The 449,711-nt window shown below is 37.2% G+C and overlaps 3 protein-coding genes across 8 annotated transcripts; 1 reads left to right on the forward strand and 2 right to left on the reverse strand.

Moving 5' to 3' along the window:
- The first annotated feature begins 32,675 nt into the window (after window positions 1–32,675).
- On the forward strand, window positions 32,676–268,664 carry syt1a (synaptotagmin Ia). Of its 6 annotated transcripts, none has more exons than XM_066723614.1 (12): window positions 32,676–32,987; window positions 115,295–115,346; window positions 145,137–145,208; window positions 177,598–177,689; window positions 207,369–207,560; window positions 224,670–224,851; window positions 229,568–229,690; window positions 235,406–235,573; window positions 236,516–236,683; window positions 243,452–243,569; window positions 262,275–262,408; window positions 264,713–268,664. In XM_066723614.1, the coding sequence occupies exons 5-12, from the start codon at window positions 207,395–207,397 to the stop codon at window positions 264,917–264,919; spliced, it is 1,266 nt and encodes a 421-aa protein (XP_066579711.1). In that variant the 5' UTR covers window positions 32,676–32,987; window positions 115,295–115,346; window positions 145,137–145,208; window positions 177,598–177,689; window positions 207,369–207,394; the 3' UTR covers window positions 264,920–268,664. The 6 variants fall into 6 exon arrangements, with proteins under 6 accessions (XP_066579711.1, XP_066579712.1, XP_066579713.1 ...); XM_066723619.1 differs by having other exon boundaries at window positions 32,677–32,987; window positions 229,577–229,690; XM_066723615.1 differs by lacking the exon at window positions 177,598–177,689.
- A 13,152-nt stretch (window positions 268,665–281,816) lies between these two features.
- On the reverse strand, window positions 281,817–351,397 carry pawr (PRKC, apoptosis, WT1, regulator). Its single transcript, XM_066687180.1, has 6 exons — window positions 350,807–351,397; window positions 307,936–308,064; window positions 295,742–295,776; window positions 290,453–290,600; window positions 288,867–288,971; window positions 281,817–283,369 (listed from the first exon to the last, which is right to left on the reverse strand). The coding sequence occupies exons 1-6, from the start codon at window positions 351,395–351,397 to the stop codon at window positions 283,283–283,285; spliced, it is 1,095 nt and encodes a 364-aa protein (XP_066543277.1). The 3' UTR covers window positions 281,817–283,282.
- Window positions 351,398–368,762: 17,365 nt separating this feature from the next.
- On the reverse strand, window positions 368,763–429,548 carry ppp1r12a (protein phosphatase 1, regulatory subunit 12A). The gene is made up of 26 exons (XM_066724681.1): window positions 429,226–429,548; window positions 402,807–402,937; window positions 400,807–400,925; window positions 394,944–395,103; window positions 394,242–394,386; window positions 393,752–393,826; window positions 393,445–393,533; window positions 392,336–392,493; window positions 391,945–392,069; window positions 388,792–389,013; window positions 388,337–388,431; window positions 387,734–387,850; window positions 386,579–386,725; window positions 385,562–385,723; window positions 385,158–385,322; window positions 384,056–384,146; window positions 382,839–383,024; window positions 382,416–382,575; window positions 381,611–381,744; window positions 381,164–381,229; window positions 379,368–379,384; window positions 379,129–379,243; window positions 378,818–378,922; window positions 378,211–378,258; window positions 376,171–376,221; window positions 368,763–371,023 (listed from the first exon to the last, which is right to left on the reverse strand). Exons 1-26 carry the CDS (start codon window positions 429,460–429,462, stop codon window positions 370,937–370,939), a joined length of 3,207 nt encoding a protein of 1,068 aa, XP_066580778.1. The 5' UTR covers window positions 429,463–429,548; the 3' UTR covers window positions 368,763–370,936.
- Window positions 429,549–449,711: the final 20,163 nt, after the last annotated feature.

Consider the following 449,711-nt stretch of genomic DNA (forward strand, 5'->3'; position numbering starts at 1 on the left):
AGCCTAGAGAACAGTGTTAGCATTCCAGTTGATTTAACCGAGTTAAGATGGGGGTTTTCAGGGTGTTGGAATAAAGGGTATGAATACATTTGACAATAACTAAATTGAAGGCCATAACATTGATAGAATTGTCTGTAAATTGGAGATTATATTTTTATAATTATGGTCATCATTTCTGTACATGCAAAGAGAGAAAACAGATGAAGATGAGTAATACTGACAGAAACAAAGACCAAAGTACTAACAGCGGTTGTTAGAACAGTACTAAACTCAATCCACACCATATACGGCTTGTTCTATGCGATCCTTTGCCTTTCACTTTACTCCAAGCAACCTCAAAGCTGCCTGGATGCTTTGATGCATTACTAGGGCAGTGGAATTAGGGTTTATCAGCCCCAGAAAAAAACTACATCTGCTGAGTATGCACTAGAGAGCTAATGCAATAAATCGGGAAAGGTCACGGGCTCTGCAGGCAGTGCCGTGCTGTTTTGCCTAAGGTTCCTGAGCTCGGCGTCCTAGTAGGATATTTGTTTGTTTCCTTTGCTCCTACAAATGCCACCCACTGACACATTCTCAATGAAGCATAACTGTAAAATAAAAACCACACACGCTGTCCTTTGCTTAGCTGGGGCAGGTGGGAATTCAGACGTTCATATTTTATTCTAACGCTTTATCAAGGCCAGATCAATCCTGCTAGTAATATAATGGAAGAAACGGCAATGGTGGTTTCTGACATCCCTTTACTGTAGCTTTGATCCGTAACTTGGTCCTGTATATAAGAGAAACGGTAAACATAAGTACATTAAATAAGTCTGTTAACAAATAAAAACATGATGCATCTGATATTCTAGTTTTATGTTAGGTTATTGTCCATTGGGAGGATGGTTATTTGTTTAGAACCCTGTGCTACAGACCATCCATATTTCACCTAATTGGCTCAGCTGTATGTGTCAGCATTTAAACTGATTTTGTAGCCTTGGCCATGCTTTGTGTGTTTAACCCTTACTTGTATTTCCATTCTATTTTCAATCATCTTTTGAGCTGAACTTGGTACTGTACTTCTTCTAATTATTAGTTATATTATAAAGTATGTACAATTGATGTTGTAATGAAATCCATAACCAGATAATCAGGTCCATCATGTGTAATGGAGTCAGGATAAAGTTAGGACTGCGGGAAATGATGAATCAACTATTTTGATGCTGTTTTCTGGGAGGGGTACAGAAGAACAGTAACTGTAGTGATTGACACTTGCAATTAAAGGAACAGCTGCACGTGTCTGTGTTGATTAATCAACGAATAGGGGATAAATGAGGAAAACTGATTCACCAAGAGCAATAGAAATCCTGAAAACGGGGTCATGCGAAGAATTCCTCTCTGCTCTCACCAGGTGAATCAGTCTTCCCACATTTTCCCCCACAGTGCTGATTAATCAATACAGTCTCTCGCAGGTGTTCTTCAATTGTAAGTGTCAATCACCCCAGTCAGTGTCGAATACCATTCCAAGTAAACACAAAGTGCAAAGGCAATTCATCACTAGTGCTAGATAGAGCAGATATTGATAGAGTACACATCACTGTAGTTCAGAACATACAAAAGAATATATTGTATGAAAATACTTTACTATTTTCCAGTGGTATCTTTGTTCTCTTCAACAAAACTAGCCCTTCACTTCCTCTTCTGCCAGGAACAGAAGTTACGACAGCATGAGGCTGTTTAAAGCTATGCAATGCCAGGTGGCAGTGCTGGGTATTTCAGCAGCAGTTCAAGGATTTTAGCTGCACAGAACAAAGCTCAGAGTATGTCTCTGGTCACACTAAGCCGGATGTAGGAACTTAACAAAACCAAGACAACATTAATAAAGATGGGCAGTTAACTATGTTGATTTGCCCTTGAACATTGATTGACATGAAAAACTTAATAGGAAGCCTCCTAGTTTTACAGTAACTTTGAAGTCCCCAAACCTTGACACAGAAGCTTATATCCAACATACTGTATGTTGTATGAAGTATAATAAAAAATATTACAATCCAGTTACATTGTCAAAAGTAAAGCCATCTATGAAATGAGCTTGATTCGTTTAGGGTTGTGTAAGTAACTTTACACATACATGACATTTTGCAAATCACAAACATTTCGAAAATGCAACTATTCATTAAAGATGGCCACTATCGACAAGTGAATCTAACATTCGATAGTTGTAATAATAATAATAAAAATAATAATAATACTGCTTTAATTTTAAAGCCTGTACAGTTGATTGGCTCTCGATGTAGCTGTAATGAAGATTGATGGGAGGGTGGGATTTGTTATTTCTTATCTATGATTGGCTGACAATGACAGTTCTGCGCGACTTTGCCAATATGATCGGCGGAATTCTGCAGATCTGCGCAGATCTGCGGCGCTACAAGAATGCGACCAATGGTTTCCTCTCAGAGAATTTCTGCATGGAAATACTTTGACTAAGTAAATTAAAACACTGTTAAGTGTATAATATGTGCAGTGCAATTAATATACCACAAATCTAAATGTTATCCCATCTAAAAGCCAAACACCCTTCTGCAAAACTAGCAATGACAGAAAAGGAAAGTTCAGAACTTCATGCAATTGCAAAAATTGTCACATTGCTTTATTTCGCATTTCATGTATTTTTTGTTAAAGTGTTTCCAAGATATTGCAGCAGAGAGTCCTGGCGAGCACGTATTCCACTCGATGACATTTTGGAACTGCAAGTTATTCTTATGTATTGATTTTACCATAATTAACACCTCATATACATTGCTTTGTATTTTGATGCAAAACTACCCATTCATTATCCATTTCACAGACACTGCTGCCTGACAATCCTATATTCTGATTGACCAGGACTGGATATGGAAGAATGCAATAACCGAGACCCAGATTCCACTCTTGTAGGTTGCGACAGTACAGTTTGTTTTTAATGTGTGCAGAAAAAGTCGTTTCAAAGACATAGGTCGATGCAAAAGATATCAGTTTATCCAGTGCGATTTCAGCGGGGCAGCAATCAACAGTTGTCAGATTGCCTCAGGGATTTCTTGTGTCTCATCTTGAATTTTACCCGTTCAGCTCTTTCCCCGCACCCCCCTATAAAGGATCATGCGCCCCACAGGGGGGAGTGCCCCACAGTTTGGGAACCTCTGAACTAAAGACAGCTGCAGTGCAGGCCTGGCAGAGCATCACCAGGGAAGAAACCCAGCATCTGGTGATGTGTATGGGTTCCAGACTTCAGGCAGTCATTGACTGCAAATGATTTACAAGTATTTGAACTCACAATTTAATGATTATGTTAATTTGTCCAAATACTTCTGAGCCCCTAAAATTGGGGGGGACCACATATAAAATGTGTGTAATTCCTATACGGTTCATCAAATGTGAATGTAACTACCCTCAAATTAAAGATGGAAGTCTACACTTATAGTAAATCTCCTATGTTTCCTTCCAAATAAAATTGTGGTGGCATACAGAGCCAAAATGATGACAATTGTGTCACTGTCGAAATATGTATGACCTAACTGTACAATTATAAAGAATACACTCATGAGATTGTCACATTGTCTCCATTAAGGCAAACATTTTGAAGGTGATTGCAGTAGACTTAAAAGTTAAACAACTTGTCAGGGTGTGAACAACAATAATAATTGCAGGTTCAGTACTTTTTTGTTAGACCGTTCTAGCAACGTGTGATGATCTGTAATGCTAAATTTCTGAAATGCCACAATTCACTTTTTAACTTGCGTAGGCTGTCCAAATCACTACATTTCATGAAAGTGCATTTAATTTGAATTTGAATTGTAACATCGTAAGTCATTCTCATCTCTGAAATAATCAACACAGTAGTCAAATGTACAACTTTTATTTCTTCTTTAACACACCAGTGGGCACAATCAAGGATGAAATGAATACTAAATCCAGGTTTAGTTCAGTAAATAACAGGTTGATTGGTTTTATTTACATTCAAAACTGCTCTTATGAATTAGTGATATCTGGCAATCTTGTGCTTCAGTGGGCCGTGTAAGAGAGTAACTTTCAGTGCAATGGACCCCTCACCTCAATTACAAACTGACATACAAATATTTTCTCTCTTTGTGCCGGTATAAAACTTCACTGTGCACTAATCCCAAGTAACCACTAGAGGCAAACATTTGTAGCCACCTTGTTTGCTGTCTTTAGTTCGTTACTAAAACTATATTTGCATTGTTGATGGTATTTATATCTATTTTTGAATAAGGACAATCGTCTCATTGCTCTGCAGGTGCAGGGGATAATGTTATCCTTTATATTGTTCCAATAATTGTTTTTGGATGCCCTACAACGATAATCTGATCACAAGTGATTTATGAATCTAACTAACAATACAGGCTGTAGAATGGAATAAAGTAACACTGCTTTTGCAAATGCATTGAACAAATAAAGAAACACATGAACATTGAATCCCTACTTTGATTACAAATAAGATTAAGCTTAACCAAGCCAGCAGACTGCACAGAATTCAAGCCTTATCTACATGCAATGTGCGCCAAGAATAGGGATTTATAGAACCCACATGTCAATACTATTGTCATGTTTAAAATATCTGTGGTAACTAATCTTAAACAAAATTATCAGGTTACCATTATATGGTTCTGTACTGCCTGTGTGCCTGGGATTTTCTTTCCTCATCAGCCTGTATTTTCTCTGCCATATCACCTATATTTAATTGACAGGCAGGTTTTCGGTTCCTTCCCTTTCTTTGGCTTCGAGATGTTGTAGAGGTTGAGGTAGCTGTTAGTAGTTGATTGGCTTCATGTATTTAGAATCCCAGGATCTATAGGTCAGAGAAAAGACATACAGTGCCTCCGGAAAGAGTACATGCGCTTTTTTTGTTTATTTTTAATAAATTTGTAAAGATTTCAAACAAACTTCTTTCACGTTGTCATTATGGGGTATTGTTTGTAGAATTTTGAGGAAAATAATTAATTTAATCCATTTTGGAATAAGGCTGTAACATAACAGCATGTGGAAAAAGTGAAGCGCTGTGAATACTTTCCAGATGCACTGTATAGGCAATTTCAGGCACGTCCCTTTCTTTGAGATTCCAAGCTGCACTTCTGCTCCAACTTTCAGTCCTCGCCTCTGGTCACGATTCCTCCTGTCCTGCTCTGTGAAGTGCTGTAACCAACTGTGTGCAGACATATGACAACTTGCACTTAACATTATAGCAGTGACCTAAATATGTTCTAAGACATAAGTAAACCAATGGGTGGACAGGCATTGACAGAGGGAGAGTCATGAATTGACATTTTTGCTCGTAAAAATGTATCTCCGTAATCTGCATGCGTGAAATGCAAAAACGTACACAATAGTAATGATGCCAATGAAGTCACCTCTTCCTGCACGTCTCATGGGAAATGTATTGAAAGTTATGGCTGAATTTTATTAATCTATTTTAAAGAGTCTTTGCAATTAGCCTTTGAATGCATTATAAATTCTGGCACACTTGTAAATTATCTTTTATGAACTATGAAGTGAATGGTGGAGGCATGCAGATGAGTGTCTGCTGTGGTGGGCGGGGTGATTTTGTTCAATCAGAGGAGCAATATCTGAATGCTGTAATTAGGTCTCTGTCTACCAGCTGGAAGCTTCAGGGTGTGTGTAGCTTTTTTAGCTGTAGGAACCTTCTCGATGTTAAAAAATATGATTCTGGGGCACATGGAATTAAATCATTTAGTATGTAGTAGACCTGCTTCATGGGGCAGGGAGGAGTGCTAGTGTGAGACAGCGTGTCTACAAGAGAACGGCAGGAGAACTTCATTACGGTAACGGACTTGATTTACGAATTTGGCTTTGATTACGGATTACTGTCTCTAATTGGTTGTTGTTTGTGTTTCTTAGTATTTCTTTGTAGAGAGGAACCTGTTTGTTTTTAATTAGACTCGAGAGGAGCCAGGTTTTTGTTTCAGTTTATGTTTGTCTGTTCTGTTTTGCGTCACAGGGCACTGTGTATAGGAAATAAGCACCATTCACCACAACCCTGCCTTGTGTTTCCTAACACGCCCCAGCACTGGCCGTCCCCCTCAGTGTCACAATATATTAATAGGGGTGGAGGGAACTGAAAAGATCACCACTTTCTTTGGGGATATGGAGGTCTCTGCAAGCTTTACATGTTTTGATTGCAGTACAATTAAAACTAGTTTTAAAACCAATAGATACATCCTTTACAAAATATGATGCATTCGATTTTTTAATACTGTATGTGCATTACATTATATGTAAAGACTGCTCACTTTTACTAACACAATTATATAATTTAAATAGTTTCAGCACTTGCTGTGTTATGTGTTAACTCCCTGCAGTTTAAGTTTATAAATCTTAACTCTTCTGGGATTATAGGGCCAGGCGGCAACCCTACAGTACATTCACAGGGGTAGTCATATGAAACTTTCAAAGTATTTGATAGTGAAAGTCACAAACTGAAGAGCTTAAAACTGAGTAAGAGGAGTGAGCAAATGGGACCAAGTTATCCCAACTCTTCCCTTTATATACGACTGATTGAGACTTAACCATGCAGGCTTTATTTAATTTTTTTGGTTGGGTTTCAAATTAATCTCACTACATGTCTGGAAGATTAACTAACAATTCTGCTTCTTCATATGCCATTTGATGAATAGTAAAAATGTACAGTGCTTAAAAGCATGGGCTTGGAAAAGAGCAATTTATATTGTAATGCTATTGTTAAGATTATGAGAATTAAGGAATGCCAACTCTCAAAGACGCAGGCGGAGAGTGGACGCAGAAATGACTAGTGTGTCGAGGTCAAGGTGCTGATTGCACGAAAACAATGAGATGGGAATGGCATCCGAGTTGGTAACAGAGGAAGGCCAGAGCAGAGCCACTTGTGGAGAACACTTTGACTTTGTGCAAGAAGGATTAAACTTGTTTTAGACTGTACGACTCAGTACCGCCATCCACTTAAATTACTATGAGGTCGCCCAGTGGGAGTCCCTAAAGCATTTGCTAATAAATGAAAGCTAATAAGGATCCAGGGAGGAGGGAATAAAAGAGAACCTTGAAGCGATATCAGCAGGTAAACTACATTTGAGAGAGCTAATTACAAATGTGTTCTGTTTTTGGATTGCACAGCTAACAGTATTGTATGTTATTGAAATGGTGCACTCAGAACTGACAAAACGGTTTTGCTATGGTTCTCTGATGCCACTGCTTCTCCACCAGCTTTACTTTTCAGTTACTGTCTTGTCAGATAAAAAGCTTATTAGGGCCTAATTTTATAATAGCCATTTATCGATCTGCATGAGTCGGCACAGTCTAATTGAAACAAGGCTGGGGCATTGCACCTCATGACAGCTCAGGAAACATCTAATGTAATCTAAATTAAGAGAGCACTGCAAATTTTTCTTAAATCAGCATCTCTACATGTATGGCAGCCATTCCATTCCAGTGTCTGTTGAATTCCAGCACAGGCGCACCTCATTCTACTGAATGAGCTACTGATTAGGTGATCACCTGAACCAAATCTTATTTAACGAGGAAAAGTATAAAAACCACTGCTGTGGTCATCACTATCCTCTTGAATAGGACCAGCTGGATGGCAAAAACAGTGCTAGTAGTACCTCAAAAGTAATTGGAATACAAAAATAACTATTGACCCTGCCAAAAGAGTTGAAAAGGAAAGATTTGAGTGAGGAAAATAAGGGTTCAATTCTGGCTTTACTGGCAGAGGGTTACAGTGAGCGTCGTGTTGCTTCCAATCCTTAAAATTTAAAAGATGGCGCTTCATAAGAACAAGGTCAAGCAGCAGACATTGGGGGCAACAAAGCTACAGTCACCCACTGTGAATTTTGTTGGAGGATTGGTGATGATCTCGTGGTGCTTCAGCAAGGCTGGAATCGGGCAGATTTGTCTTTGTGAAGGACGCATGAATCAAGCCACGTAAAAGGTTGTCCTGGAAGAAAACTTGCTTCCTTCTGCTCTGACAATGTTCCCCAACTCTGAGGATTGTTTTTTCCAGCAGGACAATGCTCCATGCCACACAGCCAGGTCAATCAAGGTGTGGATGGAGGACCACCAGATCAAGACCCTGTCATGGCCAGCCCAATCTCCAGACCTGAACCTCATTGAAAACATCTGGATTTCAATAGGAAGATGGATGGTCACAAGCCATCAAACGAGCTGCTTGAATTTTTGTGCCAGGACTGGCATAAAGTCACCCAACATCAATGTGAAAGACTGGTGGAGAGCACGCCAAGACGCATGAAAGCTGTGATTGGAAATCAGGGTTATTCCACCAAATATTAATTTCTGAACTCTTCCTTAAAACATAAGTATTGTGTTGTTTAAAAATGAATATGAATTTATTTTCTTTGCATTATTCGAGGTCTGACAACACTGCATATTTTTTGTAATTTTGACCAGTTGTCCTTTTCTGCAAATAAATGCTCTAAATGATAATATTTTTGTTTGGAATTTGGGACAAATGTTGTCAGTAGTTTACAGAATAATACAAAAATGTTCATTTTACCCAAACACATACCTTATAAATAGTAAAACCAGAGAAACTGATAATTTTGCAGTAGTCTCTTGATTTTTTCCAGAGCTGTTTGTAAATGTGGAGATACAAGTTTTAAATTTTGGAATGTTGTTAACATTTCTAAAATATGATACAGGGTGACACATTTACACAGATGATCAGTTCCACAGATCTGAGAACTCGCATTGTAATGGAGTAGATTCATCCTCTCAATAGACAAGTGTAGCTAATTATGAAGTTATGATACATAACAAAATGTAACAACATAAATCAAAATTTTAAAAAGCATTACTGTCTGTATGATATTCAGTATTACCAAGTAAAATGGGCTCCTATTATAGTAATACATACTGTGTGTGTGGATTTAAGGATTGCAGTTACTTCGTTTTTAAATGTACATTTATAAATCTAATTCAGTACAAGAGTGGTTCCCTTATGAAAAATTCTCACAATAACTTTTAAATTAAATTTGGAACTGCAATAGTGCCATAAATGGTGGGATTTTGGGGACTTGTAGACAAGTATATTTACAGTCTGTAGGCTGTGACATTAACATTTTAAATTCAATTGTTAAGCATCTTTAATTTTTCATTGTTATTCTTGTAACAGTGTTCGTGGGAGGATCCTCCTATATAATTGGCATGTCTTATCTCAAAAATATATTGAATATATAGCAGTCCCCATTTGTCATTGTTTTATTAGCATGTATAATCTATATAAGACATATAGCATTCTTTTTTTATTTTGGTTCCCTCTCTCCTTAACTCTATCCATGGAAATGGAGGACATTACAGAGCAGAGCTTTTTACAATTACATGGTTTTCTTGCTGTTGACATTGTGAATTAATCCCTGACATTCATGGATAGCAAAACTAATCATTTACATTTCTGTTGCTTATCAACCAAGTTAGGCTATCCTGTCTTTTTACAATTAACAATAAGCCTCTGCTTCAGAATTTGCATATATTATTAATTGTATTCTATTGGTTGTATGTTGTGTGTACTCTTTGACACAAGGGTGCTTTTTTGTCAATTAAATGTTTAATTCCATTATAGCTCAATTGAACCTCCACAAAGCTGTTTGGGAAATACCTTGGTACAGTTACATGAAATAAAGCATGCTAATTTAATTCTAAATACTGTAGAAATGCTCTGGTATATAGAGGCAAATTAAATAATGCAAATAAACCATGTATACAAACACCATGCCTACCTTTACGCTTATAATATTTTGGATAACAAGGAATTTAAACTGAACTAATCAACACATTTATTATAGATTATAAGATACTGATACGTTGATGCATCTTTTTGTCTGGTTGAGTTAATTGTAACTTGATTATTTAATTGTGAAAGCTCTTTAAATATTCATCACTCTTCTTGTAGTCTGACAAATTCTTAGTAAATTATGACTTTTCTTCTTTTTTTTTTCGTATAGTTAGCATAGATGTTTGTGTGAAACATACAAAAACAACAGGTTAACCTTCAAGAATAGAGAACAGCGGTCATGATTGAATGCAGAAAAACTCAAGTTTTGAGAAGTTGCTCTTGGGAACTTCAGTAATCACACATAATAAGCTGCTGAGAAGCTGCCCCAGAAAATTATTACTTTCTGACAGTTTCTAATGGCACAGTGTGCTGTGCTAAAAGAATTGTTAATAGCAGGATAATGTGTGAGTGAGTGGACAATGGAGAAGTGTGTCATGCTAATGCTTATTAACAAAAAAGCAGCAGAGACAGAAAATGCGATGCTAATTTATCCAGATGAAAATTACTAAGGGCTTTCTTTCTGTCTTGCTGACTAGATCTGCTACGTCTGAAGGGCACATCTGTCAGAAGAGGGTCATGTCAGAAATATAAGAATGTTTACAGGCGGAAGGCATTTTTCCCATCATGCCTGTTAGGTAGCTAGTAACCTCATGACCCAATAAGCACAGTCTGTTTTTGGATGATCCCAAGGTGATGGCTTCAACAACATGGCTGGGGAGTTTTAATCTAGAGTGTCTCATCTCTCTCAGTGAGGAAGTCCCTGTTGTTTTCTGTTCTTCATACCTTTATCCCGTTTCCATTTGTGTTTCGTTGTAACGTGCTGCTAAGACTGTACCTGCAGTTCCACCTATTTAAGTGTCACACACACATTTGGCAATGTTGATAACTATATCAAATTATTGATATAAATCAGGAGGCCTTTATACCGATCCCTGAGGTACCCCACTAACTTTTAATTGGGATTAGCCTTATTGTGAAAAATTGTAAAAGCTTTGTGAAAATGGAAATACATCTAGTCCTGCCTTCTTTCTGTGTCATTCATGTCAGTTTTCAATTAAAATACTGAGATATTATGATGGATCACACATTTATTAATGATTGCTTTCCATTATGGCACTCATTAAACAGAAATCATAGCACACATGTTAGAATAATAAAGTAGTGAGTGTGTCGTCATGTAATATTTCAAGTTAAATAGAAAGACTAGTTGAGATTAAATGTTGTTTTGAAATATGCAAGAACAACTCATGTAATGACATTTGCTCTCAATGAGTCCTTTCCATTCTGGAATAACGTGACAGCAAACTGATTGACTAGTTATTTTCTCTGCATCACTTGCTTGCCTAAATAAATGTGTGATTCATTAACACAATTCATTCCAAACAAAACAGCACGAGAAATCATGTGTTCTGTATCTATAACACTTTGAATGTAGATGAGCTATCTCATAATGAGACATGCTTCCCAAAAAGCAAGAACATGCTAATTCGGACATTATAACATAATCATGATTCGTTGTTGTGTTAAACTCACTCTGTAGTCATACCTGTATTCTGAAATATAATTTGCATCCATTTCAGACACTTGTAAAGTAATTGTGGTAGACGATCTTAATTAGACATCAATACTGTACCTGAGACATTGCACTGAAGACTCGTATCGTTCTGGAAAAATGCATCACACAGCCCAGGAGTGGATTTGAAGCAAATGCAAATTCTGCGTTAATTGAGAACAAGTATCTCGTACAAAGACAATTGTTAACAGTATGTTATTAAGCATGTCTTTGCTTCAACATCCCAAGAAGCATTAGTATGAAATAATTTGGGGTGTTTGTGGTATATTATTGTATACCATGTATTGTTAAAGTTGAATCAATTCAATGAGTTTTAATTTAAAATTTTACTTAAAAATTTGATTTCCTTTGATCTCAAAGACAGTGCATCATCTGATGTGAAATATCTAGCTCATAAATAACAGCGCTATTCCTAGTACAGGTACAGTAGATGTTCCAAAGTAGACTATTTGATGACAGTAATCAAAAATCACAAATGTTTCCTTTTGCCTTGGGCGTTTTTTAACTGAAAACAGAGATGAGGAATATCACGCATCAAATGTCTGTAAGTATATATTTAAAAAAATGTCTTGCACGGCTTAGCCAGCTATATTATACTACACAATTATTTCGAATATTTTTGATTTTTCAGATTTATTTTGGAATATTCCACTTCAGCTTTATTTATATTTCAATTGTATTACTTTTTATAACTGACACATTTTAAAATAAATAGACATGCACATTTCTGTGTCCAGTCTCAGCAAGGCTCTCATTATGAACATTCACAGATACTGACCAAAGTCTATATTTTAACATGAAAAAAAAAAGAAAGGCAGGAAGAAAATAACTAGTACATGTAGCCTGCTGGACAAAGGAAATTAAATAAAAATAAAAAATCTCCAAGAAGTTGTATTAAACCATAGAGATAACAACGATACACTTTCATCAGCATAATACTATTGTAATAAACAAACAATATACAATTCTCTATTCAATACCGGATTTTTACAATTGTATTAATTGTTGTTTGAAAATTACAATTTTGTTTTCATAAGTTAGGTTTAAAGTTAATCTTTGGGCCACGAAGGGTAAATTGCAGGTATAATATCTGATCCAGAATTCAGTGAATCAGTCTTTTACAGAAGTTAAATGTTGCAAGTGGACAAACTTAACCGTTTTATACCTAATACACAAAATTGTTCTGGTGCTGTAAGCCTCGATCTCAAATACATTATGGCAGCTTTAAGTATGGAAATACAACTCTGTTAGTAATAATATTAATAAAAACAACAACAATAATAATGGTTTGGGAAAGTGCTACTAACACAGTTTGGGACAAAAATACTCCAATGTAGCCGAATATCTAGATTGTAGAATATGCTTTATTTTCTTACATTGTGTAAATTGATACAAGCTCATTTCAGTAGCTCTTTTACACCATACCACTTGGTGTGGTTCATTTCAGTGGATATGTATACATTGATTAAATCTACATAATATGTAATGAAAGGTTTATTTTTGTATGTGAATGACATTTTTATTGAATGTGCCTTTCTTTTGCTGCTGGATATATAATAAATAAGTATCAAGCGGGTTTAGGCTATCTGGCAGTATTCGCTACTTCAGAGTGGCAGTTTTATGCACATGTAATAGACAATGGATGACCATAATCGTGATAACCTTTTAAATTATACAAAATTGAAATTATAGTGCTGTGAGCTAAGTCTTTCATGCACATAGTACCTGACAGCCTTTCCTTTCTTTCTAAAACTATTTAATTGAGTGCATTTAAGTAAAGATAGAAATTGCTTTGTATGGCATGAGAAAAGAAAATTATAGCTGAGACCGTAAATGAAAATTATATGTTGTCAGTCATTGGGGGGTATTTATTTATTTATTTATTTGCATTGAGCATTAATTTGATCACGTCATCTTTCCTTTTGATTAATCAAAATTGTAATTATTCTGATGCAACTTCCAGTAGATGGCAATTAGAATGTTTATTTTTAAAGTACTGCTTTTTCAATTTTGTTCTAATTTTCTGTGTTTAAAGTACTATGAGTCTGAAAAAGCTGTTAAAACTCATGTCTCTACATAGTATGTTAAAACTTCCAGTGGCATTACTATGTTTGCAAAATCCAGTGATCCAAATCCATAAAGGGTCTAGTAAATGGCATGAAGATATTTAATGCCCATACTGAACACAATCATGTGTTGTGTAATTACTGCAAGTAAGGAGAGGGAACATTACACTATAATCAGCTTAACAATTGGATATAGGCAAAGTCTATCTTGTGTCAATATCTCATGCAGAAAGCAAGGATTTCAGTTTTGCATTGTTGATGGTCATATGTCTCTATGGCTCTTTCAGTTATAAAATGTTATAGTTGATAATATCATGGCTTTTTAAATCCATTTTATCATAAAAGTAAAGCTTGGTGTCTTTAAAGGGCATCGAGGGATTATAAAATATAGTACTTTTCACATTAGTATATTTTGAAAATGGTAGTAAAATGGATAAGTGACTTGCTCTTAAAAATGTGTTGATTCTAAAATTATTTATAAGACAATAAACTCTCTCCAAGATTAGGCGAGTGCTTAATTGTTAGTTTCCAGACATCTTCATTAAAAAATGTTATTTATTGATGTTAAAATTAATTAACTGGAGGGGAAAGGGTAAATAATTATCATTTCAAATAATTAAATCTTGACTTCTTACTTCTCATGTGGAACATGACTTTTGGTGATGATTGTACATATGGAAATCCAGATTGCCTGGCTACCCAAAATTAACTTAACTACAGTCTGTAGTAGGATTATAAAGCAGCGACACCAAAAAATAATTAACAAAGATCTTAATTAAAAGCACAGTGTGCACAAACCATAATATGGACACTCTCTTGGAAGAAAATAATTGCTGACTTTCGAATCATCATATATTTTATTTTGTTCCAAGACAGATTTAAACACATTCTATGATATACAAAATATGTGTAAGGCAAATATGATGTTGTGAATCTGTCAAGGGCTTTTGGTTATATGTAAATATCAGTTACTTAATACTAATGTTTTTACACCAGCTGTGTTTTTGTGCAACAAATACTAAGATTATGTGAGTCCTATCTCTCACTCGCCATCTATCTGTCTATCTCTGTATCTAAATATATTACAGGTCAGTGTGATTTTTACTACCATGTGGAAATGGCTTTATGCATAGTTCACTTGAATTCATTTTCAGACATTACTTTTAGAGGGAGAAGGTTAAAGATGTCCTGACCTGCAGTAATATTCTGACACACAAACAAAGCATATGTATTTGCCTCCCTGTGCTCTGTGTGTTATGGTCGTCCACAAATAGCAAATAAACGCATGCAATGAGTTTGCACTGGAAATAATAAAAAAAAAAAAAAATCTATCCAATCTAATTACAGAAGATAAAATGGAAACGTGACTGCTGTAGGCTTTCAGTTTATGCAGTGACCTAAATTATACACATCAGTAACTTTGGTTATCAGAGAAAAAATATTTTTCTTTAGCTCCTATGTTCCTATGTTCATTTTGTTGACGGATGAAGCAGGGGATCTTAGATATCAAGGTTAGAACACCTACAATATACATAACTTTTTTTTTTTTTTTTAAACATGCTTATTGATATGAAGTAGTTGAGTAAGATGTCATTATGTAATATGCTGAGTAACAGTGAGTGTACGTGACAGTGCTAGATCTTGGAGTGCTACTGTTCATTGAAAGATATTTATAACACACAAGGTTATGCGTTTCCTTGGAAACCAAGTTAAGAGTGGCCGTGAGGCAGAATTTCTTGCATTCCTTTTCTACATCAAAGGGTTAAAAAATGTGTTGCTAATGACAATGTTTAGCTGTTGTGTGTCCATATTCAGATGGATTGTCAGTGAGAGGGGCGTTATTCCTTCCTCACCTGGCTGTAGCCCCGCTGATTACACTAAACACTTGCAGTTTGAAGTGGATGGTTTGATGGTACATGTTACTGTAGGCTGTTGTTGGGGGTAGAAATCTTTCTAAACATTATTCAAATTCCTTGTCCATGCCTCTGTCTATGTAAAGTATGCTTTTTGGTGGCTGTTTGTGTTTCTGTATAACCACAGGAGACAAGTTGTTGTCTCAAGCTCAATCTGCCTCCTATTTTTCTTTTTCCCTTTCTTCTCTGTCAGCTACATTTCATAAAGACAAAGAGCCTGTGGGTAAGCATAGGTTTTTGTCTAAAGAAGAGCTACTTCTCCCTATTAATCATGTTATATTTTTCTCTGTAGTTTTTGTGTAAACAATCAATCAGATAATCCCCTGTTTACTAATAATCTCCTGACACGTTTATCTGTATTGTAATGAGCACCTAGGTTATAAATATTTCACTTTGATCATATACATGCAAGTGGTCAAGATGACAAGCAGTAAAACAATGTGTATTATTCATCATGATGCAGCTTTATATCATTTTCATGTTTGAATGAGTTTTTTTTTTTTTTTTTGACCGATTTATATATTCTGTGCTTTCAATGCTTTAAAATTAACATTTCTATCTACAGATCATGGGTGAACAACTGGACATTGAAACAGCAATCCCTTCGTTTCCCATAATCCTTAGGGGGTCAAGGCACTTTGAAAATATAATCTACTGTGGGGATTAATCTAGGTTTTATTTTATGAAGTTAAAACAATGCAGTGCTGCGTATATTGATTTTAATTCACATACAAATATGATATGTAATATCACTAATTGAAAGCAAGTAATGTCATTATAACAGTATAATTAAGCACATGGAGGGTGCTAATATTTTTTTGATTAACACTTGAAATACATGTGTGAATGCATGTGCATACATACAAGTGTGCACACATCAGACAAGTAAGATTAAATTCAGGTCAGTCAACTAGTATGTCAGCATCTCATATTTGTCTTTTTTTATTGTATAACATTGCTTGGAGAACGATTGTTGTACTTTGTGGAAGGTTGTTAATTTGTTTGTATACCACCAACTTATTGCAATTTGACATCCTCTAGCAGTAGACTAAGCAATTCACAACATATGAAAGACTTCTGTAACCTGAGCATTGATACAGCCAGAGATTAAACTGTCTTTAAGGCTTTAATTTAATTTATAAAAATATGCCCATTATTCCTACTCGTTAAAATTGCATTGGTTGCAAAAACACTAAAAATACAATCCCGTTTTGTATGTAAGTAGTTTTTCAAGGGTTTTAAAATTAATTTGTGTGTTTTAGGAACCTGCTTATTGTCCTTTCAATACAAGGATTCAGGGGGCAGTTTCAGCAAAGCACAGAAATGCGATTATTCCTGCCTTACAGAAAAGCACATGCAATGATTTTGCATCTACGGCTGTACATCTTGATGCCTTCCTGCTTTAGCCTAAAATGAAACCACACAATACTGGATCCCTGGGTACCTATCTGGTGGGAGTATCCTCACCAACTGTAATGTATCACACAGAAATAGACCGTTCTCCAGACTGGCAGGGCTGATCTTCTGCAGGATTAAAGAGATTAATTAATTTGTTCACATAAAATCCATAATCCACATACATGTGTTGCTATTGAAAGTAGTGTTGAGCTTTGGGTTGGGCCACCTGCTCTTTGGGAAGTTGAGCAGAGATACCTTTTGTAAAAATCATACAGCATGAGTCTTTTTGAAACGTGTCTGAATGATTGTGATTTAGTATCCTCGCTCGTGTGTTTGTCGCTGGTGACTCACTGTAATGAGCATTCAAAGATTTTGATTGCTGCTTACATGACTGTCCTTGTTGCTGTGACACTCACCTACTATCTCCTGTAGAAAGTGCACTATTTACCATTGCAGAGCTCAGATATATTATCAAGAGGGGAAATGGGTGTGAAAAGACTGAGGGGAAAAGTAATCGAGTTTATTACAAAGATAAAAATATGGCAACAGAAGTTAAACATTGAGGTGTGACAAGCTATATTGTTATTTTGAAATCTAATTTCAGTCACATAGCAAGGTGTAGGTGTCTCACAGTGAGACACAGATAAAGCTCATTCTCATTTTCATTTTTTTCTACAAATCTACACAACCTCCTTTGTTGAAAAAACAAATCAATTAAAAATAAAAACAAGACAAATCTTAGAGAGGTATTCAACCCCTTTGCTATGACATTCATAAATAAGTTAATGTGCAAACAATTACATTGGTTACAATTCACACAATAAGTCGAATGAGTCCATCTGTGTGCAATAAAAGTGCCTCACATGATTTCAGATTAAATAATCTTTCTCTGCAAGGTACCACAGTTGGTTAGTGCAGTTACTACCATGTTACTAAGACACTATCATTAAAAAACAAGGAGATTTCAAAACAACTCCGGGATAAAGTTGTGGAAAGGCACAGATCAGGGGAGGGGTATAAAATATTTCAAAGGCATTCAATATTTTTTGAAGCTGTCAAGTCATTCATTAAGAAGTGTAAGATGAACAGCATCACCTAGAATCTGCAGAACGTCCTCCCAAACTGAGCAGCCGAGTAAGAAGGGCATTGGCCAGAGAAGCCAACAAGAGACCAATGACAACTCTTAACGAATGGAAGAAATTGTCAACAACAGTAATTTCTGCGAAAAGCCAATGTAAAATCCTGCACAAGGAAGAATCTCAAAACATTTGGCAAATGATTTGGCCTAAATGTAAAGTGTTTGTCTTGTGCAAACCACAGCACATCATCCATGTACAGTGAGGGAAAAAGTATTTGATCCCCTGCTGATTTTGTACGTTTGCCCACTGACAAAGAAATGATCAGTCTATAATTTTAATGGTAGGTGTATTTTAACAGTGAGAGACAGACTAACAATAAAAAAATCCAGAAAACGCATTTAAAAAAATGTATAAATTTATTTGCATGTTAATGAGGGAAATAAGTATTTGACCCCTTCAACTTAGTACTTGGTGGTGAAACCCTTGTTGGCAATCACAGAGGTCAGACGTTTCTTGTAGTTGGCCACCAGGTTTGCACACATCTCAGGAGGGATTTTGTCCCACTCCTCTTTGCAGATCCTCTCCAAGTCATTAAGGTTTCGAGGCTGACGTTTGGCAACTCGAACCTTCAGCTCCCTCCACAGATTTTCTATGGGATTAAGGTCTGGAGACTGGCTGGGCCACTCCAGGACCTTAATGTGCTTCTTTTTGAGCCACTCCTTTGTTGCCTTGGCTGTGTGTTTTGGGTCATTGTCATGCTGGAATACCCATCCACGACCCATTTTCAATGCCCTGGCTGAGGGAAGGAGGTTCTCACCCAAGATTTGATGGTACATGGCCCCGTCCATCGTCCCTTTGATGCGGTGCAGTTGTCCTGTCCCCTTAGCAGAAAAACACCCCCAAAGCATAATGTTTCCACCTCCATGTTTGACGGTGGGGATGGTGTTCTTGGGGTCATTCCTCCTCCTCCAAACACGGCGAGTTGAGTTGATGCCAAAGAGCTCGATTTTGGTCTCATCTGACCACAACACTTTCACCCAGTTCTCCTCTGAATCATTCAGATGTTCATTGGCAAACTTCAGACGGGCCTGTACATGTGCTTTCTTGAGCAGGGGGACCTTGCGGGCGCTGCAGGATTTCAGTCCTTCACAGTGTAGTGTGTTACCACTTGTTTTCTTGGTGACTATGGTCCCAGCTGCCTTGAGATCATTAACAAGATCCTCCCGTGTAGTTCTGGGCTGATTCCTCACCGTTCTCATGATCATTGAAACTTCACGAGGTGAGATCTTGCATGGAGCCCCAGACTGAGGGAGACTGACAGTTATTTTGTGTTTCTTCCATTTGCGAATAATCGCACCAACTGTTGTCACCTTCTCACCAAGCTGCTTGGCGATGGCCTTGTAGCCCATTCCAGCCTTGTGTAGGTCTACAATCTTGTCCCTGACATCCTTGGACAGCTCTTTGGTCTTGGCCATGGTGGAGAGTTTGGAATCTGATTGATTGATTGCTTCTGTGGACAGGTGTCTTTTATACAGGTAACGAGCTGAGATTAGGAGCAGTCCCTTTAAGAGAGTGCTCCTAATCTCAGCTCGTTACCTGTATAAAAGACACCTGGGAGCCAGAAATCTTGCTGATTGACAGGGGATCAAATACTTATTTCCCGCAAATCAATTTATAACTTTTTTGAAATGTGTTTTTCTGGATTTTGTTGTTGTTATTCTGTCTCTCACTGTTAAAATACACCTACCATTAAAATTATAGACTGATCATTTCTTTGTCAATGGGCAAACGTACAAAATCAGCAGGGGATCAAATACTTTTTTCCATCACTGTAACACCATTCCTACTGTGAAGCATGGTGATGGCAGCATCATGATATTGGAATTCATTGCATCGGCAGGGACTGGGAACCTTGTTAGGGTAGAGGGCAAAGTACAGGCAAATCCTTGAGGATAACAGGCTTCAGTCTGCAAAAGACTGGGATGGAGATGCACTTTTCAGCAGGGCAATGACCCCAAGCACAGGGGTCAAATTGACACTGGAGTGGTTTTAAAACATGAAAGTGAAGTTCCTAGAGTGACCCAGTCAAACACAGACTTGGATCTGATTGAGAATCTGTGGCAAGACTTTAAGATTGATGTCCATAAATGATCCCCATCCAACTTGACAGCTTGAACAATTTTGCTATGAGGAATAGGTGAATATTGCACAATCCAGATGTGCAAACTTTTTAGGGACTTGCAGCTGTAATTCCTGCTAAAGGTGGTTCTACATTGTATTGACTCATTTCAGTGTGTTTTTTTTATTTTTCATTAACTGTTGTTTCACAATAAACATTCTACAACAAATAATTAAAATATTTAAATAATAATAGCATTATGTTTTTACAGCCAATATTTTTTTTTCTTTAAAACTAATTTACACTGCATCATAAAAATCACGTGCAGCATCATAAAATCAACTTATGTGTACAGTCATTTGAGGGGATAGCAAACTCAAGAGAGGTAAATACATGCCATGGAACTCTATAGCCCACTGGTCGGAGATGGAGAAAAGCGATTACCATGACACAAAATATAATAAAAGCTGAAAACGAAACCATAATGTGATGTGTTCTAGGTGAAAAATGATAGACTTAATCTAATAAACTTTGATACTGTGAAGAATGGGCCGAGGTTTTGAATATGTGATGTACATGACCTTTTGTTGCCTGAAGTGTATCACAGGCAGGTTGATATTGGGAATGAAGGAGGATTCTCTTGCTCCAAGCAAATCAGTTCTGCAACCTTCAAGGACAAGATCAATGGATTTTATTTCTCTTTTTTTTTGAGATTGCAAACATCTGTGGCTGTATGTAGAGAGAAAGTAATAGTAAAGCTGGGTGAAGAGATAAGAATTGTGCTTGACTGCTTGATATATAAAAGGTCAGACTTGTATTCAAGACCTCTGTCAACAGTACAGGTAGGACTTCGAACTCAAATGTCCTGTGAGGTTTGTAGTCCGTGATATAGTTGCTTCTGTTCAAGTTTTGGGAATTTGAATGTGATGGTTGTAGTATGTAGAGAAGTTTGAACTTTTCTGGGAGACTGAGAGCTGTAACAATTAACCTGTTAAACCAAAACAAGCAAGGATAATGTATGGCACAGGGCTGAAATAAGTATGTTTAAATTAATAGACATTTTAAGCAATGCTTGCACCAACAAACTGTATACTTCAAGGGAGAAGAAAGTTTTAAAATCCTATCAAAACAATCTTCATGTACATGCATTTAACTTATTACCTAACCTTTCCTGTACCAATAATATTTGTCATAATACTGTTGTGATTATGTAAATCTTAAAATGATTAAATTCAATGTGGAGGTTAAATACATAATGTCTATAAAGAAAAAAACACTAAACAAGCCTGTGTACATCTCTGCCTCGATTTGTTGGTTTAGTTGCTGGCAATTACTGTCATTGAAAAGAGGTTACGTTTTGGCATTTAAGCATTGATGATTGAGAATGTATGACTATTTGTGAAGTAACAGTTTGATAATATATTTTCTGCATTTGCTTAGCACTGTTCTGTAATTTTTCTATCAAGATGTGAATAATCCCAAGACCCAAGTTTATTAAAACCCCTCACAAGGGTGTTTCAGTTATTTGGCTGAATGAAAAGATGTAGTTCTGCCATCTCCTATTTGCGTAGTTTTCAGAGTTATATTTTGAATACATTTTGCCCATCCTGATAAAGAGTTCAGAGGTTTACTGATATACAGCTTGAGCCAGAGGAGATCACCGCTTCAATAAAGTGTGTCAGGCACCCTCCTCACTTGCGACAGCCAGAGTTGACATCACACAGTAGTGGCTCTATCATCTGATACTGCTTGTTAGGGCAGAAGAGGCTTTTCCACTTGTCTTCAACAAGCAGGGAGGGCAGCTTGAGTGACATGTACAGTTATCAGTAGGCAGCTTGGTTATACAAAATGCACTAACCGAGGTCCCATGGTAACAACATAGGCCCCTCCCCCTTTGGGCAGTATTCTCGATTTGAAAGATAATGCTCGTTACTGAAAACCATACATTTTAACTTTTTTTGTGTTTTAAGCTAAGTTTAAGCATTCATTCTAATCATGTAATGGCTTAAACTTGTAGTACTATCTCAATCTCCCTCACAATCTAGTTCATTCAGACATGTTTGTCAGAACAATAAACACAATAAACTATTTGCATATTTGTAAAATAAAATATGCTAGCATATTGTGGTCTGGAGATTAAGTACGTGTTCTTCAAAGCTAAGGAATGTAAGCATTTGATTTAACATTTTAAATTAAGCAAATAGTTGTTTTTAATCTAGTGTGATGAACAAGGTACCATACATTTCCTGGTCTTGTGGAAAAGCTTTTAACATGTGTCTTAAACCTTTTAATTACCAGGAAGAATCTATCCTCTATTAAACAGCTTAGGCAGTGAAACCACTGTAGAGTTCATATTAATTGTCCCTGAATGTATCTTTGAACTGGAATTGGGTAGAGATGCCATTTATCTTGTATTTTACAACACCCTTATTTTATTTTTTTAAACCTGCTTCCACACAATATTTTCAATAATACTTGACCATCTAGTTCTTCTCTTCATCCCTAATCTGTCCTTTGGTGGAAAGTAATGGACTGCCAAAGTAAATCATAATCAATATTCTATATAATATAGTATAATGTGTATTATAATTGTTTGATTTGACTGGCACAGAGTCAGGACTTATATATCGAGATATTAAAGAGAGCACCCAGGTTGAAACGAACAAGCAAGATAATTAATTTTGTACAATCTCTCTCTCATTCCCCCTCTATTTATCTATATCTTTGTTTAATTAATGAAAAAGCAACGGGAAGGAATACAATACATTTTCACAACATAAACAGTTTCATTAGTCTGATAAGCTTTGGTTAAAAACTGCTGATACATATTTTAAATGAAGTTTAAAAAAAAATTAAAACTGTTAAAATGTCAGAAAAAATAATACATTACTCAAGCACAATCCATTTAAGCTCTTAGCTGTAGTTTTCTCCTCCAGAGCTACAGTGAGTAATACAGACTAGGTAGAGTAAATACTCTGTGAGTCATTCTCAGATAGATTTGCAAAGAAATCGCCATAATGCAAAACATAAAATTTGTTGTGCATGACATTTAACGGGTACAATTTAATCACTGCTTTTTTCACTTCTTTCTACTGGAATTTCATTAACAGCATCTTGGTCTATAGAATATAATGTGTAAAGTTACAAAGAACTGTAAATTGACCCTTGAAGTACATACAGAAATGAAGTATTTCTGCAAATTACTATTTTCTGGCTGTTTGGCATACATATACAAACATGCCTTTATCTGATTTGTTATTTACCATATTCTGTATTTAGTATTACAGATTAAGAATGTTATTGTTCAGTACAGTGGACAACACTTATTTTTGTCTACTCACTGAAATGATATAAGTTTTGAGGAAATGAAAACAATGCAGTGCCAATCATCAATCTACTTGTTCATCCTTTTGTAATTATTCTCATTTGTTTATCTACCTGAAGCCAATGATTTTAATCTTATACTTGAATTTGGATCAAGTCTAGAATCCTTCTCAATTAGTTCACAACAGAAACACTGATGTTTAAAATTTTCTCATTCATCTAACATTGCTTTGATGTCTTTTTAATTACGTTTTAATTTTTGGCAATAATGTACCTTGAGACCAAGTCTTACTGTAAAAACTGAGAGACAAGTTTTCATTGCAGATTTGTTTGTATTTCCTATACATTTTTCCTAAGGAAGCATCAAAAACGTCCAAATGGTTATATCTAGGGTCCATTTTTAGTCTCAGTATTCTCAAACAATATTCTTCACTAACGTGTTAATGCATTATCTACAAAATAAATGCTGTGATATGTCACATGGCACCAATCTATGAAACTCAGTTGGTGTACAAACATTGGTGTGAAACAAATTAACAAAGAAAACAGACCGAACACTTGACACATGGAGACATGGAGCAGCTTCCACATTGTGCTATTTATTTATTTCTCTTGGCAAAATATAAAGCAAGAAGGAACAATACATTGCAGATATGTTGAGTATAGTCAACAGTAATTATTTGCAATAGCAATGGTCTGATGTTTTTACTCTACATTATTATTATTAATATTTAATATGTATGGTTTCTGAGTCTCTGTGGTCATATATCACGACTCAATTCAAGGAAGAATAAATATGTATAAATCAATATATCACGTGTATATAGTATTATTCCAGTCCAGAAAAGGAATACAGATGCAATTTCAACAATCCCACATCTGCTATAGTTGTTTAATAGAACAAAACAGGCAATGGTACAGATGCTGCCATGATGGCCTGCGAAAACGTGTAGATCACCATTTGTGTGGCTGATGTACATTTTATGTTCCGTTATTTTATCAGAAAAATAAATCAGTTCGAAGCTTCAAACACAGTGTTTCCCAGGAGACACTGTAAATGTTTGATAGCCCAGTCTGCAGAGCTCGAGTCAGTTAACTGAAATATGAAGCAACTGAATCTTCAGACTGGCATTTTGATGTTGGCCTTTCCTTTCTCGTTTGGATCCGTGGCAGGTTTTTTGATTCACACTTACAGTTTTTGCTGTAGTTGCTGTTACTGTTCATGCCTGGGGGGGAAAAGAACTAGGCACCTCAGTCTGTGCCCTCTTGTAATTCCCTCATACAGGATAACACAGTGTGTTTAATTCGTGCACAGAATTGGATGCCTTCCCCTTTGGTTATGACCTTGTTAGCTAAACCCCCTCAGAGGAGGATCTATAATTGGCAGCACTATAAACCCATTGATACTGTATAATTTGTATAATGCTGCTTTATTGTCTAAATAATGAGAAGGTGTGTTGTAATATTTCCTGTGCTATGTTGCCTGAGCAATGTAATAATGCTTGGAAGGGATGGCTGTCAGGTGTTTTTTTGTTCATCAGGTAGCTGAGAAGATTCCACAGCAAGATGCCAAGGTACAAGAAGCATAGGGTGATAGTTTGTCCATTCACAATTTTCATCCTCTCTGCCAAGTGCTGATGACAGTGTGTTGATCCACTTGAGGATTTAATTATACTTACATTTTCAGGTGTTTATATACATTTATTTTGTTCTCCATCATTTTTGCTGATTATCTCTTACCCTCCCCAAGTCACTTTTTTGTGTAATACAGCTCTTAGCTCTTGGTGCACAAGGAATTTTGGAGACCCCTTTTCCTTTTTATTTCTCACCTAAACTGCTTTTTGGTAGCCCTCCATTTGAGCTTGATATAACACATCTGCATCTATTTGTGCTAATTAATTTTGTCCTGAGTAAAAGTACATTATAGTTGCATCACTCCTGGAAATTAATATTTGTACTGGCATTACATTTATGAGATTCAGTTCTTATAGTATTGTGGCCGTGTTTTCAGCTATAGAATATATAGACTGTACCCTGTTTACAACCTGACTTTCTTTAAAGCTTGTTCATTTAGCATTAATATCTCAATTCAATTAATGTTCATTAATGCACATTAATATTAAATCAGTATTGTACATGTAATCAAGTTAATACATGACGTAGTTTGTCTGCCTTCTTTAAATGTTTGCATAATTTATTAAATCCCTGTAATATGATATTACACAGGCTCTGCAGCTCTTCTCTTCTTGCTATTTTCACCTTTTATAATTGAAAGTAAACTAATAACACTAAGCTTTTGAGGTCATTCCTGATTTAACGGGAGCATTATCCTAGCACTATTACAACTACAGTCATAATTGTCAGCATCTGAAAGCAAAGTCTGTAATAGGGTTATTCACTTGACAATAACAGCATTAAAACAGCAGTGTAACTTATGCAATGGAAACTCATCATGCTGGAAAAAAATCTTAATTTGTATGGAAGTGCAGGACACTAGTTTTCACTCAGATTAAATGTAATAATATATTAAATATACACTATATACTATGCACTGAAACCCCCTCAAAAGCTGTAACCTATTTCCTGTACTTCCATCGTAGATGATTTGCTTACCTCGGGATTCTGGTATAAACACTTGTATGCTTGCAAAAACGGAGAGAAAAAAATCAAATGTAGGGGATTTAGTTTCTTGCTTTGTTTCCATCTTCTGCAAAGCTGCTACTATGGCGAATGTCTCAGAGGGGTGCCGATCCCAGATAGCAGTGGAGCCTACAGCTCTCCACTCTTTTTCTCAGTTTCTAAAATAGAGAGAGCACCGAGAGCACGCTGGGAATTAATCATGTGAACTGCTGCTGAGATCCCTTATGGTATCAAATGGATTGGAATGCCAGCCCGTCGGTTTACTAGAAAGAACAATGCAATATATATACTTCCAAAATAAATAAATAAATAAAAAGCTTGCAGAGATGTATGAACTCTTCTGAATCATTGTGTAGAATGAAATAACTTGTTACAAGCTCATGCCCTGGTGTTATTCATGATTTAATTTTTTTAATTGCAATTCAGTTCTTAGCCTTCAGGTATTCTTGTAGGCAGACCAGTTAAATTGATCTAAACAATCTAATTTAAAAATCAACACAGTCGATTCTATCTAAAGAGAAAATGCCTACCAAATAACAAGGGACAATATGGTAATTTTTTACATTTACAGGGGGAATTGAATGGCGAGCTCTTTTGGCATTTAATTTAAAAAAAAAAAAATGTTTAGATTGATCGTTATTTATCAAGCCAAATAAATGAAAGCTATCTGGGGAATATTAGTTACTAACACAATGGTCGCAATGATGCAGAAAACAGTTATGAGTTGACAGAAGTATGTTCTTTGCTAGTATCATCCTGAAAATCAATGAATAAATTAATAACTAACTAAGAATGTAGGTGAGTAAACAGATAAGTAAATAAACAAACATATGAATCAGATTTCCTAGAAATACATGATTTCACTTGTACATGCTCGGGTATTTACCCAATTATGTCTGAATAATTTGAAAACCTTCAGGTTTTTCTGTATGTATGGTATTGATGTATGTATTTATTCAGGATTTTCTTTTCATGTATGTTTTGGATATATGACATGTCAGCCTTCTAATAGTAAAGCTTTACCTTAAAAATCCCACTGACAAAATAGCCATAATTGCACCTCACCCTTTGGTGATTTTTGTATTTGATGTGTACATTACTTTTATAATTGTCTTGAGCAGTTTCCTTTGTGTAGCTTGATTCATATGTTGAGGTTTCCAGTTAAATACAGAGCAATCAAATTTACGTCAATTTCACTGAACATATTCTGTTAATTAATCAGCTAATTAAATGCCTGATAGTACTCAAAGTGTAATGGCTATTTAATGACTGTTTGTTACCTGTTTTTTTGAAGGTCTAAATTACAGGTCAACAAACCAATTCATGAAAAAGGGGTTAATATATGGTGAATGTAATTTTGAAGACATCCAAAAATGTATGACAACTCCAAAGATGATATAACAGAAATTGTGGTTATGGATTGCAATTCATATAAGGGAGGGAAACCATTCTCTTAGATACGTAAAAGTGTTTGTCAATCGCAGCATTATCCCTTATATTTAGGAACGTTCCTAAGAATCTGGACATATTTAAAGACCCAAAAGGCAACATAATAGATGACCAGAATGTGTCCCTAAAATTAATCTCAGTCAGAAGGCCACTGCCAAATAGCATTGGCCACTAATAACCAAACTTAATAATAGTTTAATACAAACAAGCAGTAGACATGAATGCATCCCATTTGAGAAGTTTTAAATGTTTTAAACCAGAGAATCCAGTGAGTTATTGACTGTGGTGTGGCATGTACAGTGAGGGGAAAAAAGTATTTGATCCCCTGCTGATTTTGTACGTTTGCCCACTGACAAATAAATGATCAGTCTATAATTTTAATGGTAGGTGTATTTTAACAGTGAGAGACAGAATAACAACAAAAAAATCCAGAAAAACGCATTTCAAAAAAGTTATAAATTGATTTAGTACTTGGTGGCAAAAACCCTTGTTGGCAATCACAGAGGTCAGACGTTTCTTGTAGTTGGCCACCAGCTTTGCACAGATCTCAGGAGGGATTTTGTCCCACTCCTCTTTGCAGATCCTCTCCAAGTCATTAAGGTTTCGAGGCTGACGTTTGGCAACTCGAACCTTCAGCTCCCTCTACAGATTTTCTATGGGATTAAGGTCTGGAGACTGGCTAGGCCACTCCAGGACCTTAACGTGCTTCTTCTTGATCTACTCCTTTGTTGCCTTGGCTGTGTGTTTTGGGTCATTGTCATGCTGGAATACCCATCCACGACCCATTTTCAATGCCCTGGCTGAGGGAAGGAGGTTCTCACCCAAGATTTGACAGTACATGGCCCCGTCCATTGTCCTTTTGATGCGGTGCAGTTGTCCTGTCCCCTTAGCAGAAAAACACCCCCAAAGCATAATGTTTCCACCTCCATGTTTGACGGTGGGGATGGTGTTCTTGGGGTCATTCCTCCTCCTCCAAACACGGCGAGTTGAGTTGATGCCAAAGAGCTCGATTTTGGTCTCATCTGACCACAACACTTTCACCCAGTTCTCCTCTGAATCATTCAGATGTTCATTGGCAAACTTCAGACGGGCCTGTACATGTGCTTTCTTGAGCAGGGGGACCTTGCGGGCGCTGCAGGATTTCAGTCCTTCACGGCGTAGCATGTTACCAATTGTTTTCTTGGTGACTATGGTCCCAGCTGCCTTGAGATCATGAACAAGATCCTCCCCGTGTAGTTCTGGGCTGATTCCTCACCGTTCTCATGATCATTGAAACTCCACGAGGTGAGATCTTGCATGGAGTCCCAGACCGAGGGAGACTGACAGTTATTTTGTGTTTCTTCCATTTGCGAATAATCGCACCAACTGTTGTCACCTTCTCTCCAAGCTGCTTGGTGATGGTCTTGTAGCCCATTCCAGCCTTGTGTAGGTCTACAATCTTGTCCCTGACATCCTTGGACAGCTCTTTGGTCTTGGCCATGGTGGAGAGTTTGGAATCTGATTGATTGATTGCTTCTATGGACAGGTGTCTTTTATACAGGTAACGAGCTGAGATTAGGAGTGCTCCTAATCTCAGCTCGTTACCTGTATAAAAGACACCTGGGAGCCAGAAATCTTGCTGATTGATAGGGGATCAAATACTTATTTCACTCATTAACATGCAAATTAATTTATAACTTTTTTGAAATGCGTTTTTCTGGATTTTTTTGTTGTTATTCTTTCTCTAACTGTTAAAATGCACCTACCATTAAAATTATAGACTGATCAATTCTTTGTCAGTGGGCAAACGTACAAAATCAGCAGGGGATCAAATACTTTATTCCCTCACTGTATGCAGCTTGTTACATGGAAAAGCCTGCATCTAATTTTGCACTACATTATTGTAACAAAACACATTCCTCAGTTAACGTTTGATGAGGAAGTTGTTATCTTATATTGTCTGGTCCTTTTAGTATAATAACGAGTGCTTTTTGAATTTGTTTGTGTATTCTCCTTACACGTTTTACTGCATGAAGACAAATTTGAAACCTTGTTATGAAATGTGAGTGTTTTATATGAGTAAATCTGACAATGGCAAGGACTGGTGATTGTGGTTACTGTATAGTCATGTGTTGAAAAGATCTTATCCACAGTTCCTTGTACATGTCTTCCTCTGTGCCAGGAGAAGCCAACATCACATTGCAAACTTCTGATGCACTGTGGTCACTTAACACGTAGAAATGTTTAATTCAGCCTGTCATTCCTTAAGGGAATTAGTGCTAAATGTGACTGTTGTATCCGTCCTGATCAATACAGCACTTGGAGACACAGAAGATCATTAAAAAAAAAAAAAGCATCATCCACTCTAATAGGAAAATACTTTGTGATTCGTTTTAAGTTAGTGTCAATTAGCAATCAATAGATCAATCCTTTGGGATTGTGTAATTCATTTTTCTTTGGGATTCCCCTGAAATCACATGACAAACTTCAGTACTATAGAAATCTATTATAGAACAGGAAATTATTATTGTCCATAATAAAAAAAAAAAAGAAACTGTGATTTCCCCAAAATGAAAATAGATATGTAATTTGTTTATTACACGCCATATTATGTGATCACCCAACTCCAGCTTTGAGCCTAAATTCCCATTTTCTTTGTTAATTTTCCGTTTCAGTAACCTTGTTAAGATAATGCCTCAGGTGAAATGGCTCTTTGCTGGTTGTTTTTATGCCACAGTTTCTATTTAGAGAGAATACTTTAGGATGAACTACTTATAAGTATTGTTCGTGACTTTCTTTTTGAATTATGTATTCTGAAATATAATACACTTATTATTAATCTACTGTTGGTGTAAGTTAAATGAAAATGTAAAATACAATACTTGCTTGATCAGAAAGAGAAGTATTTAATTTACAATAAACAATTACAGAATGATGTTTGAAGAAATACGTTTGGTAATCAAATTGAAATGTTTTTGGTATATTACATTTTAACATTCAATTCATTCCTAAATGGATTTATAACACATATACTTTGTCTGCACTGCTTACTGGCAAGTAAGCAGTATAGGCATTCAAGACAAAAAAACAGAAGACACTTCTTCACACAGAGAGTCGTCACAATCTGGAACAAACTCCCCAGCGATGTGGTAGATGCTGAAAATTTGGGAACATTTAAATATATACTGGATAGGATCCTTGGATCACTCAGTTATTAATGGACACCAAATGAGCACGATGGGTAGAATGGCCTCCTCTCATTTGTAAACTTTCTTATGTTCTTAAGTGTAAACCTGAGCACCCAACAGTCAACAATATTACAGCAATAGTGCAATGTCATTTTACCTCTGTTTGCATCCATAGTCAGCCCCTTCATTTGGCTAAACACCAACTTCTTGCCTACTGAGAAGAGATATCAACTTTTGTCAACCCTTTATCTTAATAGGAAAGTGCTGCTGTTCATCAGTATAATAATCTCAAATACTTTTTGTATGTTAAATATGGATTCCATTTTATAAATTGTTCTGTATTTTTCTTAAATATACTGTAATTATAAACCTAATTTGGGAACACTTTACAATATGTCTGCCTAGTTACATTGTATTAAACTAGTAGGGACTCAGTAACTATATCTTAGTTACTCACAAGAACAGTGTAATTATGCATTTGTTAACATGCACTTATGAGTTACTAAGATGTAGTTACTGAGTACCTACTATGTTAATACACTAATTAGGGAGACCTATTGTAAAGTGTAACCCATTATTTTGTATTAGATGTGTAATTACATTTGTGAAACCTCATATAGAGAGACAGAGGGGGAGGAGATCAGAGGGTCCAAATGAATCAATGCTGCAGGTCGTTTTACCCTTTATTCTTTGAATACCCTTGTGATTTGTTGAGAGACAGGACAGGATAAGCTACTGCACTTACCTTCCCATGTCTTATTTATTAGTTCCTATTCCTACTACAATTCCATGGGGACATTTACACGCCTAAATCAGACACTAATACTTAATAATACATGTAGGACATAGTTTTTGTTTTTATGTTTTTACTTTGTCTTTAAATACAGATATAACAGTGTTTCATATGTTGAATAATTTAATCAGATTTTTTTTTTTTCATCTTGTGTGTTAAAATTAAGCATGTAGTTTTGTATACTCTTGCATCTGTATTTAACTCTTTGCACATGGGCAATTCTGAAAACAGACTTAAGAAATGGAGAGCCATCATTTAAACTTTTGCCTGAAAACTTTTGACAAGAAATAAAAATAATAAAAACAGAAGTCAACATGTATTTTTCACCCAATTGTTCTGGTCCGCTCTTGTGGTTTAATCTCAGCGGGGCATAATGCATTTCTGTAGATTGAAATGTACCTGATCCATTTCACATGTTATGAGCAGCAGGCTCTTCTACTAAGTATAACAAAGAAGCAGAATAAGAAATACAGTGGAGGGAAGCTGGAGTATATGCTCACACTTAAAACTATAGGACCACATGGAGCTAAGAAAGGAATGCTCAGCAGAAACCATTTGTTCATAATACATTTCTGTGACTGATCTCATCAAAATATCTCCCCCGTGTTGAGGTCAGAAACCTGAACACCTCTGGGATGAACTGAAGTAGCAAATAGCAGGAAGGAGACTGCAGGGACCGACTTTCATGATCCACAGCTTTTGTAAATATACTGCTGGTAATAAATTAAAAAAGAATCACACGGCTTCCATCAGCTGTTATCAAGAATTTATTATAAAATATTTTACCATGTCCTTCTTTAGAAGTGAAATTAACAGCTTGTTATACAGACATATAAACAGCCCTGCTCTGGATGAAATATTGCCACAGAGCTAGTTTAAAAGTATAGAAGAGGTATTTCTCACAGTGGCAACAATCCTGTATTTAATTTAAAACAACCCAGTTACTTTCAATTTTGAATTCAGATCTGTATGCATTTTCTTCTTGTACATATTTGTGTGTCCATGTTTTATTATTGATAGGCACATCCTCCCGAGGGAAATCATGTCACGTCAGTGCCCCTCCGTGTGCCTGCTCTGATGAAGTGTGTGTGTGTGTATGTGTGAGTAAGGAGGGGCTGGGGTTGCTATGCCCCCCCCCCCACCGGCCCTCCTCGCATCCCTGAGGAAAAGTGCTTATTTGATGTCCTTGATTGTCATTCGCGGGGGCCCTTGGTACAGAACGTATGGGATGCAAATGCAAGATGAAAGGGTCATCCTAGTTTACTGCTGCCAGATTAGATATTCCAGGCAGCTCCCCTGGACTCAGCCAATCAGAGGCAAGGACTCAGTGATGCAGGCCCTCTCTCACTGGAGGGATTCCGAAGAAACTGCAGTGTGATGATGCTCTGTTAAACAGTCTAGTGTCTCTCCCTCTCTTTCTCCCTCTCTCACTCCCTGCCCAGTGCTAGATGAATCCAGTGTCTGTTTTTTTTTGTTTTGTTTTTTGAATAGGGGATAACACCGTGCCGTACGTAAGGCTGACCAGAACATAAAAGCTGCAGCAAGACTTTCTTTGACAAGACACCACCTTTGATTCCATATTTCCAGATGAGCTTTTCTTAGAAGGCAACCACCTAGAGCCCAGTTTGTGCCACAAAAGACAGCAATTCCAGGTAAGACCCTGTTCTCTCTCAGTCTTTGGTGCCATGGAAGACACAACTGTTATTACTGAAGTACAGGGAAGTCTACTAAACTGAGTGCTCGTGTTCACCATCCTTTACAAGCTGATGCCTTTGCTGAATTGTTTATTTGTGAATGTGTTTAATTATATTTGGAGAGGAGTGAGTGGGAGGGTGGGGGATTTCATTATACCGTACTATAGTTTTTATTGGCCAAGAGTACCCCCTTTTGAAAGTGAGGTTTATGCCTTACTCTTGTTTATTCAAATAAAGCACGGTGCGTGGGAAGAGGTAGTGGACCTGAAGCGCAACACAACTGCTTTCAAATTGCAGCCAGGGAAACTAATCCTCCGGTCCATACCATCAGATAAAACGGCAAGGTTGTTTTTGCAGCTCTCAAATGTGATGGCTTTATCTTTCACTCGACTTGCTTAGATTAGGAAAACTATTGATTTTCTAATTATGAACACTGTTAACTGAAAGGAACCCTACCTTTCCGGATCAACATTTGTTTCATTTAAAGCTTTTTTTGTTTTTCTAGCATGTGATTGCGCTCAGATATTTAAAGACACATTTCAAATAATAATTATGATGCATCTGAAATGGCTACATATCACATTGTATCACATATGGCATAAGACAAGGTAATGCCAGTGATCTTAATTTAAGCTTTTGTCCTCATGTTATGAATGTATAGTATTTTAAATCTATAATCTGTATTAATATTGTGAAAGGATTTGATAGAAAGATTTATGATGCAAGACAGCCGATATAACCAAAACCCTTTTTAATGTCTATGGGTGTGATTTAAGCTCTAAAAACAAATACTTTTAGTTGTAATATATATTTTATTTTGTCAAATTGAAAATACTATATATGTGTGTGGCAATCCAAGCTGTTGGGTTTTACTAACAACCAACAAAACTACAGAGAAATTATAGCTTGTTTTCTCATCCCAGATGGCTTCATGTCTCAGGTGGAATGATAGCGGTTGCTATGAACACTTATGGGCATCACAAGTTGCACAACTCTAACACTTGTCTTATATAATACTGTAGCTGAACTTGCATAACAGACCCAGAAAATACCAGATTTTGCATCAATAATAATAAACTGAATCACAGCATAGATGTTTAAAGTGAACAGCTGGCAACTGTCAATCAGTCTGTCAATATTTCCAACATGCCAGAAGTATCAGACAACTGTTGGTTTTCAAAATATGATGCTTTTATTATGCTTATAGGGAAGTGTGTTAATAGCAGTTTTTACAATCTGTAATTCAATCAACACTGATACACATTGCCGTCCATTGTTCATCAGACCCAGATGAGTGATTTCTGTCAGATGGGAGGCTGTATATAGATCTCTCCTGTTAAATGTTCCTGGCAGGCTTTGTGAATGTGGTTTTGAATGGGCAACAGACAAAACAAAAAAGGTGCTTGGCCACCGTGTACTGACAGATGTTAGTTTCCAAATAAATAATGTCCTTCAATTGTCTAGGGTGGTGTCATGTTTTATATCCCTTATTTAATATTAATTAATGAGCAGCAAGGAAACAAAAAACACAGATTCTTTATGAACATATACTAACAGATGTAACCTGTGTTAAATCTCAGGTTTTCGACTTGAATAAGTCTGTGGGGCGGCATTAGTGCGGTGGTACAAATGCCACTTCTGTTTTTCAACATTTACACGCACAACTGTAGTGCTGCTCTTGAGAACAATTGAAAATAAAAACATATGGAATGTTTCTCTTGTGATTTGACCTTGATACTTTGTGTTTTATTTACATACATTTAAGCCATGTTTTTAGTTGTATTCGTAATTTTGTTTTGTTGTATTCTTATTGTTTTCTGTTTAATGGATTGGATGCATTTTAAATTAGATTCTAATATACTTTATACTTCTCTTGTCTTGTATGCAGAGTGTTCACTCTAAACTTGAGTTTGACTGTTGTGTTTCAGTGATCAGGAGACCCTTGGGATTGCAAATGTAAATGAGGAAGCTATTAAGGAAGTATTGCCCTATAATTCTTGAAATCTTACCATTTAAGAAGGGATTCAGGTCAATTTCATCTATCAGTTGTCTTTCTTATATGGTGTGTAAATATGTCTCATTCACAATTTCAGTGGGGTTAAGGTCAGGTAATTTTGGAGGTCACATGCAATTCAAAACCTGTTTGTTATTTTTCAGCAATTTGCTGTTAGTTCGTGTTTTTTGGGAAATCATTTCACTGTACCACTCAATATTTTGAAACGTCCAGAACATAAATTATTTCATAATATAAATGTGAAAGAGGTATGTAAGCACAAAATGCTTTCTGACTGCAGATCCCCTTGAGCCGCTGGCAAAAATCACAGGTTGATTTGAGGTTCGCAAAGGTCAGAGTGTGTTTCAAATGTAGTCCAAAGACGTGGTAAGAGCATGAGGTTAATAAATAAGTACAGGATCAATGCAATGCTAGAATACAGTTGGCATAAGGTAACCCTTGACAGTGGGGAAAAAGAACCAGAACCAAAAAAAAAACGTCACAGCTGATCTAGTTGTTTTCTGTCCTAATTTAAAAAGGGATCTCAGCCGGCTTAAAGCCAAGCCCTGGATTTGATCAGTCAATCAGGATCAGGCTGCCTCTGCTGTAATTTACAAAATAGACCCAGCTATATGTATTATATGTATTTGTGTTTTTACTTCATTTTATACTTGTCCATCCATTTTTGGTAAAATTCAAGAAGCAGTTGCTCTACAATTTGTGAATATTATATGTACATATATATCTGAACTGTTCTATTGTGTTTATACAATACAGTTATGGAAAGAACCTAAAATCATGAAAGATACGGGGGCATTTGATGTATCTTGCTCATTTGTTATTGAGAAGCTAAGAAATTGATCAAAATAAACATGTTAAATTGTGTATATAAGAGATGAAGATCTCAAAGAACATTCCAGGAAATGCCATTCCAAAAACATCGAACCAGAAGCACCAAACAGGGGTGTCAGGACCGAGAGCAGCATGCTTCTGAAAGGGCTGTTTTTTCCTCCACACCTCGTGAATATTTATCCGTTTCCTTGGTTAGTGTTCCAGTCAGAACCGATCAAGTTCCCTTTTATACTGTGAAATTCAAATTTTCTTCTCTTCTGAAAACAGCCAGGAGATACAGTAAGATAGGAAATGGAATTATTGCAGCGCTAAATTTGCCAGGGCTTGGAAGAACACTCTAATCTTACCTTTCCTCATTATTCATGTTTTACTGATGCATCCACAGTACACATAATTGAGGCTGCCTGGATGCATTATACATGTTTGATATAAAAAAATACATTTTATAAAGTGTCAGGCCCCGAGGTATGACTATGCTTGATTAAATATGAGATGTATGTTATGAAGAGAAAAAGAGTCTGCTAGAATGGAAACGGAAAAAGTGAATAATTAGTTTTGCCTAGACAATTAGTGAAATGTAGCTAAATACAACCTTTCCTAGTTTTCAAGCTTCAGCTAGGAGCAGTTTAAAAATTTGTATATTTCATATCTAGTGCATAATCAAAGACAATGAAAATGTTGGAGTCTTAACACTGCTGGAAAAGCATGACAATGATCCTACTTTGAGAATTTACTCATTATTGTTTTAAGAAAGGTGGGTGTGATCTCTGAGACTGAATTGTGTTTATCAGTAACCAGGGAGCTCCTGTTGCTAAAACCTTAGTCAGGCAATCTTTAGAGATAAGGTACAAATTACAAGATCAATAAAGCAGTTGTAGTGATAGAGGCCCAGCATTATATTTCAATGGCCAGTTAGGATTCTCTTTGTTGACGAATAAAATCCGTCACTTATCTAATCTTGGTGACTAGCCTCAAAAGTGACCATTTCCCCCCTAAATAAATCTACAGTTTCACCCTTTGAATTCCAAAATATACACATGGCATGCAGCAGATAAAGAGGTGGGTCATGTGTACTTTAGGGGAAATAATCAGCCATAATTTCTGATCTCAAACCCTCCTGAGTAAACAGAGTGGATATCCCGATTACACTTCTAACGGGAATAATGCAGGGGGTAGGAAAAACATAGTTGAAAAGGGTGAACAGCTGCACCTTGTTATTAATGACTCTCTGGCTGAGAGGATAAGAACAGCTACAGGCGAGTGCTAATGTGCTGTCTGCTGAAATCCTTCTCTTTACTCTGGCTTTTTGTGGCGGCTTCAATGGGTCATTTGCAGGGAGCCATGTGTGGAAAGGAGCAAATGGGATAGCTCCTTTAAGAGCCTTTCTAAAATGTAGGTTTCCTGCTTAATTAGCAACACACATTTCTGTAATTAATTTACCAGATACCTGCAGGGTTTGACAGTTCCACAGTTAAGATCTAGGTATTTTACTTTAATATTCATTTTAAAATGGCTTCTCCATTGCTCTGTTAAAGGTAAAGATTCAATAGAGGTTGTGTAGACCTAAACAAGTATCAAATTCAAGTCTAAGTGGACATGCTTTTCCAGATGAATAACTATTTTATAGTGGTATTAAAAAGGAAAAAAGAACACAATGCATTTACAAAGTACTTTACATTCAAATTATGATTCACTCCATATGCCAAGGATGCCCCAAGCCTGGTTCTTGAGGACTACAATACATCTGTTTTTATTCCACCCTGAGTTCTTAACAATTCATTATTTAATAGTATTAAGTTTTATTCCACCATGACAGCTTAATTCCGTTACAGTTGTGGGTAAGTAAATGCTGATTATGTTTTCCTTACCAAATGCCAAAATACACAACATTATAACAAGTAGTAAATTATGTTTTGAAGACTGGTGATATTGTGCTGCCTCCAACATTTAAAGAGTTTACTCAAAGTTCTGTATCTCATCCCGATGTTGACATACATTGTTGCAGTTTCGATCCCTTGCAGATTGTATCCAGTAGTTAAATGGTATAGGGACAAAAATAATTCTAAATCCCTTCAGATTCAATTAAGTTATCACAGATTTGAGAATCTATTTGACAGAGAATGTATGGTTCATGACTTGACATGAAAATGATAACAAAGCAATCATAATTCTGAGAAAATATTTTCCAGTGACTCATGTCTAAAACAATACAGTTATAGTACAAACAGAATTGTTTTTCAAATTATTGTATCCTTACAAACAGAAACTTATTTCCCTCTTATTACAGAAAATAAATAAATAGTGGATTCAGACCCAGCCATCCGTGGGTAATGTAGAGGTTTCAATCTCTTTAAATTGCTGTCATCATTTTAATGTGTAGTTAAGTGGTGTTGTGATGTTTTATTTAAGTCTTGGATAAACAACACTGCAACTGTCTTCATCATCCATGTCAGATATGTATGTCTGCACTCTTGACCAAAATGTCACAATATACAATGGCACTCATGGTGCATTTCACCCCCCAAAAATAATTAAAATAAATGGAGTGAATCAGTCCACTGCCAGACTCCCTCGCTGGAAATGGCACTATGTGCTTGGACTGAAATCTGCACAGGATGAGGTCTTGAGACCAGAGATCAAATGTGTGGTCCCTACAGTGCAATTCCCTACAGTACTTTGTATGATGTCCCAAGCCATCCTTTCCTATTGTGAACACACCTGTGCAGCCATTGGTCTCCTGGGTGATGGCTTTTAGGCCACACTTCTGCTTAAACTTCACAGCATGTTTCGCCATCTGTATTCAATACCTCATAGGTTTGGCCTGTTTGGGTTTAGTCCTACCGAGATGTATTCTGTTTCCATAAGATATTCACCACTGTCAGCTTCAGGAACAATACAGTCTCCACAGTCATAGACGGTCATAGTTGTGATGTAATAACAAAGAACCATTCCATGCTGAAGGGCAGTCAACTGAGCTCCATATTCCACACTGAAGTTGCAGTTTGCCTGAATATACATTTGGATTACCAAACATCTACATGTGAACCTCTGGTACAATCTATGAATGGCAGAGAGAAACTAGTTTCCATATTCTTGTTAAAAGGCATTGCATGTTGTTTTCATATTGATATATTTTACACCCAAATGGAATACTGTGTGAACACTGCTTTTTGCAGCTCCACTTGATAATAAAGCTAAAATATCTTTGAATGCCTTTATTTCTTATACAGATTTAATATAAAAAATACACTCTGGGATTAGAAATTGCATCATGATAAGACAAAAGTTAACCAATTTTGTTTTGGTCTCCCTTTTTATATAAAATTAAACTAGACACCAAGAGGAAATTACATTTTCCTCCTACCCTTTTTAATATCCTGAGTTAACAGCATCCAGCAGATGACAAGACCTTTTGGCAATACCTTCCACCTGAAGATTTTGTTGATCAAACTATCATATACTGGACATTATCAAAAAGATTAATAAAGATTTCACTCTGCAATAGCTCCGTCAGATATTATCCACTATATGCCTTTTTGTTCGGGTGGGAATTGGTTGTTTATTCAATGTAGAATACCGTTGGCTGTTGTGATTAATTATTACTAAAGGGCAAATGTAGTCACAAAGGTAGTCTCCAGGACCTTTTCAATATTTTATAAATTTAATAAGGATCAGAGAGGCATATTGAGAAATGAATTCTTTTAATTCATCCGATTTTTTCAAACACCCCACACTTTGTTGACCTTAACACCAGGGAGAGAAGGACCCGATGGCCAAGTGTAAAATTAGCTGCAATCTAGATAAAGAAAGAAAAAGGAAACATATGTTACGAAGGTGATCGTACTGCCAAAGGTAATATATAATGAATTAGAATTAATGCTTGGGATTTGATAAGGGAAGGCTGAAGCATACTTATATGGATGCATTTAATTTTACTTTGAAGAGTTCACAATGGTCTCCCACTGATTTAGCCTTTTGGCTTATTGGATCACAGCAAGGTAGCAATGTTCAGATACTGAAAGTCACTAACAGCGATTCCTGAATTCTTTAGCAAAACGTCTCAAGGCCCTTTGAACCAATTGTCAACTGCATAGCAAAGAATTATTTTCTCTTACAAAAGATAAGAACCATGTTGTACAAAGAAAGGTTAAATACTCTTACATTTTTGAAAGGGAAGTGTGCAAGGGGCAGAGGTAAAGCTTCCAAAAGGCGCTGTACTCCTCACAAATTGGGGTTATTTAATTTTGAAAGGGTTTTGAATAATGTAGAAATCTTTACAACGGTGACAATGGAATAACAGCAGGAGAAGGAAGATGAATAGGCTTTATTTCTGACCTGGCTTTAGTTCTTAGTCAATGGTATTATGGGGGAAAGTAGCTCTGTCACCACACTTGGATACGGTATCAAAATGATTGTGTACCAATACATTTTTGAATTACAGTGTTGTATTTCTGACTTAAGGCTTTACTATAAAACTGATAAGTGAAACAAAAAAAAAACATACTTATACATTTAGAGGATATACAGTTATTTATAGTATGTGAGGGACCAGAATGCATGTGCATAATTTATTTTAGGTTGAAAGCTTTCCTCACTGAATGTCTTATACACTCACCTAAAGGATTATTAGGAACACCTGTTCAATTTCTCATTAATGCGATTATCTAACCAACCAATCACATGGTAGTTGATTCAATGCATTTAGGGGTGTGGTCCTGATCAAGACAATCTCCTGAACTCCAAACTGAATGGCTGAATGGGAAAGAAAGGTGATTTAAGCAATTTTGAGCGTGGCATGGTTGTTGGTGCCAGACGGGCTGGTCTGAGTATTTCACAATCTGCTCAGTTACTGGGATTTTCACGCACAACCATTTCTAGGGTTTACAAAGAATGGTGTGAAAAGGGAAAAACATCCAGTATGCGGCAGTCCTGTGGGCGAAAATGCCTTGTTGATGCTAGAGGTCAGAGGAGAATGGGCCGACTGATTCAAGCTGATAGAAGAACAACTTTGACTGAAATAACCACTCGTTACAACCGAGGTATGCAGCAAAGCATTTGTGAAGCCACAACACGTACAACCTTGAGGCGGATGGGCTACAACAGCAGAAGACCCCACCGGGTACCACTCATCTCCACTACAAATAGGAAAAAGAGGCTACAATTTGCACAAGCTCACCAAAATTGGACAGTTGAAGACTGGAAAAATGTTGCCTGGTCTGATGAGTCTCGATTTCTGTTGAGACATTCAGATGGTAGAGTCAGAATATGCCGTAAACAGAATGAGAACATGGATCCATCATGCCTTGTTACCACTGTGCAGGCTGGTGGTGGTGGTGTAATGGTGTGGGGGATGTTTTCTTGGCACACTTTAGGCCCCTTAGTGCCAACTGGGCATCGTTTAAATGCCACGGCCTACCTGAGCATTGTTTCTGACCATGTCCATCCCTTTATGACCACCATGTACCCATCCTCTGATGACTACTTCCAGCAGGATAATGCACCATGTCACAAAGGTCCAATCATTTCAAATTGGTTTCTTGAACATGACAATGAGTTCACTGTACTAAACTGGCCCCCACAGTCACCACATCTCAACCCAATAGAGCATCTTTGGGATGTGGTGGAACGGGAGCTTCGTGCCCTGGATGTGCATCCCACAAATCTCCATCAACTGCAAGATGCTATCCTATCAATATGGGCCAACATTTCTAAAGAATGCTTTCAGCACCTTGTTGAATCAATGCCACGTAGAATTAAGGCAGTTCTGAAGGCGAAAGGGGGTCAAACACAGTATTAGTATGGTGTTCCTAATAATCCTTTAGGTGAGTGTACATCATAGGTTATAAAATAGGTCATAAAATGTTCAATTTAAATGCAACCTTATTTTAAACAAAACAAAAATTGTGGAAAACTCAAACAATTAGAGTGTGTTATTTCATTTTATTTTCAAATTACAAGTGTTTGGTGATTTGGACAGAAACTCAAGTCTTGTAATGCTAGTGGCTGTGAAAGGACATGTCCACCTTTGTTAATCACACTTTTTTCACAAAACCAATACAAGGAAAAGCAGATTTTCTTCAGTCAAATTCCTAAAGCAAGCATCCAGGGATATTTAACTCATCCCATACAGTGGGCTTTAATAATCAAGAGGACAAAAGTTCAGCTTATGTATTCACACATTTAATTAAATAACAATTAATAATAATATATATACACTGCTCAAAAAAATTAAGGGAACACTTAAATCACACATCGGATCTTGATGAACGAAATATATTAAAGATCAAAATCTTTACTGTTCATTGTGTAATTCGTTGAGAACAAAATGATGTAACAACGGTCATCGGAAACCAAAATCACCAACCGATTGAGGGCTGGATTCAAACTCACACTGAAAATCAAAGTAAACAATTGAAATCACAGGCTTTTCCAACTTGTGTGAATTTCACCACAACAACTCATAATGTGACTCAGTAGTGTGTATGGCCCCCACGTGCCTATATGCACTCCTGACAACATCTGGGCATGCTCCTGATGAGACAGCGGAGAAGGATCTCCTCCCAGACCTGGATCAGGGCATCAGTGAGCTCCTGGACAGTCTGTGGCGCTACTTGGGGCCTTTGGATGCACTGATGCATAACGTCCCAAAGGTTCTCAATTGGATTCAGGTCTGGGGAACGTGAGGGCCAGTAAATGGCATCAATGCCTTCGTCATCCAGGAACTGCCTACACACTCTGGCCACATGAGGCCAGGCATTGTCCTACACCAGGAGGAACCCAGGGCCCACTGCACCACTGTAAGGCCTGACGATGGGTGTGAGGATTGCATCCCGGTACCTAACAGCAGTCAGGGAGGGTACCATTGGTTAGCACGTGGAGGTCTGTGCGACCCTCCAAGGATATGCCTCCCCAGACCATCACTGACCCACTGCCAAACTGGTCCTGCTGGATGATGTTGCAGGCAGCATAACGTTCACCACGGCGTCCCCAGACTCTTTCACTTCTGTCACATGTGCTCAGTGTGAACCTGCTCCTGTGAAGAGAACGGGGCGCCAATGGCAGACCTGCCAATTCTGGTGTTCTCTGGCGAATGCCAATCGAGCTGCATGGTGCTGGGCTGTGAGCACAGGTCCCACTAGAGGACGTCGGGGCCTCATGCCACCCTCATGGAGGGTCAGAAACATGCACACCAGTAGTCCGCTGGAGGTCATTTTGTAGAGCTCTGGCAGTGCTCCTCCTGTTCCTCCTCGCACAAATGAGCAGATACCGGTCCTGCTGCTGGGGTTGATGCCCTTCTACAGCCCTGTCCAGCTCTCCTCGTGTAACGGGCTGTCTCTTGGTATCTCCTCCATGCTCTTGAGACTGTACTGGGAGACACAGCAAACCTTCTTGCGATGGCACATATGGACGTGCCATCCTGGAGGAGCTGGGCTACCTGTGCTACCTGAATGGGCTGCAGGTACCGCCTCATGATACCAGTAGTGACAAGGACACTAGCAAAACACAAAACTAGAGAAGAATCAGTCAGGAAGAATAAGGAGAGAGCAATTGTCTGTGGCCACCACCTGCAAAACCATTCTCTTTTTGGGGGTTGTCTTGCTGTTGCTTCTCCAGTGCACCCGTTATCACTTTCATTTGCACCAAAACAGGTGACATTGATTCACAATCACTTAGGCTTCCTAACTGGACAGATTGATATCCCTGAAGTTTAATTGACTTGGTGTTATACTGTGATGATTACGTGTTACCTTCATTTTTTGAGCTGTGTATATATAATGTGCCAAACAAACATACTACTCATTATTGACATATTTACTATTTAGAAGACATTTAAGGCAATTAGTAAAATCAGCCAATGATGCAGATGCTGGTGTGTAGCTTTAAACCTACACAAAATAGATGGAAACTGTAAAACGCATTAGGAAGGTAACAAGCATCAATAGTGCATGATCGTGTGTTTGTGTGTGTGATAGATATTATATGATTTTATTTCATTCTTGACTTCCTCTTAACAAGATATACACTCACCTAAAGGATTATTAGGAACACCATACTAATACTGTGTTTGACCCCCTTTCGCCTTCAGAACTGCCTTAATTCTACGTGGCATTGATTCAACAAGGTGCTGAAAGCATTCTTTAGAAATGTTGGCCCATATTGATAGGATAGCATCTTGCAGTTGATGGAGATTTGTGGGATGCACATCCAGGGCACGAAGCTCCCGTTCCACCACATCCCAAAGATGCTTTATTGGGTTGAGATCTGGTGACTGTGGGGGCCAGTTTAGTACAGTGAACTCATTGTCATGTTCAAGAAACCAATTTGAAATGATTGGACCTTTGTGACATGGTGCATTATCCTGCTGGAAGTAGTCATCAGAGGATGGGTACATGGTGGTCATAAAGGGATGGACATGGTCAGAAACAATGCTCAGGTAGGCCGTGGCATTTAAACGATGCCCAGTTGGCACTAAGGGGCCTAAAGTGTGCCAAGAAAACATCCCCCACACCATTACACCACCACCACCAGCCTGCACAGTGGTAACAAGGCATGATGGATCCATGTTCTCATTCTGTTTACGCCAAATTCTGACTCTACCATCTGAATGTCTCAACAGAAATCGAGACTCATCAGACCAGGCAACATTTTTCCAGTCTTCAACTGTCCAATTTTGGTGAGCTTGTGCAAATTGTAGCCTCTTTTTCCTATTTGTAGTGGAGATGAGTGGTACCCGGTGGGGTCTTCTGCTGTTGTAGCCCATCCGCCTCAAGGTTGTACGTGTTGTGGCTTCACAAATGCTTTGCTGCATACCTCGGTTGTAACGAGTGGTTATTTCAGTCAAAGTTGCTCTTCTATCAGCTTGAATCAGTCGGCCCATTCTCCTCTGACCTCTAGCATCAACAAGGCATTTTCGCCCACAGGACTGCCGCATACTGGATGTTTTTCCCTTTTCACACCATTCTTTGTAAACCCTAGAAATGGTTGTGCGTGAAAATCCCAGTAACTGATTGGTTGATTAGATAATTGCATTAATGAGAAATTGAACAGGTGTTCCTAATAATCCTTTAGGTGAGTGTATATATATACAGCTCTGGAACAAATTGAGCACTGCAAATTTTTCTTAAATCAGCATCTCTACATGTATGGCAGCCATTCCATTCCAGTGTCTGTTGAATTCCAGCACAGTCACACCTCATTCTACTGAATGAGCTACTGATTAGGTGATCACCTGAACCAAATCTTATTTAACGAGGAAAAGTATAAAAACCACTGCTGTAGTCATCACTATCCTCTTGAATAGGACCAGCTGGATGGCAAAAACAGTGCTAGTAGTACCTCAAAAGTAATGGGAATCAAAAAATAACTATTGACCCTGCCAAAAGAGTTGAAAAGGAATGTTTTGAGTGAGGAAAAGAAGGTTCAATTCTGGCTTTACTGGCAGAGGGTTACAGTGAGCGTCGGGTTGCTTCCATCCTTAACATTTCAAAGACGGCACTTCATAAGAACAAGGTCAAGCAGCAGACATTGGGGACAACAAAGCTACAGACCGGCAGAGGGCGAAACGACTCTCCACTGACCGGGATGACCGCCAACTCATTCGAATGTCACTCAACAACCATAGGATGACATCAAGTGACCTACAAAAAGAATGGCAAACGGCAGCTGGGGTGAAGTGCATGGTGAGGACGGTTCGAAACAGGCTCCTATGGGCAGGGCTGAAGTGAAGAAGAGTGAAGCAGAGGTTTGCAAAAGACCATAAGGATTGGACCGTAGAGGACTGGAGTAAGGTCATCTTCTCCGATGAGTCCAATTTTCAGCTTTGCCCAACACCTGGTCGTCTGATTGTTAGACGGAGACCTGGAGAGGCCTACAAGCCACAGTGTCTCGCACCCACTGTGAATTTTGTTGGAGGATCGGTGATGATCTGGGGGTGCTTCAGCAAGGCTGGAATCGGGCAGATTTGTCTTTGTGAAGGACGCATGAATCAAGCCACGTACAAGGTTGTCCTGGAAGAAAACTTGCTTCCTTCTGCTCTGACAATGTTCCCCAACTCTGAGGATTGTTTTTTTCCAGCAGGACAATGCTCCATGCCACACAGCCAGGTCAATCAAGGTGTGGATGGAGGATCACTAGATCAAGACCCTGTCATGGCCAGCCCAATCTCCAGACCTGAACCTCTTTGAAAACCTCTGGACTGTGATCAATAGGAAGATGGATGGTCACAAGCCATCAAATGAGCTGCTTGAATTTTTGTGCCAGGACTGGCATAAAGTCACCCAACATCAATGTGAAAGACTGGTGGAGAGCACGCCAAGACGCATGAAAGCTGGGATTGGAAATCAGGGTTATTCCACCAAATATTAATTTCTGAACTCTTCCTTAAAACATTAGTATTGTGTTGTTTAAAAATGAATATAAATTTATTTTCTTTGCATTATTCAAGGTCTGACAACACTGCATCTTTTTTGTAATTTTGACCAGTTGTCCTTTTCTGCAAATAAATGCTCTAAATGACAATATTTTTGTTTGGAATTTGGGAGAAATGTTGTCAGTAGTTTACAGAATAAAACAAAAATGTTCATTTTACCCAAACACATACCTATAAATAGTAAAACCAGAGAAACTGATAATTTTGCAGTGGTCTAGTGAAGTCCTTCAATTAGTGAAGACATGGGTACAGGCCATTTACTCACAAGATTCTCTTAACCAATTCTTAAAGCCAGCAAATCCTTTGTTTTGGGTGGTTAACCATTTTATTAAAAATTGCGTTACTTATTTTTATTTTTGTTTTCATTAATTGAATGCGAGGCTTGATATATAATATGGATATTTTACATTTTTGTTCTGCCTTTTGCACCTTGAGAAATAGATGGGTATTGAAATCCTCTTTCATCCTTCCTGTTTGATTTTAGTCTAGATACATGTGCATTCTTCAAATTGTTGACTTCTGCCGGCATGAATGTCTTATTAAAATTGAAAACCCCAGCTACTATAAATAATGCTTGGGGAAAGGATCAGAAACAAATGTGGCCTAATGCAGCTGTATACCTGTTTAATTTTGCATAGTAAGTGTAAGCTCTGGTATTTGTGCTTGTGAATGTATGTGTGCCATTCTGTTCTGATGCAAACATCCTTGTTTGTAACTATGGCAACCAAGTCTCTTGCCCAACGAATGCTATCATTCTAAAGATTTCTCTATACCACAAGAATACACCCATGTGTGCTTTCTCTTACAGAGCTAAACATAACCTACTTTACTCTCCTACCTGGAGACTTCATGTGATCCTTCTGCTCTGCCCCTCCCTGCTGTATAGGGATGAGAGCTATGAGAGCTATTTGACGTATGCATATTGCATACCCAGTCATTGATATCTTCTGTAAAGCAGAATATTAATTTCTGCACCATGTCAGGCATTCCAACCCAATAAGGTTGCTCTGATTGTATTTCACATGGTGTTTCCATGCTATAGCATTGTAAACCAGTGTTACTCGCCAGTATCTGAATCGGCTACAGCTGCTAAATGCACAGTGTTGTTTCCATTTGCCACAGCTGAAATGCATTTCATATTGCAGATCAAATTGTACTTCAACCTCACCCGAAAAACAATACAATGAGATAACTTTGAAGATTAATCATTTGCAGTCCTTTTGCCATTATTTTTGGATATGCCACATTAAGATACACTTTGATTTTCCTGAGATGTTGCTGTTTTTTCCTTCCCTGAGCTAAGCGTGGTTTATATCAAATGACTCCAAGTTATTGTGTGAATTAATTACTGGAAGCCCTGGGGGGTTAGTGTTGCTTAGAAGATAAAGCATCACATGGTTGTAGACGATAACCTTTTTTTCTCTTTTTCTGGGGAGCTTACAGCAACCATGCTGAAATGATTGAGATTGCATACATCCTATTTCCCTTCAGTAATTTTAAAAGTATCTGTTTCAACTGAATACAAAATAAAACGCTTTTAGATTACCATAATTAACCTTTAATTAGGCTTCTCTTTTGTAGCCAAGGAGATTTCAGTCACGCTAGGATTATTCGATCTACTGGCAGCCCAGAGGAAGGCTGTGGTTGAGCACATCATGTTCAAGGTGGAACAACAGAGACAGCAAAATATTTTCCTAACCTTTTTACAAAAAACAATGTAGACTGCCCTTCTAAGCTTTTGCAATGCTATGGATCAAAGTTTATTTTGTTATGCCCCAGGGAGAAAACAATCTGGAATATCCTTGTTATAAAGAACATTCCACAGGCAATATTAGCCTGTTTGTTTTACCTGAGAAAAGGCTATGTATTAGAAATGCAGTCATGGAGAGGTTAACATTTCATTGTGGTTATATTTTATACCAAATAAATCTACAGACAACAGCATAAAACACCCTTAAAAATAGGCAGCCATTGAAGGAGTGAGTCACCTGTTTATTGGACAAAAGGTTAATTTTGAGGTGGAATCATGAATGGCTTTTTTGGTTAAATATAGAAAGTTATGATTCTTCAGAATATGTAATTGCAAAGTTTTCCTTTCCTGTTTTATGTAGCTTGTATTTACAAGTTTTACTGGGGAGCCTTGTGTGATTTTGAGCCTGAAGTTTGTCTCATTTGACTTTATTCACTTACTAGAAACAGGATTGTGATTAGCTGTTGTACCGTTCGTTCAGCATGGGAAGTAATTTTAGTATTATTTTTTATTGATTGAGGTATTGTTAATGTTTTGTGTATATGTTTTTTTGGCAGATTTGTTACTTAATATATTGACCAGTTTGATTCATATTTTAAAGCCACCATTAACCTGGCAATACATTTGTAATGTTTTGTAAAATTACATTTGTTTGTAACCACTGTTATGAAAATAACATATGCTGCCAGTTAATGCATACAGCATGATTGAAAAAGTCCTTCTTTGCCAAAAAATGTAAAAACTTTGAGCATTTGATAGAATTGCTTAGGGACTGAGTTATTTCCCAAGGTTGAACTTTGAACCAGTCATTTTCAGTGGTCCAATAGGTTTAAGCCAGCCTGATCAAAAGGGCTTCATGTTCAGATGATGGGACACCATTGCTTAGTGTTTGAAACATTTATTTCTGCCAACACTGACTTTCTTTTTATTCAACATGAGAAACTGATCTATCAATACAGAAATCTCCGGCAAACTTTGAAAGCAATTTCATACTGTCTTCTTTCGTTGTTTCTAATGGAGCAAGAAAGAAAGACTGTTCAGGCAGTGTGTGAGCTGGAGCAGAATAATAATGTGTGGAAATGAAGCACTTTCTCCTGAAAAAGAAGATGTACTCTCGGCAGGTCTCGCTAATACCTGTAACTCCCAACAGCATTTTCCCAGCATGGAAGGTACAGAAATCCATCAACAAATTATCTTGACGATGCAGGAAATTAAGCTATTTTGTTCTGGAAGCTGTTTACCACATTTTTTTTTTTTTTAATGCCATTCAGTTGTTTCAGAAATAAAGGTTGTAACCAGCTGGGGTCACAAATTTGGAATATGAATCTTTGGGTTGGATGGGAGAAACAAGAAAATACCCACCAGGTGTTTTGTGGACTGCGCTGCCAAACGGAATAGACTTTTTGCACAAACTTCTTTGTTGTTCTTTAATTAAAGTAATCTGGCTCATAATCATGAATGTTTGTGAGAATGTCATTTGGAAATCATACCACCCTAAGCTCTTTGTAATGGTAATTCAACAGTATAATGAAGTGGAATATTGTTGTTGAAAGGTTTCATATAGTTTGTTTCCTACTGCAGAACTGTTGCATTAAGTTCAATGCATATGTCTTGCTATAGTAATTAATTTCGGAGATCTTCACTTTAACACTATATTTAGACTCTTTAATGATAAACCTTAAAGACCTTCCATGATGAGATTTAACACTGCCCTCCTAGAAGGAAGAAGCAATGATTCCAGCAGGTTTGGTCTGTGGGATATGAAGAAAACATTTTATTTTAAAAATAATCTTTTTGAAGAATGTGAGTCTTATGAATTGATAGTTATATGCAACACTTATGACTTTATAAAGACCTGAAGCATATTATCATATCAGCACAAAGTCCTGCATAACTGAACACAGCCCCACACATGCAGTCTTCTACATTAAACTGATACATATATGTGCTCATGTGAATAGCTGAAGTTGACATAGAACTGGTCAATGTTAGATGGGATAATGTCAAGTATATGTCTCCAGATCTACTCAGACATTTTTAGTTTAATCGGCTTCTTCTTGGACAGCTTACCTAATGAAGATGCATTTTTTCTGCACCTCAACTGGAAAATAAAAGATTGAGGGGACAAACTGCCTTTGATGTTTATTTTTGCTTGAAATGGTTGCATTTGTTGAGGATTTAAATGATGGAAATTATAATTGACCAAGAATCCCGGAATACTTTTACAGAGCTATTTTAAATCAAAAGAATCACTTTGAAATTTACTAAATGTTTGAGCTTTGCAAGCAGTATGAAGCGGTGTAGCTATTATTTAAATTATGAGTACATTCCCCACCGATCAACATCATTTAAACCCTCACACTAAGCTCAATGTTCAGAAATGAATAGTCCAGTCATGCATCACTATCTTGGATAAAATTCAAATTGCGCAGAGTTATCCTACATTGTACAATTTTAATCTGTGATCAGTAATTTAAAGCTCAATAAGCATACAGAACATTCAAGGTGCTATTAAAAGGGAATTAAAAACCTATTGCGATATCTTGACTCCGAAATCGTCTTTAAAGGCTAAAAGCATATATCACCATGAAGCAAGGTGTATGCAGAAATTTTAACTTTTATTCTGCTTATCTGTCCTGACATGAAATTAAGTTAATTTATGTTCCACTGGAATGCTGATCAGACTAAAACACGAATAAAAAAGCTGTATATGTGGAGTTTGCTGATAGAGACCTGAGGCGATGCCTTCAATTCCCTACAATACCAGCAGCAACATGTAAGCTTTTCCTGGTGTAATGCAGGGTGGAAAAGGGAGAAAGAGCTCCTTTTTGAAATTATGTGCTCAGACCTGTATGGACACTTGGACTCTTCTCAGGCTGCAGAATGGATGTTGGGGTTTCACGTAATCCATTAAATGACAAGCCCCAGGATTAGCAGTTGTCTGTGCGCGTGTGATAAAAACAAATGAATAGAAATGAGTCGTCAGGAAGGCAGGGTATTAGTGTGATGTGACATAAAGTTATGAAGAGGGATTCACCATTCTCCAGAGATTAGCTTGGGAACACTGTGGGGGATGATTTGGGATCTATTCTGGGATGTAATCGCCAAGCAGGGTGTATCTTGTATACTAATTCACATTTTTATGTAGCACAATATAGTTTAGAAGTGAGACCACTAATTTAAAATCCACAGGTATTCCCTTTGTGTAACATTCAAATATCATTATTCTTTTTGAAATTAACTGGAAATAATTGAATGATCCATGTAATCAAGATTGATAGGTTAAAAAATGTTTTATTGAATGATTTAGGGTTGACGCATGCGCAAAGTGTTATTTTCATTTTTCCGTTTTGTAGATTAGAATGATTATTGTGCTCTGATAGTTGTTGCTAACCATTTTACTAATGATATTGATATGGATATTGTCCTTAAAAGAGTCTCTCTTTTTAAAATAAAAGTATGTAACCAGCAACTTTTGAAAAAGATGTTTGTTTGACCATGATGTTGTGAATTTTGATATAAGAATTAAATTAACATGGCACACCATATTTCACCAGATGGCAATATCTTCTCTTGAGTGAAAAGAAGCAAAACCAAATGAATTTCTTTCTTTTCAACAGTGCCGTCTCAAAGTCAGACAGACTATTTATCTAAACTCTTTCTATCCCCTCACCTTATTCATCTCTCCTTTATTCACACTCCTTTTAATTTTGCCTTCAAACTGTGCCAGAATGTAGATCTCTTTCACTCAGTATTCCAGGGTCTTGCAAAGTCCAGTGCCAGCGGGGGAAGAGTTCTCAAGGGCCACTGGAATAATGGCGTTGACAGTTGGGGTTTTTTTTTTACATCCTGTCCCCTTTGTCATAGATACTGTCCTATTATCATAAAATATCAATGTTTCTCCTCACAGAATAAGTTGTTCGTTTTTCTTTTTCAAACGGCCCATTTTTTTCAGCACTTCTGAAAGGTTCTGAGTAGATAGCGCAGTCAACTGACATCTTTGAAATGTTCCCATAGTAGATGTAGCGAGAGCAGACATATCAGCGCAGTGCTCTGCTTCAACTCTGCCCTGCAGGGACTACCCTGAGATTACAAGATACTTCAGTTGCCGTGCCAATCAATGCCTGGCTTCTCATCTGCAGCCTGCCTACAAGGCTGCCCAGTCGTGCTGAGCGATGCGCGTGAGCCGGAGAGAGAGAAACGACGCCCAGAGAAAGAGATCGGTGGATAGTCCTATCGAGACAAGTTCTCTTAATGGAAGGTGTGAATGCATATCTGGTCTGTATTAATGTAGGTGCTGGCTGCCACCTGAGACAAATTGCTCAGCAACTGTCTCCCTCTAATACTCAATTTCCTAACACATAATGGGTCTCTTCTGAAGTGTGTAATTTGGTCAACCTCAATATATTGTTAGCTTTGGAAAGATACAGAAAGGTTAGAACAAATCAGTATCAGTATGACTTGGGAAACTTTGGCTTTTCAAGCATGTTAAAGGATTAACAATAGCTTTAAACGTTCATCTTTAAACAATGACCGTCATCAGAAGTCATTCAATTTAACAGTGTAATGGCAGATGAAAATATCTCATGAATAATGCATTTTAAAGCGCTAAAAACAACGGATGCTGTATTGCAGTTCAGAAAAATTATGTGCATCCACAAACACTAGAAATGCACTTGTTATGCATGCAACTCCATCAGGTACCATTATTGTATTATGCTTTCCATCTCACAGGGGTTCTGGTGCTTGTTTGTCGCCTTTTAAGTCTCGGTGAAAAAGAGCTACGAGTGCTTTAGCATTCATAGCGAACGAATGTGAGACAGGTTTGATCAACTGGAAATTGTAATTGAGATGCATGTGATAATATTCAGCAATTTGCAGTCAGGAGATCTTAGCGGAATGCGCACAATATCACAAACATGTTTCCCCACTATGTTGTGTGCTTTAACTGACATTTCATATGCCCTCAGTTTTACTGTTATTAAACTTTAATTCTGATATATGTTTACAGATGGTATTAAATCACCTTTTGAAATGCTTGAAGAAACATGTCACAAGATGAAATTGTGGTTTTCATTTAACAGCAGCATTTTATGTTTTTCACAGCAGGCATTTGTCTCTTATATCACATTTACTATCATAAACTATACCCTGAATTTCTTGTATACACCTTAATTTCATACTTATTTTTAATGTGGTCACGGTAATAAAATATAATTTTTTTATTGATTTGCTTATTTATTTTGGGATTCATGGTTACAATCATTATTTAACCTTGTAAGAGAACATCCAAGTACTAGTATCAGAATAGTGTAATAAAATAAGTGAGGAAACCTGCATAGCACAGTCTAGTAAAATGTGTTCAGGGAGCAATAACAAGTGATATTAAAAATAAAATAAGTTTATACATTTGCAGGTTGCAGAGGGAGAGGAAAGTACTTTAAAAACAAAAACAACCCAAAAGCAAAATGAATGCTTCAGACGATTAAGTGAAGTCTGTGAAGTGAAGTGTCCATGAGGATCATGAAGTGTAGAGACAGGCTGTTTGAGCCCATCAGAGACATCTCTTGGGAATGCCTTTGGGTTGAGGCATGTGTATTGACCCTGCTTTGGCACCATAGCTCATTTTCTCTCACTGTTCACAGCTCTGTACACTGAACACAAGACAGGCTTTTTATCAGCCACACAATAGAACGCCAAAGAAACATTTACTTACCTTACAGAACAACAACAATAATAATGTGTTATCTGCAATTAAATCCACAGGTCACATTTAGAACTCATATAAATATCTTATGGTAGCCTCTAGTCATGAAAGTATTGTTTACTGCTTGTCAAGATTTGGTTTAACGAAGCTCCTTTGACATTTATTTGACTTTGTTTGTGTTGTACAAGCTTTTCAAATCATGCCTAAAGCACCAATGGAAATATAAACTGACAATCACTGCCCAATCCTGACCCATTGGAGAGCCCAGACCAAAGTGGCATTGTGTTTATTTTCGGTTTGTTTTTTAAAGATACAGTGTATATCAAAGTATATGCATTATTTAAGGTTGTTTTGATAAATAAATAAGCCAAACCGTAAGATACATTTTTGTGAAATAACATTTGAAGTTCTTTAAAATATTTTTACTGCTTTCAACTCACAAGGGAAACTGATAACACATCAAAGTAGCCATCTTCTAACATATATATATATATATATTTTTTTTTTTCCAATTTTAAAGAAACCTTAGTCATGACTGAGATTAAAAATAATGTTTAAAATATTCTAAAACTAAGCTTCCACTAGCATTTATTATGTTGGATTAACAACTCTTAGAGACTGAAATTAATTAACTGGATGTTAAAACTTATGGGTTTTATGGATTGTCATATGAATATAAAAAAGGTTTTAGCTCCTGTAACATTTTTCTCTATAAATCACCCAATTAGTTCCACTCCATATATAGTATTTTAACTTTCAACCTTTAACATTTTGTTGCTCAGGATATTTCTGGACGAATTCCTGTTTTTTTTTTTAATTCCTTCCCTGCTTATGTTTAACTGGGCTACTAATCAATCCTCCATCAGGATTGTTTACACATGAAAGGGCCTCTTCTTTTTAGACTGTGCTTTAATCTGAAGTTTTAGTTTTTTTATGTTTTGTTTTTAAGACAGATGGCGGATGCTAAATTAAGTAATGAGGAGAGTGCTTGTGGAAGAGCCACCACGTTGAGAGCCGTGCCAGATCGTTCTTTTGATGTACTGAATCACATGTCCAAACTCTGTGCATGACTTGATGAGACTTGCCAGGCTTGCAGGGAAGCTTCCAGAAGCTACAGGCATTTCACAAGTGACCGAGCTTCCTGCTGACTTAGAGATGGCTGGAGGAGCAATGACACAGAGCTGTCAATGGGTTGTGAATGGAAGAGACATCTGTAGAGCTGCAGCTCCTGATGACTGATGACTTTTCGGAATTAATTATTCATAATCATCCTGCCAAACCATTGATAAGGTTACAGGCATTGTTGGTTGCTAGTTATTCAAAATTCTTCAAGTGTTCTGTATTGGAATTTGATTATTCTTGATAATTACATTCTGCATCTGTATATATTTGAAATGCAAACATATGTTGGTGTAGTTCACATTGTGTTGGTCCATGACACTTCACTAACACAGATAGCCGGGGCACCGTGTGAGAAAGTTTGAGTATAGTATACCATCATTGCCAAGTGACTTAAAAGCTGAAAGATTTTTTTCCCCCAGCTCTGTCAGTCTTTGTGAACATATACGCCATACATCACTTGCTTGGGAGACCACCTGGAACATAACAATTGAGACCTTATCGATGGCACAAATGCCTGCGTACTCATCTCAACAGTATCTCAAAGTGGAAGTGATGTCAGCTGACTATTTGCATTTAAATGGACACGCACACACATCACCTCTCGGAGCAAATTAAGATTTCTTAGGGCTCAGAGTTTTGTGTTCTTCTGCCCTTGCCAGTAACAATAAAAGCTCACGGAAGCCATTTTATGAAAGGACAGATGTTAACAGATATAACATGGAATGTATGATTGTGTATCTGTTTGTGTCTGTGAGAAAAGAGAGGTATTACCATTTGGGCTAAGAGGAAGACCTTGGATGCAATGAATGAGTTTCTGTTTTTTTAAAGAAATGCACCAAGTATATAGAGAGCATATAGAGTAACGCTTCTTTGTTTAAAATAAAATGTAACTTTGAATGATCCACCTTAATACTTTTAACATGCATTTGTAAATGTCCATTGGTTCACTTTTAATAGCATTCATAATTTTATGGCAGCATATTGCGGTTTCTTTTTTCATCTTCAGTCTCAGTCATGGCATATTTGCAAAAGATAACGACCATAAAGATTTTCAAGAGCCACGGCCACCTGTGTTTCCCCTTTGTAACAGACTCGAAACATTTCACATTACTCAGTAACCCAGGACAGAAATCTGGAAATAATCTCTGTATATTTAACACTTCCTAAAACAGATCATTTCTGTGTTTGTATTCATATATTTATTATATAGTTGTTGGGTGTGTAATTGTTTAATTTTATAACTTTTAAGATTTCAACAAATTTAGGCCCCTAAAACAGCTGTGGAAAACTGTATAGCAATTATGTTCTGTAATTTATTTTATTTATATTTTACATGTGTTTATATTCAGACAGTTATGCAAAAAGAAACACAAGAAAGATTGTTTGTTCTTTTCAGTTGTGAAGTTAAAAACAACAACAATTTTCACAAGGAAACAGCTAATAGAAATAAAAGGATGAAATTGGCCAATGGTTATGCAATTAAGGTCCCTTTATTTTCTTATCGGATCATTTGCACATTGTAACATGGTTGAGCCACCATGGAAAATGAATTTCTATTCAAAATTCGGAGACCTTGAACAGACCAGACGCGCAAAGCTGAGGTTGTTTGCAGAGCTGCCCTTAATTCTAAAACAATAATTCTAGTGATCAATTTGCATAACAGACTTTTGCAAAGTGACTTTTGAGAGCTTGACATATACAGGAACCCGTAGGAGGTCAAAGTCTTGGCATGACTGGCAATTAGCTTGTATAACAAGTGTAATAAAGGAGAAGGTGGTTTATGTCTACAACCTTTCCCAGTCTTGGATGACTCACTCAGCTGGAAACACCAAATCAGGCCTTTTAGGGAAACTTATCACTTGATTAATTATAGGAAAGTAGTATTTACATGTCTAAGCAAGCTGCATTTTTTAAATACTGTTTTTAATTGTAAGTTTTATGTTCTTTTTTTAATCAAACTATAAAGAAACTGCTTCACTGCTGAAATGATAATTGATTGTCATAATTGTCACTTTGGCAGAGTGCTTAAACGTATAACGTGGCGATAAAATGTCTTTTTTCATTGTCCTTTGTAGCCTCAAGGTGAAGAATGATGTTGCAGGGATGTTCATTAAGCATTTATTGTGAAATTATAGCTATGTAATGGTATTAACCACCTTTAACCTTGTCAGTTTTAATAAATTGCTTATGAATGATATACCTAGATGCTGGAATAAAATTACATGATCTTTGCAATAAACTCCTAATAACATAATGGACTATAGTATTGGACATCATCCACTTATTTTTAGAAACAGATTTTTGTGCTAATTTTTTATTTTATTTTTTACTTTTTTTATACGTAGTTATGCTTAAAAATAGAAAGCTTAAATTTAAAACTGTAAATGTATAAAACTAAACAAAAGTAGACAGCTTTCTATTAAAGACCACATAATGGTAAATGTTGGGGGAAAAAAAGCACATTTTTCTTTCTTTTGATAGATGACAGCTTAATTGTAATTTACATCAGTTAGTTAAAAAATTGAGGACTCTTTGAAATGAAACATCATGTAGAGCAGGGGCGTCCAACTGTGGTCGTGGAGCTGCAGTGCCTTCTGGTTTTTGTTTTATCAAAATCATTAACTATTCAATTAAGCCACTTATTGGGCTTAATTAGACAAACCTCCCATGTGTTCAAGGTATCCAGTGACTGGTTTTGAGAGACCTGTAAAACATGGAGGATTGTGGCTCTCTGGGAACAGCATTGGCCTCCCTGATCTGGAGCAATAGACCACAGCAAATTCTATAACATTTCTGTTTTATTATGGTATTATTTTATTTTAGAACTGTTCAGTTATCCATGTACGTGACACTGTACAATGGAACAGGCAGCTCAGCCTCTTCTGTCACAGGAGCCAGGATGTACTTCGCTTCACATGATTATTGCCTGTCAGACGATGCAGCAGTCAATCATTCCGCAGATAAATGAGAGCTGGTAGAAGTTCAGATGAGTGGGTAGGAGTTTCAGTGCGAGAAGAAGTTTTAAAGAAGTTTTAGAAACTATAAAAAATAAAGTTACATCTGTATTGCAGTGTAAATACACATCCTATTTTACATACAGTAAAACATGACTATGCTAACTCTTACCAGGTGAGTCTCTTGGAAGCTCACCCAACCCAAGTCTTTTATATAACAAACATTTTCAGACTGTGCATGCTTTTTTGATATTACCGGTACCTTAGAACAGGGGTGTCAGACGCCAGTCCTGGAGGGCCAACTCGTTCCAGCCCAACTCTTGGCTCCTTAATTGGTCTAATTAAACAATTAACTGAATTAATTGAACACTACTTTCCAGACAAATGTTCTGTGGGTTCAGTGTTTTGAGTCATTAACACATTGTAAGATATTGGCTTTAAAAATACAGTATGAGTCTACCTGAGTAAATAGTGACATTAATTAAGTAATTGGGTCTCCTGTTGGAACAAAAACCAGCAGACACTGTGGCCCCCCAGGACTGGAGTCTGACACTCCTGCCTCAGAGACATGAGATATATTATTAAAGAAACATGTGTAGATCTGTCTTCGTTGTCAAATAAAGCAAGTTAAATGGTTAGATTAATGAAAAACCTTTGGCTCTGAAAGCCTGTTGGTATAGGCTGCTAAATATTTTAGAGCACCTGTACCAGCATGAGTTACATACGTTACAAACACTTAGGGCAACTTGATCTTTAAACTGAGGATATTAGTCATGGCCATCCCTTCTCCCAGACCTCAGCGTGTAGCCAGTAGATCATATGCTTTTCAGCAGCTAAAAAGTTGAACCACTTTGCTTCCCTCTTTGCCCCCTGTGGTTTCCTTTTCATGACTTCATGTTAGTCACTGGTATGTTTTATTAAGCTAAAAATACTTTCCCATAGCCCTGGAAGACCCTGGGTGAAATGGCTTTAGAGGACACAGGGGAACCCAGGTCCCTGTACTAATGATAATAACAGCACGTGCTGGAAATAAAACTAAAGCAAACCCACATTGGTGTAGGGAGGAAACAGTAGCAGTAAATCTCTTGATATTAATCAGAATGACACTATGAGTGTTAAGAAAACAGCATTTAATGGATAGGGTAAACAGAAAAACAGGTAGAGAATTTAAGAAGCTTAAATTATGTGTTGATAAATTATACAGAGAGAGGTTTAATTGGCTTGTATTTATTCCTTGGGCATCCTGGGGTCTAGTAGATCAATGGTTTCTTGAAGACTGACAGGTTTTTGGATCAAAATCAGACCGAAGCCTGAGCTACATTTACAGCAGTCTAACCTGCCCAGTGCTCTCCTAATGGCCCTTTCCTTTGGGTCAGGTCAGTTGATTCAAGTCTGATTGATTTTATGCATCTAAAATTAGGTGGAGGCAGCCAGTCATCCTTTCACATCACAGGGGAAGAAATTATGTTCTCTTGGAGCTTGTTATTTCGGTACTCTTTAGGGTAATATGGTTGTGATTAGTTTGACCTTGCCTAGTTGTCCTTTTTTCCCATTCATTGCCTTTTAGACAAGGTGTACAGCACACAGAATGCCGTGTGCACTGGCAATGTGTTTCAGTTTGGCTTAAAGCCACACACGTAACCAAGACAATAAAGAAAGACAAAATGGTGAACCATCCTATAGGTTAGGTTACACTTAACAATCAATATGAAACTGATTATATATTATATTATATATATTTTGGTAAGGCAGTATTCACTGTATAATTAACCGAGAAATATCCAGATGAATAAAACATGATTGTCTATCCCAGGCCAAAATCCTGTAGCTGGATGGTGTTTTATTTCTGATCTGTTATAATTGGGTTGAGCATTTTCTGTTGTGACACTGAAGTAAAGGACTAGAGATGAAAGCAAAGTTTCCTGTCACCAATGTCAAGTGTTTCGAAGTTTATAATATAAAATATAATTATTATTTTAGACTATTAGAAGTGTTCTGACAGATGCGTTCTCTAGTGAAATAAACATGAAACTAAATGACATTTTGAGAACCTGACTACTTGTAGAGTTACAAGTTACAACAACTTAAAGGTTATTAAAAAATGCTCGGGACAGACTTGTTTTTCTGTGCATATATAGCTTTTTATCTTTGTAAAAGGCGATGATATAATGTTTGTAATTTAATTCTTAATCTATATGATGTTTCACACTATAGTAAAAATGGTTTGGCTTAGCACTAGCAAGATAAAAGAAGAAGAAAAAAGCAGTGTCTTGCTGCATGATGTGAGATTTTGACATGGCAGATGACATATGTATGGATTTGAAGAGGACAAGTGCAAGATTCGCTGGATAATTAAGTGCAGATGCTTTTTAAATTCATAATTGCAAAGTTCAAATTGTTTCTGTATTTTCCTTTTGTCAGACACGCCGAAGCTGACAGAAATGATAGCATCGCCTTGACAGAACCCAGAACTAATGTTGAAACATCCTCTTCCTTTCCCATGATTGACAAGCTATTCAAGCTTTCTAAGCAGAAAAGTAAACAGCAGTTGGCCCACTGTACTTTTTAATTTATTTCCTGATTACACATTTTCAGGAAGAAAGGCTATTCATTTGATTCAACAATACTGGCACTGTATTACAGGTTTAATGACTGGAGTTTCAGAACATGTCATCATTTCAATAATCACTAGCCTCAGATCTATTGTTATTGCTTCCATCATATTTCTCATTAGCATTGCAAACCAGATTTGTTGGCCATATTTATTTACAGATTAGTACTTTAGCACTTATTGTGTTGATGTTTGAGTTAAGAAATCCATGTGGCATTGCACTAAAGTCATTTCCAAATGAAAGGAAAAGGTTTTGTAAGATAAAGAAGTTTTAAAAGAAGAAAATATATATACAGACTAATGATACTCTTTACATGAATGTAGTGTAATGCACTGTACTGTTGTCTGTATTTTGTGAGACATTCTGCCACAAGAAATATTTACATTTGCTCTACATAGTCTGTTTCCCCCCCAGATTTCTAACACAAGCCCTTAATAGTACCGTAGTTAATACCTAACTTAATGCCATGTAGACAGTGGTCAAGAATATCGGCCTTCGGATAGACAGCTCAATATAACGCCTGATAGATGCATACCTCGCTTGCCTTCCCAGGGGGTTTCAGCTGCTAGACAAAGGAGAACCAGACTTCTATTTGCCCAATATAAAGACAATTACCTCCCAGGACACAAATTAGTTGAAGACAGGACTGCTGTGTGTAAAAGGATAAATGCTAGGGCTTTCATTTAGGAACAAGAAAGAAAATAATGGAAAAATTGGATAGTGTGCATGTGCATTTTCTACATCCATTTGGGCACTTAGGACTAAAAAGCTGTCTTGTTCAACAAGCAGGTACGGCCAATATATGGAACAGATCACTATTACCCAAAGCTAATATTTTCTAATGTTTCCAATGTAAGCATACTTTTCCAGTGAGTTTCAAAGGGCAGCGTGGCAGTAAGGCATAATAAAAATCAATGTACAGCCATCTATAAACATACACTTAACAATGGAAAAGCAAAGGCTGTTATTCCATTCCAAAGTGGATATAAATTGATAGATCTGGAGCCTGCTAATTCTAAGATAGTAGGCTAGAGTGGCATATTAATCTTAAATTGTATGCATTCAAGCTATTTATAATTCATGGAATGCTATCAGTTGTATGACGCAGTCTGTCAAATTCACAATGTTCCCGTTAATTCAGGTACTATTGTTTGTATTCCACTTTGCTGTCTACACTACCCAAAATGATTGCCCTAGATTGCCTTTCATTTTCTTTGGTCTTATCAAAAACCATTTCAAGGTCAAAATGTAAGTCTTCGCCTGTAAAGCTTTCAGAAAGGTAGAACAAGTATTAACCAGATTGAGGTTAGAAACTTCTGTTTGAGTATGGAGAAGCAAGGTTGAATGACGGGAGAGGATCTAGAAACACTACACCTAACAAACCTAGAATTTGTATTGGACTTAAATGGTAATTACCTTTTCTTTTTTTATATATGTATTCTTACGCATTCTGCTGGTTGAACTGTTTACCCACTCTTAACAAAATCAAATCACACCATTTTAATAGTAATCTGTTCCACTTTCAAATGCTACTGCGTACATGTTGTAGTCTCTAATGGAAAAGCACTGTAATTTAGTCGAACCCATTTTGTTTGTGTTTGTTTATTTTACAACCAGGGCAATATTCAGTTCATTGCAAGTGCTACAAACAAATAAAAAAGAACACTAATATTTTTCAATGCCTGAAATCTACAGAGTGGTTGAGTGGTTGAGTGGTTGCCAGTCAAACGCAACACTTTTACCCTGCATGTCATTGGTTAAAATCCAGTCAAGCAGATTGTCATAATTTTCCATTTGGACATTGATGGGTACACCTCTAAAATGATTTCATAAGGAAGTGATTAGAATAGTGAATGGTATACCATTTCTGTCCTCTACAGGGTTGATTGTCAAACGAATGTACTGCCCAGTCCTCTTTTCTGTTTTTAAGGATGAATTCACTGTTCAGCACTGTTACTACAGCTATCAGTTCGGCATACATATACTGTTTTAATAGCTAATGCAAATATCTGATTTATAAACACTGTCCAAGTATTGGGACCACATATGCTTTAATGACTGCTACATTTGTCTTGATACTGTAGTTGGATGAAGGTACACTTAAGTAGACTACTAAATTATTTCACAATTACTCTCTTTATACCATTGTGATACACCCCTGTCTTTTTAACATTGTGCTTTATTTTTGTTAGATATAAAATTGAGGCTGTAGTGTAGACAGCAATTTAAATCAATGTTGTATTAACTATAGATTCACAATACTTGCTGGGGTTCATGGTGTTCTTCATAGTACATGACCTACTGTACTACTCGTTACCAGCCGAGGGCTTATTGGGCTAAACCCAACAGAAGCTTGGTCCATTGATGTGTGTATAGTCTTCTTTTAAAGTGCTCTTATGCACAGATCTCTGGGGGTACACTGGTTTCAACATGACAACTGACCATATTTGTATGGTCTCATTGTTCTCTCCATTCCATAAGGTCATATTCACAGTTGTCAGTGAACAAATCTAGGTATCATCTACAGTTTGCCCTGAATAATTCTGCTTTAGCAATAGCCATAGAGTTAGATGGTGCTGTGAGACAGCATAAAAGAGCACAGTGCTTCGTGACAGCTGTATCCAGTGTGCTACTTGTACCTTCCGTGGTTACAATTTTAATGAGCTGTGTGTGTCTCCTCTTTTTTGACAGAGCTATATCTAAATTTGTACAAGCACCACTCTCCAGGAAAATAAAGTGTTGTGTTCTTTCCATTCCACACAACAGCTTCTTGCATCTTGACGAACCTCCAGAGATTTTCCAGGAACTGAGATAGTTATTTATAGGTTCACATGCTCAGCACACGTGCTTTTGTGTTCACATTATAATAGGGCAAATTTTGTTGGACTAGGATCATTTATTGTTAAAGTGCATTTCATAAAAAAAGAGAAATGTTCAGAACCTATATGCATAAGTGATCAGAGGCATTCACTCTTAAAAAAATATATACACTGAGTGTACAAGACATTAGGAACACCTTCCTAATATTGAGCACCCCCTTTTGCTCTCAGAACAGTCTCAATTAATCAGGTCATGGACTCTACAAAGTGTCGAAAGCGTTACACAGGGGTGCTGGCCCAGGCTGACTCAAATTATTCCCACAGTTGTGTGAAGTTGGCTGGTAGTGGATCTCTACCCCAAATAGCTCATCCCATGTCATCCCACAGATGCTCAATTGGATTGAGATCTGGTGACTGGGCAGGCCCTGCAGTGAGCTGAATTAATTGTTTGTGGAACCATTCCTGGACAATCTTAGCCTTGTGCCATGGGGCATTATCCTGCTGAAAACATCCATTAGCTGATAGATACAATGCTGCCATGAAGGGATACACCTGATTGGCAATGATATTCAGATATCCTGTGGTATTCAAACATTGCTCCACTGTTATCAAGAGACCAATGCGTGCCACATAAACATACCCCACACCATCACACTGCCACCAGCAGCCTGCAATGTTGACACGCAACCTGCATTTACTCATGATACATATGGGAAACTGTTGAGCGTGGAAAAACCCAGCAGCACTGCAGTTCTTGACACACTCAAACCGGCAGGCCTAGCACCTACTACTGTACTCCGTTCAAAGGCACTTAAATCTCTTGTCTTGCCCATTTAATGGCACACATACACAATACATGTGTCAGTTGTGTCAAGGCTTAAAGATCCTTCTTTAACATGTCTTATCCCCTTCATCCACACTGATTGAAGTGAATTTAACAGGTTATATCAATAATTCACCTAGTTCACCTTGTTAGTCTATTTCATGGAAAGAGCAAGCGTTACTAATGTAGTGCACTTGACTATGTTAATGGATATGTCTATGGATGCAGTCTAATACAATTCATATTATAAATACAATACTGAATGTTGTGTACACATATTGTATTGGGGAATAACATTCTTGTCATGTCCAAATTCTTAAGTGAGATTTCGGCAAATGGAACCTGAAAACAGGAGATTGATTTTAACATAAAGGAGAGTATTGTTCAGAGGGTTCAAAAAGAGACATTCAGCACCGAGTTCATCTTACTGCTACTGCTCTCCTCAGCTGTGGCTCTGCGTTGTCCTCGCATAAAGCTTTAGAGTTTGCAATCGATCCTTTATTATTGCTGGTAATTTTTATGACAGTAGTTCCCGCCTGTCAACATTTATAATTCTTAAAGCAGCATGGGAGGCTGATGCCCTGGTGGCTGGGTTACAGCATCGGGATTGGCCTCTGTGTCTCTCGCCCAGAGTAAGATATCTCTCTGGGTTCATTTTGTTTGGCTGCTCCGACTCCCGTGTTATACCTCTTCTCATCCCTCTGCCTCTGGTATGCCGTTAGAGGTCACATCAGCCTCCGCTCTGTCACAATGTGTTAGGCAGCCCAGCTGGGCTTTCTTACAGCCAAGAATCCCTGTGGTTCTCGGAGATGCTGTTCAAAAACAGAATTACTTTTGAATGTCATGAAATTAAACGGCACCACCGCTTTAAAAAGCACTCTTTCTCTCCATTTATAATTTCACATTTTAAACAAACAGATTTTGACTGTAATTACAAGTCTGGTTGATTAGCAGTGTTGGACCATGGAAAATGCTTTTAATTATTTCTAGGGTGGCATTTGCTTTCTCTTTGCTTGTCTCATTTCCCCACTATCTCTCTCTCTCTGTCTCGCTCGCTCACACACACACACAAACACACACACACACACACACACATACGCATGCTGAACTCTGTGTAATGTTTTCAAAGATGCCATTTCTGTTGAATAATGCCCATACAGATTTAAATGCTTAATTGTTTTTTGGAAGCCTGAAACACTACTGATTTAAAATGTCACTGATGAAAACATTCTGCGACTGATTAACATGCCCTTTCCTAGTTGCTATAAACATTAACATATCTTTCTTCACTGAGAGCACATCATCTCCAGCAAAACTCACAAAGTTCATAACAGGTGCATGTAATTTCTTCTCTGTTTATATCATTTTTGATTGTGTGCATGTAATGATAATTGCATGTATTGCTTTAGTGATGAGGAAAAGACTGAGAGTTAAAGCTAGCTGCACAAGGAATAAGGCATAGTGGATTTTCAAGTGATGTAACAATGCAGATTTCAAATACAAACCAGCATTGGCAATGCAAACATGCAGTGCTCTGCCATTTTAAAATGAGCCATCTATATGTAGGGATATTATGGAACTCACCACCAAATAACAACAATAAATGGAGCAGTAACTGGTAGCTTTGTGTATCACAGATGCTTTTTACAAAGGTCAATATTTATACAATGCTTACAGAAGTATTCTGGACCAATGGTAATAACCCTATTTTTGTTGGCCGAAACTCACAAACACTAAATACGAAATCAGGTATGCTGTTCAGAGTTAGCTATATAAATTTCCTCTATATAAAAAGAGTACAATTTAAAAAAAAAAAATGTTGGGCACAATACTGAGTTTGAAAAGGAAACATTAGCCAAACCAAAACCTGCTGATATATAAAAGCAACCAAGAAACGATAAGTGACTGGGAGGCACTGTGGTGATTAGTTTTTGAGTTTCTTGGTTGTTAAAAAGCTGTTTTAAACCTACCACAGTGGTAATCAATTTGTGATTATGGCCCCAAGTCTTTACATTATGTTCACACTAATGGCTGAAGTTCAGCTGTGATTTCCAAACAACTAAAATAGGTAAAGGAGATGTCTCCACAAATGAAGGCTAAAGGGCTTGGATGCTAATCAGTTTTTGACTTAAATGACAATTGGATTGAGACAGTTAGCTTAGGTCTGTATTCCTTCCTCAACTCATCTCTTTGCATTTCAGCTGACCATAGAGAACACAGCCACATCCTTCTACTCTTAATGCTAATTGTTTACAAAACAGTTTGCTGGTGATTCTGTATTGGAAAGAAACCCCTGCTGTGATTATAAGCAAGTAAAATGTGTGTAAACAAGTATGGTCTAGCCCAAATGTTGTGCCAGCAAGCAGCAGATGAATTGAGGATCCAGTACTGACATGCAAAATTAAAATAAGACCACATCAGACTGGAGCCGTGGCCAAATTGAGAAAATTGCTGTGTTGGGTGTGAAGCTCTTCCCTGGCTGTCTTAATTTAATGATTGTGTTTGATTGTAAAATACAGTTAATTCAGAGCACGGCATTAGTAGTATGAACAGGCTATGATAGATGGGCTTTGGTTGGTTACAAGAAAATAATTCCATCAAGGGGTGTAGTGATATACATCAGTTCCATTTGGTTTTATTTATGTGTAATGCAAAACTTGAGTTTGAATGTGACATATATAGACCTAATTTATTATTTGTATTTATTATTTTAGCTTTGGTATCACAAAACAGTATCTCTGTTCACTTCTTTGCTAGTAAAAATTGCATCCAACAGAAATGTGCAGGTTCGATATTTATAAATTAAGATTCCTTTAGATAAATAACTAATCAACTTCCATACTCTTCAGATGCAAATGTGTTTTTTAGTATTCCCAGCATGGTAATATGAAGCTCACAATTCATGAACAGGACACATTGGATCATACAAAATCATCTTTCTGATAAAGCTTTTATTTATCTGTGAATAAATGTGTTTGTACATATATTTTAAGAACATTAAAAAGTCAGTTTTACCTACAAAATCCAGTATACTTACCTTGCAAATATCACCCCCCTGAGTCAATACTATGTACAATCAACTTTGGCAGTAATTACAGCTCTGAGCTTGCATATCTGGATTTGTGCAATATTCACCCATTCTTAGCAACATCGTATAAGCTCTGTGAAGTTGGATGGTGATCCTTGGATGGACAACATTCTTCACGTCTTGCCACAGATTGTCAATTGGATTCAAGTCCAGGCCACTCTAGGACACTCACTTTCTTGTTTTTAACCACTCCAGTGTTGCTTTGGCTGTGTGCTTGAGGTCATTATACTGCTGAAAGGTGAATCTTAATCTTAGGTCTTTTGCAGACTGAAGCAGGTCCATTCATTTTGCCCTCTATGCTGACAGGCTTCCAAGTCCCTGCCAATGCATAGGCCCAATAGTTCAGTTTTTCTTTCATTAGAACACTGAATGTTATGCCACATCTGTTTATCAAATCCCAAGCTGCAATTGACATGGGCTTCCACTCTCCATAAAGGCCAGATTTGTGAAGTACCCAAGCTGTTGTTGACACATGGACAGTTTCTCCCATCTCAGCCATGGGATACTGTAGATCTGTTAGAGTTGTCATTGGCCTTTTGGTGGTTTCTCTGGCCAATGCCCTTCTTACCTGGCTGCTCAGTTTCGGAGGACAGATTCTAGGTGGTGCTGTTCACACTTCTTAATGAATGACTTGACAGCTTCAAAAGATATTGAATGCCTTTTAAATATTTTATACCCCTGCCCTGATCTGTGCCTTTCCACAACTTTATCCCGGAGTTGTTCTGAAAGCTCCTTGGTCTTCATGGTAATATCTTTGCTTTGAATGCACTACCCAACTGCGGTACATTGCAGGTTTACAGGTTTAAATCATGTGAAACACTTATTGCACACAGATGGACTCCATTCAACTTATTGTGTGAATTCTGAATGTAATTGTTTGCACCTGAACTTATTTATGAACGTCATTGCGAAGGGGTTGAATACCTTTCTAATGGAGATTTTTATTTTTAATTGATTTGTTTTCCCACATTGAAAGTGTGGAGTAGGTTGTATAAAAAGGGGAAAACATTGAATTTAAATGCATCAAATTGTTCATTTTGTTCAATTGTTCATTTAAATTAAAGAAAATGTCCAGGGGGGTGAATACTTCCTATATATAGCTACTGTATATAGAAATGTAAGAGTGCAGTGGTAGTCTTACTTGACAATTTCCTGCTGTTTCAGCTTCATCAGCTATTACTTTCAATCAATCCGTAGTTTTTTGTATTTAATTTCCTTAAAGTTGATTTAGCAATTAAATCTCTCCGTACCATCTTCCAATATTGTCCTATTAGACTTTTGAACAAATTATTCTACATTATGAGTTATGTATAAACTCAATTTCCCCACATAGAATAGCTTTGTGTTCATTGTGACTGAATTAGCACCACCCTCTCTGACATTGCATTGAATTAATCAAATCTAGATTTATTTGCACAATGTAATTACTTAAATTCCTAACATTTCAGTATACAGTTTTTTTTACAGAGAAGACAATTGAAAACCTCTCTTTATATTTAACTAAATACTTATGCCCTTTACGGCAATTGAAAATAAATACATTTTGTTTCTGATGAGTATAATTATCCTCTTCTCAAAAATATTTGTATCAAACTGAAGGACTGTTATCAAAGGAAGATACTTGAAAAGAGAACGTCAAGATGGAGATGTTAAATGAATCAAAATGAAGTAAAAAAATTGTGTTCTTTATGTTCCAAATTTTTTAAACTGAAAACATTCAGCACAACTCTTAAGTATTATTTAAACACCATTTTACGTATACAATTATGGAGGTTGTATAAATAACGCCAAACACTACATCTTCAATGCTGTCTTGCTATTTTATACTTTTCAATGGTGAAGATTCCTGAAGGTTTCAGTTATTATGGGTGATAAACGACAGGAACATGATTCAGAATTAGGAACAGAGTTTTGTGTTTAGTTTTCTTCCCCCCTAATTATTAATGAAATTGCTACAAACAGAGTTATTTATACTGAGGAAACGCTGCTTCTTTCTCCTGTATTTTATTCTACTGATCTTGCTGGCTGGGATGAATGTTTTTCTAGGTCAGCTGAGGGGACTCATTTTAAAGGAGCTCGCTGTGGTAGGAGCTGATGCATTACGTCTCTCTCTCCAATCTAAATATAAGTGTGAGTCACAAAAGGAGTCGGTTGTGGCTCTGAGTGAGTCTGTCACAGGGGCTTCTGAAGTTTTAAACCTGCGGTATTCTAACACAGTTCAAAGGGAAACTTTGGGCGCTATCTTCGTCAGGAAGAGTTCGGCGGCAGGTTAATCGTCGTGCACCTGAGATTTTCGTTCCCTCTCTCTCTGAAAATGAATGACAGATTATTGCATTTGTCTCTGACTAATACATAGGTAATAAAACCAGTGGTACCAGCTGTCATTTTTGAATATTGGAACATATTACTAGGATCAGTCAAACAGAGTTTCTCTGGCAGCACTTCTGCCAAACTGGAGAAAGACACATGTCCCTCGTTAACTGTTCTTGTGTGGCACACACACGTGCATGCACACACACACACACATCTGCATTTTTATAACAGTCCACTGCAATTTTTATACTGATTTGAAGTTCTTCAGAAACAAAAAGAAATTCAAAGGCCATGTGAGATGTAAAGGTCAGTTTCTGTGATGGGCTGTATGATTGCTAGAAGTGTTATTGTAGACAACCATAGACTGCCTGCACTAATGAGATTGTATGGTAAGGTCTCATGCATCTACTAGCATGATAGCATAGCATGTCACAAAGTCAGCAATGTAATACAGGAGGACAACAAGCACAGCACTGAAAGCATCCCATCTCCTGCCCAGATGCCTGACCTCAATCCCAAAGAAATCCCACTGGGACGAACAGGAATACGGAGTCATTCAAAGACTGTGCTGAATGTGTGCTGGGGAGGAATGGCACAGTACTCCTCTGGATATTCAGAGAAATCTATCAAAACCATCACAGCAGTCATTAACACTAAGGGTGAGCCTACACCCTGATAAATATATTATGAATATCAAGCAGGGTCAAGGAAAGCAGTGAGAGCCAGTTTTGAAAGAGGTAAGAGCGACATAGCCAGAGATAAAACAACAGCAGCTCTCACTAAGAGGTTAGATTAGCCAGGCAAGTTGGTATTGACAGTAGAGAGGGGAAAAATCTATAAGATGATTACATAGTACCAGTACACATACAACAACAAAAAAGCATGTCCTCCTCTTCAGAATCCTGCTAAGTCAATACCCAATCGAAAGCAACTGCTAGCTTCTCGAAGAAAGCCTATAATCCTATGAAAAAGGACATGCTGATGTGAGGCAAACAACAGAGAATGTCACAAATGTAAGACCTTAATTTCTATATCTAACACAAACATCAACTATATAGAAATGCAAAATACTAATAATTTAAAAAGTGCAAAACATTTGATTCCAGTTAAATGTTTTTCCCTGTCTAGATTCTTAGTATCTGACTGATTGGAGGGAGCCATTGTTGTTGTGGCAATTAAAATGGGAGCAAGATAAATTAGAAGTAAACACTGAGGAACTAAAGAACCATGAAACCTGCCATACAAATTAAATACATTGCAGGAAGTTTAAATAAGTAAAGCAATCAGGCCCTGCAATCCTGAAGGTCAGGCTACCTTAGGATGGAGGCTTAATGACTTTGGGGCTCTTGTGCATGTAAAGAAAAGGTCTGGGGTTGGTATTCCTCATGGCCCAATCAAATGCTACACTTTCAGATGTAGTTAAGACCTGATGGAGATCAGCCAATCATTTCCATCACATGTTGGCATGCAGTGCATTCACCTTAGCATGTTCTTACTGTAGTACTTCTGATTTAAGTATAGTTTTCATATGGCAAATTTGTATTTTATTACATGGATGTATGGATGTTTTTTTATAGACACTCTATATTGATTGCAGTCAAGCAGAGATTTGCCTTGCACTTTTTTTGTGGAAATAGGAAAACTCTTAATATCTAACCCTGCCAACAGGAATAGTAACCTTTTCTGATATAATTGCTTCTTCATATCAGATCAACTTGCCCTGCTTAACCTGTAAGTGCGGGAATAATGATTTATCCACAGTGAACATGGTAGGCCATTTCACAGCAGTGGGATACATATTGTAATACTGTATTGTGTCAGCCCTCCCACTACAGGAGTGTCAGAGTGAACCGCAGGGGTGGCATTGCTTCCACATTAAGTTCTACAGGTGTACTGAGCTGCTTGATGCCATGCTGAATTGCACAGGTTATATAAACCTCAAAGCATTCAGGCAAAGCAACATTAAATCACATTCAATTCAGATTTTAAATAATGATGAAAAAGGGTCTTTGTTGAGTTATTCCATGTACTCCGTAATGTAACTAATGAAATATCAAAAACAATACTACTACTACCTCTACCTGTAATAATAATAATATTTATAATGATGATGAAGTGGCAATGACTGAATGAGTCAAGATATATTAAAAAAAGTTACTAAACAGTTTGGCGTTAACGCGGTAACATGATGTAGAATACAAAAGTAATTAAGTAACGAGGGAGTTAACTGCTCTAATGGCAAGTTAATTTTGTTCTGTTCCTTAGACCTCTTTGTGTGTCTGAGTCCAACTACATTTTTACCTGCAATAAGCTTTTAACAGGGGCGATTATGGCACAGTAAGTGTTCCTGTTTGATCACGACCATCCAACAAATAGCTGATGAAACGAGACACATTTATGACTAGCAGTGTAATACGTATCAATCTCCATGGCTGCTTTTATTAACTTCTTTGAAATAAATTGCAGCAGTACACAACGCCGCAGCCTCGGTTCCACGCAGCAGCCCGGCTCAAGATCACAGCCGCTGCCTGGGTTCAGAAGCAGGTTGTGAAGGTTTTGAGTTTGTCATCCATATCAATCATCCTTCCTTTATGAATGTTGCTTCATTGGTCACTTTCTCAACCTTGAAGATTTGTATCTTTTCATTGTTTCCATCAATCACACCAGCCTGGCTTACTCCCCCACAGGGAGAGGGCCGTACACTGTACTCACTGCACTCACGCTGTTATCTCACCATACTCCGATGCTTACTGTAGAAATTGCAAATGTTTGGCCACAAGCCGGCAGACAGCAGAAAGCCCGGATATTAAACATATTGATTACTTGTTTTAATCTGTTAGGACTCACTGAATATAGACTCTTGTTTGCATTGATAAAAACTGCAGGAGTACCGAACACTCGCCTATTCTTCTGTTTATCTCTCTGGCCTCTGTGACACTGGCACTGTGTTCTTTCTCCATGGTGAATAAATAACCTGGTGAAAGCCAGCTAGAAACAGATTTGATCGAAAATGTTCCCTGTCATTTGATGTTAGCAGACATTTATTACGTGATTGAACAATATTGAACGGGATAAATCTCTGTGAAGTAAGGCGCTATAATGTGTATAATCTGTAAAAAAACTTCAGTCTGTTTTTACTGTAGAATTATATACAAAAAACATATTCGAAGACCTTCACTGCTGGTAAAAATTCACTTATTTTATAAGGAAGTAAATTAGTTTCACATGGATCTCAGCAGAGTTCATGTTGCATAAATGCAAGTCGTCAGTAAGTAGTTTGTATGGAGGCTGTTTCTTCTACAGAACATCAAAGCATCGCTCTGAAATTGACTGGGACAGACTTGGCATTGGTGTTTGCTTAAGATCACTTTACCTTTAAATGTTTCTTTCATCTCCCAATTAACATGATTTAACAAGTTTCAGTGATACCTCTCAATTTCAAAGTGTTAAAGGAAAAGCTCTGAAATACTCTTGAGAGAAGTATTTAAAGTGAAATGAATACCAGGCAGTCTTTCCTGTCTTACAACATTTTCATCCTTCAGTACACCAAAGAAAACCAACATAAAAAGTTGTTTATTATTATTATTATTATTATTATTATTATTATGACTTTTTTTTCTGTATATATGATCCACCTGCAGAGAAACATACTATGTGCTTATTTTATTGCAGTTCATTATCAATGTATTTATTTTAAGAAACAATGGTGTAAACTTTAAAATTCAGCATTCAGATTCTAGAATCTTATAAAGCATAGATTGTAACTGATAGAATAGAATGCAGAAAGTAATTTTCTACCTGTATATTGTAACAACCTTGGACACCAAATAATGTTTTACAAAACAGACAGTAAAGAAGCAGGTTCGGAGGCCTATAACTAAAATAAATAAAGATATATGTATATATATATATATATATATGTATATATATATATATTCTATGAATATATTGCACCTATGATGCTGACAGAGATATATACTGTTCTGTGTATTCACCCATTCACCAACTTAAAATAATGCCACATCACTCTTGAAATAACTCTAAGATCACCATATAAGAATGATAAATGCAGAATTAAATAACTGTTCACTGTAGAATGTGTGCACAGTGAATATTTGCATAAAACGGGAAACAAAATGTCACTTATGATTAAAAGTCTCAATACATCTATTAGTGAATAAATAGTTACATATTCATTATGTACTAATGAGCAATCAATATGTAATTTCTTAACAGGAGGCTGCATAAAATACATTTAATTGCATTTCAAAAGTACAAAATGCTAATTTGAAAAGATCAGATAAGACTCGCATATACCAGGGTATGCATCTAGAAAATAGAAAGCTTTGTTTGCCAAGCATTAATAATGAATATAATCTGGCGTTAGTAAATTACAGTTTTCATTTTTGACATTTCTTTTTGCCATTAAATCACAATTAAGGCTGGAAATGGTGCACAGCTAACTAAAAGGCGCTTGTAATGTTGATTAAATGCTGATTTAACTGCCAGGGCAAAAACTGTTTAGTTTCAATACTCTAAAACAAATCTAAATATTTTTATTTTGCATGTAAATTGATTCCAGTAGCTTTAAGAACATTTGCTGCACAAATAGTGCAGGTTTACAAAAACACCATAAAGAATACAATGTAAATAAATAAAGATAAAAAAATGAATATACATAAATGCTCATCATATCAATTAACCTATAGATTCCATAGTGAAATATTCCTCAGTGAAATAGTCTGTATCCACCATACATATTACAACTTATGATATATGTAATATTAAGAAAATTAACAAAAATTATAACTTCGGTAACTGTTTATTTACTTAAAATCCTATGTCATTAATCATACATTGTTGATATATATATATATATATACACATACATATCTTTTAATTACCCTCAATGGCAAGAACCTTAGGTCAGTCCAGCAGAGATGGGATTGGGAGCAGATGTGCCTCCCCTTCTGTCTCTGGCACCTCCGTCTGAAAACAAGTTTCTCCATGTGGAACCAATTATAGCGCAGGGGATGCCTTGCACTGGGCCTTTCTTCTGGATGTTCCATTTCATTTAATTTTCTCACATCTTAAGTTATGAAACAAGAAAGCAGGAAGTACTGTTGCTTGCTGCTTTTAATTAGTCTGAGGATATCACTCCCAGGTGACATTCTGCTGAAAGTGATTTAGTCATGTGTAAATCAGGAAGAGGAGAAAAGGAAACCGGAGAAGATGTTCAGCCTGTATCTGACATTTTCACACATTTAACATGTTAAGGGAAGTTCAAATTAGAGCATCACACAGGAGCAGATGAAAAGCAGCAAGGGATTGATAAGGGTTGTTAATGTTTGTTTTCTAACTTCTGATTAACACACTTTTTAATACACACACATATATAGTGCATAAAAATGTAAGTACTCCCCTTCTGCTGATAGATAAAGTACTGGAAAATGAATCAATTCAACAAACATGTCAGGGCAAGTAAATGTAGAAAAAAAGGAGAAAGATCACAAACTCATTTAAAATATTTAGAAATAAAAGTCAGTCTCTTTAATACAGTATATATACTATAATCCATCAAACAGTGTTATATGCGTAACGACAGTTTGATCTTATTTTTGCAGGATAAACATTAATTTAGTGCAGCAAGTGATCCTGCTAATGCTTTCCTAAAGTCACACCTGGGGCTTTTATTGTTAATTAAAGCACAACACAGCTAACCTTTAAAAGCAATTAGAATTAGTCAGCGCATTCAGTGTGACATATAGATTACTTGTATTTTTTTCCATTTTCCCTCACCTTTTTAATGTTTTGTTTATTCAAACACCACTGGTTGAGATCTCCATGTTTACTGTGTGTGCAGATTACAGATATGCAATGTGATTTTTCATCGGTTATTCTTCCCAACTGCCCAAGCAGGTCTGCTAAACAATGTCATACCCTATTTAATCTTGACGAGCAAGTTAATTAAAATGTCAAAAATAATAAGTAAGTATAAGAAATGCTACTCACTGGGTTAGGTGTTTATTTGATACTCTTTTACAGGTTTCATTGGTTTTAGTATTGCAGTGTTATAAAGTCACAAATCACATATGCCTGTTCAACGAAGAAACACGCTATTATTGATATTCTAGTCGTGTTCATAAGACCACATAACTATTGAATTGGAATTTGTCAACCTATTAAAGTAAGCAAAGAAACAAAAGTATTTTCTGGTTTAAGTGCTTGATGATACTGCTGCACTAACAGCACATTTTATATAATTTCCCTGAGGAAAAATTGATCTGAACACAATGCAGTAGGTATTGATATTTTCTGGGGAGAGACCCTGGGTTTACTGGGGCTGCTTTAGTGTGGCATATTGTTAGTTAGTTGAAGTTAAATTCAATCTTATGGAGATTTAGCTTATGCATCTACTTCCTTTTCGTTTGAAATCGTTTAGTGTGGGTTTGTCTTTAAAAGGACACAACCTATTGAATTGATAGTGTGCATCCTTAATTACATAAATGTACATAGTGGGGCACTACTGTCTTGACTATTGACTATTGTTTTGACTATCCTACTGAGGGTAGAATTGGAGAGACTGCTGTTTTGAATGCACATGGGGTATAAAGTGCATCCAGAAAGTATTCAGAGCGCTTCACTTTTTCCACATTTTGTCATGTTACAGCCTTATTCCAAAATGGATTAAATTAATTGTTTTCCTCAAAATTCTACAAACAATACCCCAGAATGACAACATGAAAGAAGTTTGTTTGAAATCTTTGCAAATTTATTAAAAATAAAAAAACAAAAAAGCACATGTACATAAGTATTCACAGCCTTTGCTCAATACTTTGTTGAAGCACCTTTGGCACCAATTACAGCCTCAAGTCTTTTTGAGTATGATGCTACAAGCTTGGCACACCTATTTTTGGGCAGTTTCTCATTCTTCTTTGCAGGACCTCTCCAGCTCCATCAGGTTGGATGGGGAGCGTCGGTGCACAGCCATTTTCAGATCTCTCCAGAGATGTTCAATCGGGTTCAAGTCTGGGCTCTGGCTGGGCCACTCAAGGACATTCACAGAGTTGTCCTGTAGACACTCCTTTGTTATCTTGGCTGTGTGCTTAGGGTCGTTGTCCTGTTGGAAGAGCACTGTTGGTCCAGAGCACTCTGGAGCAAGTTTTCATCAAGGATGTCTCTGTACATTGCTGCATTCATCTTTCCCTCGATCCTGACTAGTCTCTCAGTTCCTGCCGCTGAAAAACATCCCCACAGCATGATGCTGCCACCACCATGTTTCACTGTAGGGATGGTATTGGCCAGGTGATGAGCTGGCCTGGTTTCCTCCAGACATGACGCTTGCCATTCAGGCCAAAGAGTTCAATCTTTGTTTCATCAGACCAGAGAATTTTGTTTCTCATGGTCTGAGAGTCCTTCAGGTGCCTTTTGGCAAACTCCAGGCGGGCTGTCATGTGCCTTTTACTGAGGAGTGGCTTCCGTCTGGCCACTCTACCATACAGGCCTGATTGGTGGAGTGCTGCAGACATGGTTGTTCTTCTGGAAGGTTCTCCTCTCTCCACAGAGACACGCTGGAGCTCTGTCAGAATGACCATCGGGTTCTTGGTCACCTCCCTGACTAAGGCCCTTCTCCCCCGATCGCTCAGTTTGGCCGGGCGGCCAGCTCTAGGGAAGAGTCCTGGTGGTTCCAAACTTCTTATGGATGATGGAGGCCACTGTGCTCATTGGGACCTTCAATGCTGCAGAAATTTAAGCAGATCTGTGCCTCGATACAATCCTGTCTACAGACAATTCCTTGGACTTCATGGCTTGGTTTGTGCTCTGACATGCACTGTTAACTGTGGGACCTTATATAGACAGGTGTGTGCCTTTCCAAATCATGTCCAATCAACTGAACTTACCACAGGTGGACTCCAATCAAGTTGTAGAAACATCTCAAGGATGATCAGTGGAAACATGATGCACCTGAGCTCAATTTTGAGTGTCATGGCAAAAACTGTGAATACTTATGTACATGTGCTTTTTTTTTTTTTTTTTTTTTTTAATAACTTTGCAAAGATTTCAAACAAACTTCTTTCACGTGGTCATTATGGGGTATTGTTTGTAGAATTTTTAGGAAAATTATGAATTTAATCCATTTTGGAATAAGGCTGTAACATAAGATGCACTGTATCTGTCAAAGCTTTGATACCAGAGTTAATATGTCATAGAAGAAAGATCTTGTAAGCATGTAAGCAGTTCACTTAGGTCAGTCTTTCTAATGAAGCACATTGACATGTCCTTCTCCATGAATGTACCTCTTCACGTGTATTTTTTTAAATACATACTAATCCCTGGTAATGGACACAGAATAGTTCAAATCAGTGGATGTTTACTACACTGCCAAACGTACTTTTTTCTCAGATGGGTTTGTGATTACAGTACCTCAGGTCTCAATCCTGCGTTGTGCACTTTCAGAAGTCACTTTGAATGTGACTGCGAAGAAAGCTGCTACATCTGACTTTGAAAACAAAGCCCATGATTACAGCATTGATACCAACAGGAATTGTATTTTCAGCTCAGTGCACTCCTGTATGTGAAATAGGTAATGTTCTTTCAGTAGGAGAGAGATTTCTCATTTTCACCCACTCACGGCACTTTATAAATTATCGATGATCAACATGTGCTGGAATGACTGGATCTGCCTGTAAAAATGAGTAAGGACGATTAACCAATGAATGATTGTGTCATCAAGCGAATTAATAGGAAATGAGAATGAGCTCTCGTTTGACATGGTTTAAATGAATGTCACACACACAGCCCTTAAACTCAGAATTGTTAAAGAGGTGCACCGATTTTCCTTTACATGGCTAAAAAAGGGAAACATGTACATATTCTGGTAATATAATGTGAGAAGCATCTTTTAGGCTACTTTCTGGAATGGATGAAGTTTATAATGATAACCTACTGTATTGTTTCACCTTCCAATATGTGAAAACCATGTAGAATGTGTATGAATACAATGTTTAGGGTTAATTGATGAGTGGTTAAAATCTAATAGACTTGGAGCAGCTTCTAACTAAAGAAGTCATTAACTTGAAAAAGGAGTGTCTTCTATAAATTGTTGATGCAAAGGACTCTAGAATGTTTTGAAATGTGTTATAATTGTGGTCTAATACAGTGAGGGAAAAAAGTATTTGATCCCCTGCTGATTTTGTACGTTTGCCCACTGACAAAGAAATGATCAGTCTATAATTTTAATGGTAGGTGTATTTTAACAGTGAGAGACAGAATAACAACAAAAAAATCCAGATAAACGCATTTCAAAAAAGTTATAAATTGATTTGCATGTTAATGAGGGAAATAAGTATTTGACCCCTTCGACTTAGTACTTTGCAGATCTTCTCCAAGTCATTAAGGTTTCAAGGCTGACGTTTGGCAACTCGAACCTTCAGCTCCCTCCACAGATTTTCTATGGGATTAAGGTCTGGAGACTGGCTAGGCCACTCCAGGACCTTAATGTGCTTCTTCTTGAGCCACTCCTTTGTTGCCTTGGCTGTGTGTTTTGGGTCATTGTCATGCTGAAATACCCATCCACGACCCATTTTCAATGCCCTGGCTGAGGGAAGGAGGTTCTCACCCAAGATTTGACGGTACATGGCCCCGTCCATCGTCCCTTTGATGCGGTGCAGTTGTCCTGTCCCCTTAGCAGAAAAACACCCCCAAAGCATAATGTTTCCACCTCCATGTTTGACGGTGGGGATGGTGTTCTTGGGGTCATTCCTCCTCCTCCAAACACGGCGAGTTGAGTTGATGCCAAAGAGCTCGATTTTGGTCTCATCTGACCACAACACTTTCACCCAGTTCTCCTCTGAATCATTCAGATGTTCATTGGCAAACTTCAGACGGGCCTGTACATGTGCTTTCTTGAGCAGGGGGACCTTGCGGGCGCTGCAGGATTTCGGTCCTTCACGGCATAGTGTGTTACCAATTGTTTTCTTGGTCCCAGCTGCCTTGAGATCATTAACAAGATCCTCCCGTGTAGTTCTGGGCTGATTCCTCACCGTTCTCATGATCATTGAAACTCCACGAGGTGAGATCTTGCATGGAGCCCCAGACCGAGGGAGACTGACAGTTATTTTGTGTTTCTTCCATTTGCGAATAATCGCACCAACTGTTGTCACCTTCCCACCAAGCTGCTTGGCGATGGTCTTGTAGCCCATTCCAGCCTTGTGTAGGTCTACAATCTTGTCCCTGACATCCTTGGACAGCTCTTTGGTCTTGGCCATGGTGGAGAATTTGGAATCTGATTGATTGATTGCTTCTGTGGACAGGTGTCTTTTATACAGGTAATGAGCTGAGATTAGGAGCACTCCCTTTAAGAGAGTGCTCCTAATCTCAGCTCGTTACCTGTATAAAAGACACCTGGATTTTTTTTCTGTTATTCCTGTCTCTCACTGTTAAAATACACCTACCATTAAAATTATAGACTGATCATTTCTTTGTCAGTGGGCAAACGTACAAAATCAGCAGGGGATCAAATACTTTTTTCCCTCACTGTAAATATCTCCAATTTTGTGAGTGTTACACCACCAAGAGTGGGATTTTTTGTCTGTATGGTCTAGTTAGGAGCACATGTATATGCCTTCTTTCTCTTGTCATCATTGTTGTTTTTTTTATTTATTTTTTGTTTCATGAATTATTAAATCACATTCGTCTCAGAAACCACCTCAAAGACTATGAAATCAATGCAATGACTGTTCTTCCTCTTCTTTTCTGTGGAGAAAGCGACGCTTGGCAATATCCACTTTGATAATTTCTCTGAATAATTGGTGCACGTCTAGCAGAACATAGATGTGGAAAAAGTAGTAGTAAAATGTTTGTTTTCTTCACAGCTTTGGCAATTTATTCGGACTTCAAATGGGATTAAGGACCTCAGAGCTAATAATTGGAAAAAGGGAATTTTGCTGTGTCCCTTTTTAAAAATGATTTAAGGAATTAGTTTCTTAAGAATATCTTTTCAGAAGCACATTTGAAAGTACTTTAACTACTTCTTCTACTTGACCTTTAGTAGTCCTAGATACATTTTTACGTCTTGAGGGTGTTGTGAGGCAACACTGAACAATGACAAAATCTCTGTCATATATATTAAATGCTTATTCAACAACATTTCAGGTGTTGCCAAAGGGAATCAAAATGCAGTTTATTCACATTACATGCTAAGTAGCTCTGACAATTGCTGATAGCAACTGCTTAAATAAATCATAGAGGACACAGTTCACACCCTATCAATAATGATTTTGTCTTCTAAACATGTGAAACGTGGTGAAGATATTCATCTTTCAATAAATTGAAAAATAGGTAAAATATGCATTGTTAATGCAAAAAAGAAAAGTGTCAAAGAAACCAGCTCCTTTATATGATAATATGGTAAAACAAGCAAGCATTATAACTCTGCCTTGGAAATATAAATACAGTGAAAGCAGTGAAATCGTGTTAACTTATTTTAAAGGATTGTATTCCCTGGTCCTCATCTGTCAACAAACGAAAATAGCAACTAAGAGAAAACCATCAGCGATAATACTATTGTGTAGAATAGTGACTGACAGTGTTTGTTACAAAGCAGTGTGTGACATTCAGAGACTTGAAGGCCGAATAGAGACGCAACGTACTTATTTATGGGTTGTCACACGATGTTTATTTTTATAGATCATTTTAAGTAGAAAAGTAAAAAAAAAAAAAAAAAAGCTCAGAGCTGCAGTTCAATCTAGCATAACTGCATTGAATAACAGTCGAGCAAACAAAGCTGATCAGAAAATAAAACATTTGTACATTGAAGAACTAGATTTTTAGATCCAGTGCATTATTTTGTGTGTGTGTGTGTGCGCGTGTGTGTGTGTTTAAAGCTCTCCTCTTCTGAATAGCTTGGTTTTCATTTATTTCTTCAGAACCATACAGGAAAGCATTTTGCCTTATACATATTACCCCCCCTCTGTTGTTGCCAATATGCATTTCTTCTCTTGTATACTCATCCAATTTGGAATCGCATAGCTCTTCATCAGCTCAGTTCACTGCCACCGTCACCCTCACACTAGCACGAGAGAGATGAAGACACAGACACGCATCCCTGCTGGCCGACCATCAGCTTCTTTTCAGTGCGAGTTCACAGTGCAAATATCAGAGACGTGACATTGTAGGGGGGACTGATCCGGCTCGAGCTGACAGCCCTGCAGGGTCACAGGCATTGAGGTGAGCAACAGGAGCCGCTGTTGTGCAGCAGGCCGAGAAAGCCTTTGGTTAACTCAGCCAGTGGGAAATCCCAATCACAGTCAGTAATCACGTCTCGGACCATGTCTTTGCATGACCTTTGCCTTGATACACAATTATGTTTTTAGCTTTCCAAAACAACCCTTTCGTACTGACCATAACTGATGTTATTTATTGATCATTACATCAATAACAACAACAGCAATAATAATAACAAAAATAATACACCTGAATTAATTAATTAATTAATCCACCAGCTGTACAATTTACACTTCAGTTTATACAAAACAAGCTCTTGAACAGGACAGCTGCATTATTGTATGAGTGCCATTGCAAAATATCTACATGTTTAATTTAATTGAAAGGAGCAATCAAGCTTTACAGAATTCAGTTTGGAGTATGTGCAGATGTAATTGTTCTAAACAGAACTTTCTATTGATAAAGGGATTATAAATAATACTTTTACCTTTTACCTGTCTTTTTGAGTATTCAACACATATACACAGCACTTAAATATTACTGTAATACTGTATGTATACTGTATAGCCACAATTATTGTACATTATATTTGCAAGGAGCTCTTTTCTGCCTCCTATGGCATATATGGTCCAGATTAGATTAAATCCATTATAAAACATAGCAAAACTTCAAAATTGTATAGCTCTTTATTTAATAATAAAACTTTCTATCACTATGTGTAATGATGAAATCTAAATAAACAGTGCATCCAACACAAATACTGATTTAATATGGAACTTGCTTACTGAAGGCTTCAGAAAAGTTCCAATTCCTAAAAGTTAGATGCACATTAAAAATAAAATAATGGAATTCATCCTTTGGGATTTGTGTGGGTAAAATGAAATGATGCTTTCAGATTCTATCTCAATCTGGTTTATTTTGAGTCCGGAGAAAACAGGTTTAAAATCTCACTGCCTTTCTTTGTTGTGCTTCATTATGATATGCTTTTGTTACATTTATAAACCATATATTATATATAATACAGACCTCAAGTTTGCTGCCACTATTTCCAATGTGTGTTTTAAAAGAGTTGTAATTAAATCACAGTGAATTAAAAAGATTATTGTTTCCAATGCTTAAGCTTTTGCTGTTTCAGGATAAGCTTATTAAACACTGTCCAGCAGCCTGCCAAGAACTGAGGATTTGATGCCTTGGCTAAAAGGCATTTCTAATAATCAGACAAAGAAACCAGACAGACAAAAGAAAAAAAAGAAATAAATAACCTAATAGATTGATTTTGCTTTCAGGTTTACTGACCTGGAAGGCATTCATTAATAAAATAGATGTTTATTAATTTTGGTGCTAGACTTCTGACAGATGTACTGTCAGTTCGGTGGTCTTGCCGCACCATCGCATGAAATAAGTCACTTCTATGAAATACATTCCTGGATTAATCATCTTTGAGTAATCGGTCAATGCCAATTATGCCCTCCAAGTTTGTATTTATAGAAAGCTTATCCAGGTTTGGAAACATCCACTGCCATCTCCATTTCCATTGAGGAGGCAATTACTTCTCCAATTGGTTTTACTTGAATGCTGTATCTACTATGGAGCCATGACTCATCCTTCCTTTGAGATTAATACATAAACTCCAGAGACTCCATTTGTTTTCCTCTGTAGTTCTAGCCCACTCACTATCCTGAAGAAGAATTGGGAGCAAAATCATTGGCAATAGATGGTGTAAAGGGGATTTGTGTGTGTGTGTGTGTGTAGAAATAAAAAGAGATGTTTTTATTTAGAGATTATATTTCTTACATCTTTATTTCGTTCCCAGCCTGTTCCTTGTGACATCAAACACACTGTTTTCACAGGAATATGTACAATAGAATCTGTCACACAGCACAGTTATTGAAGTACTGAAAGATTGGGTAAAATATGCATCTACATCAGTCCATGATGAGAAAAATAAAAATACTCAGTGATTGTGGGCATTTTAAGATGTGTTTGGGGGTGATAACCCAATAAGCCCATCATTTTGAATACCCTTTATTCAGATCTGTGGTTGATATATATGGTTCCAGAGAGGGACCTATGATATGTGTAGGCTTTGCTGTACAACAAACAGAGAGCACTAACAGCTCTGAGTGGTCAGGGTCATTTGTGCATCATTTTCTCAAAACCAAACTACAACTTCACACAACTGTGCCTGAACAAAATATTTTAGCTGGGTAGATAAATGGATGGGTGGATAGGTAGGTTACTTTCTTGTTGATTTTGATAAAATATACTCTACATTGTTATGTTATTAAATCACACAGACAGAGCAGAAGCAAACATTTTTTCTAGGCAAACATTTTGCCAGGTATAATATACATTGGGTTTCACTTAATCATCTAATGACACATTCTGTGGTAAAAGTGCAAAACCCTCTGTACAGAGTTGAATTATTTGTAACATTACACTAATTCTGAATGGCACCAGACCACAGCTAGAAGCTTTTTGCATCATGTAGGGTTTGCAAAACAAGGCAGTGAAACAAAGATGAGATTGACATTGTAGCATCTGCTGGAACAAGTCCTGAAAATCAATACTTGAAATACTAATGGAGAAGGGTATGTGGGTGGCGGGGGGGTGTTTTTGTAAGTTCAGATGCTTCTTCTCTTGTAGTATAGGCCAACCTACAGCACATGAAAGAAATTAAGGAGGTGCTGATTGCTATAGGAAAACCCATTTCACCGACCGTAGCCTGTACTTGTACCCCAGCGCTTCAATCTTCTGGTGCCGGCTGGGTGTATGTATGACTCAGTGCATGTTTGTGTCTTATAACAACAACACTCTTAAAAGCAGTTTGAGCACGACTGATTTCCTGAATAGAGAGGTCTGTGCATCTGTATTATGCTTTAAGTGCACAATGCTGCAATAAAAAAGAGTAGTCTATCCAGAAACATTGGTAATGCAAACATATCATTTTATTATAATTATTATTAGCATGCTTGCCTGTCAACTAATTCATCACTTTATTTCCACAACCTTTCTTTCACAATGGATACACTAAATGAATTTAACATATTCAGATCTGATTCTTATTCTTGCAGAAAATGTCCTAAAATTATAGCCCCTTGGAGGGGAAGTAAGGATCTAAAACATTCCTCTCCTCTGTGACAGTGGCTATTCCCCTGAAAGTGCCGTTGGATTGAGTTCATATCACCTCGCATTGGTGGATGTGTGTGAAAGAAAGAACTGACAATGAATATCTTATATAGTGCGAAAACTAAATTCCAAGGGAGCTAATTAAAACCTCCATCTGACTCATCTTAAATAACTTGCGCTTGAGTGCATTTTATAAAATTACAAAAGTCGCTCTTGTGCTGATTATTTCTTTTAATGTCTGTGTGGCACAGATTACCAATTGTATGTGTCAGCTACAATAGAGCTCACATATTTAAATATGAATCTGCATCCAATCCCCACAATGATGTTTATTTATTTAACTCTTCTGGTTTTTCACACCATAAAAGGTCTAGATTAAGCACAATAAATATTAACAAGTGAATACAATATTCTGGTGTAATTGTTTTTAATGCTACCTTTGTTACTCGAGGTTTATTGCATTTTTAATAAGAATCATATTTAGAAATGTGCATCTTTGTTAGACTTAATAGGATTTCTCTTCCAATTTTTTGTATGTAAAATCAAGTATTTAACAGGTTAAACCAATATGGCGTTCTATACATTTCATTCCACATCAGTAGTTGGTAACATTATCTTTATTTATAAAGAAAACTGCTTCTAAGTTTCTAACGATGTTTGTTAAAGGTTATGCTTTTCAAATTGTTTTCATAGATGTAGGTAGTGGGATCAGTTAACTTACACTTTCTATGCAAGTTCTCTCCATGGTTAATAACATTAAATACACATTAGTCAGTTTGAAGAGCCATACAATAGACAGTGGGTACCAGTGGGTAAAGCACTTTTTAATGTAGTAAGTATATATAATCAACGTTTTAGAAAATGTGGTCAAAAGCCCGTTAATACTTGTTATATTTCCCATTTGTATACTGATTAATATACACAGATCATCAACCTAATATATTGCTCAGTGCATTGAACCAATTTTGTCATAATAAAACTGCATTCTGTAAAATATTAATCACAAAGGATTGTGTGAAAACAGAGTAATTGTTCTTATAGGATTTAATTCCACGTCTTGCTGCTGGAATTTAAACATCTTATTGAATTGTCTCTATTGGTCTTTACATCATGTCTCCAATTCAAAACTCTTTGTGCTTGAATAACCCAGGATTATTTTTGACTTAAATGTAAAAATAAATAAAATACTTTTCAATTAAACCTTATCATTAATGTATTGGACTGGACCAATGACAATGGAACCCCTTTCTCATATAGATTGTTTTATTTTATCACTTTTGTGTGATTGAATCATAGGTGATGGAGTGAGTTGTAGGATCACACACAAGTGCCTCCAAGTAAAGCCATCTTGACACAAGATAAGTTTCATTCAATTAAACAGGGAAGTGCTGCAGCATAGCTATGGAAGACATGCATCATTGTCCTTCAGTAGAGAGAAGAGTAAACGCCACCAATGAGATGTAGCTAATACAAGACTAGCCCTTTGGTGACCTGTGGTACAAAATTTGTATGCACTTTGATTATTAACCGCTGGGGTCAACTGTCCATTCACTGTCAAGTGTCCATGTCCGGTTGCTGTGTTTGTTTTGCCCATGTATTTATCTGTCGATGCATAGACTATATCTTACTCACTCGTGTTTACTTATATTTCAAAACTTTCAGAATCTCCTCCTTAATGGCTTAAACAGCTTGGCATTTGTGCTGCAGTTGTGCAGTACGGTTAATAATGTTGATCTGTTGTGGAGACGGAATTCATTTGTGTTTACTTTGACCCATTTTCATTAAGTAATCAGCTGACATAGATTATAAAGTACATTTAGAGGCAGATTAATTACCCTCTTGCATTTAATACTGTACAGGTGAAATATATGTGTGTGTGTGTATATATATATATATATATATATATATATACACACAGTGAGGGAAAAAAAGTATTTGATTCCTGCTGATTTTGTGCATTTGCCCACTGACAAAGAAATGATCAGTCTATAATTTTAATGGTAGGTGTATTTTAACAGTGAGAGACAGAATAACAACAAAAAAATCCAGAAAAACGCATTTCAAAAAAGTTATAAATTGATTTGCATGTTAATGAGGGAAATAAGTATTTGATCCCCTATCAATCAGCAAGATTTCTGACTCCCAGGTGTCTTTTATACAGGTAATGAGCTGAGATTAGGAGCACTCTCTTAAAGGGAGTGCTCCTAATCTCAGCTCGTTACCTTTATAAAAGACACCTGTCCACAGAAGCAATTAATCAATCAGATTCCAAACTCTCCACCATGGCCAAGACCAAAGAGCTGTCCAAGGATTTCAGGGACAAGATTGTAGACCTACACAAGGCTGGAATGGGCTACAAGACCATCGCCAAGCAGCTTGGTGAGAAGGTGACAACAGTTGGTGCGATTATTCGCAAATGGAAGAAACACAAAATAACTGTCAGTCTCCCTCGGTCTGGGGCTCCATGCAAGATCTCACCTCGTGGAGTTTCAATGATCATGAGAACGGTGAGGAATCAGTCCAGAACTACACGGGAGGATCTTGTTAATGAGGCAGCTGGGACCAAGAAAACAATTGGTAACACACTACGCCGTGAAGGACCGAAATCCTGCAGCGCCCGCAAGGTCCCCCTGCTCAAGAAAGCACATGTACAGGCCCGTCTGAAGTTTGCCAATGAACATCTGAATGATTCAGAGGAGAACTGGCTGAAAGTGTTGTGGTCAGATGAGACCAAAATCGAGCTCTTTGGCATCAACTCAACTCGCCGTATTTGGAGGAGGAGGAATGACCCCAAGAACACCATCCCCACCGTCAAACATGGAGGTGGAAACATTATGCTTTGGGGGTGTTTTTCTGCTAAGGGGACAGGACAACTGCACCGCATCAAAGGGACGATGGACGGGGCCATGTACCGTCAAATCGTAATGAGAGAGAACCTCCTTCCCTCAGCCAGGACATTGAAAATGGGTCGTGGATGGGTATTCCAGCATGACAATGACCCAAAACACACAGCCAAGGCAACAAAGGAGTGGCTCAAGAAGAAGCACATTAAGGTCCTGGAGTGGCCTAGCCAGTCTCCAGACCTTAATCCCATAGAAAATCTGTGGAGGGAGCTGAAGGTTTGAGTTGCCAAACGTCAACCTCGCAACCTTAATGACTTGGAGAGGATCTGCAAAGAGGAGTGGGACAAAATCCCTCCTGAGATGTGTGCAAACCTGGTGGACAACTACAAGTAACGTCTGACCTCTGTCTTGCCAACAAGGGTTTTGCCACCAAGTATTAAGTCGAAGGGGTCAAATACTTATTTCCCTCATTAACATGCAAATCAATTTATAACTTTTTTGAAATGTGTTTTTCTGGATTTTTTTGTTGTTATTCTGTCTCTCACAGTTAAAATACACCTACCATTAAAATTATAGACTTATTATTTCTTTGTCAGTGGGCAAACGTACAAAATCATATATGTATATACACTCACCTAAAGGATTATTAGGAACACCATACTAATACTGTGTTTGACCCCCTTTCGCCTTCAGAACTGCCTTAATTCTACGTGGCATTGATTCAACAAGGTGCTGAAAGCATTCTTTAGAAATGTTAGTCCATATTGATAGGATAGCATCTTGCAGTTGATGGAGATTTGTGGGATGCACATCCAGGGCACGAAGCTCCCGTTCCACCACATCCCAAAGATGCTCTATTGGGTTGAGATCTGGTGACTGTGGGGGCCAGTTTAGTACAGTGACCTCATTGTCATGTTCAAGAAACCAATTTGAAATGATTGGACCTTTGTGACATGGTGCATTATCCTGCTGGAAGTAGCCATCAGAGGATGGGTACATGGTGGTCATAAAGGGATGGACATGGTCAGAAACAATGCTCAGGTAGGCCGTGGCATTTAAACGATGCCCAATTGGCACTAAGGGGCCTAAAGTGTGCCAAGAAAACATCCCCCACACCATTACACCACCACCACCAGCCTGCACAGTGGTAACAAGGCATGATGGATCCATGTTCTCATTCTGTTTACGCCAAATTCTGACTCTACCATCTGAATGTCTCAACAGAAATCGAGACTCATCAGACCAGGCAACATTTTTCCAGTCTTCAACTGTCCAATTTTGGTGAGCTTGTGCAAATTGTAGCCTCTTTTTCCTATTTGTAGTGGAGATGAGTGGTACCCGGTGGGGTCTTCTGCTGTTGTAGCCCATCCGCCTCAAGGTTGTACGTGTTGTGGCTTCACAAATGCTTTGCTGCATACCTCGGTTGTAACGAGTGGTTATTTCAGTCAAAGTTGCTCTTCTATCAGCTTGAATCAGTCGGCCCATTCTCCTCTGACCTCTAGCATCAACAAGGCATTTTCGCCCACAGGACTGCCGCATACTGGATGTTTTTCCCTTTTCACACCATTCTTTGTAAACCCTAGAAATGGTTGTGCGTGAAAATCCCAGTAACTGAGCAGATTATGAAATACTCAGACCGGCCCGTCTGGCACCAACAACCATGCCACGCTCAAAATTGCTTAAATCACCTTTCTTTCCCATTCAGACATTCAGTTTGGAGTTCAGGAGATTGTCTTGACCAGGACCACACCCCTAAATGCATTGAAGCAACTGCCATGTGATTGGTTGGTTAGATAATTGCATTCATGAGAAATTGAACAGGTGTTCCTAATAATCCTTTAGGTGAGTGTGTATATATATATATATATATATATATATATAAAACACCATGCACTGAATTAAGGACCATTGTAAGAGCAGCATTTCAAAAATAATTCCAATGTACTAACACCTCTGCTGAGTTTTTAAAGCCTTTTTATTCTGTAAATGTTATCCAGATTTTTATTTTATTTACTTCCTCCTATATTGTTATTCAAAGTTGGATATTGCATGGGACATTTCAGAGAGTGTTGGAGTTCTGACAATAGTGACTGATGACTAAGGCTGGTTCAATACATCAGCCAGGAAGAGAACCACCTTAGTATACTGACACACCTAGACTGCAGTTCTGGGTTCAGGGATAATTTTGAATACTGCAGCCTCCTGTGTCGTTCAGGCATCTCCAAGGGGATGGGGATATATTGCATAGGGACTATATGTAGATAAGCAAATGTGAGGATTGAATGCATTTCCAATGCCTGATGGAATTAAATCTCATATCCTCCAGCTTACAAAGTAGGCACACCACTCTTCTGTTAAAGGGAAGGTCCCCATTGGCAAGAAAGTAGTCGGTGTCTTCATACTAGGGTACTCTCTGGCCAACAGTGGTCTCAAATACACAGCACTGCCTTCCATACAGGCAACTTCAGGGGCAATACAACCCATGCTCCACCTGCCATCCTTTACAGCCCTATATCAGATGCAATTTGTGTTCAACCCCATCACAATGAACCATTTGATCCTAGATGAACCACTATCACCTTGCTTTATGACAGTGGTTGAAGCTGTGTAAGTCAACAGTACACACACACTACCTGCTCCATTTTGTACAGTTAGACCAAAACTACTCAACCGGGTTCCTATAGTACTTGTTTGTTTGCGTACAATTTTTACTTCACTCTTGGGACTGTTCCTCTATGCTAGAGACTGCTGGCACTAACAGGCAAGACAGCTGTGAGCTGTAAGCATCAGTGGTGCTTGTTCTTTCTTCGTTGTCTTGATCAATTGGGATTAACTTAACAGCCAGAGTCTTCTAAATTCTGTTTCTTTTATTCTGAAACCTACCAACTAAATATCTCCTGAAGCCTTAATCCAGGATGAAGATAAATTAAATTGGTTTGATGATACATACAAATGATCCTCATCGATGTATCCCTGAAGATTTTATGTTAGCCTGATAGCCTGTTCAGTCTCTCTGCGTTCTTCAGGCTATTGCCTTAAAACTTTGTTATTTAACTGTGATAGCATGTACGGAATTCTTGTAAGAAGACAGTGTTGTCTTTAACTTACTTCCCTGGCTATGAAAGGGACTCAGTAGGTTAGAAATATAATCTTTCAATACCAAGCTCAGTGTGCTGGCATTGTACATTCAAGAAACAAACCTTTGTAAGCCAAACAGATGCACCAATACATTACATTAAATGGTTGTGGTTATAATCTATCTATCATCTTGTCTTTGACTTAAAAACCATATTCAAACGATGTTGACAACTCACTAAAATTAAATGTAGTCCCGGATAAAATGCACTGTCCATTTGTACGGTTGCTAATAAATAAACAAGCAAAGAACTGCCTTCAAGTACCATAGTTTGCACTGTTGAATTTTAAATTACTTTGTTTCAGGAACCACAGGACTATCAGTGTGTTTTGATGTGTTATATGTAGGATGTAGATTGGCAAGTTGGGCTTTAATTGCAGCGATTCTGTATCTGACAAAATATATCTGAAACATTCCCTCTCTGTTTTTCCTTGGAACTTGAACTCTGACGGAGTTGCATTCTTTTAATATCTTTCAGTCTTCAGTAGACTCTTCTGGAACTGATGTGCTGAATTTAATTTCAATTAAATACCCACAGATTCTTTCAATATTAATACAAATGGCTTCTGTTATCTCTACTCAGCTTGCAGAACAAACAAAATACTATTTAAGGGAGAAAATAATGAGGGTGTCTGCTCTCTGGAATAAAACATTTCCCAATGTTATTGTTAGAAATCAAGTTGTTCTGATACTCTGTAAGCAGTCAAGACCTAATTAGAGAATAGTTGGGAGAGACTTCAACCTTAGAACAGTTCAAAAGCCTGAATGTTGTTTTATCCAGGAACCAGTCCAACGCATAGGGTCTGGGAACAAGCAGAGTCCATACTTGACCACAGTGTCATTCACACAGCCATGACGAATAATAAAACTGTTGATAAAGTAAAGGTTTCTGACATGCTATAAACGTAACTGAACCTTTCGAATTATACCATGCTGTTAAATAGGTAGTGTGTTCACTGTCTGAAAGCTATTAGCACAACTGTGCTTGTGTAAAGCAGTTAAGCCTGTGTAAGATAGTATAGTGAATGGATGAGTGGCCAAACTACAGTGGTATATGTAATTGTATATGTTCCTTCTGCTATATTACAGGGAATCTGACACATTTCCGCTTGCATCTTTACGTTGTTGCTGTATTATTATTATTATTATTATTATTATTATTATTATAATTTTCAATTATTTATTGGCAGACACCCTTATCCAGGGTGACTTACAACACATAGCTGTAGTCTATAAGTAAGATGCATATCATATACGATTTAAAATTTAAAGTTTTAAAAGTTGCTTATATGATAGAATTGATTTGGAAGAGTGCTATACATCTTACTTATACTTACATACTTACTTACTATATAGAAACACATAAAGATGCCTAAAACCATAATTGTTGGAAACGTGCCAGTTTCCCTTTAATATAGCAAACGAATGCTGTTTCAGTCATTATTACCAGTAGTAAAAGAAATGTAACATTTTCAGTTGTGCTTTAGTGGCTACTTTTCTTATCTCTGGATAAGCCATAGTAGAAGTGAGGAGGCAATATATTATTTGTAAGTGCACATCGTTTTGCAAAGCAATTGGCAGAATATGAAAAGAGTATAATTGACTGATTCATAAACACTGGATACAGAATGTATTTTGCCAAAGACAAGGTTGTGTGTTTTGTCTCCAATCATCCAGTTCACGAGTCATCCTAATGTGATGATGGCTTCAGGACAAAAATAATGTATATTGTGATGCCTTTCAAAAGAAAATGACAAAGATTTGGAGATTGATGAAAATGTCATCTTACGATACACAGAAGCAATATCCTTGTACAGGATATTGGCCTTCAGCTGGAGCCATGTACTAAAGAAAGCTAATGTCAAAACAAAATTCTCGCATTTACACCATTTTTTTAAAATGAGAATGTATTACTTTTCAAATAAAATAAAAATTCCTTTGCCTGATAAGATAAATTGGTTACTGTATGTATGCACATGTGACTGTAGCTTTATTTCAAATATCCTGAATTAGTAAGTGCATTACTGTAGGAATCAACAGTTAGTTGAATAATTATTTTGTGCTTTTGATTTATTTTCAGTGCATTTTTAAATCAATCTTTCCGGTTTTTTCTTATTTTTAAGAAAACGTTCAAAACCAGCTAATTAAAGTGTATAATAAAAGATGTATTGTCTATCTATAAAACTAGAACTTCTTTAATAATAAGTCAATAATCAAGAAATTTAAGAACCGGAGCTCAATTTAGTCCATAATGGTGCTCTGCAATTAGTCTGAATGGAGAAGCACTGAGATCAAATGGTACAGCTGTTCTCTTTTTCCCAGTGCTAATGCTCTCAGTGTGAGGGGAAGCTACAATTTGATGTATTTAATAGCAGACCTTTAACTTCACACATTTCCAGTCATTTGCACATTCAGTCCAAATTAATATCCATCATTTTATCATCCCCCAACATCCCAATGTAAAAAGAACTAAATAATGTAAATAACATCTCATTTTCTTGGCAACCAGTTGCTGAACATTAATTTAAAATACAACTATACAATAAATCGCTGACAAATATTTGTCAAATGTTAGCCATTTTCCTGCTGTGGTGAAAACTTTGATATGAAAGGATTTGATTAAATAATTTGTATATTTGAATATGAATAACTGTGGACTCACTGACTAGGTATATGAGTATTTGTGAATATAGAGGAATTCTTCTCTTGTTTTGTTGCATGATATAGATTCAGATCGCTCTAGCTGTGCAACACAAACATTCTTATGCAATACGGAATATAACAAAATAGCAGAACACTCAAGATAAGAGCAGCAGTACCACGTTCATGTTCTCCATATTTTTCAGGTAAAATGTAATCTTTACAAATTATTTTCTGTTTGGACACAAACCAATATGCTGTATGTCATTTTACTAAATTATTTCCTGATTCATGCTGAGGATCAGAGAGGTCAAAATACATTAATAGGATCATGTTCTCATTTTCATATAGGTGATGTTACAGTGGCCATTCATCATGATCTATATTGCAACATGTATTAACATTACCCTTGCATGTCTAGCACCCTATTAAATGTAAAATCCTTGTCGAGGGATGGGGTCACCCTAGTACTTGGCACAGTAGTCTTGACTCTATTGATTTATTAAGCTAGTGGCTATATGCCAGAAACTAATAATAAAGTATGTTCAGTACCAGCTGCATATTTACATAAGTACCATTACAGTTGTTGTTTATTAAATGTAATATTTTTTTCTAATACAGATTTAATAGTATTTAATTATACATTCATACAAAGAAGACTTAAGTGATGTCTTGTCAACAGTTCTTAATTGAAACACCTCAGCTGTTCAGTGGACTTATTTTGTTGCAATCTGTGTCCATTTCCCCTTGAGAACATGACACCTGAGGTTAATCGTTTGATACACCGGTCTGACTCTGCATGGCACCCTTAGATCAATGCTTTTACTATTGTGACCCTTTGCCTTTTAGGGAATGAAATGCTTGTTCTTTGATGAAAGCCTGGGACTAGTAAAATCTCTGTTGCACAAATTCTTCATGAGAAATTAAATCGGTTAGCTTTCTTTTAAGAACTATTACCACGTCCCTTTTCTGTGATTCAATGAGCTGCTAGTGGGCAGTTTGTATGGATGTTTCCATTAGCTATTGAGCCAGAATAATCAGGACTGAATTTAAAGTTAACATTAGAACATTAGGTTGTTACTGCTTAACATGCTCATTTTATGTGACTCGTATATCCTACTTTAATGTCTATTTTATTACTTGAACTAAGATATTGAATAGTAATAACATCGCTGTCACATATCCCTTCAAAGCTTAAGAATGTTCACAGACGTCAGCCAATCAGACTTCACCATTTTCTAATCTGCTTATTTGTTCTGCTTAAGGGTGACCACTGTTCTTTAAGTGGTTTTGTAAGACTCACTAGAGACCTATAATACTCTTCCTTATTGATTTACTAATGCTGACAGCCTATGGTATTTCAGAGTGTTTTGTTACAATTTAGAACATTGAAAATGAAGATTACATTATGCAATACCTGTATTTATTAGTGGAAAAAAAACATTACAGATAACTAACAATTATGCCATACTGACTTAATGTGTGTTGACATTCTCCCCATGTATGCATTCCTAATTAAACGTCATCTAACTAGCCTGAAAGAAAACCTGCTGGTGAGCTCTCAGGCTTAAAAAAATGTTCTAATTCATTACATGTTAATTTTTGTAAACACGGTTATTTTCTGTCTTTGGACTGAAAGATTTAGAGCAGTGGTTTGTTTGCACTACATTCTTGAGAGCAATGGATGAATATAAACAGTGCCTTAGGTAATTTAAAGGCTTTTAATTCTGTTTCATGTGCATCTCAGGTTTTAATCATTTGCATACAAGAATCTGGTGATTTTAGACAAAAGACGAAAGCCAACATCAAAGACGTTTCCCCTATCGCTATTTAACCAGACTTAAATGCCTTTGTGATCCTGAGAAAATTAATGCAGGATTTAAAGGTCTAAAAAATACTGGAGTTATTTTGGCTATTGTCGTATTTGTGTTTGCTTTAATTGAACTTTTTGTTATTGTCGTCTTCTAATACCCTAGGACTTTACATTGATATCAAGCAAAACAGATTGCATGAGGGTCTTGTCCACTGAATTAATGCCTTTAGTGCATTAGCATTTCGTTTTTTTCTAATTAATAAATGTAATTAGTTTGTGGTTGTAGACAAGCACTGCAGATTCAAGAGGTCTTTTTGCAGGTTAGTTAAAGGTTAGACAAGAACAACTGAAGCCAAATCATCTTGCCAATACGTGTTGAACTGACTAAAAGAGATTAAACGTTAATGATTTGTCGGAGCTTATTTGTACTTAAGGACTACCCTAACTAAAGCCCTTCTTGTTGACTGTCACTATTGAACCCAATGCACTTTATGTCATGAGTTTGGAAGGTGGTCAATAGAAAACAACTTCAAAGCACATAAAAGCCATCACTTTTTTGTTTGTCTACTATGTCTACATTTTATTAGGAATGTCAGTGTAATGTTTTGGAAATGCTGTACAAAGATTATTAGTCTAGTTTTAGCTGTAATCAAAGCTGTAAATGTATAATTTAAGGCAACAGATTAGCTTTACATTAATTTAACAACATGCGGGTGAGGGTTTTTTGCATTCCTTATCATTTGAAATGTTCATTATAGAGTGTAGGGGTGTATTAGAATATCGTGATGATAATTTTAATCAAATCCCTTCTGTTCCTTTTCATGCAGACATTTTAAATCTATATATTGTTCAACTTGAAATGAAAACTGTATCTTTCAATTCGAAAATGAAATGATTATGGGTATCTTACATTTCACCTGGAACCACTGAAAGCCTTGTATCAAAGCTGCCGACAGACGTCTGTGCTGTGCTGTGCTGTGTCCTCCCTATCCTTAGAAAATCGTCACGACTGTCACTGTCACTGTCACGACTGTCACTCAGGTGTCCACGCCACTCAGACTGCGTTGCTCTTTTATGATGATCTGCTTTCGCTTTTGCAAAAGTGCAATTTTTCCCTAGAAGAAATATCATTGGATGATATCCGTCCATCCAAGAAATCCCCCCACCAGCCTGCGACTGAAAACTGGTGGCTGCCCCTTTCCGGGTGTGAATTCTTCCAGTTTTTTTTTTTGCTCAACCCGTCTTTGGGGATCCGGAGACTTGGCTCGGGACTCAGTGGTGGAGAGTACACATTCTAATACAAACCAAATCACATTCATCCTTTGAGTTGGAGCATTACACAGGGGTAAATAATGGCTTGGTTTCTGCCACCCTTCCCCATTCCCTGGGCCAAGAGAAGTCAATATTTAGCTGCTGAGTCTTCAGACAAAACAAAAAGAGTTTTGCAAGTCAGTGAATAGCTAATATTTAATCTGACCAATATTGTCAGGAAGGGAATCAAAGAAGGTTGAGTGCCAGAGTCAGTTGACGGAAAGCAGCTTTGTTCTACTAAAGTATATATTGATAAAATACAAAATGTCTTGACTTGACTTATATGCCCTTTTCCATCTAACAATGACCCAGTGCATTTAACTAAAATATATGTGGGAACTATATTAACGTGGTAATAGGGTTTGATGTTCAGTAAACAGACAATAGACTTTTTTGACCTTCATTACATCATTTATAGATGGTAAGTGTGTTCTCAGCCACTGTAAGGGGATCAGAATGTCTTTTTGTTTAGGCCTTTCTGTGGTTCTGATGGTTCTTGCCAATTCAATCAGTGTCAGCTGAATGACTTAAAAAATCCTTTCATATTTGTACATGGAAACCGTGGCCTTAGCTGAGACCAGCCATTATTTCACATGTGCTGGCAGTTAATTTTAGACTTTATGAGTAAAGGTGGTAACAACTCATCCGTCTGGTCACCTTCTATATCCTGATATGTCACAGCTGATGGGACATTAGTGTTCTTCCAAATTCCATAAAGCTGTCAGAGTTCTATAATAAATAATTGGCACTGGCTTTATATCTTTGACATTTACAAATATATAAGCTCAGTCAAAAGGAAATGACAAATTAGTAAGTACTGAATATTTGTGTTACATTCAAATAACGTAGATTGTCAATTAACACGTTTCAAGAACTTACATGGTTGATGTATGTACAACAGTCACTAGATTTATTTATCCTCTTATTTGGGGGGAAAGGGGGGTGTAGAGAACATGAAGAGAAGTGGACACAACAGAAGAAGACTCACTGTACATAGTAAACTCACTTCCTTGTACCAAAACTGTGTGTGACTGTATCCCGAGACCTACCTGTTCAGACGAGCCTGGCATCATGCAGATCCCCATGCAGTACCACGGTGCCATATTCCATTTGTTGTTGTTTTTACAATATACAACTGTAAATATTCCAGTTGATCAGTTGATTAATGTATAAATGTTTTACTGCCACTCCCACGATTCACAGTGTCTCTAGTCTGAATCAGTGTTCAACAAACTAATATATACTTTTTAAACTGTATATTTAAACTATAGAATTAAATTAATCACAGGTGTGAATAATTTCAAAAACAACTCTAGTAACTATATTAATGTGCACAATCTGATAGTAATCACCTCTTTAGAAATGACCCAAATGTTTTTTGGCCTTAGTACATATAGAGATTCAATATTAGAAATATATCTCGTATGTTTACGTATGTATATGTACAGCTCTGGAAAAAAATAGAGACCACTGCAAAAATAAGTTTCTCTGGTTTTATTATTTATAGGTATGTGTTTGGATGAAATGGACATTTTTGTTTTATTCTATAAACTACTGACAACATTTCTCCCAAATTACAAATAAAAATATGAATGGAATGGCTGCCATACATGTAGAGATGCTGATTTAAGAAAAAATTGCAGTGGTCTCTTAATTTTTTTCAAGAGCTGTATATATGTATGTGGGTGGGTGTTATTGTATTTCAAGTGTAAGAGAACCCATGGACTAATATAAATGAAACATGACAGTTTTGTTATTTTTATTTTTAAATACATATCCATGTTATGTGCAAATAACCACTTCTGTAGCTTTACAGAATGAGAAACAGACGTTCCATTCTTAATAGATAATATATCCCAAAACCAGGACAGTCTTCATGCACAACATTAATTTGATGGTGACCATAGGGTAAACTGTGATGATAAAGTATAAACCTAAATTGAAGGAAATGGGAGGAGAAAAAGCATCATCATGGTGCAGTTAAAGATTCCTAATTAAATGCATAACGTTTTGTCTTATTAAAGGTTAACTTCCTTTTTCATGTTAGTATAATGAATTAACTCCTGATTTCACATGTTTACATAGTGCAGGGTTATGGTGTGTGTACAGTACTTACTTTGCAATCATTTACAATGCTAATGGATTTCATGGACACACTTTCAGGGTTTTCGTTGTTGGTTTCAATGTAGCCCTGCCAATAAGTCTACTTTCTTCATTGTATAGCTGTTTTCATTTTTCGCAGATTAAAATGTGGATTTATATGAACACCAGTACATTCAGATGTTCCAATATTTATTACTGTTTGATCTAAGTAAAAGCTGCTTTTGTGCTTTTTATGTATTATTTTTTTTTGCAGTTTCCCACTCGCACTTTGTTAAAAGCAGATTTTAAATGGCCAGAAACCTTATCGTTCACTTAATATTTTCAATTAAAAAAGTAAAACAACAAAGAAACAGAAGGGAGATCTCAATTAATTTAAAGAAATCCATAACAAATGGTAGTTAATTGACTTTAGTCTGAGAGTTTTAAAGGGATTACATTTAGGAAACCATAGGACATTTGGAAAAGGAAAATAAATGAAGACATAAACACTTTGAGTGTTTTAAGCTCTGACTTAGTTTTATGGTTGTCACTTGTTTCTATTCTTATGGAAATAAAATGTACTTTTATACTTTTGTACTTTTATACTTCTATATCTTATCTTTTCCATCCTTTCAAACCTTATACCTTTGTGTAAAGCTCAATGCCATTGGACTCTGGAGCAGATGAAACACGTTCTCTGGAACATGGCTTCACCATCTGGCAATCTGAGGGACTAATCTGGCCTTGGAGGATGCCAGGAAAACACTACCTGCCCAAATGCATAGTGCCAACTGTAAAGTTTGGTGGAGGAGGAATGATGGTCTGGAGATGTTTTTCATGGTCTAGGCTCGGCCCCTTAGTTCCACTGAAGGGAAATCTCAATGCTACAGCATACGACATTCTAGACAATTTTGCACTTCTTGGGACCGATTTTGGGACCAACTCCGTTTTAATGCCCATGGTTTTGGAATGAGATGTTCGACGAGCAGGTGTCCACATACTTTTGGCCATGAAGTGTATATTCTGACAGTGTGGGGGCAGTGGTACACAAAGTTAAGTACTTTAGGACCGCACTGTTTCCCCATCTTCCCTTCTACACGCTGTGTGTCGTTGAATACACAGTGTCAAGCATCTGTTGCGCATTAAGCATCGGCATAAAAGCTTGTTGCAAACAACACTCTATCCAAAGCGCGGAGGGCAAATAGGGGAGCGAAAGATAATAGATGAGAGCAGACTACAGAAAGAAACCGACTGACCCCACTGATAATGACCCATTTCTGTCTGACAACACCCTTTTGACAACGTACCAGGAACGAACTTTGATGACGACACTGCCTAACCCCCTTACACAACCTCATATCACAGCAATCCAGAGATACGACCCTGACCCCACTATATATATATCCTCTACATGTGAAGCTGTGATATACACATTAAACGTGTGATTCCACCTTTACAGTGTTTTGTTTTTAAGAAAACAAATCTTAATTTTAGAAAAAATGGAAATCAATACATTAATTTCCACCTGTGTCCATACGTGAACCTTCTTGATGTGGACTGGGAGAATTCATGGGGATAATAAAGTTCAATTTTCTTAAGAGCCGCAGTGAATTGTTTCATACTTGTCATCCACAGCTTTTCATTTTATTTTTTGGTGAGATTGCTGGTAACACGTATGCATTGTTGACTTTCCTAATTACATTTCATTTGACTGTGCTTTGCTTCAGTGCTTGCTGGCAGCATTTTAAACTTCTTAAACATGCCTTGGATTTAAATGTCACCGTTGGTAGATTAGATCTGTCTTCCATGCCACTTCCCAGCTGCTTAATCTAACTGCCAAAGATCACTGCAGTACGAGGAAAACCTGTTTCATAGTGCCGCCGAAAAACTGACTCAGGCTTTTGGGTGTGTACGTGTGTGTTTGTGTGAAAAGGAGTATGGTTACAGTGTGTGTGTGCCTGCATTAGGTGCTTGATTTACCACAAAAAGGTATTACAGCAGCCACAAATGCCTTTAATAGCTCATTGCGTACTACTAGGGAATGGTTCCATTTGGATTAAATTTGGAATAAATTAGTGACCACTTGTCTATTAGGATTTGGGGTGATTGCCAACAGTATGTAATTTGGCTGGTCTGATGTACTCAGAACCCATTAAATAACTGAGCACTAGTAGATCACTTATAAAATCAATTCAGGCCATTATCTTACAAATTACTAAAATCTCTGCTGGGGAGTCTGTCAGACTGGAGATGTGCAAATATATGTTTTCTATACTAGGGGCAGGTTGGAATGAAATTCACAGTAGTTTATGATGTCCTTTTTAAAATGTGTTATTTTGGGGAGCTAAATTACAAAAGGGAATCAGGGGTTACTAAAATGGAAGAAATGCATTTGCATGAAGAGTTTGCGATTTTTAAATACCTTGTTTTGGTCATGTATTATTACATTAAGCCAGCCATGTATTGTACCAGCTTCTGAAGTCTGATAACATGTTATCCCCCTGCCAAGGACCCAGAGAAATCTTTTACTTTCCAACTTACTAAATCAAACTAATTTGACCAAAACCAAGGGCAAAGATGTGACTCGTGCACCTAGCTGGTGGCTAACTTTTTGATGTGTTGTGCTGTGATAAGAAGAACCTTGTAGTTAAAAAGTAATGTTGCCTGTCGATTACAAATATTAACATTTAATTATACTTGCTGTACATCATTTAGCAACACACAAGTATCATAACTGAACTGTATTTCTTTCATGCTGGAGGACTTTTCTGCTGATTAGTTCCTCAACTGCAAAATTGTATGTTGTAAATATGTAACTAATTCCAATTTCTCCTCCTCCACCATTACTGTATATGTGTAATCATGTCTGTCATTGAATTTTTGAATAGATCAGTTTACATTACCTTAGTTAGGATTGAATCACTTTTTAATCAATTCAATCACATTTCATTAAATGCATACTGCAGGATTGTGTGTCACTCATACATTCTAATTACAAATTCAGAATAATTGTAATTGATTTTATATTCCTTAAACAATCTGTATATATTTGTATCACAAATTATATATTTACCCTGTTTTAAGCAAAAAGGGGATATTATGCAATGGTTATTTTCCAGCAAACTTTCTGTATTATGGATAACTGCATTTTAAGAAAGCCACAGTTGTAGTTAAGCTGACAGATAACAGCCACCTCTGAAGCTTTCTAATCTCTTTCTCTTTCACCTGTCAGGGAGCAGGCTTTAAAACGGGCTTTAGACCTCAGGTTTGCTGTCTTGTTAGGTGCCATCTTTTTGCCCCCTACTGCCAGGTCTTCACACAGAAGGCCAATTATTAGCTCTTAATTATACCTTTGAAGTACCACATTTGTCTAAAACAACATCCTTTATAACTTTAATTAGACAGGTGCCCTTTGAATACCACATTTACTGTCCACCTAAGAGCCTTTTTATGTGCTTTTGGATTATGTGTGAGAATTGGCTCTGTGTTACAGAAATGTTGAAACAGTCCTTCAGAAAGAGAGAACGAGGCTTTTAGATTCAGGATTTTAAAAATGTATGTAATTAGTTTTTATGCATCATTATTGTACCATAGATTACGGAGTGTGTGGAGCACATAGACTTGTTATGTTCTAATTATGTAGAAACGCCAATGAAGATAAATTTACAGCTGATGCATTGATATATTGTATTGCAAATGGAGAACAGCAAAACTGCTTGTGTAATGCATTTTGATTAGCTTACCTGAATGCATGTTGTGTTTGTTTTACAGTCCTTCTTCAGCTCTGTATTAATAAATCAACAGGCATTTATTATAGAGGTTCAACACACTTATCTATTTTGAATGTTTCTTAATTAATTTATTAACAGTGTTTTCCATACCTCTATTTCATTTCCCAACACGTCTAACTGTATTACACCACGTAAGTAGGGCCCTGCATTTTACACAACCTGCTTTTTAAGTCTATGCTTCACTCCTCCCGCCACATGGTGTTCACGTGTTCTGCTTAATGAAACCACTTATTGATTAATAAACTCCTAATTCCTTTAATGATTTCAATTAGTAATTCTATAAGCATTGGTGTTCTGATTAAGTGGCAGCAGCTACGGACATTTAGTCATGCATCACTGTATTACTAATACGTGTTATTCAATCATATTTCTTAGAATATGTAAATCAAGAATTTTAATATTTCAGAATACTAGTAATATTTTAATACTGTCAATCTCAGCCTTTTGTTTTCTGTATTTTTCTGTTGATAACTGTTGACTTCCAAGTGTGGTCCAAAAATGTAAGGTTGTGCCAAATGAATTATACCCATCATGTATAGAACATCAGTTAGATATTGTTGCATGCATTTGCTTAATGTAATGTCTTTGACTCCATGTTTAAGTCTCTTGATTTTTCTTTTAACACATCAGTTAATTCAATTACCTTTTATACTTAGCTTTTTATTTTCTAATTAGTCAAAGCATAATGTGTTGTTTTTTTTAATTGTGAATTTGATTACTGAAACTAGAGTTACTGCAGGGACATCTAGGGGATAGCAGTTGAAGTACAATTTATAAAAACAAGCCACATAAAAACCAGGGCCCTGCACGTAAGACTTAGCTTGTGAAAAGGAAGGAGCAAAGCGAGCTAATTGCTGTGTAAACAATAAACGCGGGTAAATCACCATTCTGTGTTCAGGAAAGAGTGTGTCTGGGTGGGAAGTGATGTGGTGAAAATGAGTAATATGCCCTTTAACAGCCCTTACCAGGAAGAAAGCCATCTGTCCATTTCATCACTCTCATTTTGCCAACATTTTTAAATGAAGAGGTCAGTTCCTTTGATATGCTGTAAATTGAAGTGAATATAAACACAAGTGACATGGAAATAAGATTTAAAAATTGCTTTTTTTTTTCACCCATGACCTTGTGTGTGTGTTTATAGGCAACTGCACAGACATAGACTTGGCCAGCGTTCCTTGTCTCTTCTGTTCTTTGCTATTGTGCAAATTAAAAATATGTAAATAAACACCAAAATCTATCAATCAGTTTTAAGTAGCAGTCATTTTAAAGAAGGCAGCCCATCTGTTTCCCAGTCATGGAGTCTTACTCTTGTTATCATGAATCATAATATTTATTTGCTAATGTACCTGAAAAACAAACAAAAAATACATATCATGCTGCTCATGAAAGCATGATTGCTGCATTTATGCATTCTAAACCAGTTTAATTTATTTATTTTATTAACAGCCCATGCCAAGAACACTAAAACCTAATATGTACACATCTTGGCACAGTAAAATGTCATGAGTGTGAAGTGCTTTAACCAATGTCAAGTGACAGTGCTTAGTCATGAACCTAACTATAGCTACTAAGTTTAATTACTTTTTTGTGAACAATTAGTGTTGCTTCATAGGACATACTGTAACTGTCCTTGCTGTGAAGAAATTGTGAACCTGAGTCATGTGTAACAAGTAGTTGAGACATCAATATGAAGTTGGGAATACAACGTGAAAATTGAACATGAACTAGACAGTTCGGGTGCTGTAATGTAAGATACACAACTTCCATCAGATTAATAATAGAAACATATTTTATGGTTATGAACAGGTTCCCATTGCAAAGACTGCTGTATGTAAAGGCTTGTAAATAAAACTGAATCAATAAAATATAATTGAGGAGCAAAGACAGGCAGCAGATGAGTAAGTCATTATTGGAATAACATTGAAATAAATAAATATTGATGTTTAACTTATTTTATTGAGCAGAACTGATTGAAGTCTACAGCTTTTTGTTGTTTCTCAGTGTTCAATTCAGATTGTGTGTGTTTGTTCTTGTAAGGCAATGTAAAGTATAAAGTCATATATAACAATTATCTCTGTGAGTCTTACCAGCATGACTGCCAGTTTATATGTGTAAGAAATGTGGATATTTTATGTTTTTATAAATGAACAAACTGAGAAAAAATGTAAAAACTTCCATCATTAAAGGCAACAAAAAATGTATTTCATTTTCAGGTAAAAGTATTTGCCAGCTCAAATAAAATCTGCATAGTATTCATTCTACTTTTTTAGTCCAACTTATTTGGTGTGCCTGGAATAAGGAATTATATAATTTGCAAGACAAACTGTATTTGGTATTTTTGTATAGGTTGATGGTTATAGCCTTGATTGTGTTGGCAAGCTCTAAATATTTTTGCAGAGGTCAATATTTTTAGCTATCAGGTGGTAGCCAATATATTGTTACAAAACCAGCATCTGTTCCAAATGTAATGATTTTAAAGAAGAAATGTCTTCAAATACCCTGAAGAAACTACTATACGACAAGTGTTTTGTATTGATGGTAACTGGGCATCAGAAGTGCTGTCGGCGTGGTCTGCTTAGCTAATTGATAGACATGAGAATATGGTTGTGTTCCCTGTTCTCATTGGTAGATCAATCAGCCAATGAGACACAGGGGACACCTCCAGCCCTATAAACAACAGGACAAAGGCTAGAATGTTACCTGAGGTCAAGTTTATTTGATGATCTGCCCATTCATCCATCCATACGCAAGCAATATATGACAAATATCGCCCAAAGTACATATGTAGCAATGAGTGTGGTCATTCAAAGCCATCCATTATTTTCCCTTGATAGCATCATTGGAGGCAAAAGGTACAAGATAATGAGGCTCAGGTCAAAGCTTTTGAGCACAAACATAATAAGCCATTAAGCAAATTATGCCTAACAAAGCACAGTTGCACAATTAAAAACAAAAATGATCTTACACCAATATTAGGTGAATTACTCCTACAGCTCTTAAATGTAATACTTCACCTTCGTGTTGGGAATTTAATATCAGATTAATTCTGAAGCTCTAATTATCAGGATCTGGACTGACTTTAATTTGATCCGATTCTCTTGTGATTCCTGGACAAGCACTCTGACAAACACGTGTGCTACAACATAGTGGCTCATGAATAGTTAGCAGTGTGTATTGAGGATGTGTTGTTTTAATACACTAGTATCAGGACATATGCAACTGGTGAGAGATCTGTAAATTATTATTATAATGTGCATTTTATTTTTTATTATTTTGTTTTTAATGTTATAATTATATACTGTAGATGCAATATCTGTGCTGCATTTGTGATTAGCAATTATTAATGGAATATTTATTACTCTTGTCTTGAAGTATCATAAGTTAAGATTCGGTCAGTGTTGTGGTATTTTACATTAGTGGAAAATGATATAGATTGGAAACTGTTGAGCTGTCAAGAGATTTAAGATGTATCACAATGGCATCACAATAGTTCAGACATATTCTCATGGCAGGACCTTTATTCATTAAACTGTGAATATCATGCACATGGAATGCAAGGAACAGAGAAACTGGTTGCTGTCAGACCATTTGATATCAGTCCCTGTCACAGATTGTTTTCATAGCTCTGTACTTGTGACTTAGTCTTGACCTGCATCTTGACATATGGAGTATTCCTGACTGCTTGCCAAACTAACTACCTAAATATGGTGAATTATTCAAAATATATTCTTGATCCCACTGTATGTGCAAATGCAATCAGTAGGTATATCTACACATACAATAAACCCGTAAAATCTACACATAATAATAATAATAATAATAATAATAATACATATTTGCTTCATAATCACTGTTCTAGGACAGAGTTAGACGCCATATGCAGTATCTTGACTTGGAACTGCAACTAAAAAAGGTACCTGATCTCCTGTCGGTTAATCTGATCCTTTATCCAAGTCAGGTCATGAAGACGCTGAAGTGAACTGACAATGCTGTCCACATCCCAGAGTGCCTGTGGGCACCTTGCATTAGGAATGAAATTCTATTACTTTCCCCAATACAGTTGGCTATAACAGAAGGATTTAGGTTATTTGTACACATAACAGCATACAATGTGCTGTAGTACAAGGAGGGTGGCAATGAAAACAGCAATTTTACATTAATAACCGTAAGCATTACTCCTCTCAACTCCTGGACTACATTTAATATTTTCATGGTACAACATGTGCTTTGGATTAACTATTTTCCAATTGAATGTTATATTTAGCCTTTTTTTGTCTCAGCAGAGTACAATATTCTGCATCATTTTAACCTTGTAAACCTTGCAAAAAGGTTTAGTCATGTCGGGAATAGAAAGGCTGAAATAACGGAACTAAATATTGACAGGCCTGGGGCACAACCAGATAACTATATTACAATGAAGGGTAAATCGACTAAAATAGGCAGCAGACCTCTGTGAAGCAAGAAAAGCGAACACTTCCTTAAATATTTAGTGTGTAAGATAAAATATACAGATATGGAAACACTGGTAGGGACTCTGGTTCAACTGTCCATTTTACTAATTTATTTACTATTTACTAACTTACTAACTTTTTTACTAACTTTACTAACACTGCACAGATGTGTGTGTTGGTTGTATTTCTAAACTGTCGGGAAAGGTGACACCAATTGGGATTGATTTACCCATTTGTGTTCAGAGTCCCCACTGAGAAGTATTCAGTGATGCAGCTCATAATCTACCTCTGCCCTGCATTTATGGTGTGAGGAGAATGGCAAAATATGCTCATTATCCTTGTACGGGAAGGTAATATAACTTAATATTGTTAATGATCAGTTCTTCAGAGGTCAGTGGAAATTTGAAAACGCACAGTTAAAAAAGCCGCTGAGGGCAGTATTAGAAACACACCGATACACCCCAACATATGAATCATCCACTACAGAGTAAATTATGAGTCTCCGGGGTGGTACTCTTAACATTTATGTATTTATCACTATGCCATACAGTGAACACATTTTCTTTAGATGGTGTCATATATGACATATCTTTTTATACACCTGATGGTATGTCCCTGTGTGAGAGGTTTTAAGCCTGAAATAAATAAATATATAGCAAAATGGATTTGGAAAAAAACAACGCAGAATGCATAACATGTAAGTGTATGAATGTACTACATACATAATTCATGTTGAAAAATAGGAGGAAATAACGCCTCTCCTTTGACAGGTAGTATTGCAGATTGAAGTTGAGCTTTGCCAGCTGCCTGTGCACAAGTCATTCACTGCCTTTGAACAATCTTTCTTGACACTTTGACAGCATGGGTAATAGTGATTAGAATGTGTAAGCAAAATCACACTCGGTTCAAGGCTTCCTAAACTATACAGGCATTAACATTTTTCAACAAAAGAAATATGAGGAAAATACTCAGTTTGAAGACACACTAAGGACTGATTATGATTGATATCAGCTGGACCTATAGTCAAATTTATTGTGGTAAATATGTGTATTTTGGTAGTTCTCGAAAGATTAATAGAATACTTTTGTGATAATAAAGTTTGGAATATTCTACAACTTTATTCCCTCTATAGTAGAATGTCCTGCATTGTTCTTTAGCCATTTTCTCTGTAGGTTTTCACTGTATTCTGCTTTACTGTAGCTCAATTGGCCTATCTGTAGACAATGCTAGAATTCTCTTTATATATGGACGTTTGGGCTGTACTTAGCTGAAGGAAGTTTCCTCAAGGTAGTTCAAAAACATATGTGAGTATAAATTCAGTCCCATGTACAGAGCTGTTGAATTGAAAGGTAAAGGCCAGTAGAACTGCACTTCATGGAGGAAACACAAGAACAACAATTCAGCTATCTGTCTGGGCTAGTGGAGAAGTTGAATAGCCAATATTTATACTTTAGTAGAGTTTTCTTTTTTAGTTTTAAATTTTGGGGTTCCAAACCAGTTTTTCTTTGTTTATTTAATGAATGAATAAAAGTTCCTCTTCTTTAACTTTACTGGAGAATACTCTGCCTATGTAAGCTATCTACCTCCTCCTACTCTGTATCAACCCTGAAGCAGACACGTAAAATCATTGTATCTGGCACTTTAATCAAGCTGACAATGTAATACATAAATGTGGTCACTTCACATAACAGTGACAATAAAAAAACATGTACTTAACCTATTACTGCAACAAACTATTAATTTTCTGCATCATAAAAACTCATATCATGACAAGTATTGAAAGTAGATTACATTCATAAAGGAATAGATCTTGTTCCTTCACATATACCAATTAAAATAAACACTTGTTTCTGCTTACAACTAATCACATTACTTTGATGTACCTGCTTTATACAAATATAATAATTGTGGATGTATAGTTAAGCACCATGTAACTTAATGATTATATTACATTGAAAGAATGGCCAGTTTACTATGTATATTTACATTTGTTTACATCACTTACATATCCCCCTTTCTGAAAGCAAAACATTAAACATTGACATCAAATACATTTTAGTAGCATTCAGCATCCACTTGTTGGAAATGTCCTCTGTGATAATGTAATGGCAATTGGATTACTTTGGTTATAGGCAATATGTAAGACAATGCAATTATCCAAACAGACTCCCTGCGTTCTGGAGTTAAAATCAAAATGATTAATTAGCTATTGGACTCTGGCTCGGCCCCAAGTCAAAGGCTGCTTTCACAGCATGGGACTGGAGATCCATAATGTTGGAATCACCCAACGTGGACATTAACAGTACAGGAATATCCAAGGGCTGTGCTATATAGGGGTGCTAATGACGGTATAGACAGGAATAGATCAATTTGACGTTTATCTGGCTAATGCATTCTTCAAATATTATAACCCCCCCCCCCCCACATACACACACACAAACACACATTGTTGACATACATATTGTATATAGTATTATTGTAGTACCCCTATACTCTTTTGTTCATATCAGTGTGCAGTCGGATGCTTCAAGAAGAACCCTGAGCCTCAGTTTTGCAGATTATAAAAATCTTGAAATTATGTAATGTTTTGTGTACATAAAGGCATAGACCCTGTGGAGCTCATTAATTTGTATTGCTGTATCAAGGCTTTGTATGGCAACCTTATAAGGAGTACTCCTAAAGATAGAGCAAGGTATATTGATGGCAGGGTACATAATGGCAACCAGAGAAAAGGACATGCATATGTTGTTGTATGTATTTATTAACGTATTAACTAATTCATCTCGTCTTAATATAGACCAACACTGTTCTTATATCTGTAGACATTTCTCAGTCACTGTGTGTATTAAAATATGTATATTTTGTACTTGTAAACAGAGCTGTCTTCGTGTGTGTATATATATATATATATATATACACTCACCTAAAGGATTATTAGGAACACCATACTAATACTGTGTTTGACCCCTTTCGCCTTCAGAACTGCCTTAATTCTACGTGGCATTGATTCAACAAGGTGCTGAAAGCATTCTTTAGAAATGTTGGCCCATATTGATAGGATAGCATCTTGCAGTTGATGGAGATTTGTGGGATGCACATCCAGGGCACGAAGCTCCCGTTACACCACATCCCAAAGATGCTCTATTGGGTTGAGATCTGGTGACTGTGGGGGCCAGTTTAGTACAGTGAACTCATTGTCATGTTCAAGAAACCAATTTGAAATGATTCGACCTTTGTGACATGGTGCATTATCCTGCTGGAAGTAGCCATCAGAGGATGGGTACATGGTGGTCATAAAGGGATGGACATGGTCAGAAACAATGCTCAGGTAGGCCGTGGCATTTAAACGATGCCCAATTGGCACTAAGGGGCCTAAAGTGTGCCAAGAAAACATCCCCCACACCATTACACCACCACCACCAGCCTGCACAGTGGTAACAAGGCATGATGGATCCATGTTCTCATTCTATTTACACCAAATTCTGACTCTACCATCTGAATGTCTCAACAGAAATCGAGACTCATCAGACCAGGCAACATTTTTCCAGTCTTCAACTGTCCAATTTTGGTGAGCTTGTGCAAATTGTAGCCTCTTTTTCCTATTTGTAGTGGAGATGAGTGGTACCCGGTGGGGTCTTCTGCTGTTGTAGCCCATCTGCCTCAAGGTTGTACGTGTTGTGGCTTCACAAATGCTTTGCTGCATACCTCGGTTGTAACGAGTGGTTATTTCAGTCAAAGTTGCTCTTCTATCGGCTTGAATCAGTCGGCCCATTCTCCTCTGACCTCTAGCATCAACAAGGCATTTTCGCCCACAGGACTGCCGCATACTGGATGTTTTTCCCTTTTCACACCATTCTTTGTAAACCCTAGAAATGGTTGTGCGTGAAAATCCCAGTAACTGAGCAGATTGTGAAATACTCAGACCGGCCCGTCTGGCACCAACAACCATGCCACGCTCAAAATTGCTTAAATCACCTTTCTTTCCCATTCAGACATTCAGTTTGGAGTTCAGGAGATTGTCTTGACCAGGACCACACCCCTAAATGCATTGAAGCAACTGCCATGTGATTGGTTGGTTAGATAATTGCATTAATGAGAAATTGAACAGGTGTTCCTAATAATCCTTTAGGTGAGTGTATATATATATATATATATATATATATATACACATATATAATCCTTTGTCATTTACATATACCATCAAGGTAAAAAAAAAAAATTGTCCAGACAAGGTGGAAATTTGTCTTTGGTCTCACTCGAAAAACACAACATAATCCATCCACATATAAGTCTATACATACAATCAGTAAGTACATTATACATAAAAATGCATTCTAAAATACTATTTAAGATCATCTTGTAGTGGGAATAAATACATACGATTGTCTTCCTAAGCATTTTTTAAAAGGCGGTTTCAGCATTCAGGTGTAACGAGTAGTTATCCACACAACTGTACACACTATCTGACTGAAATGGTGACACTGCATGTGCAAATCCAGATGTTGTCCACAGGCCCCACATGCCCGGGATGGCACTATAGCGCAGATTACAGGCGGGCTGAGCTCCTTCATTGCGCTGCTGCTTGCTGGAAAATAATGCCACGACACTATTACAAACCCCACAGAAGCTCATCAGTTATAAAAAGAGCTGCGTTTTATCTGGACACGTTTCTTGTTTATAGCTGGAGATCTGTCCAAAAACGGCATGGCATCGATTGCCCTTTGCTATTTATTTATATATTTAATTATTAATTGATGTATGCTAAGCTTCCGATCGTTTTAAAAGGCATTTCAACAGCATCTTCAGTTGTGTTGGGATTTTGCTTGGTCTTTCATTCTAAACACATTTATTTGCTTGTTGGCTTTTCTTATTCAAAAAGAATGCGCTCTGCTGCTCTTACCATGTTTGCATATATATATATATGAGGTTATTCAATTAGTTAATTAAAGAAACTAGGGATGTTTTAATTTATACTGTAGAAGAAGGTCAGCAATACAGGGCAAATTGAGTTAAAGTAAATTGGAGGGAATTAATTCACTGGTTTATGATGGGCTCTCCAATAAGCAACCAGGCAGTGAATTAATGAAGAATGACAACTTCTACCTTCGTGTCGAATCACGTTATAAAAGTGAAAATGCGTTCGCTTATGAGCTTGGACAGCCGGAGCCGGACTGGGAACCAGTTATTCTCTGTGGCTAGAAAAAATAGAAGTGATTTAATGTTTCATTAATTTGCAGTTGATTACTTATCACTAATTCAGTCATGGCATGTGTGAAATGGATCGCTCTTCAGCGAGGAAGGGCTGAACCGAGCGAGTAATGACCCAAATAGTACCTGTTTTTGTGCAATCATGGCTTGACTACTAACATGTTAAGAATAAGTATTTAAACCACTGGATTTAATTAAATCCCACTGGATTAAGGCTCGTGTGCTGAGAAAATTGCACAGAGGGTTTGTGTGTGTGTGTGTGTGTGTGTGCTCTCCATCACTATATATTATCAGCGCCTAGGCATCTTCTGGACTCCTTACATTTGAAAAGCATGGGCAGACTGCAAGTCAGTGAAGTGCATCAATAATTTATATGTGCTTTAGTGGGGACGGCTTGTCATTTAGTTTGTTCCCTTCTGGAATCTGTTGTCATGGCAATATGTCTTGTTCTTAATATATCGGGCTTTTAAACTGTATTTTTTAACAGAGGTTTGTATCTCTCAGCTTTAAATCCGGCGCTCAACTAATCCTCGGATCAGTGCTTCGCCTTTGTTAGAGCTTTGAACAATCAACGCACACTGATAAGACCAAAAAACATTAACATAAATGATATGAGCAAAAAAAATAATAAAAAAAGCAATGTATATGTGGCCTGTATAGTGTTTTGAAATGGGCAGGTGTTCCCCTCACTAGATGTGTTTGTTTGTTTGTTTGTTTGTTTGTTTGCCTACCAGTGGGTGGGTATGAGTTATTGTATTTTTTTATTATTAATATTATTATTTTTTGTTTAGGTGGAAGTGACATCATAGTGAAACTTAAGTTTTTTTATGTTGCTAAAATAAATTATACTCTATTAATCCTCTTTCAAACAGATACATTTTCAACAGTGCTATGATCTGGGACAGGTGGACACATTAAGGATGGTTGTAGTAATGTTTGGAATTGATTGTATTATATCATCATTTTACCATAGCCATCCAAGTTCAACTATTCCCTTTCTGTGACCCACATTGAATCTTTTGCACATATGCATACATGTTACACTTTACACACTGCACTATATACTATACTTTGTATACTCTTTATAAAGTATTTATTTCTGGAAGAGCACACACAAAAAGTTAATCAAACAACAAGATGCAAGTTACATTCACTCCATTTCATGGACTCAAGTGTGACATCTGATTTGATATGTGACATCAGTCCACTTCATTGAATTGTCATGCTTTGTTTATTTCATAGATATCTCTGGGAAATATGGAGGATTTACATAGACCACTGATAAGAAAGGCCTTTAATAGTTGTAAGGCAAATCCTTGTATCAGGAGCATTTGCTTAATTAAATGCTGTTTTTAACATCTTGGATTCTTCCAATAGAGCTCTGGCAGAATTCAAGTGCAACAAGGTGTGGCTTTAAAGGCCAAGGAGCACTCCCTTGACACCATTAATTATTCCTACGTTGCTGTGTTACAGATTATTACAATTGTTTAGTATTTCCTTAATATTTCTAGATATAAAAGCTGACCTGACATAAATAATTACCAGCTAAGGAGCTGAAACTTGTTCTTATTGATGAAAAATCCAATACATTAAGAAATGTGTACACTTAAAAATGCTAATACAAGACAACAGTTTAGTATATGATGTGAAAAAAATATATGCATACATACATTGTTATGATTCAAATGTATCTGATTGTCTCCTTTCTGCAGTATTAGCTTAATCTTCTAGATGGCATTAGCTGTTTCAACACAACCTTCTCATCTCGTGATGCATGATTAAGTGAACAAGACGCATACATCCTAAGACATATGTAGTGAGGGTGACCATACAACAGTAACTGGGATTCCAATATGTATAGCTAATGTTACCTTGAATTTCAGAGCCTATACCACTTATTTATGGTTTAGTCTTTGTTTGCGTGTTTTTTGGCAGAATACATTGCATACAAAAACAACAACAAATATCTGTGCTTTATTGTGATGACTGGTACTTCAATTTAATTGTTTCTTCATTCGAGTTTTTTTATGTAATTGTTTTCTTGAATAAGATTTTTTTTAAAGCAGTTCTATTTTCATTACAACCAGTTTCATTATGAATTAAGTGCCACTGTTATATTTATTTTGGGTAAAATGTTTGAAACCCTCAGTGCTTGAATTAAATTGCACAGCAAATCGTTTCAGTATTGTTAAACTATATTGATCTGGTATTGATTTCATATAATACTCCACTTCAGCGGTCAGTCAGGATAGTATGTAGAATGAACAGACAAAAACGTTCAGTTCCCTGACACCAATGACACAATAAGCACAAATAAACTATATAATTCACTATATATAATTAAATAAACATCTGGAGAAAAAACAACGCAGAAGAAAGTGATAACTAGGCTACATATATGAACAATTTAAAAAGTAATTCATGACTGTTATAATGTGGTTCTCATGAGTATAAACCTACTTTTTTCACATTTAATGTGTTCTTTTTTTTTTTTTTTTTGACTTATTGACCAGGCCTACATCCCAAACTTGTAATTTAATTTTCAATGTAGGACTTTATTAATTAAGTCATGGTACCTCACTAACAAAGCTAAGCCCTTAAGCCATTATATTTGTAATTCAAATATGCTGTTTAATCTTACAGCATTTAACTTACTCCATGCTTCATGAATGGATGATTTCCATTGTCATTTTGGGGAATTTAGATGAACCTAAGCTTTTTTATGGACAGTTTCCACCAGTAGATGGTACATTTTGGATCCAAACAGATAACTTGAATGATGATATACATTCAACTAAACTGTGGCTTTAATAAAACACAGTGTACAGTTTTGTTTTTAAATAAATCAGAGGTTTCTCTGATGCGTGTGTAGGTTTGTGTGATTGTGTGTGTGTGTGTGTAACCTGTTTTTATTACTAGCAATTGTATAGATATCCTTTGCATATTTGTGACTCTTAATGTTGCCTGTACAGTATGGTTTACAAGATGACTGTTTTGTTTACCAGATTTGACATTTCTGGTGAAAATGGATAAAGAGTATATAGAACACAAGGTGGATACCCTTCTGCAACTGCGCACACCTTTTCCTGAAGTGTATTGTACTCTTTAATACCCTGTTGATAGTTCATAGCTGCATAGGTGCTCCCTAATTCATACATCTCTTCTTTTTTGCAGTTTGCTACTAAAGAGGGAAAAGAAAGAGGAGAAGATACCATACAAGTACATTGTAAGTAGCAGATTTTTTTAAAAATCAGATTTTTTTTTTTTTAGTATCGTTATCATGAAATGCTAATACCTCTAGGATAGCTAAACCCCATTCACACTGAAACAATTGCCAGCAATCATTTTCATAATCGTATGACAACAGTCATAGCTGTCTATTTAAAAACACTGTGTGCAGTTATTTAACACAACAATAGGCTACTATATTTGTGAATATTATAATCAGCGTTGCGCTGCCGAATGGTGATTGTTTTGCCTATATAAAAATATACAATAACAGTAGTGTGACGTCTCCTAAATATCCATCTCAGAGTATTTTACTGCTACTGCCATATCTCAAACCATGGGAAATGATCGCACTTGCCAGGAATTTGGCGACATTTCAGTGTTGAATGGGGCTTTATTATGGGAAATACATGTTTATACCTGCTGAGACACATAAACAGTTTTAAAGTTGATTTAATTTTAATTGTGTTATTAGTTAAAACACTGAAATACAATGACTGAACTCTTTTAGTTTACAATGACCATGACTAACTCTTTTCGATACTGTCCTGTTAACAATTCAAAATGTATCCTCCATGAATTGCCAATACTGTCATTTTCTACACAATATGAACTTTGTTGACTGAGGTGTGATCTACTGTGTTCCACAAAGCTACTCCGAGGCCATGGGTGTCGAAGCTAGCCATTAATGGGTTAATTTGATTGCAACAGTTCAGACTGGGGGAGGGGTTTTAATCCACCATATGGCAGTGAGATCCAGACCCCATTAGAGAGAGAGTAAAGGTTTAGATTTCATTCCTAGAACCCCAGGGAGTGTTGACATGCATGCTACTGGCTTCCTCGCCACCTCTGTGCCATCAGAGCTCTTCTAGACTCAAGTGTGGTACAAGTAGAGCATCTGCATCATAAAGTAACATACAGTACAAGACAGAAGGCAGAAAACAGGTTTGCAAAGGAAGCAAACCTCAATTTTCTGTTGTGCCCCCAGAACTGTCAGTGCCTTGGAGATCCAGATAGAACTGGGGAGGGAGGGAGAGACAGAGAGAGAGAGCACAAGAGCGAGCACGGGCATATCAGCGTATTAAATTGCTATTCTAATTAGATATTCCATGTATGAACAAAATACAAATTATAGTTTTTTTTTTTTAGAGGACTGTGGATGACTTCATTACTGTGATGACAATTAAGATTTTCAAAGCTTTTTTTTTTCCACGTAGCCTTCAAGGTGCTGTTATCAACTCTCCCTTGCATGATTGCTGTACTGAGCATTTTATATTCATACTCTCCCTCATCTATTAAGTTATTATCACTTTCCACCTTGCTGTATCATCCAGTCTTATCCCATTAACAGTCATATTAATCATGAGCAGCAAGAGTAATTGTTTGATAATCCGCACTCCGCAGAGGTTTTTTTTTTTATCACACAGAAATCACACTAGTTTACAAACACCATGTACCATTGTTTTTCCCTTTTCCTTTCCTTTCCCCAACCCCCCGATTCATCAGTAGTGGATTATGAATCATTTATCCTCTAATCCTCTTAGATAGCCATGCAAGATAATCCAAACAATACCTCTTGGAAAAAGAAAACCACAAAACACTTTATTCTGCAGTCCGTGTAGGAGTGCATTAGGACCACATCTTCCAGGACTCTGTTAAGTCAGTGACAGTGCACTGTGAGCCGCCTGAGTGACACACACTCCTGATCTGTTTTAATGTTATCATTTTAACAGCGCAGAGGGAATTACATAGTTACCTACTAGATTAAAGCCTGCAGCTGTTTAGTTTTTGATTCCTAATATCATGCCCAGAAATTCTATGGTTTATGTTTTAGGTTATTAGCTTCTTCAAAGGTGAGTGCTGTACTACTTTCATGGGCCAGTGCCAGTGTCAGTCCATCAGACAGATAGCATCAGTATCTGTACTGATGCATAGTTGTTAGGGCTCTGGACTCCGATAGTCTGTATTTCCTGGACTATATATTTCTGTTCAGTATGTGGCTTTTGAGGATGATCAGACATGATCCTACATGGCTTAGGGATTTGATTCTGTTTATGGTTATTCGCTTTTCATTACACAGTCGTCATTGTGCACAGCCTGTAAACACCTTTGTGTACAGAAGTGCGATTCTGGCACATATTCTGCATCATTTTCATATTCAAAGCTGTAGGAACGATCGCACAATCACCTAATATGTTAAACTCAGATACCGTAAGATCTTATTTCAAGTATTTCAGATTGACACAGATACCCCCTAGGTATTATTGCTTATGCTCACACCCTGCAAAATTAACAATTCATAAGCATTTATAACCATTAACAACATATCCTCATATGCCCATGACATACAATTTCATGTAATACCTAGGGAAAGCATTATGTACAAACGTTATTATATAAATTGCTGGATGTTTAGTACGAAAACTAGTGGTCAACAGATCAATATCCATATTCAATACGTTCAAAGTGATCTCTAGCTTACAAATTAAGAAATGCTATTCTATCTGAAAACTTGCATCTGTCACTTGCACAAAATAATTTAACTGAAACACATATTTCTTATTTTATGGATTTCAGAAAAGATTCACATTATTTTTTCTTTTTAACTGACAGCACCGCCAGACCATGTTTGCTTCCGGACTACAATGTCAGCAATCTTTTTTTTTTATAGGGATTTCATAGTTTGAGGAACACAGAGTTTTGAATTTTGTGTTCAACAAAACATCTGACTTTAGGCAGCTCAAATGTATTTTATTTAGTTTTTAGTTTATATATCAATATTATCGTGTTGTAGAGGCTGTGGCATAAACACAGTGCCTGAATTGGGATCATGGTCGTGTAAAGTGTTAGTTTGTTTTCCTTTAAGGTGTATGTCAATATGCTGTAATGATGTGTTCAGATTGTATAGAAAAACATTACTATTTTAAAAAGTATACAATTCTACCAGTGAAGTTGGAATCAGCCTTCGAATTGAGACACATCACTGAACAGAGTATCAATCCTCTCTCGGCAGTGCAGACAGCCCAGTGAAGTTCAGTTTTTTTCTAATAATAACCCTTATTGCAAGGTACTACTTTAGTGAGATATGAGGTCTCCATAACTCTGAAGTCTGCAGAACACTATATGTGATTTTCTCAAAATATCTTACATGTATTTATGCTATTATACGATTGTCTATTTTGATTTAATTGTGGTCATCAGCCTTGAACTCAATTACCTTTTAGCATGTACTTTCACAAAATGAATACTGTAGGTTTTATTTTATTACACAGTTCATTGTATGCCTCCCAGGGTATCCTTTTATCACTAACTCACAACTTAGAAAATATGCAGAACCTATCATTTTATAAACTTGTTAAAATATGTATTCTAGTTTCAACATGCAGGTGTGGTGTAACAGATAAAGCCCCTGACAGCACAGGCAGACTGAAGCCTTTGTTTAATCTGCAAACAGATAAAGCCTTGCTTTAATAATGCTGCTCTGAACCTGCTCTTATTTATTTACTAGCAAGACAGCCTTTAACCTAATTTAGGAGTGCTTCTAGGCCCACTGTCCTTCTTCTTCGGTTTTTGTTACTGAATTTACTTTCCTTACGACGATGACTGGATCAGTCATGAAATTATGAATCCATCATGGGGATGGATTTTTCTCTCAGTGACTTTGCCTGGGTTGTTTGTTTATCTGTTATGTAAATCAACCCTGCCAAACTAGCAAATTTATTTACCAGACTGCAAGAACATGTTGTACTCCTTCGCTGCTAAACCAAGCAAAACATTTTCAGATGACCAGACACTGTATCCCAGAGGTGTTGTACTCTTTTTTACTTAAAGAGTATTAGATTAAAGTGTGGTGCACAGAACCATTTCAATCCCATTATCAAACATATTTGGAGTATCTAAAGGAAAGCTCTTACTGACCTGACCTACCTGCTTTCACAGGGAAATGATGGTTTCAATGCAATTTTGTGGTTATATGTCCATTGGATATATTTACAGTTGGAGGTAAATTATACTAAAAAGCAGAAGAACAGAAAAAGCCTGGAATTATATTGCAAATTGTTTATATATTTCACTTCTGATTGTTATTCTTGAAAATACAGATACTGTATTGCACACTATATTGATGTTGTTGGTTTGTTTCAAATAGGAGAGCAAGATATTAAAGTAATGTGAGTGCACCCAGTAATATGAGTACAATTTGTGTAAGTGTGTGTGCTCATGATATTTATGCAAGTGTTTCTAAGAGACACAGCTATGTGTTTATTGAATAGATTGTTTTAAAATAAATAGTATTTGTTTTCTGTTCCTTCCAAAATGGATATGATTTAAAGGGTTAAAATACAGCCTATGCACAGAAACATGCATATTCACACGCACACGCTCACACACACATTATTGCTGTGTTGGAGGAATTCTAGAGTAGGAGAGGGTCAGCAGTACACTCCAAGTTACAATAATCCATCAACAAGCCTAAGCTAGTAATTGCATTAATTAAATTAATGAACTCGGAATAAAATAGTTACCTGAGGGAGGGTATTGGCTATAATGCAGTACTGAAGTGGTTACAAAGGCTTTGCACAGTCAGAGCAAAAGATGTTGATCCTTGTGCTAAAGAAATGGTTACGTTAACACAACTGAACAGTTAATTAATTGTAAATGCGTGCTTCAAAGAAGGCTTTGGGTTTAAGGGGTTTCAGTCGCTACGTATAAGTTGGCAGGCTGCCTGTGTAGAAGGGTAGGTAATTCCTACTGGGGCAGAGAGAAATCTCCATGGCAACTGGAGAAAGGCCCAAAGCACCTGCTACAGAAATGGGCTGTAGGAGCAGTATGACTCTACTGAAACGCACAGCAGCGATCTTCTGCTTCCAGGAATATAAGCTGACAAGCAAGTCGGGATGCAACAGAGTGGGACAGGATCTAGGAAATAAGGAAGCAGTTTTGTTCATTAAATTCTTCCCCACATTCCCGATTCCCGTCGCAAAACGAGGAAGTAGTAATTTAGACATGAGTACTTACTGTCAGAGGTGTTGTTTTAATCCAAGATAAAGAAATGTGTCAGAGTTCAGTTCAGAGCTATAATTAACTGTTTGCGAAAGAGATTTATTTTCCATAAATTATAGCATGAATGATAACTTGGATGAAACGCATGAAAAAAAGCTATGATCATCTTGAGGTACTAATGTACTGAACCGGGCTGTGAGAGGAAATGCCCCCTTTATCAGGAGGTGGCACAATAGGGCTACACGTGAAAAAATAACATACATCCGCAAACAGAACGAAAAGCATATGTTACATTGCTGGGGAAAATCATTTGATACACATTTGCTTACCAAATATCAATATTATTTTTATGGTCACTGGTTTACTCTTAACAGTTCTTCATTAGGACACATAATCTTGTTAGACAATCTTTGATTAAGCATCTCTGATCCCATCACTTAATTAACTGCCAGTAATGAAAAAAACCTGGATACGGACAGTGTATATAGGCAGTATAGAATCGTTATAGAATCGAGTTAAACTGGGATTTAACAAAACATTTCCTATTGTGGTATACTGATTCTTATTGAAGTGTGAATTGTGTGCACTTTTTAAAAATGGTTCCTACTGTATTAAGGTCTGCTATTATCATTATAACTAGTAATAGTAGTGTTAGTAGTATATGAGCTATTAATGTATGGGTTACATATGGATTATGGATTTTATATCTAGTCTGTAGTGTTTCCCTTGTCTTTGAAAATAACAAGACTCATGAAATGTGTTTATCTGTGTAACTGTGTTTACTGTACAGTTCGAGTTTTAGATCTCTTGTAGAAAGTGGCAGATTCATAATTCTCATTTGCAATCACGACAACATGACTTTTAAAGGTAATTTCTGTGCCTCCTATTAAGTTAATGCTAACCATGACCAGAATTCATCAGGTCAGCAAACTAGTGGAGAGGTCAGCCTATATAGAAATGCTTCTTTGAGGATATCTACCAAGCTGCACACACAGTGTTGTTCTCTCTTGTTAACTGCACTAATGGCAGTTACAGGGCTTTCATCTCTTTTTTGCAGCGCTCCTGAGGCTAATTCTAGGGGTGAGGTGTCCATTGTCAGGTGCCAGGCCTCAGACAAAGCCGTGCCTTTTGATTCCCACTTCCGTGTTTTTAATGGACTGCTCTAATGCTCCAGCCACAGAACTGCCATGCGGATCAAATTGTACTTCATTCCAGTAAAAGGTTTATTTCAGTTCCGGAGGCTAGAGATACAAACCTTTATTGTGGACCTAAAAAGCAAGAAAGAGACAGGCAATAAACTTATCTTAGCTGGTTGCATTTCAGCCAATCAAAATGACCTAGTATCATGCTACCACACAATAAACAAACAAAAAAATCTCAACACATTCTACAGTTTCAAGTAGATTTGCAAAAAATGTAATATTATATATTTTTCAAATGGATAAAAATATATATTATAACACATTTATGGGCTATATATGTGTTGCTGTAGGTCAGTTATTTGATGACACTTAAAAATGCCTTCAGGCCCAAATACAGGCATCATGATTATATTGTAAGAAAACATGCTCACCAGTACTGGTCTTTAATTTGTGATTAGCAGATGAGCTTAAATTCAACTGAATCTGGGCTGTAGTTCAATTATAAAGATTCGATTTAGAATTCACTCGAAAATAAACTAGTGAAATTGTACAAAACATTTACTTTAAAAGGTTTCGATCCAGACAGTTTTAAACCAGTTGCAGTTTTCTTCTAAGTGAATTCAAGGCTGCCATACGCCACCCTTCACCACTGTAATTGCACAAGAGATTGTTTGCTGTGTAAGCAAAGCAGTGTTTGTAACCTGATCTTTTTGATATGAGCACGCAACAAAAATCCCATCTGGCTATTAATGCCCAGACCATTGTTCAATTCACTGAACATACATGCAGTCAAACACGTAAGCTTGTTTCTGTATCAGGCTTGCTGTACTATATTAATGTAACAGTGTATCAGGAACTCCAACCATGTGTCTCCTGATGTAACTAAATAAAGTGCCATGCAACCATGCCAGTTTTAAGACTAGCGCAGTATGGAAGCAAACATATGTAGCTAATTGATTGAAAATGATCATAAACAGATAAGTACCCCGCTTCCAGCTAAATTAGTAAAACAATTAGCCTGTCAGGGTTGGCTTAAACAAAACAACAGACTTTGTAAAGTGAGTGTTTTTAATTGTAATAAGTCGGTTGAGGTGGATTGTGGGCCATAGTGGGAACTAAGATTTTCGACTATTCTTATAACAGTTTGCCAACTGCAAATCAAAAAACATTTTGTATTTAGAAATAAAAAGTAAAATAATAGAAAACTACAACTTATTTTTGTGTGTGCACCCTACATTGTGCTTTTAAAAAATATTGATCTTCATGTGCCAGGAGCATTGATGTTGAATCACACTGGTTGTTGTGATCTCTTCATGTACCTGATAGCTAGACAGATAATGAGTGACTTCTCCTCTTCTGGTCTTTCTCGTTTTTTCCAGACTGTGCACATCAGCTTCAGTTGTCGTTTTTCTGTAGTTTACACTCTTTACCTCCAACCTCTTGTAACTGTTAAAAAAATAAATGAATAAAATATTAAATACATTAAATGTAAGCCTTAATTTCTCCCATCAAATTCTGTGAAAACCGTCATCCTCTTTCAAGATTGGTGCACATCCCTTTTTCTGTTTTTCTGCATAATCCCCCTCTCTCCTAATCCTTCTCAGGGGCTCAAAAAGCTCTGACAGGCTTCAAGTCTGACCCACTCTCAACAAACCCTCCTCCAGATAATATTCCCATAGTTAGCTCGCCAATGAGACAACAAGAAAGCGGAGGATTAAAATAAACCTAAAGGCAGATTTTTGCAGCTCCTCCCTTTTCGGTACATATGCACAGGGACAGAATGCCATTATGACAAAGTCCTCACTGAGCCCCGAAGAGCTATAGAATATTTTGGGTCTTGTAAAGAGTTATTTTTTACATGTACAGAAATTCTGATGACAGTCAGAGTAAAACAGTTACCATAAATTATGCTTTATCCAGTCGTCTGTATATATAAAGCCCCTGAGCAGTAAATTTTCCAGCACAGTTGGTGAGCAAGCAGGGAGCTGCGTGCAGAAATGATAATCAGCAATGGCTTTTCCCTTAATCTCCCTCTCGAGAGCAGCTCGCTTTTTCTAGGCATCTAGTTTTCACTCACAAGGGCAATAGTAGCAGGTCAGTTTGATTCATTATAATATTACATTTTTAAAGTTAGACCTTCCTGCTCACCGTATTGAATATCTTCCATCCATCCACATCAACCACAGCAGCCATGAGACCTGCACCTTTGTGTGCTGTGTTTATTTGGATGCTTGTGGGACGGGAGATGGAGCTCGCTGGCTTCCTCAGCAGTTTTGAAACGAATGTCAGTCTGACATTAATTTCTTAACTCTCAGCAGAAAATTGATATACACAGCTTGACATTTCAAATGTGTTGGATCTCGCATAACAAAACAGAAAAATCACTTTTGACACAGTCTGTCCTGTTTACAGTTTCATATTATTTTTTTCCTGGATATTTTATGTATTTTTTAATTTATTTTATTTACCAGCATACATACATATGTTGCATATGTAATATATATGATATAATTTCATTTTTACCTAACTGGCTTTAAAGCTATAAAAATCCTAATTAAAAATAAATACATCAATTGAAATCTATCAGGATATACCCCAGTTAGTCTTTCCCTTAAGGTTTGTTGAGAAAATGACTGCCCTAACTAAACTAAAAGCCCCTGCACCACCTGGTTGCACTTTAAGTAGTGTCCTTTTAAAAGGAAAGGATGTATTACTAAATGTGTGATTCTTTATCAAATCCCCATGATGCAATTGGGAAACAGACATGGATTAATAATGTAGGTAAGCATACTAAAAATAAATGTTGCAACAAGCAAACCTAAATATATTCAATAGCATGGAAATTCAGTGCAAGCATAATTATTATTTTGCAAGCATGATAGAATTTGGGTTAGTATTTTTCTACTAAGGGTGAAATGATCTCAATCAGTGAGGTTTGTTGTCTTAGTTCACAGATCATGCTGAAGAAGAATGGTAGATTGAAGTATTGGATTGGAATGCCATATTTACACATTTACATTTTTTTAATGTGAGCTTTTTTTCTACTCAGTTCTCTGTATTACAGGAATGGCATCAGTAATGCCATCCATAGTAAACTCACTCATGCTTTATCAATAAAATGTCACAACATCAGCTGACCATTATTTAAACAATACATTTAAAACACTTTTTTTTTGTTTGTTTTTAATAACACTAAGTTTAAATGTAACAATACAAGGTTTGAAATTGCAATATACACATAGAATTGTCCAGATGCATTTATCAGTTAATCCATGACTGTCACATGACTCATCATCAGAAATCCTAGGTTTATTTTTTATTTCTCTTTTGTGTGTAACTAAAAGTCCACACTATTAATCTCACACATAAACACACAAGCAGTTTTTTCTACAATTTAAAATATTGATTCAGTAGAACCTCCATATTATAGTATAGCTTTGATAATAACTAACTAAGTAACTGGTTAAAAGCTACAAAACAAAGTGTATTTTTTGGGACATATTTCAAAGTAATTAACAGATTACATACATACACACATGCATACATGCATACATACATACATAAAGCATGCAAGGAAGCAACCAACCCTTCTATATATATATATATATATATATATATATATATATATATTTGTGTTCCTGAGCAGGGGTGTATAGATAACACTACAGATAGAGAGACTGTTGTCCTGATGAATTCTCAGTCACAGAGAGCAGTGAGAAATGCCACGTGATCAACATGCCTAAGATTTGTTGAGGCTTGCCCGTCTCAGGTCTGTCTCTGACACTTGACTGCAAGTACTGATGGCCTCACGTTATGTTTAGGGCGGGAGAGGTATTACACTGCAGATCCCCAAGGATATTAAGAGGTCGTCTCTGGGAGCAGATCTGGTTACGCTTGCCAAGAGAATAGCTTCCTCATGCGTAGCACACAGCCAGGGCCAGAATTGGAGAGTGAGCAGAGCTGACACAACAACTAGACGAGGCCAATGATGTGTACTAAAATGAATAAACATATATACATATATATATATATATATATATATATATATATATATATTAGATACGTTTTTAAAGTTTCAGTGGTTCCTAATGAATATCTAGTTATATAATTTCAGACTTCTTTCAGCCTAGAGAAAACCATAGATGTAATATGATGGAAACCTTTCACTTCCACTTATTATTTTCTCTAGGATTCATGAATGTCCACCAAACTCTCAAATTCTATCACTGAATAAGTATAATGTAATAAGCAATATTTATTATACAAAACAAATCACTCAATAACATAGTTTCTAATGAAGCATGTACAAACATTTGATTACAACAGAATCTATCCCCAACTTGTAATCAGTACCATTCTCAAACTCAGCCACCCCAGCTCTTTGACTGTTTATAGTGTTAGCTATAGTATATACTTCAAGTGTATCATACACATCAAGGATAACAGTATTTATAAAATGAGAAGGTATGATATTATTTGTAAGGAAAATAGAGCTGCATTTTCGACACAGATTTTAGGACTTACGTAATATAAGTGAGGTATAAGAAAATAAGTTAAAACCTTTTTTCATTTCAGTTGGGAATATTCTGGTACTTGCAAATATAGAATATAAATTACTGTTGTTCTCTTGAATTGTGTGAACCCATTTTGTCTAGGGCCATTGGTACAATAGAAGTAGTTGATTGTGAATTTACATGATCAAGAAACTACTTTGAGTGTCCATTTCATGAAGATTAGCTTCATAATGAACAGTGCATTCAGCCCAGTCTCTGATTACGTCTACAGAGAATGATACAAGATTCAATGTCTTTAATCAAGACAGTAGAATAGGTAGCCGTGTGGAGTAGTGCTTGGGGCTCTGGACTCATGGGATGGAGGGTCATGGGTTCTGTCTTGGTGCGGGGGAGATCTATATAGTAATGTGGGGTATCTCAATGCGATCGTCTAACAAAAAGACAATCACATTTTCCTTGCAAGCTCCTGTAGACACTAGACTTGCAAAATGTAGGTGTGAATTCCCGTTCTCAATCTCAAACCCTTCACGTCTCTTACATTCTGGTTCCCTAATTAGGCTACCTCTGAAAAATAATCTCAGAGAAAATTAGGTTTTGTCACCAGGCTTGAAATGTAATGTAGTTGTTTGCCATTGTTCAGACAACTGTCTGTCCTGATAGTTGGTCTCACAAGCATTTTTCTATAATGCTGTGCGAACGTTGAGCTTGTCTTTACTGAGGGGATAAGAGATCTAGCAAGTCCTCAGAGAAAAGAAGCATTCAGGTGCCTGAAACCTACTGTAGTGTACATTTCAATTTGCATAATTTAATTGACATTGTACAATCCTATCCACGAATCTCAAGGTTATTTTGTGTTTCATAACTTCCCCTGTTTTTAATATAAATTAAGAGGCATTAGGAGTCCAATCAAGTATACATGCTGTTTATTTGAAAAGAAGCAAGATGTCAGGGTACTTACTATACATCGTGTTCAATACTATATTGTGGTTTTAGTTATGTAGTTAAAAGAAAGACTAATTCTGTATATCAGATTGGATTGCATATATCAGTTCAATTTAATTTACTACGTTTGTTTTAAAGTTAGATTTTATGTAACTAAATGTAATGTCAAATACCAGTAAAACATATGAAAGCATATAAACAAAAATACGGTGAGGTTTCAAAAACTGTATTTATTTGTACGTTAGCATTTTGTGCACTACCTCTTAAAGTTATAAAGAAACAAGTCTATCACTGCCTGTTGCTGTGTGTTGATAAGATAGAATTGACAAGTCACTACTATGTTTAATCTCAACGAACAGTCACCGAGAAATTATATTTTGATGTTCAATTTAACAGTGACGGTGCGCCACTGCAGCATTTAATAGGCATCTGGAAGTTTGGCTTTGAGAATGTACCCATCAAAATCACTGTCCATGGTGCTGAAAAGTATCAGGAGAAAAGGGACTTGCTTTTAGTTTTGCTTTTGCAGAAATGTATAGTCTTTCCAATGCATTGTGAACACTGAGTTAGTGTGTCACTGCCACAACTAATAAATAGAATTTGGCTTGCATGCTTGGGTTCACTATATGCATGATTTATTTTTTTGCTTTTCTATAAATAAGTCTGATTATCCTAGAGATAGCATACTCCATTGTGTGCAGTGAACCTATGCAAGGGAAGAGCTTAAGGGAAACATAGACGTTAGTGTCAGCTTTCCCTATACACTAGAGGTACAAGAGTGTGCTTTAGGCTACTGGTGGGATTGTGTTTAGGGAGATACAGATGAGTGTGTCCCATGCCAGAGATCCAAAGGCAGGGGATGAAAAGATAAGGTGCAAGGAACACAGATCATATCTTGCCTAAATTGCAATTAAAATGTTTACTGATTTTATAGACGAATAACATATAGTGTCAAGTTTATTCAGAATAGGATTTCTATTTATAGTCTGTCTGTTATTTTTCAAGAATATACATCGAGCTCTTAGGACATAGTAATTGGATTAGAAGTATGAGTCACCCTGGCTTTTTCTATGTTAAATCTGAAATGATTTAATAACAACAGCAATTCAGCCTTAAGGCAAATTCTCTAGTCTCTTCCTTGTATTCCTTAGAGGCCATATTCACCTAGTTCTCACCACAAAACTAATTTTATTTCTGCTGTGGGATAAAGACAGGTGGGATCCATTGCATTTAGTACTCCATTAGGCACTGTTAAAGTGATGGAGGCATCAGAAATCTATTTATAGAGAAAACAAAAACTTAAAAAACAATAACTAGGCAACAATGATGAAAGCAAACGTTTTTTTTTTTTTTTTATTCCACAACTGGACTGCCCCTATAAAGGGATTGTCCATGCCAGTTTGAAGTGTAGAGTGTTAGTTATGAGTGACTATAGTGAGTAGATTATAGTGACTTAATTCACCTTTTTGTCTGTTTAAATATTTCACTGCAAGATTAAGTTGGTTAAAAATATTATTCAACACAATTATAAAAGCCTTCAGTGCATGTCATTGTGAATTTCAAGTGGCACAGTGGGTATAGAACAAGGGATTGATGCCCCCCATTGTAATCATCACAGTCAGTTGATTTAATGGCTGCCTTTTTATTTTTTCCAGTACATTAGCCCATTGTTCTTGCTGGTAGTTCATAAAATGTTAGATGGACCCCATGTACTTCAACTTGCTACACCCCCCTTTGTTTCTCTGCAAGACTGTTAAACAATAATATATAAATTGCATTATCCAAACATACATTCTTTTTAAGTAACCATAGGGGAAGGAGTTAGAAGTGAGTCTTTGCAAGATTAAATAAATCTTCTACTCCATATGGCGACATTCATGCTTAATGGCCTATTTTCTCAGAGTGCTTTTCCCTAGTTTGTTATTATCACCATCGATTTCCTGCAGAACAGAGCATGGATAAATCTCACAACCCACCAACTTAATGGTGCATAGAACCACAATATACACTTTAAAGTGAAGTTTTTCCAACTTTTTCCAAAGTGAATTAAATTATAATAAAAAGACATACCACAACAGATTGATGAGAATATTTCCTCAAGAAAATGGAAGAGTGGTTCTGAACTGAATCTATGTACACATTTCTTGTAAAATCTGATTAAAGAAAAGTAACACATTTTGCAGTCGTGGGTCATAATACGTGAGGTTCTTTCAAACACACATGAATGGTGTATTGAGTCTTTAAATATCTATGATAATACCAATGATCTGATACTGTCATTCACCTCCATCCCAGTGCTACCGAACGCTTAAATTCATGTTTTCAGCACCTAAATTCACTGTACACTGTATGTTAGTCCGCATAATATTCAAGGAAGCATAAAGGCCAGAGCAAATTTGACCACCCTCCTTGCCCAAATACAAACACACACATATATATTGAATAAATCCATCCATGTACATCCATGTATGACTTAAATCTAGCTTTTACATGACCTTCAAATGTTGTATTATTGTGATATAACATTATTAAAAACTGCATGCTTTAAACCGTAGGGCTTGCCATATATGTATTTGGAATAGCCTCCAGTGTGCTACACAAGTCAGGTCCAAATATCAGTATTCTGAGGTGCCAACTGGCAGAAATCAGCGTTCTCATTTTTATGCTGCTTTCATGCGCTCAATACATTTTTTAAGTATGTCATGAATGGAATCACTTTTCAATTGGTAGGGAAACAGTGCTCTCTGTTTGATATATCTCCCGATCCTTCTTCAGTGGTGTTGCCTTTCAAAAGGAATGACACGTGAACTTCACTAATCAAAGCTTTTGTCTTTCATCATGATTGAACCTGTAGGTTAACATCCATCCTATAGATAGAAAGGTTAGTTCATGTTAAATCAGTGAGGTTATAAAAGGGAATGTGTATGGCTAGAAACATGTTAATGAAGAGAATCTAGAAGCTAGAAGGTCTAAAAACTGATCGCAGCCCTTCGGAATCAAGTATGACATCCATGGCACACACAGAGGCCAGGTAAATTAGGATAACATTAAATAATCAGGCCCGTTAAATGTTTGTGACAATATGTAACACTGGGTTCTTAAGGGTTAAGTAAGTCTTTCCGAAGGCAACAGACTGAAGTCAAATGCAGACTTTTTCCCCCCCGCATCCCTGAGGAAGGCATCTCTAGCTTGTATAACAAGAACTATAAAAGGAAGTGAAAGGAAAAAATGTTTTATTCATTTTGTTTTCATTCCTACTGTAGCTTTAAAGCATACTTGGATGAATAGAATAGTCTCCAAAAACTGAGGCAAGGGAAAGAAGAGATTACACCGGCTGTGCAGCATTTTGCCTCATTCCTGTTTCATGTGTTTCAGGAATCCCTGCCAGAAAATAGAAGTATTCTAGAAAGGTGGTGTCAATCAAGTGCTCTTATTCAATTTAAATATGCAGACCATTAGTGTATGAATAACAGCTCTTCATCTTGATAGCTTCAATCAGCCTTCGAAACCGTGAATACTATTGTAGGATAAGAGACAAATTGCAATAATTAGCCCTAAATTGGGACAGTTGCAGTCTCAAATAATGGACTGCAAATCTGAATATTTTCTTGTTGGACAGTAACTAGCCAGATATTGGTGGCTCATTCTCTGTTTTGCTTGATTCTGGTATAGACACTTTACAATGCAGTTTTGAGGCAGTGTAGTCAGGTTCGAAGATGGAAAAGACACCTTTGAAGTCCCTCTGATTATCTAAGAAGCAGAAAACACAAGGGATCAAGGATCATGTTTTCAAAGGAGTGGTGGCAACTAACAAAAATAACACTTTTATACAGCAGTCATTTTTAAAGCTCTCAGAGTAGCAATTGTGCTTTGAAACAGCAAATATATAAAATGCTCTATAAAGTACAAAAGAAACTTTCATGATATTTGAAAGCGGTTCATGTAAACATATACTGCTACACTTTTAACCTCATCGCATGTTTTTTGTGTTGTATTTGTTTACCAAACATAACTGTTTGATATGCATTAATTTAGAACACAAACACTATACACATGTGTATGTTTTCTGGTTTGAATTAGCCTAGAAAATACATTTGACATTTGATTATTTCAAACAGTGGGAGTTAACACAAGATGAAATAGAAATACTCTAAACAAAATGAAAATAATTCACAAACTATCCCAACTCTCACTCATACTGTTCATTTCACTGTAGAATGTACTTCTTCCACCTTGTTATCCTGGTAAAGAATACATCTTCCTTTGAAAGTGAACTTAGGTGCAAATTAAAGGTTTCTTATTCCTTTACATAGTCTCAATACCCATGTATTAGTCACATCATGAACAGGACATATAATTACAGAGGTAGGGGGCAGGGTGAGATAGCAATCTGTTTACTGATTTGGAATAAACACTGTGACAGGTACGGCCTGTCATATAAACTAAATATAATAAATGAGTGAATGAATAAATAAATAAACCACTCAGTGTATTCCTGCACAGCTTATTCCTGTTTTAGATTTTTGTATTTTCTGATCTGGGAGCCTGCTGTTAGTCAGATAGGTAGTTAAAGAATGGGCCCAATGAGTCAAAAAGCCCCTTAAGTAGGGAGATTTGAGGAAGGACAGTTTTTTTTTTTATTGCTCGACATGTTGTGCTCTGCGCTTAATCGATCTGAAAACAAGTTAAGTGTGGTTAACAGCTCAGTGCTTCGCAATGAAACTTGACCTCTTCCTCTCCCGAGCATTTAGCTCCCCCGTATTACTGTGGACTGGTCGGCTGCTGTTCAGTTACGGGTCTTTCCAGAAGAAAGATTGCTACCCTGTCAATAAAAATCAAAGGTGCTCTCGACACTGACAGCTCCTCATGTATTAGGTTATTGAGCAACACGTGTAAGCTGGTTATAACATCACAGTAGCTTACTTACTTTACATTAGGAATGGGCTGAGAGCTACCATGGGAACAGGAGCGGGTGTAGCTGTTTGGCAGGCTGTGTTTCAGCTTGGCTTAGTCTTGTCAGCTTGTCAAGGTCTTAGTTAGCCAACATGTTGCTGCTGAGAAAGAAGCTAGAGAAATACAGCGGTCACATTATGAAGTTTTACTTTGTTTTTATATTTAAGAAAGTATCTATCTAGCTATCCATCCATCTATCTATATGTCTCTGTCTATCTATATAACAATAATAATGTTACTTTCAAACACTAGCTCACCACCTGCTGGACTTTTTGTCATGTCAAACCTCCGATTTTATCTCCTGAATTGTGTGATATAATGGGCAGTATGAGTGGATGGGGAACAGGATGACCAATATTGTCACTGACTGTGCTGTGCTTGAGCGGCAAGAAGGGAGATCTGTCTCTCCGAAAACCTAATGTTCAATTCAACGCTTTTTTTTCTTTGTGTAGTAGAAATAAATACAAAAAATGCCCTTTTTCTCGAATGCTACCATAGAGATTACAGATCATTTTGTAGATGTTGGGGTCAGATGTTATCTCAGCTTCTTTTTTAAAATGGCTTTTCGCAAACAGACAAGTCAAATCCAGGCTTTCTCAAATTTTCATTTCAGCTCTAAGCATTTGGTTTCCTACACACTTCTAATGAAGCTCAAATTGTTTCCATGGTGTTTATATTATTGCTCTTTGATGAAGTGTCTTCAGTGCTTTATACATTGTTCATTCATGGTTTCCCTTTAGTCTTCCTTTATCTGTCTTGAAATTAACAGATGTTTTTCTTCTGAGGTGTATGTTATCATCACTGCAAACCCCTCTATATAAGTTGTTTATTATTAATATGAATTAATTCAGTTCAAAGAGACTACAAATGCAAAGCTTGAAAGGGTTAGACTAATTACACTAAATAAGAAAATATTGTGAATCCTATTATATAGCTCATTACTTCTATTGTTTATTTTATACAATCTTTTTTGTTTATCTTTATCAAACATGTGAATAATGTTGGAGGGTACTATATATACATTGCCTTACAAAAGCCTTCATATCATTCCTATGGTGTGTCATTTTTTTGTAATTAGTATTGTATTAAAAACTAGAATGCTAAAACTGAAGACTTTTAAGGGTAAGATAAATTACAGTAAATATCAGCAAAAACTAAAGACAAAACAATATGCTGATTGCATAAGAATTCAGACCTCTCAACTCTCAACAATATTTGGTGGAAGCACCTTTTGGCAGCAATTTCAGATGCAAGTCTTTTGGGGGTAATTCTCTGCCAACTTTGCACACTGGTTTGGTAAATTTTTTGCCTACACTTTTTGGCAGATTCTTCTTTCAATTCTTATTACAAGACTTTGACTAGGACATACAGTTTTTTTTGCATGTTTGTTTATCAGTAAATGTCTGTATTGCAAGGTACTTACTAGAACAAGTAAAGTAATACGAGAGATTCATATATGATGCAAAAAAGTAGTACCTTCTCTCCACATAGGAGTGTGCTTCAAGCTAAAATGGATAAGATTCAATCCCAATTATTATTATTTTTATTTTTTATTATATTAGTTCAGAGACAACATGTTCCATCACTACTTGGTACCCCCATCAATAGATGAATAGGTAAAAGGACACACTATCACTATCTTAAAATGTACTGTATAAAATTGGTATCCATATCATGCCCTCACAATTTCTGTCCCGCAGCATCCTGGGAGTGCTGAGTGGTACCTCTCCAGTAGTGTGCACTGAAAAACAATTACTTTACCTCAGATAACCCATTCCTTGAAGCATTAGGCTCAAGAACTAGCATAGAAAAAAAGAGATGTGGATTTGTTATTCTCCACAGAGCTGAAGGCTTAAATGAGACTGTTCTTCTCTGGCCTGGCGCCAATGAAGCGTAAAGCTCCTCCTCTCCCAGTTGCCGGCTCCTTCTACCAGGCAGCCCGAGCCGAGCAACCTCACACCAGTGGAGATACCTGTCACGATCTGCTGATGTATTGAGTTCCTTTGTGAACTAATAGGCAGCTTCTGAGACAGATCTGATTTAGGAAGAACATGACTTTCATAATCCCAAAATTGTTGCCTCACCACATGTTGTTTCAGTGCCTGTGAGCTGCACACTAAACAGGCCTTTTGAAGAATAGGTTGAATTGGACCTCTATATAAGTATTGATTTTGTTCTTTAGAGCCTTTGCCACTGCCACACAAGGATAAATGGGGAAATAACTGCTGGAGACACAACCCAGTAGCAATTTTCTACACTGTGAGCACAAGGAGAAGAATAAACAGCTCCTGCACATGCTTATTATAGGGTGATGTCCCCCTCATGCGAGAGAGCACCATTGGCACAATAAACAATGACAAGAGGAGAAGAGAAACGGAAGACTGATAGCCACACTTCCATGAAAGGAGGACACAACGTGACCTTGCCAGTCAAGGGCCTCAGTCAATCGCTCATTGTTAAGCTCTTGGAAAAAGCAGGAGTGATTCATAAATTAAAAAAAAAATCTATATGATGTGTTTTCTTTACAGAAGCTGGCATCAATATCAAAGCTGGTATATGTATTCAGATACCTTATTTGTGTAAGGGTCGGTAGTGTTTCTCAATATGGGGATAACTTTAACTCTTTTCTCTAAACTTTGGTCAGGAATTAAATATAAATTTGTTGTTGTCGTTAATCAAAGTAATCCTGCCTACTCGTTTTCTGTAGAGGACATTGCTTTGCAGATTAATGGATACCTTTTGATATACTGTGAATGTTATAGTTCAGTCATAAAAAAAGGAAATGGCTGAAAGCTCTGAGTTTAGAATAAATTAACCATTTGAAGAAGAGGAGCCAAGCAGGTGGGGGCAGAGGAGCAGCAGGTGTAATAATACAATACTAAGTACATCTATGAGCACACTTTTGCATTACATTGAAGTCACAATTCACCACAGCCAAGTGTGACGACATATTGGTTAGCTGGAATCCTTCATATTGTATATTTTATGTTAGAGTATAGTCATAAATTGTTGTATTAATTTACATATTCAAACATTTAGTATTTTAATATCTTCACTAAACCATGTGTTTTTATATGTGATTGTACTGTATACCTGACCTGACTGTTTTGTGGCCATCAATTTAGCCAGTGCAACCAAAGAGTGACATCTTGTTACCTTAAAACAGAATCATGCAACAATTGCAATTTTCTTGTCAAGCATAGCCTTGATTGTATAATGACTATATAATTTAAATTTTAAATTTAAACTGGTCATTTGTTATAGCAAAACACTGATCACAATTTTCTTTTAGATTAACAAAGGAATTGTGATTATAAACATGAGTAAAAATGTGAGTAGTTTATTTTCTCCAGTATGGCTCTGAAGTTTACTATACCCGTTAAATTGAACAAAGGCAAGAGCATGACAACGGCTCAGAAAATATTCCTGGCAGACGACTACAATTCAATGCAAATGTTCAGTCTATAATTATTCTAACTGTGAGCAGTCATCAATGAGAGAAAGGAGAGGATTGAAAATGTGCCACTATGGGATACATAATCCTAGCAAGCTGTGCCCAGTGGTTAAATTGCTTTTTAACTGGATGCACATATGTCTGTATAAAATTCAGCAACTTAGTTATATGATGCCATGCATTGTTGGAGAAGAGAAAAAGAGAACTGGCAAATGAAAGAAAATGGCAAATAATGATTGGCTTCCTTCACTTGTCAGTCTTATTTTTCAAACAGTTTACTGCACAGACGCATTTTTATCTGAATGGAACCTCTCTGATGTTTTTATAATTCTCTCCAGCTTAGGCACTTCTGTGTTCAAACCTAACATAAAAATTAAAGATTATTATGAAGGCTGTGCATCAGACGGTTGACAGCAGCCGCACGGTCTGACAATTACTAAGCGAGGTTAGAAGATAACTCAAATCAATATGGTAGTCACTAACTCCAAAAGAAAGTCTTCGCTGCACAAATGACACAGAAATAAATACATGTAAAGAGAGAGTTCCAAGTGAAGGAGCCAGAAGACTTCTTGGTGAAAGGTGTAATCAGAGCAGCCGATTCCTTACGCACTTTCCAGTCAAATCATAGTTTTACTGACTCCTCCTCATTGCTGCTTTCTCTGAACAGCTTCAACTGCAATTGCAACTCGAGATAGCAGCAAAACAAGCAAATCAAAATCTGTAAAGATCCATCCATCCATCCATCCATCCATCCATCCATCCATCCATCCATCTACGAAACCGCTTATCCTGGTGAGGGTTTATTCAAAAGTATGTATTTAACTAAACGAATCATCACATAACACTGTTCCAAATGAAGGGTGTGGACACATACCTACACTGAGTTTTGAGTAGATGCTTTAGCACAGGCCTGATGTTCCCCAAGGTCTCATTCTTTGTCTTTGACTGTATTTTTAGCCTGCCGTTGAGTTGTTACAGACACAGACTGTAGACACATTAGCATCCTTAACTCATGATCATGATTCCATGACTCCATGATGGCCAATTATGCAGTTTCAAATAACGGTGCTCCTGTTCTTCCCTGTAGGTAAACTACTACAATAAAAGATAATGAAATTGATGGGAATTTTACCCACAGAGGAAATAAGCAGCCCAATATATTAACTACTAATTAATAAGCAAAGTTTTAAGGCTTTGACTTATCATAAGTCATTATTGACCTATATACACCGATCAGACATAACATTATGACCACCAGCCTAATATTGTGTAGGTCCCAAAACAGCCCTGACCCATCGAGGCATGGACTCCATTAGACCTCTGAAGGTGTGCTGTGGTATCTGGCACCAAGACGTTAGCAGCAGATCCTTTAAGTCCTGTAAGTTGCGGAGTGGGGCCTCCATGGATCGGACTTGTTTGTCCAGCACATCCCACAGATGCTCTATTGGATTGAGATCTTGGGAATTTGGAGGCCAAGTCAATACCTTGAACTCGTGATTCATCAGACCAGGCCACCTTCTTCCATTACAGTTCTGATGCTCACGTGCCCATTGTAGGTGCTTTCGGCAGTGGACAGGGGTCAGCATGGGCACCCTGACTGATCTGCGGCTACGCAGCCCCATACGCAACAAACTGCGATGCACTGTGTGTTCTGACACCTTTCTATCAGAACCAGCATTAGCTTTTTCAGCAATTTGAGCTACAGTAGCTCGTCTATTGGATCGGACCACACGGGCCAGCCTTCGCTCCCCACGTGCATCAGTGAGCCTTGGCCGCTCATGACCCTGTGGCCGGTTCACCGCTTTTCCATCCTTTGACCACTTTTGATAGGTACTGACCACTGCAGACCGGGAACACCCCACAAGAGCTGCAGTTTTGGAGATGCTCTGACCCAGTCGTCCAGCCATCACAATGTGGCCCTTGTCAAAGTCGCTCAGATCCTTACGCTGCCCATTTTTCCTGCTTCTAACACATCAACTTTGAGGAAAAATTGTTCACTTGCTGCCTAATATATCCCACCCACTGACAGGTGCCATGATAACAGATTATCAGTGTTATTCACTTCACCTAATGTTACCTAATGGTCATAATGTAATGGCTGATTGGTGTATACCTCTATATATTATCTTTACTGTCCACGTAGTAGACTACAGTTAATTTACATCTCGCCCTCCCTGGCTTTATTTGATCAAATTATTTCCAGGATATATTTGTGAAAATAGTTTCCTGAAACAATGCTTGCTCGAGACTCATATCTAGTTTATTGGAGTGATGGAGGGCAGCTGTATGTGACATCTGTTCACGCTCTCTTGGTTCTCATTGCTTTGGCAGATCGCGATCTCAACCTATTTCCTTGAATTAACCATAGTCCTGCTGGCTGCAGCATTATCAAATGTATTAATACTGCCTCAGGATTAATTGCTATGGAATAGTTGATGGCTTCATTTTGAAAATGTTCAGAATCTTAATTGTAATATTCTAAGATTCGGATATGGTTTAGACTTGAGGGCCAAACTTTTGACCTGTAGGAGCTCCATTTATATATGCTCAATGAGATCTGACTCTTGACAAATTGTTGCCTACAGTATTACATTATTTGCAGTTTCTCATTGCATTGTCAGAACTCCTTCTTTCAGCAGAAATCAATACACAAAAATAATTGAGATTTGTATGCCTTAGTCTTAATGGTCAAGTTGTTTTTTCTTTTGTTTATAAGTAACAGAACAGCTTTCAAAATTACACAAAATAACTCCTACATGTTGACACTGGTGCAACCTATTCCCATCATAATATCTTTGCTTTTAAGAAGCATAAATGCATATCATTCTGTGTTTCAATTGCACATGTTGCTAGTTTCTGAATGTTGCATGTCGGAGGTTAAAATTATTACATGCACAAGTAATAATGGATTGCAGTGCTATTACATAAAAACAAATTAAAAATTAAAGAGAAAACCAAGTTCAAAAGATACACACAAGTATGTATTATAAAACAAAGGTACACTGACTATGTTAAAGTATTAAAATGACAGATCAAATAGCCAGTTAGATAAATTGCATGAAAAAGTGACAAAAGTTACTTCCAGTAATGTGACTCCAACCATAACTTCATATGTTAGTATTAGTTAGATATTTCAAAGTTAATTTAATCAGTCTTAAACCCCTGTTTGGGAGAGATGGAAATATTTATGATTGGGCACAACTGTGTTAAATATTGACTAGATATCAGTCCACTATATTATTAGCTGATGTTGAATTTGCTCTCAAATAGATCATCACAGAGTGGTCAAGATCTCTCTCAATATACACATATATATCCATCTGTGCTAGATTGTCACTCATATATGTATAACAAACATTAAAATGTTGAATAGAACTAGATTATGCAAAAATACATTAATGAATATGCTTTTATATATCAGCAACACTTATTCATTTAAATTATAATATTTCATTTTATATACGTTCATATTAAAAAATATTGAATGTTCAGATACTTGTCAGAATTTTCTAATAGACCCAAGTTAAGAGCTGGATAAGAGTGCAGGCAGGGACTCGAGGAGTGTGTCCTCACTGTGTGGTATTGCAGGTCTCTACAGTATTTCAAATGTAATTCTGAAACATGATTGCGCAAATAAGGAAGCTAAGTCACCACTGAAGTGATGGCTCTTCCTCAGGGAGAACCTCTTGCGGAGATCCGGAGACAGATCTCTGGGCAAGATGAGTGTTCTGCTTGTGTAGTGAGGACAAACAGTATTTAGGGCAGAGTGAGTAGTTACTGGTCTGAATTATTCCAATTCAGTTTTATGGTCAAAAATCTTCAAACTAGGTACTATCTGGGTGATGATGTGAGAATGCTAGCTTGAGGAACACATTAAACACAAAGTTCAGTGCCTTTTGATCAATTTGTATTCATTAAACCAACACAATATGCTGGTCACTACAGGATGATCATTGCTTTAATTTAAATTAATTGCAGTATCCAAATAATGCCATTGAAAGTAGTAGACCAGTTATTATTGTTTTTAGATTTAAAATATTTACTGATAATAGCCATAGCTTATATTATGCTATTGTAATGAGAAAAGGTAAAAAAAAAAAATAGGGATCTTTTTAAATGTTGTACATTTGATGTTCAACATTTGTAATCCCTTAAAACTGTGAATGTGAAGTAATTCCAGATTCTGCTAAAGCTAGGGCTTCTAGTTTAGTCACTACTTTTACACCCTTCATCTCCTCCTTTTGAAGAGAAAAATGTATATATCTGGTGATCAAGAAACCATTACAAAACGATACACAACAAACTGCTTTTATAATTTCTTTCTTCACACTGGTGAGTTTTAAATTGTGTTGGTCTGTAAGAAACACTTCTGCATGAAAGTAATTGGAAATCTTGATAATGTGGTAACATTTACCTTTAAACCTGCTTGTTCTGTGCCATTCATGACAGCAAGGCATTGAGCTTTGTTATCCTTTGGAAGTGTTTTGTTATTATATGCTTTCACACAGTATATGTCAATGAAATGTTATTCCTCCAGTTCAGTGTTTGTTTTTAATATTAACATTCAGCATGAAATTATGTAATATCCACTTAATTTATCTTAGTTGTGTGCTCTGCCCTACCTTTCAGTGTGGAGCTATGCAACATAATACATGTTTCTCCTGTTAAAGATACTACATTGTGCCTGTGATGTCATGTCACATTGCTGCATCAAAGCAACTCCATTGTAATAGGGGCTTACTGCACTCTCCACAACCCTGGGGCAAGAACTTGTCAGAATCTGCTTGAATTCCTACAAACACACTTCAGGACATAGCTACAACAAGGTGTTTGATAGTGCCACTTTGAATTGCGTTCTGCTGCACTCATTTTATCCATAAGTTTCCCTTTTAAGACCATATGTGTTTGCTAACATTTTATACTTCACATTGTCCAGAGATTGGAGAGCCCAGCAGAGGAAGGTAACATTACAATCAGTCCCCTGGTGGTGTGATGTATGACTCAGAACTTTATGTTGTTGGGCCGAAACTGTTTAAAGTGTGAATTAGAGAAAATGAAGGTTTTGAAATTTTGTTTTCCTCACACAAAAACAGTTTGCAGCTCCTGCTGATAGCCCACAACCCTAATCCAGATTTCACAGTTGAGGCTGTGAAATCAGGAGGAACGTCCTGCCGTTCCCATCCCCACAAAGACAGCACTTGAGTTCTAAAAACCTTCGAAGGCAAAGAAAAGACACTTGATTTGTACTGTATGAGAAATGTAGTGGCCTTTTGTATAACCCTTTGTGATTATTTCCTTATTCTGCTCTTACATGCTGTGTCCCTTAGTAACACACAATATTTCTGCAACATTTAACAACATTGCTGCAACGCTAAAGTGTATACTGGATACTTACTAGCATCTTAATGAATCTTCCCAAAGCATCCTGTGTAGCTCTTTCTGTGCTGTTTTGCCCATGATGACCTAGTTTTGTGCTTATTCCTCAGACAATACAAATATTTTGTCTGTGCATTACATCTGTAAGTCCTATCCTATCAGTCACATACATATTCACTGAAGAGGGCAAAAAATATGCTTTTGCATTCTCTTGGAGAGAGTCATTTCCAGATATTAATTTGAATGGATTGTCACAGACATTTTTTCTATCACCATGATGTGTTGGATTTAGTGTCTTTAGCTTTTTAGGGCTGTCTGCTCTATGGATCTAGAGCATTACATTTGTCTTGAAAGCATTACTTAAGAGATCCCCTCAGAAGTGAGAGACAATATCTGAGCTCATGCCTTATTTCTGAGTTTTGTACCTTTATACATAATAATTAAATAAGCATCAGCATTCAACATTGTTGCAATACAAAGGACTTGATAATATGATAATGATATGGGGCACAGCTATTGAGTTTAGAGTCTTTGGAGCAATTAGACCAAATATAAAGTTATTCTATTTTTCACAGGAGAAAAATGTATGTTAATCCTCTTGGCAGCATTCAGCCTTTTCTTAATGGATCTGAGAATATCTTTACACCACAGCATCACTGAGATCTTTCCAATGGATTGCCACCTTTGTAAGATATCCAAGTCTGTAAGATAGTCACTAGACCACATGGTATACATGTAGCACAGGGCAGGTAGAACAAGGGAACCACCTTAAATACACCCTTTGATCTCTGTTTGGCCCTCAAAGATGACTAAGCAGGCACTTTAAATTGTTTACGAATTGAGGTCCCATACTATTTTAGACTTCAAGGCTGAAATTGGAACATGGTGTCATCACTCAGATTCCTTCTCCCCAGCTGTGACTTTATCTGACCTTTAGAAAAAAAGGTGACTATGACCTTTCTCCAAATCCCCAAGTAACAACTTTTTCAGCAGTTTCTTTCTCTACCATGAGAACACCTTCACAGATCTATTGATCTAATTCAAAACCCTTTCCGTGAACAAGTTCCTTGTCTCTTGAATCTGACCAACTCCCACATTTTGCTCTCTGACACCTGTAATAAAAACAGTTTGAGCAGTAACTTAGGTTAAACCCTTTTTAACCTTAAATACCTTCAATAGGTCAGCAGGTTTTTCATTCTGAACTATTTAAATTAAGCTTTTTAAGTCTATGTTACTTTGACACATTAATTCAGGCATGAATCACAGGTTGGTTGTACAATTTTCAGCTTTCGTTTAGCTTTCTCTGGATTTCAATTAGATTTTTTAAGTTATGTGGCCTAACATTTTGTTAATCCTTGTCACGTCATGCAAAAGCTTTCAGAGCTTGTTCAATCACCTTGTTTACACTTAAGACATTGTTTTAAAATCCCTGGAATCACGAAGGAAACATTTTGATGTTGTGTGTAGATGGTAGCACTCAGCTCCTATAGAAATAACTGAAACTTGTATGTCTGGTTTAATGAATGTTAAGTAAATAAATGTGCCCTTGAATGTCAAGGCAAGTCATAAAGGTCAAGCCGTTCTCGCTCACCTCTCCTCTCATACAGTATAGATTGCTTGGGTGATATCTGTGTAGCTGGGCCTTCTTAAAAGTAAAGTTATATTTCCAGTTCATTTTACATTCATTATGTATTTGAAAAAAATGGTAAAACATGCAGTTATTATAGAACAATGTGAAAAGTTACTGGGCAAAATGTAGTTTTAAATTTGTAATTGCAGGATAATTTCTAGCAAATGTCTATAAAACATGTTATAAGTTATAACAGTATATTCAGCTTTGCAGATGATTCAGTCTTTTATAAAATATCATCTGAAGCTTCAACGTGCACAATGAGCCACATAGCCTACATTTTGGAGATTTTGTTTTTATAATTAGAAAATATATATTATTTGGCTGATATTGATGTCTGGCAATAGGAGATGATGGGAAAAAGCCCTTATTTTCAATGATTGCTTAGCACCCTTCTATTGGTTTCAGGCTTTGGCCATCCATCTGTGCTTTCCAGCATGCCATTATTCATTATGGTACAAAGACCTAATGGGCTTTTGATATACTAATGTATAAATTGTTCATCCACGTCCCTGTCCTTGCGCTCCTGCCAGTGTTGACTAATAGCTTTTAATCTGGGCATCAAAGACCTAGTAAACACCTTCCGCATACTAACAGATAATGGATAGGAATCGCCTGTTTTTTTTTTGTTTTTTGTTTTTTGTATTAATAGATGGCACTGGTACACTCTTGTTTTATCAATAACTGTGTATAAGTTTAAGGACATTGATGAATCATGTATTCTTCCTTCTTTTTTTAATTCTTGTTTTTAAAATAGAAATGGACAAGCCAGGTGTTCTTTTTATTATTTCTTCTCATCGGAGTCATCCACAAAAAAAGAAAAAGAAAAGAAAGTTCAAAAAATGAGCACAGAGTGCCTTTGTTTCTTTTTTCTGGGTGGTTGGTGACCCTGTTGATGACCTTTAAGTACAATAAAAGATGATATTTCAGTTGAAGGAAGCAGCATGACTCAAAGGGAAGATAAAATGGTTGGCAAGTGCAACAAACTGGATTCACATAATTTTGAGTAGTACCAATAAGCACAATTCCATTTACCTTTCCATTTCTGTCTTCTCTTATCCTTTTTTTAGTCCTTTTGAGTAAGGGGAGGTCAGGGTTGAGAGGGCATTTATCCCCTGCGCACACTGACAGGGAAGCACAGAGCAGGCTGCCTGGCCGAAAGCACATTGACAGAGAGCAGCTGTGGCTAAAATTCACAGCTGCTGTAACCCGGCCCCTCCAAGCTGGTGCACTGCATCAGGCATTGATGTTTCAAGAGCCCAGTAATGAGGATGGGTAATAAATGGAGAAAACAGACCATAAATAATGGATTTGGGAAGATTAAAATAAAAAGTGGGTTCTGGATGAGCACCATATAACAGTGTGGATTTAATTTCGCTGTCTGCTGTTTTATGTCAGAGTGTTGGAATCCAGCCGTTTTAATTGATGAACTCGGGAGTGATAGTAAATTTACTCCTTTTTATGTCTGTTGGCTTTGTTGGGTTTTTAACCAATTAAACAGCAGTGGTTCCTACTAAAGTATAAATCGTATGATGGAAGCCCTCTCAGCCCTTTGCTGAATTGAACATCATGAGTGAAACAGAAGAATTTGGACATCATTCCTATACCCAGGAAGAATATGTTTAATTGGACAGATGGGGCTCCTGTCATTTTCAGTAACCAACTACAATGTAATGACACATTACATATATAGCTGGAGTGGATTCTCATCTTTTTATCAAGGCAGTTTCTGGGAAGTTCCCTGAAGGTGACCAATTTACATCAGCTGACAAAACTTGAGTTGATGCTTGATTTGTTAAAAAAAAAAAAAAAAATGTATCTACATTAAGTAAACACACGTATTGCATGACAGTATTATCTGATTTACTTAAAAATATGTATTAGAACTGTAGAATGTTGATTCAAAACTTCGTATTAACTTGATTACCCTGAAATCAATATTCTTTAAATTTTTGCGTTTGTGTGGTTTCAGCTAACTTTGACTTCACAGTTACTAAATTAATTCAGTTTAACCTGTAAATATGTACCCTTGCCTTGGCCTAGTTGTTGAGGATGGTTTACTTATTTGCTTTTCACAATATTTTATTATCTACTTGTCAATAAGAATCTCAAGTGAGTAAATGATTAGCTTATATACTGAGATACAAATTGGTCATTAATTAGCACTAGCTGGACTACACTGTTCTCAACAATATGTGTTCAGAGACTAAAAACAAGTTTATCTTAAACAAAAATCTACTCCTAAGTACATGTAGAGCAAGTGACATTGCAATATATTCACAGAATATATAAACGAAACAAGGCAGACAAGCATCATGTAGTCAAAGAAAGTGTCTAGTATGTAAATGTAACCAAACAGGATTTAGGGGTAGGTCAGTCTACAGAATAGTGGGGTCAGAAACTGAAATAATTAAGATGGAATAGATATTCTCCAGTGGGAAGAGAGATGCATATCTTCATAATGTTAATCTGAAAACAATGGATTGGATCTCACATTATTAAGAATTCCTTTTTTTTTTTAAGCACATGGGATAAAATATAATAGATATATATAACAGAAATCCATCTAACATTTTCAAGCCTAATGACATGCAGGTATCCAGCAATACATGTTCAATATACTTTGGTATTCAACATGCTTCCTTATTACATTTTAAAGGTTACAGACGTTTCTCTACGGCTTTTTATCATAGTTGTTGTTATTTAGTTTTGCTTCCTGTAGTGTCTGTGAATGTCCTCCATATTATAAATACTCTGACATCCCTTTTTATTTCAGGACAGAGAGTAAAACCTCTTTGGTATCCGGTGTGAAAATTGTGGCCTGAATTCTCGCACCATTGAATAAAAGGTTAGTCAATGTTCCCTTTCCCCAAAGACAAACATATGACTAAATAGTTTCTTTATAAATGTCACAGGTTTGGAAGGGTTTGAATGTGTGTGTCCCATTGCTGCAGAAGAACCTTAGTATTCTCATATTCAATTGGTAAATAACCCTGGTCTTTGGAGCCTGCTTTCACAAATGCCAGCTTTTCTGCTTTACTTCCTGCAGGAAAACAGAACCTTTAGAACAGCATCTGTTTTGCATGTGTAGCATATGATAAGGCATTTACATTCATTATAGTATATATAATTATTCACCGGACTACTTTAATGTAATGGTAATTCCTGATAATGGATGTAACACTTTCAATAGTAAACTAACTAAATAAATTATACGAGAAAGGCATGCAGTTGATGCCGTGCTGCCCTCAAATACAGGAGTTTCTTGCATCCCTTTCCTGGCTGAAGTTAATCTGTGACAATGCAAAGACACCAGATAAATACAGGAGTGTCTCATTTCTGACATCTGACATTCCTCCCACACCCACAGTTAGTACACATGGTGTCAACCAGGCCCAGCTCCATCTATTCTGCACAGCTGTCTTCATCTTTGCTACATTGCAGAGCCTCAGTTGTTGTTTTTTTCTTTTATCTTGTCCGTGAATTTTCACTTTGAGGTCTCTCTAGGTCTGCCACATCTCCTTGTACTCACAGCAGAATTTGTAACAGTTAGATAATTTGTGTTTTTTCATCCATATGCCACAAGCTTTAAAAAAACAAAAAAAAACATGGTTCTTTAAAAATATTTATAAGGTGTTGAACAAATAACTTATTTGTTACATGACAGACACAATCTGGTCAAGTAAAGATCCTTTGCATTGCCCGAGCTTACCTTGCCTTTTTTCCCAGTTCCTGTCAGATATTTTAGTTGCCGAACAAAAGTGGATTTCTGTGGTCTCATAGAGTTTGTTTATTTAATGCCTGATACATAAAACATAGTGCTATAGTTAAAATAGACTGTAAAAAAGATAGATTAAACATTAAGAGCTGGTATCACAGACCCGAAATAGCACTAGTCATGGATGACCCTGTGTTATTTTGGGTAGAGTAGTCCTAGACTAGTGCTAATTAAGGTCTGTGAAACCAGCCATAAATGGGTTTATTAAAATGCTAATGCTTTCAGAGAATCTTTCCAAGACATTTAGAAAACAGTTTGAAGTGAACATATATTCATGGGTTTGAGCTACTTTGCAGAGCAATTAATTTTTCTTTGCAAAATAGATACTTTTTTTACAGCTTAATTGTGTCGGTTTATCTTTGTGTTAGACGGAGTGCTTGTGCTTTAGAATTTCTCATATATTTATCTATTTTTCTTCAACTACTTTTATAAAGCACATTTTGTCCTACTTTTCTCTCACCACAAGATGTCTCGGATCTCTGCCATACAACACTTTGTTGAAATGACAAGACGTGTACATCTTGGAACAATAGTGAAATAATATGTAATATATATCATTAAGAACAATAATTATGTATGATATCCTCCAACTTTATTGAGAATGTGTACAAAATGATCATGGTTGGTTCAGTTGATTTGATTCTTCATTATCTGAAGGGTAACTCAGAACACCTCTGAAATCATTGAGGGCATGAGAACAGAATAGTGGATGATTTTTCAACACATGCCCATTCGCTTTTTGAGATATCTCAAACAAATGAGGCACTTTGTGATTGAAAAAACTGTAATAATTATATTGTAAAGTAATAGCTTGTGCTGGTGATCAATACCTGCAGATGTGATGGTGATATATTGTGTTTGATGTGGAGACAGACAATCTAAAATAATCAATGACAATAAAGTGCAAGGCCTTATGAAGACTTTCAAAGGAAAATACAAGGGTCGATTTTCAGCTTAAAAGATTGGCATCTGGTCCTGTGTATATAGCAAACTTATTTTCACTGACAATTTAAATTACTCCCAAAAAAGAAAAAAAAAATGTTCAAAAGAAGGTTCTTTACACACGAAAGAAGACTGACAAAAAAGTTTTAAAAGCAACCTTAATCTAACTTTTGAAATGTTCGATGCCAGATGTTTGATATCAGATAATGCCAACGTGTGATGTTTGTTGTTGGCAGTGAATCGTCTCATGGAATTGTTTGCATCCTAAATACAGGATTTGAAACTCTTTTAATCTGTGTAAAGTCTTATTAGAACCATGGGAGTAGTTTATGACTGCATATCTCCCCTGGCTACGCTTAATCTTTCTAGGGCTTCAAAATGTTGAGAAAAGCCTCCAACGCTGGTCGCTTTCCTCAAATAGAAATACTAGGGGAATCACAATACAGCAAATTAAAGTCTATAAAGCTTACAGTACCTTAAATACTTTCCCATATGTTCTAATAAAAGTGAAAATTAAACTGTACACATGCTTATGATTTCTCACGCAGAGCATGGCTTTTATATTTATATATACTCCTATTAACGCATCTTACATTTTTACATCTTCCATCATTGTACTTTTGGAAAATAAGTGCTTGCTGTCCCTGGCACTAATCTGCATTTGTTGAACAATTATTTTGAAGTTATGTGGACAGGTTTCAGCAGGATGGACCAGATGGCTCCCTTATTTGCTTCCTAATTTGATTCTTATCAAACTTAATTTAATTGATATAAAATAGATCTGGGAAACATCTTCTCGAGAAAGCACAAGGAATGGCTTCTATATAGGGCTCGTAGATTTGATTACTGAGACTTGTAAAGGATGAGTTCTGTTCTTGTACTGTTCTTAAATTAGCGTGCAAAATCTCTTCAAGTGGAGTAAACCACCTCAAACATGTTGTCTTCATAATTTCTGACAGTATTAATATTGAATACATTGATTAAAGGAATGACTTGAGCAGACTTCACTAGACTACTACTGTGAAGGACACTGCTTTACATCGCTCACCAGTGGAGGAGTTTCTTGTGCTTAAACCAAGACATCTGTGCATTCTTGCAGGTCTTGGCCCTTCTATGGGTTAAAAACTATAGTTAATGAAATATTGATTTTTGCTTTTCTGGGAAGGAAAGATACAAAAATAAAACTAAGCTAAGCAATCTGAAGACTATCAAGAGAAGCAGAGAGATCATATTTCCTATCAGATAGATTGTAGCCACCCGTCAGCTGAAACATTAGGTTGACAGCTATAGGGGGGATCAAATCCCACTGTTCACCGGTAGTGTTTGATGAAGCTGGCATGACTGCACAGGTCCTTATCTGGGTTATCTTTTGATTTAAGAAAACTACCCAAGAGGAGAGGGGACATTGCTTGTTACCATGGGAAACTCATGAACATATTGTCTAACAAAGCTGGCTATATAAGGCAGACCCCCCAACTGCCTACTTTAACTAGTACAGCACCTCAGCCTCTTTATGCCATTCACTGGGGAACTCAAATAGTATTTTATCCATCTTAATATTATTATCAATATCAATTCAGTACATTGATTCCATTGCATTGTATGATTGCTAGCAAATTGCTGTACTAATTATTATTAATTTAGTTCCTCAACGACACAAGGCTCTTTTGTGTATCTTGTTAGCTGCGGTTTTGTTTACTAATAAACATATTCCATTTCTGTTTATACATATATCTGTTTAAGCTATGAAATCGCTGAAGAGTCTCCTTTCCTGACTTTAAGTCCAGCTCTAGTTTGCTACTGCAGCTACAGCTTTGGGATCTTGCTTCCCCACTTTTCTCTGAGTTCTAGGACAATTGGGCAGCTTATTACTTGCTGTCCTCTTTGCCACCTCTTGGTAATGCGTCTCGGCCGTTGGAGTCCCAAAGACCATCCTGATGCCGGTGCTGATTTTCACATGCCTGCAGCACACTGCTGAGCTTGTCAACACTGCAGTTCTGCCCTTGTCTTTTTATACTAAAATAGAATATTAGTATTCTTATACCAATAATACTGTTTATATATATATACAGTACTGTGCAAAAGTTTTAGGCAGGTGTGAACAAATGCTGTAAAGTAAGAATGCTTTCAAAAATAGACATGTTAATAGATTATATTTATCAGTTAACAAAATGCAAAGTGAGAGAACAGAAGAAAAATCTAAATCAAATTCATATTTGGTGTGACCACCCTTTGCCTTCAAAACAGCATCAATTCTTCTAGGTACACTTTGCACGAAGTCAGGGATTTTGTAGGCATATAGTCAGGTGTATGATTAAACAATTATACCAAACAGGTGCTAATGATCATCAATTCAATATGTAGGTTGAATCACAATCATTAACTGAAACAGAAACAGCTGTGTAGGAGGAATAAAACTGGGTGAGGAACAGCCAAACTCAGCTAACAAGGAGAGGCTGCTGAAGACAGTTTACTGTCAAAAGTCATACACCATGGCAAGACTGAGCACAGCAACAAGACACAAGGTAGTTATACTGCATCAGCACGGTCTCTCCCAGGCAGACATTTCAAGGCAGACAGGGGTTTCCAGATGTGCTGTCCAAGCTCTTTTGAAGAAGCACAAAGAAACGGGCAACGTTGAGGACCGTAGACGGAGTGGTCGGCCAAGGAAACTTACTGCAGCAGATGAAAGACACATCATGCTTACTTCCCTTCACAATCGGAAGATGTACAGCAGTGCCATCAGCTCAGAATTGGCAGAAAACAGTGGGACCCTGGTACACCCATCTACTGTCTGGAGAAGTCTGGTCAGAAGTGGCCTACATGGAAGACTTGCGGCCAAAAAGCCATACCTCCGACATGGAAACGAGGCCAAGCGACTCAACTATGCACGAAAACACACAAACTGGGGTTCACAAAAATGGCAGCAGGTGCTCTGGACTGATGAGTCAAAACTTGAAATATGTGACTGTAGCAGAAGGCAGTTTGTTCACTGAAGGGCTGGGGAGCCGTACACGAATGAGTGTCTGCAGGCAACAGTGAAGCATGGTGGAGGTTCCTTGCAAGTTTGGGGCTGCATTTCTGCAAATGGAGTTGGGGATTTGGTCAGAATTAATGGTCTCCTCAATGCTGAGAAGTACAGGCAGATACTTATCCATCATGCAATACCATCAGGGAGGCATCTGATTGGCCCCAAATTTATTCTGCAGCATGACAACGACCCCAAACATACAGTGACAGTCATTAAGAACTATCTTCAGTGTAAAGAAGAACAAGGAGTCCTGGAAGTGATGATATGGCCCCCACAGAGCCCTGATCTCAGCATCATTGAGTCTGTCTGGGATTACATGAAGAGAGAGAAGCAACTGAGGCTGCCTCAATCCACAGAAGAACTGGGTTTAATTCTCCAAAATGTTTGGCCAACCTACCTGCCGAGTTCCTTCAAAAACTGTGTGCAAGTGTACCTAGAAAACTGATGCTGTTTTGAAGGCAAAGGGTGGTCACACCAAATATGGATTTGATGTAGATTTTTCTTCTGTTCCCTCACTTTGCATTTAGTTAATTGATAAATATAATCTATTAACATGTCTGTTTTTGAAAGCATTCTTGCTTTGCAGCATTTTTTCACACCGGCCTTAAACCTTTGCACAGTACTGTATATATGGAATAACAAGAAGAGATAGAAAAAGAAATGACTGGATCCAAGAATAAACCAAAATATGTGGCATAATTGAAAGAGTTAAAATGGCAATGTGCCGAACACATTGCAAAAACAGATCAAAGATGGATGAGGGAAGTTATTGAATTGATACCAAGTAATTATACAAGACCTATAAGACGAGCACATAGAAGATGGGAAGATTAATTCATACACTTTGCCTTGGGTAAAACCCCTTTGGGTAGTATTCTCCATTTGGTTATATTAGAATAATACCCAAAGACTGTGAGGTGTGTGTGAGCCTTTTGGCCTCCAGCAAACAGAGACAGTTTCATGTTGCATTGTGCTAGTTAAACCAGGCAGTGGGGGGGTCTGCCTGAGTAACAACATACAGCGACCTATAGGCAGCTTAATTAGACAATGCGTTCATGGGTTCTCTATGGTAACGAGCGATGTCACCTCCACCTTTCAGTAGTTATGTTTCTCAGGTAATTTTGGATGCATTCACAACCTATCGTTTTACACTCTTACAAATAAAGCTGATGATTGCTTAATGTGAAATTTAAAACCATTTTAATTTAGATCTGTGCCGTTTTGTTAGGCTGTCCTTTTATCGGTGCAGACCAATTCCAACAAGTGGTTTGAGATCCAGTGAGTTTGAGTGAGTGAGTAACGTTATCCTAATGAAGTATGAAGGGGTGCAGTACTTAAATAAATATGACATTACTAATTGCAGCTTTAAGAAAGGTACTGGTGTATTTGTTTTATGAGACATATGCTGCTCATTTATGTATTTTTTTTATTTTGCTGTACAAGGTGATGTGACTGTTTTGAAGAGTATTTGCACTGATTGATCCTGGTTTAAATTACATTTGTTTGTTTACAGAGCTCAACTCCCTCAGGAGACATAAGAAGGCATCCAAGCCCGACTAGAGAGTTGTGACTTGAGGCGATTAGCAATTTTTCATAGTTATTATAGATGACATATCCAAAGTGGCAGAAGGCTGGCTGGAGAAAGGTATATACATTAAATAGATGAAAGAGTTTCTTTCTTTGATTTTCTCATATAGACATGAGATTTGGTATTTGTGAAGGACTAAAACAAGTTTATTTGACAAAGAAGAAAAGGTTAAACTGAGGAATAAGGCCTGGGCAAGTGCAGCATCCAGATTAAGAGAGGGAATACAAAGAAGGAAAAAAATATATAGATCTATATATACACACACATCTACAGTATATATAATGTTAACCAATCTTAGAGTTTATTTCCCTCCAGCTGTTTTGTCATTACAGTATACTAAACTGAAATTCTGCCTGGCAGGAGACTATAAACAAGATAATTCAAAACACATGATCAAAATGAGCCATTGCATTACCATCCCACGACACTGTCCCCTCTAAATAAATTATCATGGGAATGGCAGGCTTCCATACACAAACACAATGATGATAGAGATTGTCAAGGACATCTTGAAGGTGATCTATGAGTGGGGTGAATTGTGTTACCACGTATTGCCTGTGTCTGGGCTTCACACAGCTTTGTTTATATAGACAGACACTAACCTGTTTGAAATAACAACAAATGACACAAACAGTCAGGCAAATATTTATATGTCATTTATCTTTCTGTATTTGGAAGTCAAACTATATTTTGTATTTATATTTTTCTGTTCATATGTAATTAAGCAAAATTGACCATGTTTGACTAGATTAATTTGTTTTACTTAGGGGTTTTGCTTTTATTTTATTAATATTGGTTTTAGTCCAGTTAAATGTAATCTACCCAAGGGACCTGCAGTCTGTGTAGCATTCTGACATATAGGAATATGAACTGACCTTTAAAGTGTCAATCAAATAAATTGTGTTATTTTAAATGTCTGTGAAACATCAATCATTGATGTGATATGCATTATGTAATGAAGGACAGAAATAACATAATATTTGTTTATATTCAATTTGAAGGCAAATACCTGAGAAACCATACAATTGTAGGAAGCATGAACTTTCACTGAAAATATGATACTAATCAAACAGACTTGTGACAGTCAGGACTTTGTACAGTACAGTACATAACGATCCCCACGCTGGAGTTGTAGCTGATTAGCACCATATGGTGTTGTTCACTACAGATGAGTTTGTGGTGCAGCACAGGGAGGAAATGTCTGCCCTCTCTTTATATATAGATTGATTTTTGAACTGCCAGCAAACAGAATTCAAAGTTCAGGTTAAACATGTTTGTTTACTGTGCTTTTGAAAAATAGTTTTAAGTACTTGGAAAAGGCATGCTTCATGTTTTATTTCGTGTCAACTATTTAAATGACTCCCACCAAAAGAAAATAACTAATTAAAAGACATGGTTCAGTGGAGACAGGAATTTCATTGTATTACCATTAATTATTTCTGTGTGACAAGTAATTAAGGATGTGATTAGTATGACAATACTTATATCATCTCAGGCAGGGTAAGGTAATCTAATACCGTTTGACACTGCCTTATAATCCACTGTATAGATTTCCCCTCAAATCCCCATGATATTAATTCTCTTGTTTTATTTAATTGTATCCTTCATTGGAATATTATATGTTTACAGCATGTGATCTTTGTATACATTTCATCAACACTGAATCCAATTGCATGCATGCTTGTGTTTGAGGATTTTAGCTGCCTTTTCCTGCAGCAAAAGTTATAAACGCCTGTTGAAGAGTGTTGATTGATGGGGTTTCATTCACAGTCATGTATTGTATACGGTGGAAGATGAGACTACTCAGCAGAATCAATTTTAGTGATTTAACAGAAGCTGCTTAAGACACAACAGTATTTCAGCTGATTGCCAATCATGGGGGTGTTGTTTAATCTGTGGGGGATTACAGTAGTGAGCTGCCAGTATTGACAATGGCAGGTCTGTTGCATCGTTGTCAATCTCAAGTAGTAATGGTTGATAAATTCAACTTTGGAGTCTTAGGTTTCATGCTTGTTTATTTGGGATGTGAATTCAGTTTAGGTACATCAACCTACATCTGAGTAAGTATCAGCCCATGTAACCAGTAACTTAAAATGTTATGTTGGAGAACAGAAGCCTCGCTCTATTGGGCTGAACTGGTGCAGTTTGATGAAAATGTTGTGATCCACTGTGCTTTTCTATAGCAACTGTTCTAACATTATTGAAGCTCATTAGATCGAGTTCTAATGAGTTTTACCTCACCACATGTGTTCTTCTTATTTTAGTATGAACTGAGTGTGTCATTTTTGAACGTACAGGTAACTGAAATGGTTTCTCACCAGGGACTGCAGTCTTGCCAGTCAGCGTCACGTGTGCATTTGTGTGAGAAGCATTTCGGCCTCCTCCTCTGTTCTTACAGCGCTGCTCTCTCCCACACAGCTGAAAGGTGGCCGTGTCTGCCCACTCCTTGGTCACCTACGAGATCTGAATTGAATGTGGTGAAGCTAGGCATCTCTGCCTCTACTTTTTCTGTTTCTCTCTTCAATTCAGCCAATAACTTTAATTCATATTCATATTTTTCTTTTTGTTTTGGCACTTTGAAATAGAACGCATGAATTATTTCTTTCAAAGAAACTGAATTTCTGTTGCTCTTGTAACCCGTTGCACAGCAATTATAGTTAAATACCAAACCTTAACGTCAGCTTTGGTCCTTTTTTTAGAATAGTGGTGTTAATACAAATTGTAGCCCCTGAGAAGTATTTTAATTACAAGTCTTTGCAAAGCAACTATCTGAAATGGGATGATTCACCATTCTTTCCAACTTATGTTGCGTGGACTTCGTCTGAGTTCACTGATATTTTGGCTTCTACTGCCATATCCTGCACACCGTGTGACTGTGTGGTTGTCCTTGTTTGTTAGGGGTGAGGTCACTTTCTTTATGACCTGTACCTGAGGTAAATCAAGGTCTCTGAAGGTGAATGAACCCCCACGACACCCTGACCTCCGTGTAATAATTTCATAATTACATTAACTAGAGGTAAATCCACAGTCTTGTCCAGAGAGTAAACTGGCTGTGGGTACTTTGTCCCTGAGATTAAATTGAGCCTGGTGGGAATTATGAGCTTTCAGTCTGCCATTTTAGAGGCTTCAATAATATGATGCTTTCAAAAAGCAAAAGAAGAAATGGGGAGACAGTGATAAAGGTAGCTGTACAGGAAATAAAATATAGAGAAGGGTTTTATCATTGAAGACCACTATATAATTTACATTTTTTAATTCTTTAATCGCTGATTTTTTTCTATGAAATTTGAATAATTAGATCAGCAAAGACCTTCGTTATATGATTGAATAATTCTTTGGCATTATTCAAGCTCTGAAAATCAGTTTCTTTTCACTGAACAAGCAGGTACCTGCAAAGAACATGAAGGTGCATCTAAACCGCATCTTTAACCAAATACCTTATCAATCTTTTCCCATAGAGGATAAACCAGTGAAGCTCATTCGAACCCTCTTGTTAAAAAGCCACTTCCTTACCTTTGTATTGCTGGATGTAAGAGAACAAATACACAGATAAAGATGCCGCTGTGTATAAAAGAGACACCTGGGTTGTGTGAAAAAGCAATCAGCTTCTAAAATCAGTTTTCCATTTCTTGAAGATTAAGTTGTTCTTCAGTCATTGACTGAATGAAGCCAATTTGTTGTTAGAAAATTATGTGGGAGGGTAATTAAATGATCACAAGTAATTATGATATATATATATATATTTTTTTTTGCAACAAGTTCTTGAGTTTTGAGCCACTTTTGTAGTTTCAGAAGGACCAAAATGCACATGGTATGTATTCAGTTGAAACCCCTTTTTTATTTTGATTTATTTATGATCATAAATGTGCTAAAGGTGGACTCCGGTTAAAGGTAACATGGTCTCTGAGTTATGTTTGATTTGAGGCAATCCAAAATAGCTCTATAAATATCAGGGCTATGTCTGCTTTAACCCAGAGTTTAAGTGAGAGCCCTCAATCAATTAATTAATAATTTTATATCCAAATAGAAATGGGTACTGATCCACTCAAAAAAAGGATCCTGTCATACTTACTACTTGTAATTAGCACAGGGAAAAGCTATGTGAATACCAATTAATTGCAAGATATGCCTGGCAAAAGAAAAGAAAACAAGAGACATACATAAGTCCCATACATCTTGTGATGTTCTAACGGGGAACAATAATAGCAGAATGACCATAAATTTGACAGATGTAATGACAAGTTCTGTACAATAATGCTGGCCTGTCAGCAAATCTGCAGAATCTAAACTGCTGTCAGCAATTTTAAACAATTGTATTCTCTTCTATAGTTTATTCTTTTTTCTGTCTCTGTATTTTTATTTTTTTATTTTTTATGTGGTACCAAAGTATATTCTAAACCATTATAATACATCTTATGGTAGGTATGTTTTTAGCCCAGTTTGACTGTTGCAGGTATACAAACAATGTATTTCTCTTGGAACAATAATCTAACTTGAAGTATGCAAAGACTAAAGGTCTGCTATATCCTTAGTGTGGAAGAGTGTGAGGGACGAACATTTTAATTACAATATTGGACCCATTGTTAAATTCTCCCATTAAACACAGTAAAAAGCATCTGCATTACATTTCCCTGTATTAGTAGGTCCATTTGCACTGACAGTCTTAATTTTATATATCTCTCCTACTGTTTATAAAATGTTTGTGTAAATTGTTGAAATATTCAATATGCAGTTGAGGCATTAGCTCCCACAATATCGCTTGAGTTGCAGGACAGGGAGTAACACATTCAAATAACATTTATTTGATTAGTTAACCTGGAGAATGTCCTTCTGTGCATCAGTGGCTAGCTACCATGCACTTGGAGTTTGATGGTGTTGCCCAGATGTTGTCATTTAACTTTAAAGGAGTCAAGCAATCTGACACATCTGGGAATATCACTCGAAACACAGTAATCTATATATCTTTTGTCAAGCAGGTGATCCATTTTAATGTAATGCCTTCGATGTGCAACAATGGAACAGTAGATACTTTAATGTTGCCCTGCTGTTTCCCTTCATTCCTGAACACATCTACCTCCTTTTAGACTTCTGTAATGTAATGTATCCTTAATATCCCACCTGCATCTGCTTACTGATACCGTTCTGACTGGCGTCTTCGAAACTTGGCTGGCAGACATGAGCGGCACTGCATGACTTCCTGAAAAAGGCTGGCAGCAAATGGCTTGATTGTTATTTATTTTTTTCCAAGTGAACCAGCTGGCTGCCTCACCACACGAAACAGAAGTGCATTCCATAAAACTTTTTAAATTCAAATTATTTGGGAATTTATTTCCCTTTCAATTTTGGCAAGAATTCTACCACAGGCAGAGACTCTTCTGTGTAAATTCATCCAGAAAAACATTCGTATTATGACATCAGTCAGGCGTTGAGAGAATTACAAACTTCTGTCGGCTCCTTGTTAGTTTGTTAATTATTTAGTAGCTGATACATTTGCTGATTTGTATTCCTTGTTTACAGTTGGACTAAATAATTGTATTGTTATATTTCTGTTTTAGAGCAGAATGTATATAACTCAAGGCTAGACTGTAGTTGTAAAGGTAGGTGTTATTTCCAGATTATTTCCAGTGAAAATATGCATTTCAATTTTGGCAGCCACAAATTTGTGTCAATATGAATGTCTAAGAGCTGTATAATAGTAGATGATTAAAAATCCTCAGATGCTTTCCTAACATTATCGTTTACAGTCGGGATACATTTAAGCAAAGATTTTTTTGACTAGAAGATGACAGTTTTTATCTGCAATTCTGTATCAGTTTTGGAACATGTCTTAAAAGTGTCCTTGGAAACAAGTAGTTGGAGATCACACCCACAAATCAGAATCACTTGGCAATGGTAATTGGCATCAGTCTTTCAAGGAGCAGCTGAGTAGCAAAATGTATAAACAATTACCTACAGCATAAAGAAAACAATGAATCAAACATATCTGTGTGAATGTTTTATTTACCTCTTGGAAAGTAATACCTACTAGATTATTATTATTTTTTTGTCTTTTTGTCTTTGTCTTTTTTTTGTTTTTTTCACTATTTGATATTGAATAGAAGTCTTTCTGAGGATTTCAGAGGATTATATATATATATATATATATATATATATATATATATATATATATATATATATATATATATATATATATATATTATATGTGCAGTGTTGGGAGTTTCTGAAGTTTGCTCTGGAAAGTTCCAGGGAGTAGTGAACTCATTAAAATCTGAAATGAACTACTATATATGTGAGCTTAAGTGGTGTGCAATATTGAATGTAGTATTTTTCTTCTCCAATGCCGACATTCATTTTTGAAAGTGTTGTGTTTTTTCCCTTTACGAGTCCTTTATCGTCTCTCTGTGAGGTGTGCAGTTTTCTTGAGATGACACTTAGTCATGTTTGAAATTGCATTGCCAAGTGATAATGTGGTGCTTGCTGACTATTATGAAGACAAGTTACAGCTCTGAAGGTATGGGTGTATGATTTAAAACTGCAGGTGCATGTGCAGGGAAACAGTTGAATCCCTTCCAGTACGATGTAAGTCAGGCAAATGTCAGCTGGTGTCTTACGCTCGTTAGGTCAGCTTTTATTGCTTCAGAATGAAGATGTAAAATGGTCTAATTGCCTTTGCAATCGATATCTCTGCAGACAAAGCATCAGCAACACAATACAGCCAAACTATTTGTTAATACCATTAAAAGTACTCATAGATGGAAATGCCATTGTGATAAATTATAGTTTCCTTCAAGGTGATCAGAACTGCTTTGGACCTACCAGTCTTATATTTATTCAGTTATTTGCTTTTTGTTCCTCTATCATATTAAAAGCTCAAACATAGGAATTCTAACGTGTTTTTAATATCTTTCTTTTACAAACTGGAAAAATAAGATGGCACCTTTTGTATAAAAACAGTCAATGACATGGCAAGAACATCTACCAAGCTTTTTCCATCCTGAGACTTTCCCTTTTAGAGTAAATCACTCTCATGTCATGATGCTTTGGAATAGGTCCTAGTGTTTCTATTGTGCACTTCTCACACAATTCAGCTTGGAGGCTGAAACAGCAGTTATAAGCACAACAGATAATACAAGAGCTGACCAAACACAGTGGCCACAGTGTGCCAGCAGCTCAAAGCAAAAGGATGTGTAAATGTGCCTTACTCTTCTAGCTGTAGGGCTGTCATGTAAAGGCTGGAAGTAGCGATACGGGCACTATTGTGACGACTGAATGTGGAAGTGCTGACAGGGGTGGGCAGGATGAGCAGTCATACATGTGTTTACCAAATTATGTTTTAATGTAAATGACCCATTAACAGACACTAGTAGTAGAAAACCATGCATCTTCCCCAACTCTCTAGATCTTCTAGCAGAAACAGCCATAGGAAAACAATCATACAGCGTGCTCAAATGGGGTTTAATAATAAAGATGTCAGGAGAAAATGTGTGGAGTGCTCTGATGTGTGCACTAGAAACACCGATTGAACAGATTCAGAGGCACACAGGCCTTTCTTGAATATGGACAATAATAAATATTACATTTTTAATGAGGCAAATGGCCTGTGTCATTGGATAAAGCTTCTCATTCAGTGTGTACTGTGCATGTGCCATACATCTACACTCACCTAAAGGATTATTAGGAACACCATACTAATACTGTGTTTGACCCCCTTTCACCTTCAGAACTGCCTTAATTCTACATGGCATTGATTCAACAAGGTGCTGAAAGCATTCTTTAGAAATGTTGGCCCATATTGATAGGATAGCATCTGGCAGTTGATGGAGATTTGTGGGATGCACATCCAGGGCACGAAGCTCCCGTTCCACCACATCCCAAAGATGCTCTATTGGGTTGAGATCTGGTGACTGTGGGGGCCAGTTTAGTACAGTGAACTCATTGTCATGTTCAAGAAACCAATTTGAAATGATTCGATCTTTGTGACATGGTGCATTATCCTGCTGGAAGTAGCCATCAGAGGATGGGTACATGGTGGTCATAAAGGGATGGACATGGTCAGAAACAATGCTCAGGTAGGCCGTGGCATTTAAACGATGCCCAATTGGCACTAAGGGGCCTAAAGTGTGCCAAGAAAACATCCCCCACACCATTACACCACCATCACCAGCCTGCACAGTGGTAACAAGGCATGATGGATCCATGTTCTCATTCTGTTTACGCCAAATTCTGACTCTACCATCTGAATGTCTCAACAGAAATCGAGACTCATCAGACAAGGCAACATTTTTCCAGTCTTCAACTGTCCAATTTTGGTGAGCTTGTGCAAATTGTAGCCTCTTTTTCCTATTTGTAGTGGAGATGAGTGGTACCCGGTGGGGTCTTCTGCTGTTGTAGCCCATCCGCCTCAAGGTTGTACGTGTTGTGGCTTCACAAATGCTTTGCTGCATACCTCGGTTGTAACGAGTGGTTATTTCAGTCAAAGTTGCTCTGCTATCAGCTTGAATCAGTCGGCCCATTCTCCTCTGATCTCTAGCATCAACAAGGCATTTTCGCCCACAGGACTGCCGCATACTGGATGTTTTTCCCTTTTCACACCATTCTTTGTAAACCCTAGAAATGGTTGTGCGTGAAAATCCCAGTAACTGAGCAGATTGTGAAATACTCAGACCGATCCGTCTGGCACCAACAACCATGCCACGCTCAAAATTGCTTAAATCACCTTTCTTTCCCATTCAGACATTCAGTTTGGAGTTCAGGAGATTGTCTTGACCAGGACCACACCCCTAAATGCATTGAAGCAACTGCCATGTGATTGATTGGTTAGATAACTGCATTAATGAGAAATTGATCAGGTGTTCCTAATAATCCTTTAGGTGAGTGTATACCCTGAGAGTAGTGAGCAAGCACCAAGAGGGACAGCATTAGCATACTGCTACTTGGGGATTGCCCTTGAATGTGCTTGAGTAGCTGTCTTGAGCGGGAGACGTGAGCAGCATCCCTGAAATAAAAAAATAAAAAAACAGAGTGTGTGTCAGAGTCAGAGAGAAAGAGAGAGAGAGAGAGAGAGAGAGAGAGAGAGAGAGAGAGTCAGAGAGAGAAACAGGAGTGGAAATGTTTCAGTTTCAAGGATTCAGTCCTATGTGCCGGAGCTAAATATTAGAGCTCTGAACCTCAGCAGGAAAAGGGGTTTTCTTCAGCACTTCACAAAACCACCAGGGTCAGACTTGAGCCCGTGGAGCTGAAGATCCTTGCAAAGCCACTCATCAGAGCTGTGAAACAGAAAGAGGTGTTTACACGCGCTGCCAGGTAAGGGGCTCCTCATTGTTAGTATACAGACACTTTTCACCTAGATTGACGAGTGATAAAAGGCAAAGCTCTTTCTTAGCAAATAGCTGTTATTTATTTTTCGCATCTACTTCTAGGAGGCTCTATGTTGCTGCTGTTAGTTTGTCTTGAGAAATATGTATTGGTGACAGAAGAGAATATGAGGATGGGGGTGGGGGGGTGCAGGAGCATGCTTGACATAGCAATTGAGGATGATTTAAAAAGTCAGCTTTTCTGGAAATGCAGTAGCAGTGATGACTGTGACTTTTTCTTAATGGCAGATGTCAAGGGAAATTGTGTCACTTATCCGTGTTGAAAGCTCATGCTGTTTGACAGTGGAACAGAGAGAAAAATATCTCGGGCTGCGAAAAGTTGAAGTCCTCAATCCAGTGCAATACAGACAAGCCAATCGAATGATTGTGAAACTGGCAGTGACATTAAACATTAGTAATACTGGGATTCAGCCACATTGGCATTTCATAAAATGTATTTTCTTCCAGTTATTGTATTGCAAAATATGACGTTTTGTGTATTCCTTTATCAGTTTAGGGGACGCATTGTTGATCAGGCGTAATGAATTTGTTTCTCTCGTAAAAGAAAATAAGTGTTTTCTCTGAATTACACATTCAGAAAAAGAAAAGACACCAATAATTACCAACCACTATTCCAGTCTGATTTGAGCTGGGAGATCTATTGTTGGTTGAAAAGGACGGACGGTGCTTTAAGGGAAGAGATGAACTCCAGCTGTGTTCAGGCTGAATTTTAAATTAAGCGTTGTGTTAGAGATTTGGATCTGGTACAAATGCCAGGTTTTAGAGGCTCAGTGGTTGAAAGATATATATATTTTTTTTCTGTTTTTAGTTTTTAGGGATGTGCACATTACGCACACTATAAGTGCATGTTACGAGAAATGTTTGATAGATTCCTCTTGATAACCTAATGTAATGTGTAAAAAGCACATCCGTTTATTAAATTATAATTACGTAAAAACAATGAGAAGCTATTATGTGTTGTTAGTGAAAGTTTTTTGTTTTTTTTCCATTCCTGTCTCTTTCACAGTCATGCATACCAGAAGTGGCAGACTTAGTTAGCCCACCCCCAATATTGTTTATATTTTTTCCAGCCTAGAAATACTCCATTAACTTTAGATAGAAGATTGGAAAAATGAAAGAAAATAGAGACCACTGGGTTGTAGTTAACATTCACAGATGTGCTTTCATTAGAAAATAATCGCTGGCGATTGGTAGTCGGCTGTTGAGCACTTGGAGAACACGAGAACATCCCACTTCCTTTATTACAGTGTCCTTGGAAGCAATCATCCTTGGAAATAAATGGAGGCCTGTTTTTTCATAAATATATTCAGTCACATTTTACTTTGAATCCATACGAATTGTTCCTGAAGGACATGGTTTCATGTTATATTCTGGGAGCTCTGACATCCTATTCATTGCTGGATGATGACATAAAATCTCTTTAAAATGTCTGTCATGTTCTATTATTTTAAATTTGAGTGCCAAGCTATTATCGATTGAGTTTGTGATTCTCTTATACAATGTTCACCTTAAGATATATGTAAAGATATTTCAAATGTCCTTGTTAGTTTGCTAACTTATATTTTACTGTGGAAAAATGCATTTAATAAACAATTTTAAAACCTTTGACAGTCTGAAAGTCTGTGATCTATTGTCCAAAACACTTTTTACCTTTGAGAAGGCTTGATACCTTACAGAATATAAATAGTTAATAACATCTGGTAAAATGCAGTAGTATAGTCACAGGTTGTAGCTTTTACTGCATTGATAGTCCTGGTACAAAAAATCACATTTGCAAGAAGAAGTAAAGACCTGAAAATGAATTTCTGGACTGGATTTCAAGATGCTGCAGATTATTCACCCTTTAAATAAGTATGCCTCCAACCTCAGATCACAGTTTCTTGTGGCAAGGGGCTCTTCCATATGTTAACAGCATTGGAAGGTTTCCTCCTCATTGTAATCTAAGTCCTAGTTCATTCTTGTTTCTTCCTTTTCCCTGGTAACTACATCGCTTCTCCTGGCAAGAGTCTCAAAGACTGCTTTGTGCATTCTAATCACATTCCAGCTCCTTCCATTAATCAAGTAGCAAGAGACAGACCCTTATGAGGCATTAGAGAGAGTTTGTGTCCTCAGCCCAGGCAAGTAGGGCAGGTGTGGCTCACAGCCTGCCATGCTGTCTATTTATCTCAATCTCATTTCACTCTCACTGGAAATGTCCATATTCTCTGCAGTAGAAAGTACATGCTATTAACAAGAGCAGGTCGTTTGAATGCACACCAATTTAATTTACGGAGGTGACTCAGAGCTATAATCTACGATAAGAGCGCTGACTTCCTTCTTAACTCTGGGAAGAAATGTCTCATTTCAGGACGAGTTTAAGAGGGAGAGTCAGAAGAATTAAGAGATATTAGCATAAATGAGATTGACCTATTGGATATATAATGTTCTTCACTAAGTACTGTTTATGTAGAAGATAATATTACTTGAGAATGGGGTTATTACATACATACTCTATATGTTTTATTTTGGCCTTGTTTCAATACATTGTTTTCTTCAGTCCTAAGCACAATAGACCGGGTCCAAAGCACCATGATTCAAATTATTGGGCAATTTGGAAATCCTGCTTAAATACAACTAAGAAAAGATGCCTCAGAAGAGAACATTGATCTATATGAAAATATATCGATCTGGAAAGAAAATATAATCAGGCATTCCTCCTCATAAAGAGAGATAATTAAATATATTAGGAGTAAATGGCTATATCTGCAAATATTTTATTTTGAATCTTCAACCGTTTTTAAACCCTTGTGTGTGACATAGCTCCACAAGATCCAAATATTGCTGCTTTTTATATGTAAAAATAAAACCAGGCAGTGGTGCAGAGAAACCAACACAAAATCACTACATAAACCCTCGTGCCTGCAGCTTTCAGCACCTCGGTTGGTGGACAGCACCAGTCTGACGAAAGCTTGTTCAGTCTCTTGTACGGTCTGCAATGAGATGAGTTACCCCTTTTATTAGAGAAAAAGACAAGACTTCATCTGTGCTCACTAGGCCCGAGCTAAACAAACAAACTCAGCATGACTAAATGTGTCAAGGCTGCTTAGCGCCCAGATAGGCAATACTGTAGTGGTATCTGCCTTAGAGGAAAGTAAGTAATAAGTAATTGCTTTGCTGAGGGTAAAACAAAACATGATGTATATGGAATGGGGCAGAATTGATGAACATTCACTACAGAAAAATTACAGGAGAAGCACCATAACTGTTCCTGGAAACTATCCCAGCTAAAAGATCTTCTTATAAAACACAATATTATCAAGTGATTAGTTATTATATTACATGCATTATTCCTTACATTTTAGGAACTGCATTGGTATCTGGTATGTTTTATGAAACAGGCAAATCATAACTCAATACTTGCTAAGATTGGAAGCCACTGTTAGCCACATGGATTGGTAACAGTAGTAATATTGCTGACCTGCTATTACCTGTGATTAAAAGACAAAATTGTGAATTTAACAGGTACTGAGATATTTGTGTTTAAATGTTTGTGATAATTATATCTGTCTCTTCAGGAGTGGAAGTCCATATTTTACCCACTCCCTGTCTTAATTCACACAACTGGAATCTTTCCAGTTTTTTAATTTCCAAAGAGTGCAAACAGTTGCATACTAGTCACTGCTGCTTCTGTAGGAGAAGACAGAGATTAAAAAAGCCAACGTAACTAGACAAAAATAGAAAGAAAATTATGGCTTGCGGTTTCTTGGCTGGTGGAAGGCAATGTAAAGTGTCTTTTGTAAAGAAACTCTTTTCAGCTTCCAAGAGTTAGTTAATTGCCAAAGTCTCTGGATCCAAAAGGCAGCCATTATTTATAAAAAAAAAAAAAATAATAAATATATATATGTGTGTGTGTGTGTGTATGTATATATGTGTATATATATGTATATATATATATTGTTACATACCTTTTATACTCTTTAGGGCATCTGTAGTTTGTTGGCCACTCATTGGGTAGCCATATGTGTCAAGGGGGAAAAGGTGTGAATATGTTTGTGCACACTGACCTAGTGTATCATATACCAATGAGAGTAATGTACGAAATGTAATAATTTGCCCACAGTGTTCTCTCAAATCTCACTGCTAGATGTTTCAATAAAAATGCCAACCCAAGGTAATATATTTTAGCACATCCCCTGAACTGAAACAACATGATCTAGCACAGGAGCATTGTCATCATGTGCAGATAAACATAATAAGTCGATATACTACTGGATATCAAAGGACTGTTCATAATTTGATTGTTGTCTCTCACCGAGCACAAACATTCACACATTAATTCCTCGTATGTATCCCTATCTTCTGTCTCTCTTCTCCCCACCTCCGCAGCCGCCAGTGAATAAAAAGGTGGAGTAATTTTTCACTCTCCCAATTATGCTGTGTTATGTCAGATGCACTGGGTCATACTAGAAACCCATCCTGCATGATGATGTCGACTAATAGCTTTCTGAACATACCCAAGATGTGTAAATGTGTAGGGCTTGGCAGTGGAGGGAGCAGTAAATTGTTTTAACAGGAAAGAGACCAAATTACTCAGGGTCTGGTCTAATTTTCCTATATCATGTAAATTAAATTATGGACAGGACCGTGAAAAAATGATGCACTGAATCTGGTTGTTAACATCACAGGAGCAGTTTGTCATTGGTGGGACTCTGAGGAGTTGCCTGAGAACATCTCCTTTGTGAAGTCCGGCTTTTCCTGAAATGCGCCAGTCAAAAGCATCCTTGTTTTGTTTTTTTCCAGCCAATTACAACCGAACTAAAGCAGCCCATATGACAGCCATCTGTGACAATCAAATTCTGCTGCTCTGCTGCAACAGAACAAGTATTGTTCTAAATAAATGGGCACGCAGATCTGAGGAGTAAGTTTGCTGTGTACATTAAGTAAATGGCATTTTACATCTCAGTAAACTGCAGCTGTCGCCTTTATGAAGCGCCACTGAAATCAAATGCTGCCTGCCCGGAGCAGAATGGGGGCTGTTCGTTTTGTTATTTTTATCCGACCTGACTGGGTTCTGCTTTCATTAGCATTGCCTCCCTGACTCATTAATTTAAGGAACCTTTCTGTTCTAACGGAACTGCCAATAGCAGAAATGACTATTAAACTAGCAGAATATCTTGGATATAAAGAACATATCCATCTTATAAGAAGCATTTGCTGTCCTTGTGGATGGTTTGTAGTCATGCCCAAGTACACATATCATCTGTCAGTGGAAATACAATGCACACTTCATGGTTTCATGGTGATAAAAAACCAACTGTAAGTGTTTACATTAGCATGTAAATCTAACCTCTTGATTTGCGATAGTGGAGTGGTGACTTAAAATGTGTACAATGCTCTCCTCTTTGTAGAAAGTACTCTGGTTTCAGTCTGTATTTATCCACTATCCAACATTAATTTTTTTAAGCCATTACCAATACCTAAAATGATAGTCTGCAATATGTTGTCGGTTGCTCTGATTTCAAATCAGACAGCTATAGGCAGGAAGGTTTAATTTTAAAGAAATAATCCCACTGCAAATATTTATTTATAAACAAAATACAATAGAGGAATTGTCAATTACCCCAAAAGCTAGTTAGGGATGTAAATATAAAGATGAATCTAATAATGAAAGTATTAAATATTGATGAAAAATGTGGACTTTATGGACTTGCATTCACCTCATCAGGAAACAATTATTAAAGTATCTGTGGAGTTAAACAACTGACAGTTCAGGATATAAAAATACAAGTGTCATCTTAAAACATGACCCCAAAAGATAAATCAGATTCATATAATCTTTTAATACAGAATAATTTTGATTCATTTTACAACAAAGTATTATAAGTGTCAAGTGCTTCCCTCCTTCACCTTCTCTTCTCTTAAAGCTTAATTAAACAGACATGTTAGTGTTTCTTTAAAGACTCTTATGGATTGAAAATGTAAGAGCTGCATTTGTACCGATTTAAGAAAATACAAAAGCAGTTAACTTTAAATGTTTATCAATATTTTTCTGACTTTCTCAGTCATGATGTATTGACAGGTGCATGGTACACAGAAATTACCGACAAGGGATTAATTGCATTTCTGAGGCATTCTCTGTGAGCTCACGCTGAGCCAAATCTGACATTAAATTTGTGGCACTTGCACTTAAAGGAACAGATGAAATCAAATGCATTCCTGGTATTTTAGTTCCCACGTATTGGATATTTGTGTAAGTGTTCTGCATGATTCTCTGTTGCAGTCTTTTTTCCCTTTGTTGAATTTCTCTGTGTAGTTATATCTTGAGAAATGGAACAGGATGGTATTTGACAGGGAGGTGTATCTGCACAAAACAGGATCCTTCTTCAATTGACTTTATCATATGACGTGATGCTAATTTGGTTTGTATGCTTCCTGGCATTAAGTTTGAGAAATTGTTTCAGAAACTGTTTTGGCAAGAGTACCTCATTAGGAAGGCACAATTCAATTTAAACAGAAATTAACAGAAATTAAAGCAGATATAAATGAATACCAAGTAGCACAGTATACTGTATTTGCAAGAAGTAAAAATTTCTAGTGCGCTTTTTTTGTAAACTCACTCTAGGGTGAGTGACAATTATATAGCAATCCGGTGGAGGGGGTTTTGAAATCTTTGTTAATCCCTCCTCCTTCTGAAGACAGCAGATAAGCTAAGAGGTGCACAAATGATCCAAATGATTAGAGGCCAAATGCATAATAGAATATAGAAATTTGATGAATTATTCATCAGCTTTAACCTCGACCTACGCTAAATGGAGATTGATTTTTGCATTGTTCATAAAAATTTAAGGCAAAGTAATATGATAAAATCATATCTCACAGACAAAATAGATTTTTACTCATTAAATCTATTTCTTTTATGCTTACTGAAGTACATTATTGTTATTGTTGCTGATTCTCATACTGTATCGTTGTACAGATAAAACCGTTACATGAAACAAGCGGAAATGAAGAAAATAGCAAATGAATATAAGCAGCGCAATCAGAGCACACATCCCCCATTTCTGTTTTTATAAGATGGATGAACTCAAAAGAGAATAATGTCAGTTCTTTCTCCAGGATGTCTGGCAGCATAAATAAACTTCTGCCTCTTAATTTAATAAAAACTGGGAACAATAAATTAACTGGATGCAGTGAAAGTATGACGCTAGTACAGTAAGATGTATTGAATTACGCTGCACCAGGCTTGCTTTTCAGTGAATTATGAGTATGATGAGTTTTCTTTTGTTTTGTTTTTTTAATGGAATCAAGAAGGCACACAATCACCACCATTTGTATACTGGTTATGCTGTTACATATGTAAAGACTATTTAAAATATTGAACCGATTCCATGGGATGTGGAAGGTAGTTCTCTGTGGCACGTATCGGTCTTAGCCCCAGTATATCACACCTTCTTGAAAGTGAAAAGGCAATGTGCCAGATAAGCAGTCTACTTTTAATCGAATGTCAGCAATGAATTTGCATTTATAAACCAATGTGCATCGCTTTCTCTGATCTGGTTGGAATAAACAGTCTGATTAGTCAAGGAATGGCATCATTCTAAATCAGGGTTGTTTTGTGGTTTTGTTTATTAGATTGTTTCTTGGACAAATTGGTTAAAATTTATGTGTTTGACCTACAGAACAGGCCAGGAATGTAATATTATGAAGAGCTGTCCTTGTTTTCCCCAAATGGGTCAGTCTGTCAGCTGGAATCCATGCATTATAAACAGGAGTGACATCTCTGGAACCGAGCCTTCTGGACACATCACTCCCTGCACAGCACCAACATGGCTTCCTGCCCCCTCTGAAGCCATCCATCCGTTCTGGCCTGTCACACTAGGACTGACTGGTTTCGTGGACAGCTCTGCTGTGGGCGTACAATCACAGTGTGTAGAATAATAATAACGTGTCATCCCTTGTGAATCACCTGTTCTCCTTTTCAACTGCCATTACTGCCGTTTAACTCCACTAGGTTCTGCAGCTATACAGCCATGAGTAAGAGCTGACCTTGAATGTCCTTGGCCTCCCATTGGGCAACATCTGCAATGGAGGCTTTTATATTATGCTGGATTATACAATAATAATTATAATTATTGTTATTGTTATTATAAAGATGAGTTGTATATAGTAGTAGCAGCGGTAGAATTTTCTATATAGTAGCAGTAGCAACATTAACTGCCAAACCAAGCCTCCAGATTGCATGGTTCAGGATAAATATGACATTGCAATGAAAATAATGTAGTGATAAAATCATAAAACCTAACCTAAAAAAAATAAAACCTATTACCTAAAAGGGCTAATAAAAATCATGCTACTTTCTCAGGTCTGTGTGTGTAAGATGGTGAACACGCTTCTGCACATTTCACATTATGAACAAGAATTTGAAAAATTATAGGAATTGCTCTTTTCCATATGAATCCTTTCAGATGGCTTATGATGCCATGCATACCAATCTTGCGTTATTGGCATGTTTAGCTTGTCTTTTATGTATTATTCATTCCAACATTGATTCAGTAAATGCTGCTTCAACATACTCATTACCCCACCGTTAGTGCTTTTTAGTGTGTTTGTGGACTGGAGCGTTATGAATGCTTGTAGCTAAAGGGCTGCGAAGGGGAGCCACATGGAGGCTCATGTGAGTGACTTTGCTGCACGTTTCTCCTGCACATGCCTCTGTTGAGTTTCAGCAGGCGGTCCTGTGAAGAGAACCAGCATAAATGTAATGGCAATGTTTTTAGCATAAATTAAATTGTGTAGTATAGTATACTGTACTGTACTGTGGTGTGTTGCATTTCACCTGCTTTCATAAAAAAAAAAAAAAACAGCTTTACATATTCACCCTGAATGCATGATTCTATATTTTGAATAATTTGACAAATTTAATCAATAGACAAGCTTTTTTTTTTGTATCATCCAATGTGACATATGTTATTAAACCTCAGAATCTAGCCATCATCTCAGGCTCACATCCACACACCTGGTCCCAAATGAGCCTTTGCCAAAACATCCTCTTCCAAGCTCAGGGATGTGGCGTCTCTGTACACAATGTTACATATAACATGGTTTACTTATCAATCAAGCATTTCTCTTGCATTTCATCTGTGTGCCTGTAAATTGTAAAAGAAAATGAAAAATGAACACTGTCAGTCAACACAGCAAGCTCACGTGCATCTGACAAACCAGAGGGGGCGCAGTTGCTCAGCAAGCCAATGATAACCTGGCGAACTTCAAAGCCAGTTGACTCTTGCGGCAGTCAACCAGCTCTGCACTGCTGAGAGGGGAATTCCCCGCATAGTAGGTTAATGGCACAGCCCAGATCAGAACCAGCGGTCTTAAGACTATAGAGTGTAAACTAGACTCCAATCAGAAACCTTTATCTCTGTGAAGCTTAATTAAATTAAACATAAATTAAACATTTTAAAACTGTGGCATATTTAATTCAAATGCATCTTGACAACAGCTTCTAAAACAAGGAGTGAGTAAAATCCTGCTGAAGTCTCTCCTCACTGGTTCACATGCCATGGCAAAGATTTTACATTATTGTAATTGCACAGAGATGCTGGCAGCATCTTGTGAAAACCAGGGTCTAGTTAATATAAGATGGACTACTCCATTTCCTATAAGAAGACCCAGTCAGAGCTCAAATATAGCTTCATCTTAAACCGTATATATGGAAAAAAATTGCATTTAAAATAAAGTCATCTGTAATGCTTCCATAAGCACTGAGATGTATGTTTAAAAAATGGGCCAGAAGTCAAGCAGAGGAAGGAATTAATAATAGCTGCTGGAAGATGCCTTCTGAATGCCTGTAACTCTTGTGATATCTTTCATTATTTTACACATCTGTGAAAAAACAGTCTATGTCACTGACTGCCAAGAGTATTGATACTCTTTTAAATGCTATTTCTTCCTGTGTAGTTGTTTTTCTCCCGGTTTGCATTTTCAATGCCGCTAACATGTTGACAGAAACACACCCACATCTCTGAAGAGAATGTGACAAATCATGCTTCATTGAGTTCCCTCATATTCATGTAATGTTTCTTTTTTCCCCAAAAGTTGTTTATTTTACTTTAAATCAGCCCACGTACGTTCACTAGGGATTCAGATTTGTGTGGTGATAAAAGGAGACCAGTGTGTCCTGCACATCTAGAAACATTATTTTAAAACACCTCAGGGAGCTGCTGAGTTTTACAAGCTGTAAAAGTTCAGCTTGCAACACTTCACTCTGAATGCTGTTGAAGTCATATCCCTGTGTTTGTTTTTCTGGTTCTTGTAGTCAGCATTACACTCACACAGTGACTTAACGGCAAGATGAGGAGCCCCATCAGGTACCATAATAGAATGCCAGGATGTTTTGAAGTAGTTTCTCATTTACCCCATTGCTTGGTTCATCCTTCTCATAGTTGCATGTTTTCTTTTGTGTTTTAAACCTGAATAAAGTGATAGAGATAAAACCAGATGCACATCATTCATACTAGATCATCTGCCAGAGGCCTCTACTGGATACTGCAAACTCTCCAGTTCCTGATGTATCCTGCCAAGAGCAATTCACTTTATAGAACAGCAGACCGCAGTTACATGTAGCACAACCAGAAAATAAAAGGTATGATACATACAAGACGATATCTGACATATCTGTTGCTTTTCCACTGAAAAACAAATCTTCACACTGTTTAACAAAGGGTGTGATCTTTAACTAATTAATCGTACCTACCTCAGGTGCTCTTGACAGTATTTCCAGATGGTGATTTAATTCCTCCTTGTGCCTCTAAACAATGGTTGCTACAGTTTATCTAATGTGTTCTTTATGCTTTTTAATTGGTCATTTTTATGAAGAGATCTGATCATCAATGCTTGTAGAAAAATCTGTTGAATGTGTCTACCTGTCAACTTGAGTTTTCCACAAAAAATCAATGAAGAATCCTTTTATATTCCTTTGTATTTATTTATTGATCATGTCATGTTTCAGTGGAACAGTTTAATTTGGTGTGCTCCCCTATTGAAAGTGACACGTAACATATTGCTTAGCAGGGTTCAGCACACACGTGTAACGTTATCGGAAGGTGTTCCCTTATTTCCTTTTAGTTTTCTATGCGCACATTTTTTTGTTATTTCAAGTTGTTGATCAAATCAAAAGCTTGTACAGTCTTCCATGGAATACCAGACCAACAGAGGAAGTCTCGGGTACATAGCTACAACAACATGTATCCTTTCTGCAATCAACCTTTCAAAAGCTTTCAAAACAACTGCAAATCTTAGAAGGAATCGGAGGTGGAGGCAAGACAATGATTCTTACAGGTTCATTAGTTTCAATAAAGCACTCAACACCAGCAATGTTTTTTTTCTAGGTCTAGGTCTAGGTGTTGCCTCCAGTGCCTACAAATGGGTGATATGACCTTGAATGGCAGAAGCTTTCAGTCATATCATGAGGAGGGTGTAATTTGGTGTGGGGTTTAGTCAGACAGGTGAGAAGGAGGTTATTCATATGTATGTGTAATTGTAAGGAGACAGATCTTACATATTGAGTCCTCCATATTGCCTAAGCATGGGGTGCAATGATGAAAATTCCCTGACATTCTGTTACTGAGCATGAGATACAAATAAGTGTGTTTTAAGTGCTGTAATAACCAGTTTCATCCAGTTGTAGGATACATTTCGCTTGTATGTGAATAATTTCCCTGAAAGTAGGACTGAAGCTGTGTGTTTATATATTCTGATGCATGCTATCCATGTTGGTTTTGTACATATATCAATCAATATCATCTTAAAAGAAGTAGAATGAATCAAAACATGGAATGACAATATTATTATATATTTTTTTATTTTTAATTGAAATGTATTTCACTTATAGCATAGATGTCATCCATGCATTTAAATGTGGAGGAGAGTGTTGGCATCCATATACCATTCTTGGTTTCCATGACGACCATGATCTTGCAAGATAATTGGATTCTTACTGTAACAATAAAAATGTATTTAGTCTAATTCTAGTTGATTTTCTAAATCATAATATTTGTATGTTGTAAGGAATATCATGGATATCTATGGTATTTTCACTTGTACAGTTATCTCTGAATGATTGTTTTTGGTTGTTGTTGTCTCTTTTTAATATATATATATATATATATATATATATATATATATATATATATATATATATATATATATATATATATATACACACTACTGTTCAAAAGTTTTGGGTCACTTACACATGTCCTTGTTTTCAGAAAAGCAAATTTTGTGTCCATTAAAAAAACATCAAATTGATCAGAAATACAGTATAGACATTGTTAATGTTGTAAATGACTATTGTAGCTGGAAATGGCTGATTTGTAATGAAATATCTACATAGGCGTACAGAGGCCCATTATCAGCAACCATCAGTCCTGTGATCCAATGGCATATTGTGTTTGCTAATCCAAGTTTATCATTTTAAAAGGCTAATTGATCATTAGAAAACCCTTTTGCAGTTACGTTAGCACAGCTGAAAACTGATTAAAGAAGCAATAAAACCGACCTTCTTTAGACTAGTTGAGTATCTGGAGCATCAGCAATTGTGGGTTCGATTACAGGCTCAAAATGACCAGAAACAAGGAACTTTCTTCTGAAGCTCGTCAGTCTATTCTTGTTCTGAGAAATGAAGGCTATTCCATGTGAGAAATTGCCAAGAAACTGAAGATCTTGTACAACGCTGTGTACTACTCCTTTCACAGAACAGCGCAAAGTGACTCTAACCAGAATAGAAAGAGGAGTGGGAGGCCCCTGTGCACAACTGAGCAAGAGGACAAATACATTAGAGTGTCTAGTTTGAGAAACAGAGGCATCACAGGTCCTCAACTAGCAAGCATCATAGTACCCGCAAAACAACAGTCTCAACGTCAACAGTGTAGAGGCGATTCCGGGATGCTGGCCTTCTAGGCAGAGATGCAAAGAAAAAGCCATCTCTCAGACTGGCCAATAAAAATAAAAGATAAAGATGGGCAAAAGAACACAGACACTGTGACAGCGGAAGATTGGAAAAAAGTGTTATGGACAGACGAATGTAAGTTTGAGGTATTCGGATCACAAAGAAGAACATTCGTGAGACGCAGACCAAATGAAAAGATGCTGGAGGAGTGCTTGATGCCATCTGTCAATGGTGATGGTCTGGAGGTGCTTTGGTGGTGGTGATGTGGGAGATTTGTACAGGGTAAACGGGATCTTGAAGAAGGAAGGCTATCACTGCAATGCCATGCCATACCCAGTGGACAGCGCTTGATTGGAGCTCGTTTCCTCCTACAACAGGACAATGACCCAAAGCACAGCTCCAAACTATGCAAGAACTATTTAGGGAAGAAGCAGTCAGCTGGTATTCTGTCTATAATGGAGTGGTCAGCAAAGTCACCGGATCTCAACCCTATTGAGCTGTTGTGGGAGCAGCTTGACCGTATGGTACATAAGAAGTGCCGATCAAGACAATCCAACTTGTGGGAGGTGCTTCAGGAAGCATGGGGTGAAATCTCTTCAGATTACCTCAACAAACTGACGACTAGAATGCCAAAGGTCTGCAAGGCTGTAATTGCTGCAAATGGAGGATTCTTCGACACAATTATTATTTCAATTAAAAATCATTATTTCTAACCTTTTCAATGACTATATTTCCTATTCATTTTTCTATATTTCCTATTTAAACTCATTTCATGTATGTTTTCATGGAAAACAAGGACATTTCTAAGTGACCCCAAACTTTTGAACGGTAGTACCTGCTATACAGACCATGTTGTGACAGAGTCCTGTTGTACACATTGGAAATGATAATAATGCAGTTGGGCTTGAGGTTAAGCACAGAATCAATACGTGTTTCAGGAGGGCACACAAATGTGATCGTATTACACTCAGAATCGTGGATTTGACGATGGCAGAATAAATGGGTTTGTGGGAGATCAAATGTCGTTTTAAGCCGTTCAGATGTATCTGCTTTATTCTATGGTTTTTTTTTAGCCTTCAAATACCAATTGTCTTCCACATTTTGAAGCTTTCACCTCAAAGAAACAAAGACAATTGGCCACACTTGAAAGTCCTTTGAATCATTTATTTGTGCATCAGGGAAGAAAATGATCTGATGAAGGTCAGAATGTGTCTTGTTTTGTTTTTCCTGATGCGGAAATATATTATTCTGTGAACTTATAAGCTAGGAGTCAATTTGCTTGGTCTTTTTTTAGCTGGCTTTTTTGACAAAGGACCTGTGATAATTTGTTGAGCGTGCAATACTGCTTGTGGTTGTTGATTGGGAAGAACAAGGGCATCATCATTAAAAGACATTGAGTGGTTCCAAGACATGCAGTGTGATAAAGTAAATTCTCAAGCAGACATTTTACAAGTAACACAGGTAATATAAGCACTGACTTCATCTGAATCTTACCTGTGCTATGTGGATACTCACAGTATTACCGACTTTCTAAAGTTAGCCCCTGGAATCGGAAAACACTGATGAATTCAAAATCATTTAATGTTAAAGAAAAATACCTCTCCGTCTACCTTGAAACATGAACTCCAGTGCAGTGTTTGTCACATCAATCAGTTTTTTCCCCAACGCATACACAGTTCTTCCCATGATACACTATGAAGACAAATTACCTTATTATTTCAAAGAGCCATGCATATGCAAATACTGGCCCAGGGAAGAACAAACCAGTAACATGAATTGTACTTTAAAAGAAACAGCCTTAGGAAAGAGTCAACTTGTTGTTAATGTAAGGAGATCCAGCTTAACAGAGCAGTAGACGTTGTGTATACGCCTGCTGATGAATACCGAGTGTAAGGGAAGCATCTTCTGATCTGGATGAAGTTAAGCAGAGTCCCATTAGGGGCAGTATCCAGAAAATTGTTTTCTGTACAGTATAATATGTGGTATGCATAAGCAAGCCCAGGACACAGATGAAAACGTATTAAAAATGGCATGGCATTACAGAGACAGGGCTCTGATGGGCCACAACTGTATTTTATAAGTGTTCATTAATTAATTCTTAAATATTTGTATTTATAAGTGTAATTTATATCACTTCTCCATGTAAGTGCAATGAAGCAGGGATTAGTGTTGATTAGATATGATTATATAAAATGATTTTCATACCTCCTGTATGAATTTCAGTAGTAGCGGTTCGATTTGCTATCCCAGCTGCCTCTATAATCATGATACAATCAGAATCCTTTGCTCTCCATTAAGTAAGAAAATAAATTGATTGGGCAGAGTGTGTAAAATGTGACATATCAGAGCAATTGTACTTAATTGTTTCATGATTGGGATTGAGACAAAAAACACAATATATTCCAATTCTTCAAAATTATGTTTGTATTCCTTACATATTATGAACTACCATTTGTCAACTCATGTGTATATTCGATATATTGTGTATTGCGGTGACAACATCATTCATTGTTAAGCATGTCTGTAATTTACTGTAATTTGTCAAGAAAAATTGCTTTTCTGTCGGATCAGTGGCATAACAAAAGATTGTTATTAAATTGAGGTTAAAGGATTGAAGGATATTTGTAAAACAAGGCCTAAGCAATGACCTGTCTACAGAGGCACAGGGAAACTACTGCTAAACCCTTGCCTCTGAATCAAAGAGGAGCCAGAGGACAAACCTCAATTTTCTGAACGCCTCCCAGGGAGTCAAAGTTAAAGCATAATAGTTTTATTCTTATTTTCTGATCACTAGACAAACACTGTGCTTCTATTGATATGAGGATGATGGAAATATTTCCAGATAAAACACATTTCTGCTCTTGCATACATTCTTTGAACACTGACAGATGTATCTGTAGTCTTGTTGAGCTTTTTATTTGTTTTCTGGCCTGCTCCTCTGTTCACAGTTTGTTCGCAGCTCTGAACTGCTGTGTAGTTGGGTTACTTGTCACATGTCAGTAATGGCAGACCACTGAAGAATCGTAAAGATTTCAGTGGGTGAGCTGGAATATGAAAGCACTATCTGCAATTTAAACTGTCTGTGTCGTTAGCAGATATGTTAGAGGTTTGGACTCACAGCGTGAGTTAAGAATTTTCTAAAAGAAAGAATTACTGAAACATGCAAGTGTGTGTTCAGACCTTACTGAAAGATTACACTGATCTAAGGAAGTTGTATTTAATCAAAGTGTAGCTTTCATGCACAGCCAGTGCAGCCTGTGAACTAGAAACTCATTGCAACAGACAACATTCACACTATCCTTGTAACTATCATGTGGGGTTGGACACGGCATCTGGCCTCTCGGGTGTGGTTTAGGAAACATTGAGGCAGGGAGTGCATGGTGATCAAAATAAATAGACATACACAAAATCCTAGCTCCTCTCGAGCCTCAACTAAACACAGATCAGATCCCTAACTGAACACATAACTAATGAACAACACATACACTAGCAGACAGTTCAAATCTAAATCCATATCCATATTTAAGTTCAGTAGCAAAAGTCGGGTACCATCCATTGATTGTTTCTTTTCTCGCTCTCTCTGCTCCGACTCCCAGGCTCTCCTTCTGCATCTCCTAGTCTGTCGCTTCCTGTTTTATCGAGGAAGGGAGCCAGTCAAAGAGGGAACAGCCGATCAGGTGTTCCCCAGGTAATTTTCCTGCCCCAGGGTCTGGGCCATTCAGGGTGGTCTTTCACTGTGCTGCCCAGCATGACATCACACTATAGGTGCAGGAGACTTTTGATTTGTCTCAGAAAAATATACTTGATTTGAAGGTCTTTGTACCATACATCACATTGTCTGACCTTTTCAGGATAGTTCTAGGTGAACTATGAGATGAGAGTCAATTATTAGTTACATATATATATTAGGGCTGGGAATCGTTCACTAATTAATCGCACAATTTGCTGTGATTAATTGCAATTAATCACATTTTTTCCCCAAGCTTGTAATCATCAATATTTAAACGTAGAATCACCTAATTAAATTAATCAACACAAAGTAAGTCTCTTTTAAATAATATTTTTAAGTGCCAGTTGAATTTCAAAAAGGTACATAAGTCTTTGCAATATGAATAACAAAAGGAGAATATTGATTTTTTTTTTTCTTCAAGATTTTGTCTATTCTTTTACATTAAGCCAGCAACTGAGAAAGACCAGTTGGTTTACATTGTCAGGGGACAAAGCAGTTCTCTTTTTCTGGACATTGTGTCATTAAAGTAATTAAAACAGAAGCAAAAAAAGTGCTGTGTCAATTGTTATTTTTTCTTGATGCGTTAAATATTTCAAATTAATCGCAATTAATTCCCCCAGCCCTAATATATATATATATATTCATATACATATATATACGTATATATATATATATATATACACTCACCTAAAGGATTATTAGGAACACCTGTTCAATTTCTCATTAATGCAATTATCTAACCAACCAATCACATGGCAGTTGCTTCAATGCATTTAGGGGTGTGGTCCTGGTCAAGACAATCTCCTGAACTCCAAACTGAATGTCTGAATGGGAAAGAAAGGTGATTTAAGCAATTTTGAGCGTGGCATGGTTGGTGGTGCCAGACGGGCCGGTCTGAGTATTTCACGATCTGCTCAGTTACTGGGATTTTCACGCACAACCATTCTTTGTAAAACCTAGAAATGGTGTGAAAAGGGAGAAACATCCAGTATGCGGCAGTCCTGTGGACGAAAATGCCTTGTTGATGCTAGAGGTCAGAGGAGAATGGGCCGACTGATTAAAGCTGATAGAAGAGCAACTCTGACTGAAATAACCACTCGTTACAACCGAGGTATGCAGCAAAGCATTTGTGAAGCCACAACACGTACAACCTTGAGGCGGATGGGCTACAACAGCAGAAGACCCCACCGGGTACCACTCATCTCCACTACAAATAGGAAAAAGAGGCTACAATTTGCACAAGCTCACCAAAATTGGACAGTTGAAGACTGGAAAAATGTTGCCTGGTCTGATGAGTCTCGATTTCTGTTGAGACATTCAGATGGTAGAGTCAGAATTTGGCGTAAACAGAATGAGAACATGGATCCATCATGCCTTGTTACCACTGTGCAGGCTGGTGGTGGTGGTGTAATGGTGTGGGGGATGTTTTCTTGCCACACTTTAGGCCCCTTAGTGCCAATTGGGCATCGTTTAAATGCCACGGCCTACCTGAGCATTGTTTCTGACCATGTCCATCCCTTTATGACCACCATGTACCCATCCTCTGATGGCTACTTCCAGCAGGATAATGCACCATGTCACAAAGGTCCAATCATTTCAAATTGGTTTCTTGAACATGACAATGAGTTCACTGTACTAAACTGGCCCCCACAGTCACCAGATCTCAACCCAATAGAGCATCTTTGGGATGTGGTGGAACGGGAGCTTCGTGCCCTGGATGTGCATCCCACAAATCTCCATCAACTGCAAGATGATATCCTATCAATATGGGCCAACATTTCTAAAGAATGCTTTCAGCACCTTGTTGAATCAATGCCACATAGAATTAAGGCAGTTCTGAAGGCGAAAGGGGGTCAAACACAGTATTAGTATGGTGTTCCTAATAATCCTTTAGGTGAGTGTGTGTATATATATATATATATATATACACACACACATATATATAGGAATTGTATTATTTCTTTGTGTTTCTTATGGTTATTGATCTTGGAGTATTCAAGAAACAATGACAGAGGCACAGACTAGAGGCCTAAAAATTGCCAACTTGCCAGCTTGATTTATTAAAGTATTCTGCACTGATTGTTTGTAAATCCAGTGGAATGCTTGTTTGTATTCAGAATGAGTTGCACCACTTCAGCTCCTTCCTGAGAGCCCAATCTCAATCCCATTAAAATATTTCAAATATAAATGAGCCAGGAAAGAAGTGATCATCCTTCTTTCAATGATTTTTTTTTTTCCTTTTGGTAAATGCATTTGGCCTCTTGTGATACACTTATTTGCATATATTTTTCTCTCTCTTTCTTTCACTTCTTCTGCTGTTATAATTATTTTTAGGATTAAGTGCTAGGCTTCTCTTGTGATTTAAAGACTATATGTTCTGGTTACATTCTAGGCTATAATGCATATAGAGTGCCTATAGAAAGTCTGCACCCCTTCACCTTTTTTTCACATTTTGATGTCAAGTACCTCCAATTTTCATGCATTTAAATGAGTATTTTTTCCACCAGCTGAAATTCTTGGTAGAAGCTCCTTTGGTAGCACTTACAACTGTGAGTCTGTTGGGATAGATCTCTAAAAACTTGGCGCACCTAGAATTAGCAATATGTGACCATTCTTCTTTCCAAAGCTCTATCATGATCATTGGGGAGTGTTAAGGGACAGCAAGTCATCTTCTAGTCATGCCACAAATTGTCCATTGGATTTAGGTCAGGGCTTACTGGGTAACTCAAGGACATTTACCTTTTTGTTACTTAGCCACTCCAGTGTAGTTTTGGCTGTGTGCTTCAAGTCGTCGTCATGCTGAAAGGTGAACTTCCATCCCAGTTTCAGCTGTCTTGAAGACGGCAGCAGATTTTCCTCAAGGACTTTCCTGTACTTTGGCCCCAGTCCCTGTTGATGAGAAACATCCCAATAACATGATGCTGCCACCACCACCATGCTTCACAGTAGATGGTGTTCTTTGGGTGATGTTGTGTTTGCGCCACACATAACACTGCATTTATTTCAATTTTGGTTTGTCTGACCACAAAACCTTTTGCTATATGGCTACAGAATCTCCTGAGTGTGTTTTTTTTTTTTTTTTTTTTTGCATACTTCATGTAGAATTCGAGGTGGTCTTTCTTGAGTACCATACCGGCCAGATTTGTGGAGTGCTTGTGACATTGTTACATGCACCTTTTGACTAGCCATAAAAACCTGTAGCTCTTGCAAAGTTGCCATTGGCCTTTTGGCAGTCTCTGGCTCAGTCATCCAATTTGGAGGTACGGCCTGATCTAGGCAGGGTCTTAGCCATGCCACACACCTTCCACTTCTTAATAATTGTCTTGATCATGCTCCAAGGGAACTCATCTAACCTGGCTATTTTATTTTTAATTAATTCGTAGATAACTCAAATGAAAAAGTTTTTACTGGATTTTGATTCCAGGCACCAAAAAGGCAAAACTTCTGAAAGGGGGTGTGGATTTTCTGTAGGCACTGTGTATCTCTGTGTGTTTACATATGTAGGTGTGTGTATTTTGAGAGCGAGGACACTGCATTACTGTAGTTAAATGGCATAAATGTATTTTTTTTCATCAACAATCATAATAATAATAACAACAAAAACTTGTTTATGAGAGGCAATTCTTACCATTCATTCTGCTTTTTAATATTAAATAAATGTGTAAATGATAAAAGGATTACCATTTCCAGGCATTCTTTTTTTCCTTCCCAAGGAAGGTACACTGTAGTTCATGTGAAGTAATATTTATTTCCTTAATTACAATGATGAAGTCTAGTCAACTTATTATCAAGAAACTGTTATCTATTTTCCCTAAAATCCTAGCTAGTTTTCAGTGCAAAATTATTTGTATCAGTTGTGCCCACTTGGTTATCTAAGTGGTAAACAAAATTAACATACCGTGACATTGCTTTCAATGAGCTGTCACCTACAGTGGTCATGCCGGAACTTCAAACTGAAAACCCTGGCCAGTCATTTCAACACAAAGTTAGCTTACTTCTTTCTTTGTCGGTTACATTTCACATCATCTGTGCTGTTCTGTGACCGATCATTTTTAAGCGGTATTCAAAACCTGAGTGTGTCACAGTTCCTTGTTACTGAATATCACAGTCATATTTTACAACTAATATTTATTTTTGTTGTTTCAGTTATTATTTGCATCTAGTTGGTGATTATAAACTTCACAGAAAATGAGGAGGATGATAAGAAAACTGTCAATTAATTTACTGTAGATCTGTACTATTTAGCTTTGGGATGAAAAAACATCTCTTACATTTTAAAAATAAAACTCAGCCACCTTTAAACTTTATATATCAAAAACAAGGATTTATTAAACAGGAACGGACCATTGCCAACAGTATAAGTTTCATATGAAAGCCTAAAAGGAAAGAAGACAGAACTGGGAGACTTGTTTTTTTCTGATTTGTTTGTAAGCAGAAAAAACTAAAACAAACCCTTGTCCTTTATGGTAGACCTACTTAGCTAGCCTAATAAAATTTAACATGTTTAATAAGATTTGTGCTCATTAAGTGTTTAATGGAGGTGATCAATCATGCATTTAGTAGCTAAAGGATAACCTTTGCCTTACAGATATAAGATGGCAGTGCTGATTCAGAATGCATGTGTTCTAGCCTACTCCAACACGCACATAATATCTGCTTTCTCATTGCATTAGATTGACCTTGTTCTAATGCATTGAATAATAGTTATTGGTTCCCTTTTCAGTCTAGAATAAAGAAAGGTTCCTTTTCTTAAGTGTATTTCACTGTTTATATTTTTGGGGAGAGCATATTATCTAAGCCCAGTCCTTGTTTAAATTAAATATTGTTTACATGTTTTAGGTTTCATAGGACTATGGCCTTTAAGAACTGACATTATACACCCCTGGCTTATTACATTGTTGGAAGTACAAATATTTGCATTAAAGGCTTTTTTCAAGAGATTGGCCAATCTAGTTCTGCAGTAAAATATATATAAAAAGCTAAGAACTTAAGAAATAAACTAACAATCTTAATACTGTGAAATGAAATTAACCTAATTAATGAACAATTAGAATAATAACCAAGCACATTTTTTATGGTATACTTAACCTAAAGGTTAAAACATGCAGCAGATTTCAGTTTCCCTCAGTTTGAAATAATACCTACAGCAATAAATCTATTAATGTCTGCCAATCCATCAAAAGTCAGAAGGTTATGGGCTACAATTTCCAAATGTTTTGTCTGTCATGAGTAAAATTGCAAGTGTTTATTTTTGTTTTTGTTTTGTTTTGTTTTATGTTTTGGGTGAAATATATTCTTGTCTCCAACTAGACAGAAAAATGTTTCCTTCTTTTTAATGTTACATTTTAATGTTACTTCTCTGCAGATAATATTTAATCATCAAAGGTACGACACTGCGGCATGCAAAAAACAGATCACTGGACTGGCACTGCCACTTCTAATCTCATCGTCCAGAAAGCTCTGTTGTATTCTCGTAATAAGAATTTTGATTAACACAAAATCAAGTGAAGGCCAGTGTCTCTTCTCCCTGGGGATAACTTCTCTATTTGTATTGTAATTCCAGAGAGTTCTGTTCCATTTTATTAGCTAAAAGTATATTAAATGGTCAAGCACACAAGACTAGCATGCACACTATGATAGTTAATGTATGCCATTCTGAGAAATTGCAATGCAAATTTACCATGGTAAAAGGATTTCTAGCATTTCAAGTTGTCAAAAAGCCACTCCATTCGACTAATGAGCATGCATGGGAGAATGCTCCTACATGTACAATACATACTGATTGAAAGTAATTCTGTCTTTTGCATAATGGCCGAGGCTAGTAAGCATTATGATAGACTGTGTTATGAGTAGACTTCTTTCAAAACCATTTGCATGATTCCGAAAGAGAACAGTTGATTTTATTTCTTGGACTAATACTGCTGGCTTAAGTACCGTTCCTCTGTGAGCTCTGAGAGAGTTTTCAGTTTCTTCGTGAATACTTTCTCTCTCAGCCTTTCTGCCTCTTTTGTCTTGTATTTCCCTTATGATGTTTATACATTCACTATAGAGTGTTACATTGCTAAAGCTCTGTGACAGAAAGATATGTGCAGCTGTGCTGTTTTGACATTTAAATGAAGTAAAGGTTAATGTAAAATACCAGTAAAACCTGTCCTGTGTTCCTTTTTCCTTAAAAAAAGTTAATACTTTTTTTTTGTTTTAAATCAAGTTTCAGACAGAATTGTCCTTTTGTAATTGTATTTATGTAGGTATTGTCAGCTTTTTGACTGCCAGATCATATTTTTTATGGCACAATAACATAATCTATTTGGAAACAAAGTGTAACATTCATTATGTTTTACTGACTGTTTACCTCAGTTAGTCCCATGGAACTATTACCCACTGTAATGGAGTGTTCACTCCCCTCAGGGGGGTTGGCAATTATTTGCTGGGAAATCTGAAAGAGAGTAGAGGGGAAATGTACTGTAATTCATTACACAAGAAACAATACATACATTAATTGTGTGTTCCTAACTGCTTTGAGGGAAACTGATATTTGGAGTCAGCATTATGCCTAGTCACAGTCGGCAGATACAGAAAAAATGGTAGCTATGTAAACAAAACTGTCCCAGACTGAATAGACATGTCTGTCAAGCAGAATTTTTAAGGAGATAACAGAGCTTTGTTACTGTTTCATTAATAAAATCTGCAATGTTAAAGTAGCAAATATATAACATTTTACATACTACAATTAATTACAATATGTTACATAATGTTCTTGCCTGTATGAGGATGTGAACTAGTGACAGTTTTGGAGTTATTACATTCTGTGCATTGATAACAGTGATGGTTACTAGAAGGAATGGAATTTGAAGAAAACTTAGAGGAAGAAAACTGACTTTTCAGAAGCATTGAAGCTATTGGACACCTGTTGGTCTTAGTTGTATGTTGATGTCCAAAACATCTTGCATACAATATAGCCATATTTTTGCTGCTAAGGAACGAGTACCACAGTTAACCCCAAATTGATGATAATTAGGTACAAGATCGCTCAAGTTTAAAAATCAGTTATATCTGTAATATCTGTACATTCACTCCAGAATGTTGCTTTACTAAATCATAGGTAATTTCAGATGTTTGTATAGGGGTTTGTGCAGTTTGAAAATTACATGATAATTATTGGTTCATGAAAAACTATTCCTATTCTAACATAATAGCTATTCTGCTATCTGATTTTGATTGATTCTTGAACAGGGTTTTGAGAGAGTGTCACAGGGAATTATAATGAACCATTATGAATCAATCCCATTTAGAATTAACATTGTAGGTCTTTCTTTAAGGACAGAGAGAAACAATTATGACAGTAATGGTGATTGGAGAGCTACCAGGTGTGTTTCTTTGAGCCTACAAACAGCATACAGAATCACTAGCAAGAATAAACTACAAAGGATTGAAAACCCTTAGGATGTTTGTATTTTTTTTTTAATTTCTTTAGTTTCATCTTAAAGTAATCCATAACAGCCCCCTTGTGTCTCTGAGATACACCTGCTTTCATGTAAATATAATGAGACAGATTACAGCAAACTATTTTATTTATTTTTATCTTCACAACCAATGTCCCATTTTAAAACTCCTATTGAAATTGTGAGCTAAAAATATCCTGCTTAATTCTTAATGCTTAATTAAGGAAGGATAAGCAGCAGCAAGGAAAATAATCAAATTTGCACAGAATTTCAAGCCTCTTCTGGAGGATAGAAACTAGAGCGCTGATGTTCTCTCACCACACGACAGTTGTGACACAAATCACAGATGGTAATGGGCTGTTTATATTCCTCCCACTTGCTCTGTTTGCTCCCTGGACGCATTGCCACCCAAGGTCACAGCCGAGGTAAAGGCAAGAGGCCATGCATATGGATTATTATAGAGAAATCAGGCCCGTCTGATTGCTCTTTTTGATGTGCTGAAATAAAAATCAAGAGCTGGCCCTTTATTCGTCTACAGGAGATTATTCCAAGTGTTCTTGTGTGACAAGAGCGGAGATATCATGGAGGAATACAGTAGCTCTCACAGCTGGACTCTCACATCCAGCTGAGGGATACCGATTGATCTCGGACTTGAGGAAATACCTTTTTTGTTGTTTTTGTTTTTTTCGACCCAGATCAATATTTCTGTCTGTGGAATACAATGGTTCCCCTTCTAAAAGATCTCTCATCTTTAATTAACCTTTAACATGCAGCAGGGGTTCTCATATGTCTTTTTATTGTGTTAATTGAACTGGTCTGACCTTTCTCAGTGTTTTTGTTGTAGTTGTTGGATTTTTTTTCTTTTTTCCTGCTCTACACTACTTGTTTCTGATTTAAATAGGCTAAAGAGACACACCTCAATTACTTACAGAAAGCCTGAGGTAATAGTTTGGTTTTCATTTTCAGTCAGGAAACTAAATCAAAGAAATGCAGCAGGTATTATAAAAAGCAGAGAACAGAAACCTTTGTGGATTGTTGTTATTGTTGGAGTTACACAAAGTCACTAGTCACTCTGCAATTCAATTTGTATGAGAGAAATAAGTCATTCAATGTTTGATTACATTTCCAAAATGTTCCAAAATATAACCAGAGGCTTGTAAAGCATTTGTCACTGATTTTAATAGGAACACTGGTGCGAATTAAACATTTCAGTCCTAGGTATTTTTAATTCCATCCTGTTGAGTGTAAAGAGAACCAACATTCAGTGCAGTAGCCTAAGATGCCTTCAGCATTGGATACAATTATAGAAGGAGTGGCTGTGGCTTCATCTGATGTGAGATGTCTGACTCAGCCAGCGGCAGAGTGGGGACCACCTACTGATCCACCCTGCTGAAACTCCCAGATATGAACACACCAGGTCTGCACCGAGTTTTTTAAATTGCTCACTAATTGCAATATGTAGAATGTCACAGAGAAAAGGCTCTGGTCTGAATCATTTTAAAGTATCAAATCTATTATCTGAACAAGGGAAATGTTAGCAGAATTTAGCCCTATTCTAACTGGACTTCAAGCATTCAGTAGCATATTCTATGTATTAGGTAATTGTTTATAGAAATAAAGATGCATAGAATTAAGTAGATTATAATTTATAAACCTTTGTCTTTTTTAGGCAGGATGAGAAACACTGTATTCAGGCTTGTGGGCTCTGGGAAAAGCTCTTGTCTTTACTGGATCGAATCTCATAAAAATAAACTGAAGCTGACAACTTAAACCGTTTTTAAGTGTTTCTGTCATGAACAATCTATATATATTTTAATTATTATTCCCTAATTGACAAATCCCGTGCTTGGCTTGTAATTGCCAAGATAGGAGAATAATAACACACTATGCAATTAGCCCCATGCTTGCATTTCAGCTGAATACATAGAATGCCAAGAATGTAATACAATAATGGATTTTTGTTGTTGTTGTTGTTGTTGTTCTTCTTCTTCTTCTTCTTCTTCTTCTTCTCCTTCTTTTTCTCAGATGTAATGATCTGTTGGCTTTTAGTAGAAATTAGCATTTGCATAAAAAATCACATTTTAAACCTTTTTTTAATTTAACAGGAAGAAAAAAATGAATTCTAAGTTTGAATATTTTATACATTATACAAAAAACTTTAAAACAAATAACAATGCCATGATTTTCTTTTTGTTACTATCATTGCACCTTTAGCAGCACTTTAAGCTGTGAGTCTGTTGGGATAGGTCTCTACCAAATTTGCACACCTACACTACTGGTGAGAAATTTTAGAACACCCACATTTTTCCAGTTTTTATTGAGACGTATTTTTTTGAAAGTCCAGTGAATAACCTGAAATGGTACAAATGTAAGTAAGTAAATTGCCAGATATTTAAAATAAAATTTTAGGTTACCAAAAACTGAAAAATAATGTACATTTCAGAGTTATATACTGTGTTACTACACCCTCTTAAGCATTATTTGGCAGTGTTACACGCAGCTCCTGTGCATAGTGACACTGTATTCCTACAATACGCACATCGTTTGAAAGCTTATTCTCTTGGCTACCAGCGCGTTTTCTCAAACACATCTGATTTACAGTTTCCGTGTCGCCCGCCGTCGTTCAGAGCCCGGGGAGTAAACGCGCAGTCTGCTCATTCAGATGGTCACAGATCACTCGGTTTCAATCAGATTTATTTGCAAATAGGCTTGTTTTGTTCAGAACAACCTAATGATTAATACAGTATATATTATTTAATGTTCTATCAAACACAGAGAAGTTCAGATCCAATTATGTAAAATCGTTGTGTATTAGTACAATGTAAACAGAGTTTCCATCTTGACATTTTGAGCTCTCTATGGGTGTGTTGCTTCTATCAAAACGTGGACGGTCTTGTTTTGATCAGTGCAGTGTCTGGTTCCAGAATATGTCATAATTGTCAATATTGTCTGAGATTTTGTATACCTACTCAGACCAAGTATCCCCCCACCCCCCCATTTCAGAATACCAGAGGGGTTTGTCAGCTTAAGGGGTTACATTTTGTTAATCAAAACAATTCCATGATTTATTTTTTATCTCTATTAATTGTTTATTTGTTCTATGCTTTAATTTCAGAGTACATTGAGACATTAAACTGCGTACATTTCAATAAGAATTGAAAAAATTGACTTCTAAAGTAGAACTTCTAAGTTCTAAAACTTTTGACCGGTAGTGTAGATTTGGCGATATTTGACTATTTTCTTTACAAAACTGTTCAAACTCTCCTTGTGAAGCGTTGATGGATAGCAATCTTCAAATCATGCCCCAGTGCCAGCCCATGAGAAACATCGCCATAACATGATGCTGCCACCAGCCTGCTTCACAGTAGGGATGGTGTTCTCTGGGTGATGCACTGTGGTGGGTTTACCCCAAACATAACGTGTTGCATTTAGTCCAAAAAGTTAAATTTTAGTTTAGTCAGACCACAAAACCTTTTTGCCACATGGCTACAGAATCTTCTGATTGTTTCAGATGGGCTCTCATGAGTAATGTCTCCTTTCTTCCCACTCTACAATACAGCCCAGATTTGTGGAGTGCTTGGGATATTGTTGTCACATGCACACTTTCACCAGTCTTGGCCATAAAATATCAGTTGCCATTGGCCTTTTGGTAGCCTTTCTGGTCTCCTCCTGCTTTCATCCAGTTTTGAAGGGCCAGTTAATTTAGGCAGGGTCTTGGTGGTGGAATATACCTTTCACTTCTTAATAATCATCTTGACTGTGCTCCAAGGGGTACTCAAGACCTTTGATATTTATTTTATACCCATCCCCTGATCTGTGCCTTTCAGCAACTTTGTCCCAGAGTTCTTTTGAAAGCTCCTTTGTACTCATGGTTGAGTCTTTGTTTTGAAATGCACGACCCACCAGAGGGATCCTACAGGAACTGCTGAATCTGTCCTGAAATCATGTGAATCACTACAATTTAACACAGGTGGAGGCCACTTAACTTGGTGTGTGAATTCGAAAGTGATTGCTTACACCTGAGCTAATTCAGGATTGCTGTTACAATCCAATTACACTCCAACCAAGCTATTCCAGTTTATATTTTTACATATTGTTCAGCAATATTTTATTTACACTTGGAAGTTGTGGGGTAGGATGTGTAGATACATTAAAATAAATACATACATTAATATACTATTTTAATGCATTTTAAATTCCAGGCTATAAGTCAGCAAAAGGTGAACATTTTGAAAGGAGGTGTAGACATTAGGCACTATATATATATATATATATATATATATATATATATATACATACACTCACCTAAAGGATTATTAGGAACACCTGTTCAATTTCTCATTAATGCAATTATCTAACCAACCAATCACATGGCAGTTGCTTCAATGCATTTAGGGGTGTGGTCCTGGTCAAGACAATCTCCTGAACTCCAAACTGAATGTCTGAATGGGAAAGAAAGGTGATTTAAGCAATTTTGAGCGTGGCATGGTTGTTGGTGCCAGACGGGCCGGTCTGAGTATTTCACAATCTGCTCAGTTACTGGGATTTTCACGCACAACCATTTCTAGGGTTTACAAAGAATGGTGTGAAAAGGGAAAAACATCCAGTATGCGGCAGTCCTGTGGGCGAAAATGCCTTGTTGATGCTAGAGGTCAGAGGAGAATGGGCCGACTGATTCAAGCTGATAGAAGAGCAACTTTGACTGAAATAACCACTCGTTACAACCGAGGTATGCAGCAAAGCATTTGTGAAGCCACAACACGTACAACCTTGAGGCGGATGGGCTACAACAGCAGAAGACCCCACCGGGTACCACTCATCTCCACTACAAATAGGAAAAAGAGGCTACAATTTGCACAAGCTCACCAAAATTGGACAGTTGAAGACTGGAAAAATGTTGCCTGGTCTGATGAGTCTCGATTTCTGTTGAGACATTCAGATGGTAGAGTCAGAATTTGGCGTAAACAGAATGAGAACATGGATCCATCATGCCTTGTTACCACTGTGCAGGCTGGTGGTGGTGGTGTAATGGTGTGGGGGATGTTTTCTTGGCACACTTTAGGCCCCTTAGTGCCAATTGGGCATCGTTTAAATGCCACGGCCTACCTGAGCATTGTTTCTGACCATGTCCATCCCTTTATGACCAGCATGTACCCATCCTCTGATGGCTACTTCCAGCAGGATAATGCACCATGTCACAAAGGTCCAATCATTTCAAATTGGTTTCTTGAACATGACAATGAGTTCACTGTACTAAACTGGCCCCCACAGTCACCAGATCTCAACCCAATAGAGCATCTTTGGGATGTGGTGGAACGGGAGCTTCGTGCCCTGGATGTGCATCCCACAAATCTCCATCAACTGCAAGATGCTATCCTATCAATATGGGCCAACATTTCTAAAGAATGCTTTCAGCACCTTGTTGAATCAATGCCACGTAGAATTAAGGCAGTTCTGAAGACGAAAGGGGGTCAAACACAGTATTAGTATGGTGTTCCTAATAATCCTTTAGGTGAGTGTATATATATATATATATATATATATATGTGTGTGTGTGTGAATAACATTTATATATCAAATATAATAATTGCTAGTTTCATAGTATGTATATTATTTACCTGTGTGTTTATCATATTCATGTAATGTTGGTGATTTGTGCATATGCTGATGCTACAGCTCCTGTACTGTTAACACAATAGCAAATAAGAAGTAGCCCTATGTGACGTAGAGGTGTTTCAGTGGAAGAAAGATATTCTTTCTAAACTGATTTGTCAGTATAGAGCATCACCAAGTTACTCCTCCTGCAGTCAAGATAATTAGGTCATTTCAGGTGTTTTTGTCATCATAATTAATTAGTGTGGCAACAGAAATTTAAGTGGAATCACTCAAAACAGAAATCTCATTACATGCAACAAGAAATAAATTAAATGTATGTAGTCTAAGGTGGTTAATGTAGACGTCCTTGTGTAGAAACAGAACATTTGGTCTCAGTAACGATGGCAACTGGTATTGTGCATTTTAAACTAACGCAGCTTATTCCCTGAGGCCTAGCACTGATACTTCAGAAACAATCTTGCTTTGCATAGGTTAATTTCAAGACAGGAGAGCTGAAGTAAGCCAATCCTACATTTAACTCATATTTATATGTTTCACAAGCCAATATGTGAGACATTTTTCCTTATGTATAAAAACACATGCTTCGGTTGTTTACCATGAATTAAGGAGGCGCATGAAAGTAATGAAAAAAACAACATCTCTATCATGTAGAGAAAACATTGCAATAAGGTATTATTATTAAATGTGTTACAAGATCATTAAATGTTCATTGAATGTGGATTAGTATTTAACAAGTATATTTTGGTATGCAGAGGTGTATCATTTTCTTTACCATACAGCAAATTCACTTCTACAGTGTCAAACTAAATTACTGCCGGGCAATTCTGAAAAGAAAAAATTAACAACAACAGCTTCATTTTCAGTAGTCGAGTAGCAGAGCATTATTACTGCAGACTGCTTTACATGCACACAACTTCCATTAGGAGTTATCATGCTGCTTTTCTACATCGAAACATTAACAAACCTGAGATGTTTACTGTGATTCAAATCAGTATGAATTAGATTGTAGCTTCCCATTTCGGGAAACACATGACAGTATGTCCGAGTCAATGGCTGGAGCCTCCCAAAACCTTTTAGGTTTCACAGAGCATTATTATTATTATTATTATTATTATTATTATTATTATTATTATTATTATTATTAATAATAATAATCTTATTATTAATAATAATAATAATCTTATTTATTTATTTATTGGCAGATGCCCTTATCCAGGAGGCCACTTGTAGCATGCTCTGTGTTAGCTTTCAGTGTTGTTGCTCTCTAAGAGAGAAGGTGCATGTTAGCTGAAAAATGATCCCACAAGCTCATTTAGCACAATCTTTCTTTCCAAATTACATTGTCAGATGTAAATATCACTTCACTCGCTAGCAACCAAACAGCAACTGGGGAGCAGGGAGGACAAAGTACAAGGGCCGTCTCAATTCAGCTCCAGCAGACACTGATCAAATGGTATTAGTTTGATCCCATAGAAGAATCAGCCATGATTTAAAATGTTCAGACCCACTGAAATGCAGAGGTCATAACTTTGATGCCCATTTCCAACACTCTTTGCTAATTTAGCACTGCATCTCGAACAGCAAAAGTCTGTCTCTCTTGTCTGCTGTAAAATAGGTACATCTCCAGGTGTCTTTTCTTACCATATATAGCTTTTCAGAATTGACTCCCTCCTTTGAGATGGCTTGAGATATAGCAACTCAGACAGCAAACAAATGACAAAAGTATGATCAGGACTAGCCCCCAAGGTTGTCTGTCTTTTTGGAGAGAATAGGGTTGAGAAAGTTAGAGGGTGTGATGGAGTGAATGTACAAGTTTTGTCACATAGCTAAGATGATCACCTGTGCTTGTCTTATGAAGGATATGTCATAGTGAAAACTGTCTCTGCTCTCACCTCATTCTCTACCTTTAAAAAGTGAACTTAAACTTCGGGATTCAATGTCTTAATTTCTCATTCATACATACAAATGTATATTTAAATCGTCGCTGTCAAGTTTTATTTATTTATGTACCAATACATTGTAGATCTACTGTAGTAGATCTTACTAAGTAACTATAAGATAAAATGTCTTTAAAAATTAGAACAATTAAATAAACAGTTTGTTTTTCTAAATTACCAATATATTGTCATTATAATGATGATTTTTAAAATATAATTATTATAATTATTATGAATAATAATATGTGCTGTTATGATGTACAACATTGTAACAGATACAGATGTGATGGAATTATTCTTTCCAAATATGACATTAATGGAATCATAATTATGGCTTTGACAGAAACTAATAAATGTCGTGTTGGGGCCAATCAAGTGGTGCCGGTAGTGTTGTAAGTCTGTCAGTCTTTCTGTGGTTTGACATGATTTAGCCGTAGTATTAATCGCGGCCCTCGACAGTGTTAATTAATTTTGTGAGCCCTTCTCAGCAACTATTGTTTTCCTCCATCATAATGCATTTTTCATGGGCTTGGAGAGACGTTTTCATTGGACAGAAATGTTACAGCTTTTTGAAAGCATGACACATTTCATTTATACAAGACTTCACTCCAGATGATCTTCTGGTATCCCTATAAATAAGGAAAGATCATCTTCACATTGAAACAGCAAAATATACAGGGGCCGTCAGTTCCGAAGTCCAGGTACATTTTCTCTATTGTTCATGTTTAGACTATATTAATTCCAGCTTTTATGATTTGATATAACATAACATGTTTCTTCTTTTTGTTAAAATTTGTATCAAAGCTTATTATATTGACATTCAAGGTTAGTGTGAAACTTGCCAATAGAATTGCATGAATGTTAATCCTAATTTATTATTTAACTTTAAGCAATAGACTAAACTTTTTTTTTTTTAATTTATAAAAGGTTTTGTTTGCAAGGAAAGCATTCATTAGTTTGACATTGCTGTTACTGGTTTCTTATTGACTTTTAGCTTTAAAGTGTTGTTTTTATGTGGTTTCATGACTTGCCATTTATATGTATATTGACTATATATAATCGACACGATTATAATTATTAATTTGAAAGGGAAATTATGTTGGTACTCTTCCTGATGTACGTGGATGCGTCTATTGTTTTCAATATTACAAACTCTATGCACTCATTGTATTGGAATATTTCAAAGCTAATATCCATGGCATTTTTTATCAAGTGTCTACGATGTTATTAGGGACGTGGTCTCCGACTGTAGTCAAACTGCTGAATTTAAATTGATTTTATGCATCTGTACTTGGAATGAGTATTCCTGCGATAGAACAAGTCTCATTATTTTCTGGAACAAAATGCATTAATAAATAAATAAATAGTGCTGCCAGCAATCATGGAAGAGCACAGAAGTCTGGCAGGGTCATTATATAATCTAATGGATAAGTCCTTGCGAATGTTCATTTATATACTTTTTTTCTGGGGTGGCTGTGACATCAAAATAGACTTGTTGATAATAAATATCTGGGGAGTACAAAATGCATATTAAAGCTTCTACAAACAAGATGTAAGCTGGGCAAATGACAGAACAATCATGTGGGAGGAAATTGACACTGCACCTTTTCTTCCATTTCAATTCACCGCGAACTGTTGTTGAGAGGAGGATCCTAAATCATTTGGCGACTGCTCAATCTGGTCATAACAGCCACGAGTGGGGGTGAATTATCTGCACTCAGACATTAAAGCAATCTTCCGAGTTGCACTGCATCATTTTTGACATCTGACCGTAAAGTCCAAAGAGAATCTGAGCGCGAGTGTAAGTGAGAAGAATACCAATATCCTTTCTTAGCCCCAGTAATCAGAGAACATTACATCTGAAACAATAACGACAGCAACAATACCTCACTTAAAACAGAACAAGTACCAGTTTTATTCATTTTTCATTCATTATTTTCCAATCTCTGTTATTTTGTGGATTGATTGATTTAGAAATCAAAACTTCAAGCTATAGAAATATATCCTTCAGAAAACAAATAATCCAAATGAGTTTGACTGATTTCTCTTTGGGGAATTCACATCTGGGATATGTTAAAATTTCGATCAAACGTGCTGCTTATCTGGCATGACTGTCATAATGAAGTCATTTAATTCATTCACGTTCAATAATTTATCTACGATCAGTTAAACAAAGAAAATTCTGGCACAAGTAAACTCTTCTGTTCAGGCAACGGATTGAGTATTGTTTTCCTCCTTGCTCCCTTTCCCGTAGCCCTTGACTGTGACCCTACATCTTGACAGCACTTAGCTTTCACCGTCCAGGATGTAGGAAGTCACTTACTGTACTTGTGTAAATTGTAAATTGGAATTTGTAAAATGTATTATTTTGAATTGCTGTTTTAGCTAAATTGAATTTGTAATGATTGATGCCTTGTACTTCACTGTATTTTTGCACTTTTTTTGCACTTCTGTTGTAAGTCGCCTTGGATAAGGGCGTCTGCCAAGAAATAATAATTAAAAAAAAAAAAAATAATAATAATAATAATAATATAGTAGAGAAGGTTTAGGTTTGGTCCCGTCTGGTTATTATAGCTCTTCACTGCCGGTTCATAGACGCATATAAGAAGTCATTTGTTCAGATTTATATGTACTGGTATAAGAAGGGGGAAGATGGCACTTTACAGGTTTGGTTAAATAAACTCTGTTCTGTATTTCCTGGGACTAAATTAGTATCCTTATACATCATGGCCTACAGCAAATTTGGGAAGCTTGAAAAAACATTCAGAACAATCTCAACAGAAATTAACAAATGTAAAATAAGTTGTTTCCTTTTCAAAATCAAGCCCATCCAGTCCTTGGTCAGAACTGAACTGATTTAATTTAGTTTTACTCTAGGGAGTAATTACAGGTCTGGAGCTAATCACAGTGCTGCAGATTTGTGGTGCAGCCAATTTGATATTTATTTAATATTGCAAACTGAATCATCCTTCTGTAAATGTTTGCTTATTATATACTAAATTAACTCTTTGCATCCGTCTTAAGCATGTCAGTTGAATGATCCAGCATTATATAACTCTTCCCTCTTATTAATATACAGTCAGCATGTGTTCCCATCATGCAGTGCAGCCCTTGTCAGTTTCAATTTCTCTGTTGTGTTGTGTTGTTCTTGCTGCTATTGTCCTCACCCTCCGGATCTCTATGTGTGTCTCTGGTTGCCTCCTCTGAGAAGGTGGGGGTGAAAGCGTGATGTTACACTCACAATCCTCATATTCACAGCGCTTCACTCTTCTCTTCTTCTGAACCAGGGTTTACTACTGCGGGGCTGTGCAAATATAAAACCCACACGGCAGGACATCTCAATTCAGCTGTGTACCTATCAAGTAAATCCAGAGGGACAGGCAGCATTACACCCACAAATAACATACAGCAGAAAAGAATTGTCTATATGTTTTAACAGGGTGCTTTAATATGGAGGAAAGAAAAGACCAAATGGGTAGAGAAGGTCACGCAGCCCAAAATATCTTTGTTTTTCAGAAAAGACTGTTCAAAACAAATCAGTCATCGCCCTTCTGAAAATGCTGGGGTAAATATAGGGAAAGAAAGAGCGAAATACAATTCAGGAGTGGGGGAATGCAGTTCTGACATATTTGCAACCGATTTCAATATTGTATAAGTGGGGAAAAGGTCACCGCAGAGTGGATTGTAATGCTTAACACCGTTTCAGTGAATGGTGCTGACAGGCCAGAGACATTTAGAATTTGATTTACATGGTTTACTAGCTGGCTGGGTGAAGTATCTTTATGGAGAAATCAAAAAACAAACAGTCAGAGGCGCTACATTGACCTTTTTTCATTAATGTACTTATTTTAAGAATAATATTAAAAATAAAACCTTTTGGAATGTCACCTTTATCTAAAAATAAAATAAATAAAAAAGTATTTTCTTTATCTGCCCTTTAAACTGAAACACATTATTCAAATGAGTCTTTACCACAAAAACATATAATTTAATTGAGCTGATACTGAAGATCTGGTGGATTTATGTCCCTAATTTGACATACACTCATTGATTGGAGGTTGAAGCCAGCACTGACCCATTTTCTCTCGGTGTCTAACACCCACTGGGTACCCTGCAACAATCAGCATCTCAGGCTGACTAAGACACGAACGAACAACCTCTCGGGTCCACATGAGTCACTTGCGCAGCAGTACAGCACGCCACAACCTGTCTCTGTCAGCTTCGTTTCACCACATGAGAGAACCACAAAAGCTCCACTTCTCAGCCAGCCTGCTCTGAATCTAAACCAGTGGTCTTCAGTGAGCCTTTATCCGCTTATTTTTATAAGTCATCCTAAATCATCCATTTTTAGACTCAGGGAACAAATGTCAGTTTTAATCAAGTCGAGTCATGAAAGGGACCCCTTGTCTTGAGAGGCTGAAGATATCCAGATGATTCCTTCCAATGGTTTATAAATTAATGAATTTACCAAACCACGACTTAATTGATTTGAATGTTTCCAGGTGAGAGAAGGGTGACCACTAAAACCTGCTATTCATGGTCCAAGACCAGCTATTTACAAACCTTTCTCAACCTCTTTCAAATCCACGGTTTCAAATCTCATGGCTGCTTTAAAGAGAGAGGTACATTTGGTGCAATCTTCAGGAGATTTCAATGCAAATCATAGTATTAAACATGTCTGGGGAAAAAAAGCATCTGACGAATTGTAATGACAAACACAATCATTGTCTTCACTGATTGGATCAGGCCGCAGCTCAGCAATTACAGGCAGAGAGAGAGACAGCAAGTGTATACCAAATACTTGCAAGCCAGTTTCACCAGGTGTTAAATGTTGATATAAATAGAGTGCATGCATTTTAAACAACACTTTAGCCCAGCACTACTCATGTACCACCTCACAGTTCCCATCGTTTAATTACTAAAGTAATCTTGCTTCCAGACTTGCACGTTGCCACCTGTGCCAGCCTTCTGCCTCCATCATTTACAAAGGTCATTATCAATGAAATGCAGACATAGAACAGGAAAACCTCGCCTGAAAAGAGAGGTTGTCAGACACTTCAGACTATTGTCATTTAAGCCACCAAAATGTTTATTCCCCCAAACACATGAGCAATGAAGTGATATTTAATAGATTAATCATATTCTTCAATGACTCAACCATCCTAAATTAAGAAGTAATACTAACGCAAATTGGGTCATAAAGAAATGTTTGATGTATGCATACTTCAGACATAGTTAGCACTTCATAATCCATATTTGTGTTTGCGTCCAAGAAATACATAGTTTCTGACAAGCAGTAATTGTAGCACATGTTGCCTAATTTCTGAATAAACATATATATATATATTCCACAGTGGCATGAATTCTATCCCACTGCTGTGACACCAATGTAGTGATATAGGCATTTGCTACAGGATTCACTGGCTCAAACAAAACAATAAATAATAGAGAGTCAGGGTTAAAGAACAGAACAGCTTTCACAGGCACAGCACTAGGCTTAGTCTCACTCCTCCCATGGGAACTGGGGCACCCCTATATATATTGCCGATCTTACCCCAAATCACCCGCTATTCTCACGTGGGGTTAACCTTCAAATCTAGAAACCTAGACCCCTACACACAGAAAGGATAGACTCACACACACACTCTGCAGTCACTCCATTTCACATAGTCCCAGATCTCTACTATATATATATATATATTGTTGTCCCGTAGCCCTCCAGCTTTCAGGGCCCCCAGGACCCCTGCTTAGCATTTACCTACTTCATGAGTTCAACTCCGTACCATTTCTGTCAACCCCATGTCTGCCATTTGTGATCGTAAACATATTACAATTTAAATGGCCCAGTTTGCCCTGAGGAAATGAAAATGAGCTGAAACATATACTGTTGTCTGAGATTTGCATTTACCTTTTCAGTGAGAAATGAAATGCAGAGAGAAGTGAATTCCACATGGTATTAAAGGAGAAAAAGAACAATTTATTATGTCTAATCCCATAGTGCACTATTTCATTCCCCTCCACTTGTGTAGAGACTTTTCTCTTCTACCTGACGAGTGGCAGGCTCATTCCTGAGATCCTAAAATATAATTTCTTAGGAACCAGTAAAGACTATTTCAATATTATGGAGATGAATAGGCAATATATGAATTATTAATATAAAAGTACTTAAACCTGTTAAGCAATCTATTGGAAGTTAAGAGCCATAGGTCTCTTGCAACCAAGTAATTTCTTACTAGTTTCTTACTGATGAGTCCATTTTATTTTTTGAACGTCTCGGCGATAGTAATTGAAAATGGGTTTCTTTGCACATTCATTTAATAGAGTTGTCCTGGCCTCACAGCAAAGCAGGGTTAATAACTTTTCCCAGTTCCATTACCCAACAAAATTGCCTCTAGCAGCATAAAGACCCACTCCTGACCAAAGGAATTTGCTGAAACACTTCTTGTCTTCCCCTGTATTTGATGCAGATCAAGTTAGCTTCATTTGCACGGCTTATTACTTCACCGAATACTCTGTTCCTTCTTTTTCTTGTTGTCCTCATTTTTCATGTGTGAGTTGGGTTCCCAGACAGCTAGAAGTAAGCATTGCTTTAATTGTAAGTCAACTCTGCAATGTGCTCGTTTGTTTTCTATTTTTACACAAACGCCTGCAAGCAATGTTAATAAAAATAGCTGTGTGTGACGTGAGGTCCACTAGTATTACATTTAGCTCTTCACATTTTTCAAGTGTGTTTCTGCATGTAAGGGCTCTTAAAATGGCTTCCAAAGAAAGAGTGCAACCTAACAGGCAAATGATCTGCTCTAAAGGTCGATATCTGATACTCGCTATTTGGAATCTGAGTTTCACCAGTCTGAATGTCCACATCATCCGGATACGCGTAATGCTTAGATTATCCCCAGGAAACATTTTGATACTGTAAAACCTTTTTATTTTACCTTTTAGCTTTTAGCTTTTGTTCATTTGAAAACCATTGCCTATAATATAACCCTGAAAAGTAAATAATAATAATAATAATAATGTCCTTTAAAAACATAATTGAGTAATGCAACTATGGCATTTATTAAATCAATGTGTTATGCCAGAATAGTTTAAATGGCATTTTAAATGTAATCTTGCCCACCATGCATAAACAATGCACAATTTCATAAGTGGATAATGTTTCTGTTTTGGCATATTGAGTTAATCAGAACTATTTGCTATGCTTATTGTATGTATTCCCTTTTTGAAAAGCAGTTTTAAATATGTCCACATCCTTATATTGTGCATGAGATGTATCAGAAATAGATGTCCACTGTAAAAGCATCCTATGTATGAAAACATGAAGAGCTTCTCAATGTCAAAGCTTATTTTAGCTTTAAACCGCTGTTCTCCCACTGCTCCCAGTGCATTTAATGCCATCTCCATAGTTGCAGTTTTGACTTCTGTTTTATAATAGGAATGTTCTTTTGCACTGCCTACATCATATACAACCAAACTGGTTGAATAATAATGTGTGTGGCCTTTTCATAGTGCTTTCTGAAACCCTGGAGGGAGAAGAGATTGAGTGATGGTAGCATCAATTAACATATACCTCAATGATAATATATACAGTCAGGCTGTTCCGTTACATTGATAGTGATTCTGTTGATCAAGACATCCTCATTTATCCAGGATGTGTCTTCCATGACAATAAAAGAAGCTGAAACTTTATTTTTTGTACTTTATGCAATTTCTGTCCTGTCCAAATTTGTAAAGACAACTGTCATGCATTTTTCCCTTAGACCATTTATTTCATTGTACTTACTGACCCTACAACTGTCGTAAGCCTGTAGAGTTTGTATTTTGTGAAGGGACCTTTATAGCTTTCAAGCCAGTTTGTATGCATTATGGTTTACTTTGTTTCTAATGTTTTGTTTTTTGACTCATGTCACTACACTTTCCTTCAGCTGTAATTGAAAGTTAAGACATCTTTGCAATAAATTTGGATAGAGGTCACATCTTTTTCCAGAAATGAAGAACAGAGACTGGCACAAAATGAGGAGAACAATTTGGTAACTGTCATTAATGCTTTGATTAGGTAGATGGCAAAGTTTAAAATGCACCCAAGCTGTCTTTGTGGTTTGGTTTCACTTTCTCTCTTGCAAATACTGTTTTGCAAAACTTAGGGAATAATATTAATCATGTCAAAATCCAGTTAAAAAAAAAAATCTGATTGACAGTTTTTATTAACTTGTATACAAAATGATATCCATAAATGCCATATTCAGCTGGATATATTTTGCAGTTAACTATATATATATATATATATATATATATAAAGTTATAATTTCCTGTTTTCTTATTGGGACGTGACTACAAAAACAATGCCTTTTATATAGCTTGACACACATGAACAGCATTTAGAAGCCTAGAACTTAGTGATATTTGTTGTACAGACCACATTAGACTTGAATAGTGCAATATTCTCCTCCTGTCCTATATATGCGTGCTACTCTATCCCCTGCACATTGTGAATATTAAGTTAATTAACCAATGATTTATGCTCTGCTGGAGCCTTTACAAATGTAGAGAAAATGCCACTCTTACAGAGCACATGGGCAATCTCATACTGTTTTACATGAACAGTGACTAAAGCGATCTTTCTCTTAATCAAGAGTGAAATTGACAAGGTCCCTTAAGCCTCTCAGAATAGCTTTTTTATTGCAGTGCATCTACCACCATAATTTCATTATTGTGCCATGCTCTGCAGATGGGCAAGCGGGATGACAAAGGCAGCAGTCGTAGTGAAAGGGACACTTGCCATTAGATTAAACTGTGCTTGTTTAACTGCACAGTATACAGTACCAAGGGAGCGTCTCTTAACAAAAAGAAATGAATAAAAAGTGAAAGCTATTATAAGTCTAACAGATTTCTTAATAGACACCAGCTTCCCAGACCACACAGGCCAATTTTTTCTCTTCCCTGGAAGAGGCCGGTTGCGCGCGAGAAAGATAGTGTCTGACTCACTTTCTTCTGTAATGGCTGAGGTTGTCTGCCAATACACATAAGCTTAATTGGTCAAAATAGACATATCTGTTACTACATTGCAAATACAGAATACAGCAATACAGACAGCACTGCTTCTGTTGTTTATTATAACAGGCTTAGTAAGTTATTATTTAACTATTGCTATATATACTTAGAGCAAATTGTATTTTGATTCACAATTATTGATTTGTGATTGTAATAAAATACTTAATTCTGTCTTAATGGATTGGAATGTCCCTAAATTAGTCTTTATAGGGAATTCATAAAGTGTGGAAAATGTATGGAAGCTTAATAATTCCCTGATATTCCTTCATAATAAGGAAAACAGGAGCCCATGTTCCATCAGTTCAGTATCTTATGCTGAAGATTGTATCATGCAAAAAGTTAATACAATATTTCTAATTTGTGTGTTTTGAATCATTTTAATAATAAATCAGAATAAATAGACAGAATTCGAAATGCACATCTTTCAGTATGAAAAAAAAGTAATCAACTAATTGAATTGTATTTATTTCCATAATGATGCAGTACCAACTAACAAAAACTCTCCTGCAAAACTTTCCTAAGCAGTTTATATTAAGCTTAATATGTATGTTTATGAAGCAGTTAAATTGGTGGGTTCATGAACAAAAGATGTGAATAAATTATTCATTTGAGAGCAGGCAATTTTCCTATAAAATGAGTGATTCTATCTCGGCATTAAGATTCATTTAAAAGTCTGTTAGTCTCCATAATGTTGCTTGGTCATTCGCCCCATGCATTAATAATTGTCTGTGTATGCGTTTTCTATTATTAGTGCACAGTTTACTTTTTAACAAGTTTCCTGTTTGTCCCATTATGAGATCGGTTTGTTGATTTTCCAATAACAATTGAGGTTAATCCACTTTTTGTAATGGGTCTGATACTTACTCTAAACAATAAATGGGCTGTTCAGTAATTCCTCACGCCCAAGTTATAATATATATATATATATATATATATATATATATATATGAAACCTACTGCCATAAGGAAAGCAAGTTGAGATTTAAGTCAGATTATTTTTAAGTTTCCTCTCTCTTTTGCTTTTACAATTAAGAGTAAAACAAAACAATCCATTATCGTGCATCTCTGACTGTTTAAAGATGGATGTGATCTAGTCACTTCAGCATGTTTCCAGTGAGAGGAGAACAATATCAAGATTTGAAAGGCATACAGTGAAAGCCACTGTCTCATAATACACAAATTAATCAAATTACACGTCAAAAGATGGATTTTCTACCAGAGGCCTGCTTGATGAAGCGCTGACAAGCACTGCTGACTCAGAGATCTCCCCCACTGGGAAGCAATGGGGGTAGAGTCAAGAAATGGTTGGGAGATGGAAGTAAACTCACTGACCTACTTAGGATGAGATGGGAAGGATGATGCGAGAGCAGTGTCAGGCAATAGTGTGATGAGAAGCATGCTGAGCCATCTGGCAGGCAAGTAATTGGGTAGGGTTTTTACACCTGCCTGAAACACTTGAAAACAGAACATTTAGGGTTAAAAAATGTATTTTTTTTTTAGGCATGACACAGTAATATGGATGTGAGAAAGTCTTCTTATCCAGCCTTCTTTTTCCCTTAAACATTTATAAATGTGTTCATTTGTTATTTAAAGAAATTAAACATAATTTTGAAAAATAAATAAATATATATGTGATATACTGTATATATATTTATATACTGTGGCCTTGTTGGGGGATGTCCACAGTGCTGGGTTTGATATAGGCAGGTCTTGGAAAACAGGTGTACTATATCTATGTATGTGTGCATATGTGCGTGTGTGCGTGCGTGTATATATATATATATATATATATATATATATATATATATATATATATGTGTGTGCTTGTGTGTGTGTATTCCTATAGTGAATTAGCATATTATTTGAGGTTTGGTTTCTTGACTTTCACCTTTTTTTTCTTTTTTGAGTTTTCAAATAAATTACCTTCAACCTCTTGAAATATTTCATCTATTCAACTGAGCCTCAGTCTTTGTTCATTTTGCTTTTATAGTGTATACAAATTGGCAATTAAGTGCTCGTTTTATGAGCCTTGCCAGAATCTTTGCACAAAAGCCGGTGCCTTGGTTGGCTACACATCTATGCACGATGCCATTGTTCCGAAAACGATCCATGTGTGCTTTCCAAACTGCATTTCTTGTTATTGACATTTGTATTGAAATTTCAGACAAAACAGAAGAAAACAAAAACAATGGAAATAGTTTTAGAATGCAGTCACTTGTCGCATTTCAGAATGCAGGTTTATGTTTGTTATTTCCTATAATCAGTGTTTAATTTGGAACTAAAGTAGCACAACCCATCTATTATAATAGCAGCAGTTTAATTTGGTTAACATAGAAAATGTTTTTTGTTAAGATATTGTGTATAAAATCTGTCTTCCCTGGGGGTTGGTGGGGGCGATTTTAAGGTTTTATTATAAAAAATATCTTACTTTACTAACTAAAAATGGATTCAACAGAGACCAATCATATAAAATATACAGCATTTTATTGGCATACATCATAGAAGGAAGTGTGTATGATGTATCATTTCCAGCAGGAAGGCGAAGGTTGTACTTAATGAAGGTGAAAATGCCCCGATATTGACTTTGTGTTGGAGCAGAGCTACGGTCAGTGGTATGATGAGAGAGGTGCCCATGATTGCAAAAAGGTCAAGGTTGCTGTAAAGTTCAGTAATAGCAATGACTTCACATTCCTGAAGATTGGTTCTTGATATGAAGGGGTGATCCATCAGTTGCAAAGCCTTTTTAGAGCGTTTTTTTTTTTTCGTTTTTTTCTTTTCAGACAAACATAAAAATAAAGAGTCCTTATAAACACATTGACCTTCAGGTTTAAAGAAAAAAAAGTTGGAATCGCACCATTACCAGGGCCTTTTGAAATAATTGGATGTATAAATAACACATGCTGTAAGATAATGCAGGCTTTAACATGTCTGTCAGAGTGAATTAGTGTCGGCAACTGAGAGCTGAGGAGAAGGTAGGCAAGAGGTGACCTCTGTTATTAGAGGGGCTCGACTGAGTACCAAGGATGCGTTTTTCAGGAAAAGGATGTGCCGGCAAGATCGCTCCGGTCACTCTGCTGGAACGTACAGCTCCATCTAAATTATCTGATATAAACAGATTGGTTCCAACTTGATCAAACCTCCATCCAACTTGACATGGGATTTTGCTTGGACATTCTTATTAAGATGAATCCACCATGAGTCACAGAAGGCATAAAGTATCTCTCTTTTGTAAGATAGTCTGTTGTACAAACTGATTCACTGAGGATGTTCTGAATGTGGAAATGGACATTCATTTGTATTCTTTTGTATGTGTATATATTAAAAAGTTAGTTTTTCAAGGTTAAAAGGATTTTTGTTAAGGTGAAGAAAAGTTAATAACATATGCAAATACTTTTTTTCTTTTGCTTCTCGCTATAATGGAAGGTGTCTGATACTCAACCAGAAATGTAGGAGTTTACATGTTCTGGCTGTTTGAAGCAGCCCACGTTTAACTGAGCAACAGCTGTCAAGCTTTTAGGTGAGGGGAGAACACAGGACTGAATAATTTAACAGAGCCCTGTTTACAGTCAATGTTACAGGGTAGGGCTAGAATGGAAGTGGCTCAAATAAATATCAAAGCCAAATATGCAGGATTATTTTTTGTAAGAGAAACTAAACTGCTTCATACAGTACATGCTGACCACAACGTGCAACACAACACGTGGGAGTGTGAAGTACACTGATATGCTCTAATGCCACAGTTCACTTCTGTTAACGGCTTAAACATACTGCAGTATGGAATGAAAGGAGTTTTCCAAGGGTGCGACACAGCTTAGTATATATTTTACATAATTAGTGCTGGCCGACCAACTGTGTTAATAATACACTGTGATTGAATAACATTCCATAATTCAAGAGGCCTGTTGATGTCATGGTTTTTGCAAACCCGTACCATATAGATTGTATTTTTGGTATTTCCGGATTAAAATAGAATAAAAGGTTGGCATTTTCTGTAAATGTATCAGACATAGGAGAAATTTTATGGCATATGGATGGATTATGGTGTATCACAAGCACTGTATGAATTTAGTTTGGCAAATAGGTAAGTGTAACAGACATTGCTGATGTTTGTGCAACATATTACATTCTGATGATTAAAATTTAAATCTATTTATCCATTCCACAAAGCTATGCAGTAAATGATAGTGTATTGTTAAGTTACACTAATTTACAATATGTTTTAGTGTTCTGTTTGTACTTCTTCTTTGCTATTGTTTTGCATTTTGTTTTTGATTTTGTTTCTCTAGTTTGGATTTTGACATTGATGTGGTAATTTCAGAGTCTGCATTATAGCCAAAGGATAGAGGCACTGTTCTCTCTCCCTGAGGACACCACAGAGAGTATGATTCACAGAACCATAGGAGCAACGGCAACCACAAACTATAGCAAGCAGTTTGTTTTGTAAATCTAAAAAATAACAGCTTTGGCAAGATTTAACCTTTCCTTTCGCTTCCCTAATATTTCACAGCACCCCAATACATAATATAATTGTGTATGGCATCTGTGCTTAACAGTGTATTGTCTTGATTCAGAAGTATTCCTGATTGTGGGAAGGGATAATAATATTACCACAGAAGTCATGAAGACCACCAGATCTAATTGCTGCTTTTCTTCTATTACTGTGTCAAAAATAATCATACTAGAAAAGTTTTAAGATGAGACCAAGACATATGTGATCTAAACCAGCCCACTAGTCCATCTACCCTTTGTAAAGTGTGCGGTAAAGCCCCAGTGCATTCATAGCAAAGTGAAATCAAAGTAAAACATGATATATGAAATCACAATACAAATCATTTCAAAGAAAAGTATATGCATGGTTTAATGACGGAAAACCAATAAGAAAAACTGGCATTTCATTGTGGATAGAAGAGATAAGAAATATATTTATATAATTAAATATATCCGTTTTTTTTTTTTTGGATACTTATATCTACATCTATCGTCTGTCTTTTTATTTAGTTATTATCCATGTTAAAGAAGCAACTTGGTGTCACATAGCAAGCTGCAGTCATTCTTTAACTAAAACACATCTTCTGTGGACCATTAACCCTGTGTTACCATGGCAATGGAAACACTGACAACCTGTTCGAAACAACTGGCAATAACAACTCTCATTGTCTGTTCCCCGCCGCCCACAGAGAGAGCTGATGAGTGCTCTCTCCTATTGTAAGCAGCTTCAGTGCTCAATAGGAAATTGCTGTTGTGCTTTCTGGCAGGCACAGAAAACTAGATAAATAAAAACATTCCTTATAGAACTTTTCCATTTCCTTTCCTGAATGTATATGTAATAGGCAGGAGTAGAGGAAAAAATTATCCAAGAAGATATTTGTGTTCGGCATCTGATCTGGCTGGAGATGGCTTTTAAATATTGTATGACCTTAAGGCAGGTTATTATGTTAATGATGCAATATTTGCTCAAGCTAAGCCGGCAGGTGTACACACAGACGCACACGTCTACCTGGGCGTGTTGTTGTCTCTGACATGTTTCTGCGGGGATATGTGGATTCAGGCTCCTGACAGCTCTTGCTCTCTCTCCTCTCTTTCAATGTTAGCCTCTGCCCGGCTGTCCAGCACCACCATGAATGAAAGCCGCAGGGCAGCACTGGTAGCGCCGCCGGCCACCACAGTGGCGCCAGCCCCGCCTGTCAATGCCACAGGACCGGCCGGACAAGAGGGAGGCGACAAGGATGACACCTTCTCCCGGGTGAAGGACAAGTTCATGAACGAACTGAACAAAATTCCTTGTGAGTAAAATAAAATCGTATGCTTGTTTTTTAATAATTGTTTTCAGGGTAATTTATTTGTTGGTCTTCATTGCACTGTTCACTTGAAACCTGATGTTTCTGTGCAATTATGTTGTAAACACATAAATGGAAACACTGTTTTAGATATAAGTCTTAGGATATTTAATAATGTATGTATCTTTTAAAAAACACGTAGAACAGGTTATTTAATACATTTCAGATTGGAACTAAAAGCATCCAGTACTGTATGTGTTAGTATCATATCAGTCTAAAATAAAGCCATACTGTGTACATATTTATTTCTATCTTGATCTGGTAGTTTGATAGATATTGATAGATGCTTGTAGAAGTCATGTAAGAGGAGGCAATGCAGTCTTTTATTTATTTTATTATAAGTTGATGATCCTCCACAAGTCTAGGGAGGGCTATACAAATTGTATATTCCTGTTTCTACCATAGCCTCAGTCAGAGAAGTTCAATGTAAATGTTTGGTGCAGACAATTAGAGCTCATGCCAGGAAAAATGTGACCCCCTCTGTGTAGCATGGAGGTGGATCTGTTTTGCTTTGGGACTACATTGGTGCCCTGGTAGAACTGAGGGAGGGATGGATTCCACAATGTACCAGGGAGTTTGAGCCAAAGACCTCAAGAAGTTCCAACTTGGTCCCACAAGGCTTTTCCAGTAGGATAATGATCCAAAGCTCACATCCAAATCTATGACCAAATGTTCAGGGGAGAATAAATTGAAATGTTTCCCATTGGCCATCACAGGCTTCAGACTTTAAAACACAAGAACTTTTGTGGTATGAACTGACAGAAAGAGTTCAGTAGCATGAGCTGCACAGTCTGCGCCAGTGGGAGTGGTCCTTTGTGGATTTGTGGTCAAGAAGGCTCTCAAAAGGTTAAGGAAATCTCTCAAGGCTGTCAAAGCTGAATGAGGATCCATGAAATATTGATTGCATACGTGTGAATACACTTTGACAGTGTATTTTGACACGTCTGCTATTAATATCTACTGTAGTGAACATCAACATAAGCTCAAAGAAGAAGAAACATACTTTTTTTGCAGCAGATTTTTTAACTGTTTGGTATTTTTATTTTGACAGAAATATGCAGCACCACGTTGAAAAAACATTTAATGCTTAAAGTTTTGTTTTTTCATTCTCATGACAACAAACTTAAATGCTCAGATTTCATTCGGGATTTGTAAGATATAGAATACAGGAGCATTTTGAGTCAAAATAATGGATCTGACGAAAGGGTAAACAAAGTATTAAACCTAATTAATCCATACAAGACTGGGAGTGGAAATGGAAAGCAGATTCCAAATTGACACAAAGAAAAGCTTTTTGACCTAAATAGTGTGACAGGTTTAAAACCAAAGTTTATCCAAGGCTTAAAGTTTACAATGGGTTGGGTTCAAAACAAAGGGATTTGACTGAGCTTAACGACTAATCTGAAGATAGATAACATTAATATCACTTAATTTTTTTTATTGTTTATTATCTGGCTTTAGTGGATGCACAGATAATACCAGTAAAACGTTTCCGTCACCATCATGTTCACCACAATATAGAGTACAAGTAATGTTTTATTACCTTCAAGTTAGGGTATTTGTCATGTGTAATAGACAGTTAGGTCCATAAATATTTGTACAGTGACACAATTGTCATCATTTTGGCTCTGTACGCCACCACAATGGATTTGAAAGGAAACAATTAAGATGTTCTTGAAGTGTAGACTTTCATCTTTAAATTGACTGAATGGTGCAAGAATTACACCCATTTATATATGTGGTCCCCCCAATTTTAGGGGCTCAAAAGTAATTGGACAGACTAACATAATTATTAATTAAATTGTGGGTTTCAATACTTGGTGGCAAATCCTTTGCAGTCACTGACTGCCTGAAGTCTGGAACCCACAGACATCACCAGATGCTTGGGTTCTTCCCTGGTGATGCTCTGCCAGGCCTGTTCCACAGCTGTCTTTAGCTGTCCAATTACTTTTGATCCCCTAAAATGGGGGGGACCTGTTCACCCAATTTGGATGTAACTACCCTCAAATTAAATGACAATTGTGTCACTGTCCAAATATTTATGGACCTAACTATATGATTACTGATAATTGAATACGCCCTGAGATACAGTATGTATAATGTCCACTTTAAACATAATATACAAAATAATACATTACATAGGCATCTCTCAATAATAGAGCTATAACAACTGCTGTTTTCAGAGGCAAGGTACAGCTTTCAAAGCTAAATACTAAAGCCATGAGACTGGTTCTTTGGAAACATCTAGTGGATTTTATTGGTAATATTATGGTTTTAAATGATTTCGTAAAAGCGTGTCAGAAAGCCATTTGGTGTTTAAATCAAATTAATGTGGAAGAACATATGGAAGCAATCCTAAACCACTAGCCTGGGAATCATCACAGGAGTCTCCTGTGGCTGGGAATAATTGGCCTTCTTATTAAAACGGATTCTGAAATGGTTCGGTTTTAATATTCCATGCTTAATAGAGTTCTACAAAGCTGAAATGCACGAGGTCTATAAACATTTAGATGCAGCAGTCAAAGTGCATACATATATTGATGATATGCATTCAAAACTAAATTAATCTTGATAATGATGTATGTATATATGTCACATTTAATCATTTTGATCAAAGAAATATTATATTCAATCCACTTCCCCAAGGTTGTATATCTCCACATTTTGATAACATTAGACAGACTACCATTGCAACCAGAAAGCAGTTGAGTCCCAACTCATTTCATTTTGTTATATTTAGCCCATTGTAATTTAATTTGTTTTCTTTATGTTGTCAAGCCTATCAACCATCCCAACATCTTTGTAAAGGAAATGAACATACTAATACATTTGAATGACTTACTATTAACCTCTGCTTACTCTTCTACTGTGATGTATATTGCTGTCAAAACCATACAGAAAACTGACAAAATGTATAATGAATGATTTCACATTCTTAACATGATGCAATTGATGTATGTAACTAATTAATTCATTAATGCCACATCCAATATATTTTATAATCTGTGAATAAACTTTTTATGTATGTATGTATGTGTGCGTGCGTGTGTGTGTATACATATATACACACACACACACACACACAGACATGCACACTACTGGTCTAAAGTTTTAGAACACCCCTATTTTTCCAGTTTTTATTGAAATTTACGCAGAAGTCCTGTGAATAACCTGAAATGTTTCAAAGGTAAGCGGTCAAGTGCCAGAGGTTAAAAAAAAAGTTTAGGTTACCAAAAACTGAAAAATAATGTACATTTCAGAGTTATATACTGTGTTACTACACCCTCTTAAGCATTATTTGGCAGTGTTACACGCAGCTCCTGTGCATAGAAGTAACACTGTATTCCTACAATGCACACATCGTTTGAAAGCTTATTCTCTTGGCTAACAGCGTGTAGGGGTCTCATTCAGACAGTCACAGATCACTCTGTTTTGATCAGAATTGTTCGGAACAACCTAATGATTAATCCAGTATATATTGTTTGATGTTCTATCACACACAGAAGTTCAGATCCAATTATGTAAAATTGTTGTGTATTAGTACACAGTTTTTTTGTTCACTGAGTTTCCATCTTCATATTTTGAGCTCTCTACGGGTGTGTGTTGCTTCTACCAAAATGTGGATGGTCTTGTTAATTGTCAATATTTTCTGAGATTTTGTATTCCTACTCAGACCAAATATCCCCCCACCCCCATTGCAGAACGCAGAGGGGTGGGGGGGGGGCACATAAAAACAACTTTTTCACATCATTAGAAAGCTGAGAGTCTCAGCTTTCATGGGATACCAAACACTTGGCAAACAATACAACAGTGAAGAGTACAAATGGGATTAAACAGAAGCACACAGATTTGATGGAGTTTGTCAGCTTAAGGGCTTACATTTTGTTAAACAAAACGATTCCATGATTTCTTTTTTATCTCCAATTATTTATTTGTTCTATGCTTTAATTTCAGAGTACATTGAGACATTAATTATTTTCAATAAAAACTGAAAAATGGGGGTGCTCTAAAACTTTTGACCGGTAGTATGTGTGTATATAATATATATATATATGGTCATGTGTTTTTCATGTTTCTAAACTATACCTTGCACCAGCCTTTGTCATAAAATATGGGACTTGTTTTTATTTCAATGCGACCTCGAGTGATTCTGAGGAGGTTGAAAATACGTGTGCGTGTGCATTTCAGAATAACCCGGGTCAGACAGACAATCTCACAGTGCAAACAGGAACGCAGTGTGACGACCCCAGTCCGATACAGTAACAACTGCAGCAACTGCTGTGGGTCCTTCCATGGAGAAGGAAAATAATGCAAAAAGGCATGTAGGCTTGAGGAAATAATCCAGGAATTACCAAGTTATTTTTATGAGGAGTGGTAGTGACTGCAAATAAAGGAATAACAAAAGGCTCTGTTCACTAACTTCAGGATAAACATCGAACCACATAAAGTACCTAGTAAACAAAAATAACCATACCTCAGCGCCATTATAATGAAGCATATGCTTGCTTTATGGTTGTGGTATTGCATCATAGGGTAGCAGGATCCTTTGTGGACAGTGAAGTATTATACCATATAGCTAAACAGCATATCATTTTGTTTTTATATTCTGTTTTATTGTATATAAGTATACAGACAGTTTAAAGGGAAAGAAAAACTCCAATAGCCCGTCCTTAATAGAAATGATAATACAGTGGAATCTCCTGTGGGTATCCTATCAGTCCTGCCATTATGCACTGCCACCACAAAGTGACATATACAAATTAGATTATTAATGGATTTTTTTTTCTCTTTCCTGTGAAAGGAGACTGGGCTCTCCTGCAGATGCACTTACCAGAGTGAAAGCAAACAGCTTTTATCTGTCAACCGAAATCCCCAGTGGTGCACAATGGTGATGTTATTGGGACTGGAAGGGCAGATGGGCAATTAAGCCAGTCATTTGCACAGTCCGTTCTGGACACTCAAACAGTGTTTTGCAATATAAACTGTTACTTAGTAGCCTGTCAAGACATCTGGAGCCATCAGGGAATTCCGAAGTGACCGTGAGCCCCAGAGAGGATTAGGAAGGAAAACCAACAAGTGTTGATCAATTAAAGAGAATTATCCATCAGAAAATATAAAGACTGATAACTATTCCTCTTAATGAAAGTACATAAAGTTAATAATATTCAGATTCAATATAATTGATCATATATTCACCTGTTAGTTGAACTTGATCTAGTTCAGTTATCGATCCCTAACTGAGATCACACATTTTGCATTGTGTTGGCTACTGGAAACTATTTTTGTAACACTGAACATTGTTAGCACCATTACATGTAATTATGTAATATGATTACAGCACATGTAGGTCACTTAACTGCTTCAGGGACTCTGCCGTGCTCCATCAGGGAAAACAAACATATTAATGGTCTTTATTTTCCAAATCAACCAATATGAACCTCTCCTACGTAGAACATGCTTCTGGTGCAAACATCCTTGGCTTTCCAACTTTCGCTGGTAAACTGTTTTCAGTGACTGAAAGATTTAAAGAACAAAACAAAAAGTAGGACTTTTGTTTACACTCTTGAATATTTCACTTACAGTTTCCAATACTTTCCATGTGCTGTTCTAGTTTTAGTTTTATAATATTAAAATTGCTTCCTTATGTTTCGGTTGATATATATTTATTTACTCCCCTACTGCCTTATTACACCTAATGCAAGGGGGGAGTGTTGTTTGTTTGGGGTTTTTTGCTCATATAACTTTATAATATTTAAAAAATAAATCATGTAAAATGAGGTCAAATGTGTAAATTAAGCCAATTAGAGAATATTATACCAGATGGTGAAGAATAAGCAGATGTGAAAGTCAGTTTACCTTCAAGGTATTGTCAAAAGATTAATGGTTCTGTTAGTATTATAATATATATATATATATATATATATATATATACACTCACCTAAAGGATTATTAGGAACACCTGTTCAATTTCTCATTAATGCAATTATCTAACCAACCAATCACATGGCAGTTGCTTCAATGCATTTAGGGGTGTGGTCCTGGTCAAGACAATCTCCTGAACTCCAAACTGAATGTCTGAATGGGAAAGAAAGGTGATTTAAGCAATTTTGAGCGTGGAATGGTTGTTGGTGCCAGACGGGCCGGTCTGAGTATTTCACAATCTGCTCAGTTACTGGGATTTTCACGCACAACCATTTCTAGGGTTTACAAAGAATGGTGTGAAAAGGGAAAAACATCCAGTATGCGGCAGTCCTGTGGGCGAAAATGCCTTGTTGTTGCTAGAGGTCAGAGGAGAATGGGCCGACTGATTCAAACTGATAGAAGAGCAACTTTGACTGAAATAACCACTCGTTACAATCGAGGTATGCAGCAAAGCATTTGTGAAGCCACAACACGTACAACCTTGAGGCGGATGGGCTACAACAGCAGAAGACCCCACCAGGTACCACTCATCTCCACTACAAATAGGAAAAAGAGGCTACAATTTGCACAAGCTCACCAAAATTGGACAGTTGAAGACTGTAAAAATGTTGCCTGGTCTGATGAGTCTCGATTTCTGTTGAGACATTCAGATGGTAGAGTCAGAATTTGGCATAAACAGAATGAGAACATGGATCCATCATGCCTTGTTACCACTGTGCAGGCTGGTGGTGGTGGTGTAATGGTGTGGGGGATGTTTTCTTGGCACACTTTAGGCCCCTTAGTGCCAACTGGGCATCGTTTAAATACCACGGCCTACCTGAGCATTGTTTCTGACCATGTCCATCCCTTTATGACCACCATGTACCCATCCTCTGATGGCTACTTCCAGCAGGATAATGCACCATGTCACAAAGGTCGAATCATTTCAAATTGGTTTCTTGAACATGACAATGAGTTCACTGTACTAAACTGGCCCCCACAGTCACCAGATCTCAACCCAATAGAGCATCTTTGGGATGTGGTGGAACGGGAGCTTCGTGCCCTGGATGTGCATCCCACAAATCTCCATCAACTGCAAGATGCTATCCTATCAATATGGGCCAAGATTTCTAAAGAATGCTTTCAGCACCTTGTTGAATCAATGCCACATAGAATTAAGGCAGTTCTGAAGGCGAAAGGGGGTCAAACACAGTATTAGTATGGTGTTCCTAATAATCCTTTAGGTGAGTGTATATATATATATATATATATATATATTATTACTTTATATGTACTACCTTCCACCTTACAGTAGTTTAATTATAATTACATGTGTTGTGCTTTGCAGTCATTCCAGCTTAGATTGCAGTATATTAACCTACCAGGGGTTTACTTATGTGCCGAGCAGCATATCCCAGGTGTGTGATTATTTCAAATTCCTGTTCTCCTGAGAGGGACCCGTGGCATGAATATATTTTGCACACTGGTTAAAGAATCCAAGTAACTTACATTTAAATGAATTACTGAAGTTCATTTATTCATTCCATGTGCACAATGGACCCAGTTAAAATGATTCAGTTGCACTTTCAAAGTAGTGTGTTAAGGCAGCTGATTACCCCACATTCCTCATTCAGGTAATAGCCTTTGTTAGTCTCACTTATGTGTAATTTTGTCTAAATGAAAATTGTATATACTACACAGAGAATGTCTCTAAACTGGTCTATTTGTATGTGCTTGTGTCCCATTATTTGCTAATACACTCCACACTCCTTCTGTTAGGGCATGTTTGCCGGCAGATATCTGAACCCCAAGCTGTTAAATACATCAGTTGCAGACTGAACAACATCTAGCCCTTCCCAAACATTTACATTTATTAAAATCTGATCTACCGAATCTCTCTCTCTCTTTCTTTCTCTCTCTCAAGAAGACAACGAGTAATACCAGTTATCCACATTAAGGCAGTCAGTGAGGCTTCTATTATTTTGATTATTTATAGATTTCATATAGGGTCTCCGTTCTCTCTTATTTCCTTTTGTGTGCATCTTTAACTCATTATGCAGAGAAAAATAAAATCTTGCAGAGAACAGCTTCAATAACAAAATAGTTCCACTGAAGTCAAATAAGACTGCAAGCCCATGAAGAAAAACCTTGTGAAAGACAGCAGACTTTAACGGTTATTAGTTTCGATTCACAGCTGAGAAGTGTGTAGGTGTCTTATTGTATAGCAGTAATGTTAGGCTGCCATGGTTTCTATGATATTGGCTACAGAATTTAATTTACACCTCAGAAACTGTGAACATGGATTTCACCACCCCTACATCACTGTAGGAACTTCATTTTCAGATCAGTTGTGTGTGCACTGGAAAGGAGGAGAAGGGTGCACACACAGCATCCACATGAAATGCTAGTTCACGTAACTGTCCTTCTGCTATCAATTCATGAATTGCAGTGAATAACCATATTCAACACCACATTGTAGCCAAATCAGCTTCACAAGCCTGAGTTAGAAAATACAGGTGAGAATAATGTTAATATTCGTATGAATTGTACTGTCAATTTCATGGCTATGTAGTATAATATATGTGTAATAACATTGCAGAAATGAACACATTTTGTACATTGTGAACGTGACCCTTTCACATCATTTTTTGTTTTAATGAATGTCAGAATGCTTGGTTCCTGCAATGGGTTCAGTTGTTGATCTTTAAAACTTTCATGGCTTGAGTATCAACCTACCAAAACTCAGACATTTCCATTAAAAGATAGGCTTTACTATGTGTTAACAATGGCCAGTCAAACATAGAGACATTTCTCATCCCAATAGTGCTGGGAATCATGTCTGCACGAATGCGCTTGCTTTGGCGTGGATGAGGCACGGCATTTTTCTTTTTCCTCCTCTTAAATCCATGACTTAAGGTTATTAGAGCATGTAGGGCAAACTGGGCTTTGAGATATTTAGCAACGAATATACAGAGCTGAATCATAGGGTGTGTGGGAGGCAGAGACATGCATGGATTCATGCTTGAAACGTCACGTATGCCTTATCCCCTTTAACTGTCAACACAGACTTCATATAATCTATGAATTCTAAATGCCATTTATATATATATTTAAATATAGATGCATGCTTTAATCATTACATTACTATGGACTGCAAAATAACAAATTAGGGAATTTGGGGAATTCCTGTTTTTAGATTGTTATTGACGTCAGACTGTGCTGCTTAAAAGTGCAATGTGATAATTACTATATTCTATCAGGCAAAGTGAATATTATAGTCCACAGTTCGCAAAAGTGAATACATTGGTGGTGGTGTTGTTTTTGCAGAGACGGAAAGCAATATATAGCAACCTAGAATACTTCAATTAGCATAACCATACAACCAGTACTCCAACTGTAAGGGGAACTGTAACAATTACATGCCAATCCCCATTACTGGAGATACAATTGTCCGTTTCAATTCAATATAATTTCATGTGGTCTGCAAATATTTCAAATGTATCTTTACACTCCTAAGCAAAACTATTTTTCGAATGGGAGGATAGGTTTCTATCAAAAATGAAACCAAATTAAAATTAAATGAAGCGCTGATTTAATAATGTCATCACAGTATTTTCCTAATCGTCTCATCACTGTGCTCAGCAGTCTTAGTGCTTCACATCCTGGCATTCAGATCTGTTGCTAGACATTTGTATTGGGTGAACTAACTCTTAGTATGAGAACATGGAGAACATTTCATAAAAAGCCAACTCAATTGAAGCTCATTAGTCACTGTTAATAATAATCAACTGGCTCAGTCCCCTTTCTCAGTCTGTTGTATTGGTTAATTTTAGAGGCTGCAGTTTGCCTAAGACCCTGGATATATTGCTTTCCCAGAAAACCGTAATAATCAAAAACATAGTTTTTGACATGAGATTTTTATTTTTTTAAATATACCTCAAAATAATGCAAAATGTATGATCCCTTAAAGCATCTTATTTTAATTGAAGCCAAACGGGTAATGAGTGAGATTTGTCTTGTTGTGGCCATAACAACATGACACTGCTTTTAAAATGCATATATTGTTAGCTACTAATTTGTACTGAACTCTATTTGCTCAGCACAATCGCACATCATTTTGAGCGTTTGCCACAGCCTTGGTTGTTAATACAAAAATAAAAAAATAAAAAATTCAAGTAAGGGCAACACCTACCTTACTGTAGAATCTCATTCATTTTCCATCTATATTTTGTACCATGCTATCCTATTTATTTGGATCATGCGAAGAAATACTAACAGTTTGATAATTAAAACCAGGCTAAACCTGTTAAGTATGCTTATCTAAATAAAACATATGCAATTATAGTTCCCTTGTTAATTAAAAAACTTAAACTATTAGAAATGTCTGATGACCTCAATAAGAAGCATAATGTGAGTGGAAAATACTATAAAATAATGCATTCACAGTTCAGTGAAAAATACACACATCCATTTTGTTCAACATAGAAAGCAAATCCTTTAGAGGTCTTTAGAGATGCATTGAGCTTTCCCCTTTGACATTTCAGTTGTGCATCAAACAAACATTCAAACAACGACTGTCCCACAATTACCAAATTATATTAGTCGGGCACATCTGAAAGTCTATTAAATGAGTTGGCACTGCAGTGCATCTATATAGATTTTCTCATTTTCTTGATCCTTGGGTACATCACATAATAAGGATTAGGAAAGAATTGTTGTTACCAAAAGGAATGGCATTGCCATGTTCCTCCTCAGTTTTAGCCCTGTGTAACATTTGTTTTAAATTTCTGTTAACAAGAAGAACACCTTTTTTCTGAGCACTGCTTACAGTCGTAATGTCCTTTGAAGTTTTCATCTTGTTGCACTTTGTTAATTGAGTTCATGTTGACAGCCTTCCCGAGGCCTATGGATTGACTTTGGGTTATATTTTATTTCTTAAAGTTTACAAACATCATGGATTTTCCTGCTGATCTCCTTAATTTCCATATGGTGTATTTTGTGATGGAATTCAATGCATGTTACAGTTCTATCAAGAATAAGACTCAAACTGAAAAGTTGTTTCTTTTGCTGAATGACATTCTCTACACTTTGAACGTTAAAGACATTTCTTACTCCCACTCTGGTAATTTCCACACATCGTGCATGTATATATGCTAATCTGAATGGGAAGCGAGGCAGTGTTTATCCTTTGTGATGGACTGTGCCAAATCTCCCACTGCTTTTATGATAAAGCTGTCTGACAGCCTTCCATGCACACTTAACTGAAAAATTCTTATAACTGTGTTAATACCTGCCAAACAGTCCCTTCAGATCATTCATCTTCTTTTGTCCCATGACAATCACTACCATCTTGACTTTATTGATTGCTCCTTTTAGCTGAGGGAATGTTCTTTGACAGTGGCTCACTCTTATTTTCATTTCTTCATGACTCAGAGACATCATTTTTGATTGCCCTCCAACCCCCTCAACCAAATAAAACGTATGTCCTCCTCATTTTAATGAAGTGAGATTATTGATAGGTGTCCACTTTAGATTTTGCTTGGAGGTTCTGAGGACAGAATCCATGAATTTTCTGATTGATACCTCTTTCTGTTTTTTTACCCAAAGGGCATCATGCTTTTCCCCAGATAAATGGCTTAATTTGTTCTTCTGTTTCAAAGAAAATGGAAAACAATTTAAAAGTTACAAGACTCTTGCGGGTAACATATCCATAGACATAATGGATAGAGCGCCTGTTTGAAAAGCAGTCTACCCAGTACAATTCAAGCCAGGTTTTCTGTGTCAATACCATTCTGTTTCGTATGATTCTTTGCATAACTAATAATGTTTTTCAGCATGTATATTAAGAGAAGATTGTTTTCAAAGTTATTTGAAAAAATAGCAATTCCCTTAGAAAAATGTAGTTCCTTGTTGTCAAGTTAATGAGCATACATAAGAGGAATACAGGCTTCACAAAACCCAAAATACCAGTTGCTGTATTTTATGGTTATATATATGATGAGTCTTTTACATTGTGTCCTTTGAGACAATAGTAAAAAATAAATGTGAAATCGTACACTTTTTACATGCATGCATCATTATTGTGCATGTTGAATGTTTTGTACTTCACTCGTCAGCACAACAAAACAGGTAACATACAATTAATTATAATAGTTAACGCAAATGATCTGATTCATGGGGTTGCTGAACTACACCAAGTGCATCAAAAATAAACCTTTAAGAATGTTATATTTAGAAAGTCTAATTACATTCATTTTTTTATTTTTTCAGTTCCCACATGTAAAAGTCTTTTCAGGTTTTAGTTAATAGCCAATAGTCACCTTTAGAAGAGCACTAATTTGGGTATATTATTGATGACCACTCTGTGTCTTCAACATTACATGAGTCATATGTATGGCCCATTCAGTCTGCTGTAAAGTAAGATGTCTGTACTTCATATATAAACTCAGCATAAAAAAGAAATGTCCTCTCACTTTCAACTGCTTTTATTTTCAGCAAACTTAACGTGTAAATATTTGTATGAACATAAAAAGATTCAACAAACTAAGACATAAACTGAACAAGTTTCACAGACATGTGACTAACAGAAATGGAATAATGTGTCCCTGAACAAAGGGGGGCCAAAATCAAAAGTAACAGTCAGTATCTGGTGTAGCCAGCAGCTGCATTAAGTCCTGCAGTGCATCTCCTCCTCATGGACTGACCCAGATTTGCCAGTTTTTGCTGTGAGATGTTACCCCACGCTTCCATCAAGGCACTTGCAAGTTCCCAGACATTTCTTGGGGAAATGGCCCTAGCCCTCACCCTCCGATCCAACAGGTCCCAGACGTGCTAAATGGGATTGAGGTCTGGGCTCTTTGCTGGCCATGGCAGACACTGACATTCCTGTCTTGCAGGAAATCACGCACAGAACAAGCAGTATGGCTGGTGGCATTGTCAAGCTGGAGGGTCACGTCAGGATGAGCCCGCAGGAAGGGTACCACATGAGGGAGGGGGATGTCTTCCCTGTAACGCACAGCATTGAGATTGCCTGCAGTGACAACAAGCTCAGTCCGATGATGCTCGGGCAGTTGTTGTTGCCATCCTGTACCTGTCCTGCAGGTGTGATATTGGGATGTACCGATCCTGTGCAGGTGTTGTTACATGTGGTCTGCCACTGCGAGGACGATCAACTGTCCTTCCTGTCTCCCTGCAGTGCTGTCTTAGGTGTCTCACAGTACGGACATTGCAATGTATTGCCCTGGCCACATCTGCAGTCCTCATGCCTCCTTGCAGCATGCCTAAGGCACGTTCACGCAGATGAGCAGGTACCCTGGGCATCTTTCTTTTGGTGCTTTTCAGAGTCAGTAGAAAGGTCTCTTTAGTGTCCTAAGTTTTTATAACTGTGACCTTAATTGCCTACCGTCTGCAAGCTGTTAGTGTCTTAACGACCGTTCCACAGTTGCATGTTCCTTAATTGGAAAACATTGTTTAAACACTTTACAATAAAGATCTGTAAAGTTATTTGGATTTTTACACAATTATCTTTAACATACAGTGTCCTTTAAAAAGGGACGTTGTTTTTTTTGTTAAGTTTAACTTACAAACTGTCATATTTCATTGCATGTTGATGTTGTTAGTTATTCAATAAGAAAGTACCTTTTAGTGCACAAAGTTGCCGCAGCTCTAGTTTAGTGTCAGAATAAGATGTGATCCAGTTTTAAAATACTTTTTCTGATGTCGTGGGTAGATAAGGGGTGTATGAAGCACTACCTACAGAAGCCCCATGAAGGACCAAAGCTCAAGCTGAGGATCAAAAAGTTATTTTAAAAACATCAAACTGTTTTCCTTTAGAAGAGAGTGCTTATTGATTTTGTCAGCGGCTGATTGATTTGCCCTCTGCTCAGTTCTCTTACAAAGAAAATACACAATTGCACAAGTTGAGATCCTGATAAATGGTTATGTTGTTTTTTTTTGTTTTTTTTCCGTTCTTCTGTTCACGTCTTCACAAACAAAATAGTTCACAAAAGGTTAGTAAGATGCCCTTGACACAGAAGGATGGATCTCCCCTATCCCATTGCAGAGACAATGCAGAGAATGTCATTGATATCAGCAAGATAGCACCTGGAGCTTCTCTGCATATTAGGTTTGAATGTTTCTTTAGGTTTGAAAGGCTTGCTTTCATATTGTTCTTGGAATTGATATCTAGAACAGAGTCTTAAGCACCTCCTCTATACTACACCTGCAGCACTGAAGGGATTTCTAGGATAATGTTTAACTGCTGTGATAAAGTGCCAAACATTGTATAAATCCTTAATTATTTCAAGTATTTGCTTTTAGAATAAGGATGTGTGTGTTTTTACATCATGTCAAGTATTGAAGGTCATTTTTTTATGTAAAGCATATTGGAATATTAGATGGGAGAAAATGGGCCCTTCATTATACTAAAGTACATTGTGAATATTTTATTTACAACTTATGCTGAGTAAAATCATTTCAGGGGCTGCAGCATGATGTTACGATAGCTATGAAATGCTTAACATTCATTCAAACACTTATTCTGCATTACCTGTGCATTATTTTTCTGTAAAATACATATTATTATATTTTTTAATGATCTTTACTTTGTTTTCCACAAGTTTCACTACTTTATAATACACTAGGATTGTTTTTGTTTTCCTCCACTTTTTCATAACGAAACGGTTTCACAGTGTATCTCGTGTATCTTTCAATGGAGGAAGAATGCTTGGTTGCCAAGAGGTATCTGATTTCTTGCGAGCACAGCCATAATTAACCTTCTGAATTGCAGTGTCTGCTGTCATTTCCTGTGATCATTATTTCCGCTACATTTGGCTGTATGAGGCTAACTGATCTCACTTTGGTACTTCAAGCCACTGTGTTTTGTGCTTCACCAACATCAAAATAGCTTTGTAATATGTGTTTTCTTTGAGAGAGAGCATTTTGGTGTCTTTGTTTGGAAAGAACATTGTCTTTGCATTGGCAGGAGGCTGTTAAAACCGTCTTTAAGCTTCACAACAAGATGAAGTGCAGCCTGCCCAAGGCAGAGCCGGCAGTGTGTAATAACTATGGTCATTGCTGGCAGGTATCCTCCAAAAGTGCCAAAGCTCTGTAAAACTACAAGAAACCCTTTAATTTTCACTGAATTGTCGTCTCCAAATGGCATCTCTGGAGACCTGTTCACAAACTACACAAAACTTGCTTCCTATGACAGAAGCCTTGTTTGTTTTATCATAGAGTTTTGACTAGCAGTGATGAAATTGTTCTTTCTCAGTGGTCAAATATGTATTTTCATATGTATGTAAGTATATGGAAAAGACAGAATTGACTCTCTATTGGATGTTTCCTATTCTGGTGTTTCTGTGGAACTTAATGCATGTTTGAAGTTGTACAAGACCAATGTTCTAGTGTAGGACATCCAACCATTTGCTATGTTTGCCATATTAAATAAGTTTGCAGTCCAGAGGGACTAGTAGCAGACTATGGATTTTGAGATTTGTTGAAGTGTATTCATCTTAAATGTTTTAGGATAGATAATCTTCTCCCAAGCCCCTCCCCTCATTGTGCTTTATAGCATCCCCCCAAATGGTGTATTGGAGTCAGCACATAGTTTACAATATATGACCTTTCTCCAGCAGCTAGAGCAGAGAAAAAGGATACAAAATAAAAGAATAAAAAGAAGAGAAGCTGCTTGAAAATGCATATGAAGTCAAATGCAATTTTCTTATAATAGTTAAGACTGACAAGGTCAAGTGCTTCGATATTTGAAAACTCTACTGAAGCATAGGGTTGATGACCATTTCAGAAGCATGCCATTATCAAGACTATTTCATTTAACCATCCATTTCATTTCAAATTTACTAAAGAAAAATGGGATAGTGTCGGCAAGTATAAAATGTATGAGATTGAGTGGGTACAGCACTTCTATCTCCAGATGCTTTACTTTTTCCTTTGTCTTCTCAACTCATTCCCACTCAAAGATGAATAACAATAGGTGCTCCTGATGTCCTCTGGGCTTGGCAGCAAATTGGAAAACCTTTATTGGGAGTCAATACTGAAACTGGTCACATCTATTGGTCTTTAGCAAATTCATTGACGAAGTTCATTCCCTCGTTGAACTGTTCTTAATGTTTGTCTTTCAAAGTAATTGTTTAGACAGTGTACACAACGTCCGCAGCAGATAAGTCCGGTTCTATTGACAAAGTGTTTTCAATGGGTTTTCTAGTTCTTGTTTTTTGTATTTTGCCATTGTAACTCCTAAGCTGTTCAATAACTATTATACATGTATTGTGGGATTCCAAAAAATATGCTACTATACATAACCATCTGTTGCCTCAGCTGTTTAGAAAGCTTTCCGTTTAAGGACGATGTTGTGAAATGGCTTCTTGATTTTTACATACAACTTACTCTACATAGAATGAAGTCAAGTCTCCCTGTTTCCAATTATCGTTTCCCTTGTCTCAAAGGATTATCGTCCAAGGTCTGGTTAAAGGAGCTGAATCTCTTTAGTGTTGAACAGAGGCAGCTATGAGGGGATTTGATTCAGGTCTTCAGTTCCTAAATGGGATTGACCATTTTAAAACCAAGGATTACTTGTTAAATTCAATAATTAAACAAAGACTAGAGGTTGCAGGTGAAGATTAAGTGTAGGTAAGATCAACATGGAGAAATAAATGGTGGGGTTCTGGAACAACCTACACAAACAATAAAACAAACAAAAATGTATCAATGTAAAATAAATTACTTTACTGATTTACACAAATACATATTTATTCAACCCAAATCCAAATTAAGTTTTCAATCCATGTACTACCTAGCTATGTACTTCAAAGTTCCTTCAAATATATAAATACATACATAGATATAAATACATACATACATATATACAGTACATACACATCATACATATATATATATACATAGTTGAAAATCAGTTTCCTTGCTTCAAAACTTTCCAATAAGACAGACTCCGATCCTCAGATAAAGACCTCACAGCCTGCTACATTGACAAAAATGTCAAGAAATGTCAAGAGTTGTATTTCAGACCAAGGTTATTTTGATTGTTAACACGTTGTCTGGTGTACAAATGAAAAGCCTTGACCCTAATGTGTTTCTGAAGTCCACTTTCTCAACTCCGTTTTGTATTCTTGTTTGCAGTGCCATCGTGGGCCATAATAGCCATTGCTATAGTAGCTGTCCTGCTGATACTAACCTGCTGCTTCTGCATCTGTAAGAAGTGTTTGTTCAAGAAAAAGAACAAGAAGAAAGGCAAGGAAAAGGGCGGGAAGAATGCTATTAACATGAAAGATGTCAAAGATGCGGGAAATAATGCAAAGGAGGTAAAAAGATTCTATTCCTTTTTGTTACCCTTCACCAGCTAGTATATATCCAAATATATATATATATATATAATTGTTACAATGCTAAACAAACTGAACTAATACATCTTTAATACAAAACACCTGCTTACATTAAAATACCAACAAGTGCTTGAAGCTGCTGAAATTAAGAAATAACATATTTATTTTACAGTGCCCTGTGTCCGGCATCCTGTTGTACATTTAATTTACAAATACAAACATATCTTTATGTTCTGCCCTATATTACTTTTCACTGTGCCTTAGCTGCCCTTCTCGGCGTGGTTACTTGCACTGCTGACCAATTACTTGTAAGCCAGAATTCATTCATCCTGCTTCACTGATCCAAATAAGTATTCACTCTCACATATTTCTAACCACGGCCAATGATGCAGAAAATACTAAAGGCTGGCATCAGTCCCATCTAAAGCCCCACCTTATTTCAACACTGTACAGTTAGCTCGATTTACAAACCTAAGAGCTGCTTGTGAAGCCACTAGCATTATCAAAAGGTGTGACAAATGCTATAAAAAGCAACCTGAGGTGAATACATTTGCATTTACTTTGCAATTTGCTTAGATGTGTATAGCTCATGTCTACAGCTGAAAGCACCAAACACATTTCTCTTGTACATGGTTTTGGTGCCATGGTTTCTTAAATCTAATGGGGATTAACCTCTTTACATCTATATTCTTATAGACTCATGACTGCTGTCCTAAACATAACGAAAAACAAAGGGGTAAAAAAAAAAAAATGTATCTTTAATAAGGCAGCAGCTCCCTTCTGATGAATGTGACAGGCCAAAAGCATTTTTTAACAGATTAAAACAGCAGTGGGCACAGTGTATTTAAAAAGAAGCATCTAACAACATGCCGTGCACTGCCTGTAGGCAGCGAATATACACCGAGTTCACCTTCAAGTGTCCTTCACATGTGCCTCGTTGCTTTATATTCAGATGTGGCATTTAATGTATTGAATAGGCTTGTCACTGTTAGAGAACCTGGGAGAGACAGTATGGGACACAAAGTACAAAGAACATGGCTGTACAAATCTAAGGTTTTGACTGCTGTCATGTTTAGTTTTAGCTTACTGTATGAGTAGCCCTCAGTCCTTTTACCAGGAGCAGGGTTATACATAATGCCACGTGAAGTCTGAATAGAAAGAAAATGTCCTTCTCTGCTGGTATGTTGCTTCCCCCTTGAATCTCATTACACTGGCAATTTCTTTGATGGCAAAACATTATTTGATTGTGTGATTTTCAGATTTTGGATTATTATTATTCTGACCTGTTTGTATTTATTTATCCAGAGAGAATTATTTGACCTGTGTTTAAGTGTAAGATTATATTTTACAGGATAACACACGTATGTTTAAAGAGCACCCTTCTGTCTGCTCTTCTGTTTTGTTATGATAAATGATGTACATGTACATGTTATAGTATTAAGTGTTGTATACTGTATAATAAAACGGTATTAACCCAGAGAAATGACTTTAGTTAATTGCATTAATGAGAGCAAATTAATTGAGCTTCTCCTTTTAATGGCAGGGGAAAAATTTATTTAACGTGCACATTGAAACCCATGCCAGCTGACTGAATGATGATCTTCTCTGAATCCCACATCCCTGAGCAGGGCTCCGTTAATGCACTACTGACAGCACAAACAAATCCATACAATGCTGTGCTGTTTTTTTGTAAAAGCAGGAAGTCATTTCTGATGCTGGCTTTTTTAATATGGCTTCATTCCTGAATTACTGAATTAATGCAAGCCCAAAGTGATTATAAAATATTACAACAAGTAATTCACTTAATAAAGACTCATTTGAGGCAGTGTGCCTTGGTTAGTCTACATTCTATGGATGAGGAACAGATTCAGTAGCTATAGGAAGTATTCACCCTCCTTGGACGTTTTCACATTTTGATGTTACATCATGACGTTTTGATGCATTGAAATGGGATTTTCATTTCCCTTGATTTACACAACCTACACAACAATTAATGATAAAAAAAAAACTGAAATGTCTTGGTTAGAGAAGTAATTCACCCCCGAGTCAATACTTGGTTGGTGGACAGCAATCTTCAAGTCTTGCCACTGATTTTTCAATCGAAATCAAGTCCGTGTTTGGCTGGGCCACTCTAGGGCATTTACTTCCTTGTTATAAAACCACTCCAGTGTCACTTTAACCCCTGTGCTTGGGGTCATTGTCCTGCTGAAAGAAATCTGAGTCCCAGTCATAGGTCTTTTGCAGATGGAAGCAGGTTTTCCTCAAGGATTTGCCTGTATTTAGCTTAATCCATTTTGCCCTCTATCCTGACAAGTGTCCCAGTCCCTGACAATCTTTTTATACCTGTGGGACCTTACAGAGACAGGTGTATTTAATCTAAAATCATGTAATCTACTTTTAATGCACACAGATGGACTCCATTCAACTTATTGTGCAAATTCTGAAGGGAATTGGTTTCACCTGAGCTTATTTAGGAGTGTCATAGCAAAGGGGAAAATACTTCTCTAATGAACACTTTTAAGGTTTTTATTTTTAATCGTTTTTTTCACTGCTCCATGTTTCCCCACATTGAAAGTTTGTAATAGGTTGTGTAAATCAAAGGGTGGGAAATCCCATTTAAATGCATCAAAAGTTCAGGTTTTAACGCATCACAATGTGAAAAGGTTCAAAATCAAATCACGAACCAACTTATAATTACAATGTATACTACTAGTGCTTGCTAAGATATGTTTGTTAAATACTTTACTCTGATGTAGATCACATGTATTGTTGGAGACGCAAATGGAAGTTCTGTTTCAAGCTCTCAACACAAACATTTCAAGTATAGAACAGAAGCCTTACTAAAGCCTTACCTTCTGGAGAAAATAACCATCTCTATTTTGGACATATTGCTTCTGGGTATCGTGATTATAAAAAAGGCAAGGAAAGAATAAGAATCTGGCATGCATCCATGAACCAGTGATACTATGTTAGGAAAAAACTGGAATTGTATTGATAGTCAAGAAGCACCAATCCATACCTCTGTCTCATACACACACACACATGCACATATACTGGCACACATTCAATGCACTGATTATTCAGGTACAAAAGGCATACTAGGTCAAGCAAAAGTATAGCCCAGCAGTCATTTCTCGTGGTATGCCCAAATTCTTGTGTTAATACTTGTGTGTGGTTGTTTTAATTTTTGTTTCTTCCTTCTATGTCCTCCTTATCTGTGTTGTGTCTGATGACTGTTCGGGATTGTCGCTGGCGGTAGGTTTTCACTTGCTGTTGGATCTTCTTAGCCTGCTGACGTAAAGCTTCCTGACAGCAATCTCTCCTCCAAAAATATATATGTAACTATATATACATGCATACAGACGAGCATATGTATATATATATATATATACACATATATAATACTTTGTCGCGCTTTTATAAAGGATGAACCAAATAGATTTTTGTATTAATTGGTGCCCATTATTATGAAGTGTTACCTTTCATTTAAATGTACACATTCACTCCCTTAAGTGGGTCGAGACAAAACCTGTGACATTTATGTCTGCCTTCTTCTGCTTGGTTATGTACAGGCAGAATAATAAATAACAGTGGCATTTGACTTCAAAGCTTGTTGCTTCTTCACCTCCATAGATTAAGGGAGTTCAGCTGGCCCTTTGTTGTGTGTATAATGCAGGGCTATAGTAAAGCTAAGTAGCAACTACAATCCACTGGGGCAATTAGTACAGGGAACTCTGACGAGGGATTAGATTGTAAAGCCACTAGCATCTTAAGCAGATTCTATGCTTAATCATTTTATCTGTCACTTCTGCTCCTTACTGTGTATTTACCATATGCCATTCTTACAATTTGCTACAGTCACTATTTTAGAATGAATTGGCATAAAAGAATGTGTATATATACATGGGGTGGGGTTGGCACAATGAGAAATATCTTATTTTGGGCAAAAAGAAATCAATTTTGTTCAGCCTTTTGCTTTCACTCCAGCAATATGAAAATACGAAAAAAAAAAAAAAAAAAAGGCTCCACATGTATCCCGTAACAACACCTTCTGCTGGCATGATGCTTCTAGCTTTCATTCTCGTGGTAACAAATGCAGCTGAAGTTTATGACATTGCAATTCTATTACAACTGCCATCTGGGGATTACATTGTAAAGAGGGAGAACCACTCCAAGCATCTCTTTTTATAGTAAGAGAACGCACTGCATGGCTGATGACAATCTGACATTTCAAGAGTACTTGGCACTGAATGAACAAATTTGTATTTTTTAAACGCATGCTTCTCTAACAATTGCCTCCTGACGAGATAAGCAAGGAATTGACTAAATACCATCTTGACGTATCCCTTCTGATTTGTTTTTAATCAGATCATTGAAATTATCTGCTTGAAAATATATCAGGGGAATCATCTTTATTTTGTTTTCTTTTTCTTATTTGTTTCCTCCACCGAATTCGTTTGCTCTTTAGTCCTTTTTTTTTCTATTTGCTTGCCAATTTTAAGACATCAAGACAGTCGAATGACAGCTCAATGCCCAGTGAAAACAGACTCTGTGCATGACAGGATGTAACTGCGGTCACTTTGTGCTTGCTGCCAGTAGCTGCGTTCAGGAGGGGGCTTGGGCTGGCGGCTGAGCCCTGGGGCTGGCGCTGGGAAGAGATTGCAGTCTGACTCTGTTTGTGGGTATCTCCTACAGCCTGTGAAGGATGATGATGCTGAGACGGGGCTGACTGATGGGGAGAAGGAAGATGAGCCCAAGGAAGATGAGAAACTGGGGAAATTGCAGTACTCCCTGGATTACAATTTCACTGATAACACAGTGAGTCTATTTCAGATGTTCTGTGTTGTCTGTTGTGATACCTGTATATAAGCCTGTGCCATCTTTGTGCATCATCGTGTGTTGTATCCTATCTCACACCCCAGCTCAAAGTGAGACGGTATCTGCGTTCGTTCAATGCGTGGGCAAGTGTATCAGAACCCATGGTGAAAGAGCTTGTCACAGTGACGTAATCCCTGTCTCAATAAAGTTGGGTCTACAAATCTCTTTTGGTGAAACGGGTTTGCTGCTCTGCCGCTGAGGCGCTGCGGAGCAGGGTGCTTGTTGGTGTCTCTGAGAGATGGTGGTTCCTAGTGGATCCTAGCCATGTACATTAAATTCCTACACACCTGTTTTATTTTGCTTATTTGGTAAGTGGGCTGGTGGGCCAATCTGCCTTCGTCCTGTGCTTTTAAAACATGAAGAAATCTAGTACTAAAATGTTTACCCCGTGAAACTAATGTGCTTGATTTCAGCTCAGACTAAATTTAAAACCAGACAGCAAATACATTTCTTAATCACAGATGTTTTCTTCTGACAGATGATAGAAGCAGTGTTTGGAACTGGTCCCTTGCTGGGGATGTTTGGCACCCCGTGCTGAACAAATCTGACAGCTTTGCTATTATCCAGCCTCGGCATCACTCTCGTCAGGAATGAGCCGTTAAAAAACGGAATATGAGACATTAAACCGGGGGTTCAAAGCTATAAACCCCCTGATTGATTGATTGATTGAGCCAGTGTGCCCCCTGCTATACCATCCATTCAGCTCCTCAATTCTAGCTGTGTTTTTTTATACAGAATACAAATCCTACATAGAGTACAACTTACATGACCAAGAAAGACAGGCAGCTTATCTGTGAATTGAAATTGTTGTCTATTAAAAAGTGTGCCCGGCCCGACACTGCGTCGCACAATAGATTGTGAATTGTGGCATCTGGGGAGGTAAATGCAGATGTGAAAGAAAGGAGAGAAGCAGGGAATTCAAGAATGCCATCAGCACAACCTACTTTTAGCAGAAAACTCTGTCAAGTTCCTCTATCTTCAAGGTTCATGTTTAAATCACTGTAAATTACCTGCCCGGGAGGCTGAGAGCAGCCTGTTTGAAGCGGCGTGGGTCGGCTGATTGTGTTCCGACTCTGGCTTTTATTGAGGACTTAAGGGAGTGACTAAGTCCTCACTTTGTTTAAAGGTAATCCTTCCCCTATAGCTCCACAGAGGGAGAGTATTTTTAAAGAAGGAAAACACAGGCCCTTAGCATGTAAGATCTCTTTAGTTCATGGGGTTTTTTTCTTCTAGAAAAATAAGGGAAATTGGAAAATGTCTGCCTATTTTTTCCCTGTCTACTAAAACCAGTAACCAGAGACGCCTCATGAAATATGGCACTTCTTCAAAGTAAATCTATCCTATCAAGCACACACATAAGAAATGTGTTTAATAAGTGTAAAATGAACAGTATGTATCTACACTTACAACAGAGACACATGTATTTCTTCTTTGCAGATGCCTGTAGCGCATAGCTTTTTCTCCAAGGCTGGAAAATATGCTGGATTCCCATTCTTTACACAATATCTTTAAAACCAACCATAATATATTTTCCTTTTTGAGCAGATATATTACAGCAGTCATAGGGAGAGACCTTTCACCAGTGTGTACAATTACTAAACCAGAATCTTTCACATGCAGAGCACCGCTGACCTTTTATAGGTCATGATACCCATTTTCCAAGTAAATAGAGACAGGAGGGGAAAAACGTCACTTTCCCGTGTCTTTTTCTTTTTTCAGCTCACATAATATTTATCTTTCCTACTGTGGCCACTGTACAGATAAGTCTGCAAAGTGCAAGCCTGAAGCTCTTATTACCCTGCCCTCTTTTGCTTCAGGCTATTCTCAAATACCACACAAAGACACGAGAGATCACGGTATATAGGGAAGGAGAATTCACAAGTATATAAGTCCCTACTGTTTACTTAATTTGCATATACAAACTATTACTGCTTTTTTAAAGTTCACTCAGAAGTCAACAGCTGACCTTCTTGTTAAACTAAATTAAATCTCACATCTACATTCCACATGCTATTATAAACACAAAAATTATGTAAAATGCCTCAGGTATTCAAATTCACTTGATTCAATGGAAAAAAGACCCTTAAGATTGATCTATTATTTCTTTGTTGTTTTTCAGTTAAATCACTTTTTGTTTGTTTATTTTGTTTTGTTTATTACCAGAGGATATTGAACCTGTATTTAATTGAAGCTCCCCCTAAAAAAGAAAATAAATGCAGCTGATTCATTTATAAATGTGATATATTTCATAAATGGGTGGAATGACAAAATGTTTTCTTTTTTTTTTAATTGTTTTCTGTTAGTGCACAATTGGATATATTGATTATAATTCATTTTTTTGGGCAAAGCTAATATTTCATTTAAGAAAGTAATTATTGAAAATCATTTTGCCACTTTTTTCTCCTCCTCCTTCTTGTAATTAACACCTTCATAAAACAATGTAATGATTTTATCACTAAAACTTAATTGGAACTGATTGATTGGTGTAATGTTTGTTCTCCACATGTGTTCTCAATTAAGACAATTAAGACAAGTTTCTCTTTGTAAAGGTGATTACAGTGCTTTTTATTGTCCACTTCTACTTTACTTTACTTAATTCTTGTCTTTGGTGCAATGATGTAACATTCACGAGTCCTATTCATAACTGGTTATTTTGTCTTAAGGAACATGCAGAACTCACACAAGTGTTTGGGGAATCTCACACCATGAGTTATTTTGTGCTGGGAGACACATCTGACATTCAGTGCATCTTACTACGTCTCCCAGTGGAAAAATAAAATGCCCTTTTCCTGTTCAGCTTTGTTCAGCTACATTCCCAATGTGCATAATTCACGTGTATGAAGATATAAAATAGAGTTGTCTGTGTACCTGGACACCTGTTTAAAGAGTCACTGTAGGATATTTGATCATGAGTCACTTCTGGCATTTCTTTTATAATTGAATTGGCATGTATGTCAACATAAATAGTCACACTCAAAGATGATTGGCAGATACAGGGTTCACACTGCAAGTCCTTGAAATGATAAAACACATCTCAGGGTGAAACCTGTCATGGTACCAAAATGAATAAATAATGAAACTGTTGGCCAAGATGTCTTGAAAAAGAGTATCTTATTGAAAGTGGCTTATGTTTTTTAATTAAAATGGAAGTTGTCGGCTTCCAAAAATATAGTGTTAGTACTTCCCTCTTATCAATACAGCTCTTTAGCTCTCACACCTGTGATTCTCCTGTAGTTAAAAGGAACACAACTCTTGCCTCTAAGCATGGGATATATGTCATGGAACAAGCTGGAGCTGACCTTTAGAAGGGGTGGAATTAGGAAACAATAGAGGCTTGCAAAACGTTTTCCGATATTGTCTGAGTAAGAATTAACTGAAACCTCACACAAAAACACTTTGCCAGTCCCTGCTTAACACACACACCCTGAGGCCATAATGCTTCCACCACCAAATTTGACAGTTGTGACAATGCAATCAGGATGAAATGCCTCATCAACTCTCGTTCATACAGAGGCAGCCCCAGGAGTTCCAAAAACCCTCAACAAAATGCAAGGCTTTAGCAGTAAAAAGCAATGGAGATGTGCCAGGCTTTTGAAGCAAATATTCCCCTTCTGCAACCTTTGTTTAATAACCTCACAATTACTCTTGAGTGACTAAAGCACCTTTGTCCGGTCCTCAATGGTCTGTGTTTATTGTTCTTTTCACTCCTGCCAAACTCCTCCATAAACAACGCTTTGATGTTACTTTAGATCTTTTATGTCTGCCTTCAGATAGTATTGCTTTAATGGTTTGATATGAAAAGGTTGTTTCCTGTAGTTCACTAGAAAACTCTCTAGGTGTTTAATTTGCATTATGGAGAGAAGATTTACGTGTTTGTCTTCATGTATAATTGTAAGCCTACAGTGTTTTTTTGTATGAGATTCAGGGCAAGATCAAATCAGGCCACGTATGCCGATGCAAAAGTTTTCCCAATACTAAATCAAGAGAGAAAAACTTGGCCCTAAGAAATCACACAAATGTCAGCAATCACTCAATTGGCAAGCCTTTTGAACTTTGAAGCTGTTGAAATGTATTGGAAACTGGGGAAAAAGCTAAACTGGTGTTCCCTTAACATCATATATTGCTCACACAAAACATTAGTCATTAGCAGAAGAAAAATATTACAAAAATAGATGCATTAAAACAATAGAGCATAGGCCTACTCATAACTGTACAAGCATGATGTGAATTTTTATAGATGTTGTTAGGCAAAGCAACTTGGTTGGTTGCAACAAAATGCAATGTAATATAATGACAATACAGTGATATAATAATTCGTATTGTCTCCTGTACCATCCATTTTGTCATATTGATTAAAGTGCATATTTTCTGTTTCCTTCTGTCTCAAATATGCACAGTACAAAAGTAATAGCACCATGTACAACCATTCCTGGAGAGACTTTGATTTCCTAATATTCCCAAGATACATTTGCATATTTACGTCTATAAACATAATTTCTTATGAAATGCATCAGTATCTGCCCCCCTCTTGCCATGTCTAAGGCACCTGCAGCAGTGAGTGCAGTCCCCTGGTCTGCCCACATATTCAACCCTCTTTCATGGGTCCAAAACGCCCACTGTAAATTGGCTGATAAGTGTCCCCAGAGTGGCCTCTTCCCCTTTTGCAGAACGGAGTGGTTTTGTTTTCGTAACGCGAATTGGGAGTCGTGCTTTAGCTGCCAGTGATAAATTCACTACCTTTTGCTTTCATGGGAGCAATAAGAGTTTTGATTTTGTCTAGCCCTCGGTCTCTCTAAGCCTATTAACTACAGTCTGGACTGTTCATCTGGAAGGTTTCCTGTGTTTTGCTGTCGTAACCTGGGAGACCCAGAGAGACGAAACATTGTATCTGAGCTTCTCATCTTTGATGAATCACCTTATTTTTGACAATATAAGACACCTGAGTCCAAAATATCAAGCGATGCGACGGTCCAGGCAGAAAACTTGCATCAATGAGTGCACAAGGGCATATTAACCAATCACATCAGTATAAGTGGTTAGCAAATAACCTCGACAGCTCCGGCCAGGGTAGCTCATTTTAACAAACAGTTTCCTCCCCAGCTCTCCCATCGCAGGGGCTGAGGCAGCTGCACTGCATCCTGCCTGGGGCTGGCTGCTGGTCATGCAGGCAGATGTTACCAAATTACCTTTGAGGGCAAGGCCCAACCCGCAGCTCTGTAAAATGACTTATGCATGAGCTGTCCTGTGTGAAAGATAAAAATGTATATGAAAAATAAATAAAGCTCAGCAGGAATCGGAGCGGCTGGACATCCTACAAAATAGAACCCCTTATTTTGTTGTGAATTGTAATCTCTGCAGGGTCCTGATTGTGGTCCATAGACCTCATCCATGTCCAGAGTCAGGTGTCATGTGTGCCTTCGTCAGTTTGCATTGGCCACATCTCATGTATATTCTATAGTATGTGTCCGTGTGTGTAGTTGTGAGTGTGTCAGTTTATTGTTTGTTGTTTATTATGTCATGGTTTAAATGCACTCAGTGTTAATCAATCCAAACCCTGAGTTGTCCATAGCCTGTATAACAGGTTAAATACGATTCTTGTATTTGTCTGTGTCAGTACATCACTTCTGAGGGTCTGTTTTTCTGTCCTTCCTTTAGCTCATTGTGGGGATTATTCAAGCAGCAGAACTGCCGGCCTTGGATATGGGGGGCACGTCTGATCCGTACGTGAAGCTCTTCTTGCTGCCTGACAAGAAGAAGAAATTTGAGACGAAAGTTCACAGAAAGACTCTCAACCCCAGCTTTAATGAACAGTTTACTTTCAAGGTATACTTTATACATTTTCAATGTCACATAGCATGCCCCATTGCAGAAGAAAAGTGTGTCCGGTTTGTCTGTTTTATAATGAACATATATTGTATAATATTATTTAATATATAATGACTGAATGTCGTTTCATCACTTTAAAGAAGTTCATTTTCTTCACTTGTTGCGCTGCTCTTGTCACAGGGACTTCTGTTTCCTGATTTTAAATATAGGAGGTTTTAAAACGTGCCAAATAATCCATTATTTCCAGCAGCAAACAGCTGGATCATTAACAGAAGCTCGACTGTGTGCTTCACATCCTGTGCCAAAAAGTAAACATATCACTGGAATAAACAGGCGGGCAGATTTATAGAAATAGACTGATATTACCCACAAATGTAGTGATATTATAATGCCTTGTACATAAATCTAAAATAACAATCTACAGTGTGTAATTACGTTATCAGTCTTATATAGTTAACAGAATACAGGTGGCTGCCTTCACTGGTGTATTAGTAACATATGCTAAGAGATGCCTGAGCATTTGCCAGTATGGTTAATGTTAGCAAATCTGCATTGCAACCAGAAGCCAGGCAGCTGTAAGCAGTTAAAGTAGAAGCATTTTAACATTGTGTTCAAGACCAAACACAGATTCCTCCAGCATACAAAATGAAGATGTGCAATCAAGTAAAATGGTGTCAAGGACAAACAAGGAGCCAGTCTTATCTATCTTCTAGCCAGTTGGAATAATCATTTGCACACATATATATATATATAATTTAGCTCAATCATAGGTAATCAATCACCAAATCCCTTACATAAAAAGCCCACTGAACTTATTACTTACGTTTCTGACTGATAATGCTCAGCAGCATGACTTCTCTTGCAGTCAGACGGATTGATTTATAGCGCTCCAGACAGCTCGCTGTGTGCCCTTTTCAGACCCTCCTCTCTCTTCTGCAGGTGCCATATGCTGAACTGGGTGGAAAAACGCTGGTCATGACAGTTTACGACTTTGATCGCTTTTCGAAGCACGATGTCATCGGGGATATTAAAGTGCCTATGAACACCGTGGACTTTGGTCATGTGACCGAGGAGTGGCGAGACCTGCAGAGTGCTGAAAAAGAAGAGGTAAGAGTGAAAGTATATATACACAGTGCCTTGCAAAAGACCCCACCCCCCACAAAGCCTAGACCTTCTGTTGATGTCTCGGTTACTATCGCATTTCAAGCCACAACTCTCAGAGTGATATGACCAAGGGGGTTTCTAATCTTGTCAGGGAAATAGGGGTAGAGAAGCACATGCCAAAGTCGCTGAATACAGTGAAGACCATCATTAAAAACTGGGATGTGCTTCAACCACCCAGTCACTGCAGAGATCAGGCCGCCCTTCCAAACTGATCAGCCGGCCAAGTAGGAAGCTGGTAATAGATGCCACTGTGAAGCCACCAGTGACTTTGAAAGATTTGCGAAGTTCTGTGTGTGAGACAGGTCAGTGTTCATACATCAGCAATATCCCCGTCCTGACACAGCTGGCCCGAGTGAGCGAATGACATTACTAAGACCCATCTTCTATCTCGTTTGTGGGTTGCAACAAAGCATGTAAATGATCCTGCAGACATGTGGCAGAAGGTTTTGTGGTCTGACAAGACAAATTCAAAGCATTACATCTGGCACAAGCCCAACACAGCACATCACCCAGTCAACGCTATCCCAACTGTCAAGCATGGTGGGGGCAGCATCCTGTTATGGGGATGCTTCTCATTAGCAGGGACTGGGAAGCGTGTCAGGATTGAGGAGGGAATGGATGTGCAATGTACGAGTGAATCCTAGAGGAAAACCTGCTGGAGTCATGAATATCTCCAACGAACTGTCAGAATGGGAGCTATTTTACGAGGAAGAATGGGCAAAAATTACACAATCCCAAAGCTGGCACAAACCAATCCAAAAAGACTCTCGGCAGTAATTGCTGCCAAAGGTGTTTCCACCAAGTACTGACTTAGGGGGCTGAATGTTTATCCATTCAGTACATTTAAATTGATATATTGTTCAGGTTTTGGTGACATTCTACTTCCTTAAAATATAAGTGTTAATTTTGATCATTAGAGTTCATTAAAAAAATTGGTTTATATTGTAATTCTTCAAAATGTGAATTTTTGGTAGGGAGTGAACTGTTGCAAGGCACTGTATATATATGCATGCATCTTCCTTTTTTTGTATTAAGGTATTTTTGAATATACATATTGTGTTATACAAAAGCTTTGCCATTTTCACAAAATTACAGTGCCACCTTTCTTTAGACGTGAGCTGAAAACGATTTAGTTTTGAATGTATAGTCAGATCATTTCTTTTTTCATTTTTAATAAAATGTGGGCACGGGCACTACGCCCTACATTGGGCCCATAATATCTACCCCTTTCTCTCATTGCTTCTGCTTTTCTTACCAGCATAGATTGTAAATTAAAATATCCAATAATTGAAGCAGCTGTCGCAGGAAAAAAAAAAACACAGCTTTGGAAAGTGTTTCTATGGAATCTTGATTTAAAAATTAATTCATAACATGTTAAGTGAGTAATAAAAATGTTGTCCAATGTCTGATAGTGCCACAATAAGCATTGGTGTGCTTTGTTCTTATCGCAGGTGGAGTTGATCTTTTTGTATTAATTAGAATGTAAATATATTTATATCACTCATAATTATTTTCAACAAAATATAAAGTAATTATTCAGTTTCCTCAAAATTATCATGCCCTTTCTCAGCAACTAGTTATCATCATTTTACATGATATACTGAGTCCTCTTAATGATAATTTTCTAATTAAAGTAAAGGAAGTAAATGTGACATAATTTGAGTAGCTGCCTTGTTTAGAAGTCTTCTAGTAAAGTGTTAAACCTCCATTGAAGCTTGTTTGGGTTCAACTGAAACTCTTTCAAATTACCATTAATATGATTATGATCTTCTGCCTATTATAATCATAAATCACATTCAGTATGTTTATTGCCTTTGGTTTTGTATTGTGTTTCCAAAAACATGAGACACCTTATTGGGCATTTTTTTTCTATTGTATTCTCCTCTTCAGACAAATGTGACAAAAACAAGTAAAACGTCCCTGATAGCTTTAGATTAGTTATATTTTTCTCATGCCCATTTTTTATTTTTTATTTTTTTTATAACCAACTGGCAGGTTTTTTCCTCTGGTGTCACAAGTAATACTGTAATTAACATGCTGCTCAGAGTTAAATTAATTTCGCTTTGTGCACTGAGCTGCTTTAACCTGGGTGACATTTAGGAGTATAATCAGGCAAAAGTCGAACAAAACCAATTGATATAAAGCAATGAGATGCAATCATTAGAGCATAGCCGCCAGCTGCTACAATTCCAGCTGACAGACAGTTGAAAATGTCATTTAAATATTTTATTTTTATTTTTTCACATTTGAGTAATGAAAATATCATCCGCTCTCTGACAAAAGGGTCCGTGTTAGTTTTTACACAGTGATTAAAGAAAACCACTGAATAAGGCATCCACCATGGTTTACATTTTGATCTTGAATGTGACTTTCACTGGTTTCAATGAGTCAAATGGTTCTTATTATCTGAGAAGCCACTAACTGGAGTTTTTATTGATATAGTTATAGTTATAGATAGTTATAAGAACCATGATAAAATAATATTGAAGACAACTTTAAAGGCAGGAGGACCACAGCAGAGAGGATATACAGCATATTGTACTGTTAGTGTGTAGGACATTGTTCAAGTTCAACAATACAATTAATCTCCAGCATACAGTTGATAGGAATTACATAGACACAAACACAAGATCAAAGAAATAGAACAGATTTTTTTTTTAAAGATAATACATAATTTAAAGAAATCATAACAGAAAGTGGGGAAAAGTCAGAGACAGCAGAAGTCCCAGAGATATGATCTCAAAGACTGTAAAAGGTCAGTTTGAAAGACAAAGTGGAATATTCTTCAGTTTTCAGTCAGTTGTCAAAAGTGTGATATTGTGTTGATCAGATGATATTCATAGTTTGAGATATGCCTTTGCCATTGAAAGTCCTTTAATTGGTTTGAAAATATTTTTTAAGAAGTCTTTGTATTGTCAACGCACTGCTGGCTTTCTTCCAGAGACCGAATTTTACTTGAAGAAGATTCGCATGTGAAGTTTGCATGTGATGCAAAGTCTGATGTAGACTTTTCAAAGCTCTGTTTAATTCTTAAGTCTGTGATAATGATCATATAATGAGCATATAAAAATCTGAAGAGTTCATTAAATTAGCTGCCGGGTATCTTATTGTGTTTATCGGTTTACTTTGTTTACATTGAGGTTTTTCTCCGTATAAGTTGAGCTGAGGGTGCAAAGCCAGGGAACTCGGCCTACAATGACATCTCATTAGGATGTATTACTGTGATATCACACAGTAAACTGAGCTTTGTATCAGTTTTCAGTGACTGAATACTTTTTAGTGTTTTGAAAACTGTTGACAGCCATACTTCACATCTGAGACATGCTTCAACAACTACAAATTACACACAGCAAATTCTCTGATAAGGAAAACTTCCCATTGCCCTGTTACAAGGCCTTAGGGCACATCTGTCACATAGCATATTGTCAGCATATAAAGCATATCCAGCAGAAAAGGTTATTTTTCTTGTTGTCACACTTGTAACTTCCAATAAAGATGATTTCATGTACTAAATAACAAGAAGGTTAAAACAAAAACAAAAAAGAGGAGAAGAAACTAAACGACATTGATAGTGATAAACACCAGTCTCTTAGCATGTGCATGTATCATTTACTTATTAAACAGCATTTACAGTGCAATACTTTCCTTATAATTAGTTAAACTATTCTGGCTTGCCATAGTCAAATTTTAAAGACGTCAGTAACATGTTTAATTAATCCATTGCAATTAAAAATATTGACAGATAGTTGCTGTAGTCCGTAGCTGATTCAATACCATTTCTTAATTATCCAAAAGCCAATTAAGTGAACTGTTTAGTTACATGGATTTTTATGTACTGAAAATGTGTTTTGTATTTTTCCTTTTCCCTATACCACATCACACAGAAGGGTTAAGAAATATATTCTGCATTATATCAGAATCAGAATCAGTTCAACTGAGGCAATTTTACAGCTAGTCTTAAAAAGGAAATTAATTCAATGTGATTTCAACACTTTATTACTGTTGCTTAACATCGACAGTTGTACAAATAAAATAAATAAACCTTTTAGTTTTCAAGACCTAAGATTTCCTTATTCAACCAATTCCATAAAGAACAGTAAGGGAAGCATTGTATTAAAGAAAATTAAAGAAAATATAAATCTGCATGACTTAATTATTTAATTTCTCATTCTAGAATCACCTGGAATATGATTGTTAAAGAAACAGATTTTGTCATTATCAAAACACTCCTTGATTTATTTGCGTTAGCATCACTTTGCCAGCATCGTGGTGTTATCCAGGTTTTTTTCACAGCAGTTATGTTAATTATTACCACCTGCACAAATCTAAGTAAAGGCTGTCCTTTAGCTAATCATAAGATTCAAATTAGTTCAAAACTAAATTTATATTTTATATCTATCAACAATTTCTGTTTTGGCTGGCAGGACGGCAATATAACTGATTTATACTGATTACACTTCAGAAATGAAAGTTAATTACTATCAACATGCTGATACTTTCTGTTTTTAAATGAGAAGAATGTGAAAGCAGAGAGAATGTTTGACTGGTCAGTTTTACATGAATGCTTTAATAATTTATGCGCTTTTTCAGCCGGTTTGAGGCAGAATCTTGTAATAGAAATGTTTGTTGTCGCACAAAAACATAGAACTGACCTGGGTATAGTCTATACTAGTAGGATCTATTTTAGCTTGAGGTGGAAATGAACTGGAAACAGTGACACTTAAAGAACTCTTGGAAGGATGTGTTTCAGACCTGTAAGGTGATTGTGACACCAGTGAGAATTACTGCAACCATTTTCCTTTCCTCTCAGTATAGTACCGGATATGTCAAAGAATAGCTTGGATATATTGATGCTTAAATTCTTCAGCGAGGATTATACTTAATTTAAAAAGTGTATGTTTGTGCTTGAGTTTGTGAAAATCATCATACCTAGATAGCTATTTTGTGCAAGAGTCTTTGACATTTGAGAAAATTATCCAGTGTAGTCAAAAATTGAACTTTTTGACGTGACATTTTGAAGAAACAAGAGTTTACGATCTTAACTGGAATACTTGCATAACAGGGTGTCACGTACTTGATGAGGCCACTCCTCTTGGGTTTTCAAGAGTATACAAATCCACTGTTAATGTGTTTACACCCAGGAGTGTTTCTGTGCCTGTTGATGAAATAAAGAGTCTGTATATAGTAGCTACAATTGGAGAGTTATACCACAGAGTAGAGACAAACACTGTAGTCCACATCTTTAATGTATAAGGAGAATGTTGCTTACAGAAAAATCAATAACCTTTTATATTTTTATTTTCTATACCTTTTGTATTTGTTATCATCAGTAGACTTAACTTCTGTCAATTGAATTACAAGGCCATATCGCTTTCATTAATACACCATGTAACCCTTATGCTCTTAGAAGCAGTTTAGTTCAGATGTGTAGGTGCAAAACCTCCATGGAAATCTCTGCCCCACATCCAGGCTTTTATTCCTGAGATTAATGTATTTCATTTGATTTTGTATGCAAGGTACAATACCTAAAATTAGCATTGTTTTTCTTTGATAGATTTTTTTGGGGGGGATTTAGCAATTGTGATGTTATATGACTCAGGCTCATAAAGTGTGCTGTTGGGAAGCATATATCACACAAGTCTATGTTCTTAGTTTCATAGTAGTTAGTGTGAATTTGTTATAATAGGTGATGTTGGATGGCAGGTGTAGCTCAGTGGAACAGCGAACACATATTGATTTATCCCTGCATGCTTTGTTGCTTCATACATGTGAATAGAGACCCAGCTGTCTCAATACGGGCTGAAACACGGGATGATAATGGAATGGATTTCAGCATCTCACCTGTCTTTGTGCGCAACGGCTCAGAGCCACGGACAAATTGCGCACAGGGGACGGTGTGGCTTTTAGTTGGCCTTGAGGTGGGCAGTTTACAGATCACTCTGAACCTCTCTGAAACCAATTTGCTCAGCTTAAATCTATACAGCATCCTTTGCTGCATTTTTAGCTTGTTAATTAGGGCACTCAGCAAGTAAAAAAGTAACGCTGGCAACACTTCTGAATTTACCGTGGAATTAGCACCGCTGACTGTGCGATGTATTGCAGTATTACACCTCCCCATCCCACCTCAGCGACATGTGTTTAAGATGCCAGATGACAAACGACAGAGCTTGGCTCTGTTATACCTGTGTTCAGCGGGAGAATACCGGTTGAGCAGCTGTGCGTTGAGCGATCTTTGCAGTGGTGGCCCTATAAACTGTACTGATTAGTCGACCACCTTAAACCACAGCTGTGAGACAAAATCAGCAGCAGAACTGGGACGATTATCAAATACATGTGCGATAATGTAGTACAAGTGGTAAACATGAATCATGACACCATCGTCGCAACCCAAAGGCAATTCATTTACCTTTGCGCCACATAAACCTGTTGAAAAACACAGTGGTGTTGACACAGCTCGGACAATCAGGCCCAAGGGGTGGAAAGAATATTTGTTTTGTCAGGTAGCTTTGAAAAGTTTAGCTGGACTTAAACACAAAGCCTTTGAAAACCATCACTTATATATAGTTGGGTTTGGTGTCCTTTCAGAGAAGGAAGGTAAGTGAATGTTTGGAAATGGCTACCAGAAGAAGCGTTGCTATGTGAATGGTATATTTCAGTGTGATGTCCCCATGGCTCAGAAAGTAACTTTTATTTCCCATTTGGTTTCCACAGCAAGAGAAACTGGGTGACATTTGCTTCTCCCTTCGCTATGTACCGACTGCTGGTAAACTGACGGTTGTCATTCTGGAGGCGAAGAACCTGAAGAAGATGGATGTGGGTGGCTTATCAGGTGAGGAATGATAGGGGGGACTTAGAGAGAAGCAATCTAAACTATCGTACTTGGAGATGGCAATACAGACGCACTGTAATCCAGTCTCAGCTGGCAGTCGGAGATAAGTATGGGCTTCGGCATTCACTCTCCCAAATCACAGGAGTTCATTCGGGGAAAAGAAAATAGTGGATGGCAAAGACTCTTGATGAAACGGGGGGTCTCACAAGGGAAAACGTCATTATGCATTCTGATTGCTCTTTTGCGTTTTTCTAATGGTCTGCAGATGAAATTTTAAATAATCACCCATCGTTTTCTCCGCAGACCGCCTAGAGCTATAAGACCTAAAAGGGAGGGAGAGAAAAACAAACACTGAGCGCATACTGAGTGTTTGAAAGCTTTGGGTTCTTTTCTTTTCGGTTTTATTTTTTTCTTAGGAGTAAATTACCTTCAATTAATTATGAGGAAGTGTGTCTTTTATCCTTTATTTTTTATTAACTCTGCAAGCAGTGGTGTCTAAAATACTTCTGTTGAGAGCCCATGCCTGGAGGGATTTGCCTTGTGTTGTAATATGCATCTGCGGCTATGTGCGGGAGTGTAGGCGACAGAGTAACAAGTGCTGTTTACTGTACTCTGACTGTGGTGTGTTGCTGTTAAAGACCTGGGTGACAAGTTGTTGAAAATTATTTATTCAAGATCAGAGTAAACCTTAACCACCTGGTCCCCTGAGAGCGCCTTCCCATGAGAGCTCTGCCATCCCTCTATTAGCGCTTCGTCATTTTAACCTTTATGAGCCGCTGTGGTTTGAAAAATGTGCCAATTAATCTCCGTTTCTGATAAGAAAGTAAACTGCCGGATTCTCCTGCATCGACACAACCTTTTCTATATTTCTTGGTGTCATCTTACTCCCTTTGCAGAAGTGTCTTCTTGATTATAAACTGCTTATGAGAGAGTATATGGGGCCTGGTCATACAAATTTGAACATTTTTTCTATTTGTTGCCAGCTGGTATAGTTATGGAGTGCTGACCTCTGTCTTCAGGTGTCACTGGCTGTGGCTGGTCGAATACATCTTGTCCTGGTCTCATGCTGCTTCCAATCAATCAGAGGGCAGGAAAACAAAATACCAGGCTCCCTAGGGGCTGCTATTGTATGATGGATTTCAGCCATTCTCCAAAACTGCCTTTTCTTATTGGCAGTAGCTGTTACCAGTAAAGCACATATGTGTACAACTGCTTTGTGAAATGCAATGGTTTATATCTTAATGTAAATATGAAACCTAAAAGACATTAATTTTGTATTATTTTATTATCCATCTGTATATCTATCCATCCATCTATCCACATATATCTGGCTGGATCTATGTAATGTAATATTAAAGTCATTACATTTGAGTTTCATCACCCTGTTTATTAAACGTCAACAGTTTTCAAGACTAAATGAAATGGTTTCCACTTGTCAGAATGTATTTGCTTTTAAATCAAGAGCAAGATTTCAGTTTAATCATTGCAAATGTAGTGCTCTTCGGAAATGAGAAACTATGAAAGTAGTTTCAGTTACCTTTCCTCGCAGCTGAATCTGATGGCTCCTCAAGCATGGCCTAATTGTGAGTTAAATGCCCGTCAGCCGTCCGGTTCCAAGCAGGATGGCACGACTGTGTGAAATTGCCTGGAATGGTGTGATGGGTCTCTGACATGTATGAATAACCAGTGGGGACATTAAACAGCTGCACTTCCAGAAAAGGCTTTCACAACTTTGTAAACAAAACAAGAGTGATCTTACAGATAGGGAGCTTAATAAAACAAGCAACATTCTTGTTAAAAAGAGTCAAACGAATCAGTAACTGACGATAAAGGAAGTACTAGTGTAGGACAAAAACAACATGCAGTGAAACCTAAACAGATAGATTTGTAGCTGTTGCTTCTCTAAACCTTGTAAAGCATTACCAAGTGCTTGATGAATAGGCCAGGAGGTGCTTCTTCCCAGCATCCTCCAGACTCACTTCTGAGGCAGAAAAGTGAAAACACTTTGAAAGACCTGTTATAGTTCTCTACACCAAAGATAAATGGGCCATAGCAATGTGTACAGTGAGAGAAAAAAGTATTTGATCCCCTGCTGATTTTGTAAGTTTGCCCACTGACAAAGAAATGATCAGTCTATAATTTTAATGGTAGGTGTATTTTAACAGTGAGAGACAGAATAACAACAAAAAAGAAAAACGCATTTCAAAAAAGTTATAAATTGATTTGCATGTTAATGAGGGAAATAAGTATTTGATCCCCTATCAATCAGCAAGATTTCTGGCTCCCAGGTGTCTTTTATACAGGTAACGAGCTGAGATTAGGAGCACTCTCTTAAAGGGACTCTCCTAATCTCAGCTCGTTACCTGTATAAAAGACACCTGTCCACAGAAGCAATCAATCAATCAGATTCCAAACTCTCCACCATGGCCAAGACCAAAGAGCTGTCCAAGGATGTCAGGGACAAGATTGTAGACCTACACAAGGCTGGAATGGGCTACAAGACCATCGCCAGGCAGCTTGGTGAGAAGGTGACAACAGTTGGTGCGATTATTCGCAAATGGAAGAAACACAAAATAACTGTCAGTCTCCCTCGGTCTGGGGCTCCATGCAAGATCTCACCTCGTGGAGTTTCAATGATCATGAGAACGGTGAGGAATCAGCCCAGAACTACACGGGAGGATCTTGTTCATGATCTCAAGGCAGCTGGGACCATAGTCAGCAAGAAAACAATTGGTAACACGCTACGCCGTGAAGGACTGAAATCCTGCAGCGCCCGCAAGGTCCCCCTGCTCAAGAAAGCACATGTACAGGCCCGTCTGAAGTTTGCCAATGAACATCTGAATGATTCAGAGGAGAACTGGGTGAAAGTGTTGTGGTCAGATGACCAAAATCAAGCTCTTTGGCATCAACTCAACTCGCCGTGTTTGGAGGAGGAGGAATGACCCCAAGAACACCATCCCCACCGTCAAACATGGAGGTGGAAACATTATGCTTTGGGGGTGTTTTTCTGCTAAGGGGACAGGACAACTGCACCGCATCAAAGGGACAATGGACGGGGCCATGTACCGTCAAATCTTGGGTGAGAACCTCCTTCCTTCAGCCAGGGCATTGAAAATGGGTCGTGGATGGGTATTCCAGCATGACAATGACCCAAAACACACAGCCAAGGCAACAAAGGAGTGGCTCAAGAAGAAGTACATTAAGGTCCTGGAGTGACCTAGCCAGTCTCCAGACCTTAATCCCTTAGAAAATCTGCGGAGGGAGCTGAAGGTTCGAGTTGCCAAACGTCAGCCTCGAAACCTTAATGACTTGGAGAGGATCTGCAAAGAGGAGTGGGACAAAATCCCTCCTGAGATGTGTGTAAACCTGGTGGCCAACTACAAGAAACGTCTGACCTCTGTGATTGCCAACAAGGGTTTTGCCACCAAGTACTAAGTCGAAGGGGTCAAATACTTATTTCCCTCATTAACATGCAAATCAATGTATAACTTTTTTGAAATGCGTTTTTCTTGATTTTGTTGTTGTTATTCTGTCTCTCACTGTTAAAATACAGCTACCATTAAAATTATAGACTGATCATTTCTTTGTCAGTGGGCAAACATACAAAATCAGCAGGGGATCAAATACTTTTTTCCCCCACTGTATATTCTCAGCATAACTGTTTGTACATGGTTTGTGTTCTCTGTATGGAATTTGTAAGTTAAAGAAGATTGCTTTCCCTTATGAAGTGAACACCATATAACCATGTCATATTGTGAACATTAGTAGCCTACGAAGTATTCATTGGTTGGCTAGTAGACCGCTCTTAACCAATCAGCCATTAAAAAAAGTTATGGTACAATGTGTGTCGTATTTTTGCACATTCTGTATAGAATAGCATCCTTTAGGTCATTGTAAGTTTTGTAGGTCTCTTTAAATCCCCATTTGCTCATAACCTAGAAACAATGCATACTTTAAATTCTCCAGGAAATGTATAGTTCATTTAAAGAATTTTTGCATGTTCTTCAAAAACATTTTTCTCTAGTCATTGTTGTTAGATTAAAGCTAAATGTATTCTCACTTTAAAAAGAAACAAATACATAATGTGCAATAGAAATGTATTCCACAATCAAAAACATTTAGCTATTCCTCCAACACACACTCCTGCTCATAAGTTTACCACCAACACAGATTTACCACAGCTGTTCGCTTGTCTCTTTTGTGCTCCAGGAATTATCATTTGTATTTGAATCCACTGTAAATCATTTCTTTTTTTCTTCACCACACCCCCAGTCATTACTTACCCTACACCTGGTCTGATCACATAACAAAGACCGAGCTGGAGCCACCTGCAGTACAGTGAGTCATCAGTTTTAATTATGAGAACAATAATTAGTAAGCTGGCCATTTCTAGTGCCTCTCAATAGGCGTTGGCGTTTATCTATACATATCTATAAGCTCACTGAGATGAATAGACCATTTCTACAACCTTTATTCCTTTTACATCAACCCCAAGTAAGCATTGATGGAACATTCGGGTTTCCAAACAGACAATTTAGATCCTACAATGTGACATCATACATTTATGAATAAATAAATAAATTGGAGACTTATTATTATTAGTATGAGTAGTAGTAGTATTTGTTATTGTAGTAGTATTGAGACAGTGAATGTTGGCCATTTTGAGTAGCACCCAGTCTTAGATGTATGGTGTCACTACATCATACTCCTGCCAAAAAATGCAGGACCACAGATCTGTAACAAGTCTGGGGAGCCTTAATCAGCAACAGGAGACAGGAAGACTCACCTGGCATTTCGCTCAAAGAAAATATTAAATCGCGAGTGCTGAAATGACTAAAGTAATCTTTCAAGCAGACACTCAGGACTAGAGTCTCTCAGCAGATCATCAACAAGAGGATTTGATTCAAATTTGTAACAGAAGAGGCAGAAGCCTTTCTGGGATTTTTTTTTTTTTTTTTTAAGATTTTTTTTTTCCTTTCCAATTTGTGCATTTTATAAGCTGCTGTATATTTGATTCTTCACAGCTCCATGTCAAGACAGGCGCCTGTAGAGAAAACCGACTCTCAGATAAATCACGTCTACTACTAGTCTATATATTTTGAATCTGCTTAATTATCCTGTCCTGATGCCTCTGTTTCTGCTAAACCACAAGCTGTCTCCTCCTAAGAACCCCCAGCAGCACAGATTCAAGAGTTTTCACCCTAAACCAGCAGCTCAGACCGACTACAAATCAGTCTACAGGTGGAGTGGGTTACATGCACATTGTTTTAAGGGCAACCACAGTGCAAACCCTTTTACTCTGTATGGGGTCTGAAATGATCATTAGAAAAGTAAATTCACGTTGTATCCTAAGTCACCAAGTCTTGCTTTTGTATTTGCTGTTTATTTATTTATTTATTGGGTTGATTTTCTTTTTTTTCCTAGACAAGATTTTAAAAGTGCACAAGAAAATACCGTGGTCATGATAAGCAAATTGACAAAATGAACATAAGAACTCAGGTTTGTACCAGACCTACACAAAGTAATTGGTAACAGGCTAGGCATAATTACTGATTGTCTTAATCAAGGAAACAAAACCAGATGGAAGCCAAAACCTACTTTTCAGTACCAGGACAAATTGATAGCCTAATGTGCCTCCTGCTCTCTGCCATGGCTTCCTGTTTACCACATGTAATTAGTACTCTACACACTACTTGCGGAGAGTCCAATTAAAAGATACGTAATTATTAATAAAAATGAATATCATTCTTTGAAATGGAAATTAGATTTCTCTAGCTGGAATCGTAGCTTTCAGTCTGCTACACAGTTTGAAAAGCTTGTGGGGAACATAATGACAGCATTTCCAATTAAGATCCATGTGATTAGTGAAATACACAACATAATTGAGTTCTTCCTGGACTGTTATATTTTTTGTATGTTTTATATTTTCAAGTGGGAAACTGGATTTCCTTAGATTCTGGACAGTGATTTAGTTGAATCAGATTTTTTGGTTGTTAAATGAGTATCATTCATCTTGTGGATAATAGTATTTAATCAGGGAAAGTACTGTTTCCGTGGAACAGGTTTCTCAGTTATGGAACATCTGTGACAATATTCATAAGAGATATCTTTCACTGAGGCTCATTGAGGTGTATTCCCAACTATCTCATTAGAAAGTTTGCTTGCAAAGTCTGTAGCACCTCTCAGTTCACAATGCTTGTGTTTTGTTGTTTTTTTAATTGGAATAAAGAATATCACTCTCTCAGATCACAATGCTCTTCTGTGGATTGAGAGAAACTGAATTGCAGCCTTGGTAGAGCCATGCAGCAAATACAAAAAGGTCTGTAGCATTTTTTCGATTCCTGGAAACCCTTTTGATTGTGTCATTCCCAAAGGTGTCCTTTCCTTCTGTTTTAATCAGTTGATTCGCAAGAGTTCCTTGGAGGAGAGACTGAGATATCAACAAAATAAGTAATATGAATGAGGAATGTTAAATGTCAGCTATATCATCCTCTGAAAACGTGAACTGAAAAGGCAAGCAATGGAAATATTAAGATTAAAAATAGATCAGTTGCACAGGGGAAAAAATGAATTGTGTGCATTTCAAGTTGCCACTTTTTAATAGTAGAGAACGTCTTGAGTGAAAATATGCTTTTGACAGAAAATTGATGTTTTATTACATGATACCCAAAGACATAACAAAAAGGACTATTAAATGGGGGAAATACCCCACTTAACTTGGAGTAAGAACTGTATATTATCAATTGAAACAGTCTACAGGGGTTTATTGGACAGGACCTGAATAAGAATTAAAAACACCATCCTGCCTTGAATTCATCACAGTGTTTTCTACCTTTGTAGGAGCTACACAGCCAGGGAATGTGGTGATACATTTGTGGGAACAGGTCTCAGCTCTTAAGTACTGTATTCTCATGTTCCCTTGTGCTGTAGTACACAAGGTAATGATCTTTTTTATTGCAGACTGATGGACCTTTCAGAAATTGTTATTACAGTGTGCAGGTATCTATTATTAATGAACTCCCACTGCCCTTCATTCCTTGGCTTTCATGGAATGCTTTTCATTGGGAGATTTTTTTTTTCATGTTTAAGCAAGGCTGTTTAGCGCAGGAATCTGGAAAGCAGCAGGAGGCCTCCTATTTAAATAAGAGGATCATATACTGCATGTTTGCATTTGAGCTTCTGGCCATTGAGCTCAAATGAGTGATTTTGTGGAGAAGAAGAAAAGCCATTTAAAGGTAATTGAAGATTTGGAGGCTGTTACTGCAGCAGAGCAGTTGATGCAGTTATCTTGGGGCCTGAGGGCTGTGTGGGTAAGTGGCCCATGCAAGTGATTAATGTTGTCTGAGTAGACAAAACTGAAATGACAGTTACACTTCGTAGCTATGCTTAATTTGGCAGTTTATGGTTCCACAAGAAAAACAAAATATAGCAGTACCTTCTTGGAACAATTTGTTGAGTAATTACCTTAAATATCCCTGGAATGGTGATGGTATCCAATCCAAGTAAGTTTAAGCTGTCATTTAAAGGGGAACCTGTGCGATTCCTAAAATGGTGGGTTTCTGTATCTCTACGTGTTGCTAGTGTATAAGATGAATGCATCACATGTTCAGACTATGCTATTTAAAGCAGGTAGGCAGGTATCTAGGGATTGTGTGTGTGCAATTCAAAGGGAGAATGAGCAAGACAAAAGATTTCAGCGACTTTGAACAGGGAACGGTAGTTGGCACCAGTATGAGTTTCACAGAAACAGCAACCCTCCAGGGGTTTTCCTGCATGACAGTATCAGGGGAATGATCCACAACCCAAAAACCATCCAGCCAACGGTGGTCCTGTGGTCAGAAACAGCTCATACGGTGGCCACTCAGTATATAGCACATTTCCATGTACAATTCAATCATATAAGCAACTTTTAAAACTTCCAAATAATGCAAGGTGTTGAACTCTGGCTTGTATGTTCTTTCAGGGATTCAGGATGTCTCGTGTCATAATTTCCTGAATAGCATAAACACACTTGAATAACTACAAAACAGGATCCGTCTTCCCTGTGGCAACTGACGTTAACACCGTACCCAATAATAATAATATTTGTGAATTTTCCTTTTTCTTCAAAACATAGTCACCCAAACTCACCAATGTGTAAAAACAATATTTCAACTTAAGAAATAAGGTGACAAAAACAAATCAGTTTAGTTTTAAAAATATTCATATAATGATTTATAACTGACATGATTGTTGAGGCACAGATTTGTCTCATTATTCATACCATTTCCCCAAGCTGTCATAAGAATCACATCTGTCCCTAACCATTTTATACACCAAAATGTAGGTTTTTTGTTTCTACTGGTCTGCAAAATTTGAGAAAAGGGGTGTTGGCGTGGGCGAAAGATCCAGCGCTCCATCATCCACAGTCACATACAGTTCTTGAAACACAGAGTCGATATAATCTGTTAGAATTATTAAATGCATTTTGGTAACACTATATCTGACACATCTAGTGCTAGATATGAGATTAAGAGCTTATCAAATGGCTCAAATAAAAACATAGCGAAAGTTGGTGCTTCAGAGATTTTTTGTACAGTAGAGCCACACTTTTTATATTTCAGAAGGACAACAGTCTACTTGCAATGTGTCCGGCCCATTGCCATTGTAACATTTTCACTTTTTCAATGATGTTGCATACTTTAGTTTTTTTTTCTCTGAACAATGTATGTTTATCTTGTTATTCCAAGCACACATTTTTATATGTTCCTTTGTGTCATTTCCAGTCTCTGTATCATTTTTGTATTAAGTGACCAGGTTTGAGACATAAGTGAGCACTGTGTGCATTTATCAGATGTTTCTCTTCAGCAAATGGGTAGATTTCATTTCAGCTGCATGTGATTTCTTAAAATGCACTCCATCCCATTTTCACTCTTCTGTTATTTCTTCCATAACACCTCCATCTGTGATGATTTGCTTTCCAAGGTAGACATAACTTTTAACTTCTTCAATTATCTTTTAATTTACTTATATTTTACACCAGTTTTCTTACTTGCATCCGAGAGTTCTGGATTTTTAAGATGCTGGTCTTCAGATGTTTCTGCAAAGTGTAGGTTGTTCAAGTAAGCTCCATTTATAGGCCTATTCCTTCTTCTTCCCAGTCCAAAGTGTTGAACACTTCTTCAAGCATTGCCATGAAGCATTTGGAGAGATTGTAAATCCTTGATGTACTCCTTTGCAGATCTAGATCTTGTCAGTGTCTTGGTGGAGTCAGACTGAATGATGTGGCTCTGTTGTAGATGTATTTAATCAGAGTTATATAGGTTTACTCAAAGTTTTGATTTCTTAGAGCGCTGATGAAAGTGAATTGTAAGTACCTTTGTAAATACTTTGTATGCAACAGGAATATCATCATATCAGTATGTATATACATTTAGACTAAAGCTGAAAGTACTTTTGTTTTTTCATATAAAAAGCAATCTGTGTCTAACAACAGCATCAGAGAGAGCTTAAGTGCCAATCGGAGTCTCCAAAAATGTATTTACCATTATACTATAAAATTTGTGTTGGATTTTTTGACAAGATATTGCTTTCCTGCGTCACTTCTTTTCAGGTTTATATTTCAGGTTGTTTTTTTACCAACCCTTTTATACAAAAGACAAAACAAATGATTGTGTGCAGATTGTACTAGAATGAGAAAGTTACTATTTACCTTGCGGACACATTTGATTCTGAAAATCACACACTGTAACACACGTTACTGTGCATTAGCCTATGCATACAAAACAATGTAGGCGAGTGGGATAATTAAAGTTATGCAAATGCTGGACTGCACTGTGATCAAAGTGATCACTGCAGATTGCAGATTGTTTTCAATTTAATTGAATGTGGGATTGTTTACTTGCACAAACATCCTCCACTGTGCCATTAATCTCCTCTGTTGTTGGAAAGGAGGAAAGGCTTGATTATATGAGTCGAGTTGCCAAGGGGAAGACAAACCTGGTGCTTTGTACCATTGTGTTTCTGCTGTCCAGGACGTTATGACACTCAATCCTGAAACCCTGATAGAGCACACATGCTGCTATTTAACATCCGCCATTATTTGGTAAGTTTAAAATTTTAAAACACATACACTATAGAAATATGTAAAGAACCATAAATCCATACTTTTATGGAATCACATGTGTTCCCCTTTAAGTCTACATGTCTGTGTCTCACTTGCTCACATCATACATAATAGTATTTCTGAGTACCTGTAGGATATAACTCACTACAACTGACTCCCAGAGACCTGTGATTAGAATGAAAGCTTAGAATCAAATTACCGAAGTGTAAAGTGTGTCAAGGGGGTGTTAAAAGTCTCTAATTTTGGCCCAGTGTATTTCTGTTGCTTGTCAGCGCACATTAGTTGAGTGTTGATCCATCAGAACTTGAGTGCTTGTGTTTTCTGGCTGTGTATTTCTTCAGGTATGGCTGCACTGAGGAGACTGTCAGGCTGGATATATCAGGCAGTGCTTATGCAGAGTTAAGGTGTGAGATCGCTGTAGGAGTATCCACTGTCTTACACAGTGAAGATACAAAATTACATGTTTTACAGTAAATGTGCACAGGTCTTACACTACATAAGTAAAGCATACTGTGTGAACTCCAATTTCTGACAAGAGACGCCCCGAAAACGAAAAGCTTGGGGAACCAGAATCACTTAATTGGTTCTCCCAAAACCTTGTGTCTACGATTGTGTAACCACCCAAGGGTTGTCTATTTATCTGTATATACATACTGCTTGTATTGTTTCTTCTTTTTTCCACTCTTGTTATAAAGCAACCTGCGATACATCCTCCCTTAGCATGTTTAGCAAAACCTTAACTTTACATTTTGCTCACAGTGGCACCTCCTGCTCAAGTCTCATGGGTTGCTGCTATGCTATTCGTTCCCAGCTGCCTCTGTGTTATCTCTGAATAACTAAGCACTTTCATTTTCATCATCATAATTCACAATCCAGATGATTGCTGAAATCAGTTTTCTCACCTCAAACAGAATATTGATTCTGCCCCTACCATTATCAAACCTGTATAAATGAGGAGGACTTGAAGTGAGGTGGTGAATAGCCCCAGACAAACAGCTAATATGCCATTCTTATACATTTTGTTATATATTCATTTATGCAGCAGCAGTAGTCATCACAGATAGAATTTCATTTTTACTATTAGTTCTCTTCTAAAAAAAAAATACATAGCTTTAAATATTTATTTCCAGGTAAATCTGCATATGCATGAGTATATGTCATTTATATATGCCAGAAAGCCTCATTAGGCAGTTACGTGAGGAAAGAAAAAAAAAAAAGTCATACTTTGTTGTTCTTTTTAGTCCTTTTAAGAAAGTGAGGAATTAGTATCTTTGCCTGTAATTCTGGGATGTTTTGTTTTGTTTTACACAAAATCAGTCTTTTGTGTGTTTCATAGATCTGGGTCTGTGCAGAGGTGTTGTTTGTCCCTGACACCAAAATACAACATTTAATCACCTAGGGTATTTTTAAACACTTTCTTTAGTGACTAATGAGCTTATTCTGGGGTCTGTGTACATTTTCAAGCAAATTTCTACCAATTTTCACAGGGCTTACTCAACAGGGGTCCCACCTAATCAACTCATGAATGAGTGGGAGGCCATGTTACTCCATTCTCATTACAGCCCCTGGATGTTGCTGCCCTATGACTTTGAATGCTCTGACATTTTCCCTTGGCCTGTGACTCACTGGGCTGTAAACCCAATAACCCAGAGCATTTTAAACATAGATTTATTTTGCATTGTGTGTAAAACAAGTGTGTTTGCTGGAATCCATTAAGAGAGTACTTGTCATTTATATACAAAGGTCTTAAATTGGTCAAGGTGCTGTGCTCACAATAAGCCATGCAGTAAGCGAGAGTGCAATGGGCGTAGACTTACAAGAGGTGGGCAGGGTTGTCAGCTTGTGTTGAATTATATTCAAACCATCTACGTTTAGTTTGTAACCTTTTCCATGCTGAGGGAAGACCATTTTGAGTGACAGCAGCTGAAAAGGCTAATGACTTCTGCTGCTGCCGATGCTGTTTGAAGTCCCCTGGGGAATGCCTGAAAACGTTGGCTAGGTCTTCTTGAATCCAACCCTATCTAGGTTTACCCTCTCAATTACATCCGCGTAAGCATTTTACAAGTATTTTGTTAATCATAAAATGTGATATTATTGCCTTAAGAATCTTGCTTCTTCATCTCTTTTCCCAAGGACTGTTTGATTGTTTAGGTTCTGCAGATGGCTAACATAGGTGTGATCGTCACAAATGAACTGATAGTTTCAGAAGTTACTTTACATCAGAAGCAAATTAAAGATATTCAGCAGCTTGTAAACTTTTGCCCTTTCCTTCTGTGTATGGGAGGCTCATTTACTGTCTCAGTATTTTTGGGGTTTCCATTTTTTTTAGTCTGTTGAAAAGAAAAAAGAAATTGGCAGCAAAACATGGGTCTTTGTCTCATGCCAGCTGGAAGTATTAGGTATAAAGTACTGACTCATCTTTGGTATTCAGAGAAAGCCATGTTTCTTTCTATTTACAAATATTCATGAGGTATGTACTGGCACAAAAACAAAACTAATCTAGTGTCTGAAAACGACTTGTTCTGATTCTTTCCTGATATTGACCCAGAGCACTTTCTCAGCTCAAACCGCACAGGAATCACCTTTCAGCCCCTCATGATTTCACTCATTTGCTGTTGTTATAGGAATTGGTAACCCATGTGTTGTGTCACAATACTGCATTGTCACTTTGTTCTATTACATGGGTTTAGAAAGAAACAACCAGAAAAAACCCTTTTTAGAAGAAGGCTATCATTACAGTTAGAGAAGAAATGAGGTGTGAAGAGCTAGCTGACTTACATTATGGTTATATAATTAATTGTATATCCATTTTATGCAGATCTCATAGCAGTTTTTGTAAGAAGAAATTCTCCTGCTAAGAAAGTATCTAGATTTAAATGACCATCATCTTAGCACATTACCTGGGATGAATGATGCATTAGCTTCACTTCCTGCACATTAGCAAAGGGCCGGTTCATTTAACCAGTCTTATGAAAACACCTGCTGCATTTCATCTCTAATGGCATGCGAGCATCGTTTATCCTGATCTTTTTCTTGTCACAACTCGTACTTTATCTTTAATCTAATGTACTAGACTTTACAGTGCATCTGCTATGAGCTGTGCAGGTGCAAGCAAGCCTGTTTCTATGTATATTCCTTTTCCCGCTCAACTGGAGTCTATCGGCCAACAAATAGACGCAGCAGGGAGAATAATCAGAAAATCAGAAAAATCAAATTCAGCTTCCAAGGTGGCTGATCCCAACGGTGTGCCCTTACCTTGTGAAACAATAATTAAAACACATGATGCCATGGGACTAGAGAAACATTGAAAGATCCTATGTTTTAGTCATCTCATGGCATTATGCATCTTAATATGCTTGAGATTCTTTGAATCCTTTGCAAGCAAGAAAAGTATAGCATTTGAATCTAGTTGAGAGATTATTATATTTACAGGAATGCATATATGTTTTTACACCATGGATACCAAAAAATGTATGGATTCTCTGTAAATGAGTGTTGTTTCAGCTTGTGTCCAATGAAACTGAAGTGAAGAGGACCATGAGAGACATTCAATGTGGTTTGTTAAAAAGACTCTAAAGGCTTTGGTGAAATACAGCCCCAGTCAGCCTTGGGTTCATGAGCATTTAGGATTTAGGGTTTATTTATGTTTAGGGTGTTTTAATATCTTCATAAGCAGGATTTTTCCCAGGAAACAAAACTCTTGTGTGGCTGAGGACCGCTGTGATTCTCCACACACACACATTTCTGGCTGAGGAGCTTCAAGCCTGCCTCATATGTTGCTTTCTCTAATAACATTCGCAAATCATTTTGTTGTGATGTTGGCCGCCTTGACAAAAACAAAATAGCTGGACTCCTCCCAGTCAGGTTGCTGGTGGAATCGCCAAAACGAAATCAGTTCTGCTGCTATTTTTGTGCTTACATCGCTGTTAGGCAGTGTTTAAATGCAAACACAATTATGTGCTTAATAAATCCTGCCTTCCCATATTACTGCAGTCTATCCTATCTAAATATTTGAGAAAAGAAAAAAAAAAACTAGAGAACATTCCCCCCCCCCTCTTGAAAAAGCCCTGTCACAGGCGTTTAAGCGGTTTAGTGTTGAGCGCGTGTGAGAGGAGAGAGGCACTCCGTGGCCTGGAGCATTTGTGTGGGAGTTGGTAGTTCTGTCACAGATCATTCTTCCAGCAGCAAATTTCGAGTGGAAACAGCAACTTCAGTCCTGATAAATGTCTCCTGTCAGGCTCTCTGTCATGGAGTCGTGTTAGGCCGTTAATGGGATTGTGGGAAACCTTCAAAAAAAGCTTTCAAAAAATGGCAAGTAATCCTCATTCTAAATCTTTACATTCCAGAGTTCCACATTTTATGGGTCACTGAATTCCTGTGCTTATCTGTTGACATATGCATTACCCATAATCCAGTTCTTTTTGGGTTAACATAAGAAAGGTTACAAGCAAGAGCAGGCCTTTCAGACCATCCTGTTGTTCTCTGCTTAGAATTTCCCATTTTAAAGCCTTAGTGTATGTATTGCGGCATACAGTTAACATATCAAGGAATAATATTAATTTAGTAAATCTCACTAAGTACACTGGCAGTTTAATTTATTTACTCGTACATTTTCACAAGATGAAAAACAAAAAAAGAGTTCACCAATTTAAAATGCAAGACAAACCTGCGAGTTGTGCCTGACATTAAAATGCTACATTTGAATTGTGCACAAAAGCCTATGCTCGATATTAAAAAGCACATGCAGCTGCAGTGTTAATGCCTGCCTGCAGGGGGCAATGTGATTCTGCCATAAGCAGTAAAAAAAATAACACTTTACTGGGAAGTTCTGTTTTAATTCCAGTAATTACCACAAAGGACCTAAGGTTTAATAGGAATCCCATAAATATAGAGACCTACATAAAAGAAAGAATACAATAAGCACCACAAGGATAAAAAAGAGCACTAAGTGAAAAAGTACTGAGACACTGTTAACTTTGAGAAATTATCTGGCAGCTCTTTGTATATGAGTGCAAAGCTTTATCCCAAATCTCCTGTGTGCAATTTCTCCCACAGGAGGAATGTGTAAAAAAGAATAGTGAGGAGACACCATGACCTGTTTTTAAAAATAAAACATAAAAATCATCCAATAATTTTGTTACACTTCACTTCCTAATAAGTCTTTGAATATCAGTAAAGAAATTAATAACCTAATCTGCTCATTTATGGCTCTGTGCCTCAAGGAGTCTTAATCTTAATTTTAACATATTGATCTAAAACATTCATACTAATTAGCTATTAAGGGAAAAGCCAGGAAAAAAATGTTGCATTATTAAAACTGGATGAATTTGAGCAGGATTGCTTTAATGTGATATTCTTGCCATCAGTTAATTTGGCTGGACGCTCCAGACATTCCCAGCTGATTGTCTCCTGTGAAAGTACAAACAGTTCTGCACTATTTGATTCCTAATATGGTATCAATGGAGAGTTCAGCCGTAGTTCCAAGCAGGGCCTCTTCGGCTGAGGAATGCAGCACGAAAGCCTTCCTGTCGAGATAAAAGTATTTATATCGGCCGAGGCACAGGGCTGAAATGGAAATGCTGTGAATTTATAAGTGACGTTCGGCATTTTTACAGTCAGGGATCCTTGTCGGAAATATATAGGTGCTGTGTTGTGACAGTAATTGACAGCACTTAATTGTAATGCAGATCAGTATTCATTAATGCATAATAAGCATACATACCGAGGTAACCACCACAAAATACTTGTATTAAGGTCGATTATGGACAATCTGCTGATAAGCTTGGCTCTAAATGGAAATTAAACTTAGTCTGGTATTGACATTTAGAAATAAACCTGAGGAGCCCCTAATCTGCAGCTACACACAGCCTTGAGGATTCATATCATGTGATGGCAAACACACAGTTGTTTTCACATCGCTGAAATTACCTTATGCGGGCTCCCAATTAAACTGCCGGCTGCACAAGTCCAGAGGTAGAGAATCTGCAGCTTTAATTATAAAACTGATATATCTATAGAAAACTAAGCCCAGGAGAGTAATGTTTTAGGTCAGTCTACTGTCATTATATGTTTTTCTTTTTTTTTTTTTTGAGTCCAAATCAAAGCTTACGAATATCCTCCACTTAGCAAATCACTGTGAAGCCACACAATGTAATTTGTCTTCATAAAACGAACTCTCGTGCGTCTTGGTGATGTATAAATGATTGCATGCTGTGTATCCTCATCTGCTGCTCTCACTATACCTTAAATCATTTAGTCAAAGAGTCAGAGTCGTGTTCTTGTGCAGAGCTTGTCTCTTAGGGTACTCGTCCGTCTATGGATTGTCTTAGTCCCGGCACAAGGAAAGGATTCATTTTCATTTCCCATTTTCGAGGGTGAGGAGCTTGGAGCTTTGATGAACATTAAATGTGAGGGACAGTGGTCATGGGAAAATAGGCTCCTCTTATTAGTCTGCAAGTACACCTGAGTCATAAATTAATACCAATTTTATTTGGCAGTTATGTAGTGGGATCTATTGCCCACCCAGTTAAGCTAAATCCTTCATACTTATTCAGCCTGCAGCTTGAGAGAGTCCTGAAGACTCACTGTAATATTCCCATGTCTGTACTTCACCTGGTCTTGATTGCTTACAGTGGTTTACTATACATTTTCAGGGTTTTATTATGATAACATTCGTATGTTACTTTTTGGCTTCCTATACCAGACAATGTGTACGTTTTTGAGAAGTTCACTCCCGGACTCACAGATGTAAAGATGACCTAAAAAAGAGAGTACATCACCCAGATCATCGGGTTCTTATTTATCTCCTGAAGTTTACTAAGCCTTTGCTCATTTCCCTCCAAAGCCGTACTGAAAGTTCACTTCCTTTGATGTTAAATACATTATTACTAATTTTAGTTTTAAAAGAAAATACCCCCCCCCAAAAAATATATCACCCAGTCTGCTTTTGATCTTTAGAAAACTAAAAGCACGATTTGCCTTTCTACTGTTTTCCCTCGGCTTCCATATTCATCTTGTGCAGTTTTGTACTGATGAAAGAAAAGTGGGAATGAAAGTAAGATGTTTCATAAGGCTTAACAAAGTCTCTAATTTTGTGTAATAATACAGGCATACAAAAGAAGCATTTCTGCACTTAAGTTGTTTCATACAAGACCGAGAGAAATGTAATTATGCTGGAATATACAAAACTTACCTTGCCTGCAATTGGTGACATTTGTCTACAGGCAAACTACAAATTACTGCCTGATTGAAAATGTACACGAATTCAGTAGATCAAAATAAATTACCAAAAATTATTATGGCCCCTGCTATACAAACCATCTGACCCTGGACAGGATGCTAATTTAGATAAGGCTGGCTCTGTAGACATATCACAATCCAACCTTGTCCTTCTTTTTTAAAACAGAAACACCTTCCGTCACAGACTGATATTAAAAATGCCCAGAGTCAAGTTTAATGTTTATTGCAAACGAGTTACAGCAGCTTTTTATCTTTCTTTTGCTGAAACACCTTCCGTCTTGTACAGCGAAGACTGACTGTGCTAATGCCGAAGCAGACCGCTCTGCCGAAAAACTAATCAGGCAACAGTCATTCCTGAATTATGCATATGTATTATTTAAAAAGTTAAGAGTTTGATTTAAAATAAATAAATACATTTTTGATAGATTTTCAGTTAAACTAGATAATATCATATGGGTTCCACTGATACGGTGGTGATTTTTTTTTTTAATGTCATGTGTGTCATGGATTTCTGTTTCTTCTTGATCTTTATATCCAGTGTTTCCGCGTGTATTTATAGAGAACTGTATCTTCACGACAAACTACAGAACCTTTTCTGTATATTCATTCTTTAAACTAAATAATACATTTGTGTTTTAATGGAGTCAAGTAACTAAGCTACTCTCTGAAATGAACCATTCCCCTTCAAAAGACTGAGTCTCTAAAATGTCCTTCTGGTTGATTAGAATTCTGAGAGGATAAATAAATCATAAGTGGCACCTTAACATCTTGATTGCTAATGATAAAACTGCAAGGCTGATAGACCTGATTGCATCTCTAACAAGGGCTCTTGACCTGATTACTATTTGGATTATGAAGAGTTGCTGTACAGGAGAGTGGAAGACTGCCTTTAGCAGGACTGGAGATAACGGCGTGAAAGTGAGACAAATGCTCCCCCAGAGTCTGCCTTAAAATGTACAGAACCCTATAGCTCCTCTATCTGTTAATCCACCGACGATGTTTTGTTTTTTCCCAAGTTGGTACCAATCTCTTATAATGGGGTTCCCAACATATAGTGCTATACATTACCACGTGTTGTTTCAACTTAATTTTGTTGTGTAAGCCTGTATTTTTACAGGGCAGCATTATGTGTGGTACAAGGCTCCTCCATCAACTTCTAAGGGGAAGACTTTGTAATAGCATTAAAATGTAGGCCACGCATTCAGCCAAGACCTTTTGCACAACCCCTGTATCGGAGTAATTAGACACGCTTATGAAGACATCAATGACTTATACAGGTGGAAGGGGGGGGTGTAATGTATTCAGCAGCATGAGGGCCTGTGACCTGCGCTCTTAACCCGGCGTAACTCTGATCTCCACAGACCCCTACGTCAAAATCCACCTGATGCAGAACGGCAAGAGACTCAAGAAGAAGAAGACGACAATCAAGAAGAACACTCTGAACCCCTACTACAACGAGTCGTTCAGCTTTGAAGTGCCATTTGAACAAATCCAGGTAACCTTGGCCTCGCGGTTCATCAAATATTCAGGTTCTGATCGTGGCGGTCCAGCAGCACACCGAGATATTTCATTTCGAGATCAAGGTCAATTTTAACTCATGAGTCAGCGCAAAAAGGGTTTAATCTTATTTTCAACTGCAAAGTGTAGTGGCGCAGGAAGACACCAGCCATATAGCTCCCCCTGTCTGGGTCAGGAGTCCTAGTACTCCCCTATATATGAGCCACCCCAACCCCACTTGTCCAGCCCCACACCCTTGTATCATCTCCAAAGATCTCTATAGCGTGCTGTGCTTTAACCAGCCTGGGGTATAATATTATTATATTTCTTAACAGACACCCTTAGCCAGGATGACTTACAATTGTAACAATTATCCATTTAACAGCTGGGGGTTTACTGGAGCAATCTAGGTACAGTATTGTACAGCAGTGCCCAACACTGGGACTGACCCCAAGACCCCTTCGCTCAGGAGTCCAGAGAACTAACCACTACTCCTAACAAATAAGGTCTGCATCTTTATGTACTGGCCCAATCTGAACACAAGCAAATTCATTCCACTCCCCTACAAAACAGTGCCAAAGTAAAGACATGTTTTGGAAACACCAGGAGTATAGTCTATATCACAAACACTCAAGTCTTTAATCTCTTTTAATTTCAGCAATGTTTAATTTAATTCCTCTCTCACTGCATGCACAACTTTAAAGTTATTGTCATTGGGCATGAAAAAAACAACCTATTAAAGCTTAGCACAAATGGTTTAGAAGAAAATCAATTTCAGATTTTCATTAAATGCATGTATTTTATTTAGCACTTCATAGTTCTACAAACGTTAATTTGATTTGGTTGTTGTTTTCATCTGAGATTATGCTCAGCAACCTATTCTCACTGTACGGTGTATTAGTTAATTGTAGTGGTAGTTACCAAACTATTCATCACACACTAAATCCATAGTTATAAAGCTGCTGCTTTCTTTGAAGAACATTTCAGGAAAGAAATATCCTGTCGACGGCAGTGACAAGCCCGTTTTTTTTCTCCTTATCAATATTCCATTATATGGCAGATTAGGTATGCCGAACAAGAGCTATCAGGGCCAGCTTTAATGGAATAGATGGTGTGCTTTTTCATGGATCGAAATGTAATCAAAGCTTGTAGTAAACTAATTTATATGTCTTGCTGTCTTTTGATGTATTTTCAAAATATTTTGAATTAATACATGTCAAGGAAAAAAATCATTGAACTATTTTTAATGCATATTGTTTTGTTTTCCTCTTCAGTTTTGTAAATGGAATGCCAAAGAAATATACCGTTTTAAAAGGATATATATATATATATATATATATATATATATATATATATTTTTTTTTTTATTATTATTATTATTTTTTACTTTTCCTGCACCAAACACACACACAAGTCCATTAATGCTGAACATCCAAGCAATAGAAAGCTTACTATGCAAGTACAGAATTGCCTAATAATGCAGTTATTAAAATGACTACCCAGTTTTCTTTCGGGATAAATGCTACTGATGTTAAAGAGCTCTCTACATTAAAGAGAAATGAAAAATGTCAAACTACCCCCCCCCCACCCCACACACTCTCCTTAAGTGGACACATCTGTGCTACGTTTAGACTGTAGACCTTCTGAATCACATCTTTTAAAAGAGTGTAGAAATGAACATTAAGAGTATGACATTTAAAGCATAATTGTTGAAGCCATGGTAACTTAAATGTCGAGGAAAAGTTTAGATACAAAAATCGAGAAAGATAATACATGAATACTGCTTTTCAATCATCATTGCTTTTATTTTTAAATATGGTTACAGTGAGGTGCTTTTATATGAATTATTATTATTTTGAGCATAAAACACTCATATTTACACTGGCCTTTCAGGCTTCACTCAGGTGTCTACCAGTGAAGTTAAATGCTAAGCATAAAAAGACCAATTAACACTTGACACTATGAAAAAATGTAGTCTTATAATAAACCTAGCTTCCATGTAACTATACTTTAGGAATTGTATTACAAGCTGTGATGACCCAAACATCTACCAGTGGAAGCATAATAAACTGAGGCATAATCAAGCTGTTTTGAGAAACATGTTTAATCAGCAAACTTACAGAAACACTGAAATACTGTGCTTCATTAGACTATAGTTGGACACAGTTTTGTTATAAGACTACAATGAAATATAAAACTGTTTCATCAGTCTCGGATGCTTCGTGGTGGCTGCAGTGATGATTTAATTTTATTGGTTAACAAAGTATCTCACCTTCATTTTCTTGTCTTTGTTCATCCTCAGAAAGTGCAGGTTGTTGTGACTGTTCTGGACTATGACAAGATCGGCAAGAACGATGCCATCGGCAAAGTGTTTGTGGGCTACAACAGCTCTGGAACCGAGCTGAGGCATTGGTCAGACATGCTGGCCAATCCCAGGAGACCCATCGCACAGTGGCATGTCCTAAAGCCCGAGGAGGAAGTAGAAGCTCAGCTCTCAGTCAAGAAATAAGAAAAAAAAAAAAGTGAAGCCTTTCAAATACCTACCCATTTAGTGCTCTTTAGCCAGTATGTGTAAATACCTCAGTGATATGGGTCCATTCACTTCCACCTCTCCATTCTCCGCCCAATGACACCCTTTTACAAATGTTAATGGTACTTTCTATTTTCCTTCTGATTTTCTTTAACTTTTCAGGTGTAGAGGCCCTTTTTCAATCTCCTCTCTCCCTTTGACTTCTCCATTTCCCTCCGAATTGCCCCCTTCTTTTAAGCAATATGATCTGTGTAGATAGAGCATGACTGAAATTATTAATTGTATCACAGTTGTATATACCAGTATGCAGAAAAATGATTTCTAGTTTATGTGTTTGTATGTTGTTTAGCGTTTCCTAAATCTGTGTATATCTTGATGTTTTTAATAAGATGTTCTATTTTAAATTATGTAAATGGACTGAGATATAGGAGAGCTGATATTATATATTATAGGATTAAAAATTCTATCTTACTGCATTCCAGATAAAATTCCAACCTGCAAGATGCTAGTGGAGGTGCACTCACATTGTAAAGGACAGTGTCAGTCTGTATGTTTACTTACCGAACCATCAACAAAAAAGAAAAAAAAGAAAAAAAACAAGGCCATTAACTAATATGGTTCCACGGAAAATATGCTGCTGAAAATTATATAAGCACAGGGTTTCTTATGACTTTTTATACTAATTTTTCAATTGAGGACCTGTAAGTTTAGCTTCATACTTGGTGTACCAAGAAATTCCAAATAGATGCAAAATTGTTTGCCTTTTTTATTGTTTGAACACGGTTTCACGTTGTGAATCAGTGAGTTACTTTTAAAATAGGTCCTCAGTTAAGACCATTTTTTGTTTATATGGTCTTTATTTTTTAAAGACAGGTCCTCTTGAACTTGTATGTCTATTCCTTTGACCCCCCCGAATATAACCCCCTCTGAAATTGAAAGAAGCTGTAGCCATCGTGTCCTTCAAACTATATTAACAAGATTTTGTTAATTGCATACTTCCAATAGCCTTGTTGTTGGATATACACTTAGTCAAGGGTTTGGAGTCGGGGTTTCAAAGTGGGGAAGGGGTTTTGACTCTAGCTTTAAGATTAATATTTTTAGATAATGTCAATGTCCGAATATTTTTTAGCAACTGCATGATTTTTTTTATAATCTTTTGCTAATGAACTTCAAGGATGGGATGGGGGGGTTCTGCTACACCGGGGGTCTCTTTTTATAGCATCCCCTTGCCTTCAATCAATAGAAATCAAGAGAAGGGTATACAATACAGTTTGACTTTAAAAGACAAATATAATAATGATAACAGTCAATCTGCTTGGATAGGATGTATACACGTCGACAAAGCTGGAGAAAGTAGAAACACTGCCATTTTCAGGGAGGTTACAAAAATATATTAACCTTTTTTCATGCACACTCCTAAAAGGTAGCAGTTGTTGTTTTTATTCAAGGGGAATAATGTCTCAGACCAAAATGGTGTCCAGAATAGCAGGCATCGCGTTGTACTGCCTTCTCACAGTGGCATTATCGGCAGCCATGTTTTACTGCCACTTTTGTTGTGGCTGCCATTTTGCACTGTCAGTCTGTTACACAACAGCAGCTGCTGGGCTGTTCTCGACTCTGGACTCGCAACCGAGTTGTATCGCTTGTTCAGGCACACTGCCAGGCCGCTTTGTCTCTGAAGAAGTAACCATCTACCGTTTTGGACTGCAGTCGATGGGGAAACAACAATGGCTGCCATTCTGTACTGCCACACTACCGAGGCAATGGTGGCCGGCCGGTTCTCTAGTGTCATATTCACGGGGAAGAGCAAAGGAGATAAAACAAATCGAAAAACCGTAAAAGTTAATGGTCTGCTAAGTTAAATGAAAACTTTAAACGAGTCAATTTGTCCTTTACTACGGGTTAACAAGAGGAATAAGTGAAAAGTTTTAGAAAATTAAAACCGTTTCTCTTATCTTTGAGGAACCTCTTGTGTATACTAGACGCTTGCTTCAGGAGGAGTTTCTAAATGTTTTCAATGTTATTATGTAGTAAATGGCACTATTATAAAGCTATTAGTCATTCCATAAGAGTCTCGAAGGACTGCTTTGTGTATCACTGTGACTGCCGTGCGTGCTTAGAAATGTAGATTTCTCAGTGGATAGCGACCAATTTATTCTGTAGTGATATTGTATTAATACTGCCATTCCCTTCTTCTGCACTGCTGAAAGTGTGCATAGCAAAGACAGTTCTAATAACTGTGGACCAATCAAGAACTGATGGGCTATGCATAGGAAACCGAGTTTTTAATGAGCGGGTCAAATCACACAGCATTTTGTTGAGCACTGTGCAATATTGTATGTTCATCACATAGTGTTATGTGGGTGGTGTTGCCCAAGAAATAAAAAAATAAAAATAAAAAAACATACTATTATCAGTTGAATTAATTTCCAAGCAATGGTTAGGACACAGCACATGTAGTTTCTATGTGAGTGAGAGCTTAACACCTTCATCATTAGCTATCCTATTTTTCCCTCTATTGTTTCTTCTTAATTTCTTCTTTTTCATTTTTCTTGCACACAGGTCCAACAACAACTACAATCAGGAAAGTACCTTTACAAAAAAAATACCAAAACACTACACCTATTTTAAAGAGTATACTTGTGAATAATTGAATGATGAGTTTGTTAATTTATTTTATTATATATTTATTAATTAGGCACGATTGCCATCTTTTTTTGTAGTGACAATGGAAGCGTGTACCCGAATGTACTGGATTGTGCGTAAACCTTTTTTTATTGTTATTGTGGGGCCAGATACAGATGGCACTTTTTTTTTAAATTGTTGCAATAAATATTGATTTACTAAAGTAAAACTCTTTATGGACCCCAGTAAGTATTTAGGACTATCTATTCCATTACTGAATAGTTTTGATTACATTTGTTATTTATCCCTAATTAGGCATTGGTGTCTATAGTGCATTCTTTTGTAAAGAGGGATTTCATAGTTCTAATTTTTTAATATATATTTATTTATTTGAATATTCCTACAGTATGAAAATGCTTGTTAAAAGAACTCAAGGATAAAAAAATAAAAGAATAAAAAAAGAATGGTAAAAATGCACGGGATATATAACAAAATGTTCAAAGTCAGATCTGTTAGTGGTGACAAAAGCGTTAAACGCATCAGGTTAAAACAAACAGTGATAGGAAGCATTGTGATTTGCACGATTAGACTGCGAGGTTTTTTTAAATACCTTGTGAAAAGCCATTACCCTGAACTGCAGCGCAATGCTTCCTTTACTGTCGCCCACCAAAGCATGAGACGAACCCTACAATTTCCTTTTCAAGAACACTTTGAACTTGCTGTGTGACCAAGAATTTTCATTCCTCAACAACAACAAAAGCCACACTTACCTTTCAGACTAAGCTGTGTAAAGTATTAGAATCTGATGCTGTAGAAAGATCCTAGTTGCCTTTGTGTATATTAACTGCCTGCTTGAGTGTTTTTGTGTGTGGAATTTTTCTCTGTACTCTTGTAGAAATGTTGGGGTGTTTTTTCCTGCCATATTGCTCGTGCTGAAGACGAGCTGACGGTTATATAGCTGTGTATACCTTCATTTTTGACGAGGTGTTTTTAAATTTTGTTTCACTTTGTGTAGTGATTCACACCGTGGAGTTTCTCTGATTGTTGTTATATAACTTACTATACACAAATGTTCAATAAAAATGTTTTATTTCCTGTTGATGATGAACTCCTCTAACTTCTTTCTCCCACTTTAAAGATATTTTACGGAGTGATATACCAGTATTCGAATTTCATTTGATAATAAACCAATTTACACAGATATATATTTATCTAATCCATACAGTACATAGAGAGGTGCATGCCATTCTGATATTGAAAAAGATAATAGTTCCTGTTTAGAGTAAGTCTTTCTTTATAGTTTCAACATACGTGTGTATATATTTTTGTGAAAAGCTTATCAAAGGTTCCATAGTTACATCAAGACAAAATCAAACAATACTAGTCCTTTAATATTCCAGGAACTTCCACTCCTAGTTAATGCACACAGCTGGAGACATATTTAGTAAAGCAACAACAGAATGTAAATAGTGCTAAGATTAATGCAAGCTGCATAATAATAAATATTTTCTTTTTAAACCAAACAGAATGTAATTTTTTTTTTGTCAGCTACATAAACACCAATGTTGCAACGGCTATTGTCACACTGTTCTGAGTTCAGCAACAAAACAAAAAGGACTGTTAAATCAAGGATTCAGGCTGGTCTCACAACATGATTAAATTACATCCCATGAAATCAAAGTGTAAAACAAAGCCTCTTTCCTTGACACCTGCAAGAAGGTTTTCTAAAAAAACAACAGCTTAGAAATATGACCAATTTATCATCACAGTAAACAATAGATTAAGCAGTAATTTTCAAAAACATTTCACTCATTTTAAAATTAACAAGCAATTGGTACATTTGATTGGCAGGGTAGCACGGTCAATTTGAACGAAATTGCAATTAAGGTAATTGACCAGCAAGTAGCATGAAAGGTATAAATGTATCTCTATCACACACCATTAACTGTCATTGGCATCTGGTGAGAGAACCAGCACCAATTAGGGGGGGTTGCCTCTCTTCACAGTGACATAAAAATGGCTCATCTTTATGGGAAACTTGGGGAATATAATCTCATTCCCACAGTAAACAGATCTTGAGCCTCTTCTGGAGGAATATCAGAGGACAAGATTATATTATTATTATTAATACAGAAACAAACGCCTAATATAATATAACATTGTGGATGGTGAGGTGAATATCAATTAGATATCTGTATGTGCCGAGGACAGCTTTAATGATCTTAATTAGTATTTGTTTTGCTTTGTACTTTCTAGGAAACTGTTGAATTACGGTTTCAACAAGACTTCGTTTTTTGTTCAAAAGTGGGTGGAATGAAGGGGCATTAATGCAAATATTTTGGATTTGGCTAAATGTATCTACTGAAGTTTAACATGCCTTGTTTCATTGTTAGTACAAGTAGTAGCCTATTTATTTTATCTACAAGCATGTTCTGGACTCTGTGCTACAAAGGCCCTCCAATTTTCATCACGGAAGGACATTGTTAAGACTTCTGATCCACTGACGAACGCCTCAATACTCCCTCCAAGTTCAGTTCTTGTTAATGCCCGATTTTCACTACCAGAAACATCCAGACATAGTAAAGCCCAGCTGTAAATAGATCTGCAGTCTTTTCAGTCACCACTCCTTTTGAGAACAATACCTTTGCATATAGCAAAGCTCTGGGGATTGTGGCTCCGTCGCCATTCTTTTCACACACCTTTTTTCTTTTCTTTTTACCTCAGAAATTGAGGCCAACACTGTAGCAGGAATATTGTAAAACACTTATCTCTGATTCTTTCGACCTCACGTCAACCACTTCACATGGTTTGTTTGCAGCTATTTCAAAAACTATATTACATCGCAGCTTTTCGGACACTTCCTTACACCCAATCACCTCAGTGCTCTGCCTCACATATGAACATCGTTCCACTTCCGTAATGTCTACTGTTTCAAAGAGATTACGTAAATAAACAAATATATAATGCATGTAAAGACCCTGTACATCAATTAGAACTCTAATTAGAACCCAAGTCAATTTTAAACTAAAACAGAGGTTCCTTCTTAAAATGGTGGCGAGTGGTTGCACTTCTCACACCTTTTAGGTTTGGCGTTCATTACACACAATATGGAAGTTAAGACATTCAATATGGCTTCCCCTCTGTACATGTGTTAGGCTATGGCTACACTGTCATCATCCACATCAGTGGTTTTAGCATGTACTGGAGGTAGGAATGTTCTGATCATGATGGTTCAGTGTCTCAGAGTCTCCCTGTGGCTTGTACCCCCAATGTCTCACCCTGTCCCAAAGCCTTCTCTTTCCCTGATGTCTCACAACATTCTCCCTAAAGTTCGAACCACATGAGCCCTTGCCATTACCTGCTGACCTCAGGAAAGCTGCAGCCTCCAAACTGCCACATGCCTTTCCTCATTGAGCCAAGTGCTAGTGCTAATGCTAATAACCTGTATCAAAGTCACCAAAGCTAGGCTCCCACACAAAGACAATGGAGGCCATGTAAAGTTGTCAATTTATGTTTGCCACTAGTTCAGTTACTGTTTGAATCTCTTTGAAATGGAGGTTGGGAATATATTTGTAATATTTATTGTTTGCTGAACAAATCTGAGCAGCTGACAAATCGGTGTTTTCCACTCCATTTTAGAGATACTTGTCACACTGTAGGAAGACCTGGTGACGGGGAAAAGTGACATACAAAGCCAGTTTCAGTTAGCAATACGCCCATTTCTTGAAGAGCAGAGAGCAAACCGTGACCAGGTTACAGATTTTCCTTTTCCTTTGTATATTTTTTTTAGATGTTGAGTCTAAATGTTGAGCTTCTTTCATACAAATAACAAGAAATGAAAAGGTTTGTAGCCAAGATGGCAAAATCATCAAAATTCAATACCTAAGAATAGAGAAAATGTCAGATTATATCACTTTGCTGAGGCTTTTCTCCAAGACTCACACATGAATGGCCCAAGCTGCACTTCAAACAGTATCTACTGGACTGCAAATCGTCCATCACTTCATAAGAGTGTTGGTAACCAAGAAAAGTATTGAGAAACATTTTGAATTAGTACTTTAAATGGAGCTGTATAAATGCACTTAAAAATCTTGGCTTTTGTAATATTTACTTATGTGAACAGTCATAAATGGAACCAGCTCCTAAGCAAAATATTTAAAGGGATTTTGGCTCCTCTCCTTTCCTTGTATCCTTTTTTGTGTAACTAGAACTGAGTCAGCCAAGTGAACCAAGTAATGCAAGGAGGAGAAAAGGGGATGGAATTTGGCCACATGTATGACTGTTTATGAAAACCATCTTTAAAGTGTTTACTATATGCATACATTGTTAACATAAATTTAAGCAGTGTAATACAATCAGTACAAGAAACAATAGAGACCAATCATGTTGATTCTTCTTCTGGCTATATCATGACCTATGATCTTCCCAAAATCCTTTACAAACGTTTGTTGTTTTGTTTTTTTCGAAAACTGAATAATAGCAATGGGACTACATTGCTACAAATTGACAAGCACTTTACAGAAGGTGATGTTATTAAGCAAATTAAGTGCAACTATCATATATCTAAAATTCAAAAAGGTTTCCCATAACCTCCTGCCATGTGTCGAATAATCCTGTGTAAAATGTCTGGCATGGTTAGAGGAGACATGTTTCTAGGAGTGACAACCACAACTGTTGACACATTGCCGTATTTAGTAGTATAAAAACCTGAGCAGAACCCTTCTCTGGAGGATCACTTTAAAGAAACACATTTCAGTCGAGCTCTCAGAGGAGACACAACTTCGGCTGAATCCTTAACCTTGGATTAAGCCCTGAAACCCCACACTTATCATGCATTTTCCGCGGTTCAAAATGCACAGTGACTCACAGACTCGGGGAAAAAGTCCTTTGAAACGTGCAGCCCCTTGATTCTACAGATCTGTCACTGTCAAACAGCGAACATTATCTACCCATCCGCTGCTCTGTCGCTTTATTGATCAGTTTCCTATTTTCTGGCAGCCTTTTTAAGAAAATATACAGTAGCAAGACCTGTCTCAGTTTATTACCAGTATTTGACAGTTTCTGCATATGTCATGGTTACTTATACTGATAATGGATTTTTTTCTAGAACCTACTAAGTAAAAAAAAACATTCCATATGAATATTTAATATTTTGGGTCAAACGTTTAAAAAGTTTTTGTTTTTATAACTTTTCTTTCAATGTCTGCTATTAGTGATACAGGTTATTGGATGGTTATTGTGTACATGAGCTCTTTTCGGTCACATAATCCCTCTGAAATAAGCACAATGTATATATACTAGGGCTGCCTCGATTAATCGATTTAATTGAGCAGATTTTTTTTCTTCTTCATTATAATGAATGGCGATTATACAGTTAACACTAGAAGCACCGAAATTTCAAACTAACTACAAGAGCCAAAACCGTTCATTTTAACCAATGGCTCTTTAAACGCTGTGGTATAATAATGAAAGGTAAATGATCAAATAAAACGAGCACAAATGGAGAAGGGTATTTAAATGTAAATATTAACATAAAACATTAAAATGACTGCTATAAAGTTTTTTTTTTTTTTCTAAACACGTACACTGTAAAGTCAAAACAAATAAATGAAACAATTGTTTATTTGCGGGGTAATCACTCTCAGTGTCCACTCAATTTGACTACAGTTGTAAGAAGACACCTGCAATGCTGTACAATGCGTGTGTTTCTCAAGCACATGAAAGACTGTAGACAGCTGAGGTAGAGATAACGATTTAAACTTGATTTTTGTTTATGCAGCTGAAACGCCGTAGGCATGTTGTATATATTAAGGAAAAGTCAAGAACAGGTCTGCATAGTGTATTCAGGAACACAGAGTAATTCAAATTAAATCTGTAAAACTGACCAGCCCTGCGCTTCTGGTGTAATATTAGGCGAATCACACAAGAGATCACATCAGAGCTACAGTACAGTATCCGCGCACAAACTGCAGGGTTAAAAGCCGCTAAAGGGAAACTACAGTCTAGCTGTGGATTCAAACTGGATTCAAACTGGATTCATACGGAAACATTGAAGACAAAGTAAAGGTTCTGTTTCATTTGCAAGCAGTGCTTTTCTTACAAAGGCAATGTCAGTAGTTAGCAGTATCATTCATGAGCAAAACATCCATCTGCTGTAGCAATTATAATGTAGTTTGCGGATTTTAATTATTTAGTTGTTATTTTTAATATACATTTCTTTTTTCATTTTTTTACCATTCCTGTTCAGCATTGTTATACTGTAATATCAATACCTAGTATTTATTAAAATATTAATGTGTGGCACAACCACTTAAAGACTGTTACACTTATTAGTAAGTGCCGGACTAATCTACCGATTAATCTACCGATTAATCTACCGATTAATCAACTAATGCCTACTGATTAACGAATCAAATGTTTTAATCGACTGACAGCCCTAATATACATCCATGTTGAAAGTGTATTTTGGTGTAGTGAGTTTATCCCTTTACTGCTCCTGTATGGAGTGCTGTTTGTGCCAAAAGTGTTCATCCGTCAGTTTGGTAGTTAGTTCGGCAGTTTGGCCATTGCATAGTAAATTCATCAAGGAATCTGTCAAGTAATTTATTAATTTGTCCAATTAATCCATAAATACATATGTCACTTTATCAACTATGTAATTAATTAATGTGTCAAGTCATTAATATAAACAGACGAACTTCCAGACAAACAGACCAGCTGTCAATCATGCACTGTGCCGAACCCACTTCAGTCTTTCTAGCCAATAGGAGCAGACTCGCCTATTTTAATCAATACAAATCCAGCCTCTCATAAAACACCTTCAGCCAATAATGTTGCAGTTTATTAGAAAGGATGTTTGTGTCTCTCACCTCGATCCGTGTTTTGTTCCCCTCATTAGAAAATCTGTGCCATTAATCGAAATTATTCCTTTATATCAGGCTATAAAATCGTACTTGCAGTCTTTATTCTGTGACATAGAAGGACAAGCATCAATGGATTATATTCATTTCAGAATCCTTGATCGCAAGGGTGTCGCCAGGCTCTTCCCAGTAGGGGGGGTTGAGGTGGGCTTGACATTATATTGGGGGACTGCTCTTTACACCTTTTGTGCATTTATGTATTTTAACAATACACACTAAACTGTGTGCATTTATCTGTGTTATCCTCAAAAGAAGAATGAAAACATACAGAAAGATTTTGGTTTTAAACTTTTAAACCAATTGCAAAGCATTGATGCTACACAATAATTAATCGAATAGGCCTAATACTAATACAAAAAGGTTGTTAGCTAATTAGTTTGATGGATAATGTACTGTATTTAAAAAAAGAACACATACTAAAGCCAAATAAACAACACTAAAACTAACACCTTTTTTGCCTTAGCCAATTAAGCCTGTATATCAATTTAAAAACAATTAAACCTCATAAAAATACAAAATCTGCCAGTCTTTGTTCAAGTTGGTCAGTTTATCTGGAAGTTCATCGGTTCATCCGTTTATATTAACAACTTGCCACATGAATGATTCCTGGATGAATTCACTACTCAATGGCCAAACTGATGAATTTCCGAATGAACTACCAAACTGACGGATGAACACTTTTGGCACAAACGGTGCTCCATACTCCTGGGGGGGGGGTGCTCTGACCCACACGCACTACCTAGGCCAAAGTCTCCAGTTATTTATCATATTACGAGCATTTAAAGCACACAGGTGTGTGTATCCCAAATAAAAACTGCAAGTGGAAAGTAATGACTGAAACAACCACAGATCTCATGAGAGGAAAATATAGAAGTGTGCACAGTACAGCACAAGCCACATATGTATATAAAGAAGCAATATTTCAGCAACTCAAAGCTGTAGGATATAACATCACACTTTTAACAACTATTTATTGATTTGCAATTTTGTAAGACATCCATGAAACATATTGGGCACAGGGCACTCCTTACCATCAACTTATTTGTCTTTTTCTGTGGTTAACAAAAGTCCTGTTTCCACACTACGAATGATGTATAACAGTTGATTTTAAGCACATTCCCACCGGCTCATCCCCATGTCCAGGCGTGTAGTGAAATGCATGCTGCGCTGCCCGAGGGAGCTGCAAATCGCTAAATCACCTGTGGTCCTTCTGGGCCCCTGTCATTAAGGGCTGAGGGACACTTCAGATGTGTTGATCATTTATCAAGCTACAGGAACCGACACATCTACACTCACACATCCCATCCCTGCACTCTATGAAAGGGCATTGAAATATCTTCCCTCCTTATCTAAAGAGACCATCACTCAAGATCGATATGCATTAGTCATGAAGGTCTTCTCTTCACATTTGATACACAGTCACAGGTTGCGCATCTGAAGTGCTGACAGCAGAAAGGGGGAAGGTCAGGGGTCACTTTGCCTTCTCTTTCCTTCAAAACCTGCCGGCAGTCAGCAGACCTACTTAAGCACTACCATTATTACTGGCGTGGTCGGCTGTTCTTCTTGTGGGTTTTCTCGAAGGAGTAATGGTGGTGTTGATGGGGAGTAAGCATCACTGTTTACATCAAGTTTAAAGTCTTTCTTTGTGTATGTATTTAATATTCAGTTATTCACTCATTCCTTAAAAGGTCTCACTGGTCTGTGTTTGATGTGGCCATGACTGCAAGGCCTTTGTCTTATCATGGCTCTGCACCTGATCAAACGACAGATACAGATTGAATGATAATATCTGCTTGAGTGACAAAGAAGAAGAGAAACAAAGTAAGAAAGCATGTATTTAGTGCAGCCATTGCTTTCTGGCAGTCCCTTCCAAAATGGAAAACTCATATCTAAAATATGTTTTTGTGATGAAATTATTAAATGTATGACAAACAGTTAGAAATACAGATTAATTGAACGCATACACACTGATGAATGGAAATAAAATGGGCCTACCTGTCGTGCCGCACGCTGCGGGTGTTACGGTGTGGTTTGCGTGCTTTGCAGCGCAGGTCCAATGTGTTACAGTGCGCTGTCAGGGAAAAGCTGCACAAATCCCTGCAGACACTGTGCACATTGTGTGTTTGGAAATATCCGTGTTGCTTCATTTCATTGCATTTGATTTGTTTGTGAATACGGCGGAGTTCCGCTACTGTGCGCAGGCGCGGACACGGCAGCGTGTAATGCGTGTCATGGGTCTTCCTACTCGTGTAGGGGGGGAGGATTTGCAACTCATGGCATAGAATGGCAATTAAGTACAGTAATTATATATGTACATTACTTTCGTATATAGAGGTATTATACTTTTATCAGAAGTTAACAGATTAACGTTATTGACAAACGTGTAGATGATTGACTGTGATCTCATACACTGTAACACCCTGTCTTCCAGTTGACAGTAGTCTGGCTAATTATGAGGGGACTATATAAAGGCTTCACTTAAGTAAATAGGAGAAGGTGGTGAGCCGGGTCTGTAGTTAGACTACTGTACTGCTAGTCTGTAACCGGTATGGATTTAATGTGCGTGTGTGCATATACATGTATATATACACATACACACATTCACACAGTACTGAAAGATTATAGAGGGTTGTGGTATGAAAGTATTTATTGCAAACTATTTGTGATTATTTTTGCTAATATATTGTTTGTGATTTTAGCATTTTCTGTTAGATGCAATTATAGTTCCTTTTGCACTCTGTCTTCCCTTCTTCGACACTATACATTCTCCCACGTTATAGTTTTAATGTATTTGTAATATATTAAGAACACATTGTTAATATACACATACATTATAAATCCACAGATGTAGTACGGCAAACCTTCACAAGGTGGCAGAAGTACAGAAACTACTACCATACGTGCCGTCCATTATTATAAACATGCATGAAATAGCATGGCATTGGGCTATTCAACTGAGCTTCCTGCTGTATAATAAACCAAGAACAATGGTAGCAGTGCCAGTTAAAGACTGAATTATTACTTGTTTTTGTATCGAATTCAAAACCGCAAGAACATTGACTACATTTAGTTACAAGTAGTTTTCCTTTGCTTTAATGTTGATAATTACCAGCATTTTGAATATTCTACTCTAAGACATATTTTATACAATTAATTTTGTAAGACTGTTGACTGATGTATAATCTATAATTATCTATGCTTTAATAAAACAAAAAATATAACTGATAATTCAAGTCATTTTTACCTTTCCCCTTTTATATGCATTAAAATTAAACAAAAGTTCTGTAAATTTGAAATTGTGTGCATACTATTAAAAAGGGTCTGAAAAAAAATATCAAAAGAAAACAAGTGAACATATTTTATATTTGAATACACACATTATTAATTGAATTTAAGATGTCATCTTCCCATGAAAGGGCTTTGCAGGCTAAATATCCCAGACTAACTTTATTCTAACTGTGAGTTCTGTGTGTATATAAAAAAATAAATAAAAAATAAAACATTAAACAGGTCTGGTTAATATATTGGTAATACAACTGACTGGTCCTCAGAAGGTAATATATTTAATAACAGAATTGAAACTTTCACTCAATGCTGTATGCCCTAGAATTCATAGGGATTGCAAGGAGACCGGTTTAGAAAACATGACATTAAATTCAAGATAGTATCAGACAAGACAGCTTCAAAAACACCTCTAAATCCTGACTACAGGAAAGATGGCATGATAGCAGCTGCCTCATTGACGGAATTTAATTGTTTAATTATCAGATATTGAAATTTAATTCCGCCAACACTGTTACCAAGTGCATTCAATTCCCCCCTCCCCTCCCCCACACTCATTTGATTTTATTTCCCATTTCTGTTGACTAACTCTTCCTTTATAAAAGTTCTGCCCATAGTACAATAACATCCTGAAGCAAAGTGCTAGCAAGCTGCACAGATGTGCTTTGACAAAACTGGTATTACTAATCCCAAACAGTGAAATTACCTTTTTCAAAATCTCTATCAGTGTCATCATTTGAGGGAAGAAGGACACGGACTTTCTATTTCATATACATGAGTTATACTGGTTACACTGCGAAGCACAATCCTGTAGGGTGTTTTATGCGGGACAATAAATGGGGTCGTTTACCAGGGTTGAAATAACACGAGCTGCATAGTGGTGCATATAGTAAATCTGGCAACATGCAAAAGTCCAGCTGTGAGAAACATGGCCCCAGGGCCTCCATCTGCTTAAATGTAGTATAACTGGATGGCAGCAGGTGGTTAATAAATGGTTGCAAGGCACTGTGTTGTAAGGTATGAGTAAGTATTTAGAACATCTTCTTTTTGCAACATGTCTTGGGCCTAGGTTGAGTCTTGTGCTCTCTGAGCCATACCGCGGTCGGGGAGCACTGGTGTGCAGCAGAACAGATGTATCGTGTTAATCGTGTTAGAGCTGGGGGGCAGCAACGGCAAACATGGCTGGTTCCAACAAGCATGGGGACCAAGAGCTGATGGTATAAGCAAACCGAATGAATTGAATGCACACCTTTGAAATTCAATTGAATGTTTTTTTTTATTTTATTATTCATCATCTTCTCCTTTTACCTAACAGGCTGTAATGACTTGTCTGGTTGCAGTGGCATGCATCGAGACATTAAGAAACATACACAGAGTCTGGGATTCACCAGCACAGGACCGGAGAGCTGACCGCGCATGAGATTAGCCCAGTATTTGTTTACAGTATTGGTCGAGGCCACATTCAAAGACACTCCGTCTCAATCCATGATCAGAGTGCATCCCCCCAAGTGCTGTTGAAATACTCTGTGAATGCTGTAAAAGTGTGGGAGACTTGGCAAACTCCTACTGTCCTGGGTTTATGATTCAGATTAAATCTGGAGTGTGTTTAGGCTCCTATTCATAAACCTTATAGTTCAGATTGCAGTAGCAATACAACATGGCTCAGTACAGCTAATATCTCATTTGTAAAGGACTTCAACAGTGCTGTCAAGAGGCTCATCTACATGCAGTTTCTGTGACTCATTTGACGTCTTGTGTAAAATAATTTGAAAAATTGTCTGCACTCGAGCAAAACTTAATTAGTTTAACATTTTACTAAATTAGAAACATTAGGAAAAAAGAGTCACTTGCATGCATATATAAACACACATATATATACACTCACCTAAAGGATTATTAGGAACACCATACTAATACTGTGTTTGACCCCCTTTCGCCTTCAGAACTGCCTTAATTCTACGTGGCATTGATTCAACAAGGTGCTGAAAGCATTCTTTAGAAATGTTGGCCCATATTGATAGGATAGCATCTTGCAGTTGATGGAGATTTGTGGGATGCACATCCAGGGCACGAAGCTCCCGTTCCACCACATCCCAAAGATGCTCTATTGGGTTGAGATCTGGTGACTGTGGGGGCCAGTTTAGTACAGTGAACTCATTGTCATGTTCAAGAAACCAATTTGAAATGATTCCACCTTTGTGACATGGTTCATTATCCTGCTGGAAGTAGCCATCAGAGGATGGGTACATGGTGGTCATAAAGGGATGGACATGGTCAGAAACAATGCTCAGGTAGGCCGTGGCATTTAAACGATGCCCAATTGGCACTAAGGGGCCTCAAGTGTGCCAAGAAAACATCCCCCACACCATTACACCACCACCACCAGCCTGCACAGTGGTAACAAGGCATGATGGATCCATGTTCTCATTCTGTTTACGCCAAATTCTGACTCTACCATCTGAATGTCTCAACAGAAATCGAAACTCATCAGACCAGGCAACATTTTTCCAGTCTTCAACTGTCCAATTTTGGTGAGCTTGTGCAAATTGTAGCCTCTTTCCTATTTGTAGTGGAGATGAGTGGTACCCGGTGGGGTCTTCTGCTGTTGTAGCCCATCCGCCTCAAGGTTGTACGTGTTGTGGCTTCACAAATGCTTTGCTGCATACCTCGGTTGTAACGAGTGGTTATTTCAGTCAAAGATGCTCTTCTATCAGCTTGAATCAGTCGGCCCATTCTCCTCTGACCTCTAGCATCAACAAGGCATTTTCGCCCACAGGACTGCCGCATACTGGATGTTTTTCCCTTTTCACACCATTCTTTGTAAACCCTAGAAATGGTTGTGCGTGAAAATCCCAGTAACTGAGCAGATTGTGAAATACTCAGACCGGCCCGTCTGGCACCAACAACCATGCCACGCTCAAAATTGCTTAAATCACCTTTCTTTCCCATTCAGACATTCAGTTTGGAGTTCAGGAGATTGTCTTGACCAGGACCACACCCCTAAATGCATTGAAGCAACTGCCATGTGATTGGTTGGTTAGATAATTGCATTAATGAGAAATTGAACAGGTGTTCCTAATAATCCTTTAGGTGAGTGTATATATATATATATATATATATATATATATATATATATATAACATGAATTATTGTTATACTACATATTATTAGCCTGTATTAATTAAAAATCCATGTACTGCATTCAGTCAACTTTAGCTTAGGTTTAAGTCCCTCAAAGTGACTGTTTTATTCCAGGTTTAACTAGTAGATTACGTGCTTTGGTGCAATAAAAATATATTTACACAAAGTATGTCTTCAGCATTGAAGACAAATACCAATGTGAAGGGAAACACCTATAATGCATTCAGTCAGTAGTACACATTGCTGTCAGAGTGTGTCATCTGTTTATCCATACGGCCGCCCGGCAGCTGCACTTGAGCATTGGCTGTAAATGTTTATGTTAGCAAACAAAAATTATTGGATACCAAGGAATGAGCAATATCAATTCATCAACACATGCATTGTTGGGAGACACATTGTTACATCCCTGAGACACCTCTGTTTATGTCTTCAGACTTTGCTGATCTTCTCTTCTACCTTAATGTTATTCGCTGCAATATCTAAACGATTTTGTTGATAGCAAAATTGTTACGCTTGTACCGTCATGTATATGTAGTACATTGTATGATGGGTAAATTAATAATAATCATCTTCATAATGAAAAAGGCCAATATATATTTTTACACTGTTCTCTTTCGCTCTTAACCGTGCCAGGATCCAAGGATATCTTTCCCCTCTATAGACAAGGACATGCGTGACAGCGCTGGCACAGATCATGTCATGTCATGTCATTGATAGGAGAATGACACTTTATGAAGTCGCCCCTGTGACTGTAGCCATGGACTTTCCTCTCCATCCCCCTGATGAATAACAATGGATGCAAAATGCTCAAAACATTGTTTGCTCTTTGACTTCAAAGGTGACAAGAGTTGCAAGGAGTGCAGACCGTCTGTGAAAAGTTGCTGAAATAAAAATACACACTCGATATGAAAGATATACTCACACTTTTATTAAATGACGTTTCTCTCCTGTACACGCATTATCTACTGGTAAAATCTAACAAAGCCTTCTTGATACAAGCTACGTTAAACATTATATGCTGACATGTATTGAAAGTGGTAACAAAAGCAATATCGATTTCAGTACATACTTTTAAGATTTAAGATTAAAAAATAAGGATTTGTTACTAAGCACTACCAGCAGCCCAAAATAAAGCATTTGATAAAATAACAAACATCTGTTTTACCATATTTGCTTTTAAATAAAAAGCAAATGAAACCATAGGAACAACATAAAGGAATTCAAAGTATAGCCAACGCATTTGTTCCTGCTTTAATTTTGTTTAAATAACTAAAATGCTTTCACTGTTTATGTTGTTCGTCATGAACAAGTTGTGTAGTTTGCTGAATTATTGGATGATATTTATATGCAAATTGATAAAAGTGATAAAGATCATTTAAATAAGTGACAGGTAATAACAGCATCTTTTTAACCCTTACGTTTCTCACTAGCCTTAAGTGTAGATTTTAAAATAGTTTCTCAAAAAAATTAAAATGCACAGATCCCAATAACCAGACTATGTAATCATTTTGTTTGTGCCGTTAACGTATTGTATTAATGCATCATCTTCAGCCCAGGTTTTCAGTGTAAAAATAAAAACAAAAATAGCCAGTAGTACTGATGATGTGTACCAAACATATCACTGTCCTCTGTTTTATAAACTGAAAAAGCACCAGGCTTTCTTTTTCATACGAAAAAACAATGCTACGGAATTATAAATGTAGTTCTATCTGCAAGAAATTAAGCATATTTTGGCTAATGGAAGTCTTGATCTAGTGTATTTTGGCTTAAATGTAGCTTACTTAACTACTGAACTATTAAAAAAATAATTAAATACCAAAATGATCCAATGGAGTCGCCAGAAATGATGTAACTGCAGTTCACCTTGGTCAATAAACAAAACCCTTCTATGATGATACTATTATTATCAGAGGTGTCAATCCTTTGTAATATGCATGTATGTAAGAATGTATGTATATATGCATGCATGTATGTACACACATATACATCTCATTAGTGTTTAATGGTCCACTACTTACATTCATGTTTTTTGTTTCTCAAAACAATCTCACAGGGCCTATATACAATACATTTACATTAAATATAGTCTCACCCAAAGTGTTCATAGACATCCCATTTTGAAAGCTGGATTCAGTACTTACTAAACCAGTCACTGTGTTCCTCTTTTAAAATTCAGACAGAGGGAAACAGTTGTGCGTGACTCTCTCATACATGTCTCTAAGGAAAGCTCATCCTGTTATTTGGAAATTCTTCCTCTAATAAACAACAAGAAAAAACATTGGAATACTCTAACATCTGCAGGGTGCGCCGGGCATTCCGCGGCAACCTTGCTGGAGACCCACATCCCTCTTCTCAACTTCCAGACACAAGACATCTACCTGGTCAGCTGACCTACAACCTTCAGGAGGGTCTTATTTTCTTGCTTCAGTTGTTCATTTTCATCCTCTATGTCATCAAGATCCTGCAAAACACAGATACCGTGCCTGTTATTGAGGATTGTGTGCATCAACAGCAGGAGCAGAGAGCACTGGTCTTGTTTACACATTTATGTCTTTAGACAAACCACTTATCTACACACACACAGAAAAAGCTAAATAAGTAAATCTAGATGCTGATGTTGATACACAGACTGGAATCCAAAAGGATTTAAAATGAATGCAACACTGAGATGTCATGGAAGAAACTTATGAGAAAGATTGCAGACAATAACAGCAAACCCACCTTCAAAGAATGATTGTCTTTAGTATTAATTAATTTATGCTAGTAAACAACTGTATTGTGTGTGTACAAAGCTCAATAAATGACAAATCTGCAGGGGATTTTATTAATCTTGTTCTATTGCATTTGCACACTTGCATTATATAGTGATTCATTACTTATTTCCAGAACTGCACAAATATGATCCATGTATCAATAAATAATTTTCTCTAATAACCATCCATGGAGTACAATGTCTGAAGCCTTAGCTAACCTTTCTAAAGAATTTATGTAACATCAAATAAACAGAACAGATAAACCACACCAAAAATGACCTTTTCTTCAGGACTTTTGGTTTTGTTTGTTTCTTATCAAATATCATACAAACTAGATCAATTAAAGAGCAATTAAACTACAGATTAGTAGCTCATTTTAACTGCAAATGAGGAGCATCACTGCAAGCAGGCTTCATCGGAGCTCTAATGAAAACATGACAGTCTTCATTTTCAGCTTTCTCCATCACAAGACAGACAGGAACTCAAAATCAGTGATGCTACATTTGTCAGAAAGTTTAAGGATAAATTAGCTAAAACACACACACACATATATATATATATATATATATACATACATACATACATACATACATACATGAATCTTTAAGCTGAACAAGAAGTACTGATGACATCTATTATTAACAGGGACATTTTGAAGAGGTTAAATCAAAAGTGATAGATTATTATTGTGCCTCCTTTTAAGATTCCCCCCGGAATGAAGAATGACACAAATTTTTGCTTTTGCTCACTAACATGGCTTCAGCTCCTAATTCAAAGCAATTCTACATTGCAGGTAATGCTAATAAATGTGCCTAGTGGGGTATATCCACATTAACAGTTATATGTTAATTCTTTCACCAAAAAAATAACATTTCTGCACAGGGGGACTATGACTCCTGATGAAAAACATCCTTGATGAAAGCCATCCAGTGAGTTCCCAGGGGGGATATGTTAATGAACACTAATACAGTCAGTCAATGTGGTGACATATGCAATTCAATTTGTGTAGCTAGAGAACATGGCAGCATGAGCAATCCACAAGAACACATGAACGTTTCCTATATCATTTAATTAAAAGCTGTTGAGTGGGATATGATTTGGTTGTGGCATTAGAAATAAGCAGAATGCTGTGGGGAAGACAGACGACAGATCTTCTGAGAGAAATGTTTGTAGACAAGTCCTAATGCAACAGCGGCAAATTAATGTGAAGTGGTTACATGTGGACATTTGCATTCGGCAGCCTTCTGTGAGGAGCGCAGAGCAGGGATGCCACATCCAGAAGCACAGCAAACATTTAGTGCTTCTATCTGCAGCTTATATTCCACTGCAATTGTCCTGACGCTCATACAGAATACACAAAAGCAACAACTGACTGACTAGCTGATGGTTGTTGTCTATCGTTCCTTTTTGAGAGATCAAGATTAGGTTTGGTCCTTTTGGAATATACCTATTAACACAATAGTGTTGAAGAATTACCAGTCGACCTGTCATTCAGTCAGTAAACTACGCCATGATGTACTTCAGTCAGTGATGAACCTGAAATCCTGTCTAGAGCTTTCAATCAATTTCAGGTCATCATTGTGAGCAAAGACAGTACATATCAAGTTATCCAGGCTATCAGATGCCTGACAGCTGTCTGTTTGAGGAATTCGGCAGAAATTCACTGAAAAACCCTATGGTCTTAAGACTTCAACTACAATTAACATTGTTTACGGTGTGAACTTAACTTATACGACGATTAAGATATTTTTTTAATTACAAATTTAAACCTGAATATGTTCCATCAAGTCTGCAGCATATTTAACTGCAAGAGACTAGGAAAAAAATTGTATTAAGAACACTATAATTAGAGGAAGGCATGCAAAGGCTTTTAAACAGTTTTATAAACACAAATTATAAACAATTAAAAAACAAAACCCTTTTAAACATGCTGAGATTGCTCTACAGGCATTAACCAGTACCCACGAGCAGTGTAACATTTGGCAGAAGTGTTGTGACCCGTGGATTTTAGGAGAGCAGACCAGACTGGTACTTCATGTTCGTTTGAAAACGCTATATCTTGCATTTAACTCCGGCTTGTATTGGTTTAGTGCAAAGCAAATGTTGACCTCTTTTGCTGCGTTTGGCATGTTGGAGAGCTGACAACTCAGATTTTGTTTTACTTGGAAGCGCACTAGAGACCAGGTCAAGACATTCAAAATCACAAGGGATTTCACTGGATCCCCGGTTTGGTTTCCGTAAACTAAAATATAATTTATAAACAGTGCAGATTATAAACTCTTCTATAACAATGAATGAGCATGTGTTATGTGAAGAAACCAGTGTTTGTTCTCTTTCTCTCTGAGAACACAAGAGCCTAAATGGCATGGCTTTTCAGTCATATCTGAACTATTATATTTTGTAACATTGGCTAACATTTTAACCACAGCAAGTAATGACATCATATAAGAGCATTATTAGACTCCTTTAACATAAAAGTACTAGGATACAGTGATGTCTCTTTCAGTGTTCTGAATTTAAACCTGCACCACAAACTGAAAGAGAACTTAATCATCGATGCTTATTTCTCCAAGGCGTAAACAACATTTCCTGCACTGTTATCTTTGATTGCAGGATGGGGCTCATGCTGCATCCTGATGAAACGGTTGGAACTGGTGTTTTTGGATGGATTAACATGGCTGCCCTGCAGAAGACTCACAAACAGCACGCTGCTTCCTGGGAAGAGTGCAGAGATAACCGGCCTCCTGCTTCACAGCGTGCGCTTAACGAAATACATAAAATGACACAAATTACAACCCAGACAACTAGGCTGCTGGGAGCTCAGATTGTTGCACCCTAATTAACGGGGTTATAACACATTTATATTTGCTTTTGGGACGTGTTCACAGAAAACAGGAGAGCTTATGAACATGGTGTTCATGGATGGCATTATTAAGACAAAAACAGAAAACTTTAAGGCATCATCGTGAGTCATTTCTCCATATAACAGGTAATTAAAGATCACTATGGCTAAATGGCCGTGTAATTATGTTTTTAAGTCAGTGGATACTAAAAATATATTGACATAAAGAGATTAATAGTAATCATGCTAATCTTATAGTGAGCATGCCATTTCTGAAGGCCATGTCTTGTGACGGTTGGGGTTTGATCATCTCTGACTGCAGTCCCTGCCACTTAGTCACTGAACATCAGTGCAGACCTGCTGGGATCACTGAACTCTCCATTACCTTTTCACTATTTCAGCTCTGGCTCTTTGCTGGTGCTGTGACATTAACTTTGGCACAATGTTCTTACTCAACCCGCAGATAAGGGTCATTGGATTTTTTTTTTTCATGCGCCTTTGATCTGCCACTTCATTTTAACACAATCCAACTAAATTACCTAAATGGTACAGAGAAATACTACATGAGTAAATTAAACAACCTCGGGTTTCAAAAGAAGACTGTCTAAAAGGGTTACAGTAAGAATGTTTTATTTCTACAAGAAAACTCAATCGCTGTAATATGCAAATATCTGGGATTGAAACCTCAATGTATTCAGTTTTGAGCAGAGGCATTATAAGGTGATTAAATAGTTCTGGGAGTGTGTCATATTGAGCCATGACTAAGTATATAAAATGTTTCAGTTATATCTCAGTGAGAGCCTCAGTTATTTAAAGTGACAGTCTATCCAAAACATGTTACCTCTGCTGAATATTTTAAGACAAACTGTTTAATATGTTTGCCATTATCCGATACCACAATTCTCTACCATATATATTAGTGGAAACTTTAAAAAGGCAACATTTCAAGCATTCACGGTCAAATGCATTTCTTGGAAGAGGAAAAGGAGAAACGTGTTAAATGCTTTATTCAATTGTTTTTGCAATTGAAGAATTTTGGAAATTAAATTTGTGTTTCACTTTGGGAAATAATATCTTGAAAGGCACATGTTTAACGACAGTAACGGATTTATTTAATCAAAGCCTCCTTAAAATAAAGTGAACTCTTTAATAGAGATAAGTGCCCTATATTCCATGACAGTATCAGATACCGATCGCACTAACAACTTTCAGCTGCCGTACAAACACTGAATGGAGGCAGCTGTTTTAAGTCCAGTGGTCTTACTGTTTATTGCATTTATTCCACAGGCTTGAAAAGCTACAATCCTATTTTATTTGAAATCTGTGAAAGGTAGCAGAGGGAGTAAACCTCACCATTGAATCTTGGCAAAACATCTAAAATGGTATCTCAACTTCAGGAAGCAAAAAACTTGCTGAAACAGCGTATATAATTACTGTGTTCAGCAATTAATTCTTTATCGTGATCAATTTGATGACCAACTGGCATCTGAAACTTAATTCATCCAAAGAAAATGTAAGATTTCAAGCTCTAATCAAAAGAAAGCTAAACAGAGGAAATATGTTGGTCTCCGTGAAACTAATGAAACTGAGTAATTACAACCTTCTGCTTATCTGAGATGTGGCAGGCAAAAATAAGGTCTTCTCACAGCCATCCCTTAACCCTTCTGTTTCCATATAGACAGCAGTATACACTTGTTCTCAGTATATTTGTTGAACATTTTAGACAAGAATACAAGTTAATTGACATTCAGCAGAACATTTATTTCACTTTCAGCATGCTGTCTATGATGATTCTTCAAGCATGTGCTTACATAAAGTTCATGAAAGTATAAAATCTCACCTATCATAATGTAAGAAATTGCTTATTTGAAATTGATCCAAAAGCATTGAATTGAAAAGAGTGTTGAAGCTGATGGAAACCAGAGTTATTGGAAACAGAGGTCAATTAATGTCAGAAACATGGATGAAAATCTAAGATCACTGAAAGCCCTATGCATCATACTGGTGAGTTCTGAGGATTAAAATAATTGTATGTATTCATTTCCAATTAACAATAAACTTGCACAAAATGTTACCTTTAAATCAAATTCCTCTGGTGTTTTTCCACATTTGTTAAAATGGATAACGGCAACAACTCACAATCAACAGAAATGCAAACATGTCAGAAAATCTAACACACAAGAATGTAACCGCAAAATTGAAGACTGTGTAATAAAGGCTGTCATTAGTAATTTACTGCATAGTTTAGATTATTTAAACAGACATAATTCTGTCTTGTAAAATACCTTTGAATTGCAAAATATTATTAGCCCAGTAGCCACCTTTGACAATCAGCTAGAAGATCACATTTACACTTAACTTACCCTATTTAGTAGGTCAATCTCTTCCCTCAGCTTGCCTATCACTTCATCTTTGTCTTGATGGGCTCTCAACATTCGTGTGTTTTCCTGCCTCTCTTTAGCAAGTTCCTGAAAGCAAAAAGATCTCAGTAAAACCATTGCAGAAAAGCATCCCCAAACTGAAACACCTTCCTCAGAAGCATAGTCTTCAATGATGTGACCCACACAGAGAAAGTAAACTAGTAAAAACATACTTAATAATAATAATTTTTCTGGCTGCATTTATTTACCCCCATTATTCTTTCTGTGAAAATATAAGAATACAAACAGCATCACTTTACATAATACTGTTCTATTCAAATGAAAGTGGCTCTATTTGCACCAAATAAATAACTACAATCTAATGAAACGTTTTTACTTATATCAACGATATCAACAACAACTTCAATGTGGGAGTATAATCTTCAAATTATTGTGAACAATGCTTTGGACAAGGTAAATTACCTACCCTGAAGCTACGTTTTATGATACAAACAATGAGTTTAATGCTAAAACACTTCGTAGAATGCAAAATACACTGAAAAGTCCTGAAGATTATCCTTAAACTGCTTCAAATGACTTTGGGTGTTAAATAAGAGTCTGCTTTCATAATGTATTATATGAAATATGAAATGCCATATTTATGTAACCATTCCATATTTGATTTATAATATATTTATTTCGGTTTCATCAACAGACTATTAGAATAACATGTTTCTAAAATAAATGGAGTGAAATTTCCACTTTAAATGCCAGAATTTAGAAAATATGTTTGAGAGCCAAACAGGTCCCTTCAAACTTACTGTTTCAGCATTGAATTGTATACACATAAATCATTCACAACAAAGCAACAGATAACCACAAAATCAGCAGAAAGCAAAAGTGGATATGATTAAATCTGACAAATGAACTAAAAGTGAAGATATGTTCCTTCCTTTTTAAGGTGGCAATAACACCTGTAATATTTAACCAATGAGCACTGATGCTAGTTTCGGTGGCAGTCCATCTTGGAGCTCAAGAAGCATCATTCCTTATCATCGACAGAAGATTCAATCATTTATTTCTCTCCATGTGTGCTCATGTGTAATAACTGCATTAACAGCTCCTTGCAGATTAAAGAGGACTTTCATATCCTCCTAGGAAAGAGAAACGTCTCTTAACTCTAAAGGTCATCTAACAGTAAACAGAAACATTATGACTCACGCAAGCCAAACAGCATATGTTCGAGATGATGGGCATATTTCACAGAACGTTTAATGAATATACAGACGAAAACTAACAAAGAAGCAAAGTAATATTGTTTGTGGTGTTCTTATGGTCAATCATCAGATATTTATAATAAGCTAATGAGATACATGGATGTGTCAGTTACAGGTTTTATATTGCAGATGACACTTTGAACACTTTTTATGACTTGATCATTACAAATTCTGTAACTCCCTTGTGAAAGAGTGGGAATACTGTCTCTGTGCTCATGTGACTGATCATGAACTGTAGCTTCAGGAGTATTGCTACAAAACACCTTCTGAATACTTCAAATTCCATGCAAATCCTTATTCACAGACTCTTACCCTTTCCAATTCCTCGATTCTCCTCTCCAGGGCTCCAGAGCCCAGTGCGTTGGCATCCCTGCCATGACGCCCATAGCCTGAGCGCTCCGGTCGCCCTGGGTACCTACTGTTCCCAGTGGCCTCCTCCTCGGATGCTGGACCTACAGAGCTGAACAACAGAAAACACTCACTCAATCATAACGCCTCTGTACAATCTAGGCAGCCCAAAGTCATACAAAATTAAACCGTTTTAAATGGTTAAACAGGCTTTTTTATTACCATGTCTATGTGACTTAGCAGGCTTTCAGTATTAAGAAGTAAATCTACACTTCTCTTTAGGCACTACGTTTACTTCTAGCAAATACAAATGATTTTACATTACATTAAATGAGTGTTTATCACATTGTTATTGTGAAATGTTTTAATTACATTGGTGTTGCATGCTCAAATACCTAAAGCCTGAATTAACCAATCAGAGAAAGACTATGGTCTCACCTGGCTGTAATATTCAATATTGCACTGTTGGGTTTTCTAGCATGGTATTTTTTGCTTTTGATTTGGAAACAAATATAAGAAACAACAGGTCATTCTGAAATAAAAGCTATTTTTTTAGTTTGTTAATACTCTCGTCCACTAGTTTTTGCCCATGTTCCTCTCAACTTGTTGTTGGTTTTGTTTTTGAAGTGTACAAAGTCATTCAACTCATTTACATGATTGTTCAGCATGCTGGTGAAATGATCGTACATTTGAATATTTTTAGGTATTATTGATAGTACATCATACAGAGGCTTAAATGATCATGCAAATACAATAATTATTGTGGCAACACTGCTACACCCTACAATTAAGTTGATAGATACCAATATCGCAACGCATACTTTATATGTAGCAAAATATAAGAAAATGTTGGGTTTTTAAAATGATTTTAATAATAACGTTTGTTGCTCTGACATTGTTTACAGTGTTGTTTTAAAATATCAGCTTATGTATTTTTTGCTATCGCATTCATTTAATTTATTTGTCAATGTCATAAAGTGGTTCTCCACAGCTGCACACAGGTTTGCACAACAAACAACATTTTCAACACATTTAAGGATGTGTACATTAATTTGAATCCCATAAACCGGTAATGCCAGAATATTTACAACAAATAGAAACAAGTGTACACTACTACTTGTGATCGCATGTTTTATCAAGTTACCATAAGTAGAAAAATCTGTCACCAGAAGCTAGAAGATTTGACAGCAGGGTTGAAGTTATTTTTTAACAATGTTAGCTACAGAATACAACTTACTATATGTAGAAGCAATATGTATTTTTATTAAATATGGGAATGATATTTTTTAAATGATGCTGCTTTATTTTTATGATGTAAATTAAGAACCATCAAAAAGTTGCAAAGTATAAGCATATAAAAACAGTTAAAGTTTAAAAGTATATATAATAAATGTGTGTGTCAATTGGTCGGTTTCCCTAGAGTCGTGTTTAAAATAAATAAAACATTTTTGGACACAATGTCGTTCGCTGATGGAATGCACTGACTTCTTTATAAAAAAAATAAAAATAAAAAGACTTTATGTTGGCACAATTGTAAAATTGAGTTAATGGATGATGAGTATCAGCATCATGGGTACGCATGGTTTTCTGCTGTGAAGACACTACACACAAAATGCATAGAATTGCAAGTTCACTTGGAAAGGCTTTTAAACAGCATCTTGCTTTGTGCACTGCTAAAACCTGGGGCTCAAATCCTTTTGTATGGGATCACAGCTTTGGCACTTAATTTGAAAATATAGAATTGCCCATACTGAAACCGATCTTCATCTATTGTTTGGCTAACCGAGGGCCTTATCTTTCTCAAAAAAAAGATTTGTGTTACCATAGCAATATCTAACCATGTAGGTTGCACAATACACGCCCTCACACCAGATTGTATTGACTGACTAAATTCCTACTTCATTTTTTTCAGTACACATAATTTTATGAAGTGTAAAGTTATGTTAGACTGTACTTTCACTTCATGCAGAGCAAAAGAATCAGATTTAGTTGTTTTTTTTAAGTTTGTAATGACAAGTACTAATATAATCAGACAGCTGGGATCTAAAAAATCATTTTAAAACATTTGCACTTGCCATTCAACAATATTGCCGTAGTTTCTTTGATTGTTGCAAAAGCACTTTCTTATGCATCTAAAAAGGCATTGGTGGGAAGCTGAAGGACATTTGTGGGAACATAAATAAAGTATGTCCTTGAGTTTTGCAACTGTGTTCAAACAAGGATACATTTACTGTCAGCTGGCTGGGGTATTAAAGCTTGGTAACCGATCTAATTGATTTTTTTACTTTACTTTTTTAACTTGGATATTTTATTTCTGCTTTCTATTATACTAAAATTACTTGGTAAACTAAAACCAAAATGAAAAAACAAGTTTAAAGTCTGCTCAAGATTTCAGGAGCTTAGAAACAGGATAATGTACTTTCTGCATTAATCACCCCTCTGGGTCTGCACAATATAAAGACAGTTTAAAAGGGAAAATCGTAACACCATAATCCTTATCCCTCTAAACTTTTACATTCAAGTGCCATAACTGACTTTTAAGCTAAACTTAAAACCCGGTTGTTTTGTTCACACATTCTTTTATTTTCCAACAGAAAAGACTTTCAAAACCATAATGTTCTCCCGTTTATACAAAGCACGGTGAAATGGACACCACGACACAGACCTTCCAGATCCCTAGAATAGTTTTTTTTAAACGGACTGCAGTGTCTTACTTAGCAGGTCTTCATCATGGCCCTTACAGGATGCGCCAGCTACAAAAAAATTTAACCAGTCACAACGTGATAAGCCTTAGATCATATTCTGGAAGACTATCTTGTCATCATGTTCAAATGTGTATCAAGGAGACACGAAGCCTCATCAAGATTGAAAAGAGGTATTATTGGCTTTCCTTGACTGTAGATGGTGCGGTGAGGTTGAGTGGAGAAAACCGACACAAAGTGCTGTCCACCGACCGAGATGTTTGCAGGAAATGCAGGGGTAGAAAGGAGCCCGAGGGATGAGGAGCAAAGAATGAGCATGACCCCGGCTAAGCAGACGCCAGGTACGTGCCAATCAATGTCAGCCTCACCTGTTATGAGTAGCACCGTGGCACGAGCCTAGTTTTTGAGTCATCATGTGAAAAGTGGCTCTAATTAAAGGAATGAGGGGCTAATTATTAGTGAGGATTAATCCTCCCAGTCCATCTGCAGGTCACAGGGAGAGCACAAAATGTGACATGATTGAAACTCTTTTCAGGCCAATAAACACAGGCAAAATGTTTATAATGAGGGGGCTTCATACCAGACATACCAGTGGTCTGTGGGAGTCAGTGTCAGCGGCATAATCATGTTCGTTCTACAAGAAGCTTTAAAGTGCTGTGGTTGAGGCAATTATTTGCGTATTTATAAATTATTTAAAACTGAGCGGCATAATGTGAAAATATATAACAAATGCATACTAATAAACTATATTTAAATATGTATATATATGTCTGTGGCTGAATTTCAAATAAATATCATCACACTCATCATCAAAATTGACAATATACTGAAAGTAAAAGTATAGTATGGAAAACTGTTATCTGTTTCATAACACCAAGTTTCTCTGGCATTTAAAGAAAAATACCACAAAAGACTGAAACACAGCATGCCTGCCGGCTTTTACTGTAGACAAAGAAAATGGGTGTTTTAAAGTGACATCTGTAACCATTTAATCCTTCAGGGACAAAATACAAAACATTCAGGGAAATGCAGAGCACATTTTTTAGTTTCTCAACCAATGAAACAATTGTTGAAATGACCCATTTAAAGCATTGATCAAGTAAGGATGTTTTGCCTTCACAAACATATTTAATTATTTAATAGATGCAAATACTTCATCACTCTGTAACAGTATAGAGATGATTACACTACTGGGGTTGAAAAACTCTGAATTGTTATAAAATTAAACAAGCAAAAAAAAAAAAAAGTGAAATAGAAAAGCAATCATCACTCAGTCCCATATCTGGAAGCTCTACTTAAGGTAGCCCATGTGAAACATCTACTTATTTATGCTAAAGCTGTTGTTTTTATAACATAGGAATCTCCCTGTCAGGCTTTTATTCATTTTGGCTTCCCTGCCAGTGGTTCTAGCTTTCATTCTTTCTCTGCTTTATGTAAAGCCCAAGAAAGAGATAAATATTTCATAACCCTGACAACATTTTTTTAAACAAAGTTCTTGTCTTTGTTATATTCTTGTCATTATAAAAAATAAAATCAATTCTACAGAAATACTGGCATAAGTAAGAAACAAAGACTATTTGAATTTTCCCTTTTTGGGAAGGGGCTGAAAATGCATGTAGTAGAACATTACTATAAAATTGTGTCCCATTACGCCTACATTAGGAAAGTATTGTATACGAGGAATTCATTATTTAACAATACCTCTCATAATACTTCTTTGGACAAAAGGGGCCAAAAGAGAATTGATATCTGCTTCTGATGCTGATTATGCTAAAGGAAGTCTAAATGAAAATGAGAAAAATTTGATGGATCTCAAAATCGTAAAAAAAAACTAAAGTCAAGAGGTAAATGAATAGGAATTGGGCAGTTAATGGTCAGATCTCAGTGGAGATGGAGACACAATTATTAAATTTGCCTGCAATGTGGAAATCCATTATTTTGGATGGACCAGTAGCATTTGCACTGCCTGCTGTATTAAAAATGGACAAAGCTAGGTACAATTTACTATTTCACATACAAAAGAGCCACAGGAGAATCATCGGGCAAAACTAACGCCTCAGAAAAAGCCTTGCAATTTCCAAAAGCTTTGAGCAGACATGGCTGGCTGGAGAATTTCAAAAAGCTTCTTAATGATGAAAGTAAAACAAAAATGTCAGTAATGACTTTGAAAAAACACAACCTTTTTTAAAGCTGTCTTTCTAAACAAACACCAATGGTTTTACATCCCATCTAATCCAACAAATATGTATCATTCTGCTTTGATACCTGAATTAATACACTTGAGGATATGAAACCTATAGTGTTTGTTTTGGAGGGCAATTGACCAGCTGAGCTCTCAGTTAATGGAGCATTTATTTAGCCACCCATAACAACACTTGTAATTGGCCATAACAATTTCTATAGAAACTGAAATCTCAAATGATAAATTGAGTAGTGAATAACTTGGCTGGAACAGAAGCCAGATGAGACAGTTTGTCAGAAGAAATTAAACTTAGGAACCGTAAACACCACACAAATAAGACGCTAGTAAATTGTGTAAAGAAATGCTTACCTTTTATATCGGCTTGATACAGATTTAGATGTGTCCTGGGAAGAAAGAAAGATAAAGAAAAGTTCAGCTTTAGTATGGGAGGCATATACAAAAGGTGAACATGTAAACACAAACAGTCAAGACCTTCATAGAAAGGAAACAAACACCATGACTTATCTGTCAGGGAAATCCAAGGGGTGGGGGAAAATTGCAATATATATATATATATATATATAGTTTTATACACAATATAAATAAAAAACAAAGCTGACAGAGAAAAGGTGTTTTTGCCTGAAGAAACCAAGATGGAAAGAGAGGTTGATCCTCCCTCCAACCCATCCGTAAACTTAAAAACTTTCAATCTGGGAGACTGTGTGACTTTAATCCTACATAGGATTTTAGGGAAATATACATATAAGGAAAGGAACTATATACATTAAAAAAAATGGGAGCCATGAAATAGACTAGCAGACTTCAATTTAGTTCCTCAGCAGGGCTAAGAGATCCATGAAGACCTACATATTCCTTTGATACAGAGTTAAACTTGAAATAATCTATCAAAAGAAGTCCTGCTGCTTTCCCTTCAAAGTAGTGAAAAGAAGATAAGAAGAAACTGCACTGAGAAACAGCCAAGCATGGAGCCTATTGTTTGTTTAGTTTTTTTCATTTATGTTACATATAACAAGACTCGTTATAAATTCATACAAGTGTCTTTAGGGGGGAAAAAAAAACGTTGACATAAATCTAACCTTTGCTTTGGACTGCCTACAACTGTTAAACTAGCACGTACCAGATACAGCCTCAAAGTTAAATTAAATTCAAAACATTTCTTCGATGATACATAAATATAAATAAATTAAAGCATTCAGACTGGTGCAGTTGATATGATTTTCTTCGAAGCAATCGCCGTTTCCCTGAAAACCCCTGGAGAACAGAAAAGCAGCTTGCATTTTCAATTTCTAACTGCAGGCATTTCAGAACTAAACACAAACACAATTTTTTTTTCATTTGTTTTCCAAAATGCTGGCCCCCGGTCAGAAAACCAAATGCATGGACAGGCTTATACTATCAGTTGTTATTTCACACAGTTGTTGTTTTTTTGGTAACAAAAATACAAGAAATGAATCCTGTCCAGTCAGTCTGATTAATTGAAGGCATTCAGCGGGGAGAGGCAATATCAATGTCTTTCAATACAGTTAGTATAGAAGATTTCTGATTTATCATTTGAAGAGTAAGGGTATTTCCTTTCTGCCATCCCTGACAAATACTCCAGTATCTTTGGACATGGTTATAAGATCCTATGACAATTTGCAACTGAACAAACACAATTGCTCTAATGGCTTCCTCTAGTTAATAGCCTGGTGTGTTCTTATTATACATAACCACAACTGTTTAAAAGCATTAATCTTTTTTTTTTCTCTCAAATTACCAAGTAATTATTGAAGCAAAGGGAAATACCTACCAAATTCAATAGCATGTGCCAACTTAATATTTTTTATAATAAGCCAAAAGACTCACTGGAGACCTTTCCAACATTCACTTTCTGTAATAAATTCATATTTATGAAAGCTGCTTTACAATGTCTGACCCATATTCAAAAGTGTGTGACAGAACATGTCTACCAAATGTGACATGCATTGCTGTCCAATATTAAAGCATAAAAATAAAATAAATAATAATAATAATAATAATTCTAGAAGACAACCCTATGGTATCGAGTGAGTTCTTAAAATTATTCATATCTGCAGAAGGACTAAAACACATTGATGCATTATGTATAATAATGTAGCATCTTAAGAAGCTGTTGCATTACTGCATTGCCTCACTGAAAGACAATTCATGGCTTGCCATTATTTTTGCAACTATTTTTCATTCAGCTTCAATATCAGTGCCAGCTGAGTAGCTTCTTAGAGACAGGTAATCAAAATCATCCAGCTATAGCCTTTTAAATTATTAAATGGCTCTGAGAGGTAGAGAATGATAAGCAAAAAAAAAAAAGAGGAACTTCTTTACTTTTAGTATTCTATTAACAGTACTTCTTCCTTGCTATAGGTTTGAGCCTGTACTGTGCATGCAACAAGGCTAGAGAACTTTTTTATTTTTTATTTAGGATCTCTGTATTCTCTGTGAGCTCTGGGTATTTGGGATTACACCTGTCTAAACAGCCATCTCTCAGGGACCGAAATTCCTCCTGGACTCAATTAATCAAGAGCCACTGCAAAGGCTCAAGTTAATTTATTCACATGGTTTTTATACCCCTCCACCTCACTGACACTGTCATTTATTACGAACTGTATGAATGCAACCTCAGGCTGCCTCGGATAAATTCTTGATTTCGGCAGATGGACACTTGGAAGGATTAATGGTGCTGCAAAAGCAGGGATAACTTTCCACTGGAAGGAAAGGGAGAAACACTGTTTACAACAGACCTCAGTGTGATTTACTAAATTCTCCTCTGTTTGCGGGAGCTTTTGATCAGGCATAACTGGATGTTTATATGGAGTTTAAAACAAAGTGACACACTGTCATTTACAGGATGAGAAAATGTAAGCAGAGTGTTAGTCTAGTTAGGTTAAATAAATAAATAAATAAATAAATAAAATAAAAGCAAGTGGTCAGCATCCTTTAATGTGACATGTGGTAATTCACATTTTTAAATCTGACTTCCCACCAGTCGGATAAGTGTCTTCTGAAGGTAAATCTTGCCCTGACTAGTTATTTAACTCGGGAAAAAAAGTAACAAAATCAACATCATCCTATTAAAGTATCCTACTATTTGAATAAGGGCAAGATTCTTGATTATAAACTACTTTTTAATATGCAACAAAATTATGCTGCAGACATTAAACTGACTTTCGCTGTGACGCTGTGAAAACAAAACTGTAAAAACATGCAAAGCTCCACCTGTAAAATGACAGCAACAAAACAATAAGTAACACGTCAAACCTGACGTCACTGACTTATCTTGGCATTCTCCAGCTTCAAAGGAAGGACAAGAAAAGGGAACTAATTTATAATCACCTTGTGTGTCACAAACAGAAACATCTCGGGTTAAAAATAACATCTGGCTATGAAAGTGTGACGGTACAGCCCATGGTTCTGCATGCATGACTTTGTGACTAGGCCTGCCACCTGAACTGATAAAGCACATTTAAAGCAAATTAAATGAAAATACAGTGAAACTAAGATAACCTCCGCAGGATAAGCCATCACCCCCATATAGACTGTCACTCACATCTCTGCCATTTCTCATACGCAATTACAATTACGATCACCTGATAACTAGTCATCATGTGTAACTTGAAATTCGTCAGGCATTCACAATTTTATATTTCACTGTAAAAAAACAAACTCAAATAGCTAGTCCTTTATGTCTTCACACTGGAATGCATTATTATGTGTATTATTATTTGCATGTACTATCCATGCAGGTTTGCTCCATCTGCTAAACTGATCCGCCCAGTGGTAACATTTTCTCTCCTCAGCACATGACTTCACAGTAAAGAGCGCTGTACTCACCAAACAGGTTTGTTACCATGGTGTACAAGTCAAATCATTAGTTCATGTGTAACCTTTTGCCAAACAGGCAAAATCCACCTTCACGAGCAGAAATGTGTCAATTGAAACATGACTACATTTGCCAACATTTAATTTTAGAAGAGTATCCAAAATATGTATGATTTTATAAATATTTGTTCAGCTTTTGTTTTCTGTGAACTGAATAATCTGTATGCCTGCATTCTGAATGTTGTACAATAGAAAATACTGTTGTTCACTTTATAAGGCAAGGTTTCTTTGTTGGGGAAATCAACTTGCCAAAAACAATACACAGTACAGTAAGTGTATCCAAATCACTGCTTTGTGTGCTTTCTGTTTTCTCAAACTTATTGAAAAGGGGGCATTTATAGTAATTTGCCATGGCCTGTGCATGCCAACAACATATGCTGTCCTTTGGATGACTAAATGTATTTGAGTTGTTTGAGGAAATGAGCGATTATAATTTCACTTTCCTTTACGATCATTATCATGGACAAGAAATGCAATTAATCAGTGTTGAGCTCTACTGATAAATTTGATAACACATTAAAAAAAATGGCTACTATTACAAAGAACATATTAGACATAAAACAAATAGTGACAATTTCCCATTAAGAGTTTCAACTTAAATACTGCTGTGTATGTCTCTGCATGTGAAAAACTGATTACAAAGCAACAAAAATGCACAATCTAATTAAAATGAATGAAATACCAGAGACTCTTTTGCCACCATCTCCTGCACAACTGGAAACTCTTACCTGACTGCTCCACAAATCTCGGGATTAAATGGCAGATAGTGGGGTGAGCAAAATCTAAATGGAAAAATCTGACAAATCTCACCATTAGGCACAAGTGAGCCTTAGCATATTGACAGCATCCCAACCTTTTAGCGCTATGCAGTAAATCACAAAAGCCAGCATAATCTTTCCATCCAGGTCACTGTAACTCATGTTCAGACGCATGTTCTGGAAAACTGTTACAGAACAGGATTGTTTACTATTTTTATTAGGAATACTGCATTCCCCATTTCTGTATGAATGTACCTGGACATGATAAAACACCCTTTGAAGATACCCTTTCCCCCCCCCCTTTTATCTATTCTGTGAAATGATTTAGCTCATGCACAAACAAGGGGCTTCTTTTGATCTTGTACTCTTTTACCAAGCATCTATGCACCCTAAAGTTAGAATTAAATATTAAATGGGAATTTGAAACCAGATGAAAATCACTAATGAAATTGATGCTCCTTGTGAAAGTATTGCCAGCAAAGATATCAAATACGATACAGACTTCAGGATGGAAATAATTTCAGATGCATGAAAAAGGAAGGGTCTCCTGCCACACAGGTTTTGAGGAGGAAATTGGACAAACTGCTTGAACTGTTCAATTAAATAGTCTAAACATTAAATGTTTTTCAATAACATGGCAGTTTCCAAAATCAGTGTAGCTCCTAAATTATTTCATTGTATTTTTGAAGTGGACTAAAACAAACCATAATTTAGTGATGAAAACCATATGAAAGTATGCAGATATTTTATAAAGCTCACAGTACAAAGATGTATTCAGTGCACTGCAGATAAGTGTCTAATTACAATACTGGAAATTTCTATACTCGTATTGTTTATTTTCATTTCCCCTATGCTCTCATTCCCTCGACCCTTGACTTGTCATCTTGTCTGCACTTATCAGCTGTTACAATCTAGGATTTATGACCTTATATATTGCTTACTGTATATCTCATATACTCTTGTGTATATTTGAATTGGTAAAATGTATCATGCCTTGAACTGCACTGTATTTTTGCACTTTGTATTGCTCTTATTTTGTAAGTCACCCTGGACAAGGGCATCTGCTAATAAATAAATAAATAAAATAAAGGTGGACGGGTGTCTTGGTTGGTTTGTGGTTGGTTAAAAAAGCCTGGGTCCAGGGTTTGATTGCCGCATTGCATTCCTTACAATTAGGACCCATGTATGAATGGAACCACAGTCTGATATGTCTCTTGGTTCAGGCAGATTCAGTTTCTAGATTGAGGTGTGTAAGTAAGACTGACAGTAAACAGCAGCCTGAAGTATGGTTTACTCTGCAAGAAATACAATAAAAAGATCTCAATATGTTCTGCCAAAATCTTTTTGCTACTTTTGAATGGTTTGACGCTTGCATCGTGAACACAGGTTTCACGGCATGTTCAGGAAGGTTTTAAATACATATAAACCTGTTTATCACCTGTTACCTACCAGTACAAATAAAGACCAATGAGTTGTCCAAATATTTAACATAAGGTGTTCAGTGGGGAAAGTCTATAATTTGTTGATTTTATGAAGCCACACATGAGTACATGTTAACAGAATGGTACATTGCTTTAAACTGAACAAAGGATGCAACATTTACAAATGGAGAACACCAGCATTTTTTAAATTTGGATTTTGTTAAATAAGTTAGTAAAAGTTTTTAATTCCTACAGGCCTTCTCTAAACCAAAACTGTATACATTCCCCCCCCAAAAAAGGGAACAGAATTTTAATTCACAAGGAGGCGATTAATAACATGAATAACCTACACAACCTGTAACACATAAATATTCTTATCACTAGTAAATTATGAAAACAGCACATCAAATTTTAAACAAGTCAAAATAAATGATGCGCTGTAAACATGACCCTAAATTATTGGACAGGGATAAAAAAGCAATTACTGAGAATCTTAGAAATGTGGGCTACAAAAAGTAAACTGTAGCAGAATTTATATCAAATGACACCATGCACTTAATTCTCCCTGAACTTTACACTGGATCCATCCTTTACCAGTTATACCGATAAGAAACGTACATCTAAATCCCTCTGGTTGCATTCAACTAGGTAGAGATAAGACTTCTGCTTTCACATTAAGATGAAGAAAAATAATAACATGGTTTTGGCATCAGAAGCCTTACAGGTTGACAAATGGGGGAAAAGTATATTACCCCCTTAAGGTTTTATTTTAAAAAGAGAAAGTACACTGAGGGAAAAAAGTATTTGATCCCCTGCTGATTTTGTACGTTTGCCCACTGACTAAGAAATGATCAGTCTATAATTTTAATGGTAGGTGTATTTTAACAGTGAGATACAGAATAACAACAAAAATGCATTTCAAAAAAGTTATAAATTGATTTGCATGTTAATGAGGGAAATAAGTATTTGATCCCCTATCAATCAGCAAGATTTCTGGCTCCCAGGTGTCTTTCATACAGGTAATGAGCTGAGATTAGGAGCACTCTCTTAAAGGGAGTGCTCCTAATCTCAGCTCGTTACCTGTATAAAAGACACCTGTCCACAGAAGCAATCAATCAATCAGATTCCAAACTCTCCACCATGGCCAAGACCAAAGAGCTGTCCAAGGATGTCAGGGACAAGATTGTAGACCTACTCAAGGCTGGAATGGGCTACAAGACCATTGCCAAGCAGCTTGGTGAGAAGGTGACAACAGTTGGTGCGATTATTCACAAATTGAAGAAACACAAAATAACTGTCAGGTCTCCCTCAGTCTGGGGCTCCATGCAAGATCTCACCTCGTGGAGTTTCAATGATCATGAGAACGGTGAGGAATCAGCCCAGAACTACACGGGAGGATCTTGTTCATGATCTCAAGGCAGCTGGGACCATAGTCACCAAGAAAACAATTGGTAACACACTACGCCGTGAAGGACTGAAATCCTGCAGCGCCTGCAAGGTCCCCCTGCTCAAGAAAGCACATGTACAGGCCCGTCTGAAGTTTGCCAATGAACATCTGAATGATTCAGAGGAGAACTGGGTGAAAGTGTTGTGGTCAGATGAGACCAAAATCGAGCTCTTTGGCATCAACTCAACTCACCGTGTTTGGAGGAGGAGGAATGACCCCAAGAACACCATCCCCACCGTCAAACATGGAGGTGGAAACATTATGCTTTGGGGGTGTTTTTCTGCTAAGGGGACAGGACAACTGCACCGCATCAAAGGGACGATGGACGGGTGAGAACCTCCTTCCCTCAGCCAGGGCATTGAAAATGGGTCGTGGATGGGTATTCCAGCATGACAATGACCCAAAACACACAGCCAAGGCAACAAAGGAGTGGCTCAAGAAGAAGCACGTTAAGGTCCTGGAGTGACCTAGCCAGTCTCCAGACCTTAATCCCATAGAAAATCTGTGGAGGGAGCTGAAGGTTTGAGTTGCCAAACTTCAGCCTCGAAACCTTAATGACTTGGAGAGGATCTGCAAAGAGGAGTGGGAAAAAATCCCTCCTGAGATGTGTGCAAACCTGGTGGCCAACTACAAGAAACGTCTGACCTCTGTGATTGCCAACAAGGGTTTTGCCACCAAGTACTAAGTCGAAGGGGTCAAATACTTATTTCCCTCATTAACATGCAAATCAATTTATAACTTTTTTGAAATGCGTTTTTTCTGGATTGTTTTGTTGTTATTCTGTCTCTCACTGTTAAAATACATCTACCATTAAAATTATAGACTGATCATTTCTTTGTCAGTGGGCAAACGTACAAAATCAGCAGGGGATCAAATACTTTTTTCCCTCACTGTATTTCACATAACAAAGCAGTCTTTTACAGCCGCAGTAATCCACTGTAAGAACTGTAACTCAAAGTACGTAAAAATCACTCATATTAGTGCTATATTTCCTCACTGAAAACATGTTATTCTACACATTGTTGGCAAACTATCATCGCAGAACAAACGAAATACTACAATAGCTGTTACTGTAACCAATTTAAATTTCTAGACCATAACAATAACCTTTGGAAATGTATATATAAAGTAACTGTTTCATTGTAGAAACACTCTTAGTAAGTTACAACAACATTTCTGGGCTAACATTTCTGGCACAGCTCCCTGAGGCACGCTTTGATTTACAGTTGATCATTAAAGTATGATATAAAGATAATTTTAGGCAGAGAATTTCAACTACAGAATGCAGCAAAGGTAAAGCCTGCTGTACAGTAAACAGAAGACCAATACTCCACTCCATCAATTCAGCCGGGCACCATATTAAAAGCAGATGATACGCGGGAATGTTCGGTATCATTCCATTTCTAAAATAGCTCTGAGATTTAAAAAAAAATGTTTTCATTGTTCAGCTCACATAATATCACAAGGTAAGGCTGCTAACAAGAAACACATGGGCGGAGGCTAAGAAAAGCCTCTTTCCGAAATAAAAGAAAAATGTGAACTTGTTCCTCTGGTGATGGATTTGTGCGGGACTTTTATTAAAGAGAGAAACATGTCACACCGCTGCAGGCGGGATTAGAGGCCGCATAAGAGAGGCGAAGATTAACAAGCCTGGACAGAGATATGGAGTAAAAGAGAGCAGATGATAAAAATGAATTAAAATGTTGCAACTACACAACTCCAACAAAATGCAGTTTCCAAGAATTTCCAATGAGGTAAATCTGTTTTCTGAATTCAATAGGATTGTCAGTTACAAATGGAGAAAATATAATGGTCTGCAAACTATGGCCGAAGTGCACATGTATCTATGCATCGCAGCTCCAATAGAAGTTGCTGACAACAGGAGCATGTCTACACCCCACTCGACGCCAAGACACAAGCGCATATCAAAGGATGTCTGAATACCATACGCCTCCCAACATCAACTGAAAGGACAAATAGAAACGAGTGACCTTGAGATTGCCTTTTCATTACTGCCATGCACTCAAAATAATGACTTGTGCTTTTATCGTATCAGGGCAGACATTTTCCTGCTTCAAAAAAATGAACCATTTTAATGTAGAGTCTGCATTTAATTGTGTAGGGTTAATGCTACATTTGGATGCTGGAAATGACAATGCTTATCAGATGCAAAAATCTATTTATGTAGAATTGGACTTTGTTAATTAACCCTGCTTCTACTGAAACTTGATTGAACTATTTTTAAAATCAACAAAAAGCTAAAGAACAAGTTTAAATGTGTTGCTGCAAACAGAATTTCGATGGAGATATTTCGATTTTTCATATAAAAAATCACATTTTGTTTCATAGTCTTTATGTTATACGTTTCTTAAAGGTTTGGCACAATTTGTACACCACAAAGCAATTAATAATTTATTGATATTTACAACGCTTCAAAAAGTTTTTAGTTGCGTCATATCTACAGAAATCCAGAGTTACTATAAAAGTACACAGATCTGCTGTGTGCGTTTATTTTTAGTTCTGAACCCTTGCTGTTATCTGGGATGTGTTGGGATTATTTATGGCCTATTTTCACATTTCTGTCTGAAATCTCACAAATGTCCCCCATCGTGGTCCCAGGAAGGTCGCTGTGCTGAAACGTACCATATGCGTTACATTCTTGGCCTCTGTGCCGAGGAGATAAAGCTCTGGGGAGGTCGGCGGTAGGCCGCACTGGTGCTGTTTACGAATGGGAAGTCATGTAATACACCAGTTCTGCACATTCCTCACAGTGCTCCTCAGACTTGATTAAAATGTCACTTGAACCCATTACACATTAAATCACTTGCAGAGGTCAGAAACACCACTCAGGCACTTCCTGCGCTTGGCTTGGCACAGGGCTCGTCAGGAGAGGTGTCTAATCATAAACGGCAGACACACCCTGATGGGAAACAGGGGTTTTAATGTGTGTACAAGGGTCCACAGAGAGACAAGAGTAAACTAGGATGACTATCCTTATGCTCCTCCTCAAAGTCCAGTGTGGTGATGCACTAGATATACTGGGACAGTTTTATACTCCTTGGTTGCATTCTACTGTATGGCCAATTAAAACAGCATTCCTTTGGTCTTTTTTGGTAGTTAACACTATTTTAGTTGTTTCCAGTGTTTCCTTCCACAATATGGATGGACTTTGTTATAGGAAAGGACACATTTTCATAAGCTGAACCAATGCTGTAGTTGTTTTTGAATATATATATATATATATATTTAAATATTAACGTCACTACCTACATGAACAAACTTCAACCAGAAATGGGGAAGAGTACTCTCAGCCTTAAAACCAGCACTTAACACTTGGGCCCTGTATTAATATGGTTTAACCTCTGTAGCCTTTCTGAACTGGTTTGCGATAAACAATGTTTTACAAGGTTTAACAACAGGTTAACATAACCGCAGATTAAAAAGGAGGTGAAAAAATCATTTACAAAATTAGGATACATCCAACATGTGAAACGCCAAGGAAAACAAAGTCAAAAACTGAAAGAGCATCAGGTTCAAATTACATAACACTGCGTTCAAAGGTTTATCCTGTACATAAATTGTGTTGTGACAAGATAATTTTGGATCCACACTTAGGAGACGGTTTTTAATGGTAAGTGCTGTTTGATTGATTTTCAGTGCATCTAGGAACTAAATAATTGTTTCAGATATGGATCTGTAGTGATGCATATTTAGTGTGGAGCATTCTGTAATTAAACCTTGATAAATGGAGCGAGTGATTACATAACAAAAATCATTACCACCCTGAGTGTATGTGCAGCATGTTTAAATAAAGTTTGACAGAAAACAGTACTTCAGAACTTGGGTACGTGTTTACTTTGCATATAAACACACAGCAAGAGCAGAAGTACCAAAAGCAGCAGCACTTTGCTTTCAGTGCTGCTCCCATTTGTCCTAGAAGAGTTTGCCATGCAGTATGCAGTCAAAAAGCCTCTCGTGTTGTCAAATTGTATATCTCATGGTGCGATTCATTTTAATATTGACAATTTGAGTAACTCCTAACTGCCGTCATAACAAATATTCTGATACCATTTTTATTTTATTACTACGAGACCAACAAATCGCTCCCCTAGTGCTTATATACTGGGTTCTCCCATAAAACAAATCAATCAGCATGGCTCTGAGCACAGGGAGGGAGTGGGGCTGGGGACGATTGTGTTCCTGAGCTCTCCCCTGCACCTTCCTTTGTGTTTGCTTCTAAAATAGTGCTCATCTTTCAGTAATTACAGTGATGTTGAAGTCATTTCATCAGCTGCTCATTTACATTCTCTGGAGCTCTAAAGGTATCAATTGTACCTTTGACTTCAAATACAATTGCACAGCACCATTGTTTTGTGCTTTGAGGCACACAGTTTTGAGATTAATTTGTTTAAAATGAGTGAGGGGGAAATGTAAGCACTTAGATATTCTGCGTTTTAAAATCAATATCACACAATTACTGTGAAAGACGAAAGCAACCTGCATTGCCATTACTGTGAAAGAATATAATGTACAGGTTATCAGCACAGGAGACTAAAAAAACAGAACAATTTGTTTGGATCCAGAACATTATTATTATAATTTGACTGTCACCTTGTCTCCCACAAACTGAAAACCCATTTTCCCACTCAACCATTTCCAAGTTCTGCCTCAACACAGTGGCCAAATACCCTGAAGATGGTTTTATAGCCAATGGTTCAGGCACTATATTTTTAAATATGGATGAAAACTGTTTACTTTAACAAGTTTAGTACACTGAAAAGAACCATGACACATGAAACTAAGAACACAAATGTATTCCCGCATTTTTGTATATGTATTCAGTAATTCATTGGTAAAACTGGAAAACTGTCTGGGTTCCTCTGAGAACTTGCAGCTGTTGTCCTTTGTGCATGTATTAGGTGGGAGCCGTGGCTGTGAAGGAGCTCACTGTTGCGGTCTTCTTTATCTAGTCAACAGTGCCTCTGTACGGCAGCACCGCAGAAGGAACGCAAAGTCCCCTACCTGTATTAAGTGAGCAGTGCTGGGGTCAGAGGCCAGGGCTTCATTCTGCACCGTGTTCTGCTGTGTGATGGCATCTTCCCTCTTCCGGTCCTTCTGCGTGCCGTCGTCATCCTCCAGCTCATCGAGACTCTGAAATCGAAGGAAAAGGAAGGAAAATTAAACCTCTCTGGAATTAATTAATTCATCTCCACAACCCATCGGTCTCTATGGTTGCACAGAATCACTACTGCCTCATTAACCTCCAACTACACATGGTTCAGAACCACATAATCAGCTTACGAAATTATGATTTCCCCCAGGGAATTGTGACGTAACAGTAATAGGGTCCTGTGAATGAGGATGGGGTTTGGGAATTGAGGGGACAAAGAAATAGAAAAAGTGACTTCATATTCCTCATACCCCAAACCTATTAATGTCTTAAGGGTTTATACTCTGTGATAGATGTTTAGACGTCATTAATTCTCATATGATTTGTTTAAAAGATAAGGGGGGGGGCAATTATAATAATAGGTCTCCTGTTTTAATTGTTTTAATCACCTTACATGTTCTCCTTCTCTAATTATAGACAAGATGGGAAATAAGTACAAAGAACCTATATAATATAACACAAATATAAACCACTAATTTCAACTTCTTTACCCAGTTATACATCCTCTTCCTGAATCTGAGCAGAAGGAGCATTTCTAGGGAATATGCCATAATTTAAAATCGGTATAATTTTACCCATCCAGAAAATAAATGAATAACTGCCGTTTTAATTAATCCTATCTGCTTGCTTATGAGTTAACCTACAAACAAGTACAACAAAGTGAGTGCTCAGCACTGGAAATTGAAAATTAAATTTATTCAAGAACGGAGACCTCAAAAACACTAAACCAACCTTTCCTTAAAAAAAAGAAAAGAAAGAATGTGAACACTGAAATGGTAAAAATAACCTTACAAGGCCAAACAAAATGAAACATTTTGCAGCCCTTTTCCTGCCAAAATGATTATCAACGCCCTTGGGAAATGCAAGTTTTTTTCTTCTTAACATAGCAAGAGCTGCTTTACTATTATTACTAATTCGGTCTGCCAGATTCTCATGGCATTTTTCGACAGTCCTCACAGAAGGTGTACACGACCACTGTCACAACTGACTGTTGCTGGGAACACACAGCCATTTTTGCAGTTGTTGGTCTGACCCTATGAAAGGCCAATGAAACGTGCTATGTTAAACAATGCAAAAAATGCTTTTCTTTAGTCTTCAAAATGCATTCCAATATTTCAGTAAGTTAAGAATGAAACCTAAAAGTATTCCCACAGCTAAGCACACTTACATGATTTTAGCATATTTAATTAGTAACCATATGCCTTCCTATTAATTTTCATAAACTGAAACCGTATAGTAAAATACAAAAACTAACTTTTTTAAACCAGTATACTACATTTGTCTGTACTGGACACATATCTATGGTTTTATTTTAGACGTTATTTTCATGCAATTTGTTTTTTAAAACTTAAACTACCCATATCGCCTACCATTCAATGAAAAATGCCTCCAATCCACATTGCTCGTACTTTGTTCAGATATATTGCCTCTTTTCACAAATCCAGAGGACAGCAGAACTTTATTCAAAGTTTGCTTTATTTCTTTCTTGTGTGATGCATAAAAAATAACATTCTTTCATTGTACCCATATAAATAATTCCAGACAATAACAAAGACTAAGAAAATGATTAGAAGATGAAAACTCTGAAGATTCCATCTCTAAAGCAGACACAGACCATACGGAAGAGTTAATTAGCAAAAACAATCCTGCACTTACTCAGCAATCCCTCTGCTTTCATATGAAGTGCAGTGAAGTCAAAGCAGGACACAGGTTTTTGATTTCCAGTCATTTTCACAAAAATGAAGCCCTGATTAAACAAGCCCAGGGGAATCCAAGTGTTCCTTGAACAGAAACAGCTGACTGAAGATCTCTCAATTCCTTCCTGTTTATGTGTATTTTGCAAGGTCAGGACCGGGGCTCTTGTTTATTTGTATCTGAGGATGTTGGGTGTGTTAAAATCCAAGAAGAAACACAAAGTGCTTTATCATATTATGAAGCACGTGCAAATAAAAATAAAGTCATTAATAATGTCTACTTCAGCTGGAATTCAGTACATCTACATACAGTTAATCTCTCCAAATAATAATTCTAATTCTAGATTATTACATGGAAGCAGAAATTCAGAATTCAAATGCTCCCAGAGCTGTATTGAAACTTGTTTACTAACTGCCACACTCCTCGCCAGTTTCCCAGAATTAATTCTACTTCTTTCTGCAGGGTCTCTAATGCAGCTGAAGCAAAATAAATATTCCCCCATTGTTAGCAAAATCTGTTTAAAAAGAAAAAAAAACTGAAAATTTAAATCATTAAAAAAATTAAATAAAAACTTTACTCACCTATTTATACATATCTAATAAACAGGATTTCCATACACTTGCTAATAAAAGGCACTATGTTGGACCATTTATCTATTTCAGGCAAGATAATTTATACAAATATACATATTAAATTATGCCTACAACATGCTGTAACAAGAATATAACATTACTGCTGTATAACAAATCCCATGCATTTAGGAGAACAGATATATATTGTCTATTGCTTGCAGAGTTACAGACAAATATAGATGGAGGATGTGACTGTATAAAATTGAAATCAGACCTTTAGCTTTTCATTAAAACATGCATAAGAATGAAACTGGAAAAGGAAATGTACAGATTATCATTATGAATTGCTTGCTACTTAATTAAAACATGAAGACAGATACCAATGCCTGAAATGCCTTTTGTTTTTTTAAACCCGTAATCAAAGGACTTTGGTAAAAACTGCTGGTGATGTATCATTCCCTATAGCCAACAGACCTGTGAGAAATTAACACTGACTGCAAGCTCCAATTAGCCTCCACATTGGCATAGTTCCAGGATTGCACATTATTACCACCATCAAAATGTGCCAGTGTCAAATACAATTACTTTTAAGATTTATTACAGAACAATGCAAAGCCGCTTTAGATCACCAGTCCTTCAGAAAGCTAGTTTATTGTATTGCACGCCTAATAACTTGTGTATAAATCACACAGTAGTTACACCCAGGCAGCAAGTTCATTCAGATGATGCATTATCATTCTACTGCTCCAATACCCAAGAGCCTAACTCATATAAAATCAGGAGCCCACCCTGAAGAATTACATAAACATGTCTCCATCGGTGGTTATTAGTTGTTTTAAGTGCTTGAGATCACTCATGGGTTAAAATACACATTGCAAGATTGTAAGTTCAATGTAACTGTTTCTTATTGATTGACATTTGTCTTTTTGAGTGAATTAGGCATATGTCAACTTCCATTGAACCCATAGGGGTAAACTGAAACACTAGATCCTACAATCTGATCTAGCATTGCTTTGCTGCTATCCCATTTCACTGCACATGTATAGTGTGTATATGTGTTACACTATTATTTCCACATGCTTCCTGCATTATACCTCCCATAATACACTTTGTAATGTACTGCATATCGGTTTACTTTATCTTGCATTGTATATTCTTAATATAACACCACTTAACTTGCTTGAATTAAAGGCTTAAGTATATAACTTTGTACAAAATAGATATAGACATACAGTATTTTAGAATTCTGTACTTCTGAGCAACCATAGCAAACCCAGTTACTGATATTTTTCTACTTTCCAAAATAGACTGAGGTGCGACGATGAGAACTTTCCCACCTACCACATGCCTTTCACGTCTGTCTGGAACTACTCCCACAATAAACAATTAGCATTCCCACTGTAAATAGGAAAAATTGCACTTCTGATTTTAGCTGCATGTATGTGGAAGATGGGGTAAAAGTGTCACAGCTACAGCACTGTTGTGTGTGGATTACAATACTCTGCCACACAGAAGTCATACAGGCCCATTCACACTACGAACAGCAGAGTCATGGGTCTCTGAGTTCCTGGGAGAGAGGTCTATATCGCGGGGGGGCAGTGGTGCTCAATAGCTGCCTATTGACACAGCATTCCAGGCGCTAAGTCACAGATCGCGGGGGGCACAGCAGGGCGTGCAGTCCAGACAAATTAAGGGGCTCGCTGCTTATTAGAGCAACTCACAAACCACCACATACCAAGGGCTGAGTCACCTTCATTTGTTTGCAGTGTTGAGGGTTGGGTCAGTCATCGCCGGTTTGAAAGTGCCATACAAACATTCAGGCCCTGGATAAATAACATCAGGATTTACTGATGGTTATTCTCTTACTTGGAATGTCCAATTCAATTTTTTGCCACCCCCAGGTGAATGAAGACAATTGAAGACTGATGGGTATCTTTAAACTCCCTGTTGTAACATTAATTTGTTGCCTTAATCTGTGTAACTTCTGTTAATTACTGATACTAATAATATTAATGAGACTGGAGCTGTAGCTGGATAGGGAGTATGATTCTTCATTATTTGTAGCATTAACTGTAACATACACCATTATCATTTAAGTATACACTACATTATTGATAGAGGAAGAAACACAAGTGTCTTGAGGGGCATTGCTCTGAATTTATATATTAATATATTTAATTCATTCTCTTTGGTCAACAAATAATTTGAATGGTTCTTTCAGTCTGTTAAAGATGATTAAAAACAATCTATTTTGCGTATAAAATGTCACACATGGTCAAACCAAACTAAAACACAATCTCTACAACTGAAATAGAATATCACACAAAAATAACTACTTACTGGTATGTTACTAACATGTACTGGGTTTGCTTAAGAAAACAATTAAAACCTATAATATCTATATAGTCCTTAGTTAAAAAAACAAGCACTATTTCCATAGCTTTTATAGGCAATTGCAATGGGCCAAATGGCCTGCTTAGCAATTTATGTGACCAACACAAAATTACAACCAGCAGACAGTATAAATAAGCTGGGGTTAAAAATATATACATTAGACAGAATCCAATAACAACATTTTTTTTTTGTATTGCAAAATATAGAAAAAACACTTGAGAACAATTCAAGTTATGTAAGAGCACAGTAGTACATATTTCAAATACAAATAAAAAGAGACCCCATTCTGCTTAACTTGAATTCCTCCTCTTGATCTGAACAGAATAAAGGAGGATTAAGCATTCAGTGATGTGCCAGTGACACTGAGCGCATCCATCTCCACTCTTAACATTTGAATCCAGTTTTGGTCAGGGATGATTTCTGCTGCCCTCCATGCAAAATGCGCTTTTGATTTCTTAAGCCTCCTGTTGGATGCATATAATCACAGTCACTTGCAAAGCAGAGAGCTGAGTGAGCACTTGAGGCCACCAAGGAATGTTTTTCAGACAAGAGTAAATATGAACTGCTTTGATTTCTTCCTAAAATGGTAGCTAACACGGAGATACAACTTACTTCTCTTGGCACAACAAGGCTACACCTAGAGTAAAATGTTACCCAGCAACAGAAAAACACAAGAACAAAATTGTCACAATAAGTAAATCCTTAAATAGCCTCAAATTAAGAGACTCAGACAATAGAACATGTTTTTTGGATGATGTCATGTACTTGTACAAACCATACTTGAAGGAATCCATTGATTTTGCAATGTAAATGAGAGGGACACCATTTTCAACATTGTCTGCATCTTAATAGGTACTCTATGGCACTGTAATAGCAATAATACACTCATACAAAACAACTTTAGTCACCATGTAAGACCTTCAGCTATGAATACATCATTCAATGAATATGCTATTACACAGAGCTTTAATTCACCTAGCCAACACTGATCTCTCAAATAATGTGAAAAGAGATTGACCATGGGACTATCCCCAGCGCTTCTGAAACACAATGAAGTAGGCAGGTACTATTTGATTAACCTTTATGAAGTTTTATAACACTCCTTTGGAATGAACATAGAAGGAAATGTATTCAAAAATTACTTTTAAAACATTCACTCACAGATGGCATCTCCTATATCACATCACTGTTCTCCAGGTTCTGCCTTAAAAATATTTTCTGGTGCAAGAGGAGCTGGGAAACATCGGGTTCCTGTTCAGGGTCTTATCGCTGAGAGAGTCTACATTTTAACCCTTCTTACCATTGAAGGGTTAATCAGACGACGTGCAAAACAAAAATAAAATACATGTATATGTAAAAGTACTGTATTGCATAGTATCTCCTTTCATAACGCAAAGATAGAAATGTTATTTCAATTCTAATAAGTCAAGTATCAGTCCACAATCAATTTTTGTTCAGAACAGGCAACTGATATTCAGGAAAGAAGTCATGAAAGAAACAGGCAACATATAAGCAATTCTAAACTATTCCACTTACTATTCCAAATACATTAAAGGGTAGCAGGGTATAAATATTGATGCAGACCTAACAGGTCTAACAGACCATAACAAAGCGTGAATCTAACTTATTTTAGGCAGATCATATTCTTGCATGGAACTTAACAGTCGGATCATATTTGTTTTTATTCTATTACTGACTGCTGAAAAAATGGACCATTAGCAATTCAACACAATTCAAAATGGGCATCCTGGATGTTCCCTCACCTGGGTCTATGAGGCTGATCACTGAGGCTAAGCCTATTGACAATATTCAGGGCTGGACTCAGGTTAACTGTTCAGGCATTTTGTCGAGTAAGGTCTTTCACCTCCTGACAACATCATCACAATGGAACTAACTTTGTGTCTCTTGGCAAATCTTTGTCAAAGAGTTTAAGAGTCAAAGGGTGAAAATACAACAGTACTATTGTGGATGATGTTATATACAGTGAGGGAAAAAAGTATTTGATCCCCTGCTGATTTTGTACGTTTGCCAATTGACTAAGAAATGATCAGTCTATAATTTTAATGGTAGGTGTATTTTAACAGTGAGATACAGAATAACAACAAAAATGCATTTCAAAAAAGTTATAAATTGATTTGCATGTTAATGAGGGAAAAAAGTATTTGATTCCCTATCAATCAGCAAGATTTCTGGCTCCCAGGTGTCTTTTATACAGGTAACGAGCTGAGATTAGGAGCACTCTCTTAAAGGGAGTGCTCCTAATCTCAGCTCGTTACCTGTACGAAAGACACCTGTCCACAGAAGCAATCAATCAATCAGATTTCAAACTCTCCACCATGGCCAAGACCAAAGAGCTGTCCAAGGATGTCAGGGACAAGATTGTAGACCTACACAAGGCTGGAATGGGCTACAAGACCATCGCCAAGCAGCTTGGTGAGAAGGTGACAACAGTTGGTGCGATTATTCACAAATGGAAGAAACACAAAATAACTGTCAGTCTCCCTCGGTCTGGGGCTCCATGCAAGATCTCACCTCGTGGAGTTTCAATGATCATGAGAACGGTGAGGAATCAGCCCAGAACTACACGGGAGGATCTTGTTCATGATCTCAAGGCAGCTGGGACCATAGTCACCAAGAAAACAATTGGTAACACACTACGCCGTGATGGACTGAAATCCTGCAGCGCCCGCAAGGTCCCCCTGCTCAAGAAAGCACATGTACAGGCCCGTCTGAAGTTTGCCAATGAACATCTGAATGATTCAGAGGAGAACTGGGTGAAAGTGTTGTGGTCAGATGAGACCAAAATCGAGCTCTTTGGCATCAACTCAACTTGCTGTGTTTGGAGGAGGAGGAATGACCCCAAAAACACCATCCCCACCATCAAACATGGAGGTGGAAACATTATGCGTTGGGGGTGTTTTTCTGCTAAGGGGACAGGACAACTGCACCGCATCAAAGGGACGATGGACGGGGCCATGTACCGTCAAATCTTGTGTGAGAACCTCCTTCCCTCAGCCAGGGCATTGAAAATGGGTCGTGGATGGGTATTCCAGCATGAAAATCTGTGGAGGGAGCTGAAGGTTCGAGTTGCCAAACGTCAGCCTCGAAACCTTAATGACTTGGAGAGGATCTGCAAAGAGGAGTGGGACAAAATCCCTCCTGAGATGTGTGCAAACCTGGTGGCCAACTACAAGAAACGTCTGACCTCTGTGATTGCCAACAAGGGTTTTGCCACCAAGTACTAAGTCGAAGGGGTCAAATACTTATTTCCCTCATTAACATGCAAATCAATGTATAACTTTTTTGAAATGCGTTTTTCTGGATTGTTTTGTTGTTATTCTGTCTCTCACTGTTAAAATACACCTACCATTAAAATTATAGACTGATCATTTCTTTGTCAGTGGGCAAACGTACAAAATCAGCAGGGGATCAAATACTTTTTTCCCTCACTGTATATTTTTGGGTTTGTTTCTATCTTATTGTAATAGTGATTAGTGTGATCCATCACTTGCTGAATTCCTAGCACATGCTAGCTGTGTGAAGATGAATTCCTGCTGAAACAGCGCAATCATTACTTTGTTCTCTGGGTACTTGTCCTTTCCTGCAAATAATACACATTAACAGACAATTAAAGAGGAATCACGCAAACTTTTGTTTCATTTAGACCGAAGGAACCTTGATATTTCAGTGATTAAATATTCCCTTAAAGGAAAATATTGCACAGCACCTTCTAGATGGAGCCATTATACAGCACTTTACTGAGCATAGACCATTAGTAAACAGCTTGCTTGCAATACGTTTCACTGGAAAGTCATTTGCGATTTTGTTTTTGGCAAGTCACAATATATATACACACTTTTGTATACATGTTTCATAACTGTCAGGATGTTGCACACTAGAGTTCTGTAGGGGTCTTCAAAAGGAGAGTGCATTGCCCTTTTGTTATTCTTAAGGACAGTAAGTTTCAGTGATTTAACACATAAAACTATCAGATTTAAATGCAAAAGTTATATCTAGCTGAGGAATATTTACCAGAGCCATTAAGATGCGGAAGGGTTAATTAAACCCTTTGATACAGTATTATTTTTTGTTTATTTCTGCTCTAACGCCAAGCCATTCCATCTCCACTAGGCAAATCTCTTCATCAATCAGCATGTGAAAACCATTTGGCAAGGACACACTGCGCATTCCTCAGGGTATTTCAGTTGCTAAGTGGTAAGACCTACATTACACAGACAGTCTTTGAGACTCTTAAATGTAATTGCAGATCACAATCCTATTCACTGGTCTTTTGTGAGCCTCTGTGTAATGTTCATAACCCACATACAGTACAAGCGACTGGCTAGTTAGGAAAACCGTCTTATCTAAATATATAAATATATATTAAAATATGAGAATGGTACCTTGAGTCTATTGATATGTCCCTTTATAAAGGTTACAGACCTCTTAATGCTTCTAGCTTAATGTATACTAATGTGTTTGTACATATTAATACAGACAACAACTCTTTGCCCTCTCTCAGTGGTCCCTATCTAGAGCATTTGAAACAGATATTCCATGGAATTGACAAAACAATTGATATTAGGTACTAGAGTCACATTTACCACAACTGTGAATGCATAGAGTTGTGTAAAGTTATAATCTCTTGCCAAAGCCTTTTACTATTTTTACAGATATTTAAAAAAAAAAAAAAAAAAAAAATGAAAGGCTAAAGTCTACTTACTTGAACTCTGATAAAAGCAAGCATCGTATTCAACACAAAAGAAGCACAACCAACCATATATTTGGATTTTAATGTCTTCATATAATTCTGCAAGTTAATTAAAATTTAAGTAAAACTTTACTGGGCAACATCAGATAACTCAGCAGAGAAACATTAGCAGAAAATTCCCATTAATCAACGCTCTCTTGTCTGTCTCAAAACAACGTCAATTTATCAATTGAGTCCACCTTTGGTATTTTAATTAAAAAGGATTTGTCCTCTCAGACAATGGCTACCTTTCATGTAGAAAATTCCAGATGCACAGGCTTAAGTGTGAAATGCACTTGACGTCCGTAGTCAAACGCAGTGAATTCCAGCAGACAATGGAATGAAGGCCTGTCAAGTCCAACCAAAGTGAAAGAATTGCCGGTATTCACAAATGGATGGAAAAAAAAAAGGTCTTTGAAGAGACGTCGTGAAGCCGGAACAACTTATCTCTTCATGACTACGTGTTATAGAAAATACACTGCATTGCAATTCAACCACTTGAGAAAAACTATGCTTTTAAAAAATAAAAATCGTCACCAAACATACTGCAAGGGTAGAAGTGTGCAGAGAACACACTGAAATATTAAGTATGACCTATCATGCCACTACAAATGAAAACTGTCCAAGGCATTCAATTTCAAGAATGTGTTTCATCATCAATAGTTTTTAAGTGACTAATTAAATGTTACGGTTACATATTTGATTTCTCCCTTGTCATCCGAGATGTCAAACGAGGTTTACAATAAACTTCAAACGGCTTAAGAATCATTCATTAGTGCATGCCTTGAAGTAAAAGTTCACTCTGACCTTTAGTTATATGATTAGATGTAATTTATTTCCACAATACTACAAAGATTTATTTATGCCATTCATCATATGTCAAATATAAACATTAAATTAGCCATGTAAATGTGAGCGGTATAAGTGGCACATGAAACCCTTGATGCAGATCTTCTCATAAGCAGGAGTCAAGGCATGTCAGTGCCATGGTATGTCCTCCTCTTGACAATTAAACTCAATTATTTCTGCTTCAGGGATCACCCTGACAAGACAAATCCAGTTCTGTGTATGACTGTCTATGGTTGTCCTATCTCAGTTCTGGATGCTAATGGTTTTACCACTAACAAAACAAAGCAAAACAAACAACCAAAAAGCATCACAATTCCCAGTGTATGTATTATTTTGACTTTTGCCGTTTCATATTTAATGGGTTAATGGTAAACCTCTCATTACTATTATGTTTCTTAGCAGACACCCTTCTACAGGGCGAAATGTTACAATCCCATCCTTTTTACCTACAATTACCCATACAGCTGGGTTTTTACTGGAGCAAACTAGGTACAGTACACTGTTCAAAGCTACAACAGCAGTGTCCCCCACCTGGGATTGGACACGCCCCTCCACTCAGGAGTCCAGAGCCCTGACCGTTCCCCAACACTGCCCCTCATCCTGCAGAGCCGTCTTGTAACAATATCCGAGTTAGGCAGGTACAAAACCACTGCAGCGCAAATGGAAACAAGCAATGTCGTGACATAAACAAGAGGAACTGTCGCTAAGCTGCAAATACACAAACTGTGGCACCTATCCTGCCAACATAACAATGTACTGAATTAGAGCTGAATTAAAGGCATCAAAGGGTAAATCCACACCAAAAATAATTACAAGAATAAACCATCCAATCTTGCTGTTCTGAAGTTATTCAGTAATTGTATAAGTTGTATGCTCCAAAACATCTATTATGGCACTATGCCAGTGTCCCAAATTAGACTTTTCACTGCACCTTAGCAAGGAAATCAGCATTTTCTGCCTGTTGCCATCATTTGTACCATGGCATCTTAAGTGCACACACTCATTATATGACTGTACAAAAATGCATCCAGTAGACCCCCACTACAACACACATGGCCTAATGAGGGCTTACACAGAGTTCCCACGATGCTGTACATGCTAAAGCAACAGGCAGGAAATGCAGAAGACATCTTTCCTGGCTGAGGAGAGTGATTTGGGACATTGGCAGTACGCCATTATGCTGATTTTAGAGCAACCAATTATTATACAATGACTGAAAACATTCACAAGATGGGTCTGCTAACGTTTTTTCATATTTTAATGTATTGTCAGTTTACCCCCTTAAATATTGTAAAATATGTTCTCAAAATAAATCCATAATATTCCCCAAACACTATTTTCTGTACTTTAAACAATACATGCTTGATTGAAACCAACTGTCGCCAGTACATTTAAATTATTTTTGAAGGTTTAGAGTCAACTCAAAGGTGAATCCAAGTGGAAGTTTCTTCACAGTACGGCTGACAGCACTATGTACACAGCAGGTTTCAACCCAAAGCCACAGAAACCTAAGCAATGTGTTCCATACAAGCAGTTAAACTTGAAATACTTCCGAGGTAACATGTACCTCATTAAACAACACAGAAATAACACTGCAGTCTAATGTCAGTAAAACACAGAGAGCTATAAAAGAATATGTCCTATACCGTGTTGTGTAAACTGGGTGCCTGTGTGTGATGTAAGAACAGGCTTTGTTATGTCTGCTTCACAGTTGTGTTGCCGCCCCAGTGCCGGCAGTGATACTTCCTTCCTCCTGGCACAGGACCTTCCAGCCTCTGTGTTCCCTCACGCTGACAGTGCGCTCACTCGGCTCTCGTGCCCAAGCATGAGGCAACTCCATTAAGGGTCTGGCCTCACATTTCTACTACTCTTCAACGCAAACTTCATTCTCAGATTTGACAAGGAAAAAGAGGAGGCTAATCACACCGAATAATACAAATACAGACTATAGTAAATGGAAATATTTAGTCTCTCAGTGAGATTAGTGCATGGTAACAGCTGCTGAAACACACTAAGAACTGGGTTGTTCAGAGCAAGGCAAGATGACATGCAAACCCTTTCTCACTTAATTATTGTCTAATATTCAGTCTCGTATAAAGAGGGGATGTTTATTCTCATTTCCTCCAGCATCACGTAGATTATAACAAATTAAATTAATAACAGTTTTGGCTGCTTTATTTCCGCTCCTTGGCTTCAGACTTTTCTCATTCAAAGCAATGCAACCCTGGGACTATTCCAATTTCATAGGGCTATCAAAAGCATCCCCAAGATCCCTTAAACTATGCCTTCAGATATTATAACAGCAGTGCAAACAGCTTTCCTGCAATGTCACACTGAACAGAGCAGTGAAGCAATTTTCACCCATTGTAAAAGTCAAGCATAATAAGTAGAATTATATGCAGCTAAAAAAGGTATTGTATTGTTCACGGTCATCACCTGTCATGGAAGTGAGCTGTTCAATACCCTAATGCAACTCATTTTAAAGCTCTGTGATGCTGCTCACTTTACAAAGGTATGAAATAAAAATGTGACTGACTACTAGATACCAATCCAGCTGGAGTGAAAAGTTAGTCAAATGAATGTCAAATATATTTTTCCTCACTTGACTATGGAAATTATGACCTGGCCATGGGGATGACTTGTCATCAAAACCCCACCACTAGATGGAATGAGCCATGGTATGTTTGGGGTGGAGGAGGGATACAAAGCAATGCATGCTGGGAAAGTGCACGAGTTGCCAGATACTTGTTTGCTTGGGAAGGCGGAAGTCAGGCGTGAGGTTGAATATTAAATATTTAAAAGTATTTTCATCCAAAAGTAGTAATTAAATGCATTTGCAGAGAGTGGGACAAAAGATGTGCTAATCCAAATAAGGTGCTTAGTGTCATTAACAAAGGTTGTGCAGACTGCAGGATAATTTAATTTTTGTCTGAAAAAAGTTGTGTACATTTTTGCCTAAATACTCAATTAAACTACCTTTCACTTTTATGTTTACTTACAGCATAGTTGGTGAAAGAAACACAAACAGAAAAAGAAAAGCTACATAAATGCCACCTTAACTTCTGTTTACTTACAGAAACACACACAGCTTTATGCATGAGTTGATTAGTGACATGTGTTCAGTTAAAAAACAAGGAAATCCAACAAAATTAAATATAATTAATTACATCTGCTTGGCTTACAGGCAGGCTTAAAAATGTTTTTGTCCATGAAGGTATTTTCTACACCATCAATCCATTTGCAACAAATCAGAATGTGAAGAGAAAAGTGTGACAGAATTGAACACAGAAACAGAATATTGAAAATAGTTACATCTATTTCTCAATAGTTTCAAAAGTCCTGACAGTCAGTAGTTATTAGGTTGTCCTTTGGCTTTGATAACCGTCAGGCACTTCCTATATCTTTAAACAGATTCTGGCACATCTCAGGAGGGAGTTTTGAGCACTCCTCCACTGACATAGGTGTTGCTCAGGTTTCAGTTTACTCATGTGAACTGGTTATTTTAGATCATACCACACATTTTCTGAATGTGAGATTGTAACCAATCAAAAATACTGGTTTTATATTCCCTTAAGTGTTGTCGTAGACTTGGGTGTGTGCTTCAGATCGTTATCCAACTAGCAAGTCAATTTGAGACCAAGCATGAGCTTCCTGACATAGGGGAAAGCAGATATTTTGGCTTAAATATGCTGATATACTTGGAATCCACCCATCCCTATATTCTAAGCAGAAGCCCATATTCGAGGATATATCTCACTCAAACAGCAATTAAATAACTAACATTTTCTGAACCTGCTGTGGAAAAATTTGTTATTTCTAAGGAGCATGACTTAAAAAAATAAGACCCACACACGTACACTGGAGAGGCACAGCTTTTTGGAATAATATAAAATAAAAAAAATATCTACATTTTAAATCAGTAGTCTGGGTTCGTTCAGGGAAACAGACTTCAAAGCAACAACTTAACTAGGCCACTCTAATTGTGAAACACTTCACAAAAGTGATAAGGCTGTAAAAATAATGGGAACAATTCAAGGATAATTATTTCTTTATACAAGTTTTCCAAAACTGCAATACTTTAAAATGATACTTTTTACTTCAGTTTTTATTGTTGTAATCCAAAGCAGAAACATTTTTAACATATAAGTGAAAGTGTTCATTCTTACATGTCCGTTTCTATACTGTGCTTTCATATTACCTCACAGTGTCAACGACTATGATCAATAGCTGCATAACTGAGAGATCAGTAGACTCTCATGGTCTCAACCTCACTCGGCACTATCATGTGCAGCATCTTGAATAACAATGAGTGAGTTGATGCAGATCAGGGCAAATGTCACACCTTCCTTTGACATCTCTAGTAACAGTTGACAGTCCTGTGATGGACGAGTGTGCATACGTATAAAACCTTCACAATTATGACCTGGGACACTTGTATTTGCCAAAAACACTTCCAAAAAAAGAATGTACATATTCAAATCTGAAGCTTTTCCCATAGGGTAACATTTCACCTTCAAAGACAGAAATGTATAAAACTAAATCTGCAATCTGAATAAATGCATCTATATTTTAAATGTGGGCGATTACTTTTGTAACACAGTCAACACCTCAAAGAGATGAATCCTATGGAGGCAACTAGGCTAGATTAATGTTTTCATTATAGAAAGGAACCTAACACACTGAAATACAGTTTTGAATAGGCATGGATTTTCCTGTGGAATAAAATTGAATGATAATTTAAATTTAAAGTCCTTTACCACAAGAACACATTTCATAAACCATCCTTAAGACATGAACTGGGAAGTTTCATTTGAGATAAAGGACTGCAACAAATAGGCCAAGAGCCAAATGTCTGAGGAGATATCTCAGATAAGCTTTATTTAATCGAGTTGTTATGTCCATCGGAACAGCTCTGAAGGTTACAGGTTAAAACCCAGAGATAAGCAGCCAGAGTAAAATCTTTGAAATGGAACATGACAAAACAGTTTTCCCTTAAGCAACAAGGCCACAAACAAATGCTCTGGATTAAAAGGGTGTGTTCAAATCAAGATGTTTTCAAATTTCAGGATCACACACGTGTTAACGTTTGTTGTAATGTTTATTATGGTAGTAATGCATTAAAACACATAGTACAGAAAGCACGTTGTGTCTTTAAACCAGTGAGAGCAGATACGGTTACAAGCCCCAATATAAACAATGGAACACTAAAAACATTCCAAACATCAAGTGTTGAGATGCCATTGAGACTTTGCTCATTTTAAAGGCATTTATTTTAAATAAAGCATGAAGCACGGGCAGGTGCAGCCAGCACTAGAATTCCTAGTGTGATTGTTTCATGATGTTCACAGGAGTAGCAGATTAGCAAGTCAGGAATAAAAACTTTATGGTCATGTTTCTTGATGCTGATTTATATGCCTCAAAGTGGATATTAAAGGATATCTGCAGAGAGCTTGGAAGAGAATTCAACCTGTCTGCACCAGTACTATATAATGGACTGTTTTCCTTCACACAGAAACAGAATAATACATGCTGCTCCACAGGAAGCACAGAAGTAAGAATAGTGTGTCATTGTTCCCGCGACTCGGAGACTTCATTAAAATCAGAGTTGAAAACACAAGTAACGCTACGAATGAGAGGAGGCGACTCAGCCAATTAATGGCCATGAACTGCTTGATCGATACAAGGACACTGTATTTGGAGGAAGCCATTAAGGGGAAGAGAAGAGGAATTTTTTGACAAAGCTAGTCATGATCCTTTTATAAAGCCAAAGCCAGTAATGATCCATTTACAAACCCAGGTGGCACCTCTTTGATCTTTCGAGTCTGAGCATCAGGACTTCAGGAACTGGTTAGCAAGAAGAATGTGAGGCATTAAGGAAATGCCATTGAGAACCTATTTAAATCACTATATTGTGCTCCAAGAGGATGCTCATTAGTGACCGCCGACAATACCAGGGTGACAAGGGACTTTTTCCAAATCAAATTTTACTAATGAAAGTTCAAAAGTCATGCTGTACAGTATCTGAAAAATGTAAATCAAATGAGCCAGTGGTACCAGAAACCAACATGTGATTTATCAAGTTTCTTTGGGCTTTTGCTGGCTTCTTCGGTGCATTACAAGGGGATTTCAGATAATTAGGTTAGATGACTAGTGCAGAAATAGAATAGTAAATGAAGTGGCCTCTCTCTACCAATAGAAACCACTGCCTGTTGAAACTATTAAACTAGGACTTAGCATCTAACTCTTTAAATGTTGGAAATCAAACACTTGGCTGTAATGAGAGATGTTTCACAGTTACAGTGAAAATGCAATATGCAAGGTGAATCCGGTTCATGAGCATTCAAAAGATCCTATAGTTTATTTTTCTCACAAATGAATTAATTTGAGTAACCCCATTGTACTTTCAAAGAAAATACTTTCAGTTTTTCTTGATCATTGTTAAATGATAAGACTCAACATCATTTTCTCAGTACAATCTCCAATGGTTTCTTTACTCCGGGGGAACAGACATTCAAAAGAAAAACATTCATAGCTGTACTTTGCTGGAAAACATGTTTGGGAATATCAAACCATTGGAAGGAGTTCAGAGGAATATCAAAATGAGTAACAAGATTTTCCCTTCAGATTTTTTTCCCCCGTAACAGCCCTGTCAGATGAACCAATTATGAGTGTTGATCCTTAAGTGAACCAAATAAAGAGGGTCAATTATGAAATGACTATGCAGAGTGCTCAAAGCCAATCAGACTCTCAAGGCAGTTTCTTCAGTTTGATTAATAATTAAATGTATTAGACTATGCATGGCTCTAACAATTAACTTAAAAATATGATCTCTAAATAAGCAGCTGAAATTCAAAAAATGTTAAGTAACCTGACACGAGTTCTTGCTTTTTATTTAGTGTAGTTTTTAATAATAAATGTGAAAAGCAACACACAGCTTCAGTTAATTAAGATTTCAAATTTACATCATAGGATGTGTCTTTTATTTTAATTATCTGGAAAATGACAATGCAAAAGGCAGCTCAGGCTTCAAATGCATCCATCTGACTTCTGAAGTATAAAGACAAGTGTGAGTCACACAGTAATAAAAACAACATGAGAAAAATAGTACAATATTAATACCTAACCACCTAAAAACAGTGGAAGGGAATTAGGGAATAGGGATTATGGGCATGTCTGGGAAAGCAATTGTTCTTCCCTTTTCAAACTCCATGTCGGCTGAATTAGAGCGCACACGCTTCTAGACGTCATTCAAAAGTAACAACAAAGCATTTCCGCTGCTGTCCTGGACCTACTATAATGCGGCGAGACAGTGAATCTGTTTCCCAGTCTATTCTTTCAGCCCTTTTAGAATAGTCTGTGCATTTTCACTGAATTACAGCACAGCTGACTGGAGATGGTGATTGCCGAGCGATAAAAACCAACAACAGAGATTCAAAATCCTGCTAAAGAACGGTACCCACACACTCAACCCACGAACACTTCCACACAAAAAAACAACCTCTACATCCCAGCTGTACATATTAAGTATTATTAAATAGTTTAATTAGATTTTAAGTGTGTTGTAAAACCGTAGTCACACTTTTATCCTTAATGGCAGTGATGATAAAACACTGCTGCAACCACATTGAAAAAACTATGAGGACATGACCTAGAAGACCAGAATAACATGAAACATTCAATTACAAATTAAAAATAACTACAAGCATACCTTTTGAAGGAATCACCCTGCTGCACCATCTGTTTAAACACCTGGAGGGCCAAGGAAGCACAAGGCATACCACGGTTTTCAGGTAACACTGTGCTTCGTCTCAGCATGCACAGCAAGGCGGACGGTCAAGGTTGTGGCAGGTCTGTAAAGGGTCACAGCTGCCGAAGACTTTGGCTGTGATTCCTTATAGCAAGTTACACAGCGACTAGAAATCTGTGTCGAGATCATGGGCTTCCCAAAAGACAAAGTGTTCCACCATCAGATTTATTTCTACATAATCGTGAAGTTAATATTTAGGCCCAGGTGGATAAATCTGGTGAGTGCCCTTTAAACATTATGAAGCTCTTGGAAGGGTTGGTTTTGTAACTGGTATATGACTAGGCCCTCTCTTTGGTATTCTGTGAGTCTTAGTAAGTAATATTACAAGTTGAGCAGTGAAGTGCCGTGCTAGTGTTAAAGAACAAACCTCCAATGATACAAACTCCATGCAAATGTCTGCCGTTACAAAGCCGCTATCTTCACTCTACTGCACTAAAGCAATCCCACAGCCTGAATGTGCCACTAAATATCAGTTATTTGACTCCTGTATGAATGAGACATCAAAGAGCTGCCCTTTACGGTTTGAGATGTCATTGTGTTGGCAGTGGAATTTATTAATTATTAATCTCTTAAATTCACAAGCTGAGTGGAGTGGGTCAGATAACTGGAAGGAGAATATTTTTAAAATGTTATACACAGTTCCCTGTGTGTTCATTTAATTTACTGCTGATGTTTTTTTACAAATGCATTTTAAGAACATGAAAATATATAAACAGCCATTTGCTGATGCTTATATTTGTTAGTCCATCAAAAACACAATCCGTGTTCCAGTGTTCTCTGGAAAATACAATATGATCCGTTATACTTTAGGCTATTTTTTTTTTACCATATTGGGAAAAATACAATTCTTTACAACTGTGTAAAAGTGTATCAGATAATTGGGTCCCCAATGTACTTTTCTAAAGGTCTTAATGGCTGTAGGCAGTCAGTGCATTGAGAGGAGCAGAGAGTGATGACTATATAAACAGTATCTGACTACAAGTGTTAGAGCTAATTTGCATCCTTCAGTTTCTATTGCCTTCGTCTCAAAACATGTATCACTTCCTTGTACATGTTTGTTTTTCCTGATTAGGCAATTTGAAAGTGAGTTTTCTTTGAATGTACACACTAGTTGGCTCTACTGATAATGAAAGAAGGCTCACATTTCTTTAGTGTGTAATATTTAGACACGACAGTTTTAGAAAATAAGTAAAACTTTATAATAAATTATTCTTTAGAATTTTCCTTAGCTTTTGTTTTTCCCATGATAGAATTTTGTACAATCATAATAGATTTGAACATTTTATTGACGATTGATTAATCTGATCTAGCATACCAGGAATTTAATGTCCTTTCAAAACCATGTTTTATAATCCAGGTTTTGTTCTGTGATATGTAAAACATCCACCCCAGGTATCATGGATTTATTACTGCAAACTGTGACATCATATGGGGCTAGACAGCACGGACTTTGAACTTCATTAAATTATGACCTCTGTGCATACTGTCAATTTATTCCCAGCACTGCCAAACACACTAGATTCACCCAAAACACAAGGCAAGAACTTGAAGCACAAGTAGGTAGCCTTCGCTTCATAATTAAACCTTCAAGCACTTAAATGTTATTAGAAAAGCCAAGCAGACACACCTGCTTACACCCATGGTCTGAAACTAAAGACATCTTGCCTTGTTTTTAAGTGTCCCAGTGGTATTTTTCTCCACCTGTAGTTAACTCAACTTAATAGTGTACCAACACAAGCCCCTAATTTTCAAAGACGCACCTCACAATGAATGTGATTTTTTTGTTTAACACCTGCTGCTTGAAAAACTACAGGGCAAGAGAGGATCAAACAGAACACACAGTACCAGTGTTCCTATACTAAGTGTACCCCTTATGAGATCAAATTAAATCAACTGATGTTTAGGCTAAACTGACACTGAATTTTATTCTGAAGAATGTCATGAAATTCACCTGAATGTCACTCTGCATATGGTACTATACTACTTTTGTCCAGAATTAATTAATAGCTACTTGACATAAGACCTGTCCGTGTATTGGAGATCTCAGTCTCTTTAAAAAAGTATGATATCCTCGAGAAAAAACACCTGACCAGGTGGATGATTTGAAATTAAAATGAATTTGTACACACTTGCAGATTATTATCCATCACCTTTTTCAGCTCTGGATTGATTTTTGTCATTTGTTTTTGTAGACCAACTCACCCAAAGGTCAATGACACCTAGCTCTTGACATACAAAATATGTTAAAAAATAAGTTTCTCTGTGTGCAAGTCAGCAGGTAGGCGGGTATATGTTTTTCAATAATAATGCAGTGGGTGGCATGTGGCCACTTGTTTCATCCTTCAACCATCTCATTGTTTACTCCAAACACTCAATTCTGTCATTACAGTAAACTACAAAGACTACACCAGCTAGAGGTGTGTAAAATAAACCACAGGAGGTAGCACCAGCTGTCATGCGGGCAGTTGATGAAAAGATCACATTGCTAGTTGGGCAGTATATTGTACTGTAACTCAGTGGCCATTACATGTAAAGCAAAGTACAGCACAACTACAGAGCCTTGGCAAAATACAATGAACAGGTTTAACATAAAGCCAATACATATAGGAGACGGCGCCAAGTGTGAAACAGAGCAGAAACAAAAGGTAGAATCTATTAGTTTGGAGTCATGCATCATGCAGAGGCTGAAGAAAACACAAAACCCAGAAGGGGTATCTGTAGATCACAGCAGCTGCAGAAAAAACTGAGGGGAAAAGCACCATTTCAACTGCTTGGGGGTGTGGGGGTTTACTTTGTTGCTGCTGTCAGACAGTGAGCCATACAACAATTTGTTTATAACAAATTATCAACATTTTATTTGAAAACAAAAACCACATCGAGGAACATAACCTTCCAACAAATAATGGTATAGTGTGTGCAAATGATCAAATCTCATGCAACACTCACCAACAGTGATGCCTCCTACTGAGGTCCTGTATAGCCTGGCCTCAATAAGATCCTCCCCCTGGCAAAACCATCCATTAAAACAATTGGTTCTATATACATATTTTATGTACTATGGGCATGTGGAATATTAATCATATTAAACAATCCTGAAAATACATAAATAAACTTACATATTCAGTAACTATAATAACATTATATGTGGACATTATAAAACCCCATAATATAAAACACCCGTTAAGGTAAACTTTAAAAGTCTGTGATCTCCTCTCTACCTCTCGCAGCAGCATTTGTAAATGAATACCACATTCTGTACGAGCAAGGGAGAACTGATGCATCGTTTTATTGAGGAGATCGCAAATGTTTTTCACTCACAGGGGGCATGCAAATTGTGATACAGCAATGTCTGTTGATCCAAGCTTCAGATGTTAATTTTATTTTTTCAAATCCATTTTTCCACAGCTTTTATTTATCTCATGAACTGCTTATCTCATAATGCCTGGTTTGGATGTCTCTAGAATCACTTATGGAAAAATATCCATTATTTCGGTCTCATGAAGTCAACAAAAATATAACCGAAAAAATACATTCTTTGCTTACATGTGCATTTTGTATCCTCAATAAAAATTAACGCTTGAGTTTTAATTTCATGATGCCAAGGGAGAAATTCATAGAAGCAACACATCCTCTGGAGTTAAATCTTCAGGGTGAACAACCTAAAACACTATTCCCTACCTGTACCAGTTTCAGAAAATCTGTTTGCATTTGCCTTAGAGAGAAAGCTTTACATATGGGGGACTTGCTGTACAATATGCTGGCACGATGTTAGCCTCTAGCTGAAAATGTTCTGAAACATAGTTACCCAGTTATAATTAACATACAAAACTGAAATACACAAACTGACTTTAATCTGAGGTTCATTAAGCATACAAGAACACAATATTGAATACAAATGTGATGTGTAGCCATTCCTATACATCTTCCACATGGTGGACAGAATCTTAAAGCAAATATGTTATTACATTTCTTCAGGCAAAGGCATTTAAAAGGACCATGGTATTATCAAACAAATAAAATCATATTTCCATGGTGAGTAACATTAAAAACATGTTGGAGACAGGATACTAATTAAATTCCTGTCTGTGATGTTTAAGTTTTAGCATCTCCACTGACATGCCCATTCATCCTGAGCAACATATGGACTTAACTATATTATATCTGCACTTGATAGCTCATTGTATTTTGTACAGATTGTATTACTGCACTGCAATGCTTTGAAATGTGTCTTGTATAAATTAATTCAGCCTGGATAATGGCATCTACAAATAAACAGATAATACAAATTATAATAATGTTGCAGTGATTAGCGCTGCTGCCTCACAGCTCCTGGGACCCAGGTTCGATTCCACCCTTGGGTGTCTGCCTGTGTGGAGTTTGCATGTTCTCCCCGTGTCTGTGTTGGTTTTCCCTGGGTACTCTGGTTTCCTACCACATCCCAAAGACATGCTGCTTAGGTTGATTGGTTACTCTAAATCGCCCAGTTGTCGTGTGTGGGTGGGTGGGTGTGGTACTCGTCAACCAGTCTGGCCAGTGTGGCTAGTTAACAATTAAAGGCTAACAATACATATTGGCGAGGCCTCATCCTGCTTTTGATCAATGAAGGTTGATGGATGGATATATTGGAAAAAAAGTAGAACACTGAGGAACAAAAATAAACTGTTACCAGCAAAAGTAAATGTTTTCCGCAGATTCCTACAATAAGGCACGGCTATACAAAATGGGAACAAATGGAGGATAATATAGTTCTGTATCTGATGCTGTTCTGGCAGATCTCGAGGAAATGCTTTATTGGTTATTTTCAGATATTCTTGGTAAAAACCCACACCTGCATTAGATGTCATGCCAATCTACAACACATTGCTTATTATTATTACCATTTAAACTTTACTATATTCTAGCTATCTCTCCACATTATTAATTATTAACAGGTATTTAAACAGTTAAAACTACCACATAATACAACTACATAATTAGGGGAAGTGACCCAATTAAGCCCACCAAAATCTAAGTTTTACATATCTTCTTATAAATGTGAATTTCTTCACAATTAAGTGGTTATTAAATAAAAAAAATAATCTCGAAATAAAAACACTGGTGGTAGATTTTGTCAAATTGACTAAATTAACTTATTTAATTGCAAAAGTGAAAAGTCCGGAGTGGGCTTGTAAGGTACATTTGTCCCAAATAAGCCCACAAGAGGTTTAACAGTAAATACTTCAATTTGTATTATAGATTATGAAATTCAGACCTCAAATAAACAACCTAACCAATTAAAATTGTATTTTTATATTATCTGAGACTAATTTCCATCACATGTATTTGTTGCACTTGTAGAGGCAGTTTGCTCTGCTGGTTGTTGGGGTTGGGGCCGGGGCTGTCGGGCTGTGGAAGTCTGCACAGGTGCTTCAGAAAAAGGAGCATGATTTGTGGACACGTGTCTGTCCACCCGGCTCTGGCTCACAGGGAATATTCCAGTGCTCTCAAAGCCACCAATGAGGTTCTCTGGCTTGAGAGCAGCGGAAAACACATCAAGTTTTGCAGGGGATTGTCCCTGCGAACACAGAAATGGCAGCACAGTTCTTTCCTCCATTACCTTTTGACTAGGGATGCACTGATCGATCGACCACTGATTGGTATCAACAGTTTCTCAATTTTTGTTGCTCTACTGCATCTATCTCTGAGATCATCATTCTGACAGTGTCCCGCACTCACTCCGGAAACTACAAAATAGGGCTTTTAAATACCAAGCAAATTCATCATATAAGGTTTCATTTGATTTATGAATCTCTTAATTGTATAATTCTTATCAATATTCACCAAGTTTGATCACCAAATTGTAGAAAAATGGCTTCTTGGTAGGCCTCTCATAAAGCAAAGTTTTGGGGTGACTTCTAAAAATGCTGCTGCACAGTGGCAGCACAGTCATACAGAAAAATGTGATTGCTCCAAGTAAAAAGTAACATGACAGTAACAACTTTGTGCAGTTTCTTTGAAACAGATCATCCTTCTAATATTTCCTGTCTTATTTGTATTTGAAATTAAAAGAGCAAGTGGTCTTATATGGTACGTGGGCTTAATTGGGTCACTTTCCCTATGTCGAATAACTGCAAAGAAATATATTTGACGACATCAAACAAAGTATTACAAATATTACAATTTAATTAACAAGGGATTTAACAGGAAAATTATCTGAGGTTAATATATCAACAATACACCAGGCACTAAAGAAATGTGTAATCTCTAATGCAAGCTCCTAGTGATTTATAATCCTTCTTAAAAGCATTATATGCAATTAGAAAACAGAAGAAATCTATAAAAGTCATGTTTCATAAAAATAAATATATTTTAATTCAATATTATATGAAAGAACTACACATTTTTAATCTGAGTTCTCAGATTCATTTTAATAAAAGATTGCATGCACTGTATATAAGAACAATCCTTTTCACGTTATTCTGAACACAGGAAGTCAGCAGAACACAATAAATTTCGTTATCTTCATGAAACAACTGTTACAATTTCCCTGTCTGGACTTTAAAGTGTTTGGTCTGTGAAATTCTTTACTGGTTAATCCTGCAAGAGCCAGGTCAAACCAATAAAGCTTTAGATGTGACGCAAGTAATTTTTATGATAGAAAACAAACTAAAAACCAATTACTATGCCTCAACTGATGAATTCTTAAGGAACATAGTTAAAGACTTTAATTCAGTTTTCTTCTGCACTATTGATGTAGAACAAGGACTCTCCAGCACTCACGTGTCAAGTTTCAACATTTTCAATACAGCAACATTAGTTATGGATGAAAACATTTCAATAAATTATTGCTTTGTCTCATTAATTGGTAAACCGTGTTCCCAAGTATACATGATATAAGCACAAGATGCACGCATAGACTTGCAACATTTCAAGCGTCATACTTTTTTTTTTTTAACTGAAAAATGTCAAGAGCAAAAAGCAAAAATGCTAATTTACACTTCCATATAATTAAAGTATCTGCCTAAAATATCTTGGCACAGAGTCATTACAATCCCTTGTCTGGCACTTACACGGAAATAATCAAAGTAATTGAAGCAATAGGGCTTTAACCATTTTTTATCCAAACACTCTGGGAAAAACTTGTATAAGAAAGGCAGTTTCCCTTCCCTGTCACAACTGAGGGACAACAAGGAAAACTGCTGTCCTAATTTCATGTCTCAGTTTCTCCGAACAAAGAGGCTGTATTTAATAAGCATATTGTGTATGGAACAAACCGTTAAAGCATGTTACGGATGCTCTTTACTAGAATCACTTGATTAGGTTCTTATATCAATAAGCTACAATAAAACTAGCAGGACAAATGGCCTTTGTTAAGGTTAGCTATATCTTAAATAAAAGCAGTACACAATATTTCTCACTACATCCACCAGATGTACTGTTGCAACAGATCCAGAACACACAACTTTTTGCAGCTCAGATTCTGAAAAATGGTGTAGAGTAAGATGCAAATATATCAATGATATTGTACTTGTATTATGGAGGCAAGCATTATCCAACTGGAACTTAAACAGTGGCCGGTTTGCCCCAAAAACAGGCATTGAATAACCTATGTATTAAATATAGAAGCTTTTCCCAAGAGAAATAATGATATAGAAACCGTGCTGCTGGCAATCTTTAAAATCTTGTTTGAGAAAGTGAAACGCACATCATCATTAGGTTCGATTAATTATAAATGAAACCTATTGTGAAGAACAGCCTAGGTACTCTTTAATTTCAATTTGAGTTCATGTCACAGCATTTCCCCAGAGAAGGAATGAGAAAGAAAATTCCCTGATGACAAACTGTCAAAGTACAACACTGCACATTGCCAAAATGACCATCTAGTCAGTAACAGGTCAGACGATTAGGAGAAAAATCAGGGGGATTTTTCCCAAAATCAGGTGTGTTTTTCTATGATGCCAAACTGCAGCACCACCCAAAGAAATAAACAGCATAGCGAGTGGAAACAAAGGGTGACACCAAACACACAGCCTACTGCTGGTAATGAATACAAAGAGTCAGAAATAACAATAAATAAATTATAAATACCTCCATGCCAATTTGCATTTAAATGGATATTTGGTTTTTTTTTTATATACTTATCTCACAGCATTTTCTCTAAGATGCCAGAACCCACACAGGTTTGTAGTCTTATCCTGCTGTGCATCACAACTGCCTGAAACAATTGAAAACTGACAAAGGTGATCTATGGTAAGAGAAAATTATATAGAATCACCAGATACATTTAAATTAGTCATCATAGGCCTCGTTCCAGACAAACAATGGTGAAATGCAGCAATATACATCTTATTATTCCTTGAAGTTCTATGAAAAGTGAATTCCAAAGGTCTCTATTGTGTATCAGTGTGAATGTACCAACCAAGGATGACTCGAGCCGTGTAGTGGCAATCATAAAACATTTCTACCATGCTGTTAAAACACACGCTTTCTAAATCTGGAAAGGAAAAACAAATGCTTAATGTTGACATAAGAAAGCAAAATATTAACTGCCTATTGGGACTCTTAGATTAGCCCTCCGAGCGATTTATGTGCTTCTTTACAACTGCATGGTGTTGTTTTCTTATTAGTTTAACAAAAATGTAAAGTGTTGTAAATATTTTTATGAACACGGCCCTCAGCATTTTACGAAAAAGCCTAGTTTTAACATCAGTTCAGCATGTGTGTGTGTTTGCAGTACCAGCAAAGACAGGGTTTCCTGCAGCCCTAATCAGGCCTGGCCACAAATCGGTGCCGCCTGGTGTGAATGATGAAAACAACACAAAATAAACTTAAAAACAGTTTCCCCCCTGCTCTCGTTCACTACTTCACCACACTTGTTCGCTACAACTATCCCCCCCACCCCAATCGACAATACATTAGCACCTCTCCCTCCCCCAGTCCAGATTTGTCCCCTTTCAGCTAGGCTGAGGAAGAGTTGACCACAAAAATGTGCTATAAACTCAGTGTAGTTTTATTGGCAGACAAGATGTCTAAAGGCATTAAAAATAGCCAATCGCCAAAGCCAAGAGTACTGTTTACTGTCCACGAGAGACTGGAGGCTCCGTAGGTCAGTTTGGTGACAGTAAATGTTGATGTCTGGACAATGTTAGATGTTAGGTCTGAAAAGACTTTGGAGCTGCAGCAAGAAGGGTAACATGCTCAATCTCAGACCTCGCACCCAGGTACTGTTTAATTTGGTGTCATAAAGAACCATCTCCAGAGATACAATTAATGATGAAGTTGCGGTTGCTGCCGATGACTCATCACTTCTTAAGAAACGACCAAAAAGTATTTCGTTCAGGGGGCACTGTCCTTTACCTCAGTGTGGAAGACATCAATGGATTTTTTAAAATCTCACAGATTATACATTTTAAATCTATGTAAACCGAGACAATGTAAAGAGATTATCTATCATTGATATCAAAATCAAGTCTTCCAATTGTAATTGGTTTAATTTGATTTTGGCAAATCCTTCCATTCTGTCGGTCAGTGCAGGTGCCGATGAAACAAAGTTATCAGAAGATTAATGGGGAGCTGATAAGGACTGCTTGACTACCCTCCCAAACACCAAACAATTACAAGCATTTTAAAACTGAACAACCACCAATCGAAGGTAGAATGATGACGGATGTTGAACAAGCTAATGCCAATATTGTATAATGCACTGCAGTTTCCGTGTTAAAACAAAATGCAATATTTTCCTTGATTCAGTTTTAGACAAATTCATTTTTGAATTGCATAAAACAATATAATTCACTGAAGTATTCTGCTAAATAAAGAAGTAGCCTAACTGTTCAAATTTAAAAAAAAAATCTAATCATGGAAGTATTGTGTTAGAAAGTGTTACAGAAATATTGTTTTTTGAAGGAGCAGTTGTGGTTTTATTTGTTAACCTTCAGATTCAATCAAATTGAAAGGTTTGTCAGAGACTGTGGAAGAAAGTTTACACCAGGGGCTGTAGGCCAGGCTTCTGAAATCAATGTGAAACTATTATTTTTGACCTTGTACATTTAAGATATAAGGCCTAGTCGTTGCATCTAGAATTTACAATAGGAGAAAGAAAGTTAAGTTTAAAGTTGTAACACTTTTCCGTCATTAATTAGTAGTAATTTAATTTACTTCCAGTAATTGCTAGTGCTGCTTGCAATTTAGATGTACAATAATTAGTATGACTCAGTTTACATTTTAATATGGCAAAGGTTCATTGGCTATTCTGTGTAATTTGGACAATTTGTAAGATCTCATTAGTCATTAAAAAAAAAAAAAAAAAAAGACGGTGATAGGATTTTAATACTTTCAGTTCCCCACTGTCTCTCAGTAATTAGCGGAATGATAGCACAAATTGTATAATTTTTAGGAAATAGTCCAAACACCTACAGCAAATTAATGATGAAAGAGACATGCCTGTTATTCCCAGGTATTAATTTGTCAGTGCCTAGTTTGATTACTACTAACTTTCTTAATTAGCTTAGAAAGGAAAAAGCCGTCATATTACACAAGCTATCAGCTGCTTTGCGATTATCTTCATAATGTTCAAACATTGTGACGGCTAAGTCTCCACATTCCAAATCTATTGTTGGGCTGTCCCAAAAAAAACAAATGACTTCAGCAAGTTTACTTTTTGTCGTAAGTCTTATCTTTAGCAAACATTTCAATCTATGCTCAGTTACGGCTTGGCTCATTTTTGTTTCTGTCAACCACTTTGTACTTGTTAACATCCCAGCATTTACAATTAGAATGTAGAAATTGCACCTGGTTTGGTAGCATCTATTGCTGGTAGCCTTAGATTTGTTTATTACTTTATCTCTGCTGAAATGCAGGTCATCATAACCCTGGCATCTTCTAACATATAGCCTACAGCAGAATTAAATTAAATTAAAATAGGTTTTACAATTAAAACATGTTAGTAATGTGCCATTGTAAATGTACCACAATCACAAGATCCAACCTGCTAATCTTCAAAGTATTTTCAAAACAACATTTCCCAGAGACAAGGTTACAATGGCTTTGTACATTCCTGCTGGGTTCGTTTTTGTTGCTCAGAGTATTTGTGTTTGGTCAGAATAATGTTTTTCACAAGACAATGACTCACTCCCAGCTTAAACTGTCTGAACATGCTCAGTCGGCAGCCAAGATAGGAGGACACACAAAAGACACTGAAACTGCATTTAGCAAGAAAACCACATTATCTGGGAAGAGGCCAAGATTAAGGTATTCATAAAAAAAAAAAAGTAATACAATAATGTCTGGAAAAGGTTGAAGAGAATTTAGCATCCTGTTCAGTTCCTTGTTTTCATAGGAGCTGAAAACTATTTTACACCCACCCACCTCCATCACTACCAGCATGGTTAGTTGTTTTTCATTGGATGATTACTGATACTGGATACTGAATAATACTGTTGGATGACAGTACCGATTACTGGAGCCACATTAGATTTTACAATAATCTCTGAATTTTTACTATTTTTATCTATTTTTAAACCACACGCATGCTTCATTATACTCCCTTAAATGATAAGAAAAAATAATAATAATTTGATGTGAATGAGAACCAAGAACACAAGCTCCTACAGTAAAATGTTGGCTCTAACTAAGCCTCCACCCTCTGTGGCCTTTTTCTAGAATACACTGACAAAAAGGCAGATCAATTCACATTTCCAGAGGACACACGAATCTGCCCATTTCAAATAATCCTTAATATCAGCCTCCTTTAAGTGACTTTGAGTTTTTGCAATCAAGGGGGGAGATAAGGAGAGTTATTCCCTGTTGAGTTTGAAATCATCATGAGCAAAACGGCTCAAATTTACATTTCAGGAATGCCCTGCACAGAATTTTGCATCATATAATTAGGTCTTCCAAGCAAGTTACCTTACAATTTTCTGGTTCTGAATATGGGAGCACAATAAAGGCATGGCAACAAGGAATCACACTATTAAACCAACATCAGAACAGTCTGTGTGAGTATCCAAGTGGAACTCCCAGAGGTAAAGCCTCTTTGATGTGCAATATTTTACATGAAAGGGGGTTCCTAGTTGTCTATTGATGCCCAAATGCAGTTACCAGTGCGTGTAATCGTTAGTTACTGCTTGGAGGTGATGAGGATCAATAAAGTGAAAGGTTCACAAACAGGGTGTGAAAGAGCTAAGTTTGCTTGTTGGGAGTTTTCAGTTCCTCTGGATGGGGTTTCTCTCTTTTGGGGCTTTGTGAGGCACCATAAGATTCAGGCACTGAGATCCTTTACTGTACCCCAGTGCTGCAGATATCTCCATAATGCAATCTTCTTAAACAAACAGCCAGTGTACATCCTGGGGACTGTTAAATTGCTTTAGAGCTTCTTATGGATGAATATGTTGGTGCATTTTTCTATTTATTTTTGAGGTAGCCAACACGTGAATAGAAAGCTTGAAGGGATAGGATTAGGAGTGAAATCGCTAAGGACAAAACTAAAATCACTGTTCGGGTTTTCATGAGATCTATAAAAAAGAAGGCCAGTTATTCACAAAATGTTTATTATTTAGAGGTTAAGCATGATTTTTTGACAATACTTTTGCTGTTGTAAAATTTTCATTTTATGGGAACAAGACAAAGACAGGACGTTTTAACATTTCCAAATGGCGTAACATCCAGTAATGTTTTTAAATGTCCTTTTACATGCTTTGGTTTTTGAATGGCAACAGTTAGGGCTATATGTTCATATTAACTAATTGCATATAAAATTGAGGTCAGGAAATTGTGTACTGAACATAAGATACAGAAAGTGCTAATCATATGTTCCAGATCAATTCAACCAAATTGCAATTTTGTGACTTATTGTTGTGAGATGTATTGTACATTAATAAGTAATATCTCAAAATAAATAAATACATTTTTGCATGTCTGGCCAAATAATTTTGATGGGTGAATGGAGATGCCAAGTGAATTACTGGTAATATTAACGTGAGTTTTCTTCACTGGTTTCACACACTGCATTATTGCTGACAAAGAAAGGATTTAAATAGAAAGACAAGTATCTCATATTAGAAAGAATTCTGATGAAAAAAGCAATGCATTATAGAGGAAAATCTTATTTATTTTTTTAAAACAACAGGATGTCCTCTGCTGCACATGGTCCCAGTTTGATCTCACTGACCATTATAATGAGAGCAGAGTGCAGCCTTCCAACATGGTGCATGCTGGGATGTGGGAAAGTTCACTTCCACTAGGGACAAGAACAGCTAAACACTAGCCCCAGGACGAACATTGTAATCTCAGCCTCAGGGATGTCTCTCTGATGTTATTTCAGTGATTCATGCATTTTTTGTATAAAACTAGGAGCTCACATAAGACATCTAAACTGTTTTACTTTCCAGTGCCCTCTTCGTGACTGTTTCACCACCTTATATAAAATATGCCCTACTTGTTATACCTATACAGAAGAGCTTTGTTTGGGGGATGTGCTGCTCTAATAGCACTCATATAATGACCTGTTATAAAGTTATGAGGAAAAAGGATTCACTCTTTGTATGAATGTTACGACTTGATGCTGCTGGAGCAGTTATGAGCACTAATGATCCTAAGATGTTTCAGCTGTCATTACATTTTGTAGTGTAGTGTACACAAAATCTCAGAATTGCAACTGTTCCTTACTTTTAAAATAATAAAATATTGAGCTTACATTTCCAATCTCAACTGATTGACAGCCTCCTTTATTTTATCCTTGTTTGTGTTAATCAGAAGAATATTTTAGTAATTTAGTCATGTTGATCATCCTTATTGAGTTTGACAGGGATTACTTTATGTAAGATGGAAACCCAAGGGAAAAAAGCCAGATACAGATCATTTGTTATATCATATTCATATCCAACAGAATTTGTGTGTGTGTATGATTTGAAATTCCAGAAAAACACTGTGGAACCATTTACAGCAATATAAACACACAAGTCTGCTAGCAAGCTGAGCTTTTAACCTATCATTTAGGAAGGTTTGTATTCTACATTGTGAGTATTACTGCAGCAGTGTGGGGGTAGTGTTTAGGGCTCTGGACTCTTAAGTGGATGGTTGTAAATTTAATCCCAGGTGGAGGACACTGCTGTTGCACCCTTGAGCAAGGTACTTTACCTAGATTGATCCAGTAAAAACCTAGCTGTATAAATGGGTAATTGTATGTAAAAAATAATGGGATATATTGTAACAGTTTTAAGTCGTCCTGGATAAAGGTGTCTCCTAAGAAATACAATATAATAATACTGCAAGCATTTACAAAAAACTTTTAACGAACTGGAGGCACTAAAAATGCACAAATTTATGCTCTGCACTCTAGGCTATATACTAGGTTGGTGTATTTCCCACACTTGCATCTTGGCTCAAGGGGAAGATGTGCCACGATATTCCGTATAATTTTCAACAACAAATTCCCTTGAAAAAGTAGACCTTCAAATGTTTGATTGCATATTTGGCAAACATAAAAGGATTTACAATAAATCAGAAAGTGGTTTACCCTTGAGGAAAACTACCTCAAATCAAAAGTAAGTAAAAACGGTTGTCTCAAGAGGTAAATAAAAATGTTTGAAGTCAAGTCAACTGTGTACAGTTCTGGGCTTCAAGAAAGATATCGCTGCTTTAGAGGCAGTTCAGAGGCGAGCAACCAGACTTATTCCAGGTCTGAAGGGAATGTCCTACTGAGAGACTGAGGACCTGAACCTTTACACCCTGGAACAAAAGAGACTACGTGGGGACTTGATCCAAGTCTTCAAAATCATGAAAGGCATCGACCACATCAAACCAGAGGAGCTTTTCCAGATCAGCAGGGACACACACACCCGGGGATACAAATGGAAATTGTGCTTCAACACGGAAAACAGGAGACACTTCTTCACACAGAGAGTCGTCACAATCTGAACAAACTCCCCAGCGATGTGGTTGAAGCGACAATTTGGGAACATTCAAAAATAGACTGGATAGGATCCTCGGATCACTTAGATATAATTGGACACCAAACGAGCATGATGGGTCGAATGGCCTCCTCTCGTTTGCAAGTTTAATGCAATAAGCAAATCCATTAATCTTATATTAAGAAGAGACATTACTATGCTTTTAAGTGTAGACCCTACATCAGCTATAGCAGGGGGCTAAACCATGGAAGTCCCATACATACAAAGAGAAACTGGAGACCACTGCTATATACCAGCTATTAACTGTCCATTGTGAACAGCAACAGGGAATGCAAAGCTGCACTGCAGGCAAGATCACTTTGTTTGTGTAGGATGAAGTGGGCACAGACACCATACAGACAAGTCACAAAATAATGTTTTGGAAGCTTCCTACGTGTACTGCATAGATATATCACAGAACAATTTCTTAGAAAAGTAAACATCATGCCCTGTCATGCTGCAATGATTACAAAGACCCCTTAAAAAACTTCCGCCCTCTGCCCTTTCTTAGTTCAGACCCATCAGCAAATGTCTTCAAAGGTATCCCAAAAGGAGGGAGGGAGCATCTACATGAAGAGCATTTTGAAGATTATTAAACCCTAAAGGAGGCCATGCAGGGGAACTTAAATGGGCTGGAAGAAATGTATTTATGGGGAGAACAGAAAAGCTTCTAAAGCAAACAGAAAAAAATCTGAAGAGCCAAATCTGAAAAATCTATTTCTTCGCAGAGTTTGTACTTGGCATATATGTTAGGCTTGGAATTTTCTGAACCAGATGTGTTATTCTTTTGATATATCCTATATGATGTGGTTCTGCTCATAGAAATGTGACTGTTTTCACATATACAGAGTAGTGGCATCCATTTAAAAAGTATTTGAACAAAGTCTACTGTTGCCACACAATTTTACAAAATGTATTTCTGTGGATTACTTCCCTGCTATACTTGAAAATTAAGTTAAACATTTGGAAGACGTTCTGAGACAATACCCTGTGAAAAACAAACTAAACGGGAGGCAGTAACCCCCACTGGCAATCCTGGACAGCCAGTGGGGAATAACAAAACCCCTAATCTTTGTGAGTTCTGCTCTGCGCCTCTGTTTTCATTAACAACGCTGTGCCTCGTGCCTCACAGTGCCCTAAGGGGAGAGCTTGCTGGCTGTAGCCCACCCTCCTGTCAAGGCTTATTGCTCAAACACATGGAAGGTAAAAGTGTTAGAGAGCACAACGTGACATGGGGATATACGCCATACCGGATTTCCCCCAAATCTGACATATTCTGGAACTGAAATGGCAAAACGACTCCCAAGTCTTGTTCTCTCGAGGGCCGATTCATGGGCCAGGGCTTCTGTGTGGCAGGTTGACTCACTGCTCCCACCTGACTAGAAGCCGCCAGTAAGGAAATGGCATGTGTGGACTAAAGCTGGGATTTTATGGACACCACGTCTGGACTGCAGTGGATTGTTGCTTTTCATCAAAGGCTCCTGGAGAAATGTGGCAAGAAATGGCTGCCTAGATAAACACAGCTGAAAGCTCTCAATCCCTCACTCCCACATGAAGCAAAACAGAGCTGATCTGCTGAGACTCTTCAGCACTTCCCCCCCTTGGTGCACTAGAGCCTGAAGTACTGTCAAAACTGTGCTTTAACCCTCCTTCAGCTTGGGCTTTTCTCAACACCTTTCTCTGGTCTTGGTTACAACAGTGTTAGCAACTTCCTAGAATAGCTTTGGACTTCTGTAGTGTCTTTCACAACTAAACAAAGAGCCTACTTTTTGCTATGCAGATTACCTACTGAAATACCTTTGTTTTTGCAGCGAGGGCTGTATGGCATGTTCATATCTTTTTAAATTAAATTCCAAGAACAAAAATGCAAATAATTATTGATTATTTTCTTGTCTATTTAAAATGTGTGCCTATATTAATGGGAAACACTGCATTTATCAAACCCATATACTTAACAAGATAAAACAAGAGAAAGCAGGTTTACCCCTTTTTCTTTTCTGTAATCCAATAAAACATTAAAGCACAATATTGGTTTGTCTGATGTCAGTAAAGTCTACATAAATGCACATTAAGAATGTAAACTACTCAAGGTCTACTCAAGAAAGAATGACAACCAACCGTCATGTTTGTCTACTTGGTTTTGATTGTTGTGTTGCTATGATAACGGACATATTCCCACCCACATTTACTTCAAAACATGCAACGGAGGTACACTGCTTTTGTTTTGTTTATTTCCTTAGTTCTGTTCGTATGGAAGTACAATTCTCAACTTTTTTCCCTTCTCTTTCTCAAGTCAATAGACATTTTCTCTGATAAGTGTACAGAGCACCCTTTCAGCCAAATCCATGCTACGTTAACACCGAGTGGTACATGCATTCTTCACAGAAAGTGTCCTTCAGCCTGCGTCATCTAGGTGCCTTCATTATTCTACTGTAATGAATATAAACAGACAGGCCCAATGCCTAATCATGCACACTGGCCTGATTAGCGCCGATTAACAAATCTGCCCACATTAGTCAAACCTAATGCTGCTGAACTAACAAGAATGTTGAACAAACAAGTCACATTTACACTGTGATAATGAAACAAATGTGTAACACTGAGCTAGATTTGTAAAAAGGTCAGACTTAGCAAATCAGCACCATAGCCCTAATCCTCTCTTTCTCTGCTGTACTCGTCCCTCGGTGACCCGCTGAATTCTTTGAACGATCTCTCGGGGAGAGCGTTTACGTGCGTGCTTCCCTTTCTCCCCCTGCGCTTATGTCTGGGAGCTACAAAAGAGCCGGTGGGTGTGTGGCAAAGCGCGTTACTTAAGCAAGGGACGGGATATTCACACAGACAAGCTGCAATCTTTTTAAAAAGATTTTTTAAAACTATTTCTTGCAGAACAAGGAGAATTGGAAAGGAGAATTGTTATGAAACAAAAAGTAATAATAATAAAGTATCTTGCAAACCAATTATAATAATGTGGAATGATAAGCATTCATAAGAATATTTAACCTGCTGACAATTAGAAAGGAGAAAAACATTTCTTTTTTTAATTTCCAGACATTCCATTTCCATGACAGAGAGGTAGCTTCAAATACCTTTTTCAATGCTATTTAACCGAAGAGTGCCAGGAATCAAAATATGTCCGTATAGTATGAATCAACTGCAAAATGCCTGTGTTTTAAGAAGGGCAAAATACCTCCGGAAAGGCTTACATTGTATTTATGTTATATGTGGAAGTCCATTATATCTGCATGGAAATTCTATTGCAAGAAAAAAAAAATGCTTGTTAAGATCACAGTGTCATATTAAGCACACTGCTGAGTTTCTGGCATATTATCAAGCTACATAAAGCATCTCTCTATGCTCTTCTTGTGTCATTAGCATTCCAACCAATGCACAGAACTACTTAGGGTCTGCCACAGAAAGCAATTTTAAAAAGTAATAGGGATTCTTTAAAGAGCAAACGCCAACAATCTAAATATTTACCATAATTTCCACTGAACTGTTAAAAAAATAATAGTACTAGTAATGATGGAAGAAAAATCACATTAATATTATTCAGTCTGTTAACACTGTATAACATTCTTCTACATGACAGCAAACAGCACATGAGATCGGAGTGTCGTGTTAAACTCACCATGTCAAACTGAGACCTTGTTTTTTTGTTTTCTTCCCTCTTTTCATTCGTTATGAATTCAATATATTGCTTATCTGGGAAAACTATAATCAAAGAAAGAACAAAATACAGCATTTTCCATAATATACTTCAGTATATTTTACCATTGTTTAACCATCAGTGTTGATATTATTCCACTGTATTACAAGATTTTCACTGGCTCAACAGAGATCCCCAGAAAACAAGCAAAATGTATTCAGACAAACAGGCCTGATAATTGTACACCCAGGGCTAGGGAGGTTATAAGTTTGATATGAAGTAAGGAAGTGCTGATATACACTTTAAATCGCTTACAAGGACAATTTTACTTAAAGAAAAACAGTTTTGGGATAATACCTGTAAAATGTAACTTTTATCACTTATATCAACGACGAAATAAGTAATTGACACTGATGTAACGTGGTACTCTTAATTGCACATTACGACTTCTAGAGAAACTTTCCTGAATGGATTTAATATAGCCTATAACCTAGGACCTAGGCATACATCTATCATAGCTTCCATCGTGTGTTTTTGAGATGGTAATTAACGAGGAAATCCCCCCCCCCCCCCCCCAATGATAAAGTAGGATGACCAGTTTGTTATGATGCAATTAGACCACAGTCACAAGCAACATATTGTATTAAACACCTGAAACAAAATGGCACTGTAGGACATTCAACTCATTTCCACTGATGGAAAAAGGACACATTCTGTCATTCTAAAGGTCAAGCAGTTTGAAATTCATAATGGCCAACGGCTACAATTTTTAATTTCAAAGTTACCACTAGGGCTTAGGTTAATTGTTTTAAGTTAATAAAAAAAAGACTGTAGCAGCCACTATGTTATATAATGTAAATTAGATGTACATATTTCCTTAACCAAACTTAACATATAAAAAAGGATCAGGGCCAATAAACTTTCTCCTAACCAGGCCTTCTGCACTGTTCAGTCGGTCACTGTACAACTTATCTCTGAGTTATACTGTGACTAATTCTTTAATAGCCTTATTTATTATTTAAACTGAATTCCTGGAAGGCTAGAATGACTTCTGGCTTATCTCCACCCAGCTCCCAGTTACTGGTCTGATTAGCTGATTAACTGAATGAATGTAATACTTCCCCCAATATTGAAAATTATGTTATGTAAAACTTTAAAACACTGGTATAGGCCTATGTGTGTAACTGTTTAAATGAGAGCTCCAGTGTTTTGCAAGATAAAATACTGTTTTCAAACACAGACAAACAAATACATCTCACACTTAATGGCTTTAAAACAAAAACAAATATTCACAGGAGAAAGGTGTTCAGTCCTACAGTGTATTTAAATTGCTGCTGGAAGGGCAAATTAATACCCATCTCATTTGATAGTCAATTCCCTTGAAGTTGGCCTATGCAATCTCTGAAATCAATCAACAAAATGGCTCAACATTGTTTTTAATACTTTTAGAACTAAAAATGTTGAATGCAGTGGTTATAAATGAGTGTGACAAACAAACTGTAGACTGTAAAAAAAATCTATATGAAAACTACAAAACAAAGTGCATCATACAATTGTAGTGGAAAGTATTCACGATTAGTTTGTTTAGTTGTATTGTTTTGTACATTAAACTATACTTATTGATCAATTGTATATTTTCAGTAATGCAGCCTACAGAAAAGTCCAGTTGATTGAACTGAGTCAAGACAGAATGTGTAAACATTTGACTACCACTCGAAAGCCTATAAACAATATTTATTCAACAAGAAATGAGTAACCAAATACACATGTTTTGAATGTTAGGTATGAACAGTTAAAAATGTAACTGTATTCGAGACCTTCTGGAGCAGAATCATTTTCAATTCCCTGTCCAAACACTTATTTACCTGGTTAAACTGTATGCATAGGTATTTTACGAAGATCCTTAAAACCCTGGACTATAATTAGGAAAAAGCTAGATATCAAAGCATACATCCTACAGTCTATCAGCTCCTAAAATGTGTTTGGAAAACCCACTCCCACCCCCCATTAGAAAGAAACATTTTCCCTTTACATGAATAACCAGTCCAATCGCTTTGTGGTTTGTGCAAAACAAGTCTTGCCCCATTCATTGCTACTTCCTTTTGGAGTACCTCAAATTCTTCCTGACATTTCACTTAAGTGCTTTCCACTCCTTTTCCGATTAAATCTCCAGTGTTATTAGTTCGGGAAGACTATGGGCAAAACTCTGAGTTTTTTTACGTTAACAGTTTAAGACAGGTACATGTGGTGCATTATCATGGAGGGGGGGGTATTCCAAATGGAATGAAAACTGCTTACCAAACACAATGACAAAAGCTCAGTGTTGCATTTCTAAAGCTGTAGCAACCTGGTTTTCAAAGGGATTCAAAGCCAGGCCTTCCAGTCTGTCCTCCCATCATTACACATCCATTCTTCGCTACCAGATGATTATTATTAACTGATTTGTAACAATGAATTTCTGATAAATGCAAGACAAAAAGGAAAAACGATAACCACAACTTATTGTATACCCTACAGCTACAAAAAAAAAAAAAGTGTGTGTAGATTCAAGAAAACGCTGAGAACTGTTAAGTGTGCAGTATAGGATTTATATTCCAATATCAATCAGCTTTGCCTGTATAAAGTGAGTTTTTAAAATTAGTCACACTGTGGGTGATCAAGCTGGCTCACAACATTTTTGTGAGGGAAGAATTTGCCATAATGTAAAGAAAGCATGAAGGCTTTGGTTGCAGGCCAAACCATCAGATATGGTTTTAATGTGGAATAACAATACCATTTGTATTTCATCTAAACAAGCCTGATTTTTACTATTACAGAAAACAGAGTAAGACAATTCCCATTTGACAGTTAAAGTCTTTCCTGATAAAGCACACCCAGGTAATTCCTTTTTGTCTAAAGGCATCCGATGCCAAAATAAATAACTAGATTCTGTGGGAGGAGATGGATTCCAGTACATTGCATAATTGAAACTTCTACAACTAAGAGACAAGTTCATCCACTTCAAATTAAAACTGCCATATACTGTCAAGACACCCAATTAAGCACAAAGCTACATTAATACAGGACAGATTCTATGTAATTGCTCCGACAGGGCAGTTTCCCTGCTCGTTCAACAGCTCTCCATGAAGGCAAATAGAGAGAGATGGTGGCAAGGAAAATGTGCTATCAATTCAGCTGGTAAAGGGTAAACACCGAATACACAACAGTATAAGGTTGAAGGAAAACATAAGGAAACTATTGTCGGATAGTCGGAGGCTTGTGGAGGCAACTGAGTCAGAGAGCTTCCTGGGGGAGATCCAATCTAGTTTCGGGAAGAGGAGAAAAAGCAGCTTAAGGAAATAGGAAAGAAACAGGAAAAAATGCTGCGATCTTGAAACCCTTGGACCAGGAAACTAGTTCAGTGTTGACTGAAGTTCAGAAGAAACTGATTACTAACCAGGTCACAAGTTAAGGGAGTTTTATTTATCTTCTGTCTTGGCAAGGAAGGGCTATTCTGTAGATTTGTATTAATCACAAATTAAAACCACAATAATCAATATAGTTTCAGGTCAATAAAACGGTAAGGCACAATGCTGAAACAAAACTGAACACAAAACTAAACCCAACATACAGGAACAATACAGAGGTGTTGGCAAGAGCACCTTTTATTATTACATATGTATTATTGGTTGGCACAAACATTTTAATTAAGATTTTTTGCTATGTCTTTATGCAAAGCACTACAAAAACAATCAACATTACAATGAATAATATGAAGGCATGAGCAGAGATTAGATTGATCTACAGGTGAAATTCAAATGATGCTTCATAGAGAGGCATCAAAGGTGGAATTGATATTTTCGGCTGTAAGACTAGACCAAATTAATGCAAATTTAAATTTGATTTAGAATTACAGTCAACTAATAAAATTGAATGTATGGAAATCTAACAGGCATTTAAGAAATTCATGTACAAAATTAAGTGTTGTTCTTTTTTGTTGTTAAACATTTAGTGTTATCTCCAGTCTTAATATAATATTTATGAACACACCCCTTATCTAAAAAAGCCAGAAGGAACATTGCCATGTCAGCTGCAGGTGTGTGTGCCGGAGGGGGGCATTAAATGAACCTGTTTGTAGTTTAAAAAGTAGTTAGGAAAGTACCACTTCACACCAGTATACACAGCAATAGTGTCAAATGACAGCTCAGGTATGTGGCAGAAAAACAAACAAGGATGCCACTCAGAAGAAATGCACTTGGCAAAGCTACATCCTCTGCTGTGTTTGTGCTGATTGGGGGGCTGTTGGCACAGATGGGTATCACATAAGTTCTTCAGCTTTAAACAGCCTGCCACTACATTAAAATTCATAGCAATGGTTATCAGGGAAATCCGGCCCAGTCCATTAAACAAAGAGTTGCTTCAATTCAAAACACCAGTGCTCTCAAACTACAAGAACTCAACAACTCCATAACCCTTCCCAAAATCTGCCTACACAGGCATTACTAACCAATACGCTTTTCTAACACAAGTGCACAGTGATTAATTCAGACTCCGATCAGCTGCACTTATGCAATGACAACAATGACTCAGTTTTTAGCCACGGAACCGAACGTAAGCTTGGTATACACTGCGCACATGAAAGGAACAAAATGGGTTTCTTTTGTCCCAAAAACATTTTTCTTCAGGTCAGAGGTCTCCAAAAAACCCAGAGACATACCCAGTGCTGTCAGAAAAGTGCAACTCCACTGTAACACGATACTTTGCTGGAATGTTTAAAGTCTAATTGAAATTCTGCAGACTGAACGTTTGCTTCACTTAACTGAAAAGCAATTATCTGAGCCTCCGAAAAACTGGCATGTCATTGCTTTTTTTTAAGAACTTTAATTTTGTCAGAAACTTTAATTTGTCTCGGTTTACCTGAGAAATAAACAATAGCAATGCATATAGGCCTTATAATGTGCATTTTCAGTAGCAGTTTTCATTCAACAAACAGTTGCCATTCATTTCAAATACCTTGTGTGGTAGGTTTGATTAAAATAATACATTAATGGGCTTAAATGATTCCAAACAATTTACAAACTATCACTTACGGACTTTCAACGCTATTAAAATCATAGGGCAGGATCGCACATTTTTGGCCTGCATCCTTTTCTTTGCAACATAACATTATGGCCTGGCCCAAACTCAATTTATAACCACTTGAATTTGGTACCATGGGCTGTCTAATAACAGGATAACCTAGCCAACTGAGAAACTGGTCACCTTCCAAAAGAAACTACCCTGAAACTAATAGTTCTTGGGCACTTGACCAATGTCTGAGGCCTAGTACCTATAGTGTGGAGGCATAACAATTAAATAAAATATCAGGTTTACGAATAATAGCTGAAGTTGAAGTTCATTTTTTTATCCTGATCCAGCTTGATCACAGTTTAATTTAACACAGACAAAACATGTAGGCCACATGTCAAAACATAGGCTAAACTGAGTGAGTATTCAATTGAAATGAAAATGTACCCCATGCAAAATGCAACTGAACTAGAACACAGATGAAATAGCCTTTAATATGAAAACCTACTTAAAGTATCAAGGCTCATGTTAGTACACATTTTTCAACCAACTGCCCGCCTGGAAAGCCAAACGGTTTTAATGGACTTGCAAACGAAAGGGCATGTGTAACTACAAATTTAGAAAAGCACATTGTTTTTTGAGCATGAAAGATGAAATGTAAGTAGATTGGTCAAATAAGCAAATGCATGGACTAAGAAAGCATAACACTGTTAGTAAAGTGCCAGTTTTTTCATGTTTTTTTAAGTTTTAAGTTTCAACCCCATAGGTGATGCACGAAATACCACTTATATTGACTGATGTCTTCATTTAAATAAACAATGTTTCTTTTTGTCCAACACAGGGAGCATTCTATAGTGCTGGAATACAAAGTTGACACAAAGTGGCTTTTCTTGCATCTATTCCAGATCTAAAGACATATTACAACTATGTATCGCAATACCTGCCGAGGCAGTGAAACAACTCGCCCCATGCCCGGGCAGCTGACGTGCCTCGCCACCTGACAGCCGCACCGCTGCCAGACCCCGGGCCTCACTCACCTCGTTGGACGGTATGCTGACGACACCTGTGGATCTGCGCTTCTCCCGCAGCTTCCTCTTCTCGATCTGCCCCTTGCCCTTCCTGGCGCTGGGGCCCGAGCTCTTGCCCTTCTCCTTGGCTTTGCCGGAGCCCGCCGCCGGGGACGGGGAGCCCTCCTTCTCGCTCTCGACGCACACTTCCCCGCTGCAGTCCGACTGCGGGGCGCCGGCGGGCAGCTTCTCCGCCACCGGGGGCTTCTTCAGGCTGCTCCCCGGGGGATCGGCTGCCCGGCCGGCGGTGGGCAGGTGCGGGTCCTCCTCTGGCCTCCTCGGGCCGGTGGAGGTGGAGGTGGAGGATCGGCTCCCCGGGTGTGAAGCGGCGCAGTTAAAGGAGGCGCCGCCGTGGTTGTGCAGCTCGCTGTTGGCGGCGGGGAAACTCCGGCTCTCGCTGCCCGGCCCCAGTGAGGGAGACGCGGCCGGGTTGCTGCTGTTGCCGCTCCCCCCGGCAGCCGCCACCTCTCCCTGGATCTTAGCCCTCATCTTCTCCCTTTTGGCTTTCCACTCCTCCAGAAAGTCCGTCGTGGTGCTCGATCTGAACCCCCCCGTCGCCATATTTTTTTTGATTTGGTGTTGATTGGTTTTCAGAGAAGTTTAGTGACTGTGCGCCGCAGAAGAAAGTTTCCTCCGTCCTGTCCCCGCTCGGCCGACACAATCAACACCTCATCCCTGGAGTCCAAACCGGGCAGATCTGCGCAGAGCTGCCGAAAGAAAAGATAACGAAGTAATCACATGAAACGGGCAACAATACAGACACTCATGCCAACGCAGACACACAATAACCCCGGCCGCGCACACCGGTGTCCTGGTCTGACAGACGGTCGTGGCGTGAGGCGGCCGCTGGGCCAGTGCGGGACCGGCAGCGCTGCGGTACCTGCGGACTCGCCGCCCTGCAACGCACAGTCTCCGCGAAACTTCTCCAACTTTCCCCCGCAGTGTTTGCCGTCAGACAGGCTTGGCTGTGTGGTAGCCGGTAACTCGCTTTCCCGTGCGTCTTCCGACCGGGTCCAGCTGCGGGGCTCTGCTACCTGTTCGGCGGCGGCGGAGTCTCAGGTGAGCGGCGGCGGAGTGCGGCGCTGCAGTGGGACACACACAGTCCGGAGCGGCGCGGCGCTCGGCCCCTGTCCCGAAAACACCCGAGCGGATCCGGAATAGGCCGAGTTCAAAGAGCAGAAGCACAGACTTGAGGCAGGAGAATGAACGGAGGTGTGCTTGATCAAAGCCACTTTATACATGTAAACTTCAAGCAAATTACACTTCCCACCCGTAGCTTAACCTATTTTGATAAACTTAACCAATTATTTAAAAGGTTTAGAAGTAACTAAGACGCTTGTTCTTTGTTAAGATTGATTCAAGTTCGGTTTTTATGACGAGTATATCCACTGTAACTGCATGTGTTATGTAGTGTTTCAACAACTAGAACAAAATATCAAAGTGATCTATAAATACATGACGTTCCAGTGAATATGAAGGTTTCCCACAGATGTTTCCTTTCTTCTATCTGTAGCTTCCCTTTTCCATGTCACACCTGAGCGCTATATATGTACGTGTGTGTAGCCATAAAGGATAAGTCTCAATGAACACAATGAAGTAGGCTATGCCATAAAGAAGATGGAGATGAAACAGAGAAGATTATTTTCACACAGTGGCTCTGAAATCAACCAATACCAGATACATGGAACAGCGCAACTGTCATTCTCCTTCACAAGAAAGGACACAAAGAAGATCTGAAGAATTAAAGGCCCATTAGTCTACTTTTTTAAGACACACTGGAGTTCGCCCCAACCAAGAGAGCAAGCAGGATTCAGAAGTGTATATAACACTATGAATCATACACAAGTTGTATTAGAAGTATGCAAAGAATATGAGCTTCCTCTGTGCCTGGGCTTTGGTGACCATTATATATATATATATATATATATATATATACACCCTCACCTAAAGGATTATTAGGAACACCATACTAATACTGTGTTTGACCCCCTTTCGCCTTCAGAACTGCCTTAATTCTACGTGGCATTGATTCAACAAGGTGCTGAAAGCATTCTTTAGAAATGTTGGCCCATATTGATAGGATAGCATCTTGCAGTTGATGGAGATTTGTGGGATGCACATCCAGGGCACGAAGCTCCCGTTCCAACACATCCCAAAGATGCTCTATTGGGTTGAGATCTGGTGACTGTGGGGGCCAGTTTAGTACAGTGAACTCATTGTCATGTTCAAGAAACCAATTTGAAATGATTGGACCTTTGTGACATGGTGCATTATCCTGCTGGAAGTAGCCATCAGAGGATGGGTACATGGTGGTCATAAAGGGATGGACATGGTCAGAAACAATGCTCAGGTAGGCCGTGGCATTTAAACGATGCCCAATTGGCACTAAGGGGCCTAAAGTGTGCCAAGAAAACACCCCCCACACCATTACACCACCACCACCAGCCTGCACAGTGGTAACAAGGCATGATGGATCCATGTTCTCATTCTGTTTACGCCAAATTCTGACTCTACCATCTGAATGTCTCAACAGAAATCGAGACTCATCAGACCAGGCAACATTTTTCCAGTCTTCAACTGTCCAATTTTGGTGAGCTTGTGCAAATTGTAGCCTCTTTTTCCTATGTGTAGTGGAGATGAGTGGTACCCGGTGTGGTCTTCTGCTGTTGTAGCCCATCCGCCTCAAGGTTGTACGTGTTGTGGCTTCACAAATGCTTTGCTGCATACCTCGGTTGTAACGAGTGGTTATTTCAGTCAAAGTTGCTCTTCTATCAGCTTGAATCAGTCGGCCCATTCTCCTCTGACCTCTAGCATCAACAAGGCATTTTCGCCCACAGGACTGCCGCATACTGGATGTTTTTCCCTTTTCACACCATTCTTTGTAAACCCTAGAAATGGTTGTGCGTGAAAATCCCAGTAACTGAGCAGATTGTGAAATACTCAGACCGGCCCGTCTGGCACCAACAACCATGCCACGCTCAAAATTGCTTAAATCACCTTTCTTTCCCATTCAGACATTCAGTTTGGAGTTCAGGAGATTGTCTTGACCAGGACCACACCCCTAAATGCATTGAAGCAACTGCCATGTGATTGGTTGGTTAGATAATTGCATTAATGAGAAATTGAACAGGTGTTCCTAATAATCCTTTAGGTGAGTGTATATATATATATATATATATATATATCATAGTCACCAAAGCCCAGGCAGGCCAGGCCCCTATATATATATATATATATATTATACAAACTCAGTCATTTTAATAGGAGATTTAATAGGAGTTTTAGATATATTTACAACACTTATGTCTACATTGGACAACAAATCAGCACAGAGATATTATGGAAGAAATCAAAAGAAGAGTGAAAGTGGGATGGAGTGCATTTGGAAGAAACAGTGCAATACTGTTGACAGGAAATCTACCCACTTGCCTGAAGAGAAAAGTATTTGATCAATGCATACTCCCAGCGCTCACTCACAACCTGGTCACTTAATGCAAAAATATATATAGAAACTGCGTTCGACACAAAGGAGCATGGAAAGATGTCTGCTTCCAATGAACTGACACGAGAACAAACCAAAATATGTGACATCATTGAAAGAGTGAAAATGTTAAAATGGCAATGGGCCGGACACATTTATACATAGCTGTTTTTTGATGAACTGGTAGAAACTTCTGAAAGTTAACACAAGCTTTTGAAAGTCACCTTGATTACTGCTGGGTATTAACGGAGGGTGTGTACACATAGAAGCATTCTAGTCAATACAAAAAGATAACATGGGAAACATCTGAACATGGTCTGAAGAACTCAGGCAAAAGATTATCAACCCCTATAAGCAAAATGCATGAACTGTGGGAGATTAAGAGATTGTTCAGGGGTCACTAATCCCTCCTGAGAGCCAGAATCTGTACAGAGATTACAGGTGTAAAGAGGTTACACAGATTGCCTTTTCAAAATGATCAAAAACACACAAGGATGCAGGAAGGTTTGTTTGCTATTTAGAAATGTAAGCAGTAATTTCTGACAGATGTGCTATTGCTGTATATATGCTACTGATTGTTTTGTTTGTTTTTCATTTTTGCTTTATGTGGATAAATACTGGATGCACTTTCTTTGGTAGATCAATTCTAAATCTCACTATCAAGTGTAAAAACAACCAACTGCATGCTGACATAAAGTATATAGACAAAGCCTCACTCACAACTAGTCAATTTGTAGGTGGTAATGAATGAGTCTGATATGGGCTGAGAGACTAGGGATATCTCTCGTCTCTCTCTCTCTCTCTCTCTGACTATCATACGGCTAATTGTGTTTACATTTTAAACAAACAAACAAACACAAAATAAAATTACTACAGCAGGAGGTAGCCAAAGCTTTATTTATCTTCCTTGAGTGAACAGGAACTTAAATGCAAAAAGTGAGTATAATGTATTGCTAAGGGAAATGGTTGGGCTTACAGAAGTATTATATATGACCTAAATCATCAGCTGTGTCATTTCGTACTCCTTACACTTCCTGTGATCTCTCTTCTATGTGTGATGCTCTGTTGGTGTTTCTGCTTAGCCTGTTATTTGCCATGGTAACTAATTACTGCAGTGTAAATAACTTCTGAAAAGATGTCCCAAAGCTGCCAGAGAGGATACAGCATAGCAAAGCATAGCAGTGGTTCTTCATAATGCTTTAATAATGAGTGAAAAAAGCTTGGTGTGATGCTCATTCCCTTCCCCTGTGCACTTCCTTGCAATAAGTTCCTCACACAACAACAAAGAATTCATACAAAATACATACCAGTAGGAAATTATCTAATAAGAAAATGCAATGAAGAAAACCGACCCCAGTTAATCTCCCTTGAGAGTAAGAAACTCATGTTATACATTGTTGCCTGGAAATGAAAATAAAAATACTGAATGTAAATTGTAAACATTTTCAATGACCACACAAAATGCCTAACATCTTGTCCAGAGATAGTTGTGGTTTTGGTTCTATTTCCCCATAAAAGTGGTTTGTACAGCTGACAGCAAACACTGAATTATTGTACTTCAGGGGAAAAGAAATGTTGTGTTTCGTGTGCCAGCCGTGTGAGGTTTTCATTACTTTTTTTTAAACAACTCCTCTGGAATTACAACCACAAATGTTTTGCGTAATTCGTTCTCTCGCTGCTTTACGACTCGGATTACATCAGTTCAGATAATAAATGGACTGTGATAAGCTGGAATATGACATGTTCGGGTGGCATACAGCAAAGATGTCATGAAAAGCAAATTATGTGCTTTTCCTTGAAAACTCCAGAATGCTCATTAACACTGTGAGCATAAATGTGTTGCTTTTTATTAAAATATGTGTAATAACCCAGCTGAGCCATCCTTAAGCTGCACTACAAATGCCTCACTCATTATCCCCAGTCTGGGTATATGAATGTGTTACCTTACTTTACCACTGTATTTGTAATTTTCTATTCTTCTCTCGAAATGGTGTAAGAGCTCCCCACAGAGCTTGAAATGTATTCTTTTGCTAAGATGGCTGTGGCGTAGCTGCCAAATTACTCCCATGAATTAATTTAAGTGGAAATTATTAGCAAACGTGTACAAAGTATACAGGTATATGAGTCATGAAGTAAGATTTGTCTGTCTCCTCATCTACCTGTCTATGAAAGATTTTTTAAATAGAGTTCGATCCCTAGTTTGTAGTTATTCGTGCACTGCCTTAAAGCAATTTTCAGCTGCATTGCCTGAAGCAAAGATGTTTTCTGTTTTTTTTTTCAAGACCACGCAGTTGTACTGTCAGAAGTCAGACGTTTACAGTTCAATCATTTAGAATCTTTGGGGTCTCTAGGCTAAATTAGTTTTTGGCAAACTCTAAAAAGATATCATTGATAAATAAGTATGGTTTAATCTGGATAATATAAACAACTAAATTAATCACCTAATCACCCTTGTTTCAAATGATGGGAATTAATATTTTCGACTGCAGCTGTCCCACAAAATCTTTCTATCACACAATCAAACATGCTGTTCTCTCCCTGTGAGTCGGACAGCAAACCCTTTCTGAAGTGCCCCAAAGGTCTTAGAGGGCCTTGAGGTAGCTGCTTTGACATTGATTTGAGCTTTTCTGCAAATTGCATTTGAAACAATTACAAGGACCACACCGAGGAGTAATTAATCTTACTCAGACATTCCAGTGTTCACTATCGATAGTGGCAAAAGTATGTAAAAGTAATTGCTTGTCAGTGTGGGTAATTTGGATATGAATGGTAATTTATTACAGCCCTGGTTTACATTGTTCAGACAGAATTGGAAAACAGTGGAAAACACGTCCTTGGTTTGTGGTTTGTGGCAAGAAAGATCATTTGTGTGACACACCCACCCCCCGCCCCATACACACAAACACACAGATCATTCTTGGAAACTTAGCTGACTGCAAATTTTAATTACTGAACAAACATCCATTGCAGGACACTTGGTTTCACATTAAGGATGGATGAGTGGCCGTCACCGATAATTTTGTATTTACATTTTTATGGTCAGCTTGCTTAATAATGACCAACACCTAGTGCCTAACCTTTAAGTAGTGAATCTACCATTTCAGTTTTTCAGTAATAAAAAGCAATGCAACAATTACATACAGTGCTAAAGAGAAAGACAATGCTTATCTAAGCAACTATGAAGCCTTAAAGCACACTTGAACGGTTTGATGACTTCATGGTTCACGCAACTCTACTTCCAGGCGGAGAATTGCAAAGAACAATGTCGAGCCGCAGAGCCCTGTTATGCGGACGAGGTTCAGAGTTGTAGTGCACATGTCACAGAGTCCCGAGTGGCCACAGTACACACACAGCATCGATCCTCTCTGCTCCCTTGGGTCGCTGGCTGGCTGGCTGGCCTGGGAGGTCATTACAGAGCTCAGCGAGTTTCTGAAGGACAACACGCTGCTGGTACCTTCGGAGATCTCACAACATGACAAGAGCCAGCAACGAGTGACAAAACAAAGTGACATTGATTTGAGATAGGTGAGAGAGTAGTTTCATTTGTTTTGGAGCAGTTTGCATGTGCTTTTTAAAACATACAAATGCTAGGAAACCCCTAAATCCCTGCTGATAAATCTATAGTTTTACCAGTCACTCTTCCCCCCTCTTTTTAAACCCACATTTGCTTTCGTTGCCGTGCTAATGTGCTCTTTATATTGACATGTGCTTCCACAAAAATGTGAGTACTCTTGTAATAACGTTGGCTGACATATCCTGGCAATTCAAAATCAGTTTTCATTAAACGTGCTACAGACTGTATGTCCTTATTCCTTTTAAGTGGACGCATAATTCCTTAGATGCCCAGACAAGCATGAATAGCTCTATATCTTCACCCAACCTATGGGTGACAGCCAGTTTCCTGTGACTCCACCATCATTTCTCCCTGGGCCTCACTGAGGTGTAGTCCATTTATTACTGTAGAGATATAATGGCAGGGACGCCACAAGTTCAAACTCTGTCTCAGTCTGTGTCCTCATTCCCTCAGCCTTGCCTGTGTATGAGGGCACCTACTTTCTTAAATCTTATGGCAGCAAACAGTGGCCAACCATAAATACAAACACTGCACATTGTTAATAACATCATGACAACACAGTGATTGTGCAATGTATTGTGAGATGGTTGTCTTGATAATGTTTCTGTCGTGCTTATTAACACCCCCATATACCTCTATTGAAGAAATATCCAGGGGTCCCAAAGACCACTCTCAATACTCGTTGGGGATTGGCTGGATTCCAAGGCGTAAATTGTAGGCACGCTTTTCAAAAAGCAAAACCTTGTGTTTATGTGACATCATGCAAAGTACGTGAGATCGTGACTAGTCAGCTGTGACTTTGAAACACATTTAAACAGCAGCACGCACAAAAATAAGCAGTTCTCCAAAGACAGGAGAAGACAGAGGAACACCAGCTGATATATTGGGCACTGTTAACACTCTTTCTGAACCAGATAATGAGGGAGCGATTTAGTGTGTGAATGAGCAGATTTCAAAGAGTGACTATATATATAACATGATTCTGTGTTTTGGTATTTTGGTTAATGTAAATGTAAATGTTTGGGGTGTCTCCTTAAGAAATGTAAAAGGATAATTTAATTGAAATCTCTGGTTTAGTACATAGTGAAATTCTTTATCTAACATAATGGTGAAAGTGTGGCTTTTTGTTATAATGAACGGAACAATTTTAAAATGGATTTGATGGGAAAGTAGTGTAAGAAATGAGCGAATACACAACATACAGGAGTGTAAATAATTAAAAGCTGTGATAAACTTTCTGTAGTTGCCATACTGTATATAACTGATGACAATACAAGAATAGTAATGTGTGCAACATCAGTTTTATTTGGTGAACCTTGTGTCTTTAACAAACAAGGAAAAGCATCAACAGTTTTTCGTTTTGCATGCATGCTTTGTCATGACTCAAACATTTCTCATTATAAATGTCATAATGCCCTTTAAAGCTATATTCCCTAAATACATTTTGCTCCCTGAAACCCAAATAATATGAGGACTTGTATTCTTCTTCATAATTCTAAAAGGCTTTGAAAATATTCCCAATAAAGCTTAGCAAGGGTCAAACACGATCATAGCACAGAAAATCCACAGAGGCTAAGAAACCACAAAACAGTAAGACGGATTAAGTTTGTATGTCATTTTACTGTTTTAGTTTTCCATAAATTCTACATATTGGTTTCTCCCTCCACTCTCACTGAGAAGTTACAGCTATCCTCTGGTTTTGTGGTTTCAGGCAGCATACCAATAATATCAAATGGATCTCATCCAACCAGCTGCAAGCTTTTAACCACTACATTAATTTTATTATTAGTTTGCGATGTCAGAGTGTTTTTAGATGGTATAATGAGACTCATTTCCACTATGTTCAAAAGAAAAGGCATGCCATTTGCGTACACATTTATAACGTGGCTCAAGGCTGGCACTTTATGCATAAAGCGATATATCCTTACTCAAATACTGTTTTATAGTACAGCAAACATGAAAGTGCTAATGTGAAGGTTCAGGGTTTTGCTGATGCACAAGGGGAAGATATATGAAGCACAATGTTTTAACATCATGCCATACCCTCGGGAAGAGCACGTATTCTCTTTAGTTGCCTGGTGAGAAATGTTTGCAGTTAATTGTTCTTATACGAAGCAGATGTCTTGTCTTAATTGTAACTGTAGGGCTGGTCCAGGAACAGTGTGCCATGAAGCGTTGGGGAAGCCTTTCTCATTATGGATCAATCATAAATGAGTGCAGAACTGAAATACGCTGTATGCATTCAATTTAGTTTGTAAAAACGATGATAAATATAAACCACCTGTTGATATTTGTTTCAGACATGTTCCTGTATACATTGCATGTACAAGTTACATACAAGTAACCCAAACATGTATCAAGCAAGTTTAATTATATTATACTGTAATATATTTGTAATTATAAGTTATGCCCATGATGTTATAAAACTTTAATTTTTACTTGGAGTGTAGTGAAGTGTAAACACAATTGATTAAAACATGCCAGTAGTGTCAGCAATGGGGAGAATCTCACAAGCAATAGCAAGTATCTTCAGTTGTGTAACATATTATCTTTTCAGGCACAGACCACTTTCTTCAGCTTCCCTGAAGAGTCTGGATGTGACTATTCACACTCACCGTAAATTATATTCTTAAAACACAGACTGCAGTCAAGACCATTACACCAGCGATGCTGTACTGACACTGAGTACAATGTTAAGAGTGCAATCCTGAACATCTATCCATCATGAAATCAAATAACTAAAGCACATTTTTCCTGCCATATAAATATAACTGTCAAAGTTTTTATTAAGGCGAGTCTTTCACTCGCCTTGTAATTATAGGTGAATTATACTCTTGTGTGGTATGAACACTCTTACCAATACACGGTGGTGAATTAATTACAATACTGAAAATTATGGGGTGAGTCATCTAATTGAAACAAAACGTCCAGCTGAGAGGAAGGAAGTGTGAACTACAAAAGGACAAAAAAAAGGGGAAGAGGCATTTTCTTGAACATAACTCCAGGAAAGCAATTTGGATTTTCTTTTCATAGTGGAACTACTTTAGGCAAGGAGTTGTTTCTGATTGAACCCTTCTTAAATCATTTATTTTGTTTGTGATTTATTTGACATCCCACTCAACAATAAATGAATATCATGTCATGGAAAAACAGTTCAAAAAGTGAAAATATTCTTGATGATTGCTTCGTAAGGAATTCTAAGGTAAGTGTGTGATTAGGTTTTGTATGTTTTATATTCATCTTCACAAAAATATATCATAATGAGCCAAGGAGCTACTGTAAGGCAGGGATTAGGGTGGAGAGATGGGAAACAGTGCATGCTGGGAAGGGAAGTTTGCCACTCATATTTTGCCGAGGGCGAGAGTGGGAGTTGTCCTCTGTAAATGTTGTGTTTAAAACTCCCAGTGCTGTTTCAATGCAGTAAGACCAATTTTGTTTTTCTACTGTTTACAACTCAAATTAGTTTCCCTGTCAGCATCCTCTTGTTTATTCACAATATGCCTGATTAATTGAATCGTGGTCATATGGACAGCAATAAAGCAGGGAGCACTTGTACTACCCCTTGAGTTGGTTTCCCATCTTATTGAAGAGGAAGTCTGAATCTCATCCAGCTGAGAGCCAGCAGCTGCGCCAGATGCTCTTAAATCCCCCAACATTGCCTTTGGCCTGGAAATCAGTCTCCAGCGGTGGCTAAGTACCACTTTGACTTTTCTTTTCGCCCATCTGTGAACTATTGTGCTCATCATGGCTGCACAACGGAGAAGGTGAAGACCGGGAGCTTAACAGCCTCTCGCTCCTCTCGTTGCATTCTTCGCCCGGGCGATGAAAACATGCAGGTGTGCTGTTGGCTGCCGAGTGAAGGTCGAACAGGCAGCGGACCAGGTCACTCGAGACACAATTAAGATGGTCAGAGAGTGAATAGGGCTTCTCTCCCACTCTCACAGCGATCTGCGCGCCTCGGACCACCTGCTGCGGAGGAATCCATCCTCTCACGAAACTAAGCACTCCACGCTAATCCTGAAGGGTGTTTAATTACTTCTGGCTAATGGTACAAATCTTACAGCTGAATCCCCGTCCTCCGGGAGATGGGAAGGGCCACAGACTGTTCTGTGCTTGTGAAATATCTCTTCAGTCTCACTATTACTCAGACCCAAATACAACTTGTCAAACTGCCAATACAAATACAAGGCAAATTTCAGGAAGTGCAAATAGTATCTAAGATTGCTCTAATACTTTTTCTCAGATGCTCTTTTCTATTCTAGGAACAAGTATTCATTTCAGAAAGTCCCCCACCCTGTGTCAGTGAATGGCAGGGTCTAAATATATAGACATGGGATAGAGAAAAATGGGAAATCTGTGTTTCAAATGATGGATCAATTAAAACGATTAATTCTAGATAATGCATGAATACTCTTGTCAATCAGCCATATAAATGAAATAAATGTTCTGTCAGTCACAAAAATAAACAAAAAATCACTTCTACACTGCACTGATTACAATTATAATTACAATATATTAGTTAGATACAGACGGGTGCCAAATTAAAGGAAAAACCTGCATAAATGGAGGAACATAACGAATGCAGATGCCTGCAAACAGGTGTACTGCATGATACAATTAAGCAGTTAACATCCTATCATGCTCTGTGGCATGTATAAAAATGCTGAGCAGGCTCAGGTGACCTCGATGTTGGATCAAGATGGCAAGAGGAAAGGATCTAAGTGACTTTGAAAGAGGGGTCATTATTGGGGCATGAATGGCAGGAGCTTCAGTCACACAGATGCTCAACTGGCTCGTGTTCTGGACAAGTGTGCGAGTGCATGTGTGAGACACCAAGAGAACGGTACAGGCCCAACTGTTTGACCCCTACAGTGAGGGGGTCCGGAGGCTCTGTTATGCTGTGGGGGGCATTTTCCTGGCATGGTTTGTGTCCACTTGTCCCCTTAGAGGGAAAGGTCACTGCAAATCATGACAAAGTTATTCTGAGTGATCACCTTTATCCTATGGTGACACATTTCTAACCTGATGGGAGTGGTCTCTCCCAGGATGACAATGCCCCCATCCACAGGGCACGAGGGCTCACTGAATGGTTTGACGAGTATGAAAATTATGTGAATCATATGCTATGCCTTCCCCGTCACCACATCTCAACCCAGTTGAACACCGGTGGGAGATTTTGGACTGACATGTTAGACAGCGCTGTCCACCACCATCATCAAAACCCCAAATGAGGGAATATCTTTTGGAAGAATGGTGTTCATCCCTCCAGTAGAGTCCAGAGACTCGTACAATCTGTGCCAAGAGCATTGAAGCTGTACAGGAAGCTCGTGATGCCCAACCTTACTGAGACACTTTGTTTTTTTTTCCTTTAATTTGTCACCCATCTGTATCTCCTGTCATTTAAAATAACTATTTTAAAATGCTCATTGCATATTGAAATGGAGTAGTAGTAGTTTCTTTAACCACAACAATCATTATCTGATGTAATATGAACATTACATTCCAAGTGATTTGTACTGAAATGGTTTAGAAAGTTACAAAGTGCACCTTAACATAGTTATAGTTTTTTGGAGTCCTGTTTAGAGGCCAGTTCTGTAATTTAAAATATCTACCTTAATTATCAAGCAAATAAACTGAGACTTATGTTGCCTTCATTCTAACCCAAACATCACAGTTTCCATCCTCAGTCTATTTACAGGAGTGATTTCTCCATTTGGTAAATATTCCCTCAAACGATCTGATAGCGAAATGAATGAAGCAAGGTGGGGTTGCTGTACGCCCAGTGTGCCCTGCAGCATTTCAGTGCGTTCCTGTCAGTTTGGGCTGGAGCTTCAGGCTTGTGTGAAAGTAAAACTATGATAAACAAAAGTTGGCTCTCCAATGGTTTTAAAAGGGACCAGTTGATTCCAGATTCAGGGAAGTCTAAAAATAATAACACTGCCATCTCTTTTGATGGGAATCAGAAACCTTGTAGAGATAAAAACTGCAGAAAAGTACAGATAACTGACGATTTGTTTGGCCAATGTTTTAATTAGCTACAGCATAGGAATTTAGATTTTTTGTTCAGGTTTTAGCCAAGCAAAACATCTGTGCTCACAGTATCATATGATGTACGTTACAATCTGACCTATCAATCTTACAATGTGTAGTTTTCTATAACATTACAGTTACCTTGTTGATGTTAAACCATAATAAACAATGATGTGAGTATGGGTTTTAATTGCAGACCTGTAAGTGACTATCCAAAACATTTGTTTCAATTCGGTTCAAATAAATAAATAATAAAATAAAATAAAATAAAATAATCAAATAAAAATCACCTGACGGTACCAGATAGAATCTGATATATACAGACGCTGCTCCATTATCGATCATGTACTTCTCTTGTTTAACGCTTGAATACATGGAAACTGGTGCAGAACTCTGAGCACAATAATGGTGGAGTGACTCAGTGCCTGCATAATGGTATGAATTCCCTTTTTTCTTTGGGGAGATACTACAGCCACTTTGCAAGCAGAAAGCCAGATGATTAGATATTAGAGCAATTTCAACAGTTTGCTACAGATAGCGGAAGTAGGGCCAACAAGTAAGGGCAAGCAATCTGACAGCTGCGATCTAAGACAGCAGTGAAGTTCATATAGGCAGAAATTATTTACTTGTATTAGACTTTAAAGACTGGAAAACTACAACCGTTTCTTGCATGACTTTAGGCAATTACTGCACATATCACCACTTATCCCCAAAACATTATTTAAACTCTGTGTATTTATGCAATCCAATTGTAATTAAGTCCCTGCTCTGCCAAGTCTGCTTATTGAAGACATTTTAAGGAACATCAAACTATTCTATAACAACGCTTTCTGGTCAAAGCTGAGCTTGAAACCAGTGCAGAACCGGATGTCACGTTTGTTTGGATTACTATATATTCCGTATAAAATGATATCCCAGTCCAAGGAGATGGGAGTCACTTCAGCGGATTCGTTTCAGTGCCAGAACAGTGTTTTGATGGAGACCAAACATTCCATCGATGTCTCCACAGAAGCCGTAGACAGTTTTTAATCTCTTTGCTATATCACAGGACAGCCAGATCAATCTGCACAGTACACCAGATATGCTCCACAGTCCTTCACTTCAGCTGCCAACAAACATACTCATGTCAGTAATTCATCTAAGAATTTTATAAACATGACTTAAAAGGAAACAAAAAATCCAGTGAGGTTCTTAATGCAGTTGTATCAAATGTTCCCAACGAAAAATTCCAAGACTAATCTAAAACATGGACTGACATTCTGCAAACCAACGTGCATAACCTGTGTGTGTGTGTGAGTGAGTGAAATAAAGCTTAAAATAATCAGACGGAGGAGCACCATGGGTGTGTAGTTTTGAATATCTTGCAAGTAATTAAATTCAGTGATCCCAAAACTATTTTGTAGGTGTTCTCAGGAGGTAATTTCATGCTTGCAGTTCAGAAATATGCACGTTAGCAGCACAAAGAAAAAGTTTTTTAATCTTAATCTTAAAATTTCCTCTTCTTTGATTGGAATTGAAAGGGCTTGGTTCTACTTGTTCTTTCAATTTAAAAAGTGAAATCTCACTGCTAAGAGCAATAGCTGGCACCCCACCGCCCGGCTGACACGGACATTAGAACTACAGACAGACACATTTGTGATGTGCTTTAACAGCCCAAAACATGCAGAACATACTTCCACACAACCAAGCTTCCTTAAAGGGATAATAGCCATTTCCAGTGGGTTTACTTCACCAATAAAATCAAATAAATACATTTTTGGTTGTGTGCTTCCAACACTAAATCTGGTCTGAATTCCAGAATGACCAGCAGAAAGATTGTTCTCTATGGTCAATGCGGCATGGTAAAAAATGGGCTGGTCCTGCCATGTACATCTGCAAGAAGTGTAGCACTGAGGGATAATCCCAGATCAACCAGAGACTGCCTTTCTCCTGCCCCACCCAGAGCTGCAGGTCAGCAGGGACTAAAAGTAGGCCCTGGTCCCTAAAACAGCCAGGTACCTGTATGTGAGGGACGTCCATGAACCATCTGGTGGCCTCCAGAAGCACTCATGTCTTCTGTGGTTACATTTTCTGTAACGCTGTGCTGCCTTTCCACGGCTGGAGGAATGAATTAAATGCCCACGACACTCCACAGTATTGACATGCTTAGAGATTGCTCCCAACAACCCTCCAGACTACACAGCCAGAATCATCCAGGGAAGAGGATCCTAACGGGTTAGCCGGCTCCGTCTACAGGATGTGGGGGCATCTGCAGGGTTAAGCTTGTGGTTTTAAGAGAAAGCATACTACCTACCTTGGACTCCAAAATCCACCTGTCGACAGGATGCCCAGCAACAGGAATTAAACTGGGACATGAATATCCTCCAACACAGCTCTGAACAGCAGGATCTAGGATTCACCCTGAAAGGCAATCTGCAGTTCCTGTATTTTATGGGGGTTTTATCACTTTCAGGTCAACAGCTGTATGCCAGGCTCTTTGGCAATGGTAAAATGTTTTGCATGCAAAGTTGAGCGTAAACAAATTGAGAATCGACAGATGTACCTTATTTTTTCAGCACTAGGAAAGAGCTAGTGTGAAATCCCTTGTTCGGGTCTGATGACCCTCCTGTGACGAAGGGACCTGAGGTGGTATTCGCCACTGAGCTCAGGCTGCAGTGTTCATCTTTCTGCTAAAGAAAATGACTATCAACCTGCTGCTAGATCTTCAAGAAACACCAAATTGCAATTGGTAGATTTGAATGTGTACTATTTAATGGTGTAATATGTTACAATATAGAGCAATATAATTATTTTTACACAGAAATAGAGATGCTAAAACAAAATAACATTTATATTTTTGGATTCTTGGTTGATTTCACAAACGACTTTCTTAAAAGCTGAATACATTTCTAATTAAACTGTAATGTTCTCAAAGATTAGTTTTTCCTGACTGGAGATTACTACATAATATATAGAGAAGAAAAATATACTTGTTGGAAACCACACAATATTTACTGTAGTAGTTATGTTTCATTCTAGTTTATTTTAAAGGTATTTTTGCAGTGTTTGCAAAATACTTTATCCAGATTGTGGACACGTTTATAATCAAAATTAAGGTTTTGATAAGAGCATTGACTTTGATTGTGAAGTGTTTGACCTGCATATCTTTAGTTTAATTGGTAGGAGTGTCACCCCAGGCCTTTCCATCGCCCTACAATGCTGACATCATCCTTTTTGACAATGACATGACAAGGTTAGAAAAGTGCATTATCCATAGAAGTTTCCAACGAATTGGGATTTACGGAGAACCCTGTTTTATGTTGCTTACACTGTAACGAAAATCCAGTGTGTATTTGCACAAGATCAGGGCTGAACAGGGGAAACTAAAATCAGCCAAAAATAGTTTTAAAAAAGTGGACATTACACCCACCTAGTGGCAACTCACTGCTTCAGTCTTTCTGTATGAGATGTCAATGCAATGATGCAGAATATGGCTCTCTGTAGGGCAACCAATTGATTTCCTAGGAGTACTATGAAGATTACTTTGAACAGAAAAATATTTTAAAGTAATACTATTCAACATCCCATTTCACACACAATCAGAATTATCTGAAGTAATTTTCTCTTTAAAGCTGAATATATCCTTATTGTTAAGTGTTGTTTTCTGTTCTATACTCTGGAAATATTCTTTAATGACCTTCAGTAGCTAATTCTAATATAGTGTCAGGTGTTCCATGAAACCACACCTACAGATGCCACTTGTTGCACGGAAATGAAATGGCAATATATATACCACTTTTTATGATCCTGGTTACTCATTGCGGTCTGTTCTCTGGATTCTGCAGCGGTCGAGACATTAGGAGCACTAAAGGGAGGGCATATTTGTGGGAATCCTCTTCGCAATTGTCAGCCCAAGTTCATGTTGTTTAAACCACGAAGCTCATGCTGCAGCCAGGATCCTCACCCGTCGCCTCGTGAGGCACTGCAGCAAGGTATGAAGGACGCCCAGGAAGAGGAAACGCCATGGGAAATGATTTCCACAGTTAAATATCACATATCCTTAAACAAAATACTGAATCAAGGGCCTCCTTTTGGCAATAAGGCCTTTTATTTTAGAAGTCTGAATCAAGCTTTGTTAAAAGGGTCAAAAACAAATCCATACATGTTTAACTTTGATAAACGTCAAGCATGTTTCGGATTGAATTTGTGCGAATAAAGGAAACTTCTAATCACTAGTGTATCAGCTAAGTTCAAGAGTTTGGCTTCTATGTTCTTGTGTACTTCAGACATCCTGAAGCTCATTTTGTCATGTGGCAGAAATGCATCTCTAACCCCGGGTACTTCCATCTTGCTTTAAGGCCTTGAGAGTCTGAGAAACTGACCCACTACATTCTGACTGCCATAGCCAACTGGCATGAGTGGTGACTGCAGGAAGGCCAGACAGTTTTAAAAGCCCAGAGAAAGGAGAAAAGGATGGATTCTGTAGATGCTGCACCAAGCAAGAGGAAGAGTGGAGGAGTCAAGGGGAATGGAGATGAAAAGGAAAGGGAGAGGGAGGTTAAGCTTCAGGCGATGCAGATCCATCCTGGAGGAGATGCCACAGTTGAAGGAGGGAAGGGAGGAAGATGTGGGCATTATCAGCAGAGAAAGGTGCGATTAGTGATCAATCTGTGCCAGTGCTTTGAAGCCAGAAGTGCTCAGCAGCAGAACGCATCAAGAACATCCCAAAATGTGCGGTGAAGACATTAAATTGAAATGGTCTAGAAAGCAATAACTGAGCACATGTATACATATACATTAAAAAAAAAGTGAAAGTATGGTTAGAAGAGAACTTACCTTTGGAATACAGCAGAAGACAAAAATAACTTTATTTCATCTTTATTTGTATATGTCAAAATACATTTGTTTTCCCTCCTCAAAATAGTTTCAGCGACTAGTTTCATGCTGATACAAGGTCTGCTCGGTACTACCAATAAAATTATAGCGCTGCAGCCACTTCATATATTTTTTTTTTCTTTTTTTGTTTAACAATAAATAAACCAAATATAAAACACTATTAGAAATGCGTAGCTAGGTTAAATCTGCACATGCACCCAAAACTAACACAATTTGCAAAGGGTTGAGTTAACAGTCTCACGGTCCGAGGAACCACTTAACCCATTGTTCACTAGCATTCAAACTCCAATTCTACGCTCTCAAATAAACCAATCATACCAATCAATCCACGACAGGAACAATCAGACGCACTGTAGCATGTTTAGGTGTTTAAAGTCAAGAATCCTGAGCTTGGTAGTATGAGCACGGCCTCACACCGACACAAAACCAATCACCACAAAATACAGGGACAGTCGCCCAGGTTTCCAAACTAAAATATTTTTTAATAGAACACAATGACCTGTTTTTCTTTTTTCTTTTTTTTTTTATGAAGGGGTATAAATTCACATTTAAGTATACAATCAATGAGGATACAATAGCTACTGCAAGCTTTACAATATACAATTTATTTGAATGGTTTGAATGCTTTGAACTCTTCAGTGGTTTAACGTCACAGCAGTGTGTGCCAGTATGGAGTCACTTATTTTACATGATGGTAAATAATAATAATAATAATAATAATAATAATAATTAAAAAGAAATCCTGACAGTCAACCATAGCAACATTCACTATAGTAAATTTAAAAGGCCACTGAAATGCATATAATAAATGTTCCAATTTCCGGTCTTTATTTGACATAATGGTCGTCTCAAAACTTTACATGACTCTTCACATGGCATTAACAGTGCATACAGACATTGTAAAAGGACTGGTTAGAAATACCGAAGATTTTAGTGACAATATCTTGGCTAGTACTACAGTTAAAAAAGGGGGGGGGACAGCACTTCCAAAGATACTGTATACAAGGTGTGAAATGTAGTGAAGCAATTATATTATTCTTAATCTCACATTTATTACTGTGAACACTTAAAAAAATGACAAAGAAAAAAAAAACTGAAAAAACAACAGCACTGAATTCAACTTGCCATCTCCTTAACGAGAGAGGCTCTACTGCATCCAATGTACTTACTACAAAATAAATGAAAATCGTTAAAACACACTTTTTCTGTAGTTGTAGATTTTAATAGTAACAGGTTGGTTTGTCATCAGGAAGCATAATGCATGCCATGTGGTGGTCTGAAACTCAAACAATACATATATACAGCTTCACTCAGTACCGGCTAAAATGAAGTGAAGAATACACAGTATAATCCAACAACTACAATACAAAGAAAAGGAGAAAAAAAAAGGGGGTGAACAATGAAGGCAGAAGAGGTGAAAATAATTCTACTTACAATGGACTCATTAAAGCATTTGTTTAAGAAATAAATGCATATTGCACATACAGTGAAAGCCTAAGTTTCACCAAGTCCACCTATTCAATATGGCGAGAATTTTTATTTCCTTTTCTTAAAAATTGAATAAAAAACCGCAATAACTTCCATTATTCTGGTTGGGATCTTGGGTCTCTTCAAAAAAAAAAAAAAAAAAAAAAATGGGACAGCCGAGTGAACACTGAGCTTCTAGGGAAATATCTCTGGCACATGGGTGGTTAGAAGAACATCGCACAGCACACAACACTTCTAAGCAGGTGTAGGAACAAAAACAAACAAAAACGGGGAAAAAAAACAAAAAACAAAAACACATAGGCTGTGGCACAATAAATGTCGCTTGAATAACTTATTCTGTGACAGCTGAGAGCTCGATGCATGTGTTTATGTACAGCTAAGGCTTATTGGTTAAATATTCCGAGGCGTCCCTGGCCAAATCGCTTTCGCTCGTTCATCATGGTTTGATTTCTGTAAACTCGTTCCGTCTTGACAGCAGCTGCAGGGTTAAGTAAAATCACCTAGTAGGGTTTTAATGAATGAAAAAGGATGGTGTGGCTGGTGGAGGGGTAGAGCAAATGTGATTGCAGATGGAAGGAGGAACCTGGTAGCTGATGTCTGTTGCAATTAATATTAATGTGCAATACCATTAGTTGCTGCTGCAGGACCTGGTCTACTTTGAAAGTTTGCTTATGACTCTAATCAAGGCTCCATTTTCATCCTTTAGTCTCTGGTTATCTGCTTTCAAGTCTGGTAGCATCTGAAACAAGGAGAAGAAAAAACATGTCAAACTGCTGGAATTTACAACTTGCGCTTGAAATAAGTTGAGTCTTGGAAAACTTGGGATTCTTTCGTTTTTTTCAAAATATTTCCCTTCTTCATTACAGTTTCTGGGCCCGTTTCCAGACGGTGGTTAACTGAGCTGTTATTCAGTACCCTGCCTTGAAACATTTCCCACAAACCACAAAGCCATGCAGACCAAGTGTTGAATCCCACTGCAGTTCAAGAACAATTGTCTTCAACACACTGCACAACAAACACTGGCAAAACAAAACAATACTTGTCTTACGGAAAAGAACAAAACAGAATAGGAACAGTACGGCAGATATCAAATTCAAATTTATGATTGAATATGCATTGTTTCTATAAGATCATTATTGAGATGCATGAAAAACTGGCTCATGGATTATCCCTTTGGCCTTCATAGCTAGATTGCTGCACATGAATATGAACAATATCCCTTAATATATTCTATTGAAAAAATGGTTGCAAATTTTTTAATAGAATGGGAAATTCTAAACCATTGTTGTTGCAGCTATTTTGTCAATCTTGTGTTCTAGAACTAGAAACTAGATGTCCTGGTTTAATGCTTTATCTTTTGCACGTGAATCATTCTATGCCGAAATAAGGAAACGCAAATATCAACTTGCCATCCCACTTTTCAATCATTTTAAAAGCCATTTTCAACATGCATACAGATTCTCTGATTTAGGCTGGTCTACAGTCTACAAGTTAGGTAGTTTACTTGTATAAATAAAATAATTCCTGGATTCATAGATTGGGTTCTGTAAGTGACTGCAAAAACTGCTATCAATGACTCATTTAAAATGCCAATATGTCCAAGTATGGATTGCTGCAGACCTGGAGAATGGAACGTGGGAGGAGTAACTGTCAATCATTTTGTTATGTGGCCAATCAAATGCAGAAGATGTCAAACTTTTTTTATGTGGCCAATTACCTTCATTTATAAATGTAAGGTGGGAGCAAATGTGTCAGTGTAACTATTGAAGAGTTTGAGTATGTGTGTAACTGTGCAGAGTAGCACTGAAACAGAAAATCGCCATGAGAAAGATCTAAGGAGGTAAATCAGGGCCATATTAGGTAAGAAAACCAATTCTGAATAGTGCATGGACAAAGACAGTATTTGATTTTTTCAAAAATCTTGGCAAAACTAAGACTTTACAAAATAGGGGTTTTTCTGCCCCAACTCTTCCTTTATTGTGTGTGAAAGAGAAACCAATTTAGTTCTTTTGATATTGCTTTGGTATTATGTAATTAGACTATGATCTGTAAATCTACAAGCTCTGACAAAATTAATTCGATTTTCAATTCCCAGAAAATGAACTTTAAAAACAACGAAAATGTCGACAATTATATTTCACAAAATTGGGTGGGGGGGGAAAAATACTATTAGACCAGTGGTTTTCAAACTGGTCTTGGAGTACCCCCTGCCCTGCTGGTTTTTCTTCCAACTGAGGTCTTAATTGCTTAATTGAGTCCTTAATTGACCTACCAAAGCAATATAGCATTCAATTAAGTAATTAAGACCTAGGTTGGAACAAAAACTAGCAGGGCAGGGGGTACTCCAGGACCGGTTTGAAAACCCATGTATTAGACCAACAAAAAGTATACATTTCACCGTTTATGTTTTAAAGAGTACATTTCATACTGGGTGAAATGTGGGATATCATTAATATGGTATAGATCAATATTTAATTTTTACAAGTATCTATTTTGTTGAAACAAGCTGGACAATAAAAGTCAGACAATTATGCTAAATCTAAGGTTGTCTTAAATCTAGCACTCATGGTAATACAGCAGTCCGAGGCACGGTTCACATCAAATCACAGACTTCCTCCCCCAGAACAAATTGCTGCTAAAATTATCCCTCTGGGATCCCAAATTTCAAACCTCAGTGGAATACAGTAATGTTCAAATACAAAACAGGGTACAGCTTTAATTTAGGTGACAATAATAAACCATGACTTATAAATAAACAATTAGTCAATATAAATACCCCATAAATTCAAGATTTCCAATAGAGAATGGTTGAATATCTATTCTTAACAGCTACTTCTAGACTGACCCATCCCAATTAAGTGTCAACACAAGTGTTCCCACACTCTCTCTCTCCATTAGTTTTGGGGTTTCATGTCTATAATTTATAAAGGTATTACCTGGCACAGAATGGTTACTTACAGATCCAGTGGAGATGGCATTTTACTGTACGCTGGTTGGCTCACTAGCTGCATGGACATACAACACCTCAGCTATGGCAGTAGGGGTTTACAAGCTCCCTGCATTCAATCCATAAGAGTTTGACATATACTACTTTGAATAAGGAAAGCGCTGAACTGGTCCGATTTGAAAGGCCTTTTCAGTCTTGTGGTGAATGCATTACTCACTGATGCAATATCTTAATTAAATCATGGTGAATCGATGCCCCTGATTAAAGCATTCGAAGAATAAAAAAAATACACAAAAGGGCAGGACGGAGGACAAAAAAGGGTGCATGAAGCTTGACCTCGCACAGAAAGCAATGTCATGCAAAAAGCCAGACCAAGCAATTGAACTTAAAACTAAAAAACGGTTTCCAGGAGCACACAAAAAAAAATCTACACCAGGAAACTGACTGAAGGTTGGCACCTGCCTGGCTATGGGTGGGCAGAGGTAATGAAGAATGGGAGGGGGTCTACAAGTCCACAGCCTGTAGCTGGCTACAGGACTCTGAAAGCTTTGCCACCACTCTGGTCAGGGCCCTATTCTCTGCGATCAATCTCTCATTTAATTGCCTCAGAGTCTGAATCTGCTTTACTTGATGAAGGTTCTGCAGGAAATCGGAACACAAGGAGAAGAAAAGAATTGGAAAAAAGAACAAAAATCAAGAATCAAGAATGGGGAAAAAAAGGAATAGGAGATTGTTAGGAAATGGACAGAAACCAAGCTGCTCAGATGGTCAACACAAAGGTTTTCAGATCGCATGACAATGTTGAAGATGCCAATCACATATGGGTGAAAACTTCAAGCGAGATTATCATTCAGCTTCAGTACATCCTTAAACCAGAGAAAACGTGTTCATTTCCCCACACTTCATAGTTCCCTTTTGGAATTACTTTTGAATTAAACACACACAGTATATTGGTAGTGACACTTCTTTAGTGATCTACTACACTGCTTGCAAATTACTCGGAATAGCAATTTCAAAACCACTTTATTACTGTATAGATAAGTCATTTCTTCACTTTCACCTTGCTATTTAAAATTAAATGACTTTCACTTGTTCCCATTCCTATCCTGGATTCATTAGATCAAACTCACTTTCATAAGCTTCAGAATGGATGTGAAGCTACAGCAATACTGAACAGTTAAAAAAACAATGTATATTAAAACGATCAAAGGTTTCCATATATAATGACAATGTAAATGTGGCCAGTAGCAACAAAACATGCTTTTTAAATACAAAAATCACAAAAAAAATCAACATGACTGGTTTTGGATGAGTTACTAATGCTCATTAGTAACTTTGCCCTCCTCTACTCACTGGTCCTAATTGGTCTTATTTAAAGAGAGCAATCAATGTGTCATGGGATATATACATAGTCAAGTTTAAGCATCAATTTACATTTAGCGTTTCTTCCTTTATCAAAATCAAAGAAATGCATTAATGACCCAAAGTATTATTTCACAAAAGTCCAAATCATTTAGACCGTATGTATGAATTCTGAAGGATATCTCAAACTCAAAGTCAGCTTTAGTTTAGCAATCAGTCCACATGATTACATCAGTCTTAGAGTTCAGGGTTTGCTTTTTCAGTAGGTTTCAATAGTGCAGGTTGTTTGTCAAGTGTAGCCAGTCTTCAAGAACAGTGTTACTCAACCACATTAGCACACCTTAGGCATGAACAGAGGTGCCCTACCCCCGAAATAAAATTAAAATAAACATGAAATGCATTTAAATTGTATAAATTTAGTAGGCATGTCTTATATGACCTACCTACTTCACCCATTTAAATGTATAATTCACACAGGGGATCACAATAAATAATACAAAAAAAAAAAAAAAAAAAAAAATATTTAAAAAATAAATAAATGCATTAGCCTGACATGTAAATAACATTCAGAAGGTTTATGCCAATATGTGAAAGCATTGCCAAATGGAGACTTCATGTAATACAATTGTGTGAAATCTCCATCAGTAGGCTACCTGCCCCTAATTCAAAGTGTAAATTTTAAATTACAGGTGTGCCATGGAATTTTGGAAAATACACACATTAAAAGTAATATTAAATAAAACAAACCAATCCCACAAATTGCATTACTCAATTGGGACAAGCTCAGGTTTCTCACTGAAAGGATTATATACTAAAAGTAAAACAATGCAGGTTGCCTGCCACACAGAAGTTTAAGTAGGCATGACAGCAGTTTGAAAAGGTTAGGAAACACTGTTCTAGAATACAAGAATGTTTTAAGACCAAATAAATGCACAGTGAAAGTGTGATGCTGCTGTTGTATTAAGTAGTGCAAGCTACTCAGACTTAAATTTGAAATTTAAGACCAACTGAGAGGATATTTTATGTGGGGTTTCTTTCTTGTCAATATTTAGAAAAGTTATTGTACATGTAGTGGTTTAAAAGATCTACTAAAACTGAAAAAAGACACTAATGATAAAACTATTAAAACTACATTAATCAATATAATTTATTTTGATACTAACAGGAGTGATGTACAGTATTAAGGTATTTGCCAAATATCTATCTATACCTATCTGCAAGGAAAGCAGCAATATGCAATAAGTGTCAGTTTAGAATAGTGACAAAAGAATGTATTAAATCTAGAAGATGCTTAAAATAGTTATACAAGCTGATGCATCACTTTTTATAACATTTAAACTTTTTATTTTAAATAGCTAACCAATTAATTCAGTCTGTACATACAAGTAATAAAACATGTCAATGAATTAAGTTAAACTGTGGTGTCAGCACATGCCTACACTACTCACATGAATAGACCATGAATTAAGTCATGAACAACTGGGATGCCAATTGCTGCTAGTAGAGCACTATTGCACACCAAGGTCCTGCAAGAATCACCCATGAAAAACCAGTTAAACTTGTCTTTCAGTCAATACCTTGAGTTCTTCCTCCATCTCAGATATCCTCCTTTCTAGAGCTCTTCTTTCCTGTTAAGAAAATTTAACTAAGTAAATGAATAAACAAACAAAACAAACACACAATACCACACAGCTAACAGCATAAAGGATAATGTGAAATGTGAGCTTTATATAATGCAGCATGGAACAAAGCATGTATGTGAAGCATTTCAAGGCAAAAACTTGTCTGTGAAGATAGTGCTTATTTCATATTTCTACAGTAAGTTCCATGAATGTAGTTAAAAAAGTAACTTATAATTGTGAGGGATTAAAATAAAATGTTGCAAAGCCAGGAAAAATGGATTTCCCCAACCGGATAACTAAGAAAGAATTAAACAAAACAGTCCATCGAATGACATACTTGACTGTCCATTCCACAAACAATGGTAACCTGAGCAATGGGCAACGAAATACTATGACTGATGTAGGTTTGGCCAAAACATTGCAACCATCCATAGAAACAAACCCATGCTTACAATGAAACACGTCTTATAGTAAGTGATGCCAATGTCAGATAATTCAGCACGAGATGTCAAATAATCAACGTGATCAAGACATATGGTTCAAACATTGTATATGCATAAACATTTCCAATTATACATGTACTCTTGGCACAATACCTTGAATAGATGTCTAAATACAAGTGTCAACTAAATGCCAACTTGTCTAGCTCTAAAATGTATTCTGTATACGTATGCATTATGTTCTATGGCTCCTATCAAAGTTATTGCATACATTTTTAAATAGCACTCTGCTAATGGAAAGTGAAGAGGAAAATAGAAGTAAATAGTGTACTTTAAGGCATTTTATGTGAAATACTGTAGTAGTCATGCTAACTACCAAAGTGTTCTCATCAGCGGCTTACAATCCATCCCCAAAAAGTCACCAATTGTATATATATATTTTTTTCCTTACCTTGCACCAGGCATACATAAGCATTGTCAAAAACATCTGCCAAATGCGGTATAGGTTGCCATACGGCTAGTTCAAATAAAAACTCTGACCTACCCGCAAAACATACATTACAAACTTGTACCCAATCACCTCTTGCTTTATAAGTAGTAGAAAGACACTTCTGACAATAAATGCAGGCCTACTTTGCGATTATCTGGTAGGTCAAAGTCCTAAATTGGGCTAGCCTATAATTAATCATAAAATTGGACAAAAATACTTGTAAGAAGGATGGAGTGTAAGACATTAAGCACATGCAGTCCCACTGAGAGAAGACATGTGACTAATATAACATGTTGAAAAGGCTCTCCCAAGTTGAACACAAATCTGCAAATCAGCTACGTAGAAATCCAGAAAAGTGAAAATGTACTAAGAGAAACACATGTGAAAGAAATAGATGGTGCTTTGGTTGTGGGTTTGTCCCCACTCAAGATAAAGTTGCTAGTGAATAAACAGCAAGCAGCAGCAGCAGCAAGGTACTGTAAAAAGTCAGGTTAGACCATACCACCCAGCTGAGAATGGGTCTTGCTGGTTACCTTCAGACATAAATCAGTTTACATGTGTTAAATAAAACAAATTCTCAAATTCCAACACATTAAGTGAGGTCTTGCAGAGAATCACTATTCCTCGATCCTACTTTACCATCAAAATATAATTTCATAAACTCCAGTGTTCTGAATTTACTGATTACTCCAACTTAATGGTTTCACCCTGTTAATGATTACAATATCACAGTATACTGAACAGCTCACACCCGAGACTTTAATTGTAGTTATCAAATCACTTTTTGCACTGTTCGAAGGTTAAACCGAAAGGTGTAATGCATATGGGGTAAAAGCTTCCCTTCACTGTATGCAATTGTAATGAAAAAAGTTAAATACAATGTGACCACAAAATACACATTTTGTAAAAAAAAAAAATAATAATTGTGAAAGGTATATTGAAAATGTCTCGAGAAAAACATGATTGTTTGGAAAACTCGCAATACTCTAGAATTGTTAACAGTTGTGTCATGGATGATGGCAGTTTAGTTACTAATTTTAAACAAGACATTCTTAAAATCTTTACCCTTTTCTCCATTTCCAACTGTGACCTGTCAGCAAACCGCTCCTGTCGCTGAAAGAGAAAATCAATGTTCAATGGCACCTTTTGTAAATTAAATAGTGTTCAATTGGGGGAGGGGGCAGTAGGTATCAAGTATCTTTAGCATGTTACATTAATAGAGTATCTGATGGTTTTCAAATGTAACTATATTCCACTGGCTTAACTTTGTAAATTTGACAGATTAAAACTCAGGTGCTATGAATACTCTCCATTCAAAAACAGTTTTTATAAAGTAACTGACACCAGTTTGTTACATTTAAGTCAGCAGTTATATTTGAGAAACCTTTTACAAAGTTCATAGCGTGCAAGAAGTTCAATTACAATAAAACAAATCCTATATACATACATGCAATAAACAGACTATAGATAAAAAGCTTAAATCTAAAAAGTTGTTTCAGTCACTCCTTTCTGTACAATTATTCATGTAAAGGCAAACTAATATGGGACATGTATAAAGAAATGAATAATGGAGTGCAAGCGTGTTCTGTTCTATCCTATCAAAAGATTTCCTGTCAGACTTATGAGGACTCAGCTAAATGTACTGCATGACAACCAAACACCAGATACAGACCTGCGTTGCCTTTTCAAGCTGTAATTTCAAGTCTGTTAACTCCATGTCTGTATCGCGTAATTGTGCCTTCAGTTTCTCATTTTCAGCTAGAATCTGTTCATAAAGCTAAAAAGAGCAAAATAAAAATCTGAATTGAACAAGCAACACAAATGACAAATGTTCAGCATTTATTAAATCAACAGAATTTTCTTCCATCTGATCAGCAGCATCAAAAAGCATGCAACCATTGTAAAAAGACTGATTTCTTTTGGGTTTGAGAAATCTGCTGCAAAAATATGAATAACCTTAGTGTGCGTTAAAACTGTTAATACCTTTTTGTAATCGGTTGAATCTTCTCTATCCAATCTGCTCGAGTAGGGCTTTCTGCTGCGGCCAATGATGTGGTCATAGCGATCACCAGAAGAGCTAGACAACCCAGTGTCATTCCTGTAGCACAGAGGGATGAAATGCCTTCATTAAATCTGTCGCTTAACCCAACGTGACGTGAAGATACGTTTCAGACTTATGGTTTGGTAAATATTTAACCAACTTCAATGTTAAACATACATACCTTGAAAGCCTGTCGCTCTGTAAAAGGAGAAATAAAAAGTAATGAGTTTTAGAACACTTCATCTGGAATTGTGATGCACATTAGACAACATGAAAGACTTTAATAGACTTGTTTTTACCCAGTGGGATAAACAGATCCTCTAGTTGTAGTCTTATGTAGAGGTTATTTTTATGTACAATAACATTCATACCATTCATCCAGATATGAAAATGTGCAGATCTGAATGCCTTTGTGAAAAAATAAGTATTTCCAACTGACTGGCTTGCCTGACACAGAAGACTGAGCTGGAATTCAGACAAATCGCCCATTAATTATGACAAAGCAAGAATATTTCATGATTCTCTGGCTGCTGCAATACAATTCAGGCACACGCATTCACTGATTGCATTTGACATTTGAATGCAATCAATTTATAATTAAACATTTTGGGAAAATTGCTATTATTGACAGTTTAAAAACAGTTCTCTCTTTATATGCAGTAATTAATAAGATCAAGAGCTCTCAATATTAATACAATTCAGCCTAATTAATTATTTGTATACATTAATAATGAGAATGTAACCCTGTCACTCAAAATCCAAAGAACACGCTTAATGTCAAGTGACACACAAATCCGAGCAGTTTGTGTTGTTGGTTTATCTCGGGCACAAGATTTAAGAAAGACCCACTGCCACCTCCCCACATAGCTTTGGTTTAAAATCTAAGCGTACTCCTCTGGTCTTTACATGACATTCTTGAACTCCTGCCAAAGCTGTGAGTGACTCGGTGCTGCAGCCTCTCACAGGGCATAATGCTCCAGCTGTCAGCCCTGCGCATTTACATCAGCAGGGCTTCTTGTTGGTGGGAAAGGTGAATCTTAAACCTCAGCTGCTTTCATACTGCTTTTATTTTTTAGCAAGTAGAAGCAGTAGATAAACTAAGAACTAATGAGAATTCAAAGTGTGAATTTGCAGCCATGCCACTGTACTGACTATTCCAGTGCAGTGAAAAAGCTTAAAAATAATGACGGCCAAAAGTGCCTTACTTCTCATGCTTTCAAACATTTGAATAAAGAAACTGATTAAAAACAAATGTGCCACGTACTTTATATTTAAAACAGCCATAGAATGACAATTCACATTTTTAACCCAGTAGATATAAACATGAATACAATTATTGGATTTTAATATTGCTTTGAAGATTCTTATTTACTGGGAATTTTTTTTATCTAAAATTATACCAGGAAGTTTAAATCCATTGGCAAAATCAAGAGAAGTTTAAGACTGCTTCCTGCATTTGTTTTCACATAGCATGTGTAGGCAGTACAGCATTAAGCCCTCTATGCTAAAAGGCCAGGGCTCCTACCACGGGAGGCTCAACACTGTACTACTTTTACTGAGGGGTTACGTCACTTTGCAAAGGGCTCATTATGGCACGAATGAGCCCCGTTACACGTTACTATTTGAAAAAGGAAGAAAAAAAAAAAAAAAAAAAAAGAGGACTCTTGGCTGCCATCATAACTTTATATCATTATAACTTTTTAAATTGCTGGAAAGAAAATACAACGTGTGTGTCTCAAGTTCAAAATCAAACAAAGGAAGATGTTCCCCAAAAAAGGAGGGAGGAAAAGGAAGTGGGAAGCCTGCTCTCAGCCTGTTACTATACATAGTGCAAAATAACAACAGACCTCCCTGATCTGTAGACGACCTTGAATGAACCAACTCTAATCAAAAACAGACAAAAAGATTTACAATCCATTCTCGATCAAATCAGAACGAGACTAGTCATAATTGCAGTGAACCACTGGGCCTCTTTACCTGGGGCTCATTACGGTCAGTTCCTTCTTCAGAATCGGACTGCTGTTCTTGATCGTTTTCATCACTCTGAACAATAGAAAGGACAAAAATCAGCGAGTTTAAACTTAAATTGTGTATTACTTAAATTAGACTCATTCAACACTAGTTTGAACTCATGTTCCCTGCCTTTCATTTAACTTGCCCAAGAAGAAGAGTAGCGCCCAATACATGTAGAACCACAAAGCTTTGATGGGTCTGGGTCCAGACCTATGGTTAACAATGTATTATTCTCTCTACCTGGGTCTGTCACTGAAGAGGGAACAATGTTTAAGGTCCGTACAGAAACAACAGTGTAGAAGCAAAGTGATCGTTCTCTTAAATCACTGTCTTTATGCAGGAATACAGGGGAAATAGCTCAAATCTACTTTAGTTCAGACCGTTCAAATCAGCACTAAAAGTCTGTCTTACATCTTGGGTCCAGAAGGAGACTCCGGTGGACCGTCGCTTCTCCCTGGGCCGCCGTCTGTCTCGTATGGATTTGGGCTGGGACTTGTCCTCGGACTTGTCTTCTCCGTCCTTCTCGTCCTCCTTCTTATCAGATTCTGATCAAAATAATTCACATTCCATGTCTTATTATGAAAAAAAAAAGCACTTAATGTGCTGCGTTTTCCATAATATTTACAGCATCTTGATTATTTATCACAATAAATTTCATTATGTCTGGAAGTTTTAAATGTCCATGCAGTTACATATGTACAGATACCTATTATGTTTACAACTATTTCTAAAGCATCCCATAACATGAACTAGCAACCGATGAACTTTGGATCAGAGGGACAAATTAATGCAGATTAAACAGAAGATTATAATCAAGTTGTAGTCTGTTTGTGTGGGGGGGACTTAATTGTAAATTAAACTTATGCAACTTCTTTTACCATATAAAGCCAGAGTGCGCAGCCTTCAGCAGCGCTCCAAGAACAGCCGGGAATCATCATTGCAACATTGTAAACACAGGCTACAAAGCATTGCTTTACTGATGGTTAGAGCATCAGCAGTAACCTAAAGCAGGTGCTACAACACCACCAGTATTGCGTTCGAAACATACCACGCGGTTGGGACTGGGCACAGTTTACTATTATTTAAAAATAATATTTAGAAATGCTCAAGAGCTCCCTTTACAAGGCAATATTTTTCAGCACAAAGCATGTCCCAATCTCACACTGATAATGGCACTGTATGAGCACTGCATGGCAAGCCTAGACCTCACACTTACCCTTCTCAGTATCCCTGGACAAAGTCCTGCTGTAGCTGGGGTATACCGAGGTGATGCCAGACAGACTGTTGGGCCGGTTGAGTGAACTAGACGAATAGAGAGAGCTAGTGGAGGATGATGTGGCTGTGGAAGTACTGGATGGCCGATAGCGCTGGTAAGTCTAATGGGCAAAGGAAGGAAAAGGCGGGGGTCTCGGTGAATCTGGCAACAAGTTGCAATATTACATGTTCTATCCCAAGTGAACATAAGCAAATTACAAAACGTTTAACACAATCACTGATTTGAAGCAGGTGCTGAAGAAATTTGAATGTCATTCATCAATAAGTTTCCACACATCGCAAAGGAATGGCCGGGATGGCAAAGGAGCTGGAACCTCTGAGCAACATAAGGAGGACTCCTAAATCTGAACAGTGAGAGACTAACCTCCTCAAAGCTCCGGAATTTCGACCGGTAGTCATCATCTCGAGGGTCCAATTCTCTCTTCTCCTCCTGTTTCTCTTTGTCCTGCTTTTCCTTTTCTTCTTTCTCCTCTTCCCGAGTTCGAATTGGAGTTGGACGGCTCCGGCCAATAGTCTTTTCCGCTTCTTGAAGATCAGTGAGGGTCACACCCTTTAGTGAAACAAACATTCACTTTTTAACCATAAAAATCATATTCACCAATACAAGGTTCTATAATATTTCAGAAATCAGAAGGGTCGGCAGCCTACATGAGTCAAAGCCATTTTTTCAGTTCTGGTCATCAATACTGCATCTAAGTCGACAATGCCCATTTGAATGACAGAATAATATTAATAATTTAAAAAAAAAATGGATCTTAACAAGCAATTTACATGCTTTGAACATAATGCATAACAAAATCCAAACTAAAATGAATTTCAGTCTGCATTTCAGACTCTGCTTGTGAACACTTTCATTCAATCTACAACACTGACTTGAGTAGATAACATTTCAGTAGCACATGTTTATACTGGCTAATATTTATAACTCATTATGCATAAGTAGTACTACATTACTATAATTATTGCTCAGTTGTTCGAGTCACGCAATGCACTGTTATGTTTGTGTGTAACCTACTTTGGAATTCATAGTTCTCCGGTGATTTATTGCTACATTTAATATACTGGCCCATTTTGGTGCTTGGTGTTAAACCCATCCCAGAACAAGTTTTAAAAATCTGATTATGGTTCTAAATGAAGACAAAAACTAAATGTACAATGTAAAAAAAAAATCGCTTTTGGGAGCTGCATGTTAATTGTAAAAGCCCCGTGTTGCCGACCCCTGGTCTGGCGTTACACCATAAAGTCAGAGTCCTTGTCATACCTTCAGCGTTCATTTGTAAAATCTGAGAGAATGCTATAAGATGTGTACTTTCAGCAGTATAAATAAAATCTAAAATAAACTAAAAATACTTTTGTAGAACAGCACCATCTTCAGGATTCTGACATTTGTTTTTTTTACAGCTTAAAGCTTTAATTCTAAGGGAATTAAATGGAAATAATTTTGAACTGATCTACAGATTTAAGTGTTTTGTATTGTGAATGTTTATTCCAATTGATACATTTCAATATTTAAGATGTATTTTAATGCCCCCAACACTGGTTTTACATAGAATCACACAGACGCAACGTGTCAGTACTTGCCTGAGTGGACCTTCTCGACTGCCTAGCTTGTCTAGATCTGGCTTTCCTCTGAGACTCTGATTCTTCATCCCGGACAGGAGTGAGGTACGATCTAATACAAAACACATGAAAAATATGAACGCTTGTTAAATGCTTTACCTGGATAGTCTCACTTCATTTCCATGTTTGATCAGCCGTTTGAAAAAGGTGAGTTCATGACAGTTACATACCTGTTTGACTGTATCTGCATCCAGCAGGTCAAACTGTATATCTTGTTAACTGCTCTCATACAGTCCCAGATTATAATGGCGACTCAATAGACCTGGTCAAGTAGGCGCTGTCTGTTGTCACTCCACCGTCACTGAACTCATGCCTCTGCCATCACCTCGGCTATCAGCCTCATGACATGCAGTCAACTTAAGAGTGTTTTTAAATGATGTCATGTCTTGTAGCGGTTATCTAGCCAGTGCTGTTGCAAAGCACCGAATGTTATGCAGAAAGGTGTTACTTACATGTTTTTCCTCCACTTCCAAAAAATCAAAGCAAGTAACACTTTTTTGACCGTTTCACAGCCTTTTGTATAAATCATTGCATCACTTCCCAGCATCGGGACTAGCAATCTAGCCATGTTGTCTGCCAGAAGGGTTATCTTAACTGCACAGCTGGCAATCAGTGGCAGTCAATACAGGCAAACAGGGCAAGGGGAGAGGATTTGTTCGAAACAGTCTTCGAAACTACACCTCTAATTCTGCCTTCACAAAGCAATAAGAGGAAAGGTATTGGTGCGAATGTAGGATTTGAACAACCTAAACCACTCCCTAATTGGAGGCATGGGAGGTGAATATATAGCTCTGAACTCCACTTGAGTCTAAATATTGCTGGGCTTCACCCTGCTGCCCTTGACAAAATGAAGGTGGTCTACTTTGGGTCCCATGAGTGGTCAAAGGAGATTTTCCCATCACAGTTTTTATTTACAAATACTTCAAGAACTTAATTCCGCTTTGATCAATCATATAAGCGTTGCAAAAAACTAAATTTAAGATGAACTGCATGATTAAAGTAAGCCATAAAAAAAACAGAGGCCCTAACTGGGCCACAAGAAAGGTAACTGTGTATTCCTGACCTGCGCCGCTCCCTGCCTTCAGTAGAGGTCACGGTGCCAGTGGTGGATGTGGTTGATGTAGTAGTAGCTGAAGTATTTACAATAGTTGGTATGACGGCCACTGCTGTTGGTCCAGAGTCTTTCTCCCTTTCTGCGGTTTCCTCAGACCACGACCTATTTGAGGTACTAAATGTGGAATAACAAAGATGTTCAAACTCTGTAAATATATTGACGAGTATAGTTTAATGAACAAAAATGTATCCAACAAATCGATGGAATTACATTATTCCAAACGACAAAGGGTGTGAAATGTGACATTCAACTGCAACAATACATGACACTGCTTTTCTGGAAATGCTGTGAAGGAAACCTGAGCAACAGCAGTTCAGACCCTGATCTCAGAGCTGGCAGTCACTGCACCGTACCTGCTTGAGAAGCTCGATGGAGTCGTCGTCGTCGCGGTCTTGGTCGTAGTGCTTGCGCTTGAGAGCAGACTCCTCGGGTGGCCAGTGGGTGAGGTAACGGATGAGGTGGTGGATGCGACACTAGAACTGAACATATCATCCTGGCGCCGGCCAAAGGAGCCACTAGTAATGTGCCAGATAGGAAAGCGAAAAGGGGGGGGGAGGGAATAAATAAAGTTAAAACACTATTTTCCAGGGATTTATTTAAATGGTAATTTTCACAAATGTCATCGCAGAAGACACTTCGAAAAAAGCATTTCTACATGAAGTTCAGCGAGTAAGATAGAACATATGCATTTAAAGACAAGACCCAAGATAAGAGTGAAGTTGCGACATTGGTAGCCTTCAATGTTTTCCAAATACGAAATGCATGCATACGTGTATATATACAGCTCTGTAAAAATTGAGACCACTCCAAGTTCAGAAATCAATGTTAAGTGGTCTCAATTTGTTCCAGAGCTGTAGATATACATTATACATACACCACCTTGTAAGATGTTATGACTACTTCTACAGCCTATGCTTATCACAGTAAGTTTAATATAGATTATTTTCACTTATCAAATGTGAAGCAAAAATGTGCATCAAGTAAAAACCTATACAAAATTGAACCAGTTCACATCTGCATAAAGCAAGTAAAATTGAGCTTAAAAAAAAAAAGTTTTAAAAATATATTAAATTGTCAAATCATCAAGCAGCAATTCAATTTGGTTATAATATGCAAAGATTACCATTTATATATGCATATCAAAAACAAAGCATGACTTAAAGCAGTGAATACATTCATATGAGGGGGGAAAAATGTCCATCTCACCAACATTTAACCTGTGTTACTGTAGTAGAGAATGATAAAAGCAATGTTAGAACTCAACAGGTCTGAAATGCTCTGCTTAAATTTAAGTAAAAGGATTCATAAAGCACGCTAAAGGCACGAGAAGCGTTTGGCAGACACTGAAAAGAAAGCATTCGGGGCAATACCTTCTATAAATGCTGCAAGACTGGTACTGAGATGAAGGTGACTGCCAAGGTTTAGTGTTATTAGGATCCAAGCTGATGGCAGATGAAGACTTAGCTGGTACATCTCTCACACTGCTACTTCTGCCTATTGCTAGCGAGTAGGACGTACTGCATGCACATCAAGCAAAAGAGCAAGTTAAAACAATTCTGCAAATAAAATAAAGCACAGCCACATTTACTGCCTTAATTTCCAAGTTGCCAATGGAAGCCATTTTGGAAGTTGCCCAAGCTCCCTGCATTGAATGGGGGCAGCAACATTAGATCCAATTACAAATGGTTCTTGTGGTTTCAAAGGTACTCCGGTTAAAGGGCACTAACAGAAATTAGGCAGAAACAATAACAGTCATGCAAGAGTAACAACAGCATCGTGAGTAGAGGATGGGCATTTATTTATTCATACAGCTGCTGGAGCTACAAAAGATTCATATCTGGCTTTGATGTTTAGCTCTTAAAACCCATATTGCCCCATTAAGCTTTATCATGCACATTGTCTAAGAAATTAATTGAATAAGGTATGTGAAGAAAACCAATGCGGCACTAAAGAAAACTGCAATGACCAGGGATGAGTTCGCAGTACTTCATTAACAATAATACGTAACCCTGTAAACATTTCTTGCTTGCATTTTGCCATATAATCAAATCTAACCGACACGCATTACTGTTAGCGGCTGCCTCGCAATCAAAAGAGTTTATATTAGTCAGAATCTCAAGTAAGATCTGAAGGATTACAGATTAATTGGTCTGCAAATACTTTGTTTCAAGTGCAGCTGCTTAGACATTCTGCTTAAAAATCCGCCTCTGTTACTGGTGACTACGTGACAATCATTCGAGTTGATATTTGTAGATTAGAACTGTTATTGCTTGCATTTTTATTATGCACTAGGACTTCCAAGTATCTGTGGTAATAATAGACTATTTGAAAATGTAACCATTAATATGATGTTAATAGAAAAGGTATTCTAAGTTACTTATGTTACCAAAAGAATAGTAGTTAAGTACTGATTGTCAATGCATCAATGCGTTATTCTGTAGAAGCAGAAGAATGCAGAACACCGAACTCCTAAAATGTTTTTAAAGTGTGCTTTTGCTGCCTATTGTTAAATATGAAGAGCAAACCTTCGCTGATAGCTTGGCGTTTTGTTCTGGGAAGCAGTTCCTTCATTGTTCTTCAGGTCATCGTCCCACCTCCTCCTTGTGTAAGACCCACTACGCACCAGACTAGCAGCAGAGTCCCTGTGAATCACACACTACAATAGGATCGAGGGCTCTGCAAACACGACCGTTCCCGCATACCTTCAGGGTAATGCTTGAAACTCCTCTGGTTTATTTACACTTTACCTAGTGACATTTGAGAATATCCTCAAGGAAAACAGAAATCGAATGAGTCAAGCGGATGTGTAGCAGGACAAAAATGTGTATCAAGTAAAACTTACATAGATGCATAAAGGGATATGAAAACAAGAGTGGGATATCTTGAGTTATTTGCGGGGGGGGGATTGGTTATCTTATATATGTCTAGTAAACTTTCAGACTTTCCTATACTTTTAAAGTGTATACCAGTTCATAAGAAGAGAGACACCAAGTGAACTGCGGCATAAGCTACACTCCCATGCAGGATGCTTTTCAGCTCATGCTCCCTTACATTGTTTCAAACACAAAAGTGAAGAGCAGTGAATGCATTTTAAAACATCCTAAAATAAGTCCTGAGATGTCCATCACCTGTTTTCCTTTTCGTCAATATCTGAAGTACTGGCAAATCGTCTGGATGGTATTGTAGGAGCCACGTACGCAAACCGGGTTCCTTTATCTTTCTCCTGTCGGAAACAAAAAACGTCTCTTTGCAAACCTGAAAGTTACACATGGAAATGAAGCCAGTCTGATCTGTACAGACAACCCCACCAATAAATGCACATTGCTATCAAACACAAACCTACAGTTTGATACTAGTATACAAATGGTTTAAAGATGCCATAAAAATAAGGTTTTGTCAATCACACAATATATAAACTGAAAACTTCCTGACTGAACAGTTGTAATGCAAATCTATTAAGTTTAAAATATGAACAAAACATATATTCTGGTAGATAAACATTACCTTGAGGAAATCAGTATACGTTACATACATGTTTCCAGCTTTGGTAACAGAGTGCATGGGGGGGGCATGTTGCTCTGACCTTTTCTTTGTCTTTGTTGTCCAGTGTGGAAGACAGCCTTGGACTGGAGGCAGAGCGCATCACCCCAGTGGTGTCCTTCTCTTTCTGTGCCTCCTTAGCAGCAGAGATCTCTGCCAGCGCCCCGTAGCTGCCCGTTTTCCGAAGGCCAGACCGCCAGGAAGAGGGGGACTCATCTTTCCGATCATCATCTTTTGGGGAGACTTTACCAGCAGGGGGAGCAATCTAGCATAAAGAAAGTGCTCGTTATTTTCGTTGGTCCAAGACTATTTGCTGCAGAAAAACAATGTGTGCTTCATTTTAGTTTTGATGCAAAAACGTCCATGAGGTTAATACAAAGAAACATGTGCTTTATAGTCAGATGTGTCCAATATTTTGGGGGAGATGTTATTGGGTTCAGAGCATCGAGGAAACTGGTCTCAAGGAATTGGTTTACTCTGAGAACGGAGAGGTCAGGGTGGCCTGCAGGGCCCACACCCATGCTAGGAGGAAACGAGAGCACTTTCAAAACGTCTCATTAAACCTGCCTCCTGCAGTGTCTACCACAATATGGATTTCTGACAGTCGCATGAAGAAAACAAAGTGGGATGAAGTCTAGCTAAAATTAAAAAGTATAGACCCTCCCATCAAATATGTCAAGCAGCAGGTAAGTGTTTCCATTGCTGACTGGTTAATCAACACAATGCATTCTGTAGGAGTTAAAATAAAAGGCTTTGCAGTCATGTTGTACATCCCTTTTCAGTCCAGAAGCACCTGAAATACATACATTTACTTTCATTTCAATATTTGAAAATATACTTATTAAATATCACTTAACATTAGAGCTGAAGATAGCACTAGAGGTTTAATCACTCCTTTTATTAGAGGTTTAGTGAATGTTCAGGGAAGGAAAAAAAGCATTGTAAGTGTACATCTGGGAGGGTGGGGTGGGGCAAATTTACAAGAGGATAAGTGAAGGATGTACAGAAACCCAAACAAGCAACAGACCAAGTTTCTCAATTGTTTAAGCAGAAAATACAAACATGCAAAAAAGAGAGGTGACAGTGAGCAGACATGCAGTAACTGGTTAGGTTGGTCTTGTTAGCGGCAACTGTAAAACTCTGAAGCACACCAATGCCTCACCATAGCTTTTTGGGGCACAAGAGAAATGCCAGTTTTGCGCAAGCCCTGACGCCATAATGCAGGATCACATGGCTCCGCCACAGGCATGAGAGAGGTAATAAAATCAGACTAAAGCCAATCAAGACAAGATGTGTGATGAGAAAATAAATTCAGAAAATAAGCAAAAGCATATACAGTACATAGATCAGGGGAAAGAGAGCACTGAGGTGGTAAAGACTGAGAATGGATCTGTTCTGTGGAGTGCGAGTCACAAAAGCAGGGGATGAACGACTAATTTCATATTTTCAATCACTTTACCAGTGGCTAATTAGGGAAGGTAATAAAACAGGCTAAATTTGTAAGTAGGTTAACACTAAGTGGAACACTTAATTCCCTCTCCAATTCATATGCATGTGAAATTACACCTGTAACTAACTGCTGTTGCTCGTCTATTTTACATATAACAAACTTCCAGGGCTGAAAGCATTTGAACATTTTGTCCACCTGAACAATGGTAAAGGCAGATCTCAATAGATATGGCAGCTCTCCTAATGTAATACTCTCAGCTGCCCATAACCCCAGGGTTCACAGGCAAAGTTCAGCAGCAAGAGCAGAGATCAGTCTTTTTACCCTCTCGTTGACTGTATAATGCACTAGTCTTGAAAAAATATTTGAAAGTCCCAAATATTATTTTAAAATATATTAAGAAAGTAGGACTCCCCTTTCAGACAACCTGAAAGATGCACTTTGAGGTCATAGTTTCCCCTGAAATGTAACTATTAACAGAAGCTGTAGCCTAGTTATCCAGTGGGGTGCTGCCAACGAGATCTTTGGTTAATACAAGCTTTCACCGTCTGTTCTATGGATTTTTTAAAACGCAAAAACAGACTAGACAATACAAACAAGGAAAAGAAAGAGAAAAGCACATGCAAATAAAGGTGAAGAGATGATGCTTTGGAAAGTAAAATGCCAACTTAAAACTATGCAATGGAGTGCTTTATTTATAAAAGGTGCTGGGGTAGGAAACTAATTACAGGGACTTTACATAGGACAGATTTAAAAATGTATTTCAATCTCTTCAGCCCTTTGGTTTGTGCTTTTATTTGGCCATGACCCCAGAGATAACTCTCACTCCTGGATAAAGTGCCTTGGCTCCTTTTGGTTCACTCACTTTTTTTTTTTTAAATGGCACCTTCTACAGCAGTCCCACCTGCCACCACACAAGGGCACTGCTTAAAAGTTTGTGCACCAGAAGGAGTCCCACCTACTGGTTTATCAACAATTCCCAGCAACAGTCTGATTTCCCCACCTGTTATCTCCCATTCCAATATTAACAAGCTCCAGCTTTGCCTGAATTGAGTGACCCAACATCAGCCTAATGGCACACAAAACACTGAATGGAACAATGATCAAAATCTTAATTTTATAGAGAATTCTGCAATGTATTGGTTTATATGAAAGGTTTAAACTACACTGCAGAAAATGGTATCTAAAACACTGAACTGTAAAATTGGAGTTTGCAGTGTCGGCTTCTGTTAAAATGTAACCGGCAGCAATTGTTCCTTCCGCTATCTGTCTGTTACATAAAAGCTCCCGCAGCTCTCCAATATGAAAGCTTCAGGTACCCCAATAATGTAGTGTAAATACTTTTGCCCAAGCTTATCAGTTTATATCGGCATACATACTAAATTATATGGCATATGGCTTTAATTTTCATATTGCTGTATTTTGGTTTTGACCTTCATTACAGTTCATATTCATTATTCTGTGGAGTTTATACAAGAGGCAGAATAGGTTATCATTGACTGTAGATGCTAGCAATTTTGGCTGCAACCATTCGCTGCCTATAACTCACAAGTGTTTATAGTGGCTTTTTCCAATACCATCTTAGAGGTCTAAAGAGGTCTAGTAACACTGTTTCACTAACATATACATTGGCTTGCCAATAACAATCTTTATTGACGCATTCATGAGACCACCAATGTGATTCATAGTTTCAACCCAGGAACACAAGCGGAAAAAGTGTTTGCAACCGAGATCAGCAACTTTCCTTACCTTCTTGACAGGCGAGGTTGGGGTCACCTGGTTAGTGGGGATTGTTGGGGACGATACAGTCACGCTGGTTGGCGATGTTGCGGTACTGTTCGTGTTATTTACAGGGGCAGAAGTCTTGCTCTTGTCTGTCATGGAGGAAGAAAATGTATTAACCTGAAAACCGTTGACAGCAAGAGAAGGCACCCTTAAAGAGAATGAGGGCAGGGTTCTCTCCCTGTTTGGGTTCACTTCTACGTTATGGCTTCCACATCACGCGCACATGGGGAATAATCAAATGGTCGATCACCACGTACTGTGACCCAAGTATAACACGCTTAAGAGCTCCAGAAAATGTCAGACTGGCTGAACTCCGCTAGAGCCACGCAGCGCAGAGAGGACCCACGGGCAGTACCTGCTTCAGTTTCAGATTCCGAGTCCTCCTCCTCCTCCTCCTCACTGGAGCAGCTGGACTCGTCCTTCTTCCCTTCCTCCTCCTCGTCGGCCTTCTCCTGCTCCAGAGACTCGATGCGGGGTACAGGCTTCTCCTGCTCGATCAACAGCGTCTCTTTGCTGGGACAGAGGATAAGAACATCACTGCAGATTTGATTGACAGCTATAGACAGTGTGAAGATATCCGAGTCTCTCAAACTTATACTGGTTTCAGACCAGTGCTGTCTTCAGTGTGATCTAAATGGCTGCAGCTCCTTTCCCAGCATAAGACCCTGATGAGATGTGTGAAGGCAGATGTGTTTTTCAGATGCTCTGATCATTCTGGTTCAGGATTATTTTTCTACAATTATCTTGAATCAGAAAATCATTTACCAGAAGGCATGTCATGAATAATACATCTCCGTGAAAAACAATATAATTAAAGAACAAAGTTCACAGATTTGTCCTACATAGGCTTTTAATTACATTTCCATGATGGGGATTTGAAAGCAGTTAACATTTCAAGGTTGGTGAGGATGGATTTTGCTTTGGAATACATTTGTTGTAAATGGATTTAAATATTAAAAAAACAACAGTGTTTGCATAACCATGTCAGTAAAAGTGGTAATCTACTGATAAACTAAATGTAGTTTTGCTTAAATTACACATTTCTACCTAGCTTGAGTCCTTCATTTCAAACTTAACTTCTCAGAAGAGTATTGCAGGGTATCACATACAATTGCACACCTAAATATGCACAATGGGTCTAATGACTGCACTCTAGATCTTAAGCACTTCTAATGTGCAAAGCAGTCTCCTTCGACCAGGCACCCAAGGAAAGCTATTCATAGGTAGCAGTTTTGCAAAGAAATATTCCAATGCAACAGATATATTTTAGAATATAAAGATATAGAAAGATTACGGAGATATGCACATAGGAAATGGTGTTTGTACAAAAACAAAAATGCATAATTATACTCAAAACTGATGTCTAAATAACGAGCAATATATTTTATGGTTAACGCTTTGTAAGCTTGGTAAGCTGGGCACAGTACAGGCCGCCAAACTTATGATGTTATAAGTTCTACTTACTTCTTGAGTGGTTTAAGTGATTGGTTATTGTCCATTGTTGTCGTCGTCTCAATCAAAGGAGACTTCTTATCCCGTTTCTCACTCAAAAGCTGGAAGGCAAATAAAAAGAATATTGGCGGACAGCAGCCCGTATCACACAAATAGCTATCCCAAGTACAGCATGTCATTTTGCAAGTTAATAAATGCAAGAGGAAAGTCTGGTATGTTAAGATGTGTTGTAAGTAAACATGCAAGTTTAAATTGAATGGTCAGTTGTGAACTTCACTCTAGGTCACGCAAAATTATTATCCCGTCAGGGGCAGTTTACCAGATTTTGTTTCTTTTGCAATTCTTCTAGATAACCAAGGACATCTTCATCTGCTACATCAACGGCTGTTTGGCCCTGAAAAGATTAAAAAGTTTTAATATGGCATTACTTGTTAAGTGCATGAATTGTGTACAAATTGTAAGTACAAGCACAATTCAAATCCTATCAGTCCAAAAGTAAAACTGACTTCAGAAATTAAGGAATTAAGCAAACTTATCAATTATCCATATATTACATTCATATGCTTACACATTATATATAAACACACACACGTATAAATACATACACAGTTCTGGAAAAAATTGAGACCACTTCAAGTTCAGAAATCAATGTTAAGTGGTCTAAATTTTTTCCAGAGCTGTATGTGTGCATGTGTGTGTGTGTATATATGTATGCATCAATCTATATCCATCTCTCTCTATACACACACACACACACACACACTGAGGGGACTGTACCAAGACCAAGAATAAAAGGCTACAACACCTACCACTTTGTTGATGACATCCATATCACAAAAATGTTCTACTAGAATACGGCAGGCTTCCTCTTTACCCCAATGGGCAGCAGCGTGGAGTGGTGTCCAACCATCATAGTCTTTAATGTTTACATCATACCCCGCCTGGATTAAAAGCCTAAAGGGGGAAGGAAAAAAAAAAAAAAAAAAATTATATATATATATATATAGCACTGGGAAAAGCATCCTCGAACGAGTTGCCATCAAACCAGGTTTAGAGTCCAATGCATGGAAACAAGTCCACAGACAAACGGCAACTAATGTTAACTATTAAAATTTGTGTTTCTGCTGGCTTATTCAATAATGGCCACTGATGTCAAGTATTTTACCCCTTTCAGCCCATTTAAATATGGGCATAATGGCCGTGATAATTCCTAGGCTGTGTCCCCAGGAGAGGATGGAGGCAGATTGCTTTCCATTTTGTCAGCAGCTTGTAATGACTGATGTAATTCAACACCAGATTGAACATAAACAAATGGGAAGCTTGTAAAAGCACCTCGTTTACTAAACTCACAAGGATGTGGCCTCCTCCCAAACAAGCCATTTCACCTGGATAGTTTCAGTATCCATGAAAACACAGCCTAACACATCAAAAGAAGGAGGAAACATGGGAGGTGTATGGGGAGCGTGGCAATGCACAGCTATTGAGAATGAGAACGGAACAGCCAAACTTACTTTAAAACCTCTGCATAGCCTTTAGCAGCCGCAACATGCAATGCTGTACCCCCAGATTTGGCATGTCGGACATCGTTGATCTGGCCGCTATTCAACCACTGCCGCGCGTCACGCAGCATAATTCTCTCCTCCTCCTTCCGAGCCGCTTCAATGTCAACTCCTGGAAGTCAAGAAATAACAGGTTCATTTAAACCCTTCATAGGGATGCATATTCCTGGGAAGGGTTTGCCTTTATTACTGTCGAAACACGATAATCAGATCTGTCACCTGAAGGTGGTTATAAATTAAGTCCTCACACTGATGGCACACTTATTCCAGAGCAGCACAATGGACACATCTAACAAATAACTAAACATTTAATAAATGCTCAGGCCTTACAGAACAATTAGAGAAGGGGGGAATCAAAAATGTCACACTTCAAATACTAAAACCAAGAAAAATATGACAAAATGTGAGCAGCTCTCATTTTAAGGAATAAGGAATAGAATTTGTTTCTTAGTGTAATTTCCTTCTAGTACACCAGAGGGAGACAGACTCCCATTTAGTCAGCTAGCTTTAAATGTATTTGTATTACCTGCACTATAATTTATTTGTAATGAACTAATGCACGCTGACTTTTGATGAACAGAGGGTGTGTGGTTGAAAATCACGTTAATCTTAACTGGCCCCTGGATTATGGATTGCTTAGCATCTCTGAATAGATAAACATGTCCCTTTTAAGACACACTATAGATAACGGAACACTTAGTCTTAAGTGTTAAGGAATAGCCATGCATCTTTATTATGAAAGGCTGCATTACTCCAGAGGGTGAGTCTCATAAAACACCACCATTATAATACATTGATGCATTGCATTACAAGAAAAATGCATTACAAAAACCAGTCAAAAATATGTCGACTACTTCAGATTCATGGCCTGGCTCAGTCTTTGCACCACACAGGTGGAGTGAGATCAGGCCACATCTTGCACACATAGAAAGGTCTCAGACTAGAAGCATGGAGCTAGATTCCAGTTCCAATACAAGACAACCAGCAGAAGCCCACATCAAGTGCCTAGCTAGTACCCGGACACAAAGCATTGAGCATGTGTGGGCTGTCCTCAACAGATTCATGAAATCCCACACACACGAGTCTGTGCCAAGAATGGGATGCAATTCTACAGAACAGAACTGCACATCTCTTCCACATAACGTGAAAGTACACTATGTCCCACATACTTTTAGATTAATCCTGATCAAAGTAACAAAACCCAGATTAATGTACTTGAATGTTATAGGACTGGTACATCACTGTGCTAGTTCTAGTTGCCTTTAACCACTGATGATTAAAATGTAAATTTTATATATAGACTGCCCTGAAGTTCAACTTCACAAAATAGACAAATACTTTGAATAATTGTATGCATGTATGTAGTGTGTACTGGGTTATTTTCATGTTGGAAACAAAAACGCTGCATGAAAAATCCTTATACTTTCGGACAGTAAAAAAAGGCAGCAACTAAAAATTCAAAGATGTCAATTTTAAATTCTCATACATCAAGCTCTGCAGTGGGAGACTGCGAATTCTGTCCTTATAAAAAGGTTTCTAAAATGCTTCTATAAAATTGTTGCGATTGAACAAAAACACCCCCCGTTTCTTAGAGAAGCTATTACATTTAATTATGAGCTTCTTAAACAATAGGTTTTTCAGCTTCTGCCTGGAAGCACACAAAGTGCTCAAAATATGGAAAAATGAAAGCTCAAAATTACCATAAGTTTCACTGAGTAGCAGTAAAGGTAGCCTATACAAATTTTCCTTCAGCCATCTTAATTCAACAATTTGTTACGCACAGGATGACTATGGTACGAAAAGCAGACTGATTTTTAAATCACTCTCAAATGACAAACTATAGTCCATGCAGAAACATCACCAAGGTAACAAGCACTTGACTCACAAAATGATTCAATGGTGTAATCAGAGCAGGGTTTATAAATAGTAAACTGTGACAAGGGCTCAATCAATTTATTCAAGTGCAGAGGGGTCATAGTGCACAGTGGCTGCATCTGTGACATCTGTGCATTCAGGCCATTGTGTGGCACAAAGCAATGTTCTCTATTAGTGCCCATGTGATCTGATCACACTGGCATACACAATGTTGCTCTAATACATTTCAATTAGGCTTTTATTTGACAGGGGCAGTGAATCTGGGGTTAGAACAGAAGCCAAAAGACATAGATGCTACACATGAAATAACTGACAGCTGTCATTTACAAAAGGAAGTTGTTTTATTTCACTAGTTTAGGTATTATGTAACAGTAAGTACAGTTATGTAATCATAAGACATCTATCTATTATTGTCTTCCATGGATGTATGGTGCAGACTCAATGACGAATTTTCCATTGCAGTTACCATGATAAATTAAACCAAATCACAAGCAATTACTTTAGCAAGCATTTTACATAAAAAAAAAAAAATGGGAGTTCTAAATCCTTCTTGCAAAAACATTAGTTCATAAAACAGCAGAGGTGTAGATTCAGTTATCTGTATTAAACCTTTATTATCCATTTAGAGAAAGAAAAATATTTCTCTATTAGACACTACAAGTACATGTGAAATACTGAACAATCAATACAAATCGTGGTTTAGATTTTAAAATGCAAGAACCCAACTTGGTCAAATTGTCATTCCTAATACAGAAATGTTTATTTCAAAGCAATATAGTGGGTAGCACTCATGAGCAGTGTTTAAAAAAAAAAAAAAAAAACTAAACTTATTAGTCTTAAAACACCTGGACCTGTGGACTCCCACCTTGCAGTTTTATTATTGCATAGTAACCTACATTAAATGTATGGACCATTGCATTAAATTGACCATTGCATTAAGTGCAAAATAATATAATCATACATAAAATGTACTTGACCAATTAAATGTACCTTTAGGGACAGAACTTATGGAAGGGAAGATTGACAATTAATTACTCATGTCTTAATTTTTACTTCCAATACTGAGCAAGACAACTCAAAAAGCAAACTGCTAAAATTACAAAGTGACATATGTAGCAATCTTAGAAGTACATGGATATAAATGAAATAAGTATAACCATATCCCTAAACAGATGAGACAAGTAATTTACAAGTTCATCAAAACTCTAAAATGTAGCATAACATGAAATCAGGGTGCCAAGTCAGAAGAATTAGAAAAAATATCAATTATCCAGCCTGAACACAGCTGTTGGAGGGGCCTCTGAAGCATTGGCTCACACACTCATTCAAGGCACTTAGTGGCCTTTAACAACAAACAAATAGCAGGGAGGAGGATGGGGACGACTACAGGACTCGTGCTCTGCAGGAAACTCCAAGACTTAATGCAGACTGTATGACTAAGTTAGCCCTAGCATGATAGCATTTGTCGAACAAAATGTAATTCATCGTACTCATATTGGTGTAATTCTACCTCTAAAATTAAAACATTAGATTGACCTTAATTGCAACGTAGCCTATATTGCTTATCTTGTTTGAAGAATGGGGAATATGTTAATCTAGGGCTATTATATCAATTACAGTCAAACCAAAATTAATAAAATCTTGAAACAATACAAGTTAAAGTGAAGAATTTTTTAAAACGAGAAATCAGACTGCCTTAAATGTTAGATTACAAAAAAATGCTAGTGAATGAACTTGACTAAATTAAATAGACTAATGCTATAGTAATTAACAAAGTCCTCTTTTCCTAGATCATAGGATTTTGTTCCCCAGAAATAAAACACTATGATAGAAACTTGATCAATAAATCCTTAAGAAAAAACGGGCTACGGTGTGCGTTTTCTATAGCGCAAGCAAAATGGTAGAATGATAGAAACTGGTTTCTTAGCAGCGATAGTGTTTATATCCAATAATATTGAACAGTAGGTTTGTTCTTCCATTCTGGTACATTATATAGCAGTGTCTGAGAAACAAAAGGCACCATAAGTGGTAGCTGCTCAGTCCCATCACAGGCTGCCCCATCAGCCTCCTATCCACTAAAACAGTATGTCACTCACAGCTAAGCAGGTTGTGCCAGACTGCGCCGTTAAATATTCTCCACATTCGAAAATGGAATTAGGCGATTGGCTGAGAGCAGCTGACTTCCTGATTAGTCAAATTCTGGATAAATCAACATGCATGCATGCATGTACAGTATGTGAGTAAACATTAATGCATGACATCAGAGCACTGAAACAGTATCTATCGGTCACTGCATACAACGCTATAGTGCCATTCTGATGCACTGCTTTAGTCAAACCCAGCAAATAAAATCTGACAGCAGCCCATTACTGGGTCACAGAAGACAGTGTGGCATGCTAGGCAAGCACATTACATAACATGCTTTGAAAGTGCATAACATCAGGCAGGCATAATTATAACTAATTTTATGTTGTAAATTAAGCCCCCAGGATATTAAAAGTATTACAAGATGTACTCAGGCCACGGCAGACAAAATAAACCTTGTGGTTACAATCCTTCTGCTCTTGCCCTCTGCGGTCTCTTCACACAGACAGTATATGCTATATTAGATTGATCCTGTATTATGGCTTTCACAAGCATAACAGCCCTCAAAAAGTTAAATAAAAAGGTGAAAAAGAGGGTGAATGTCATGCAAAGAGCGAGTGCAAAAATGACTGATCACTGTGACTTGCTGGAAAAATGTTTGCTGGAATTCCAGCCCTATGGTGCTTCCATAATTCTGATTTCAAACTAAAGCACTACTCAAGTAACCACTTGTCCATTTTCCTATGTGCAACACTATTAATAATCATTAAGAAACAGATTCCAGATAAGTGCTTCTCTGCACTACATCTACATACTAAAAGCCCTGAAGGTTGTGGGGCCAAACAGGTTTTCATTTTCCTCCAGGAATATTACAAAGAAAGGCATGATTTCTTACTGCGATTCAGAACTTGAGAATCATACCACATGGTACACAAAAATGTTTTACAACTGAGCCCAAGTAAAATCTTACACAGGCATTGTATTCACCTGCATTCTGTAAAATATGAAACCACACATTCCAGTCAGCAGGGATGTATGAATGAGCTCTTTAGCCAACACCAGGATGTTTTTCATGTATTATGTAGTCTACATTTGATTTGAATTAAAAGAATCGTAAAACTTTTGTAAATTTAGTCTGTGCTATTTGTCCAACAGATACCAGTAAAACATTAAATTATTCCAAATGAACTCTCTCAGCATTTCCTTCCTGAATGCTACTAATCATCTTCTTGAGAGATCCAGACTGTAATGAACTTCAAAGTGCTGCTCAAATCAGCCACCTCTCATTTCACAGCATGCAAGACATTTTAGCTATCTACACTAGAGGCAAATCTATTGCAGCGGTCACACACTACAAGTCTTTCACCGCTGCGCCTGCTCATATGCATATTTTACTGGCTGCAAATTCCCAACTGCAAATTAAACAGATTAAAGCCAATTTCGGTTACTCAAAGTATACTTTCACCAAATTGGCAAAACAAGATTTCTGTACCAACACAAAAGCCTGACTTTACATAAAATCTATTTTTTTCTAAAAAAAAATAAAAAATAAAAAAAAGTACTGGGTTTGCACCTCCTTTCTTTATGACATGACATATGAAACATAATACAGTACAACTTTCTACATGGTTTGCATACAATTGCACCAAGTATAGAACTTGTGTAATTAGCACTTGTGCACTGTACTGAAAATACAGAAGGCACCTCTATGGTCTTCTCAGCTTGATCAGACTGTTTGAATTAAACCATTATGAAATAACTCAATTAGACCTAGTACACTTTGCTGTAGTGCAGTACTGCAGTGTGTACCAGTTATGGGATAGAAAATTAAATCTGAAATATCCATATACAGTACCTTGACGATTCACTTCATTTTGCAGAAGTTCCTCCATTGCTTCTTCTTCTGCAATGTCAAGCGGAGTTTCCCCTTCACTGTTGACAACTCCAACATTAGCTCCTTGACTAATTAAATATCTGTGAAGAGAAAAAGCACACATTCCAGTACCCGGGCAATACAACACACAACAGATAATTAAAATATACCAACTCAGGTTTCAAAGCAGCAGCAGGTGGTGGCGCAACAGACATTTAATTAACTGCTTACAACTTCTACATTATTCCTGGTGAGGAGTTGATCTGCCAATTCTAAAAAATGGTAGCTGTGAAAATAAAATAATTCAAAATAATAAATGCAGAAAAACACCTGTCCTTGCCAATGAATCGACTATTTTCCTGCGATTTTCTAAAAGATAACATCTGCCTCTCTGTATTCAGTTAGTGTACTAAGATCGCTATACTAGTTGGATTACTTAGATTGCACAGAATGCAGTAAATCAACTTTTAGTAGAATTTGATCTTTTCCAAACCTGTCCCTCCATTCTTTTTCATGCTACTTGTTGCACAAAAAGTGCTGGAAACAATCCTGAATTACTGTACAATAGTTATGTTAGAATGCTCTAGTAATTGTGAACTGATTGCATAATGAAATCAAATAGTCCAGTTTTAATTTCCATCTAGCTACAAAGCTAAACAAAACATTATATATTTTTAAGAGCATGATATTTATCTTAAGTTCAAGACCAGTGTCTGAAGAAAAACAACCAAGAAAGTGATTAAAATCAGTAGAATACATACTGTATACTCCATTAAGTTTCCGAACAATGAGTGCTAGTGAACTTGTACTACACTCCTCCCAAGCTTAAATGTCAAGACAATTTACACTACATCTTTGATGTTTTCCCTTTGCTATAAATGGCCTTCTACCTCAAAAGGTTACACAACATGCAAGAGGTTTCTGGAGATTTAACCTTAACTAAATGTAGGGAAAAAAAATTCTATTTTAACTGGAAAAACAATAGGAAGTTATTACTTGTGTTCAACAATAACTTAAATAAGCAACATTATCCATCTGTACAATCTTAATCTTTTTTAGATTTGAATTGATTTATACTTTAAATACTGTGTGTGTAAACATTTTTTTTATTTAAAAGGCCTATAGAAAGCAAATTTGTATTATTCTGCTTCGTTTCTATAATCATCCTCCTAAAACACTAACTTACATTTAACTACTTTAAAGAACTCATCTGGATACTCTCCGGAAACCTGATTTTTGTTGGTCTTTATTTAACATGAGTGAACTATTAAAAAAGGAAATATGGTACTTAAGAATTCAAACTTCTTTCAAATAGACTTTCCCCTCCCACAAACAAACTATATTGGATGGTTTCACAGAACTCGTTTATCAATACACATGGACTACCCTACCTAAAATAACACTAGCTGTTTCCATACACTTTTCATGTGAACTTAAGAATTATGTGCATTTTCCAAGACAAGGTGCCTTTCCATCCAACTGACTTGTACCAAACAAAATATATAATTTTAAATTTGGACAATTTCTTACAAAAGCACTTTGTCTCATATCACATGATTGCAAAATTATTCAACAAGGCACGTCACATATATGGAAAAATCCAGGCTGTTTCACGTTCGACAGCGGTGGTCAACATTTCATAATTTCTAAACCGACATCTGCGATTTCCATCAAGCCTGTTTTTACTTGACAGGACTTGATCACAAAAAAAAAAAAAATGGTGGATGGAAATAAAACATCTGCACATCAGTAACACACTAAAAGGTTAAAACATACACCCATACGTTTGTGAAGACACTTGGATTTACATCATTCCAATTAGTTTACCAAAACTTGATCCTATGCAGTGTAATGCAATCTTGTCCTTTTTGCCACTTTAGCAGTTTCAAAAGCCCACGATTGTTAGTCTTTTACCACCATCTTAAACATGGGCAAGGACCAGCAGGACTTTACGTTTCTATAACAAGACAACAAACACTTACTCAGCTATATCAAGATATCCACAGGAAGCAGCTGCATGCAGTGGTATCCAGCCTTCGTTATCAGGCTGGTTGATATTGGCTCCATGTTCGACCAGAAACTGCACCATATCCACATTGTCATCTATGCAGGCCTGCAAGACAAAGAGAAGACCGTTTTAAAATCAAGCTTACACTTGAAATCTGCTTTGCTAAAAAAAAAAAAAAAAAAATCTGAAATCTCAGTGCCCAGAAAACTTCAATACAACAAGCAACACATCTCTGACAGACAGGTCCAATACAGACAAGACCCCATATCACCTTCAGATCAACAACTCATCTGAAAACTGACAGGTCAACATTCCACTGCCTGCTTAAATCAAGTCATAAGGATCAGTCTATAGCACTGAGCACAAACCTTTATTAGGCATTAAAACTAGAGGCTTATGAAAGCTAAAGATATGAAATCATAAAAATTTTCATGGAAGAAAAAAGGTTCTTGATTGGATATGAACTTGTATTCATGTAACTGGCAATTCTGACTGTTAAATTATGGTTTTAATTCAAAAAATGATTTTCAATTGGAGTTAATCTTTTAGACACTACAATACCATTCAATGTTATTTAATGATGCAGAATTACAGCCATAAGCAAACAGATTTGGCATTTACAGCAAGAGTAAAGTGGTTTTAAAGGTTAATTGTGAAGTTAATGATATGGTATACAAGCCAAGTAAATTGGAAGTATAGTATAACCCTTTGGATTCAAGAAAAAAAAGCTGAAAGCAAATCATTACTATGTCTAGCCTACATGCAGATGGAAAGGCAAATGCACATCTGATTTAATCCCTTGCACTTACACAAAACTATACTAGAAGCAGGTAGAAAAGACAGACATTACTGGTTGCTTGGTCTGGAGAACAAGAACAGTTTTTCATTTCCCATGGCGGAGCACTATGACTACAAAACCATACACTGCAGCTCCCTACATTCTTCATCAAGTCCATCTTTGCCAATTTGTTTCATTAGCCAACTTGATAGTCATTTAAAATGTAAATTTAAATATCACAAATAAAACTGAAAGTAGCATGATTTTCATTAGCCTTCCATTCAGAAAGACATCATAGAACAAGCCTACCACCAGTGTGTGTGCAAGTCACTGAAGTGTTTGGAGCGTCTGACTGCATAAACAAAAGGCTTCATGGTTGTTTGCATAATATCAGTAATTTACATGCACAGTATCATACGCTGCTCGTTTGTACAAAAGTTGAAAACTTAAAAAAAAAAAAAAAAAAAGGGGGGGAAATTTAAAAGGAAAGAGGAAACAGTCTTGGTTTTCATAGTGCATCTGTGGGACTTTTCAAGGTTGATTTCCTTGCTTGAAGGCTATATCAAAATCAAAATGTTCATAGATGTGTGTGAAAAAAGGATAAGAAAACTGGACTTTTAATAACCATTTTTGGCTAGTTATTAAAACACAGGCCTACATAATTTCAAACATTCTACTATTCTCCATTAAATTGTATGCTTTAATGTTGTGCTGAATCTCTGGATGTGTGTTGTACACCTTCAGAAATCACTAATAACTACCCTAAAGACAGTTGTGAATCCAGCAGGCACCGGAGAGCATCATCAATGCAGTTCCAGTGATGCAGTCACAATTATGTACTGGGTTAAGATTGCTTTGTGAAATACCTATAATCAACCTAGTAATGCAACCCGTTCATATATGTGAAAACACAAAAAAGACATGTATGAGCAGTATTTTTGGTTGAAATTCACACTTTCATCATGTCAAATGGCGACACTGAATAGCATTGATGGAAATAAAAGGAATCGTTAGCTCCATTTCAGGTTTTATGGGTTGTAGGCTTATGTGCAAATTGTAGTGATGAATCAGAAAGGCAAATATTACATTAACTCCACATGTCTATGCAAATTTACTCAAAATAAAGTGAAAAGCATGAAGCACACAGCACCTGCTGCTGACTTACACAGTCCTGGAGCGAGTAAAACCTGAAACGGCTTAAAATGCTATCCTCTGTAAAGGAGATTCAACAATTAATTTCCAATGCATAGCATTCCAATCCTCTGAGAAGCTGATAAACATGCAACACATTTAAAATCAAAATGAAAATATCATGAAACACAGGACTAGAGGTATACTGAATTTAAACACAGCAAATCAAACTCAAAGTTGCAATGATTTAATAGAACCAAAAAATAAGTATGCATTGGACTGAAATTATAAAACTTAAAACTACATCCACAAAATATGGATTTACAATCACATCTGAACATCATATGACCTTTTAAAAACATGGTAAGGATTCAGTTTAGGGATACCAGAACTATAATATTTTGCATAATATGCATTTATGATTAATTTACAAAGGAAGGGTTCATCTGTGGAAATCTTTACTCAACTACTAAAATCACGAAATGAAAACCAGTATCAGATTCACTCATTTTATTGGCATTCTATACTGACCTGTAGCTTTCACAATACTTTGTGTGATTTAGGTTATTAAAACCTATAGCATTTAGAAATCTGGGTTATCATTACTGTGGTATAGTTACAGCTGGAGGGAAATGTCATGGCTTCTGCTGGAATTTATGATCAAGGCCACATTCCGCAGCACAAAGCATATAGTGAGACAAGCATGTAGTAAGAATTTCCACTTCACGACAGGGACAATTATAGAGACTTAAGTAACCATAAGCAATTATGCAATCTTTCTAAACAAACCATTAGTTTTCAAACAGATTAAAAAACTGACATAATATACAAGGAACACTACAAGGGCCCAGTTTTCAATTAAAATTATTAGTTATGCAGTATGTAATCTGTATAGACAACTTCCCAACCCAAGTTTTATATTGAAAAGTGCAGAAGATACTCTCATTTTATGATCTGATGTAACAACTAAATTGTGAAAGTAAACCAACAGTTTGATGCAGATACATATGCAGTTCTGTTCATTTGACACAATCACAACATGTAAAATATTCTCATTAATGAAACAAAAAAAATTCTACAGACAGCTTCCACTCAAGTAAACTGCAACCGAGCACATTTGGAAAAGTGCAATGTTTAACAAGTAGAATGCAGGTGCATGTGAAACTGCAAATGGACTACACCAACTAACACATTCACTTTCAAAAGAAATTCAAGTTTGATTAAAAGTTTCCTGGTGTGAAACAAACCTAATTGTTTGCAAGTGAACCACAATTCAAATTATTTGTAAGTGAAATAGGTGTGAAAGACACCAAAAATATATTGGTATGACCGAAATGTATTTTAAGGTTGTGGATAACAGGTTAAATGCACAAAATGAGTTTCCTTTCTAACATCATGGGTCCTGTTATGGTTATTAATGCAGAATGAACACCTGAAAGAGTCATGTTGTAGACAGGAATTATCAGCAGCTTGCAGATAAACTCAAAGTAAGTAGTCCCTTGCATTTTCAAAAAAAAAAAACACTACTGTAAATAGCAACCAACTAACACTTCCCTGTCCAACGTTGCTACAACAGTGTTGGAAAGGAAGCAGACATAGGCCTCACGTTCAAGGCACATGACAATCTGGCTAAAATACTTGACCAAATTTGGGCAGTTTATTGTGCCATATATGGCAAGAATTGAGAATGTCTGCATGTGGGTTCACTGTCTTATCTTAGCACGTCTGTGTGCAACTCAGTCGACCATCAGTAATGAAAGACTGCTGGGATAAGAGCTTTGTCATTTGTTTCCAGGTGTAGCCGGACCCTCTGCCGGTCTGACTTGCCTGTAGTGCAGGGCTCAGACTTGCCCAAAACCATGCATCACCCTACACATGAAGAACAGCTGCTTCCAGGAATAGAAGGCTTGCACATCCCCATGTCAAATAAAGATGCATTTCTCAAGTCTATTTTATTTACAGCTTTGGGATTTATACCTTTGTGCACTTGTACAGTTTATAACGGTTTACATATACTTAGTTTTTGCAGGTAATCATAATTAGGCTGGCTAGAGGGCCCCTTTTATTATAAAGTGGTCTGACATTTCTGAACAACATTACAGATTGTATCCAGGTTTTCTGATTAACATGAAAAGGGTAATATTATGGACTTCAAATAAATAATCCTCCATATTTAAGCTCACAAGTGAAATGAATACTAGTTTTCACCCTGTAATTCCTGTTAAAAGCAAACTTCAGTGACTATGAATGTTGACCAGAACTGACTTTCCCCTCTACACATGGAATTTCTGATACCACAACTGTGCTTTGTAATATTAAAGATTTCCTACAAAATGTTTTTAATATACTATTTCAACAAATCGATAAAAACATAATAGCCTGCATCATTAATTTGGGAATTTACTGTAATATTTACTGTAAACAAATCACAATTTTGTAAGTCTATAAGCCCTCCCCCCAAACTAAAACCACACACATGCATGTGTCACACTTCAAGTAGCCCCTGTCAAAATGTTAAACATTCATGAAGTTCACAGACATGTACAAACTCAACACTTAAAAACCTGACAGTTCCATACAAACCTGTTTGGTCAGGCCAGTATTGTAGTATGAAGGTGAAACCAACACTGCTGGAAAAAAAACTTGGGTGTAGCTAAAAAGCAACCCTCACCCAAACAGACTCCGTTATAACAAAGCTGCACATGCTGTGATAGGTAGCAATTGTATTGCGAAAATTGTGACTGGCCTACAATTACAAATTAAATCAGGTGAGCTTTATTCAAAACAAATTTACCATCAGTTTGTCACTACATATCCATACAATACAAAACTACAAAGAAACGTGCTTTCTGTGAGGAAGTGGATCCCTTTGTATGCATGGATATCATTAATGAAGGAGTTTCTGTTCATGTTTAAGTGTCATTTTATTTATTTTAATGTTAAACCAAAATAAAACATTATGCAACAAAACACAAAAATGGTTATAAACCATAATTATTTGTATTAAAATCACTTGCTTTCACTCAGTCAGGAGAAAATATTAAAACCTAGGACTCAACATTGTCAGTACAGAATCTTTAATCTGTCACAAATCAAGTTTCAATGTTTCACTGACTGATTTGGACCACTGCATAATCGGAATGCACAGGAATGAAGAACCACATGAATAGCACAAGTTGCACATATCCCAAATGCATCTTAAAACATACCAGTTCAGCCCATTTTTGGCAATACAATGAACTGAAATGAATGAGGCAACATGCATCAGCACTACTGGACATCCACAAACAGAGCATTTAATCAACAATAAATATTACATTATAAATTATATCCACAATCATATATACTATGAACAGTTAAACTGTTCCTTATTGAATGCTCATATGTTAACACATGGTTTAGTACACAGAGACCTGCTAAATTCCAGTGCAGTGGATTGTACATGTTCCACTGGCAATAACAATTTATATATAGCAAGTGTAACTTTAATTAGTACCAAGAATAGTAATAAAATACCAGGTCTGGCCCACATCCAAGTGAACATGGATGGCTACATTAATATGCTGAATCTAAATCCTACACAAGACCTGGTGCTATATTTTGCAGTGGCCTCTCTGTGGACCTATAAGATGCATCCCCTTTGTGTGTGTGTGTATATACATACATACACTTCTGTACATTGAAACATTTCAGCGATTGTCACCTAACTAGTTAACTGCAAACTACAGGGTACTAAAAATGAAGAACATGAATAGTTTCAATAGTAGAAATTCTGCAAAGGGACACAACCATTCAAGAATTAGTAAGATCTGTGTCACAGCAGGTCCCATCTCACACCAGACCTTAAATTAGTAATTACGAATGTCAATTCTATTTAAAGAAAAACAAAAATGCACAGTACATTTTTTTTCAACCTCTGAGCATTATATTTTAAATATAAAAAAAAATAGTCAAGGAGAATGGTAATGGTTGAGAACCAATGTATTATATTGGTATGTTATTAGGTTAAAATTCAGGTTTTGTAATTTTCTAAATAAATCAATTTACCATATAAATTCCTGTGGCCCGTCAGCTCATTACAAGACCTCTTGGAAGGCAGAACTCTAATTAGAGTTCTCAGCTGTGCAGAATTCTTCCATCTACATTTAGCAGGCACCCACATCATGAACCAGAAACAATGCACTTTGCTTGTACCAATCAGAAGGTTGGTTCTTAACTACTGTCTGTTCCACAGCACAATCACTATTTATAAATAAATTAGTTGTGTAAATGGGAAGGTGAGGACACCAATCACCATAAGATTAAACAAAAACCGAAAAGGGGTGAGGGGGGTACAGAAATCACTCTGGAGCTTCCCTGAATGGATAAATGTATTTTTTTTTTCCTCCATGAACTTCAATATAAATAATTTATTAAAGCTGCTACAATTTTGGAAAATCATATCTGTGTAAGAAGGTAGCTTAGAGCATATCCTTAGCCACAGGAATTTGCAGCCCCAAAGTTCAGAGCATCATCAGTTCAGTATATTTTAAGGTTTCATAAACCCTTAAAAAACACAAAAGTACACTTGATGAACAATGTTCTACTGGCAGTGCATCTTGCCTGCTGCCATGGTTGCCTTGCTCGATCCCTGTGCAATAAAATGTCCCATAACACCACTGACAGATATACAACATGCTCATTATAAGTGTGACTGTCTGCTTGCTTCAGCTTGCCTTCTTCATACAAAATAGCTTTTAAAAACATGACCAATTGAAATTGATATCACAGGATTTTAAAGTTAAAAGTACTGCATTTTATTAGTGCTTCAGTTACATCTTGAGATGTATATTTCTTGACTGAACAACTAAATACAATGCAGTTCTCACTCACAGATTTCACAGCCAAGAATACAGACTTTCAAACTACTTAAAGCAAACTGCAGAAGCTCTCTTCAACTGCTACTCTGCCAAACACTTCTGACATTCAAAATCTAGGCTAATGAATATTTATGGCGGATTTCTGCTTACCAGTTTAACAATCTCCTTCAAGTTGTAAACTCACATGGAATGCCTGTACTTCATCTGAACATTAAAAAGTTACACATGTAGAATTGAGCACAATGATTTGTGGATTTACAAATGTACTTGTTTAAGTGCCACTCCTAAATAAGTTGTCCACAATTAACTCTACAGAGGACAGACAAAGCATTTTACTGTGATGCAATCAAGCCCATCTCCATTTGCTCAGATAACCCTTACATACTAAAACATGAAATCACTAGAGCTCACAGCATTGAAGAACTTTCAACATGGGAATAATTGAAAATTGTTAAAATGTAATTGTCTTTAGGATGTCAATGAGTTTTAATTACGAACTAATATATTGTAGTTTACAATAATGGCTAGGGAAAACATTATATATGGAGACAAGTTAACTGAATATTTCTAAAATTCAGAACTTGAAAACATGCAAAACCTTGTTATTGTAACATACTGCTAACTGTAAACCTTCTAGAAATCCTCATAAATGACTTACTCTACAGATACTATTCCCTTTAGCTTTAGAATTTACTCCTTCAAAGCAATGTGTAGATTGTTAAATATGGTAATAAGTAAAGGCTTTAGGTAGGGCAAGTATCCTGTGGTTATGTGCTTGTGGATGAAACTGCATATTTAATTGATTGCATTGTGTGCGTTAAAATAAAAAACCTTGTAAAGGCCAATGGATTTGCAAACTAACAATGTTCTACCTACAACATTAGGAAAACAAATCCACAGTAAATTACATTATGGTATAACAATGGGTTAGAAGATCCACGGTCACATTACTTCTGCTCCAGACATTTTATGCAAAATAAAGCAACTGGTTTAAGTTTATATAGTTTCATATTATGCCTCTTATCTTCAAATATAATTAAAGTATAAAAAATCACAAAATACTGTGCCCATCACCAATGCAAGTAAAATCATTCTAAAATACAACAGTATCCCATTCAAAAAGAGGTCAAGTCATGACGATGGCTGTTCTCAAAACATACCCAAAAATGCAATGACGTACGAATGAGAGCCTTCAGTGTAAATATAGAAACAACCAAAAAGAGAACAAAAGTTCAGGCTTTTCTTAAAAATTGGTTTTATAAAATAAACTGTCTTTTGGTCTTTCATAGTTTTGTAGGCAGCATATAAAATTATATAAAATTAATCCTTACATAAAATAAAATATCTATATTGGGCATAAGACTGCTCTCTTCTGGATATTAACAGCTCTGTTCCAAATAATCAGGTGATAAATTTTCAGATTCAAGAGCAGATTCACTTAATATTTTCAAGAATCACTTTCAAGGAGTGTGGTCATCTCCAGCAACAGAATGAGGTGACTAAAGCATAACTGAGCACACTGCACCGAAACAACCGAGAAACCCTATGAAATCCTGTCTTCCTAGGACAACATATCTGGACAGAAAAGCAGCTAATAAATTGCCATGACTGAAAAATCTGGAGGGATAGAAGTGGGGAGGCTCATCAGCCTTTATTGATCCACAGCTGGATGAAGGCCTCTTCAAGAGATTCCAACTTGTTTCTAGACAATTACACACAGTTTAGTAATAACTGAATGTACATTTATTCAATTATACAATAATTCTGCTTGGGTTCAATAGCTTAATTTCACTGTATGATTGATTTACATATCAAAATATTACAAAGGGAAAGATAAGACTCCAATCTGTACAAGATGAATTCAGAGTCGATGCAAATGCATTGATTGCACAACAGATTTAAGCAAGTGTCTAGTCATTCTGCCAATTAAAAAAGTGGAAAGTTAAATGTTTGCAGTTAGGGGACTAGACATTTTGCCATATTCAGATCAGAGAGCCATAATATTGTTTACAGCAGTGCTAAACAATTAGCAAACACCCCACAAAAATTGTAAAGACATTTATTTTATTGTATTGACAAACTACACAACCATTTTTAAAATGTAGGAAGTTTTAGAATTGGTCATTCACTGTCCATTGTCAATCTTCACACAAAATTACTACGCAATATGCGTAATGTAGTACTGTAATCCAAAGAGTACTCCCGTTAAACAAAATACCTTAAGATAGTTTATATTTAAGAAAATGCATGGTTTACGTCAGAGATCATACACAATAGCAACACCTAACAAATGTATTCAGCCACATTTGACTGAATTGATAAGTCAATTTTGCCACCAAATCTAAGCTAGACAAAGCAAATTTGCTTGCACCAGCACAACGCCAGAGATGTTTCAGAAGGCAACAATGTGCTCAGCATTCCTGCCCTTCTCTCAATTTATATTCAGCTAGTATAACCAAACAGACCACCAAAGCACATTTGCCCATAGTTTCAGAAACAGACTGCTTAAAAAAAAAGAATTTTATAAATGAAAGCCAATTATGACAATCAGTGAACACATTGTACCCTCCAAAGACTTATATTGGTCTTATTAACAGGAAAATACATGTGCATAATATCAAAAGCATCAGATACAGAGTTACGGTCAATAATGTTCCACAAAAGAGATTTACTTCTGAGAAAATAGAACTACAGGCCATCAGTAACAGTTTCCACACATCATCCAGTTCATAAAAAGGACAATGTCTTTTTTCCATGCTTTAAAAGGCGTTGGATCTTTACTCTAGGGTTTTAGAGAAGAGTACGGACTGTGCATTCAGAACAGTCCTTCCGGTGAATGGTTATCACAGAGATCAGAAACTCTTAAACAAACTTTATATGCACTTCACATCAATAAAAGCGTTCTTGAAAATCCTCCCCTTGCACAGTGTTCACTGAACCCTTAGTTTCGGTTAAACCCACCCTGCCTGCACCCTTGCACACCAACACCCTGCTGTGGTCACAAGCAATTGCAACGTATCAGACTTAAAAACAAAATCACCACAGCTTTGCCCTTAGCTTGTTTCTTGCTTATTTTTAATAAAGCTAATGAAAAACAAAATGTAGGCTAATGCAGATTAGTGCACATCTCTGGCTTCCCAAAATTTCAGACCAGTAAGAACAAGTCCTGTCAGTTTAAAGGAAAAAAAGAAAAGACAACTGCAGCTGGCAGGGGTCTACAGCGGCCTGAAACCTAGTGTATAACCAAAACCATCTTCAGCAGCATTACATTCCTGCCATGACCCAGCCCGAGGTGTCTGAATGGTTTCCCTGATGCCATTGTGTCTGTCAACCCCCTCAGGGCACCAGGCTGCTATTCCAGTGCAGTCAGGTGGTGCAATTCTAGCCAAAGCTTTCACATGAAAAGACAGACCATAGATAGTTGTTATGTTGTCGTCTTTTTGGTTTGCTTTTAAAAAAAGGTGAATGGAAGCAGGATGCTTTGGTGTGTATTGAACCAGTGTATTCCACATTTATCTATTCTATACCTTCCTCCATCATGTCCCTTATTGCTGGGGTACTGTTCTTCTCATCCATCACCATCTCCCCCAACACCCACCCTCCAATAAGGATTTCATGTAAGCATTTAAGCTGATCTTCCTGCATGATTGATACTTTTAGGACACACTACATCCACAAAACATCTCAACTGATGAAACTAAGTCCGCTTTAGCCCTTTACCTCTGTATGGTACAGGATTTAATTTTCAGTCCGTTTTACAAATCTGTGTGTCGAGTTAAGCCAGCCTATACTGAAATAAGATGGTCTTCCAATAAGCCCTCTGTGAGGTCTGAAGCTGTAAAGCCAGCAGTTCTACCACCTGAAGAACTCATGACATTGGTCTTGCATGAATGATTAAAAATGGAACTCAAAATGACACTCATTTACTAAAAATAATGATGGCATTATTCAAACCTTTGAAAACCTCTCCAGATGTAAGTTGGTCTGTACAAGGAAGCCTATTACTCTAGCTGTGGCATACACACACACACACACAATACTGGAAATAATTTAAATATTCTAACAATTTAAGTTAGAACTTTGGGTTTGCTATTAAAAGATTCTTTAAATAAGAGCAATTAAATAAGGCTCCCATAAAACTAATGAAAGATGTGGGGATAGATGAAGGCACCAATGGAAAAAATAAATAAATCAATCTAGAATTGCAGTTATCCAAGTGGTTCCTTTCGTTATTCATGACATTTCTTAGGCTTCAGTGGCGGACAAATTGGTAGTCCAGATGTCCACATAAATCATTCCTATTAGCACCTTACCATTTTATTTAACATTGGTATATATTAATTTGTTCCCTTTCTTTTCAAAGCTCACTGAATAAAACTGTTTAGAAGGGTTCGTTGTTGCCATCAATGTATCAAACTAAAATGTAACAAAAAAAATATTCTAAAAATTCTAAAGATTTCATAGGGCCCTACATACTCCAAGGGCCATTACAACATTCACTAGAGAAGGCACTAACAGTGCCGCACTCAGTCTCATTAAAGAAACATCATTGTGGGGCTACAATCCAATTATTATCTAAAATGGTGGCAAGACACCCAGCTCCCTTGTGAATCACTGCTTGTTTGGACAGAACAGTGGAGAGGATATTGAGATCGACAGTAGTAAGAGTTATGTTCCTTTATTCCGTGTTAAATATAACACTTGATGATTAAGCAAAAAATAATCCCTGCTCTTGAATGACCATAAGAACTGCGTTGAAAATCAATCCAGAGGTTCAAAGCACACCGAACTTCACACATTCTACTTTTACACTTTTTCCACAAGTTTACACGCTTGGCTTACAGGAACCTCATAACGTAGTCTGAAATGAGTGTTGCGAGAGGGGGGGGAAAAAATGAAATGGTAAAAGTATGCTACATTACACTAGTGTTCCCCTACCATAATACTGGTGGCAGCCTGCCACCCCCCTATCAACTACAAAAAAATAAACAAGCGCACGTTACACCCCCCCCGCTTTCGTTAAGCACTACCCCGCTTTCATTTGCCATTAACCCCACCACCAGTCTAACAATCCGCTCACACCCACCCCAGTCAACAATATGGTAACTCCCCATACTGCCATGCAAATTTCTGTGAGAAACACAGAGTACATGTTTTTCTCCATTGAATCCAAATCATGGCCTAAAACAGGCCACCAGCACACTAAAGACATCATGATACAAGATGCCTAGTTGTGAACTTCATGAAACCACAACATTAGTTAGTTAGTTTAACTCACTGAATTTGCATGTGTATTTCACTCTGAATAGGTTTGGGATCCAAACAGTTGAGTTTATTCCAAGCTATCAACATGTGGTTGTCAGAGAGAAATGGAGTAACAAGGGTCTGTGCAACCTGAGGATTCTGGGAAACACTGCTGACTACACTTTATACGTCACTGTATACAACCATTATATCTGTAACACAAATCTGCATTTTTTTCCATTTTAAACTATTTAAACCATTCATATTAAATTGGCTTTTTCTAGCCTAAAAGATCGCATATCAGTACAAAAGGTCATGCCCATTTAATTAAACCTCACCAAGTAAAGGAAAAGTTAATATTCAGCCCATTTAGAGGACTATCATTTTTCAGAAAAAAAAAAACGTTCAAATGTTTTACTCTGACATGAATAATCAATGGGAATTGCCTCTCATGACCACAATATTGTGGCATTACATTTCCATTTAAGAAGTGTTTTCATGCATACGACAACCTAACAAAATCAGCACACCAACACACCCTGGTTTAGAAAAACTCAGAAATGTAACCCAGGGAAACATGCACTCAAAATCATAAATTCTATTGCAAAACATTAATCTGTAATTCTACTCCCAACAAGTCTGATTTATGCAAAGCAACAATTTAGAGCACACTTTTTATATAGAACAAACTAAAACAAATGTTGAGAATCTAATTTGTTTCTAAAGGAGTAAACTGTCAAAGGTTACATCTGGTATAAATCACAAGATACAGTAATGGGTAAGACTTCTAAATAATTGCTCATGAACCAAACTTAAGTCAAAAACACTGTCTAAATGAACATCACTTTTTGGGAAAGTACAAAAACAAAAAATTAGTTGTGATATAAATGAGAGGAGAAAAGAGAAAAGCTTTCAGCAAATTCATCAAAAAGGTACAATCATCCAAACCAACTCAAAGGTGTAGTTTTCTTAATGATTCACTATAGTTTTCTAATCAAAACTGATTTAGGTTCAAGTATTCTACTTGGAAAAAAGTAGTTTAGAATCAAGCAGCATTTCTAAACACTACACATTTTTTGAGGAAAGCTTTTCCCTTAAAGGCTTTACATACTGTTCAGGAGAGCATAAATGAATCCAGTCTTTAATTATCCACCTTTTTAGGCACTAGTTTGGCATAGAACAGAAGAAAATATTTATGTGCAAGCATGCGTGCGTGTAAGTATAATATATATGCTAAGAAATTGGAGGCTGTCTTTATAGTGGACATGTCCCTGTTTATCAGAGGAAAGGAGGTGCTCTAGGAATGCAGCAGCTTGGATCTGTACAAGCAGCAAAAAGGATTAACAAATGGGATCTGCACTAGCTTATCTTCCCAATTTTCTCAGCATACAATTAGTCTATACTTAGCCTGTGTGTGGCTTATTTATAAAAAAAAAAAAAAAAAAAAAAAAAAGCAACATTCACAGCTAGTTAACCAAGCATTTACCTGAAGAACTATTATATGGACAGGAATAACTAAGAACCTGAGTTACCGGAATCCGTTCACAGCAAACAGATAATTGAAAAACATTGTGATGGTTAGGAAAAACAGAACTTTTGTGTGTTCTTTGCATTTAATCATAACAGTTTTACGAAGATGTGTTTTTATAAGTGCAGTTAAATTAAAACCAAATATAAAACAATTTACGGTCATATTAAAACAAATTAAAATTAAGCCTCCTTTGCAAGTTCCTGGTTTGAAAGACTTCAAAAATGTGCTCCATTGTATAAGTAGGTTATAATGCCATTATAAAAGAAACCCCTACAGAGAAAACAAATATAGAAGTCGTTCTTCAGAGAGAAAAAAAAGGAATATTACTCCCATATAAAGTAACAATTTCCTTTGCTTTTGTTACTTTTGCCAAAGTTAACCCTCCTTCCCCCCAGTTTTTGCAACTGAAGCCTCCAACATACCAGTGGAGAAATTCCCAGATAAGTAATACTCAAAGCATAAAGTTTCAAGGATCAGTGCATGTGAACGCCTTCCTCTGACATCACTGCATCTACAGTATGAAGGCACTTCCACATAAGGAATTCCTTTTTACAGTCTGAGCAGTGCTATGCAGCAGGCAAGCTGGGCTAAAAACGAGCTACTGTGCTACTGCAGGAGGCCAAGAAAAGGGTATCGCAGCCCTGCCAAAGCCAGCTGGGTTTCTCTGCATGGCCAGGCCGACTTCCTTGAACCATCACAACGCAATCACTATTGACCATATATGGGCCTGGGATTCCCGTGGAAAAAACAGCCCCAGGAGAGAGAATAAGAAGAGAAAAAAAAAAAAATCTTAACCATACATTTCATTTATTCTCCACAGCCAAAACAATAGCTACGATTCAAAGCCAAGTTTGTTTCCATGAGCTGTTACTGTCAGCGGTCCAAGGGTGGGTGGGGGGAGTAAAATGGAAAAGAAAGGAGACTCGGCTGCATCCAACTTGCTCAGCAATTCCAAGACTGCACATCAGATTCTCTGACTTAACACAACAATGATGGTGTATTGGAAGCAACATGTTCATAATATTATAATTTCACAATAACTTTTTACTTTTTTCTCTGCAAGAAGTGAATATTTTCAGGACACAATGAGTGGTTTTGGTAAACAAAGTGGGAAATTACTAGGAAGATATCCTCACTGGATATCAAGGTGTAAACATTTTTTTTTCTTCCTTTCTTCCAATTAATGTGTGGCCCTAGAGATGTCCAGAGAGAACTTGCATCACTGAAGCGATTTTCCAAACTATGGAGAAAATCTTGATTCGTTCCTCTCTTTAGACTCAATTAAAGTTTCCCTTGCATCTTCCTGGCATGTTTAATCCCTGTTCATTTGATCTGGAAGACTGCACAAATTTAACCACTTAATGTAAACTCCCCAAACGTAATGAACAGTTGTAATCTTGACCCTTTGCGGGGTGTTACTGGCTGTGCTGAAGAGGACAGAATGATCTAAACACAGATAGCAACTAAACAGTGAGTGCCCCTTCGGATAAGCGAGCACCAATGAAATGGGAACACAGGAGGCAGGTTTCAAAACAATATAAATTGGAGTATAAATCTACTGATGTCACAAGAGCCTGATTTGCAGGGTTTTACAATTAAAACTAGGGTTAAAGATTTAAGGAACACAAAAGTATGCATTATAAAAGGACTGCAGGCATAAACAAAATGCGGATAACATGTAAAGCCTTGACAAGGAAATGAGAAATAAACACATGCTTCCTCTTCATTTTTTTCTTAAAAAGATTTCATTCTATCAGTTCTCATCACAGTGAAAGAAAGAAAGAAAAAAGAAAAAGGCTAAATGTTGAACGTTAGCCAGAAAAGTTTTTCGCCAACTTAAGGTAAAATGTATGCATGATAAGCAACATGTAATGACATAAGATCAGCATACTGGGTGGCCAGCAAAACACATCTGTTTCATGGATTATCAGTTTGGCTGGGCTATTTTCATTGATATTTAGTTTCTTGTATTGTGGTGTAACAGAGTGCATGACATTTTGTACCTGGGACATTGCAGGTCTTTATCATCTAGGTTTCTGGACTAAACCATCACTCGTGTTATAGATGTGGAACTGGGGTCTAATAAATTAAAACCAAATTGAAAAATTGGGGATGTTGTGCCAAATTCTTAAGAGTAGCAAGATTTCATATTATTAAGTCTAGAAAATGACAACATGTGCAACCATGTGAAATCTGAAGTCCATACTGCAACATAAAAGAGCTACACTGGTTTATAAAATACTAATTTTCAATTATCCTTATGGGGACAACTACAAATGTCCTGAACAATTTGACTGTGATAGGCTAAATAAAATCAGCTCAATATAACTATGCGTACTAAAAATGGTATGACATGTAGACTATATTGTACCCTTGTAGGGAAAATAGCATTACATGAAAAGATGACAGGGATATAAATTGAAAGGAATGTTAATTGAATGGTAAGAGCTATCCCTCTAAATTTGGACTCAGATTTTTAGCCCAACCTTAGAAGATAAAAACATCCTTTTAATTCAGAAAACCTCATGGAAAAATAAAATGTATATATACAAACTGGATGTCATTATAGTCCCTTACTAACTCTTTGTGGAATAGCAGAACTATCCTGCTCAGAAATTGACAGACAAGACCACGAAGAACACTATCAAATTAGAGAGTGTATCCAGATAAAAAAAGATTAAACAATACAAGTACAAACAATATATAAAAATACCCAACTTTGTTAGTATGCTTATTTATTTTCGATAGTCATTAAAGGCAAAAGACGGACTTACATACAATATATTAAGGACTTATCAGTATAAAATTAAGGACAGACAAGTTTGCCAGTCTAGGATTCACAGATGACTTTTTAAGTGCATAAAAATGTCAATCATGCCCAAAGCCCCAAGACAAATCAAACAAGGATTTGCATTCATTTTGGCTTATTCTGTGTTCTGCACTCCCTGGTATGAATTTTTTCACAATTAAATTCAGTTTTGCTAATCATATCAAACCGTAAGAATATTAAACATGCACATTTCATTGAGAAAATGAATGAATATTAGATTATCTTCATAACACCTAAGGATATCCTAGCATGAGGATCTGTTCGACAGCTTTGATCTGTTAAGATTACTTTTACATTTCTTTAAAATTAGTATACTGGCCCAACTAAGATAAGAATGAGTTCAATTAGTTACCAGGGAACTCAGGTGGAAGAGAGCAAATATGCACCCCTGGCTTACATGAGAGGATACAACTAGGCTGTCAAACATTTAGATGCATTTAAATAATTAAAATAAAAGGTAATGCCTGAAACTCTACTAACACAGCTAAGTTGCTATGTATTCTTAAAATAAAACTAATGCCAGACAGGAGATCACAATAAATGACTTGCAAAAATATAAAAAATGTACAGTTCAAGTTTCTTAGTATGTAAATAAAAAGCACCATGGTGAAACAATCAGCAACTTGACCATAGGAATACAATGAGCAGTGGATGGAGAGCTACATTCATAAACCAATAAATACAATTTCACACCTCATTTTGATATTGTATGAAATTGTGAAATCATTCCCTACAAACCAGAGAAAAATCCCTGAACTGTACTTGAAAAATGAAAATCCTTGGTATCATTGCAGCATGACTTCAGTATGGAAATCATATGATGCAAAAGTGAGGTATGCAGAGAATCACTACATTCAATTACAAAACAGAAGTTACCTCAAGGTGGCTCAGGAATTTCTTCCACCCACTTTTGTTATGAAATTCTGTTAAGACTCGGTTGGCTTTAACCTCATTAATTAGCATACACAAACCTAGTTTCACAATGCGCGTGAGTCACCACTGTATCATATAATAGGAACACCCCAGGAAGCAGGCGTGTTGCAGTTAGCTGCATCATCAACAGTTTACAGAGCACAGGTGATGATTTGGCTATGGGGTGGAGACCGGTTCTCATCAAGTGAATTTGTTTCTTCTACATTAAAGCCACACACAAATGTTTGCCAAAGCTTCTAATGAGATACAAGCAATAATGTGTAAAACAATTCAGATATTAATTAGAAAAGGCTCAATTTCCAAGCAATAATATGACCATTCTTGAAGGACACGCTTGAAACATTTGCAGTCCTTACAGATTACATGCAAGATTACTTTAGAACAAAGGTTTAGGGGGACAGCAGAACAAGATTGTAAATGAAGAACTATGGCCTTCTCTTTATGCAAAACAAGAGGCTACACAATTTCTCATGAGCACGTCAGACTAGATAATGCAGCCCATTGGGGGTCTTGAATGTCAAGACTACTGAAGTAGTTCAAGCTCTGTTAAGATTAATCCAATGAGCAACCAGCATCTTAAGAGGAGGACCTCAGGGAGACTCTTCTTACCCAATAGTTAGCTCCGTTTCCCCTTTTAGCTGTTCTTCTGCAGGTGTGTTTTGCTGCCTAACCTGAACTATAACCTAGAAGACAGAACATTCCAATGACCGGAAGTCATGTGGGACCTACATCACTAGGCAGTGATCCTTCAGTAGAAAGGATTCAGTCTCCAATCAGTGAAACCTTAGATTTTAACCAGTTTTATTCAGTAATGGCAAAATCCCATTCAAGCAGCTAAAACAGGAGTGGCTAACCTTGGTCCTGGACAGCCGCAATCCTGCAGGATTTCCAAGTCTCTCTTAATTACCAATCAGTGGATATCTTGAACACAGGGACTTTTTGCCTAATTAAGACCCATAATTGGTTCAAGTAAGCAGTAAACGATCTGGATAAAATAAAAACCTGCAGACCCTGCGGCTCTCCAGGACCAGGGTTAGCCACCCCTGAGATAGACGTAAGGAGTCAGGAGAAGAAATTAAATCGCATTATCTGCACACTTCGTTCCACATTAATAAAACATGTTTATCAACAGAATATCCTAAATTGATTTACAGGACCAATGCAATTTAAGCGGTGCATCTTTAGCTTTCCATGTCGAAATCAAAATTGATAAAGACATGTACAGCAAGGTTAAACAGGTGAAAGGTTTGTAACTCATGTGTGGCTGGTCCTCTACATAAGATGAATTGCATAAGCTACTGAAGTAGTAGAATGACTGAATATTAGTTTCAGAATGAATACCATGAACTTGTGTTTAAGAAATAATCTACTTACTCCAATACAGTACAACAGTGATTGTGGAAAATCTTATTTAGGCAGTCAATAAATAAACCAGACACTGAGTGAAGTCTGTGTAAACCTTTAGTTTAGCATACTGGCTTCCAATTTCAAAACAAGTCTCTTAACTTTTAAATAGATGGCAAAATTGATCTAGTTTTTAAATGTTTTTCTGGAATTTAACTGACTAAGCATGATCCAAATGAACCAGTTCCAACCTGTAATAAAGCTTGTCTAAATAATGTCAACCTCACTTCACATGATTTTTGTTTATGAATGAATACCTCCGTGCTCTGCTTTACTGCAGAGGAAGCCAATAAAAATGTGAATTTATATATAGATGCATATGATTTAATGTTAATTCATTTGCCAAGTAAATTCAGTGGCTAGAAAGACTGACAATTTAAAATCCTTAATAAAAAAATTAAAAAGCAAAATTGACACTCAGTGAATGCTGCAAGAACGGTGGTAGCAGTCAGCAGCAACAAAGTGAAAGCAGAAACATCTTTGACCACACAGAGGCCATGGTGGCAGGTTCCCACGCTGGTTGCTCCAAGAAGGGTGTGCAGAACAGCCCGAATCAAGCTGCAGCATTGGCAGCGTTTCCAAAAACCTAACCGTAACAGGCTTGTGACAGTCTATACATTGAAAAGTGCAAACCATACTGAAGGGTCCTGTTAAAAAACAAATGTGCCTATTTGGAACCTCTTAATAGCATGAAATGTGAGCAGCAACTTGGTCATGTTTTGTACATTTATTTTGGCTAGTTAGAGAGTGCAATGTTGAGAACATTTCTCTCTCTCTTTACTCAAACACACATTGGAGATTATGTAAGCAGCCCACGACTTTATCACCATCAGTTAATGACACACAAAAAAATGCATCTGCTGCTCATTTGGCCATGGGGACAAAATGGGGAAGATGGAAGTTATTGCACGCACAAACAGAGCTAGTATCAGTGTATAACAAACTGAAAATAACATTACATCACTCTTAGGAAGGGCACTCATTGTACAATTTTGCATGTCGATCATCTTTATAAAATACACTCTGCAAAGCATTCGTGCTCTCACAATTAGGCCTCACATTGCATTGCTACACCCACCAGCCTGCTTTAGGTTTAGCCCTCTGTGCAGCAGTCACATGCCTGCTAAAAGGCATACTGGGTGTATTACTTAAGTATCAATATCAGAAGAGGTCAAGAATACAGCAGCCTGACAAGATACAACAACACTGGCATGGCATAGGGGGGTTTTAAGTAATCTCTGAAGACTAATAATCACTTAAGAATTGAGCCCTATGTGAATATCTTATGTTGTTAACCTGGTGTGGTAATGCTTCTTTCGTCGACTAAAACAATTTACAGCAACGCATACAGTATATATAGATTCAGCATGCTAGTCACGTCTGGTATTTCTGTATGCTTTATGTAGAAGAAAACAAGTATTCTACAAAACCTGGACAGTACTTAATAGAAACTGTTAAAAGGCTGGTAGATATTAAAGCCTTCATCATCTTCTAAAGGGTGGGAGAGCAGCTACAACATGTGAAGACAGCACACATAATAACAATTAATTAACACTGGGTCATGCTTGGTCATACGGAGTGCGCCACTAAGAATATAAGCTAATACAAAGTCTGGATATTCAGAAGTCAAGGCTCTCCTCAGGGATATTCAGGGAACAATTATTTCATCAAGACAGGTTCCCTCTACCACACTTCTTTACCTTGTTAATTCTCATTTTCTGCAGTAGATTGCTCTTTCACTAATTTTTGCAACTCTGCATAGATTGGAAGCAAACTGTGTGCATTCAGCAGGTAAGTATACATTTTAGGTAAAATGCAACAGGAAGATTTTTTTTTTTTTGGTCTCTGACAGGAAGGGATTAGGCTCATCTCAATTTGCCATCTCAGGTTACAGAAGTTAAGGTTATAAATTTGTTGAAAGCTGCGATTCCAACAAGCTGCTCTTCGAATGGTATCACAAGCACCATCTTTGCTTGCACTCACTTATCAACCAAGAGGTTAACCAAAATAAAGTGGAAGAATTCAGCAGAGAGGCATAGGGAGAGCTGGAGTGAACTTCAGTTGTTAGTGTATTGCATTAATCTACCAACAGAGTGACTATAAATGCAAAACAAAACAAAAAAAAAACAAGCATCAAGCAGTATTGTAATAAATTGATTTGAGAAGAATATGGACAACTTATTTTCAGTGACAGTATGCAATTATTGAAAAGCAAGGTTGCTAACTGAAACTTATATGCGTGGGATACTAATTTAAGGGAACCCTGGTATTAAGGATTTTAAACACTCAAATTGACTTAAAGGTTATGAAGTTCATTTCCTGGAAACGTTTGGAAGCCACTGTCTCCTCTTAAAATTGACATGTTAATATTTCAAGAAGGCTGTCTTGGTAACAAATACAAACTACTTATTTCAGAGCTTAGGGGGGGGGAATAAATTAAAGAACATCCTATAACAACTATAAACAGCTATGTGGTTAAAAAAATGAATCTAAATTTGTGGGATAAACAGAAAATGTAAATCCCTTCTGATTTACCAAGGTAAAATATCAATTCGTTTCAATTTAAGTGTTGAGATACTAGGAGATGTGGTGAAGAGAAAAGGAGGGGTAAGAAAAGAGCAAATATTACACAATGAATACATACTCCTGTATATTAACATTGTATAAACTACAGAGGTAAACTTTTTCCACTGCTGTAATATTCAAAGAAACCAGACTCAAACCATCAATATCAAACTGCAGCTTTGATATTCTGCCTCTTCCACACACTGCTGTGCAGGGGATCACAAACTAGTACAGAAAAGGTGACAGCTGAGGAATGCCTCCTCTCCTATGCCATGGTTTCCACTGATTGTCATTCAAGGAATGCAAACTCCAGACAATGACAGCCTGGAATGTATCCACCCATCAAATATCATCACGTCTTAGTCTTTTCATTCACAACTTGAAGCCCCTATCATTCCATAATGCATTCTAGTGCTAGCAAAGATTGTTCTCCAGTTATGGTTAGGTTAGCACCAAAAAAAAAAAAAAAACCTTGAAGACCATGCATGTGTAATATGATTGCAGTTATGGGTAAACTTTACACATATCACAAAATAAGTTTATTAGTAAAATAACCTGTTGTTTAAGGGGAATGTGCAAGGTTTAAGCACAATGCAAGTTTAAATCTCTTGAATTTTTTGTGCATTAGAATTACTTGCAACTGGTTGGCAAATTGTTACCCTTAACTAAGTTGTTCACTAGGGAATACAAAATAGTAAGGAATCCAAAGTTTCTCAATCTTAAGAACATGTGATCTAATATGAACCTGTTTCAGTCACTTGTGAAACACTTTACATTAGTGCCTGAAATCTGCTATTTCTTAAAAAAAAAAAAAGTTTCCAGACTAAGTCAATTTTAGACATGTATACCATAACTCTAGCAGATTTACAGTATTTCAAATTGTCAAATTGCACCCAATTGTCAAACACAGCTCTGTAACACGAATACCCATTTCTGCTCCTCAAACATATACACTGGACAGGGGAGATTTAGGAACTGCTAGACTTGGATCTAAATTAAGAACACTCTTTCAGAGTTAACTCTGTCCTAGATACGGTCCCTGTCAGAAATAATTTTGATTCTAATAACCTTTTGAGGAAAGATATTGGCTTATTTCACAGAAGAGATGATTGCAAGGGAACGACTAACGTACATTACCTCTGGTTCAGTGCCAGGACTAGACTACAAAGCAGCCGAGAATGTCCAGTGACTCACAGTGAATACCAAACTTAGACTGATCAGAGGCTAAAGGGGTACATCTGCATAAGCTATTTATAAAGGCACACTGACCAGTACCATAGACCAGACACTGCTTTGTTAGAAGACACCCCTGTTTCATTTATTTAATCATTTTGCAGAATCTTTATAGAAGGGAAATTTTAGTTATTGTAAAGAGAAATACTTAAAATGTTTATTTATTCCTACAAAAAGGGTACCATAATTAAAGCAATTATAGGGTGAAATGCACAGTGCTGAGTGTTAAGAATAACAAAGTTAGAAGTAAAATATCCATGTTCAAAAAGCTGTAATACACCTCCCAAAAAATATTTTCCAAATCAGAAAACACCAGGCTTTCCAATTTAGAATTACAATCATGCAGTAGCGGCTTCCTGAACTCCTGCAGCTGATCACTTATCCAAACAACACATTGCACAAAGTGCTGATCTCTCATACCAGGCTCACAAGCGTAACACACACACACAATAATTGTTTTTGGACTTTTCTCCTCAACAGTTCACACCATCTAACATTCAAGCACTCTTGCCTTTAATGAAAAGCTCCACTAATAATAATAATTAAAAAAAAAAAAGCATACAATCCAATAGGCAGCAAAAGTGTACGTCTTGACACAAGCAGTGAAAAATATCAATTATTTCCTTCAGTTTTAAAACAGAATAGTGTAATCAAAAAGTTGTGAAATGTAAATAATCCTTCATATGTAAGTATTGTAACCAATGGGCTCCAATATCTGAGCATTAATGAAACTACAGTCACTAAAATGCTACATGATTTCCATGTGATCTTTTTTGAAAGGTGAAGGATAGTAGCAAATTGTAAGTTAACAGCATATCGATGAGAGGGGGATATTTCTGCATTTCAGTTAATAAAAATATATAAATCTAATTCAAGTTACAAGCATGTGGTATAAATAAAATCTTTTGCCACCCAAGGAATTGTCATCTTGTTCAAGAGAAGATACGTTTAGGTGATTATTCAAGTAGTCACAGTCTTAAAATCAGTTAAAAGGTGGATAATCCACTGCTTTAGTGTGACAATTACCATTACTGAAATGCGGCACATTATGTCGCTTAAGGAAGAGGGAGTACCCTTGTACTATCCACAAAATATGCATGCAATATGAACTTAAAACGACAAAAGCAAAAAATAATATAATCACAGGGAAATCCATTGGAGAGGAGAATATATATTTTTTAAGATTCTGAAAATAGTTTGGAAGCTCTAATGTAGTATAACTAAATACAGCTGACCAGCCTGATCCCACCCACAACACCCCCCCTCCCCACACACACACACACAATCCCTGGATTAATCACATTACACACAAATCCCTATATCGTCTTTTTCTTGTTTCTCTGACTACAAAGTAACTAAACTTGTGCCATTACATAATAAAACAGACACTGCAAGGTCCAGCTGCAGACATGCTTGCATTTGTGTAGTTGCTTTAGAAACTGTCTTGGCCGTTTTGTGAAACACTGCAGAACTGGATGAAGGCAACTCATTTGACTCACGTTGACGTGGGACTGGTTTATCAAGAAACTTTCGGCCCAGTAAATCGTGTAGTGTATTTTGAAAGAACTCCATTTTGATCAACTTTGAACACACAAGTGAAATTCTGACAGGGTAACTTATAATATTTGCCCATTCATTGTGTTCGAATAAACACAAAAAGGTTAATTTTGGAATATGGAAATGTCAGAGAGTTGCCACTTCTAAAAGCATGGTTGTGAAGCAGGAGATGCTGGCATCAGACGAGGACAGAATGTAGTGCTAACCAATATACCAACTACATGTATGTATGACTGTTCAATCATACTACAAATATCAAGAAAGACCGGGAGAAAAACTGATGCATGCTTAGGGTCATCGAGGTCAATGATGCTAACAAAGACAGTAACCAAAAAAAATAGGTAACCAATAAATAGCCTCCTGGGTGCTTATGACTCATCTCATTCAAACACTACATTCTGATAGTGAAAAACAGGTAGGCATTTTTGTTGCATAGTTGCCTTGTAATGGGTGCACAATTACATTGAAGAGAGGAAAAAATGCTGTGTTAACTTGTAGATTGGGGGGTATTTTTTAGTTGTAATGCTTAAAGAAATATTTTTTGAAAAGCTTTGAGAAGAAAATTGTTTCCCAATTAGTATAAATTCTAATACAATCTGGGTGACTTAAACTATTCTGCCTTGAACAAAGAAGGGCGTACCAAGTTGCATCAACGACAGATTATATTTGGACAGTATATTTATATGTAGTGTGTGCTGGATAGGAGACAAAGCAAGAAGCAGCAAAGACAAGTTGAATTCAGCAGGGGGTAAGTAGGCAAGTCAAAAGCTTTCAAACACATATCTGTGAAGTGCTTTAACTCCAAGGTCGAGTGAAGCAAACTAATATTGTATAAACAGTTGTTATAATTGTTTATATGAGTAATGTAAGTTATGTTTTAAAGTATTGCTTGTGTAACATACAATTATTTTACTTTGTTTATAATGTACAAATAGCTCACTATTCAGAGTCTATTTAAAATAAGATTTTGTATTCTCTTCATGTCAAACATTTTAATGCAGCTTAATGTAATGGTTCAACTATCAACTAGTTAACAAATAAGTCAGATTCCCCAACAGCTGATTTCTGAATTAGAGTGACAGCACTGACCAGATATTTAGGCAAGACCAAGGTACACATGGAAAAATTACATTTAAAACCATAACACACTGTAGATACCCACCGACATCACAATAGACAAGCTGAAATGGTATTTGCTTCATATATAGCAATAGTAGCTTTACCTAATCAGTTCCTCTAAAAGCATTTGGACAATTCCTTTGACCTTGTTCACCAAGATATGCAAAACAGACTCTACCAGGTGTGTCTATATTACCAACAACGGGCTATTGAGGTTTTGAATAAGCAAACATATCAAATCAAGGTAAAGTGGGGGTATCTGTAATTGGACTATGCATATGCATGGAGCTGTTGACATTACACTTCAAAATAAAGCGAAGTCATGCTAAGCAAATGACAGCAGGAGACCGTCTTGTACAGAAGCACTTTTTACTGGTCAAACGTATCCATGTCCTGTTGTACTTTGACTATTCTGCTTTGTTTGTGCCTTTTTTTTCCCCCTACACTAGACTGCGGCATAGCTTGAAAGCTAAAAATATTCCTAATGGTGCACCCCTTCTCCTAACCCACACAACATCACATTTAAATAAAATCACAAGACTGACTTCCCATGTCTACAGGTACACACATTTCAATTCGCAAGCCAATGCTCGTCCTTTAGTGCACGTTTATGTATTGCTGCATATGCCAATCGTAAGAGATCTGGACAACTATTGTGTGAGATGTGAAAAAACACGAAGTTATAGGGCACAGATCGAGGGATACAAGCCTTCTTCGTGATCCGCCTCGTCGGCTTTAGACAGACATAAAGAAGAAAACTGCAGCCACAACGGTAACCCTCGGTGGAGCCAGACTACACCACCCAGGTCTGACTGGAGAGTTTGACACAATGCTGGTACTGGAAGCTGCTGTCTGTGGCAATATCACTATCAGACACTTATTTACGCTTTCCACTCAAACCCATGCATTTACACCAACACGACGGTGAGAAAAACAACAGCAGCAGCAACGACAACAACAACAACAACAACAACAAAACGAGATTTGCTTTTTTTCCCCTCCCAGCTCCGTTCAATCCAGCCCGACGAGCTGCAGCCCCACGGCCGGCCCTCTGCCATTCGCCACCGCAACAAGGTAAACAGCGACTCCGCGGCTCTGGGGCTCGTTTGATCCGATCGGCGCTGGCCTCAAATGTCCCCTCTTAGGGAGAAGAAATCACACAGAGAGAGAGAGAGAGAGAGAGAGAGAGAGAGGGGAGGACGCACGGACCTGATGGAGGGCGGTGAGCCCGTCCACATTGGCGTAGTTGATGTCGGCGCCCCGGTCCAGCAGTTTGAGCACCTCGTCGCTGTCGCCGCTGGAGCAGGCGGCCAGGAAGACGGCGCCATCGTCGAACTTCACTTTGGTCTTCTTCTTCTTCAGCACGGGCGGCTCCAGGTCGGTCTCCGAGCCCAGCCAGCGCTTGAGCTGCTCGTTCCGCTTCTGCTTGGCGTCCGCCATCTTCATCCCCCTCCTGCCTTGGCTTCTTATCGCTTTCCGAGGGAGGATATACTTTATACTGCCACTATCCCACAGCGCACTGGGGCGTGGGGAGGGGGTGCTGGACGTCGGGTGGCGTGTGAACTCGCTTTCCATAATCTCGCGAGAAGCGGGTGACGTCACGGCCAGGCTCTGCAGTGGCGCGTCATCAGCGGAGGAGTTGATGCTGGCCTGACTGACAGGGACTCTGTGCTGTGACATGAACTTGCAGTATTGTCTTTAGCAACAAGTTGTAACTGTTGCAACAATTTAATTATGTGTTCCCAACATTTAAACACATTCCTGTATACTTCTAAGACTGAGCAGTGGCCCTGGCAGAGAGGGACACAGGAGGCTGGACTGCAGTGACGGAATGGTATCTATGCGCTCATTGGAAAGGGTTTTGTTTGGGTTTGTTTTGTCTTTTTTAATTTAAAACCGTTGTGTTTGCTACATCTGAAATCATTGTTTTTTCCAAATACAGTAATTGAATCCAGAGATGTCTATTGGGAAATACAACACAACAAAGACAAATGTTCCAGATACATGTGTATCTCAATAATGTCTCAACAAGGCGGAAGAATACATGTGTTCCTCTAATGAACATATTTAGTCAGTGTTGAAATGATCCTTTTCTTAGTAGACGTCCTTAAACAGTTACTACAATTGTCACAAATATACATGTTTCACAAACACAATACAGTAAGAGCAAAAATAATACCAACATAAGTCATATTTAAAGTAAATTAAACAAAGACAGCACAATTACAAATAGTATAGAAGCAGTTACAATTAACACAATCTAAACAATAACACATAGGCTAACTGTTTACAGAAATGTTTACACATAACACAATACAAAACAGCAAGATCTTACAGTCCATGTTTCATTATACCGGTAGACTAATCTGTAATTAAACTGAAAAGTAACAAACAGACAAATCATAATTTAAACCAATTCTGCTAATCCCTGGGGGGAAAAGTTAAAACTATTAACTTCAGTTCTTTTTGTTGTTTATATAGTATAATTTCAGTGCCTGGATACACTGGCAATTACTAAAGAATATAGAATACACACACACACACACATTTATATATATATATATGAATTCTATTTCAGACACACGTCACAGGCTTCACAACAGGCCTTGTTGCCTTTAATAAAGTCATTTGATCTGGACAATGCTTACATGCAAAGGACTCTGGAAAACAAGAAGTGAAATCAATATTTCAGAACCATTGTAACAGCAGAGGGGTGGGGAGGCAGAAACAAAGTTACTTCAACAACAAAACAACATCGTCAACTTTTTCTACAGTTTTTGGATGGCTAAATATACAAGGAATAGTCCTTGTTAAAATAGGTTTCTTTTGTATTTCTCAGACATCAGATTGTGGCATTACCAATCCGGGACAGTGTCAGAAATTTCAGATCTTCTTTTCTTGTGAAACTCATGATACTGTGGATCACTTTCAGTTTCTGATGTCTAGCTATGCCCCAATTCCATTAAAAGGATATAAACAAATTACAAAACAAATTACCAAACAATTTGAAATGTACAGTTTGTCCTCCTCAGTCACAACTAATGAAAGGGTTGTTAACCTGCTCACCAAGATGTGGATTGTTGCAATGTGTTTTGGATAAATGTTAGAATAACTTCAATGCTATGCTAGGGAATATAGTTACATATCACTATACATGTTTGCAAAACACTACACTCTCAGAACATGAAGTACAGAAAACCATATTTTTTTATAGTCTGAAATAATTACACTATTAGAAGTAATGTAGAATAAAGTCACCTTAAAATATATAAATATATTATTTTACTTGATACAGTTTCACAATGACTTTAATAGAAGTTGTGGAGCAGCATAACTCTTACACCTTGTTTGCTATGTGTCCATTTGAATTTAGAAAGGCTGCCTAATATCAATCAATTTGTATGTATTTATGTATTTTAAGGCAAGCTGTTCCTGATGTGGGTAAGTCACCTAACAGAGAAAGGAAAATCAAATATGGCAATATATTCTCTCACTCCTGTAGAGTGCTGTTGTCGGCACATGTTTGGCAGATCAGAGCACATATTTAAATACATGCTACCAAGACCATCAGAAGAATGTAATGCAGCTGCACAGAAGGCATTCCACGAAGAAGGGGGAAAAGCAAGCTCTGAACCTGGACAAATGAGCCTATTTGCATTATTTAAGGCACAATATTATGGCGTTAATAGTTACTTTAATATCAAAGTATTCTTTCTACTATCAATCAAACTTTATTTATCAGTAGATTTGAACAAGTGCTATGATTGAGGTTTTTATTACTTATTCAAGTGAAAAACTGATGCGTGTTGATATCTAATCAATTGCATGTTAAAACACAGTAAGCTATTTTATTTGTACAATGACGTAATCCTGAACTGAGCCACTATGACAGGAAACACAAAGGATCAATATACCTGATAGTGTCATTAAGAGTTTGTGTCACATTCATCCAAGGTGCTCCAACATTGTGCGGTGTAAGGTGGGCTATTAAAATACAGATTAAAAAAAAAAGCTTATGACATTATGCACAATGATGTTGAGGAATACTTCAGGAAGGATTTTATAACTTCAGTAGTGCAAATGTATTAATCAAAGTCACCGTTCAAGCTCAGACTTTTTAACTTAAGCTTAGGATACTTCTGTTAGGGCAGAACTACATATGAAGTATTAATTTGAATATGTTTTTCCTCTCTTTATGTTGTTTTAATTCTGTATATGTTATTAAAAAAAAAAAAGCTGATGCATGTTGATATCTAATCAATTGCATGTTAAAACACAGTAAGCTATTTTATTTGTACAATGACGTAATCCTGAACTGAGCCACTATGACAGGAAACACAAAGTCTTTTGCAACCGGACTTTATTGAATAAGTCATAAACCTCACTGTACAATTATGTAAATTAACTACAGACTCTTCCAGACTCAAAATCAATTATTTAAAGCAAACGGAATGTCACTGTATCATTTAATGTATAGTTTACATTGATTAATTGTAGCATAAAGTGGTTCATTCACTTATTTCAGTCAAAGTATATAAAGAAATAAAGATAACTGTCTGTTGTTTCACATAGATACTCATAATACAGCAGCTTACTGTAAAATATTTTGTTTTAATTCAGCTCATGGATGAATTATACACAAAAGCTATAATTACATACTGCAAAATTATATTTTCAGTTTTAATAGTAAATATCATAGTATGTTTCACAGTACTGTACCAGTTTGATGTTTAGAATTTGAATGCTTGGTCCATTACATAAACATCAGCAATAAGGATTTTTACCTAAAAGCTGTAATTCATACAATAACTGTCTTCATTTAAACTTCACTTCAAATGTCACTGTCAATGCTTGAGTCTTTTGTTAAGAAAATTGTTTTAGAACGGATTGGTAAGAAAGGTTTGCTGCTAGAAACTGATCTAGTCTAACAACATAACGTTATAATTCCTTTCTTTGGGTTATTATAGAGGACACAATTGTTAAATTAAATGCATATTATTTGAAAATATCTACTTTGAAAAAAAAAATTCTACAGTCTGACAACTGAGATTTTGAGAATCTGTGTGTTCAAGTACATGTGAAAGAGGTTTGTCATACTCTTACATTCTTTGATTGCATTTCATAATCTGTAATATACATTTACATAGTCAGTTATTGTTCTTAATTGTAAATACAGTACAATTAAAGTACCAGATTACTAGCAGACAATACACACCGTGACTGGAAGTGGCATTTGAGAGACAATGTCACTAAGCAACAACATTGCTAACCTAATCTCCTTATCTTTACCTGATGTGTTTTTAGGACAGGCCTACCTGTCAGCATTGATTCAACCAGGGCCAGGGAGGCATTTTTCACATGGCTTCAAGTTCTGTGTATCTACCCACATGCTTCTGTGAACAGAGTGTAATTGCAGCACAAGCAGAATCACATATTTTAAGTCCATCCCTGGCCAGTCTTGTCACTTGACATGACTCTGACAGAATACCCCTGGTGGGAACAGATGTTGACTGCAATGTCAACTATTGCCACATAATCTTCAGGCAACTACAAGCTCTTCTTTTCCAGGAGGGAAACCAAACACTACATGCAGACACTCGGTAATGAGGCAGTACTGTATGAAGGACTGGTGTCATACACAGCATACAAACATACTTCAGAAGTCATTCCAGTTTACTCATAAACAAATGTGTATATCCATGTTTATATATATATATATACACTACAACAGCTTCCACATCCTCACAAAAACACTGTGATTTATGAAGGTAGTCAGGATATGTGGTAACACTTTACAATAATAGATGAATATTTAAATAAGTACTAATAAGTACCAAACATTTTCTCAAAATATATTTTTCCTAATTATCTGGCTGGAATTTTGGAATGCCTCAATTGGTGGTCTAGCTTAGCCCTGACCGAGTTTTAGTCAGCAACACATTTTTTTGTTTTGTTTAACTTTGGCACATTTCAGGAAAACTATTGGCAGGAGCCCATGTGAATATGGCAGGGGGGTACTGAGTTGTACTGAGTTTTTTTTTTCTGGAGCCAAGAGCACAAGGAATCATGGCTCGTTCCATTACCTTATCCATATGGCAGTATTATTATTATTATTGCCTTTGACTTTTAACCTGGAGACAATAACATTCAATAGTAGTATGCCCACTTAGTATCATTACTGTGCTCATCTTCTGGGAGATACCTACCTATTAATGCTGATTAGCATATGTGTGGGGTTCAGAAGAGGCTTTCAGGTAAACTGTAAGCTGTAGATTTACTCCTCACAGTGGGAATCTGCCACATCTAGTTAATTCTGATAAAAAATCTCCCATTATGCAATTTTACCCTAGTATATTTACTGAAGGATTATTTCAGTTTGGGGAAATATAGTTTTACTATGGTTGTATCATAGTTTTACAGTGATTCTCCTATGATGAATATCTCTTCATGGTGCTTTACTACACTCTACCATGAAAAAACCATGGTCTACCATAGTAAATAGAAATATTTACTATGGGGTGTGAGAGGTGGAAAAAAACAAAGTGCTTAAACAAAGGAGTAATGTCAACTGTAAGAATGAATTGTGAAGACAGGAGTTTTTTTTTATTTTTTATTACACGAAAGTACAAGCGCTGCAGCATTTTTAACCAACTGCAGTATATTAATCAGAGTGCTTGGAAGTCCACAGAGCAGGGAGTTACAGTAATTGATTTTTGCAGACACGGCACATGAATCACCATCTTGGCATAAGGAAATTACAGCGAGGGCCGCAGCTTTGCTCTGCTCCTCAGCTGGTGAGAAGAAAGACAGAAAGGTGAAGCCAACGTAAACACACACAGGATCAGACTGAGTTCATCGTGATTTAAAGGCAAATTAGAAGGTTATTTTGTGTCCAAGTACATGATAAAACCCCTCGTTTGATTATGTCACAGGATCCGGGGTAACTCGATATGCATATCTGTGAAGTCATACATGCTGAATGGCTTGAGACTGTTGGTGCAAACAGAGCCAGCAGTTTAATGCCTCACTCTGACTGTGAAGTAAGCCTGTGTTACAGGATAAATCCTTATTTTCTTAAACATACTGTTTCCTACAGTCTACAGTTCTATTAGTCATCTTTCTTTCAAATCTATCTTTTTAACATTTCTGGGAAGCTTTGTGTTCCTTGAAATAATTGTAGTATTTATTTATCAGAAGATATTACTGGTAATAACCTGGATTGATATATTGTTCTCGTCTTTCTGAGTCTGCACACTAACAAACGGTACACTCACATGACTACAGGGTAATTTAGAGTGGCCAATCAACCTAAGCAGCAAGTCTTTTGGGAACTGCAAATACCACAGTGCATTGCAATGTAAGTCTGAAAAAAAAACATGCCCCAAGCCATATGGTCACCCTACAACACAGAAACCAGGTGCATGACACAGAGAAGCCATCTGTCAAGTGTACAGGCTGCACAGTGAGGCCTGCTTTTGCAAAAGTAATCATGGCGTCAGTGTAATTATTGACCCTATGTTGTTCGTTAACGCGTTCTGTAATCAGACTGAAGACAGCCTCATCAAAGCCTTCAGTTTGGAGCTGATGATGTCGACATCCTCTTTAGACCTTTGGAATGTAATACCAGCTCATATAAGATCTCAAACTCTGAAAGATTTGTATTGACAAAACAGAGGTTTCAGCAAAGAAAGTGAAGGAAATAAAAGGTAGAAGGAAAACTGCACAGTATTATTAGAAATTGATGTAAGTATGTTAAGTGTGTTACATTTTTTTTCTATTCATATGTATGGTTTATAAATAAGGATGATAGTGTTATTAGTTTACAAAAAGTATTTGACTACCAGTGTCTTTCACTTTTTAATAATTCAAACTCTTTGTACTGAGGTCCAGATCAGCAATATTTAATAATTTGGATATATTTTAAACAAATATTATTATAATATTATGTATTTTCGTTAACCTCCATCTCCTAAACAGAGCATCTGAGTCTTACTGATACATTATATCAGGTTTTGCTGAACTGTGAAAGGGGTAGGAGAAACCCAGGGCCAGACCAAGTCAATGTAATTACAGCATCTTGGCCAGAGAAAAGTATAGTCCTTGTGGTGTGATCATTTTAATTTGATATTGCAGTAGGTTCAGTTGTAACACAGGCTTGCAAGTGAAACAGTTTTATTTGGTCAACAGGCTATTCTGCAAGATCTGGGGCCTCCTATCCTGGCCAAAAAAACTGCAACCTGCTGGGTTTTTTTTTGCCTCCAGTTGCCAGAACTGCAAAAGCCATTATTTGAATCTATCACATGACCCTCAGTGATGCACTGAACTGAGACCAGAGATATAACCACATCATTCACTGACACATTTAATTGCACAGTGAATTCTACAGTCGATTATGTGGCATAAGCGCTTATCTATTTAGTTTGTGAATACAAAAAAACAAAAAGCCCTGAGAGCCATCGTTTTCATATATATTAAAATGAAATATGTTCACTCCATATATTTTTTATCTTCATAGAAAAACAACTGGAGGTTAACAACAGGATAACTGTAAGAGAAAATGAATTATTTAACTAGAACGGAATTGTCAGCTATGAAAATTATTCATCTTTCCTCTAACTTGTCTAATTTAGTTTTTCCCTGTACATTCCTGATTAGCTTTCTGTAGTAGGTAATACGTATATATGATCAATAATCTCTCAGCTATAGTGAATTATGAAAATGATTAAAAACATAAATTATGGTGCCTTCAGAGAATGTATTTTGAAGATTAAATTAAAGAAAACATTAAAGTGCAAACCCTATGATCGTATGGTATATATCAGAATCGTATTATTGCTTGTAAGGCAGGAAGGTTTTAGTACTAATTTTTATTTTATTTTTTATGGTCAATATAAACATGTTAGCTGCATAATTATATCCTTATCTAAACTGAGAGCAAATCTGTACACTTTGATATTGATATCTACAACAGAAGAGTAGTATATTACTTGAGAGTAATTTTGTATACATTCAGAGGACACAAAGTTCAAGATCAATATACCTGATAGTGTCATTAAGAGTTTGTGTCAAATTCATCCAAGGTGCTCCAACATTGTGCGGTGTAAGTTGGGCTATTAAAATACAGATTTAAAAAACATCTTACGACATTATGCACAATGATGTTGAGGAATACTTCAGGAAGGATTTTATAACTTCAGTAGTGCAAATGTATTAATCAAAGTCACTGTTCAAGCTCAGACTTTTTAACTTAAGCTTAGGATACTTCTGTTAGGACAGAACTACATATGAAGTATTAATTTGAATATGTTTTTCCTCTCTTTATGTTGTTTTAATTCTGTATATGTTATTAAAAAAAAAAAAGCTGATGCGTGTTGATATCTAATCAATTGCATATTAAAACACAGTAAGCTATTTTATTTGTACAATGACGTAATCCTGAACTGAGCTACTATGACAGGAAACACAAAGTCTTTTGCAACCGGACTTTATTGAATAAGTCATAAACCTCACTGTATCTCTTTATGTTGTTTTAATTCTGTATATGTTATAAATTTAATAATACATTTTACTACATTTCTTACATTTTTCTTATCCAATTACACATGCTGAACAATTTTCTGAACTGTTTCGACTCTTTGATTTTACATGTCAACTAAGTGTTCGACTGAAAACAAAAGCTTCTAAAGCATCTCTAAACTGATCTCTAGAGTTTGTAAAAGGGAAGCAAATTACAGTTGCATAAGGCCAATAGCAAACTGTTATATATATTCAAGCACATACCAAACTGATGCACTTCCTGAAGTCATCTTAACGTTTTTACATGTTCAGCAAAACCAGCTTTTGTATTTTCTCCATTATAATAGTTTGGTAACTTGAAAAATAACAAATCTCACTTGGGGAATAAGGATCCTCACAAGCACAACACAAGAGTCATCTGTCCCATGGTGAAATGGGCGACTGTCAGTCCTAGGCTCTGTATGATGCACAAAGACGAGTGTCAAGATAATTCTGTGCTAATGTATGCCCTGTTTTGTGCTTGGTATGGAGGGTGATTAAAATTAAGATGAATGTGATTATGAACATGAAGAAGGAGATGATTATGAACATGAAGATGACTATGAAGAAGAACATGAACAAGATTATTAACATGAAGATACAGACTGTATATATAGTCTACCTATATCTGTATATGTGTTCTATAGCTCCACAATACATTGTATAAAGCCTAAAATAAATGCAACAGAGTAAAATGTAGGACTTAATTTATCACCTCCTTTCATCTATAGATACCACGTGAGTGAGTAAATCTGTCTTTGTAAATTTTCCAGAATAAAAAGGAACAAAATATAATATGGAAACTATTACATTTTAACTTCCATTGAAACACGTCTGTCCACCATTGCTCTGCCTGGACATGTCTGACTTCCGACCAGCTTCTATGGCAACATTGTAAAAGCAGACGGTCTGCATGTTCATCTTCATAATCATCTTCATGTTCATAAACACGTTCATCTTAATTTTGGCACTGATCACCCTCCATTGCTTGGTGTTGTGTCTATTTGTAACTTCCAATGGGAAATACAAAAGCTGACCAAATCAGAATTCAATTTTCCCTACTTGAACTGTGACATACTTTTTCCATACTGACATACTGTGGCATCTTTTTCCCCTTGTGTTGCAATGCATTGCTATCACCACTGTATGTATATTATGCAGCTGAGTCATTCAATAATCTTTTATAATGGTAAAGATGAACAGGATCAAAAGGCAGAATGTGCAATTCATTTTTGTGTTTTTGGTGGTACCTCTTGCCCATAACTGTAGCTCAATGGGTGGGGCTGAATGTTAACGCAATTGTTTGCTGTTCTTTCAACTCCACAGAAGGATCAAAGTACCCAAGAAAGGCTAAATAATTAGAGCCCTCACCATAGGAAGTCCTGCTGTTTGTCCCCTTGTAATGGCTTGTCAACTAAAATGAAAAAGAAAACAAGCATTCTTATTCACAAAGCTTTAGAGGATCACTTTATTTCCTGTTGTTTCATGTTCTTATATAGCCTGCTTCATATTTGTTGTGTTACTGTCTCACATTGAGCTTACATTTTTATTTAAACTTTTCAGGCAAAATAAATACCTCCAGAAAACAATATTATCTCAATCATAATATAACGACACCTATGCTGATTCTCAAAAACAAAAAAATGAAGAGGTAATCATTAAAATAATAATAATAATAATATTAATAATAATATAATTGACAGTCCTGTGCATTACAGTGCTTTACTGCATAAGTGTTCATATTGTGTGTTGTACTTTTATTGATATATAAACAAATAGAATGAAAATCTTAGATTGATAAATGCATGTGATTTTCTTCCTTGGTTTACTATTAAAGAGTTTAACTGGTTGGGTCCTATAGTCCAAATGTAAAAGAAAGAAAAGTAGGAGAAAGGAATTAAGAAAGTTTAACTAATGAGAATAAAGGCCATAGTGAGCTATATTATGAAATGCCAGTTTTGAGAAATAGGGATGTACTTGACAACAGTTTATCATGGGATACCTTCTTTGTGTGTGGTGTTAGATGGTGCATTAGGAAACAAACTCTTATTGTTAAAGGATTAGCAGCAAAGCTCTTATTGGACAACCAGAAGATTAAAGGTCAGAGACTCAGAAAAACTGAAGAGTGAGTAATATCTGAGTCAAGATAGACTAAAACCCACTTCTTGCTCATACTAGTGTCTCCACCATGGCAACAGGAATATGTGTGACAAACTTACCTCATCCACACTTAAAATGCAGGCTATGAGATATCAGCATGAAAACACACCAAAGAAGATAGTATTTTATCACACTTAAAAAAGATAAGAGTGGATGACGTTGAAAGTAGAGAGTTTGAACTCAGCAGTGTAAGTGCTTACTGTAAAAATGTTTGTAAGATACTATATAACTGTAGGCTTCATATTCCACACTATCTTGAAAACCTTTAATGCTGGTGTGATATAAAGCACACGAACAGGACCACTTTCATAGCTTTTTGCTGCAGCACAACATATGCTCAGCTTTGTCGATCTCCAAATGAAACCCAACACAAATCGCAAACTCTGAGTAAAGTAGAAAACAAGAAGATTCTTTCCTTCTGCTAGATCTATTCCATAGAAAAAACTAAGCCTGATTAAAAAAGGGATCCTGAATGTATGTAGAATATGTGCAGCCTGAACCCAGTCATGCAACCTTCTACTATAACACTGTCACACGGGACCCGATTCTCAGAATGAAGATAAGTGTACTTGGCAACACTGCCGTTGACATAGAAAGTCCGATGCCAGAAAGTGCGTTGTCTATGTCTAAGTTAGCCACGAGTCCGATATGATTTCACTATTGCCCCCTCATTTGGGATAATAATAGCATCTTGACCTCCGTTAACAGTAGCAGGTAGTGAAAACCTGCCATGGCATTTACTGCACATCAGTTGTTCGGGAGAGGGTACTTTTTAAACATCTTTCTTGAGGACTCACGTAGATCAACAGAGTGAGCTTTTGAATGGAAGAAGTGCATAATCTGTCATTCACAACAAGAACAGAAGAAGAAAGATTGTGTTATGATGTAGAGGGTTTGATGGTTTAATTAGCCTGTGAAGTCAGAACAATGTCTGGTTGTACATGTCAGTTCTTCACAGTTCTTTTACTGATTTGAATAGGATGTCGAACGCTGCATAGTTCAGATGCATATGAAAGCTAAACACTGAAAATCACTGATAAATCAGCAGCAAGGGTCTGTGGGCCTCTTACTCTGCAGCCCGTGAAAATCCTCAACTCAGAGATCGGAGTTGACGGTCCAATTTGCAAATGCTTCCATGCAGCTGTCTCCCTCTGTGTAAGTCTGTCTTGACTAATGTATGCCTTGTATTTTATATTCATTGTACATCTGAGCTTTTGCAATGCTCAAATTGTATCTTGTATGGATTATACTACTGCACTTATGTATTGATTTGTATTACTGCACTGTTGTAACACTCATGTAAATGGTACGTCGCCCTGGATAAGAGCATCTGTCAAGAATGTAACTGATTGATTGAGTGAGTGATTGAGTGAGTGATTGGTCAGTTGATTGATTGATTAGTTAATTAATAACAACTTGTTTGTAACTTGTGACAGACTTGCTTGCAAGTCGCAGCTCTCTCTGTTGCCCTATCCCCCTTCCTCATGTGGTAATATGGCTGCACAGCTGCTGACCAGCCCAGTTCACAAGTCAGCAGCATACTGAGCTAAGCACTTCCCCTTCAAACGATACTTCTCAAAACCAATCAGAAAACAGAGCACGGAAAAGCAGAACACGTTTAACAGCTGGGCCCTGGAAAAAAATATACTAATTGTATCTTGATGGGGTGGTTGCCACCTCACATCTCGATACCAGCTCCCTGCACCAACTGCTGAGACTGGACTGAATTGAATATAGCTTGCTTCATCTGGCTGGAGGAGACCACTGCCCCACCTGGACTGTAGAAGTATAACACTCAACTACAGAAATGCATTGGAAGAGAGGTGTGATCTAGGACAACATCTTCCTTGCATGCACTACATGGTTCAACCTAATGTCTTGGAGTCTTTCAGAAGGACTTTTACCTGCCCATGCCAATGGTTGTCTGTCCAAAGAAAAGTGCTTTTATGTACCTACCACAAATATCTAATTCTCATAAGTTTATATGAGGCTCAATTTATTTCCTTAAAGACATTAATGCTTGCTCCTTTTGGTATCATTAATATGTGTAGCTGAATACATATCGAAATGAGAATATATATCTGCATGTTTATTTGTGTGTGTATAAACAAATTGGGATGTTTAATATTAAATACCACCTGTATCAACGGTAAATTGTAAATGTCACTTCAGAGCACCTGCCTCCCTTAATGTGATATATTTCCAGAAATATCTTAAAAAGGCAAATGTAAAACTAGAATAAAAGCATTAAAAACATGATCTAAACGGGAGAACATTTCAACTGAAATGTTTAGAGTGGATTTTATGTAACACTGCAAGTATGTTTAGTCTTCTCTAAGCTCTCGTCTCTCTCCTTCGCACAGTATCTGGAGGGCCACTTGGTACTCGAAGTCCTATTTGCGGTTGCTGTGGTAATACTGACAACTTTTTCAGCGAAGGGGATTCTCTCTGAGAGACACACTTACTGTATTTACCTTTCCATTAGCAACAATCAGTTTATCTGGTTTTGATTTGAGTTGCTTCAAGCTGCCCCTGATAGTAAATCACATGGTTTCTTTCTGTTGCTAGTTTCCTAATTTCAGATTTGGGGTGTGTCTGAACATCTGTCTTTTTAGTTGTTGACTTGTCATGTGAATTCTTCAATTATATGTAATTATGATAATGCGTTCAGGCTTTCCTTTGTGACACTGAAAATGTTTTGTTATGTAGTCTCTCTATGCGCCTGATTAATGACTTCCTCAGAAAAACGTGTATCCCGGTGTGACACAGAAATAGACATCGTTTCTTCATTCTTGATGTGAAAATCATTATCGATGAAATTTTAAACTCTCCTTGAGTTAACTTGGACCTGACTCAACATAAAAGTGGCCTTTACACTGGAAGAGTTTCTTGTGTGTCTCATTCCCTGGAATCAGCCAGGGGACTTTTTCACTTGTATTCACAGGAATTCATAGCCTTCACTAAAATTCACTGCAAATCTCTCACATAGGTTTGGGTGTAGATTGGGGTGTGGGAGAATGCAATTTTGGGATTACAATACTGATGTTGACTTTCTACATTAATTTCCTAATATATAGGTCAGTTAAACTAAAGGATTGAGGATCACTTTATTTGTTGTCAACAAGATGGTCACAATTTCATAAATAAAGACTATCCATTTAGCAGAACAGGAAAATATTGTGCTTGCTTTTGCTCTTGAGTCGTCTCTTGATTTAAAAAAAAAGTCGGGGTGAGGGGTGAGTGGAAACCACAGAAAACTAATTTCTGGTTTGAACATGTAATCTTATTCATGAGCCTGAGTAGGCATGGCTATGTAATCACTTCCAAGAAGGAAGTCTATGTACTGTGCGTCTAATTTATCTGCAATTGACAAGATGAACAGATGACATCACTGGTATACGGCTGGCATACATACTGGCACCTGTGCAAGATAAAGGGATTCTCATCACCTCCAGGCAGGTAGAAATGCTGCCGCTTCTCTGCACACATATGGATATGGGCAGATGTAAAGGATCTGATGTGTCGCAACTAAATGGCACCTCTGCCTCTGCTCACTGAATGCCATGTGACAGGCTATAGCTGCCATTCCCAGGGGTCTGTTTATGTTGGCGGTTTGCAATGTCACAATGTGTCTTGACTGAGTTCTCTGCTCACATTGAACAGGCAGAGAAATCTACCACCCTCCGCTTCACACACACAACCTGACAGCAAAGACATAACCACCCCCACACACAGTACACAACAATCATCGCTTGTAAAGGAAAAGAAAGGAAATCACATTTTCTATCTTTAGTCATTATACATACAATTGTTTTGCAGGTAGAGCCTTTTACTGTACATTTTCCACCTCCTACGATTGTAAAAAACAGAGCACTATTGTGAGATCATCCTGCAGATAACATTCGGAAGCAGACGGGCGATATTTGTCTGCTTGTTCCTTCAGGTAGACCCTCTTGCCCAGGTTATTTATGTGCACATCAACTTCCTCTTGTCTATTCGAAAGTAGCAAGACTACTGCAGGCCTCTCTGAGTACAAGACCGTGCACTTTACACAGGAAGCCTGCAAGCTCAAGTGACATGAATCTGCAAGATAAAGCAATTTTCAGAGATACAAATAGAGCTGTCATTCTTCAGTACAGATATTCTTCAATATGTGTTCTAGTGATGAAGAACTGACAAACTAATTATTATCATTATTATTATTCTAGAGCCACCTTATAGCCAGCACCAAGCAAATAAGCACATAAACTGCACCAAATACATTTATATCTACATGTAATTAATTTGTTTTGTTAACTGGTGCAAGTGCCTGGCGTCCCGTCCTGGGTGTATTCCTGCCTTGCGCCCTATGCCTGCTGGGATTGGCTCTGGCGTCCCCGCGACCCTCACCAGGATAAGCCGTTTTGAAAATGGATGGATGGAGGGATGGATGGATAACTGGTGCAAGCAATAATGTGCAGGGGAATAGGTTAATATCAAATGTCATATGCATTTAAGGAAGTATACCTGGATATTCTCAGCCAGTTAAGTTTAATTAACTGGAGCAGATCTAGAGCAGAAATAATTCTTCATGTGGGAAACTGTATATTGGTTTTGTAATGTAGAGGTCATTAAAATTAAATCACAGGGGTCTAAATAAAAATGCATATGTTTATGTTTCACTGAAAACAGATCTTGAAAATATATCAATCAATCCAGGAGTGTGTAAATAAAAACCTGAACACTAGGCCTACATTTCCAACATCAAAGTTCAGTTCTCACTTATGACATCGAACACTCTCCTCTAATTATATCACTACTGGAGCACTAGACCAGGGGTGGCTAACCCTGGTCCTGGAGAACCGCAATCCTGCAGGATTTCCAGGTCTCTCTTAATTACCAATCAATGGATATCTTGAACACAGGGACATTTTGCCTAATTAAGACCCATAATTGGTTCAATTAAGCAGTTAACGATCTGGATAAAACAAAAACCTGCAGACCCTGCGGCTCTCCAGGACCAGGGTTAGCCACCCCTGCACTAGACGATCAGTGATCTAATTAAAACAAAAAATGTAAAATGGGTTCAGAAGACACTTTTTTCTGGCTGATATATCATTTCGATTTTCAAGACATACCTGAATGAGGTTCAAATATCAATATAGCGGTGAACAGCACCAGTTTCCAAACCTGACCTGGAGTACATCCTGCCCTGCTGGTGTTTGTTCCAACTAAGCTCTTAATTGCATAATCGAATGCTTAATTGAACTAATGATGCAATATACAGTTCAATTAAGTAATTAAGAGCTTGGCAGCAAGGCTGTTAAAAACTAAGGTACAGCTGTTTTTGTAAACCCCTGACAATCAGACAGCCTTTTTTAGTTGTTCACTTCACAAAGCCCAACATTTTATTAGAAGCTTAAATAGTTATGAGAGTGGCAGGCTAATGCATGGAACATTACATACAAACTGACATTTTATATTATACATAATCTTAGGGTATTTGTTAACAATTTATTTGATAAAGCCACACAGACTTTGCCTGTGCTATGTAACAGGATAGATCTACTCAAAGAAATACTGGCGTTAAGAGGACTATAGTGCATTGCTCTTATGTTCTAGTTCTTATGTTCTGTATTCATTCCAGAACGTTTTACCACCTGAGGCACGGTTACTGTCAGAGTACTGCGAATCAGTAGCAGCCAATGTGTTCAAAAGTCGGCCCAGATAAACTCCTAACCATTCAACTTTCATAGGATATTGTTTTTGTGTTTTTGTTTTCAGCAGAGAAATATTTTGCCAGGTTGCAGTGGTTAAACCATGGTGGAAAAACAGCCTTAAGCAACCATGAACATATCATCTGCTATAAAGGTTATGCTCTCAACATTTTGTTTTTGTATTATTAAATCCCATTAAAACAGTTAACACAGAAAATAAGCAGCCCCCCATGCAGTGTCAACTTATGATGTGTTACAGAAACTGGTCCACATTACCACACAACCACACCTTCACTACAATTCAAAGGGGAATCTGGTAGAATTAATCTTAAGGCCTCATCAGAAGTGCTTGTATACACTAGAAGGCGTATAGGCAAACAATTACGAATGAAAAAAATTTCCTCACACATGTACTATTTGGTGTTCTCAGTAGTAACAGCCATTCCTACATATAGGACATTCGACAGGTGGTGGAAAAATGTTTTTATAACCCTGACATGTTTCAACTGGAGACATATTAGTCATGAGCGCTAACCAAAGCCATCTTACAAGACAAAGTGTAATTTCGTGCAATCGAAAGAGGAACTCTACAAGTCGGGATACTCCTCTGCAGCTCTGCAAACCTTACTATAAAAAAATACCATTAATTTGCACTCTTTAAAACACTAGCGGGTGTCAAAGTTGACCAGAAGCTTATGGTTTTCACACACTTCAATTAGCATTGTGTTCCCTAAATTAGCTTTAGACCACCAATCAAGGCCACTGAAAGCTATGGCCTAGATAAGGAACTGTGTATTATTACAAACTTATGTTTGTAAATTGAATTGAAAAACTGGCTCTAATTGTAGCTGCTTCTCTGCATCACATGGAAAGTAATGCACAAGAAAGGGTTAAAACCTGAGCATTTCAAAGGACAACTTGCTTAATCCTCATCCTGATAGTAAAGGAAAATCATGCAAATGGAGAAAGCAGTTTTTTTTTAATTTACTCTTCATTTAAAGACTGGAAAGTTTTACTCAGAAGTATGGGCTCCTTTCTGTGGTAACATACATAAATAAATCAATAAAACAGCACAAAACAGCATCAAACTAATAAATATACGTATTTAAGACCTAGAATGACATCATAACAATCAAAGCAGCAGCAGGCCAAGGCTAAAAATAGATCAGATTACTGGTACATATATGTCCAGAAAATGTAAGCTGCATTGCGAACACATTTGCAGATGGTTCACAGATTCTGTGAAAAACAAGCCTTTAATAAAGCTTTAATATAGCCCAAGGTGTATTATTCAGTCAAGGTTTTGTGATGCCCCTGAATTGTTCCAAATATGAAAAGGGGTGGCTTAAAGTTTGTGTTTTTGGATTTATTACCAGAGATTCGACAGTGCCTTTAATGTACATGTGAGAGGTCCGGTTTGATGTGTGTTAAAGTTCAGTTCAAAACGTCCTCCAAAGCTCTGTACTTGAAAACAGCAGATTCCAGTAGTCAGTTGAGGACCTCGAAATTGCTGGGTGAATTAATGTTTTGTGGATTAAACCTGGACAAAGAGCCACACTCTTAGAATAACCTGTGGGGGCAAATAATTGAATAAAGATTGATCATTAAAGGCATTCCTTGTTGTTAAGTGGGTGGGGGTGAGGAGGAAAAGGTCTTACAATTTGGTGGGAAAATTCAACTTCAAGATTTGAGGGAGCTGCTTTATCAGATGTAACAATAAAAATGGTCTTGCCCTTGATACTTGCGATACATACCTCCATAGTTATATCAGATTTTCCAGGACTTTTTGCTGGTTTTCATATAAGGAGTGACACACACAGAAAAAAAGTTTTAATTTGCTTAATGCACTGCTTGACCTGATTTCACTGCAGCCCATAAGCTTTTGCTTATAATAGCATGAGATTTAAAAGCTTGACAATCTAATTAATGATGGCCTTCTTTGAAATGTTCAGCATGGTGCTAATGGAATGGAACGTTTCTACACTTTGGCATCTCAGAGAATATCAGCTTTGTCCACATTATGTAAAGTGGACTTCACACTTGACTACTTAATCCTTAAGGCAAGGATGACTGAAAAAGGAAACAACAGTGCCCTTGTAACCTTTAGCTTTTGAACATTATTGTAAGAAATTACTTTAAGGAAAACACAAACAAGGCTTAAACTACTATAATTAGTTGTACTAACACCATTTGAATGCCTGTCCCCACATGTGGTAATTAATGGATGATGTCATTTTTAATTTTTAATTTAATGCTGTAAATTCATGTTTTAAATATTGGACGTGTTCCCATTTTATAAACATGTTGCAGAAATCTCCCAATTGTGGGAGCCCTTAGGGGAATTGGACTTTTGTCAGTTGTTGCCGCTGTGCATGCTGGGACTGATAGATTGTATTATTGCTGCCGTTAATTGAGGTAAATAATTGTGATTATGTCTCTAGACGAATGTGCTCACAGGGTCAGCTGCAACAGACAGAAACAGTGGATTAACCCTGAGGTAAATGTAGTGCTCAGAAAAAAATACGTTGCTCTTTTAAAGCCAATATAATCAAATAACTCTCAGAATTTTACAGCAGAGCACAGCCTGGCTCATTCATGAAAGTAAATTGCGCAGAAATCCTTAATTCCCAGGAAGCATCGCATGTGTCGTAAACTCAATAAGTAATTCTGTTTTCTGTGCTTCAAAGTCAAACTGTAGCAAGTTTTTTTATAGTCAAGGCAACATCATTAAGGGCTTTTGTAATAAATATACTTTTCTTTGGATGCTTCTTTAAAAATAAAGACATTCTATCCCATCTTAGGTCACAGAGCTCATTGTGTACATGAGCTAGTTACAGTGATTTACTTTTTGTAAACTTTTTGTTTACTTCCCTAAACATGGAAGAACGTCCAATCTTTTGGCGTCATTGGAGTTTGTTGCTCACGTGCGGCCTTTTAAGGGTACCAGAGTGGTTTGTCAGCTTAGGGGGTTAAATTTTGTTAAACAAAATGATTATTTTTTATCTCCAGTTGATTTGTTCTATGCTTTAATTTCAGAGTACATTGAGACATTAAACTGTGTAATTTCAATAACAACTGGAAAAATGGAGGTGTGCTAAAACGTTTGACCAGTAGTGTAAACAAGAAGGGGTCCACTGATGAAAGAGGTAAGCTAATGCTAAACTGACTTCCAACACCTCAGGAATACAGCAAGTAATAATAAAATATCCTCTTGCCATGCAGTAATATATAAACGCTCTCATTGCTCATGTTTAATTTAAATAGTTCTGTTTGGTTTAGCTGCTTGGGATATTATTTTTCACCTTGAGGGCAACACCGAGAACAGAAGAAGCCCACAGATGCATTATCTTTAAATATTAAGATCATACAAACAGAGGTTACCTACAGTACAGCATGTCGGAATGATTCTCCCCAGCTACTAACACTGTACAATGTGAGTTAGTGTAATGGCCACTCTGTAATTATATACTGGCATGAACATCATAAGCACATAGTTATTCAGTCTTTTTCAAGGTTTCTTTTCTCCTGAATTGAATACACACATTTGGCTGTGCTTATTTGCTGCAATCCAGCACCGTGAATCAAATATCTAGCCCAGTTATGAGTTTGATTAATTCATTGATGAGGCTGAAACAAGATTTCAAAAATGAGATCAGTGTGTACAGCCTCATTTTGGGGTTTTCTGTGGCGTTAATATCGACCTAACTCTGTCTGCAAGGTTCTTGTACAAAAAGATGCGGTAAGAATCCTGCACACCACCCAGCCTCACCTTTTAAGGAGTCTTGCTGTGGTTAAGGCATTAAACTGGGCTAATTTTCCAGCATCAAAGCTCCCTGTTCATTCTCAACTGTCTCTATGGAGAGCAGAACACAGAGAGACGGAAGAGGCTGGACAGAAGACTTAGTGCCAAAACATCTTAAAAAACTGAATCTGGACATAAAGCAATGTATCTGAATATCTGGAAAATGTCTTAATTTTTTATGAATGTGTGAAAAAATAAAGACACCACTGACAGAATTTCAGACTTCCATGTGTACCTGTTCTTACTGACAATACCGTTCTGCACCGTACCGTACTGCAATATAAACACATGGCTATAGTGTTGCCAGAAAACAAACCATAATAAACGTATCGTAAATGTGTTGTAAATAAAATAAAACATATGATTAACTGTCAACTTACTTCAAAGTAAAGAATAGTAGAAACAACTCTGAATGGAACTGTACATTTACTTAAAGGTCAGCTGAACTGTATATATCGAAGAAATAAGTATTTACAAGAAAC

Source organism: Amia ocellicauda, chromosome 15, assembly GCF_036373705.1.
Source record: "Amia ocellicauda isolate fAmiCal2 chromosome 15, fAmiCal2.hap1, whole genome shotgun sequence".
NCBI lineage: Eukaryota > Metazoa > Chordata > Actinopteri > Amiiformes > Amiidae > Amia > Amia ocellicauda.

What these genes read in the sequence shown, in the direction of transcription:
- syt1a (XM_066723614.1), top strand. Translation starts at nt 207,395, where the DNA reads ATGAATGAAAGCCGCAGGGCAGCACTGGTAGCGCCGCCGGCCACCACA. An exon ending in GGATGTGGGTGGCTTATCAG is followed by an intron (nt 243,570 to 262,274) that starts GTGAGGAATGAT and finishes TGATCTCCACAG; the next exon opens with ACCCCTACGTCAAAATCCAC. An exon ending in TGCCATTTGAACAAATCCAG is followed by an intron (nt 262,409 to 264,712) that starts GTAACCTTGGCC and finishes GTTCATCCTCAG; the next exon opens with AAAGTGCAGGTTGTTGTGAC.
- pawr (XM_066687180.1), bottom strand. Translation starts at nt 351,397, where the DNA reads ATGGCGACGGGGGGGTTCAGATCGAGCACCACGACGGACTTTCTGGAG. An exon ending in GCACTGCTCACTTAATACAG is followed by an intron (nt 295,777 to 307,935) that starts GTAGGGGACTTT and finishes CTTTCTTCCCAG; the next exon opens with GACACATCTAAATCTGTATC. An exon ending in GAATCGAGGAATTGGAAAGG is followed by an intron (nt 288,972 to 290,452) that starts GTAAGAGTCTGT and finishes TTTTGCTTTCAG; the next exon opens with GAACTTGCTAAAGAGAGGCA.
- ppp1r12a (XM_066724681.1), bottom strand. Translation starts at nt 429,462, where the DNA reads ATGAAGATGGCGGACGCCAAGCAGAAGCGGAACGAGCAGCTCAAGCGC. An exon ending in ACAACAAAGACAAAGAAAAG is followed by an intron (nt 388,432 to 388,791) that starts GTCAGAGCAACA and finishes TGTTTCCGACAG; the next exon opens with GAGAAAGATAAAGGAACCCG. An exon ending in TCTCCTTCTGGACCCAAGAT is followed by an intron (nt 381,230 to 381,610) that starts GTAAGACAGACT and finishes TCTATTGTTCAG; the next exon opens with AGTGATGAAAACGATCAAGA.